Source organism: Mastigoproctus giganteus, chromosome 11 (genome assembly GCF_048544385.1).
Source record: "Mastigoproctus giganteus isolate SK-2022 chromosome 11, ASM4854438v1, whole genome shotgun sequence".
NCBI lineage: Eukaryota > Metazoa > Arthropoda > Arachnida > Uropygi > Thelyphonidae > Mastigoproctus > Mastigoproctus giganteus.
Window position 1 is genome coordinate 24,912,154 of NC_143585.1, and position 566,620 is coordinate 25,478,773.

A 566,620-nucleotide genomic window follows, 5' to 3' on the forward strand; every position below is an offset into this window, starting at 1 on the left:
AATAAATCGAGGAATTTTTATGGGCATTTTTCACAATGCAGCTGAGTTAGTTTGTCTCAGGCAGGATAGTTTGGGTTTTGATTCTGGAAACTCGGGTTTTTCGCTCAGCAAACAGTAAACCAACCACAGAACACAAGCAATTTACAAACATATCATATATGGAGAAACATGGCCAAGTTGCCGACGCGCCTAAAATTTTACAACAAGCAACCAGGAATTAAAATTACGGTATATCGAAAACGACACAAAGATTTTTTTTCAAAATATTTCGTTATGGAAGACGAACAGTATGTGTTGGTGTAAAGATATTAGTCATCTTCTGAACAAACTGGTCCTCAGAATTGTTTAAAAGAAGTTTTGGGGCAGAATGGAAAATGCATTCCCATCAGTTCCTCTGCGTCATGATGTTAGCCTGAAAGAAACTATGAAAGTATGTCCAAAATCCTGAGCGCAATAACGTACCATGACATTGCTTGGAATGTCTGTGGTGATCTTAAGCTAAATAGATTATTCATTTGTCTACTGTGAGGTTTTACAAAATACTGTTGTTTTGTATGTTAGCGTCACTGACGTCTCCAACAGAATATTGTGCAGGATTGTGAAAAGAGGGAAGAATTTTTTTAACAGGTATAAGTAATATAAGATAAACTTCACTGGATGAACCAAAAATGGTTCTTCTTCCACGTAAAGGTTGGATTAATAAAGAATTTTGTTAAGGCTTTGAATAAAGGAGGAAGTGTTAAATTGGAAAATAGTTTCCAATTTAACAGATCCAAAACTGAAAAAAGGAATTTTTCTTGAGCCTCAAATAAAGACTCTTGAGGAAAAGCTATAAGATACTGAACTAACATCTTGGCGATCGTTTAAAACAGTTGTGCATGATTCCTTGGAAGAATGAAAGAAGATAATTATGAATCTCTGGTGTCAACTTTACTGCAATGTTATAAAGATATGGGGTGGAAATAGGCGTAAGCCTGGGTGTCACTGATGACAAGATTATATAAAGATATGGTCCGCTAAATATCTTTTAAAATTCATTTTATTCGTTCCTATCCTATCTCAGTTTTTCCCCCCTCAAAATTGGATATTTAAGTGATGAGCAGTGGAAAGACTTTCATGAGGACATATCTACGATAGAAAAGTGGTACCAAAGTTGCTAGAATACTGTCATAATGGGAGATTACTGTTGGTGTCTTAAAATGGAAAGCAAATGGGCTTCAATAAAAACTCTCTGAGTGGTAAACATTTCTAAGGAATTAGAATGTATGTAGTAATTATGTTTAATTAGAGTATTTTAAATGAATAAGACTCATTTTTAAGATAGCATATGTATTATTTTATGATATTTGTAATTAGTCATTCACGAACTTTTTAAACTTTCAGTACATCTTTCAATGGAGACGTAATAGAGACCATAATTTTGATATTTTTATAATCAGCAGAACAATTTCCTTTAGAAACTGCAACTTTCGCTCGGTTGATGCAAAAAAAAAAAAATTTTGTTGTTGCTGCTGCTAGCCAGTGTTTTCAACGCAAAGTCCTTTAATAAAACTTGGTTAGGCTTTAAATATGGTCAAAAAGGTGGCAGCTAGGTGGTTTTAATGCATCAAAATGCAAGGTCTTACACTTAGAGAACAGAAACTGCAAAATAACTTATTCACCTGATGGGTTTGGATAAATAATATTAGAAGAAGGGATTTGAAGGAAAGGGATTTGAAAGTTACAATACAGATGGAAATCAAATTCTCCGAGCAGTGTAAACAGGTGACAGGGAGGGCCCATTGGGTCCTATCCTATTTGAATGTAAAGATAGTGATCATAATCCACTATTTAAGGCAAATGTAAGACCACACTTGGAATAATGGGTCTAAGTATTGAGACCGCACCTACAAAAAAAAAAAAAACACTCAGCTTCTTGAAAAAATCCAATGATGGGCATCCTACTTGGTAATATGTGCAAAAGGGCATCCGTATGAGGAAAGGCTTCGCTTATGTGGGCTGCAGATTTCGGCAACCAGCCATCTTGAAAGGTTGAAGGCGAAATGTTCACGTTTTATAAAAGATTCCTGAACTAGAGGCTATAAATTCAAATTATGGGGGGAAGAGTTTTAGACTGGACTGGAGGAAGTTTTCTTTTAACCAGAGATTTGTTAATTACTGTAATAAATTACCTTCTTGTATAGTTGAGATCCACATCTTGTGCAGTATATATGTCCTCCTCGTACTATATTGCTTAATGTCAATACTCTCCCTCACCTGTGTGTGCTTGTGTATGTGGATGGGTGAGTGTGCGTGTGCGCGCGCTGTCTTACTGTTACCTTCGTACAGTTTGGAACACTGCCTTGTGTTATTTGGTGCAATAGTTCGAAGTGCATCTGTACTCTTGATTTTCTCAGGGACAATGAAGAACATGTTCATTTATATTCGTTAAGTATGTCGAAGTTCACTGTATCACACAAACTTGTGTTTTAATACTACTAAGTTATGCTTGCTAGGATCTCTCTCTCTCTCTCTCTCTCTCTCTCTCTCTCTCTCTCTCTCTCTCTCTCTCTCTGAGTTTATCTGGAGAATAAACGTGTCATCAATTTCCATTATATGAAACAGAGGCAAACCTCATGACACATTCATCACAATGTAGATCAGTAGTATTCACAATGAGGTACCACTTGTTTCATAGTTTCGCTTTCTACCTCCAGATATAATGGTGTCCATCTGTCATGCAAGCAATATTTAGAAATATTTCTCAAAGAAGAGACCTCACTATCCACTTGTAAAGAACTCTAAATTGTGATTTTTTTTTTTTTTTTTTTTTTTTGCTATTCCTAATATGCGTCACATTTCGGGAATAGAAAAGACTTGTGAATAGTTTTTCGATTCATTTGCAACCAAACTCTCAAACTCTTCCTGTGAGCTTGAGAAATGGAGGGACAAGCCGTTTTTTTCTCCTTCATGTGATTACACGAGATATCTTTGGTTCTTGCCACTTAAGTCTACACCCATTTGTTCCTTTGGGAGAAGTTAAGGTTCGTTACCATTAAGATCTATTATTCTGTCTCTTTCGACAGTCAGTTATTGACCCAAGGAGACCGACAATTATATAGATTATCACTTTTATCCCTGTAACCACCAACAGAATCGTTAATGGCGGTGAACCGCTTTCAGCTCCAATTACAATTATTAGACTGGTGATATATTTTTGAAATTTTAACTTTTGTTTCTTCTTTACTGTCGCAGATAGAGGCAGACTATGGCCAGATGTCAGAGAAAGCACATCTGTAGCTGAGTGGTCACCTGCGAGGGTACGATAAACGCCGGTACAAAATTCGCAAACACGTGTTTGTTGACAGCAATTCGAGCCGTGTGACGACTAAATACGGCGGTGTTCTTATATCCGTTCTATGTTGTGAACTTCTCCGACCCTATTTGGCCTTCTCGTTGTATAAACAGATATTTATTTTATTTTTTAAATACAATATTGCCAAAAGCAATAAAATATCTCGTGACTTTAAATACATAGTGCTGCCATCTGTTGTACTCTGATACAATTACCCATATTCATTCTCTTCTAACTGTATTATTTCAAAAAATGTAGTTGGAATGAAAAATAAGACGAATTTAAAACGAAAAAACCTCGTTTCTGCGGTTAATCGAATGTTTATAACTGACCTGGATGCAGAAGTGCCAAATATCCTTGTGTGTGTGAATCGAGAGCCAGTTGCTAAAAATAGTTGTGTAGAAGGTTAACTTTGAACCTTCTGGCATTGGTGAAGGTCATAAGCTACTATGAAAGCTAATCGATCATTTGTAATTTTTTAACTTCAACAGCTGTGTTCAGTAATCTACTACTAGATTTTTTTTTTTTACATTTTCTTATAATAAAATTTCGGTACAGATGACACAAGTGTTGTAGGATATAAGATAAGATAGAATGTCAGCAGTTTTTTTGTTTTTTTTTATCACGTCCTACACGTGTCGGTATCAATACAGTGCGCAGGGCTCTGCATGATATGGGTGATCGCGGTCGTACAGCTATCCATAAGCCACTAATCATCCTAACTAATGGCAGACGCTGTCTATCATTAATCAGAGTGACCACAGCGAGCAGTCAGAGATAAAAGGGACTGATCAGATGCAACAAACACTCGACAATTCATATGATGGAAGTTTGCTTAGAGGGTTTCGTAGAAGCAACTTTCTTGAGTGTCACTGAACTTTTCCATCGAATTTGTCCAATGATGAGTAATGTAAACCAATATAGATTCCTTCAGTGGATCGACACTGAAGAAATCTATATTGACGATCATCGATCTGTTGGAAGGTTTTGAATGAGTGTAAGACTTAGCGGTTGGTGGATTTCTAGCACTTTTTCTACCCCTAGCATTTTTGAAGTTATGGGCATGCATGTAAACTTTTCACTGATTGTTCACTCAGTGACTGAGTTAGTCGGTCTCAAGCGAAGATAGCAAGGTTTTTCCCCCAGAAACTGGGTTTTTTTCGTCCAGCAAAACAGGAAAATCGACCAGAGAACACATGCAATTTACAGTCATAATACATATATGGGTATATGTAAGAGACTGTTGTTAATTGTTGTTTGGTTTTTAGGAGCATTAGCAACTAAGGCCATATTGCTCCGGGGATATGCGGTGGTCATTCCCTGACCTTTCAGCATCAACCATATTTGGTGGTCACAGGCTCGAACCCCGGTCTAATCAAGAAGCGTGTGCTATGCACTACTAGTCCTGCCCACCTGGCTACGGAGGCGCCCCAGGTGAAGACATCACTGCTGCGATTTCCCTGATTGAAATGGCACTCCAGCTCCTCCCGGGTGGGCAGCAACTGATAGGTATGGACTCAAACTGTCGCTCGCCACACGGGCACAAAAAAATATATATATTAGGGTCTCCCGTTACATCTACCCGTATTTTTATTTTGTCTGTAAATTGCGTGTGTTCTATGGTCGATTTGCCTGTTGGACGAAAAAAAGCTCAGTTTCTGGGGAAAAACCTTGCTATCTACGCCTGAGACCGACTAACTCAGCCACGGAGTGAAAAAAGCCCATTAAAGTTCCTCGCATCATCGACGGGATTTGAACCCGGGCCTTTTCCACCCGGTGTGGGGAGGACGGTGACGATACCACTGTGCTACCCACACAGACTGCCACTCTGGCACAGTCAGGCGACAGATAGGAATGCTCTACAAAATGGCTCAAGACTTGAGGACCCTCACATCAGGCTTGCAAATCTTAAACCGCCCAGGACATCTACCCACCTACAGCGGCCCACTCTGGGAGAGCGAAATTGATATCACAATGATATCACAATTGATATCACGCTTGACTTAGCCAACAAACTTTCCCGCTAGAGGGTCCTGGAATCCTGGACCACTTTGGACCACAGAGCAATAACATTCTCCTTTGTTCGCTCTGTGGAACGCGCCGCAGCGGAACATTGTTGGTTATAACACCAAAAAAGCGGACTGGCAACGCTTCCATATGGAACTGTTCAGAAGGCTACCGGATGATGTTCCTCTACCGGCTTCACTCTCGCCGGATCACTGTGTACGCATTATTACTGCGATCATCAAAAGCGCCTGCGATCAATCTATTCCGCGTAGGAGGCCATACCGCTATGCTGCCCCCGGTGGAATACAGATCTTCGGGACTTAAGAAGAGGGTACAACAAGCCAGGAAAACTTACCAATGTGCTCATGCCTGTCTTCCCCCGCCTGAAGTTGAAGCTGTCCGGGAGGCAAATCGTGGAATTAGAAACATGTACACCAAGGAAATTCGTAAGTGTAAGAAGGAGTCATAGCACACCCTGGTCTCTACTACTGGCAATGAAGACCCATGGGGCATCGTCACCAATAGGCTGCTTAGAGGTGAGGCTCTTAGTACAATTCTCAAACCGAATGGCTCTTCAACCTTTACCTGGTCTGATTCAATAAACAATATCCTTGATTCCTACTGAAGTTTTAGCGATGTCACTGGAGCAACAGCAAATCATCGACCGACAGTAATTAAGCTTATCAGCCAGAGGCTACGGAATCGCCTTTCATCATGGTAAAGATGAATATGGCTCTGGCTGAAATGAAAGATGGCAAAACGCCAGGTGCTGATTTACTCGAAGTCGACGTAGTCAAGAAATTGGCAGAAGGCTATCCCACCATACTCTTGGGCCTCCTTAACAGGTGCCTTGCTGAAGGAACTTTCCCTATCCTCTAGAAGACTGCTACTCTCAAGCTGATCCTGAAAAATCCAAATAAACCATCCCAACTGCCTGCCTCCTACCGACAAATTGCTCTGCTCTCCGTTTTAGCCAAGCTTCTAGAACGACTTCTGCTGTATCACCTCTCCACCTACTATACCGATCAGCAACTCACTTCACCATGTTAGTTTGGATTCAGGACAGGCTCCAGCACCGAAGATGCTATACACAATTTAATTACCCAGACTACACAGACAACCTCAAAATATACTCTAGCCATCATGGTGGACTTTGCTGGTGCCTTCGATCGACTGTGCTGGCCCAGTGTCCTTCGGAGGCTTCGGTAGGCATACACGTCGAAGAACCTATACAGTAGTCTAAAATCCTATCTCAGTAATAGAAAATTACAAGTTTCAAACAAATACCAGACCCTCTCCAGATGTGTTCACCAGGGTTGCCCTCAGGACTCTGCCCTTGGACCATTCCTCTGGTCCATTGTTCTGGACGAGTTCCTGGACCTGGGTGGAGCCAGACCCTTGGCCTTCGCTTATGACCTTGTCCTGGTGGTTCAAGCCAACACAAGAGTGGCACTTGAAGCAAAAGTCAATACAGCTCTGGAAAAGTTCCAAAACTGGGCAGCACTCCACACCTTTCAATTTCTGGTGAGAAAGCTACAAATACGCAGGCTTTCAACAATTGAGTTAAATAAATCTCCATTCGTCTCTACACAGAAGTCAAATACCTGGGAATTTACATCGACGCCGGCTTTACCTTCCACTCTCGTCTGAAGTACAGTACTTGTCCAGGAAAATCCAAAAGTATGCCGCCATGATAAGAAGAGTCAGCAGAACGGACTGGGGTTAGCAGCATAAAGCTTTGTCTCTCATCTATAAAGCGGTGTTTTGCCCACTTGTTTGTTATGGAGCTTCAATTTGGTGTACAAAGGCCACCCTGGAAAAGAACAAGCGTAAACTTATTCAATACAGAGATTCATGCTGTTGTCTATCTGCAGGGCATGCTGCACTGTCAGCACCCCTGCCCTACAGGTTATCACTGGATGTTTGCCGCTCTATCTTGAGGTGATTAAAAGAGGCCTTTACCATCGATTAAAGAAGGGAATTCCGACGCAGTTGTTAAATCTTCAATTGGAGCTTACCAATGACCTGAAACAAGAAAGAAAACGTATTTTCAAACACCATCAAGAACTTTGGCAGCATTCATGGGAAGCCACGCCAAAACGAGAAATTACCAGCCAGAAGATTCCTCCCATCCATTGACATGACTTTCCAAAAACCCCCTCCCTGGTTTTCGCCTGGTCTGCAAGTTACATTCCTGATCACAGGACATGGAACCTTTCAGCGGAAATTGACAGCAATGGAAATTGAAAGAAATCCGTTCTGCCACTGTAGCGAAGAGGAGTCATGGGGGCACTTCGTGAATAAGTGCCCTGCTTTAATGATTGTGGGCTCAACTTTTTTTACTGAAATCCAGGGAAACCCTCGCAACCAGGAAACATACCTGCTTCAGGATGAAACGACGTACAAAGCCCTAACAAGATACGCGCAAGCTGTTTTTACCATCAGACGGGCAAAGCTTGCTGAACTTAGAGCTGCTCAGAACAACGACCCTCAAGTGCAAACAGAAACTGGGGTCGGATAGCATTTTCTCAACTGATAAAAGATTAAGACAAAAGAGTGTACTAAAGATTAAGATACTATGCTGACATCATCATGGTTGGCACTCCTTGGAGTGCCGACTCCCAGAGAGTGCTTGGCCTTTGGCACTCACACAGGGGCGCCTGTCCCTGTGACTTTTGATCCCTCTCCCTAACTCCTATTTTACCTTACTCGGGTGGACTGCCTTCTCGATCTATGCACCTTAGCTTTTCCCCCACATTCGGACCTCCCTTCCTCTTGTTGATCAGGTCTTCCCATTTTTTTTTAACTTGGTCTTCGTCCAGGAAGCTCAGGCAACCTTAACGGAGATGAGCCAGAGCATAATGGGCGGCCTGGCTACCTCCTAGCGATGTGTGCTGGCAACGTCGGGTCCCACCAGGGGACCTGCGGACAAATGCCAGAACACACAACAGAACCTAATGCAATATGTCATATACAACATACAACACTTTTCTGGCATTTACAGTAGTACTGTATTCCTTCACAGGTACATATGGGCAGATGTGGGAAACCACAGGTGGCGCCTGACCCTAATACTATGCACACTATGATTCACTGATTGCAATAAAGATATTATATACTTCTCTATTACTTTTGGAAAGAGTAAATGTAAGTGCTACGGAACGAGAGAGAGATTTGTCCCCCTTTTTAGGAGCTTGCTGGATACAAGCAAATTTCCATGCAGAAGGAAAAATACCAGTGAAACAGGAGGGTGTAAATAGGTGGCACAAAACAGATATAAGCACAGGAGCACGTGGAAAAATATTATCCGGACCAGGAGCTTTCTTGACATCAAAATTATTCACAGTTCTTCTGATATCCTTCTTTCGGAAGATCACGAAGGCATTGAGTAGTGTGTCTAGAGTGGTTTATCTAGAATCTAGATAGATCATCGATTCAAAAATTAGAAGAAAAGTAAATGTTAACAAGTCAATTGTAGCTGAGGATACAATAGGACTCTTTTAACAGAATTAAAAATGCATCTGGACAAAAGCAGCAGTCAGCAACTTTAGCCAGAGACCAAAAGACTCAACTACAACTTGGACAGGAAAGAATTCTGCTGTTAGCCTGTTCAAAACTGAGTTTTAATTGATTATCAACTGTTTTGCTGCTGTTGTGACTTGGAGATTTGGATATAAGCCAGTGTCGAAATGTTACATTCTTATCCTTAAACTGCTTAACGCGTTTAATCATAAACCAAAGTTAAGGTGAATGGCAAGATATGTGATTGGAATGCAAAGTAAAGGATTTCATCCCTACAAGAAGAATTTAACTAGACGATCTCAGAAAACATTACAGAATTCAGCATGTAAATACACATCAGCATCATTTATACCTGCATACAACTGCATTGTCTTCTACGATATTCAAATAACCAACATGTTGCATAACCATGCAACATGTTGGTTATTAACCATTAAGTGTCCAAATATTTTTGGTAACCAGTTATCTGATAGAATTGACCAAATAGGCCATTCATCAAAGAATATATGCAAATTATTTGTTAAGAGCAGCACACAAATAACACTAACAGATTATTTTCTGATGTACGAGTTATGGAAATTATAAGAACACAATATTTTCCTGCACGCATTTTCCAACAGAAAACCCCATGGCCTTATATCTACAACGTCTTTTCCAAGATAACGCTTTAAACAATACCCCAGGTATTAAAAAAAACATGAGAATTTTTTTCCAACAGCACATTAAAACAACTTTTCTTACTCCAAAAGAATTCCCCATGCTGGCGTTGCCATAGTGATATTTATTTCAAGACCGATTCATCATCTGAGCCCATCTAGTTCTTGGCATTTGAACACGTGGCAGCCCTCTTACACCTGTTCGCTGGTTAAGACCCTCATCATTTACTCACGCAAGATACAAAACTTAATATGTACTATACTTGTATATGAACATGACGGGGTATCATACAGAAAACTTGCTTCGCAAACATTTATTGTTAGTTCTTTGGTGTGTGGAGAGCACCATCATTTCAGTTGTTTGCATTCATCTGCGTCATATAACGCATCCATTTATATATTATTTTATTACACACTACCTTCCAGTTTCTGCCCAAAATAAACTTATGAAACATCCTGGAAAAATTTATCAGAAAGGTAACGATAGAAAAATGTAATTTACCTTTATTCTGTAGCTAATATTTGAAAAATGATGAAGCTTACCGACTGTTAGGATGGAGCTCCTTTGAAGTAGTCTTCATACATTGATTCCAAGATTTCTGCAATTTCTAGGAGCATTTCTGATAGGCTCCTTTTGGAATTGCTAAAAGTTCCTTATCCCGTTCTGATATCTAATATCCTGTCTGCAAATATGAAGCCTTTCAAAGCTTGGGAACCACGGTTTGCTAAATCCTGTGAGTATGGCGAATGGAGGACTACAGTTATGGAGTGTTTTGCAAGAAATTCTTGAATGGAAAGGGTACAGCATGCAGGGGCGTTGTCGTGATATAAATGCTAATTTCCTGAAGCCCGCATTCCGGTATTTTCTCAAACAGCATTGCGCAATCGCCGCAGATTTATTTTGTGGTGTTCCTGGTTGAGCGCTTCACACTGCGAGTTAAAATCATAATGAACAATGTCCTGTGAGTCAAAAAATACAAAAAATACAATAAGCATGACCATCACAATTGACAGAGATTGCCTTGCTTTTTTACCCTTAGAGAAGACGATCTTCCATTGAGAGGATCGCGCCTTTGTTTCTGCATCATAGCAGAAAACCCATAGTTCGTCACCAGATGCAGGAAAATTGTCAGCAGTAGCTGCACGTTGACGAAGATCCTGACATGAAAAAACTCGCTGCTGCTCTCTGTGGTTATCACTGAGGATGCAAAGCACAGAATTTATTGAAACGTGTGGCATTTGCATATCTTGCGTTAAAATTGATTGATACGCCTCATAATAAATACATATTTCACGGGCAACTTTGTGGATAGTTAAAAGTCGATCACTCCTGATAAGATCACGAACAGGAGCGACTCAATCATTCTTATTTTAATTTTGAAGGATCATAGTGAGGATCATCTTCGATGTTCAAGTGGCCTTTCTAAACTTTTCGAAAAGTTTTCGAACGACACAGCAACTTCTCCGAAAGCTGTTTTTAACATTTCGTGGGTTTCTATTGAACTTTTCCTTAATTTGTAAGAAGTTTGATGCAAATTCGTTGCTCAGTAAAATCACTCATTTTAAACTACGACGAAACACACAAAACATCTTCTATTCAATGCGCTCTAATTCAGATCGACTGCAGATAAACGAGTGATTGGTGCATTACTATGGCTAGTTAGTAACCTTGCTGGGTTCCTGAACTTTCTGATCGCTCCTCATATGTAATCTAATATTTATTTCTAATAGTTATTTCTTTCAAGAGATATTCTTCTGATGTTCATTGGAGATTCGTCATCTCTCATAAGGATTCATGATTCGCTGTTAGCATTTTATGATGCATCTTTTATCGAAATTAAATCTCCAACTGTACTTTGTCCCTGTTGGTCTAACCACTAAAATCGAAGCAATTTAATAACCTCAAAGAAACATGGTTTTCCTTTATCTACAAAGATAGTGCGCTTGTGTGTAAACTAGGAGGGCTGTTCAAGAGACACAATACCAACGAAATTGGAGACGCTTGAAGAGAGGGACAGCGTACATTCAGTTTACAGACACCACATACTGACCTATCTAGCTTTAGTTACTACTACCCCAGGTTTAATCTCTTATTACTGATCTTTGATTAATATTGATTCCGAATGCTTAAAGAGGAATAATGATGTCTATCTCTCTATTAGAAAAAGCCCTATAAATCATAGACAGTACGCCAATGTACACTCCCGCCTAAATGTTTGGAATCACATTTCATTTTTTTTGACCAAAACTGCTAATTTGTTTAATGTATCCAGAGCAACTGTATCGAAAATGATGTCCACATTCACCAAGTATGGAAAAACAAAATCTGAAAGGAAGAACTATCAATTATGGCAGAAAATCGAAGCAGACTGAAAGAGACCGCTAAACACTGTAGCCCGAACGCATAAAACTACTGACTCAAAGATAACTGCAAAACTGAAATGTGTCTCAGTAATCCAGTTTCTAAAAAAACGGTTCGATGAGAACTTCATAAAGCTAAATTTATGGTAGAACCGCTATTGCCAAGCTACTCAGATTACTGATGATACTGCTAGGATGCAATGGTATAATGAGCAAAAAACTGGACGTGTGATGATTGGAAACGTCATATTTTCAGACGCATCATCACACTTTTTAAAACATCCGGGAGAGTTTGTTTGCCAAAGGAAGCGCACCATTCTGACTGGCTTGTGAAAATGTCAAACATGGAGAATTAACAACAGTTTGGTCAATAATATCTTGCTATACTTTAGGTCCTCTCATCACCCTGAATGGGCAAATTACTGCCACTGATCTTGATATTCTGAGTGACCCCGTTCACTCTAATGATGCAAAAATTGCTTCACATCAACGATGCCATGTTTCAAGAAGATAATGCTTCAATACAGACAGCCAAATGTATTCAGTCTTGGTTTGAGGAGCATGAACATGACGCTAAGCATTCCCATGCCCTGCACAGTCACAGACTTATAAACGTTATTGAGACACTCTAGACATATTTGGAGAGCAGAGTGAGAAGTAGATTTCCTCCACCTCCATCACTCAAGGAGCTTGAAACGTTCCTCCATGAAGTCCAGTATTCCTCTTAAGACAGTTCAAGATTTATTTGAATCTATTCCACTTAGAATACAAGATGTTTTAAAAGAAAAGGGTGGCCCAGCATTATATCAGTGCATACCCGTTACTCTTATCACAGGTGTTTCCATTATTTTCTCTACTTCCTGTATATTACATCAATAAATTGCGCATGTTCTGTGATCGATTTGATGTTTTCTAGACGAAAAACCCGAGTTTCCGGAGAAGAAACCATGCTACCCGTCAATGATGAGAGGTATTTTTATGGGCCTTTCTTCACAACGTGATTAAGGAAGCCGGTCTCAGGAGAGGGTATCATGGTCTTTTCCCGAGGAAACTCGGGTTATCGTCGATCAAACAGCAAATATACCACAGAACACACGCAGTTTACTAGATATTACATACGGCGTAATATGGCCTAAGTTGTTGATGCGTTTAAAATTCAACAAAACCAACAACATCATTTCGGGTCCAATTCAATCAGTAATCCAGATTTTTTTACTTTAATTCTTGAACCCAAGTTCATCTAAAGTGAGTTCAAGAAATATTACTGACTGTATGTATATTATAATGAATTTATTCTAATGAAAGAACATTTCAAAAATTCTTTTGAACTGATATGAATTAAGTGATATAATTGTCAGAAAGGCTGCATAATAATAAATGGTGTAATTGTATTTTTCTATTTTCTATTTGCTAGTTCGTATACTAACTAGCAAGCGTTATCGATCAATAGTTTGAATACTGACCAGTAGATGGCTCTGGTGATTGTGCACACAGAATTGGGCAGATTTTTGTCTAGTTAAATCTACGTTTTTGTCAGAACACCATCGTATACTTCATTTCAATTAATTTAAATATTTAACCAGTACATATTTACTGTTCACCCATTTAAAAGGGTAATATTTCCCTCCCCAGATGGCAGCACTAGTTTGAGTTTCACTATTCAATGTTTGCTAACCTTATTATTATTGCATGAAAGTTTAGTATCATTAGATGTCACGCTTGACACCCATACTGAGAATTTGCATAATTAAATAATTAGATAAATATATTTAATTGCCGATTTATTGAATTTTTATGGGCTTTTTTCCACAACGTAGCTGAGTCAGTCAGTCTCAGGTGGGGATAGCATGGTTTTTTCCTCCGGACACTCCGGTTTTTCGTCAAGCAAACAAAAAATCGATCTCAGAATACACCCAATTTACAGACAGTATAAACGAAGCAATATGGCCTTAGTCGACGATGCTCCTAAAACCCTACTAATATAACAACAACCACAACAACCTACCTAAGTACAGTGTATCAAACACAAATATAAATATGTTCTTACGACTTCGAGGAGCCAGTAGTACGATTATGAATGCAAGATGCTGTGATCGACGAAGTTAACAGGCTTTGAGCATGAAACGATAAGGCCCTCTATGAGACGATTGAGACATGTATCAGCATCACTGCCGTGATGTAAGATATGTCACCACAATAGGGCAGCCGTCCACATGCCAGACGGCTTCAGGCATTCATCGTGGAATCACTGAATCATCATGCTCACCTAATGTTCCTCTTTGTGATTTTGTCTTCTTTTCAAGACAAAATCAACTTCATGGAATACAGTACATCCTTTAATACCTTTAAAAAGTGGCGGGTGTTTAGTTATATCATCTATTTCGCACCAAGCAGACATACTCTGGTTCTATTCCATCTGTATTTATTGAACCTCTTAGTAACACTAACTTCTGTGGAACCAGATCATTCTGCGCTAAAAGACTGAATCCTGGGGACGAGCACGGAAGAGCGTTGCCACATAGAATTAGACACTGTAGTTTCTGTTATCCTCTGTTCGAATTTTCTCTAGGGCATCAACTCGTTTTCTCAGAAGCTCAATATCGCGTAACAGTACACCAAGTTTTAATTAAGTCGTCGCACTCCCTACATACAGAAAGGAATCAATGTCAGCTCGCATAAGTTCTGCATACAATAAAAAGGTGTAGCTCGGAAACGAATTGTCAGTGACAGTTCTCCAATCGGTCATGGCATCCTGCGATAGTTCTCAACGATCTGCATGAATGGACTTGTACTCGCAAACTAAAAGTTTCAGCTACCAAAACCAACATGATTGTTTTCAAGAATAAATTAAACTATTCAAGACCATTCAAGTTAAAATCAATGGCTCGAAGATTGCAATGGCGACAGAAACTAAGTAGCTCGATCTTGCTTTACTTTTCACGTCAATCATCTTGTTGCCAAAGTTAAAAGATTGATTGGGAAGTTAATCAAAATTTTACAGTGCAACGGCGTGGTTCCATAGGGCTAAACATGAAATTGCAATCCAAACTCCATGCGATGCAGAGATCCATGTTATTTTCTACTGTTCGAGCCTGTTGGACGGTCTCAGCGCTTCAAGTCGTGGCTGAGGTTGCCTCTAGACCTTCATCTACAGTGGACACAAAAAAAAAAAAGTGCATCACTTGTGAATTTTGCAAATAATGTGTTTTGAGCTGCATTGTGGATTGCAGAAATGTTCGAAATACATTCGTTAGATGGGATATATATCTCTGTGGATGAAATCCAATAAAAAGACTCCACCTGACATACCTAATTGTCATAAATATCTTCCCAAAGGGTAAAATGCGTAATTAATGGAAATATGAGAAATCATGCAAATTGCAATCATGACAACCAAACATACGTTTTATTGCATTTACGTGTACAAACTGAAATGACAAGTTAACGTAATAGTATTATGTACTGTAAATAAGCAAAATAAGTCCTCAATATTTTGCTGTTCCTCCTCGAGCTGCAATTACAGCCTTGCAACGATCTGGCATAGAGTTATCAACTTCTGGGTATACAGTTGCCCAATTTCGTGGTACCACACCCTTCAATGCTCTCCTGTAGCTGAATCTTACTTGTTCGCTTTTTCTGAGAAATTTTAGACGACATTATGTACCAGCAATTTTCAATAGGGTTGAAATCTGCACTATTGCCAGGCCAGTCCAACAATGTAATGCCAGCATTTATGAGGTATGACTTTCTTCCTCAAAAACTAAAGCTAATAAAATTTTTTATTAGCTTTAGTTTTCAAAATGTGGCCTATTCACCACAGCGCCTTCTTTTCGCTTGTCGTTTATATTACACTTCCGGGGCATCTCTTGTTACTTTCCAACAGTAGTTAGCAAGCAGAGAAGCGTTCCACCTACCCTGATATCTTCTTTCCATTGCTGAAATGTCTTGGTGGAATCGCTCACCGTGCTCGTCACTCACTGCACCACAGTTGTTAGAGAAGAAGTCCAGATGAGAGTCGGGAAAGTGGATTTTCAGGAACATGTTCCAGTCTAATTGATGATACTTTTCTAGAAGGTTGTTCACAGTCTGAACATAGTTTCCAGCCCTTCGGTTTCCCAGGAAGTCATGCACAACACTGTTAAAGGCTTCCCAAGCTGCGTTCTCATTACCCTGGAGGACTCGCTCAAAGTTTTCGTCTTTTAAAAGTTCACGAATTTGCGGACCAAGAAAGATTCCTTTCTTAACCTTAGCATCACTCAACAGTGGAAACTTTCCTCTCAGGTACTTGAAAGCTTCTCCATCCTGGTTCATCCCATTAACAAAGTTCTCCATGAGTCCCAGTTTGATGTGTAAAGGGAGCAGAAGAATTTTGCTTCGATCAACCAGAGGATTGTGCTGGACATTTTTTCCCCGGGGCGCAGATTTTCCCTTAGAAGCCAAACTTTTCTCTTGTAGTGTGAGGAACTAGCCCGGTTGTCCCACTTTTTCTCTTGTAGTGTGAGGACCTAGCCCGACTGTTCCACCCACACAGGAAACAGTGGTACTTCGTGTATCCCAACTGCATGCCCAACAGCCCCAGGGGCTATTCTGGGGTGCATACAGTGCGAGTGATCCGAGTGATATATAGATTTGATTGTGAATTGTGTTAATTTGCTTTCTTGTTTATTTTACTTGTACAGTTTGCCAAAACCAGTTTAGCTAGCCCTACTTCCTCGTAGTATGGGGTGGGCAGTCGGGGAGAATTCCCCGGATGGCTAGACGGGCTAAATTGATTTTGTTTGATTTGGGATTTTCGAGAGCTTGTTAAAAAGCATTTCCATGCCCTTGAGTTTTGCTCCTGGGACCACAACCCGTTTAACTTGGGTGTAAGCGGTTTTAGTTGGTTTCTGATCGATTTCAGAGATCTTTTAGTAAGTTCATTCAGCATCTGTGTTTATTCAGTGTTCGTTGTGCAGGACTCTCGAGCCGTGTACATATTGTAAATATTTGTTATTTCTCACTGTTGAGACAACTTTTAAATTGTAAATAGTTGATTTTATTGTATACATGGCAAGTATTGAAGAATCAGATGTAATGTCAAGTGAAGAAGAACTGGCGGGAGTAATATCTGAGGCTACAGATGATGAAAATATGGAGATAACAGGAGAAGTTCCGTCTAAGCAAGCTCAAGAACTGTCAGAGACGCAGGTCTTTACCGGAAGAACCTTGTTAAGGACTCCTCCACGTCTTAGGTCCTCCTCTCTCTCAACTTCCCAACAGAATTCACAAAGTCATGGTGAAACTAAGAAAAGGAAAGCAAGAGCTAGTAATAGTGTTGAAAACAACAATCAGGAAAGTGTAAAGAAAACTGGTTCTCATAAGAAAAGAACTGATGGGAGCAAAGAAAGATCCAAATAGGAAGGATTGGAATATGTCAAAGAAATAAGGAGTAGGCTTAGAACCTACTTATATGATACGCAAAATAAAGTTCCCACAACAGCTATGAAAACAATTTTAGATCTGTGGGACATCTTGGAAATGAAGGCTATGGATGTTCATATAGAAAACTTGTTATTAAAAGAAAAGCTAGAGGGAAAGGAAAAAGAAAAGAAAAGCTACGCTTATGTGGCTCAAGAACCAGTAAAAGAAACCAAGAAACCATTAACGCGTGTATTGATTAAAGCAGCAAGTGAAAGATTCAAGACAAGCGAAGACGTAAAACAATAAGTCTTGAAAGAACTTAGACCAGTTCTGAAAGAAGTAAAAGTAAAAAATATAAGAACAATAAGAGACTGCGGGATTGTGTTGGGGGCGGAGAGAGAGAGGACGACATTAAGAAAATTAGAGGATGTTCAAAGATACAAGAAGTTGGATTAAAATACGTAATTCCAAAAGTTGTTCATCCTAGGATTGTGATTTTTGACATTGAAAAGGACATTCAGAAAGATGGTTTTCTGGAGCAGGTTTGGATAAAAAATTGTAAAGAATATGGGGTATCCAGGAAAGAATTCAATGAAAATGTCGAAATTGTCTCTATAAATAATGTTAAAAATGGTAATGTGTCAAATTGGATATTGGAGGTTAGATCGAAGCTTCTGAATATAATAAGACAGAAAGAAAGATTATATGCCGATTGGATGGCATATAAATACAAAGAAATATTCTCTGTGGCTCAGTGTTAGAAATGCTTAGGATTCGGTCATGTATCCAAATATTGTAAAAGAGAAGCTGTATGTGGATATTGTGCCCAGAAGGGACATGCATACAGAGACTGTAAAAACAAGACAGAGGGACCAGTCTGCTGTAACTGTAAAAATAGAAGCAGAAAATGGGATCACACTGCTACTGATAAGGATTGCCTTGAGTACAAAAGAGCTTTGGAATTATATAAAAATAAGATCAATTATGGTTGAAAAATTAAGTGTGCTACAACTAAATGCACAACGAACAAAGGCTGTAGCGGCTTAAATTCACTTAGAAATTGAAAAGAAGTCTATTGCAGGAGCCCTATGAAGTAGGGGGGGCAACGTACGAGGATATCCGAGTAATTATAGGATTTTGACAGACGGAAAAAGCCTGAAAGTTGCCATAGTAGTGAGAAGACACGATCTTGTGATTACTAAAATCACAACTCTATCAAATGAAAACATGATATGTGCTGAAGTCATTGGCGCATTTGGTAGAGTGTACATGATCTCACTATACTGTCAGCACTCGGTTGATATAAATCCTTATATCAATTACTTGTAGAAGATAATGGACATACTTCAAGGTTGCCATATAGTTGTTGGAATGGACTCTAACTCTTAATCTGTATTATGGAGTAGTGCGGAATCTGATGATAGAGGTGAGATCCTTGAGGACTTCCTATCTACCTCTGGTATGGTGGTTTTCAATATTCCTGGCCAACATATAGCTCTGTACATGGGCAATCCTATATATATGTTACAGTATGTACTACGTCAATTCTTGATAAGATACATGACTGGAAAATAGTTGATTATTTGACTACAAGTGATCATAATGGTATTTTGTTTGAACTGAGTCAGATAGAGAAAGTACGGTAAATAAAGGAAACAGAAAGGTTTTCTGTCAAAACAGTTAATTGGGAAAGTTTTGATCTAGCCTTCAATTATGAAATAAATGAAATAAACTGGGATTTACTAAGTCTTGAAGAATATGTATGTAAATTTCAGGACATAGTTTATAGAGCTTCAAAATTATCAATGAAAAAGAAAAAGCTTGTAACCAGACCTGTAATGTGGTGGAATAGGAACTTGCAACAAATGAAGAAAGAACTAAGAAAAGCCAGAAAAAGATTCCAAAGGTATAGAAGGTTGGGAGACGCTCAAATGACGGAATTGTGTAAGAATACGTATACGAATCTGTGTAAAAATTATGTTAAAGCAATTAATGATTCAAAGCAGACTTCTTGGAAGTCTTATGTGACAGAAAAAGGCTCGAGAGATCCCTGGAATACTGTTTTTAAATTAATTACAGAAAAGTATATTTTTAATTCCATACATTTTACTGTCAGAACAAGAAATATGGATACCTTAGGATGGAGTGGGTCCATGGACGTGATCCTGGATGAGTTGTTTCCTGATATGGACACACAAGAACTAAGCCAAGAACAGAAGGAAATGATACGAGGCAATGCCACTCAACGTTCCAGTATATGTGAACAAAATTTTGCCATGGAAGAGGTCCAAGATGCTATTGCACAGGCGGTTGACGACCGGTCGCCTGGTCCTGACTTAATAGAAGTTAAAATAATGAAAAGGGTTTTTAATATAAGATTCGATTTAATGGTCAAGATGTTTAATAAATACTTGGAGATGCTTTTCGTTCCCCGAGGTGTGGAGAGTGGCCGTTTTGAAACTGATTATTAAAAGTCCGGATAAACTACCAAGTGAAGCGGGTTCGTATTCCCCATAGCATTGTTGTCTGTAATAGCTAAAACTTATGAACGACTGTGTATCAGTCAACTAATGATTAAATATGATGAGAATCAAATGTCCTCTGATAACCAGTATGGTTATAAAAAAGGTAAGTCTACAGAGGACGCTATTTATCAGATGACAACATACGTTCAGAGCTATGAGGGGCGTTACGTTCTTGGAATCTTTGTTGATTTTCACGGCGCATTCGACATGCTTTGGTGGGAGGGAATCCTCTCCAGGATTAGAACCATTGGATGTTCTGAAAAACTGTACTCAGTTTTTAAAGAATATTTTTCAAATAGAAAGATAATTATCAGGACAAAATATACTGAAATAAAAAGGAATGTTAAACGAGGTTGTCCACAGGGCTCGGTAATTGGTCCTCACGCCTGGACAATAGTTATGGATGATTTTTGAGAAGAAATCACGTTGGTGTGAATGTAGTGGCATATGCCGATGACTTGTTAATCCTGGTATAGGGCAATTCAAGGTCCCAACTAGAGGTACGTGCCTCTCAAATAATGGAGGAACTGATGGAGTGGTCCAAATTGTATAAGTTACAGATCTCAAAAACAAAGACTGTACAGATGCTGCTCAAGGGACGCCTGAGTATGAATAGAAATCCAGTAATTAAAGCATTTGTTATGTAAATTAGGTATGTGACCTCTGTAAAGTACGTTGGTGTGTGTGTATGTAGGGATGGCGTTTTTGGAGCACATGAAGTACTTAAAAAATAAAGTGCGAGTGCTATACGCCAAGCTGAGAAGAATGATCAGAACAGATTGGGGGATAAAAGGAAGAGACCTGAATCTCCTTTATGATTCTGTATTTGTCCCCATAATCACATATTCTTCTGTGGCTTGGTTGCAACGAATAACTAATACTTTTGAAAAGAAGTACTTGCTCCTGGCGCAGATATTTCCGGCTGATTTGCAGACCATCTTGTCGGCATTACTATATTGCACTAGAAAGAACATCAGGAAAACTGTGTTGGGTGTGTCCTCTTGCCCAGATCTAAATAAGATATATTCGAGATCTGATTATAAATAAGAAAAGGCAAGAATTAAAAATGAACTGATGGCTGTATGGCAACAGAGGTGGGACACGAGTGAAAAAGGCCGTGTCACCTATATGTATCTACCAAGAGTTGGCATATTAAATGTGCGGGCAAATCTTTGGCAGCAATTTGGACTACATGCCACTTTCCTTATCACTGGACATGGATTGGCAAAAAGACTCCATGAGTTGGGCCTTGTGGAAAATGATTTATGTTCTTGTGGGTTACAAGAAACTAGTGTCCATATCATGCTCCATTGTGATCAATATGTTGCTCTAAGGCATGAACTGGAGATAAATCTAGATAGACTTGAACAACAAGATCTATGGATCATGTTCACGGATAGGGAACATGATCTCCTATGGTACTTCAATAAGTTTGTGAGTTTAGTTTTTAAACGGAGAGCAAGACTAGATAGTTGTTCCCGCCTCCTCGTGGCTGGGGATGGTAACACAGCCTATTAGGATATGTGAGACGATGATAGCTAATACTATATCCTTCTTGGCTGTGGCTAAGAGGATTAGTGCTCTCCCAAGATGTGTTGTGTTGTTTGAATAGTATTTTATTATTACTATATTAACATTTTTAGAACAGCTCAAGATAATAACACTGAAGTAGCATAATCCACATATAAGCCTAGGCTTAGGAGGTGGACTTGCTGAAGGTGAGTTGAATGAATGAATGCATGCCCAACAGTATTGAAATCACCTTCAGGTCTCCACAGATCTGCCATTGGTGGTCTTTGTACTTAATTGCTTCCAGAATTAATTTCCTATTCTCATATGTCTCCTTCATGTGGACATGATATTATGATATTAGAGGCCACCGTAAATGATTACATCTACCCATATATTTATTTTGTATGTAAATCTCGTGTATTCTCTGATCGATTTGCCTGTTTGCGTAACGAAAAAAACCTCAGTTTCTGGGGAAAAACCTTGATAGCTACGCCTGAGACTAACTCAGCCCCGGAGTGAAAAAAGGCCACTAAAGTTCCTCGTGTCATCAACGAGATTCGAACCCGGGCCTTTTTCACTCGGTGTGGGGAGGTGACGATACCACTGTGCTGCTCGCGCAGACTCTTTCATATGGACAAAGTGTAAAGTGTGTTAATTGTCTGACGGCACCGGAGCTTTCCCACATCTGCGCGTTGTATTCTTTGTAAGTGACACAGAACTCTGCAGATGCCAGAGATTTAAAAAGTGTGTGGGGAGTGGTTTGTTGTGTAAAAATAAAATAAATTTTCTGTTTATGCTCCGGGACGACAAAATGGTCAGAGGAGTTCACAAGATAGACAGAAGACCGCTTGAACCCAGGTCACTCAAGACAAGTGTACTTATGCACCCGCGCGCTTGACCACTCGGCTACGGCGGCCGTGTAGTCTTATGTTCTATTCTTTCTCTGACTATTTAGCCGTTCGGCCCCTATTGGGATCCATCGTTGCCCACACTTTGCCACGAGGAGGCGGGTCAGTCACCCAGTAGATTATTTAAGTACTCTGGCATGCCTCGCCACCTATTTTCCGAGGATTTCAGTGGCATTTATATTGTCTGTGGACAGCATGGCCTAGAGCCTTCATGTGGACAAAAAACAAAATCAAATTATTATTTTTTAGGGTTGCCCGTAATTGAATACATAAACCCGTATTTGTGTCTGTAAAATGCTTGTGTTCTATGGTCGATTTGCCTGTTTTGCTGAACGAAAAAAACCCAGTTTCTGAGGAGAAAAACCTTCCTATCTACGCCGTCTGAGACACTAACTCAGCCACGGAATGAAAAAAAGCCCATTAAAGTTCCTCTCGTCATCGACGGGATTCAAACCCAGACCTTTTCCACCCGGTGTGGGGAGAACGGTGATGATACCACTGTGCTACCGCGCAGACAGCCTTCATGTGGACGTAAGGTATAAAGTATGTTCCTGTCACACGGCACTTGGGATTTCTCCCATCTCCGTGTGCGTTCGCTGTATTGAGGAAAGTACACTGTCAAACCAGAGACTTGAAAGTGTGTGGGCCATGTAAAGTGTAAAGTGTGTTTAGGGTCAAACGGCACCAGAGGTTTCCCCCATCTCCGCGTTGCTTTCTTTGTGGGTGAACCAGTTCGCTGGGAAATGCCAGAGATTTAAAAGTGTATGGATATTGTATATGTGTAGTGTCATGTACCGTTGTTCATCTGGTCGTTTAGCCGCTGGACCCCTACTGAGGCCCAACGTTGCTCCCTTTCGCCCCGTGGAGGCAGACCAGGAAACACCAGTAGACTAAGATTTACTCTGGCAGGTCCTGCCGCTTAATTTCCTGAGATTTCGGCGGCTAGGACCTATAAAAAAAAAAATAGAAATATATATATATATTTTTGGTAAATTCGATGAGGAATAACGCTAGATTTCTGAAAGGCCGAGTGTATGGGCGAAAAACGTAATTTGGAGATGATTAAATCAATTCCGACGTGTAGGGCATTTGCTTTCGTATGTGCAGGTAGAGTGGGTGGGGAGACTGAAGTCTGAGGGGAAAAGACAGAAGTATGGAGTCGAGAGAGGAGGCAACCCCAAGTCACAGTGGGGCATGCCCATGCCCCACCAGAAGGGAAAGTGGGAATGGCGAGGAGGGGAGGAGACAGTAAGACCGTCTCCTCCCCCCACCGGGAATAGGGATATTAAAGATGAAGGAGGCTAGGGTGCCCTCTTCAAGTCGCCAAATGGCGTTTGGCAGCTGTGCTGCGTTAAGTCTCTTTTCTTCAATGTCGAGTCGATTTCAGTCCAGTCGCTCATGGGGTAAGCCCCGTCCTTGTGTTTTTCACTAACTTGTCTCAAGGTTTTTCTCTGTAGTAACTCCATTGGATGGTATTTTATGGTCTTGTATAGTTTAACTTGTGGTGGTCTTTCGTCAGACACGATTTATGGTAATTAGCAGTTTTCTCCTCTCGAAGAGGTCCTGGGCATATTGAGAAAGTGCTCTGTATTCCTCTTCTGTGTCAATGAAGTGGGATTCGTGGGCCATGTCTGTGCAGTGTGATGTGTTGTGCCCATTGTTTTTCCGGCTTATTGGCCGCCAGGCCCCTAGTGGGGCCCAACGTTGTCCATACCTCACCACGTGGAGGCTAGCCGGGTGTGTCCACTATCACAACAAGTTGCTCTGCCATGTCCTGCCACCTAATTTCCTCGAATTTCAGTGGCTAGGTCCTAAAAAAAATTTACTCGTTTGAAATTAATGCTTAATGGGATTGCTGTTAGGAAATCGTTGGCTGGGTTTGAACGCTAGAGAGATGTGTTAAAAGGACTAATAAAGCGGAAAAATTTTGATGTTATGAAATTTAGACATGTGAGGCTATACGCTAGATAAAAGATAATAGTGTTAGTTGTCTTAGAGATTTACACGAAACCGGCAGAATTTAGACGTTGATTAGAATTTGGCGGCATTGTTAAGGGTGTACTCGGTCGATTTAGTGAGAGAGGGGAGAGACTGAAGATTGGGGCGAAAACAGATAGAAGAATAAGGACGATAGAGTAGGCATCCCCAAAGAAGTCAATGGAGACGAGCTCCACCAGATGAAGTATGAGGGGAGGCAGGGAGGGGAGGAGACAGAGACCTGTCTCCTCCCTCCCTTCCCTGCCTTGGGATGGGGTTTTAAAGGGAACCGGGTTAGAATATCCAGTTCAGATCGCCAATGGTGTGTCGGCAGCAAAGCCGCAGAATGTCTTTGTCGGTGATGGTTGTTATTTCCATGTAGTGTCGAATCCGGTAAGAAGGTCAAGCTGCTCATCCCGCTCTGGGGATGGGATATGTTAGCTGGTAGCGGGAACCCACCAGGCGAAGGGGCAGGAGAGACACACATTTACTTCATTCATAATGTGCATTCTTACTCTACTTGCATTCTTTTTTTTATTACTTTTTTTTCTTATTTTATAATTTTTTTCTCCAAGTTTATATATATATTTTTTTTTCACTCACACATTCATCTTTTTCTCACACACCAGGGGCGATGCAATGATGTGTAATGTAAATTTAAATAGTAATCAAAACTAGGGTCTTCATGTGGACAGCATGGCCTAAAGGAATTGAAGGAAGAGCGTTGCCATTATGAAGCAATACAGCCTTTAAACTTAGCTTTGATGAGTCTATGAATAGCCTCCAGTCTTGTGGGTTGTGCTCCAAATTCAAAGCTGTCATCAAACCATTGACATCACAGCAGGCAACAAGGTTGTTTTCACTTTTAAAATATGGAGTCAAAGCATTCTACCTGCTCCTGTACACGTACACCTTGGCATTTGGTTGCAGAAGATTCCACCGTTGGAGCCTTGATCCCAGAAGCTCTGCTTTATCTTTCGATAGATCTAAGTCTCGAATTAGATCACTTAGTTCACCTTGAGTAATTCTGTGCGACTCACTCGACGACTCAGGTTCTGGAGCAAAATCAGGATCCTGTGATGTTGAAGGCCCAGGTTGACCATCATTCCTCACACTGTGCCCATCTTCATTAGACTCCAAAGTGTACTCTTCTGGAGGGTGAGGTACAAGCAGACCATCCCCATGTGCCACTGATTGGATAGCTGAAAGGATGTTGGGGTATTCCACTTTCTTTTTTTTTTGACATGCCATACTGAAGAGAAAGCACCATGCAGAAATAACAGTCATTTACATGATTTGAAGGCTCCCTCCAAACTTTGGGATGGCAAAAGGCATTGAAAGTTCTTTGTTATTCAACCATCCACGGAGATTTACAGCACATGTGTTTTAGCATATATGAGGTGCCCAGGGTTTGTCTTCATCCCCTACCTTACAGCCAAAATAATGGTAGTAGGCTGTCTTCACAAACGGAGTCAATTGGCGTTTCTGAGTGGAAAATGTCACATCACCACACACATAAAAATTGTCAACACTGTTAACACATTTACGTGGCATCCTGGCTTTTTACGTAATTTTTGTCCATAAACCTAAAAAAAAAAAAAAAAAAAAAGAAATAAACATCACTCATAACGTCATTTGCAAGGTAAATGATACACAAAAATACAAATACAGAAATACAAAAAAAAAAAAAAAAAAAATGGCGTGTCGGTTCAGTGTTACCAACCTATCTATTGTCTAGACTCCAAGATTCCCTAGTATTCACCAAGATTCCTCTAAATCATAAGAGGGGCTATATTGTAGAACCGAGAGCTAACTAGGAGTTTTAAATATTATATTCATTTTTCTTAAGAAGAATTGATTATTTTCAAGCCAGAAACATTGTTGGTGTTGACCAGTAATAATCGGTTCTTCCCTAAGATTTATACACTTCATATTTAATCACTGCGCATGGCTCTGTTAAAGATAAGCTGTATGACTTCGGATTGGGAAGTTCAGGTCTTTGTTATTGTGACACCAGAGAAGACAGGGAACTATTATTACATCATTATCCCATTCACAGTGATCTAAAAGATTCTTTGTGACCATATCTGTACCCGATTATCCCGATAGAGAAAAGCGGAAATTCTTTTATGGATAATCAGAGCTCATTTCAAATCCTTCAAGAATTTGTCCATCAGCTTTCACCTAGAAGATCTTTAACGCTATCTGCTCATAATATTGCATCGTTTAATAATGTAACTTCGAACAACTCAATGTCTGAACGATTGAGATATCTAAATGCGTGGAGACAAATTATCTCGACTTCACTTCTGAACAGCATCTACGTCTACTTCTGAACAGCAACTGCATCTACATTCACACATGAAGAATTCTGTAAGAAAGTGAAGACAGAAGCTTATTAAATTCTAACAGGGAGCTATATGATTTTGTAATAACTGAGAGAAAAGTGGAGGAGAAATTTTTGAAGTTGAACATAAGAAAGGCACCTGGAGTTGATGGGATCTATCCAGTTATGTTAAATGAGGAGGCAAAGGAAGTAAGCAAAGGCTAAAATTACAAAAATATCAAAATGTACCGAATACGATTAAAATTTAGTTCTCTCAAGTTCTATCAAGGCAAATACACTTGATAAGTTACCTACCAATGAGCAGCCTAAGATTTTGAAATCCAAAACTAACTAATACTGTAATATTTTTATTTTTAAATTGATTTTTCTCTGTGATTAATAGAAGTGAATAACTAATAACTAATAATTATCATGTTACCAGTTAATTAATAATTAATTAACTATAATATATAAAAGTAATTGTTTTTACTTCACTGCACATACTTCACAATATAATATTCACTCAATGTTTGTAATACTTTCTTTGTTTCTTCCTGGATTTTTAATAACATTTTAAATGCAACACGCGTTTCATGAGTCTTCTGATTTAATAAAATAAACAATACTGTACTATTTGAGAAATTAGTATTGAGTCAGAATTTTTGTAATATACTTTACTTATTTCTTCCTGGAAGTTAATAACAATTGAAAGATAACGCGTATTTCACGTTTCCGCTGTGATTAATATAATAAGAAAATACCGTATTTGTAGGAACATAAGACACATTTTTTTCTGGAAAATGTTGCCTAAAATTGTCCTGCGTGTTGTGGTCCGAAAGTGTGCAACCCAAATCGAATTTTCGCATGTTGTTAAGTCTGGACTTCGAGGAGGCCACACCATATTAGATACACGTCCAATCTATCATCCACTGAATTTGTTGTCAAAATATTCTCTAAGTGGGAGAGCATAATTTGCCACTTCACCAATTTGTTGCTGTCGCCTCGAGACCATTCTCACGCAGTCGGATTCAAACCACGTCTGAATCATGTTCATATAAGCAGTGTAATTGTCACTTGTATTGAAAAAATATGGCTCTAACAAGAGATCTTCTGAAATTGATGCCCATATCATGACATGGGGAAGTTGTTCCTCAATTTCCTCATAAAAATGAGGATTTTCTATTCAACAAAAATAAAAATTCCTGGATAGATTACTGAGATAAATAGCACTCTCATACGAAAAAACTGCTCTTCGCCTGAATTCAATAATGGGAAATCGCTGCCAAAGAGACTTGCAAGCGACCACTCCAGAGGCTAAAACTCTGTCGAAAAGCTCATTAACAAAACCAGGTTTAAATGGCTTTAATACCAAATTTCATTATTTTTTTAGACTGTGGAGCGTGGAATGCCTAACTCAGATCTTTTTTGTGATGATTTCAGTGGTGATGTCGAGTAGGGCGCTTCAACGATGTCCTCATGGTGTTGACGTGATGCTGGACGACCAGAAAGCTTTAAATCAAGGATTTTTCTGTGGAAAAAGCCTTCTTCTCCCGTGAACGAATAGTTTCACGCGTAGGAGCAGGATTATCGAACCTCTGCGAAAATCTTGTTCTTATATCTTAAAAACTTGCTTCTTCTCGCGCGCGTTAGTGAACCCAAACACAAGTAGTCAGTCCCTTTCTTATTGTTTACTTACTGGTGTCCGTCATACTGAACACTACCTAGAAAAAATATAAAACAAATAATTAACAGAGGACACAATCTCATACATAGGAACTTTGTAGCCACTCAGTAGATGCAAAGGGGCTGTGCTTTTATTCTGCTCATATGATTTTATAACTAAAACTGCCCTATTAGGGCCACCCGAGAACTAATTCATCTGCTCATGTAAAATAAGTCTATACGTTTCCTATTTTTGTTAAATGAAAATTTCGCGTTTCCGGGAGGAAAAACCTTGCTATCCACTCCTGCGACCAATAACTGAGCCACGGAGCGAACTAAACCCATACAATTTCCTCGCGTCATCGACGGAATTCGAACCCGTGAGTTTTCCACCCAGTCTCTGTGGAAGATAACACTGTGCTACCGCGCGGACTTAAATAAAATAATTTTATTTCTAAAATCAATTGCAATTACTTTTTTGAATCACCTTTTTGCCAACAATTTCATAACCAAAAATAGATCCAGCGAATTTCATGTCGAAGATATTGTGAAGCGGATCCCTCCCAAGTACTTCATACTGTTGCCCTAAAGAAAGCTAGATAACGTCTAATACCTAATTCTGGAAATGTCCGAGAAAATTTAAGAGAATATTTAAGGTGATCCTGATGACGCGAAATTCAGTGGTTTCAGCACGTGTAACAAATCCTCACATCTCTTAAATTTGCCACACTTTGACGAGCAATAATCCTCTTCTTCTGGAAGTAAACGCAAACATTCGTACGAACCGGGCAGTCTGTTGTCCTTTATCAGCAGATTTGATATGGGTGGGATTAACTAACGAGATAATAACACCACAACAGACACAATTATTTAAGAGAATTATTGTTAACATGTGCGAAATATTTAAGAGAACAGAATTATTTTGTGATGAAAACCGGTTAGGGCTGCATTTTGAAGATAAGAGAAGGTTACAGCAATTTGAGTTTCAATGTCATGACCATCTTAAAGTTTTAAATTCACAATTGATTAGTTATACTGCAATAGCTCATTTATTTCGATACAAAAACAGGACTGACCCCAAGCACATTCTATGCACACGTATAACGCTTGCCTGTTTACGATTTAACTCCAAAGCAACTACGGCTATGAGGAGTGTGCATTTTTTCTGTAAATTGCGTGTATTCTATGGCTGTTTTGTGAATGAAAAACTTCAGTTCCTTCGGGAAAAAATTCAAAACTAACTTGGCCGCCAAATGCAAAAATTAATAAAAATTCTTCCCACAATAATGTGTACGAGTGAAAATGAGCATACGTTAATCTTCGTTTAATAAGGTGCTGGGTATGAGCCAAACGCCAAAGCAACTAAGGCTATGAAGCATATATTGTGTCTGTTACTGCATGTATTCCTCAATCGATTTGCTGTTTGTTGGGAGAAAAATCCAAGTTTCATGGAGAAAAAAACATGCCTGTCACTAACAACAGCCACGTTGTTGAAAAAAAAAAAACATTATATCGTGGACGGGATTCGAACTCATGCCTTTACTACCTAGTAAGAATGCAATTCTAACCACTGGGCTGCCGTGAGGACGTGAAGTAAAGTCGAAAAAAATCCAGTTATTTTAAGAAAAAATAAATGCAAATATGCATATTAAATTACAATTAGTAATAAGAGCACGAATTCAGCTTTCGACAAAAAAAATTTGTTCGAAGAAAGTTGTCAGATTCCTCATACATCATACTACAGAAGATACATTATATTACAGGAGATATGTCGATAGGACTAACTCAATACGTTCGGCCATGGGACTTTTTGGTCAAGTTTTACCTGGATTTATAAATATTTTCTGTTTATACTTCGGGACAGCCAGACATTTCAGTGGAAAATTTCTCTATTCTTCACGCAAGAAATATTTGAACGCAACTATGAAGTCGAAAGCCTCTTAGATTCTTGATCTTCCATTTACTGTTTTAAATAAGAGACCTGAAATTCGACTATGCTCATAAAAGTAATTATTATTAATTAAAAAGAGATCAAGATTTAAGTTATTTAATGAAATTTAAGTTGTTTAGCGAACTGCTAATCAAAGTGCTTTTCTTGTCATAGGTTACATGAAATTTCACCACAGGGTGAAACTTAAACTATGATCTTAAACTATTGCGAGGTAGCAAATAATAAACTACAAATAAACAACCTCCACAGTGGTCCTACCATGTATTAATTTATACAGGTTACTGTAAAAGTCCATAATCCTGTAAATCCTAAAATTTACCAACTTTAGCAATTTGGTGAAGGCCCGTAATTCGAACATTTACCAGAACGAATTGGTAAAAGTCCCAGTCTTTTCCATTATTTGACTGAAGTACTTCATAAATTAGCGAATACGTTACCCAGGAAATTTTGTGGAATAGGAAGCATACCCGCTTTTCCCCTTGTTTAAAAATTGAGAAAATGAAGGACGCAGGAAAATTATCATTCTTTGCTTTTACGCATTGTTCAGTTATTTTTTAAGCAAGGACCATAAGGAGGATATATTCCCTATTGCCGAAAGATTGTTACATATTCACTATATTCCGAATATAGTGAATATGTATCCCGAGGTCAGGAGATATATCCCTCCTCATCATGCTTCTGTTTGAAAATCGGAAAAGCGAATGAACCATTGATGTGGAACATCTTTTGATATTTCTGACCTTTACCAACACAAACTGGTAAATCCTAAGATTTACCGTATTAGGGTAAAAGTTGTGAATTGAGAGCTTTTACCAAAGTGAATTGGTAAATCCTAGGACTTACAAAATTTCACGATTTTACATTAACATATTCTTTTTGTGAACAATTCTGAATATTCAATCTCTTCATATCAAAATACGTGGTCGGCCTCCTCTAATTTAGCTCTTGCGTCTCCTTTTGTCTTCACTTTGGTGTGATGTTTCTTCTGCATTGGTTCTTAGAAGATGCATTTCGCTTGAAATGAGAAGCATTCTGCATTTGACGAACTCTGCTAAATATTTCTTTAACTACAATTAAAGAAATAGTTAGCAGAGTCCAGCAGAGAGTTCGAACTATTAAATTACCTTCATTTATGAAAAGTGCAGATTAAATCGGATATAATTTTCAGGGAAGAAATAATAAACAAAGTTAAGTAATGTACGCAATGCATTACATTTCAACAGCATTAATGATGTAATTAATTAATTACATAATTAACGCTTATGGAACTCCCGGAACACAAAAGCTTGTGGGGGGGGGGAAGTATTTACACTGCCTTACCGTGTTCAAAAGTCTCGCTGCTAAGTAAGAAATGCAAACAAAAAAACGGATATAGCATTTTATGTCCCAGACTTCTGAGGAAAGTCAGTCTCCTCAGAAGTCTGGGACATCTTTTATATAATTAACTAATAATATATAAAAGTAATTGTTTTCCCTTCACACTACATACCTGGCAACCTAAATTCATTCCACGTTTTGTAATACTTTCCTTTCGGGATTTTAAATAAAAATTGAATGCAATATGGATCTTCTGATCAACACGTACCTCAAATCAAAGTATGCAGTAAACATTTTTGTAATGTACTTTACTTATTTGATCCTGAAGTTTAATGTCAATTTAAAGATAACTCGTATTTCACGTTTCTGCCGTTTTTAATATAATAAGAAAACAGTAATAATTCTTGATTTATATACTATATTTAGTAAACTGATAACAAAGACACAAACTCTTCAAGATTCATATGCGCGAACCGAGAACTGAGAACGTTCCTTTTCTGCGTATCCGCTATATTTCCATTATATACTTGTATAAATAGTTTATGTGATATGTATGGAAAAAAAACAAACAATAATTGCCAGCTTTCTGTTTGTCTGAGTTGACGGAATTTTGGATTACATCCTCTTTAACATACTGCGTATCAACGCTCAATGCTCAACGCCATAGATGAGATTGAGCGTTGTCGTCCATCGAACGAACTCTTTGTTTAGAGCACCAGCACAGGGTGGGACCACGGATCGCAGGATTACATCATTATACCTGCAAGAAATGAGGATCCCGTTACTGATGATGAAATGGATGGTCTGTACGACCGCAGAGGCGAATTCCATCTCATAGAAGCAATTCACCTCCACCAAACTGATTGTTCCTGTACTTACATAAAATTGTTTAAAAACTCATATTAATGTCACCTGAACACGATTTCATCTGCCCATGTGTATTATGTCCATAAATTGCTAGGATCCTCTGGTCGATTTGCCTGTTTTGCTGGACGATAAACTCGACTTTTGGAGCTAAACAAACCTTGCTGTCCTTATCTGGGACCGATTTAATCAGCAACTGAGTGAAAAAATCCCATAAACGTTCCTCACATTATTTACGGAATTTGAACCTGGTCCTTTTCCAGCTGGTGTGGAGACGACGTTCTTACAACCACTGTGCTACCCGCGCAGACTACAGACTAAAAGGTTATTTAGGATTCTTCTTTCAAGTTACACCAAAAGCCGACGAGGACGAGAGACCGACTGCGGTTTGTACCTGGACTCATCTGTGATAAGAACGTGGCTCCATTTTTCAGCAGTCGAATTACACTGTTCGAATGCCCACATTCCTGTCACTACGATGTGACACGAGGAAATTTTAGGTCTTTTCGCACCGAGGCTGAATTAATCGGTCTCAAACAAAAACATTTTTTTCTCCTGTGTGTGTGTGTGTGTGTGTGTGTGTGTGTGTGTGTGTGTGTGTGTGTGTGTGTGTGTGTGTGTGTGTGTGTGTGTGTGTGTGTGTGTGTGTGTGTGTAAGCGGAGTCTGGAGTTTCTCCCATTAGCCGCTTCATGTCTTCTTGTTTATAGGACTTCTTTTTCCTTTTTCTTTTTTTTTCTAACTGGCAACTAACTCCAACTAAATCTTTTAACTCCTGTAATGTCCGTTGATTGAAACGCCGCAGATCGCAGTTGCTGTTCCAACACAAACCACAAATGCTTGATGGGATTGATCTCTAGATAATTTGGAGACCAGGGCAATACCTGAAGTCTTTCTCATGTTCCACGAACCAGTCTCGAACAATCCGGGCGGTGTGGCAAGGCTCACTGTCCTGCTGAAAAATGGCACCGCCAGAGGGAAAGACCATTACCATGAAAGGGTGTATCAGGTCACCAATGATGTTTAGGTAGGTGGTAGACGTCAGAGTTGCCGACACAAGAAAGACAGGACCCAGGGTATCCAATCAGAAGAACGCCGCCCAAAACATGACACTGCCGCCACTGGCTTCTTTTCGTCCCACGGTGCATCCAAGTGCCATCGCTTCCCCAGGTAAACAAAGCACATGTACATGGTCGTCCACATGGTGCAACAGGAAACGTGATTCATCGGACCAGACGACCTTCTTCCAATCGCTCAAGGTCCAGTTTCGATGCTCGCGTGCCCATTGTAGGCGCTGTAACCAGTGAACGATGGTTACCATGGGCACTTGGAGCGGCCTGCGGCTAAGCAGCCACATTTTCCCCAAAGTTCGATGTACTGTTGTTGGGACACATTACTCCCGTCACCAGAACTCTAATTACGGCCAGTTGCGCCACAGTCGCCCTTCTGTTGCTACGTACCATCCGGGAGAGCCTTCGCTCACCTGGAACATCAATGAGCCGTGGTCGTCCAACACCTCGCCTGCGGTTCGTGGGTTTCCCCTCCTCAGACCACTTTCGGTAGGTACTGTACTAACCACGGCTGACCGTGAGAACCCGACCAGCCATGTCGTTTCGGATATGCTCTGTCTGTGTGTGTGTGTAGCACAGTGGTATCGTTACCATCCTCCCCACACCGGGTGGAAAAGGCCCGGGTTCAAATCCTTTCGATGACGCGAGGAACTTTAATGGGCTTTTTTCACTCAGTGGCTGAGTTATTCGGTCTCACGCGTAGATAGCAAGGTGGTTTTTTTCCCCAGAAACGGGAAATTTTCGTCCAGCAAACAGACAAATCGACCATAGAACACACGCAATAAACAGACATAAGACACATCACGGCAGATGAATTTAATTATTCGGATGGCCTAAATGTAATAGTTTGGTTTTAGTTTGCATATATGCTCTGATCCAGTCGTCTGGTTATTACAATTTGGCATTTGTCCAACTCGCTTAAGTCCGCTGCCTTTTCCATCTGAAGAACAAGAGTAACACTGAATAACGGAGCTCAGTATCAGGTGTTTTTTATACCGTGTCCCTCCGTGTTTACAGACAATAAACACTGAGCAACGTGGCCTTTGTCGCCGATGCCCCTAAAAACCCAACAACAAATAACCAATATATCTGCATGATATAACAATTCTCAAGTTGTTATATGATGCGATATCAATTCGTATCACAACAAAAACCGAGTATATATGAACGCTTATTTATATAAAAATGCGTGCTGTGAAAAAGCGTTAAACGAGAAATTATACTACCCACTGAATTACTCAAAACAAACGTACAAGTATGTCAAACTGTTATAAAATAACAGCCGACCGGGCTAGCCATGTGGGTAAAGTGCCTGCCTGGCAACCCCAAGGGCGCGGGTTCGATTCCCGCTATGGCTTGGATCAAAGTACTGCAAAAACGTTGGGAGGTGCATTATGGCCACAGAAGCCTATGCGCCAACAACTACAAAAAAAAAATAATAATAACAACCAACCAGATTGTCATTTTATCCCGAAGTTTCCTATTCAATTATACACCGGACTTGCGATCTTTTAACTGTATAAGGATTTTTTCTTGGATTGCTGGATTCGGCTAATTTGTTTTAAAATATGCGACAGGCAACTAAAGACAAAAGGCGTCAATATATTTTTTACAAATTTCGCGCATTCCACGATTGTTTTTGGCTATTTTGATCCCTTGCGCCACTGTTGGTAGAATCTCCGTCCTGAACACAACGGGTTGAAAAGACCTGAGCTGGAATCCCGTCAATGACGCGAGAAATATTTTGGGTCTTTTTCATAATGTGGCTGAGTTCGTCGGTCTCAGGCAAGGACTGCATTGATTTTTTCTTCCAAAATTCTGGTTTTTCATCCAGCAAACAGCAAATCGACCACAGAACACATGCAATATTTACAGATTTATTATATATAGGGTGCAATATGGCCCAAGTTGCTGGTGCGCCTAAAACTCTAGAGCAAGCAAGCCTATTTTGAGGGATCAAAAACCTGTAAACCCTACTCACCCAAGACCGACTACTTCTGCAATAATGTAAAACACAATCGTGTGCATATATCGTCCATACCACACATCGTGTATTACTCATGTCATCATATTTACACAAATAGTTTGCACATTATGCGATCCTAATTGTTTGGAAGCAGCTGTTTGAAGTGTTCAAAGCGTTACTGAGAACATTCGTTGTTTATGTTTGTTTGTTGTTGTAAGATTTTAGGCTCAATTTGGCCATATTGCGCCATATATAATTTGCCAGTAAACTGAATGTGTTCTGTGGTCGATTTGCTGTTCGCTGTGCAAAAAACTCGAGGAGAAAAAGATCACGCTGTCTACGCCTGAGACCGACTAACTCAGCCACGTTATGTAAAATACCCATAAAAATTCCTCGCATCATTGAAGAGATTCAAGCTCCGGTCTTTTCTACCCAGTGTGGGGAGGTCGAAGATCATACCAACTGTGCCACCCACGAGGGTTATGTTGTTTATGCTCTTTTTGTACTATGTGCATGTATACGCAGTTAAAGCAATGAATAAATATAAATATTCAGTATTAAAGCATTATCTATTTTTAACTTCATTTATTCTTATAAATCTCTCTGTCTCTTTTTTTCTCTAGCTTCCCCCGCACTTACAATTTAATCCCTCATGAATATTTATCTCATTTCTCTTGTAATCTTCACAGTCTATGCGTCTTATCTACTCCTTACTTAACTGTTTCTAAGGGGGTTTTCTAATGATTTCATCACATGTAACAAAACGAACTTTGTACCGCTTGTGAAGGTTATACACGTGACAGCAAACGTATAAAGGCGGGTAAGGAGTTGCCATCGCATTGTGGTTTCTGCATATTCCGAAATGGAAGCAAACAAAAAGATCCAAAAAGAGTTGGAGGCTGAGAGCAGTTTCAAAGATCAGGCGATATGGGGTAAGTCTACCTTTCCACTTACCATTAATAGAAATTTTTTATTAACTTAAATTCCATTTGTTGCATAATATCACAACACAAAATTTAAACCTGATAGGCTATTAAAACTAATATTAGCAAATACGTTTCGATTTTTCATATAGTCGCCTTAATCATGGGTGACAATATTTTGTTATACCCGCGATTTATATAATAATTCTCGATTTATAAATTTTAAAGAAATTTATAAATCGCGGTTATTTCCAATAAGAGATAATTACAATTTAAAGCACTGTTATATCGCGATTTATAAACATTACTTTTATGAACAGCACCATGTTCGGGAACCGATGACAGTTTCTTGGTCACGTATCCATGGATACAGTCCTCGCAAGTAGCACCGTGGTTATAATCACCGTGCTTCCCATACCGGATGGTTAAAATGCTGTCAATGATGCGAGGAACTTTTAGGAGGTTTTTCTGCTCTGTGGCTGAGTTAGTCAGTCTCAGACGAGGATGGAAAAGGTTTTTTCTTCTGGAATTCGGGTTTTTGGTCCGGCAAAACAGGAAAACTGACCAGAGAAATCATGCAATTTATGGGCATAATACACGTGAGTGGATGAGATTATTCTTGGGTAACTCCAATATGACAGTTTTTTTTTTTTTTTCCCCTCATGAATATATCTACAGAAAAGCCATTCAGCTGAAAGCAGCCATGCAATAGGAAATGCGGAAATTTTATAAATAGGAATCGCTGATTAAATAAAACTTATATTTATACTAAGGACAGCCATACGCAAATATGAATCGACTTTACTGCTTACCTCTGGATTAGATCAAGGAATTTAGGGAGATTTTGGGAACCACCTCTCCCAGATAAAACGTTTACCTTAGGATTTTGGACTTTTACAAAATTAATAGTTATTCAAAAGAAAAATGACGATTGCAACAAAGTAAAATAGGATGCCTAGATCTAATTGAATTTTGGTGAGACACCTAAACGTAGAATTTTCTGCCTTTTGACTTTTTTGCAATTTATTCCTGGTTTAACACTTCCCAATGAATCTTTGCAGCTATCCAAAATTCACTGCACTCTCCTTTTCTGGCGTGTTTCATATCGATTTTTAAACAATGTGTACTTTCTGGTTGTATACGAGATCAATCTTCTTCTTCTTCTTCTTTGTCTTCGCCTTTTCCCACGTTATATGGGGGTCGGCATTCAATGTTCCCAATTCACACTTTACATCCTCTTCTTCTCCTCTAGTTGGATTAACTTCTTAACCGGAACACATCTATACAAGATCAATCAACCAACTCTAATAATCTATATCAGAAGGGTAATATCTCATTGAAATACGTGGATTTTTTCTTTTTTCTTTTCGGGAATTAAAAAAGGCCAACGGATTGATTACTAAATCGTGAAATCCACTTCTCTGCTAGTCTCATAAATCTCTTGTCGCAAATAAAACCAAATCACGTAATTTTTCCAAAATATATTTAAAGAACTCATAAATGAAGATGGATTCTTTGAATATTTTGTAACAATTCCTATTTTGGCCATTTGCATCTCCAAGAATCAACTCTAACAGGAAAGATACGAAACTCCTGAATAGGAACAGTGATTTTTTTCTCTGGACTAGGTTTCGATAGCATATCTAATAACTTCCTCTCGCCATCAGCAAGGATTACTGATGATCCTACTGATGATGATTTCGATCACAAATACGTGTAGTGATAGAATCGCCAATAAAAATTAATCTTGGAGAATATTGATTATATGAATCACATAATTCTTCTTCTTGCAGTCACATAGTTCCTGAGGAGCTGTTGTGGCCACCAACAAATTCCTCTAACTGCATCGATCATGTGCTCTACGAGCGGCATCGCAAAGTGTCATGCCCAGAAGTTCACTGATCCCATCCTTCCACCTAATTGCAGGTATTCTCCTCAATTTTTTCTTCCATTATATTCTTCAACAGAAAGTTTTCCCTTCTTACTATATGTCCAAAAAACTTGAGTTTTCTTTTTTTTTTTTTTGATGCTAGGAAGAAGAATTTTAAGCTTGCCAATTTTATTCAACACCCCACTCATTTGTTCTTCGATCCAAGTAAGAAATACGCAGTATTCTCCTGTAACACCACATTTCAAATGCCTCAATTTTCTTCCTGTCAACTCTTTTCAGATTACATCCTTCACATCCATAAGTGGCAACTGGATAAATTAACGAATCAATGATTCTCAGTTTCGTCGTTAAGGGCAGATCTTGATTTCTCCATAATTTTGTCAGCTCAGTGACCAACGTTTTAGCAGTTGCCTGTCGTCTCTTTACATCGTTTGAGCAATCACTATTTGTATTTATTCTTGGCCCTAAGTAATCAAATTCATCAACTCCTTCAATATCTATCCCATTAACCTTCACTTTACCTGAACAGACATTATTACCAATCACCGTAATTTGAGATATATACACATTCAGAAACAATCCTTTTTTTCTTACTTCCTTCACATCTCTCCTCAGAGTTTGTTTAAAATGATCCTTAGAATTACAAATTAGCACAGTATCATCTGCATAACGAAGGTTGTTTATCTTCAGTCCTCCAGTTTTGATTCCAGTCTCTAAATCTTCCAAAGCTTCACGCATGATATCTTCGGCATAAAGATTAAAAAGGTGAGGTGACAAAATAGAGCCTTGCCTGACACCGTTACCTATTTTGAAAAAGTCCGCCTTTCCAAGTGATAATGCTTTCCAATAAAATGGAATATAAGATTTCATCATCAGCCATTTCCAATCCACTGCAGGATGAAGGCCTCCTCAGCAACTTTCCAGTCCCTTCTGTTTTGTGAAATGACCATCCATTTACTGCCCACGAACTCTTGAATTTCATCTGTCCATCTCCGTTATTGCCTTCCGGTTTTCTTTTACTCCTCCTGGGTACCATTCTGTTATTTCCTTAATCTACCTGTCATCATGTCTTCGAGCTATCTGTCCTGCCCAAGTCCATTTCAGTTCTTTAGTTTTGATAAGAATGTCCTTTACTTGAGTTTGCTGCCTAATCCACGTATTTCTCTTCTTATCCAACAGTCTGATTTCTAATATAGTTAGTTCCATTCATCGCTAGGTAGTTTTGAGCTTCTCTTCCATTCTTTTGGTGAGCGTCCAAATTTCACTTCCATAGGTCATGGTGGGGAATATACATTGGTTCATTATCATACATTTCAGACAAATCGGAACATTGCTCCTCAGTATGTGACTATATTTCCTTAATGCTATTCTTCTCTTGACTTTCAGCCATTTATCATTTTTATAGCTAATGACTTGTCAAAGATAAGTATATGAACCAACCTTTTCAATTTCTGCTCCTTCAATAATTATATCCCTTTCTGTGGCATGCTTGTTCATCATTACTTTTGTTTTAACCATATTCGCATTAGTCCGAAGCATAGCTGCTTAAGATTTTCAGCTAATTCTTCGGGATCGTGGCTTATGATCACAATGTCATCTGCAAATCATAAATGGTTTAAATATTCTCCATTCATATTGACTCCTTTCTGCGACCAGGCCAGTCTTCTGAAAGCTTATTCAACGACAGCAATAAACAACTTCGGAGATATTGTGCCCCATTGTCGAACTCCTGTCGACAATGGGGCACAATGAGGCGTTCTCATATGTTTTCTTCAAAATCATAATGTATGGGAGGCGTATGCCTTCTTTCCAATGCCAGAAACATTGCCTTATGCTGCATGGAGTCAAATGCCTTTTCATAATGCACAAATGCCAGGCATAACGGTGTTTTATAAAATACATCATATATGAATATAAACACAAAAAACTGACCTAAAAATAGGTTCTAAGTTTAGTTGTAATAATTTGATTTTGCATGCTCTAAAAGGAAAAATAACTGAAATCAGGCTAACAGGGCCAAGAATGCAAATACTATACTCATATAAACATTATATTCAGAAGCTGTAGCATCATAAAATCCTTATTTCTTTCAGATGCAGTTCCTTGTAGATTCATTCTGACGTTTCTTATATTCTGGGGGATGTGCCTCATGTTTGCCCACAGAGTATGTTTCAACGTCGCAATAGTTGCCATGGTTAACGAATCAGCTCTGGAAATTACTGAAAACAATAAGACCGAAGATGATGGAGACTGTGCTCCACTGTACCAAAATGAAAATGTCACCTCAAGTAACCGAGGGGTAAGTATCATATAATATGGTGAATACTATATAAAATTAACATAAAATACGACGATTCACATACTGACTCAAGGAATATTTAACCAAATTTGACTAATAAGAATGTGGTAAAGCGTTGAAATTGGTGAACTGTAATTAAAGCAATTGAAGAAATATAAAACTGCACATACCAAAGCATTGCAATCACATTTTTACGGAAGAAACACAATACGAATCCAGTTGCTCAAACTATATGAGAATATGCTGTGTCAAATACCTTCTACACATTACCGAAGAAAGCTATTAATCTGCATTTATATGAAGAAACGATGAAATTATTTATACATCGGGGAACTAATGTTTAGAAGTAAACACGAGTGGGTCTCCCGAGAGTAAGATACACATCATTTGAAAAAGGGTTTGGGTTTAAAGTTCCTCTCTTTGAGAGGAACTTTAATAGTCTTTTCAAACCAAGGAGACCTCGACATGTAGTTCGCTCCTGCAGTTGAATCTGGGTGAGATTCACTGCTTAATCCAATCTTTTTCACACTGTAGCCAAGTTAATCGCAATTTTTTAAATCTTGCAAGATTGGATTTCATCCTGAAAAATAAATACGCCCAATTTAAAACACAAACACTAACACATCCTGATCTTGGTTTCCTCAGAGCAAATTCAAAACAACAGATCCATAGAACGTGCCCATTCCATTAGTCATGATCTTGGTTACCGTAAATTCGAAGCACAATGCATTCCACGGTTACTGAAGAAAGAGCGGAACTTCGGTTTGAGATTTTCATGTAAAACACTTTTTATGCTATCATGAAGAGAACTGAATTTTTGAATAAAGTTTAGAAAGGTCTTAGTGCAACCATTTCGATCCTGAGTCTAAGCTTTCCAGTGTGCAGTGGAAGCATCCTCAGACTCCAGGAGCGAAAAAAATGTCTATCTGAGATTTTTGCAGTAAACGTTATACCAATCATTTTCTTTTACCACCGCGGTCTATTGTTTTTTGAATTCAAAGAACCCGATGTCAACAGTAACTCGGAATGATATACTGAAACTTTGAACAACCTGCTTCTCAATATCAAAAACCAGTTATCTGGACAACTTGATAGAATGAATCATCCTACTTCATGATGACGCATGTCCAGTTTTAGCAACTAATCAGTCTTTGCTTCAAAGAATCACTCAAACACCGTACGTGCCGTACAGATTTGTCATAAATGGGAGTTTCGTGTTTTTGAATGGCTGAAAATAAAAAAAAGCGCTTTAAAAGGACAGTGTAATCAACCTCGAAGAAAAGTTTGGAGGTTCCACCAACACGCGAAGAAAAGTAGACATGGATTGATTGAGCACTTGGCCTCTATTGTGTTTGTCATTCGGAAACTAGAAAATCTGTTCACAGTTCTGAGCTGCCTGAAGGTCTTTAGCGTAAGAAACAAACAGGAACGATCGCTCAATCATTCTGACACCATCCATAATGACCAATGTGCACATGACCTTAACCACTATTTTCGCGTTAATTTTGCTCTGCTAAAAAGAAAAAATATTGAAATCACAATATTTCTATTACTAAGATATAATTAATTTCACTTATTAATATAACGATTTCTTTAAATAGTTATTTTCTGTTTTCTTCAATGAGCAATGATCTCTTTGTTTTTCTCAAGGGGAACTATGCCTGGACTCCATCGATACAAGGTCTCATCCTTGGAGCTTACTTCTATGGTTACGTGTTCACTCAGATCATAGGAGGTAGACTAGCAGATTACGTTGGTCCAAAATGGCTCTTTGGGATTGGAACATTTTTCTCCACTGCTCTTACATTCCTGACTCCCACTTTGGCTGACTGCGGTGTTATAGTGATGTTTATAACCAGATTTGTTCTTGGACTCGTGCACGTAAGTACCTAGCTCAATTAATAAATCTTTATATTGTAAATTATTTTTCATTATGCGTCAGAGCAGCTAAGGCCATGGAGAAACAGTATATCGTGTCTGTTGATCAGTTTGCCTTTTTTTCTGGATGAAAAACCCCGGTTTCAGGGAAATAAACTATGCAACCGTGGCCTGAGACTAACTTTTTTTTTAAATTGCTGCCAGAAGTTTACTTGATTGGATCGCATTATTTATTAATTTATTTTTAAAAAGATTGGCATGGTAGTGTTCGTCTTTCCTCAAATATAACGATATTCAAAGTAGTATTTAATATGAGACTTCATATCAACTTTCCATCCAGCTTGTAATTGTAATGCACAATCTCCTTTTATAGTATACTGTAAAAGCAATTATAGCAAATTTATTTATGTTTGTTGTTAATCCAAGGCTCTAAATCCAGTGGTTATTTTTTTTCCAGTTTGTTCCATTACGTTCTTTATACTGTTCATGGTCCTATATCGTTCCCATGAGTTAACAAACCTACACTGTGCTGCCACTTTATTAGGTACACCTACCTACTACATGTTGAGCCTCCTTTAGCCTTCAAAACAGCTAGAATTCGTCTAGGCATGGATTGAACAAGATCCTGAAAACGTTGTGCAGGAATGGAGTACCATGCAGACATGAGTGTGTCACGTAGTTCCTTGAGATTCAACGGAGGTGTAGGCCTGCAGCGAACAGCCCTTTCCAGCTCATCCCAAAGATGTTCAATAGGATTGAGATCCAGGGACTGAGCGGGCCACTGCAACAAAGAAAAGTCATAGTCATGTTCCTGGAACCATTCCGTAGTGATTCGAGCTTTGTGCACCGACGCATTATCCTGCTGGAAGTAACCATCTGACTGAGGATAAACTGTCAACATGAACGGATGCACTTGGTCAGCAACGATATTTAGGTACGATGTGGCATTCAGACGGGTATCTATGGGTACAACGGACCCAACGTGTGCCAAGAAAACATTCCCCACACCATAACACTGGCCCCGCCACCTTGCGCAGTAGTGGTCAGACATGGCGGGTCCATGGATTCATGTTGTTTTTGCCAAATTATGAGCCTTCCATCAACATGATGCTCCAGGAACTTCGACTCGTTAGATCAAGCAACTGTTTTCCAATCCTCGATAATCCAGTGCTGGTGTTGCTGTGCCCACAGGAGGCGTGCTCTCTTGTTCTTCATTGATAACGAAGGTGAGAGATGTGGCTGTCGGCTGTTGTAGCCCATTCGCGACAAAGTGGCACTGGTGGTTCATTGCGATATTTTGTTCTGCGCACCAAGGTTGTATTCTGATGTGATGTGCGGCATTGTATCCCGTCTGTTTGCTTGTACAATTCTAGCCATCCTCCTCTGATCTCTCTCATCAGGAAGCGATTTTTTTCCACAGGATGTCGTTGAGAGAATGTTTTCTGTTCGTTGCATCATTCTCGATACACCCTTGAAACAGTGGTGCGTGAAAAGTTCAGGAGAACTGCCTTTTCGGAGATGCTTTGTCCAGCAAGTCTTGCACCTACTACCATGCCACGTTCGAAGTCCGTTAGATCACTCCTTTTCCCCATTCTTGCTACGGTTTGTACGCTTAACTGATACTAGAAAGGTGGTCCTACTGCATTTATATCCACAACTGTGATCATGTGACTTGCAACGTTGTGGGGCAGACCATTTGTGTGCACAACAGGGGTGTAACTAATAAAGTGACAGCACACTGCAAGTTGCTATTGATAGAGTTGTTGGTTGCATTATTTATAAAGAAGGCATTAGTGAGCCTAAAGAAGAGCCCTGAGGAACACCTCTCCTGGTTGTAAGAGGAAGACAAGAATATTTATAATTGTAAATTGTAGCAGTTCTCTCAGTTAAAAAGCTAATGAATCAGTCTTGTACACAGCAGACAGTTCCTGTTGATATGTGTGCTTATTAGATCTATGATGGGAACCGAATCAAAGACTTTGGCTAGATCAACATACATCTGTTTATTAGCGTACATTTTTTTAAAGATCGGTTAATAAGTTTGGGTAGGTGATCTGCGAAGTATAAATCCATTCTGGCATTCATTTCTAAAAATTGCAAGAGACTGATTATGAAATATGAGTTCAATTTCCAGCCAAGAGTTCCGGAAATCTATCTGAAGCAGATACAGGAGAAAGCAGATGAAGGAGAGCCATAGAAGATAGCCAAAGATTGAAGCCTGAAACCATTGAATTTGTTGTTGTAGGGTTTTAGGAGCATCAGTGACCATGGCCATATTGTTCCGTGTATATTGTCTGTAAATTGCTTATGTTCTGAGGTCGATTTTCTGTTTGCTGGATGAAAAACTCGAGCTTCCGGGAAAAAAAACCATGATACCTCCCCTGAGACCGACTAACTCAGCAACATTGTAAAAAAGGCCCATAAAAATTCTTCCTCTCATCGATGGGACTTGCACTCAGGTCTTTTCCACCCCTGTCTTGGGAGGACGGCGATCCTACCAACTGTGCTACCCACGTGGGCGAGTAACCTAAGATTTTTTTTTTTTTTTAATATATTAGGAACAGCTTCTTTATTGAAGGACGATTTTAATTCTTTTCAAATGGGAAATAAACTTTTCTTCAGAACTCGTTTTTGCACTATTGTATAATAGTAAGTTTTGGCGCAGCTCATCGAATACAATTATTTTACAATTTTTTTAAAATTAAAATTTATTACAAAGTTTATTGTTGCAAAAGATTTTTTGCGTATTTTTTTAAATACTTTTATAAATTGTAGCATTTAATAATTTTTTTTTTTTTTTTTTTTTTTTTTTAGGGTTTCAACTATCCCAGTGCTTATACTTTATTCTCCCGGTGGGCCCCCCTACAAGAACGAAGTACAATGTTATCAATATGTGTAATAGGGACGCACTTTGGAACAGTAGTTTCGATGCCTCTAACTGGTTACTTATGCCAATACGGCTTTGCTGGAGGATGGCCTTCGGCCTTTTATGTGCTAGGTAAATAATGATCTATTCAAATTATTATGAACAAGAACAACGCTCACACACAGCTTTTTCCTATGACAGAAACTGACTGAGCGCCCATGCCGAATAATCAATAACTAGACTATAAGCCTTGGCCGTTAGCGTAGACAAGGTGAATCTAGGCACTATTCTTTAGTTATTTTAAGTTTTCAAACTTGTGAAATGATTTAAAACTAATTTACTAAAGATATTATGGAAATTATCGGATAGCTAAACGTCTTATCCGATACAGATATTTTGTAAAGTTATGTTAGCTTTATTTAATGATAATTATCAGTAAGAAACAAGTTTCGCAAAAACTGTATGACGTCTTAGTAATATAAAGATATCATTGACCTCCCGATAACTTTAACTTTACTAATCCATAAAAGGACAGTTAACTACCAGTAAACAAGTCGACAGCATAGTTGACTACATCAATTTAAAAATATTTATGAAAAGATACATGCTATTTAACATATTTCTTTTCTTCTCTTTTTTTTTTTTTCTAATTATGTGACATAATTATTATTCATGTAAATTTGTGATTTACTATTAAATAATTATTTAGCGAAGCTGCATTTTTTTCGTTTTTTTTTTCTTTTTTTTAAATTTAAAAATAACTATAATAATAAATTCTGCATTTAAAGATGCACTAATATTTGCATATTCCCTTTTAGGTGCATGTGGATGCGTCTGGTTTATATTTTGGATTTTGTTAGTGTATAATACTCCAGTTGAGCATCCACGCATATCTAAGCATGAATTATTATACATTCAGAAGAATATACCTAGTGTAACAACTTTGGAAAAGGTTAGCAGAATTACTATTTATTCCTCTAATTGTGATTTATAACTACTTTTTTCTTCATCTTTATATAAAGCGAAATTTAAAAAAAAATAAATAATATATGTAAAATAATTATTTTACATATTATATTTAACATTTTTTAGATTTTATGTTTTACATTAGTTTTTTTATATTTTATGTTTTAGATTATTTTATAATTTTATATTATATTATCTCATATAGATATGCAAATTAGATATGCAATTACCAGGCATAAACAAGCCAGTTTGCTTTAATTTCGCAAAATTTTCTTTGCTTTTTCTTCATGATAAATTATAAAACTAATATAAGCTACGCTTTCTTAAAATCCACATTATTTTATTAAATTATAATAAATTTATTATTTATTTAAACTAAAATTCGTTGTAACAAAAATACGAACTGAAAATTAAAAATCTTACCGGATATTACTTTGAACTCTTGCTGTTGTTGCTAAATGTGGGCTGATTATTACTAATTACTGATATTACTGATAATTTTATAGTTGCAATGATATATAGTAAACTGTGTACTTCGCATTGTAAGCAGAAATTTTGTATTGTAAATAAAGATCGTTTAACTACCTCAAAATTATTTTGAAAAATAAGAATGTTTCATAACCACAACCGACATTTTTTACTAAAAGACGTCTGCTTAGTCGTACTCCAGAGCCATCTATCGAGTCAATATTTCAACATCCGCCATAAAAATACAGAAAATTAATTTAAATGTAATTTAATGCGAATTTAATTGTAATTTAATTAATTGACGCTTAATTAATGTGCAATTAATATTATCCGCTACGTTTTTCTGAATTATTATCACATAGTAAGTAACAGTTATCAAAAAGAGTGTCACTGATGTGACTATATTGATCATCGTAAGATAAATATTTTAAATTCATTCTAATAACTGCCTGTGAACACAGAAAGTTTGTTTTTTTTTATTAAATTTATATTGTAGTTGCATGACATGGCAGGTCATGGTTTAACATTTGGCGTTTTCTATTCTTAGTTCTTAGTCGATAACAAATAAATATATAACATAGCAATGTTGTTAATTGCATCAAAACATCATCCTGCTGTTATTTTAACAGGTTACAGCAACTCCATGGAGTAAAGTATTAACATCAGTTCCCATGTGGGCTGTTTCTATAGCCAAATTTACGGGTGCTTGGAGTTTCATTTGTCTGCAGGCTAAACTACCAGCTTACTTAGAAGATGCCCTTCATTTTCCAATTCAGCAGGTAAGCCCGTACAATATTTTCTCCTGAGTACCTTTTTTGTTAGACCAGTAATAAAAGCTGATTTTTAAAAGAAATTTTAATTTAAAATAAAGCATTAACTTAAAGCAGTGAATTTCAATAAGTCAAATTAATGTGGCAATCATTTTCACATTAACTGAAAATTAATAGTCTGCATATAATTCTATATGAATTACTATCACATAGTAATTCATATTGAATTACTATGTGATATTTTGAATTTATTGAGATATCATTGAGATTAATGTCTACTTATTTAATTTTTACAGAATGGATTGATGAATGCGCTGCCATTCTCTGCCTTATGCATTTCCATAGTCGCATCTGGTTACTTATCCGATTTTCTCAGGAGCCGTGAATTTCTTAGGACTACTACCATTCGCAAATTATTCGAAACATTTGGTGAGTAAATTTTGGCTTTCTACTTATGAGCAATGTTTCTGAAACGTTTGTCGAAATCTTTGACCCTTCTTATACTTATATTCTTACTTACAGCGCTTCTGGGACCTGCTGCTTGTATGATGGCTGTTCCCGAAGTCGGTTGTAATGGCAACATGGTCGTAGTGCTCTTGACTGCTGCCATGGCACTGTTCGGTCTTTGTGGTGGAGGGGATGTTTCGGTTATTGTTGATATGGCTCCCCAATATGCTGGTAAGTAAAAAATATTTTAAATAAAGGAAAATAATGTTTTTTATTAATCTATATATTTTCTAATATATTGATACAAATTCTTGTTCCAATTTTAATTCCAAAAATAGTCAAACAAAAAAAAAATCTTTCATAAAACAGCAACCATTATTAGTATTAGTATTAGTATTAGTAACGGCCGCATGGTGCAAGAAAGCCTATGGCTTATGCTGCACCAGCCAAAAAAAAAAAAAAAATCCGAACAAAACAATGATAAAAACAAAAAAAAAATAAATAAATAAATAACTAAATAATAATAATTAATAAATAAAAAAAAATAAAATAAAAAATAAATAAAAAGGAAATTAAACCTATCATCCTATGTGCTTCCCTTACCCGAAAGTACTATCCAGATGCCCTTTGAATTTCCCCAAACTGTCGGCCTCTACCACCCATGAAGGCAACTTATTCCAGTAATTTATAACTCGCTGGCTAAAATAGAACTTCCTGCAATCCAATCTAAACATTTCCCCCCGTAACTTGAATTTATGTCCCCTAGTTCTAGCATCATTTATAATCTTGAAAATTTTGTCCTCATTCATTTTACTGATGCCTCTCAGAGCCTTAAACACCTCAATCAAATCTCCTCTAAGGTGTCTAGTTTCCAAACTCTGCAACCCACATATTCGAAGTCTTTCTTCATAAGGACGCCCTTTTGCCGATCTCACCAGGCGAGTTACCCTTCTTTGCACCCTTTCAAGAAGCTCGATGTCTTTCTTCAGGTGCGGTCTCCATACTTGAACACAGTATTCCAAGTGTGGTCTAACATAAGCCTTATATAATGGGATTATATCACCATGGACAATATTAAAGAAAATTAGAGCGACTGTTAGAGAAGACCTCTCTTCGACCTCTCTTCTTCAAAGTCCTCATCAATATTGTTGTCCTCATAACTACTAGGCAACTTATTAACATCGTATAAAATTGTAATATTTGCCAATGATATGAAGTTTACTCACGTATTTTAATTTTGTAGAGCAGAATTAGCTGCAACACGTCCTCGATCAAATCACATTTTATCATCCAGTATACCATGAATCTCTCTCTCTCTCTCTCTCTCTCTCTCTCTCTCTCTCTCTCTCTCTCTCTCTCTCTCTCTCTCTCTCTCTCTCTCTCTATCTATATATCTATCTATCTGCATACTTCTAAGTTAAACCCCTGAGGTCAGCGCAACCCATGCTTCCTCACACTACTCTTGAAAATCATTCCTGAGTAACAATATACAAGTTCCATGTTCTTTCCAGGCTCAACCGAAATATAAATTCACAAAATTTTCCATATTACTCCTTCAAATAATAATACTTTAAAATTTAGCCCAATCAACAGACTATCATCAGTAGCCATCAAGGATAACATAGATTTTCTAAGAATGGATAGCAATCTGCAAAAAAGATGCCGTCATTGCTTTCCTTTGTGGACTTTCTACTGAACATTTCTTTTAAGTTGGACCAAGAGAGACCTATAAAAAATTCAGTTTCACTTTCAAGGAACAAGAGACTACAGCTTTCTACAGCAGTTTTCCTATTATTTGTTACGTGACCTCAATACTCAATATTTTTAAATGGTAGGCTTAGTAAAAAATGGAAACGAAACCGTTTTGGATTTTGCTAATTATTTTCGAAACATAAACTTTAACACATTTCCTTTAAAGTTGATGTATTTATTTATTAATATAAACAGATTTATCCTTTAAAATCTGAATAATTAGCTTGTTACTTGTTTAATATATGAAAAGATATATGATTTTAAGAAGATTGAGTATTTATTTATAAATATAAACAGATTTATCCTTTAAAATCTGAATAATTAGCTTGTTACTTGTTTAATGTATGAAAAGATATATGATTTTAAGAAGATTGAGGCATTTCATTTACAAAAAATTTTATTAAAGAAAGAACCATGTAATTACCAGTTGTGTTAACTCAAGGTTGAGGTGTGGCAGCGTAGCAAGTTCTGATATAGTTTAGGGGTTGAAACAGATAATATAGCGCCGTTTCTTCATTAAAACGTTAGATTATGTACCTGGTTTCCTTGGAAATGAACATACACCACAAACGTACACCACAATTAACATACACCACAAACGTGCTATTAAATCCAAGCTCTTTTATTTATTTATTTTTCTCATAATGTAATGAGTACTCATATATAAATGTTTGTTTTCATTTGACAACATTATTTCTCTTTTATTTCCTTTAGGAAAAATATTTGGTGTTTCGAATGCCTTTGCAAGTGTTCCAGGAATCATTTCTCCGTACGTGGCTGGAGTGTTCCTTGATGGACATGTAAGTCAATATATTATTGAGGTTAATGTGGACATTAATGATTACCTGGTGTTACAGGTACATTTGTTACTTTCAAAAGTATTCAGACACCTCCTACTGGCACAAGTGAAATAATGGCAAATGACGCAGGGAAGTAAGCTTATACAGTATTAGCTAAAAAACAATTCTTCAAACATCACCTGTTCATCATCTCTTAAAATTTCAGGAATGAAGGGCCTAATTCCTTATAAAATTATTCAAACTACCCACTTTAACAACACCATATGGAAGTTTGTTCCAACAATTCGCTCACTCGTTGGCTGAAAGCAATTTCCGCCTATCTATATATTCTGAAGCCATCCTTTTTAAATTTGTGCCCTCCCTTATGTATGATGGCTGAGCATGAGGAAGAATGTTATCAACGTTCAGCTTACTCGACTCATTCAAAGCCTTAAACATTTCAGTGAAATGCCCTCGCAAGCGTCTTGTTTCCAGAAGTTACAATTTTCAGAAGTGAAGTAGTAGTAGTAGTAGTAATCGTGGCATGTGATGCAAGAAAGCAAGCGTATGAGCTTATGTGGCATCAGCCAAAAAAAAAAAAAAAAAATTTACACAACCATTCCCTCTAAATGTTTGTCCAGTTCCTCCTCAAATTTATTTAACCTATCAACTTCGTAATCTGAACAAGTGGAAGAATCCCATCAGAATTCAGGGTGTTCAACCCATTCAAAGCCTTATACACCTCAATCAGATCACCCCGCAAGTGCCTAGTCTCCAGCCTCTGCAATTTGCTGCACTCTTGGTAAGAGGATACCTTCATTCCCCTCACCAACCTTGTTGCCCTTCTCTGTACACACTCAAGCAAATCTACATTGTTCCTAAAATGAGGCCTCCAGACCTGTACGCACTACTCAAGACGTGGCCTGACCATTGCCTTATACAGAGGGACAATCACCTCCTTTTCCCTGCTAGCAAAATTCTTGTATATCATTGACAAAATTGACAAATGACAGACTTCATATCTGACTGCACAATTACTCCCAGGTCTTTTTCAATTTATACCACTATGGATCAATATGGATCAAAGTGAAAAGCTTACAGTGTTTTGAGGCCCTCTTGGTTTGCACAATTGGTAGAAAAGACCTGAATTCGAATCCCATGAGGAATTTTTTTTATAGGCCATTTTTTTTCACAATGGCTGAGTTTGTCGGTCTCAGGCGAGGGTGGCGCGGGCGACTTTTTCTCCCGGAAACTCGAATTTTAAGTCCGACATACAACAAATCGACCACAGTAGACACGCGATTAACAGACATATACGGCGCAATATGGCCTAAGTTGCCTATACACCTAAAACCCTACAACAACCAACTAACACCACGTATTACATTTATTTTGCATCCTGTATTTTATTTCATTATGTTTAATTTTTATATTTTATATTATAAATTAATTAATTTACTTTTATTTGACTTTAAGAAAACATCTGTGTACATCCTAATTCATTTTTCCTCACTTCTGAATAGCATGGCAGTATCGGACAATGGAGCTACGTCTTCTACACTTCTGTAGGCCTTTATCTATTTGGTGCGCTGGTGTTTCTCTTCTTTGGATCAGCTGAACCACAATCTTGGGCTGAATCAGAAACAAACAACAACAACAACACAATCCTGTCCACAGAGGAAAAAAAATTATCACAGATCAATACCCTACAGCTGAAGGTATCCGTCATCGACATAGAGGAAGAGTGTGAGGTGTGAACTGCCCAGCAATTTATTCTCCTGGAACTTGTCAACTGCACTGAGAACAAAAATAGCAGGTTGGGAGTGTCACAAGGCTATATTTTATTCGAACTGAAACTGTAACGTTCTTGCATGTTATATGCGATTCCTCCTGAAAGAGATCAATGAGGCTTAAAAAGAAGTGTTTGTTCTTTCAGCGCATATCTTTGTAATTGTGTGTAAATATTATTTATTTATTTTATGTATATATTGACGTCATTTGTAATTATATAATAGCAATAAAAATACAGCTCAATCCACGTTTTTGTATTAAGTGATAAGATTTTTTAATAATATAATTTTGTACTATTTATAAAAATAAATTATTTCTTGCGAGTATATCTCAGAATCCATACTGAATTGAACTTCTAATATTCACAATTTCTTGAGAAGTTTGGTTGTAGGGTTTGAGGCGCATCACCAGCTTAGCAATAATATGTCTGTAGATTGCTTCTGTTCTGTGGTTGAGTTATTGTTTACTAGGCCCTCGTGGGTAGCACAGTTAGTACAATCGCTGTCCTCCCCACAACGGGTGGAAAAGACCTGAGTTCGAGTCCCGTTGATGAAGGGAGGAATCTTTATGGGCCTTTTTCACAAGATGGCTGAGTTAGTCGGTCTCAGACGAGGTAGCATGGTTTTTTTCTCTCGGAAACTCGCATTTTTCGTCCAGCAAACAGAAGATCGACCAAAGAACACGTGCAATTAACAGACAATATACACGGAGCAATATGGCCTTGGTCGCCGATGCTCCTAAAACGACAGCTGATTTCTGGACGAAAAAAAGCGGTATTTCCGGGAAGAAAAATCATGCTACTTGCCTGAGACCGACTAATTAGGAGATATGCTAATCTGAAAGTAGTGTCACCTCTCAGTATCTTTATAGTAATTTCTGAATACTAAAAATATATTATATAACCAAAATTAATCAAAAAACCTTCGTGTTTCAAAGAACCTTTTATTGATGGAAGATTTAATAACGTGTGATCGCCTTCTGCTTTGTATCTTCATCGGTAGACTTGATGAAAGAGAACATTAAACCAGCTGAAAATCTACGCAAGCTATGGGTAAGAGATCCTATCACGTGTGAATGTTGACAAGTGCAATAAATTTTCAGATCACGAAGCAGTTGTCAGTCTACTGCTGTCACCAACGAAATCACTCTTAGCTTCACAATGCGTGACATTGCATCGAATGTCGACATAAACATTATAAGTGAGGAAACAATTTTTCGTGGCAACTTGCAAGGTCGTGGCCAATATCATTTGGAATGCAGAAATACTACAGCATCTAGGACAACAATACTGACAAATCCTGATGATCCTGATTACGAATTTACCCTTCCTCAACTCCAAGTTATTTTTTTTTCGTTCAGACTTATAGTTCTACTTTGCCACCTGGAAGATAAGAACTCCAAAAGACAAAGCACTCAAAAACTGAAATTTTTCTACGTTGCAGTTATCATTGTCATATTTTTGATGGTGCTTGGACCGTTGGTGAGAACTTGGTCAAAGATATTTGACCTCCGTTTACTTCTCTAACGTCTCTAAATAAATAGCAAGCATCCATTCAAGAAACTAGTACCGCTTTATGTACTGCATATAACGTTCTTTAAACTATAAGAGGGAAATTAAAGTCGTCCATAACGATGCACTTCACATGCTATTACTTGCTCATGCAAGTTACCTAAAGAAATTTTTCATTGCACTTTTTGGAGTCGCTTGGCCTATAGAAAACCCCCACTATTATCTTACGCCAATCATCTGACACCAAATGGGCTCAACAGCTCTCTGGATCAGACTATGGGAATCATCTGGCTGCTCCAAACAGTTGTTGATAAGCAGCATAACTCCACTACCTCTTCGTTCCTCCTTATCTCTCTTGACCATGCTGTACTCAACAAAATGAAATTCGTCATCCACTATCTCAGAGATCGCATATTCTTGGAGAAACAGAAAAAGCTGAATATACTTCACTTAGTGGTGACACACCAGAAAATTCCGCATATACAAGTGCTGCCCACGTGCACTTTTGATTTTGATGCCCCTATTATACATCGTATTTATGCGTGGTTGATAATTATTATTAGTATTAGAACTGGAAAATGAGGCAAGGAAGCAAGCTTATGCAAAATTAGCCAAAAACAAAAAATAAACTCCCAGCTTCATCTGTCCATCTCCTCTAATAATATGTCTAATTCTTTCATAAATTTATTCAAATTACCACTAGAACGACACCAGATAGCAGTTTGTTCCAACAATCAGTTACTCTCTGGTCGAAAGCAAATTTTCACACATCTATCATGCATCTCTGTTTTTTCACTATCAATTTATGTCCCCTTGTGTGCGTTGTCTGAGAAAGGTTGGTTGGTTGGTTGGTTGGTTGGTTGTAGGGTTTTAAGCAGCAACTTAAGCCACACTGTGCTGTATGTAATATGTGTGGAAATTAAGTGTGTGTTCTGTGGTCGATTTGCTATTTGCTAGACGAAAAAACCTGAGTTTCCAGTAGAAAAATCATGCTACCCTCGCTTACACCGACTAACTCAGCCAGGTTGTGAAACAGACATAAAATTTCTTCGCTTCATTGATGGGATTCGAACTCAAGTCTTTACCTACGAGGGTAGCCGAGAAAAAGTAAGAAAATCATCATCATTAAGTTCATTCAATCGGTTTAAAGCCTTAAACACTTCAACTAGGTTTCCTCGCAAGTGTCTAGTATCCAAGTGATACAATGTGCAGAACCGAAGTCTTCCATTGTAAGAGTACCTCTTGGCTAATCTTCAGTTGCTCTTCTCTGCACCCGTTCCAAGAGATCCTCATCTTTCCTAAAATGAGACTTCCAGATCTGTATGCAGTATTCAAGATGTGGCCTAACCATTGCGTTACACGATGTAATAATCGTCTCTTTATCCCTGCTGTGAAAGTTCCTGCATATATTTGACAGAGAACTCCATGAACTGTCCTGGAAGCCTGTCTATACTGTTCGGTGGAGTTTATGTCGGACTGTGCAATTACTCCTAGGTCTCTTGGTTCTCCACCACCTAACTGGTATGTTATTCGGGAATTACTACTGCCCGTATGCAATACCTTGCATTTACCAATATTAAACCTCAATTGCCACTTCTCAGCGCATCTGCCCAATTTATCTAGGCCATACTGCAATAGCATGCCTTGATATCTGTCATTAATTACCCTGCCAACCTTTATATCATCTGAAAACTTAGACAATAAACTTAACATACCTTTACAAATACCGTTATTAAATACTGCTTGACGTTGGTATGATTCAGTTTTTGGTATTAGGTTCGAAAATATACTCTGACAGAAAATGTGGTTTGAGCATGGCCGCCCAGTTGATGCAACTTAGTCTTCCAGCTTGTTCCACCATCTGAAACTCGTTTTCCAAATGAATCATTTCCCGCAAGGTGTTCATGTATTCTCAGAAAGGTCTTCTTATTTGGCACATAATGATTAGGGAAGACTTCTACATACAGACGTCTTGCCTCAGCTGTACCTAGCAAGTCCATACATAGATGCATGTTTGCCAGCTCTTGATTTGAATATGCTCTATTACCATAAGAAATCCAGAGTCAAAATGTTAACAACAAACTCCAAAAGTAGTGTCCTTGTCAGGAGAACTAACTGAAATTACTCAAAGAACACTATGGGAAATTGTTTACATAACTACAGCGGCCCTCAGTGAGATATGGAGCATTATTTGCAATCAGTTGAATGGAGAGATCTATGCTAAATTTTATGTTTATGTGCCGAGTTTACAGTGTTAGCAATTTATGGGCCCTCATGGGTAGCACAGTTGGTAGGATCGCCGTCCTCCCCACACCGAGTTAAAAAGACCTAGGTTCGAGTCCCGAATTTTTATGGGCCTTTTTCACAACGTGGCTGAGTTGGTCGATCTCAGACGAGGGTAGCATGGTTTTTTCTCCCGGAAACTCGGATTTTTCTTCCAGCAAACAGAAAATCCACCTAAGAACACATGCAATTTACAGACAATATACACAGAACAATATGGCTTTAGTCGCTGATGCTCCTAAAACCCTACTATCCCAACAAAAAACAACAACATCAGTTTACAAAAAGAATTGCTGGAACATAAAAATGGCTGTAACTCGAAAAAAGGCGAAATTAGATCTATGTTTACAAGAACTTTTTTAATTATTTTTAGGTTCTAAATCCATCCCTGAAATGGGCCCTACATGTTATGACACACTCTGTGTATAATAAGTGTATATTAAATGTATATTGAGTGTACAATTTTGAGTTATAATCATTATATAATTTGTCCAATACTTTCATTTTAATATTATGCTGGAACATAAATTTTGTATATTATTCTGTAAGTAATTTTAAAATTTCTTAATGAAATGAAGTATCTCTGTTTTCGTTTATCATCCAGGGAATGGTTTTCTCTTGGAAAAGAAGATAAATTCTCTGAAGAGTTGATATCTTGAAGTAATTCAGGTACTTCAGGTATTTCCATCCAGCTAGAGCAAGAAGTTAAAAAGCTAGTTGTTAGTCCAGATTCCTGTTTCAAGATTCCGTTTCAAGACTTTCTAAGTAAGAAAATAAAGGCAAGAAACTGTCCTGAGCGCAACATTTATTTTTTTAACATAATCACATTTATACTCTTGTCTGCAAATGACAGGGTGCACATGGTCCCCTAAGAGCTAGACATAAACTTCACCAGTGAAACGTTGGTCCATTCGCACCAAGGGTCCTCTTTCTTGCCAGCAAAACGTACCCCATATTAAGAAACCACCACCACCTGTTTGGACAGTGGGCGTCATTCAGGATGCGTGATGATCGCCATGCACTACTTGATGATCAGCAGTTGGGACAGCGTGTCTCTTGGGTCGTCTGCTGTGGAACCCCACACGTCTGAGTGCAACTGCGCAGGCAGCACGGTGGCATCGTCACCGTCCATTCCCCCACCGGGTGGAAAAAACTCGGGTTCCAATTCCGTTAATGACGCGAGGAACTTTATGGGCTTTTTAAATTCCTTGGCTGAGTTAGTCAATCTCAGGCGTACATAGCAAGGCCTCCAGGAAACTCGGTTTTTTCTCCCAGAAAAATAGGCAAATCGACCAGAGAACACGGGCAATTCACGAACAAAATACATTTGGACAGATGAATTGATATTTAGAGCATACAAAGATGTTTAGGCTTTTATACTGGAGGCTATGTGGCATAGTTAATTACGGATAAGGTGATCAAAATTCAGTGGTCGCTGAGTGTATATCATTTGTGATAACTGGTGTCAATTGATTACTGAGGTTATGCCACTTCAGGTGATAACCATGGGTACTTTCTCCAGTGAAAAGCTTTTTTTCAAGTGTTTGACTTCCGATACAACATATCAAATCATAGATAACCACCTGTAATCGCGAAGATGATAAAACCAATCAAGAATATCAAGGCTGAGACTTCTTAAGTAAGAATAAAAAAGCAAGAAGCTGTTCCTAGCGTAACACTTATTTTTTAACATAACTACTAAAAACATTTATACACTTCTCAAATTCTGGAACCTAGTAAAGGTGCGTTTACATCTAGAGCAAACGTCAGGGACTGTGGTCCCTGATGCTTGTTTTAGACAAATGTGTAAATAGCATTTACAGCTGTACAGACAGGGCCAATCATGACTGGTTCTTGGCCAAAGGAGGGAGAAGAATGCATGCGCATAAAATTCTGTTAACCATTTTGTCTGAATGGTTCATTTTTTATTGATTTTATACTTACATGGTTCAACATGGTCAACAGGACGTTGAATTAAAAAATGAACTTCGAGCGTAATTAAAACTGGGTCTAGTGGTTTTACGCATCCAAAAATGTGCTTGATTGGTGAATCTCTTGGGTTGTCAGACCCCCAGTTCTGTCGGATTGATATCGACGGTGCTCCAAATTTACATACTTTTCTGACCAAATTACAATTATGGCAACATCGCATTCATCGCTGTATCGAATGGTAGAAAAGAAATCAAACAAGCATTACACTTCAGCACCGAATTGTCGAAGCCAGCACAAATTTCAAGAATGGAATTGATCACTTGTGGAATTTTTATCTAGGAAATATTCAATACCGAGTGTCTCTTTTGAACGTCCCTGATTTTAAATGTCTCGCAAGAGAAAACCCAGTAGACTAGAAATTGTTAGTAACTTTTATTTGGAAAGAAAACTCAAAAAGTTATAATACGAAGTTAGCAGACTTCTACATGAACTCCTTTGATGCAACGAAGAATATCCAAACGATACTCAATTTCGGACAACATTCACTCCAACATGTCTGCACCGATGGTGGAAGTTGCTTGCACGACGCGTGTTATGTAAGGCGAACGAGGGAGTCCATGGTATCAGTCCACCTCCCAATCCAACGGTCCAGGAACATGTCGTTCAGGCAGTGCGCACCTGTAAGCTCCAATGAGGCGGTGCTCCATCTTGTTGAAAGTTTATGTTGGGCTGTAGACGTGTAATCTGAGGGAAGGTGTATTGTTCCTATATGTCTAGGTATGTGACTCTTGTAACGGTATCCTCCAAGAAGAAGAATGATGCAATGATCATGTCCTCCATAAGACCACACCACACTTTGGGCTGTCTCGAATGTGCTCTTGGATACAGTGCGTGTTTTCAAAACCCCATATTCGAACATTGTGTTTGTTGACTTTTCCTGAAACGTGAAATGTCTGTCCGTCCACCCTCCCCATGTAACAACTCTACTCCCATTGGACAAATTTTTATGAAATTTAATATTTGGGCCTTTCAAAAAGATTGGAGATTTGTCTAGCCATTCCATATTTCATTAAAATCGGACCAATAGAAAAGCCGGCAGTTATAGTATTATTTCTTTGTCAGTCTGTCCACATGTAATAACTCAACTCTCAGCAGAAATTAATGAGTCGAATTAAGCAGTTCAATCGAACTTGCTTCGGGTAACCCGTAACAACCAAGCAATTCATATCAATGTTTGATATAATGTCAAACAAATTTAATGTCTTTCCATACCCAGAAGGGAAAAAGTTTTTTTTTTTTTTTCTGTTTGGCCAAAACAGGTTTTTAATGACATCAGCAATAATGACGTAGAAAATTGTAATTATTACGCAACAAAGAAACAAAAATAAAATGTAAATTTGAATTACATAAAATTAAAACTGGTTTGGCGAATTTTTTCATGCTTCTAATTGCCTTCAGAATTTTCATACGCGCCACCCCAATGAATAAAACATGCTTTCCGCGTGCTTCATTCAAGTTAATGAGTATTTTGTTGTACTATATAAATAAACATTTTACGCAATAATAAGAACACTTAAAAACAGAAAGTAGAAATATGTTTATTTATCTTTCTCGAGAAAGAAATGTTTCAATTATGTTTTTGTGTTTTCAATCTTGGGTGATACTGGAGGGGGGGGAGATCTTTTATGTAATCGAATGTAACCTCGCCAATCCTGTGGTTAAAATCCTATGAAGAAAAGGCTAAGCTTCTGCTCAGAACGTTTATATATATTACAGTAGAAACTGAAAGATCAGAATCCGAAACTTTTTGAACATTTTCAAGAGTAGTCGACCGTCCAAAAACAAAGGTTAAACAGGCTGGCCAGACTTATAAAAATCACCTCAGCTTCCAAATTTATCCATTATATTCCATTAATAATTTCAAAACACCAATTTCATTCGGTTTCACATATTTCCTAAACTGTACGCTTTGTTACTATCTATTTTCCGTGTATAAAAATCATTCATTTTAACAGATTCTGGACGTTATTTCATCTGGAGACAATTAGGAATGAGGTACCATCCCTCCAACATCAGAGAAATGGACGCTTACGGTCCAGGCGGATTAATGATCAATGACCGCGCCCCTCTTCATGTTTTTGATAGGGTGCCGTAACTGAGAAGAGGTACCAAGAAGAGATCCTCGAAGTCTATGCGCGACTTTTTAGGAGTACTGTTGGCCCAGGTTTCCTTTTCATGAAGGACAACACCACTGCACATAGTGGTGAAGTGGTGGAGGAATATCTTGAATCCTCCACCACTCGATCGAACATCTATGGGACTCTCTTGGGAGTTCCATTGCACGCCGACAACCAACTCCTCGGTCACTTGGTGAGCTAAGGTCTGCGCTAGTGGAATAATTGGGATTTATTGCCACAGAATCTTATAGACATCCTTATATCGAGCATGGTTCACCTTTTTTTTGTAGTTTAACATATCTGTTTCCAAATTATTAAAAGTTGAAAGCTTTAAGATGAATATATAATCAGTATATGATCTTATTTTTCAATGCCATTTAAAATTCTGACAAGAAAGTTTTTGAATAGGATGTAATATTTTGTTAATGATGTTACAATAATTTCTCTAACATTTTTCCGACTCTTATGAATTATATGGGTTTGTCGGAGAGAATGTAATTATATTAAAATATAAAACCACGGTGTTTATTATAAATGAAAGGAATCTGCTAATTGAGATCTTTTTTAGCAGATTCCTTTTCTATTCCTATTTGATTTCTATTTGCTTACATTCACAGAGAATTTTGAAATGTGGAGTAACAGAAAAATAATTGAATCCATTTATGTTTGCTTGTAAATAAAGATAAAAGTTCATTAAATTTATTACCTTGTAGTTTTTCTTTTTAATTATGTTTTTCAGAAACTTTTTCAGTAGATTTGGTATTTTATTATCCAAAATTATAATAATTTCCCCAATCACGTATTCTGAACACATGCTTGTACATTGTCAGTTAAAAAAATACCTACCACAATAATTATTCACTTAATATTTCATATTTTAATTAAAATATGAAATGCAGTTCTTCCTTGAATTTATTTAAGCTATCAACTTCCACAAGAACAGATGGAAGTTTGTTCCAGCAATCAACAACCCGCTGGCTAAAGGTAAACTTTCGCCCATCCATTCTACAACTGTCTTTCCTCAGTTTGAATTTATGCCCTCTCAGGCGATTATTCTAAGTAAGAGGAAGAATCCCATCAGCATTCAGCATGCTCAAACCATTCAAGGCTATATACACCTCAACGAGATCACCTCGCAGGTGCCTAGTCTCCAGACACCATAATTTGCAAAACAATGAGGCCTTCAGACCTGTATACAGTACTCAAGGTGTGCCCTCACCATTGCTTATACAAAGGGATAATCACCTCCTTATCCCTGCTAGAAAAATTCCTATATATCATTGATAAGACACCATGAGCTACTACTCTTGCACACCGTCTGCACTGCTCAGAAAACTTCATATCTGCTTGCATAATTATCCCCAGGTCATTTTAATTCTCTATCATTGTCAGTGTAGTACCACACAGTTGATACGTTACTATGGGGTTACTGCTTTCCATATGCAGTACTTTACATTTGTCAATGTTAAACTTCAGTTGCCACCTCTCAGCCCATCTGCTCAACTTTTCTAGATCATTTTGCAGGAAACGATATGAAGGTTGGCAGTACCCTGCCAACCTTCATATCGTTTGCATACTTGGACATTAAGCCTGATATACTAACATCAATATCATTAATAAATACAGCAAACAACAATGGACCCAAAACTGAATTCTGAGGGTCTCCACTAATAACATTAGTCCACGAAGAGCAGTGTCCATTTATTATCACACTCTGTCTTCTCCCACTCAACCATCCCTTTATCCATAGCAGCAATTTGCCTCCAATGAAATATAAATGATTTATGATTAATAAATCATTTATGATTAATAAATGAATTATCATTTATGATAAATGATTAATTTCTATATATCCGAACAGTATCCCACGCATTTTTCTTCTCTGCCACATGTCTCATTAGTTCATATGACATCCATTTTGGCCTAAACGTTGAACAATCTTAGTTGGTATGAAAAGCCTAGTAACTTCCAAGATTAATTCTTTGAATGCTTCCCATTTGAATTTGATGTTGGTAACATCATCAGTTGGTCCCACCGCATAAATTAAAATTCTGTCTCAGACCTCAGGTGTTGCCTTTACGAAAGCAAATACCCTTCCCTTTACCCTTGATGGTAGTTACCTCTTTGAGTAAATCCCACTTCAGCACACTGTGATCACTGCCACATAGTGGTTCCTTGTCTGCAGATTATTAATGCATCAAGAATCACTACCGATAATCAGATAAAGACTATTACTCCCTCTAGTTGCTTCCCGAATATGCTGCTGTTGAAAACAATCATCCAATAAATCCACAAAATCCTTGCTAGTGTGTGAGTGACCAGCCCACATGTTCCAGTCAATATCTGGGAATTTAAAAAATCCCCCATTATAAGACTCTGATTTACTGTCCCCCTCTATTTCTCTGTACAGATGGCGGATTTGACGATTTGAAGGCCGGCAATTGCAGTCGGAGGTGATACGTTGGTTTAATGTGCCAAGCAGTGCCGTCTCGACACTATGGTAGTAGTTTCAGGAGACAGAAACCATTTCAAGAAGAGCTGGCCAAGGTGTTCGAGCGCTACGTCAACTAGAACAGACCGCTATCTGGCTCTAACAGCAACACGGAATCTTACGATTTTTTGCATTCATCTGTCTCTTAAGGTTGCTGCTGCCACAGGTGAAAACATTTCCAACTGGTCTGTGTTAAGAAGGTTCAATACAAATGGACTCTACGCAAGGAAGCCAGTGGTTTGTATCCCATTAAACCTGGCGTATAGGGGAAACCCTGGAGGCCGCAACAAAGTACAAATCCCATTAACCCCAGCGTATAGTGGGAAACCCTGGAGGCCACAACAAAATACAAAAAATCCCATTAACCCAAAACCATCGCAGAGCTCGTCGAAACTGGTGCCATATGGCTTGGAACCTTGACAAATGGGATACAGTTCTATTCTCTTATGAGTCCCGTTTTAGCTTACAAACACATTCTAGACGTTATTTCATCTGGAGACAACAAGAATGCGGAACTGTCCCTCCAACATCAAAGAAAGAGGCATTTACGGTCAGTCGATGTTCTCGTGCAGGCGGATCACCGGTTACGTTCCTCTTCATATTTTTTATAAGGGTATCGTAACTGCGCAGATCCTCGAACCCTATATGCGAATTTTTAGGGGTGCGGTTGTCTCAGATTTTGTTTTCATGCACGACAACGCCACTGCGCATAGAGCTCACAGTGTGGAGGAATATCTTCTGAAGATATCCAACGACTGCCCTGGTCAGCGCGATCAGCAAACTTACTCAACGTTTCACTAGGAGGGTTACCAATACCAAACGTGCTCTCGCACAGAGACCTTGGCGTTCTATCTGACTAAATGATGTCCTTTGTCAACCAGATTGACAAAATCAATACCAAATTTTCTCGTCTTAAGTGGTTCTCAAAGTAGTAGCTGCTACACTGTCGACATCCCCTCATTGTTAAAAGATTCATCCTCTCCACGATTTACCCCGCCATTCTTTATGATTCAGAAACAGGACTCAGCTGCGCATGCAAACTCCAACCGAGTGAACACTGCTGAATACTGGCTACTGAAATGGGCAATACGAAACTTCGTCATCCTCCCGCCGCCACAACTACCATGACGGCACAAGTATGCGAAATCCTGAGGGTGAATTTTCTGATAAGGGAAAAGGGTTAGTCTTCCCAGCCAAACTCTTCACTGGCCAGATATCATTAGCATTAGCACTAGCATTAGTAGAGGCATTTGATGCAAGAAAGCAAGCTTATGCAGCATCAGCCAAAAAAAAAAATAAATAATAAATAAATAATAACCACTTCCACTTCACCCCTCTGTTCGTTCGAAATACCTGTCCAGCTGAGCCTTAAACTTATTTAGGCTATCAACTTCCACGACAAGGGATGGAAGTCTGTTCCACCAACCAACCACTCGCTGGCTAAAGGCAAATTTCCTCACGTCTATCCTACATCTGTCTTTTCTCAATTTGAATTTATGCCCTCTCAGGTGATTATTCTGAGCAAGAGGAAGAATCCCATCAGCACTGAGCATGCTCAAACTATTCAAGGCTTTATACACCTCTATCAGATCACCTCGCTGGTGCCTAGTCCCCAGACACTGTAATTTGCAAAACTTAAGCCTTTCTTCGTAAGAGCACCCCTTTGTTCAATTCACTAATCTTGTTGCCCTTCTCTGTACTCGTTCCAGCAGCTCTACATCCTTCTTGAAATGAGGCCTCCAGACCTGTATACAGTACTCTAGGTGTGGTCTGACCATTGCCTTATACAAGGGAACAATCACCTCCTTATCCCTGCTAGAAAAATTCCTAATTAATCTCCTAACATTTGGAACGCCTGCTCTTGGAGGATCCCAAAAAAAATTTAAATTATTATATTAGGATCACCCGTAGTTCATTACATAAACCCGCATTTGTGTCTGTAAATTGCGAGTGTTCTCTGGTCGATTTGCCTGTTTTGCTGGATAAAAAACTGCAGTTTTCTTCTTCGGGTTTTTTTGGGGGAGAAAACCTTGCTATCTACACCTGAGACCGACTAACTCAGCCACGGAGTGGGACGGAAAAAAACATTTAAGTTCCTGGCGTCATCGACCGGATTCGAACCTAGGCCTTTTCCACCCGCTGTGATGAAGACGGTGACGATTCCACTGTGCTAACCAGCGCAGACAGGAGAATCCCACAGCCAAGCCTAAGATCGCCACCCGCACTTGTGGCCCACCACAATAGGCTTGCACACACTGATAAGTTCCTCCCAAAAGCAGATGCTCGCAGCCCTGAAATGTGTAGACTCTGACTTTGATAGCTTGATAAAGAAAAAGAAAGACAGATTCAACTTTATCAAGGCCTTCGTCGCCCATGATCTCTGACCTTCTAAAAGAAGATTGCGACGCTCCGGGAACATAAATCAAACTGATATTTATCACTCTTTTGTTACTCTTACTCCTTAATATGTTCACAAAGCTGTATTCTGCTATTGTATTTGTATGCTGTATTTTGTAAGTTGTTTTCCTCAGCCTCCTACGTGTGAACCCTTGACGCTTTTCGCCATGGGATATTGTGTTGAATGTTTTTTCTGTACTTCACAATAGAGATTTATTTATTTAAATCCAATCGAACATATGTGGGACGCCCTTGGGTGTCGCATTGCACGCGACAGCCATCTTCTCTGTCTTTGGTGAGCTAAGGTCTGCACTGGTGGAAGAATGGGATTTGTTGCCATAGAATCTTACAGACGCCCTTACATCGAACGTGGTTGCCAGACCTATTTAGCCGTTGGAGGAGATCATACTCCGTAATGGATATCATGTTATCATATTTACGAGCGTCTTGTCCCTCATCATCGCAAGCTGCCTGATTTGTACCACGTTTTCAAGTGTTCTCTTAATTTTGTCGAGCAGTGTATAAGAGGCTAGAAACTTTTCAACACCCTCTCGTACTTGTGTTATCTAAACTATATTGTGTATACATTAATTCACATAAAAAATTTAATTGGTTCAGAATTAAAACAGAATTTTAATAGAATGGTCCGGATAATCCAACATATTGAGTTCCGTGTACATGTTCATTAAGTACTTCTACTTTGCTTTATCTCTGACTGATATATCAGCAAACGTAAATAAACTGTCCACGTCATATCTACAGTATGTCAAGGTTTTCAATTTCCTTTAGTTAGATTATGAATAGTATCCAGAGATTCGACATCCTTCTCCAATGCTTGATGTTGTTTGCAAGTAATGTTAGCGGATGTATTCTTACAAACTATTATGTAAGATAGCTCAATGTTCCTTGGCTGGTTTCGTGACCTTATTATCTCTGTTTAAATCAGAATGCGGAAGCGCACTAACATAGGGATTATCCATCTGCATCTACCAAATAATCAGACCATTTTAACAGAATTAAATTACTATTTTCCAATAGATTTAAAATTAATTGCAAAAGAAATTTAGATTTTATGTAAAATTTACAATGTTGTATTTTACTTTTATATAATTAAATTGAGGAGAAAACTGACAGAAGAAGCTAAAATTAAAAAGGGAATAAGACAGGAATGCACCTGGATTGTTCAACTTTTGCCGAAGTGATAATAAAGGAAGCACTTGGGAATAAGAAGTGAAGGGTTAAAACAGGTGAAAAGTGCGTACAGGCTATTAAGTTTGCAGATTGTTTGCAACCATACTAGCAGGTTGTCCTGCTACGCTGCAAAATAATGATCAGAAAACTAAATAAGAAAGCACTTGATTATGGAATGAAGATAAACGTGATGAAAACAAAGGCAATGATGATTGGTAAAAGGTCAGTTCTCTTCCGAATTAAGATTAATGGAGTAAGAACAGAACTGGTAGATCACTTTAGGTATCTGGAGCAGTTATTTGCACAGGACATTTCATGTCAAACTGAGATTCAATCCAGAATTGCAATGGCAAAACAATCTTTCAAGAATAAACTGTCGTTGATTACACAGAAGAAGATGTCACAGGAAATTAGGAAGAAGATAATAATGATATATATCTGATTAGTGGCACTATATTCAGCAGAGACATGGATTCTTACAAAGAAAGACAAAAAGAGACTTGAGACCTTCGAGATGTGGTGCTGGCGCAGGATGGAAAAAATTAATTGAACTGAAAATGTGTTAAATGTGAAAGTATTACAAAGGAAAATTCTAGGTATAATAAGATCAACTAGATTCAAATGGGTGGGCAGTGTGATTCAACATGATGGTTTGCTTCTAGATGCCATGGAGAAGACCAAAAAATACCTTCATCTGGACGTTTCTGGATGAAGCAGGACTTTGCATTTTGAGGAACTAAAACAAAAAGGTACAGGAGAGACAAAGGTGGAGACAGCTCAATGAGGAACTGACCAGTCACAAGTCTGAATTGCTGATGATGATAATTAAAGATTAAATATCGAATTATTTTTCAATGGAAACGAAAACAGCAGCTGTAAAAATTTTTATGATTTATTAGCGTATTTTATTTTTCCTATGTAAAGTGTTTTAATTCTAACGAAATTATCTGATGTTATAGAGATGCATTTTTCCAAACACGAAAGCAAGATCTGCCCTTGAAAATCACTTTCATTTTATCTGAAAATAAATAATATTTTTGTTTTCATTTTTAAGAATGCAAATGGAGACCATGCATAAGTTACCAGACCATGGCGTGCAGCTTATAGCACCAAGTCACGTACTCTATTCTAAATGGGGCAACATAAATACTGGGCACAGGTAACCGTTCATTTTAAATCCATAACGGATAAAAAATACGTGTTGCACAACCTTTTCCAATATCTAAATCTTTACAAATACACATTTTTATTAATATCAGCGCCAGTATGACTCTTTTTTTCTGTCTTCTTAGAATTATATTGATGTGATATAGCAAGAAAAACCCTAGATAATTCACTGTCTGACAATCCCTTTGGTAAGGGATTGTCAGACAGTGAATAATACCACTTATATTCAAAATGTCAACAACAAAAATGTGTCTGAAGGTCTCTCTATCGGTTTTCAATGGAAATCTTGAAGATATCATGCTATAATTATTTTCAGTCCCACTTAGAAGATTGGTTGGTCTGACTTGATTGGTACTGAAGATATTAAAGATGCAGGTTTTCGATGTTTCAAAGTTTATATGCGTAGCATCTACCAAACATCTACCATCACAGTTAGCGAATTTTACGTTTGTTTTAGGTGGCCACATTTATACTTTTACATGAATGAAAGTTAAACATGTTTGTCAGGTGGAACTTAAAACAGACGGATGAAAAACTTATTTAGTGAATGGCAAATGAGTGTAAAAGCGTTCAGCATCTGCCAAGAATAGGGAAGAAATCTTTATAACATTAAAAACACTTTTAATGTTTTCTGATTTACAACACGCGTTTTTTAAACCATGCACAGGAGAATCAAAAATAGAGAAAAACAGATTAAGCTAGAATTTTTAAACAATCAATGCACTGAATCAAAGTTCTGAATTATTTAAATTAATTATATAATATGAAATAAAAAATCCATTTTCTTTAATTTTAAAAGTTAATGTGTACAGGTTTACTGACACTTCTTTTTTCCCAAATGTTTCTGCTACAATTTTTTGAAACTAAGTTTTAAGAAATTTATATACTCTGATTTTGTTTTCTCTGAAGCGGTCTGGTAAATTCAAAATTTTCCTATTAAAAAATCAAAATCAACCGTTCTTCTTTTTATTAATAAAAGAGTTCTTTAAGCTGGTTTTTAAATCAGCTTTAAATCTAACCCTGTCCAAATACAAATGATATAAATGTTTGCTTATTACTTTGTAAGATTTGTGCTTTCCAAATCATGTTAGGTTGATTTCAGTTCTTTTCTAATTGCATTTCAGAAAAGAAAGTTGAAAATATCTGAATGGGTTCTTTATACGAGTATTAATTATCGATAATTGAAAAACATAATGATTTCAGTAATGAAAAATATTTTGTAAATCCAAAAAATCAATTCAAATCCAACTCCAAAAAACTAACCTGTAAATTTTGAGGACCCTTTCTAAGATTTAGCATTAGTTGAGGCATACGATACAAGAGGGCAAGCTTATGCACTTGTCCAGCTGAGCCTTAAATTTATTTAGGCTATCAACTTCCACAACAAAAGATGGAAGTCTGTTCCAGCAATCAACTACCGCTAGCTAAAGGCAAATTTCCGCACATCTATTCTACAACTGTCTTTCATCAATTTGAACCGATGCCCACTTAGGTTCTTAATCTGAGCAAGACGAAGAATCCCATCACCATCGAGCTTGCTCAACCCGTTCAAGGCATTATACACAGCAATCAGATAACCTCGCATGTGCCTAGTCTCAAGGCACTGAAATTTACAGAACTTGGTAAGAGTTCTGTATCTTGGCCTATCTTGGTAAGAGTACCCCTATGTTCCCCTCAACAATCATGTTGCACTTCTTTGTGCTCGTTCTAGCAACTCGACATCCTTCATAAAATGAGACCTCCAGACCTATACACAGTATTGAAGGTGTGGCCTGACTATTGCCTTATACAACGGGACAATCACCTCTTTGTACCTGGTAGCAAAATTCCTATATATCATTCACAAGGCTCCATAACTTCACATCTGGCTACACAATTACCCCCAGGTCTTTCCACTCTCCACTTCCCTGAGCGTAGTACCGCACAGTTGGTACGTTTCTCTTGGGTTACTGCTACCCATATGTAGTACTTTGCATTTGTCAATGTTAAACTTCAGTTTCCACTTCTCTGCACATTTGCCCAACTTATCTAGATCCAATTGCAGTAGCATAGTGTCTTTACTGTCGTTAACAACCCTGCAAACATTGTATCATCTGCAAACATGGACATTAAGCCTGATATACCTTCATCAATATCATTGATGAATACACAAAACAGCAATGGCCAAGCACCGAACCTTGGGAAACTCCACTGATAACGTTAGTCCACCAGGAGCAGTGTCCATTGATTACCAGTCTCTGTCTTCTCTCACTCAATCATCCCTTTATCCATAGCAGCAACTTGCCCTTAATGCCACACTGTTCCAATTTGTACAGCAGTCTTCCATGCGCAACAGTATCAAAAGCCTTCTTGAAATCCAAGTATATGGTATCAAAATTATTTTTTTGCGTCCAGCTCCTTTGTGATAGCATAGTGTCCAATTAAATTGGTCAGACAAGACTTCCCTTTAACAAACCCATCTGTGTCTTAACTATTACTACAGTCTTGTCTAGATGATCCTGCAATGCTCCTTTAACCAGTGACTCCATTATTTCCCCCTTAACTAACATTATTTCCCCCAAGTTAAACTAACAGGTCTATAGTTACTTATGTCACCTTTTGAACCCCCTTTGTTAATTGGGAATAGATTTGCAAATCGCACACCTCCAGTCCATGGGAAACTCCCCTGAGTCCAAGGAAGCTCTCATAATTATGGCACAAAGTTTGCTTACTACCTTTGCTGCCTCCTTTAATATAACTGGATAGATGCCATCCACTTCAGGTGGCTTCCTTATGTTCAACTCCAACAATTTCTCCAATTTGCTCTCAGCTATTACAAAATTATTTAACTCCCTGTTAGAAGTTGACAGACATCTGGCTCTCGCCTCCTTGAATGACGCTTCCTGTGTGAATGTAAATGCAAAATACTCCTTCAGACCCCTTCTGATATACTCATTTAAGTCTTAAAATACTCATTTTAAGACCCTTTCTTAACTATCTAGATCATGAAACAATATTAATTCTTTATTTCATTTTTTTCACTTTATTTCACTTGTTATTTATGAAATAAATTCATATTTCATTTATCAAAAATTCTGTTACGTGAAATACCTAGAAAAAAAAACAATCTTCCTTTCTTCGATATATACAAAAGGAGATATAAATAAACCTGAAAGGGTGTATTTTTCATCTTTCATGCATATATCGACCTCCGAATCTTGGAACTGCGTCGTCTGGGTCATTTATGTAGGCCATAGCATGAACTGACAATTGCCCTCCCCTTTCCTCTAAGAATGACATTCACAGCATTCACAATTAGTTTTCTTAACATATATAACTCTGCTGTGGAAATCAATCTTATGTATGTTTCCAAAATGCAAAAAACTTTCATGTTCTAAGAAAGCATTAGAATGCTTTTCATCCAGCAAAATATTATTAGTGTAATTTTATGGAGTGAGGTCGCTGAAATTTGGTGATGACTTATGAAGCAGAAAAGGATGAAAAATGCACGAAAATTATGAAAAATGCACGAAATCTGGTGTGACACAGTCCCATGTTCCTTTATTTTACATTCATCAAGGCAGAATGGATCTACTGTATTTAATATTGCGCACCTGTTATTGCTGTTTCTTATCAGATTTTGGTCATGATCTATTTGTTGTACTGCTTTGTAGAATACATAGCTGTCCAAATGTTAAGTTACAACTGTAAATCCGTCCTCTCAAACAGTCGGTTTAAAACGTCGATATAATGGAACTCAATCAAATCTTTTGTGGAAGTGTATTATAAAACTCCATTTTTAGTATTAAAATGATATAATGACCCAAGAAAATAAAGCTTATGCATTATCTGCCACCAAGAAAAATATAATAAAATATAAAAATAAGTTAAAATACAATTTCTCCATAGTTATATGTTTCAACTATTTCCATATATTTACCTACTCTCTTTAATGACGAGTTCTGTCCAAGGCTAGGTGTTAACTTGTCCCAGTAGTTGAATGTTCTTTGACCAAAGGCAAATTTTTTTACATCCATTCCTCACTTATCTTTCCTTATTTTGAATGTAAATTTCCTAATTTGTCATCCTATAAAGAGAACTAAATATACCCGATCAACCTGATTTATGTATTGTGATCATTGCTTTTTTACACACCCTCTTAATAGCACAGTGATACAATCGCCGTTCTTCAAACACCGGGTGGAAAAGATCTGAGTTAGAAGCCCATCAATAATGAGAGGAGTATCTATGGATCTATTTTTAACAACGTAGCTGAGTTAGTCTGTCTCAGGCGAAGGTAGCATGATTTTGCTCTCGGAAACTCGGATTTTTAGTCCAGAAAACGGCAAATCGACAACATAACATGCGCAATTTATAGACATATTATATACAGGGCAGTATGGCCTAAGTTGCTGACGCGCCTGAAACTCTACAACAATCAATCAACTTCTTTATACTGAGTTTGAAAATAAATATATCCAAAACTATCCAAAACTGAGGAATCACTCCTGAATAAATGAGGCATTAAATAGGGTGTATAATCTTCTCTGATATTAAAACAACTCTTACAATGAGCTGTTATGCTCTTTAAATTCCACTCATTTGTAAGAACCAGTCTTAGCTCATTAGGAGTTTTATGAGGATATTGGCAAGTCCAAATATTCCTTATTTCTGATGCATTACTGAAGTACTCAATAGGACTTAAGTCCGAGAGATCTGGCTTGCCATGCCAACAGAATATCATCTCTTTGAAAGATTCGTAGACCAGCTGAGTGAAATGCGATTATTCGAGCACAGACTCATCTGCCCATGTGTGTAATGTCCATAAAGTGTGTCTTCTCTGGTCGGATTTGTTTTCCTCTAGTTGAAACAAGTTTCCAGAATAAAAAAAATAGAAACTTTGCTATCCTTGCTTGAAACTGACTCGCCATGTCATAGAGTGAAGAGAGCTATTAAAGTTCCTCGTATTATTGACGGGATTCGGCATTTCCCACTTGGTGTAGGCAGGGCAGTGATTGTAACCATCCACAGGGACGCAAATCTGGTTAAGTATTATTATCTAGGATTGGCCGTTGCTCTGTGGTAACGTACAGGTACATCAGTAGGTATATTGCAAGGTTGAGCCCGTATGCTGCCATAAAAAAGGTTCTATCCATTGCTAAGCTGCACTGATATAATGGTTGCAATAACACAATTAAAATGAACTTTAAAATCTTCTGATCTCGAGCGTACAAAACATAAACCGAAATTTATCTATTTGTTGATGAATATGATTTAAGACTATAAGCATCTCTGAAAGCCTTTTACAGAGTCAAATGGCCTAACTACTTTTTCAGTAGTTAGGGCCAGTGGTGTATTCGGGCCAGAACACACCGGAACGACATTTCGGTACTTTTTCTAAATGTCATAATAGAAAATCATTAAATTTATACACCTAATATTATGAAACAATGGCATAATCAAATGGGAGGGAGAAATATCTATTTTACCGATTGCTACTAAAAATATATATTAATAGTGATCTTTAAAATTAATAGATTAATTTAAAAACAAAAATATAAATTTCGCAATGAAACTTGAACGTTTCTTACTAAAGTACAATGTGTTAGATAAAGAGATCCAACGAATGAGATATACTGTGATGCGTGGGAACGCTGCATTTTTATTCGCCATGAGCTGAACTCTAGAACTGGCTGTTCTATGAATCGTGAGTCTGAAGTCTGATTCAGTTACTGTACAGTTTATGTCGGGTTATCATATAGTCTTCTGGAGAACGAGCGTTCCGATACTATTTTTTTAGCAATACACCTCTGGTTAGGACATTTCCTTGAAGATATGGATTTCAATTTATCGCTTAATCATGATGTCCCGTTATAATGTCAGATCGTTCCAAGTCCCATTTCATAGTGTTAGAGGAATGAAAGATACGTGTTCCAGATGAAAACTGGTCCAAAATCAGTTTCAAGGTTTAGTCTTGATTCATCAACACGTTGGGCCATTGCTTTTGGTACTAGAAACGGTGCATCAAGTCAGATGGGTTCTCTTGGGGAAGGTCTGGCATAAAGTTCCCTCTCCTGAAGCCTTCTGTATACTGTTTACCTTGATACGGTTGTTCTTTGTGACTGCTAAAAGCTCAAAAGAGAATTGCCTGTTGCTATTGTCAAGCGTTTCATGTTAGGGGTTTGCCGATCCAAAACTGTGGTTCGAATGCCATCAAATTTTTGTTTAGTTTGCAACAAAAATCTGTTCAAAAGATCCGCATTATGCTTGCGTTTGCCGTTATGTTGTATCTAAATTTTATTATTTTCATCATCTACTTAATTCAAAGAAGGATAAGAAGTATCATTCCGAAGCTCGCAGAATAATTAAGCGAGTGATCGAATTTTGTAAAGAAGTTAAGAAAAGGCAATTGAAAGTTCTAATTGATAAAACTCTAAAACATGCTTCAACAGGTACAGGTGCAAGCCTTAACACATGGAAGAAATGCATGGAAGTGACAGCACTTGTGAAAGTGAAAAAATGAATTCCCAGCATTTCGAATTTTGGCATAAACCAAATAAATCACGGCTTTTCCTCTCGTGCGGCTAAGGATTTATACAGTGATCAGAATATTTTAAAGCCTCTTCACTTGCTTTAGCTCAGAGACCCTTATACGCAAACAGATCGTCGCAGTTCTTTTTAGACGATTTTAAAAGTATGATCCATAACATGATTAATGTTTTTTATACTTTAAACAAAATATTATTACCCATATTTCAGAAAACAAAAGTTAAAAAAAATATATAGTGCATTGAATTAATGTATATTGTATACGTATATTATGTCTGTAAATCGTCATATTGAGTGATCAGTTTGTGCGTATTCTGGATGAAATACCGAGTTTCCAAGAGAACAAACCATGTAACCCTCTCCTGAGACCGATGAATTCAGTCACGTTGTGTAAAAAGTCCATCAAAGTTCTTCGCGTCATTGACGGGATTCGAAACCCAGGCGTTTTCCACCCGGTATGGGAAGGAAGATGATTGTAACCATTTTACTACACGTGAGGGCATCAGTTGGTGGAACATTGATGACATGTTTACCCATACAACATCTAGGACTTTTCCTCTAAAGACTTTTTGCTATCTAGGACTTTTCCTATAAAATAGTAAAGCAAAATTTATCGACAAAAGGATGGATTTGAATTTCTTAAATCCCCACCTCATTTATCTAATACCAACTTCATCGATAATTAGACTTTTGGAAGAGACTGCAAGCTCAAAGTACGTGCTTTCCCTAAAAATGTCTTGCAATTTTCGTGTCCTGAATATTTGCCAACATCAGCCATGTGGTTATTTTTTTACAGTCCAATATAAACAAATTCAAATTATTATATTAGGGGTGCCACCCGTAATTTCTTACATATACCCATTTATATATTGCATCTGTAAATTGCGTGTGTTCTCTGGTCGACTAACCTATTTTGTTGGACGAAAAAATCCCAGTTTATGGGGGGAAAAAAACCTTGCTAACTACGCATGAGACCGAATAACTCAGTCACGGAGTGATAAAAGCCCATTAAAGTTCCTCGCGTCATCGACGGGATTCGAAGCCGGTCCTTTTCCACCAGGTGTCGGAAGGACGGTGACGATACCACTGTGCTACACGTGCAGATTCTCCATATAAACAATGAACCCTGAACATGTTCTCAAGTTAGCCCGCTAGTTTACATGTTCCGGCTTATTAGCAGTTCCAGTAATAATTATGCATTACAACCATGGTTGAAGAACGTAATAACCGTTATTTTGTGACATTGATCAATGGCGGTTCAAACTGTTATCTTAAAATCTCATGTTACTGTGAAGTGGTTATTTTAAGGAGTCGTTATAAGTTAGTTCAGCTTTATTTGTATGGGGTAGATGATTAGAGTTACATTTAATTATACCAATAGTATTGGAACTCCATCAACTTTGGAAAAATACAAGTTTTAATATGGAAATTAGCATTAGCATTAGTAGAGCGATATGATGCAAGAAAGCAAGCTTATACAGCATCAGCCAAAAAACAAAGACAAAAAAAAAAAAAAAGATGAAAAATCCTTCCCATTTCACCTATCCATTCACTCTAAATGCTTGTCTAGTCCTGCCTTGAACTTATTTAAGTTGTCAATTCCCTACTACGACAAGTGGAATCTTGTTCCAACAATCAACCGTCCACTGGTTAAGGAAAATTTCCGCACATATATTATGCAATTGGATAAATAAATAAATTTCCTGTTTATATTCCAGGACGACCACACGGTCAGAGAAATTCACAAGGTAGAGAGAATATAAGAAATAGCACCATATTCAGCAGTCACGGGCTTCAACCCAGGTCACTCAAGGCACGTGTACTTATGCACCCGCGCGCCTGACCACTAGGCTAATTGTCTTTCCTAAATTTGAATCTATGCCCCTCAGGTGAATAATCTAAGCAAGAGGAACAATTCCACCAGCACTGAGCTTGCTCAAACCATTGAAGGCCTTATACACCTCAATCAGAACACCTAGTAGGTGCCTAGTTCCCAGATAAATTAATACACAATTTAATAAGTTGTAAGTCCACTTTTCCTCCAGTGACAGCATTGAATCTTCATAGTACACTTTCGACTACTTCCTTCTGCTGGTATGCAGAAGGAATTTATTTAATTTATACAAGCATGATCCCAACGTCATACTGCATATCGACTAGAGCACTGCATTTGCACAAAAAAAGATATACTTACAATATAATATACTGAGAATATTTGGCATATATAGAGTTCCCAGCGAATGGTGTGACTGTGAAAAATAACATTTAACTTAAAACACAATTGATAAGATTTTCAAAGATAGTTAACTCAAAAATTCTTTTCAGCATTGTGTTAATATTCTAATTGCTAGTAGACGTTCAAGACCTCAGTTCGAGTCCCGTCGATGACGTGAGGAATTTTATGGGCCTTTTTCACAACGTGGCTGAGTTAGTCAGTCTCGGAGAGGGTGGCATGATTTTTTCTCCCGGAAACTTGGGTTTTTCGTCCAGCAAAAAGAAAATCGACAATAGAACACACGCAACTTAGAGACAGTACATACGGAGAAATATGGCCTTAGTTGCTGATACTCCTAAAATCCTACAACAACAACAGTTGGTATAATCACTACTTTACCCACACGTAGTGGAGGAGACTTGAATTCGAATCCCATAAATGACGCGAAAAAAATTTATGCTTCTCTTTCATAACTTGGCTTCATATCGTTTCTTGTACACAACATCATATCAGTTACTACCAGATTTTAACAATCATTAGCATCTATTGTTCATTTTCTATATCGAACTTATCAATTTCTTCTTCATCTGTTGTTAATGCCACAATGTCTGTTTTGAAGATCGTCCCAACCTCTTGAAACCAAATTTCTTCAATTTTTTTTTTTATTTCTTTACACATGCATGTTTCTGGAATGAATATGTCCTAAACTAAATATTTCTGTGCTTTCAGCATGAGATGTATCTTCTGTTTCCAGAGAAGCTCAATCTCAAGCATAAGACTAAATCAAGAATTGGGTTCTTTAAGATTTTTAATTTTGGCAATCTTTCCTCCTTTTTGAAGTCCAATATGGATTTCATTATATCTGAATGTGTCTTCGGTAAATGCATTCTTTTAGGGAAATTGATTGGCATAAGAAAGTACTGTTAGCAATTGCCCTTATTTCAATGCTGTTAGTATTGAAATAATCACAGTTGGTATAATCGCGGTCTTATCCACACTGCGTGGGGAAGACCTGAGTCACGAATTCCGTGAATCACACGGAAAATTTTTATAGATCTTTTTACAACGTGTCTAAGTTCGTTGGTCTCAGGCGAGGTTAGCATGTTTTTTCTCCAGGAAATTGGGCTCTTTGATCCAGCAAACAACAAAAGCGACCACAGGACATACGTAATTTACAGTCATACGGTGCAATATGGCCTAAGTTCTGATGCGCCAACAACCGAAACTAGTAGGGCTACAATTTCAGTGTTTTCTTTCTTTTTTTGTTTTTAACGAAATCTAATATTAAGGTCTGATCAATCTTGCTTTTTTCAGGGCATCGAGAGTTCGGCTATAGGATTTTCTTTGGGTCTTTTGTTGACATTGATATGGATCCTTGCAGAAGGGAGAAGAATAAAAGTTTCAAATAATACAAATGTATGAATTACTCTGAGAGAGAGAGAGAGAGAGAGAGAGAGAGAGAGAGAGAGAGAGAGAGAGAGAGAGAGAGAGAGAGAGAGAGAGAGAGAGAGAGAGAGAGAAGAAGAAGAAGAAAAAGGGAATCACAAAGAAGGAGAAGAATGATGATACAGCTCAGGACCCTGGGTGTGCCAAACCCATACTCACCAGATGTGAGCCCCTGGGTCTCCATACATTAGTGAAATTGGCTATATAGTAGTTTCTCTACTTCAATTGTGCCAAATTATGTCAGTATTAATCGACAATTGTTCAAAGGTACTTAGCTTTGAAACTGTTCTGTTCGTGTAGGGGTGTCTTTGAGGATATCACAGTAGTTATATTCACCGCAGTCCCCACACCAGGTGTTAAAGGTCTGGGATCGAATCTCGTCAATGACGCAAGGAAGTTTTATGGGCTCTTTTCATTCCCTGACTGAGTTAGTCCGTCTCAAGTGTGGACAATAAGGTTTTCCCTCCCTGAAAACTCTAGTTTTTCGTCCAGCAAAACAAGCAAACCAAACAGAAAACATATAGGTTACAGACATAATACACATAGTCAGATGAGGTAATTTTCACCAAAAATATATAATATAACGCTGCATTTATCTAAATAATAAATAAATAATGTTTATTTGTATAAACAGTATAGATAATATACAGTATTAATAGAAACGCCGATCACAACAGCTATTTCAAGAACTTAATGTATATATAATATCATTTATCATAACTACAGTGACAATAAAATCCATAAGGTAAGAGTTGTTTTTAAGATTTCCTTGTTTATCTCTATTTTTGATTTTAAAAAAAAATCATAATTTTGACCTAAATAATATTCACACAATTCTTTGAAAAGGTTGCTATTTATGTAACTTCCTCTTACAGCACACTAAAGGAAGTTGCGATGCCACCCTCTGTGAACAAAACATATGCACGACCATGTGACTGAGCATTGTAACTATTGCGCTTGCGCGAACGTTTTGTGAACATGCCGGGTACTCGTTGAGAAGAGCGATAATGGCATAGTTTTGTAGCCTAATTCAAGAATATATCAAGTGTTGATGTGGGTAAGATGGGACTGCTCTCCGAAGGCTCTCCTCTTACCTGGGAAGAAACTGAAAAACTAGGTGATCATGTTCGTATGCATGGCGTCATTCAGTTCATTAATTTGTTTCATCGATTAAAAGACAGACAGAACGATTGTCTTTTGTGGGGAGATGAGGTAATGTTTTTCTAAACATTTTGCTTTCATTTCGGAATGAAATTCTTGTGATAATGCTTATCGTGAGTTATGTTATGTGGCTGTCAATGAAAACGTGCTTTACACTTGCATTGCAAAAGGAGTGATAATGTTTCTTGAGGCGAAGGGGCATTGAATATTTACTTTTTTCTTTTCACTCTTGGGTTACTATAATGTTCTGCACGTGTATTTGAACATAATACAGTTTATCGAGAAACAGTTTACTTATATAGGAAAGAAATTGTTGAAAGTTTCATGTTTTTAAGAGATAGAAAGTAATATTAACAACTTAGGAAGCATTGTGAATACATTGCTTTGCTGTAGCTGTATAAGCATGCTTCCTTCTATCGTTTTGCCAATACTGATACCAAAGTTAATTTGGATATGAATGGGATGACCCCGAATTGTGCGCATATATATTTATTTATTATATGTACATATTAAGAAGCATATTACGTTATATTATGCTGTTTCTTATATTTCTCGGCGGGTGTGTGTGTGTGTTCATGGCCACCGATAATTTCAGATAGTAAAGATGGAAGATGCAGATTTTGTAATTATTGAATAATCGCTACTTCTCCCAATTGATCAGAGGTTGAAGTAGTGTTTATTCAATTAGTGTAGGCAGTGACGAAATTAGCGGACTGTTTTTGACACAGGACTACCACTTTCTGGTGAAATATGGGCCACTCGGTGAATGGTATTGGTTTTTGAATTGATGTGAATGTTATCACTTCCCACAGTTCCTGGGTATTGTTTTCCCATATTTTCCAATTCACTGTTCTGTGTTGCAGTACATCACTTTGTGTAAACTACTGTGCACATCGTAATTCTTTTGGCATGATTACCGAAAGAATAACATGCAGTTCTGATGAATGTACAAGTTTTCTTCTTTACGGATCTCTTTACTGTTGTAAAATCCACCCTTAAGTAACACTGCAATTTGTTACTTCTCACACAGTTGATTATAGCCACCAGTAATTTTGTGAGTCATTTGATTTCCTGATAGTAATTTTTTATGCTTTGTTGTTTTTTTTTTTTTTTTTTTGCATTCTTTGAAATATGCTGATTCTAAAATGGTACTTCTAAATTAGAATACCATTTAGCATTAGTTTGTGATGCAGCAGCCTTTAAGGAAGCCCAAATTATGTGCATTGTAAACCTGTATGATCTGTTTTGCAGCTTTATGTCCTGCTATAATGCTAAGCTGAATTCCTCTGCAGATCAGACATCTAGAGATTGTACATCATCATCATCCATATGGTGCAAGGAAGCCTGGGGCATTTTCTGCACCAGCCAAAAAAAAAAAAATTCTGAGTTACTCTGAGAGAGAGAGAGAGAGAGAGAGAGAGAGTGAGTGAGTGAGTGTGTGTGTGTCAGTCAGAAGTAGAAAGGAATCACCAAGGAAGAAAAGAATGATGATATCCAGCTCAGGACCCTGGGTGTGCCAAGCCCATACTCACCAGATGTGGGCTCCTGGGGTTAAATATATGATATTCTCTTTCTGGGTAACCCCCCCCCCCCCAAGCTTGCAGCATCTGTATGTATCGCACAGGCACATGGAGAGCCTGGTGAAAGAGCCCTGGGCCACCTTTTCCCTCCACTTCAGTGTTCTCCCCAGGACCTATTAAATCAGCACACCGCCGGTGAATTTAACTGACTGCCAGGGTAAAATTTAAGTGATTCTTGCAGTACCGTATGGTACTACTCACTGATAGCAATCAATATTAATTCGAACATACTATGCAATCGAGATCAATGCGACAGTAGCATATAATGTTAAATTATGCAATTAATTTTTTCTCTGGATTGCTTAAGTCACATTTATAAATAACAGAAAATTTTATAATATTGTGAAGTATTACACTTCCCACCTGGCTACTTCATGATGCCACCTGGCTGGCAAAATTTTCTGGGAAGAATACTGCACTTCATCTTTTCTATAATAATGGCACATTATAGCCTTAGTTGCTAATGTGCCAATAAAACCCAACAGACATCTTTTTTATAATACATTGATGGTCTGGACCTGTGTCAGTTGACCAACCTGCTCCATTAGGTATCATATTAAAGTGGAAATTCTGCTTCACTAACTAATACAGGAAAACAAAGAACTTAATAAATGAAAAAAACTATAATAATAGCCTGCTTAATTTGTATAATTTATTTAATTTAGTGTAAATTTGTCGGATAAATTTTTCATAGTATTGCCCTCATAGGTAGTAATAATAATAATACTGTTTAAATAATCCCAAGTTGAGTACATCAGATTAAATAGATTCCATGAAAGACCATTGATGCCCTTAAATGTAGTGAAAGGTAACAAATCAAAGTTGAAATGACCATCATTCAGAGGCCAATTTCTCCAGACAGCCAAAATGGTGAACCTGGCAGTATGGTAGTTTCACCACTGTTGCTGCCTTCTATACTCTGTGGAAAAGACCCATTTTCAAATTCTGTCAGGGAGGAATTTATTGAGTTTGTTTTCATAGTGTAGCTGAGTTAGTTGGAACCAGGCTTTGTTGCTTTAGTGCAAAAAAAAGACATCTACTGTAAGTTCATGTTTGACTAAATCATTTAGACAAAGCACATTACATCTGAACCTCTACACAACTTCATTGAGATATATTCTGTTTTGCATAAACACCCAAGGTATACAGGTTGCTTTAGGTTATTTAAAAGTTATCGCCATGATTGTTGTAACTAATAATTGGTTAACTATGGTAAATTCACTAACTATAACTATTGAAAAAGAAAAGAAGCAATATATTTTAAATAGGTGACCCACCTACTTGTAATATGCAAAATACACTAACTTACCGACCCTTGGAATTTTTTTTTTTTTTTGGCGCATCTGTTTTGAGGGATGACAGTAAATTTTTGAGAAGAAAACAAAAATAATGAAAAATGAATTCCAAACTGTTCACAGATAAATAATTTTTTTTAACAAACACAAAATTTCCACTAAAACCTTTCCAAATTAAAACCGACTTATTTTAATTCTCTGTTAAACCCTTGTCCTTTTATTCTCCAGTGGAATAAAATTTTTACTATAATGAAGTCAGACTAAGTCTGACTTCAGTGGTAGGAAAAATCTTAGAGTGCAAGCAATGATTAAGAGTGCAAGCCAGGAACATTTAGATAAATGTGGCATTCTGAAGGAGACACAACATGGATTTGTTAAGGTAAAATCATATTTAATTAACTTAGTAGGCTCTTTTGACAAAGTTACTCTTGAGCTGGATTTTTGGTACAATTTTGACATAGTTACAATTTTGACATAGTTACAATTTTGTAACTATGTCAAATACATAGGTACAATTTTGACTAGCTTGAACAAGCTAGTATTACTGGCAAGATTCTAAGATGGATTGCCAGGTGGCTGCAGGGCAGAAGGCAGAGGGTTATGATCAATGGATATTCTTCAGATTGGTGTAATGTCAGGAGTGGGGTCCCTCAAGGACCACTGTTGTTTATCATTTTCAAAAATCAGAGACAAAGGAATAGAAGACATGACGTCAAAATTTGCAGGAGGTCTTAAAGATTGGTAGAGTCTTCAATGATCAATGGCAAGCAGCATGCCTTTAGGATGACTTGAACAGACTTTAGGAATGGGCAGAAAAGCAGAAGCTAAGTTTTAATGCAGAAAAATGTTTGGTCTTGTATTTGGGGAAGAGCAACCTCAAAATAAATTATACACTGGGTGGAGTTAAATTAAAAACAGTAGAGGAGGAAAAGGATCCCGAGTTTTAATATGGGCAGATATGAAGTTTTCTGAACAGCATAAACCAGCAGCCAGAAAAGCCCATGGTGTCCTATTAACGATTTAACGAATGTTATTCTGTAGAGATAGGAAGGTTATAATACCACTGTATAAGGCAATTGTCAGACCACATTTGGAATACCGTATTCAAGTATGCAGACCTCGTCTGAAAAGAGATATGATATCGAGCTTCTTGAAAGGGTCCATAGACAAGCAACTTGAATGGTGAGATCGGGAAAAGGGCGAGAATAGACTCCATTTATGTGGGTTACAGAGCCTGGCAACCAGGCATTTCAGAAGTGACCTGACTGAGGTTTATAAGGCACTGAGAAGGATTAGTAAAATGAATGAAGATGGAATTTTCATTATTATAAAGGATTCCAGAACTAGGGGCCATAAATATAAGTTACAGGGGTTGAGGTTTAGATTAGATTGTAGGGGACTTTTTCTTTTAGCCTGTGAGTTGTTGATTGCTGAAAGAAGTTTCCCTCACAGGGTTGAGGCTGACAGTTTGATGAAGAGGGAAGCATAAAATTTGCATTTTCCTATCTACTTTGCATGTTTTTTTTTTTTTTTTTTTTTTTTTGTTAACAGTGCAGCAAAAGCCTGTGGCTTCCTTGCACTATATAGTGAATACTATTTTTATTACTATTACAAACTCTGCACATTATAGCCCTAGTAGCTGATGCGTGATTAAAACCCAAAAATCAATCAACTATTACAATCTCGCCCTTCTTTGTACCCATTCCTGCAGCTCTACATCCTTCCAAAACAGGCTTCCAGATTTATATGCAGTACTCAAGATGTGGCCTGACCACTTGCTTATACAATGGATAATTGCCTACTTATCTCTGCTAGCAAAATTCCTCTATATCATTGACAAAATCCCACGAGTTCTAGTAGCCTGTCTGCACTGCTCCTAGAACTTCGTGTCGGAATGCACAGTTATTCCTGAACTCTTTCCATTTTCCACTACACCGAGTGTAGTACCGTACAATTGATATGTTAATCTTGGATTACTGCTACCCATGTGCAGTACCTTGCATTTGTCAATGTTAAACTTCAATTGCCATTTCTCAGGCCATCTACCTAAGTTTTCTAGATCTTGTTGCATCAGCACAACTTCATTACTATCATTAACTACCCTGCCAATCTTTGTATTATCCGCAAAACTTATACATTATACCCTCATAAATATCATTAATAAATACAGGAAACAACAATGGGCTCAGCACCGAGCCCTGTGAGACTCCAATAACAACATTAGTCCACGAAGGTCAGTGTCCATTGATAACGACTCTTGACTTCTTCCACTCAACTATCCTTTATCCACAGCAGAAACTTTATCTTAATGCCACACTGTTCCAATTTGTACAGCAGTCTTTATATTTAAAGGTACCTTAAATTTTGTGGTGTCCAGTCAGCAAATACTGACTGACATTGTGATGCCACATAAGATTTTTTCCCTTATAATGACATCCTTAAAATTTTGAAAATCTCAGGCTGCGGAGTAACCAAGTTCTGCTCTTTTTATCACATAAGATTTGGATAGCTTGAAATAGTCCATAATGACTTTGACTTTGAGTTACCCACCTTTGTGGGCAACTCAAAGTCAAAAATCCTACTGCCAATCTCACCATTCGAGTTGCCCACCTTTGTGGGCAACTTGAATGGTGAGATTGGCAGTATGATGGCCATACGAGGAAAGATTCCAATTATGTGGGCCACAGCTTGGCATCCAGGCACCCCAGAGGTGACCTGATTGAGGTTTATAAGGTTGTGAGGGGGATTCTTGCTGTTCAAAAGAATTCCAGAACTAGGGGTCATAAATTCAAATTACAGGGCTTGAGGTTTAGATTAAATTGTAGGAAGTTTTCTTTTAGCCAGCAAGTCGTTGATTGGTGGAACAAGTTGCCCTCACAGGTAGTTGAGGCTGACAATTTGAATTAATTCAAAGGTCAACTGGATAGTTACCTGTATGAGGAGGGAAGCATATAATTTGTGTTTTCTTATCTTTGGTTGAGGTTTTTTTCTTTTTGTCACTGCAGCAAAAGCCTCTGGGTTCTTTGCACTTTGTGGCAAATACTATTACCATTGTTATTACTAATATAAAAAGAAATTAATATTTAAAACCTTTTTTGTACGAAAGTTTTTTTTATTTTTACAAATCTTCACAATTTCATGAAGAAACTCACTCCGTAAAGCCTACCCCAATCAGAAATTCACTATAGGGACCTTACCCATTTGGAAAGACCCTATAGTAAATTAAGTTATATTGATGCATTAATATAATTTAATTTGTGATTGTGTAGTCTTGAGAAACATTGCTGCATGAAAGCGTTCATTTTTTTTGTTTTGTTTAATCACAACAAAAGTGAATCTGCCATGTTTAAAGCTTTTAAGTTCTCATTTAGGCTTCTGAACATGGCAGGTCTACATGACTAAGTTCTGAATATTCACAGATATCCAAGTCTTTATAATGAGAGTGAATGTACTACTTCGGATATTTCTGAATTGTCACTCCTTATGTATTTTATTTTTTTGGGGGGTATTGTAAGCTATTTTGTTCTTGTCATGCTTTGTTATTAAGACATTTGGTTTTTTATTTCCATATCACTTTTGCTTGCATTAATGAATATTATTTAACACTGGCCATTTTATGAGAGGCTTGTGAATAATGATGCAGCAGTTCTGTATTTATCAGATTTTGTATTTGTGCTAACTTGAATGACAGAATATTTTAATAGTTAGCAAAGGGAATCTAATGGTGACATATGCATTGTCATGAAAAGCTTTTTAGTTGCTTGTAATATTTCAGAAATTACAAGGTAATGTTGCTGTTCAACATAACTAATTTCACCAAAATTATCAACCACCAGATTTTTTGCTATAGCTTTATTAAAATAACTTTTCCTGTATTAGAACTAAACTATTGATTCTAATATAAACAGCTAGAAAATTATTACAGGAATTGATAAAAGTTTAATATGGTTGGTAATCATACAAAAATTGGTTGGTAATACAGTACTACAAAAATTCCCACTCTAATTAAAGAGTGGAAATTTTTGTAGTATTATAAGGAAAATGTGATTAAAAATTTTGTATAAACCACACTGACTTGTTTGTGTGGGGGTGTGTTTTGCATTCTTTAAATTTTTTTTAAAAAATATTTAATTAAAATATTTTAAATTTTTTAAAAATTTCTTTTAAAATAGACATTAAAGAATACACACACCAGTTTTGATATTGATAATTACTTTATAGTCCCAACCTTTTTAGATGGTCTGTAGTAATAGTGCCAATATAGCAAGAAAGCAAGCTTATATAGCCTCAGGCAAAAAAAAAACAAAAAAAAATACATTTCACTCATCCATACCTTCCAAGAATTTGTCTAGTACTTCCTTGAATTTATTCAAACCACCAAATTCCACACATCTATCCTGCAACCATCCTTCCTCAACTTGAATTTGTCCCCTTATGTTGTAACCTCAGCAAGTTGAAGAAGGCCATCAACATTTAGCTTACTGAATCCATTCAAGACCTTCAACGCCTCAATCAGATCTTCGCACAGGTGTTTAGTCTCCAGATGCTGTAATTTGCAGAACTGAAGCCTTTCTTGGTAAGAGCACCCTTTTGTTCACTTCACCAATTGGTTGCCCTTCTCTGCACCTGTTCCAGCAGATCTACTTCTTCCTAAAGTGAGGCCTCCAGACCTATATACAGTACTCAAAATGGAACTTAACCATGGCCTTGTACAAAAGGATAATCATCTCTTTATCCCTGCTAGCAAAGTTTCTGTATATCATTGACTGCTCAGTTACCTGCAGGTCTTTTTCATTTTCCACTACCCAGAGTGTAGTGTCACACAGTTGATGAGTTATCATGCGGTTACTGCTGCCTATTTGCAGTACCTTGCATTTCTCAATGTTAAACTTCAACTGCATTTCTCAGCTCAATGACCTAATTTTCTTAAATCTTGTTGCAGTAGCTCACCATGATTACTATCATTAACCACTCAACCAACCCACGTATCATTTGCAAACGTAGACATTATTAAAAACATTAAAATTAAAAAACATTAAAAACAACAATGGGTCCAGCACTTCAACTCTGGGGGACTCCACTAATGATTTTAGTCTGCAAACAGTGGTTATCAATAGGCAAGCCACTCTCTGCCTTCTTCCACTTAACCATCCCTTTATCACACCAGTAACTTGCCCTTAATGCCACATTGCTCCAGTTTGTACAGCAGTCTTTTTGTGTGCAACAGTATCAAAAGCCTTCCTGAAATTGAAGTATATGCTATCAGAATTATTGTTTGCATCCAGTTCATTGGTCAATGCATCATAATATCCAATTTAACTGGTTAGGCAAGGCCACCCCTTAACAAATCCATGCTGTGATTGCAGTATAATTGCAATTCTGTCTACATGGTCCTGCATTACTTTCAAAAATAACTCCACATTGTTTTTCTTGGAACAGATGTTAAACCAAGAGTACTGTAATTAGTCATGTCGCCTTTTGATTCCCCTTTATGAGTTGAGGAAATATTTCACAATTCCAGTCCATAGGGACATCCCCTGAATTCAAGGATGTGCTTAATTATCGCTAAGATTTTCTTACCTCTCTTAATATAATTGGATAGATTCCATCCACACCAGTTGCCTTTTTTTATGTTTCGCTTTAACAATTTCTCTTCCACCTTCCTTTCAGTTATCACAAAATTGTTTATTTCCCCATTAGAGTTTGATAAGCTGCTGGCATCCCCTCGCCCAAAGGATTTCTCTTGTGTGAATGTAGATGCAAAATACCTATTCAGTTTGTCAGCAACCTGAGCAGTGTCATCAACAGTTAAACTATTAATATCAAGTAGACCAATGTGATTCCACCCTTTTATTTTTCTGTTGATATAAACACAGTCTTTCCTGCTGTTCTTTGCCAGAGATTTCTCATAATCCGCTTTAGCTTGTCTAACTTGCTTTGTGACTTCATCACCGACAAATTTATATATGCCGTAGGCTTCTGTATCACTGTTAATTTATATGCATCCTATTCATTTTTCTTCTCTTCCAATCATCTCAGTAGTTCATATGACATCCATTTCGGTCTGAGCCTCGAACGGTATTTCTTTATTGGTATGAAAAGCCCAATAGCATCTATGATTACTTTTCTGAGTGCTTCCCATTTAGAATTTGCTGTTCGTAATAGTAGAGGCATATGATGCAAGAAAGCAAGTTTATGCAGCATAAGCAAAAATTAAAAAAAAAAAAATTCCCATTTCACCCATCCATTCACTTCAAATGTTTCTCTAGTTCTTCCTTGAATTTATTTAAACTATCAATTTCCACAGATGGAAGTTTGTGCCAGCAGTCAACTATCTGCTAGCTAAAGGCAAATTTCCACTATTTATTTTACAACTGTCTTTCATCAATTTGAATTTATGTCCTCTCAAGTGCATAATCTGAGCAAGAGCAAGAATCCCATCAGCATTGCACTTGCTCAAACAATTCAAAGCCTTATACACCTGAATCAGATCACCTTGCAGGTGCCTAGTCTCCAGAAACTGTAATTTACAGAACTTAAGCCTTTCTATGTAAGAGCAACCCTTTGTTCCATTCACCACTCTTGTTGCCCTTCTCTGCACTCATTCCAGCAGCTCTACATCCTTCTTAAAATGAGGCCTCCAGACCTGTATATAATACTCAAGGTGTGGTCTGGCCATTGCCTTACACAAGGGGATAATCACCTTCTTATCCCTGCTAGAAAAATTCCTGTTGACATGACACTATGAGCTACTCTTGCAGACTGTCTGCATTGCTCAGAAAACTTCATATCTGACTGCACAATTACCCCAGGTCTTTTTCATTCTCTCCCACTCTTGAGTGTAGTACCATACAGTTGATACGTTACTCTGGGGTTACTGCTACCCATATGTAGTACTTTGCATTTGTCAATGTTAAACTTCAGTTGGCTGCTTCTCAGACCATCTGCTCAACTTTTCTAGATCCTGTTGCAGTAGTGCACTGTCATTATTATTATTAGCCATATGGTGCAAGGAAGCCTGATGCTTATGCTGCACCAGCCAAAAAAATTTGAGTTACCCTGAGAGAGAGAGAGAGAGAGAGAGAGAGAGAGAGAGAGAGAGAGAGAGAGAGAGAGAGAGAGAGAGAGAGAGAGAGAGAAGTAGAAGGAAATCACCAAGAAGGAGAAGAATGATGATATCCAGCTGAGGACCCTGGGTGTGCCAAGCCCATACTCACCAGATGTGAATCCCTGGGGTCATTAACAGTCTTGCCTTGTATTTGAATGGGTTGGAAGCCCTGACCTCCCTTACAACTGTAGTGCCCATCCTCTTTGTTTGCCACTTCCATGTCCATCTTTTATATATTCATTCCATTTGTCCCCAATTAGCTTTTGATGTTACTCTTTTTTTTTTTTTTTTTTTAAATAAGTCATCAGAAAGTCTGTGGGACTTAGGAGTGTTAATAAGCCACAAAGAAGCTCCTAGATACATTGTCATCAAACATGTTGGAAATGGGCATTGGTCTAATTGATGTTCCTCTCTCACATGGTGATGCCACCCTACAGCGCAGCTTCTCAAACTGTTCTATAAAACAAACCCCGACGATAACCGATAACTTCCTCCCGTCCGATCGCTGCCATACTATCATTGCTGGCACCTAAGGAGGAACGTTCACCAGTACAAGCTACAAACATTGTCAGGATAGTGTACAATCCAAAATACATCAACATTGGAAAAGTTACTACCCTTTTCCAACTTTACCCATGTAACATGCTGGCAGAGCTTAATATTAATGAGGCTGCCTACTGGCTTTAAAAATGGATGGAATTTATTGCAAGGTCTGCAATCTCCAAAACTTGCATCCTTAGGTCCCACTTGAAGCCATGGTGGAATGACCTCCTGACTAAGGCCTTCAAGGTAAAACAAGCAGCCCATGCCTCCTACAAGAAGTCGCCTTCAGATTAATATGCCAAATTTTCCAAAGCAAGGATGGATTTCCAGAATAGCAAAACAATCAACTATTGACAATTTCATGAATGACCAACTGTCCAGAGGCAAATGTGTGTGGTCCACAAGTCATTCTTACACCCCCATAGCTTTTGATGTCCAGGAGTGGTGTGATTATGTGATGTGTTTTAAGAGAGATAACAGTGTGTCTGAGGTATATCCTTGGAATGAGGCAAACATTTCTTCAACTACTAGTAATATCAAAATTTCTGAAGAACAGCTGATAAAAAATAAACTTACTACCTGACAAGTCCACCAAAGGAACTGATGCAATACTTCTTTCTAGTTTCAAAATTGCTTCTTATTTCATCAGCAGAGAGCTCACCCACTTCTACAACAAAATACTTAAATAGCCACAAGTGCCTACCAGCTGGTTGAATTGCCGAGTATGGCAGTTTCAAAAAAGCCTCGTGCAAAAACACCTGCGGACTTCAGGTCAATATCATTTCCCTCCCCCTTCCTGAAATGCCTCGAGAATTGCATTTATAATGATGTTACACTCAGTCTTTGCAGATAGACCCGATCACACCCATTATGCCATGCCAAATAGATCTACTATAACCTGACTACAGTCCTTATCACAGAAAATACTATACTTCATGCCTGGAATGACAATGAAGATCTCCACAGCATATTTCTGTACATGAAATCTGCATTCCACTCAGTCCAAATCTTACTTAATAGATTCTATGGAATATTTGCAATATACTCTAGCTCCTCAAAAGTCTTCTATTTAGAAGAATGCTTCACTTCACATGTAATAACAGTACAGTCTGTAAATGTGTAGATGTAGGTATCCCACAATGTGGTTCTCTCTTTGCCCTGCTATTTGTTGCAATATTCATGTCATTTATGGATTAAGTTCCAGTGTTCTTGTCATATGCTGATGATATTGTGTGCTACATCTCATACAAATGTCAGGTTGTTGATCCACAAGCAAGACAAACCTTCTCAGAAACTGTAAACTACTACCTTAAGACATTCTGTGAGTATGCCAAATTTTTTGGTCTGTCAGTTAATCCTGAGAAGTCAAGCTATCTCATATTTTCTCTAAGTCTGATGACGTCTGCTGATACCTTACTTCTGGAATTAGCAGAAAAGGTTCTGGCTGTCACTGACAGTGTCAGATTCCTAAGAGTAATCCTTGATGCAAACCTTAACTATAAAGAACAAGCTCAGTATTCCAAAGCCTTGCGAGCCTTCTGGGGAATAAAAATATATTTGTGCAGAACTCGCAAACAAATAATCAGGAAATACCTCGAAACGTACTTCAGTAGTGTGCTCTCCTATGCCATGGAAATTTTGTGAGATAAATGAGTGTAAAAAAAAAATAATAAAATAAAAAAAAATAAAAAATATATATATAGCCAAACAGGAAAAGAAAAGTATAAAAATAGAATGTGGATTATGAATGAAGTAAATGTGTCTCTCTCCGACCCCTGGAGTGGAATGGGCGCTTTGACCTTCTTACCGGATTCGACAAGACATGGACCTGACAACCATCACTGACAAGACATACTGCAGCCTTGTTGCCAACACGACATTTGGCAATCTGAACTGCGTACTTTAACCCAGTTCCCTTTAAAACCCCATCCCCAGGCAGAGGAGACAGACGAGTCTCTGTCTCCTCCCCTTCCTGCCGTCCCCATACTTCGCCTGGTGGGGTTTGTCCCCATTGACATCTTTGGGGATGCCTACTCTATTTTCTCCATCCTTCTACCTGTTTCTCCCCTGTCTCTAGTCTTCCCCTACGCCCTCTAACTAAACCGACCAAGTACAACCCTAAAAATGCTGCCAATTTCTAATCAACTTCCAAAAATTCAACCGCTTTCTTGTAAACCTCTTTTGGCCTTTTCAAATTCTAGTGCACCCTTCCCTTTTTTCTTTAATCGGTCTTGCCACCTAAATTCTCAGAAACAGGTGGTAGGGGGCCTGCTTAAATAATCTATTGGGTGCCTGACCTGCCTCCTCGTGGCAAATTGTGGGCAACGGTGGGTCTCAGTAGGGGCCCAACAATGGCTAAATGGTCAGAGAAACAACAGAACATAACACTACACAACAACCCACTCCCCACACACTTTTTAAATCTCGGACCTCCACAGAGTTCTGTGTCGCCGGTGCTTGTTTGTTTGTTATTTGGTTTTAAGGAGCATTAGCAACTAAGGCCATATTGCTGCGGGGATAGGCGGTGGTCATTCCCTGACCTTTCCGCATCCTCCGTATTTGGTGGTCACAGGCTCGAACCCAGGTCTAATCAAGAAACGTGTGCTACGCACTGCTGCTCCTGCACACCTGGCTATGGAGGCACCATTGCTCGTGCCATCAGACAACTAACACACTTTACTTGTCCACAGAGCCCATGTGCGGAAAATAAAGGCATTCCTTCATGTGTTCATCTAAACATGGTCACATGAACATCTAGAGCATGGTTGGTTTGCATTTGCCAGGAAGTCACTTCCATAGTACCCCCCCCCCCCCTCTCTTTGTACTCAAGGCTTCAGAAGTTACAGAGTTTTAATAGACACTTCCCAAATGTGACTTTGGACACTCTCAACTTGCTCAACATTGACTTTGAACTATGGTCTATTGACAAGTTACATTTCAGTGACATCTTGGCCTATCTCACTTTTTTTTTTTTTTTTTTGTTGGTTGTTGGCACATTGGCTTCTGTGGCCATAATGCACCTCCCAAAGTTTTTGCATTTTTTTACTCTGATCCAAGCCCGAGGTGGGATTCGAACCTACGATCTTTGGGTTGCCAGGCAGGCACTTTACCTACCTGGCTAGCCCGGTCGGCCCTATCTTACTATGTGGGTGCAAGAGTAAATGTGAACAAGCGAAGTTTTAATGGCTTCAGCAAACAGAGAAGTTTTTGCTTTTTTATTGACTTAAATTGGCATATTAATTTATTTTTTAGAGTTGCTTTATATTCCTAGTAACAGTACTTTAGTTTAAATTGAATTTAGATGGAGATTTTATAGGTTATTACTTAGTGTATCGGTAAGGGTATCAAATCCATGTGTGGACAGGTTTTGCAGCTACCGCAAACGCAAAGTTTTTAATTATACTTAGTCACTTTATTGACTTAATTGTTAGATTAAATTATTTTCTATAAGTAGCTTATAGACCTAGTCAAGCTCCGTGGTTTATTTTGAATTTAGATAGCGCGATTTGGAAAGTAAATAATACCTCGTGTCCGTAGATTAACCATTCGTAAGTTGCCGCCATTATTATACGATACATGTGCTAGCGTAACGTTTAACGGAAAACTATTGTAATTGTAATAGTGTAAGGTTTATCGGAAAACTAGATAGTGAGTATAGTAGTATCAATTAATCAGTAAAATTTATTAATCTTATTAAATTTCATTGTCAATTGAATTGTACTTTTTTAACTAAATAAATATAGCGACCTAGTTATTACAAGCGTGGTGTCGCGAATTGATACATATAAGTTAACAGGGGATAAGAAAGTCATATAATGTAACTTGGAGATAATATTCAATACCGAAATACATATATATAGTGTTATAACTGCATTGGGATATAGGTTTAGGGTTATATTTTGTATTGGAATTTTATTGAACTTGAATAGAAATCATGACTCAGAGCAGCAAAGCAAAAGGCTCAAACTAGTGGAAGTGCTATAGCTCAGGGGAGAACTGAGCGGGTGGTTGTCCTCTGAATCACTATCTATTGAAATGTACTACTTGTTTGATGTTTGTGGACAATCAGGAATGGGACATGATATTGCCTAGGGGAATGTCTTTGTGTGTGCGCGATGTAAGGAGTGCGAGGAAATAAGGTGCCAACTCGGCATTGTTATGGACTTATATGAGAGCTTAAAGGACAGGGTGGATGCCCTCGAAGGATTTAAATTGAGGGGCCCATTAAGCACTCAGCTGCCCATATCAATGCCAGAGCTTGCACTTGAACATCACGCAACACAGCGGCAACTCTCAAGGCAGAATGCGCTGGTCCCAAAGGAACTAGTTGTTGTAGATGACTATTGTCAGGGAAATGGGGAACATATTGTGCAAAAAGGATAGATGGAATAGTACTAGGGTATGTCTGCTGCCAGGGGCAAATATTGATGACGTTGTAGGACAGATATCATCCTTTAAGGGCACAAAGGGTGATATTTTTGTACACGTTGGCACTAATAATATTAAGAGTAGGAGACCGGCAGAATTACTTAACAAGTACAAGACAATGCTGAAAAAAAGCCATGAGTTAGGGTTGAATTTGAAAGTGTCTGCAATTCTGCCCAGACACGATAGGAGGGAGTATATGATGAGAGCCTTGTCGATCAATTCGGCCCTGGAGAAATTGTGCAAGGCTCAAGGGGTAGAATTTTTCTCAGCCTGGTCTGTGCTTGTTAATAGGAGAGACTGCTTCTACAGGGATGGGATACACTTAAATAGAAAGAGTGCAAGAATATTTGCTGATGCTATCGAGGCAGAGTTAGGTGGGTCAGAAAACTGCTAGCTTTGGTGGGATACACTGACTAATAGATTAGCAGTAGCTGCTGGCAGAGGTAAAAGTGATTCTTGCACTACTTCTATTGAAATGCAATTGAGCAGCAGCCTGGAAAGCAAAGCAATGGGAATTTCCAGGACTACTGGGAGTCGTAGTGGAACAAGTAAATACATGGGCTGTATTAGGGTAACTAAGAGTAGAAACAGGTGCATGTATACTTGCATGTACACCAATGCTTGGAGTATAGTTTGTAAATTCAATGAGCTTGAAGTGCTAGTCAAGACATCAAAGGCAGATATTGTTGGGATATCAGAGACATGGTATCACACAGACATAAGCAGTGCAGAACTGGTATTTGGGGAGTACAATGTGTACAGGAAGGGAGGAGGGGTTATGCTGTTAGTTAAGAAACACAAAATCTAAGGAAGTGCATCCAATTGATGTTGGTGGACAATGCAATGTTGAGTCTATTTGGTGTGACATAAGCACTGGGAAAGGAAAAATGAGAGTAGGTGTGTGTTATAGCCCTAATGAACCTGATGAGTATAATGAGCAATTGTGCAGAGAAATAGAGTGGGCCAGTAAATTAGTGTCTTATAATGGGAGATTTTAATTTCCCAGATATTGACTGGAATTTGTAGGTTGGACACACACACTGGCAAGGCTTTTGTGGATTTATTGGATGATTGTTTTCTACAGCAGTATGTTTGGGAGGAACTAGAGGGAGTAATACTCTTGATCTGATTATCAGTAATGATTCTTTATGCCTCAAGAATCTGCAGATAAAGGAACCACTAGGTGGCAGTGATCACAGTGTGCTGAAGTGGGATTTACTCAAAGAGGTAACTACCGTCAGGGGTAAAGGGAAGGGTTTTTGCTTCTGTAAAGGTTACTACGGTGGTCTGAGACAGTATTTTAATTCTATACGGCGGAACCAACTGATGATGTTACCAACAGCAAATTCAAAATGGGAAGCATTCAAAGAATTAATCTTGGAAGCTACTTGGCTTTTCATACCAACAAAGAAATATTGTTCAAGATTTAGGCCTAAATGGATGTCAGATGAGCTAATTAGACATGACAGAGAAGAAAAATGCATGGGATACATATAAATTAACATGTGACACAGAAGCCTATGATAAATATAAGCTGGTCTGTAACCAGCTATTTGCCAGACCTTTTGAAGGCAGATCGCAAGAAATCATTGGCAAAGGATGCAAAGAGTTCTTTACTTATGTAAACTCTAGAAGGAAGTGGATGAATCAGATTGGTCCACTTGATATACAGGGTGTCTCAAAAATATTGGTACAAATGTTTAGGGGAGGTAGGTAACATCTAAAGGAATGTGAATCGCATTGGAACCCATAACCGGAAACGTCAAGGGAAAGTAGTAGCAGAGGCACAAGAAGCAGAAATGACACAAGGCAGTAATTAGCGGCAAACATTTATTTGACATAATATTAACAATGGAGTATGAGATGGATGCATTTCATGATGTTACAACAGATGCTCGAAGGTTCCACCATGAGACGCGATGCATGTGTGACGCTGACGCAGCATGGATTGGCGGACACGGTCGAACATATCTGGAGTTTCTTTGACAGTAGCAGCAGCTCAGACGATTCTCGCCACGAGATCCATTTCCATCTCCACAGGTGAATCATACACAATAGATTTGAGGGCCCCCCACAGAAAGAAATCAGGTGAGCGTGGGGGCCAGGTAACGGATCCACCACGGCCAATCCATCGATGCCCAAAACGCCTGTTCAAATGGTCACGAACACACCTTTCATAATGGGCAGGCACCCCATCATGTTGACCAAATGTTGTGTCTCACATTTGCTGGAACATCATCAAGTAACCCTGGTAGTACGTGTTCAAGAAAGATCCGATATTTAGCGGAGTTCATGAGGGATGGTAACAGGTATGGGCCGACTAAGCAGTCACCGACCATACCTGCCCACACATTTATTGCGAAGCAATGTTGTGCCGCATGGGGGTGCACACCGTGTGGGTTGTTGTGAGCCCACACATGAGCATTGTGCTGATTGAATAAGCCTTCCCGAGTGAAATAAGCCTCATCCGTGAACAAAACATAGGCTGGAAAATTCAAGTCTTGAACACTTTCTTGGAGAAACCACTGTGCAAAAGCCACTCGTGCAGGATGATCTTGGGGGAGCAGTAACTGAACCCTTTAGAGATGAAAGGGGTGTAAGGAATCGTCGTGCCAGACATGATATACACTGTAACGAGACACTCCTGAGGCAATGGCACGTGTGCTGGTAGTAGGATTATTCTGGACATCATTCAACACACTTTCTTCCATTGCAGGAATTCACATCGAACATGGTCTGCCCGCACTACTCCTGTTACATCTAAATCACCCATAATCGCACAAATTTTGATGCACACGCCAAACAAATGGTGGTCCAGTACATGTCTGTCTGGGAAGCGTTCTCCATAAATTCGTTGAGCGGCTCGTCTATTGCCCTCTGCTAATCCATACACTAGGTGCATGTCTGCCAGCTCACAGTTCGTATATCGATGCATGCTCTTTGTGCGGCGACTACCACGCAGTCTACCGACTTACAGTGACGTTTCTGGTTATGGGTTCCTATGCGATTCACATTCCTTTTGATGTTACCTACCTCCCCTAAATGTTTGTACCAATATTTTTGAGACATCCTGTAGATGGTTCAACTGTTGATGATTCTGCTCAATTAGCTAACAAACTAAATGAATATTTTGCATCGACATTCACACACGAGGAGTTATTCAGGGAAGGGAATGCCAGAGGAGTATTCAACTCTGGCAGTAAGCCAGATAATCTTATATGTAGGTTAGTGCAAATGCATCATTTTAACATAGCTATCTACCGAAATAGTTAAATTAATTAATTAGATTAATTAAATTGGCATTGTTTTGGTTATATCTCATATTGTGACTGCCTTCACAACGAGTTGCCATGGTATTGTACTACCTCAAATAAATAACACTTCACCAGTGGAAAAGACTATTGTGTTATTTATTCTCAGAGGATACCACCACCACCCAGATGGCACTGTTTCAAAGCTTGTTGGCTTCTCTTCTGTGGATTGGCAGGTACCCTGGTGTTGCAATAGTGAGAACCCAGTTATGAAGTATAGCTTCACAATATGAGAGATGTTAGCATGAGGCCTTTGCCCTTAAATACTTTATAGTCTGTCACTATGCACCATCAGGCATCTCTCATATTGTGAAGTTATACTTCATAACTGGGTTATCACTATTAAACCAGCTTTAGAAATATTTAAGTTCTCAAACATTTTTTAAAAGTATGAATCCTCAATGAGTTCTCAGAGGAACCATAGCATGAATTATGACTTTTGTAATATCATCATTAAAAGACTGTTTGAGAGAACTTATATTCATATTTGTTGATACTGTTTTCTTTTTCACAGCAGATTCATGACTTCTTTTAGTTTTTTTTTTTTTTAACCTGCTATATTCCTCATAATCTTGGGGAGCCCCAATTCTGTGCAGTCTTTTAAGATGGGAAATAAAATTAGACTAGTAATTTGTCAGACCTTTAATTTTTACTGTCTTTGGTTCACACTTTATGCAGGATGCAACAACTGTTTGCACTGATGAACTTTATTCAATCAACACCATAAAAAATGTGCCATTCACAATGGCTTGGAACTATCACTTACTTTCACATTCGTTGCTAATGGATTCATTTATTCTCAAAGGCCCAGGCCTTGTGGATATTTTGAGGCTCGAAAGGCCTAAACTTGATCGAGTATCGCCGTCACTTTGGTTCACTGTGAATAATCAGTTATTAAAATAAATATAAATAAAAATAATTGCAACTAAGCCAACACAGAATTATCATAAAGAAAAAAAATACTAAATACTCCCTTAAAAAAAAATTCCACTTAAAAAAATAAATTTCCCAACTAATCAAAGATCAGATAATTGGAAAAATAATGGATTAACAAGAAAATCTTGGAAGAAACTGGTTTACTTTTCTGAAGCAAAGAAAGAACTGAGGAGATAATGAAACCATGGTTGAATGAAATGCATAACTTGTTTATGTTTATTTGAGAGGGAGAAGACAAAGAATGGTAATCAATGGGTACTGCTCTTCATGGACTAATGTTATTAGTGGTGTCCCCCAAGGGTTTGGTGTTGGGCCCATTGTTGTTTTGTATATTTATTAATGATATTGATGAAGGTATATCAAGCTTAATATCGAAGTTTGCAGATGATACAAAGTTTGGAGGATTGTTAATAACAGTAAATTGCAGTGCAGACAGGCTGCCAGAATAGGTCATGGGGTCTTGTCGATGATATACAGGAATTTTGCAAGCAGAGATAAGGAGGTGATTATCTCCTTGTATAAGGCAATGGTCAGGCCACACCTTGAGTACTTTGTGCAGGTCTGGAAGCCTTATTTTAGGAAGGATGTAGAGTTGCTAGAATAAGTACAAAAAAAAGCAACAAGACTGGTGAGTGGAACAAAGGGATGCTCTTACGAAGAAAGGCTTAAGTTCCTCAAATTGCAGCATCTGGAGAATAGGCACTTGTGAGGCAATCTGATTGAGGTGTATAAAGCCTTGAATGGATTGACTAGGCTCAATGTTGATGGGATTCTTCCTCTTGCTCAGATTACAAACCTAAGGGAGCATAAACTGAAATTGCGGAAAGACAGTTGATGAATAGATGTGCAGAAATTTTCCTTTATCCAGTGGGTAGTGGATTGCTGGAACAAACTTCCATCTGTTGTTGTGGAAGTTGATAGCTTAAATAAATCCAAGGAAGAACTAGACAAACATTTGGAACGAATGGTTTAGTGAAATGGGAAAGTATTTTTTTTTTTTTGCTGATGCTATATAAGCTTGCTTTCTTGCATCATATGCCTCTATTAATGCTTATGTTTATAATCCTACTAATGCTGAGAAGTAAAACAAATTGACAGTTGTTTTTAGATAAGCGATATGAAAAGGAAGGTGCTGTACGTAATTTATATACATCACTTTCTTTACATAATGTAAAAAAGTGTTTTGATGTTAATAACTACACTGCTCCCTCCTATAAGCCTATACATGCTACATAATGGCAATTCAAATGAAAAAATTTAATAAATTATTTTAGTGAGAATTTCAAATTGTATATATGAATAATTCTGTATCCCAATATAAAATAAACACAAATTAAAAACATTCTGAATTAACATCTGCATGGATACAGGAGGAGAAATTCTGGGAAAGCCTTAGAGCTCTAACTCAAAGTACGATAAATTATTATTATTATTTATTATTATTTTTTTTTGTATTTATAACTGTTATAAAAGCCCTTTCCTGCATAATAATGGTCTTAAAAAATCTGCACTTAAACAAAACCATTTTATTGCAGGGAGCAGTGTACTTCTATTTCTTATAAATCAGTTTCTTATAATAATCAAGATTTTGTGTAATGATTATTTATTAATTAAATTAATGAACAATATGAGAAATTATTACAGGTTTTCAGGAATGTTTGTTTCTAGTGATTTTTTTCTTAGTCTGAATAAAGATTAAATGATGAATAATGAGTAATAATTTCTTTAATGAATAAATCGAATAGTGAATAAATTTTTATTCATATAAAATGTTATTTAAATAACGCCCAACTCTGCTAGAAAGTTGGTGTCTACATTTAAAAAATGCATACTTCATATGCTGATGCTCATTATGGGCTTAATGGAATTTGCCTGCAAACAAGCAAAATCGCATTCATTGTGTGTGTGTGTGTGTGTGTGTGTGTGTGTGTGTGTGTGTGTGTGTGTGTGTGTGTGTGTGTGTGTGTGTGTGTAAAATGAGTAGCACACAAACAGATAGTTTGTCATAATGAGATTAAGTCTGTTATTTTTTTTATTCTTTTATGGTCAAATTAACACAATGATGCACATCCAAAGTAAGTGCAATAATTAAGTAATAATGAAATTGACATTGATCTCACTCTGATGACTCTTATCCCAGATATATGGGATCACTAAGAAGAGCTGCAATAGTTCTGAATGACTGTGTTTTATGATATATTGCACCGTCATTGGTGGGCTTGGCATTATTAAACACACATACACCGATGAGCCAAAACATTATAACCAACTACCTAATATGATGTTGGTCCTCCACGTGCAGCCAAAACAGCTCATACCCAGTGAGGCATGGATGCTACACGATTTCTAAGTGTGCCTTGTAGTATCTGGTACCAGCAGATCCTTTAACTCCTGTATGGTCCGTTGGTTGAAATGCTGCAGATGCTTGATGGGATTGACGTCTGGGGAATTTGGAAGCCAGAGCAATACCTGGAAGTCTTCCTTGTGTTCCACGAACCAGTCTCGAACAGTCCGGGCGGTGGGGCATGGCTCATTATCCTGCTGAAAAACGGCACCGCCAGAGGGGAAGACCATTGCCATGAAAGGGTGTGCCTGGTCAGCAGTGATGTTTAGGTTGGCGGTAGACATCAGAGTGCCCGGCATGTGAATGACTGGACCCAGGGTATCCCAGCAGAACATGGCCCAAAGCATGACACTGCCGCCACTGGCTTGTTTTCGTCCCATGGTGCATGCAGGCGCCATCACTTCCTCAGGTAAACAACGCACGCATACCCAGCCATCCACATGGTGCAACAGGAAACATGATTCATTGGGTCAGACAACCTTCTACCAATCACTCAAGGTCCAGTTTCGATGCTCGTGTATCCATTGTAGGCGCTGTCACCAGTGAACCAGGGTTATCAGAGATTATCGGAGCGGTCTGTGGCTACGTAGCCCCATTTTCAGCAGGGTTTTGATATACTGCGTGTTGTGACACATTACTCCCATCATCAGCATTCCAATTATGGCTAGTTGCCACATCCCATCCGGGAGAGGCTTCGTTCACCTTGAGCATCAATCAGCCTTAGTCATCCAACACCTCCCCGGCAGCTCGTGGGTTTCCCCTCAGACCGCTTTCGGTAAGTACTAACCACGGCTAACCGTGAGCACCCCACCAGCCATGCCATTTCAGATATGCTCTAATCGAGTCGTCTGGCCATTACAATTTGGCCTTTGTCAGACTTGCTTAAGTCTGCTGCCTTTCCTATGTGAAGAACAAGAGTAACACTGATTAACGGAGCTCAGTATCAGGTGTTTTTTATACAGTGTCCTGACCTGCGCATGTGCCTTAGTTCACCTGCAGTTGCTTCGATTTGCATAGCAACTCGCTGGTCATAATGTTTTGGCTCATCGGTGTATATAAAATTTATTTTATCCAAGAAAGGACAGCGGGAACAAAAAAAAAAAAAAAAAGCAGCATGTGTACCCTGTATTTAATGAGGCAGCTCTGTGTAGTATGCGTGCGTGCGTGCGCGCGCGCGCACGCACGCACGCACACACACACACACACACACACTTTGAGAGTCATTTCAGATATTGTTTCTATGTATTAACTGTCTAGAATTCAAGTGAGTGCTGCCATATCTGAGTATCCAGGTAATTTAAAAGGAAAAAAAAAAAAAGTCAACACTTCCCATATCATCCATCCATCCATCCCTTCGAACAGTTTGTCTGGTTCTTCCTTGAATTTATTCAAACTAACCAGTTCTACACCACCACATGGAAGTGTGTTCCAAGAATCAACTACCTGCAGGCTTAGGGCAAATTTTGCTCATCTATTCTGCAATCATCCTTCCTCAGTTTATGTCCCTTCATGTATGTAATCTGAGCAAGAAGAAGGTTTCCATCAGTATTGAGCTTACTGAATCCATTCAAAGCCTTAAATACCTCAATCGGATCTCCTTGCAGGTATCTTGTCTCCGGGCTTTGCAGTTTGCAGATCTGAAATCATCCTGGTAAGAGTACCTTTTGTTCTTCTCACTAATCTTGTTGCTATTCTCTGCACCTGTTCCACCAGATTCAGGTGCTTCCTAAAATGAAGCCTCCAGACTTTATATGCAGTACTCAAGATATGACTTAACCTTATACAATGGGATAATCCCAACTGGCAAAATCCCTGTATGACAAAACCCTATGATCCGGCCTGGCAGCCTGTCTGCATTGCTCATAGGACTTCATATCTGACTGCACAATTACTCACAGTTCTTTTTAACTCTCCACTCTCATAAGTGTAGTACTACACAGTTGGTATGTTAATCTTGGATTACTGCCCCCATTATGAAGTACTTTGCATTTGTCAATATTAAACTTCAGTTACTGTTTATCAGCCCATTTTCCTAATTTGTCTAGATTTTTTGCAGTAACATACCCTGATTACTGTGATTAACAAACTTCATCCACAAACTTAGATATTAAGCCTGAATGCCTTCATCAGGTATCATTAATAAATATAGAAAACAACAATGGGTCCAGCACACTGAACCATGGGGGATTCTGCTAGTAATATTAGTCCAAGATGAGCAGTATCCATTGATAACCATCTTTGTCTTCTCCTATTCAACCATCCCTTTATCTGTAGTAGTAATTTGCCCCTAACGACAAACAGCTCCAGTTTGTATAGCAGCCTTTTATGTGGAACTGCGTTGAAAGCATTTTTTGAAATGTAAGTATATAACATCGAAATTATTTTTTGCATTCAGTTTATTTGTTACTGCATCATAGTATTTGATAATATGGAAGCCATTTTCTTTCGACAGTCAGTGCGAACATAGGCTTAACCGATTGGGCTGGAAGTGGTCTCAAATTGAAAATATTTCTTCCTAGGTATGCAGAAAGTTGTTAAAATTTTAAAATTCCAAATAGTTTTATTTTACGTAATGGGCCAGTTTTGTACTACAATCGAGAATAGTTCAAAATTCACTTCATAGATGGAGCCACAGGGAGATGTTAACTGTTAAACAAATAGTTGTCTAAGTTGATAAGGCATTTTTTTTTTCTGATTAACAAGTTGCACTTTTGCACAATAGTGTCCTTTGTTCTGAAAAAAATAAATAACTAAATAAAATAATAATAATAAAACTCTGCTACCAATTGCAAAATTTTAACAACAGGTAAGCAAATGAATATAAAACACCATTATGCCTGGCATTTGTGGATTATGAAAAGGCATTTGACTCTATACAGCATAAGGCAATGTTTCAGGCACTGGAAAGACAAGGCATAGATACTCCATATATTATGATTTTGAAGAAAATATATGAGAGTGCTACATCCTTTATTAGACTAGACAAAGACAGTAGCAAATTTAAAATCGAGAAAGGAGTTCGACAAGGAGACACAATATCTCCGAAGCTGTTTACTGCTGCCCTTGAGGAAGCTTTCAGAAGATCAGACTGGTCGCAGAAAGGAGTCAATGTGAACGGAGAGTACCTAAACCATTTACGATTTGCAGATGACATTGTGGTCATAAGCCACGATCCCAAAGAATTAGAGCAAAATCTTAATCAGTTATGCACAGTTAGTAAGGATTTTGGACTAAAGATGAATATGGCTAAAACAAAAGTAATGATGAACAAGTATGTCACGGAAAGGGAAATAATGATTGAAGGAGCAGTAATTGAAAAGGTGGAGTCATATACTTATCTGGGACAAGTTATTAGCTGGAATAATGATAAATGGCTGGAAGTCAAGAGAAGAATAAATTTTGGATGGATAGCATTCAGGAAATATAGTCACATACTGAAGAGCAATATCCCAGTTTGTCTGAAACGTAAAATAATGAATCAATGTATACTCCCCACCATGACTTATGGAAGTGAAACTTGGGCACTCACCAAAAGAATGGAAGAGAAGCTAAGAACTACACAGCGAAGAATGGAACGAATTATATTGGGAATCAGTCTGTTAGATAAGAAGAGAAACACATGGATTAGGCAGCAAACTCAAGTAAAGGACATTCTTATCAAAACTAAAGAACTAAAATGGTCTTGGGCAGGACACATAGCTCGAAGACATGATGACAGATGGACTAAGAAAATAACAGAATGGTACCCAAGAGGAGCTAGAAGAAAACCTGGAAGACAAAGGCGGAGATGGATAGATGAAATTCATGAGTTTTTGAGTAGTAAATGGATGGCCAGTGCTCAAAACAGAAAGAACTGGAAAGTTGCTGGAGAGGCCTTCATCCTGCAGTGGATTGAAAATGGCTGATGATGATGATGATGACAGCTGGCTGTAGTCATTGTATACGATATGCCTCACCGATTTGGGCTCAAATTGAAGATATTTCTCCAATATTAGGAGAAATTTCTTCTACGTGTGCAGAAACATGGGAAAATAAAAATTCCGAATAGTTTTATTTTACAGAATGGGCCAATTTTCTCTACTAGCACTGCCTATCTTAAATGAATGAATAGTTTTATTTTACAGAAATGAGAAAGGATTAGACGTGTACTGGCTTACCTACTCACGGCCAAACACGGACTACATTTCTTTAGGGCAGCTAGGGAAATTCTACTACCGATTGCAAAATTTTTGCAAGGGGTACTGCTAGTAGTATTTGATTAGATTAGTCAGACAAGATCACCCCTTTGACAAATACATGTTGCGATAACTTCTTTAATCAGTGATGTCATAATTTTCCCTGGAGCAGAAGTTGAGCTTACAAGTCTGTAATTAATCATGTCACCCTTGATCCCCCTTTATAAATTGGGGTTACAACTGTCTGTGTGGACAGTTGTAACCCCAATAACCCCTCTTAATCGTGTGATGATCTCATAATCATGGCCAAAGGTTTGCTTACCTCTTTTGTCTCTCTTAATATAACTGGATAGATCCATCCACCTCAGGTGCCTTTTTTTACATTTAGCTTCAACTATTGTTCCTCCACTTTCCTCTGAATTAATACAAAATCATTCAGCTCCTTGTTAGGATTTGTGGTTATCTCTATCCTTCTCCCAAATTGAACTTACAAAAGCTGATACTGAATAAATTTTTTGGATTTCGGATGTAGAATTTAACAAAAAAATGAATCAGATGACACAAAAAGAAGTAGAGGATATTGCTGCATAGAAAGAAAGTGACAATGAGGATTTCTTTATAACTGTTTTTCTCTTTTTCGTGATTTTTTTTTTTTTTTTTTTGTTGATTCTGATTTTATTTTTAACAGTTTCACTCTAAAGTCAAAATTAAAAACAAATTAATGTTTAAAAGCATTTATGTACAAAGTGTTCATTTTTACACATCTTCAAAATTCCACAGACTCACTTGGGGGCGCCTCCGTAGCCAGGTGGGAAAGAGCAGCAGTGCGTAGCACACGCTTCTTGATTAGACCGGGATTCGAGCCCGTCACCACCAAATACGGAGGATGCGGAAAGGTCAGGGAATGACCACCGCATATCCCGAAGCATTATGGCCTTAGTTGCTAATGCTCCTAAAAACCAAATAACAAACAACAACAGACTCACTTCAAAGAGCCTGCCTCCATTGGAAACTCACTATAGCCATATATATATATATATATGTACATAGGGTTAACAAAATTAAGTGATAATATACTATATAAAATAGGTAAATGTGGCTTTAATAAAGGAAAAAAATGAAATAAAAATCTAACAAGCTCAATGAAACCAATTCGTATCCCACTCATGTTCAGAAAATTCATTTCTACGAGCCTATTTACATTACAAAAACTCATCAGCCACACGTACATGTCCAGAAACTCATATGCAAGTGGGTTAATGACAACAAACTCATCAATGCTAGCCCAAAAAATAAAATAATATAAGCATAACTAAAATTGTATGTTTTCTTGATATCGTGCAGATGTTTCTATATTATAATCTGTAGTAAATTTATTTTCAAAATTATATACTGGTTTCTCCATACATTCCACTAGGTAACACTTGGTGAAGAACAACTTAGCATTTGAATTATATTACTCACTTGACTGACGAATTTTGTTTTTGGAAAGTAGCACCACCAGGGGTTGTTGTTGTTGTTATTTTGTTTTTTTAGGAGCATTAGCAACTAAGGCCATATTGCTCCTTGAATATGCGGTGGTCATTCCCTGACCTTTCCGCATCCTCCGTATTTCGTGGTGACAGGCCTGAACCCCAGTCTAATCAAGAAGCGTGTGCTACACACTGCTGCTCCTTCCCACCTGGCTACGAAGGCACCTCCACCAGGGGTAGGCAAACAGGGAAGATGCAATGTGCCATATGTATAAACAGCTTGAAAAGGTTTGTGTGAATTCTTGCAGGTGGGGAGATCCTATCCCGGGCACAAATATACCTAGCTAAACCATTCGGAAAATATTTGTTATTTATACTAAAAGAATTAGCAATGTGAAAAAGAAATTTCATAGAAATGTAGTTTTTTATACTCATTGGGAAGAGCAAAAGCTTTCTTACTTAATCTGTCATACACACTAGTAATGACATAGTTGAAATGAGTATACCCATACTCTTATGGGTAGCACTATGGTTAAAGTTACTATCCCTCTACACAATGTGGAAAAGCCTTAGATAAGAGGAATTTTTATGGGCTGTTTTTCACACTGTGACCAGAAATTGAGTTTTTCATTCAGTAAAACAGACAAACCAGCCAAAGAATCCATATATTCTCCAGAAAAAGTGTACTGATGCTTTATTGCCTTAGTTCCTTTTCCAAAAACAAAACAATAATCAAATGGCTATGCTCATCATGCTCACTCAGTTGGTTAAGAATGGGTATTGAATACACTGAACTCCTTCAAATATTTAACAATGTTGGGAGAGAATTCTGATTCGATTTTTGTTTCTTTTTTGGCGGATGCAGAAAAAACATCTGCCATGCATCACTTAGCTATTTTAATGCTAATGTTATTATAACACTTTCCTCATATGTCGATTTTCTGAGCAATAAAGAATGAAAGTTTCTTAAGGTGAAGACCAGTGTTCAGAAAAATGGTATTTGAATTATGTAAACTCAAATGTTGATAGTCAGTTTTATAGTTATTTTGAAATTTTCTTTTGGTTTGCCTGCATAAAAAATTAAAAAGTTAATTTCATGCCATTTTATTTTATTACTTAGGCTTGTGGAAGTCAGATTTTTAATGTATGTGAACTCCTGTCTTTTGCATTTACATATCTTCCAGCTAGCTAAATATTTACAATATTGGGCAGAAAATTTCTCAAGAATTAGGATTATCATAATGCTTGATATTGAGAAGATAAAATTTATTTTAAATCATTGTTATAGAAATTTTGTCAGTACAGATACAAGAATATCATATTTCTTGTAATTGTAGGAAATTAAAAAAGAATAAACTGTTTGAAAACCGTGGCTGAATATGAATACCATAATTTAAATCAATTTAGTTTTCTGCAGTTCTGTTTAAATTCTTTTATTTTAAGTCCCTTTTTTTTTTATAGGTTGAATATATGCTTATCAAGTTTGATCGTGTTCAGAAGAAAGCTTTTGTCAGTTTAAGAGCAACTGAAGTGTTAGAAAAACTACAGCAGAAAGAAAAGGAACAACCTGAGTGAGTTCTGAGTTATAAATGTATTAAAATACTCATATTTCTGAAAAGTTATACAGCTGTTTTTATAATTAGGACACTTATGATACATTTGACAGTTGTCATCTGAGTAATGCAGAAATTAGATATATTTTTCAGTGTAAAATTCTCCAACCCTGCTCTTAAGTATTTCAGAATAATTAGATAAAAGGCATTTGCATTCATAAATAAAAACAATAAATAAAAAAAATAACATCAAATTTGTGTCTCTGTTGCACTTACACCTGTTCTGACCTGATAGGTTAGTTAACTGGAATGAAATTTAAGTAATTAGACAACTTTTGGGGGATCGTAGCTGAAGATAACAATTAACATTTATTCATTTTGAAAATTAAGTAACTACTTTGGAAGTTTTCCAATGACCCTTATGATATGAAAAATAATAATAATAATGAGAACATAACATGATTTAATCTCTAGAAGTAGCTTAATTTTTTATTACTAAGCTAGTTAGTAAGAAACTTTTGTGAGTTTTCAGGGAATGTTGCATGTACTGTGATGTATCTGTCTCCTATCTGAGTAGGTACCATCCTATGGTTGAGTCAATGCATTAGAAGCAGAAAAAATATTTTTTATATGTAGATTAAAGAGGTCCCCCCCCCCACTGGACTTCATATACAAAAGGTGTTGGAATGAAAACTGTAGTGGTCTAGTACAGTGTGTGGGTTGATGGTTAAGAAGATAGGTGGTTTTTAGTGTTGGATTTGAATTTCTATAGACTACTTTTCAAGAAATACATCCATACAAAAGAGGATTGTTCCAAATAACAGACTTAGAATGGATAATGGCAGAAATTGAAAGTTAGTTCAGTGAATTTTGAATTGAACTGTGAATTGAATGTTGAATAGTTGAGGCACATGTCCAGACTGATTTGAAAGAAAGTTATGGAATTACATTTTGTATGACAGTTTATCCTGTAACAAGTTCTGATAGTGATGGAGTTGTTACAGGAATACATACAGTCCAAATCTTAGTCAACCAGATATTGATTTATTTTCAAAGTTGGAGTCCTTAGGGATTTTCCATCTTAGTTGAAGTCAGTATATCTGTGGACAGTGCATCTCAAATACTCACTATTTAATGAGTGCCTGACAACAGCATTGGCCATCATGCCCGGCAGTGCAAAACTGTTATGGGAAAGTGGGGGGAGGGATCTGTATTAAAGGCTTATTTGTTTGTTGATTAGTTTAATAAACCATATCATTTATGATATACCAGCATAGAACTTAACTAGCCTTCATACCTATAGAAAGGGTGTATAGTAGTTTGTGTGATTAAGAATGGAATGAGGGTTTTTTTTTGTTTTTTTTTGTTGCTGTTTTTTTTAGTGTACTATAAGTTATTAGAACTTACAGTACTCAATATTGTGCATGGGTTGAAGGTTGGGGAGCCTGAAGATATTGTAGATGTTAGACTTCAATTTTAAACTATCACATCTGGGATATTGTATGCAACACCTCAGATGTGACATAACCATTACTTTGTGCAGAGTCAATAACTACGAAAAAAGTAATACTAAGAGCAAAAGAGAGAACTTTTTTTTTTTTTTGTATAGAGAACACAATATCTGTAATATGCTTGCACCTAGAAAAATTAGTTGTGGTTATCTTCAGATACATCTGGAAATCTGTGTTGTTGAAGATGAGCCTGTGAGCATCAGGTCCCCCACCCCACTCTTATTTCTTGGGGTGTTGAGATTTTGCAAATCTCAACACCCCAAGATTGAGATTTTACAAGAATTGAAGTTGACCAAATTTTCTTCTGCCAACTGGAGAAACACCTGAAGATTAACATTTAAGGAACTGGTGATGGATATTCAAGAAGTTGTATCTGTTTGTGCAGTATGGAGTTTGTCGAAATGGCAGGCAGAATGTATTGAACTTGTATCAACAAAACTGTGTACAAGACTTACAGTCAGTAGAAGTAAGTCATTAATATATAGAAAGGAAAGAGTGAATGAGAGAAAAGAACCTTGGGGGGAACTCCAGCATTAGTGGAGACAGAGAGCCATTTATCATCATATATGCAATGAGCAGTCAGAGAGAGTGAGAAAACTGTCTACCTGATGGGGGAGAAGAGAAAGCTGATCATACAATAGGAATTTCTCTGAACTTTTCTGTGGAACTTGTCGAGAATCAAAGATGAGTAACATAAACGAAGATATCGCTAGTGGATGACCTCCAGTGAAATCCATAGAACTTGAACAATAACTGTGAAAATAACAGAAAAGGTATTGAACATGAATGAGATCTGTAAAAAAAATATTCATCATGGAATAGAAATTAAGATTTATTGTACAGTATTTTATTTTACAGTAGAGGAATTTATTGATTAATCTCTCTCTCTCTCTCTCTCTCTCTCTCTCTCTCTCTCTCTCTCTCTCTCTCTCTCTCTCTCTCTCTCTCTCAAATAGATGCAAAAATTATTAGAATTAGGTTGATTTTTAGAGGATGAGAGGACTGCTCTAGAAACGAAATAATATTCTATGCTGAGGAAGATTTGGAATAGCAAAAGATAAAATCCAGATTTTTTTATGCTAAAAAAATAGTTGATATACAAGCTGATTATGAAAAAAAAAAAAACTTGTTTGTTTCAATGTTGAATATCTCAGCAATGAACAGCTGATGAGCTTTTGAAGTTTCATCAGTAGGATACCGGAATCATGCACTTGGAATACAGAAGTTTCAGCCTTTTCACTAGGGGCACTGTTATCTCTTAATTGCCATGTTTTACGCAAAGGTATACTGTAATGGCACTCGATGTCATGAAATTTGAAGCAGTAGGATGCACCTGCAAAAGACAGAAGTGAGAGAACTCTAAGTACTGGAAATTACAGTTATCAATATCAGCCATGCTAAGGAGCAACCAGATGCAAACATCTGGTTGCTTCTTCACTTAAAGCCATTATCAGGCACTTGGATTTGTATGGAAGGTGTTTTGTATGTTAAAGGTGTTCCTTTATTCATTTTAGTGTGTTCAGATCATGAAGCTTATAGATACAGAAGAATTTTGTTTTACAGTTCCCAGCAGAATTGCAGATCAACATCCAGTTTCTTAACCTTATCATATCTAGATCATAAGTATAGCATAGCTTAATTTTCAGCACTCACCTCATAATAATCCGCGTGGTTTGATGAAACTTATAACAGGTACATGGTAATTATAATATGTTGGAAGTTGGAATGCCACCGTAGCCTAGTGGTCAGGCGTGCGGGTGCATAAGTACACCTGCCTTGAGGGACCGGGGTTCAAGCCCGTGACTGCTGAATACGGTGCTGTTTCTTGTATTCTGTCTATCTTGTAAAACTCCTCTGACCATTTGGTCGTCCCGGAGTATAAACAGAAAATTTATTTTTTATTTTAGTGTAATTATAAATTTAAAAAAAAAATTTTAAATTACTAAATTATGAGTATAAAACATTAAAATTTGTCTAAGAAAGGAATGTGCACATTCCATTCTGTAGTTGTATTATTAAATTCAAGTATTAAAAATTAAAAAGGGATAGAAGCTAATAGAACACCTATTGATACCTTATTAAATACATTTAACACAACACGTGAAAGACTCAAATTTACCCTCGAAGTAGAAACCGATAATGAAATTAATTTTCTAAATCTCACTATATATAAAATCGGCACAATTTTAGGCACTAAAATATACAGGAAGAACACACATACAGGAAAGTTCCTACTTACTACTCACACCATCCTTTATATATTAAAAAAGCAATTCTTTATAACCAGATATATAATGCTATTAAATATAGTCACACACAAGTAGATCTATCCACCGAATTACAATACAATACCTCACCAAAAAATATATCGACAGAAAATATCCATTACAGCTAATATATAACTAATAAAAGAAACCATTACTAAAGTCCATAATAATATTAAAAGCCCTGACAATATTAATAACCATCTGAATAAGACACACACAACCCTTATTGTTCTTCCATACCATAAACAATATGCTAGATGGCTTCGACAGATTTTTAAGAATACAGATATTAAGTTAATATTTACATCTTATAATTTAATAAGATGTAAATATTAACGTTATAAATTTAATTCGTATAGGACAACATAACCCAAGCACGGTACTAAGTACTATAGGTTCTAATACCTCTCGTGTTTGGGGTTCACATAAAAAAAAAAAAAAAAATGAGTATATGACACATGATTACAATAACATTATATATTTAATTAGATGTCAATCAGATTGTCAAGCATGTTACATTGGTAGTACAACAGCTAAATTTGGCACTCCAAAAATTTCTAACACACGTGCCTACTATCACTTTAACAGCTTCAAATCTAATTTATCCCTATCATGACACCCTATACTTATCATGGCTTCTTATTTTCCAGTTTTTATTCAGTTCTGGTAATCTCCATCTGCTGATTTCATATGAATTTTTTTAGATTGAAATTTTTGTGAAACAGGTCTGGAGGCCTCATTTCAAGAAGGATGTAGAGCTGCTGGAACGAGTACAGAGAAGGGCAACAAGATTAGTGAATGGAACAAAGGGGTGCTCTTACGAAGAAAGGCTTAAGTTTTGCAAATTACAGTGTCTGGAGACTAGGCACCAGCGAGGTGATCTGATAGAGGTGTATAAAGCCTTGAATGGTTTAAGCATGCTCAATGCTGATGGGATTCTTCCTCTAGCTCAGAAAAATCACCTGAGAGGGCATAAATTCAAATTGAGGAAAGACAGATGTAGGATAGACGTGCGGAAATTTGCCTTTAGCCAGCGGGTGGTTGGTTGGTGGAGGTTGATAGCCTAAATAAGTTTAAGGCTCAGCTGGACAGGTATTTTGAACGAACAGAGGGGTGAAGTGGAAGTGGGTTTTTTTTTTTTTTTTTTGGCTGATGCTGCATAAGCTTGCTTTCTTGCATCAAATGCCTCTACTAATGCTAATGCTAATATAAGAAGGAAAGTTGTAATGTAGAAGTGATAAACGGAAAAAAGTTAATTCAGTGAATATAAACTTAAACTGAACAAACTGCTTAGCTGAAGTTCTCAAACAGAAGTTAATATCCTAGAAACTTAATATTCGAAATCATATTAGCAATAATTCAGGACTTTCAGTTATTTTAATATTTTTCAACTTTCTGAAAATGGAATTGTTAGTGTATTACTTAATGAAATAGAAATTAAGGAAGATTTTGTTGCTTTCAAAAACAAAAATTGATTTTTAAAGATATGAAGAAAAAGATGAGCAAGGCAAAGGCTCCATAACAGCTAATTTTGCTTTTTATATTTTAATTTTTCTGTTTATTTCAGTGTTTTTCTTTAATATTGGAATTTATTTAAATGTTAATATTCTTCAATACGACTGCTTCCACCAATATTTCTAGCTAAATCATTGGGGCAATCACATAGGAAACAGTGTTGATAAAGCCTTTCCACGTGATGATGATATTGCCCAGCCAGCTAATTCAAGGTCTTCCTTTACATCTTCATCCTGAAGCAGGTCTTTCCACTGCTTGTCTAGGGATTCCTTCTGCTCTGACAGCATGTCAAAACCACCCAAGTTGTTTTCTTCCAGTTTTTGTCAATGTTTTCTCTTTTGTCCATTAGGTTTATATATTGTTTCCTTCACTTTTTTCATTTCTGTTCCATGAAGGAGATTTTCAAAATCCTATAACATTTCATCTTGAATGCAAGTCTTTTCTTGTCTTCTGTATTAATAGCGTGTCACTGAAATAAACAGAAAAACAGCAAATTTTACATTTCTCAGTGGTTCACCATAATTAAAAATATTCTTCCCATCTATTTTTACAATAACATCTTTCATCTTGTTCTTTGGTATTTTTAATTGATTTTTTTAAAGAGGTGTTAATGCTGCTAGTAATTTCCTGCAGCTCATCTTTATTCTCATTAGGCAAGTCTTATATATTATCTGCATATTGCAGATGTCTTGATAATTCTTATTGTAATATTCCTAACTGGCCTTCTCAAGAGTTTATACATTCCACGTTCTGATCATTAGGTTTTCTCTCTATCTACATTTTTTTTTATCCTTTATATGTGTATATATAAGTATGCTATCAGTAATCAACTTGCCATTCCTGATGCCCTCAGATAGTGACACAGTACTTGTTTGTCCATTCCTGGTGACAGCCAAGCTGACTTGGTTTCTTTTGATACTATTGGTATAAATGTCTATTACTTAAGGTAGGTGACACCATTTCCTCTCTTACCTTCATTTGTTACCTTTAGTTTGGCATTATGGAATGGCCTTTCATACCTTGAGCATCTTTATCAGGAGGAATACACTACTGATATGCTTTGCACATTCTGACCAATTACCCCCCCCACCAAAATGCAGCTGCATAACAGAATTTGTGAGGGGACAGATAATACTAAGAAATGTAATCATTCACAGTTTCTTTATCTTGCTAAAATAGGCATTTCATGAAATAAGTCAAAAATCATTTTAAATAATCATCTTCATTGCATATAAGAGAATTTACATCTTGGGTTACTAAAAATTATGCCCAATGCTGTGTGTGCATATCAATACAGTTTGCATTTGGTAAAAATAATTTCATGTTGCTACTTATTTTTAAATTTCACACACACACACACACACACACACACACACACACACACACACACACACACACACACACACACACACACACAGGGTATCTCAAAAATACAAGGCATAACTTCAGGAATGAGTTCGTCATATGTAGACAATAAAAATATTTTATATCAACATAGTTATGGAAATGCTTGGTTCCCGAGTTATTAACAGGAATGTCTTATCTCCCGCAGGTGATTTCCTTCATCACAAGGTACTGACAGAATCTGGTGGTTTTACATTCCGACCATGTACTCAAATCAGGAGCAAGCAGATATGCACTTTATGTACAGTTTGGCGGATTGCAATGCTCTGGAGGCTCATCGTTTGTACCACAAAAGGTTCCCAGAACAAAGATGTCCAGACAGGAAAACATTTGAAGGTATCCATTGCTGCCTTTGTGAACATGGGACCTTTACACCTCGTGCTGCCGACAGAGGATGACCAAGATCTATGACTCCTGAAGTGGAGGTGAAGATTTTGGATGTTGTGCATGCCACTCCTGGAATCAGCACACACAGAATGTCTTATCTCCCGCAGTTGATAAGACATTTCGGTTAATAACTCAGGGAGATAAGACATTTCGGTTAATAACTCAGGAACCAAGCATTTCCAGAACTATGTTGATATAAAATGTTTATTGTCTACGTATGAGGAACTCATTCCTGAAGTTATGCCATGTATTTTTGAGACTGTGTGTGTGTGTGTGTGTGTGTGTGTGTGTGTGTGTGTGTGTGTGTGTGTGTGTGTGTGTGTGTTGTTTATCCATTAATATGACATAAAATATTAACGATTTCATATACTGTTTGCATAATTGCAATGTACATGTTCCATGTGTTCAAATAAAATTTTAATGTTTTTAGTGGTCATTTTGATTACATGATAAGCATTTTTTATTGCAAGCAGTTTCTGAGATATGAACTCTTTGTTTTTTTTAAATACAATCAGTATGTTGGGACTTTGGGCAGCACCGATATACTAGAATACTCATGGCAGATATTTTGCCAAAACTGTTTCGGAGAAGAAGTAAAAATTAATATCGAAGTAATTATAAAAATCTTTCCTTTAGCTCCCTTTGCTGCTAGCTAAGGTGTCAATGGGACAGACTCAAGTAAAATTGCAATTTGACAATTTTTTTACATATATGACTCTATCATCCTTTAAAAAAGATTACAGTTATTGCTCAAAAATTTTCTGGACTTGGAAGCTGTTATGTAAAGTTGTCCGTGAGCAAAAACAGCAACTTTGTTTTAAATCTGACTGAGATTTGTTGATTGTAGTGACAAAATTTAAGAAATTGTCTTCCCTTCAAAGTAAATGGCAAATTAGTTTCACCAAGAACTAAATCAGTTCTCGGTGTTTTAAAATCGGTCGGGTGTTTTTTGGATTTTTTTCCCCTCAATTTTACTGCGAAATAAATCTTATTACAAAAGGAATAAGGTCAAGAGCTTGTTTAGTCTGAGTTATTCAAGTTCAAAGAGCATTCTGGACAGATGGATATAAGCAAATTATTATATAGATTATGTAACTTAATAAGTCCTGTGCATAATACTAAATTTCTTTTCAGGCAAGTAAAAGCATTATGGAGACCTGAATTTGGTGCTTATATGATTGAAGGGACACCAGGAAAGCCATATGGTGGCCTTACATCACATTTTAATGTAGTAGAAGCTAGTATGAGAGCCAGGTAAGCAGAAAAATGCCATTCTTAAAATTAATTAATAATTAAGAAGGTATAATTCATACTCAGAAATTTTAGGGAAATATTTTTGGAAGAATTTGATACTTATTATTTTTAATTATACACCTTTTTAAAAATTTTCATTATTATTACTACTGGAAATTGTTAAATTATTATTCTTTTTTTTATAGTATCTCTAAACACAGTAGGCTCAGAATCTATAGAAATCTATAGGTTGATGGTTGATAAGATGGAAGATACTTGTTTAACACTTGACTTGAATTTCTGTGGATTGTAATTTTAAGGAAATATATAGGTCAATTAAATTTAGCTTATAATTTTTATTAGGCTTGTAATTTAAGTTTTATTTTATAAATTTATATATTAATTTATAATTATTAAGATATATACATTCTTTGTGTTGTTACCTACCTAGAAAAATAATTGCCAAGGAATTATGTACAGCTTGTCCAGACTGAACTAAAATTTCAAGAATGATCATCTTTTGATTTCTACCTAAATTGCATTCATCAGTATCTAAGGGTGTGTAATTATAGAGAGAGGGAAAAAAAAAAAAAGGGAAAAGTATTGTTGTTCAAGGATAATAATTAGGTAATTAGGGACACATACAACTGGAACTTAGTGACCTTGCAACTTTTTAGTTTTTTTCCTCTGAAGGTTTGAAATGTTGCCAGTATTTCCTTTACCTTTGTGATTGGTGAAGAATATAATCTTAGTGTTCAAGCAAAAAAAAAAAAAGAAATATATATATCAAATTATTTTAATAGGTTAATCCATTCTTTTGAGGAAATACTAATTTCAAACAGAAATATTTTTAACTAAGCAAGCCTAGAATAAAATTGTACTCTTACATTTTTGTTGTGTCATGTCTCCCCTGAATAGCAAACAAGGTTCGTATAGAAGTAAACTATTTACATATCATTATTATCAGTAGAGAATAATACTGGAAAATAAATGTTTATTAGTTTTTATATATATATATATATATATATATATATATATGTGTTTAATGTGTAATAATAGGATTAATTTTCTACTTTTGTATACTGGTTATTCATTTCATATTTTAGTAATCGTAATATTCCATTCACTGCTACTAGCTGGTGACTTATTGTATTATATTAGAAGAAGAAGAACTCTTTATTGTATACAAAACTCACTTGCCGTACACAATACCCTTCACGGCTACAAACCAGGGGTTTACAGTAAAGCTAATACAAGGTTACAAAGTCTAATACAATATTACAGTAAAGGCTAATATAATGTAATAAACAAGAATGAGATAGGAGAAAAAAATTATTAATTGAATTAATTAAAAATTAATTTGTGCTTTCATTTTTGATTTGATAATTAGTGCTTTTGAATCAAGGTAAAAATGTTTGCAGAGATGCCAAATATTAAAAAAATTGATGTTCAGTTTGTACATATGAAGTATTCATGCATTCATTATTGTTTATATTGAACTTGAACTTCTGTAAAACATTATTTTCAGTAAGTACTTAGAACGAAAGTTGATTCTACTAATAGCAATAGAGGAAGTGAATAAAAGAGAAAAGTTTAGTAACTTTGAGGTTAAACAAATCTTCAAGTTGATGATGGTTGGTTGCTACACATGTTTTATCAGGTTTAGGAGAAAATAATGGAATTATAGATTTAAAGGACAAGAGGGAAAACCCATGAAAATTATATACTGAAAAAGCTTGGCACACAAACTTTGAATGCCTTTGCAATAGAGATCAGGTATGCGGAATGGAGGTAGTTTATTGAATAATCTGATTATTTTTGAATAAGATTCATGAAAGAACAGTATTCTGTGGTAAGCAAATTTGGATTTGTGCACTTTTAATAAGTTCCTCATTCCCCCCCCCCCATGAAGAGTAAATTTTGGTCAGTCCTTTTATTCCTTCATTAGCCCTCAGCTGTGTGGTATATTTTCATCCAACTCATCACAGTGAAATTACATTTCATGTAAAATTGTCATTATTCTTAAATTTTCATTCTATGATCAGATTTTTTTTTCCAAATAAGCAAATACTATCGTCACACATCTCTTTCAATTAATAAGTTAATTTTAATACATAAATGTTTGAAGATTATTTGAAAGCGGTTTTATAATTGGTCATTTTAATATTGATTCATACATGGTTATGTTCCCTTCCTCTTTGGATATTCATTGTGTTGATATGAAATGCATCTTAGCACTGCTCTTTCAGGCAGTGCAGTGTTCACAAAGAAGCTGACTTCTTATAATTAAGCATAAGTTTGTTCCAGTCAGGGTTCAGAAAATAGTCTTTACAATTTACCTGTCGTTAGCTTGTTGTGCTGGTAAATCGGGTGAAAAAAGCATTCAGAATGATATTGTAAGGTATTCTGGCTTCAGCCATTCAGACTGTAAATGGAAATTTATTTAGGTGGCTGTGTATATATGCTTTAAGAAAACAAGCCTTTTTAAAAGGCTGGCTGCTGGTATTTTGTGAGACCTATAAATGGACAGGCTTTGACAATGGCCATGGTTTTTTTTGTTTTTTTTTTCTCTCACTTCTCTCAGCAGATGGAGATTCTTAGAGAATACAAAGTCGGCTACAGTGAGTGAGATTTGTGCCAACTTTATTGTTCTTCTGCACATCAAGCTTTAGTTCATTTTTTTTTTAAATTTTATTTTATATAGGGATGTATCATCTTCAGCAAAAACAAATTATATCATGAAGTACTTTTTTTGTTTCTGTTCATTTTTTTTCTCTTGTTTTGTTTTTTATTGGAATATTACTGAAACAGTTTTGTATATTGTTGATTCAGTAACTTCATAGTGCCAAGTTTCTCATTTACAAATTTTGCCCAACTGTCCAAGGAATAAAAGAATAGTAAAAATAAAGTAACGTGCATAAAAAAATGTTCATCACGATATAAAAATTATCAAAAAGAAGACACCCATGCTGTTTGTGCTTGAATTTTGACATTTCATCATTGGTTAGATTTATTGGCATATGAAAAAATTTATTAGCAGTAAAGGCATATGATGCAAAAAAGCAAGCTTATACAGCATCAGCCAAAAAGAAAGAAAAAAAAAAAAAACCCTTCTCATTTCACCCACCCACACACTCCAAATGTTTGTCTAGTTGAATTGTCAGCCTTGAATCTATTTAAGCTATAAACTTCTACAATGATAGATGGAAGTTTGTTCCAACAATCAACCACCCGCTGGCTAAAGGCAAGCTTCTGCACATCTATCCTACAACTGTCTTTCCTCAATTTGAATTTATGCCCTCTCAGGCGATTATTCTGAGCAAGCGGAAAGATCCCATCAGCATTGAGCATGCTCAAACCATTCAAGGCCTTATACACCTCAATCAGATAACATCGCAGGTGCCTAGTCTCCAGACACTGTAATTTGAAAAACTTAAGCCTTTCTTCATGAGAGCAACCCTATGTTCTGTTCCCTAATCTTGTTGCCCTTCTCTGTACTTGTTCTAGCAGCTCTACATCCTTCTTAAAATGAGGCCTCCAGACCTGTATACTGTACTCAAGGTGTGGCCTGACCATTGCCTTATACAAGAGGATAATCACCTCCTTACCCTTGCTAGAAAAATTCCTGTATATCATTGAAAAGATACCACAAGGCCCTTGCAGACCGTCTGCACCGCTCAAAAAAACTTCATATCTGACTGCATAATTATCCCCAGGTCCTTTTTGTTTTCTACCACCATCAGCTTAGTACCACACAGTTATGTTATTCTGGGGTTACTGCTTCCCTTATGCAGCACTTTACATTTCTCACTTCCCAGTTGCCACTTCCCAGCCCATCTGCTCAACTTTTATAGATCCTGTTGCAGTAGCATACTGTTATTAACAACCCTGCTGACCTTCGTATCGCCTGAAAACTTAGATATTAAGCCTGATATACCATCATCAGTATCATTAATAAATACAGAAAACAACAATGGACCCAACACTGAACCCTGGGGGACACCACTAATAACATTAGTCCACGAAAAGCAGTGTCCATTGATTACCACTCTGCCTTCTCCCACTCACCCATCCCTTTATCCATAGCAGCAGTTTGCCTCCAATGTCACACTGCTCCAATTTGTGCAGCAGTCTTCCATGTGCAACAGTATCAAAAGCCTATCTAAGATCCAAATATATGATATCAAAATTATTGTTTGCATCCAGTTCCTTTGTGACCACATCATAGTATCCAATCAAATTGGTCAGACAAGACTTCCCCTTAACAAACCCATGCTATCTCCAAGCTATAACTAAAGTCTTGTCTAGATGATCCTGCAGTGCTTCTTTAACCAGTGCCTCCATTAATTTCCCTGGAACAGAAGTTAAACGAACAGATGTGTAATTACTTGTCACCCTTTGATCCTCCTTTGTGAATTGGGGGTCACATTTGCACATCTTTAGTCCATGGGTACCCTCCCCTGAGTCCAAAGAAGCTGTCATAATTATAGCTAAGGGTTTGCTTACTTCCTTTGCTGCCTCCTGCAATATAACTGGATAGATCCTATCCAATCCAGGTGCCTTTCTTTTGTTTATCTTCAACAATTTCTCCTCCACTTTGCTCTCAGTTATTACAAAATCATCTAGCTCACTGCCAGAGTTTAATATACCTCTAGTATTCCCCTCCCTGAATAACTCCTCATGTGTGAATGTAGATTCAAAGTAATCATTTAGTTTCTTAGCTACCTGAGCAGGATCATTAACAGTTGAACCATTGGTATCAAGTGGACCAATCTGATTCATCCCCTTCCTTCTAGAGTTTACATAAGTAAAGAACTTATTGCTGTTTTTCTTTGTATCCTTAGCCAAGGATTTCTTGTAATCTGCCTTTACCTGCCTAACCTCCTTTGTGACTTGGCTACAGACCAGCTTATATCTATCATAGGCTTCCGTGTCACCTGTTAATTTATGTGTCCCATGCATTTTTGTTCTCTGCCACATGTCTCATTAGTTCATCTCACATCCATTTAGGCCTAAACCTTGAACAGTATTTCTTAGTTGGTATGAAAAGCCTAGCAACTTCCAAGATTAATTCTTTGAATGCTTCCCATTTAGAATTTGCTATTGGTAACATCATCAGTTGGTCCCATTGTATAGAATTTAAATACTGTCTCAAACCACTGTAGTCACCTTTACAAAAGCAAAAACCCTTCCCTTTACCCTTGATAGTCATTACCTCTTTGAGTAAATCCCACTTCAGCACACTATGATCAATGCCACCTAGTAGTTCCTTTATCTGCAGATTCTTAATGTATGAAGAATCACTACTGATAATCAGATCAAGAGTATTATTCCCTCTAGTTGCCTCCCGAACATGCTGCTGTAGAAAATAATCATTCACAAAAGCCTTGTTAGTGTGTGAGTGACCAACCCACAAATTTCAGTCAATTTCTGGGAAATTAAAATCCCCCATTATAAGACAATCTGATTTACTGCCCCACTCTATTTCTCTGTACAGTTGTGTTGACTAATGACTCGTCAGAGTCATTAGGCCCATAACACAATCCTACTCTCAATTTTGCTTTCCCAGTGCTTAGGTCACACAAAACTGACTTGACACTGCTCTGTTCACCCGTGTCAACTGGCTATACTTCCTTGGATTTTGTGTTTCTTAACTAATAATATAATATCTCCTCCTTTCCTGTCCTGTCTATCCTTCCCGTACACATTGTACTCCCCAAATTCCATTTCTGTATTCCTTATATTTGTGTGACACCACATCTCTGATATTCCAACAATATCTGCCTTTGAGGTTTTGACCAACACCTCAAATTCATCAAATTTATTTACCAAACTCCTAACATTGGTACATGCAAGTATACATGCACCTGTTCCTGTTCTTAGCTACCCTAACACAGCCCATATAATTTATAGTCCAGAAACCAGAAAAATATAAAACTGGCAGTCTCCAGTCCTGTGGTTACTTGATTTTGGGTGCTGCGATTATATTTTATCATGAATGCTATTATATAATTTAATTATAATTCATTTAAGTATTTAAAAAAAAAATTTTTTTTTTTTGCCGTCGAGCAGAAGTGAATAAAATACACTTGCTAATTAGTGATACAGTTTTTAAAAAAATAGCATATGTAATATGTACTCACTGTTCTTTTCATATCTCTGCAGGAGAGAAGAAGTGCAAGAACTTTTGGAACCAGGAGAAAGCTTGCTGTGCCTGACTAGCTTTCCTCGGTAGGGACTCTTAATTAATTAGTGAATTTGATTCTAAGAATAATTTAACATCTACCGATGTGGTAAATTGCTTAGGAATAGGAGATTCAAAATTTGTTTTTTGTTTTTTTTTTTACATTTCTGTTTAATATGACTGCATGTATTTGGGCCTACATAGTAATGGGTGAGTCCACCTTTCACCCAGATAAGGGCAGTCACACAGTGAGGCATTGAGTCCACTAGTTCACTAAAGCATTCCACAGGTATTTCCATCCATGCTTGCTGCACCGCTGTCCATAATTCTGTCACATTCCTGGGTTGGAGGATCCAAAGCTTGAATGGACCTTTCCACAGCATCCCAAAGATGCTTCACAGGGTTCATGTCTGGTAAATGGTGAGGCCATTCCATGGTGATAAAATCTGCAGAATGCTCTTTGAACCATATTCTAGACATCACGGCTCTGTGGGGAGGTGCATTGTCCTGTGGTTGAACAATGACCATGAAGGGATGAAGATGGCCTGCAAGGATAGACATGTAACCTGGACTGTTTAGAGACCAGCGGTTCTCAAGTGCGGCCACAATGACATTTCTGTGCGGCCAACAGACAATTTTCATAAATATCAAAATTATTTATTAAATTTCAACATTAAAAAAAAAATTTTTTTTTTTTTTTTTATGTAGAATAATTTTACAATATTGCTCTACAAAACTCAAAAATATATACATTTCTCAGCTGACTTCAGGATATAATCTTAAATTACATAACTTCTTATTATTAGTTACAGTTTTTACAATATCTTTAGGAATTTCATTATTATTCCTATGTTATATGCATATAAATTCCATCTAACTATCATTCTTATCAGTAAAATAGATGTCCTAATAAAAAAGGAATTGTGCGGCCGCCAGCTAAATCTTGTGGCCACCAGAAAAAACTCTTGAGAACCACTGTTCTAGACATACCAGAGGTCCCAAGCTGTGGCAGTTGAATACACCCCAGACCATTACCAACCGTCCACCTGCCTGACCAGTTCCTTGTTGACATGATGGGTGCATAGCTTCATGCAGTTTCCGCCAGATACATACCCTCCTGTCCACTCGAAATGACTGTAAACGGGGCTCATGCAAAGTCCGGTGACGGTGTTCTTTCACCCAGTTGAGGCATAGAGTCCTGGGCATGGTGTTAGCAATGGGGCTCTGGTGGGTCAGTGGCTCCTATAGCCTATTGCAGTCAATGATCGCCCGATGGTCTTGGTGGAGATGTTTCTGGCACGTCTCTCTTTGAAGTCAGCTGTGATTTGTGCCACTGTTACTCTCCGGTTGGCTGAAACAATGTGAGACAGATGTCGATGGCCACGTTCGTCCACCATCTTTATCCACCCATAGCACTGTCCACAAGATGTTATTCCAGAAATGGAGTATTCCCAATTGATTCTTGATACTGTCAAATGGGGATAGTGCAATTTCTTTACCACCTCTGCAATAGTGATGCGTGCGTAGGGCACCCACTATCATTCCTCTTTCAAAGTCTGTTAACTCACTACATTTAGCCATACTGACATCAAATTACTTTTTTCTATGTTAATGCAGTGATGCAATGTACCTATATACCTGCCAGGCAGTGAGTTCGTCCACTAGTGAGAGGGATGACGGTGTTGGGTTGCCCAGAAACCGGGTATCCCATGAATTCTCTCCTTTCGGTGTATATCTGTAGAAGGCCACATTCTTTAGAATCCAGTCTTTTAAGAAATAGGTATTTGATACACCTTTTTTAACTGTTGAAAGCACCTTAAAATTCCTCCCAAGTTATCATTCTGATGTGGTTAATCATAGGCCTCTGTAGCCAAGTGGTCAGGAGCAGGATTGCGGTAGCACACGCTCTTTGAGTAGACTGGGGTTCAAGCCCCTGACTGCTAAATACGATCAATCTGCCAACCCACACTGGACCAGCATGGCAGATTATGGTCTATTTCCCTCATCATGAATTGTTGAGGAGGCTTCCATCCTGCAGTGGGTTCATAATAGTTGCACTTTTTTTCTTTCTTTTTTTTATGGTTAATCACCTTCTTTTGGATGTTTTCGTTGGCATGAAGTCATTTTCCTTTCATTTTAACTTAGGAAAGAAAAGAAGTCAGCCAGAGCCAAATTTGGAAAATAGAGTGGGGATTTGACCTCAATAATCCCTTTTTTTGCAAAAAATATCTTCAAAAAATTAATGCAGAACATGAGATGCATTGTTGTGCAACAGAACCAGTTCTTATTTTCTTGAAAGTCGAATTATTTTTAACAATTATTCCATTACTTCTGAATATGATTGTTGCAAAGAATTTGTCATACCAGGCCATCTTGAAAATAAAAGCTGGTTTTTGTTGCATAATAAGGGCACCTGTGCATTCCTGTGTTAATTGTTCAAAGGTTTTTCTGAAGTTAAAAATGAAGATGAAAGGGAAAAAATTTCAAGAATGCTTTCAGTGAGCAAACAAATATGGACACTATTTTGTTTGAATGACTTTTGTAATAAATTCTTTTTCTGAACTTTTTTTTTGTCTCATTACTTTTGTGTTTAGTTTTTGTCTCAGTACTTTTCTGTGTATTTATGTATTCTGTCCTACTAAAAATCATGGGATGTTCTGCTCCTCTGATTTCTGAAAATCAATAATTGGAATATTCTTGTGACTCTGAAAAATAGGCAAATATTATTTTCAACTATTTTTTGGTTAGCTTGGAATTAATTTCAGTTTGTACATTGAATGATGAACATAGGGAAAGAGCTAACTGAATTTCAGAAGGGAACAACAGTTGCAAATTCTTTGCAACAGTTGGATGTCATACAAGGAAAATTTGTCTGATTACTCAGGAATTAAAAATCACATAGACATAAAATACTGACTGACAGGAGCTGATACTTGAGATATCCTGTACCTCATACTACTGTCAGACCATAGAGAATTTGAGTTGGGTTAGTCTTGGCGCATTATGGCCACAGCTGCCAATGCGCCATAAAAAACCAAACCAAACCAAACCAAACCATAGAGAATTTGAGTTGGGAGCTATGAGTGGCCACAGGCTAACCTGTGTTTCTACCTATGGAAACACAGGTTTGGTCCTGACTCTTGCTTAAAATTTCATTAATTTAACATTATTACAGTATATATTTATATATGTTATGTCAAAAGTAATGATGAAAATATTATATAATAATAAAGGTTGGTTGATAGGGGGATATCTGCCATAAGGACAAATAAGGCCAGTGATATTTGTTTATCTGCCCATTTGCTAAGTTATTCCTGCTCTTTAATATGCAAGTGCAATGCACTTGTAAATAAAGCATGTCTCCATGGCTGAGTGGATTTGCTTCTTTTCACCCTTTTGAAAAAGGATTGATTCTGGACAGTGATCAGTGATGAATGGAACTTTTAAGACCTTTTTAAGTTGGATTCAGCTATCTATTCAGCAATCAAACTGAATAAAATAATCTATTTTATACATCAAAATTTAAGTTTACCTGTTTTGAACTCTTGTTTTCTCATTTTATGAAATATATATATATAAACTTTGTAATAACAATTTAGATTGTAGCTATTTATTTAAATTATCTTTAATATTAGAGCCATTCTTCATTCTAAAAATTAATTCTGTGTAATATTTACTAAGACTAGGTTGCAACACTTTTACCAGTCCACCATACAAGCCTAATCCCAAGGAAGGTGCCTTACGATCTCTTTTCTTCCCTGATGAAGCAGTATTTAATGCTCATCCTCGATTCAGGTACAGAATGGATGTTTGCTCTTATTAAATTAACAAATTTATTAAGACCAAACATTTTCCATATTTTTTTTTCTCTATTATTCATATACATGTCTGTAGGTAAAGGTTAAAAGGATAAATTGAAATTGAGATATCCCATTTATCTTTTAATCGCCAAGTGAAATTCTAAAGAAGTGTATTAATCTATTATTTACTTATAATGTCAGTAATACTTTTGTCAGTATTGTTGCTTTTTATAGTTGCTTTAAATCATACACAAGTCTTAAGTTTCATAAAATGGATATAAAATTTCTAAAATGATTGTCAGTTCTGTGTCTCCTTAGTATTTTATTCCTATACTCTTCTTTTCTGTATAAATTTAGCTGAGACATATTTCACAGAAACATTTATGGGTTGTCATAAAACAATAACCAGATAAAATTAAAGAATTAGCATACCGACACCAAAAATTTTGGGTTACCTGAAGATTCCTAAGTGCTTTAGGTGCATACCCAATCAATCAGAATATTTTAAAATTGGTCACTGACACAGTCCAGTGAATGGCAGCTTATAATCTGCCATCCATGGGACTGACTCCAGTAATTATTGGATTTCTACCATATTATTTATTTCATACATAATGTGTAAAAAACGACATTACAAGAAAGAAAAAGAAATTACTAACAATGTTATCTTTGTATGGATATCTTTCCACAAAATGAAAGGCAAGCAATATTAGAGTTAAATTTCTGATGAATAATCATAAAAAAAAGTATCTGTGTGTACATATGTGGCCACTTTCTGATGGTGTATATAGTTAAAGAACCATTTGCTGTACTAAACATGTATATATTACCCAAGAGTGCTAATTGTTGTGTATTGAGATTAGTGTTTTTTTTTTTTTTTTTAAGTTTTGCAGACCATATTAATTCCATCCTGATGCATAACAGTATTTTTGTTTTTCAAACATGCTGTATTATTTGCTGTATGATTACTTTTGCCTCAAAGGTGGTACTTGTGCATATGTCTGTTCCAATATTCCCTGTCAGACTTGGTAATTTGGAATCTCCTCTTTTCGATCTTCTCTGGCTTAAAATCTCTACCTCATTCTGTCAAATTCATCTGTTGTCTCTACCGTTCTCCCGGTTCCACTAATCACTTGGAACTCTTTGACTTCCTCTCTTTGCAACTTTGCTTTCTCCAGTCCAACTTTCCTAACAGTGAGGTAATTTTCCTTGGTGATTTTAATGTTCACAACTCCAGCTGACTTCTGTTTTCTAGTCACACAGACCTGGCTGGTCAATGATGCTGAGGCTTTTGCAGTATGTAGGTGGTAGATGACTTTCATCAACTGGTGAAATACCACCACTTTGCTTATTGGAGGCTTGAAGTGGTGAAACCCATGTTTAGTCTCTAGAGCAAAGTTTCCGGCATCCCCCTCCTCCCATACTTCTCCTTCAACCCATGCATGGTACTAAGTACTATAGGTTTTGATACCTTTCTTGTTTGGGGTTTTCATAAAAAAAAAAAAAAAAAATTACTAATGACCTTGCACAGATTGCTCATTTACCTACCAGAATACCAGGCGATCCTAACCATACAGCCAACACCCTTGATTTTTTCTTACCAAACAACCCTTCTAAGTACACGGCAATGGAGCCTTTATCTTGTTGCTTTTCCCAACTTCGTGTTGTTTGGCATTACAAGAATACAAAATGGGATGATTTGCAGAATTTCTTTTCTTCTTTTCCTTGGTCGGATTACTGTTTCAAAACTTCTGATGTCAACGTTTGCTCAGATCGTGTCAGTGAATTGATTCTTGTAGGTATGGAATCCTTAATTACACACTCCACTTTAAAATCTCGTAGTTTATCTAAATCTTGGCTTTCCAATAAATGTTCTAAAGCTGTTCGAGAAAAGAATGCTGCATATCGTAATTGGCTTGTTTTTGATTCTTTAGTTTCATTTTCTGCCTACCCCAAAGCTCGCAACAATTGTAAAGCAGTTATTAGTCAGTCCAAACTAGATTTTGGATAAACTAAGAGTAGAAAACTTACTTCTTGCCCTAATGGTAGCCAAGCATTCTGGTCTCTTGCCAAAGCTATTGGCCGCAACTTTTGCCCATCTCTGCTTTCACCACCGTCAAAATCAGATGGTTCTATTTTCACTTCAGCCAAAGATAAAGTTGACCCACTAGCATCCCATTTTTCTTCCAACTCATGTATTAAGGATCTTCGTAAAACACCTCCCACCATTCCCAGCATGCTCCATTCAATGCGTCCTGTGATCTTCCGTCAAAAAGATGTCAGAAGGATTTTGACCAATTTTGATGCTAAGAAAGCTCCAGGTCCTGATGGTATTTCTCCACTTGTTCTCAAAACCTGTGCTCCTGAACTTACTCCTGTTCTTTGCCACCTTTTTTTCACTTTCTTATTCCAAAGGTGTTTTTCCTTCTGCTTGGAAATTTGCTCATATCTAGCCAGTTCCAAAAAAGGGTGACAAATCCCTCCCATCCAGTTATCGTTCCATTGAAATTACTTCTACTCTTTCTAAAGTAATGGAGAAATCAATTAACAGCCAACTCTTAAACAATCTGTAAACCTTCCATCTTATGATTTGCCAACTGTTTTTTTTTGTGATTGGTTATCCAGTTTTCTCTCTGACCAATAAATGTTCACTGAGCGTGAGAAGATAGAGATGGCTCTCTATCTTCTAACTTCTCCACTAATGTTGGTTTCCCTCAACATTCAGTCTTTCCCCCACCCCTTTCCCTCTTGTATATTAATGACCTTCTTCCATTGACTGGAAATCCTATCCATAGTTTTGCTGATGATAGCACATTGCATTCCACTTTCCAGTTTGAGAAACCTTGCCCTGCTCAATCAGCTTCAACTTCTCCAATTCCTTAAATGCCGATCTCCAGGTAATTCTCCAGTGTGGCAAAGACAACTTAGTTGATTTCAATCCTTCTAAAACTCAGTCCTGTCTTATATCTTGCAAAAAGGATTCTTCTACTCCTATGCTTATCTTTGGTGACACTCCAATTTCTAGGCAAGATATCTCTTTTTGAGATTACCCTGATCTTGCTTGGCATAAGCACATTACAAATATTGCTTCCTCTGCATCTAAAAATCTTGGTTTTCTCTTTCGCTCTTGGTGTTACTTTTCTTCCAAACAGCTGTTCACTCTGCACAAATCTCAAATCCGCAGTACCATGGAATGTTGTTTCCACATCTGGGGCAGTGCCCCCAAAATCTCTCTCAGGCTTCTAGATTCCATTCAGAAGTGGGCAGTTAGGTTAATTAATGATTCATCTCTAGCAGTCTCTTCACTTTCCGTCTCATAGACGTTCTGTTTCTGCTGCATGCCTTTTCTACAGATACTTCCACAGGCACTGTTTTTCTGAATTGGCTTCTATAATTCCTGCTCTCTCTTTCAAAACAGTCTGAACACATGCTGCCACCAGTCAACATCCATTTACTGTCCAACTTCAAACTCACAGAACCAACTTTTCATCTTTCTCATTTATTCATTCAACTGCCATTTTCTGGAAAAACCTTCCTTCGTATGTATTTCCCGAAAATTACAGTCTACAGAAGTTCAAATCTAATGTCAACAAATATCTTCTTTTGTCGTCTTAACCTCCAACCCATGCATGGTACTAAGTGCTATAGGTTCTAATGCCTCTCGTTTGGGATTTTCATAAAAAAAAAAAAAAAAAAATGCTTTTTCTTTTTATAGAATGTGTTAAAAATGAATTTTATCAGAACACGGAACACTAGCCAGTCTTTTATATAAATCATGTGACTTTTCTTGTTAATAACTTTGATCTTAAAACTGGAAAATTAGAAAAACATTTCATTGTAAAGAAGAAAGAATTGTAAGAATCTTGTGGAATTTTCTTTGGGATTTTTTTGCTGTTGTTGTAGTACTGGCAAATGATGCAATAAAGTGCTTATACAGCATCAACCAAAAATAAAAAATTAAAAGCACAAACTTCGTCCCCCCATAACCTCCAAGAATTTTTATAGTTCTTCCTTGAATTTATTCAAATCAACCACTTCCACAACAGATGGAAGTTCCAACAGTCACCCACCCGCTTATTGAAGGCAACCATGTCCGCACATCTGTCCTACAACCATCCTTCCTCATATTAAATTTATGCCCCCTTGTGCGTAGTCTCAGCAAGAGAAGGAATGCCATTCATGTTCAGCTTACTCAATTCATTCATGGCCTTAATCATCTCAGTGAGATCACCCTGCAAGTGCCTAGTCTCCAGACTGTAATTTGAAAAACTGAATCCTTTCTTGGTAAGAGCACCCTTTTGTTCCTTTCATTAATCTGGTTGCCCTTCTCTGCACTACTGCACAGTAGCAGAAAAAGAAACCTTGTGTTTGTCAATGTTAAACTTCAACTGCTATTTCTCAGCCTATCCACCCAATTTTCCTAGATCTTGTTGCAGTAACTCACCCTGATTACTGTCATTAAGCACCCTGCCAACCTTTGTATCATCTGCAAACTTTGATATTAAACCTGATATATCTTCATCAATATCATTAATAAATATTGAAAACAACAATGGGTCAAGCACTGAACTCTGGGGGACTCCATTGATAATATCCACGAAGATCAGTGCCCATTGATAACCACTGTCTTCTTCCACTTAACCATCCCTTTATCCATAGCAGTAACTTGTCCTTAATGCCACATTGCTCCAGTTTATATAGCAGTATTTTATGTGAAAAAGTATTAAAAGCCTTCCTGAAATCCAAGTACAGTTGTGCCTGTATCCGCTGATTCAGTATCTACTGATTTAGTTAACCCCAGTTAACCACGGGAAAAAAAATTTAAAAACTTACTACTCACTTGTCCAATATGATGCTTCCCTTTATTTTTTACAATGTGATTTTAAATCAAATAGCTTCCCTTTATTTTTTACAATGTCGATTTTAAATTGAATGGCTTCCCTTTATTTTTTACAATGTCGTGTATGGTTTGGTCACCAACATTATGATGGTTCTTTAGAGATTTAACGGATGCTCCATTTTCAAACTTTTGAATAATTTCAAGTTTTTGTTTAATTTGAAAGCACAACTCTTGCGTTTTCCCATTATTTTCATGATTTCTAAAAAAAAAAAAAAATTCCGACATCCCTGATATAAATAACGAAACAAAATTTGTCCTTTTGCAGTGCGATGGAACACAACAATCAACTCTACACACTAAATCAAACTAAACATTTGGTCTTTTTTTTTTTTTTTTTTTTTCCTGCAAGATAATAGATACACTAATCTCCCAATGATGACTTATAATGCCGGTTCTTGTCACTTATTTACGACTTACAAAATATCTGTTTATATCTATTCTAGTTATTACTTGAATTTTATGATTTCTGATTGTTTTTTTTTTTTTTTTTAAATTTGAAGTCTGAAGTGTCTCGTTAATCCAATCCCAGTAAATCGATAGTCTGCTGTACTTTATTATTACCGTATTTAATGTTGGTAATGTCTTACTGTGTTTAATTTATCAATTAAACTTTATTATACATATTTATGTACAAGAAAATAATGTTATATATGGGGTCAGCAGGTGTTCACTTATATCCATGGCTTCAGCCATCCACGGTAGGTCCTGCATCTAGTTCCTTAGTCACTGCAACCTGTCATATTTTTCCTGAACAGATGTTAGGATAACAGGTCTGTAATTACTCATGTCACCTTTTGATCACCCTTTATGAATTGGGGATACATTCGCACAGCTCCAGTCCATAGGGATCTCTACTGACTCCAAGGATGCTCTCATAATTATGGTGAAGGGCTTGTTTACCTCCTTTGCTACCTCCCTTCATATCATTGGATAGATCCCATCCACCCAAAGTGCCTTTTTCACATTCAGCTTCAACAATTTCTCTTCCTCTTTCGTTTCAATAATCACAGTCATTTATCTCCCCATTGGAGTTTGATAAAATTCTCTTCCCTAAAGAATTCCTAATGTGTGAATGCAGAATACCTATTCAATTTAGCAACCTGAGCAGGGTTATCAACAGTTAACCCATTGATATCAAGTGGAACCAAATGTTATTCAACCCCTTCCTTCTACAGTTAATATAAGCATAGAAGTCTTTGCTGCTTTTCTTTGCATTCTTTGCCAGAGACTTCTCATAATCTGCCTTAGCTTGCCTAACCTCCTTTTTGACTTGATTACAGACTAATTTATATCCCATGCACTTTTCTTCTCTGCTGTGTATACCTCAGTAGTTCATCTGACATTCATTTAAGTCTAAGCCTTGAACAGTATTTCTTCATTAGTATGAAAAGCTTGGTAGCTTTGATGATTACTTCCCTGAATGCTTCTCATTTAGAGGTGCCTCTGTAGCCAGGAACACGCTTCTTGATTAGACCGGGTTCAAGCCCATGACCACCAAATACAGAGGATGCGGAAAGGTCGGGGAATGACCATTGCATATTCCCGAAGCAATATGGCCTTAGGTGCTAATGCTCCTAAAAACCAAAATAACAACAACATTCTCATTTAGAATTTGCTGTTGGTAACATCACCAGTTGGTCCCACTGAACACAATTTAAAAACTGTCAGAGACTTCTGTAGTTGCCCTTGCAAAAGCCTTTCCCTTTACCCTTCACTGTAGTAATGTCTTTAATTAAATTTCACATCAGTATAGAGTGATTGCTGCCAACAAGTGGGTCTTTTACTTTCAGATTTTTAATGCATGTAGCTCACTGCTGATAACCAGATCAACAGTATTGCTTCTTCTTCTTGTTCCCTCTCTTACATGCTGCTGTAGAAAAGAGTCATCCAAGAAGAAATGTACAAAAGTCTTGCTAGTATGTGAGTGACCAACCCATAAATTCCGGTCAACATATAAAAAGTTAAAATCTCCCATTACAAAACATTCTGATTTACTGGCCCACTATTTTTCTGTATAGCTGCTTGGTCCAGTCATCACAGTTATTGGGCCTATAACATACTCCTATTCTCAATTTTGTTTTCTGAGTCCTTATATCACACCAGACTGACTCATCATTGCACTGGTCACTTGTGTCGACTGGATGCACTGCCTTAGATTTAATATGCTTCTTGACTAAGAGCATGACCACTGCACCCCTCATGTCCTGTCTGCCCTTCTTGTATACATTGTACTCCCTATATTGAAATTTAGGCATCACTTGTGTGAGTGACACAATGTCACCTCTACTCCTGCATTTTATGACGTAATCAATACTTCAAATTCATCAAATTTATTTACATTGTTTCTATCATTAGTGTACATGCAAGTATACATGCACATGTTCTTTCCCTTAATTAACTTTACACAGCCCATGTATTCTCTCGTTCCATGATGGCCCACAGCAGTGCCTGAAATCCCCAACACCTTGCTTTCCAGGCTGCTGCATTTTCCAGTAGAAACAGTGCAAGAATCACCTTCACCTCTGCCTACAATTCTAGTTAATCTATTAGTCTGTGTATCACCCCCCCCAAGCTAACAGTTTTCCAACCCACCTATCATTGCCTCGATAGCATCAGCAAATATTCTTACATTTCTTCTATTTTAAGTATATTCCATCCCTGTAAAAACAATCCCTGTTAGCAAGTACAGACCATGCTGTGAAAAATTCTACCCTACAAGCCTTACACATTCTTTCCAAGGCCAAATTGATTGACAAGTCTTTTAGCATGTACTCTCTCTTATTGTGGCTGAGCAAAATTGCAGATACTTTCAAATTCAGTCTTAACTTGTGGCTTTTTCCCATCATTGCTCCATACTTGTTAAGTAAGTCCTCAGATCCATTTTAAATAAGAAAAAAATACTACTTATTTATCCTTCCAAATTTTGACCAAAGGCACAAGATTTTTCTTTTAAAGTGATTAGCTTTTATTTCTGTCTGCAGGAGGTCCCTTGTGCCATTATTAAAATTTTCTAAGTTCTTAGAATTAATGAAATAAGCCACCCTTTCTTGAATAAAATGCTTTGTAAATTTACTATAAGCAGCAGTCAGTCTCCCTCTGGCAAGATCACCTGACCTGAATGTTATGTAACCCCAGAGTAAAACATTTATTACTTACATAATGCTCAGAAATTGCAAGTAGTTCATTGCAAAGAAGCAGACAGTGCAAGAGTTTTGTGTGGTTTATTTGATTGTATTATTATTACTTTTTTGAAAACTTCAGTATATTTTGAAGGCATTTGACCTGAGATACAGTGGCACTTATTTCATTATTTCTTGAACCTACCAAATTTTTACCTATGCCCGGGATGCAAATGGTGATGCATATAGGAATAAATGATAATGAAAAAGAAATTTAAAGGCCATTAACTATTTTTCTATGTACCCTGCATCTAGGAATAAAAGTTAATGACTCTTAAATTTCAATTTCTTAATTTGGACCAATGGCCTTAAGGGTACATGGTAAAAATTTACCATGTTAATGGTAAATTTTTACCATGTTAATGGTAAATGGGTACATGGTAAAAAATTACGAAGATAAATTCACTGAATGGGTAAGTTTAATTTTTTTTGTTATCTAAAAATATTAAAATGAATAATAAAAAAAAATATTGAAAGTTACTTGAAAAAAACCCCACTTTGTTAAACTTGAATTGCATTTTGAACTTCCTCAAGTAGCACCCAAATGAGAATCAATGAAAAATTAAGATTAGTGCATACTTGAATCTGCTTTGACAATGACTCCTAATTTGTTTTTTCTGTCTTTGAAGCCATTTGGTAACGAGACATTTCATCATTAGCATATCATATTTTCTGTTTCTTTGATGGTGTTGGAAAACACTGAGGATGATCTCAAGATAAATTAAAGACATTTTAGGGAGCTTAGAGCATGAAATTCACATCCTACATGATTTAAATAAAGAAAATTGTTAACCTGTTAGGAGCTAATACTAGTAAAAACGTAGCCAATAGTAACTGCATGCCAAAACAAACTTTTTTACATCAATAATAGCATCAGGCTCAACCTACAAAATGCAGAAAAGAGAGGAACACAAATGGCCACTTCACCAAAATTATTATTATTACTTTATTATTATATTATTATTAATTATATTGATATATTGGAAGGCAATCTTTATATATATATATATATATATATGGTGAAATGATTTTCATTTCAAATCTAGTGCTGAATTTTTGCATTTGGTACCTAGATTTGAAAAAAAAATTGTCCACTTTGTCCCCTAATTCAGAAAATCTTTTCTATTTGCTCCATTGCATTAATCTGAAGTGAAATGATAAATAAAGTTTTACCATAAATCTGTTTGATGTTAAAATTCTTGTTTTGAGCCTAACACATTTAATAATCATTTAAGTACATTTTCATGAAGTTTATGTATCAGAAATGGAAACAACTGAAAAGCTAAATGGTAGTTTAAGCTACCATTGATAATGATAAATACAAATAGACATTGATAATGTCTATTTGTATTTCATTATTGTTATTTTATTTTTCATCACTCACAGGACTTTGGCTCGTAACATCAGAGAAAGACGGGGGAAAAAAGTTGTTATTAACATTCCTAGTAAGTCACTTTAATTTTCTTTTCATATTACTGTCTGTTAGCTGTGTGGGATGAATTTATTCTTTACCAATTCAGTTTTTTCTTAATCAGTGAAAATGTATGATAGCATGAATAAATTAAAATGGATAAAAGCATGAGTAAACTGCAAGTCAACTTAGTGCTGTACTTTAAGAGGTTTCATTATTACCATTATTTATATATACAGTTTTCATGTATTTTTTAACCTAAAAAAAAATTAGATAGTATGAATCAGAGCTGTAATACTCAATATGTTCTACATTGATAATAATATTAGTAAATTTATAAGAGGAGTTTACCTCAATATAGTACGTGGAACACTTCCGTATGATACCCTCCAGAAATTAAAACGGAAAAAACGAAAAAATCGACAACTTACCGGTACATTAAAGTAAAATATAAATAATTAAAGTAAAATATAAATAATTAAATAATCAATTTAACACAATTAAAAATCAAATTAGCGCAATTAAAAGAATCTAACGAAAAAATTCAAAACGATTTTCCTTCCTGAAGCTGACAATGCTTTTCGACCGACTGTCGTGATCACAGGAATGAAAATTACCGAAACAGGCTAAACCTGCAACTTAAATAGTGATTATGTGTCTTCGCGCATGCGCGTAAAGGTCCACGCATCGGAGATCAAATATGGCCGCCGAACGTTAACAGAATTCTCGTGTAATTTAATTTCAACGGTTTCTGCAATTAATAGTCGCGTATAATTACGTTGAACGTTAAGTATTTTGGCCTCGTTAAATAAAAAAGTATGTTTTTCGTTAATGGCATGAAAGGCTAATTCTGACGCTGCTGAACGAGAAGCACGAACTGAGGCTTCGTGTTGATTTACACGGATATTAAGAGAAAACCGCGTCGAACCCTGATAAGACGAGTCGCAATCACCGCAAGAAATGTTGTATACTAGATCATTAATTTGTGTTGCGAACGCCGAAAGAACCGAGCGATTGTTCAGTATAGTGTGTAACTTCCGTATAGGCCTAGCTATAATTTTAAATTCGGTATCTTTAAAGAATCTGTTAAGCTGTTTGTGCCACTGTTCAACATATGGGACAGAAATAAAGTATTTTTTGATATTACTATTGTTGATTGGTGCAGTATTTTGTATCCTATCCTTAGCTTGTACCCTAATTCGATTTATTGTGTTAATGGGATAACCCCTGTTCAAGAATCTGCTAGTTAATATTTGTATTTCTGAGTCTAAAGCAGAATCCGTCGTTGAATATTTATAGGCATTTAGAAATTGATTAAAGATAATCGATCTTTTGTAGGTGAACGGGTGGTAGCTATTATAATGTAGAAACATACCGGTGTTTGTGGGTTTTCGATAGATGCTAAATTGTATTTTGTTCGAGTCCCGGGTAAGCGTGAAATTTAGAAAGTTTAATGACTTAGTATCCGTATCTTCCCTTTCCAATGTAAATTTGAGTCTAGAATGAATATTATTAAACGAATGTAAAATGTCTTGGATAGTACTACTATCGGTAATAACTAGAACATCGTCTAAATACCTCCCATAGTATGTGATACGGGGACGAAAAGGTGTCAAATGTATCTGCTCAATCGTTGAGAGATAGATCTCTGACATTAAGCCACTCAGGCTCAAACCCATTGGTAAACCAAAAATTTGTTTGTACACCTTGTCTCGAAAGGTGATGTAGTCAGCCTCAATTTTTGGTTTACCAATGGGTTTGAGCCTGAGTGGCTTAATGTCAGAGATCTATCTCTCAACGATTGAGCAGATACATTTGACACCTTTTCGTCCCCGTATCACATACTATGGGAGGTATTTAGACGATGTTCTAGTTATTACCGATAGTAGTACTATCCAAGACATTTTACATTCGTTTAATAATATTCATTCTAGACTCAAATTTACATTGGAAAGGGAAGATACGGATACTAAGTCATTAAACTTTCTAAATTTCACGCTTACCCGGGACTCGAACAAAATACAATTTAGCATCTATCGAAAACCCACAAACACCGGTATGTTTCTACATTATAATAGCTACCACCCGTTCACCTACAAAAGATCGATTATCTTTAATCAATTTCTAAATGCCTATAAATATTCAACGACGGATTCTGCTTTAGACTCAGAAATACAAATATTAACTAGCAGATTCTTGAACAGGGGTTATCCCATTAACACAATAAATCGAATTAGGGTACAAGCTAAGGATAGGATACAAAATACTGCACCAATCAACAATAGTAATATCAAAAAATACTTTATTTCTGTCCCATATGTTGAACAGTGGCACAAACAGCTTAACAGATTCTTTAAAGATACCGAATTTAAAATTATAGCTAGGCCTATACGGAAGTTACACACTATACTGAACAATCGCTCGGTTCTTTCGGCGTTCGCAACACAAATTAATGATCTAGTATACAACATTTCTTGCGGTGATTGCGACTCGTCTTATCAGGGTTCGACGCGGTTTTCTCTTAATATCCGTGTAAATCAACACGAAGCCTCAGTTCGTGCTTCTCGTTCAGCAGCGTCAGAATTAGCCTTTCATGCCATTAACGAAAAACATACTTTTTTATTTAACGAGGCCAAAATACTTAACGTTCAACGTAATTATACGCGACTATTAATTGCAGAAACCGTTGAAATTAAATTACACGAGAATTCTGTTAACGTTCGGCGGCCATATTTGATCTCCGATGCGTGGACCTTTACGCGCATGCGCGAAGACACATAATCACTATTTAAGTTGCAGGTTTAGCCTGTTTCGGTAATTTTCATTCCTGTGATCACGACAGTCGGTCGAAAAGCATTGTCAGCTTCCGGAAGGAAAATCGTTTTGAATTTTTTCGTTAGATTCTTTTAATTGCGTTAATTTGATTTTTAATTGTGTTAAATTGATTATTTAATTATTTATATTTTACTTTAATGTACCGGTAAGTTGTCGATTTTTTCGTTTTTTCCGTTTTAATTTCTGGAGGGTATCATACGGAAGTGTTCCACGTACTATATTGAGGTAAACTCCTCTTATAAATTTACTAATCCTAAAAAAATATATATATATATATATATATAAAATAAACAGGAATTCTACTAAGTAAGAACCATAGTTTTCAGGGACACCAAAACTCCATCTCCTTTTGTCCATGATTATACACATCTTGGAGATAATGGTGAAGCTGCTAAAGCTGCCTTACCTGATCATGTATATATGGATGCAATGGGGTTTGGAATGGGATGTTGTTGTCTTCAGGTGACATTCCAAGCTTGTAACATCACAGAAGCAAGAGTGTTGTATGATCAGCTTACTCCTGTTAGTGCTATTGCAGTAAGTAACAATTTATAATTAAAAATAAACTTTTCATTGCAAATTGTAAAGATAAATTGAAGGAACTATTGTCAAGTAGTTTTTGAATAGAGTTCCATGAAAATAGAGAACTGTAGTTTTAGTTAAGAAATGTATAGCTCATAATAAATGCCCTATTATTTATAGTTTTATAAATTGAATTATGAATGCAAACTGAAAGAAGCCATATTTTTATTATTCCATTGAAAAAGCCCAACTTTCATTGCTAAACGTTTATTGCACGTTGTGTTCTCTTGATTGTTGTCTCACCTTGCCTTCCTCATTCATGTTTCTAAATCCACTCTTTTTTTCCAACAGCATATATATATATATATATATATATGCCCTAACCTGCAGTACAGATATATATATATATATAATCTGTACTGCAGGTTAGAGTAACAATTTGCTGTAAATATTGTTTTATTTATTGTACAGTATTTTAATGTACTCTTTGTTTTTTTTCATTTGTCATACAGGTTTAATGTCTGAAATCTGGCAATTTCAGGACCTGGAGATTGCTGGTTTTGGATAATAAATGTAACCAAACACAAAATGTTGAAATTTAATCATGGATAAAGAGAGAATGCATTTGCAGCGTGGCTGTTTACTTTTTTGATATTTTTCTATCTGATCAATTTATTTTTATTAACTAAATTATTTTATTTTTATTTATTCTTTTATCCTTAGGCTGTTGATCAAAATTTGGAAACAAGAAAGGCCCATGAAGTTATCACCTACAAAATTTCTTCAGCAACATTCCATTAAAAAAATTAAATGAAGATGGAGAAAAAAAAGCAAACAAAATAATGCATGGGAATTTTTTAATTGCACATGGTAGTCTTTTTGCACTTTTTTTTAGGAATAAAAGCAAAGGTGTCTAGATTCCACCCTCCTCTGCATTGATGGACACCACACTCTCACATTGTTTTGGTGGCTATCAGAATATCTTCAGTTTCCTTAAAATCAATGCAAAAAAACTGAGAAGAAATGCAGAGTTGATGATAATCTTTTGATGTGTAATGCAGGTGTCAATTTATCCAACAAACTTGAGATAGGAAAAAGCCACCAGTTTTCTGAGTTTTTTTTTTTTTTGTTTGTTTGTTTGTTTGTTTGTTTGTTTTCTGGCTGGTTCACATATTCATATGGTGTTGTTGGCCAGTTTTCCTCTTGAATGTCAATGAAAGTGGAACAGGGTAACGAAATTCTCCATAACTGTATTTCAATACCTTTAATACAGTACATAATTAGATAGGCAAGAATAATGAATACAGCCATAATAAACACTTGTAAAAAAAAGGTTGCTATGAACTCTCAAGCAAATTTTGTTTTGCAGATTTTTTATTTCCATGCAACACGAACAATATGGCCCATAGATGGTACTCTCTCCCTCACTTTAAAGAGTAGTAAAGATATAATTAATAAAAATTAATATCAGTAAAGATTAATTTTCAAAGAGCAAATAAATCAACAAATGACAAGTCTAACTGCATTGCTAAATAGAATCAAAGTTTGAAAATGTGAAACAAACCCCCCCCCTTGTAATAATATAGTAAAGGCCACCTCTGTCAACAACTATTAAAGACCAATGAGAGAAGCACATACAGATAAATGTCATGAATGTCACAAGTTATTTCAGTGGTGGTGGTGGTGAACACAATAGTACATCCATCTTTATATGCAAATGCAGTTATTTTCAAAAAATAAATAAAATCTAGTAAATTGTAGACTTCATTTGGTGGCCAGCAGATTTTCTACCATGAGTAAGACTATAGTGTGTTTCCTTATAGAAGTTTATTTTCATTCAACACAAACAATAAATAACAAACAACAACAAAAAAAAATGCTAATACAATGCTGCATCCAGTGATAAAGTTTCTGAAAGCATTAAGTTAAAAATATTTAACTTAATTGAATTTGTAGAGCCAATTCATTATCAAATTGAAATGGCCAAGACATGCATGCACTCACATGCATGCACACACCACAAATCTTTAAAATGTTCAGATTTTTTGGTCATTCTGGTTTTTGGACCAGCTGGATTTTCCTTGCCTCCATAGTGGCTATCTGGACAGGTGGCCGGGATTACATATCCATTTGTTTTTTTATAATCTGATAACTTGGTTGAACTTTTCTCCTGATGATCAGCTGGGCAGAAGCATTTGAGATATTGGTCAATGATAATATTTCTCTGTATTTACATCAATAATTAAAATGAAATGAGCCCTTTACCCCCCATCTTGTCTGTAAAAACTTTGTTTTTAATGAAATAGTGGTCAGCTGGAGAATTAAAGCATGTGGCTTATGCATGTTGAATTTAAGGAAAAAGTTTTTTAAATGCTTACATAATAAAAGTTTCTCTAAAATAATGGTTAAAGAGCTGTATTTTTATTACTTATTAGTGCAAATTACTAATACAGATTTTCAACCTAAATGAATTAAAAATGCAACTCTAAAACAACTCCAGGCTACTGACTAAATTTAATAATTTAGAATTTTGATATTTGCAAAGCCTTACATTATGGCAGCTTCTTTGCTACCTCACTTCTTGCTTTAACTGGCCAAAACTACATTATTAGAAAAATAATACAAACAAATAAATGCATATGTGCTCATCGGCAGGAGCAGAAGAAGTATACTACCCTTTCTGCATTCTATTGAAAAGTTTTTTTCAGCATTCAGCAATGTGTTTAGAGGAGTAAATGTCTTTACGTTAAGAACCTGCCACTCTTGCAATAGGCTCCTCTCCCTAATTCTGCAAGATGTGAAATTGATATAGTGATCTAAGTAATTAGTTCACTGAAATTTTTGCTGTTAACTTGTATGGGATGTAGTTTTTGGCGCATTATAGCCCTAGTTGCTGATGCACCATTAAAACCCAAACAAGCAAGATGTGAGTACATGTTCATATAATTATTTTTTCATACCTGTAGTAATGTAAGTTTTTAGCCCTTTAAACTAGTTGTTCAGCCTCTGAAGAAGGCTAAGTGACTGAATGATGAAGACTCACTGAATCTTCTTTGGATCCAGTAGCCTTTAATACAGAGTAATAAAATTTCTTCCATTGTTAGCTGTAAATGTACAAAGAAAATTATATATGACATGTGCTTTATATTTCCAACACCAAATTCGAACGAATGTAGGTCATTATCTTCCCACTGCATTATGGGAACATCACTGTCTTTGTATAATTGTATAATATGCCTGCAAAAAAATTAGAAGAAATTTTATAAGTGTTCTATAAACCTTGAACTTTGAGGTAATCAACATGGATCATTTAAACTTTAAACACTTATTAGTGTGCATTTATCAAAATTTTAAAATCTGTCATAAATTCTATAAGAATGTTTTATGAATATTGAAAAATTGTTCAGAAGTGCCAGTTTATTCACATATGTTCATAAACATATAACTGAATTGGATTTTCAGTTGGCATTGAGTGCTGCCTCACCTGTTCATCATGGTTACTTGACAGATAAAGACTGTCGCTGGAGTATTGTTGCTGCCTCTGTAGATGATCGAACTGATGAAGAGAGTGGTCTTCAGGTAAATAGAGAAAAATATATTTTTCTTTTTCATTTTTAACATCAATTAAAGAATATGCAATGGCTTAAAGCCCCTAGAATCTGATAGTTTGTGATTGTGTAATCAAGGTAATTTCCAATCAGTGTTAATCAAATCAGTTATTGCATTATGTGGTTCAATAAGATATACACTTAGTGATCATTTAATTATGACTGGCCATCCAAAATGGACTATGCACATAGTTCACAATGTAAAAAGCCCAACAGCTTCATATGCTAGAGGAGTGGTAATATGCATCTGGTCATTCAAGTTAGCCAGTTGGACTGAGTTGGTATCACAGAGTTTCAAAAGGGCATGGTTATGGGAACCCGTGCATCAGGTGCTTCCATATCAGAAACGGCATGTCTTGTCAGTTTCTCACAGCTCACTGCAGTTAAGATATACAAAGAATAGTGCTGAATGGGTCAAACCACCTCCAGCTGAAAGAACTATAAAGGATTACACAAGGTGGATGTTCTTTGAAAGCAAAGGGTGCAATGCATTGTATGGCCTCAGTGGCAGGTCACTGTCTGACAATTTGACATCACAATACAATATGGGGAGTGGAAGAACAATATTCCAAATGACAGTGGGCTGCACACTCACTGATATGGAGTTCCACAACAGAAAACTTAAGAGACGCCCTCTCCTCACCACTGAATATCATTGGCGGCAAATGCTGTGGTGTCAACAACACTGGTTGGGCACTAGAGAACTGGAAATGAGTGTGTTGGTCAGATGAGTCCAAGTACTTGGTGCAACAATCTGATGGATGCCTTCGTATGTGTTGCAAGAAACACAAGTCAATGGATCCATTGTACAGAGTATACACCATCCAGGCTAGTAACAGTGGTTGCTTAATATGGGGCATGTTTTGCTGGTAAGAACTAGGACTCCTGGTGCATATGGACTAATGTTTCACTGGTGAGGTCTGCCGGCAGCTCTTAGGAGACTGGGCACCTTGCCATGTTGCAATTTTCCCCGACAGAAACAGGATCTTTGAAGATGATAATGCACTGTCATCTGGCCCGCAGTGTGCACAAGTTGTTCAAAGAACACAGTAAAGATATCACCCATCTTCATTGGCCTCCAAATTTGCCTAACCTCAATCCATTTCAACACCTGTGGAATGTTTTGAAACTCATCATGGTTGCAGATCTCTACAGATATTTTCAGACATCTAGTAGAATCAGTTCTTAGGCAAATAACAACTGTTATCCACACGACAGTATGACCCAACACAGTATTAGGATGGTGGTCATAACTCAATTATCACTCAGTGCTATGATGTATACTGTTATGTTCAACAATAATGACTAGATTTATGCTGCCGATAGAGGTTTAGCTTTCTGAAAGGAATTGGAACAGTCTATAGATTCTGAAAAGGAAAATCCACAGAACTGATTCAAATTTATGATTTTTAAGTTTCTGTGAATACATAATTTGCAGAATTTGGAGTACAATTGCAAAAAAAAAAAAAAAGTATTAAATTTTTTTTTTTTTTTTTTTTTTTTTAATATTGTATAGCAATTTCCTGAGTTACATGAATCTGAGTATTTTATTTATTTTATTTTATTTTTTTCCTTTACAGTTTAGGTATGACTTCTGTGGTTATTATTACTGGATATACAGGATTTATATATTATAATACTTTATAATATTATAACAATAGTATTATAGTAGTATTTTTAATTTTGTAAAGACTACTATTTTAGATTTAATTATCCACATTAGATTTTCCACTAGTCATTTGTGTACAGAAGACTGGGTTCACATCATAGGTTCACATTTATTTTGTCAGAGACAAAATAACAAATTTGTTATACACTTCATATCTTTATATTGTGAGTAGATTACCTTATAATTTTTAGTTTAATATTAATTTGATTTAAATATTTATATACTATAATTAAATAGAAGCTATAAATGTGAGTAGATATTTATACAGTCGCTCCCCACCTACGTAAGGGTTGCATTCCATGGAACTCCATGTAAGTCGAATTTTACGAACATCAGAATTTCCCTAAATGCTTATGCAGCACTCGCAACTATGCATGCTGAATTTGATTGAAGCAAAAAAGAAATGTTTGGTGAACATGTAAATAGAATTATTTATTCAATTTTTGTATCTCATGTGCAGGAAAAATTACAAAAATTTCAAAATTATAAAATTACAAAAAGAGAGAGGAGACAGGCATATAATGTTAGCAAGTTTTACCTTTTGAGCATCATTGCCAGAATTAACTCTCCAGCTGATAAACCCACCGCTGCAGAAATTGAAGGCTGTGGAGATTTAAAAGGGATTTTTGCCAACACATCACAAAATTTCTCTGCAGCTGCAGAGTTGGCACTGACAACTTCACCACATACTTTAATGTTTTGGAAACCAGCACAATGCTTGAACCTATTAAACCACCTGTTGCTTGCCATGAACTTGGCTTGGGATTTGCTGTACTTATCCTTAATATCTTCATAAATACTTGTTGCTTTTGCTTGAATGGCCATTGGACTCAGGAGCACTTGCTTCTGAATCTGATTTTCCATCCATATTATTAATAGTTTTTCCATCTTCAATATAGCACCTGAATGCTATATGCGCACTGTCCCTTAAAATAGTTGAAGGAGCGAGACCTAATTCCATGCAATAATGACAAACTTTGTCCTGCTTCGTACTTCTTAATTAATCATCTTCATTTCTAAATCAGTTTTGTTTCATTTCCTAGAACTGCCAGCACTTGCACTTTCCCTTCACCATTGTAATAAGTAAATAGGAATGAAGAGAAGATTCTGAAAATTTATTTATGTTTTTTATATGATTGAAGATTTCAGTGAAGGGGAACTCATTTCACCATAATACCGTAATGTAAAAACCCACAGAATTCGTTATCGGTATTATTACAAATTCAGTAAGATAGAGTTTACTACCCATTTATAATAGATTGCGGTAACGGAAAAGCCCGATGAACCAGAAAGTGCAAATTGTTTTTGTTTTATGGTAGTGACTTCCAGAAATGTGTTTTAGAAAAAATATCACAAAGGTGTTCACAATTGATTCTTATAATGGAACATATGATAACAATGAAAGTGTAGTGCAATTTCCATTAAATGTCTAAATTTAAATGACTTTAAATCAATTTAAAAATGACTTTTTAAAGAGATAAAAAGCTTATATAGTGAAAATTTCAACTTCCAAGATCTTGGAACGAATTACCAAAAAATAAAAATAAATAAGTGTTATTGGGTTCAGAGTACGATATTTTCATAATATGTACGTCCATTTATTCCTGCCGGCAAAATACATTTCCACGATTCTTTTAAGTTTGCACCGGCTAGCAAAAACTTACGTAAAGTTAAATTTCCGTATGTCAAGTATTACACAAGCCAGGGAGTCCTGTATATAAAAATCTAAATTTTCATTTGCATAAACATAATGTACATTGCATTGTTATTTTAAATGACTGAAAGTCTTTTAGAGACCCTCATCCCTCCAAATTGTTAGAGATTGCTGTGACATTTAAAAAAATGAGAAAACAATATTGTGTTTTTGGTGTGAATTCAGTCTAGTACAATGCACTGTACAATTCAAGTGCAGTACAATTCAAGTACACAGTATAATTCAAGTGCACTGTATAATTCAAGTGAAAGCACCAAAGAAATTTAGATATCCATGAGAAATTTAAAGTAGATAACATAGTAAATTACATAAAACAGTATCAGAAAAAATAGATCAGCCACATAGAAAGAATGAACCCAGACTGAATCCCAAAATTAGCCTTTAACTACAAACCTACAGGCAAGAAAGATGTGGGGTCTACCAAGACAACAATGACGAGATCAAGACCACCTCCAAGAGCTACAACGGAACAGGTCTTAAAAGACCTAGTTCCTTTTGGAACTAGGTCTGGACCAAAAGGCTGGACCAAGTTCATGTCGATGATGACAATTCAGTACCTGCCATTCCAATCTGTGGAATGGCAGGTGGTGAATTGGGGGTTTTGAAATCCACTCTAAGGTAATTTTCTGCATTCATCACGGAATGATACTTTGTTTTGCTAACTACCACTGCTGAAAATCCATACTTGGTTATAAAAGTTCTTCATACAAATAACATATTCCCTGTCCCCAAAAATAAAAACGAAATGTGCTCCCTTGGGGGGGGGGGGGCACTCAACACTTGGGAATTTCTGGCCAAACCACAACATTTTGTCCACTTCTGAAATACATGCAACAGGTTTTTTTTTTACCCCAGCTCATATCTCTACCAGATTTCTTGTTGTTATTTGGTTTTTAGGAGCATTAGCAACTAAGGCCATATTGCGCCGGGGATATGCGGTGGCCATTCCCTGACCTTTCCGTATTTGGTGGTCACGGGCTCGAACCCTGGTCTAATCAAGAAGCGTGTGCTGCACACCGCTGCTCCTACCCACCTGGCTACGGAGGTGCCACACCACCAGATTTGTGTCATCTTATCAATTTTTTTTTGGTTCGATGGATGTCCAAAAAACATTGAGATGGAAAAGGTCCAGCCAGGCTGTGGAAGGATGGATGTTATTGTGATGTACCTCTGATATCTATTAGTGCCTCCTGTGCCATATCTGTAGCATGAGGTATTTCAGTGCAGAAAAGAAAGAGGATCGGCATAACCTTTCCTGAAAAAAGGAGCATTCCAAAATCTTTTAAATTAAGAGGTAGCTTTGTGCTTCTAAACAGTTGATTACTGTTTAAATGCTGGATAATCTATCTCCTGGCCAGTTTTTCTCAGCTGCACACAAAATTTAGTCAGTGTGCATTTTTTTTTTCATTGAGCACATGAAATATCTTAATTTCCCGAACGAAACATACTTAACTTTCTACACAGTTGCAAGCACAAGCAACTATTTAATTGTTACCTCCATGCTATTAACTCAGTACTACTGCCACATGATTTGCTGCCCTACTGCAGTCTCTTAGAGGACCACACCATAACCAGTGTAGAAACTTGTCATGAGTAATACAAAAACTTATATACTTGCAAGAAATCTGTCTTTACAAAGAAAAATCCGCTCCACTACACTTTTAGAATAAGATCCACACCTTTCAAGAAAAACACAAACTGAAAAGGAAATGTCATAATTTGCATAAATTTTCTTATTCATTAACAAAAAAATAAGAGTGGAGGGGTACCTCTCCACCCTTATTATTAAAAACACCTGGGGATAATTGTGCAGTCAGATATGAAGTTTTCAGAGCAGTGCGACAAGCTGCCAGAGCATTTCGTGGGGGTGTTGTCAGTGATATACAATAATTTTGCTAGCGGAGATAAGGAGGTGATTATCCCTTTGTATAAGGTAATGGTTCGTACATACCTTGAGCACTGCATACAAGTCTGGAGGTCTCATTTTAAGAAGGATGTAGAACTGCTGGAATGAGTACAGAGAAGAGAAACAAGATTCATGAGGGAAACAAAGGGGTGCTCTTACCAAGAAAGGCTGCAATTTTGCAAATTGCAGCATATGGAGACTAGGTACCTGCGAGGTAATCTGATTGAGGTGTATAAGGCTTTCAATGGTTTGAGCAAGCTCATTGCTGATGGGATTCTTTCTCTTGCCCAGATTATGCACTTGAGGATGTATAAATTCAAATTGAGGGAAGACATTTGGAGAATAGATGTGTGGAAGTTTGTCTTTAACCAGCAAGTAGTTGATTGCTGGAACCAACTTTCATCTGGCATGGAAGGTGGTAGCTTAAATAGATTCAAGAAAGAACTGAACAAACCTTTGGAATGAATGGATAGGTGAAATGGAATGTTTTTTTTTTGCTGATGCTATATAAGTTTGCTTTCTTGCATCATATGCTACTGCTAATGCTCTCTGGGTGCTTGGGCAGGTTAAAGAAAAGAAGGGAATAAACGAAATATTAGTTTCTGGGGGATACTTATGTTTATTGATAATGTATTATGGTGTTAATGCATCAAACTTTTTTTTTTTTTTACACATTTACTTTAATTTCTATTTCTAACAAAAATTATTTGATACATAATAATAGGTATATACAGGGTGTCTCAAAAATATTGGTACAAACGTTTAGGGGAGGTAGGTAACATCTAATGGAATGTGAATCGCATAGGAACCCATAACCGGAAACGTCACCATAAGTCAGTAGATGGCACCGTTCATCAGTTCATGAGAGGGAAAGTTTCTGGTTTACTCATTCAAGCAGTAGTCGCCGCACGAAGAGCATGCATCGATATATGAACTGTGAGCTGGCAGGCATGCACCAAGTGTATGGATTAGCAGAGGGCAATGGACGAGCTGCTCAACGAATTTATGGAGAACGCTTCCCAGACAGACATGTACCTCACCACCGTTTGTTTGCGTGTGTGCATCAAAATTTGTGTGATTATGGGTCATTTAGAGGTAACAGGAGTAGTGTGGGCAGACCATCTTCGACGCGAACTCCCACCATGGAAGAAAGTGTGTTGAATGCCGTCCAGAATAATCCTCGTACCAGCACACGTGCTGTTACCTCTGCCTTAGGAATGTCTCGTTGCAGTGTACAGCGTGTCTGGCACGATGATTCCTTACACCCCTTTCATCTCCAAAGGGTTCAGTTTCTACTCCCCCAAGATCATCCTGCACGTGTGGCTTTTGCGTAGTAGTTTCTCCAAAAAAGTGTTCAAGACTTGAATTTTCCAGTGTATGTTTTGTTCACGGATGAGGCTTATTTCACTCGGGAAGGCTTATTCAATCAGCACAATGCTCATGTGTGGGCTCACAACAACCCACACGGTGTGCGCCCCCATGCGGCACAACATCGCTTCGCAATAAATGTGTGGGCAGGTATGGTCGGTGACTGCTTAGTCAGCCCATCCCGCATGAACTCCACTAAATATCGAATCTTTCTTGAACAAGTTCTACCAGGGTTACTTGACAATGTTCCAGCAAATGTGTGACACAACATTTGGTTTCAACATGACAGGGCGCCTGCTCATTATACAGGCGTTTTGGGCATCGATGGATTGGCCATGGTGGACCTGTTGCCTGGCTCCCACGCTCACCTGATTTATCAAGCCTTGATTTCTTTGTGGGGGAGCCCTCAAAAAGGCGCCTCCGTAGCCAGGTGGGAAGGAGCAGCAGTGCGTAGCACACGCTTCTTGATTAGACCGGGGTTCGAGCCCGTCACCACCAAATACGGAGGATGCGGAAAGGTCATTCAGGGAATGACCACCGCATATCCCGGAGCAATATGGCCTTAGTTGCTAATGCTCCTAAAAACCAAATAACAACAACAACAACAAGAGCCCTCAAATCTATCGTGTATGAATCGCCTGTGGAGACGGAAATGGATCTCATGGCAAGACTCGTCTGCACTGCTGCTACTGTCAAAGAAACTCCAGGTGTGTTCGACCATGTCAGCCAATCCATGCTGCGTCGGTGTCACGAATACATCGTGTCTCATGGTGGAACCTTCGAGCATCTGTTGTAACATCATGAAATGCATCCATCTCGTACTCCATTATTAATATTGTCAAATAAATGTTTGCCACTAATTACTGTCTTGTGTCATTTCTGCTTCTTGTGCCTCTGCTACTACTTTCCCGTGATGTTTCCGGTTATGTGTTACTATGCGATTTCACATTCCTTTAGATGTTACCTACCTCCTCCAAATGTTTGTACCCATATTTTTGAGACGCCCTGTAGATAAGCATATCAAGTGAATTACACAAATCTCATTCAATTATTTATTGTTTTCCTTTCAGCCTTTGAAGTCCAATAAATTTCGCATTTATAAATCTCGCTATGACTCAATAGATTCTTATCTATCCCCGGCAGGGGAGAAATTCAATGATATTGACTTAGTTTATGATAAAGATTTGTACTTAAGGCTGAGAGAAGCAGGTAAGTTTGTTTATTTATTATCCTCTCCCTTCTTTGCCCCTTGAATTTATAAATTAAAATGTTTGGGAGAAATTTAAAAAAAAAAAAACTTTTTTTAGTATGTTTTTAATTTGTTTATTACTGTAGATCCATTAGTTTGTCATAATTCTAGTGTTTGCTTACAGGACAGTAGGTTTTTTTTTTTTTTTGAAATAGTAAATCTCATTTACAAAGATAAAATTCCCTCAATTTGTACTCTCTGAACTATTTTCAATAATAAAAGGCTGTGCAGTTACGTTCAACTTACAGTGGAATGATTTTAAATGAAATTGAATTGAAGTGTATGATTTTCAAACGTATGATTGTCATTTTAATATTAAAATGGCTGAACGATATAAGGATGCAAAACTTGTAGCACCTGCCATCAAAAATAAATGAATAAAATAAAATGAAATTTTCTTCCAACTTTTATATTTTACCTACCACAAAGGGTAATATACTGTTATTCCAGTAGTTGATTTCTCTTTGCTTCGGATATAAGAAAATCTGCCTACAGGTAGATTTTCTTATATCCGTTCTACAGTTGTCTTTCCTTAATTTGAATTTATGCCCTGTTGTTATAATTGTCCTTATTATCTATATAGTACATTAGCATCTGAGGAAGGATGACCAGATGCTGATGCCCACAGTCAGCTGTGGGCAAAATGAATTTTAAAGCATAAAATCTGGGACAGCATGAACTTCACTATGCTTAGGTAATATTTGATAGAAAAATAGTAGTAGTAATAGCAGTAGTAGCAGTGGCATTTGATGCAAGAAAGCAAGTGTATGAACTTTTGTAGCATCAGCCAAAAAAAAAAAAAAAAAAAAAATCACACCATTCCCTCCAAATGCCTCTCCAGTTCCTCCTTAAATTTATTCAACCTATCAACTTCCACAACGACAGATGGAAGTTTGTTCGAGCAATTAACCACCCGCTGGCTAAAGGCAAATTTCCGCACATCTAATCTACATCTGTCTTTTCTTAATTTGAATTTATGCCCCCTTAGGTTCGTAATCTGAACAAGTGGAAGGATCCCATCAGACTTCAGCATGCTCAACCCATTCAAGGCCTTATACACCTCAATCAGATCACCGCACAGGCGTCTAGTCTCCAGCCACTGCAATTTGCAGAACTTAAGCCTCTCTTGGTAAGAGAATCCCTTCATTCCCCTCACCAATCTTGTTGCCCTTCTCTGTACATGCTCAAGTAAATCTACATCCTTTCTAAAATGAGGCCTCCAGACCTGTACGCAGTACTCAAGGCGTGGCCTGACCATTGCCTTATACAGAGGGATGATCACCTCCTTTTCCCTGCTAGCAAAATTGCTATATATCATTGACAAAACCCCATGACCTACCCTGGCAGCCTGTCTGCATTGCTCAGAAAATTTCATATCTGACTGCACAATTACTCCTAGGTCTTTTTCATTTTCTACCACCTTAAGTGTAGTACCACACAGTTGGTACGTTTCTCTGGGGTTACTTGCCGACCGGGCTAGCTGGGTGGGTAAAGTGCTTGCCTGGCAACCCAAAGGTCGCAGGTTCGATTCCCGCCTCGGGCTTGGATCAAAGTACTGCAAAAACCTTGGGAGGTGCATTATGGCCACAGAAGCCTGTGCGCCAACAACTAAAAAAAAACTAAAAAACTAAACTGGGGTTATTCTACCCATATGCAGTACTTTGCATTTGTCAAGGTTAAACTTCAGTTGCCACTTCTTAGCCCATCTGCCCAAATTATCTAGATCCTGTTGCAGTAGCACACTGCCATTACTGTATTTAACAACCCTGCCAACCTTTGTATCATCTGCAAACTTCGACATTAAGCCTGATATACCTTCATCAATATCATTGATAAATATACAAAACAACAGTGGACCTAACACCGAACCCTGTGGGACTCCACTAATAACATTAGTCCAAGAAGAGCAGCACCCATTGATTACCACCCTCTGTCTTCTCCCACTTAACCATCCTTTTATCCATTGTAGCAACTTACCCTTAATACCATTCTGCTCCAGTTTGTACAATAGTCTTCCATGCACAACAGTGTCAAAACTTTCCTGAAATCCAAATATATGATATCAAAATTATTCTTTGCATCCAGTTCCTTTGTAACCACATCATAATATCCTATCAAATTTGTCAGACAAGACTTTCCCTTAACAAACCCATGCTGTGTCTGAATTATTGCTGCAGTCTTGTCTAGATGATCCTGCAATTCATCTTTAACCAGTGACTCCATTATTTTACCTGGAACAGAAGTTAAACTAACTGGTCTGTAATTACTTGTGTCACCCTTCGATCCCCTTTGTGAATTGGGGATACATTTGCACATCTCCAGTCCGTAGGAACCTCCCCTGAGTCCAAGGACGCTCTCATAATTATGGCTAAGGGTTTGCTTAGTTGCTTTGCCGCCTCCTTTAATATAACTGGATAGATCCCATCCAGTTATATAAAATGAAACCAAAATACTTATAAAAGAGAAAATATGGTTTAACACATTCACTGCCACCTATATTTGTCAGACTGTGTTCCACATGCCATAATTTTCAGAAAGTTGAGGAACAAATCATTTAACATGCTCCTGAAAATAGAATTCGTAGTTAAAAACAAACACTTACTTTTGGGTGCTGAGCTGTAAATCATAACAGGTCCTAAATTTATCAAAAGTTTATTCCATGTAAATAAACTAAACTCGACACAAGCAAAGAACAAATAAAGCTCTGTTCTAAGTCTTTACAACACATGGTTGATTATAAGCCAAGCATTACTGAAAATAGCAACAGAGTTCAGGCAGTGTACCAATATTGAGCAGTGTTGTATACTTTTACAGCAATTGTTTATTATCCATATAAGAACAGTTATATATATTCATCACAACACATCATTTGAGTGTCATTTGATACATGTATGCATCAGTAGTAACAAACATTTTAATACAGATGTTCTCAAACTTTATAATAATGTGACTCCCCTCCCCCAAAATGCTAAATGAATCTGTATAACCACAACCCCTTCCTCCACAAGCAAAACTAATAATTACATTGAGATTAAAACTGTGCAGTAAATAAATATCCCAATAACTTTGATAGCTCATATTTTATTGGAAATAAACAAAAAAATATCAAATTTGGAATCCTCTAGTAAGAAATATAAATATGGTTAACTAGTGAACAGACATCAAATGAAACTTCAACTTTAGCTTTATTTATTGACTACAGCTACCAGATGATGGAGGAAAGCAAGCTTATGTAGCATCAGCCAAAAAAAAAAAAAAAAGCACTACACCAATGGTTCTCAACCTTTTTTTGCCCGTGACCGCTACTTATCTTAATCATATTAAGATAAGTAGCAAAGAAGGTAAGCAAGCCTTTAGCTATAATTATGAGTATCCTTAGTTACAGGGAGGTCTCAATGAATTGGAGATGTGCGAATGCATCCCCAATTCATAACTGAGTATCAAAAGGTAACATGAGTAAGACCTGTTATCTTAACATCTGTTCCAGGAAAAATAATGGAGTCACCTGTCAAAGAAGTAATGCAGGACTATCTGGAACACCTCTGGCCCCATCCCTCATTTTTTTTAATTATAATAAAATGTACTTTATCAACTGCACTTTTTATTTATAACATGTATTATTTGTTTATAATGTAAAGAATATTAATAATAAAAAAGGTTAAATCTCAGATATGTTATTACCATTTTCTTCATTAACCAAATAACAAGACAAGCCCCTTTCCTCGCTCACATGCTATTTATTCTACTATGTTTTGTTTCTATTTTCAACTTGTGGATTGTTCTATTTTTCTGTTCTTGCTGTTCTTTTTTTTCTACTGTTCAAGGCTTAGACCTAAATGGATGTCAGATGAACTATTAAAATAAGTGGCTGAGAAGTGCATGGGATGCATATAAATTATGTGATTCAGAAGCCTGGTAGACATAAATTAATCTGTAATTGAGTCACAAAGGAGGTTAAGCAAGCTAAGGGTTGATTGGGATATCTGGCGAAGAATGCAAAGAAAAGCAACAAATACTTCTATGCCTATATTAACAGTAGAACAAAGGGACTGAATCACATTGGGCCACTTGAAGTCAATGGGTTAACTGTTGATGACCCTGCTCAGGTTGCTGAGCAAACTGAATAGGTATTTTGTATCTACATTCACATGTGAGGAATTCTTTAGGGGAGGGGATGCCACAAGTTTATCAAACTCTGACGGTGAGATAAATAACTTTGTAATAACTAAAAGGAAAGTGGAAGAGGAATTGTTGAAGCTGAACATAAAAAGGAACCTGGGGCAGATGGGACCTATCCAATCAATCATATTAAGATAAGTAGCAAAGAAGGTAAGGAAGCCTTTAGCCATAATTATGAGTATCCTTAGTTACAGGGAGGTCTCAATGAATTGGAGATGTGTGAATGCATCCCCAATTCATAACTGAGTATCAAAAGGTAACATGAGTAAGACCTGTTATCTTAACATCTGTTCCAGGAAAAATAATGGAGTCACCTGTCAAAGAAATAATGCAGGACTATCTGGAACAGGAATGCAATTATACTGAAGCCACAGCATGGATTTGTTAAGGGGAGATCTTGTAAAACCAATCTGATAGGTTACTCTTATTGCAGTGACCAAGGAACTGGATGCAAAAAAATAATTTTGATATCATGTACTTGGATTTCAGGAATTTAATACTGTTGCACATAAAAGACTGCTGTATAAACTGGAACAATGTGTCATTAAGGGCAAGATACTGCTATGGATAAACCTTTGCCCCTGGCAGACATACCCTGGTCCTGTTCCACCTATCCTTTTTTGCACAATATGTTCCCTGTATCCCTGACAATAGTCACCGACAACTAGTAGTTCCCATGGTACAAGTACATTCTGTCTTGGGGTTGCTGCTGTGTTACAGGATGTTTAAGTGCCAGCTCTAGTGTTGATGTGGGCAGCTGAGAGCTTGAAGGGCCCCTCAATTTAAATCCTTCGAGGGCACCCACTGTCCTTAAAGCTCTCATATAGGCCCATAATGTTGAGTTGGCGCCTGATTTCTTCACACTCCTTACTTCGTGCACACACAAAGACATTCCCCTTGGCAATATCATGTCTCATCCCTAATTGCTCCACAAACATCAAACAAGCAGTACATTTCAAAAGGCTGTGATTCAGAGAACAACTGCGCCCCCCCCCCCCAGTTCTTCTCTGAGCCATAGCACTCCCATTAGCTTGAGCCTTTTGCTTTGCTGCACTGGTCTGAGTAATGATTTTGATTCAGTTTCAAATAAAATTTCAATTTTATTTGAAACTAAACTTATATCCCGATGCAGTTATAACACATATACATACAGGTAGTTCCCAACTTTACAAGTTAATTCGTCCCTAGCGTGCACTTGTAAAGTGGGAATTTATTTCCCATAGACCTAATGTTAAAAACAGGGGTTACGTTATCAACAATGAAATTAGTTAACTAATTAGTTTGTTTTAACAATGATTGATTTGTGCAAAGAAATGAAAACTTTGCCTGTAAAATCAAGCAAATTATAATAGCGAAATTATTTATGACTTACAAACGTTAAAGAATGTTTATTCTTCCATCATCGACTAAATGCACACTCATTGATCACTTATTGTCTTGGCACTCGTTAGTTTGTTGCCCAAGGAGTCGTCGTCTTCAGAAATGTTTCAAGAGGCATTTATTTCCAAGATAATCTTCTCTTTTCTTTATAAATTTCGATAGCATGCATAAGCATTTTTTAACAGAACGCACAAATTGCAACTAACACAATTTTCACGGAGTAACAAGTTTACAAGGCTTTAAAAAAAAAAAAAAAGGAATGAAGAGAAGATTCTGAAAATTTATTTATGTTTCTTATACGATTGAAGATTTCAGTAGAGGGGAAACACATTTCGCCATAATAACATAAAAAAACCACACAATTCCAGCTATCGGTATTTTTACAAATGCAATAAAATCGAGTTTACTACCCATTTATAATTGCTTGCAGTAACAGAAATGCCCAATAAACCAGAAAGTGCAAATTGCTTTTATTGTTTTATGGTCGTGATCTCCAGAAATGTGCTTTAGAAAAATATCACGATGCCGTTCAAAATTTGTTCTTATAACAGAACAATGAAATCTCTTATAAGATAACAATGAAAGTTTAGTGCATTTTAATGATTTTAATTGGTAACTAATACAAATTACACTATAAAAATGACCTTTTAGAGAGTTATATAGCGCAAATTTCAACTCTGGGGTCGTGGAATGAATTACCAAAAAACGTGTTATTGGGTTCACGTTATGATATTTTTACGATACGATGGTATCTCTGGAATAGATTAATATCGCAAAGCGGGGTACACTGTATTGTGTAGCTATGTGCATGGTTTGAAATGCCATATTTATGAATGTTTAACATTCATTTTTTGTAATTAATGTTCATATTTTCGATTTTGTTGATACTTGAAGAAAAAAAAAAACTCGTAAGCCCTGGAAACCATAAAGTGAAAACTCATAAAGCGGGAACTACCTGTATATATATTTCACTATTTGTGTTTGAGTTGGCTGTGGTTCAAATCCATATGTGACCTCACTGAGCAACTAGTTTTAATTTCCTATGTTGAAATTTTTTTATGCTCATTTTGCAAATACATCATAGATATTGCATGTCTCACAGTGTATTGACATATCATTAACCCTTTCTATGCTAGGAATGAGATGTCCCTCCTTATATCATCAACACTGTCACTGCCATAGAAAAGCTGTTGCCATACATTTTGGACCAACTCTATCACATTGGAGAGCTTACTCTGAAATTCCCACTTTCAGAAAAGTGGGAGTTTCAGAAACTATACCCAAAGGGTCAGCATTAACATTAGTAGAGGCACATGATGCAAGAAAGCAAACTTATACAGCATCAGCCAAAAAAAAAAATCCTTTCCCATTTCACTGATCCAATCATTCCAAATGTTTGTCTAGTTCTGCCTTGAATTTATTTAAGCTATCAACTTCCACACCAACACAAGTTTGTTCTAGCAATCAACTGCCCACTGGCTACAGACAAACTTCCACATATCTATTCTACAACTGTCTTTCCTCAGTTTGAATCTATGCCTCCTCAGGTTTGTAATCTGAGCAAGAGGAAGAATCCCCTCAGCATTAAGCCTGCTCAATCCATTCAAGGCCTTATACACCTCAATCAGATTGCCTCACAGGTGCCTAGTCTCCAGAAGCTGCAATTTGCAGAACTAAAGCCTTTCTTCATAAGGATACCCCTTTGTTCCCTTCACCAGTCTTGTTGCCCTTCTCTGTACTCATTCTAGCAATTCTACATCCTTCCTAAAATGAGGCTTCCAGACCTGTATGCAGTACTCAAGGTGTGGCCTGACCATTGCCTTATACAAGGGGATAATCACCTCCTTATCATTAACAAGACCCCCATGAGCTATCAACTTCCACACCAACACAAGTTTGTTCTAGCAATCAACTGCCCTAAATTGCACTGCTCAGAAAACTTCATATCTGACTGCACAATTATCCCAAGGTCTCTTTCATTCTCCACTACCCAAAGTGTAACACCACATAGTTGGTACATTTCTCTGGGGTTGCTACCCATATGCAGTACTTTGCATTTGTCAGTGTTAAACTGCAGTTGCCACTTCTCAGCCCATCTACCCAACTTTTCCAGATCCTGTTGCAGCAGCATACTGTCATTACTGTTATTAACAACCCTGCCAACCTTTGTTATAAAGAGAACTGTTATAAATCACAAGACTGGATTTAAAAATATGTAAATAAATAAATAAGAGCTATATTTGGTAAATATATTTGAAAATATGTAAATCTTTTGCAACTAAATTTTCATCAGTAGAACAGTTTAAATCTACATCTTGAAAGAAAAAATTGATCAGAAATAAAAATCTAGAGATATTTCCAAGTTTTAAATAAAGTACAATATATGAAATTTAAAATATAAAGATAAGTTAATAGAACATTGGTACACCATAATACATCAATTAAATTACGAGAAAATTATAAGTCATGTTTGTTTTTTTATACTTCTACTGAAGTTATTCTATTGCATTCTGTTTAAAATACTTGGGAAATAATGAGAAACAAAAGTGCTATTTCAAAAAATGCTGTTTCTTTGTAAAATTAGCTTTAATTTTCCCCTTTAATTTTATAGGAGTTGATCACCTGCTTTCCCAGCATGTTGCCCACTTGTTTATAAGAGATCCCATAGCTCTGTTTAGTGAAAAAATTAACCAGAACGATAGTGAAGACAGTGACCATTTTGAAGTAAGTAGTCAGAAAGTTTAGTGATATTTGTAAGAGACTTAAAATTAATTTTTATAAAATTTAAATTATTAAAAAAACATGCCCTTTTGCATTGAGGTGTACTGGCAAAAAATAAAAATTTAATGGTATTTAATGCCATATTTTTAAAGTAGTGCCAAAATACATTAAAATATTATTGCTTACTGTTTGTTTTTGTGATTCTGTATCATACCATTGTATGATTGGATAATTTTGCAGAATTAACAGCTAATAGCATTATTTTACAATCACAAATGTATCTTACAGTTTTATGCAAGCTGTGGACAGTTTAATTAAAAGAAACTGTATTTCAGCATAAGTTTACACTTAGGGAGCATAAGTAGAAACAAAAAAAGTTAAATTCAATATGTTGTTATAGAAGAAAATCTTAAACAACTAATTGAAGGTACAAGAGTAGATAGTGGATTTGAAATTGAAAGTGATCATCTTGTATTGAGCAATTAAAAATGGTAGTATCAAGAACAACAGACAAACAAGTTAAAAATGAAAAGTTAAAAATAGAAACCTTACTGCTCAAAAGTTAAAGGGCATTCCTGATGCTAATGACAAAATTTTAAGAGAATTTTATTGGAAGATGTGAGGAGAAGGTCCATAAAAAATTCTGAATGCTATGGTAGATCCAAAAAGATAGAAAGTATTAAAGAAAAAGATATTGATAAATGATTTTATATAGGCATTCATAGTGAATAAATAAAAAAAAAAAATTAATAATCCTTTTAATATAAAGAAAAGTGCAAGAGGGCTAAGATAATAAAGAGGCTAAAGAAAAAGTTTGAAAAAAGTCTGGTAAAGATATGGAAAACAAATAATAATGTTGGAAAAGGTTCTGTCATTCAGTTAAAAATTTTGGCATGGGGGGGCACCATAATTTATGGTAATCAATCAATCATAAGAAGAGTGAATTTTAAAAAGAAGAGAAAGATTTTTTGGAAATGTGGAGTAAATACTTTGAATTGCTAAATGAAGGATCTGAAGCATCTCTGCAGTAGAGAATAAGATTGAAATGAGGGAAGTTTTTGAGATTTAATAATAGGATACTATCTCTGTTATTGAGAATAGAGAAAGCCCTGAAAAGTTTCAAGTATGAAATGACAAAAGGTATATATAAAATTAGACCTTAAAAGCTGGAGGAAAAATGGCATCACAATTATATCACATTATTCCAAGGTTATTTTCTGAAGGACAAGTGTTAAAAGATTGAAGCAAAGCATTAATTTTCAATATACAAAAAGAGAAATAAAACCGAAATGAAAATTACAGAGGAATTGCTTCCTGTTACAGAAAAAATCAATGAGAATATACATGGACTAACAGATTAACAAAAGCTGCAAGCTGAAGTGAAAATGATTCTTGCATTGTGTCTATTGGAATGTGCAGCAGCCTAGAAAGCAAGGTGCTGGAGATTTCAAGGTCTTCTTTGTTAAGGTAACTAAGAGTAAGAACAGGTGCATGTATACTTGCATGTACACCAATGCTAGTAGCATAGTGAATAACTTTCATGGATTTGAAGTGCTGGTCAAGTCATCAAAGAAAGGCAGATATTGCGGGGATATCAGAGACATTGTGTCACTCAGATATAAGGAATGCAGAATACGGGGAGTACAATGTGTACAGACAGGATAGGAAGGTGGCGAGTTTAGGATCTTAGTTAAGAAGCACCTAAAAGCTAAGGCAATGTATCCAGTTGAGGATAGCCAGTGCAGTGTTAGTCAGTTTGGTGCAACATAAGCACTGGGAAAGCAAAAATGAGAGTAGGAGTTTGTTATAGACCTAATAGCTATGAATACAACCAACAACTATACAGAGGTGGGGGCTAACTTGCCAGATATTGACTGGAACTTGTGGGTTTATTGGATGACTGTTTTCTACAACAGCAGCATGTTAGAGAAGCAACACAAGGGAGTAATACTTTTGATCTGGTTATCAGCAGTGGTTATTCATGCATTAAGAATCTGCAGATAAAAGAACCACTAGGCAGCAGTGATCACAGTGTATTGATGTGGGGTTTACTTAAAGATGTAACTACCATTAAGGGTAAAAAGGGAAGGGTTATTGCTTTCATAAAGGTAACTACAGTGGTCTCAGACAGTTTTTGAATACTATACATGGGACTTATTAATGCTGTTACCATCAGCATATTCTAAATGGGAAGCATGCAGGGAAATAAGCCTGGAAGCTACTAAGCTTTCATACCAACTATGAAATAATGTTACAGACTTAGACCTAAATGGATGTCAGATGAAATAATGAGACACATTGCAGAGAAGAAAAATGCAGTGGAGGTATATAAATTATCTGAAGATACAGAAGCCTGTGATAGATATAAACTAGTCTGAAATCAAGCCACAAAGGATGCTGGACAAGCCAGGGTAGATTATGAGAAATCTTTGGCAAAAAATACAAAGAAAAGTAGCAGACTTCTTTTCTTATGTAAACATTAGAAGGAAGAGGAAGGATCAATTTGATGTTAATGGTTCAACTTCTGATGATCCTGCTCAGGTTTCTGACGAGGTGAATAAGTACTTTGCATCTGCATTCACACATAAGGAATTCTTTAGGGGAGTGAATGCCAAAAGTTTATTAAACTTTATAATGGAAATAAACAATTTTGTAATGACTGAGAAGAAAGTGGAATAGAAATTGCTAATTTAATAAAGGGACCCAATTATATTAAGGGAAACAGCAAAGGAGGTAGTAGTAGTAATGGCAAATGATGCAAGAAAGCAATCTTAAGTTAAAAATGAACAAAAAATGAAAAGTTAAAAATAGAAACCTTATTGCTCAAAAGATAAAGGGCATTCCTGATGCTAATGACAAAATTTTAAAAGAATTTTATTGGAACCTGTGAAAAAGGTGTAGGTCACTCATCCATAACCTCTAAGAATTTGTCTAGTTCTCCCTTGAATTTATTCAACCCATCCACTTGCCAACAATAGAAGGAAGCCTGTTTCAACAAACAGGCTTCCTTCTATTGTTGGCTGAAGGAAAACTTCCACACCAGCTGGCTGAAGGCAAACTTCCACACATCTATCCTGCAACCATCCTTCTTCAACATAAATTTATCCCCCTCATGTGTAGTCTTAGCAATTGGATGTGCCTGGTCTCAAAACTCAGCAATTTGCAGAACTGAAGCCTTTCTGTATAAGAGCACCCTTTTGTTCCCTTCAATCTTATTGTCCTTCTCTGCACTTATTAGCATTAGTAGAGGCATTTGATGCAAGAAATTGTTACAGCAGTTCTGCATCCTTCCTGAAGTGAGCTTTCTGGACCTGTGTATAGCACCCTTGATGCCACTTAATCATGGCCCTTTTACAAGGGGATAATCACTTCATTATTCCTGCTAGCGAAGTTAGTAGTAGTAGTAGTAGTAGTGACGGCACATGATGCAAGAAAGCAAGTGTAGGAGCTTATGCAGCATCAGCCAAAAAAAAAAAAAATCACACCATTCCCTCCAAATGCCTGTCCAGTTCCTCCTTAAATTTATTCAACTTATCAACTTCCACAACGACAGATGGAAGTTTGTTCCAGCAATTAACCACCCGCTGGCTAAAGGCAAATTTCCGCACATCTATTCTACATCTGTCCTTTCTTAATTTGAACTTATGTCCCCGTAGGTTGGTAATCTGAACAAGTGGAAGGATCCCATCAGAATTCAGCGTGCTCAACCCATTCAAGGCCTTATAGACCTCAATCAGATCACCGCGCAGGTGCCTAGTCTCCAGCCACTGCAATTTGCAGAACTTAAGCCTCTCTTGGTAAGAGAATCCCTTCATTCCCCTCACCAATCATGTTGCTCTTCTCTGTACACGCTCAAGCAAATCTACATCCTTCCTAAAATGAGGCCTCCAGACCTGTATGCAGTACTCAAGGCGTGGCCTGACCATTGCCTTATACAGAGGGACAATCACCTCCTTTTCCCTGCTAGCAAAATTCCTATATATCATTGAAAAAACCTCATGACCTGCCCTAGCAGCCTGTCTGCATTGCTCAGAAAACTTCATATCTGACTGCACAATTACTCCCAGGTCTTTTTCATTTTCTACCACCTTAAGTGTAGTACCACACAGTTGGTACATTTCTCTGGGGTTACTTCTGCCCATATGCAGTACTTTGCATTTGTCAAGGTTAAACTTCAGTTGCCACTTCTTAGCCCATCTGCCCAAATTATCTAGATCCTGTTGCAGTAGCACACTGCCATTACTGTCATTAACAACCCTGCCAACCTTTGTGTCATCTGCAAACTTCAACATTAAGCCTGATATACCTTCATCAATATCATTGATAAATACACAAAACAACAGTGGACCCAACACCGAACCCTGTGAGACTCCACTAATAACATTAGTCCACGAAGAGCAGCACCCATTGATTACCACCCTCTGTCTTCTCCCACTTAACCATCCTTTTATCCATTGTAGCAACTTACCCTTAATACCATTCTGCTCCAATTTGTACAGTAGTCTTCCATGCGCAACAGTGTCAAAAGCTTTCCTGAAATCCAAGTATATTAGCATTAGCATTAGTAGAGGCATTTGATGCAAGAAAGCAAGCTTATGCAGCATCAGCCAAAAAAAAAAAAAAAAAAAAAACCACTTCCACTTCACCCCTCTGTTCGTTCAAAATACCTGTCCAGCTGAGCCTTAAACTTATTTAGGCTATCAACCTCCACCACAAGGGATGGAAGTCTGTTCCACCAACCAACCACTCGCTGGCTAAAGGCAAATTTCCGCACGTCTATCCTACATCTGTCTTTCCTCAATTTGAATTTATGCCCTCTCATCCCAATATATGATATCAAAATTATTTTTCGCATCCAGTTCCTTTGTGACCACATCATAATAACCAATCAAATTTGTCAGACAAGACTTTCCCTTAACAAACCCATGCTGTGTTTGAATTATTGCTGCAGTCTTGTCTAGATGATCCTGAAATGCATCTTTAACCAGTGACTCCATTATTTTACCCGGAACAGAAGTTAAACTAACTGGTCTGTAATTACTTGTGTCACCCTTCGATCCACCTTTGTGAATTGGGGATACATTTGCACATCTCCAGTCCGTGGGAACCTCCCCTGAGTCCAAGGATGCTCTCATAATTATGGCTAAGGGTTTTCTTAGTTGCTTTGCCGCCTCCTTTACTATAACTGGATAGATACCATCCACCCCAGGCGCCTTTCTTATGTTTAACTTCAACAATTTCTCCTCCACTTTGCTCTCAGTTATTACAAAATCATTAAGCACACTGCTACAATTTGATAACCTTCTTCCATTTTCAAACTGTAATAATTCCTCACGTGTGAATGTAGATGCAAAATACTCATTCAGTTTGTTTGCTATCTGAGCAGGATCATCAACAGTCGAACCATCGATGTCAAGTGGACCAATCAGATTCATCCCCTTCCTTTTAGAGTTTATATAAGTAAAGAAATCCTTGCTGTTTTTCTTAGCATCTTTTGCCAAAGATTTCTCGTAATCCGCCTTCGCCTGCCGAACCTCCTTTGTGACCTGATTACAGACTAGCTTATATCTGCCACAGGCTTCTGCGTCACCTGATAATTTATATGCATCCCATGCATTTTTCTTCTCTCTCACGAGTCTCATTAGTTCATTTGATAACCATTTAGGCCTAAACCTTGAACAATATTTCTTAATCGGTATATAAAGTCTAGTAGTTTCCACGATTAATTCCTTGAATGCTTCCCACTTAGAATTTACTGTTTGTAACATCGTCAGTTGATCCCACTGTACAGAATTTAAAAACTGTCTGAGACCACTGTACTCCCCTTTACGGAAGCAAAAACCCTTTCCTTTACCCCTGACGGTAGTTACCTCTTTGAGTAAATCCCACTTCAGCACACTGTGATCACTGCCACCTAGTGGTTCCTTTATCTGCAAATTCTTAATACACGAATGATCACTGCTGATAACCAGATCAAGAGTGTTACTTTCTCTGGTTACCTCTTTGAGTAAATCCCACTTCAGCACACTGTGATCACTGCCACCTAGTGGTTCCTTTATCTGCAAATTCTTAATACACGAATGATCACTGCTGATAACCAGATCAAGAGTGTTACTTTCTCTGGTTGCCTCTCGAACATGCTGCTGCAGAAAACAAGCATCCAATAAATCCACAAAAGTCTGACTAGTGTGTGAGTGACCAACCCACAAGTTCCAGTCAATATCTGGGAAGTTAAAATCCCCCATTATAAGACATTCTGATTTACTGGCCCACTCTATTTCTCTGTACAATTGTTCATTGTACTCATTCAAGTCATTAGGCCTATAACACACTCCTACTCTTATTTTTCCTTTCGCTGTGCTTATCTCACACCAAACTGACTCAACAGAGCACTGTTCATCTATATTAACTGGGTGCACTTCCTTTGATTTTATGTTTTTCTTAATTAACAGCATAACACCCCCTCCCTTTCTGTCCTGTCTATCCTTTCTGTACACATTGTACTCCCCAAATTCCAGTTCTGCATTCCTTATATCTTTGTGACACCACGTCTCTGCTATCTCAACAATATCCGCCTTTGATGTCTTGACCAACACTTCAAATTCATCAAATTTATTTACTATACTTCTAGCATTGGTATACATGCAAGCATACATGCTCCTATGCCTATTCCTTGTTACCCTAACACATCCCATATACCCAACTATTCCATGATGACTGCCATCCGTCCCTGAAACCCCCAACACCCCTCGCTCCAGGTCACTTCTTATTCTAATAGAAGTTGTGCAAGAATCACCTTCACCTCTGCCTGCGGTTAAACTATTAGTCTTTGTATCCCCCCAAAAGTTTCTGTATATCATTGACAAAACCTCATGAGCAGCACTGCTCAGAGAATTTCACATCTGACTCCACATCGACCTTCACACTTGAACATCGACCACCAGGTTGTTTTCATTCTTTTTTCAGGTAAGGAGGTGAGCATGATTATGAGAGCATACTTTGATTCAGAGGAAGTCCCCATTAACTGGAGACGTGTGAATGTATCCCCAATTCACAAAGGGGATCAAAGAGTGGCATGATTAATTACAGACCTGTTAGCTTAACTTCTGGTCCAGAGAAAATTGTCAAGTCACTTGTTAAAGAAGTAAAACAGGCCCATCTAGACAGGAGTGCAATTATACCTCAGTCACAGCATGGGCTTAACTAAGTAAAGCTGGGCTCATCTAAGTAAAGATGTAACTGTTACATCTTCAATCACCTAGATCTCAGTGTTATGTATTGTAAATTTCATTAAACTAATTATTTAGCATTATTTACATAAGTTTGCATGTTCGTTTCTATATTTACGATTTAATTTTCTGTCATGCACATCCTTCACACATCACAGTTGATATTGTTATTAATCCTTTCACAGTTTCTGGATTGTGCATTGGCTCATGCAAGTGAGTTCTGGAACATGTGAGCCTTGGATGGTGAATTTTCTGAATGCATGTGAGTTTCCAACATCAGAATCAAATTATTGTCAAAAATAAAATCAGAATTTAAAAAAAAAAAAATTACAAAGAAATATGAAGAAGTTTGTTGTTACTTTTTTTTTTATGCAATAATGACCTCCAGCTATTTTTATATCATGTTATTCAGTTTCATCAATTTACAAACTTCCGGAGAATTATTTGATTTCAGCATTTTTATGGAATACTGCCATTAACAAGTATACAAGCTTCTCTTTCAATTTTCAAAGCTGTTTCCTTACTGCCACCTATTGTAATGTGTGTGTCTACAATCAGAACCCAAGATAAGGCATGGCTTTTGAAGATTTTTAGAAAATTCATACATAAATATGGCATTATCTGGAATAACTTTGAAACATATACATACATATTCCACTGCATCCACATATGAAAAAATGTATGTATATACACTGCCCTACCATTAATATCCGGACGCCTGCCTTTAGACACAAAAGAGCTTTTATTGCGTCATTTAATATTTTGTGCTGAAACCTTTTGCTTTTATGATGGCCTTATCTTCGCAACATACTCTCAACCAGCTTTTTATAAATGTCAAGTGATATGTTCCTCCACTCAACCATTAACACGGCCACCATTTCGGCCTTGTTCTTTGGACAATCTCAACATGCATGTACCCGACAATCCAATACATCCCAAAGATGCTCAATAGGGTTCATATCAGGATTCTGGGTTTGTTGTTGTTTATTCGGTTTTTAGGAGCATTAGCAACTAAGGCCGTATTGCTCCGTAGGATTCTGGGCTAGCCAATCCAACATTTCCACGCCCCTGTCCTCAAACCACTCTGTTATGACCCGAGTATGGCATGGTGCATTTTCTTGCTGATACTGGTATGGACTTCCCCAAAGTATTGCCATAATGTTGGAAGTGCATAATTGTCCAGAATGTCCTGGTATTGCACAGTATTCATGGTTTTGTCAATAACAACTAATGGACCCAAGCCAAACCATGAAAAGCAGCCCCATACCATTACACTTCATTGTTGGGAGGATACAATCAAGAAGGAACTGTTCTCCTGGCATTCATCACACTCAGGAATGGCCATCAGACTTGTAGAGTGTGAACCTCGACTCGTCCGTCCATGTGACTGTTTTCCACTGCTCTACAGTCCAGGATTCATACTCCTTACACCATATTAATCGGTGTATAGCATTTGTTGAGGTGATCAGTGGCTTATGAACAGCTGCATGACTATTCTAACCCATATCATGGAGTGTCCTTCGTATTGTACTAGCTGACGTTAGTCCCACGACTCTCACAGAGGGTTTGTGTGACTTGAGACAATGGCAGATTACGATTTACGGGCACAGTTCTTCGCAGAATTCTTTTGGCCTGTTCTATTAGTTTTCACGGTTTACCAGGCCGTTTTTTGGTAGATTCAGTCCCATTCCTCTTCCATTTGCATATGACGTCACTTACCATTGACCTAGGGATCCCCAGAGTGACTGCAATGTCTTGTACAGAATGCTTGCTTATGTGGCATCCTACTATCATTCCACGTTGGAAGTCTTAACTCTGTTGAACATGTCATCTTGCATGCCCACTTTTGCAATTGCTTGTTTAAAGCACAGTGTGCATATTTATAGCAGGTTCTGTGACATGTTGCATGCATAGGACCTGTTTCCCATCCATGGAGGGGTGTCCAGATATTAATGGTAGGGTAGTGTATATATGCATACTTGTAAAAGAGTTAATGTGAAAGAGAGGTTTTAATATGCTTCTCCCTGCAAAAAATTGGATCTCTGTATTTGTGGGAAAATGTTGACTGGTATGGAACTCAATTATTAACTGCTTTCTAATAGTTTGTACTTTGGTATGTCATTATCGTTTAAAGATTGTTGTTATAATTCATTTTTTGTAGCTGTTATGGTTTATTATTTAAAAAGAAATTTACTTGCAGAACATTCAGTCAACTAACTGGCAAACCATGAGGTTTAAACCACCTCCTCCTCAAAGTAGCATAGGCTGGAGAGTAGAATTTCGTTCCATGGAGGTAAATTCCTATTTCTGTAGCATTAATTTTTCTCAAGTATACTTTAAAAATTATTAAATACAAGTTGATTTTTTTTTTTTTTTTAATTTATTCAACCACTTCAGTGTTGCTTAAATAAGGGTTTGGATGAGATCTTTAACTACTGCTACTGAAAAAAATTCATTGACTATTTGCACTCTTATTTGATTGGAATCATTGTCCCTTGCTTGGTGCATAATGGCCTTTAGCTGCCATTGTGCCGTAAAACATACAACAACAACAACCTTTCTTGCTTTCTTAAGAAGTTTGGTGAGGTTCAGTGAGCATATTCAAACATATCTCGTTTAAGGTTTACCATGCAAATTAGGCAGTTGTCAAGTAAAAAAAGAATCTTCTTGGTCAAAAAGTGTGTCCTGCATTGCTTGCTGTAAATGTACTAATGTATCTTTGAGCATTTATTCCTGTATGCTGTCGCAAACAACCAAAAGTGGGCAGTGACAATTGAAAAACACACTTGCATCAGTTTGCCTCTGCTTGGCTCGGACTGAGACTTCCTTGGTGATTAAAAAAAATACATGGATATATATTCATGAATGCAGTACGATGATTGATTGGCCCATGCATGAAAATGTGAATGCAGAATCAGTTTCAAAAATTTTCAATGGTTAAATGTAATTTGCCTTGTAGTCAGTTTTAAGTTTTTTTGATGTTGTGTTTGGCTAATTCATTAAGAATGGCTTTTCTTTTACAAGATTGCATGGGATTAGACAATGTTCATTAACTGACTTTTTTTTTTTTTTTCTTTAATCTTTATATTTATTGTTCTTGATTTGTTTATTTTATTAAACTTTAATACTTTTGTACTCATTCGGTAGTTACAATAATTTTTTTTCATTGATATGTTTCCCAATGTTCAAGGTCTTTTCTCTGATGATTATAATTTTTAAAGTGTTTTAAATTTGATATTGTAATAATTTTTGTATGTTATACAATTTTGTTAAACTAACCCATACTAAAGGAGCCTTTGAAAATCTCTAAGTATACAGCAGATTTATGAGCTAGAAAAGGTTTTGAGAAGCTCTTACCTAAGTGGTGTTCTCGCACTGCCTAGGCCAATGTCAAAAAGACATTTTATTCTTTCAGTGCATACTTTGCTTAGAAGATAAGATAAATAATCTCATCATGCTTAACTATTATGATATGATGGAAGATGGGGGAGAATTTCCTAAACATCATTATGTTTAGGAAACTGGTGTTCCCATTTCGCTTAAGAACTGTCATCTTAGGAAAGACCATTTTTACATAGTGAAAATGGCTCAGATCTTGGAGGAGGTAAGACATTAATAAACTACAGCATCTTTTCCCAATCACACTTTTCCCTGACAGACTTAGAAGCTGTAGCTGCTCTGTGAGTTTCTTTTACAGTAATCTCTCTATATTTACCTTACCCTGTCTATATAATGAGAGACTTTAATGCCCATCAGACATTAGACAGATGAGGATAAGATCTTAGAAAGCTTTCTGAAAAACTAATGGGTATTAAACTAATATAAGCAAAACTTGGTTATTCTCTCCTCCACATTGCAGTACATCACTCATGGCATACGGAAAAGATTGTTATTCCCCCCCCCCCAGTAGAGTTATAAATGACTCCATAAAGTTCTGTGTGTAGTACAGTTCATACATATCACACACACACACACACACACACAGAGATCACTCCAAAATAGAAGACCATTTTGGTGCAGTTGTCATCCTTCTCTTCTCCACTCTCTACCTTACTACCACTTAAGTGGTATATTTACTATACATTGTTATTGGTTTAGAGGGATTAAAATTTCACAGCCTTTTATTAGATAAATTGATTATTTAATTATTTATAATTTACTTTAATTATTTATATTTTACTTTAATGTACCGGTAAGTTGTCGATTTTTTCGTTTTTTCCGTTTTAATTTCTGGAGGGTATCATACGGAAGTGTTCCACGTACTATATTGAGGTAAACTCCTCTTATTAATTTACTAACAGCCTTTTATTGTATTATTTTCTCAGTGCACTTCTCTGTCTACAGAAAATAAGGGCATGTTTCAACCATCCCTTGAATAAATCCGATTGTGGTTGGTATGTCTACTGGAAAAAAGCAAGGCAAAATAATATTATTTTTCTGTATACCCTGTCTCACTGATATATCTGGTAATGAAAAACCATGATTAATGTTAAAACAGCTGTAGAAGCTATCATTCCATCTTTTCACATCCTTTTACAGATTATAAATGCCTTATAAGGCTTTTATAAGTGTGTGAAGCAATGATAAGAGAGCTAGTGACTGGTAAGCAGAAGGTGATAATGAACTTTTCCAAATCAAATCTGACCTTTTTCTCTGGCATCCAGTATGTGTTCAAACAGAAAGGAAGTCAGGCTTGTGAGATTGCACTCACTCTTCTTACCAGCTCTGAACCACCAAACTTGGCGGACTGCAATGCTCAACTCACATTACCGTACATCCTCATTGATTGTCCACTATACGCAGGGATTACACAAATTGCCCTTTTAAGTCAGACTACCCAAGCCCCTCCATTTTTGAAGCATCTCTTTAGACAATTGATCTAATGTGGTTAGACTTTCTATGTTTTTTTTTAAAAATTAATTGCTATGATAGTATATGGTGCTTAAACTTTTATCTTGAACTATGTACTTTAACATTGTGCATGGCACATTATGGTCCTGGTAGCCCATGTGCTGTAAAGCCTACAAACAACAACCATGGATCCAAAAATTTAAATATTGCTCTGTCTAAATCCCATATACCACATTTCGAACGCAGTATTTAAAAATATTGTACATTTGTTTAAAATAACAGGTTGATCATAATAAATAATTTTTCCCATATTTTATTTTATTTTTAAAGTAAATCTAAATAAATTGCTTAATTTCAGGTCCAGATGACTGAATTTGAAAATGCTGCCTTTGTAGTATTTATTGTTCTTTTAACAAGAGTTATATTATCATATCAGTTAGATCTCCTTATTCCTTTATTTTATTTTTAAAGTAAATCTAAATAAATTGCTTAATTTCAGGTCCAGATGACTGAATTTGAAAATGCTGCCTTTGTAGTATTTATTGTTCTTTTAACAAGAGTTATATTATCATATCAGTTAGATCTCCTTATTCCCATATCTAAAGTAAGTATTGTTGTTATTTTCATAATTAGTTAAAAGGATATTGCAATGTTAAATTTTAATTCTTCATTTAGGCAGATTTCTCAAGATCAGGCAGATCTTGGAAAGTTTGCCTAATTTCATATTTTAGAACTATCTGTAAAACAGGACAAATCTGTAAAATATCCTGGTTTACAGGTGGTTCTAGAAATTAAATGCATCCATTTAGTATTATATCTGGTTTGGAAATGCAATTTTTTTTGTCTAGTGCAATCCACCTGCCTATAAAATTGTTACTTACTGCTTTAAATTTATAAAATCAAATAAAATAAAGTTGCTGTTTTTAATTAGTGTTCATAAAGACCCCATGGAATGTTTAATAATGTTGTATTAGTAATGGCCACATGGTGCAAGGAAGCCTATGGCTTATGCTGCACCAGCCAAAAAAAATAATAATAAAATAAAATAATAAGAATAAAAAAATTAATAATAATAATAAGAAGAAAATTTTAAAAAATAATAATAAGAGAAAAGGAAATGGACAACCTATGCATTTCCCTCCTCCCTTAGGTAATTATCCAGCTGACCTTTGAATTTCCCCGGACTGTCAGCCTCTACCACCCATGTAACTTATTCCAGTAATTTATAACTTGCTGGCTAAAATAAAACTTCCTGCAATCCAGTCTAAACAACTCCCACCCTGTAACTTGAAATTATGGCCCCTAATCCTAGAATCATTTATAACCTTAAAAATTTTGCCCTTATTCATTTTGCTTATGCCTCTCAGAGCCTTAAACACCTCAATCAAGTCCCCTCTAAGTGCCTAGTTTCCAAGCTCTGCAACCCACATATTTGAAGTCTTTCTTCATATGGACGCCCTTTTTCCGATCTCACCAGGCGATTTATCAGTCTTTGTACCCTTTCAAGAAGAACAATGTCTTTCTTTAGGTGCGGCCTCCATACATGAACACAATATTCCAAGTGTGGTCTAACAATAGCCTTATATAATGGAATTATGGCATCCTTATCTCTACTAGCGATTTTCGATAAATCATCAATAGAACACCATGGACCCTCCTTGCAACCAGTCTACAATGCTGAAGAACTTCATATCTGACCATATCATAATACCCTAGTCCCTTTCCTCCACTACCAGCTTTAGTTCAACTCTGCCAAGTGTATAAGTTATTTTGGGGTTACTGTTCCCAAAGTGCAATACCTTACACACTTTGCTGGATTAAAGCATAGCTGCCATTTTTCTGACCATCTCTGAAGTCTGTCTAGGTCATTCTAAAGCTCTGTTTGGCGGCAATCATTAACTACCCTACCAGTCTTTACATCATCTGCAAATTTAGACATCACACCCTCTATCTCTTCATTGATGTCCTTTATGAAAATCAAAAGCAACAATGGTCCTAATACTGATCCTTGGGGAACCCCACCCCGTACATCAACCCAATCTGAGGAATAACCATTTATCACAACCCTCTGACTTCTGCCCTGAAGCCACCTGCTATCCATCTAATTGTGATTCCAACCTGTTCCATCTTATAAAGTAACTGCTCACGTGGGACTGAGTTAAATGCTTTGCTGAAATCCAAATAAACGTCAAAATTATTCCCTAAGTCCAGCTCTTGAGTGACCCTGTTAAAATAGCTAACCAGATTAGTTAAACATGATTTTCCCTTTGCAAAACCATGTTGAGTATCCTTCAGAATTCCATTTCTATCTAAGTGATTCTGAATTCCACCCTTGATCATAGTCTCCGTGATTTTCCCTGCTACTGGAAGCTAGACTAACCGGGCGGTAATTTCCCACTTCACTCTTAAAACCACCCTTATGTATTGGAGATACATTGGCACTTTTCCAATCCAACGGAATCACTCCCAAGTCCAGTGATGCTCTCATAATTAGCCTCAGTGGTTCAGTGCACTCACTTGCTGCCTCCCTTAAGATTATAGGGTAAATGCTGTCAACCCCAGGCACCTTACTGGCCTGTAGGCTCAAAAGATTTTTCATTAAATAAATGTGTGAAATTTCAACATCATTAATTGCATTTTTTTTTTCAACTTCACTCCCAGAATTTCCCATTGATGTAAAGGGTTTTTCTTCTGTAAAGATCACTGAAAAGTAACTGTTGAGTTCATCTGTAACTTGCTGGGGTATCTAATACTATCCCACATCCATTACATAAGGGTCTGATCTGGTTTGCCCTTCTCTTCTTTGCATTTATATATGTGAAAAATTTCTTATCCCCCCCCTTTGCTCTCTTTGCCAGCAATTTCTCATAATCTGCCTTTGCCAGCCTAACCTTTTCAGTGGCATTATTACAGATCAGTTTGTAACTGTTATAGGCTTCAGTACATTTTATTGCTCTGTAACTTTTCCATGTCATCTTTTTCTGCTCAAGTAATTTGGCAACTTCTAGTGCAATCCACCCGCCTATAAAATTATTACTTACTGCTTTAAATTTAAAAATATAAAATAAAATAAAGTTGCTGTTTTTAATTAGTGTTCATATAGACCCCCATGGAATGTTTAATAATGTCGTATCATGTCATCATATCCCTTCTATCATATCTAAACAAGATATGAAGAAGAGGATGGTTATGTTTTTGTGGTTTGTAAGTAGCAAATTGTATGGTAAAGCTGAGTGTGGTATGGTTTATAGAAACCAAATCAGATATGCAAACTAGGTTTATTTGGATATACTGGAGCAATTTCTGTTCCCAAGGCATGGCTTTCAACCAGATGTTTCCTATTAATGGGATGGGTCTCCCACTGTTCAAAGCCCTTGATAAACATTTTCCACATCAAGAGACAATCCATTGGTCCCCACATTCACATGACATACACCCCTGGGTTTCTTTCTGTGTGGGGAGGGTTATTAAAATTCTCTGGTTTGTGTGACCACTATTTGCAAACACGAGAACTATGAACCATGATCAATGATGCACTGCAATAGTAGTGGCCACTGCTAACATGCTTAGAAGGATACGGCAAGAAATTGAGTATAGACTGTCCTGTTTTTTAACATATAGTGTGTGTGTGTATATATATATATATATATACAAAGGGTACTAGGAAAGTTTTGCAATACAGCTTTGTTTATTTAATTTTTTCAAAGTAATTTCCTCTACATTCAATACACCTCTCCATCCTCCGAAACCAATCTTTAAACCAGTTCTGCTAAGTTTCACTAGGGAGTAAAGCACACTCGTTGTCCCAAGCCCGTAGAAGGTCCTCATCACTGGAAAACCGCCTCCCTTTTAGCTTCATTTTCACATGCGGGAACAGTGCAAAGTCGCAGGGAGCAAGGTCTGGACTGTAGGGAGGGTGCTCGAGAAGTTTCAGTCCTGTCGTGGTCAAATATTCTGTGCAGGCTTTGGTGCGGTGAGCTGGAGCGTTATCGTGATGGAGGTACCAGGTGTCCATTCTTGACTTTGGCCGCAGGTTCTTCATAGATCCAATGACTTTAGGCAGGCATTGTTCAGTATACCACTTAGCTGTGACTGTCTTCTGCGTGTCCAAAACGACACGTTCCACAATTCCACTCGATTTGAAAAATACAGCTATCATTTTCTTCTTTACAGATCGGGATTTTCTGACAATTACGGGTGTGTCGTCATCATCAAAGACCCAAACTTTGTTTTGAGCCTTGGTCGGCAGATCGTAATAGTACAGCCAAGTCTCGTCACCTGTCACGATGTTGTTCACATACCGAGATTGTCCCTTATCAAACTTTTTTAACATCTCCCGGCACCAAGTCACACGTCGTGTCATCTGCTCTTCAGTCAGTTGATGCGGCACCCAGAGAGAACAAAGTTTCTTCACGTGCAAATGAGCTTGCAGAATCGAACGAATTGCTGGTGCATTTAGGCTCAAAGTATCCTCTATCTGTTGGTAGGTCACTCGCCTGTTTTCGTCAAGCATTTTCCTCACAGCAGTAACGTTTTCCTCCGTAACTGAAGTTCGTGGCCTTCCCGGCCTCTCAGAATCCTCCAGAGTGAAATTTCCCCTTTGGAATTCTCTATACCACCTGAATATCGTTGTACGAAGTGGACAATCATCATCTAGTGCAAGAGTCATTTCTTCTAAGCACTGGTCTATGGTTAAACCACGCACGAAATTATACCGCAAAACTGTCCTTATCTCATTTTGTGACCACGATGCCATCGCAAGCACTTTACACTCTCACTACTAATGAATAACTGAGCCCATCGACTTGGCACGGCGGCTACTATGCATGTATGAACATGTCTCAACATGCAGCAACAAGCAGCTTCCTGTGATTCATTGTTGCATCATATTGCAAAACTTTCCTAGTACCCTTTGTATATATATATATATATTGAAGTGTATTAAAACATGCAGGTATAACCATTCCCTTCTGTTCTGTCTGGTTCAGACATGGTTAAACATTCATGTTATTAAGGAACTTTATGAATACGCTATTTTATTGAAAATATTTCATATGCTTTATTATTCTTATTTCAGGTGGACGCAAATTTGCAAGAAGCTCAAAAACGAGATGCTGTACAAAATGGGCGGTTTTGGTTTAGGAAGGATTTAATGACTAGTAAGTTTGAGTCATAACTTACAAAGGTAGAAATTTTAATAATTAAAATGAATGAATTCCATCTTGTAAATTGCAGAAAGTATGTGACATTTCTTAACTTTTTATATTTTAAATGTAGAATTTTTATCATTCACGAAAAGTATATGAAGGACTTGCAGTGCATTAAATGCTTTTGGAGTTGGATGAGAATACTTTATTTAGGCATCAAAAAATTGGATTTAGATGTAAATTTCAGGAATATCAGTGTTTTAGCTCTCATTTGAACCTTTTCCCCCACCATAAAATAATTTCTTTTGTTATGACCATCAGTATTCAGTTGATTCACATATTAGTCCAGCCAATTAAAATTAAAGGCCTGACGTAGCCGAGTGGTCAGGAGCGAGAGTGCATAGCACGCGTTCTTTGAGTGGACCGGGGTTCAAGCCCGTGAATACTAAATATGATAAATATTTGTATTGATGATTTATTGTAAACTCTACTGACTTGGTTGTCGTGCCGGAGTATAAACAGAAAATTAATTTATTTATTCACTTATTTGTATTAAACTATCATTTTTATTGGATAGGATATGGTGAGCAATGTCATTGCCATAAATTACCAGGAAAGTCTGTGGCATGCTAATGTATTTAAGCTACGTTCATCTTCCTTTTGCAGATTGCCAACTATATAAGCATCTAAAGGCAAGGCAATAATATTGAATGTAATACCAATTTATAAGCACCATGCATTAAAAAAAGATGGGAATCAGCTGACAAAAATAAGTAGCCAGTTAATATGTATAAATGCAATTTTAAAGGTGTATCTGACCAGCTAGTAACCTGACTTTAATTTTCCCATAACCCTTTAAGTTGTAGATAACAGATTTGTTGATAGAATTTTTCAGAAATATATATGACCTACTCCAAATGCAAGGGCACATTCATGCATAGTTCATGCCATTTGACTGCTAAATATGATGCTGTTCACATATTCTTTATCCTATAAGCTCCTCTGACCTTATGTCACTTAGCAGACTTAGTGGCCTTAGCAGCCCTTGTGCCATTAAACAACAAACCAACCAACCAACCAACCAACCTTAAATATATATATTTTTTTTTTATCAGTGAAGTCCTGTTTGCATTCTATTTTCGTTCCATATAGAAATGAGCCCTTTTGTAAGTGAGATTTGATTTCTTTATAATAAAAGGAGTGGCAGGCTACAAAATGCACATATTTACTCACTGTATAATTGGAATCTGAGCAGAAAAAGTTCCAGACAGGATATTTAGAATTATCACATGTACTATTTTCTATAGTATTGTTTCAAAGCTTTCCTGTCTTTATATATGATATGGAACGTTTTGAAATTGTCACAAATGCAGTTCCAGTTACACAGTCTGATGATTAATTGCAGACCACTCTATCAGCAGCAGCACTGCTAAGATGAACTGGCACTTCCGTGGCCAGGTGGTAGGAGCAGCAATGCATAGCACACGCTTCTTGATTAGACCGGGGTTCGAGCCCATGACCACTAAATATGCAGGATGCGGAAAGGTCAAGGAATGACCACCGCATATCCCCGGAGCAATATGGCCTTAATTGCTAATGCTCCTAAAAACCAAATAACAAACAAACAGCTAAGATGAATCTTACTGGTCATAGGAGCTGTCAGGTGAAGAATAACAGCTTTACATCCAGTGAGTTTCAGCTTTAATTCTGATAGTGTGTAAATGTAACAATTATCTGAACAAATATTCTGCTTTAATTGTACATTGCATTTGATAAATGATGTTTGTGATTGTTTTTTGTGGCTCTTTTTGATGCTACATATGTGACAGCAACAACTTTGCTTTTACAAGATTACTGCTGTCAAAAATTCTTTAGCTTGCTTGAGGGAAAAAAAAATTAAATGTTAACTAAACAGAATAACATTGCAAAGCATACAATTATTTTTATTATTAAGTTGCTAACAATGTAAGTCTTATATTTTAAAAAAAACTTAATTTATATGAGATACATCTTAAATTGCAGCAGTTGCCAGTTTGTATTAGGAGCAGCTTGTAGGAGACATAATCACAGTACTTGATAAATCAAGTACTGTATCACAGTACTTGATTTATCAAGTACTGTGATACAGTCGTAGTGCAAGTTATATCATCATTAGCAAATGTGCTCTCTTTTTTTGGGAAGTTATAGTCAAGTTCCCTTCTAGAACTTAAAATACACTTTTTTTTTTTAAAGTATGATTACAATTTTGTTACTTTAACCATAACATCTATGTTTTGCAAGTGGATCTGCAACAAATTTGTTGACTCCTTGTTAGAATTTTTCTCTTAATCAACTAATGATTTTTCTTTTGTAGGTTATAGTCCTCCAGAGGCAGCAGCATGTATGGCAAGTTGTGGTAGCTGTGAGCAGAGCGAATATACATTGATGACTATAAATGAAATCATCAATGGTAAAGATAATGAATTTCCTGGATTGATCCCTTTGATTAAAAAATTTCTCACCAGCGTCGATGTCGATGTTGATACCCAGTGTACTATTCAGCAGTACCTTCGATTAATCGAAGGCAGAGCATCAGGTATGCCTACTCCCCTTTCTATGAATATATATCCAAAAAAACATTTTACATTGTTCTAGTAAAAAAAAAAAAAAAAAAAAACTGCAGCCTTTATCAACCTGCTGCAGGGGGCAAGCCTCCTCAAAAATTTGTTGAGGGAAATGACCATAATCTGCCACGCTGGTCCAGTGTGGGTTGGCAGATCGACTGTGTTTAGTAGTCAGGGGCTTGAACCCCAGTCTACTCAAGCTTTGAGAAGACACAATGTGCTGGTACTAGAGCCATTCAGAACTGATAATCTAAAACTCAACTATTTCAATAGCACTGCAAGATTGCTAAATGAATCCAACAAAGGTTCTATAATCAAAAAGCTAGAAGATGAGAATAATAATAATATAATATGCTATTCACTCAGTAAACTGTAAATTATGATCAAACAAGAAAATATAATAACAAAGGTGTGAGAAATACACATCTCTGTCATCCCATCTTTGCCTAAATGCAAATCGCCTATATGATATTCCATTGTACATGCTGTATGAATCCTATTTATTTATTGACTGTAAATAGATCTCTAATTATTGTTATATTCCTCCTCTGTAAGGTTTAGGCTATTCTGGAGTAAAAAAAAAAGAGCGTGTGCTACTGCACTCCTGCTCATGACCACTCAGCTACAGAAGCCAGTTTATTTAATACAGTTGAGTTTGTCAATTTCTGACACTTTAATACAAATTGAGTCGATTAAAATGCACACCTGGCATACATAATTGTTGCACATGTACCTTATTTAGTTTCTCTTACATATAATTTTCCAGTGTACAGAATCATAATTACAGCATTCACTGCTTCTCAGTAGGGCCACCAATATCCTGGAAATACCCATTACATTGAAGTTGTGGCTTGACTGATTATGTTGTCACACATAATAAAGAATACCTCAATAATATCAGAAACATAGTTTTGTAATTTGGTCTGGAACTTGAGTATTGTTTCTGTACATTGGCTCAAGTATCTTCCCCACTCAAAAAAAAATTCAGAATGCGTGGTTCAGAGATTTTGGTAATCAGAATCCTTTTAAAATTATTCAGACACTGAAAAAACTCCCATGACATTGCTGTTTTAGTGTTCACTGTGTAAGCCATGACTCCATCCTTCTATAATCAGTGGTATTGCTGATTCACATCCACTTTTATAAGAAATTGTATTATGAACTCTTGATACACTTTTAAATTCACTCATTCTCTGAAAAACCTTGTCCAGTGATTTTCTTTCAGGGCACTGTATGCCAAATTAAAGGTTATCAAAGGCTCTTTTAAAATCTAGATTATCTACTTCTGTATTGTATAGTTTTTTCAGTTGACTGTGCCTTATTACTAAAGGAATTCATATTAAAATACTGCATTTGTTTCAACATATTCAGTAAACCACCACATAGCAACATGCTCTTTTCTAAATATTTGATCATTTCAGTTCATATACTACATTACCATGATTGTTTCAGTGCATGCTATGTACATCCATACGTTAAATGTACCTTTGACACAATTTTTGCTATGCCTTTGGGGAAGACTTTCTCAAATGCAGAATGATGCTAATCATTCAATATAGGTGACAGATTTGTCATTAGTTAAAATGCTAATAGGCTATAATACTTTAAAATGTCAACTGATTGCAATTGTTATGTGAAATTTATGCATTCTTAACATTGCGGGGGGAAAAAATTCTGATAAAAGTTCTACCACCACCATTTCTTTTTATAGAAAAGCCTACTGACTGAGAATCATGATAAATCTGGATATATTACAATATTATTGTTATTATTATTATTGTTTACTACATAATAACTTTTTATAGCTTTTAGTTACATAAACACCATTGTACTATCCCGTATCAGGCCTAGAAAGTAATCCTACAAAATCAGTTTCTGAGTGCATTTGAGATATTTGGGTTTTTTAGTTAAATATTAGATTAATGCAAAATTTGCAATGGCTCCATTTACAATATACTAAGGGGGTGGGGGGCTATAAAAAGATTTGTATTCACCGAGGAGTAGTTGTGATAGAATGATGATTTTTTTTTTTTTTATTTGATACCTTGAAATCTGTATAGCAAACCACAAAAATTTTGGTTTCAATCTGATAATTCATTTTTTTCTTTGCAGTGCTGAATGAAATGTCACAGTAGATAAAGTGGAATACAGATCAGTGGTTCTCTTCCTCTTGCTGCAAGGAAATCACCAAAAACAACCCACAAAGAAAGGGTTTTTTATGGGGAATACAACCCAGATTACAGGATTGTTGCATATTGGTATAACCATGATTAGAGTTAGCAAAAGCTTAAAATGCCAACGTTCATGATTGGTATAAACAGTTAAAACATGAAAGAACCCTCAGTGCATGATGAAGAAATCTCAGGACACCCAGACTGCTGTAACAGAACTGTTGCAAAAATTGAGGCTTTAATCCTGGAAGATTGCTATATTAGTGTCAAAGAAATAGCTGCAGAACTCCAAACTAGTGTAGGTCTGTGGAGAACATCTATTCATCAACCCTTACATATGAGTAAAGTGCCTGCTACATGGGTTCCCAGCCCTCTGACCCCTTACCCAGAAAGAAAGGGCACAATGTGCACATGAAATATTGTCAATGTGCCAGAAAAAACTGAAATATTGCTGCATCCTCCTTATTCCCCTGACCTCAGATTTCTTCCTCTTTCCTATGCTGAAGTCCTTTCTTCGTGGAAAATACCTTGCTGCTGATGTTGAGGTGATTTCTGGTTTGAAGGACAGTCAGAGGACTTTTGCAAAACTGGCCTGCAGAAATGTAACAAGAGGTGGCAAAAATGTGCTTATACTTATTTTTACACAATTGCACAAAATATTTTAAAAAGGAAAATGGAAAAATAATGCTATTTCTTTTGACTCAAAAGAACAATCTGAAACAAAAAAAACCTCCCATAAAAGAAAAGTGTTAACATACTTGTGAATCTCTTTTTCTCTCTCTCTCTCTCTCTCTCTCTCTCTCTCTCTCTTTCTTTTTAGTTGGCAAATTTTTAATTGACTGGCAAAGGCAACCAAGTAGCTTCCAATAAAAAAAAATCACTAATGAATCTAACTAAAAGTTTGATGATCCATGATGATATTTGAGACAATATGCAACTGCTTATTTTATCCTAAAAGTGAGGTGGTATTTTTTTTTTTTTTTTCCCTCTCTACTGAACTCAGTGTGTCTGATCCAGTATTCTAAGAAACAGAGAACTACGTCAACACATGTTAGTGCAAAATTTGAAATAGCCCTATTTACAGTATACTAAGGAGATGCTCCCTCAACCTGTGTTCAGGGTGCATCCCCTTAGTATATTGTAATATTGAGCTCACACAGTCTACCTAATATTTATTTAATGTACATGTGATGTAAGTTATGTTTCCATTTTCAGGTTTTCTTCCAAATCTGCTGCTTGGCTTCTTATTTAGATTCGATACACCCATTCCATTCACCACTCGATGTGAAGTTGCTAATAGAGCTATCATCTGTTGTGTGATGATGGAACTAAATAGTTCCAGAATTGGTAACAGCAATGCCTTGAGTTTTTAATGGATAACAGTTTTGCTTAATGGGTGATCTAATCCTTAAGCCCAAGTGCTGTCACCCATCACTGGGTGACCACTAAAAAATAACACAGAAGTTGTTATTGATTAGGCTTTTTCCTGAATGACTTTTAACTGCCACTGCAGTAGCTGCTAAAGAGTTTACTGATCTTGGAGGGGGGGGGGGCTCTTGAAGAAGGAAGGTAAATTTCTCAAATAACTATAAAACATGTATCTGTGACTAAAATGATAAATTCATTTTATTTCTCTTTTTAGGTGAGCTTCTTACTACAGCTAGGTGGATAAGGAATTTTATCCAAAGTCATCCATGTTATCAAAAGGACTCAGTTGTATCTGATCAGATAAATTATGATCTTCTGGCTCTTGCTGATAATATCCAGAGAGGTGTGGAAGAATGTCCTGAATTGTTAGGCCATCCTAGTTCTAAAACAAAAGAACACATTCCAAATGCTGTGAGCAAGGCAGAAGAGCAAAGTTGTAGTTTAAATAAATGAAGAATATGAACTGAGTTTAATTCCGTATAATGTATGATATTCGATGATGCCGGTGGGTCTTTCACTATTATGAACAAATGTACTAAAGGATTTAAAAGGTTGTATTTCACTCGTTGGCTCTGGAATTCTTTAAAATAATATTAAGATGAATATTATGATTATGAGGCATATGAATCAGTGTGGTATTGTTTCACATTTCAAAATATACCCATGAGACTAAGCATGTACATTGCATATAATACCATTATCTGCATACATATCTGTAAAAGTACTTTTTTTTTTTTTCTTGGCTTTGTTTTAGTAATTTAATTTAAATGTGATAAATAATGTGCCTATGTGAACTTAAATTCTTATGTATTTGAAAAGTGTGTGAGATGTAGAAAGGAGATAAATAATATATGTGATAATTTAAGATAATTTATTTTTCTAAAGAAGTCATAGCTTTAGCTTTACTTGATTTTCAATGATTAGATTCCAAAGGTTTAAAATCCTAGTAACTCGTACTTTAGATTTCTTTACCTCCTGATGAAATTCATTCCTTATAAATGGAAGGTGATTACTTGTATACATGTATATATTTGGCATTTTAGCAAAGTATATTTAGTGAGCTTGATTTATTTATAGATTTTAAGAAATCTACTTTATATTTTATGAATTCTGCATGTAATAAGAATAAGGTGAAATGTTACAAATTAGTTCATTGGGTTTAAGATCAATTCTGAACTTATGGCATATTTATGTTGGGCCAGACCAATTATTTTCAACCTTTTTGATATGTAAGGTTTCAGATTTTCATCTATAAGTCACCTTAAAAGGAAAGATAACAGTATGTTTTTATTAGCTAATTAACTTCAAGTAGCTAATCTGTTACATGGTATTTTATGTATTTTATCTTTATATGGCTTTTTTTTTCTTTTTTTTTTTTTTTTAATTCCATTTCATTTTCTTTCACTACCAGGGCTATTTCATAAGATCATATTGTTTTGGGACCGGTTGTTATGGCACTTTTATTTATTTATTTTTTTTTCCCACCTTACAGGGTATTTGTTATTCAGAAATGTTAATTTCTAACATTTAAATTTTTGAAAAGCTGAATTTGAAAAGAAATAAACCTATACCTTTATAGTATAGGTTTATTTCTAATTCTGCTATTTATGGATTCTGATTTCATGGAAAGTTATTTTATCCACATGTTTTTACACATTGAAATATTTAAAGTGGGAAAATCCCAAACAATTTTTTTTTTTTTTTTAATTATCAAGCACCTGAAAAGCACTTCAGATTTGTGTAAGTCTTCAAGGTTCGAGTCATGAAAATGGAAATTTTCATTATCTTTCTTCTTGTTTTTCATAAAAATGTTATAAAAACATGTTGTCCACACGTTCATGTTGTTTAGGGGTGAAATGAGTGGGAGGGAACAGATAAGGAAGATAGCTTCCATAAAAATGGATCAAGTAGTATGAAGTTTTGTAAGACTGTTGAATCAAGACTAACTTTTTCTGTTGAAAATTAGTCAGCTTAATAGTTCAACTGAAAGGGCAGCTAACCCCTTATAATATGTGTATATCTTAAAATGTATAAGAAATAAATACTCTGCTTAGTAGGAAGAATAGTTTACTTACTTGATATGTTGTTTTGAGGTAAATATAAATATGTATTGGAGGCTAGGCAACACAGTGTCCATGTGAAGTTATTTATTGATGCTAGTGATCTTGAAAGTGATTGCCAGTAATTTATTTTCCAAATTCTCAAATGGGGTAAGCATTTCTGGAAGTATGAACACTTTTCTTATGGCCTCCTTCCCCATTTTTTTCTAGTAATTGTTTGCTGGTTTTGCTAGTAATTAATAAAATATTTAATTTATTGTTAATTTATGCACTGAATTTAAAACTATTAGAGAAAAGTGAATCATTGTTGGTTATAATTGAAATACTAAGGATAATTTAACAATATAAGCCCTCCTAAAACTAAGCTGCTGATTTTGAACCTTTTTTTCCTTTGAAATATTGATGTTTCATAAACACTAATGTTAAACAAAACTGTTTAATATTAAGTGTAATGCTATTATTTTATTGAATATTATGCACATCAGATGTTCTTTTCAGGTCCATTTTGACCATTTTTTGTATTTATTGATAGTTCAATAACTTTAATGCTAAAAACTTCTTTCCAAATATAAACAACTCTTATAGGTTTAAGAAGCAGAGAAAGAGTGATCCTTAGGTAACGATTTCTAGAAAGTGCCATGAACACCTTCCTATTAACAAGAGTTGTTTGCTTGATGGGAGAGATAAGAACAACATTTTCTAGAAAATACAGATTACCTGTGCTTGGCATCAAGAGAGGCAGCTGTAAAAACACTTAGCACTGGAAAGTTTTTTTTGTTTTCCTGCTTTTTATTATTATTATTTTTTAACCCTGTTAGTTGAAGGCATCAGCTTTTTCATAATGTTTGTGAGCACATGAAAATAGCAACTTTCTACCAAATTTAGTCTCCTAACCATTTATGAATATTTCTCTGTTTTTTAATATCTTACCAATTAATAATACTACCTGAACCGTAAGGATACAATACAGTCTCACATGAATCTCTCGAGCAGTGCAGGCAGGCTGCTAGGACAGCTCATGGGGTTCTGGCAATGATATACAGGAATTTTGTCAGCAGGAGAAAAAGAGGTGATTACTCCATCACATAAGGCAATTGTTTAGGCCGAATCTTGGGCACTGTGTTTTGAAACCTTTTTAATAATGATGTGAATCTGTGGGTGCTGAGAAGAGCAACAAAATTAGTCAATAGCAGGGAAAGGTACTCTTACCAAGAAAGATTTTGAGTTCTGAAAACTGCATCTGCAAGGAAATCTGATTGAGGTGTTCATGGCTTTGAATGTTAGATAAACTAAATGCTGGTGGCAACCTTACTGTTTCTGATATGGCATTTGAGGAGATGTAAATTCAAATTGGAACAGGATGGCTGCAGAATAAATGAGCAAAAATTTGCTTTCAGCTAAAGTAATTGATTGTTGGAATAAACTTTCACCAGGTTTTGTGAAAGTGGGTAGTTTGAATGAATTTAAAGGTGAACCAGTAGCTACTTACAAAAAAAAATAAAATAAAATAACCAAAGTGAATTTTTTATGCAATTTAAAAATTATATGTAATATAAAAATAATATGCACTCAGCTACCTGGTATCTTTAGCCCTCTCCTTCAGCCCATAAAATGAAATATGAAAAAAAAAAATTATGCTCATAATAGCATTAGTTATTTTTTTTAATGAAAAAAATGACTTTCTATAACTAAACTAAACATTCTTAATGCTTTTGCTGCTGACTTTTTGGACTACCTCTTTGAAAACAACAGAATTGAGTCAATCTGAAGTGAAGGCAATGGCATTTTGTCTTTCTTCTCACTGTGACTGAAATATTTGGCCTCCAGTAAAGGTTGCTAGACAAAAGTATCCAGTTTTTCTTCTTTCAAATCAGTAGAAAATGTTCTAAAAGTAGGGTGGTTTCTCCTCCAAGTGGATTAAAAATCTGATGCTGTGTATCTGCTTAATGAAGCAGGGAACATGTTAAGCTGGAAGGATATTATGGAGTACTACTGAGTAAAGAAGATTTATTTACAGACACTGTCCACATGAAGTATTTTGATTATATATTGGTATGCAAAGGAAAATTGGTATAGTTAGATCCCAAAGAATCCTAACTAAATAAAGTTGGCTTTCAGCATCAAAATCATCATCATCATCATCAGGCCTGAATTTTTAGGTTCTATAAAATTGTGTACAAAGAGAGGCTAACAACAATTGATAATTCATGACTTGATTACAATTTCATAGTGAATAGAGTTTTAAATTTAATTCTGGGTTATCCTTAATCATTAAACATATCTACTCTACTAGATAAGGATGTACAGAGATTCAGTATAATAAATATATTATACTAATTGGGAAATTATTTAACTGGACTTAAACTTAATACACATTATATAACAACACACAATTTTAATGAGAAACTGACATTTAAGTTGTTTAAATGTCTTTATAGAAATAATGATTAATCCTTCTAATAAGGAGTTACAAACCATTAAGTTAAAAATAAATCAAATCAATGCATGTACTTAATGGGGGGAGAGGTTCTAAAGCCTGACAGTGAAACACCAGACTTGCAACACAGTGAACTCTACTTAGGGAAATACTGGAAGTGTAAGTGCTTAAAATGCTCTGGAACCCGATAATATTGACCAGCAAACCAGCCAATGGAAACAAGAGCAGGTAGAGGGTAAGAATGATGTCCCTTGAATACCCACGTTGAGATACTCTTAAACCAGTGTGATTGCAGTACCCTTTAACTCCTGAAAAACAAAACATAAACTAGCAGAACTGATAAAGAAACTTAAACAAAATTGAATGTACTTGTAAACCTGTGACTCTATACATAAAATTAATACAAACCTTATTATACCAAACCTTGGGACCAGTAATAATGTAGCCTAAAACAGAAATAAATGTTAAAAAATTTAAACCTACAAACCAGGGCAAAATAACAGATAAACATTAATAAATAACAAGCTAACTGGTTAACGGAAGATTGCTTAACTGCTAAAGTTGCAACTATGGTTGGAAACTTGTCTGATTATTTCTTGAAAGGTGACTTCATTTGGTGGACCAAATTGTACAGCAGTGTGGTACAATTTGGTCTCTTCAGTAGTGCTATTTGATCTCCTACGGTCAAATTTAGAGCTTATCCCCTGTAAGTAGAGGCACTGATTTGATTTATTTCTAACTTCATGGTTTTTAACTCCTTACTAGAATAATTAATTATTATTCCATAAAGTCATTTAAGCAAGTTCCATACTTTCACATGTCAGTTTTGAATTAAAACCTTGTGTTGTTATATACTGTGTTTTAAATCTATTTAAACAATTTTATATCTAACTAACATAACATGTTGTATTAAATTGAATAAGCCTCTGTACATCCTATTTAGTAGAGTTGATATGTTTAGTGACACAGTTTAATTTAAAATTCTGTTGACTATAAAATTGTGTTCATGTCATGTATTTTCAACTGTTGTTAACTTCTCTTTTGTACACATTTTATAGAATCTAAAAATCCAGGCCTAATGGTGATTTTGATATTTAAATCCTAAATATAGAATGCTGGTGATTTAAATCCAGTAATTAATTTAAATACTTCACGTGGAAAAAGTGTCTTTAATAAATCTTTCTTCCTTAGTAGTACTCCATGTAAATACCCAGGATCAGGTTTTTAATCCTCTTGGAGGGGGAACCACCCTGCTTTTAGAACTTTAAGAAAGTTAACCCATAATGTAAATTTATTCTGTAATTTAAAACTGTATTAACTAGAAGATTGTGTTCATGTTGAATATTGTCAACTTTTGTTAACTTGCCTTTGTACGTAATTTTAGAGAACCCAAAAATCCAGGCCTGAAAACTGATTTCAATAAAGAAATCCAAAACTTGCTAAACTTTATTTAGTTATGGGGATTGTTTGGGGGCTAATTGTACCATTTATCTTTTGCATACCAGCAAACTAATTAAAATACTTCACATGGAAAAGTGTCTTTATTAAATCTTTCTTAAATTAAACACTTATTTAACATTGATATAGTGACTGTGTATGAATATTTCTCATTTTTTCTTAATTGCTGAAGATACAGTACCATAAGCATCGTATCATGGTCATAATTCAAGTGATTATTTAAAAATTTTTCATTCCATCCATCCATTTTTAGAAGCTTTATATATCCTGTACCAAATCTTGCTCATGTGACCACTATGTATTATAATAATAATAACAACAACATTTCCATGAATGTTTTCCTATTAACCATGAGCATGAAAACTGGAAATACAGTTTCATATAAACATTGATATGAGGGTGTTGTGTAATATTACAAATGTGGAGGGGTCCTTTCCTGCAAAACATTACTGTAAGGCAGGACATTTAAAATAGAAGTGAGTGGTATTCTCTGCTAGGTTTCTGATTAAATCAAAACCTGTATTCAGTTTTGTACAGTGAGAGACTTTCTGCTTTCACTGAAGACCAAGCATAGAGTCCTCAACAGTAAGCCACTTTGGCTTACATTCAGCTTAGAGACAAATACCATTATCCACAGTTAAGCCTAAGTTGCTAATATCTTTTTAAATTGTATACCATTACCTGAATAAGTGAATCTGACATATATTTAATAATCTGAAAGATCAAGCCAGGACAGCTGTTTTGAAGCTTACCAGCTTCTCATTGGTTGGAAGGTGGTCCCTATTAGCAAACGTATGCAGTATTCAGAAGTAAGAGGTCGTTTAAAAACATAGCTGCGATGTTTGCCTTTAGTGCTAGAATCAAGCTTTGCTCTATGCAGACCAGTACTGTAGGATTACAGGGGTATACCAGTGCAGTAGATGAAATTAAATCAGAATTTGTACCTGTTACTTGCATTTGATCTTGATCATGATGGGTCTTGTGTATGACTTTTTTTTTTTTTTTTTTGTGTATGTAAATTTTATACTTGTTACCTGCATTTGGTAACGGGTACAAAATTTGTATGTTGCCTGCGTTTGATTTCAATCACAAAGAAACTTTTGTGTGTGTAAATTTTATTTCAAGTACTGCATTGAAATACCTCTGCAATCCTTATAGGATAAGTGTTTGATCATTTCTTCATGTTGGGCCACTTTGAATGACAAATTGTGAATTCTGAAAGAATCCAAATAATTTTTCCTGGATGGGTAAGCTTACACTACACTTTGAGAAATTTTCTTACTGTCAAAATGTAATTTTGTTTGGTGGGACTCAATTATTCTTTTTGTACAGGAGAAGCCTGAAAAATTATGGAGATAACTACCATCCCTATTTGTCATTGGCTGATACTAAATACAGTTATTAACAAAAGTTTTTACACTGAAACTTTAAATTTTAAAAGAAGTGAGAGTGAAAGGTTACTGTATGTATGTATACATTTAAATTTTCAATTTTTGCATCTTTATATAAGAGTAGTGTACTTTATTTATTAATAGTTGATGTAGCTGAAACTAAATATTGCTCAAATAGTACTTATCTGATCTTTTTTAAATTTAATCGCTGAAATAAACTCCTAAAGTATGTTACCCTAATTGTACTCGAATTGGAAATGTATTCGAAATATTTATATATTGTTCACAGGATTGAATTATGATGAAATTGATGTGCTGTGCATAAATTTGTTCGGCTTTCATTTCATATTTGCAAAATTGACATTAGTATTGACTGAAGCTTGTAGGTTAAAATTTTAATTCTTGTCTTTGTCATCAGTACTTTTAACATTATCAAGTATGTGCATCACATGGCGAATACAATAGTGCTACCTTTTATAAAGTGAAAATAGTAACGAAACCAGCTTCTTGTAAAGTGTTTATTGTGTAATATTTGGTTACATTCATTGAACTATATATTAAAGCAAGGGTTGACAACAATTCAAAGGCAGTACACTAGATTTATCCAGATGTGAATATTATATTTTTAATCCTAGTCAGAGTAAGCTTGATGCAATCAATCCATACTCCTTTTGGTCTGCATCTGAGCCTGTTACCATTCATTTTGGTTTCAGATATCTGTATAGCCAGTTTACATCTCATGTCCATACCAGCCTGGCAACCCAAAGGTTGCGGGTTCGATTCCCGCCTCGGGCTTGGATCAAAGTACTGCAAAAACCTTGGGAGGTGCATTATGGCCACAGAAGCTTATGCGCCAACAACTACCAAAAAAAAAAAATGGCCATACCATCTTTTATCTTACTTTTAATTGGATATTTATTACCCCAAATTTTTTTCTTGTGTCAGTCATACTTTCATGTTTACAGTTTTTGGCAGTGTTGTCTCTTGTTGTTTTTAGCCCCTGGGTACTCTTCATTCCAAGGCTTCACTACATTATATCAATGTATTAAAAGGCCCTTGCATTAAGTCTAATTTTTTTGTTTTTAAAAAATTCAAAATCATTCCTATAAATTTGGTTTTGAAGGTATTTCCACAACACATCCAGCGCTAAATTATTCAAATATGCAGTTTGATGATATTAATCATTTATTAAAGAGAAAAAGCCAAAGAAATAACTTATCTTGGAAATCTCTGTTTAAAAAATAGTTTGTAGAATTTTATTGTTGGAATAAAATTGTTGAATTCTATTTGAATTGTGTTTTGAGTTCCTGTTTTTTCGTAGGTTCTAAAAACTTTTTAGGCCATAGGCACGGTGCCTAATGGCCATGGTTTTTGTTATCTGATATAATGCTGATTCTGTATGGCCATTTCTATATACAGTGTTCCATTTGCCCAAAACAAAAATTAAGGAAACCTGGTATAAACAGATTGTTAGCCCAGCAACATCCCCACCTCCTAAGCTCTCAGCTGAGCTATAATGCGCAGATCAGTTACATCATCCACCTTTATAACTTAAATTTTGCCCATGTAACTCTACTTAATAATGCTTCTCAGCCAGTTAAAATTTCTAAAACTGTCACACCTTCTGTTCACCCTATCCACTTCAGAATAAATTGATTTATAATTATTGTTTAAACTGCAGGTCCCTGTATTCACCTGTTTAGTGTCTGTGATGCTTCACTTGTCGTGGGGGGGGGACACAATGTGGTTGCTTTGCCTACCATTGGGGTAAGATTTCAGCATATAATTTATCCAATATGGTTGGTTTGGTTCTATATCGACCACTCATTTTCATATGCTCAGTAGCCACGTAGCTGGCTCACTACTAATAGGTTATACCATGAATTGAGAAATGGGTCTGATCCCCAGTTAAATAGTCTTTAGTAACCTCGCTAATAACTTTTAAAATTCAAAAGTTCTGTAATAAAAAAAATAATAATCATTTTATAAAAAGTAAGCCACAGAATAAACAAAAACTTAAGAACTGTATTTAAGAAGCATTATTTTAAGATGAAGTTATAATTCAGATAACCTTTTGTGTCTCAAAACAGTATCTTATTCGAATAATTGCCACCTTTACCTTGCATGGCACAAGTTGTCAACCCCTGTATTAAAGGAATGCCTCTGTTTTCATTCAGCTAGATTTTCTGCAGCTATAATTTTGCAACTGTGTTAAAACAAATTTTAACACACAACTCATTCTTTGGTCACAGCTGTTATATAATGAGTTGGTTCATTTAAGTATTTTGAATGGATGTAAATAATCTTTAAATAATAGAACTCTCTTCCTCCTTTGATCACCAAAAAGATATATTGCCTATTACTTGTATAATCCTTTTTCTATAATTGAAGCAATAAAATTTTGTTTCATTGTCGAGATGTTTTCCAATATTGTAACCCTAATGAGCCAAAATTAAAAAAAAAAAAAAAGGCCATTTGTAATATTTAAACTATCACCAAAATTGCACTTGTTGTAAGAGTGAAGACACCATATTCTGTGTATAAATGTGTTGAAATGGTTAAATATGTTGACCTGCATAATAAAATACATTGGTAAATATTTCTGTTGACTTTTGAAGAAGAATAATTTGTCAGTTTATCACAACACCATACTTCACTATTTTCATATTATTCTGAATATTCTTCATTTTCTTCAACATCTTATTTTGTTTCAATTATGTGTATTATCTAAATTAAAGGTTTAAAAGTATCAGTCATTAGTTAACCAGTATACTAGAACTTAATCCAAGTCGAGAAGCAGCCTATTTAGGAGGTTAACTGAATACAGGCAACTCTGGTTTACGAACATTCGCTATAACAAAGGAACATCACAATTCATTCAAAATTTCTTATAAAGTCGCCAATAGATAGTTCCCTATAAAACGAAATGCGAAACATATAATGAACACAAATAAACATTTTTAAAAATGTATTTATTACAATAATTATCAGAAAATTATTATATGATAATTATACTGAACTGTTCTTGGTGAATAAATGTAATCTAGCCAGTAAAAACGTGTTGGTTTACATGCCAAGCTACTTAGAATGTTTTCTCGTGGAAGAAAATGGCTGCAGCTTAAATCAGTTTCTGAGGGATTGGCAGTCTTTGAAGAAGATGCAAATATGGAAAGAATTGCAAAAGTGAAAAGAGGCATTTATGACTGTCTAGCATGCTACAATGAAATTTTTGAAGAAAAAAAAAACCGCAATCTTCTATAAAAAAACATTTTAAAAACTGGAAAACCCAGCTCTTTTTTCATTAGGTAGATGCCCGTCCATCTACCTCATCTGCACCTAGTGTGGAAAATATTGAACTCTGATGAAGATATTGATGAGTAAAAGTTGAATACATATGTACAGTACATATATTATGTTAGTACTGTACTCATTTTCTTTATTTCTATTTTGTAACTCTTTATTTTTAATTAAAATTAATGAGTATGATATCTTGTTTTTTTATTATTTTCTTATTTTATGTTACGTATCATATACGATAAACCATGATGCATACATACATTATAATAAAACATATTGTATAGACCATTCGATGTTTAGTACATGGTTTTAATGCTTTAAAATGGCTGCTACTGTACACAATATGTATCATAAAAACTCAGGAATGCAAGATACACATAATGAACATCTTTGAACGGAACTCATTCATAAACCAAGAGTTGCCTGTATTCAAAGTTTTTACTTTTCTGCTCAGTATTAACAACTATTTTTTATTCAGATAACATTTTTTGATGTACTAGCTAACTGTTATTAGATGACACGTAAAAAGATTTTTGTAAGTTGTACTGAAAGTAAATTTGAACCAAATATCTATTATTTCTTTAGAAAAGGAAAAATCTGAAAAAGGATCTATTATTTCTTTAGAAATAATAGATCCTTTTTCAGATTTTCTGTGCGTTTATAACAGTTTCCTGTTTTACATTCTAATCTACAAGATAAGTTCCTCTTAGTTTAAACACATTTGTTTCATCATTCAACCCAATGCTGAATCCAGTTTGTTAGAAATATCAAGTGATATGAGGAATCCATGCAGTTCTTGCTTTGTGAAATCCCAAATATTTGATGACTGTTTCCACATTGTGTTGTTGAACAATCTCCCTGACTGTAAAATTTTGTTTACTTGAGAATCATCTTTTCATTGCTTTCAGCCTTCAGACACTGCTGAAATCAGTTATCTTTTTGCCATATTGTTTAATCAATCTAAATGCCAGTAATAGTTCTTTGTTTTTTTTTTTTTTTTAGCTTAATATGCATTATAACAAAAGACTAAAGTGTGGAAGAAATAAGGTCTTCCTCCTTTATGTTATTCTGGATTTTCAGCCTGGTCACAAAGAGCAAAGTGACCCATAAAGATAAGTACAGATGAATTGAATAAAAGGAAATTATGTGAAGTTGTGAACTGAGAAGAGTTTTTTGTATCAAGAAACAACCATTCAGTGTACACAATTTCATCCAAAAAATATATATATATTTGATTGAAGGGCCAACAGGCATTGCTTTTGGAATAATTGTTATATTTCTTTTTTAAAATTTTCTGGTAAAGAACACAGCATAATCTATAAATTATGCTATTTGATGTGGGGGGTATGTCAGCATGTGATGGTTGGTATCCTTCCTTGGTATCATGAACTTATAAAGGCTGGCTAGTCAAATAAAACTACAAACTTTGGCTTACAGTGGAAAAGTAGGTAGCCAGAAGTTTTGTATTATTACCATAAAAGCCCAAATATTTCTATATATCACACTTTGGACTGCTCCGTAGCCAGGTGGGAAGGAGCAGCAGTGCGTAGCACACGCTTCTTGATTAGACTGGGGTTCGAGCCCATCACCACCAAATATGGAGGATGCGGAAAGGTCAGGGAATGACCACCGCATATCCCGGAGCAATATGGCCTTATGCTAATGCTCCTAAAAACCAAAAAAAACAGCAACAAACTTTGGACTGCCAAATGTTTTCAATAATATCAACTTGGCACTGGCATGTCACATTGTGATATGGCACGTAGCATTCAGAGATGTGCCTTTTGGTACATAAAGCACTTTTTCGTGGCATACAGTTCCAAAACAGACGGATGTGATTGTATTGTGAGTATAGTGCAAATGCTAGTTTTTAAAATAGCTTCATCAATTCTTCTCTTTGCATTATTTTTCAGTCAACCATGTGCAGTGCCTGGACTTGCTCTTTAGAAATTACGTGTCCACATAACCAACCTAAAATAACCAATATCACTTTTAATTGGATAACATCATGCATTAGGCGAATTCATTATCTAGTAACTCAAGGTTTTGGAACTATTTGGTTCCATCATTGGACAGCAGTCCTGTTAGCAACCTTGTTCAAGCTGTGAACAGATGTTTGAATCTTAATGAGCAGCCAAGTGGTAAAACTCCAGCTTGGTAATGTTACTTACATCACATGCATATTAAACCCCTACAAGGATGCTTTTAGCCCAAGTCTTAGTGCTATCGCCATCACTTCAGGGACACAACATCCCCAGACAGTTGACTGAAAAACAATTCAGAGAAGCATTATTGATGAGGCTGTTTTAAATTTTGCATTGAGGTGTAACCCCATTTCTTAGTATGTTGAAATGGCAATTCATTTTGGAATAAACCCCTGCCTAATATTGTGGAAGTGGGTAATTCAAATGAATTTAAAGGTTTAGAGCAAGGGTGGCCTATTTGCTGCATGCATGTCGTGAGCAGCTCTTTTTAGTGGCATGCCTCCTAGTATGAAAAATGTTATACAACCAATTTTAAAATAAGAAATGAAGCAAAATTCATACAATGCCACTTTTATTGCTAAAAATTACAACTCCTGTTTCAATGTAATGGGAACTTATGGTTCCTGTTGACCAACTTGTAGTGTTAAGATAAGCAGGGTTGTTGGGCGAGCTCACTTGATATTGATTCTGTACGGACATTTATTCATTAGCCTATATTAAATTTATTTTATGGATAAAATTGTTTTATGCTTTTATATATTACAAGCAGTTAACATAAAATTCATTTTTGCAGTTAGCAAAAACAGTAGCACCAGGCATAGATTGGGTTGATTTCTGTAGCTTCAGAAAACTGTCCGGGCATGTGATGCATTTCTTGTATAATAAACATATGTGGCTTGCTGCAAGAAAAGTTCGTCTATTCCAGGTTTAGACAAATCTTTAGGAAGAAATAAGAAAATGAAGTGGGTATTTTTATTTTTTTTTGCTGATGTATAAGCTTTTATTCCTTGCGTGATTTTTCCAGTACTGATAATAATATATTTCTGAATATAGCTTGTTCTGTTTTATTTTAAAAACTGACCGTATCCTTTTTGCTTATTACAAACACTAAAATATTTTTTTGCCAATTAAGTGGACAAAACTTTAACTGCAGAAAAAAAGATTTTATTATGGTCACATGAAAAGTAGAGGCAATTAGCTATTTGTGGAAAGGGTTGCACTGTTGACGAAACATTGAAGAGATTATGGAAACCAATTGTGATGATTTCTTCCGATACACCATATTTTTAATAGAATTGCAATTTTGTATTATTTATTATTTAATTAATATATATTATTAATTTTTAATATATTCATGACTGCTCAAAATTAGGCAAATTCCAAATTTTTTCATTAAAAAAAAAAAAATCCCAAAAATTCCATTCTGTACAACATTGAAAATAAACTAATTTCAGTTGGTTTTTACATCGTTTTTTTTTTTTTTTTTTAAGATAACTGAATAATCTTTGTCAATAATTATCTTGCAGTGTTTGTTGCAACAGGTCACTAATTTTTTATAGAAATCTGTGGCTGATTGCAAGAATTAATCATTCTCATAGGCAGTAACACATAGGACGGAATTTATCTTGGGCTACTTTACCCTGTTAAGCAGCGACAAAGAATTGAGATTCTTAGGTGCTGTTTGGCACCATGACATTGGAGATAACCATCCTCAGCCCCGCAACAATGTTCATGTAACCTGTATTTAAACAAACTTGCATATGCATCAGCCAGCATAGGCTAGAGCTTCCATGAGTACAGTCTGTCCTCGTATAGCACTATAGTTGTGTTCCTAGAAACCCTCGTGCAATATAAACAACAGGCCCTATGGGAAAAGTGGGGTTAGGTGCCGACCTCCCAAGATTGAACACACATTTGGAACCAAAACATTACCAAACACAATAAATAATCGGGTAATTTTAATCGTTATAAAATACGTAAGTATTTTATAACGATTAAAATACGTAATAAAAAATATAATATATATTTTTTATTATTTATTATATTATAATAAAGTATTTTTAATACTAAAAAAGTATTTTTTACGAATAAAATACGTATTTTATTCGTAAAAAATTTATTATATTAAATAAAATAGTCGTAATAAAATACTTACCTATAAATTATAATAGGTAAGTCGTAATAAAATGCTTACGTATTTTATTACGACTATTATGTAATAAAATATTGCTAATGCTTTTGCTTCTATCGTAAGCAAACTTGTTTTTTGTTTGATTTTCTATCCAAACAGATGACAGCTGTTCCATCTCTTCCAATTCTTGTGTCTTAATCTAATGGATTTTAATTACACTTTGAGTTGTTCCCGCTATGAAAGTTGTTTTTATTTTCTCCGCATTCTTTGTAATTCTCGGCGTTGCCTCATTTAGGTCTGTAGCACGTGCAATATCACATGGTCTTTCATTTCGCTCAAAGCGTTTCACAAGTTCATATTTTTTTCTCTATCGACAGAGGCGGACTGGCCATAAGCCTTACCAGGGAAATCCCGGTGGGCTGGAGGCCGGTGTGATTTTGGCCATAAACCGTAGTATGAGGCCACTATAAATTTTCCCGGGTAAGAATTTTTGATCCAGTCCGCCTCTGTTTATCGATGTTTTGCTTTTATTTTTCTCTCTGAATATGCAGTGTCTTCACCAGGATGCTTCCTTTTCACACCTTTTAAGTATTTTACTAATTTTTAGGGAATAAAGCGCAATTACAAAACGAGGAGCACGCTTGATACACATAAACAAAGCTGAGCGCATGTAGCAACTGAATAAACAACACCGTAAAGGCCGAGATACATTATTAACACCCCACACTTTACTAAAGCACATTTCTGGGGGTTACTACCATAAAACAAAAACAATTTCCAGTTTCGTTTCTGCTAGTGGAATCTGTTATAAACTGGTAGTAAACTCCATCTAATTGCATTTGCGATTATACCGATAGCTGGAATTGTGTTGGTTTTCACGTTATTATGGTGAAATGTGTTTCCCCTTCACTGATATAAATCACATAAATACATTTTCAGAATCTTCTTCATTCCTATCGTGTTGCGTTCATTTGGGGTGATTCCGCGTTCGACTGCCATTTCTTGTAAACACAAAGGCGAATCGTGCATAAGCGAATTCGGTTCGTGTTATATAAGATAACGTTCCCCTATTTATAAATCGTGTATGATCGAATTCGTGTAATGTAAACACGTGTTATACGAGGACCGACTGTAGAAGTAAGTTGACAGGCAAATAGTGCATGAACCAGACAAGCTACACTAGTTAAATCAGATGTTGGAATGTGCAGAGATTATTGTATTAATTACTGCATTTCATTCCCCCCAGTATAACAAGAATGCTCATTTTATCTATTTATTCCCCCCCCCCCAATAATGCTGTTTATAACATGTGCCTATTGACCATTCCAGCATTTGAAGAATGGGCAACAAGAAAAAGATGATCATAAGAGACTGCCATACAGATGCAGTGCCTAAAGATACTACTGCATGAATCTTTGATGTGAGCTGAAAAAAACTGCATAAAATTCTAGGTAGATTATCAACCTTTGGGGTCTCTGGGCATGTACTTATTGGGTAATCTGGCACATTTAACCTATCACTCGCACCCTCAATTTTAACATGGACATTCACATAGAATCTGTGTGATCCCCTTGTTTTAATTATAAAAAAAAAAATTTTTACTGAATTGAAAGCAGTGAACTATTGATTGTGATTTGCTAAACCCAATTAAAAAATATCAAACAAAAATGGGACTGAAACCAAGATGAATGTGGTGTTTGGGCAGACAATTTAAATGTCTTCATTTTTTGTCAGCTGTTTGCATTTAGCTGGCAAAATGCAATCTCTGGCATCTCACACACATATAACCTCTCTACCTTTGGTAGACACAATATGGCCCATGCAGCCCTTGTGCCAGAAACTCCCATAACAACAGCTCATAGATGCCACATGAGAACAGGAGTTGCCTAGAAGGGTAGACACTTCTTTTGCTCGCCTGACATCTCTTAAATGACAAACAAAACTTTTATGCTTCATAATTCATGGTATATCGAAATGAAAACAGATAATGCTGAATAACCAGTTAGAGAATATTGGTGGGCAAAGGTATGTGGGAGGATCTGATTTTATTTACAAATTTAAAAAGTAGCACTTGTCAGACATGTTAGCAATGGAAGGTTAACAATTCACAGCAGGATGACTATCTCTTATTATCATAAGAGATAGTTATTCAAATATAGCACTTAATACCATTGTCTGAATCTTCTGGCAAAACCTAATGTGAATCAAAACAATATAAATTGTAGTTAAGTAATCAGAATTGATTCATGAAAGCACTGACTGCTACATTTAGTGATTATTATAAACCACACCTAATGTGTAAATGATCTGTAATAAAAATAACAAGTAAGTTTAGTGTTTAACTTTATTTCAACAAGAATGACATTTATCTGTTACCAAACACTTGTACTGTAAATTACATTGTACCAGAATTTTTTGTAAAGGCCCAACGGCCATGATCATTCTGTACCTTAATATTGTGTCCTGCTCCAAAAGAAATTACATAACTCACTTTATTCTGCAAATATTTTAAAGAAATAGCAGTTTAGGATAGTCATTTGAGCCATTTGTTGAACGATTTGCAGGAATGAGTCTTCACATCACATTCAAGCAATCACAACAGGGACTAAAACTGTCCTTGAGTATTTAGCTACAAAGATTTACACAGAGTAACAAGAAGTACACAGTTAATTGGCACTTTTTATGTCTTTGTTTTAGCTAAAGAATAAGCTCATTTAAAGGCAGACACTAATGACTATATAATATATATATGTACACAAGGTTTGTATAAAAACACAAAATGGCTTAGCTAATTCCCTACTGTTATATGCATTCAGAAAGTTGTACACAATAATCCAAAAATGTTTTTATACATTTAAACAGACTACTTTTCATAATACTGGGTGCTGTTATGCTATTAAATTGGTTTTCAGAAGAGGTGACAACTTCAAAATTTAGAACCGTTTAATCATCACTGAAATAAACAAGGCATACTTGCCCTGAAATTTGAATTAACGTAATCTTTTACAGAAGGGGAGGTTTAGTATAATTATATGGAATTGCAAATTGTATTCAAGAAAAATCTAATCTTACAACTTTCACGTTAGTGGACTGTTGGATAGCCAATTTAATTTCATGATTGTTCCTGCTCTGAAGGTATTCATTTTATCTTGGAAACAATGTGAAATGATGCTTTAGTAGATGATATATCGACAAACATGCTTCCTGTCTGCCTCCAGTCGATATATTTTCAGTTAGCTCAAGAACAAATTAGGCCGTGGTGATCCAGTATCGTGCTAGCAGTTCATGTTCAAAGGGCTTTGATGTTCTTTGAAGTAAAAAAGTAGAAATTTTCTATAGAAAACTCTGCCTAGAAATTTAACAGTTTGAAAAACCCTTCGAAGAGTTTCTCCTATCAGCAGATGAAGTCCTGATTGTGCCACTGAAATCCACTTGATCAAGTAGCCTGTAAGAACTGCTTATTTTATGTGCAAATACTTTCTTTTCATTTCTTTTGCTTTTAAAGATGATGTAACCTATCAGCTCTTTCTTTACATATTTCAATTACATTGGAAGACTGTTTGTTGACAAATATGAATAAAAATAAAGCAAAAAAAATTTGGACCTTACTAAAATATTGAGGAGGGAGGGGAATTTAAGTAATGGAAGTTTCTGGTGACATTGAAATTGCAGCACTCAGAAAGAAACGTGGAAATCAGCAGGTGCATGATTTGTGCTAAGGTATACAAATGATCAAAATACTGAACCAATTGGGAGGAAGCTTTGACTGATATAAAAATGAATGTAGAGATTGCAGAGTTCAAAGCAATGAGTGTGTGATGCAGTTAAGAGGTCCATGTAAGGAGTGACTTCAAAGTGCATAGAGATTATGGAGAATGCCAAGATCTCACATTTGACACTGATATCAACAGCTCAGCACCTTCAAGGGTAGATTATCAGCCTTCAAGGAATGGTCACTTTGTTATGTAGTGGAACATGTGAGCCATACCACAGTGCACAGATGTTGGTAACTGGCTGTGAGAAGGTACAACTGCTCGTTGAATGGGTTGTGTTGCACAATGGAAGGTTACAGAACATAGTCTACAGGTTTGCACTACACCTACAGCCACCACCCTGGCTACCATCCAGTGAGCTGCAACATCAGCTGGCTGTCACCCCATCATTGATACAAACCACTGCACACCCAGAGGTAGGCCATCCCAAGGGTGCACTGCACCCGGATGCCAACATTCAAGGGGCATCTGAAAACCTGAAACTTACATACACATTAAGAAACTTTTAAAGGGGGTGATGAAATTTCAATTAGCACCTGGGTGCCACACACTCTAGGACTGGCAGAAGGGGCCACCATGCATTCCAGCCATTGCTTTGATTACTCCCACCCCAACTGCTGCCCATTATCAACGACATCTACAATGGTGCTGTACACCAGCCACCTGGGATACAAAATAGTGTCAAGTGGCCTTCAGCAATAAATCCTGCTTCTGCTCGAGACCTAATGATCACTTCACATACGTATGGTGAACGCAATGTTCCTAGAGCCATTGAACGCTATACTGCATGCCCTGCTGGTCTTATGGTGTGGGAAGCAATCTCTTTTGATAGTCATTGGTGTTCATCAATGGCAGTCTGGCTGCTTGCCACTGTGTTACCAAGATTCTAGAACCCACTGCTTTCTCCTTGATTACTGGGGTGCCTGATGCCATTTTTCAACAGGACAAAGCCCAAGCACATACCACAGGAGTTTCCTCTAGATGTTTTTGTGGTTTGGATGTACTGTCTTGGCCAGCCAGGTACTCAGATTTCTTAGCTGTCAAGCACATGTAGGCCATGATTGGATGCCATCTACAGAGCCCCCTTGCAGCAACCATAGATGTCTGGTTAGGTGCAAGAGGTGTGGTGGGAAATACTGCAGGAAGCTATTTGGCACCTGTATGACTCAATGTCGAGATGTTTAGTACATCTGCAACTATGGTGGATATACATCATATTGATCTTCCCCTTGTAAGCATCATTTTGTGTCATTAAGTGTGTTCACATACATTAATGTCTACCACTTTTATCATGTGTTCCTCAACTCCTTGACTATCATTACTCTGAATATCCTTTCTGTATCCCTGTTCCTTCATGGTGATGCAATTTCACTGTCACAGAGTGTATTTTATAGCATGCTGGTATTCTGCCCTTTTCTTATGATCTTTTACAACCATACTAAATTAACTGGCAAAGTCCTTGATCACATTTGTGCCCCAGCTGTGGCAGATCTGGAGATATGATAGTTTTGCCACTGATGAAACTAATGAAGGGAGAGGAGAGGATATCAGGAAATGACAGAACTTATTTTGTTGTTTTTTTCCTTCTGGAAAAAACAACAAAATGAGTTGTGTCAACAAAACAAAACAACATGTATAATTTACTCAAAATGATTTGCTACCTCATGCAGTGACATTTTTTTAAACTGAAATATATTTTTGTAGCATTTGTGTAAATACTCGCATCGCAAATGCAATGCGAGTATTTTTCTTCAAATGAGACTTGAATGTGTAGCAGAACGGGATGAATATTTAAGAAACTTTATTAACTACATTGGATCTATGTGTATATATTACATTAACACAAAAATAAAGTTGATTTGCCTATGATTTGTAAGAATTGACTTCCTCTCAGTACAGTCAGACCAGTTTGCTGGTCAAATAACTGAGCCAATCCAAATCTCACACTTCACTAATGGACAAAGGTTTCTACTTTCAACACCACTATTAAGGTAAGCAAAATGGAGTTATCAAAAAAACAATGAGGACAAGTTTACAGTAAGATAGGAAAGAAATACTGCACACTATTATCAAATGATAAACATGTTTGTCTATATACTATCTGCTTAGGTTTGCATCATTTCAGATTTTTTATCAAAGGTAAAATAAATGGAATTGGAATTTGTAAAAATGTGCATGGCAGTTCTCCAGACATTTGCCCCCAGGACATCTGGAGTGGCAGGATGGTGAACACATTGTCACAGCAATGCTGCTATAAGAAGTGTTGCCAATCAGAAAGTAAAAGTGAGATTTACTGCAATGGTGGGGGGGAAGGGGGCACTGGGTGAAACACACCCAGACCCCAACATAGAAAGAGGCCCCTGACATTTCTTAAATGGTTATAAAGTAGCTATAACAAAAGAAACAGTGCCCCAAAAAAAATGCATCCATGGCCCTTTGTTACCATTGTGCAGTCCTGGGGATGCTGAAGGATGGTTCTTGTCTGGAATATCATTTGGTCTAGGATCCAACCCTGCTACTCTCCATTCAGGTGGACTTTAAAATCATAAAATTCTTTTTTATTGTAATTTCACATATAATTTTCTTTCAACCAAAATTTTACAATCATAAATTAAAAAATGATTTTTAAGTTATGATTGAAAAAGGAAATTTATTCTAATTATTGAAAATAACATAGTACATAAATCATTCACTTTGTTCGCAACCTAGAATCAGAAGAGTAGTTGTATAATTTTAAATATTCTTACTGGATTTTGCTATGTAACTTCAATGTATACAGTATATATAAACTCTCATTAAAAGATATATCACGTACTGTCACAGAAGACAACGGTCAGGTACCAGATTGACTTTTTAATATCACAAATATCCATTTGAGCTTCGAGGAACTTGAACAAATGTTGACTCATTGCAAGATCCGCGCTAAACAGCTTACAGTTGTTAAATTGATTGTCAAATTATCCATTTTGCGAATAGCTTAGAATTCAGCATACAGAATACCATAACATAATAAATGTGAGCAGGACACAATATTTTGTGGTACATGAGACTTTAAACATCGATAATACGATGTGACTATTTAAAAAAGACAGTTATCTCTGGACACAATTACACAGTAACAAAAGCCCTCAAGCATAAATAGCGGTGCACAAATATTTACAACAGCAAGACAACTTGTAGCCAATCCTCAACCAACCTGCACAGCACACAGTTAACTAGACATTAAAGAAGTTTAAATATGCTAATGTACATGCTCTGGAGGGGGGGGGGATAGTTTTACAGGAGGTGTACCCGTTTCCTTTGTCTATTTCTTGTAGCTTGTATCTCGCCATTTAGTCAGATCCATCCGAGGAATGTCAGGTCCTTCACAGTCCAATCGAGGATTGCTGAAACAAAATAAGTTTACATTAACATGTGGTTGAAGCCAAAAATATAAACTTCTCCATATTTCGGGTCTTACATATCCTTGAAATAAATATCCTATGTGAATAACAATTAGAGCATTTCTATTAAATTAAAGTTTTCACATTTTTGCATGCAAATTTGTATAAGTTATTTAATTTCTAATTACATTTATTACCAATTTATATAAACTAAATGCAACTAGGCATAACATTTTAAGAATTTAGGATTCTATATCTATAATATCAGTGTAGATACACCATAGACAACTCTTAAAAAAAAACTACGATTGTAGTGTGAAAGGCATCATTTCATCTGTATCTCGTGCTCATCTTTCACGAGTTACAAAGTGTTGCACTACCTTGCATAAGTAACGCTTCACTAATAAAGAAGACTATTGTTACTTATTCTCGGTGGGCACCACCACCCAGACAGCATCGTTTGAAAGCTGGTTGGCTTTTCATCAGTGGGTGGGTGGATAGGTACCCTGGTATTGCAAATATGACAACCCAGTTGTGAAGTTATCTATACTGATATATAGAATCCTAAACTTAAAATATTATGCCTAGTTGCATTTAGTTTATTTAAATATTATCACATAAACCTTTTTGGCATCTCTCATATTGTGATTAACTTCACAACTGAGTTGTCAGTTTGCAATACCAGGTACCCTGCCTGTCCACCGAGAATAAGTAACAATAGTCTTCTCTATTAGTGAAGTGTTATTTATTCTAGGTAGTTCAACACTTGGTAACTTGTTGTGAAGAATGAATGCAATATGAGATATAGATGAAATGATTCCTTACACGCAATCGTAGTTTTTCTTTGAGTTGTCTATGGTGTGTCTACACCGATATTATATTTATTACCGATAAACTATAAAATTTGTATACATAAGTACAAAGTGTCTTAATACTGCTATAATTAAATACTAATATGACTTTCTACCACTATTTCAATATTAATATTTATAGGCAAGAGTCAGTAACTCACAAAGTGTTGGAAAAAAAAAGAAGAAGATATGTAAAATTCTTACTGAAGCCAGCCGAACCATGAAATAAAACGTGAAAAAGTCAGATAAGATGGTGTGCATCTGTTGTGAGCTCAGAAGTTGACAAGAGCAATGCATAGTGTAGGGAAATAAGTCCACCTATGTATAAAAGAATAACTGAAAGAAATCTCAGGATGAAAGACTCTTGAATTGCCTGTTGTGACAATATATCAACATTTATGAGCATAAAGTTATCACAAATTGAGATGATAAATTAGAGAACGATTTTTAAAAAAAAATAGGGAAAGTATCTCAATGCAGGTAATTGAAATCGCTATTCCTCCGTATATATATTTTTTTAGAACTATCGGGTTGCTGTAGTCCATCCAGCAACACCAATCTATAGTTACACAAGTAACTATAGACCTATTCGTTTAACTTGTGTTCCGAGGAAAATAATGGAGTCACTGGTTAAAGAAGCATTGCAGGATCATCTAGACAAGACTGCAGTAATAGTTAAGATACAGCATGGGTTTGTTAAAGGGAGGTCTTGTGTGACCAATTTTATTGGATACTATGATGTGGTCACAAAGGAACTGAATGTCAAAAATTATTTTGATAACATATACTTGGACTTCAGGAAAGCTTTTGATACTGTTTTGCATGGAAGATTACTGTACAAATTGGAGAGGTATAGCAGTAAGGGTAAGTTACTACAATGGATAAAGGGATGGTTGAGTAGGAGATGACAGAGTGGTAATCAATGGATGCTGCTCTTCATGGACAAATGTTATTATTGGAGTTCCCCAGGGGTTGGTGCTGGGCCATTGTTGTTTTGTGCATTATTAATGTACTATCAGTAATATTGATGAAGGTATATCAGCATTAATGTGCAGATGATACAAAGGTTGTTCACGACAGTAAAGACAGTATGCTACTCCAACTGGATCTAGATAAGTTGGGCAAATGGGCTGAGAAGTGGCAACTGAAGTTTAACATTGACAAATGCAAAGTACTGCATATGGATAGCAGTAACCCAAGAGAAATGTACTAACTGTGTGGTACTACACTAAGGGAAGTATTTGTTCAATTGTCTTAATGGCATATGTTTTTTTAAAAGTGACTTCCATCTGATGCAATACACCTATGCTGCCTTTACTTTCCTTTCTTAAATGATTCCTGTGTCTTCTGAATCTATAATTACCGACACATTTGATTCGAATTTTATTTCTCCGATTTCAAACAGGATATAAGATTAGGCTGAGTTGGGTAAGAAATTATATGTTATCATAAAAGTGTACTGACCAGTGCAAATTCTGGTAATGTAAACCATAATGTTCATAATCTCAAGTACCGATGATAATTGAAATTGCATTTCACGACCATCAACATTTATAATGTACATTCCACATGAAAAAAATATATATATTTGGTCGCGGCACACTTGAATTATAAGAGGAACGTGGTAATTGAGTTCGGTAGTTTCTCGATCCACGAAGAAATTCCAACATAATATGTGACATGCTACAATAAAAAGTTGGCCATCCATATTGTAGACTGTCGCTTCGTCAACTTACGTTTTCAGTGATCGTACCTTTTTTCAATAATATTTTCTCACTTGGAGCTTAAAGCGCAACGATCCAAAATCTTCTGTGGTCTAATTTGAACCACACCGGGTGGAAAAGGACTGATTTCGAATCCCGTCGATGATGGGAGGAATTTTTACGAGTCATTTTCTTCACAAATTGGCTGAGTTAGTCGGTCTCAGGCGATGGTAGAATGGTTTTCCCTCCCCGAAACTCTGGTTTTTCTTCCAGCAAACAGAAAATCGACATCACAACAGACGTAATTTATAGACAGTATACCCAGAGCAACATGGCCTTAGTTGCCGATGCTCCTGAAACCCAATAATAAAAAAACTAATTTAAACAGATTTTCTTTCCACCAACTTAGCAAATTTTCTTGCTTCGACAAAAGAGGTTGTTCTACGATGCTGAATGCTCTACGATTTTCTATTTGAGTAAGATGTGCTACAGAAGAATCAACTTTCTGCCAAATCAAGTTGGGTTTGTAGATTTTAAAGCTTGGCACGACGTATGTAGCTGGATATAGTCATTTGTTGTATAAACAGATAACTATGGCTCTGTTCAATGACTAGAGTCATTACATTATTGATTACCCGAGTCACTATTTGTCTAGTATATTTACAATTACTAACCTGTGTGGGTCTGCCATTGCCATTGCACTAAACTGAAGACTTATCATCTCATCAGCATTATCACACAGAAGCCTGCTTAGTCTCAACTTCCTGATCTCCTGTAATTGCTCTACAATAAATAAAAACATTAATACAGTAGGATTTTAAGAATATTTTTCTCGTTGTAATCGAAAGCAAACACATGCCATAAATTTGATATTGGCATTTACTCTATATGAAAGTTATTTTTATTTATTGATTTACTAAATTCATCTATTGAAAATATAATAAATTTTAGTATATTTCAATGTATTTATTACTTTATTTATTTATTATATAATATTATTATAAAATGCACAAAAGAGAAAAATATAATACCTGGCGTAAAAGAAGATGGCCATCCATGATTTTCATACCAGAACCTATCTCCTCGCCTAATATTTGCAAATTGTTCTGCTATGAGACATGCAAACGTAGGACCAACTATTGCTCCAGGCAAGGGGTATTCTGCAATCCCAATACTCCATAAATCGTAGTCATCTATATTCCTGTTGAAAATTAAAAATGGTATTTGTTGATGTAAAACGAAAGCTTTATGGAAATAGAAAATATCAAGTATTTTTACATAGACACTTCAAGTAAAGCTTTGAAAGCTTTATTACTTCCTGATGAGAATAAACCCATTGATTCCTGTTGCACACTCTGTTCATATTAGACAAAACCACAGAAATGGGAACCATTTATTAGAGAAGATCAAGTAGGACCAGTATAAACGGGATGTTTGTGGGGACATCAAAATGCTGGGGTTGCTTTGTGTTTGGAAGGTAGTGTCATTAAGTTCATTTGCGTTCTCTAGCTGTGGGAAGGCAGGGCAGTAAATCAGCAGAACAGGAGAAGAGAATGGGCTGACAAAGTTGACTTTCAACTGGCTGCACATAAAAATATATTAAAGAGTCCCTTGGTTCCAAGACACAAGGCCTTTCTTCCCCCACTCCATATCAAACGGTTAAAGGAATGGATCTTCTAGGCGGGACCTTCAAGCATATACAGTATGTTTCCAAAAATGTCTGTCTGATACAAAAGAGAAAAGTGACATATTTATTGGTCCACAAGTTAAGCAGACGTTGGCTTCACAAGAGCTGAAAGACAAAATGAATGATGCTGAAAAAATGCTTGACAGTGGTTTCGCTTCGTTGTAATGGCTTTTTAGATAAGAATAAGAGAGAAACTTATATAAAGAACTAGTTGATAAGTTGATTGAAAATTACAGAAAAGTGGGATGCAGAATGTCAATCAAGCGTCATCTCTCTCTGCATTTTTTTAGACTAAATCTGTGCAATATTAATGAACAGCATGGGGAGAGGAGATATTCCAGCAGGACATACAGTCAGTGCAGAAGAGATACCAAGGAAAGTGGGATGAAGCAATAATGGACAACTCTATGTGGTTTTTGGTGCAGTATGACCATACTGACCACAAAACATTCAAATGTACGTTTTTAAGGATTTTTTTTTTTTTTTTGATTAATCCAAAGAGGGTTTCCACTTTTTTAATTTTGATTTTTATCTTTTGTTTACGTCTGGAGAAGATTAATGTTCTATTCTGCACAGATGTTAAACATTGTTAATAAATCTGATATAGTTGCTGTTCTTTAAGTTCTGGGAAAACTATGCCATATTCTGAATCGTTATACCCAAATTCGAAAAAAAAAAAAAAAAAAAAACATTTGGTATTAACAGCTTTTTTAAAATTTTGTTACCCAATGGGATCAGTCTCAGCTCGTAGCATTCAGTTTTATTTCAGATTCATAACTAGGTTTAACGTGACAAGTCCATGATCATTAATTTTACCATGTAATTTTTATTAATTTTCACTATTTTTTTTATTTATTATTTTTTATTAATTTTCATTATCTAAATCCCCATCCAACTTTCTGGCTGTAAAGGGAACTTTGCCTTTTATATATATACTTTTCTGTTTGTATGTATATATTTGGCAATAAAGATTTATTTATTTTATTTAATTAAACGATAAATGCACACAATACACGTCCTTGAAAGATAACTATAGGCATTCAATTAATATTACTAAATAATACTAAATCTTCGTCCATTATTTCGTTAATCATCAGAGCGCCCTCTTTATTTCATAAAGTTAATTAATTATCGTAAATTTAAGTACAAAAGTTTAATAAAAATTTCAAGTAATAAAGATGCATTTGCATTTCTTTTATTCTCTTGTTGGATTCTAACAGTTCTCCCCTTACCTAAGGATTTCGATCCTGTACTTTGATGGCTAACTATAATCCTACTTTCGTTCCATTTGTTATCTATTCAATGAATGTAAGTTTTATCTGTTAAAAGTTTTAAATTTGGAACGAAATAGCTCAAATATTGTCATGCAATTTAAAAGTCTTTAAAATTTTTCTATAAAACATTGCTATATATTTTAAATTATATGACTTCTTTTTATATTAGCAATATATTTTTGATATTTAAAACATATTTTTAATTCTTTTAAGACACTTTAATATTATATTAATAAATTTATAGCAGCAGCAACAAATCCTAAGTATGTTGAGTCGTTTGTTACTAAACTTTTAGGGAGAAAAACTTCCTAAAATAATTTGAATCTTCAACAACAAGTGAATTCTCCTTCACTAAAGAGGAATTAATAAGAGTAAGAGAACCTCATATACAAAGTAAAAAGGATATGCGTCCTCAAAGGACGCAATTTGCGTCTATTTGAATCTCGAACCCTTGTCTATCAGTGAAGATTAATTTCTCATGCAGACCACAGAAATTCTTCGTTACTTCGGAAGATTTAGACTCAGAAGAATACCCGTCCTCAATTATATTGGAAATAAACCCAGACTGATCCGCGCAGATATATAAATGGATATAATGTATCTATAAATGGATAACGTATTCGATACATAGCCTCTATTAAAGGGACCACTATACCAAAGCGTATCAAGCAGTCATAATACACAATAATGATTTTAATTATGAAAATGCACTACAAAACCAAGAAAGTATGTTTTGATGCGCCCATACTTACGAGTATAGTCTTCCATATCGGTGGATTGTTTTGTTTGGTACTATGCCTGATAACTCTTGGAGATTGTGGACTTTCGGTAAGCCACAGTACTCCCGATATTTGTTATATCCTGGAATACCATGTTCGCGTGCACGTTGAACGTTCATTGATGCCAAATCCATTCCGAACCGGTCTCCAGGTTTTTCAAACAGATGATTTGTTACCTATTGTTAAAACACATCGAAATAAACACAATTATACGTTACTAAATAATATTTTAATAATATCATATAATATATATATATATATATATATTATACACAAAACTATGCAGATACCAGAGTTATCATAATGGTTCAGTAGACATACAAAATCAATTATATAATTAATCTAATTATAAAATTAATATAAGTAAAATTATATAATTTTAATTATATAATTAAAGTATAATAAATTATATAATTAATGCTTTAAATTAATCGGATTGATTCCATTAAATTCGATGTTGCCATTTACTGATTAACGATTAAGACTAGCAGAAGATAAAATTAAAACAGATGATTATACATTTGTTTACATTCTGTTGATAACAGCGCCACCTGTAAATAAGTAACTTTCATGAAATAACGGAAATGTTGAAACGAATAAAAAACTGACACATAATCGTGACGTTTATTCCCATAACCATTTTTTTTCGATAAATCTCTTATTTAATTCATAATTATCGTTTTTGTTTACAATATATTTTATTAATAATTTATATTAATTTTCATAATTAATAATTCTCTAAAATTAAATTCGATTTTACATTGCCACACCTAACGGATTTCTAAATACGCTACTGGCACTGTATGAACGAAGAGATAATAAAAATGAAAAAATTTAAAAATAGAAATAAAGCACATTATGGTAAATTAAAATGTCCAAAAATGAAAATTTGAATAAAATGTACAGATAAAAAATAAGCAATAGAGGATATAATGAAAATAAACAAGTCACTGTTTGAACTGATGATGTGCGCCACTTGAGTGTAGCGGCAGATATTTGAACTAGTAATTCCATCTGTAGAATGTCATTTTCTTTAGACTACTGCATTTTTATTTATTTTATGGAGATTAATGGAAAATCATTTTTAAAATTATTTAAATAATCAAATATTATACATGATTAAAAGCGTCAGTTTATGGAGATGAAATTAATTCTCAATTGTAGCGATAGTGTAAAGAATTAGCACATTTAAAATGCTACTTTAAATAAATTATCTTTGCAACATTTCCTGGTTTCTATGCATTCCTTTATTAGTAAAAATTTAAATAATGTTATAATATTGCAAACAAATAGGATCCATACCTCTGTGGTAAGGTCTGTGTCCATGCGATAGGCCTCCTGATTGACTAGACCAAGAATGAAAGTGTCCACAATACCAGGCTTGTACAGATCGTAAGGTTGCAGTAACTGTTTTGATAGCCTTATGGCCTCTAAAGAGAAAAACAGAAAATTAGGATTTCGGATTTTCATATTTGTATACTTCGCGACAGCATTGTGAGTCAACATTGAGTTTATGGAAACATCCTCTTTACCTAGTTCTAAAAGTATTAATGCGCACGGAGACGAAGGGTAGACCGTTCACACCTATTTGATCCGATTTTTCAAATGGAAAAATATAGGTTGCATATACAGGGTGTATTTAAATTGGTGTCAAATATTCTAGGGGCGTATTCCCATCGACCAAACATTAAAAAAAAGTTCATATAAACATGGAAACGCTTAGTTTCTGAGTTAGGAGGAATTTTATTGTTTAACAATATCAGATGTGGGAAACCAGCGGTGGTGCCTGTCCCTAAATACTGTGTTTAATAATATCAAACAATCCAACAGAACAAGTAATGCAATTAAACAAGACAAAGTTTAACAGAAACAAACAAAAATAAAGTAATTGTTCAAAATGGTTTCCTCCTGCTTCGATGCATCCTCTGAGCCTGTGTTCCATGCTCTGTCGTACTCTATTCAATACACCTGGAGTGTTACATATTTGCTCACATCCATTTAGATACGCTCTCTTAAAACGCCAACATCAGACACAGGAGTTGCCTAACTTTAAATGTCTCCAGAGATAAAAATCCATTGGGTTCAGATCTGCTGATTGATCAGACTATTCAATGGATCCCCCGCGACCAATCCATCTTTGAGGAAAATGGCCATCCAAATGCGGACGAACTCTCCGACTAAAGTGAGCCACATTTGTCGGACGACATCCAGAGATACAACGTCCATTAAATGGTTCAATTCGTTTTCAAGAAACTGCAGATAAATATTTACTGTCAGACGCGGAGGTAAAAAAATAGTGGCCTATCAAATGATCATGCACGATTCCAGCCCAAACGTTTAGACGAACTTATGTTTGTCCTGTCGCGCTGCATGAGGGTTGTCATCGCTCCAGATGTGGTTGTTATGGTAGTTTAAGACCCCGTCAGTGAATAAGATAAATGCCAAAAAATTCAGGACCACAGCACACTTTTGTTGAATGCGTTGGCACAATGTTCTTCGTGGCAGAAAGTCTGCCTCAGTAAGTCCTTGCATCCGTTGAAGGTCATAGGGATACAAAAGGTTTTCATGGAGAATATTCCAAATAGTCGTATGACTAGCTCCTTCCCTTATTGCAATTATTCTTGTACTGTCTGATGGATTTTCGTCCACGTTACGAAGAACTCGTTCCTCAAGGTCAGCATTTCGTACCTCTCTTGGTATTCCAGTGTCAAAAGATCTCTCAAATGAGCCCGTCTCTCGAAACGTTGGTGGATTCGTGTGAATGTTCTTGGACAAGGTAAACGCCTGTCAAGGTACCTTTCTGAATAAAGTTCTGGGTAGAAACTAAGCGTTTCTAGACCCATGTTTATATGAACTTTTTACGCCCCTGGAATATTTGACACCAATTTAAATACACCCTGTATATACAAGGTGTATTTAATTATTTATGTGTAGTGTGTGTAGAAGTCAATATACTTACGACTTATATAAATTTAATTCTGTATAATGAGTGTAATAAGCCTTAATACACTGCTCCACAAAATTAACAGAACACGTAGAAAGCGTGGTGTAACTCGTGAAGCTTGGGATGAAGCGGGACAAAATTTGATATGGTGATGTACCATTGAATAACGATGAAATGAGGAGACAGCGAGAAATTTTGGTCAGGTACAAGGATATGAAGGTTGTATAAGAATTACTAAAAAGGTGAGAAGTACAGAAGTCGATACAAGATGCTCGAAAATATGGTCACGTCAGTATGGTGTATGATCCCCTCCAACGGCTAAACAGGCCTGACAGCGGTGAGCCATGTTCGATATAAGGGTATCTATAAGATTCTGTGGCAACAAATCCCATTCTTTCGCCAACGCAGACCTTAGCTCACTAAGTGAGTGAGGAGTTGGCTGTCAGCGTGCAATGAGACACCCAAGGGGTCACATTGCACGCTGACACACATGTTCGATCGGATTTAAGTCGTCCTGGTGATCGTGCTGGCTGTGACAGTCGTTGGATATCTTCAGTTTCAAGATGTTCCTCCACCGCTTGAGCTATATGTACAGTGGTGCTAGCGTGCAAGAGAAAATCTGGGCCAAACGTACTGTACCTCTAAAAAGTCGCACATAGGATTCGAGACTCTCTTCTAAGTACTCTCTGCGTAGTTCCGGTATTCTTATCAAAAACATGAAGAGGAGTGCGGCCACTGATCATTATTCCACCACACACAAGAACACCGCCTCCACCGTGAATGTCCTTTTCTCTGATGTTGGAGGAAAGGTACTTGTTGTCTCCAGATGAAATAACGTCTAGAATCGGTTTGTAGGTTCAGATGGGACTACTCAGAGAATAGAACTGTACCTCATTTGTCAGGCCTCCCAGTCACATGTTCATGGCACTAGTTTTGATGATTCGGTGGTGTGATTGGAATGGGCCTTTATGTAATTTGGGCTTGTCCAACAGGTTGTTATCGATTAAATTACCAATATAGATGCCTGTTTTAACATTCTGTACAATTCTGCCTTTCTTGCATCATGACAATTCTTTGGAGATTGGTCGTATGTGTAGTAGCATGATGGTGCTCTGTGTCACAAAGTACATCTAGTATAACAGAAGAGAATAATATGATGAACCTGCCGTTTCCAGTCCAGAATCCAGATCTGTATCCAATAGGATGCATATTTTAAATGTTTTGGAACAGCAACTGAGGGCCAGAACAAAATGTCCCAGTTCAAGGATTAGAGTCGACATGTATTAGAGCCACCAAAGCAACTAAGGCTTATAAGTTTTTGGTACAACAGACAGATACAATATACTGAAGAGTCAGTATATTGTGTCTGTAATTGCATGTGTTCTTCAGTACGGTCTCTGTTTGCTGCTGGATAAGTTGACAAGCTTCCATTGTACATGTACCAAAAACTTGTAAAAAAAAAAGCGTTCCGCAGAGGGTTATTGATATCATTAAAGCACATGCATGTCATATCGGATATTATTATTATTTCATTTAGTTTTATAGCGGGCATATGCAGTTCATTCCATCCTTTGTTCAACACAATTTTACAAAATAATGACATAAGTTATGTTATTGTCCATGAGAGTTCATAACGTCAAATTTTATTGTAAATAGGGCAAAAGAAAAGAACGTTGGTAGAATCCTCAAGAATCCTCAACAGAACCGCAAAGAAGAAGTTCGGAGATGGAAATAGTCAAGTTTAAAATTTAAAGACCCTGTCCTGTTAAAAGAAAGCTAGAAAACATGCTGGGAGAAAACTATTTATGGGTGTTTTTATTAACAAATGCAACTTATGGAATAAATAATTTTGTAATTAAACCTTTTTGGGAATCAGACCAGCGAAGTTTGCCAATGGTCATGAAGAATTTTTAAAATTCGTTGTTTTTCTTGTTTAGGACTGGAGAACACGTCAATTTGAATTCCAGTGAATTCTGCAGGGGGGGGGGGCTTTTCCGATGAAGAAAGATAGTCCACGTTAAATCAAATATAAGCCTAAAGGTCCCAGATAGAACTTGTAGGACAGAAGTAGAGACAGTTCTATATGCCCAAACTAGTGCTGTGCTGGATAGAACCAAGCTTGGATGGAACTGTAAGCAATTTAGCGCGTCTAAACCAGACTGCAACAGCATAAGTGGTAATTAGTAAAAGCTTTGTGTACTGTATGCAAAATCTTATAGTTCAAACCTAAGATGTAAACAATTTGAAAGATCAATTTTCTAACTTTGTCAGCCAGATGATTCATATAGGGAAAAAAGATAAGGCGGTTATCAAGCAGTAATCCAAGGAATTTTGTGGTAGTTAGACGATAAAAGGATAGGCGTTCCCATTGGGCCGTTGACTAACGGTGACCAGAGGATCCAGGGAATGCCACCATAACTGTCTCCAAACTATAAAACCACGCCTCCAACCTGCCGAACACCCAACAGTACATCCAGGTGCCATGGCTTCATGTTGCTATCTCCAAATACAGATATTGCCTGCGTCGCTGCTGAGTCACAAACATCGTGGCTGTTCCACGCGTGACCTTTGGCTGGCTGTTCAACCGCCAGTCACGGTAGACTCGTTACACCACAGAACGGGCGTTCTTAACCACATTGGCTGTTGTCGAGATACCGGAACCTGCACGTCTTGCCCCTACAATCATTTCACATTCGAAGTCAGGAAGATCTCGATGCCGACCCATTCTTCCTCGTAAACACAATGTGCGTACTACAGTCTTATACCAGCGGTTTCAAACTTTGAGCCTTCACCAGCGATATAGCCCAGTCCATTCCTACAAAAAAGGATGTTGCTGATGCAAAGCCAACTCAGTGTATAAGCATAAGACAATTGAATTATTTTGTACCCACAAAATGAAACATTTGGAACTGGAAAAAGAAAAGAACTTAAAAGGCTCTCTTTCATTAGAGTATTATGAAATTTCTGTCTGATTACACTCACCAATTCTTTCGTGGAACTTGTTGTACCTCTCGGTGACGTCAGGAAGAATACTGTGACCAAACCTAAACACTGCAGATTGAAAAGCAGCTCGTATACCACCATTAACTTTTGGACTGTAGCCTTGATAGTAGCCCTAAAAAGAAAAAACTATCATTCTTAATGTGCACTGAGTAAATCTTAAAACGTCAAACAGATAATGTTAAAGAAGTTAGCACTGTATGCATTAAAATGGAACATTTAAAAGAAGTCTTAAAGTTATTACATCCTTTGAAAAGGAAGACAGACGAAGTAAATGCAAATAAATACAGGATGACCCAGAAAAAAGGAAAAGTAAGTGAAACTAACCTCCTTTCCTCTACTTACCATTTAGAGGGACACACTCCTCTGCTCGTTATTAAACAAAGTCCATTTGAACAATCCTGGGCCACTCTCCCTCAGGGTTACCCTGCCATGGGTAGGGACCTGGGAGGCCTCACACTCTTTCACAGAGTAAACTTAAAGGGGAAGGGAGATGTACAGGCAGCCTAGGAAGCAACACTGCTGAATAATATTAGTAAGCTTGTTGCAAGAGAATGCATTGTAGAATGAAATGAATGTGAAAGAACTGAGTGAATATGCTGGGCACTGAATGGAGGGGATAGAGTGAAATTGAAATTGTGGTGAAAGGCAAAGAATGTGAAGTTATAGTGAAAGAGAGTGACCCAGAAAGGAAGCAAAAGAGAGTGAATGAGAATTTTGGTAAGGGTAGTGAATGAAGGTATGAAAGTATGCTGCTAGGCATACTTTCATACCTTCATTCACTCCCCAGAGCATCCCATATGTGTTCGATGGGATTTAGATCGGCGGAACGGACAGGCCAATCCATACGAACAATGTCCTCACTTTCAAAAAGCATATCAACAGCTGCAGTGCGATGGGGTTTGGCGTTATCATCCATAAACACGAACTCGGGGCCAATGGCACCTCAGAACAGACGCACATGGGGAAGGATTACCTCAGTACAGTAGCGTGCACCGGTTACAGTACCGCCTTCAGTATCTGGAGTTCTGAACGTAACACCCCAGACGAGAACACCTCAACCTCCATATCGATCCATTTCAGTGATGTTTGGAGGTGATACCGTGTGCCAACCTCTCGCCAGATTAGCTGACGTCCAGAATCGCTCCTGAGACTCAATCTACTCTCATCAGTAAAGAGTACCTTAAGTAAAGATTTTTAGGTTGTAATCTTTAGAAAAATGGCGCCTCCGTAGCCAGGTGGGAAGGAGCAGCACACGCTTCTTGATTAGACCGGGGTTCGAGCCCGTCACCACCAAATACGGAGGATGCGGAAAGGTCAGGGAATGACCACCGCATATCCCGGAGCAATATGGCCTTAGTTGCTAATGCTCCTAAAAAAAAAAAAAAAAAAACAAACTTTAGAAAATAGTGTTGGTCCTTAAGTTTTGCACACCAGTGTATATATATATATATATTTAAAAAAAAACATAAGCACTCTGCCTTCTGCCACTCAACCATCACACTATTATTAGGTGTGCATTAAATTATTTTATTTTAAAGCACACCTAATACGAAATTTGCAGTATATCATATCTATAAATATCGTGTTCTGTGGTGGATCTTGTCTGTGGCCAGACAAGATTGCTGGCCATTGCGTATAGGTATCGAAATTAGTATTATCACAGTTCACCAGACACCGGGTGGAAGCCCAAGTGGGTAGCACAGTTGGCAGAATCGCCGTCCTGCCCACAGTGAGTGAAAAAGATCCGAGTTCGAGTCCCGTCGATGACATGAGGAAATTTTATGGCCGTTTTTCACAACGTTGCTGAGTTAGTTGGTCTTAGGTGAGAGTAGCATGGTTTTTTCCTGCCGAAAACTCGAGTTTTTCATCCAGCAAACAGAATCCGACCACAGAACACACAATATGGTGCCAGTTGGTGCTGATAGTCCTAGAATCCTGTAACAACAACAACAGCTGGGTGGGAAAGACTTGAGTTCGAATCTAGTCAATGACGCGAGAAATATTTGAACAACGTGGCCGAGTTAATCGGTCTGCACACACCAGAGTAATCTTAACCAAAAAATTTGTCCTTACCTCAGTTAGTGGTACGAGGTCATACTTCTGCATAATATCCCTTCCGAGGACCATTGGCAGGAATTCGTTGTACGTGATATGTTGAACTTCGGCAGCCAGTATGTGACGAGCTTCTTGGAAGATTGTTTCGTCATCCCAGTGTGGGTTGATGTGACTTAGGGCTTCGGCGAGTCGATTATGTTCCCTCATTATCAGAATATGCATCACGGCCAATTGCAACTGTTCGTTCACTCTGTCATCACCTGATTGAAAGAAATAATCCGTATATTGCTTTTATAAACTCATAAATTATTCAAAGAAAATTGAAATTTAAAATAGAAGAAATCTGAAAATTAAAATAGAAAAAAAATTGAAATTTGAAATGGATCGGTCTGTGATGTTGGTGAAGGCTCAAATTCGGGAACGGCTGATATAACATTGTGGTTTACACATGTGCCGATCAGTTTTTGAGTGTCTGTGAGGAAGACATAGTATTTTTTGTCTGGTGGCACTGGGGTTTCCCCCCCCCCACACCAACTCCTCCGCGTTGTTACTCTGTGTAGAATACAATACTTTGTATAACGCCGGGGCGTGTGTTAGTGGATATTTTCTGAGTTATTAGTGTGGGTTGTGTTGTTCTTCTGGCCACTTAGACACGTGGAGAGCCAACAACCCCCAGTTTTCGTCACTGTCCCTGGGAGGCGGACCAGGGCCATAGGAGAGAATAGCTCTGATGAGGTAGCCTAAGCATCCAGAGATAGCCAAAAAATTTATTGGAAAGGAAATAGGGGAAGATAGACAGAAGTGAGATAAAAGAAAAAAAACAGGGGGCTGTAGCAAAGAGCCCGCTTGGCTGGAAACGGGTGACAGTAAGGGGTTCCCAGGAACAGGAAGCCCATCCTGGTCCAGGGGGAAGTGAAAGAGGGTGGTGGAGTCTGCCACCAGGCGAAAATTGAGTAGGAGTCACTCCGGGGTGGGAGAAGGGGATGGGGAGGAGATAAAACCACCCAAAATGGCAGGAATGAAAGAACGTGGGAAAAGGGATCCTTATGGTATGGAGTCTCCGTCAGACTGGGTCGGCATCGAGATCATTCTGACTTTGAACATGGAATAACTGTGGGGGAAAAACGTGCAGGTATCAGTATCTCTACGACAACCAATATGGCTAAATTCTCCTGTTCTGTGGTATAATGAGTCTATTGTGACTGGCTTAACAGCAGTGGTCGTCTTCCCGTGACTTTCCAACTCAGACGATCTCAACCCAATTGAGTATGTTTAGGAGGACTTATTGAAAAAGGACATTCGATGCTACGACCATCCACCTAATGTGCGGGAATTACTGGACACATTGTACAACGGGGTGCACTACCACAGGGTACCCTGCAACAACTTACGTTGTCCATGCCAAGACGTGTATGGGCTGTATTACAGACAAAAGGTGGTCCAAGGAGGTATTGGGTAGGTGTCGCTAACGCAAAGACAACACGGTGTATGCTTATACACACTATTTTTGTACATAATCTCCATCTTGTTCTATACTTTTGCATCACCTGGACATAACAGCTCGTATATCTTGCTGCTAGAAGTTTTCTTTTTGTTTCTAGAACGCTTTTGTTGTTTCAGCAATAACCTCCTCATCATCCTTCAACTTTCGTCCCTCCAAAAGAAGAAAAAGAGAAATGCCTGAAAGAACACCCTTTTCCTAAAAGATGGTGTCGAGAACTCATGTATTTTGGGAAAAGAATGGAAGTTATTTCTTGATTACACTGGTTGGCATCAATTTACTCCCTGAAATAATTTCGACAAGATTCTCGAAGGAAATAAGTTCAAGAACTCAGATATGTTATAATTCCTCGAGACGATACAATGCCAGTGCCAAAGCCACCAGAAACTTATGGACTTGACTCTGGCTCAGGATGGGAAAAGGAGTCTCCAGAGAACGAGTACAGATCCAGACTTTTCAACTCTTGATACTTTAAAGCCGCATCTAATCACTCAAGCAGAATTGGACGGTTTTGTCACAGATTTGGACTTCTCCAAAACCCAAGGATCAATTACGAGGATCACAGCTTCAACTGTGGAATATCCTTGAAAAAGATATAAAGGTGTCTTTTTATAGGAAGCGGCACTCTAACATAACGACCTATTACTCCTTGGATGGTGCTTTGGTTTTTTGCAACCAGGAACATCTGGAGCACGTCATCTAGCAGTGGAGTTTTTTCATTGATTCATCCAAGGTCAGTTTGAAAGCAGTTTTACTCCATAATGGAAATAAGTATCCATCTATACCATTGTCCCATGCAGGAAACTTAGGAGAACCTACAGGTTTTTTTGAAAAAAATAGTCCTTCAAGGACACAAATGAAAAATGATCAGACCATTTAGAAACTACACCAGGCCATCCTCCTTTGGTGGATAAGTCAAAAATCTGTATACCTCCATTGCACATCAAACTAGGTTTGATAAAAAATATTTGTGAAAGTGATGGACAAAAAGGATTTTCCTCTATGGGGCAAACATTTCCTCGAATGAGTGAGACCAGGGTAAAAGAGGGAATTTCTGTGGGTCCTCAAATCGAACTGCTATTCCAAGATATAAACGTCTGAGGGATAAGTCATAACCTTACCTGCGTCAAAACAATACATATTTCTCGGTCTGGAGATGCAACCTAGATCAGCGTCTACAGTCCTCATCGGTAGAAGGTCTTTCAATCCAAGATCACGATAGATTGGAGAAGTCTTCAAACGACCTATAGCCCAACAACGAAAGATTAATCACCTATGAGCATACTTTTATATTCATATTAAGTGAAAGATTCTCGGATTAATTAACCTTAACTGCCTCGTTTTTCACCTTTGTTTACCGTATTGTTTAGCCTATAAGATGTTCTGAACTAATGGATATATCAAGATTTTGCAATGTAAAATAGAAAAAAAAACATTTTAATTTCAAATAAAAGAGCAAAAATATAAATTAAGAATGCGACATATGATTTTACAATAAGTATTTGAAAAAATGTTCAGCCTCCATATTTCTCCTCTCTTTTCTTGCAAAAAAGGTACATCTTATAGTCTAAAAAATACGGTAATTTTTAAAAATGTAAACTGAATAAAGTTTAAAAATTAAAATTAAACTAGAAGTAAGCATCAAAATGTTAGCATATTATATAATGGTACTGTCACGTATTGACGTTTATAAAAGGTATCAACGTGGAATGTAGAGACCCCCCCTCCCCCTAAAAAAACTTTCTGGGTGCACCACTCTGTTTAAATATAAATAACTCAATTACTACTAACGATATAAGAAAGAAATAATTGAAATACAAACCTCCTCTGAATTCTCGAAGCCTGCTAGCCACCTCTTCGTTGCTTCCATAAATAAAATTAACGTCGATGTAGGCCGAAACCGCGTTGATCTGCCATCTTGGACCTAATTAAAAGAGAATTCGTTACACTAGTCGATGTAGAAGAAAATGAAGTAATTAAAAATAAAATGCACAACAGAAATTAAATAATAAATAACTAGGGGGCTGCGCTCGCTTCTTTAGATAAAATAAAATACTTACAGAAGCTTTCGACACTGTGTGTGTCTCTTCCTCAACTATGAATACATAAATACCTTACATATGGAAATCAAGAACGGTACCGCGTGGTAATGCTAGATAAACAAAGCGCGTGCACGATGTTTATCTAGCATGACCACGCTAAAACGGAAGCTTGTTTTATCTTCACGCTACTGATACTTGATTGAAAATGAAATTCTAAAATACTCTTTGTATATAATTTTATAGAACTAAAAAATCCAGTTCTGAAGATGAATTTTCACATTGCAATCTGGAACGTAGCTAAATTTATTTAATTATTGGGACTCTTTGGGATCTAATAGTCCCAAAGAGTACTAATAAACTAAAATACCTCACGTGTAGAAATGTCTTTACTAAACTTTCTTATTTAGCAGCTCTCCAGTTTAATTAATCTAATAAGCCTTCTGAATGTACACTGGCCTGCCAAAATGCTAGGAAACTTCCTTTCCCACAGTACACGTTTCGCAATCTCAAAGCAGACCTTCTTATAGGACTCTTAACCCATGTGGCCCATTATGTGAATGGGATGCTTCGTTAGGCTATAGGTAGACGTACAATGACCTGAACTGGATCCTCTAATAAGCTGGTAAGGCAGTGTATATTACTCTAACTCAGAGCCCAGTCACGCAATGAATTGCCAGAAGGGAAAATGGAAGAAGTCATTCACTTCCATGCTTTCTCTGCTGGACGAATGAGGCTAGATTGCCCATTTTGTTTTAATGGCATTAGCGTGCTTTGTGATCCAGCTGTCCACGCTCTTAAGAGACCAAATGTGGAATTTGAATTGTTGATGACTTCGAATATAAATGCGTATTGATTCAATCTCCATTCCATTAACTGCACGCTGGAATATAAATGGAATGTATTAAGGAATGGCTGCTCTGATCATAGTTATTAGAAAGACGTTTGGAAGATTATATACAGCAGAAGAAGGAATATGAAGCACATTTTATGGATTTAATATGCATCAGCTTCAATGGTTGGTGGTTAAAAACCACGAACCATTGAAGCTGATGTATATTTGAGAGTCATCTACGAGAATTTTGCATAGATGGTAATCTATGCAAAATTCTCGTAGATGACTCTCAAAGACTTGAGGACACACGCATACTTATCTTTTAAAGACAAGAGAAAATAACCAATTGGATGTTCAAAAACTGAGAAAGGTCAATGGTCGAATAACTTACCAATCTTGCAGCCTGGTTGTAAACCGGCTAATGACCTGGCGAAGTTCATGCATCGGCGATCAAAAAATTTGTAAAAGGGATCGTCTTGAGGGATTTCTACCGGATAGCAGTTGTAGTGTCGACGTTCTGGTGGACCTTTGCAGCATTCGATACTCCTTTTCCTCTGATCTGTGCAATAAAAGAACTATTTATTATCTCTACTATTCCAACAACAAAATGCATGATGGAAAAGAAATAAATCATTTATATGTTTGGCATTAATGGTTGCATCCTTAAACATCCACAAGATGGTGTATGATATCCAATCAAATTAATTACAAAATGATTTATTGAGTTAACATTATTTACAAAATTTATTTCCAATGTCTTGCTAACAAAGCAGTTTGAAATCACATATGGGGAACCACAGTTTAATTTGTTCGGTTGTTCGCAAATTTTAAAGAGGGCCACTTGTCCATCGAAGATGTCTGCCTGGTAGCACAGTGGTTATAATCACAATCGTCCTCCCCAAACCAAACGAGATTCGAACCGGGCCAGAAACCAAAAATAATACGAATAGTTCTGCGGCGTTTGGACAATGCTGGTCGGAATTCCTGAAGCCAGCATTTCCTGCTGGCTTCAGGAAATTGGTATTTGCACCATGGCAATGTCCCAGCTTACTCGGCATTTTCCATTCAAGAATTTCTTGCAAAAGTACTCCACCATTGTGGACCAACATCTGCCATACTTATCGGATTTGACTTTTCCACGAAGAAAGGACTTCAGGGCAGGAAAGAGAAAGAAATCCGAGGGTGCAAGGTCGGGGGAATAAGCAGAATGTGGCAATATTTCAAACCAATATTTCAAACCCACTGCAACATGCGAGGAATCAGCAGGGGCATTATCGTGAAGCAGGCGCACACTTCTTTCACAGCTTTCACCATCTTATAGCAGCACGTAGCTTTATGAGGTAGTTGGACATCATCACCTTGTCATCCCTTGTTCGCACCTTTGTCTTTTTAGTGGGGGGTGGGCTAGCAGTTAAAAAAATGTTTCTTGCTTTTCCTGGCACACCAATAACGTTTCACGTGCGCATTGTGCCCCTTTACTTTTTCTGGTAAGGGGTTAGAAGTCTTGGAAACCATCTAACAGACACTTTACTCATATGCAACTGTTGATGGATGTTCTTCACAGATCCGACGCTAATTTGGAACTTTGCAGCCAATTCTTTGACGCTAATATGGCAATCTTCCAGGATTAATGCCTCAACGCTCTCCCCTGTTACAGCAGTTGCTGGGCATTCTGGGATTCCTTCATCATGCACTCGGGTTCTTCCATATTTGAATTTTTTATACCAATGTGCAACAACACTGTAAGCTGGACAGTATTCTCCATAAACAGCGACCATTTCTTCGTGGATTATTTTGGATTTTTTCTCTTGCAGAAAGAGGAACCGAATCATCGATCTGCGTTACACTTTATCTACAGAGACTTCATGGTATGAAACAAAAAAAAATCATCTTTCGATCGCAACTACTTCTGGTTGAATACAAATCCTTTTTGAACCCCCTCTTCCCTCGTATATTGGATCTTAACAATAATGGTGGATTTGCATCATTTGGAAGCAATCTTATCAACGAGATGTCTTGGTATTGCACTACTTCTCTTGAGACAGACTAACAAACGCAGTGATCTTTAAACTGGACTAGAGTCTGATTCGAATTGTTGATCACAAGGTCCATCTCTGTATCCAGCAAACCAAAAATGGCGGACATTTCCTACAGGATTTAATAAGAACACATTCAACATAAAATAATTCAAATAATCAGTTGACACACGGCCCACAGATGGCGCCAGCGGACACTCTTAAAAAAGCGTTTATTTAAAAACAAATTTTCCTACTGAAGAACGCATACCATTCCTAGATGTATCCAAATAAAGTGAAAGAACGACAATGGAAAGTACACAATTTGGAACTTTCTTTCTTTCTTTCTTTTATTAAAGACCGGAAACTTTTGGGAAGTATCTTCTAAGTTAGTTGGTGTTTCCCATGATGTTGTTGTTCCTACTGACCTGAGATCTAACAAACAGCTGATATTTGAAGAACTGGCGTAAAAGAACAGTTGTCATCTATCTCCAAGAATACAATGATACGCAATAAGAATACAACGTTCTGCCCTAATTACAACAATAGCTAGGGAAGAGTGACGCTGCACCACCACCACCAGGACCCCCCATTGTCATCTCACACAACATGCAATTAGCTTTGTTTATTGTTCCTATCTGACTTTCACTATCATTGAGATAAAGACATTTCTTCTTGGCTAGACGTCTGTAGTTACTGATCCCTAAAATATGTCTTAGGAATATTTCTTTCTGCAAAAGAGTCTTCCTTCAAACGATGACTCACAACCCAGACGAAGACAGTGGTGGGTCCTTCAAAGAACTCTTTTTCTTTCTTTTTTTTCAAAGGCGACCTCAATTCGTGGCATGGAGAATGGGTTTTGTAAATTAAAGTGTTTCTCTCCAGCTGAGAATTCAGTTTTCAAAGAGTTAATGCGACAAGTCTTACTGGATACTTTTATGGGCGCTAATGACACTTTAAAAAGATAAAACTGGGTGGTTTTCGTTTCCCCTCACACCAATCCCCCCAGATAATCGTTAAGGTTGAACTTCCAGCTACAACTGAATTTAAAGTAACGTAAACGATCTATTTTCTCTTCTTCAGCACGTTTAAGGAAGTAATTATGTTTGGAAAGGCCAATTCGTGGAAGTTACCAGAAGGATAAAAAAATGGCTGTCAATACATTGAATATTAAGTGACTTTATGACGTTGTGAACTCAATGAATATGATACTGTTCGAGGAATGGTCATTAAAGGATGTTTTATGTGGTGGTGAACTGAACAGACTAGTTTTAGGTGATAAACCATTGAATAATCAACAAAGATTCAGAATAATGCATGGTATACTTAAATAAAGAGTGAAATGAGTAACGAGAATAGGCGCGTTGCTTTGGACAACTTAGATTTCTCTGAAATGTCCCAAATCTAATGATCTACTCCTATTTGGGCTAAGGCAACTAAAGCCACTAGGCATCAGTCATTGTATTGTGTTTATAAATTGCAAGTATTTTGTGGTCGGTTTTTTTGATTGATAGATGAAAAACCTTTTGCCCGACTAATTCGACCACGGTGTGAAAAATATCCATAAAATTTCTTCCAATACAGAGGGACTAGAACCAGGAAGGGCAGATAACACAAACTGACCATAAAAATATGAGCCTTTGTTTTAAGACAGTCACAGACAGACAGACAGAAGAAATGCAAATAAATGCGAATAAATTATGAGGACCTGTTGTCTCGTTGAGTATAAAGATTGCACAGGCTCTTCGACTGCAGTAATCTCAATCCTGAATGGCAAAAAACTCGTGATCTATTAGACTTTGAAAATGGTGTTATTGTGCGTGTATGTTTAGCAGGAGCCACGATTCAAGAAACGAAAGATATAACTGGTTTCTCAAAAGCATCCATCTCAAAGGTTTTTAGTGATATTTCAAGCAGTAGCATGCGCAGGAAATTGAAGAAATTGGGTGTTGGCACCTGCCTATTTCAAAGCCACTTGCATCAGAGAAAAACAGAAAAATCTGCTTGCAGTGGTGCCGAGAACGTCGTGATTGGACAATGGAAGAAAGTCATGTGATTAGACGAATCACGATACACTTTGTTTTGCACTGATGGTAGGCAGCGTATGGCTAGAACTTCACAAAACGATGGTCCCTGCTTGCCTTGTTAGGACAACCCAAGCATCAGGAGATGATATCATGGTATGAGGAATGTTTTATTGGCACGGACTGGGTCCGTTGATCCTGGTAGAAAGTCGAATGTCATCCAGGGAGTATCTGAATTTTGTATCAGATCTACTGCACCCTGCAATGTTACACTTTTATTCCGAAGGTGATTGCCACTTTATGGATGACAATGAACAGCGCATCGTGCAAGAATGGTTCCGATTTCCACCATCTCCCCTGGCCTCCACATTCACCTGATCTGAATTCTTTTGAAAATGTGTGGAATATGTTGGAGATAGCTATTTGGCAACGAAGTCCCCTTCCTTCAACTTTGTGGCTTATAGAATCCATGCTGTTATTCGAAACAAAGGTGGCCCGATTCGATACTGAATAAAGGTTCGTATATTTTTGTCCAGTGTGTTTAATTACTGTGCTAGCAACGAGGCTTTATTCGACAAACACACGTCCTACCCTTTCAATGACGTAAGACGTACCAAAGATTTCTCAGACGAAAAAAAACAAGACCTGAAATCAAGATGAGCACACAGCTCCACTTTATAGGTTGGTATTTGACCTCTACGAGAAGCTTGGGAAAGAGTAATAAAATTAATAGCGGAAAGGTGGTCGGTGGAACACAAATACGTCATGATGGCCATAATTAACATGCACAGCAGATGGTATGACGTGATGAAGCACCAGCACGGACACACGTGAGGTTGCTCTTTATAAACGAGACCTTTCTGATAGATGTAGGTCCCGACCAGGCAATGTTGCACGCGCTCACAGATCACCGCTGACATTTGAAATAGCGCCGTTCACGTGACATAAAAAAAAAAAAGAAACAAATAAATAAATCATGATTTGTAGTTGCTAAGAAACCCGTTAAGTTCGATCATGAATCTTTCTGACTATTCTGTGGACGTTTGGATTTCTAATCACTACAGGTTCTCCAGCCATGAATTCCAGTTAAGTTCGATGGATTTATAAAATCCTCTTCAATCGAGGTTGTACTTAGTCGAAAGGTTCCCCGGGAATTATTTCCAGGTTTTTCATCCCGCAATACTTGCAAATCGGCTCGTGCTTGTACAACTCAATGCATTCATGCATATGTCAGTCCTTCCTGGAGACCATTAAAATAATAATTATTTATAAATTATATTATATGGCTATCGGAGGAAGGTATAAGAGGGTTTTACAAACTTGGAAAACCCTTATGGTTAAATTGTTCATCCACATTCATGAATTTTAATCTGTGCAACCGGGACTTTGTTCATGGGTGCATTGACATGGAGAAGCAACACCCGATGACACAACTTTCCTCCTCTTTTTTACTGAATGATGGTTGGTTTGGAAATTTTTGGGAGTTGAAAACCCATTGTGCTTCTACTGCATGCTATCTAATTTTGATTTAGGATTATAAAAATGTAGCCAATGTTCATCACCATAATCCAAAAATCAATCTGGATTAGCGAGAATTAGTTTTAAATCTCTGCTGATGACGCCAACCAGTGATGGTTGTAATGAATGGAAAGGTTTCTAGAAACCCATCTTGCTTTCAAAATTGATTGCTTCAGAGGGCCAACCAGACTTTGGATAATCCTCAAATGACTTCCTATTTCTTTTGACCTCTGCCGACCTTCAAAAATTTGATTAGTGAACGATGGTCGATTTGCTGAATATTCATTCTTTTTCCATATATCAACATAAAAATGAAAATTTATAAGCTGCATAAGACATTGATATACACTTTTTTCATGTTATTTTATAATTTTAATAAATTTTATTATATTTATAATTTTATTAATAATTTACAGCGCCCCAAGTATGTCAGTGTATATTATAAACATTTTTAACACCTTTAAATATATTTACTTCTAAAAAAAAAGTTTCAGTTACATAAAAATTTTATAATTTTTTTTAAAAAAATTTATAAAAAGATTTGAACAATACATTTTTAAGTTAATATTTTTAAAAATTCATTTTTATACTTAAGTAAAAAAAATATATTCTATATCCTCTGTTTCTAAACATGATATTGAAGATAAAATTATTTTTTAAAAGAGGAAAATTCACTTTGAAAAAATAAAATAAAATAAATAAATAAAAAATAGAAGTTACACCGAACTACTTTCTTTTGAGGTTTCTGCTGTGAATTTTGTTTCAAGCATAATTGAGATGATTTGTTTATTTTCTATTTATTTAATTAGCCATTTAAATTCCTCTCCCTCTATCTATCTGTCTATCTATCTATCTATCTATCTATCTATCTATCTCTCTCCCAATCTGTACATGAAATGTGTCATTAGGACAGAGGGAAAGCAACACTTCCACATACATTATACAAAGATTCAAACTGGAAATAACTTGTATCATCTGCACGGAAGGACATTTCCGCTGCTGCAGACGATACAAGCTTTATAATTACGACGCGTCTCTACCGGCGGAAAGATGTAATTACTACGCTGGCACGATACGGCGAGGTAACGCTTCGGGACAGGTTTTCGAAACTAATCCATTCTATCACCAGAAAGTTGTGCTCTAAAGCTGTTTTGCTGTCTTTTCCCCCCAGGCGGCGCACCTGCTACATCACTCGTGATGTAGCAGGTGGGCCGAGTTTCCTTTGGGGGGGGGGAGAGAACTTTGTTATCCACTCCTGAGACCGACTGACTCCCTCGCGCCATTGATGTGATTCTAACCCGCGCGGACATGATGGGGATGTTTGAAAAGTTCGTGTCCTGAGTATGAACGGTTTTTTAGAGTCTAATACCATGTTGGTTTTCAACATGTGCTTTTTGGAGTCATTACACTTTTTCCACCGATGCTGTAATGTGTTGATTCCAGCTACAAAGAAAATGCATCCACTGCAGTAATGACGTCAGTGTTGGTGGGAAAATGGACGCCAGCCAGGCATTTTTTCAAATTAGGGAACAGATGAAAGTCAAATGATGCTAGATCTGGTGAATATGTGGTTTGTCCAAGATTTTAAAGCTACACTCATGCAGTTCAGACATGGAAATAGAACAAGATTCCCACTGCTGGCAAGGTAATGGCATTACCTTGCTAGCAGTAGGAATCGACTCAGAGGGAGAGGGAAGAACTGTGTTTCCACTGTTTGGACTGCTCCTTTTTCTCTGGGTGAAAGTGAATGACCCACGTTTCATGCATGCTCACAAATCTCTCAAGGAAATTTGTTGGATCTGCTTGAAAATGATGCAAATATCCACTTGACAACTGTTCCGCTTTTGATTTGCTCTTAAAAACTTTGGGACCCAATTATGCTGACATCTTTTTTTTTTTTTTTTTTTTTAAGCGAGAACCTCGGTTATTATGTGGAATATACTTTCAGATGAGATGCCCAAGTCGCCGCAATATACCGAACTGTCCCTCTTCGATCACTCATCACCAGATCATGAACACTGTCAATAATTTCTGTAATGGTGAACGTTGCAGGCCTTCCACAGGTCATCTTCCATGCACTTCCTCCCTGGTTTAAATTTTGCCGCCTTTCTTCTTACCCATGGAACAGGAGGAGGTATCCTCCCCAATGATTGCAACCATATCCTCATGAATTTCCTTTAGTTACCGAAATATTGGATGACTGCATAGTGACTGATTTTGTCCTCGTTCACACAGCATAGGAGTCCTCACTCCTAAATTTTTGGACTTGTCCTCCTGTGTCAAATAATATACCATCATAAATAAATCTGTGTAAAGTTATGATGTGCTAAAGAATCTGTTTAGTGAATTAATCTGCTAAGAAATAATTGTGTTTGACAAATATTATCACGAATTATTACTACCTACCTAAAGAAGGGGCAGCTCGAGTCAGATCGTGGTCCAACATTTGACCCCACGCTGCTACCATGTTACAAACGCCAAAATCATGTTCACTTTCGTCGTGATGAAGGACTAGACTACACACTCGTGGACTTGGCAAACGTGCTCCATCATATGATCTTCGTGGATCAGAAATGCCTGTATGGAACATACAGTATAACTTGTATAAGGGATTCTTTTCATCCAGCAATTTAGATCAATATAAAGGACTCTTTAATATTTTTGATTTCTATCAATGCATATAAAGCGAAATGGAATGTTTAAATATTTTAAATAAATACAGCATTAAAAACCTTCCAGTATTACCTAAAATATTAGATTACTTATGGAATCGAAAACTTAAATTTAATTTTTCAACTTGTTTTTAAATAAGAACTCATATTGACTAAAGTATGGTAACCTTACCATCTGCATACTCAGGAGGAATAAATCGAATCATTGCCGATCGAGAACTTCCCCAAGATGGATTATCCAGGTTATTACACATACCAGTAAGGGTTCTATAGCGACTGATTTCGCATTTTACAGGCTGGAGGAAAGTTGGACAGATCTCTTTGATGGCAGTTTTTGTTGTGTCTATTTGGGGAAGACCATGAGCTATCGCATCATACGATAAGTCAAATCTAAAACGAGAAAAATTCAAAATGCATGGATCCATTCTAAGAGCTTTAACCACTTCTTGTAGAAGAAATTGCGTAATTATACTCTGAGAATTCCCAATAAAAACTTTCAATTAATTTTCAAACTCTCCTCAGATTATCATCATTCCAGATTTACCTTTAAAAATTGTATATCGGGACAAGAATTTACTCAAAAGAATTAAATTAATTCCATTGGTTAAATTTTGATTAATTTAATTATTAGTTTAATTAAATTAAACTAATAATCGACTAAATGAATTATTAGTTTTAATAAATAGTTAATTAACTTAATTAAATTTAATTTAAAAATTCCATCGGTTAAAATAAATAGTAAATTTATTTATTTATAGAATACTAAATAAATAAATATATTTATTTAGTAAATATTTAATAAATTTGATATTTATTATTATATATTTAAGGAACATATAATAAATAATTAATTAACAGAAATAGTAAATTAGTTATGAATATGGAACTCAGGTTAGTAACTTAAGTTGCTCCTGAAATATTTTCCTAAAAATTATTATTTTTAGTAATTAAAAAGATTTAAAAATTATTACACTGGTTTTGGTAAGAACTTTTTGTTGAGAGTCTCTTTGTTTATTATTATTATTATTATTATTATTATTATTAAGGTGAATCTAAATTATTTTATATATAAACTTACATTTTGTTTTTATAGAGATATTTCCCATGATGCAATAGAATATCAAGTGACACGTGATATTCTATAGCATCATGGGAAATTTCAACACATTTGTAAAAGTCGTTTTAATAAATTTCTATTTTTTTTAAAAAACTTTTAATAAAAATTGAAGAGATGTCACTTATTGCACAAATTTGTATGGACAAAATAAAGCAATCTTGTAAATAATAGATCTAAATCTAGAGTGACGTCACAGTAATAGAATTTCCTTCAGAAGAGAAACATTATATAGATGTTTCCCATGATGCAATAGGCTATCACGTGACAAATACTAACCAATACCGAATTATTTCATTTCGATCTTGTTTTACATTTATTGAGGAAAAAAAGGTGTTTTAATAAATTTCTATTTTGTTAAAATTTAATAATCAATAATATTTATTAAATTATAGATACAAATAAAAATTTTAGTTTTAAAATATTTTTATAGAAATTTTTAGTTTTACTTCAAAAACTAGTATGGAAAAATAAATCAATCTTGTGTATAATAGATATAAATCTAGAGTGACGTCATAGCAATAAGGAATTTCCTTCATAGTTGATTACTGGAATGAAGTTCTATTTACGTGACTAGTTTAGCAAATTACTCAATTTTTTTTTAATTACAGTCAATGTAATTTTTAATTCTGCATGTTGAACACGACACGTCTGAGTTTGATATGCATAAAATTCCTGGTCGTGAGTTAGAGGATGTGCAATAAGGTTCAGGATTCAGTTGGAGGAGGAGGAGGCAAAACGTCAACTTTACTAAATGATCTCTTATACATTTAATTGAAGCTATTACGTGATTCACTTCTTTGACCGATATATAAAGCGTGCTCGCTTTCAACTTCTCATTCAGAACAACTGGAAAAAAAAAAAAAAAAAAAGGAAAAGTAGATCGCTTAGCTATTTAGTCCACTGATAAGATGTAGGGCCTCTTCACACAACAAACAGCAGATTGTATTAATACGCCCTAATGCTGTTTCGCCTTTTTGCCAATATAACAAAAATATAAATTTAAAAATATGTATAATATATATTTATAAAAAAATAAATATTAAAAAATCAAATATTAAATAAATATAAATATTACCCTTAACATTAAAAATAAATTCAAATATTAATCTTATTTTTAATATTAATATTAAAATAATTGTATAAATTAAGTAAATATTTATTTATTTATTATTTATTAAAATTAATAAATAAATTTTAATTTTGTACTCCTCAAAAATTTCAAGTATTGTAGTTTTTGTTGAATAAAATATTTATAAAAATAATAATAAATAAAAATCAGCAGATGGATCCATTACGGAAATCAGCAGAGAAAGATCCATTGCGGAAGTGACGTCACTCTTACATATAATTTTATTTCAGGATGGATATAATTTTAAATAAAATTATTTTAAAATTATATCCGTCTTTAAATAAAATTAATAAGGGAAAATCGTGGATAATATTTACATGCTTTTCCAAATTATATGTTAACTTGAGTTGCTCGTATGCCTTATATACCGATCTCAGTCCGGGAAGATCCAATGTGAAAAGAGGGGTGTCTGCTTATGTGGAGGGTAAGCGTAATTTATTAATGAGAGAGCAGTTTGAGGTAATGAGGTAATTAAAAAAATAAATGTTAATTGTAGCTTAAGTCTTAATGAGGCTGCTTTGAAGAGAATTTCTTTTGAGTACTTCCATATCAAGGCAACTCCTAGAAATTCTTTTCTCCAATCGTGAGATTTTTGGCCAGGGACACCTGATTTTCTCTCATAAACTAGTCTAAAATCAACTGGGCCACCACGCGGGGGGAATAAAAGTCCCCCTGTTTCGATAAGAAACAAAACCTGTTTTTTTACACAGAAAAGAAACAGCAATCTCCAGCCACTGTGCTAGCCACAAGGGATCGGATCCATCAGATTCACAATTGAGAAGTTAACAGTTATTGTACGAAACTATCAAAATAATACGAATGATCAATGACCCGATTGGAAAGGGTGGATATTTATTAGTCTCTTAAGCGATATAGAAGTAGAAAATCTGCGTGGACACAACGAAAGAGGGTTTGTAAAGTGCACGTGGCCAGAGGTATCACTGTCAGGATGATTTAGTGGGTTAGAAGATTTTTAACGCCAATCAATGAGAACACCCTCTGTGACCTACATCTCGAAGCTTTTTCAAATTACACGTTATGCTGTCGTCCTACAAGATTAATAAACACACACACACAACTAGCCAGAAGGCATTTTAATTAAGAGAAGAGATAATAATGTTTGTTTTTCCTTTCTTAGATGGCTCCTTTTGTTTATAATGCGACTCACTCCTTTGATGTCCTGCCAACCTTGTTTTTTGTATTTTTGACTTTGCTACAGTGAGGGAATGGGATGTTCCTCGAAGGTATGGAAAGCAGGTTGAAATCATCAATGTTAACCTAAATTGTAGGAGTTGAGACGTACTTATAGAAGAGTCATATGAGCATGTACTTAATTCAATCTTTTTTTTAAATATATTTCTTTTGTATTTAAAAAAGAATGATTTCTTAATTTGTGAGCATTGTGTATGTGCCAACCTTCTGTAACCCTTACAGAATCAATTACTCCACCTGTTCTTTATAATTTTATGTCCATCTCATTAATTTTTCTATTGATACGATTTTTGGATATGCCTGTAATTATATACACTGTCCTACCATTAATATCCGGACATCCATCTGTTTATGGTGAAGTCCTACCAAGCACAAAGTGTCAGGGGGTGATCATTTAATTCGCGGACTGGTGCAAGATCTTATCTTAATTGTCATCATCTGAATCTTCTGTGGATTTCTCCTTCTCGAAATACTCTCCTTTGAACTTTATACACTTTCCCCATCCTCATACCCACGAATATGTGCTCACTCTCCAAAAATGAGTAACCTTTATTCAATATTTATTAGGGCACATTTTGCACGAATTACAGCCCCTACATGTCGTGTCATGGATTCCAATAGATGTCCGAAGAACACTTGCTTCAGATTTGACCATTCCTCCATATTTGCTGCTTGTGGTCTGTAGAGAAATGCAAAGCCGATCTGCCCTTTCCAACATTTCCCAGATATGCTCTTTTGGACTATGATCTTATGAAATAGGTGACTGTGGTAGATGTTGGAAATTGTCTTCGAACCATTGAGATACAATTTGTGGACACTTAAGTTGTCGTCTTGAAAGAATAAATCGCAATCCGAGTAAAAATGAAGCACTGTCGGGTGAAGTTGGTTCAATACGACAGAAAGATATTCTTTGGAGGTAACATGACCTTCTAACTGTATGAGCGGACCCACTCCATACAAATATTATCTCCAGCTATTTGGGTGGTGGACACGAAACAGATTTCATGAGGTTCACGCCACACTTTTGCCTTGTCATTGGTGCAACAAAGTGTAAACGGAGACTCATCAACTGACATGATCTTTATCCACTGTCCAGTCTTGACAGTGACGGCACCAGTCTATGGTGTCCCTGATTTAATTTAATCGTTCCCGACGATTAAATTAAATCAGGGACTCGTAAAGAACTCAGATGCCCGCTTTAGCTTTGGAGCCAAGCTTCATGCATTAGATTGCGCGGTGGAAATTACCACAAGCAGGATGTGCTTAGTCTCATGGGAGATATTATTCTTGGATACTCTATTGTAAGAGAAACAGGGAATATTTTATGCAATAAAGTTAGGTGGAAGAGGAAGAGGGTATGCCTGCGATGGGTAAAAGTTAATGATGTTGTAGAACAGTTATTATCTTTACTCTTTCCAGCCTCAGTGTAATTGATTGTTGTAATCAACTTTAAACTGTTGTGGTAGAAGTAGATAGTTTGAATAGATTTAAAGAATACCAATCCTAAGAAGAGAGAACTTACCGCTGGGCCAAAATCCTTGTCGTTTCCAGAAGTATTTCTGCAGGTATTGATATATGATGGGGCTTGGGCAAGACTGATGACAACTCATGGATCTCCCACGGTACCTCTTCACCTACATATTAAAATAAAATAAAAAATTGAAAACACACTTTTAAATTCATTTAATTATATCTCAATTAATTACAGTTACAATATGTGTAAAAAGTAGCTCCCATGTACTTGGACAAGCATTTATTGGTTTTATTTGTTGGTGAGAACTTGTACCAGATCAGCGTAGAAGCTCGGTTGAATTAACAACGCTGCTCTTATAGCTCAATTAATATCAGTAACATCCTGCAAAGTAAACCCTTTTTAGCTTTGGGTGCCTTTCACTCAAATTGACTTTAATAATAACAAATAATAATTATCGTTCCTTGATGCCATTTGTGGCACGGAATGACAAATTGCAGGATCCAACAGTTAAGGCTCGTTGAAAAGCATTGTCAGTACATTTATGCTTGTTTGTAATACCTCTACTAATTCCTGCACACCATTAAACCCGTTCCTGATTTGAAGACATCTCGTTCACACCATTCAGTACGTTGGATGGGATGCTAGAATACTTTTGGTAGGGCGTTGTAGCATTATTTGCTTTGGTGAAAAATTAAAACAACGAACAACAGCATTCCTTAAAGCTAATATGACCTGGGCTGATCGATGTGTAATTCACAATTGATCTCCAATCTTTACTTGTACATGTACAATGAGAGAAAAATTAGAGGGACCTTGCTGCTAAAAGTGGTTCTTGAACAACTTGAACCAGCAGCTTATACATGACTCCAGGATTTTTGTTTCAAAACATTACTTGACATTTTTAGGACCACACATGCAACCGATCCAATTCTTTTTGAACAATATGTCCTGTATTGAACTGTTAACCTCTCTTCCATCCTCATCATCAGCAAACTTTGACAAAAACCTTGAATTCCACAAACCTTGAATTCCATCGTAATTGAATTTCATTAATCAGAAATAGGAAGGGACCCAACCGATCCCAAAAAACTCCACTTGTTATGCTGGTTCAGCTTGAAGACTGATCGTTAGTGACAACCCTCTGTCTCTTATCTTTCAGCCAGCCTGCAATCCATCGTCAGATCTTACTTCTCCAACTTCTTCCAGTTTATTCAACTGTTTAATACTACATCATAGTGATTTGCCATATTGATCAGGCATGAGGAACTTAAGGAACTTATGCTTCGATCCATTTGAAAAAAACCATTAGAAAAGTGATACAAAATCTGTTGGTCTTACTTTGGAAACTTTAATACTTTTCTGAGGATAATATATATTTTAGACTTACCAAACTTTTCACGAGCTTCATGAACAGCTTGGTTCACATCTTCGTAAGTGATGCAAGTATGGTCGTGATCTCCATTTCCTGATCCTTTCCACCTATTAAAAAAAAATACATTAATCCACTAGAATTTAAAATAAATAAATATGTGGTAAAATATCACTGACTATTGTTTAACAGGTGGCTACGAAATAAAAAAAAATTATTTTTAATTCACTTTTAACAATTGTACAGCGTTTATGGTAGGTTAAAATGTTTTTAAGTATCCTTTAAAAAAGAAAAGTATAAAAATCCTGTTGCTTCCATAGTAATTATGTCCAGCGACAACGTCGACCTGTGTTCTGAGCAGATAATTCTTTGCAAGACTCTCCTGTCAAGTTCCGTCAGCTTCTTAGATTTTACAGATCGTTTCATGACGATTTAAACACCAATTCGCAGATAACATTCTTAATCTTCGACCTAGAGAACTTCAGTGCTGTTCAAATGTCACGTGTAGACTATATTGGACTCACAATCATACTGCTGTCTCCTCGAAGGCCTACGATTATATTTAATGTTGTTAACTATCAATGGGCAAGCTAGATGGGCTAATAAGAAATTCAAACGACCACTTGTGAACCACTAAAAACAAATTGCCAATGACTCCAGTCTTCTCAAGTTGCTAGAGAGGTTACTTCTGTCAATTCTCACCAAGCAGTTTCTATCAAGTTCACCTCCGCAGATCCATTACTTTCCAAACACATTCAGTGTCACCAATCTCCTTGCTACCACAACTTTGAAAAGTCAGCTTACATTTCAGATCGATTTTGCCAGCACAGGGGCTTCCACTTGTCCAAGAGATGGATGCCAGCTTCAATATGTTTGTGTAAAACAAAATGTATTGAACACCCATGGACTCGTTTACTTTAATATTGGGCTCCAAACTACTAAAAAAAGGGAAACAGAGTGGAACTGTTGACAACAGGTCCACTGAGGTGGAAGTTTAAAATGAATGAGTGCGCAGTCCTTTGATACACCTTACCATGAAGCTGCTATCAGGGTCAAGGTCAAAATATGTCGCCGGTTAGACTGCATTGTGGATAACTAGACTCAAATCTATTAAGCTTGGAAAGTTTAGACTGGGGAATTGGTATCACTCTGGCAATCCTGACTGGAATTCGCCATTGAAGAAGATCCAAGATTATGAGGAGATTACGTTATCCTATCGCGGACACAAGACCATTAGATAACTGGATTATCAGTAACAGGCATGATTTCAATTTGCTGGAACGTTTTATGTCCAGATGGTCCAGAAAGTCCAAAGTTGGCATTTAATCAACTGATGTAAAAATATTCAGCTGATACGAAATGTGGAAGGCCAGATTTGGAGATAAACGACCCTATAGCAAGGCATACAGGAAGTGAGGTAGAATAATGCCATCTTTCTTAGCATAAATTTCTCTGATGTTTACGATTTTTTGGAGATCTCATAATGTATACTGGTCCCAAAGAATCCGTGTTCGTTGTCATAATTAAAATAAATTGAGTTACGATAAAAGCTCTCTGCTTTCTTGAATACTGTGTGAACTGATATGCATCTGTAAATTTTTAAATGAATAATTTTAAACAAAAAAATGGAATTGCAATATATTTTTACCTCTTTTATTTTAAAATTATATTTAAAATTTTATTTTATTTATTTTTAATTTTTTAATTATTTTATTTTATTTTTTCGTTATTTTAATCTAATTTAATTTTTATTTTATTTTAATTTAATTTTATTTTATTTTATTAATCCTCGAAGACCATTTTTTTTATTTTTCAATATATTTTTAGAAATTTTATGCTGTTTTTTTTTAAACACTATACCTACCCTGGAATAAACACTATACACTATACACCAAACACTATAACTTGTCTATACACATAAAACACTATACACTAAAACACTATACACATAAAACACTATACACTAAACACTAAAATACTATACACTAAAAACTAAAACACTATATACACTAAACATTAAAACATTATATACACTAAACACTACAATTTGTCTATACACATAAAACACTATACACTAAAAACTAAAACACTATATACGCTATACACGATACACTAAAAACTAAAACACTATATACGCTATACACGATACACTAAAAACTAAAACACTATATACACTAAAACATTATATACACTAAACACTATAACTTGTCTATACACATAAAACACTATACACTAAAAACTAAAACACTAGTAGTAGTAGTAGTAGTGGCATGTGATGCAAGAAAGCAAGTGTATGAGCTTATGCAGCATCAGCCAAAAAAAAAAAAAAAAAATCACACCATTCCCTCCAAATGCCTGTCCAGTTCCTCCTTAAATTTATTCAACCTATCAACTTCCACAACGACAGATGGAAGTTTGTTCCAGCAATTAACCACCCGCTGGCTAAAGGCAAATTTCCGCACATCTATTCTACATCTGTCTTTTCTTAATTTGAATTCATGCCCCCTTAGGTTCGTAATCTGAACAAGTGGAAGGATCCCATCAGAATTCAGCGTGCTCAACCCATTCAAAGTCTATATACGCTATATACACTATATACGCTATACACTAAAAACTAAAACATTATATACACTATACGATAAGCACTATAACTTGTCTATACACATAAAACACTACATACACTAAAACACTATATACACTGAAACACTATATACACTATACACTAAAAACTATAACTTGTCTATACACATAAAAGACTATACATTAAACACTAAAACACTATACATTAAACACTAAAACACTATATACACTAAACACTAAAACACTATATACACTAAACACTATATACACTATACACTAAACACTAAAACACTATAAGTAAAACACTATATACACTATACGTAAAATACTATATACACTATACATTAAACACTATAACTTGTCTATACACATAAAATACTATACACTAAACACTAAAACACTACATACACTGTACACTAAAATACTACATATAGTATATACTATACACTAAAATCTAAAACACTATATATACTATACGTAAAAAAACTATATACACTATACATTAAACACTATAACTTGTCTATACACATAAAATACTATACACTAAACACTACATACACTATACACTAAACACTATAACTTGTCTATACACATAAAACACTAAACACTAAAAGACTACATACACTGTACACTAAAACACTGCATACACTATATACTATACACTAAAATCTAAAACACTATATACACTAAAATCTAAAACACTATATACACTAAAATCTAAAACACTATATACACTAAAATCTAAAACACTATATACACTAAAATCTAAAAACTATACACTATACATTAAACACTATAACTTGTCTATACACATAAAATACTATACACTAAACACTAAAACACTACATACACTATACACTAAAACACTATACACTAAAACACTACATACACTAAACATTATAACTTGTCTATACACTATATACACTAAACACTATAACTTGTCTATACACATAAAACACTATACACTAAACACTAAAAGACTACATACACTGTACACTAAAACATTACATACACTATATACTATACACTAAAATCTAAAACACTATATACACTATACACTATACACTATACACTAAAACACTACATACACTAAACATTATAACTTGTCTATACACTATATACACTAAACACTATAACTTGTCTATACACATAAAACACTATACACTAAACACTAAAAGACTACATACACTGTACACTAAAACATTACATACACTATATACTATACACTAAAATCTAAAACACTATATACACTATACACTATACACTATACACTAAAACACTACATACACTAAACATTATAACTTGTCTATACACATAAAACACTATACACTAAACACTAAAACACTACGTACACTGTACACTAAAACACTATACACTAAAATCTAAAACACTATATATACTATACACTAAAACACTACATACACTATATACTAAAATCTAAAACACTATATACACTATACACTAAAATCTAAAACACTATATACACTACACACTAAAAACTATAACTTGTCTATACACATAAAACACTATACACTAAACACTACATACACCGTACACTAAAACACTACATACACCGTACACTAAAATCTAAAACAATATATACACTATACACTAAAAACTATAACTTGTCTACATACACCGTACCCTAAAGCACTACATACACTATACACTAAAACACTACATACACTATACATTAAAATCTAAAACACTATACACTAAAACACTATATACACTAAACACTATATACTTTATATACACTACATACACTAAACACTTTTATACATTAAATACTAAAACATTATATACACTAAACACTATAACTTGACTATATATGATTTGTCAATACACATTTTAGTGTTGTATATAGTGATACACTAAAAACTAAAACACTATGTACACTATACACTGTAACTTATCTAATCACATAAAACACTATACACTAAACACTATACAGCAAACACTGTAACTTGTCTATTCACATAAAACACTATACACCTACCCTGGAATAAAAGCTGTAAGGTAGCGGATGCCAGCACCCACTGCACGTTTGTACTGTCTCTTCGACTTCAACACGAGGGCACACTCGGGAGAATAATCTAAATTTAAGGGACTAGGATGATCGTAAGAAAACACAATACATTCTCCTAGTGTTAGCAACACAAACGCTAATAAAAACCTAGAAAAAGAAAAAAAAATCATCCATTACTCATTTTCTTAAAGATACTGTTATTTATCAATCAAACAAGTGGAACATTTAATTAATAATGTATTTAATAATAGACGAATTATTTCATATCATTGGTACAATACACTCCCCCCCCCCTAAAAGTTTGGAATCCCTGCATAGGCCAACAGCTTTCATTCATTTTTTTTTTTTAAATTAGCCGTGACAATGTAAGATTTAATAGAAGAAGCAACACACTACAAACTATTTTAAGATTTTTAATTAAGCATTGAAAAATTCGTAAAAAGAATTTTGAAATTATCAATACTGATTTTTCATCGAATATCCTCCACGAGATTTTATCACTGCCTGACACACGTGGGGATTCTGGCCATTAACTTTACAATAGTGTCTTGACTAACATTATTCCTAGTGATCTGCAATGTTCCTCATAAATTTAGTGAAGATGAGTACACTTCACGGACTTGACAGTCTAGTTGATTCCATAAAAGCTCTATTGGATTTAAACAGGCGATTGGGGTGGCCAGCCATAATTCGCAATACCCTCTCCTGTTCTTTAGTTTCTAGAAAGTCCTTGCACAGCTTAGAGCTGTGCTTTGAATCATTGTCTTGTTGTAAAATAAAATTTCTTCCACAAAGTCGAATCCAGAGGATATTGCATTATCCCCAAGAATGTTTTTATAGCTTTCTTTTCTTAAAATTCCTCCAATTCTGATGGTGTCACCTACGCTAGAAAAACAGAAGCAACCCCGAATCATGATGGAACCACCAACTTGCTTAATTGTAGGCACTAAACGATATGGCACCATTTTTTCTTCAGTCGATCGTCTCACATGTACTCTACTCTTGGATCCAAAAATTTCAAATTTATATTCATCCATCCACAGTGTGGTTTTCCACTCTTCGGTTGTCCAATAGATTTTCGGAAGGCTACACGACCATGAATTTCTATTTGTTTAAGACGAAGTTTGACGGTGGATGCAGACACGGAAGTTTCTCTGTTCCTGTTGAATTCAGCTCGGATTTCAAGTGGAGTAAGTGGTCGATTGAGTTTAGAAATCAGAGTTATGGTTATGATAGTTTGTACTCCTTTAAATGCAACTCCTAGTTTTCTTGCCAATGATTCTCATGGTATAACTTTCTTTATACAAAGTTATAATGGCACTTCTTTTTTCAACAAAACTTACACTAAACACTCTTTGTGAATTAACCCCGGGGGCTCACATCTGGTGAGTATGGGCTTGGCACACCCAGGGTCCTGAGCTGGATATCATCATTCTTCTCTTTCTTGGTGATTCCCTTCTACTTTTGACTCTCTCTCTCTCTCTCTCTCTCTCTCTCTCTCTCTCTCTCTCTCTCTCTCTCTCTCTCACTCTCTCACTTTCAGGGTTACTCGGGAACTTTTTTTTTTTTTTCCTGGTGCAGCATAAGCCTCAGGCTTCCTTGCATCATATGGATATTAATAATAATAATAATAATAATAATAATAATAACGAATGGACGATTTTGTAAGTTCCAGCCCCTTACCCCTCAATTTATGTTATTGCAAAACACTCTAGAAACATCTACAATCTTCTTTGATACTGAAGCAATACTCCCACTTTCTAGAATATTTTAAAATAATCTACAAAGTTCTACCATATTCAGGAATCTTTTATGATGTTCTACAACATTCATGTTCCATATTCATCCTCGTATGTAGGCTAAGCACCAATAAACAAATAGATGCATTTCACATTTTTCTCTATTGCAATATACACTGGCTGGTCAGTTTATTAGGAACATGTCCTAATAGCGTATTGGATCACCTTTCCCCTCTTTTCTTTTTCGTTGTAGTCTATGCATTACTGGCGTACATATTTGGTGCGATGATTGGTTGCATTATTGTCCTGGAAGGACCTTTGTATGCCAGGAAAATCTGTCCTGGACTACATTTCGTCCACCAACAGTGATACACATGGGGTATATTTAGCCATGTGGTTTTCTCCATCCATCAGCAAGATTCTTAAGATGACATGCTGTCCTGAGTCAACTGTTTTCACTCTTGACAGCACTGGCCTATTTTACCAGCTCGGGATCAATGGCATGTGGAGTGAGCCACAGTTGGCCTAGTAAACTTGCTGCAACTTCTACGTACAGTAAGGCTGCTAATGGGTTGAGAGGTTCCTGGATTGAAGGGGGCATCACTGAATTTGTTAAGTCAGGTATTGTGAATTAATCACCAGAGGAACTAAGAATATAAAGCGTGTAGGTTTTAGGTCTAACCATAAATGTGACCAAACACAGGATCGACATCGTACCTGAGATGGGGAATGCATTTCAAATTCATTTGCAATTTTAAACATTTATAATGACTATCTTGCCCTTTCTTCTGATTTTGTGGCCAACAGGATTGAAAATGCATGGAATTCTAACAACAGAACAAGCTTGCCTTTAAGAAGAGTTACACTAACATTGAACTACTTTCAAGAGGTAGCTTTAACTACGTTGCAACTTTAAAAACTGATTTCGTATACCGCATGGTACGAAATCAAGACCTTCATCTGGATCCTTACCAGATAGCAACCACTTGCTATCTGTTGAGGATCCAGTTAGTCCCGAAAGAGGCTGTCATACCACTCTCATATTTTAAACAAATGGCTAGTTAACCTTTTTTTGGAGAAGTCATCCGTTGAAAGGTAGTGCAATACCAGGTCAGCTCGTTGCTTTTGATTTTTGTAAAACGTTCCAATTGAGCATTCTGTAACAACGCGAAATTTTAACAGATGAATCTTCAAATAAGAAACATGATTTTTACCATCGAAAAATAAATAAATAAAATAAAATACGTGATGTAGAGCACTATTAACCCCGGGGGGTTTTTTTAGATGAAAGGGACTTTCTCTTTCACAGATGGTCGTTTTTACCCAAAACTATTTAGGTTGACATTTTTGGTGTCCTAAATTTTTGAGAGGGAAAGCTTTGCGTGAACTAGATATGATTTCGTAACCTCATAACCCTAGTAATAATATTATCTCTTTAAATCGCCCATTACCAGAAAGGTTTTGTTGTTGTTGTTGGATCCCCAACATGAGATAAATTTTCCAAATCAAGCTGAAAGATTTCTTTCTTTATCGCTCAATTCACCTCAATATTTATGACCGGAATGTCTCAGATTTTCTCTAATAAAATTTTTTATTTCCTTTCACTATCTAATAAAATCTAGATAAGGTCAATATTTGCATAAAACATAAATCCGTCCATTGAGAGTTATTACATGCTGGAGGACGGATAGATAAAGAATAATTTCAAGATTTTGGTTTGATTTTAATGAAATTTGGGAAAGTTAAACAAATCGTTCTAAAAGAACGAAATATCCTTAAAAATCTACCTACTTAGCACCGAGTTATTACATGCGAACGGACAAACGGACGTATTGAAGACAATAGGCGCATTATTCGTTATACTATCAGCTTATTAATTTACAAATAAATCAATTTTATCTTAATATTAATATTCAGACTGAAAGATAAGGAAATGTTGCGTACTTAGCCTTAAGATTACTAATTAGCAATAGCGCCTTAAGTAATAAACCTTTCTCCACCCATGAATTGCAGGCAACTGTAATTAGAACACCACAAGATTTATCAACTTCCTTTCTTCCCTTTTTCTTTTTCTCGCTGAAGCCTTTATCCTTGTTGACGAGTTCCACTGACATTCCATTTCCTGCTCTAAATAGGCACCTAATTAACATATATAAAGCCTACACGAAGGAGAATAACCTCTCTAAAGGCAAAAGTTAGGAGTAATTCGTTTTCTGATCTTTCGATAATATTTACAAGGTGGCGCTGTTGGAACAGTGATTGTTTCTTAAGTCTATAAACAACAGCGCAATTAATTTAACTTATAAAATAAATTTCCTTCTTTTGGTTTAAGACAATAACAGAGTGTTTTGCAGTCCTGCAGTTTCGTATCTTTTATTTATCCATGATTTTATGCAAATTTTTCCAGAGGTTAGTCTGCTATCTGATTGAGTTCTGCGGAAGGAGTTTTATCTTGATGGAGGGGGTTGTGGTTGTGAAAAATGTCTGCCATTATTCAAAGATAACTAGATTGTCCATTCTTGTTTTATCAGTGGTAAGACGAATTATTGTTTAAGGATGGGGCACACTTTTGTGGAGTGGTGTACTTATCCTTAAGAAGACACGAAATTACAAGGAAATCCTTATAGACTACCATCAATAATTCATTTATTTTGAAATTGGAGGTGTACCCAGTAAAAGTTGGTAGTTGCATAATGATGGCGTTTGTCTTTACGAATCCATCATGCCAATTAAGGGCAAGTTGCTACAATGGATAAATGGATTGAGTGGGAGAAGACAGAGAGTGGTAATCAATGGACACTGCTCTTCGTGGACTGTTATTAGTGGTGTCTCCCAAGGTTCCAGTGTTGTTTTCTGTATTTATCAATGATATTGATGAAGGTATATCAGGGTTAATGTCCAAGTTTGCAGATGATACTAAGCATGACAGGGTTCTTATTGACAGTAATGACATTATGCTACTGCAACAGGATCTAGGGAGAATAAAAAAGATCTGGGGTTAATTGTGCAGTCAGATATAAAGTTTTCTGATCAGTGCAGACAGGCTGCCAGAGCAGGTCATTGGTTATTTTCAATGATATACAGGAATTTTGCTAGCAGGGTTTAGGAGGTGATTATCCCTTTGTATAAGGCAATGGTTAGACCACATTGTATACAGTGTGGTCTAACCATTGACTTGTATACTTGTCAATACAAGTATACAAGTCAATGGTTAGAGTACTGTATACAGGACATCAGCTTAGCTTGCGTGAGCTGATGACTGGACTGATGTCGCGTTAATCTAGTCACAGGTTTTGTCCAGTTTGATCACAGCTGGAAAAATGTGTTTGATGAACTCTATGATTAATCTCTTCCATAACAATAGATCATTCCACACAACAAAAGTTTATCACTATTAAAACTAGTTATGCAGCTCATCAACTGCATGACTCAAGTAGTGAGAGAACAAATTGCTCAATGTCACTCACTGAGCTACCAACGCCACACTAATGCTATGGAAGAGAAAGCCGAGAGAACTTGAATTGAGCATCTCCTCAAGGGGCCACAGAACAGGAACAATGGGGAACAAATAAGCGTTTACCACGAGTTGCCTTGGTATTGCACGAGTACCTTAGTTGTTACATTCTCCTCCTATAAGGGACCTATCCCGGAAGAAGCTGTCATAACAGTTGTGGTACTGTTAAATAAATGTGGACTTTTGTTTAATAGTAGTGCAGTACCAATACAACTCGTGGTTAAGGTAAGGTTTGTGATACTCAACAATAAACATTAATTTCTGAGCGAAACATGTTTTAAGATAAAGGAGGTGTCTTTAAACCGGATAAATAATTACAGTATGTCTTTAATACATATTCCTTGAATACTCGAGAAGGTTTACACCATTTTACTTGTTTTGCTGCCCTAAACTAGAAAAATCTGATAATGAAGTGCATAATCGAGTTTTCACATTGGGTCAGCACTCATAATGCAAGAACTAACCCAATTCACGAGAAGTAAAGAGAAATATGGTATTATGGAAACTCCTGATCTATGGAATCATCTATAACAAGTCTGGCTATCCTTGACCCTTCTCTTAGGCACCAATAATCCACTGGAAATTAATCATTGCCCGTTTGTGTCTTAACTTGATCTCGTGGTGATTAAAATCAGTTAGAGCCACCGCCCAGATGACTACGTGCCCACGCATGCGTCGTAGTGGTTATAACCGCAGTTCTGTTCAATTTTAAACTGGAAAAATCCCTTCACAACTTTAGAAGAAAGAGCACTTCCTTCTGGACTTCCACATGACTTTTTTCTCATTAAGGACACTGTCAAATTGGGACCATCCAAGAACTAACTTATCGCCCATGAGTATGTCCTTAAATTGAGCGTGTTCTCTTGTCAATTTGCCTGAGACTGACTGACTCGGCCACGCAGTGAAAGTTCATCGTATCACTAATGAAATTCCACCCAGTGTGGGGAGGATAGCGACTCCTTAACTAAAGAAAAGGGTGGGTGAAAGAACAGATGAGAAATATTCGAGTGAGTTGAAAAGTTGGATGATAGGGTGCCCCACAATCGCTTGAATTTCTCAGACTTTTCCGTGGGGTTTCTCTACAGATCAACAACTAATTGGCTCTTACGGAATCCATATTGTTAATCAGAAGGAAGGCTGCGAGGAGAGTTGATGCATTTCTCCATTACTTCACATAGGTGTCCTTAAATACCTGAAAACACTGTTTCCTGGTGAAGACTACCAGCAGCTCTTAGGACCATGTGCACCCTACAATGATGTATTTTTTTCGGGACAGAAGGGGATCTTCCTGGACGATAATACGCTGTCTCATGAGTCCCGTATTTGCACAAGTTGTTCAAAGAATACAGTGAAGATATCACCGACCTTGACTGGCCTCCTAATTCTCCTGACTTCAGTTAAATTGAATGTTTTGGAACAGGATCTATTCTGACACCTTGGAAAGTCTTGCAGGTAGCATGGCTGCAGTCCCTATGGACGTCTTTAGACATCTAGTGGAGTCAATGCATGAGCGAATAGCAACTGTTATCACAGTATTAGATAGGTGGTCATAATTTTAAAAAGAAAAGAATCCCCATCCTGGGGATTCTTTTCTTTGTGATCGATGTAAGGAGTGCACCGATCTTAAATTACAATTTGGTGCACTGAGGGAACAATTTGAGTCCCTGAAAAAACGAGTGCTTGCCCTCGAAAATAATGCTTCTGGGAGCTCGTCAGGGACTCAAAACTCCAGCAATCTACCAAGTGATGCACACCCGATTCGAGCCTCAAAACAGAAAAACCAAGTGCAAACTACCCTGGTTAGAAAGGACATTGTTTTATTAGGAGACTCCATTGTCAGGGAAACGGGGAATATTTTTTGTAATAAAGATAGGTGGAGCAGAACCAGGGTATGTCTGCCGGGAGCAACTATTGATGATGTCACCAACAGACTGTCAGATTTTAAAGGGGGTAAAGAAAATATTATTATTCATGTGGGGACAAACGATATTAAACGTACACGATCTGACGATTTGTTGGAAAAATACAGGACCATGCTGAGGAAATGTCGCGAGCTAGGCCATAATGTCTATGTGTCTGCAATTCTGCCCAGACACGATAGGAGGGATTATATGTTAAGAGCCTTGTGGATTAACTCAAGACTTGAAGGAATCTGCAAGGCTTTAGGGGGTAAATTTCTATCAGCATGGCCCACACTTGTAGGTAGAAGGAATTTGTTTTGTAGAGACGGGATACACTTAAACAAAGGTGGTGCAAAAGTTTTTGCCAGTATTATTGAGGATACCTTAAAGGCTCAGGGAAACTGCTAGTTAGGGGGGATGTGGGTAATACTGACACGCGTTTATCTAATAATATTGGTCAATGTAACTCTTGCACATACCTTAAGAGTTCTTATCTGTTACCCCAACTGGACGTATTATCTAGATGTTCTGGGGGCAAAGACGTTTCACGTGAGCAGGTAGCTAATATCAGGGAAGAGAGCCTAAATAACTTCAAGGGTTGTGTTAGGGTTGTTAAATATACAAGAACAGTAAATCTTAATTGTTTATACAGTAACGTTAGAAGTGTCGTCAATAAAATGAGCGAATTCGAACTGCTGGTTAAAACAAGTAACGCGGACATAATAGGGCTTACGGAGACGTGGTGCCATCCGGAAATTGGGGATGATGAGTTTCAGTACGGCTTGTATAATGTATTTAGGAAGGATAGAGTAGATAGAAGGGGTGGTGGGGTAATGCTTCTTATCAGAAGCAGCCTGAGTGCGACGATAGCTTTCCCAGATTCAGACATTTCACATGCTAGTATAGAGTCTGTATGGTGTGAGATAGTTGGAAACAAAGGTATAATGCGAGTAGGCGTAATCTACAGACCAGGTGATTGTGAAGACTATGACAAAAGCCTCTACATGCAAATGGAATGGGCAAGTAAGCGTCAATGCCTTATTATGGGTGATTTCAATTTGCCTCTAATTGATTGGAGTAAATGGGAAGGAAACTCGACATGCGGAACAAAATTTTTAAATCAACTAGATGACTGTTATTTGTATCAACATGTCAGGGAAAGTACTAGAGAAAAGAATATCCTAGACCTCATCATCACACATGAATCAGATGACATAACAGGGCTGACAGTAGAGGAACCAGTAGCAGGAAGTGATCACGGAGTTCTACGGTGGATGATGACGAGAGAGGTAGCAGAAGTAAAAGGCAAAGGAATGGGTTTTAATTTCAGAAAAGGAAATTACGATGCCTTAAGGTACTACATGGCCTCTATTAACTGGGTAGATATCGCGCAGAGAATGAATACAATTGAACTGTGGTACGCTTTTAAAACATTAATCACAGATGCCTTGAATGCGTATATACCATTAAAAAAATACTCCACGAGAAGGGTTCCAAGTTGGATGAATAGTGAAGTTGCCACATTACTTGAGCAGAAAAAGGTGGCATGGAAACGTTACAGAGCAATAAAAAGTACTGAAGCCTATAACAGCTACAAGGTGGTGTGTAATAGAGCCACAGAAAAGGTTCGACAGGCAAAGGCAGTTTATGAGAAATCACTAGCAAACAGAGCAAAGAGGGGGGATAAGGAATTCTTCACATATATAAATGCCAAGAAGAGCAGGACAAACCAGATCGGACCTTTACGTAAGGGAAAGGGGATAGTAATAAATACACCAGCTGCCGTTGCAGATGAACTCAACAGTTATTTTGCATCGATATTTACAAATGAAAAGCCTTTTGTGGCAATGGGAAATTGTGGGAGCAAAGTTAAAAAATATGTAATTAATGATATTGAAATTTCGCAAGATTATTTAATGAAAAAACTTTCAAGCCTACAGACTAGTAAGGCTCCTGGAGTTGATGGAATATACCCTATAATCTTGAGAGAGGCGGCAAGCGAGTGCATTGAACCACTGAGGCTGGTTATGCGAGCATCACTAGACTCTGGGGAGATTCCCTTGGATTGGAAAAGTGCAAATGTATCTCCCATACATAAGGGTGGCTCTAAAAGTGAAGTGGGAAATTATCGACCTGTCAGTCTGACTTCAGTAGTAGGGAAAATCATGGAGGCATTGATCAAGGGTGGAATTCAGGATCATTTGGATCGAATTGAAATTCTCAAGGATACTCAGCATGGTTTTGTAAAGGGAAAATCATGTTTAACAAATCTGGTTCGCTATTTCGAAAGGGTCACTCACGAGCTGGATTTAGGGAATAATTTCGACATTGTTTATTTAGATTTCAGCAAAGCTTTTGACTCAGTCCCACATGAGCGGTTGCTTTATAAGCTGGAACAGGTCGGAATCACTGGGAAAATCCTTAGATGGATAGAAGGATGGCTTCAGGGCAGGAGGCAGAGGGTTGTGATAAATGGCTATTCCTCAGATTGGGTTGATGTAAGAAGTGGGGTTCCCCAAGGATCAGTATTAGGACCACTGTTGTTTTTAATTTTCATAAACGACATTGATGAAGGGATAGAGGGCGTGATGTCTAAATTTGCAGATGATGTTAAAATTGGTAGAGTAGTTAATGATCACTGTCAAGCTGAGCTTCTTCAGAGAGACCTAGATAGACTTCAAGAATGGTCAGAAAAATGGCAGCTGTGCTTTAATCCAACAAAGTGTAAGGTATTACACCTGGGAAACAGTAATCCCAAAATAACTTATTCACTTGGTGGAGTTCAACTAAACCCAGTACTGGAGGAAAGGGACTTGGGTGTTACGATACGGTCAGACATGAAATTCTCTGAGCATTGTAAACAGGTTGCAAGGAAGGCCCATGGTGTCCTATCGATGATCTATCGAACTTTTGCAAGTAGAGATAGGGACGTGATAATCCCATTATATAAGGCTTATGTTAGACCACACTTGGAATACTGTGTTCAAGTATGGAGACCGCACCTAAAGAAAGACATCGAGCTTCTTGAAAGGGTGCAAAGAAGGGTAACTCGCCTGGTGAGATCGGCAAAAGGGCGTCCTTATGAAGAAAGACTTCGAATATGTGGGTTGCAGAGTTTGGAAACTAGACACCTTAGAGGAGATTTGATTGAGGTGTTTAAGGCTCTGAGAGGCATCAGTAAACTGAATGAGGACAAAATTTTCAAGATTATAAATGATGCTAGAACTAGGGGACATAAATTCAAGTTACGCGGGGAAATGTTTAGATTGGACTGCAGGAAGTTTTATTTTAGCCAGCGAGTTATAAATTACTGGAATAAGTTGCCTTCATGGGTGGTAGAGGCCGACAGTTTGGGGAAATTCAAAGGTCATCTGGATAGTACTTTCGGGTAAGGGAAGCGCATAGGATGATAGGATTAATTTCCTTTTTATTTAATTTTTAATTTCATTTTATTATTTTTATTTCTTTATTAATTATTATTATTTATTTATTTAATTTTTGTTTTTATCATTGTTTTGTTCGGATTTTTTTTTTTTTTTTTTTTTTGGCTGGTGCAGCATAAGCCATAGGCTTTCTTGCACCATACGGCCGTTACTAATACTAATACTAATACTAATAATTTAGTGATCACTCAGTGTACATGCAAACGAGCAGGGTCAGTGTGATCCGTGAAATTAATAATTAGTATTAATTTCACGGATCACACGAACGAGGATGAACTCTACTCAAGTTCAGTAACTGAATTAAGAAAGAAATCTTTTCAGTCGTGAACTTGCGCCCCATTGAATACATTGGTGTACGTGAATAACAAAATGATGTCCCGGTGACCTGTATGTACAAAGACAGAACGTTCATGCTGTAACCCTCCCACTGAAGATGGATAGAAAGTGGAGCATATCCCCAGGTAAACACAAGTTGGCCTACTATCCACGCCACTGTAAGGACGCGAGACAATAGTCTGCGAAAACCTTTCTCTTTGTGGTCCACATCTTCTGACAGCTGAACTAACGGGCGCCGAACAACCCTTCTATACAACACCCACACTCCGCCCCTTGTGATTTTCCGCTCATTAACGAAATGGTCAGTTTCCTGAGAACTGTTTATCATTGGTTCCTTAGGTTAACCTTCTTATTGGTGGATTAGAAGATCACCGATGCTAAAATTCTTCCAAGTTTATATTTCCTGTGTGGTTCAGTTAAAAAATAAACAAGTAGTAAACATTCCTAGTAGTATTATTTAATACTCAGTCAGACTCTGGAGTCATTATCAGTCAGGGTCATAGCGTTCACGACTACGATCTTGAAACCATTGACCTTCAGATACGCAACAGGTTATTCCTCTACATGTCACGAAGGATAATCTTAAATGGATTGCAATCCAGTGTTGTTAGATGGAGCACTGTAATGTTCTACACAAATCAACTCTATTGATCGAAGCAATCATCGAAAATACTAAGTCCCTCAACACCCATACACTGTAATATACATTCACTGGCCAAAAAATTAGAATCCTTTAACAATTGGCGTCAACAGATAAATAATGTAAATTGCCATATGGTATGACAACTTTTATTTGCATAAAAGTTCCTTGGTATCAGATAAATACTGCACGCTTCACTGGGCTTCTTAGTCAATCCCAACATGGGGAAAATGGTTGATCCAGACTGCCTCATGTCCACCACTCAAAAGGCTGAAGGTTCATAATGGTATGGGGTCGGCTCATCCTGTTAACAGATCGCGTTACCTCCAACGAATATCCTTCTGTCTCATGAGACCACCTTCACTCTGCAATGCTTCATTTTTACTGGGATTGCGATTGATTGTTTCGCAACAAAGCGACTATCCACCGTGCAAAATCTGTATCTGAATTGGTCGAGGAACGCTCCCAAGATTTTCAAAATCTATTTAGGCCGCCGTAGCCTAGTGGTCTGGCGCGCGGGTGCATAAGTACGCGTGCTTTGAGTGACCGGGGTTCAAGCCCGTGATTGCTGAATACGGTGCTGTTTCTTGTATTCTGTATATCTTGTGAACTCCTCTGACCGTTTGGTCGTCCCGGAGTATAAACAGAAAATTTATTTATTTATTTATTTAATTCTTCAGATATGAATCCAATTGAGAATGAGTGGAACATGTTAGAAGGGCAGTCCGGCTTCGAAATTCTCTATCAATCACAGTACAGCAGTTGACAAATGTCCTGATGGAGATTGGTGAAATCTGGAACTAGACTCCCTAAGACACCTAGTGGAATCCATGTCATGATGTGTACAAGCCAAAGGATACTCAATGGATATTCGATAAAGGTTTCTTTTTTGCCAGCGAGTGTAGTAGTTCATAGTAAATTGCAATTATGTGAGCGTCTCTCTTGGTGGGTAGAATTCAGAGTTTTTTTACTGAAATTAATTGCCCCTGGTTCTTTCTGAAAAACATCGTGGTTCTTTCTGAAAAATTAATTATTTATATATATGTGGTTAGGAGTACTGTCCTGTATTCGAATTTTTTTGCAGCCAGCAGGACTTAAATTGCTTCAATGGTGTTAATATTTACCAGAACAAGTTTTGCCTCCATAAAGTTTCCCTGGTATTGCACTACTTTGAAATAAATGATATCTGCCCGTTTAAGATGCGACAATGAATATAAGGGGACCAAATTCTACCAATCTTGTTCTCTGACTTACTGGTCAACTATCAGATAGCAGATGCACCTCAGTGACAATATTTAAATGATATGGAGATGGGATGATTATCCTGGCCTCTCATATGTTCTTGAAGCTGGAGGGACTTATATAATGGTGTTAGTGTTCACAGCAGGACCGTTTTTACAACGAGTTAGCCTGGTACTGCACTACTTTCAAACAAATGTATCCGTAATTTTCCATTTATTAGCATTTAAACTATGAGACATATATGAGAACCTGTTTCAGGACTTACTGGATCCTCACCATATAAGATAACAAGGTAATCCTCATAACTCCAATAGGCTTTCTAAGTTCATATAAAGCAGTAAGCTTATATTGATCCTAAATGTAACTGAACCCGTTCCATAAAATGTGAGGTTGGCTGCGTCAATGTTTTCAAGTAAAACTTTTATTCTTTAAAATGCAGTTTACAAAATAACCGTAAAGGAAGCTTTATTGAGTTAATGACGTATTTAGGGAAGCTATTTATTGACGTGTTTAGAAATGTGATTAATGACGTATTTATAAATGTGATTAATGACGTATTTATAAATGTCACTTATTGACGTATTTAGAAATATGAGTTATTGGGCGAGCATATTTAGAAATGTCAGTTATTGACGTATTTAGAAATGTGAGTTATTTCGGTGTATTTAGAAATGTAAGTTAGTGACGTATTTATAAATGTGAGTTATTGGGCATATTTAGAAATGTCGGTTGTTGACGTATTTAGAAAAGTGAGTTATTGGGCGTATTTAGAAATGTGAGTTAGTGATGTATTTAGAAATGTGAGTTATTAGGCGTATTTAGAAATGTGAGTTATTAGGCGTATTTAGAAATGTGAGTTATTAGGCGTATTTAGAAATGTAAGTTAGTACGTATTAAGAAATGTAAGTTAGCGGCGTATTTAGAAATGTGAGTTGTTGGACGTATTTAGAAATGTGAGTTTTGACGTATTTAGAAATGTGAGTTATTGGACGTATTTAGAAATGTAAGTTAGTGACGTATTTAGAAATGTGAGTTAATGACGTGTTTAGTGTAAGATAACTTTTCATCAGGCTGAGGAGGGACATTTTATAATGAAGCTTTCTTTTTATATTTTAGCTCTTTACTTCTGTTGTCAAGTAAATTTTAAGCAAGCTGAAAATAGACATTTTCCAACGAAAAATATTTAATTTTTAATAAAATGAAATTCATTTCTTTTTTAAAGTCGTACTTTTTTAGATAATGTATTTTTTTAATAAATATTCATAAAACTCCTCATAACTATATTCAAAATTAAATTTTACTGTTAGTATCCACTTTAAATTATATTTTTGCTGATGTCCACAACCGATTCATTAATGAAAATGATTATTCCACACAAGCATTCGTCTCTGGAAGACTCAAGCAAAATTCAACGATTTTTCGTTTAAATCACTAGCATCAATATCCAGAAAATTCTTAAATATGTAAAACCATTTTTTCTGTATTCTAATTTTGATTCCCTCCATTCCTGCATTTTTTTCTTCAATAAGAAACATGTTAATTCTCCATATTTCATCAATGAGAAGGACATCTTCAATTTTTAAAAAAATGGATAGTTTTTTTGTTTTTGAAGTATCATAAGAGTTCCTTGGAGACCATAACAATCCATTTCCCTCACCAGTGAAGCCCAAGCAAAGGATCTTACCATAAACATGACTAGTCAATGATTGACATGGCTCGTGTATATCAACTGTTACATCCACCTCGATAAAGCCTTATCTTAAAATACGAGGGTGCCCTTCGCGAGGTCTATGTGAGAGACGAAGCGTCTTCGAGATGAGTTCGACCAGTTTTCTGTCATCTTGGACTGGGGTCCCTTAAGCCCAGGAGGTTCAGCCTCCTGGGCTTAATGGACCATTGTGGAGAGTTCGATGAAATGCAGAAATGGAGGGTAAATGAGCCGAAGGGAAATCCACCTCTCACTGTTCTATACGAGCAACGCGAGAAAATTTTCTTAAATTCTCGATGTCTTCACCTTTAAAATTTGGATTTCAATAAAGAATTCCAAAGAAAGAGGGACAAAATTTAAACCAAGAAACAAAGATGGACAAACGACGAAAAAAAGGGACTGTTCCTCTAAATTTGAGACAGTTGGTCATGTTAGTTTAGTGACGAGTAATGACGTTCTTGGTGACGTGTAATTACGTTCTTAATGACGTTTGTGACATTCTTGGCGTGTGTGACTGGCTTGATGACGTTTAATGATGTGTTAGAAATGTTTAGTGATTTGTTTGTGACGTGTGTAATGACATGTTGTCATTATTACAATGCTAGTTACGTAGTATTTAATGCCAAACCGTTGACAAATTATACTGAAGGCTGGATTTCCACCAATTCTTGTAGAGGACCTATGGTTCCGATGATTCAATTTCATGAACCAGTTTATCGAAATCTAAACATGTTTTTTTTAGGATTTAGCAACCCTGAAGAAAGGTTTCATTTTAAAACCGAAACGAACAAGAACACCTTGTATGTATTGAGACGATTTTTTAAATTATTTTTCAATTACTCTTTCAAATCACGTATCGTTCCTCCTCTAACTATCAACTACCGTTGTTTATATACAGTAGTGGACAAAAAATTCGAAACTGATTGATTAATGTTTGTATATAGTAGTGAAAAAAAACTCAAATGTATTCAAATCTGAAAAGTAACCGAATATACTCCTTTTGAATATCTGTTGCAGATTCGTGTTTGAAATGCATATTTTGGTGATTCGTTGCATTTAATTTTGGAATTCGGAAAGATAGTGACCGAAACTCTATCAGAAATTCAGACTCGATACTTTTTAATGATCTCTTGTATGCGTTTGATAGATATCTAGTAAAACAAACGCTCCAAATAAATACATAAATCAAGATTAGCCAGTAACCCTCCAGACCACTGTCCATGATATGAGTCTTGCAGAAAGAGTGCTAATAGCAGTCATAAGCTCACAGAATAATTCTGTAAATCCTTAAGGCCAATATCTCCTTAATAGCCAAAAGCACTGTCCTACTTATCTTATCATCATTTCAAATGCTTCGGGTGGTAAAAGACCTAGATGCGAACTTAAACGTTTTCTATGAACTATATCGAAAGAGGAGAAATCTGTTAGAGATTCCTCCCATAATCCACAGTGCCATGAAACAATCTCTGCCAAGCAACTTTTGAAACGATAGAACAAGAAAACATTAGAGAATCCACCACACTATCTTGACATGAGTCTCTATGACTTCGTCCTGTTCTCTGATAACTTGATGTGAAATTAGATACGAAATTATCAGTTAGTAAACTATAATTATCGGTAGCAACCAATATTACCATCCATATCGATAAATTTAGACTCAACAATATACACCGATGAGCCAAACCATTATGACCAACTACCTAATATGATGTTGGTCCTCCACGTGCAGCCAAAACAGCTCGTACCCGGCGAGGCATGGATGCTACATGATTTCTAAATGTCTTGTGGTATCTGGTACCAACACGTAACCAGCAGATCCTCTAACTCCTGTAAGGTCCTTGGTTGAGACACAACAACAGAACACACACAGGTTTGTGTGTGTTCTGTTGTTGTGTCTGGCTGCTTGGATACCCAGAAGCATCAATCACCTGGAGAGACAATTCCGGCTACTCGTCCCCACCACGGGAAGATGGGCCAATCCAAGTAATGCATGTACTATCTCAAAAGAGACTCTGGACCCATTTGATGTTGCCAAAAGGTGGACCAGATTCCTCTGGAGTGGGCCCACTCCAGAGGAGAAAAAAAAAAGAGATAAAAATAAACGTACATACAAAAAAAATTATAAGGTGTTTCATTAAATACTCCTGCCGATTATTTAATAAAACAAAATAATTTCCTTCCATAGTAGATGAGGCGGAGAGTTTGGTAAAGTAAACATTTATTTTTGGTAATTAGAATTATTTTCAATTTTGTTAACTAATAACAAATGGAAGGTTACGTAATCTCTTTAGGGCGCAACCTGGTTGAGAAAAAAAAAATTCTCTCTAAACAGGTTATTTATGATTTTTATAGTCGGATCCATCCCTTGAAGATAAATGTCCCCGATCATTCCACTCATTGGTTTATTGTCTGCTCAATTTTACATAACAAAAACCTACATCCATCTCATAAACAGTACAGTTTCGTTCACGGTTTACCTTACAAACGCTGACCCTGAATGTTTCGCCCTGTCGCTGGGGGCCATCGTAAGGACATCGTACTTTATTTGAAGCCCACATAACACATTCGGACGTTTTCCTTATACCACGAATGCCTGGAGGAAACGCGTACACTCAGGGGTCAACTTCACATCTCAGTGTAAAGGATTCTATCAAGAAAGGGTTGTCGTTAGGTGAACGCTCTCAGAGAGGATGATCTGTGGGATTAAAGATGAGGCCAATTAGCCGCCTTGAAAGCTCCCGGAGATGTAGGTCAGTCGGCCTTCTTAGGGAAATGGCTAGAAGTTCATGACGTCACTCCTCTTCCTTCAAGAAGTTGTTATAATTATTATCAGGAAATTTGGAGATGGGGTTTCCACTCGTTGGTATGCGGCCCTTAGCGCGTTCTGGTTAAATCTCTTTCCTCAGGTTTGCTGTCATAAATCACTGTTATGTTTGGCGGATACATATGCAAATGAGCCTTAACCACTCAGGTATTTAACACGACAACCTGGAGTTACGCTTAGTAAATATTAAATAGAATCTACCTTTACAACGGTTTGCCTCGGTATTACACCACTACAAACATTACTGTCTGAATGAGGATATTTGAAGTAGTGCACTACTGAGACGACTCTTTCTGATGGTTGATAACAAAATGTATGAGAAATATACACTGAGTGATCACTGAATTATAAACACCTATTTAATATCGTACTGGGTGAGCAATCTCACGACAGCAGCCACTATTCTCTGGGTATTGACTCAACTAGACGTCTGAAGACGTCTAGTTGAGTCAATACCCAGAGTCTAGTGGAGTCAAAGCTTTCCACAGTGTTGGAATAGATTATGTTTGTGTGTCCAAACGCCACACTTCCCGTTCCAAAACATTCCCTAGGTGTTCAATTGAACTTGGGTCAGGCGGATTTGGAGGCCACTCAAAGATGGGTCTTCACTGTGTTCCTAAAGAAACCCATGTGCAAAGTGCGGGCCAGAAAAAATGCAACGTGGAAAGTTGCACAGTCTCCTACGTGCTGTCAGTAGACCGCACTAGTGAAACTTTGGTCCATGGGCACTAGGAGTGCTAGTTCTTCCATAAAATATGGATCCATGGACTCTTGCTGTTTTTCTACACACGAAGACACCTGGCGGAGTGTTGCACCAGGTATTTAGACTCATCGACCACCGTGCTCATTTCCAATCCTCCAGTGTCCAACCTGCGTGTTGTTGTTGACACCACAGCATTTGCAGTCCACGATGATCAGAGGTGAGGAGAGGACCGTCTGTTGGGTTATCTGCTTTGGAATCCCATACTCCTGAGCTCATCATCATTTGGGATATTGTTCTTGCATTACAACGCGCTGCATCCTTCGCTCACCACGAACATCCACCTTGCGTAATCCTTTACGGTTCTGTCGACTGGAGGTTACCCTCTGCCTAATGTAGGCCGAGGGCAACTGACAAGACGTGCCATTTCCTATATAGAAGCATCCTACGCACGAGCTCCCACACTCATGCCCTTTTGATATTCCGTGATATCCTTATCTGGATTAAAAACTTAATTTCAAAAATCGCCTTCAGGTGTCATTGATCATTTCTTGTCCTTGCTGTCCAGGACGAATAAAATAGCTCCGTTGTATAGAATTTCTTCAATTCATTGTCTCTGCACTTAGGACTCTGTTGCAAAGGATCCATTGAGAGTTGTTAATAATTTTTGAAAAGTTTAAGCACGTTTTTTTTTTTTTGATCATAGACAACATTTTGCAAGTTGTAACTTGTTACAACATGTCTGATCCGGCGCCTCCGTAGCCAGGTGAGAAGGAGCAGCAGTGCGTAGCACACGCTTCTTGATTAGACCGGGGTTCGAGCCCGTCACCACCAAATACGGAGGATGCGGAAAGGTCAGGGAATGACCACCGCATATCTCGGAGCAATATGGCCTTAGTTGCTAATGCTCCTAAAAACTAAAATAACAACAACAATAACAACATGTCTGATCCATTATTAACTCAGTACCCAACTTTCACATTCTTATCAGTGTCTCTGCAGATCTCACAAAATAACAGCAGGTGGCAAAGGAATGGACTGTTCGTTAGGCACTACTAGTTTACACATTTAACAGTAGCAACAACTCATAATCCCCTCCCACTACAAAATAGGGCGAATTACACCTCGGGGTGGTAATTAACCCTAAGTTGGGAACTACTTTTCTAGAAGTATCCACGCTAATTACTTTTTACCTCGTTTTGTTGTGTAATTAATAATATGCAATCATGTAAATGTTGTTATAATTATAATGATAAATATAATTAACGTATTTTTCAGCCAATAAGATGCATTATACATTTCTTGAAAGACTATTGAGTTTAGAACAAAATAGGGTCAATTGAAATTTTCTTGATTAAAAGGACATCTTGTAAAAGCATGCGCAAATCATCAATCGTATATTGAAGATAATGCCTTCGGACCATAAGACGCAGGGAGAAAAGTGTGTCTAATAGTCGGAAAAATACGGTAATTTTAATAGGTAATTATGCTTATGGACATTATTATTTCAGAAGTACTAATTTTTACAGCTTGAGATGAATCGAGACAAAGTTTTGGGTGGTAGAGTACCATAGAATAATGATGAAATGAGGGACAGCGAGAACCATCAGACAGATATAAGGGACATTTATAGGGGTTGTATAAGAATTACCAAAAAGGTCACGTATGAGCCCCTCCAACGGCTAAACAGGCCTGACAGCGGTGAACCAGGCTCGATATAAAGGTGTCTACAAGATTCTGTGGCAACAAATCCCATTCTTCCACCAGCTCAGACCTCAGCTCACCAAGTGACAAAGGAGTTGGCTGTCGGTGCAATGCAACGCCCAAGGGCGTCCCACACACGTTCGATCGGATTTAATTATGGTGATCGTGATGGCCATGGCATATCTTCAGTTTCAAGATAGTCCTCCACTACTGGAGGAATATCTTGAAATGCACATATCTCTCTCTCTATGTGCAGTGGCGTTGTCGTGCATGAAAATAAAATCTGGGCCAACTGCACCCTGAAAATCGCTGATAGGGTTCGATGATCTGCCATTGATCATTATTCGACCACAGACTAGAACACCAGCTCCATCGTAAATGTCCCTTTCTCTGATGTTAGAGGGACGGTACCACATTCCTCATTGTCTCCAGATGAAATAACGTCTGGAATCTGTTTGTAGGCTAAAACGGGACTCATTAGAGACAGAACTGAATCCCATTAGTTAGGGCTCCACTCACATGTTCATGGTACCAATTTGGAGGAGATCTTCGGTGGTCTGGGGTTAATTGGACTCAAATCAGTGGCTTCCTTGAGTCGACTCCACTTGATTGGAGTCGACTCAAGAACATTTCCAACCGGACTGTGTCAAGCCTTCTTGACACAGTCCGGTTGGAAATGTTTTCATCTGTGCTTGCAGCAATCTCAAGAGACAGTTGATGAGGGGACATCGTAGGGTTCCGTCTTGCTGTTTGAGCCCGATAGTCGTCTGTTCTGGTTGACGTAGCCTCCGGTTGCAACCCATGTTTTAAAGGTATGAATAATTTGCATAATGTGTGGCTCTGTAAGGTGGTAGATCGATTTCTATTGGATACTCGGAATTTGCATGCCAGGATGACTCTTATATTCGCATTCAGCAACAAATTTTCATCAAAAACATTTTGTTCTGTTAATTTTGCAGAGTAGTGTAGTATTATAAATTAATTATATTTAAATATTGCTATTTTATTAAAAAGTGAGGACAAATTATTCGTATGAAAAATATTCATTAGAGGATGTATCAATCATGGTGGAAGAATGCTTATTCAGGTGGTTGCTATGGTAACTAACGAGGAAGAAAACTATGGATTTACTTGAAACGTAACTTTTTTGTGTATGCAGAGGCGTACATTTGAAATACGTGTGGGTTGGTAAGGTATGGCCAACAGGGGAATTCCCCCTCCCCTTTCATTTTGGGTCATCCTTGCATGTGGTCTGCCTATTGGGTGATTTAGAAAACGAACCACGTGCTGTGATATTCAGTCTCACGGTTGGGTTTTTTCTTTTTTTTTTTTTTTTAATTACACGCATACATTTTTTTTTTTTTTCTATACACGAGATGTCACTGAGGTTGAGAGAAAGAAAAACAGAAAAGAGGACTGCTGGAGGCAAGAAAATGTTCACAAAGAATTTTGTGGGTAATCTTCAACTCGTTTGTTAAAGTCCGGTATTACGCTAGAGGGCGCAATTAAATGAGTGACCTCTGTACTCTTAATGTCTCCTGGAAACAAGAATATTGGCCCAGCTTTGGAATAAGTGTGTCACGATAAATAATACGTTCTCATTTGATAATTTGTTAATATTCGACTGTCAAAACGGCCTGCCAAGTTCATCAGACAAAGTAAGATTGGACAGACGATGTTCTAGAAAAGCGAACAATTGTATTCTGGCGAGCACAAAACATAATCCCTTTTGGAACACAAAGTTGTAAATACCTGGCGCTACACAAATTTCCTCTAATCTGCAGGAAAAATGTATGTGTGTTGGCCACGTGGCTTAGATCATCGCGGATTCTAATTAACTATCTCTTCATGAAAGCATGAAAGCTTTCATGAAGAGATAAAATAGCAGTCCTGATGAAATAGCTTTCATGAAGAGCATGAAATAGCAGTCCTGCGCATGAAAGCATGAAAGCTTTCATGCGCAGGACTGCTATTTCATGCTCTTGAATCAAAGTCTTACCAAGTATCATGCGTTAAGACTCGAACTAGAATGAAATTAAGATAAAGTTTAAAATAAAATTAAATAGTATGGATCTATAATACAGCCCTGCACAACGAGTTGCCTCGGCATTGAACTACTTCGCAAAAAAACAAGTTTTTTCTTTCTTTTTATTTATTTATTTTTTCAATAAACCCGACAAGCTGGACACCCTAGCCTAGTATCCCAAATACCCATTTAATATTCATTAATTATTACACTTCCAAAGAACAAAGGGTCATATACCTGACCCTATACGTGTCTAGTTACTCATTGGCTGTATACGCAACTTCTGTAATCACTGAAAGAATATTTCTTCTTATTATTTTAAATTTCTTATTTTCCCGATTTATTTATTTCTTCCATACAAATTGTATGAGAAGAAGAAATAATAATTACTGGATTTCTATTTGTCTGATTTTAATGGAATTTCCAATGGATTAGTAAATCTTTCTCTATGAACCAACTGTGAAATTTCATAAAAATTCATTGCATAAGAGTCGAGTTGTTACATGCGAACGGACAGACGGACACGTTTAAGACATTGGCGTTTATGCATATATGCTAACGCCTCTATTAATAATAAATAATAATAAACTACGCCTGATCACTGGAAAGTTCTTTGTTGGTGAGAGGGGGTAATGATTATCACAAAAAAAGGTATGTGACAAATTAAATGTCATGATCTTGGTGTGAGGGGGTGTTTGAAAAGTTCGTGTCTGAATATGAGAGGTTTATTTGAGGAGTCTGGTAACCTTCGTTTTCAACATATTCCCCTTTGTAGTCATTATGCCACCGATGCTGCAATGCTTTGATTGCAGCTGCGAAGAAAGTTTTCACTTGGGCTTCCAGGAATTCATCCACTGGAGGAGTGGTTAAATGGATACCAACCAATATTTTTTTTAAATTCAGAAGTCCGATGGGGTTAATCTAATGATTATGGGAGATAGGCCAAGATTAAAAAGACGCATTCGTGCAGTGCAGCCATGGCAATGACAGACTTGTGAGCAGGCGCATTGTCCTGATGGAACAAGTCTCCTTTGCTGGACATCCCCCCCCCCATGCATGAGGTGTCAGCAAATCTCATCAGCGACTTTTCGCTAGTGATAATGTGGACAGGTGTTATTGAAAGGGCGGTTCCTAGAATGTCAGTTCAACTCCACTTCAAAGTGACACGAGGCGGAGTATTACTGTCAGTGGGCCAGGTATTTAGTTTTAATTGGAGTATACTGCTGGAGCGGATGTATACTGCTGTATGGATGTGAAACATGGTCAATAACAGCAAAGACTGGAGGAGATTTGAAGAATTTGAGATGTTTTGCTGGAGAACATTGATGGAAATCAACTGGAGAGACAAAAAGACGAAGGAAAAAGTCCTCAGAGTAGTTGAGGAACAAAAAACAATCGAGGAAACCATAATAAAGAGGCAGATGCGGGTCCTAGAACCTTTCTGGAGACTCAATGATCGGACAGTAAATATACTAGAAGGATAGCTTCTAGTATGAATCACACCACTTGACGTGGTGTGATTCATATCAAGAACTACACCACATCAAATGTAGGGGTCACTTTACTCAATAAATAAATGACTGCTTCATTTTTACCCGAATTGTGATGAAGTCTTTCAAGAGAACAACTCAACCATCCACCGCTTAAAAATTGCATCTGAATCAATCGAGAAACATTCCCAAGATTTCCAACATGTACCCTGGAAGCTTAATTCTTCAGATCTGACTCCAATTCTAAATCGAATTCAGAAAATGAATTCAATTTAAAACTGGAGTTAGATTTGGAGTCACCGATGTACCTAAAACCTTACAACAACTACCCTGTCCATTGGAGGCTTTTAATATAAATGTTTAAACTGCTCAATTTATATTCCACCGGGGTTTTCTGAATAATTCATTGCCCATTTATCACCATCCCTGTCGCATTCACTCACACACACAGATGGCCACGTTGGTATACAATGTGCTCTTTAACCACCTGCACGTAGACGCTGTTTTAGAGCGTCTCGGATGACGACCAAACGAACTAAGCGAGGTTCGTTTGGCGAAGTTATCACCCTACCAACTTACACGCTCTAACCCAGTTACAATATGCAAAACTACGCGCTACAAAATAATTGTATCACTCTCTTGCGCGTGATCCGATGATTATCTACAAATATACAACCCAACCGCCATCCTTGCCCGAGTTAAAAACGCATGAAGTGGGACAGAAGGGCCGGGATATTTGTGGTGGGCGAAAGTTCAAAGCGATCGTGCTCAGTTCCGCATTAGGTTGACCTCTCTCTTCGGGCATTGCGCTTTTATGATATATAACTTGGACGATGGTAAGTGTTGACTGCTTATGACCTCGAATTCTTTGCCTTTAAGTCATTAATGTCTTAGAAAATTTTTATTAAAGTCACAAGCTCCCTAGGCGTGTCTAAACTTTGACTTGTACGTACTGCGCATGCGTGGAGCATGCACAGATAAACGTAGTTAATGATTAGCTGAAGCATGCTCGCTCAGTCGGTTTGTGGATTTTTCAGAGGAATAACTGTTTTGGAATAAATAGTTGCAATGATGAGTGATTAGAGAATGCAAGGTGAGAATGGTTTTCTGTGCTGTCAACAACATGGACAAGTACAAATGTTCCTAATATTTGGAGATGCAGCTTTTTAGTGGAGCAGTTGCAGTAGGCAGGCCAAGCCTGAGGTTCACCTCGCTGGGTCCTGCCTTCAAGTTAACAAAGAAATTCACATACATAACTTTACAGCTGGAAATCTGTCCTCAAAAATAGCAAGAGTTCTCAAGATTTATTTATAAGCTATTAAATTCCATTAATCCTAATTATTCAATATTTTTGTTTATCTTAAACCAAATTTTTGGCAAAAAAATTGCGAGTTGGACAGTCGTTAATGACAAAAGGAGCTGAATGGCGAAACTTCAGCAACCCTTGGCATCCCCACTGAGCTGTAGTAGTAGTACAGGTGCTGCAACATCCACCCTACAGCCCTGACCTATCGCTCTACCCCTACCATAACGCTATAGGAAATTGTTTTTATTTCGATCGGTAATCCTTAAAAATCCAAAAATCTTCTTGGATATAAATTAGGCGTATACACCAACTTTCTATGCATTGCCTTCAAAACGAGTTGTCTCGGTATTGCATTTATTATTATTATGGCATACGAAAAGGGACAGGTTTTGTCACTACTGCTGTTTGTGCGTTGTGCTGGGCAACAACAGTTATTTCTTATTTTGCGCGAATGACGAGTTGCGGGGTAAATCGTCAATGAGCACGAGCCTAATGACTTGTCGCTTCCGTAGCAGAAGATGATAATGGAGTGACCCAAATACGTGTCCAGCGTGAGGTCGGCGGAGGAAACAAGCAGAAGACTGTTTCGTTTGTCGATGAAGCGGGTCAAATCGGAGTAGCTAGCGAGGTAACGAGGAAAAATAAGAATCTTCCTCTTACGTTACTGCGTATTGTCTAGCCCCTCCTCTTCAGAGGAATACATTTTGAACATAAGCTACTACTATCTATCCCTTTCGTTTTGATACTCTTCTTTCTATTCTGTAAGTTTTTTCTGAGGACAGTGCGATAAAATACAAGGGGTTTTTGATTTCTGGCGTCTATATTTCTTTCCTTTTTTTGCGACGTCTATTTATAAACTTTTATTAAATTTATTTAATAAAATATATTAATTGATAATTATTTCTTTATTAGAATTGTAATTATTATTATAATAACTATGAACGCGCTTTTATTTTAATAAAAAAAAAAATCTTCTGAATTCCATTTCAATCGGGTGAAGATTCAAAACAAACCTCCCCCTCCCCAAGTATATTACGTCATATATTATTTTATTATTTAGATTAAACTCATATCATTATAATGACTCTAATGGGAAATCATTCGATTATACTGAAATCATTAGAATGATTCTAATGAAAAATCATCCGATTATTACGATCATTCGGTTATTTGAATGATATTCAGATCATTAGAATGACTCTAATGGAAGATCATTCGATTATGACAAATCATTGCATTATGTAAAATCATTAGTTGATGATACATGATTCAATTATTTTAATTTCGATTTTACATCGATTGTAGATTATGAAAAATCATTCACTTATTACAAATAATTCGATTATATCATTCGAATGATGTAATTGAATAAATTTATCTAATGAATATATCGATTACAGCAAATCATTAGATTATTTCGATTTTAAAAAATCATTCGATTATTATGATTATACTCATAACATTCGACCGATTCATTCGAATATAGAAACCATTCGATTATAGAAAATCATTGGATTATGACAAATAATTCGATTGTGACAAACCATTTAATTCTGGAAAATAATTTGATTATATTATTCGAATAATATAATTGAATGAAATTATCGAATGAAATATTGATTAAAGCAAATCATTCAATTATTTGAATTACAGAAAAATCATTAGATTATTTCGATTATAGAAAATCATTCGATTATACTCATAATATTCGATTATTTCGATTATACTCATAATATTCGATTATTTCGATTATAATCATAATATTCGATCGATTCATTAGATTATAGAAACCATTATATTATGGAAAATCATCGGATTATTACAAATAATTCGATTATATTATTGGAATAATATAACTGAATGATATTATTGAATGAAATATCGATTATGGCAAATCATTTGATTAGTTTGATTGTAGAAAGTCATTCGATTATTTCTATATTATACTCATAACATTCGAATGATTCATTCGATTATGGAAAATAATTCGATTATATCATTTGAATGAAATATCGATTGTAGAAAATCATTCGATTATTTCGATTATGCAAACCATTTGATTATGGTAAAAAAACTTTGGATTATGATAAATAATTTGATTGTGACAAACCATTCAATTATGAAAAATAATTGGATTATATTATTCGGATAATCTAAATGAATGAAACTATCGAGTGAAATATCGGTGATGGCAAATCATTCGATTATTTCGATTATACTCATTAGAACGACTAATAGAAAATCATCCGATTATGACAAATCATTTGATTATTTCGATTATATTCAGATCATTCTATTATGGAAAATCATCTGATTATGGCAAATCATTCCATTATGGAAAATCATTCGTTTATGATAAATCATTCAATCATTACAAATTTTTCGATTATGACAAATCATTCGATTATGAAAATCTTTCAATTATTACAAATAATTCGCTTGTATCATGACATAATAATTGAATGAAATATTATTTCGATTATTTCATTTCGGTTTATTTCGATTGTATCATTCGAATGATCGAATGAAATAATCGAAAGATACAATTCGATTATATCATTCCAATATTTCATTGGATCATTTCAATTGATTATTTCATTCGATTGTTCAATTCGATCATTTCATTCGATTACTGCCATCACTGTTTGGAAGATTTGAAATTGCGTGACGTCAGAGGTGAAATCTAAAAAAAATAGTGACGTCACAGTCGAAATTTCTCTTGTGTATTCTTCTTCAAATATAAGTTTTCAATAATTGGCATGTTATATTTGTATAATTTATTCTTAAATGAATATAAAATCCGTCTATTAGTGTTACAGGGGCAAAGCACATGAAGTTTTTTATTATTATTTTAATAATAATAATAAAATGGGAGGGGGGATTTTTTCTTCTTTTTTTTTTTTTTTTCTTTCGAACTCAGTGAGTGCAGTTCTCAAGTGAAATTTGACACTTTTGTCTGACCTAGAAGGCAGCAAACAGTAGTTAATTAACAATCCCAGAAGTGATAGAAAGAAGATAGCATTACCGAAGAAGGAACGCTGATTTCTTCGAACGCTACTGCTTTGTTCTTTTACTGTGGGTGTGTTTGTGTGTACTCAAGTGTACAAACGGTAAGGAATGTACTAAACCAACCTTAGGCAATTTAATGAAGAAATATTTCTAGAGATAAACTTTGTCATTGTACCAATGAATTAGAAATAGTTCCGGATGGATTCTTTAAGTGGATGTGCTTACTCGGTCATTGGTACCACTTTAAAAAAAAAATGGTGACCACTATCTGTGAAAGAAAGCGGTATTATTTGATTTATTAAGAAGAATGTAATAAATATCATCTAGTTCATCTTTAAAATAAGTAATCAGGTTTGTTTTTAAACTTCCATTCATGTTTTATAGAAATTAAACAAAAAAAATTGAAAAAGTGGAATTTCCGGGGATAAAATATGGAAGTGAATGACTCAACTATTATAACTTTTTTTTTTTAAATACTTTCGATGGCTAGGGTGGACTACTTTCGAAAATAAAGATCGTAATCTAGTAGGGGGAAATTTTTATGGCTTTTAAACAGTTAACAATGCTTGTTTTACATGACAATAGTGAGAAATAAATATTTGCTGTTGAATACTTTGTAAACATCCGCGTGGTGTAATAGTTCCAGAAAGCTTTGCGAGTAGTTTGGGTAAGTGTGCCGTGAGATAAGACAAAACAATGGAGAATAAATAATCCAAATATTAAAAGAGAGAAAGAGTTAATATGTATTTTTAACAATTTCGCAGTCGTTAAAAGTTAAAAAACCTATTTACAGTGCATTTTCAGACCTCATGACATAAATAAAGGCTATTGTCTCCCTCCGCACTAAAGCTTTATTTTTAATAAAATGGCTGCCATTTTCCTTGATCACCGAGTATCAAAATAGTTCTCTCCACAACCATAAATAAATTTTATATTAACAAAAATAAAATCTATTTATAAAGGCAGTAGTAATTATTATTATTTCTTTTAATTTTTAGGAACTTGAAACCAATAATCTTTAGAAACTTAAGTAACTCGAGTATGGCAAAGATTTTTCATATAGGGTTCATCAGTGGCCTGGTATTGCACTTCGCTGTCTCATAAAGGTGCTACTTGAAGTAGTGCAAGACCGAGGCAACTTAGCGCGCAGGGAGCTGAGCGTACAATACTCCAATGAGCAGCATTATGTTATTACAGATTGAAATTTCGAATTTCAAACAATAATCCAATTCATCGCGGGTCCGTCCTACCAAATTGCGAGCCCTGGACAATTGTTCTTTTGCCATGGGTTGAATCTAGGCTTAGATAATAATTTAAAGTGGAGTGCACAAGAGGAAATGTAGCCTTCACGTTTTGTGGAGGATATAACAGCAAAGAGAGAGGGGCAGACGCACCCTTGATAAGAGCAAGGAAATAGTGGTAGATCGAGTCTTTGTTCTGTTTAACAGAGCATGCAAGAATAAGCATGTAGAATAATCTTAGAATGATTATTATTCAAATTATTAGAGGTAATATATAATAAGTGGTCAAAAAATTAGAATCGTTTATTCAATATCTGCTAGAGCCACCTTTTACAAGAATTACAACTCGTATACGTGGAGTAAAAATAAAGTGCAAACCACGTGATCTTTTTCCACAGTTCCACAGTCTTGACGTTGGCTGTACCACTCCAGTCGAATCCAGTCATATAGTTAGGTTAGAAATAGACCTTTCTTTGCCTTATGAATTTTTCAATAATTTCCTTCATACCGGACCTTCTATCCTGACTCATAATTCGCTTTCTTTTTTGAAGTTGAGACTTTTCTGCTGCATTTTTTCCTTTTAAATTTGCATTCTGCTTTCAACACATCACTCCGTTCCTTTTTCTCAGTGCTAAACGTATTCCAATATTAACATCATCATCGTCAGGCGTTTTCAATCCACTGCAGGATGAAGGCCTCTCCAGAAACTTTGCATTTCCTTCTGTTTTGTGCAATGGCCATCCATTTACTGCCCACGAACTCTTGAATTTCATCTGTCCTTCTCTGTTAGCTCCTCTTGGATACCTTGCTGTTATTTTCTTAGCCCATCTGTCGCTATGTCTTCGAGCTATGTGTCCTGCCCAAGTCCATTTCAGTTCTTTAGTTTTGATAAGAATTTCTTTTACTTGAGTTTGCTGCCTAATCTATGTGTTTCTCTTCTTATCCAGCAGTGTGATTCCAATATTAACACCTTTATGAAAATCAGAAAGATGGGCTGTCCTCCCCATGAAGAGATCCACTGTGCGTTTTATTATCAATTGACAAAGGTGTCTAAGTTTTCGGACAGTTAGTGTAATTATTCAGTAATTACTACGAATGATTACTCCCACCTGGACAGTATAATAACAAGGCAACTCCTTGTGAAGGTGGTCCAGGATAAACTAGTCCACTCGACTTAACTGCAACCGACTTGTATTTGACCAGATACATTCATAACTATATTTTATGCATTATGGATGTATTTTTAATAATTTTCTATTCACCATATTAAATTTCCTTTGTTATTCTTCCCCAAAATGTGGTTTCCTGACAGTTCTTCAAAGACTGAGTCTTTTAACTTCCTTAGATATTTTCCGGATTCCACACTAACAATTGTAAAATGCCTTAACACAACTTAAAACTTGAAAATTCTTCAACTATGGCAATCTTCAACGTGTTACACATGAAAACTCCCGAGATAAGATAATAGGTGTTGTGCAATGAAATATTTAGATATTTCCTGCATGTATTGAAGAATAACCTCCATCCGTTGTACAAACTGAAAACAAAATGTCTTTTGATCATTATCTTACGCTACAGACATTATCCATTTATCTGGATGGAACATTCAGGTCATAGAAATGGTTCTTTCCTTCTTATTCGATTTAACAATAAAGGCTAGCTCTGCAACGAAAAGCACTTTATCATCTGAACCGACAGAAATCGGGTGTATAATTAAAGTAGTGGTTAGCACACCAACTCGCTGGCTTACTGAATCGTGTACTCAGTTATTTTTAGAGTATGGTCTGCTCTCTCAACAGATCTACTTAAAAGTATAAAAAAATATATTGTACGCTTCCGAGAACTACACTTTAAAGCTTATAGAAAGTTAAGAATTTTTCCCGGCACCATCCACAGATATGAATCCCATAAGATTCATATCTGTAGGACTCATTATGAATCTTTTGAAGAATATTTTGGTGGATTATTGCTGGTGTTATTAAAGTTAGAAATATTAAATGAGGGAATGTACTTCATCGTTTTTACTAAATAATATAGAAATCCTTGATTGCTGGTAAATTGGGACCATTACTGAGTCACATAACACCTTTATCTTGGTATAAAGCAATTCAGGTCTGTGTTATTGTTATCCAACTCAGAGATAATATTACCTGTAGCAAAGTCAGACTGTTGGAAGACAAACCTCGGTATAATGGCATATTGTTTCTCCGGCCCTTCTCCAGAGGTATATAATTATTTAGAGCATACTTTTCGCAGCTGAAAGGTTTATGAAGGCTGGTAAAAGTTTTCAAACAAGACGAAGACAGTGTGGGGTACAATTATCTCGTCAAGATATTCCCTCCTCTCTGTGGGTTGCGTGAAATTTCCGATATTTGAAGCCGTTAATTAGAAGTAATAAAAGTGGGTCATAAGCAGGTATGAGCAACGGCGCATTTGAATATTATTAGCAAACATTAAAACGCTGCAACCGGATCGCCTTTTCTAAAATAAAAAAAGAAAGAAAGAAGAGTGGCTTAGCGAGCCTTGCATTTATGAATCAATGTACAACACAAGAATAATTTTGAACTGGTGGAATTTAGTTCATGTTTTATTAATATATCAGAACGTTTTCCATATCCCATCTTATCTACTGCTATCATCTTTTTCTATTTCCTTTTTCCATCAATTTTCATACACTACCCTAAGGGAACCGTCTGAAATTTTAAATTCTTTCAGTTGATAGTTTTGGAAAAGAAATAATTTGTAAATAATTGGTCGATGCATTCCAAATCTCATTAAAATCGAAAGACAGATACCCAAAAAAGTAAACACTGTTTTTTAGTTTTTCTTATTTATGAGGAACCTGTCTGATAAGTGTCCAGCAATAGTCTGCAAGCATAAGGGCTTCCACCTGCTTTGGTAACGCCCTCGTGGGTAGCATAGTTGGTATAATCACTATTCTTCCCACCCCAGGTGGAAAAGACTGAGTTCGAATCCCGTCAGTGACGCTAAGAATTTTATGGGCTTTTTTTAAAGCGTGGCCGAGTTAGTTGGTCTCAGAAGAGGGCAGCATGGTCTTTTTTTCCTCCAGAAACATGCTTTTTTTCCCTTCCCGGGTTTTTCATCCAGCAAACAGAAAATCGACCACAGACCACTTGGAGCAATATGGCCTTAGTTGCTGATGCTCCTAACACCCTATTACTACAAAACAACTAACATGCAGGGAGCAGGTTGGGGTAGAATAGTCTGGATGATGCCAGATTAATCACCAGTTTCACTATTATGCACAAATAGTTCAAAATCAAATAAAATATAAAATACTTGCCACCTGAGGGTGCTAGGGTAAAACAGGCTGTACTTTCGAAATCGGTATTGAAAATATCTTGTCCACTCTATTTCTGTTGAATTTTAATTCATATACTGTACAGTAGTTTCTCCATCTTTAGAGTATGAGGACTCTTTAACATCAAACATTTTGTGGGCCCATACATGATAGCATACTAACTGACCAAAGTATTAGAAACCTTTTGCAGTTGGCATCAACAGATAATTAAAATGAAATATCTTGCAAATGTAAGTTGCCACATGGTATGCACATGTAAGTTGTCGCATGTTATGTTCATAAGTTCCATGCAATCAAATAAAAAATGTACTCTTTCATGAGGTTCTTAGTCGATTCGGTTACTGGGAATACAGGTGAGCTTTTCAATTTTCAGAAAGGTGTTATTGTTGTTGCACAATTAGGAGGAGGACGAAAGGAAAATGCAACTCTAAGAGAAAGAAATAAGGCAGAAAGTCGGTACTCTAAGAACGGGACCGCAGTAATCTAACGCGAATTGTGCGCCATAAGGTCCAGAGTGCAACAAATCACTGAAAAATTCAATTTAGGCAAAGAAAGACCCATATCTAATCGAACTATAGCGACACCGCAGCAGTAGAGTCAGTCGACTGAAGTAGTGCCACCAACTCCAAGACCGGGTTGTGGAACAATGGAAAAAGATCATGTGGTGTGATGCAGCCATGCATCCAGACTGTCGCTGTCTGCCACTCAAGCTGCTGGAGGTGGTGTCATGATATGAGGGTATATTCTGTTGGTACGGGTTGCTTCTGTTCACACCGTTAGATGGTTGTATTACCTCAAATAAATATCTTTCTGTCATGTGAGACGAATTTCACCGTGCAATGATTCATTATTAACCAGATTGCGATGAATTCTATCAGTAAGACAGTGTAACTATCCGCCATACAAACACTATTTCTGCCATGTAAATCTTGAGAATGTTTCTAGATCATGAATTGTTCGAGAAACGTTCCCAAGATTTACAAAATCTACTCCTCTGGTCGCTTAATTCATCAGATCTGAACCCAAACTGAGAGTATCTGGGAAACGTCAGAAAGAGCAGTTCGGCTTAACAATTCTCTACCGACCACAATACAGCAGCTGATATATAGCCTGATGGAAGAATGGTCAAATCTGGAGTTAGATTCCCTCAGATACCAGGGGAAATCCGTGCCACGATGTACACGGGCTGGAATTCGAGAAAAAAATGACTCTTCTATTATTATTCCTCGTACTAGCTGTAACAGAAATTTTTCAGCACAAATAGGTTTTGTAATACTGTAATTCGATTTGATATTATTTAATTTAAAGTAATTAAGGCATCTTTCCTTACACATGCCCTGTAATCCAATATGTCTTCAACTGATTTCTCACGAAGAAAATTTTCTTAAAAATGGCCACGATCATGTCTGATGCTTTATGGCAAGAATATTTCTCACGTCATTGATATTCATTATATTTGTTAGCTAAACAGGATATTGCAAGTGGCAACCTTTCATTTAGAGGAATAAACTGTGGACTGTTGATACTTCTTTAAATTCTTCGAAATCAGATATCTCGGTTCGTAATTCGACATCGAATTTAAATTCTTTTTAAGTGATCATTACAAAATCTGTGACAATTTTTATTTTCACGATAGTACCCTGCGTAAAATGGTTACAGCTCATAAATAACAGTTAAAACCCACTCTCATCTGAAGAGGAAATATATTATAAACTATTTTTCTGCTCACTGATCAAACTCTTAATGGTTTACTATTGAGCAACAAGGCCTTGGGTACCAAATTTTCCTGCATTCTGATAGCCCCATCCCACACCTGTGACGTTCCCGAAAGTAGGGCAAAGGATTCCTAAGAGTTCCTCTAAGGCAGGATCATTACACTCCACTCACTTCGCTCAAATGAGGTTTCAAAATCCACTCCTCTCCAAGAGGAACCTTTTGGGTGCTGATCCCGTTTACTAGAAGGCAAAATGCCTCCAGCACTCGTTTACGCCATTCGCACTCTCCCAGCTGAGCCAATCTTTTTTTTCTTTCTTTTAATTTTTTCTTTTCTACACCTGTTCGTCATTCCGAAAGCCTCAGGCTTCTAATCCTCAGCTGATGTCTACCTCACGAGCGAGTCTGACCTACAAAAACCGATGTGATCAGCTTTCCATTTTTTTTTTTTTCCCTAAGCTACACGGAAGATGAGCCATGATTTCTTACAAGATCGTCAACCTTAGCGAGCGTGCGGAGAATACCTAACTAGAGAGAGAGAGAGAGAGACTAGAAACTACCCGTACGAACTAGGTTCAGGAAATTATGAAATTGCCATTGGTTTAGCAATAAAACAAGCGCTAGTGAAGTATAACTTTCATTGAAAAATGTTCCATGTCACCCAGTAGTAAAGCAAGTAAAGATGACCTCCTGAATCAGATGTCACTTCTAAGCCAGTTAGTTTACGATGTGCAAAATATGAAACCTTTATGCTGACTAAAGAATTTTAATTGGTTTTGTGCAGGTCGGAAATGTTAGTGTCGTGAACCTAAATGGGTTCCCGTCGATAGCATCGGACGTGAACTCTCCCTCATCCTATTTTTCCTTTAAAGGTGTTTATGTATAAGCCAGGTAACCTAGTTTGCAGAATTGTTTATCAATACGCTAGTAACCGTGTACCATTCCTAGCCAAAGTTGAGATATAAAAAATACATACATATTGACGGTAGCATTTTCTCTGATATTTCTGGTCCTAGTAGGAAATCACCAGAACTTATGGACCATCAATATATTATGACACGATTTTGGAAGGGAGGAAGAAGTCCAAGATTTTGGGGTTTGCAAGGTGAGTTGTTTGCGGGATTGCGATATGACAGTTGAAATTAAAACTTCCCAACATAAAAAATAAATAAATAAAATATTATTGAAGTTAAATAAATGCTGACCTCTATAAACAGAGAATTTATGAGCATTATATATAAGTATATGGACATGTGCTTGTATATAATATGCGGCTTCCTCTAGCCTACGTGAGTAGCACAGTTGGTAAGATCGCCTTCCCCCTGCACACCGTGTGGAAAAGACCTGATTTAATCCTTATTGACTGAGTTAATCGGTCTCAGCTGAGGGCAGCATGCTTTTTCCTCCCGGCAACTCTGGTTTTTCATCCAGAAAACAGAAAATGGACATCAGAACATACGCAATTTACAAATAATATACACGGGGCAATGTGGCCTTAGTCACTGAGGCTTCTAAAACTCCACTAAAATAACAACAACCGCTTCCTTCAGACTTGAGGTTTCAGTTAAAGAATTTTGAGCTTTTATCTGGTGAACTTAATGGTTAAGGTACTGATGGCATGAAATAAATCGTGAGTGTGGATTTTATAGTCCAGAATAAAACATAAAACATCTTTTCGAGCGTGTCAATGTTAATTCTTCATTTATCACACTAAATGACATTGAGTGGGTGTTCAGCATCGTCTAAAGTCCAACGTATACAAAAAAAAAATCATCGTTCATCCATAGACAATACATAATCCATAATGGACATAGTCCATCTTTAACCCTACAATTGCTTTCAGATAATCTTATTGTTTTCAGAGTCATTATAGCTTGTTTCAATATTTATAGGTCTACGAAAGACTACATTGACTTAAGGAGAAAAGAAAAAGAGAAAAAGAAAGAAGAACATTCCATTTCCACATATCCGCATTTTTTCGGGAGCCATAAAATTAATTTATGAACGTTGAGTTTGATAAAAAGAAAATACGCATTATATTTTTATTAATTTATAAAATGATGTGGCAACTCACAGAGGTCGCTGAGGTCAACGAATTAGAAAGACGTCTCGAATTGTAAGCTAAGCCTAAGTCTCTTTATATTTATTATATATGGGTAAAAAAATACTACGTTGATTAAGGAGGAAAGAAAAAGAAAATAGAGAGAAGAAAATTGCCTTTTGACATATCAGCGTTTTTTTTGGGAGCCATAAAATTAATTTATGAACGTTGAATTTGATAAAAAGAAAATACGCGTTATATGTTTATTAATTTATAAAATGATGTGGCAACTCACAGAGGTCGCTGAAGTCACCGAATTAAAAAGATTATCTACAAATGTAAAGTAAGCCTAAGTCTCGTTATATTTTTTATATATGGGTATAAAAATACTACGTTGATTAAGGAGGAAAGAAAAAGAAAATAGAGAGAAGAAAATTGCCTTTTGACATATCAGCGTTTTTTTTGGGAGCCATAAAATTAATTTATGAACGTTGAATTTGATAAAAAGAAAATACGCGTTATATGTTTATTAATTCATAAAATGATGTGACAACTCACAGAGGTCGCTGAGGTCAACGAATTAGAAAGACGTCTCGAAATGTAAGCTAAGCCTAAGTGTTGTTATATTGAGAGGATAATTAAAAGACTGATTTTATTATTTAAATTAAATTAGTTTTTATTTAATAATAATTAATAATCTTAATTAGTTTTTAATAACCTTAATTATAGACCTACCTTAACATATTTACTTTGGATTGTTTAGGTGGAAACTGTGTTTCCACTTGCACTGTTCGATAGTTAGTCCAAGATGTCCGCGGTGATGGGGTCACTGATGAAAAAAAAAAAACCAGATCCTTATGTCAATTGTCGGCACAATTACGATACGTTCATCCAAGCAACGCGCTCGAGAAAATGTTCTCCGGGGCACGAACAACACTTATATATATACCGCTTGTGTTTCCGGCTTCGGCTCAAGACCAAATCTACGTAACGGTTAGACCTGGACGTGTCACGTGCTCCGGAGGAGGCGTGCGTCTTCGTAGCGGGCTATCTCAACCCCCTCCTCTCGGCCACCACCGTTACTCCACTGCCCCACTTACGATAGACGATTGCACGATGGCGCTTTGGTGTCCCTTCTGGTGTTCCGATACATAGAAACCACACGGCAGCGGCCTCGGGCCTAGGAGGGGCGCTAACCAATAATAGGGGGCTGGTTTCGCCTTGCTGCACCCTCCCCCCTCAGTCATAAGGTATCCAAACATGAGACCAGGTTTCACTGTTCGTGTGAATGGCGAGAGAAGAAATGCGGAGGAAGTTCTTTGTACCCTGCGCTATCTCGCAGATAACGGATTGAAAATCCTGTTCTATAGCAGCGGCCCGCTGACCCCTAACAGAGAGAGAGAGAGAGAGAGAGAGAGAGAGAGAGAGAGAGAGAGAGAGAGAGAGAGAGAGAACAAGGTTGCATCTTTTTTAACTCAGTTGTTGCAGACGAACCATTTTATAGCGCAGGCTTGAAGTTTACTCACAGCAGTCACAGACGCCATACAAATATGGGCAAATATGTCAATCTGCTTTTTAAGCAGTAATCTCTTTCTCTGTGAGCTTTCTCATGAATTCTCTTATTTTTTCTCTCTCTCTTTTCTTTTCTTATATAATTCTCCGTTTCTCTCTCCTTTATCTTTTCTCTTTCTTCTGCCTCTCTTCTTTTATTTTCCGTTTGTCTGGCTCTCTCTCTCTGTTTTCATTTTCATTTTTCATTCTCCCTTTCTCATCTGTTTCATTCTCTCTCTCTTTTATTATAACCTCTCTTTATTTTATTTTTCTCTCTTTTCGCTTTCTTTCTGTCTCTCTTTTAGATTTCTTTCTATCTCTGTTTTATTTATTTCTCTCTTTGTCTCTCTTGCTATTCCCGTTTTCATTTTCTCTTCTCTCTTTCTCTGTCTGTCTATCTATTTCTCTCGCGCTCTCTCTCTTATCTATATCTAATTCACTCTTACTTTCTTACTTGTCTCCCTTCCACTCTTTCTGTCTACCCTACATCCATTTCTTTCTGCCTTTTTATCTTTCTCTTTCTCTCCTCATGCTTTTATTTTTCTATCTTCTCTTCGCTTTCTCTCCTTACGCTTTTGTTTCTTTCTGTCTTTCTTTCTCTTTCTCTCTTCACACGCTTTTATTTATTTCTATCTTTCTTTTCTTTTCTTCTGACTTCTCTCTCTATCTGTGTATATGTTTGCCTACCTTTCTGTTCATCCTTCTTCGCCCTTTATTTTTTTCTGTGTATATCTATTTCTTCCTTTCTTCCTGTCTCTTCCGTCTTTCTTTCTCTTTCTCTCCTCACGCGTTTATTTCTTTTTGTCTTTCTTTTCTTTTTTTTTCTGTCTTCTCTCTCTCTCTCTCTCTCTTTGTGTCTATATGTCTGTCTGCCTTTCTGTGCATCCTTCTCCCATATCCTTCTCTTCTTATACTTCTATTTCTCTCTCTTACACACTTCTGTCTTTCCGTGCACCTGTTTCTCTTCTTTTCTTTCTATCCATGTCTCTCTCTCTCTCTCTCTGCTACATCTCCTCTTCTGCTACATCCTTCATCGGCCTGATCAAATCTCTTTTCAAACGAAAGTCACCATCCCAACGTTAATATTATAAAACTCACAAACAACCCATCATAAAATAATCATTCTCTCTCTCTCTCTCTCTCTCTCTCGAAATGAATCCATTTTGTAGAAGCCAACAGATGCTGCGTTCCGGTAGCTTCTGTCCTCGCTTTAAATATTACTTAATTCTAAAGCTAACATTAACTGACATAAGAAGTGACCGTGGAAACTGGAAATTATCTAGGCCTGGCAGTCTCGTCTTTGTGTGTGTGTGCCTTCCCCTGAACGCGGTAACTGACCTTGTTCCCTTCGCTGCAGTAACGTACCCGTACCTTGAAGGTTAAAGTATTCTAGAGAAAAAGCCAACCACAAGAATGAGTTCTCTGCTCAATTTATTGCTTTAGACACGCCATATTGGAGTAACTAACAAGTAACCGTTAGTTTTCTTTAACTACCCTCCCTGATTTCAGTTAGATGTTCATAACCCTCAAACTTCAAATACTTTGTCAAGACAAAGACCACAAACAATCCTAGATGATTTAGTTGGGATTAATCAAAAGAATGGTGTATTTTCTAAGAAGGATGGCCCACGCCTTTGAGAGTAAAGAAATGGTTGTTGCTCAATTGCATAATCTGAGGTCGGATCTTACGTCCACTTAATGGTAAATGGTTACAGTCAACCAGAGGGTGTTGGCTGCCCACTCTAAAAAACAGGGCCACTTATGGTAAATAGAGTGAAGTTCAAAACGCACGGAATACGCCTGGTATTGAACTTTGTATCCAAACAGAACGCAGTTCTCTTTAAAATCTCCAGCATGCCCTTCTATTTCGGAATACGAAACGGTAACCTTTTCCAATGTGACTAATTCTCGATTTATGTGTTTGCCGAAAGCATTGTTCAAGGGTGTGGCCCACATCTGAGGGTGAAAGTGTCTGGCCACGTGTCACGGGATGAGAGCCTCGGGACCAAACACAGCGCAAACTAGATCAACAGTTACGTAATGCCCCGAAGGGTGGAGACCATGCTTGAACAAGCGAAACATGCGGTCACGGAAATAAATATTCTTCCCCTCACCCTCCCCCTACAAGTATGTACAGTGAGCGTTGTTGTCAATATCAACTCTCTCTCACACACACACACACACATGAGTACACCACTGTGGCTAAGAGGAAGCCATTGTTTGAGTTGAAACACTTTGGAGAGATAAAATCGCCTCTGGGAATCTTACCAAGTGAAAGCGTTTCTCCCATAGTTATGTAAAAAAACCTTCCGCCACACCCATGAATATGATGTGGAGTTCTTTCCCAACCGTATGCTATTTTCGATGACCTCAAAGAGTCGCCTTTGTTTTTGTCCTCAATGCCTCTTTTCGAGATAGAAATTTTTCAATCCTTTTGACACTCTCTTTAAAGATCTGTAGCCTTAAAATATCTTTGCCATTCTTCCCTCCAAGAGAAGTATTAGATACGCATCAGTGCATATCTTTTTATATATACATAAAGGTGCAATTAGTTGGAAACCTTTATACAGGGTCCGTTGCCACAGGAACATTTATTTACAGTTTATACGAGTTGGTGGGGAAAAGGTGAAGACTGTTGTGCGTGGGTGTGTGGTTACAAGAGTCTAGCATTCTATTGGGCAAAAGAAGCAGTTATGTGAGGCCATTAGTAATAGCAAAAGTAGCCCTGGAAACAGAGTGGAAGAGATCGTTGCTTTGAGGATCAAAGGGCAAAAAATATCGGAGGACATTTACAAAAAACTAGTGAAGAATGTTCCACAGAGAGAGAGAGAGAGAGAGAGAGAGAGAGAGATGTCATAAAGGCCAAAAGTTTCAGCACATTTATTAGTTTTGATTTAAATAAAGGTTATTTATAGATATGCAGGAAATTAGGCTGGAGAAAGTCAAATTTCAAAGAAAGGAAGTCCAAGAGTTCCGAGTTCTTGTAGTTGTTGTGTTTTAGGAGCATTAGCGACTAAGGTCATATTGCTCCGCGTATATTGTCCGTAAATTGCGTGTTCTGAGGTCGATTTTCTGTTTGCTGGACAAAAAACCCAAGTTTCCGGGAGAAAAAACCACGCTACCTTCTCCTAAGACCAACTAATTCAGTTGGTCTCGGGTGAGATGGGACTCGAACTCAGGTCTTTTCCACCCATTTTGGGGAGGATGGTGATTCTACCAACTATGCTACTCACGAGGGCTAAGAGTTCCGAGTGATTAGTGAAACTGGAAGAACGATAGAGGCAACAGTTGAATTTAACAGAATGGACAGAATGACGAGAGTCATCCAGTGAATTTCAAAATGAGGACATTCCAAATTAGGAAGTCAAAGACGAGAATTATCAGAGTGTGCGTATGCACATTCCACATCTAAAGCGATTCTGTTAGAAGGAATAAGAGGGAGTTGGCAGATTGTAGGTAGAAAGAGACAGCAATGAGATTGAAACTGAAATATGGTTTCAATCATGGTTTTTACTACTTCAAGATTATAATAAGCAATGGGATGTTTTGCAATAAGCAAAACATTAACCATCTAGTGTTAGCTAATGTCCTTCCTTTGTGCAACCATCGTGAGTAGTAACACAGTTGGTAGAATCGCCTGCAACCCAACAACGAATGGAAAAGACCTGAGTTCGAGTCTCATCGACAACGGGAGGAATTTCTGTAGGCCTTTTTCAAAAAGTGGATGAGTTAATCAGGCTCAGGCAAGGGTAGCTGGTTTTTTCTCCCTGAAACTCGGGTTTCTCATCCAGCAAACAGAAAGACGATCATATCATTACAGACAATATACACGGTTCAATATGACCTTAGTCGCTTATGCTCCTAAAACCCTACTTACAACGACAACTCTGCAATCTTAATGAGGTGTCAATATTCAGTCATTGATCTTTTCAACACGGTCTAGGTTTGATCACGTTGAAAGTGGATATGATCTCTGTAGGAACGGCAGCAGTGATATCCACTGCGCGACCGCGAAGGATAATAAGAGAATTAGAAGTAGCTCGCCATCCATTAGTGTGATACGTGCAACGATTTTCATGATTATAGACCAATCAATCATTTTTGGAGTTTAATTTATTCCATTTGATTCTTTGTGACCCCTTACTTTGTATGCAACGTGCAGTGTTGATTCACAGCTACCGCGAGAATGCTGATCAGAATCTACAGACAGAATGAGTTCGTGTTGATTGCATTGAAACTTTTGACAGGGTTGGTCAGAAGGTTCAGGATTTTACAAGAAAATCTCTACATTTAAGGAGTTCGTTTACCTTTACTAAGGTGGATACTCATAAGAGTGGCAAACCTGAGGGGTGTGCCCTTCGGTGGACGTCTATTTGCATTTTATATTGGCGAAATTTATGAAGTTGGAATATGTGAGGATGATAGGAATTTTATAGTGGGAACAGAACTTTGGATTAAGCTCTAATAAAATGAGCAAGCAACCAGACTGTTGATGAGTTTTACGTTGATGAGTTCTAAAGCCTAAAGCCAAAGAATGTACACTCACCGGACAAAACATTAGAAACCATTCGGAATTGGTATCAACAGATAAACAAATATATACAAATGTAGGTAGTAGCATGGTATGATCACAATTCTTTGGTAAATACTGTACCCTTTCCTGAAGGCTTCTTGTTCGATCCAGTCATGGGAAGACTGATGATCTTTCCGATTTTCCGAAAAGCCTTGTTGGAGCACGTATTGAGAAAACAAGGAAATCGTTGGTATGTCGAAAGCAAGTACAGTATCTCAAAAGAATATATTGAGGGGAGAAGAAAGAAGAATGCAACTCAGCTCTAAAAGGAAAAAATGTGTCAGATAGAAAGTCGCTACCCCAATGTGGCGAGAGTTGAAGAATCTGGAATTTGGTAGTTGTGTGCCTTTAGAAAAGTCACTTCTTCCTGAAAAAAATCGAAAGATTCGACTGGACCGGTGCTGCCAACGTCGAGACTAGACAATTGTTTTTGTTGTAGGGTTTTAGGAGCATCAACGAATAAGGCCATATTGCTCGTGTATATTTTCTGTAAATTGCGTGTGTTCTGAGGTCAAATTTCTGTTTTTCTGGACGAAAAATTCCAGTTTTCGAAAAATCGGAGGGAAAAAACCATGCTACCCTCGCTTGAGACTGACTAACTCAGCGACGTTTTGAAAAAAAAGCACATAAAAATTCCTCCCGTCGTCGATGGGACTCAGATATTTTCCATCCGGTGTGGGGAGGATGGCTATCCTAATAACCGTGCTACCCACAATGGCATGCGTGTAGCACAGTAATCATGTGGTCTGATGAGTGTTGATTCACTTTTTTTGTATCAATGGTAGGGCACATTACACATTTACAATATCCATCTACTTTTAAATCTCTGGCCTTCCCAGTGAACTGGCTCACCTACAATGAAAGCAATACAGAGATGGGGTAAACCCCTGTGTGGCATGAACCTCATAAAGGTGACCACCTAGATTGTCTCCTGTTCCACCAATCAAGCGGATGGAGATGGTTTCATGAAATGGGAGTGTGTCCAGACAACAATACAGCTCTTGACAAATATCCTCATGGAAGAATGGGACTAGGTCCCTTATACCGTTAGAAGGTCGTGTTACCACCAATTTCACTCTGGTGTAAAAATAGTTCCAGCATCCATAAAACGCTATAAATCATCTCATTATCTAACCTACGAGGTAAAAACAAGGACAACGCCCTTGTTGAGATCGGCAAAAGGGCGTCGATATGAGGAAATACTTCGAATTCGGGTTAGAGAGCTTAGAGCCTGGACACCTTAGAGGAGATTTGATTGAGGTGTATAATAAAAAATTTTTTTCCATTAGAGGGAATTGTTAATGTTGCAATAAATTCTTCGTGGATGGTCGAGGCTGAAAACCCAGGTGGATGGATACATGAGGAGCGAGTAAAAGAGGAGATTTATTAATATTTGCAAAAACAAATACAAAACTACAATAAAAGACGATTAAGATTATAAAATGAAGAACGTCTCTAGAAAATCTAGAATGATTCAGTGATTGATATTACCTTGAATCCTTAAAGTTTTATGACCCATGGAAAGACAACGTAATGGAACAAAGTCATTTTCTTAATATACACTTGGATAAGAAACGAATCCTATTTATTGGACAAACAGTGGAACGGTTCTCTTAATGAGATTGGTTGTCAAACAAGTTTTGTCCGATGGAAGTATCAATTGAAGGTCCAGCATGTTTTAGTACAAGCTGCCTTCTAATAATTTAAATACAGATTTACATAATTAATTAGTAAATTAAAATCTTACTTCGGAGGATTGTGTAACGGACAGACATTTTTAGTTATTTTTATACAGGAAGCATGCGCTGTATGGAGAGACAGACTGGATTTAAATAGGTTAATGGTTCCATCAAAAAACAAGCCTGTTGCATTTTGAAATCGAGCTGGTAATTGTCATTGCATTAATTTATGCTTCTGCGATGCATAATAAATTGGAGCTGTCACTTCACCTGATAACAACAGTTTTAAATTGTGCACGTATTGGTAGTCAAAGCAAATTCGTCTTTTGATTTTGTTTGTTGGTTCTGCATTGAGTCATGCTAGTCCTGGTGTCCTTCATTGCGAACTGAATAACCTGTGGCAACTATTTCTCGTGTCAGAAAGTCATAAAATAGGTTTACTTAAAAGAAAAAGTTTTTTAGGGTGGATATTTATTTAAAATATCGACTATATTTCTGGAAAGGGGAAATTATACACTGCTCGACAAAATTAACAGAACACGTCGAAAACGTAGTGGAATTCGTGCATTTTGAGATGAAGAGGGACAAAATTTGGTATGGATGGCGGTGTATCACAGAATAACGATGAAATGAGGAGACAGCTACAAGGGTCAATTATAGGATAGGAATTACCAAAAAGGTCACATTACAGAAGTCTACAGATGCTCGAAAAAATGGTCACATGACGTATGATCCCTCGAACTGCTAAACAGGCCTGACAGCGGTGAACCATGCTCGATATAAGGGTGTCTATCAGATTCTGTGGCAACAAATCACATTTTTCCACCAGCGTATGCCTCTCCAAGTGGACGAGGAGTTGGCTGTCGGCGTGCAATGCAAAGCCCAAGGGCCCACACATTTAATCGGATTTAAGTATGTTGATCGTGCCATAACAGTGTTGGATATCTTCAACTTCAAGAGGTTCCTACCTCTAAAAATTCATAAATAGGGTTCGAAGATCTGATCTCGGTACCTCTGCGCAGTTGTGGCAACCCTATCTAAAACATGAAGAGCGGGTGCAGCCGTTGATCATGATTCCGCCCACACGAGATCAGTTCCATCGTCAGTGTCCCTTTCTCTGACGTTAGAGGGATGGTACCGCATTCATCGTTATCTTCAAATGAAATAACGTCTATAATCTGTTTGTACGCTAAAATAGAATTCAACAGAGAACAGAAGTCACATGTTCATGGCACCAGTTTCGACGAGATTTGTGGTGGTTTGTGTTAATTGGATACAAATCACTGACTTCCTTACTTAGAATCCAGTTAAATTAAGCCTTCTTAATATAGTCCGGTTGGAAATGTTTTCACCTGGGGCCGCAGCAACCTCAAGAGACAGTTGATGACAGGGCATCGTAGGGTTCGTCTTGATTTTAGAGTAGAAAGCGGTCAGTTCTGGTTGAAGCAGCCCTCGGGCGACCTTGGCCAGCTCTTCTTGGATTACCAAAAAGGTCATATTACAGAAGTCCAACGCACCACCTCCACTTGTGACTGTCCGGCTTCAAATCGTCCAACCGCCTGCCATCTCAAAGAATCATCTAAACGATGATGACTTGCCATCCTGAGTACTGGAGATGTGACTGTCCCACTAAAACGGGATTGAAGTGATATAATGGCAACCCGTATTTTTATAGGCATGAATTATTTGCATATCTTAAGGTGGCAAATCGATTTCTGTTGGATACACGAAATTTGCATGATGCCAGGATGCTTATTATATTAAATATTCGCCTTTGGCACCACTGTTCATGAAACCATTTTTCACTGTTCATGAAAAACATTTTGTTCTGTTAATTTTGTTGAGCAGTGTAGGTTATAATGACATGACTTTCACACCTGTTGTTAACAAGTTAATGTGTACTACCCTAACAAAAGAATATGACTGTCTCTTTGTTCCCTATGTACTTAACGATGCTAAGAAGGCGGAAGAAAAAGCAAGAAGAGGGACTTGACTAATTTCAAATAAAGTTCTAGTGGGGACAAAAACACATATCTAGAAGGACTAATCCATTGAAAGAAGGAAGGAAGATGGGTTCATCATAGTTTGCAATTTTCCATAAATTACGCTTCTGCTCCTCAAACATGTTACGTTCTTCCATAAAGATGTATAGATCGAAATTATTAACTTTTCTTAAACATAAATTGAAAACGCGATACCAATATCAATTTGGTATCGAGTTCAATCCACTGAACGATGGAGACCTCTTCAACAAGTCATGTCTAGGGAAGGGACCATAACCTGCCACGCTGGTTGAGTGCAGGTTGGCAGATCGACCGTATTTAGCAGTCACGGGTTGAACCCTGGTCTACTCAAGGAGCCTGTGCTATTGCACTTTTGCACATCTCTCCTGGTGACTCAGCAATGGAGGCCAATAAGTTTGAATAATGATAGATAAATACTGTGCGCTTTCCTGAGAGCTTCTTAGTCGATCCAATCATGGGGAAGACAGATGATCTTTCAGACTTTCAGAACGGAGTTACTGTTGGAGCGCGTTTAGCAGGATCATTGTTGAAAAATGAAAGGAAATCACTGGCGTTTCGAAAGCAACCATCCGAAAAGTATACAATGAGTGGAAAACGAAAAAGGAGAATGCATCTCTAAAAGAGAGAAATGGGTCAGAAAGTCGGTACCCCAGGAAAGATACAACAGGAATTTAAAGCGAATTATGTGTCAGAAAGGATTGTCCAGTGTGCAGCCGATGGCTGAAATTCTGAATTTTGACAAAGAAAGACCCATTTCCAACTGAACAGCAGGATTTGGTAGTCGTTTACCTATATGACTACGCTTACCTTTGTTTTCTGTAAAAAAAATCAAAAGATTCGCCTGGAGTGATACGGCAAGACAAAGACTGGACTGTGGAAGAGTGGGAAAAGCTCACGTATAATCGGACGAATCTCGATTTGTACTTCTTTCCATCAATGGTAGGATTAAAGTGCGTTTTAAACCTGATAAAGCCATGCATCGTGAATGTCTCTTGTCCACCACTCAATCGGCTGGAAGTAGTATCATGGTATGTATATTCGATTGGCAAGTACTGAGTTCTCTCATTCCGTTAGAAGGTAGTGTTACCTCCAATGAAGATCTTTCTGTCTTATCCGACCAACTTCACCCTGCAATGCTTCATTTTCACCCGGATTGCGATAGATTCTTTCAAGACAACAAAGCAACTATCCACCGTTCAGAATGATTTGAGGAACATGACCGAGATTTCCAACATGGCCGGCTAATTTTCCATCTGAATCTAATTGAGAATGTCTGGGAAGCCCTGACAAATGGGGTACAGTTCTGTTCACTGATTTGTCTCGTTGTCGGCTACAAAGAGATTCTAGACATTATTTCACTGGAGACGACGAGGATATAGTGGCATAGTATTTTGTGGAAGGCGCCACCGGTGGTTTCCCACATTTGCGCTATACAGAATCTCTGTAAAAGCCAGAAAAGTCTGGTTTGCGTGAGTAGTGTTATATTCTTTTGCTGTGTCTCTAAGGAGCCAACGAGGATATATATATATAGTGTGCATAGTGTTAGGGGAAAGGCGCCTCTAGTAGTTTCCCACATTTGCGCAAGGTGAACTTGTGGAGACAAACAATATCTCTGTGAAAGCAGAAAAAGGGTATGTGAAGTATTGTGTTGAGTTCTGTTGTGCGTTTTGGCTTTTGGCCGTAAAGTCCCCGATGGGATCCCACATTGCGAGCACACACTGCTAAGAGGTAGACAGGCTGCCCATAATTCTCTGGCTGGTCTCTTCCAGGGTCACCTGAGCTTCCTGGACAGAGATCAAGTAAAAAAAAAATAATAATAAAATAAAGACTCCATTAACTCAATCAATACAAATGTAAATCGTATTTAGCAGTCACAGGCTTGAACCCTGGTCCACTCAAAGAGGGTGTGCTACTACACTCGCGCTCTTAACCACTCGGCTACGTCAGGCCTTGGAGACTCCATCAGGCGAAAAAAGACTCAATCAGGTGAAAAGGGGGGAAGGGAAGGGTATGAAAGTATCCATGCGAGAGGGCACGATTGAGATCGCCATTTTGTTGGCGTGTATCAAAGTCTTTATTTATGATTGTCCATGCTGCGCTGTTTTGCAGCCAGTAGTTGTCAGATTCAGTGAAAAGGTCCATCCAGGAAACACCTGTAAGAAAGTTGTGTAGGTCATTGATCGGTCATTTTTCCGGGTTGTAGTTGGGTTTTTCATGTTGCGATATCCTTGGTCGGATCCTTATTGATGTTATTTAGCGTGGCAGGTCATTCAGTCCAGGTAAAGTCCTATCAGGAGATCAGGTTCTCTGACCAGCGGGTTGTCCATTGTGTGGAATTTGTCTTGCTAGTGAGTTATTTTCTGGACGGTTGTAGTAGCAGTTCTTCTATTAAATAGTTCCTTGGCAAAGTCAGTTAAGCCACTATATTCCCGGATGCCGTCGAGGAGGTAGTGCTCTTAATCTCTAGGGTGCTACGTGAATCTGGTCATCATATTGAAACGAAGATCTTCATAATGTGGACATTCATACATAAGATGGCTCCAAGGTTCGGTGTATTCACAGGAGCATGCTGGATCCTCAGTTATCCCCAAGGCAAGTTTAGCCTTTATAGGGCCATGCCCAGTGAGTAGGAATGTTGCATATACCCCTAGTGTAAACTGGGGGAGGTTTAGGATACATCTTGTTAATAGAGGATAAAAATTTTCGGGTGACATGACATTTAGCAGGTGGGTAAGAAGTCGCTGCTTTTCAGCTCAAGATGGTTTTAGGTGGTACAGTAGGCTCAGATTTTCTTTTCATGCACGACAACGCCACTGCACATAGAGTTCAAGTGGTGGAGGAACATCTTGAAACTAAAGATATCCAACGACTGCCGTGGCCAACACGATCATCTCACTTAAATCCGATCGACATGTGTGGGACGCATTGCACACCGACAGCCAGCTCCTCAGTCACTTGGTGAACTAAGGTCTACGCTGGTGGAAGAATGAGATTTGTTGCCACAGAATCTTATAGATACCCTTATACCAAACATGGTTCACAGCTATCAGACTAGTTTAGTCGTTGCAGAGAATCATACGCCATACTGATATCACGTGATTCTTCTATAAGTGACTCATTTTGGTAATTCTTCTACAACCCCCATAAATGTCCCTTATATAAAAAAAGTTATATTTCGGCAAGATCTTTCCCCATGTTTATTTGGGAGTTTTTTATTTGATTTCTTTCGCTCAGAGGTGCTATTCTTCAAAATTGTAATCACCACTGGAAACTTTCCAGTTGTCTCACCTGTGCGCTATGTAAACAGCGCCTTATGATTTAAAATTTCGCTGCTGTAGCACACGACATCAACTTTGCTTCTTAAGATGCCGCACTCTGTGGCTGGTAGAAACTGGTTCTGACCTCACGGTAGAATTTGTATTCAACCTACATAAATAAGACGCGTACATCACTTTCTTCAACGTGCTATCTTTATAGCAGTTAAGATCTATAATGTGACCCCCGTGGAAGCTGTTGACCTATTCTGCTTGTATAAACATAGTTTTGCAGCGTGACACAATATTCACTGCTTTGACGTTTCCCCCATTAAAAGCAGATGCTTAGCAATCTAAAATGTGCCCCTCAGAAATGTTTACTTTGGTCATGCGTAAAAAAACAGAAAATATCATAAGGGAAACTAAATAAAGAAACGGATTTTTTTTTGTTAAGTGTATATAATTCCATTTGTAAACAAATTTAATAAAAGTTATTGAATGTAAGTTTAATTTGATAGGTTTATAAAATTAAATTTACTTTTAAGATAAATTTATTAAATTTTTATTTTCACAATGATATAGCTGCCTAAGCTTATTAAAAATACCATAGATTTTAATTGATATGATTAATTTATAATAATGGTATTTATAAAGGGCCGGACGAAAAGAACAACCCATTTCAAATATGAAAAGACTACTGTGCAAATTTAAAAAGACATTGATTGTTATTACAGTTTAATAATACACTATGCAGTCAAAATAACAGCCCCTCTGCAGAAGATAGGCTCCCTTTAGGGGGTGCCCACTGTTCCACTTGATTTCTGTATTCTAGATGGAAATCTTCTTACCTTCCTCCCTTTTTATCTTCACCTTTTCTCCAACACTCTATTACCCCCGTGTTCCTTTCTAATAAAAGCTATTTTTTTAGGGGCCCTACCTGGCAAGCTCAGGAGAAGTGTAGGATTCGCCCCAACCTATCTACATCCTACCTCCTTGAGGCGATGGACAGACAACGGGGCTTCCACTAGGGGTCCTGCGTCTAAATGGCTGGAGGAACAGCAGACAACGCCCTCGTGGGTAGCACAGATGGTAGGATAGTCATCCTCCCCACATCGGGTGGAAAAGACCTAAGTTCGAGTCCCATCGATGACGGGAGGAATTTTTATGGGCCTTTTCGCATCATGGCTGAGTTAGTCGATCTCAGGCGAGGATAGCATGGTTTCTTCTCCCGAAAACCTTGGTTTTTCATCCAGTGATATGTAAATTTAAAAACTTCAAAACCATTTTTTTAAAGTAATTTAATACCGAGGCAACTCGTTGCAAAAGTGAATCTTGATTTGCGTACTTGAAATAGTTCAACGCCGACCCAGCTCGGTGCGAATGTGGCCGAAAGTGTACACCCACAGCTGTCTAATGGCCCTTGTGGGTAGCACAGTTGGTAGGATCGCATTCCTCCACACACCTGGAGTAAAAGACCTAGGTACGAGTCCCGTCGATGACCAGAAGAATTTTTATGGGCCTTTTTCACAACGTGGCTGAGTTAGTCGGTCTCAGGCGAGGGTAGCATGGATTTTCTCCCGGAAACTAGGTTTTTCATCCAACAAACAGAAAATTTAAGGATACGGAGCGATATAGCCATAGTTGCTAATGCTTCTAAAACCCAATAAAAACAACAACAACAACAACAACAATCTGTCTATGGATAATTTCAATAGGTGTATAGACTTATAAATCATCTGCATAAGATGATTTATAAGGTCTATTTTCAATTTCTTTTGCAATGCTATGTGATGAATAAAAATTCAAACAACATAGGTCCTATGGCAGAACCTTGTGGGACTCTTCTACTTATTAAAACTTCTAAGATTTTTAACCAATCTGTCACCTTTACTCTTCTACCATTTATCGTCTTAGCCCTTCGACGATGGATATCTTATATACGAGGGGTGATCATTTAATTCGCGAACTGGTTCAACATCTTATCTTAATTGTCATCATCTGAATCTTCTGTGGATTTCTCCTCGAAATACTCTCCCTTGAACTTTTCTGCACATAGAAAAAAATAATTTGATACCCAATCAGTTTATCATCATTAAACTGGTAAAAACGCCTCTATTGAAGTTGTGCCCATTGACATACTTCATCCAGAAAGCGAAGTTTTAACAGCTACTAATCCTACCTTCCAGAAGTCAGATGACCATCGAATTATTTGCTAACGAGTTCACATAGCTAGCAGGAAAAGACAAAATGTCTTCCGGCAAGAGGTTTATTACAGTGTCTTTGGAAGGCATGTAATTATTCTGTTCAAGATACACCATAAACCTCAGTATTTGCTATTCATGACACAGCACCTGATAATCATATGAATGCCCATTAAAATAAAAACAAAATTCACCCCCTGACGATGGACATTCCATCGTAGGATAAAGAAAGCTGTTAAGAATTCAAAATGCTGCAGGGCTGTTCTAATTCTCTTTGTCAGATGAGGCGCAAATCTTTTATTCAAAGAATATTCATTTTTACTACGCTCGAACGACAAAGCACAGACAAGAAAACGAAATTAAAGTGGTAAGAATTCTTTCCATTCAGTTATTTTTGAAAATATCTCTGAAATTCTAGAGAGATCCACACCTTAGTCACCTTGGAGAAAAATTTTAAAATAGCCCAAACTCTTTAAACATAATACACTGAGCTCTGGAAACGACTATAAGCAGATGACCCGCCTCCAAGAGGCAAGGACGGTAACCAGTCCTTGTTATAAATGTCGTAAATTTTTAATGTCTAACTCAATAATTGAAGATTGATCGATTAATTGAATCAATATATGCAAATAATTCTGATACGATTCAAATATTTGTCAGCACCACCTTTGAGAAGCTTTGTTATGTGGAATATTAGTGTGCCACTCGCTAGATGGAGATGCAATCGAAATTTTCTGATTCTATAAGGTTTTTTTTTTTTTTTTCATTACAACAATAAAATAATCTAAACCCCAAAATGCTGGCATCAGAAGAGTTTTTCAACCACTATTAGCTTAGCAGATTCTATTTACCATTTCAATTTGATTGTTGAGGAGAATCTGCATTATAATGGAGTTCATTTAAAAGACACTTGGCGAGTCTAATGTTTTTATAATTTCTAGGTAAACAAGTTTTCTTGACATCCATCAACCTAAATGCATCTTTACACTTGCAAACAACTCAGCCGACTGTCAAAAGTATAAAAAGTAGTGGCCTCTGGCGGCCACTTGAGAAAATTAATGACGCAAAAGGAAAAGTTTTCTTTGAACCAGTGCTCCGACTTTCTCTGTGCCACTTACATACAGACGACCCGGGCAAGTGACCACTATCTTCACCCATATCCATTTATTACACACAAATTCCCCGAGGGGCAGGTGAGGCTTCATCTCAGGCAAACGAGGCTTAGGGGGAGGGTGTAATTACAAATGGCTAATTGAACATATAAGTCAGTTTTTCCATTTCTCAGAACAAGGTGTCTACAAAAGCTCCGCCCAGCAACACACTTTGGATTTTACCTAACCAGCTGAAGGCATTTAGGTTAAAAGAGCAATATTGGAGTGGGCTTGGTCTTCTGGAGTTGTCATATAATTAATTCAGGCGTGGCACCTGATTGGAATGGTCATGATGCAAACTAACTGTGGGTTATGAATGAACGTGTTTTTGGTACACCTAATGACCTTTAGGGCATTGTTGCTGAAGTTCAAAGCGTATTCATCTAACTCTTGCTTCATCCTGCTTCCATTAGTCAACTTGCAAAAACCACTAAATATATTCATTGTATAATTGAGTGAAAGACCACTTTGATAACTGTTGTATTTCAATTTTTGTTGGAATTTCAATTAGCTAGCAGATGAACAACTGCAACCAGAGTGCACAGTTGGAAGAAAACAAACTGGAACGGTGGTATCATGGTTTGGAGGATGTTTCCAAGTACATTACTGGGTCCACCCATCCCCATTGAATACACCTTCAGCGCCAAATCTTACATAGACATTGTTTCGGACAAATTTTTGCACTACATGGTGACCGTGTATCCAGATGGCACTGGACACTTTTGACAAGACAATGTCTTGTGTCATAAGGCCCGCATTGTGCAGGACCATATCCAAGTATTTCGTGTACTACCCTGGTCGCATTTGTGGGATGCAGTATAATGCAGCTTGTGCCAAGCTTCGTTGCCGAACTCCAAGACGTCGTTCTGTCCAGCTGGTCCATAATATCTGAAGACGCCTTCTGGGATCTCGTGGAGTCAATACCGCAGAGGTTACTGACAAAATTTCTATTCTGCGCACGCGCCATATTGCCCATTTGTTCCTCCAATCAGTGCACTTCAAAAACAATATCCAATGCTTCAGCTACAATACAGTATGTGGATGAACAAAGGGCCCCCCTTCCTCAAAGAAGCAAGGAGAACTCCTCCTTCCTCCTTTTCAACAACATAAAATGACGCCCTCTGAACTCTAGGGCTAGTGGAAAATTTCACAAACAGCCCACAATAAGCTATAATGTAGCTAAAATTCTATACACTGCAAACAAAAAAAATAGACAACAGTAGTACTGCCATAAACAAAACAAAAAACATTAACAATACTGCCATTAACAAAACATAAAAGCCATTAAATAAATAAGAAATACATATGCGCTGTTAGTAATTCCATTCCAGGGACATAACATTTCTGTGCGGGCAACTTTTTTGTCCCAGGGACGGCTCATTCTTATGTCGCCCCTATCCTCAACAATGGTGACAGTCTCTTCAATACTAGTTTAAGCAGAATAATGTGGTAAACCCAATTTTTCCAGTCCTAACAACAGATCTGGATCCAGTTGAATACCTTTGGGATGTTTTGGGACTATTCTCCCTCAAAAATAATCCCAAAACATCCCAGAGGTGATTAAAAAAGCCTACTTGAAATTTCTTTTTTGTAATTCTCGTTTAGTGCATGCATGGGTTTATAACTGTTGCATCAGGAGTGAGTTGCCAAGGGTTCGCGTGTGCCTGAGGTTACATTCCTTCCCCCTCCCCCGATGTAGTATTAGAAAATTTATCGATTAAAACTTTCAGTAATTAAGAGATAGTGTAGTTTGTGCAGTGTAGTATTCTTGATTGTGCTGCCCCCACCAGGAGACTACTAAAAAGACAGCAATAGTTGATGCAATCCGCCCAGAATATTGCACATCCTATGTATGGTACCGTTCCTTTCTAGCTTGTTTGATTCTTTGAGAGAAATCTGGGTCAGGTCTTGTCCTGATAATTTGGTTATAATTTGTGGACAGACGCAATATCAGGGTTAAATTTAATCGAGGGTGGGGAGAGGGGCTGACCCAAGAATAAATATTCCTCACCGGCTTTATAAATGAAATTTATTAGATAAAACCTCCCTTTAACAGACCTCAGTCTGTTATTCGGATCCCCTTTCTTTTTATCTAAGATGGAATTATTAAGATATAACTATAAAGTTTCTTAGTATATTTGAACTCATATCTAGAAAAGATATTTTATAGAACTAACCACTAGACAGCAAAGAGAAAGAAGTAACTACTCCATAAAGTAATAAAACGCATTGGCCCACTGAGGATCAGCAGGTGTGAACCTAAGCAAAAAGCTGGAGGAAAGATTATCTTTAAAGATAAAGAAGAACTAAAAGAAGCAGCCATTCCATTTAACCCTTTTATAATAATAACAGAGCATCCTTGAAGTCTGGTGAAGTTCCAGAGATCGAAATGTGCAATGATCTTTCCGAAACGCAAAGAGGGATCTGGATAACTACACTGGACAAAGCAATTAAGGTGTCGCACGTGCAAACGATGTTTGCGTGATGACACATATTTATTTACTTCCCACCCACAGGGCACGCAGCCCCTAGATAAGGGTTTAGAAAACAAGTAATTTTTATTGAGTCAGAGTGAGAGGGAATCAAGACAGGACTGGAGTTCATTGCTGTCAGTTGAAGAACAAATAACTTTGTAAAGTTCAATATCACCTAAATGGACTTTCCACTCAACATTAACGGACTGAAATAAGATTGACAGATCATTAAGGTAAACAATAAAGAAGAATGGACCCAAGGGTGAGTCTTGAGAAGACAGGAATTGAAGAGATTTGTAAGAAATGGCGCTAGAGACGAACTACTTTTCTTGAAAAAAAAAGCAGGAAGGGTATCGGGACCAGGAGCAGTGAAATCTTTAAGCCAGCCCAGGCGAATAATTACATCTTTTGAGATTGGGTCCTCTCACAGACAACACTCAAACCACATTTTAGCCTCAATAGCTCTTGCGCCAAGAATCTCTCACTCAACCAACTATCCTATCATAATGTTCTTGTCATGTTGAACAGGCGTGTGAAATAAAAACCAATTAGACGTCTTTCGTCCAATAGGACGAAAGACTTATCCAATTGGTTTTTGTGAAGAATACCATTTATGTTGTGGAAATGTATAAAAAATGATCATAAAAATTTAAATTTTATATACATCTCCTGAAATAGAATGAAAGTTTATACGAGGTGTGGAGATAAAGTTCCTTGACTGGTGCTGTTCACATTCATTAGTTTTAAAATAAACGGAAGTGGTACGTTGCAGTGCAAACTTCGTCCAACAAATGATGGCACAGAGCTTGTCCAGTAAGCTGACAGGTTGCAACCAGTTTCGTTAGTAGCGTTAAACTTCCATGTCTGAATGTTAAGTTGTACCTCAGTTTGAATGGTATAAGTGGTTTAAAGATGGAAGTGAGGATGTTCGCGACGATCCTGGAAGTAGGCGTTCGTCAACCTCTCGAAATGAAGACGGAGTTGCAAAAATTAGGGAAATTGTGGAAAGAGATTGTCCTTTGACTCTTAGAATGAGTTGGATATGAATAAGGAGACAATTTCTCAAATTGTGCTTGAAGATTTAGGGAAAGGAAAGTTTGACCAAAATTCGTTCTGCACAGCCTCACGGATGAGCACAAGCAACGAAATTGTCGTCATGTGAAGACTTCATCTAGACTTGTCAAGGCAATCCGAATTTCCTCTACTGTATTATTACTGGAGACGAGTATTGCGTGTTTATGTACGACCCAGAGATGAAGCGTCAGATTATGCAATGGACTTCAAAATCATCATCAAGTCCCAAAAATTTTCATTTACAGAATTCCAAGATTAAGATGAATCTGATCATGTTTTTCGACCAAAAGGGGAGAGAATAAACGCTGCATTCTACGTACAGGTGCTTCAAAGACTACCAAAGCGCATTTTCCCAGATGAGACACAATTTCGAGAGAAAAACATCTAGTTCTTGTTGCACAACAATGCCCCTGCCCTTTACACACTTGTTGTGAAGATATTTCAGAAGAAACATGCCATGGTACAGCTCAACCATGCACCCTACTCTCCCGAAAGCACCAGCAGACTTCCTCTTTCCAAAGATGAAAACTGCCCTCAAAGGAAAGAGATTTCATGACGTTGAGGACATAAATAAGAACGTAATCGCCTAACTGAACATCATCTCTTTGGACTCATTCGCTGACTCTTTCCAGAAACTTTAACAGTCTAATAAGGGCATTCAATCTGATGGTAATTACTTTAAATAAAAATAAAACCAGTTTTGAGCTCCTTCACTTTTGTTCTTTTTCTTGGACCAGTCCGGGAACTTTATTGTCATACTTCGTATATACAAACATTTTCCCAATTTAAAAGAGGATGCATCTAGTGATGGAACTCTATTATGAAGTAGGAAACTGTTTTTCAACTGGACAGCAGCAATGATTGAAAGCTTTAAAGTAATTTTATTTACATGACCACTGTATATCAGAAAGCGGCTAAAGTCTCTCTAAATTATAAAACGAATGCTGCTTTTTATCTGGTTATCTGGTTTCGAAAAAAGGGTACAAAGAATCTTATTTTTGCCTCTTTTGTAACAAGAATCTTCTTGTATCCAGCTCCTTATCTGATCTAGCGTAAAGAGTGTGGGTTAAATGTTCTTCGTTTCATCTGATTGCTATAAAATAACGCTATTTTTAAATGTCAACCGGTGTTTACATTTTGTAGGTTTGCACGAAGATTGTAAACTTCCTTGTTGTTACGTCCTCCATGGCTTTCTCATGATCAAAAGGTAATTACGTTTATAGTAATAGTGCATCCTACAATGGAACACACTCAAAGTGGATTCAGATGTCTCTGGATGACATTATACTCTTGATGTGAATCTCTGCATGGTTGGAATATATATTAAAAATTCTAATAGGTACAGTGCCAACTTCTAGACAGGCGACTGTATAGAAGATTAAAGAGGATTAATAAAATAAAGAAGAATAAAAAAAACGGTAATAATATTCGTCTTATTAGGAAAAAGAAATTAAATCTCTGACCAACCACCATCAATAGTCAACAACATCTACACGTCATAGACGTCATCACAGTGTACATTGAATTAAAATTGATTCGTAAAGAAATAACATTTAAAAATAATAAAAATATTCCTCTGATTTGGAAAAAAAATTAATTATCTATTTAATTATTAATAATTAATTAATTATTAAATATCTCTGAAATAAACTGAAATCCCCATCATTAGTTTGCAACACGTCACTGATGACGTAATTATATCGTAAATCACCTGTACAGGATGACATAATGTACAGGATAATGACGTACACGGTGATGTCATCAGTGACGTAATTACGTCATCAATGACGTCATCACACTAAATCAGTAACAGCGAGCATTAGTATTAGGAATACTAAGGTGTACAATCTTATAGCTAGGGGCTGTACATAGGATAAAAAAAGAAAGAAAGAAAGTTTAAAAATAGTAAAAATATTCCAAATGCAATGGACTTCGAAATCATCACCAAGGCCCAAAAATTTTCATTTACAGAATTCCAAGATCAAGATGAATCTGATCATTTTTTACGTCATTTATGACGTATTATATAAATGTAATACGTCATTTATGACGTATGTTGCAAAATAATGGTTAGAATTTGTTCTCCAAAGATTTCAAAGGTATTGTTTTTTTTTTTTCAAATATTCCTTTGATTTGGAAAAAAACTAATACCTTTGAAATCTTAGGAGAACTAATCTCTAACCATTATTTTGCAACATACGTCATAAATGACGTATTACATTGTAAATCAATAAAAGACAGTATTAGAAATATTAAGGCGTACAAATCTGTACAGGTAGCTGTACAGAGGATGAAACCAGATAAAAAAAGGTACCGTTCTCTTCAAAATGATGACGTCATCGTGTAAATTTTCTTTCTTTCTTTCTTTTCTTCGATTAAGAAAAGTGGTTCTCGTTGCTCCTTCACATTCGAGAGTTTGGACCTGATTAGGAGGGGGAGCAGTACTTAGTGCATCCGAGCGAGAATAAACAGAACAATGCGAAATAGTCAACGACACTGAAGTGGATAATTAATGTTGATTCAACGGACACAGAATGAAGAAGTTTTATTGACTTGGACTTAACAAGTGTAATTGGTCTCACTTCAGGAAGACTTCTATGACAATAGGAGCTGACGAGCAATGGAAAACATACAATGCACTTCAGAAACACTTAAATCGAAACGCAAAACAATAGGAAAAAAAGTTCTCCTTAATGCTTCTCATCAAAATGTAACACTACCTACAGGATTGTTATAACATTCTTAGCTATTAAAAAATAAAAAAAAAATCACAGAAAAAAAACAATGTTCATGAATCAATGTTTATTAAGATAAACATTGACTCATAATAGAACAAATAATAATAAAACTACAATAATTAGATGAGAGCTAGTCACTTTGCAGTTCAAGAGAAGAGGAAAACTTGTGGATGGAGTTCATCAATGATTGGGAGTTGTCAAAAAAGTCAATGAGAGAGCATTTGCTGATTCTGTTCAATGGACTGAACTTCATAAAGTCCATGGTGGCAGAGTCAAGGCGGAACAGTGTAAGGTTCCTGACTTTTCTACAAGGAGAATTGAAGTTGATTTTGCTAACGATATCAGATGTTTCATAAGTTCCAGTCACCCTTCTTTGGCTACAAGATGTCAGCAATAACTCTTCTAGTGCACAGAGGCCTCAGATGAAAGTAATCGCAGAGCGATTCATAGTACACTGAGTGATAGAATAGAGGATAAGGTAACGGACAAAATTTTTTTGGACTGCTTCAATTTTGTTAGTTAAAGTCTTTATGTGAGGATTCCAGATGGGTGAACTGAATTCAAGGATTGGCAGAACAATAGTTTTATAAAGGATGACAGCACATCTGTAGTTTTCGAACTTGTAGGTGTTCCGTTTGATAAATCCCAGCATTTTAAATGCTTTGCTGGTGATTTTAAGGACATGGGCATCGAATTTAGCACTGCTGGAGAAGAGAATCCCCAAGTCGTTAACTTGGTCACACCTTTCGATAATCACAGAGTTAATAGTATATTTATTAGTTGTGGAGATCTGCAGGATGAGAAAGAGATTACTTTGCACTTCGAGGGGTTAGCAGACAATCCATTCAGAGATAGCCACAGAGAGAATTTGTTGAGGGCGCATTGAAGCTGTTGAGAATCGGTTATCTCCCTTCACTGTGGGGCAGATCTTAGGATAATTTGCATAGAGAGCAACTTGAACATTGGAGGTGGAGATGAAAGAAGGAAGATCATTTATGAAAAGTAGAGGACCAGGGGGGTACTCCACTTAGTGGTTTGAAATGGTCCGAATTCACTTGATTGATGATTGCTTTAGCTGCAGCTACCATTAATATCAGAATTATCTAACTGGATATTAGTGAATTAGACTCCAAAAGTGCGAGCCCCTATTGTTCAACCTAAATGGAATAGTTAATTACTTAATAGCGTATGGAAATCAATTTATCTATAAGTACAGAGAGAGAGAGAGAGAGATTTATGAACAAAGGCAGGCTATTATCAGTGAATTCACGAGAAGTAGTAGTACAAATGTTACTGAAGAAAACAACAGCGGAGTTGACACATGTTTCAACGCAAACTGTGTCGATAAAAACTCTGAAAACCAACAGCCAAAAGTATAAGGCAAACCGGAAAATATAATAATAATAAATAATACCTACACAGAGAATTTAATGTCTTAGAGATACCTCTGAATAAATAAATAAAATTTATTTAAATCTTATACGTATAATAAACAATGAATCAATATGCAGTTTAATAAAAAATTTATCTTTTTAATAAATAATTCGAGTTTATAGTCTGTATTGAACTATTGTGGATGGAAAATGGCATCTAAAATTAAAACAATTCTTTTTTAATTATAATTATATATATAATGAGAGCAGAGAATCTTCATACTCGTCCTACATAAATTTATTTAATTCACAATCATAGTTATATCATAAAATTAATAATATTATTAATTAATTTTAATATTAATGATTATAAAATGAAATAAACAGATTATAAAAATAAAATGAAATAATTTTTAAAATATATGGGGTTAGGAAGCCTATCCACCTATTTGTTATTTTTTGCGTTTTTAGACAATAAAATATATATTTTTATTATACATATAATAAATATAAATAGTTTTTTTTAATTAAACTATTTACATTTTAAATATGTAGGGCGCACAACTTTTGTGATAATTGAAGTTTCTGAATGGGGAGTACTTGGGGGATGTATGCCATGCAGACTCGGTGGTCAAAAAACAAAAAACACCACCTCCCATTTCATCTATTCATTCCCTTTAATATTTTTTCTAGTACTTTCTTGAATTTATTTAAACCATCAATTTCCACAACGACAGATGGATACGCAACTCCTACAATTCTACAACTCCTGCCTCAATTTGCATTTGTATCCCCTCATCTGTGTGGTCTGAGCAAGAAGTATCCTATCAGCATTGAGCTTCCTCAATACATTAAAGCCTTAAAAACCTTAATCTGATCACCTTGAATAGTCTGCAGATGCTTCAATTTGCAGAACTGAAGTCTTTCTTGGTAAGAGCACATCTTTGTTTCTCTCACCAATCTCGTTGTCCTTCTTTGTACTCGTTCAGCAACTCCGCTCTCTCATGGATAGTACAATTGGCATAATCGCCGTCCTTCCCCACCGGGCGGAAAATACCTGAGTTCTAGTCCCGTCGCTGACCAGAGGAATTTTTATGGATGGGTCTTTTCCACAACGTGGCTGAGTTAGGCGATCACAAGCGAGGGTAGACCACAGAATTTACAGACCACACGCAATTTACAGACAGCATGTAAGAAGCAAAATGGCCTTAGTCGCTAATGCTCCTAAAACCCAATAGCAACAACAACAACCAGCAGCTCCACATCTTTCCTGAAATGAGGCCTCCAGACCTGTATACAGTACTGAAGATATGACCTGACCATTGCCCCATACAATGGGATAAGCGCCTCCCTATCCTTGCTAGCAAACTCCATTAGCTCTCCTGGCAGCTTGTCTGCATTGCTCAGAGAACCTCGTACCTGTAGTACCACATAATTGATAAGTTACTGTGGTGTTACTTCTACCCATAAGGTTTTAAAAGATAAGTAAATGCTGAAGACATCTTTACCTTCTTTTTCAAAGGAAACACGCAAGGGGACATATTGGAGAAGATGATACAGAAATAATGTGCAGAAATTTGCATTCATCCAAAGAGTAACTGGTTGCTGCAATAAACCATCCACGTCCACCTGGTGTGGTGGAACTGGATGGTTTGAACAAATGTAAAGAAGACGCGGAATAGGCTACAACAGAATAACGACTTCAGAGTCAAAGCAATAGAACCATGAGGACTTTAACTCCCAGTTGCGCCACTGTTTAGAAGCATCAGAATATTCACCAGAGCAGACCCCTTTCCAGTCCTTGGTAGGCACTTTTGATGCTACAAAGCCCATCTAGGTGTCTCTTCCTGTTGCGTGCAGACAATAATAACATGACCTATCAGCCCATTTACCCGCGAATTCGTAGGGTATCTAATAAAGTGAGCACTGAGTGTATAATTAATTTAAAACTTTCCTTTCCTCAAAATTCGGAGATAAATAAAGACTTTGACCTTCTTTAGTATTTCACTCATGATGGTTTCCTAATCAAAGAAACAAGATGGTCCAGCTGCCTCTGAAAATATAACCTATAGCCAAAAACAATGTTTTATGAACGTACATATTTTAAGTAAGGATTACGTTAGCTGTCCTGGAATGATCCTGCAAACTGAACTGACTTCTGAAATTGCATAATCCCTTCTAGGCTAAGTAGGGATTTATAATCATCTCCGTCCGCATTTTTGGCAGGATGCAGGAAAAGCTGAAAAAAAAAAAAAGATAAAAACCTGTACGAAAAGCCACAGCTGGTCTTCTTCAGGATCAATAATTTATCCTCCTCGTTTAATAAATAAGCACTTCAGTCACATCCAAAAGCCCTCTCTGTGGGAGAGTATACATCGAAACATAGCTGAGTGGTCAGGTGCTATGGTACCTAAGTACACGTGCTTTCAGTGACCAGCGTTCAACCTGTAACTGCTAAATACGGTGCTGTTTCTTGTTCTCTCTATTGCTCTGACCGTGTGATCATCTTGGAGTATAAACAGATATTTTATTTATCCTAGAATCGATGTTTGCTTAGTTCTGTTGCAAAATAATTATTTATTTATAATTAAATATTTAATAATGACATTTAAATAATATTTAAAAGCTATAGTTTTATTTGGGTTTGTCATTTATAATTTGCAACGATACAGTTGTCTTCTTCTGGATCTTTAATAAATTAAAACTTGGGCAACATCCAAAAACTCTTTGTGGGATAACTATTCAAAAACAATAATCTCAGTGAGTTCTTATATTTTTCAACCAATGATTTAAAAATCTATTAAGAAATATTTATTGTTTCTTTTTCAGAAAGCGTCATTGGAAGCCTTATACAAATTCAGTTGTTCATCTCTAAAAAATAATCATGAAGACATGATTACGAATAATAGAGCTGGATGAAATTTATCTTCATTAATTTTTCATATTGATTGGATAAATAGAGTTAAATCCATCAGATGGCTGGAAGACATGGCACTGACATAATCAATAAAATGATCATTTTGATCTTTGTGCCGATTATGTCGCTTTAATTAATGTTTTCTTGTCATTCTTAACATCAAAATGATGGATGCTTTTACAGTTTTGCATCCATCTTTTACAGATGGATGCTTTTGAAATACAGCTCAAAAGATGCAGCAACTTTATTTCTCTGAAAAGGCTACTAAGGAATCAAAATGCTTTCATTTTTATATTTTACTTTCATGGTCTGACTTTTAAATCAATTTAAATCAATCAATTTAAATTGATATTTTCAGCTGTTCGGAAAAAAAGTTATTTCATTTCAACCTTACCAATTAGGATATTGTCAGCAATGCGATTGCATTGGTATTCATCGGATGTGACATCACAGTGTGAGAGGCGTCACCTATCGGAGAATTCAGAAAAATGAGAATAATATTAAGTTCCTTTTATGGAATAAACGGATAATAATAGTAATAGGATAGAATTTGGTCTGGACAAAGGCAAGACCCACGGATTGCATCAGGGAAAATTAGTCAACCGAAACTACCAGAGTGGTAAAGAGATGGAAGTCATGGCAGAGAAAGAGGCTCACAAATACCTGGGGATGATGCAGGCTCAGCAGTTACAGCACAAGGAAATTAAGACCTGCCTGAACGAAAAATACCATCAGAGACTCAGAAGACTGCTGAAAGCAAGGCTAAACGGAGGAACACAAAGCAGTAAACACCTATGCAGTCCAAGTGCTAACATACTCCTTCGAAGTCATAGATTGAACTAACACCGAGCTGGAGGATATCATGAGAAAGACAAGAACAATGATGCCTAAGAGCCATCGACACCTCCAGCCGTGGAGAGACTGACAATTGAAAGAAGGAGGAAGGGGCCTGAATAGACCTCATCGAGCAACAGAAAATAGCGGTTGCTAACCTGAAGGATTACTTCTAGAAACACACAGCAGCACTCCACCAGGCCATAGGGAAGACAGAAAACCGGTATATTCAACTCAACCTAAGCGAGGAGTCCCCTCCCATCCAGAAGGCATGAACGAAGCTAGAAAGATGGACAAAGAAGACACTCTGTGGCAGACCCTACAATGACCTCTATCAAGATCACATAGATAAAATTTCTTCCAACGCATGGCTCACGAGCGGGACCCTCTTCCCCGATACTGAAGAATTCATGCTCGCCATCCAAGACCTGGTAATCAACATCAGAAACTATAGAAAATACATCGCCAAGGAGCCTGGAATATCCGATGACACATGTCCACTATGCCATCTGGCATCAGAAATGATCCAACACATCACCGCGGGATGCAAGGTGATCACCCAGACTGAGTACACTCGTGGACATTGCCAGGTAGCCAGGATAATACATCAGAAGCTAGCAAGGAAATACCAGTTGATCAAATAAAGTGTACCGAAAGAACTCCAGAAAGTCACAATCCTGAACACCTATAGGACAGTCAAAGAGTTCCTCGACCAACAGTAACACCAGACATTACAACCACCCTGTGTACTTGTCACGGAGTGGAATCCCCCAATGAGGGAGAAATAATATAAGAGCAATAATAATAACAATAATATTCGAGTGGTTATTTTTCGTTGACTATAGTAGAAAAATCTCCTTATTTTAATAACCTGTACATTTTTAAATGATTTTAAAGTTTTATTTTAATTATAATTAAAATAATTAGTATTCAGCGCGTTCTATACTTCAATAATGCCGCTGGCCGGTTTTTTTTTTTTTTTTTTAACGAAATTAAATCCGTGTGTCCTAAACTTTGTGTTTTATGATGACTCTTTCTCGGATGTCCTATTTATACAAACGTGTTTCTGCTTCTGTCATAGTAACCTTTAGTCGCTTACTCCGTGAACTGTGTTACCTTCGCTGCAAACATCTGGGCGTTAGAGTGTTTAAAATTTTTTTCTTTCACTCATTCATCCCATCCTCCATGGGAAATGGTACAGAGAGCTGGTGGTCACGTATAAAAAGTAGGGCTTTGCTGGTCCCTTGTGATCTTTACTAAAACTGGCCAAGAAAATTAGAAATCTTTTGCAACGGGTTTCAACGGATAATTAAATATGATTTACAAATGTCAGTTGTCCCATGGTATGATCACAAGTTGTTTGATAACAGATCAAAAATTGTACGCTTTCCTGTGGCTTCTTGCCGATCTGGCAGAAAACTTATCTTCCAATATTCGGAAAGGTGTTATTGGTGAAAGCATGAGCTGCAGTTGACAAAACAAATGAATTAAAAGGAAGAAATGCAGCAGGAAGTCGGTATACAAGACCCCAGGAATTTAAAGCGAATTTTGCTCCACAATAGAAGGTCCACTGAGCAGCAAATGACTGAACTCGATTTAGTCTAAGAAAGACCCATTTCGAACAGAACAGAAGAAGTTGAAGAATCTGGGATTTGATAATCATGGGTATTTATGTGCCTATACGAAATCCACTTTTTTCTGTAGAAAAGTCAAAAGATTCGACTGGAGTGGTGCAGCCAACACCAAGAGTGGACTATGGAACAGTGAAAAAATACCGTGTGGTTTGCTGAGTCTCGATTTGTCCTTTTTAGCACCAATGGCAGGGTGAAAGTGTGAAGTGAAACTTGTGAAGCCATTCAGCCAGACTGCCCGCGTCCACCAACCAAGCGGATGAAAGCGGTGTTATGGCATGTGTTCTATTGGTTCTAATTGGGTCTGCTCATAACAAGGTCGTGTTACATCCAATGAATATCCTTCTGTCTTATCGGACCAACGACACTTACAGTGCTTCACTTTTACCCTGATTGCGATGGATTCTTTCAAGACTACAATGCAAATATTCACCGTGCAAAAATTGCATCTGAATGGGTAGAGGAGCATTGCCAAGATTTCCAACATCTACCAGATATGAACCCAACTGCGAATGTGTGGCATCTGTTCGAAAGGACAGTTCGTCTTTGCAGTCCTCTACTGATCACAATACAGCTGCTGACAAATATTCTGATGGAAAAATGGTGAAACCTGGAGATAGACTTCCTCAGACGCTAGTGGAATTCATTCCTAGACGTGTACAGGCTGTTATTCGAGTAAAAGGTGTCTCTACTGGATATTGAATAAAGGTTTCGAATTTTATGGCCAGTGGCTGAATTTTCATATGATTGCAATCAGTAAAGGTATTAATGGACGCCGCTCTTCGTGGACTAATTTTATTAATGGAGTTCCCAGGGTTCAATGCTGACCCATGGTTGTTTTCTATATTTAGTAATGATATTGATGAAGGTATATCAGGCTCAATGCCTAATTTTACAGCCGATACAAAGGTTGGCAGGGTGACGGTAATGAAAGTATGCTACTGCAACAACAAGAGCTAGAAAAATTACGCAAATGAGCTCAGAAATGGTAGTTTAACATTGACAAATGTAAGGTACTCAATATCAGTAATACCAGATAAACATACCAACTGTGTGGTACTACACTCAGGGCAGTGAAAGTGAAAAATCTGAGCAGTACAGACAGGCTGCCAGGTGACCTACTGTGGTTTTGTCAATGATATACAGGAACTTTACTAGTGGATATAAGAAAGTGATTATCCCATTGTACAAGACAATGGTCAGTAGGCCTCACTTGAATACTGCACACAAGTGTGGGGGCCTCATTTTAAAAAGGATGTAGATCCGTTGGAATGGGTGCAAAGAAGAGCAACGAGATCGGTGAAAAGAACAAAAGGGTGGTCTTACAAAGAAAGGCTTCAGTTCTGCAAATTGCAGAGTCTGGAGACTAGGCATCTGCGAGTGTTTGATTGAGGTGTTTAAGGCTTTCAATGGCATTGATCCTCTTGCTCAGAGTACACACATTAGAGGACATAAATTCAGATTCAGGAAGGATGGTTGCAGGATGAGGAGAATTTCCTTCAGCCGGTGGTTGATTGATTATAAGAAAAAACTTCCATCTGTTGTTGTGGAAGTGGGTAGTTTGAATAAAAGCAAAGAACTAGACAAATTATTAGAGGGGACGGGCAAGCTTAAAATTAAAATCGCCATTAGGTTTCTCGTTCTATCCAATTGTGTCAAGCCCATCGTAATTCGACAATGAACAGCATTCAACATCTTCTTGATCTCCTCTTCAGGTGCATTACAGTGTCAGTAGAATGATCTTTTCATCAGCTTCTGTTGTACGTGCTGACATTAAGAAACGAAATGTGTTGCGAATCATGTCCCCTTCTTTTTCATTCACCAAGTAAAACTGTGCGAAACATGTAATTATAATGCCATCATCAACTGGAGGGAGGCGTGATCCCAGTTGCAAAAGATATTTAAGCGCTTAAGGGAAAAAAAACCAACCCTCTAATTTACGATTCATATAAAACATCAACACTCCAGTAAGACCGTAACCTAATGCTCAAGAACGGAAAGTTGAAGGGGTGGATGTGCGAGGAGGGGAAAGAGAAAAGGACGCTTTATTTTCTCTCTCCTGTTTCCCTTTCATGTGCCCTTATTTTAAACCATTTGTAAGTAGCTGGCCAAAATTATCTGACACAAGTGGGGCACATTATTTGGGCGTTGTTTGTTCACGAACGAACACACACACTTCTCGTTTCTTTTAAGAAAGTCGGTCTCACTGGAGGTTACACCAAGCCAGAATAAGTGGGTAGTTCAAATGAATATTTTGGAAACCTCCAGTGCTACGTACCTTTAATAGCGTAAAAGACTTGTAATCGTGACAATTACTATCAGGGGAATTGTTTGACGTTTCAGGCCAAGTGATACGCTGGTGTTTACATTTTGTTTCCCCCCCCTCTTATCGGACATCTGCACAGAAGAAATCGAGTGAGATGGACAAAAAAGGAGAGGTCAATAGACTAAGGTCATATCTCCAGACTAGTTTCATGTACACGTGCCAATACACGACTTTGGTAAGACATCAATATATTGTGCACTCGTATATACGAAGTGGTCATAATTTCTCTGCTGGACCTGTTGTTGTTGTTGTTGAAGGGTTTAAGGAGTATCAACGACAAGGCCATATTGCTCCTTATATATGTTATGGCTGTAAATTGCGTCTGTTCTGAGGTCGATTTTCTGTTTGCTTAACGAAAAACCGGAATTTCCGGGAGGAAAACCATTGTACCCTCTCTTGAGTCCGACTAACTCAGCCACATTGTAAAAACGTTTGTCCAAAACGTCACTTTTAGCAAAATTTCAGGCAGACCGTTATGTGATACCGATTTCTATAGGGTAAAACACCAAAGGATATTTATGCTGGTTGTTGGCGACGTTAGGAGAACGATATCCATGCTGTTCAACCATCGACAGCTGGATTGAAAAGTTTTAAATGTTTTTTTTTCTCTTGGATATTGAGGACGCACATAGTACAGGAAGACCAGTTTTTCCGACAGTGCCTGAAAATGTTGATGGCATTTACCCCACCGTATTGTCTGATAGACGAATTTCTGATAAACGGATAACTGAGACTCTAGGCATGTCCAGGAACATACTGGATATATTATTCGTGACATTTTGGACATGCGAAAGCTTTTTGCCATATGGGTATTCAAATGCACGAATGCTGATCAGAAACGATATATCCTGTCTTCAATTGCCATTTCAAGGTGCCCATGAAAAATGGTTGTTTCTTTATGATCCGAAGACCGGAGAGAATTAAAGGAATGGAGAAGCATGGCCCCCTCGGTCCAAAAAAAAGTTCCGCCCCCAGAAGTCTGTTGGGATGGTCATGACCTCTGACTATTGAGACAATGATGGGACTATCTTTGTTGACTACGATAACTGCTGATTATTCATAACATTTGGACAAACTGAAGGAGGTTGTTATTGTTGTAGGGTTTTAGGCGCATCAGCAACTTAGTCATATTGCGCTGTATATAATATATCTGTAAATTGCGTGTGTTCTGAGGGCAATTTGCTGTTTCCTGGACGAAAAACCTTTCCGGGAGAAAAAACTTCTCCTGAGACCGACTAAACCAATTATGCTGCGAAAAAGACCATCGCGTCTTTGACGGGATTCGAACTCAGGTCTTTTCCAGCCGGTATGGGGAGGACAGACAAAGCAACTGTTTTTCCAATCCCCACCTAAAGTAGTGCTGTGTTTGCAAAACAATACTCCAGCACACACACAACACACAAAACACACGTCGAATTGGCTGAATTAGTCTTCTAGTTTCTTCATTATCCCCCAATATTTCCAGATCTTGCACATTAGGACAACCTCTTCCCAAATCTCAAAAAAAAACATTTAAAGAGTATCAAATTTGCGTCAGACGATGATGTCCTATGAGCAACAGAATCTCTGTTTGGGAGAGTAGGCGAATATGTTGAATAAACTAAGTATATAACCAGATTATCTTGTTTCTTTCTATTATAGGCCGATAACTTATCAATACCCCTCCTAGTAAATCGAGCATGTGGATTCATTTTAGGACTTTGGTCCTCTTAACAGAGTTCTGAACATCAACAAGTACTTCGTCACAACTGCAAACACACACTGTGCAGTATTTCAAAGATTCGTGTATTGGACACGAAAGTTCCAAAATCATCCTCATCCGTTGCTCAGCCACAATTCATTTCTTCAAAGATAGTCCATATTTCTGAGAACTTGACGCAATCTCCAAGTAATCTTATTGATATAGAATTCTACTTGTTGAATTTCACAAAACAATAAAATAAAAGATTAACCTTTCAGTGAGGAAGTCGCTTGAAAGTAATGCAATATCAATGCAACTTGTTGTGAAGGTAAAGATTCTTCTGCTGTGCGCATAAAGGAAAGTAGAATAGTTAATGAAGAAGTATTTCACTTCTTTTAAAATGAGTCCTTCGACTAGTCTAATAATCATTTCTGCCTGAAATAAATCACCATACAACTACTCCTTTATAATTTAGATTATTTTTGTGCGTGTGCTCCTTTAATGATCTCCTTTATTTCGAACAAAATGAAACGTATACATTTGTCTATTCTTTGTTCCCGAAACATTTCTCTTCATTTGCGTGCGTGACAATCGGATTTAAAAGATTCTTGATGTAAGCAAACTGCGTTCGTCTATTGTGTACAGTTTGAAAGAAAGTATGGGGGTCTGCAGTTTAATTCACGTGTTGTTTATGAAGGGCATTAATGAAACACAAGATGCAGGAAAGTGCCCAATTACTGATATCATTGCAACTCTCCATAATAAATTTCAGCTGTCTACTCTTCTGACATTTTGTTTTTTTCTTTATTTTTCACTTTGACCACTGGTTAAGTGCGCTTTTCCATTGTACAACGCTTAATGAACGAAGAATCTCTTTCGTAACGTTAATCCTAAATGACTATTCCTTAGCACTCTAATGAAAAATAACTTGATTGTTAGTCACGTGACTTTTTGTAGGTCTTGACGCGTCACGTGCCAACCCGGAAATCTTGTCTGAGATACACTGCGCTGCCACTTTATTAGGTACACCTACCTAGGCGTGTTGAGCCTCATTTAGCCTTCAAAACAGCCTGAATTCGTCTAAGCATGGATTGAACAAGATGCTGAAAACGTTCTGCAGGAATGGAGTACCATGCAGACATGAGTGTGTCACGCAGTTCCTTGAGATTCGACGGAGGTGTAGGCCTGCAGCGAACAGCCCTTTCCAGCTCATTCCAAAGATGTTCAATAGGATTGAGATCCGTGGACTGAGCGGGGCACTGCAGCAAAGAAATGTCATTGTCGTGTTCCTGGAACCATTCCAAAAAAAGTTGTAGAATAGATGGAGGAAGTTTGCCTTTAGCTAGTGGGAAGTTAATTGCTGGAACGCATTTCCATCTGTCGTTGTGGAAGTTGATGGCTTAAATAAATTCAAGGAGGAAAAGTTTTGAGCATTTTAGAGCAATGAATGTGTGAAATAGTTTTTTTTTTTTTGGCTGATTCTGCATAAGCTTGCTTTCTTGCATCATGCCTCTGCTAATGCTAATTCGGTTATTCGATTATTATGACAAATCATTTGATTATATCATTCGAATCCTCTTAAGTAGATAAAAACTTTCAGTGTTCTGTTAAGTAGATAAAACTGGGGTAGTTTTGGTCCTCGTTGCTGTTAAATATGTCACACGCGTTTAAAGAAATCTAGTGTCTTAGGTGATGAATCAAAATGAGCAGAGGAGCAAGAGTGAGTCTGCACAATTACTTTATTAAATAACAACGCACTGACAGTTATGACAATGAATGACTTGTTTAGTACTCGGCTTGGCAATGGCAAACTTTCTAGGTCGCCATCTGCCTTGCACGTTCGCTCTCTCCTACTACAATATACACCAACGGACCGTTCTATAGAAATTAGGTCTGTATAACGCGCCTCATTCTTTTACTGTTTAACGTTTGTAAATGTTCTACTTGTCACTGTAACGAACACACCTTAGCCACCTCCTTTGAGATCATGTCAAGAATGTGTGGGTTACTGAAAAAGAAAAAAATCAGTCCTTGCCTATGATAACATGATGGATATATCGTTGTTTAAATTATTTTGTTGTATAATCAGGGAAAATCCAAGAGGATCAGTCATGGTGCACAATACCATGAAACTTCTCTAGCACCAATTTAGACATCAAAGGCTTTAAGACAAAATACCTACCTATTTGGGTCGCCTACATTTTATAAACATTTAATTTCCTCTGTCTGGAGCAATTTTCTTTTTATTTTTGCATGTCTGTAGGAATTTCTCTCAACTATCTGTTAAGAGGACTTTCCTCGCGACCCTTGATCCAGTAACTTTCACCTGTAGCCTTCCAGACTGGTTTATTCTCTTCCGTCTTCAGTCTGTCTGATTATAGCAGACTTCTCTCTTATCCAACGAGGTCACTTGTTTACATCTACTTCCTCTTGTTTGTACCTTTGTGATGTTCCATCCTTAATGCCCCCCCCCCCAAATTCACTTTGGCATGGTCTTCAATGACCATCGAAATCTTTTTTGCCTTTCCTCAATGTCAGCGAATAATTATTGTCTGGTTCAATCTTAACTTTATTTTCAGTAACATTCATTTGGCAGACATTACTACAATCGATCTCCAGTGAAACATCAAACGCTAGGCTTATACGTTTCTTGAACATGACATACGTCACCATGTAAAAAGTAATGGGACACATGCAGTTCAGAACTCAACATATATTAATAGCAGGTTTGGCCAACTTTGATCTTAATGACTGTTCAAATGTATACTGTATGACCTAAAAGTATTCGAACAGGCCCTCCACGAATACTGTACACTGAGCCAGAAGTGCCACATGCATGCATGGTCCAGTGTTACCAATATTGGGCATAAGTCCAGTGTTTCCAATATAAATTTCGTGAGTCTGCTTGTGCAGAAGTAATACGCTGAATTCAGTATGAATCGTGGATCGGAATTTACAGACTTTCGACAAGAAATGCAAATGCATCTTTGATGTTATTCTAAGATGGAAAATCCTGGTTGATACCTCAACGAAAAAAAGGTCTGGACAGCCGAGCAGGACAAAAGAATAGCACGTCAACCATCCGTAGGGAGCCGCATAGGTTTGGGTTAATGGACATTCAATGATCACTAATGAGAAATGATCATTGGAGTTCTTGAGTTTGGTTAGGCCTGTGTTAAGAGCTAAAGAAAATAAAGCTGTGAGACGTAGATATGTGTCGTCTGTAATTTCCTGTGTTCTTCGGTCGGTTTGCTATTATCTCGACGAAAAACCAGAATTTCCAGAATAAAAAAAAAACCTCAACCGATGAAGATAAAAAGCCAATAAAAATTCTGAATTCGAACTCATTCAAACCTTTCCCATCAGATGTCGAAGGACGGTGATTATAATCACAGTGCTACCCACAAAGGCATTGTTCATGGACTGGAGAACAGTAGCAGAAGGTGGTACGGAGTGGTGATCCTCATTACACACTGCTTAGTTATATTGAACGTGTGGAAATGGTATGGAACTGTTTCCAGTTAGTTTGGGCTTGGTGTGTTGGAGGAATGGGTAGTGCCTGAAACTGTGTGGTCCATGAGCTACTTGGACATTTTGGACAATTATGCGCTGCCTATATTTTGGTTTTACAAATAAAATGGGCTCTGTCAGTATTAGCTGACAGATATCGATTTATCGATGTCACAGAGAGGGAGTCATACAGGACTGGTCTGTGGACAATCATGTTTAAAAATGGAGTAAATGGCTCAAACTCCTATGATCATGTCGTGTACTGTGAGAATACTTCTGCAGTTATCGTTAAAAAGTCTGTAGCCCTCTATTCCTCCTTCAAAAGAGCAGTGAGTTCAGGTAATGCAAAGGGCCATCTTGAGTTTAAGTTTGGTTGATTTTGATTAATATCCGAGACCATGAAACATCACAATTTCTATTTGCGTGGATTTCTAGGTTAGAATGCCTGTTCGCTGAATGAAAAACCATATAAAAACATCATGGAAACTCTACTGTCTCGAAACTTGGTACTACAACATGTTGGACAGTACAACTTGCGTAATCGAGACCCTCTAATACCCGTAAAATCCGACTCCAGAACTCTCAATGAGTTAGCATTTGTCCTATTTTACGGATATTACAGGATCTCAACGATGCATTTTCCTTCAATTAGAAGCATGTCGCATTACTTTTAGAGGGATAGTGTACTTGAGAAATCCTACTTAGAATTAATATTCCGATACCATCTGCGAGTACACCCAGATGGTGAAACTGTATAGCCTAAAACGACATGCGTGATTGGAGCTTTGCTCGAAGAGAATGGCTTCATTAATGTCTTCCTTCATTAGACAACCAACAGAAAGAAGGCAAACCCATAATGTCTATTGTGATGTAAAATAGGCACAAATATTTTTTCCTTCCATTCATGAGTTTGCTTCCTTACAACAGCAATGCCCATTGTCTCCGATGCCCCTTTGGAATAATTGCTCATTATAAACTTGAAGTAATTTCATTACAATTACATTTATGGAATCGTGGTTACGGGTATTGCATCATAAATTGGGCAAGCGTACTAAAAGGTTCATTGGTTACGTTGAGCGTCATCTATGGGCGAAAATAGGCAACCCAAATCTAATAAGGAAACAAAATTCTTTGTGTATTTTAGTTAACAGCAGAACATTGAAATTATATTTTATCATAAGAGAGCAACTAGCGAAAACCCTTCCTAGCGGTTAAGAAGTTGAAACAGTCCCAGTCACCAGGAATAAGTGATCAAAAAGCACAGTCACTTATATGTTGAAATCGGTTTCAGCATGTCACCCTTGCTGAAACCGATTAACTCGGCCATGATGTCAAAAAGGCCCCTAAAAATTCCTCACGTCATTAACGGGACTCGAACTCAAGTCCTCTCCACTCGATGTGGGAAGGATGGCGATTCTACCAACTATGTTACCCACGAGGGCATTTCAATGCTGCATGGAAAATTTTTATCAAATTCTGATTGTTGGTATTGTGTTATACTTTAATACAATGGTAAGATATTCAGTTGAGGTTTAGATCTTTGTGCTGAACACCTCAATGTTTCAATATTATTCCTCTTTCAAATCGCACGTTACCAATCTTTTCTTTGTAACCTGGAACGTTTTTCTGTTGAATGGCGTGAAAGCTGCCATCCATAAAATTGCTACCAAAGAGAACAGATAGAACTGTCCAACTGATGACCTTCATAACTCAAAGTATTTTCAGAGGGGTGTCCTGTGGCTTAGAGAGTGCATATTTCAAAATTTTTTAAAGCCATTAATGCCTGGTACCATGAAGTATCCTTCAATTTTTTGAGCAATGAGGACTTTCAAATACCATTGCCATATTGTAACGAATCCTCAATTTTTGAGTCTTCAGTGTACAGGAAGAAGCTGAAAGAACGAGCGTATTTGTTTTATAATCTCCCTTGCACCAAAGGCGTGTGCCTGTTTGTGCGCATGTGCATGCTTCTAAACAAAGTGCCTTAAGATGTTTCCCCAACTGGAGCATGCCATAGAAACAAAGCCTCATGATGGGAGAACAGATACATTTCCTTAAAAGAAGTTTGTAAATAAGAAAGCTATGGATAATACAAACCTGTTTCACGTCACAGTACCATGAATGTAGGACATTCCAAGAGATACAAATTTCTCCTTCTCACCTGATGACAGTACAGAAACACAGGTGGCGCTACCATGGAACAATGTGACAGCTGCGAGATTACTCAACTTTATAATCGGCTTTCGTTAAGTGGCTCTCTGCAGTTTCTGGTGTTAAACATTAGAATCTATTGATTTAGAAAAAATTATTTGCTTACTTTTAGAAAACTTAATCTGTCATCGTACTGTTCTATATTTCCAGAGGTCTTCCCATTATCTAAGGAAAAGAAATGTCATCTTTGAGATGTCTCTTTAATCAGGTGGAGTTGCCCTTGTTTCTGATGTCTTCTAAGTGTTTTTAGATGAGACAGTCTGTAAGATTTTTTTTTCTCTTCTTTTCATCTTATACCTGTCCTGAATATTATTCTTAAGAAGAGTCCGTACATCAATAAACGTTGTTCCAAATAAATCTCGTGAAAGTTGGTCAAGAGAAATCTTGAATCCTTAAAATACTCGTATAAAAACACTTGATAATTTTGTTTTCTTAGGCTCCTTTTCTGACCAACAACCGATCGTGGAAAATTTTTAGGGGAGTGCATATACACGCCCCTAAAATATGCTAACAGCATTTTGACTTACGAAACATTATTTAATAAACTGCAAAGTTGAAAAATATACTGATGTGCAAAAGTTCAGTTACAACCATAAAATATAACTATCTAGAAAAATGTGTCCTTAAGGGGCTCTTCACAAATTATGTAACTCAAATAGGGGGAGTGTCAGGTAAAATGTCAAGTATTTCTGTAAGAAATAAAGGGAATGTCAGTGTTGCGAGGAAGGTAATGTTCAAAAAGTTAAAAATAACAGTACTTTATTTATGGAACTCGTCAATTAAATTGTCATTCGCAGCTCGTCAATTAAATTGTCCCATCTAAATAAAATGGACGCATTTACTTGAAAATATGCAAGCATTACAGTGACATATATGGACGTAAACAATTAGCATGTCAAGCTGATAGGCGTAATGGGTCCAAAGCTCGTTTGTTAGCGCCTTGATGTAGGAATCTGAAGCTGTTAGAAGTAGATAAAGAAAGGACCATCTAAGAGTGTATAGTCCCTTCAATATTTGGTTTTCAAAAGCTGAATTGGTCAACACACCAAATGGCCATTGATTTGGGTCATGATGCCCGAATAGTTGAAGGTTGTTGGCAAAAATGAACACAGGAGAAGATACTCGAACACGTCGTCAGGGCTCTGGTGACATCAGAAGAACGTTAGAACGACACGGTTGACTGGTTGACTAACAAGAGGAATCAGATATGCCATAATCTATCAATGTCCAACGTCTAACATTATCACTGTCTACGCAGTTGTCGATGAGCACGATTAGAAGACGATTGTGAGAAATGGGCTGCATCCTCACATTCCGTTGCTTCCTCTGCCTCTGACACCATTCCATTATTTTCAGCATCTGCAGTGGTGTATATATATATATATATAGTAGATATGGTAAATAGTTAACAGTTGAAAGGTAAAATATTCAATTGCGAAGGTGATGCAAACAGTGGAAACTATAGCAAAAACCAAAAAATCAAAGACCTAATAAAGGTGAGAAGAGCTGATTAATGCCATCAATGTCTAGATAAAACATTACATCAGTCTTAATAACTATGAACATAGTATGAACGAGTAGGTGGTAACTAAGGGATGTGATATCAATCCTAGCTGACTTTGGTCCATGGTATAACCTAGTAGGGAAACATATAATATATATATATATATATATATATATATATATATATATATATATATATATATATATATATTAAATTTAATTATCTTACGTTTATAGCTGTAACCTTTGGCCATATCCACTATATATATATATATATATAGAGAGAGAGAGAGAGAGAGAGAATTGTTTCAGGAGAATTGTATAGTTTCGTCTTTAGTCAAGGAATGACGTTTATCGGTAAACACTGAGTTGACTTTATGTCAGCAATACCTTTTGTAGGAATAGACTACTATTTGACACTGGTGAAGGTTCAAAGTCGGAAACGGTTGATAAAAGATAGTTTGCCAAGTAGGGATCAGTTTCTTAAAGTGCAGGACGGCGATTCTAAGAACTGTGCTACCCACGAATGTCTTTGAGTATTACATATTTTAACTTTGAATTATGCATATTTTTATCCTTGTTATAAAATACACTACCCTACCATTAATATCCGGACACATCTGCCTTTAGACAAAAAAGAGCTTTCATTGTGTCATTTAATATTTTGTGCTGAAACCTTTTGCTTTTATGACGACCTTCAATCTTCGCGACATACTCTCAACCAGCTTTTTATAAATGTCAGGTGACATGTACCTCCAATCGGCCTTTAACGCAGACACCAGTTCGGTCTTGTTCTTTGGGCGATCTCGATGTGCACGTACCCGACGATCCAATACATCCCAAAGATGCTCAATAGGGTTCATATCAGTACTCTGGGCTGGACAATCCAACTTTTCTACACCCATGTCCTCAAAACACTCTGTTACGACCCGAGCAGTATGGCATGGCGTGTTGTCTTGCTGACGCAGGTATGGACCTTCCCCGAAGTATTGCCATAATGTTGGAAGTGCATAATTGTCCAGGCTGTCCTGGTATTGCACAGCATTCATGGTTTTGTCGATAACTACTAATGGGCCCAAGCCAAACCATGAAAGAGGCCCAATACCATGACACTACCTCCATCAAACTTCATTTTCGAAGCCTAATCTTCTTATTGAATTTGCTAATAGGGTATGAATGTATCAAACTGGCCAACTAGTTGTGGACAAAATATGAAGCTATTGGGTTAATATTTGTTGATATACGCTTTGCTTCTTTTTGTCATTGTGCTGTTTTAATACTAATACTAAATATTAATTTCTTAAAAACCGCAACTAAATCAATAATCCCCTTCAGTCTTCCTAACCCTCAACCCCTCCTTAAGTGTCGTTAGAGATTACCATAAAGTGGGAACATCTTCACAAACTGTCCAAAGGTAAGACTAATATAGACAGCTATCAACGCCGAATACAAACTGAACAAATTATAAAACTTAGGACCTGAGGGTAGGTGAAATTGAGCAGACTAAAGACGACCCGAGCCCTGAAGACGAAGCAGAACATACCAATGCCTGATGCCAATTACTGATAACCTTTGGTAAACGTGCTTCTCTTTCGATTCTGACGGCTACATTACCTCGTAACCTTTTACACCGGTGAAGGGATAAAAAAAGTTTACCGAACTGGTTCCTTCTTATGTTTGGTACGACTGCAACACGAAAATACTTATAGGGAGTGGATAAAATAATGGAAACACTTGTGATAAGAATTGCAATTATGCGCTAATATGGTGTTGGGTTTTCTTTTAAAACAACTTGTATTCTACGTCGAATAGACCCATATTAACCTTGAACCTCCTTAAGAGGAATATTGGACCATTCTTCGTGGAGAAAAGTTTCAAGCTCCTTGAGTGATGAAGGTGGAGGAACTCTGCTTTTTACTCTTCTCTCCAAATATTCTTCGTGGCTCAATAATGCTTCAATCTGTTGATTGTGCAGGCCACGGGAGATGCTTAGCCTCAGTTTCACACTCCTCAAAGGTTTCATGCTCCTCCCAGACTGGACACATCTGGTTGTGTGTGTGTAAACATTGTGCATTAGAGCATTATCGTCTAGAAACATGGCATTCTTTGAGAAACAATGTTTGCATCATGGGATGAACCGGGTCACTCAGAATATGAAGGCAATCAATGGCAGTAATTCACCCTTTAAGGGTGATGATAGGACCTAAAGAATACCAAGATATTGCTACTCAAACCATTGTTGATCCTCGTAGAAACGGAATTGCTGACACTCGCATTAATCAACTCTCAATTCAATCTCTCTTTCAATCAGTTTCGATTTTCTGCCACAAGTCATCCTATCAGATTTGTTTATCCACACGATGAATCACCACTACTTTAATATCAGGTGTTTCCATTTTGTCCTTCCCCTATATGTCAAAGCACTAATGATCTAGTGTTCACTGCTACTGAAGATTGAAATTAAAATATTTCGAAATGGCAGTAGACCCTTGCAGAAGGATTTTTGATTCTATTGCTTTGTTCAATCACCTATTTCCTGATTAAAAGAAGAGGTAAAAAAACAAAATATCACCTGTTTCGCAATATGGAATGCCACAATAGGTGGCAGCACTGAACGATTTCTCAAATAAAAATCTTTTGTCCGTGGAATGATGAAATATGAAAGGCGTAGTCCACTTTGGTGTCCAGAAATTGGAACAGATGAGTTTGGTAATATTTAACGAGATTTATATCTGGAGCAGTCGTGAGGGGCTGCTAATTTTTAACTGTCACAACTAAGGGCGGCTGTCGCTTAGCACTGGTCATCACAAGGTACCAAGATGTAATTATACAATATTAGCAGCTTACTATACTTCCTCGCTCTTTCTTTCTTAATTACTCTAACTGCTACTGCTGTTAGCTAGAACAAAGTGCTGAAAGGCTGTGTTTTGAATAAAAATTAGTTTACGGGTGAATTGTAGTAAGAAAAGAGATTTATTACTAACGCAAACAATTTATTGCGCATAATATTAAAGAAAGAAAAGAATAAAAGCTTTATCAAGCGAAAATCAACGTAATTATTGAACTGCGCATGCGCGCAAAAAATGTTTTAATTCCTGTATTTTTCGTCAAACTTTGTACACTGCCATCTGGCGGAAATTTGTATAAGTGTGCATGATAGCAATTTTCTAAGTCGTCTGTAAACAAATTGGAATTATTTTGCTTTTATAACTTGAATTTGAGAATTTTTTGGAAATTTGTGCCAATTATGGCTATTTTATCTATAAGAAAATTCCTTTATTCAATAAATAAATTGATTAATTTAATTAAATAATATAAATATTATTTTTTTAAATTTTGTTTATTAAGACAGTTGGTTTCGTAATCAGTGTAACGCAAGTTGCTAATGGAAAATTCCAGTTGATATCTGAGGGTGGAGTGGAACTTTTTTCATGTGGAGTTTTAGAGTATAGTTATCTCTCCTGGGAAATAGGTTTTGAGTGTCTATGTGCGGGTGTGTCTAAAACATGCGCAAGTGCTGAGTAGATTTTTTAAACCCTGAGGTATTAGAATTAATTCAGGACCCAGGCTTAAAGGAAAAACAAATTCAGATCACGTGGCTCGCTACCTTAGGGATTGCTAATGTTTTGACCAAGAGATTAAGTAGGAAAATAATGTTTGCACAGTAGGGTAGCTGGTTTTGCCTCTTTTATATGAGTACAGAAATTCGAATCAATTTTTGAGAAGGAAAATTTTATTTGTTTCTCTCTCTTCCTCAACTATGAATAAACATACAAGGTGAAGTCCATTTGACCAAAAAGTTGTAAGAAATGTTTCTTTACCTATTTATTATTTTCATCACTCATCGGTGCAGAGTAAATATCCACATGTGAAGACGTTTCTAAGCTACAGGGTATTTGTGGCCTAGTTAATACTAACTGGTAGTTGATTGATTTCATGATAATTCAAGAGGATTCACAATGGTTAAAAGTTAACTAAGCAGTTCACTTTTGACCATGAGCTGATGAATCTACCTAGTCATATTAGAGGAAGTAGAAAAAGAGGTTATGAAACCTTTATCTATAATAATGAGAGCATCCTTAGGTTCAGTTGAAATACCTACAAACTGGAAATGGTACAAAATAATCCACAGTTGTGCGGTGTCCCCCATAAACTTCACTGAAACCTCAGTGAACTTTATGGTGATACTGATTTTTATTTATTAATGGCATTCATATAGGTATTTCAATTTTGATATCCAAATTTGTGATGGTACAGAGATGGACAGGGTGGTTAGTGATATTAATCGGGGTGCACTGCTTCAATAAGACCTAGATGAAAGCTGAGATATGAAACATTGCAAGTTGTTACATCTATGTAGTAATAATCGTACCGTAACGTACCATTTGGGTACCACTAAAGTCAAGGAAGTTGATGTAGACAGGTTGCTAGGACAGCTCGTAGGATTCTGTCAATGATATACAGGAACTTTTCCAGCAGGGACGAAGAAGTTGCTATTTTCACGATACAAAGAAATGGTTAAATCACGTCTTGAGTATTGCATAGAGGTTTGGTTTAATTTAATTTGATTTGATTTAATATAATTTATTATGAAGCTGAAAGAGCTGGCGACCTCGTTTTAGAAAAATGCAGACCTATTTGGAAGAATACAGAGAAGAGAAACAAGATTGGTTAAGTGGTAAGGGGTAAATTCTTATTAGTTGAGCCTTAGTTGAGACATATGATGCAAGAAAGCAAGCTTATAGAGCATCAGCCAAAAAAAAAAAAGAAACCTTCATCTCAATCAGATCACGTCGCAAGTGTCTAGTCTCCAGATGCCGCAACTTGCAAAATTTAAGCCTCTCTTGGTAAGAGCACCTCTTTGTTTCTCTCGCCAATCTTGTTGCCCTTCTCTGTACTTGTTCTAGCAACTCTATATCCTCCCTAAAATGAGGCCTCCAGACCTGTACGCAGTACTCAAGGTGTGGCCTGACCATTACCTTATACAAGGGGACAATCACCTCCCTGTCCCTGCTAGCAAAATTCCTATATATCATTGACAAAACCCCATGACCTGCCCTGGCAGCCTGTCTGCACTGTCAGAGAACTTCATATCCGACTGCACAATTACTCCCAGATCTTTTTCATTTTCTATCACCTTAAGTGTAGTACCACCCAGTTGATACGTTTCTCTTAGGTTATTGTTACCCATATGCAGTACTTTGCATTTGTCAATGTTAAACTTCAGTTGCCACTTCTGAGCCCATCTGCCTAACTTTTCTAGATCCTGTTGCAGTAGCATACTGTCTTTAGTGTAATTAACAACCCTGCCAACCTTTGTATCGTCTGCAAACTTGGACATTAAGCCTGATATACCTTCATCGATATCATTGATAAATACACAAAACAACCATGGGCCCAGCACAGAACCCTGGGGGACTTCGCTAATAACATTAGTCCACGTAGAGCAGTGTCCATTTATTACCTCTCTCTGCCGTCTCCAACTCAACCATCTCTTTATCAATTGCAGCAACCTGCCCTTAATGCCATACCGCTCCAATTTGTACAGCAGTCTTCCATGTGCAACAGTATCAAAAGCTTTCCTGAAATCCAAATATATGATATCAAAATTATTTTTTGCATCCAGTTCCTTTGTGACCACATCGTAGTGTCTGCGCCGGTAGCACAGTGGTATCATCACCGTCCCTTCCCACACCAGGTGGAAAAGGCCCCGGTTCGAATCCCATCGATGATGCGAGGAAATTTAATGGGCTTTTTTCATTCCGTGGCTGAGTTAGTCGGTCTCAGGCGTAGATAGCAAGATCCCCTCCCCAGAAATTGGGGTTTTTTCGTCCAGCAAAACAGCAAATCGACCAGAGAACACACGCAATTTACAAACATAATATATAAACGGGTATATGTAAGAAATTACGGGTAGCCCTAATATAATAATTTGGATTTTTTTTTATTTTGCCCACATCGTAGTATCCAATCAAACTGGTCAACCAAGACGTCCCCTTAACAAACTCATGCTGTGTGTGTACTATTATTGCAGTCTTGTCTAGGTGAGCCTGCATCACTTCTTCCAGTGACTCCATTATTTTCCCCAGAAAAGAAGTTAAACTAACAGGTCTATAATTATTTGTGTAACCCTTTGAACTCCCTTTTTGAATTAGGGATACATTTGCATATCTCCAGTCCATGTGGACCTCCCTGGAAGGTCCATGGCTAAGGATTTGCAACTTCCCTCGCTGCCTCCTTCAATACAACTGGATAGATTCCATCTGCTCCAGGTGCCTTTCTTATGATTAACTTCAACAATTTCTATTCCTTTTTGTTCTCCGTTATTACAAAATCATCCAGCTACCTGTTAGAGTTTAGTAAACTTCTGTCCTCCCCTTCCTTATAAAACTCCTCATGTGTGAATGTCGATGCAAAATACTCCTTCAGTTTGTCAGCTATCTGAGCAGGATCATCAACAGTCGAATCATCAACATCAAGTGGACCAAGCTTATTCGTCCCCTTCTTTCTAGAGTTTACATAAGTAAAGAAATTTTTGTTGTTTTTCTTTCCATCCTTTGCCAAAGATTTCTTGTAATCTGCCTTTTGGCTGCCTTACCTTCTTTGTGACTTGATTACAGACCAGTTTATATCTTCCATAGACTTCTGTGTCAGCTGTTAATTTATACGCATCCCATACATTTTCCTTCTCTGCCACGAGCCTCATTAGTTCATCTGACATCCATTTAGGCCTAAACCTTGAACAATATTTCCAAGATTAAGCCCCTGAAGACTTCCCATTTAGAATTTAACGTTGGTAACATCATCAGTTGATCCCACTGTACAGAATTTAAAAACTGTCTGAGACCTCTGTAGTCACCTTTTCTAAAGAAAAGCCCTTCCTTTAGCCTTAATGGTAGGTACAACTTTAAGTAATTCCCACATTAGTACATTGTGATGACTGTCACCCAGTGGTTCTTTTATCTGCAAATTCTTAATGCATGAATAATCACTGCTGATAATCAGATCAAGAATATTACTCCCTCTGGTTGCCCTTCGAGCATGTTGCTGTAGAAAACACTCCTCTAATAAATCCCCAAAAGTCTTGCTAGCGTGCGAGTGACCAACCCACAAATTCCAGTCAATATCTGGAAGGCTAAATCCTCCATTACTGCAAGAAAAAAGAAAAACTTGAATTCACTTATATACCTTAGAGGAGAAACCAGGCATTTGCGTAGTGACGTGGCTGAAGTGTTTAATAGTTATGGACATAATCGAATGATTTTCATAATCATTATTAGTAATCGAGAGATGTCGATAAGTGAAATAATATTAATGATTCCAGAAATTGGGGCCATAAATTCAAGTTGCGGGGGAGAGATTTAGTCTGGATTGCAGGAAGTTTTCTTTTAGCCAGCGAGTTGCTAATTATTGGGATAGGTTTCCTCTGGCTGGTTGAGGCTGACAGCTTGTGGATATTCCAAGCTCAACTAGAGAGACACATACGTGAGGAGGAAGCTAATTAGTTGATTTATTAATTTTTTTAGCCTGTGCAGCAAAAGTCCAGGGCTTACTTGCACTACGGCTAATATTAAATTCTAATCGAATGAAATAATCAAACGATATAATGGAATGATTTTTCGTAATTGAACGATTTGTCAAATTCAATGATTTTCGATTTGTCATAATCAAATGAATCGTTCGAATGATATTAGTATTAGTAGTGGTACATAATGCAAGAAAGCAAGCTTAAAAAACTTCAACCAAAAAAAACTAACACTTCATATATCAGATGTCCATCCCCTCTAACAGATTGTCTAGTTCTTCCTTGAATTTATTCAAACTACCCACTTCTCGAAGTAATCGAATTATTTATTTGTTAAAAATGATACATTATAAGTATAAATAATATATATTTTCCATAATCGAATGGTTTATTCAATAAAATATTTGTTATAATCGAATTATTTTCTATAATCGAACGAATCATGCGAAACCATTCGATCATACGTTTGGTATGATATGAATATAATCGAAGTAATCGAATGATTTTTCTATAATCAAAGTGATCGAAAGATTTTTCTACAACCGAAGTAATCGAATGATTTTCTGTAATCGAAGTATTCGAATGATTTTTTAAAATCGGAGTAACCAAATGATTTTTCTATAAATAAAGTAATCGAATGATTTGGTATATTTGAAATGATTTGTTATAATCACATGGTTTTCTATATTTGATTATAACAATTTGTTATAATAAATGATTTTCTATATTTCATTATAATAATTATTTGTTATAATCACATGGTTTTCTATATTTTATTATAATAATTTGTTATAATAAATAGTTTCTATATTTCATTATAACAATGATTTGTTATAATTAAATGAATCATTCGAATGATTTTCTATAATCAAAGCAATCGAATGATTTTCTATAATCGAAGTAATCGAATGGTTTTCTATAATAGAATGATTTGGTATATTCGAATGATTTGTTATAATCACATGGTTTTCTATATTTGATTATAACAATTTGTTATAATGAATGGTTTTCTATATTTCATTATAATAATGATTTGTTATAATCAAATGAATCATACGAATGATTTTCTGTAATCAAAGTAATGGAATGATTTTCTATAATAGAATGATTTATTATAATCACATAGTTTTCTATATTTTATTATAAAAATTTGTTATTATAAGCGGTTTTCTATATTTAATTATAACAATGATTTTCTATAATCGAAGTAATCGAATGATTTTCTATAATAGAATGATTTGGTATATTGGATGATTTGTTATAATCACATGGTTTTTATATTTCACTATAACAATTTGTTATAATAAATGGTTTTCTATATTTCATTATAACAATGATTTTCTATATTTTATTATAACAATGGTTTTCTATATTTAATTATAACAATGGTTTTCTATATTTAATTATAACAATGGTTTTCTATATTTAATTATAACAATGGTTTTCTATAATCGAAGTAATCGAATGATTTTCTATAATAGAATGATTTGGTATATTTGAATGATTTGTTATAATCACATGGGTTTCTATATTTGATTATAACAATGATTTGTTTTAATTAAATGAATCATTCGAATGATTTTCTATAATCAAAGCTACGTTCAGCGTGCTCTTTTCAAGTGATGCTACGTAAGCATCCCTCCTTACTATTCGAAACAAATTTCAATATTTGAAAAAAAAAACTAACTAATAGAGTACAGAAATAAACTCAATTCTTTAATTAAGTACCTTAATTAATTAATTCGTTAATTCGTGTGACTGATGACACAAATTAAGTTACTTAGCATAATCATGGCGCACGTAACGTCCCCTTCAATCGCTCAAACTGTTCATATATTACTTTTTATGTGCACTTAATGCATAACGTACATCTGCTTAGTATTGTGCACTAAATTTTATGGTTTTCCTAATGCGCCTTTCTTTTATGTGCGCATTTTTATGAAAGTGTCTTCAGATTGATTGCCACTGTTGTCGGCTGATCTCTGGGTCAAAGCGATGAATCCATCCTCCATCCATGACGGTAAACCGGATAAAAAGTCCCTCAGGGTTGAAGAAACAACCACGAACAAGCTGTTGTTGTTCATAGTCGAATTTGCCTTGTTAGAACAGCACCCTAATGTCCCTCTTCAAACACAATCAATACGTGCACGACGTATGGAAGAATGACCTTGAGGATCAAATAAACTTCTCATAAGGAAGAGCGATATTCGAGAGAAAAGAATAGTTGAACTTGTCGTTGCTTTGAAGGTCAAAATATCGGAGATATTTACATTTTCAAATCCCGGTGATGACTCAAGGAACTTTTATGGGCTTTTTTCACTCCATGGATTAGTTAGTCTGTCTCTGGTGTATATAGCAAGGTTCCTACCCGGAAACTTGGAATTTTCATCCAGGCAAATCGACTAGAGAGCACATGCAATCCAAGAATATAATAAATACACTTGAGTAATTGAATTAATGTTTAGAGTGACCCTAGTATGACATTTTTTAAACCTCACTAGTGAGTTTTTAAACCTCAACTCACTTTATGGACCAGAGGTCCTAGTTTGTACTAGTAAAATACGCTTTACAATAAGCAACCAGCGCTACCTGAGTGGATAGTTGGCACCAAGAACGATGAGTCCATGGACTCTTGTTGATTTCGCCACTCTGAAGGCGTCCGTAGGCATGTTTCACCACGTATTTGCCAGCTCTCCAGTGTCCAACCAGCTTGTTGTTGACACCCCAGCATTCGTTGTCGACAATAAACAGCGGGTTCTCGTGGATAGAACATTTGGTAGGATCGCCGTCCTCTGTACACTAGGTGGAAAAGACGAGTCTCGTCAATGACGTGAGGGATTTTTATGGACCTTTTCCAGAGCGTGGCTGAGTTAATCGGTCTCAGGCAATGGTAGCATGGTTTTCCCTCCCGGAAACTCGGGCTTTACTTGCAGAAGACACAAAATCGACCAAAGAACATACGCAATTTACAGATACAGAGCAATATGGCCTTAGTTGCTGATGCTCCTAAAACCTAACTACAACAACAACATGATCAGTGGTGTCTCTTTAATCGTCTGCTGTGTAAATGCATACGTTTGAATATGCGTCGCTTGGTCATTTGGAATATTGATCTTGCGTTTCTCATATTGTATTTCGATGTGAACTGTCGCACAGTGACCTGTCTTTGAGCCTGTACAATGCGCTGCACCCTTCGCTCACCGCAAACGTCTGCCAAACGTAATCCTTTACAGTTCTGTCGGCGGGAGGTGGTTTGACCCGTTTGACGCTATACTTTTTAAACCTTAACCACAGCGGCCGTGGGCAATGGACAAGAGACTTGCAGTTACCGATATGGAAGCATCCAACGCACGAGCTCCCACAATCATTCCCTTTTGAAACTGTGATATCGTTAATACGCCCCATAATTGCTACTTTATCACTTTGCCTTGCACGACCAGATGCAAATTACCAATGCTCCAGCGTACGAAGCTGTTCTGCTTTTTATACTGCGAAATATGCCAAATCCATTATTGATGGGGTGTTCATAATTCAGTGATCACTGCGTGTATATACCATAAAAATATAGCCCAGCAAAGAACAAGAAGGAGTTTTTCATCTATATGAACACAAGGAAGAAGAAGAAAACAAATCGGATGGGAAATCTTGTGTAAGAGATGTTGAAAAGTCTCAGAGAACCAGCTCATGTTGCTGATGAATTTAACGAATATTTGGTGCTGATCTTTACAGATGAAACACCCTTCATGGTGAGGAGATGATATAAAAGTGGTCAGGTCTCAAAGGCAGGCGACTGTGTGACAGTTGACATCTCAGTACAATATGGGAAAATGCAAGAACGTTATCTCAAATTGAGAGTGGGCTGCATATTCAGACGTATGGGATTCCACAGCAGATGACCCAAGAGACACCCAATCATTGTAGACAGCGAATACTGTAGTGTAGACAACACGCTGGTTGGACACTTGAAGACTCGAAACGAGTGTGCTGGTTGGATGAGTCGAAGTACCTGGTGCAACATGCTGATGGAAGCCTTCCAATGTGGCATACGCAACACGAGTCCATCGATCCATCGTGCATGGTGCCCACTATCGAGGCAAGTGACTGTGGTTGCTTAATATGCGGTACGTTTTTCTGACAACAACTAGGACCACTGGTGCGTATGGACTAAAGTTTGAGGTCTACCAGCAACTATTACAAGACCATATGCACCCTGCCATGTTGCATGTTTTTTTTCCTGTACAGTAAGGAGTGGTCCGAAGAACACAGTGAAGATATCATCCATCTAGGCTGGATTTTCCAAATTCGCCTGACTTCAATCCAATTGAATACCTGTGGGATGTTTTGGAACGGGGAGTGAGGCGTATGGACATGCAACCGTCAACCATTGCGAAGACGTCCTGTATCTGCAACATGGCTGCAGGTCTTCACGCATGTACTGTAGTCTATGCCTGGGCCAATGGCAGCTGTTATCCGTGCAAACGGTGGCCCAAATCGGTATTATGTAGGTGGTGATAATTCAGAAATCACTCAGAGTAGTCCTTTGCTGAATTTGGGACATTTTTATGACAGTAATGGAGCACTCAGACCAACGTAGTCGATTGCCAAAAACTGCATCTAACAATAACTTAAGAAATGGCATCAGTGGGTTGTCGCGAAAACTTGAACTTCGTTATTAAACAAGAAGAACACGTCGAAGAGTGGAATCCAATCCATTGTCCAGGACGCGATGGATTGTATTTAACAGTAATGAATCGCCATCTGATCGGCATGACTTGGAACGCTAATTAATATTAAAACGCTTCATCGGTGTCGGAGGCTAAACGTGTGCAACCGCAGAATCGGAGAAGAGAAGAAGATGTGTGTCCGGAGGCGGAATCTCATAAATAAAGTGTCCGGGGAGGAGGAAGTGGCCTACTTCCCTTAAGGAATGCGAAGCCTTAGTGAGATCTGCGCAATCTCTCTCTCTCTCTCTCTCTGCGACTGTTCGTCACTGATCTTAAGCAATAATGCGGAGTGGTATCGCGTGTTCGCACGCACAACGACAATGATCTGCCCAAGGTGCTTTTCCGTACCGGTTTCAAACTGCGGTCAGCGACCCCCTGTTCTGTTCTCTTCTGTTGCGTTTGGCTGAGATTGCACTTTCCCTGGCTCGCCACACGAAATCTACCAAACTCATTTCCAGTTCTCACTTGTAATTTAGACGTGCTGCGAAGCGCCTTGCCAACTCTCTTTCTTTCTCTCTTTTACCTATGTTACCTGCTCTCTCTCTCTCTCTCTTTCTTTCTCCCTACACTTGATCTCTCTCTAACTGGCCTTGTAATCTTGATTCTTTCTTTCTTTCTTCATTTTTTTCTTTCCCGCTTTTTCTCTAAATCTGTCATTTTTTCTCTCTTTATCTTCCTTTGTTTTAGCCGCAATTGTTTTCTCGGTGTGTTTCTTTCTTTTTTCTTTCCACTTTTTATATGCTTTCACTCTCCCCTTCCTAATTAACCTTTCCCCTTCGTCTCTTTATTTTTCTCTGTTTTTTCCTGTATGCCTCACTTTATCACACTCTTTCATCTATCTATCCTTTTTGCCTTTTCTCCCTTTTCATTTCTATTCCTTTTTTTTTTTTTTTGTACTTCTCTCATTTTCGCGCCTATCTTTATTTTACTAATATCTCTCTCTCTGCTCTCTTTGTTTGTTTCTCATTCTAATTATCCTTTCTCTCTTTTTCCTTTTAATCTTTTTCTCCTTTTCTATTTCTGTATTCCTCTTCTTTTCTATTTTCTCCTTTTTTCTTTTCTCTTTCTCTCTCTCTCTCTCTCTGCTCTCTTTGTCTGTTTTTCACTCTAATTAACCTTCTCTTTTTATTCCTTTTCTCCTTTTCTATTTTTTCTCATTTTAATTTTTTCTCCTTTTTTCTTTTCTCTTTCTCCCTCTCTCTCTCTCTCTCTCTCTCTCTCTCTCTCTTTGTCTGTTTTTCACTCTAATTAACCTTCTCTTTTTATTCCTTTTCTCCTTTTCTATTTTTTCTCATTTTAATTTTTTCTCCTTTTTTTCTTTTCTCTTTCTCACTCTCTCTCTCTCTCTCTCTCTCTCTCTCTCTCTCTCTCTCTCTCTCTCTCTTTGTCTGTTTTTCACTCTAATTAACCTTCTCTTTTTATTCCTTTTCTCCTTTTCTATTTTTTCTCATTTTAATTTTTTCTCCTTTTCTATTTTCTCCTTTTTTCTTTTCTCTTTCTCCCTCTCTCTCTCTCTCTCTCTTTGTCTGTTTTTCACTCTAATTAACCTTCTCTTTTTATTCCTTTTCTCCTTTTCTATTTTTTCTCATTTTAATTTTTTCTCCTTTTTTCTTTTCTCTTTCTCACTCTCTCTCTCTCTCTCTCTCTCTCTCTCTCTCTCTCTCTCTGCTCTCCTTGTCTGTTTTTCATTCTAATTATCTTTCTCTTTTTCTCCTTTTAATCCTTTTCTATCTTTATCCTTTTAATCCTGTTCTTCTCTTTCTCTCTGCTCTCTTTGTCTGTTTTTCACTTTAATTATTCTTCTTGTTGTTTACCCTGAAGTGTACGCAGTGTGTTACATTTCAGGCTCATTTGAGTTTCTCTTAAATTAATTGATTTTTTCCCTTTTTCGATGATTAACAGAAAAATAAATATAGTTATGTTCTTATCACTTAATTACTAAGATTATAACTTTATACAACGCTTAATAAACCGTACAGTTTAATTTTTCTAAACTTAGCCGTTCAGTTTAATTCTAACTATATAATATTTATTACTTTTCTCCCTTATACTTTTAACTCCTATCTATCTCGTCTTTATCTCTTCAAAAGCGACACCACGTTCACGAATCTTACATAAAGAACATACGCGAAGCGTGTACACATTACCAAGTTAACGATACTGCATTAAAAATACATTTAATTTATGAATTTCATTTTTACACACAAATTGTACGAAAAAAGAAATAATAATTACCTGATTTCTATTTGTCCTATTTTAATGAAATTCTTACAAATACTTTTAACAAACTGAAGTACAAAATTTCATGAAAATCTGTCAACTGGTAACCTGTTCATTACTTGAGGACGGACTGACGGACATAACAAAGACAATGCACTAATTAAAGTAGCAACCAAATTAAATAAAGTTTTAAAATAAATATCGCCGCCATTTTTGACTTGAAATTGTAGTTCTGATAAATAAAAATTCGTATTCTTAAAGATAAATAGTTTAATTCATATGTTACAAATAATTAATTATCTATCAATAATTTGTTAACAATATGTTAATAATCAATAATTTAATCACTCGATAATTCAACCAATAATTTAATAAATCAATCAATAAGTTAATCTATAAATAAATCAATAAGTTTACGAATAATCAATAAATTAATAAATAATTTAATCAACAATTCTTAAAAGTAAATAATTTAATTTAATCGACTGAAATAATTTTCGCATTCGTTTTCCTATGATTAACAGAAGTGAAAAGTGAATACAGTTATCTTCTTATCACTTAATTACTAAGATTATAAATTTAAAGAACACTTTAATAAACCCTAGAGTTTTATGTTCTTTAAGCTTAACTGTTCAATTTAATTACAACTATATAATATTTATTACTTTTCTCCCTTATACTTTTAAGTCTCTTTTATCTCGATCTCGTATGATTCTTTTAATTAAATACAGTTGAGTAAAAAAAGTTAGTAATAGTTGAAAAATAATGTAATCTTTCTAATCTGGTTGCAATGAAAATTCCTTTTTTGTGTAGAAGAAAATAAAACATTTTACATTCTTCTTTTTACAGCTTTCGTTTATGCTTAAAATAACTTATCCAATATCAATGGTTTTCTTCATTTTCATTTCAACCACATTTAACGACCCTCGCTGTCAGCAGCCACATATGGCTGATCAAAGACTGATGATGCAAATTTAGAACTTAAATGCCAAAGGTCATTTGATGCGAGGCGGGTCATAATCGGCCAACGTTCCGAAAACTTTTTAACTCCATTCATCAGATCGCATCAGCTGAGAAACGCTGTCACTTGTTCTGGAAGCTCACTGGGTGTGTGAATACAATAGAAATAAATTACCCTTGTCCCAGTTCGATTTCTTTTTTTTTTTTTTTTTTAACTAAAATATAAATAAATCAAAATAATTGAACAATAGAAAAAATTCTTAATTTTGTCTTAACAGGCCAATGAAAATTGGCACTTAACGTCAAAATAAATTCAATTTACGTTGGCGAGAGTAACATGATAGGTTATCTTCGGTTCTTACATCATTTAGAATGTTGTGTCACAACCTAGATTAAATTCAGAGGGACCAAATCAGGTGAATTGCCCAACTGATGCGTGTTTCCAGTTTGTTACTTTTTTCTCATAACCTTGAGCCATTTGACTTTCTGCTCTACTTTAAGGCTGAGCGACATAAATCTAGAAAAGTGTGCATTCATTTACATTTTAAAGTATTTTTACTTTTGTTTTAAAACCTCAGAGAGAGAGATTGAATCGAAAAAGATAAAAATAGCTTGCTAAGTTCCATATGTTTATTAGCTATTAGTTCAATATTAGTTCAATACCTTAGACGATCATAAAATTAACAATTTCAGAATCGGCCCAAAAACTAACCATTTCATACCCGTCCAGAATAACCAATGACCAGAATCAAGTCTTTTGCAAGTTTTTATGATGATTGATTTTTTTTTTCAAAAAACATTATCATTATTTGAGTTTAAAATTATTTTTCATAAATAAAAAGTTTATTTTTTTTATATTTCATATTTATTTTTCATAAATAAAAAGTTCTGATCTTAAATATTAGTAAAAATAATTTCTATTAATTTGATATTTTAAGATTACTCAACAAAATATGCAAATTTACCAAGACACCTTTCTCTTTCTAAGACTTCAGGAGTGTTAAATTTTATTCGATCCCGGGCCAAATTCTTACTATTGCAACTAGAAAGCTGGATAAAACAAAAACATAATAACCAATTATATGCCAAAAATATTTTCAAGCCTATATTTATGGTGGTTGAACTTTTTTTAATAAACATCATCATTATTTGATTTTAAATTTATTTTTCATAAATAAAAAGTTGTGATCTTAAATATTAGTAAAAATAATTTTGATTAATTGATTTTTTTTTTAAATTGCTCAATAAAAAATGCAAATTCATTAAGATACCTTTCTATTTCTAAGACTTCCAATTCTTCAGGAGTGTTAAATTCAATTCGATCTCGGGCCAAATTCTTACTATTGCAATTGAATAAGACAAGCAAGCTGTATAAGACAAAAATTAAACGAACTATGGTGGTTGTTATTTATGTTATTTGAACGAGCATTTTTAATTTTGTTTTAAAACCTCATAGAGAGAGAGAGAGAGAGAGAGAGAGAGAGAGAGAGAGAGAATCAATACGATAAAAACCCCTAACAAATTTCGATATAATTATTAGTTCAGAAGAATGTTTTTTTTAACCTTAAGCAATCAATATTAATAACTAATGATATGCCAAAAATATTTTCAAGCCTTTTTGCAGGTTTTTATTATTTTGCAGATTCAAATTATTTTCATAAATAAAAAGTTGTGATCTTAAATATTAGTAAATATAATTTCTATTAAATTGCTATTTTAAAATTGATATCTCATAGCGATTTTGCTCAATAAAAAATGAGAAAAATTTACTAAGATATCTTTCTATTTCTAAAACCTCTTAAAATCTCTCTATTTTCATTTCTTCAGGAGTGCAAACTCAATTCGATCTCGGGCCAAATTCTTACTATTATAACTGTAGCAATCTGGATAAGACAAAAATAATAAGAACTATAGTTGTTTTATATTTTATTTCATTTCAAAGTGCATTTTTAATTTCGTTTTAAAACGTCAGAGACAGAGAGAGAGAGAGAGAGAGAGAGAGAGAGAGAAAGAGTGAATGTAAAAATATAAAATTACCTAACGAATTTCTAAATATTTATTAGTTATTAGTTGAGAAACTTGCTTTTTAACTTCGATTATCATAAAATTTTCAATTTTTTTCAATAAACATCATCATTTGAGTTTGGAATTATTTTTCATAAATAAAAAGTTGTATTTTTAAAAATTAGAAAAATAAATAATTTTAATAAGTTTTTTTTAGAATTAATCAAAAATAAATAAAGTTACTAAAACATATTTTTTTGATTCTAAGGTAGTCCGGCAAGAGTATCAAACTCAATTCGACCTCGCGCCGAATTCTGAATGATTTTGAATTTTAACAATTTATCTAGGCCAAATTGCATCCTGATGCCAGCACGGAACTCTTTGATAATCTGGAGTAATTGTTGGAGATGATTCTCGGTTGCGATATAGAGTTTCATGTCATCCATGTACATTAGGTGAGAGAGGATGTACAGATTCTTCCTCCCTTCTTTAAGGGTATATCCATACTGGCCGTTATTGAGCATGGTAGACAGTGGGTTAATTGCTAGACAGAACCATAGTGGACTCAGGGCATCTCATTAAAAGATTCCTCTTATGGTGGGTCTTATGATCTGGGTCTGGTTGTGAAGCTCTCGACGTTGATCGTGACCCTCCACTTCGGCATGGTTGCATGTAGGAAGTGTATCAGTGTCGGGTGGACTTTGTAGATCTTCAGTGTCGCTATCAGCCAGCTATGGGCACGAAGTCGAATGCCTTACAGTAGTCAATGTAGGCCGTATACAGGTTGCGGTGCTTCTTGTAGGTTTGCTGCATAACTGCAGCGTCAATGGTAAATTGCTCCTTGTATTCTTTGTTGATCTGCTTACATTCCTTCTACTTCTCGGCCATGATGATCTAGCTCTCCAAGTGGTCTGATATCTTGGTTATGCAGCTGGTCAGGATCTTGTACATTATTGGTACACAGCTGATTTGTCTATACTTCGTTGAGTTTCTGGTGTCTTCATCTTTAGCCTTCAGGTAGATGATTCCTTGAGTCAGAGACTCTGGGATTGTGTCAGAGTGCCTTATCATCTGAGTGACCTGCTCTGCTTTGTACCAGTAACTGCGGATGTTATCTAACCGTGGGGTTCGCCAGTAGTGGGACTTCCTGGTCGACTGTTGTACGTCTTCCTCCCGAATCTCCCATTCTGTCACCTCTTGTATCTCTTTGTTTTTCTTCCGTTCTAGGTCTATCCAGGGAACACGGCCATTATGGCTAACTTTGCTGTTCCACAGATCGCCCCAAAACACCTCGGGTACCTTCTTCTTGGGAAGAGGGGAGCCGGTGCCTTCCTTATCCTCTTCTCCGATTTTTCTATAGAAAGTCCTCCATTTTTCATCAAATAACCTGTTGTCTGTTTTCCTTCTGGGGACTTTTCCTGTATCGCTGAAGTCTCTTGCTAAGTGCCAAGAGTTTCTGCTTGAAGAGTGTCAAGGTATTCTTCGATACTCTGATTATAGGTTTCGTGTTTGCCAGGGATGTTCTCTTTCTTGAGAACGGTCATCACTTTTCTGATCACCCTCTTTTATCTGTTACCCCGTTAGTACCGGGTTAGTTGATCTATCTTCACTCTCAGTTCTACTATTCTGGTGGCTGCTGCAGCAGCACAGTAAATGGCTGTGTGCATGGTATCTGGGGTTACTGTGCTGTTGTTGAGGTAATCCAGTATTATTGGCCATTGAGGTGATCTGTAACTTGCCATAAAATTCTGTTGGGTCTCTGCTTCGGTATGGCTTTGGTCTTTGTGGGGTTCATTCCCTAGATTTCTACTAGGACCTTCTTCCGGTCTTCTTCTTCTATTCTGAGTACCGCGACCGCCGTCTCTTTCCACTTCGGCTGTACTGGGGGGGGGGTACTTCTTGTATTTGCTGATCCTCTGGTTCGTTTGTTCCCGTATCCCTTGTTTTTTGTAGTTGGTTGCTCACATCCTGCTTGATTTTTTTCCAATATTGCAGGAGCTCTCATTTTCTTCATGACATGGTCCGTCTCGCTATTCGCTGTTCGGTGACCTGAACAGTCGGGAACTATTCCACCACTTGATGTGTAGTTTCGTCCTGTACACTGTCCTTTAGTTTCGCTACTTCGTAGTATGGGCGCATGATGAAGGTATTCATTTCGATGCTCCACTTCATGCGTTGGCTCTTTCTGCCTTCCCGGGTAGTCACTAGCGCAGTTGCGCAGAAAGAGCATCCAGTTGGTTGGGTTGGATGGTCTTGCTCTACCCTTCTGGTAGCCATACTGGAGTCAGCGCCACTTACTCCGCTGTCGTCCACGGAAGACTGTCTCCAACTTTTCGAACTGACCCCACTGCCTAAAGTCCGAACGCGAGTGACTTTATCCTGCAGCATGCACACTCGATACAGTACATTCAGTATTTCTACTTCTCATATTCACCCATCTATGGAGATGGACCTGTTTAGCTTTGGTTTTGCATCCAGTGGCGGATGGAAGTTATTGAGAACAGCAACAGATGGCGCCCTCTCTGCCTCAGCCATCACTTCCACTAGGGAAGTAGGTCCGTTGAAGTGACTTTCGGATTTTTTTCTTTGCGGCGGGTTCATGATATCGGTGGTCCGGCTTTGTAATCACTAGGCTAGTCACGCCCCCTTTATTATTATTTTATTAGTTTGATAATGCAATTACGATTCATTCCTTGACAATCATAGGTTAGGAGAGTTTTTGCAATTACAAAGAAAGGATACATTTCTGTTTCATTTGCATTTTGTTTTTTTTTTTTTTTTTTTTTTTTGACTGTATTCCCGGTTACTCCAGATTATCGAGATCTGTGATATTTATTTATTAAACTAAACTCAATAATCCCTTTTAATAATCCTTCTCAGAGCCTTATAAACCTCAATCAGGTCACCTCTGAGGTGTCTGGTTGCCAAGCTATGGAGCCCACATAATCGGAGTCTCTCATCATACAGTCGTCCTTCTGCCGATCTCACCATTAGAGTTCCATGTCTTTGAACCCTTTCCAGAAGCTCCAAGTCTTTTTTCAGATGAAGTCTCCATACAGTGTCCCAAATGTGGTTTTACACTTGCTCTATACAGTGGGATTATGACCTCCCTATCTCTACAAGATAACGTTCGATAAATGATCGATAGGACATCATGGACTTTCCTGGGCTGCCTGTTTACACTGTTCAAAAAACTTCATATCTGCTAGTATTGTAACTCCCAAATCTCTTTCCTCCTCCACTGTTTTTAATTGAACGCCAAGTGTATAATTTATTTTGGGAGTTGCTGTTCCCTCAGATGTGGGACTTGCATTTAACAGCATTAAAACATAGCTACCACTTCTCTTACCATCTTTGAAGGTTGAATTTTAAGTTTCTGAAGACTCTGCCAACCTTTAGGTCACCGCAAATTTTGACTTCACGCTTTCTATCCCTTCGTAGATGACATTTATGAAAATGAGAAACTACAGTGGTCCAAGAACCGATCCTTGAGGGACCCACTTCTAACATCATACCAAAGTGAAGAATATCTATTAATCACAGTCTTCTGCCCTGCAGCTACCCAGCAATCCATCTTAGAATGCCATCAGTAATCCTAAACTGTTCCATCTTATACAGTAATCTCTCGTGAGGGACCAAGTCAAATGCCTTGCTAAAATCCAAATAAACTATGTCGAAATTATTCCCTAAATCCAGTCATGAGGAACTGTGTCAAAATAGCCAACAATAAAAATTTCACCAAGAATCTGTATATAAATATATGGATCCTTGGTGAATCCTTACCGATAAATTATCGTTTTTAAGAGAAATGTCTGTTGTGGCTTCCAAAAAAAAGAATAATGATTGGATTATTCAGCATAAGTAAACTACGGGAAATAAATAAACATTGTAAACGGTTTGTAAATGAAGAAATAATAATTTAAACAAAGGAAATCCAGGCATGCGTCTTTTACAGATTGACCAGTATTGTAATATGCGCATGCGTGGATTTTCATTGAATATATATATATATACAGGGTGTTTCAGTTAAACGTTTCAGAACTTCTAAGAGGGGTAGGGTACATCCTGACAACTCGAAATCATATAGCAATGTGGGGTCGGAAATGCTTTCCTGAAGCGGTGTTGTACACAGAAGCACCATAAAGAAAAGAGACCATAAGTGAGAAATCGTTTTAATAATACATGAAAAGAAGCAAAAGGTACATGGATTAAAGTAAGTGTTCGAAGTTTCTTCAACCTCGTACTGCTTTCGCACAGTGGTACCTTGGAAAATGTGCTACAAATCCCCTTTTTCCTGCTGAAGTGTTGTTTTCCGATGAGGCATCCTTCACAAGGGAAGGAATTTTCAACACGCATAACGACCATATCTGGGCGGTCGAGAACCCGCATGCAATACGACGTCGTGCAGCACAGATTCGATTTTCGGTCAATGTATGGGCCGGTATTATGGGAGATCACCTCATCGGACCTTACCTGTTACCGTGTCGTCTAACCGGACCTATCTACTTGATCTTTCTGCAGCAAGTATTGCCACAACTTTTGAGAGATGAACAGATTTCTGCATGGACGCAACAGACAATGTGGTTCCAACACGATGGAGCCCCTGCCCATTATAGCGGAGATGTTCGTAACTACCTGGATGTCACATTTGGTCAACAGTGGATCGGACGTGGTGGTCCCGTGCGTTGGCCTGCTCGGTCACCCGACCTATCATGTCTTGATTTTTATTTCTGGGGTCATATGAAATCGCTAGTTTATGACACCCCTGTTGACAATGCTGAGGAGCTGGTTGCAAGAATCGCAGTAGCTGCCGAAGAAATTCGAAATTCGCCTGGAGTATTCCAGAATGTTCGGATGTCCATGCGTCGGAGATGTGAGGCGTGCATTGTAGCCCGTGGAAGAAACTTCGAACACTTACTTTAATCCATGGACCTTTTGCTTCTTTTCATGTATTATTAAAACGATTTCTCACTTACGGTCTCTTTTCTTTATGGTGCTTCTGTGTACAACACCGCTTCAGGAAAGCATTTCCGACCCCACATTGCTATATGATTTCGAGTTGTCAGGATGTACCCTACCCCTCTTAGAAGTTCTGAAACGTTTAACTGAAACACCCTGTATATATATATATATATTTTTTTTTCAGTTATAAAGTTTATTTATTGCCAAATAGTTTATTTATGCTTAGTGCTCCTTGTATATTGTCTGCGTATATTCTGAGGTCGATTTTCTGTTTGCTTGACTTAAAACGCGAGTTTCCGGTAGAAAAAAACATGCTACACTCGCCTGAGACCGACTAACTCAGCCCATAAAAATTCCTCACGTCATCGACGGGACTCGAACTCAGGTCTTTTCCACCCGGTGTGGGGGAGGACAGTAACCTTGCCAACTGTGCCACCCACAAGGGCTTTTGGTTCAGCAAACAGTGTTCTCGTCCGGAGAGGCGTTATCTTGGATGGGCGTACACAACTGCAGATACTGGAAGGCGGTACAGTAACCGGTGCTCGCTACTGTACTGAGGTGATCCTTCCCCATGTGCGTCTGTTCCGAGGTACTATTGGCCCTCAGTTCGTGTTTATGGATGATAACCCACACCCCATCGCACTGCAGCCGTTGATATGCTTTAGGAAAGTGAGGACATTGTTCGTATGAGTTTATCTGCCCGTTCCTCCAAACTAAATCCCATCGAACACATATGGAACTCTCTAGGGAGACACCTAGCGACACGTCCACACCCACCAGAAAATGTTCACCAGCTGAAGATGGCGCAGACTGAGGAATGGACGACGTTATCGCAACAACTTATCAACAACATTGTTCTAAGTATGGCCAGCCGGTGCAAAGCCTGCATCGACTTTAGGGGTGGCCACTGAGGATCACCTCTTCCTTTTGTTCCATCTTTGGCAGTGATGCATCTGTATCATGGCAGCCAGTGCTATGCTGCCATTTTTGAATAAAGTCCCTCTGTACCGTTTTGCTTCCGTTGTTGTGTGGGTGTTGTTTCCTTCATCATTTCTGTACCTCACGAGGTTCCTTTGGTATGCTTTTCCCATATCCAGGCCACTCCTATGAGAAGCTACAGGTGAAAACCTGACTGGTCCTTAAATTTTGCACACCAGTGTATAATTTTAATTATGTACATAAAGTGTATTGGGTTTAAACTATAAAAATGACAAAAATATGATTTTATGGTCTGATGATGGGCATCGGTAAGATGCTTGAAACATCTCCTTAAATTATACAGTGATTTAGGTGATTAGCTTAATAAACAATATTATTACTTTCACATGGTATACGAGTGGTATTAGTTATAATAATAATAATCTTAATGGAAAACAGCCACATGACTCCTTAACATAAAGAATAACTACATAAAGAACAGCATATTCAGTAACACTACAGGATTCATGATCCATTTCGTTTTAATTTATTTCCAACTTACTCCTGAAAACAGCCGCCATATTTGTTGACATAACCATCGACCATTCTGTTGTCATAGCTGGACGAATCGGCTGAAGTAATCAATTAATCCAAAAAAATAAAATGGTAGTTTCCAGGAGCCAGAGAAACTCCTACTCGTTTACAATAGTATTAATTATAATTAATAAACTTGACGTATAATATAATTATTTTATACAATATCCTGCCATTAATATCAGGACACCCTTCCGCTGATATTTGGTCACATCCTACCAAAGCACCAAGTGTCAGACACAACTAAATATCCTCGTAAGCTTTCCAGGAGTAAGTGGTACGATTGTGATTGCAAGATACCTGATGGATGGAGTTAACAGACTTACAACATGGAATGATAATAAGAGTACCACAGGTGTACGGATATTAATAGTAAGGGAATTGTACATAACAATTCCCTCTCCTCCTCTCCCCCAAAAGGCGATTCAAAACTAAGAATTTGCTTGACCAATGTCATACTGGCCTTACCGAGTCTAGAAATGAGTATGAAAAAGAACAGAATTTAAAATAATAAAGAATAGCTAATAGCAGCAAGAGTGGTGCGGTGGATTCTACTTCGTTGCCGCTTAGCTCTCTCCAGCATATTCCATATATTCTCAATAGGATTAAGAGCAGGTGAACGTGAGGACCAGGGAAGATGGTGGAAAACCATGTCATGTTCTCCGAACCATTCTTGCAAGATTCTGACACGCTTTTGCATTGCCATCCATAAAGTTCCATTACCTTCGGGATAAAAGTGAAATATGGCAGGGTGCAGTGGATCTGGTACAAACTTCAAGTACTCTCTGGATGATATTCGATCTTTCACTGGTATCAACGGACCCAGTCCATGCCATGATACTACCTCCAAATGCCTGGGTTGTCTTAACAAGGCACTCAGAGTCCACCGCTTCGTGAGGTTATTGCCACACTGTCTGCCTACCATCTGTGCAAAACCAAGTGTATCCTGATTCGTTTGCCCACATTACTATCTACCACTGTTCCACTGTCCAATCACCACGTTCTCGGCTCCACTGCAAGCGGCTTTTTATGTTTTTCTGTGAATCAAGTAGCCTTCGAATAGGCAGGCGACTGCCAACACCCAATTTCTTCATTTCCCTGCGCATGGTACGGGTAGAAATAGGGCAGTTCTGGCTTGACTGAATTCAGATATTATTTACTGCTCACTCTATTTTTCCCTACAGTCCTCCTTTGAGTAAGAGCTTCGTTCTTGAAGTATTGTTTTTCTGCCTCAGTTACGCCTTTGAGATGTGGAAGAACTGTACGCTTTCTAGTAATTAAAAATCTTTCAGTTGGATGCTTTTGAGAAACCAGTAATGTCTTTCGTTTCTTGAATCCTGCTAAGCATGCATCTACGATAACACCTTTTTCAAAGTCTGAGAGATCACGCAAATTCCAGTCTACAGTCAATGAATTCTGCAGTCTATAAATTAAAAAAGGCACTACGTCATAGTTTTCTTGGCATTTATTCTGTTGTTTTCTTGCAGTACAATTTTGGGAGCATCAATAACTGAGGCCATATTGTTCCGTGTATGTAAATTGCGTGGGTTCTGTGGTCGATTTTCTGTTTTCTGGACGAAAAACCCAACTTTTTGTGAGAAAAAAACATGCTGCTCTTGCCTGAGACCGACTAACTCGGCCACGTTGTGGAAAAAGGCCCATAATAATTCCTCACATCATCGACGAGACTCGAACTCAGGTCTTATCCACCCGGCGTGCGGTGGACGAGGATTCTACCAACCATCTACCCACAAGGGCTGCATTTATTCGCGTCTTCTGTCTGTGACTGTCTTAATAGAAAGGTGCGTATGTTTAGGCCAGTGTGTGTTTGCTCCTCGGTAAATACAGAACCTGACACAATATTTGAAGAATACATTTTCAATCATTTACCAAAGATCTTTGAAAAGGTTACTTAGAACTATACACAATGTACCAAGAATAGAGTAGCTTTTCAGTTGTCAAAAAGACCTAAATTCCATAAAAGGTTTAATTATGCAAAAGAAGTAATTAATAATTGGTAACGTTTCAGAATTCCATGTTGAACCCTGTCATCAGACCTAATCAGGAAAGACCGTTGGAATTAGGCCCGATTCAAAGTGCAATTCAAAAACATTGTGTGGAAGTTTAACTTACTTTTGTAATACTTCACTTAGTATAATAATATCTCTCCAATTTTTTTTTTCTTTTGAAAATGAATGCTAAAAGATCCAACGACCTATATTTAAAAAAGTACATAGTTAACAAAAAAAAAATCACGAAAGAAATGCTGCAATAAAAAAATCAAACAGGAAAGATGTAAGTACACTACAGTAAAACTAGTAGCACACCTAGTGAATCCTCATAAATCAAGTCAACAGAAAAAGACAAAAACAAAAAAAAACCAGTTTGGAAGCTCAGTTTTCGTTTTGTTCTACTGACAGTAGTCAGAAACACAAGATTTCTGAGGGAAAATTATTTATAACATCGCTTTACTGCTTTTAAATATTAATTTAATCATGAAACAAATCGTCTGGAGTTGCCGCAGCCTTACTCTACAAATAAATGGCACTTCTCATAATTAATTTTTTTTAGGAACATCAGCGACTAAGGCCATATTGCTTCGTGTATACTGTTTATAAATTGCATGTGTTCTGTAGTCGATTTTCTGTTTGCTGGACGAAAAAACCGAATTTCCGGGAGAAAAAACTATGCTACCATGGTTTGAGACCGACTAACTCAGCCACGTCGTGAAAATGCCCATAAAAATTCTTCACATCATCGATGGGACTCGAATTCGCGTCATTTTCTCCCGGTGCTGGGAGGACGGAGATTCTACCAACTGTGCTACCCACGAGGGCTACTTCTCACAATGGAGAAGAGTATCATATGTTGCTGCTTAGACCAGCTGGCAGTTACTCAGATTATTATTGCTTATCAGCAGGTAACTACACTCACTGACAAAAAAAAAATATCAGAAACCTTTTGCAATCGGCATCAACAGATAATTAACCGTACAGTATGCAAATATTAGTTTCCACATGTTTCCACTGTACGTTTTCGTGGGGCTTCATAGGCCATCCGGCAAATGGGAAGACATGTGATCTTTCCGATTTTCAGAAAGGAGTCTTATTGGAGCACGCTTATCAGGAGCCAAATATTCGTCGGGAGTTGAAGAATCTAGGATTTGCTAGTCGGTGTCTATATGACAACTACTCCTTTTTCTAAAAAATCGAAAGAATCCATTGGAGTAATGCCACCAACACCAAAGAATCCATTGGAGTAATGCCACCAATGCCACCAATTGGAGAGACTGGACTGTGGAACTGGAAAAAGATCATGCGGTCTGACAAATCTCGATCTCTACGTTTTTGCACCAATGGTAGGGTGACAATGTGGCGTGAACCTCGTGAAGCCATGCATGCAGAAGTTTCGTGTTCAACACTCAAGCAGCTGGAGATGGTATCATGGTACGGGTTTTTTTTTTTTTTTTGGTGCAAATTTGTTTCGCTCATACAGTCATGTTTCAATCTTTCTGTTATATCAGAGGTCCAACTTCATCTTGCAAAGCTTCATTTTTACCTGGACTTCAGTGGATAATTTCAGGACGACGATTCAACCACCATCTTGCAATAATTGTATCTGAATGGTTCGTAGAACATTCCCAAGGTTTCCAATATCTCCCCTTGCCACCTGATTCTACAAACCTGAATCCATTTGAGAATTTCTGGGAAATTTTGGAAAGGGCAGTTCGGCATCGCAGTTCTCTACCATAAAACAGCATACAAATATCATGATGGAAGACTATACCTACTCGTATGTACTAGGCTCACTTTTGAAGGGACAATGAAGCCTGAAGCAGTAGCCCACGTGAGGCTATCAAAATTTATGAGAAAGTATTTAAAAATAAAGATTAGTTTAACTTATCTAATTTCCATCATGGCCCCTTCAAACCACTCCATTGGGATTTAACACACAGAGTCCAGTGACTCTGCGCTGTTGTTGGAAGCATGTTTGAAAAACAAAACTTGAAAATTGCCTTATATAGCATTTCTCTTCTTCTTTGGGAGATGTGCAGATTACGGTAGAGCCTCGATAATTCGGACTCTCTCTAATTCGGACTGCTTTCTTTTTTTTCTATGCGTATTTTATTTATAGAGTACAGAGATTTTTCAAAACAAGACTTGAAAGATGACACAAATTCGAATTTCTTTCAGAAGGACAATATACAAAGAAAACATTAAGACATTTTTATTGTTAGATAATGTTTCTGCACATTACTTCCGATCACATTTTATCCATCAAGTGACGATCTCGACAATATGAAATTCCCTTTTATTGCCCTTATTACTGCCCTCGTGGGTAGCACATTTTGTATAATTGCCGTCCACCCCACGCCAAGTGGAAAAGACCTGAGTTCGAATCCCGTCAATGACGGAAGGAATTTTTATGGGTCTTTTTCAAAACGTGGCTGAGTCAGCACGAAGGTATCATGGTTTTTTCTCCCGGAAACTCGGGTTTTTCGTCTAGCAAACAGATAATCGACCTCAGAACGCAATCAATTTACAGACAATATAATATGGATCAGATTCACATCGAAGGAAACAATTGAAGGGTGCTTTTTTTTTTTTTTTTTTTGACGATTCTGATGGAGAAAATGCAACGGCTAATGTTAAAAATGCCAACGTATCGACCTTGTTTGTGGTATAACGCTGCGGCAATTTGAGCTGATTTCCTTCACAGTCAAACTGTCTGGCGCATACTTGGCTGTGCACTCAGTGGACACTTTATTAGGGTCACCTGCCCCTTTCATGTAGCACATTGGGTTATAATCACTGTCCTCTCCACACCGGGTGAAAAAGGCCAAGGATCCTATCAATGATGCGAGGGACATTTATGGTCTTTTTCGGATCTGTGGCTGAGATAGTCGGTCTGAGGGGTGGACAGCAAGGTCTCCCCCCCCCCTTTTCGGAAACTCGGGTTTTTCATCTCCAGCAAAAAAAAATAAATCGACCAGAGTATGTAATTCACGTGGGCAAATGAGTTCGTTCTCGGGTGACCCTAATTTTTTTTTTTTTTTTTTATGAAAACCCAAACACGAGAGGTATTAGAACCTATAGTACTTAGTACCGTGCTTGGGTTGGAGGTTGAGAAGACGAAAGAAGAATTTGTTGACATTAGACTTGAACTTCTGTAGACTGTAATTTTCAGGAAATATACGAAGGAAGGTTGTTCCAGAAAACGGCAGTTGAATGAATAAATGAGGAAGATGAAAAGTTGGTTCTGTGGGTTTGAAGTTGGAGAGTAACTAGATGTTGGCTGGTGGCGGCACGTGTTCAGACTGCTTCGGAAGAGAGAGCGGACATTACAGAAACCAATTCAGAAGAACAGTGCCCATGGAAGTATCTGTAGAAGAGGCATGCAGCAGAAACAGTACGTCTATGAGAAAGCGAGTGGAGAGACTCTGTTAGAGATGAATCATTAATTAACCTAACTGCCCTCTTCTGAATGGAATCTAGGAGCCTGAGAGAGGTTTTGGGGACACTGCCCCAGATGCGAGAACAATATTCCATGGTAGGGCGGATTTGTGATTTATACAGAGTGAACAACTGTTTCGAAGAAAAGTAACGCCGAGAGCGAAAGAGAAAACCAAGTTTTTTAGATGCAGAAGATGCAATATTTGTAATGTGCTTGTGCCAAGAGAGATTTGGAAGTCAGGGTAATCCCCAAAAGAGATATATCATTTTGCCTAGAAATCGGAGTATCACCAAAGATAAGCATAGGAGCAGAGGAATCCTTTTTGCGAAATATAAGACAAGACGGCAAGGTTTCTCAAAATGGAAAGTGGAATGCAATGTGCTATCATCGGTAAAACTATGGTTAGGATTTCCAGTCAATGGAAGAAGGTCATTAATATACAAGAGGAAAAGAGTGGGGGAAAGAACTGAACCTTGGGGGACACCAGCATTAGTGGAGAAGTTAGAAGACAGAGAGCCACCTACCATCACCCTCAGTGAGCGATCAGAGAGAAAACTGGATAACCAATTACAAAAAACAGTTGGCAAACCATAAGATGGAAGCTTGCTTAGAAGACCTTTATGCCAAACACGATCGAAAGCCTTTGAGATGTCAAGAGTAACTGCTTGTGTTTCACCAAACTTTTCCATTGAATTTGTCCATAAATGAGTAACATAAGCCAGAATATCACCAGTGGATCGACACTGACAGAATCTATACTGGCGATCTTCGATCAGACGGAAGGTTTCTAGGTAGTTTAATAGTTGGTGCTTAACTGGTTTTTCCATTACTTTAGAAAGAGTAGAAGTAATGGCAATGGGACTATAATTGGATAGGAGGGATATGTCACCTTTTTTAGGAATGGCTGGATATGAGCAAATTTCCAAGCAGAAGGAAAAACCCTTTTGGAACAAGAAAGTGAAAAAAAGGCGGCAAAGAACAGAAGTTCAGGAACACAAGTTTTTAGAACAAGTGGAGAAATACCATCAGGACCTGGAGCTTTCTTAGCATCAAGATGCGTCAAAATCCTTCTGAGATCCTTTTGACGGAAGACCACAGGAGGCATTGAATGGAGCATGCTAGGAATGGTGAGAGGTGATTTACCAAGATCATTAATACGTTAGTTGGAAGAAAAATGGGATACTAGCAGGTCAGCTTTATCCTTGGCCGAAGTGACAACAGAACCATCTGGTTTTGACAGAGGTGGGAGCAGAGATGGGCAAAAGTTGCGGCCAATAGCTTTGGCAAGAGACCAGAATGCTCGGCCACCATTAGGGCAAGAAGCAAGTTTTCTACTCTTAGCCTGTTCAAAATCTAGTTTACAGTATTTTTACTCATTTCATGTTATTGTTGTAGTTTGTAGGGTTTTAGATGCAACCATGCTACTCTTGCCTGAGACCGACTAACTCAGCAACATTGTTAAAAAGATAAATAAAAATTCCTCACGCCATTCGAACTCAGATCTTTTCCATCCGATGTGGGGAGTTCGGTGATTTTACCAACTATGCTACCCATGAGGGCACGTATCCCGCTTCCCGCTGTTTCACGATGGTGGAAAGTCCAGAATACAGCGTCCATGCACCCATCCTTCCCGGTGTCAACAGTGCAAGCTGGACATTGTGGCTGTAGTAATGGAGTAGGAAGGGTTTTGTTTCCAACCAGGCTCATCCCTTCTTTGAAGAGAACAATGGGCCATATTCATTTATTCAGACACTTATCTGAATAAATTTACTTTTTATTTCACTAATTCCAAACATTAGCAATGTTTGGTATATTTATTTGGTTTATTTTGGTATATTTATTATTTTATTTATTTTTTTGTATATATACGCGATCAAAAATCACACAGATGAAAGTATATACAGAAAATTTATTCGCATATATATAATAACACAGTTGGTATGAATACATTTATATAATATAATTCAGCAAATGCTTTATTTTACAAAGTAAGCCATAAATATTCAGCAAACAAACTTCAAATGTACAAAAGATAGAAAAACATCAAGCAATGGCAACTCGGTTTATTCCATTATGGCCGCTAGATGGCAGCACAAAATGCAGTAATTATCGATGAAACAAACCGGATCTTCATTGTTTTGTTATGAAAATAAAGGCTTGGAAATAAAGTTATAATTAATAAATAAAATTGGTTTTTTTAGAAGTAAATATTACTATAAGATCGATAAAAATGACAATAATGATCCGATGAAAAGATATATTTTATATCGTTATATACATGCTGAAATTATAGCATGTTTAAAAAAATGATATTTTTATTTCATTTGTATGTAATATGTACAAATTTATTACGATATATTGAGTAATATTTGACTTATAGACGATACATACATAATATATTTATGATATTTGTATTACATGAGTGAATTATGATATTTTATCTAGAGATGTGACATTTCTGTGAGTCATAATTATGGTTATATTAATATACACACAAATTCATAAAACAGACATTAAATTATAGATTAAAAGAAAGAAAGTGGGAATAGGTAAAAGAACACAGTAATAGTCTTTGTATATATCTGTTTTCAGAAACAGTTATGTTATTTCGATCAGTGGATGTACTAAGAAGAAGGAGCACCATCAGTTGGATTCATTAATGCCAGGGGACTACTTCTCCTTTCTGGGATTCTACAAAGTGAGCTGGTGTCTTGACTTTCATATCTTATAAGGAAACCCACCTCGAACCGGATCCTCTTTCCAGTACCTGAGGTCTATAGTTGGAATATCCTCGCATCTAAGACGAGGGTTGCTGTAATAATGAGAGATGAAAATTAATTTGTTTAATTGTATAAAAAAAAAAAAACTATCATTAAATTGTTATGGGTCAGTATCAAAGATTCGCATACAGACAGCGAAAATAATTACCACAATAAATTCTGTACAAGTTACACCAGTATGAGGTAACTATAGCAACAGAGTATCAACCATTAGATTGGAGTTTCATTATGACATCGGCATTTGAGCAGTACAGCATATACTGGTGCGGTGCGTAATATGGCTTTTTTTTTTTTTAACTGAATAAATGAATCAAAACATTGAGAAATAATTCCCAACAGTTTTAATCATTCTATTTGCTTTTAATAAAAAAAATTGCATTTTAATTCGATTAATGCAAAGTGAGTTGCATTTTAATTGGAAATCCTCTACAAGAACCTATTAATCAGTGTTTCAATCACGATAATAGCGCTTGGTTTCAATGCATAAAATATGCATTAATTTTGTTTGGGGGCTACGAATTGGGATTTGTCAAACTTGTTGTTATAAAGGGGTAAGCCATCGAAATGTACCCAATTATTAATTGATTTCAATCAACACGGCTACTGGCTTCATTGTAAAGTAGATTGAACCCATTATTTCATGGGTAATTGTAATCATGCTTACTGTTGCTATCTGAAGATAGATAGTAGCAGTAATGAAAAATCAACCTTCTGTCTCGTTGGCATTTCCTTGTTTAACTAGTCTGGCAACCTCCAGCTGAACTTTTTCAGAAGTCTAAATACGTGTTGACAGAGACTCGAGTAGCTATTTCCCTCTCTATCTCTCCATAATAAACAGAATGCATATTTTTGACCAAGACTGCCATAGGTTACAAATACACTGTTATTATAAAAACGCTATTTATAATAATCGAATTATAATTTAATTGTAACATTATCTTGTTGTCTTTATGTATACGAGGTGAGCAAATAAATTAAACAGACTATGTGACTGTAAATCGCCTCAGACAGTCTTAAAGATATTTTATCAGTGTAACTGTGGAAGTGATGTACAGTTACTGAACAGAGATGTTCCAGATGTATTGAACTTTTCCATCACTGTCACATATTAATAGATTTAACAATGTCGGCCTGATTATTCATTTCCTGGAACGGTCATTGTAGGTATACAACCATCATATAAATGCGATGGACTCACGCAAAGATTAAAAGGATGAAGTGTTCATTTCCGTGTGCCTTACTGCCAATTACAATAAGTTCATCAAGGTCTTTTTTACCAAAATCGTGAAATTACATTTTTACTGAAAAATAAAACAACAAAGAATAAATTATTTATTTTAAGATACTTGTCGAAGGAGTGAAATGAATAAAATATTACTTACTATATAGGATGAGGTAGTCGCATTACCCATAATTGTATAGTGGGTAGATCATCAGCGTTATCACATAAAAGTTTTGCCTGAGTTGTCTTTCTGATTTCCCGAAGTTGTTCTGGAATAAAAAAGTAAAGTAAAAGTCTAAAACAGAGGGTTTATATACAACTGCCAACGGTATTCAAAACTTAAATATTTCCATTTTACACAAAATACATCCTGTCCAAGAAAAAAACAGTTCTGATCTTTGTAACAAGAATACATCGTTACCGTATTTAGCAGTCACGTGAGCTCGAACTACGATAAACTCAAACGCGTATTATAATCCAGTATTTTAGTAACTACTGGGCTGTGTCACCCCACATATTCCATCTTCCCAATTAGTTTCATTCTCGTACAATTTTTCGGTTCTTAATTCAAAAAAAATTTCCTCTAGTAGCATTGAATATTCTTCGTCCCAATCAGACCATCTCCAGCCAATTAGCTTGGCCCTGAGGTGAGATCTCATCGCCAAAAAGCTGCGATTATTAGTTCGCTTTAACACTAATAGGAATATCGAAGCAGGCCTGGGTAAGCACACCTGTTTAGGCTCAAAGGCTTTAGGTCCAATCAACGTTAAATACCCGATAGGATAACTTATAAGTAACCCTTCCTCCGATATGATCACTACGAAACCACATTTTTCTGCAAGACCACTTACCTCATAGTGGATATTAGCATTGGAAAATGATGCAAGACAAGTTTATACAGCATCAGCCAAACAAAAAAAAAATCCCATTTCACCTATCCGTCCCCTCCATTAGTTTGTCTAGTTCTTCCTTGAATTTAGTCAAACTATCCACTTCCACAACAACGGATGGAAGCTTGTTACAGCAATTAATCACCCGTTATCTGAAGGCAAACTTCCAACCATCCTTCCTGAATTTGAATTTATGCTCCCTCACATGTGTTGTCTGAGCAAGAGGAAAATCCCATTAGCACCGAGTTAGCTCAAGCCATTCAAAGCCTTAAACACCTTAATCGTATCACCTCGCAGGTGCCTAGTCTCTAGACTTAGCAATTTGCAGAGCTGAAGCCTTTCTTGATAAGAACATCCGTTTGTTCCCCTCACTAGTCTCGTTGCCCTTCTTAATATCCTCCTCTTGTCGCGTGCCGCTTCCACACGGCGAGGCATGGACTCGATAAGGCCTTTGAATGCTGCAAGAGATATGTTATACCATGTCGCCAATATTGAATTTTGTAGTCGTTGGTGGAAAATCCAAACCCCGGAACTGTCGATTTACCCAATTCCAGAGATGTTCTGTAGGATTCATGTTCGGAGGTAGCATGTGCAAATCACTTTCGTGTTTTGCGAACTCAGCCATGAAATAAAAAAAAAAAACAGCTCATTAAACTTCCTCGCAATTATTGAAACCTTGATGATAACCACCGTACTACTTGCACAGACTGAAGTCTATGGTCATGTACTCGTATATGTACATTCATTAGAGCAGCACCAGAAAGTTGGTTCAAGTCAGCCTTATCATTGTGAAGATATGGCTTTGTAAAAAAAATGTCCATCTATGTGAAGAATGTGTCGTTTGTGTGATATTTGTTTTGTTCTGGCCTCTTGGCTACCCCAAAGTAGCAGTCACCTCAACGGCTACTTCAAGTTGTTTCACTATGACCACGGGAAGATGGGCTAAGTCTAGTAGATTCACACCCAGTCTGAAGAGAGACCCACCCACAAGAGGTTGTGCGAAACCGGTGGGTGAAGAAAGACCTTGGTGGCCCAAGCCAGGGAGAGGGACGCTCACTTCTAAACAAAAATAATAAAACATTTTGATGAACTTCCCAGGAGGAGTATTTCTTCAAATTTGGGAAGAAAAGTAGCTAAAGATTTTAGCCATAAAACAACTGAAGCTCAGAGAGCTAAAGTACAATAATGCACATAACTTATTAGGAACTAGTTACATTATTATCATTTACGCTGTTTACAGCAGAGTTCGATGATTTTCTCCTAGCAAAAATGTCAGAAGCGAAGAAGTCTTGAATACAACGAAGATTATGATGGTTCTAGAGAAGTAGATCTGGGAAGAAATTCGGAACAGCAATCTTCAGAGTCAACCTGAGGTCCTCGTAGGTGGCACAGTCCGAGTTATGCAAGCCAAGAAGGAACAGTTAAAGTCCATGGTCAGCTGTTCTACTGTTTCCCGTCTATCGGCTCACAAGGAGGGATTTTACCATAACCATCGAAGCGTGGGCCCCCGCCATTGGTCTGCGACTGATATTCTGTCCATTGTACTTCCGCTCCTGGAACACATACAGCACTCCGCGAACAACCCAAAAGATTCGCATTTTTCGTAATACTGTCATCACTCAATAACCGATAACGTATACGCATTCATAAACATGAATCACGTGTTGTTGACTACGATAAAGGAAGAGAGGACAGTTGTTTTGCAGAACAGTTAAGTGTAAGTTCTCTTTTTCCGAAAAAAAAAGTGCTGCCACTACTTTTTTAACAGCCCTTAATACTGTTGTTGTATAAGACAAAGCTACTGATTCGCTAGGTTATTTCGTGGTTATGTTTCTTCCTGTCATCATCATCATCCACTCGTCAGTCGTGTGAAGGATAGACCGAAAAGTGATTAATCTCGAATCCGATTTTCTTCGTCTATCATATGGCACTGGGTCATTATTTAAAATCAATTGTATAATTGGTAGACATAAAAACAAACACAGACGCTCTGACTGATGCAGCTCAACTTGCTCTCATCTCTACCTGTCTGTGTGATGCACGCGATTCAGCCATAAGTGATTTGGTCAGTGATAGCTATTTGCATGGCCTAGTGTAAGCGGAACGTCACCAATTTAGCGTAATTTTCCATTCAAAATCCCAGACCTATAATCTCTGTCTCAGCCTACATTCAGACTTAATGGTACACGCAGACCCAACACAGCTAAGGATTAGGCAGAGACTTTGAGGTCACACGTATAACCATGTTTGAACAAAAGAACACGCTTTCAGAGAATAAACTTGGCTATTGTTTTCAATAAACTAGTGCAGGGGGTGTGAGATACTCACGCTTTCACAAAATATATCGTGTAAATTACCCATTTGGCCTGATAATTGAATCCGATTGAGACGCAGACCATTACGTAAGATGCTACATTAACGTGTCATCTTCTCTTTTTTCTGATGATACAAACAACATCACGGCTAAATTGTTAGTTTTACATCTAGCAGCATCGATTCTAAATTTGTTTCGAAAGGACAAGCAGGCTTTAGTTAATTATGTAAATTTTCATTAAATATATCTATAGTAATCTTCACTCACTGTACAAAAATTGAGGAACATTTTACAATTGGTTGGTTGTTGTTGTTGTAGGGTTTTAGGAGCATCAGCGAATAAGGCTATATTGCTTCGTGTGTATTGTCTGTAGAAATTGCATCTGTTCTGTGGTCAATTTTCTGTTTTCTGGACGAAAAACCCAAGATTTCGGGATAAAAAACCGTGTTACCCTCTCCTGAGATCGATTAATTGAACCATGTTGTGAAAAAGGCTCATAAAAATTCCTCACGTCATCGACGGAACTCGAACTAAAGTCTTTTCTGCCTGGTTTGGAAAGGACAGTGATTCTACCAACTGTGATACTCACAAGGGCACCAAGGATGGACCAATACTATATCAGAATGATTCACTTTTATATGGATGTTTTTTGGTGTCCCAGTACTTCTGATAATGCGGTGTAGGTGAATAGAGAGAGAGATTTAGAAACAGAAACATAGAAAGACGTAGAGGAATACTAAAATATTTATAAAATATTTCTGTATCTCTCCATAATGCTCAATGAAATCAGTAAGATGATGAATGAAAAATTAAAGGTTGAGGAGTTAAAAAAATGCACCTTCTTTCTAGACCGACTAACTTAACTACGATGTGAAAAGCCCAGGAGAATGTCACCGAAGAATTAATGCTGATACCTTATTCTAAGAAATATAATTTTTCATTATAAATCCCAAATTTAAGCATATTTAAAAAACAATTTAAAAAATAAAAAAAGACTAAGCTGTTATATTAGGGTCACCTGGAAATTACTCTCATCTACCCATGTTATAAATTGCGTGTGTTCTCTGGTCGATTTGCCTGCTTTGCTGGATGCAAAACCCCAGTTTTTCCAAGAGGGGGGAAACTTGCCATCTACGCCTGAGACCGACTAACTCAGCCACAGAGTGAACAAAGTCCATAAAAGTTCCTCGCGTCATCGACTGGATTCGAATCCCGGCTTTTGAAATAAGCGTTTGAAATAAAATAAAATAAGCGTATAATTAATATTCCTGTAACACGCAGTTTACAGATATTACTAAGTTACCAATGCGCCTAAAACTCTACAACAATCAACCAAAGTCCCTGTAACTTGCGACTTTCTACGATTGGGTCCAATGCACCCATCGTGAATGTCAAGAAGCTGTCTAAATAGATACACCTTTATTAAATGAAGAAGCCCTCGTGGGTAGCACAGGTGGAAGAATCGCTGTCCTCCCCACACAGGATGAACAAGTCTTAAGTTCGAGTCCCGAGTCCCGTCGATGACAGGAGACATTTTTATGGGCCTTTTTCACAACGTAGTTGAGTTAGTCGATTTCAAGCGAGAGCAGCATGGTTTTTTCTCCCGGAAACTCGGCTTTTCCGTCCAGCAAAACAGAAAACCACAGAATGCACGCAATTTACAGACAAATATACACGGATCCATATGGCCTTAGTTGTCGATGCTCCTAAAAACTCACCACAACATTAAATTAAGAAATTCTCCTAGCAACAAGGATTAATAATTTTCCATTGCTGACTTCTAAATAATCCTTCATCTGTCATGCTTAAACATATAGAAATATAAGAAGAATATATACACTAGTTTTTCTGGCCTGCACAAAACTAACAGACTGCACATGCGCGAACAAATAATATACAGGAAACTGTGTCCTTCGCGAATTTTTTTAAACATTGATATACTTGACACTAAAATTTATCAACGAAATCATAATGTCCAAAAATAAAACTTTCTTAATTTCTGCATCACACCAAATATTATTATGTCTATGATTTCGAAATCAAAGCAGTAAGGATGTGCAGTACCTGGAGAAAACGCTGATGGAAATCCAGAATTCTCGTACCAATATCTGTCTCCTTTCCTCAGCTGGCTAAACTGACGAGCGATAATGCAAGCAAACGTGGGGCCAACCACAGCACCCGGTAACAAACGTTCTGAAATTCCCCCACTCCATAGATCGATGTCATCAGGGTGTCTAAATATAAAATAAATAAATATATATATATATATTTAATAACATGCTGGACAGACGAAAGGGACAGGAATTGGATTAAGTTATTTAAAATGAAAGTTAGGCCACTAAGACCATGAGACTTCTTGAGTATAGAAAGACAGAAATTGTAGCTAATAACAATTGGACTTACTTGTAAATTTGAGAATATTTGAAAGCGGTTCTGTTGTTCAACCAAGGTTCCAGTTCTTCGAATGTTCTGACTTTGGGAAGACCACACCATTCCCGATAATCGTTGTAACCGGCAACTCCATGTTCCCTTCCGCGCTGTAAGTTTATGGCGGCTAAATCCATTCCAAATGGTTCGTGAGGTTCTTGAAATAAGTGGTTCGTTACCTGGGCAGCAATAATTTAGTATTTATACAAGGTTTTTTATTCACTATCAAAGAATAGTTTAATTAATTTGATAAAAAATAATTATCTGATTATTTTTAAATGGAGAGTTATTTTAATTTCAATAAATAATAAAAATTATAATTTAAAAATTTTAAATCAGTTAATTATATTATTGAAAAATTTTAAATAAACATCTTAATTAAATAATAAAAATATACACTGTACTATCATTTATATCCGGACACTTCTCCATGGATGGGGAAACAGGTCCTATGCATGCACCACGTCATAGAACCTTCTATAAGCACACTGGGCTTCGAACAGACAATTGCAAGAGTGGGCATGCAAGATGATGAGTTCAAGACACGTTCAACAGAATTACCTCAACAATTCAACAGAATTGATCACCTCAACAAATGCTAGACGCCGATTAACATGCTGTAAGGAGTGCGAATTCTGGACTGTAGAGCAGTGGAAAACAGTTCTCCTATGGACACACGAGTCGAGGTTCATACTCTACCAGTCTGATGTCCGTTCCTGGATGTGGTGAATGCCAGAGAGAACAGTTTCTTCCTGATTGTATCCTCCCAACAATGAAGTTTGGCTGAGGTAGTATGGTATGGGGCTCATTTCATGGTTTGGCTTGGGCCCATTAGTCGTTATCGACAAAACCATGAATGCTGTGCAATACCAGGACATCCTGGACAATTATGCTTTTAGAAGAGCATAATTGTCCAAGTTCTTAATGTTAGAACATTATGGCAATACTTCGGGGAAGGCCCATACCTGTATCATAAATCCCATACTGTTCGAGTCGTAACAGAGTGGTTTGAGGACATGGGTGGGGAAAAGTTGGATTGGCCAGCCCAGAGTGCTCTGAACCCTATCGAGCATCTTAGTATTAGTACTAGTATTAGTAACGGCCGCATGGTGCAAGAAAGCCTATGGCTTATGCTGCACCAGCCAAAAAAAAAAAAAAAAAAAAAATCCGAACAAACGATGATAAAAACAAAAAATAAATAACGAAATAATAATGATTAATAAATAAAATAAAATATAAATAAAAAGGAAATTAAACCTATCATCCTATGCACTTCCCTTACCCGAAAGTACTATCCAGATGACCTTTGAATTTCCCCAAACTGTCGGCCTCTACCACCCATGAAGGCAACTTATTCCAGTAATTTATAACTCGCTGGCTAAAATAAAACTTCCTGCAGTCCAATCTAAACATTTCCCCCCGTAACTTGAATTTATGTCCCCTAGTTCTAGCATCATTTATAATCTTGAAAATTTTGTCCTCATTCATTTTACTGATGCCTCTCAGAGCCTTAAACACCTCAATCAAATCTCCTCTAAGGTGTCTAGTTTCCAAACTCTGCAACCCACATATTCGAAGTCTTTCTTCATAAGGACGCCCTTTTGCCGATCTCACCAGGCGAGTTACCCTTCTTTGCACCCTTTCAAGAAGCTCGATGTCTTTCTTTAGGTGCGGTCTCCATACTTGAACACAGTATTCCAAGTGTGGTCTAACATAAGCCTTATATAATGGGATTATCACGTCCCTATCTCTACTTGCAAAAGTTCGACAGATCATCGATAGGACACCATGGGCCTTCCTTACAACCTGTTTACAATGCTCAGAGAATTTCATGTCTGACCGTATCGTAACACCCAAGTCCCTTTCCTCCAGTACTGGGTTTAGTTGAACTCCACCAAGTGAATACGTTTTTTTGGGATTACTGTTTCCCAGGTGTAATACCTTACACTTTGTTGGATTAAAGCACAGCTGCCATTTTTCTGACCATTCTTGAAGTCTATCTAGGTCTCTCTGAAGAAGCTCAGCTTGACAGTGATCATCAACTACTCTACCAATTTTAACATCATCTGCAAATTTAGACATCACGCCCTCTATCCCTTCATCAATGTCGTTTATGAAAATTAAAAACAACAGTGGTCCTAATACTGATCCTTGGGGAACCCCACTTCTTACATCAACCCAATCTGAGGAATAGCCATTTATCACAACCCTCTGCCTCCTGCCCTGAAGCCATCCTTCTATCCATCTAAGGATTTTCCCAGTGATTCCAACCTGTTCCAGCTTATAAAGCAACCGCTCATGTGGGACTGAGTCAAAAGCTTTGCTGAAATCTAAATAAACAATGTCGAAATTATTCCCTAAATCCAGCTCGTGAGTGACCCTTTCGAAATAACGAACCAGATTTGTTAAACATGATTTTCCCTTTACAAAACCATGCTGAGTATCCTTGAGAATTTCAATTCGATCCAAATGATCCTTTGGGATGTATAGATCGTGGGGTACGTATACGTCGAGATTACCCAAAGAACGAGCCCGAACTGGTGGCTGCGTTAAAGGCTGAGTGGAGGAACATATCACCTGACAATTATAAAAAGCTGGTTAAGAGTATGTCGCGAAGATTGAAGGCCATCATAAAAGCAAAAGGTTTCAGCAAAAAATATTAAATGACACAATAAAAGCTCTTTTTTTGTCTAAAGGCATGTGTTCGGATATTAATGATAGGGCAGTGTATAATTGAAACTACTGTATATAATTCCCTAAATGGTTCTTAATCTTTTAGGGAATTATAAAATTTCAATTAGATATACGTATATAATTCCAAAATATTTTTAACCTTTTAGTGAATTATAAAACCCCTAAAAGACTTATTTTCTTCAATAAATGAACTTTTGTAATCGATATGAAAAGGAATGACTTTGGAATTGAAGAATTACAGTTATCTTGTCTTATTGTTTCGTCAGTATAAGTAGCTTGAAGCTGTAGCTCCAACTTAAGTCACCAAGTCCAATCAAGTTCGTTTTAAAATGTTCCCTAAAGATAAAGCACTTTTAATTAAACTTTATTATAAGAAAGCCAATAGTGTTATTGAGCCCTCAGAGCGTATCGAAGAGAGAAAAATGTTTCATGCCCTTCTACTTGGAGAATAACCGCATAAAGGCTTTTGTATCCTACAAAAGAAATAACTGTGAGCAAAACAAATCTACTTTTATACCATTACGTAAGAAAGTAAAATTCAAAATCCAGAACTACAAAAACCTACTTGGATAGCATACAAACAAGTTTAACAGCACACCACGAACTACCATTTCTTACTATACAACGACGCAAGATCTCTGTTAAAATACTTTCCTCAAAGTAAACGACATTACAGAATCTGACCCAATCAACATGTCATCTACACCAAGCTGAGTCGAGCCTTCGACTCGATTTCGCATAAAGTCTTAGCAATTAAACTCAATCATTTCTATGGCATGCGTGAACCTGTGCTTAGTGGCATCACAGCTTGTTTGTTTGGAGATTTGTTAGGCTCATCGGCAACTATGGCCATAATGCGTCAAGCTTCACACCTATATTCACGATAGGCAATATCAAGTTGCTGTAAATGATGCTATTTCCAATAACTTTTCTTTAACGAGGGGAGTCCTACAGAACTCCGCCCTTTGCCCATTATTATTTAATATATATATCAATGATATAGCCACTCATTTTGAGACACCTATTAATGCCCTCATGGGTAGCACAGTTGGTAGAATCGTCGTGCTCCCCACACCGGGTGGAGAAGACCTGAGTTAGAGTCCCATCGATGACGCCAGGAATTTTTATGGGCCTTTTTCACAACGTGGTTGAGTTAGTCGGTATCAAGCGAGAGTAGCATGGTTTTTTCTCCTGGCAACTCGTATTTTTCATCCAGCAAACAGAAAATCGACCTCAGAACACACGCAATTTACGGACAATATACACAGAGCAATATGGCCTTAGCCGCTAAATCGTAAAACCCAACAACAACAACCACAAAAATTTGGATTAAAAATCACTAGATGTGTTAAGGATCCGAATGCTATGCAATAGTTATTGGAAGTCATAAGTTGTATATTTCTTTACAAATTTTAATTGATACAGCTCACAGAATACAAAACGTTCTTGCAGTTTTTGTGATTTGTGCTAATTTGTTCCAATCCTTGTGTACTTCTGAGAATTTGATTTTAATTAATTTCTTAATGATAAAATTCGATATATCGTCATAAAAATATGCTTAAACTTACCTCTTGTGTAATAAAGGGATCATAGTTCTGTGCGGGAGTGTTAATTAAGCCTCCTATGAGCTCGTCCAACTTTCCTGGTTCGTACAGTATAAAAGGATGTCGAAGAAGATTACGCAACTCAATGCCACCTGAAACACACATGCAGACAATTTGGATCTATCTTTCCTTGTAGAAATATTCATTAATGCATGAAGTCTTTATAAAGATACTTGTTGATGAGTGTTTATTACACTTACCTACATACTCATGGAATTTGTTGTACAACCTAACAATGCCTTGAATATAGGTATGTCCAAATCGGAAGGCCGCTGACTGAAAGGCATTCGCTACTCCCATATGACTATCGGGGTCGTAGCCATTCCAGTAACCCTTGGAAAGAGAGCAAAAAAGAAGAATAAATCTTCGCCAGAATTACTACAAAAACACATAAAAAATATTACCAAAGTATTTCACCAAAATAATGGTGAAGTGCTTTTGTCAATGTTTATGACGTGTTACTGTCCTTAACAATTGATATCAGGAAGACAGATTTCTTGTTTACCTCTTTAACCAGAGTTAAGTTGCAGCGCTTTATGAGATCGTCTCCAACGAGCAAAGGAAGGAACTCACTGTAGGTGACATGCTGCAAAGACGCTGCTGCGATATGCCGGACCTCATTGTAGATTCGATCATCATCCCAGTGAGGATTCAGTTTGGCTAGGTCTTCTGCCATGCGATTATGGTCTCTGACGTATAGAGTATGCAGCACTGTCAGATGTATCTGTTCATTAACACGCTCTTCACCTAGGCATCAAAAAACAGAAAAGGATGAGAATATACCATATTCCTTGTTCTGCAATATAAACATATTGTATGCTTATGTTCACATTTCTAAAACCAATGCTTAAAGAAACGACATCTTAAATAGTACTACCTTGTTATCATTGAAGATAGACAACCTATCAGAGGTGGAGTTCACTCTTTTGTAAGGTCTCATGTGTTAGTGATGAATATACGAAATTTACAGACACAACACGTTGATACCTCAAAATCTTAGTTAATTTGGCACAAAACCAATAATAATAATTTCCCGTTGTAACTTTTTATCCACGTGTTATTATAAATCTATCTGTTGCATCATAAATGACCATAGTCTCTGGGGTGGCAAGCGTTTCTTAAATAAATTAATAAATAAATCTTCAATATCCTTGTGAGTATCCCTATGGTCTTTTTCTATGATTTCCCATATTTTTTGTAAAGTACTGTGCTACAAGCGCCACTCCTCGTAAGAGAAGGATAGTACTGTCTATACACGAGACGTGAAGTTCCATAACTGAAATATCGGCTGATGTCAAGTATGGGGACTAGGAGGAGATATTCACATGGACAATGTTTGCAAGTGGACAGTCTATTCTATAGGTAGACAATATGAAGAGGGCACTTCTGTGAATGAATATTATGATGTAGACTGTTTTCCTTTCTTGGTGGGTAGGTAAGATGGTATGAAGTAAAAGGTTGACATGTGACCGTCCAAGTTTCCAGACCAAAAACACATCGTTCCTCAAAGAAAAAAATCGAGTGACGAATGATATGACACCACATCTTTGAAGTCAGCAAAGTAGATTCGATGTAAACAATAGGATTGTCTGTTTCAAATGGGCATTTCTAGAAAATCAACTTTCGTTCAGCGAAAAATAGGCTTTGTCCGTAGGAAAATATTGAACGATTCTTTTTCTGCTCAATGTTCTACAGTCTTTTTTTGTTAGTTTTAGTAGCAATTATTGCACAGGATGGGTTTTAAAAGGATACCGTTTTAACATATTCTGTAGTGCTAGTTACATTGTCGTATAAGGGAACGTCTAATTGACATGAAACGATACAAGCAATAACTCTTCAATCATTTGATGAACAGGCCAATTCATCAATCTGCTCTTCAAAAGCAGAAAAAATTTCAGTGGATGTTGACTTACGACTCCCATTTTGCGGACAAGTTGTTAGCCCCTTTCCTCAGAATGCTCAATCGGCAGAGTTTGGTCGGCAAATATAACACAGTAATTAATGTAGAACGAATGACTGAATCATTTAAAGTAATCTGCACACTCCGATGTAATTTTGTGAAAAAGCGCCCCCTTCATGAAATATTTAGACCTAAATAAAATCTTGATTGCATAAAATAAACCAGTATAGAACATTAAAGTAAAATCTGAAATCTTCATCTGTGATCAACAGTTATCCCGTAATCAGTTATGAATTTTTGCAACACTTTTGGATTATCTTGTATAATCCATAAGAACATAATTGGAATTTGAAATTTTAAATAAGACAGCCGCTCTTTGCACTGTTATCTTTCTAGATAACAGATGCTCTTTGCACTGTTATCTATCTTTCTAGATAACAGTGCAAAGAGCACTGTCTCAACTTTCCCGAGGGGGGCAGAACCCTTGCTATCTACTCTTGAGATCGATTAATTCAGCCACTTCTTTGTTAAAAGTTCGTTGGATCATGTTATTGGAAATAATTCTAGTCGTCTTCTGATCCATGGTCAGCCGTTTTCCGTCTATTGAATTGCACAAGGCGGAACAGCGTGCATTTATCATGACCATCAATGAGGCGTTGGCACCTGCCATTGGTCCAGCGACTACCGCTATGTCCACTACAGCACCTCACAAACAACAGAATAGATTCGCAGTTTCGAGGTTGGCACGGATAAAGGAAAGAAATTTTGTGACCTTTAAATACAGAAGGGCAAAGAATTTTATATGTGTGTACAGAAATATCACAAAAATAGAAAAACATCTGGTTCACAAAATGGAAAAATCACAGCATTACTAGATATAAGTGGAATAGGATCCATGCATCTGTAATCGGCTACTTTAGTAGCGAGCGAATAAATAAGAGAAGTCTTAGACATACGCTGTCCAGTCAAAACATTATATTTACCTACTAATAATGGGTATGTTCCCGCTCTTGCCGATTCTACTGCTGCCACACGGTGGCGGTACTGGCAGCTAGAGGAGGACATATCCATTATTAAGTATTAGGTAGACCAGGTGCAGCCCTTATTTATTTTTTAACATATGATATACACAACAGGCATTCGCCCAGTTAAAGTGTATAACAGAGCAGAAAAAAGAAAACAGAACAAAGATTGTACAAAACATAAAAATAAATAGTAGAATAATACACTTTGTACAATGAAAGTTCATTCAAACGGGGAAAATTCAATCCAAGGAAATAATAAATGTATACAAGACATCAAGTGCCATGAAGAAAATCGCAGAGAGAAGGTAGCTGCAGTAGGAGACATCATCACATACACGCGAATTAATGAGGACATCTTTAACCCAAAACTCATCCGTCAGCCAGTCAACATACTGCAAATAGTTCTGTGAAACTCTTTCCTATTCACAACCATATCCGGTTCAAACTTGTTCACGAGTGTCAATGTTCTTTTGAAGAAGGAGTTCCTGGATATCTCTAATCTAGAGTTACCGATGTGGAATGTAGCCTTCATAGTGACTGTTTTCCTTACTGAGAAGACGGTCACCGTCAAAGAGTGTACCTGGTCAGCCACAATGGATAACAACTGTTATACAAGGACCACTCAAGAACTAAGTTATATGCACGTGTATATTATGTCTATAAATTTTGCATGTTTTCTGGTCGATTTGCCTGCTCTTGCTAGACAAAACACTCGACTTTCTTGAGGGGGGGCAGAACGCTTGCTATCTACTCATGAGGTCGACTAATTCAGCCACTTCCTTGTTAAAAGTTCGTTGGATCATGTTATTGGAAATAACTCTAGTCGTATTCTGATCCATGGCCAGCCGTTTTCCGCCAGTTGTCCTCCGCCAGACGTTTTCCGTCTATTGAATTGCACAAGGCGGGACAGCGTACATTTATCACGACCATCAATGAGGCGTTGGCACCTGCCATTGGTCCAGCGACTGCCGCTATGTCCACTACAGCACCTCACAAACAGCAAAATAGATTCGCAGTTTCCGTGATACTGCCACATTTCAACCGGTAGTTGACAATCATCTCTTTTTAGAAGACCGTCAGATCATCCTCGCCCATTTCGATTACGTACTTCGTATGGTCCGCATGCCACGAACCTTCAGTATCACATTTGCAGGTTCTCACCGCGACGCGTGGAACTGGTCATAATGTTTTCAGTGGATAGTGTAAAAGTGATACTGTCAGTGGCATTGAACGATGAATATGGGCTATGCTGACCAAGTTCAAAAGGTAAGGGGTCTCAGTTTGAGCAAAGTAAAGAAAAACCGAAAAAATTAAAGCATGAAATTGAGATAACCATAGCCGAAAAAAAAAAAAAAAAAAAAAAAAATGAAGCGAATGAATCTCTTAAAACACCAAAAACTGGCATTTATAAAGTTATTAAAAACAGGAACACATAAAATAGTGAATAGTCTAAGGAAGTGACGCAAAGAAAATAATGCAAAAAGAAAAAATACGATGGTGGAATGACTTTACAAAAATCTGGAGATTTTTGTAAAAATCAAAATCATATTGAGAAACAAGAAAATGACCTTGATAATAATAAATCACGTAGTTCGTTGTTGTTGTTAGGTTTAGAAGCAACAGCAACTTAGGCCATATCGAGCCGTATACGTATAACATTTCTGTAAATTGCGTGTTCCGGGGTCAATTTGCTGTTTGTTGAGCCCAAGAGTCCGGAAACTGGGATTTTTGAGCCCAAAATTCCCAGTTTCCGGAGAAAAAAACCGTGTTACTCTTGCGTGAGACTGACTAACTCAACACGTTGTGAAAAATACCCGGAAAAAAATTCTCGAGCCATTGACGGAATTCGAACTTAGGCTTTTTAATCTGATGTGGGAAGGATAGTGGCTATACCAACTGTGCTACCCACGAGGAACTCGTAGTTCAAAATAACTATCTGGACTTTTGATTGACGAAGTCTGAAAATTAATGCTCAAGGAAAAAGAAATAAATATCATCTAGAAAGCTTAGTTTAAAAACTAACCAATGAAGAATCAACTTGGGAGACTGAAGAATAGAGACAAAATGAGAGGCGGGAAAATAAAAATAAGGAAGTTGAAGAGGTCCTGTAAAAGATGAAAAATGATAGAACGGCAGGATTAGATGGATTCTCAATTTATATTCTAAAGGCATCAGGGGAAATAGGAAGAATCGTAAATAAAGTGAAAATTAAATCAGTTTCAAAAGAGCAGCAGTTTCAATACCTGGGCAGATCCTGTAAAGAAATGAAAGGTGTAACCAGGAAATCACCTGCAGAATTGCTCAAAGGCAGAGTTTTTACTGGAATTTTTGGTCTACTTTGGAATGGGAAGGTCCCTTTAAAATGCAGATAACTATTATATGGGACATACTTGGTCACAGTATTGACGTATGCCTCAGAAACCTGGATATTACCTAGCAGAGATGTGTGTGTGTGTGTGTGTGGTATGGGTGTTTAAGGCGCACAAGCTGCTGTGGCTATAGTGCGCCTTTAGCAGAGATAAGAATATAATGTAAGCAATATAAATAAAGCTCTTTAGACACATATTAGCACAATGATGGGATCAGAAATTAAAGCATTAGATAAATCATTAGAGAAAGGTGGAGAGTATTGAGAACGATTAAGGGTGGAAAGTATTGACACAAAAATTACCCAGTCTAGGATGGAATGGTTTGGAATCATGGCAAGAATGAAAAACTGCCTAGAGAGGTATTTGGGGGGAAAAAAACACTAAAAGGAAAGAGGCCAAGTGAAGGCCATGTCGAAAGAGGGACGTGTGTAGTGGTCAATTACTGAAGGCCAAAACACCTGCTGAGACCGCATGAGTATGAGTTAACGTGCCTGACATGATGTTTTTCAGTTGATGGACAATGATGATGAACTGGAATTATTTCAAAGAAAGTGTATAAGCCGTCATGAAGATGTAGTAATATTGCATGGTTGGTTACCGTACGAGGGCTTCATACAAGAATACTATTGCTTTAAAAATATAAAACAGGTTTTTTTATTCGAAACCTTTATGGATTTATGTGAATTACTTTTATATTCATCTTTTAGTGAATATAATAAAATGATTAAAAGCTATACCTGCTAAGAAACAGTAGAGATGTCGAGGTCTAGCTGTACAATCTCTGTCTGCATTTTCTGTAAAGGGTGGTAACAATGGTTTTAAACCGTATTCATGAAACCGATCCCAGACTTTCATGAGGCCTAGAAAGATTATAAATTGGAATTGAAACCATCATCATATTACGAAAAAATTATTACTATTATTTATTTATTTTTACACTTTACATATAATGTAGCAGTTTTACAACTATTAAAGATAATTCCGGCTATGAATTGCAAAATAATATTTTGCATTATTTGAATTAATCAATTAATAAATAATTCATTTAATTCAAATAATTAATAAATAATTCATTCAATACATGAGATATCATTTTTGTAATTAAAATTTCAAAATATTATCTAACAGGAATTTAAGGAAAGGAATTTTAAATAAAACTCGAGGTGGCGCGCTTTGTTGTATTACGTAGACCGTGATGTTGTTACTGCAGTGACTGTTTATTCTTTGTCAAATTTAGCTAAAAAATATACGCATTTATTAATAATTAGTGAGAACAAATAGATTAAGAACAAATGGCGAATTTGTAAGTATATTTAAATTAGCTTTTACTTTATATTTATAGCAATCTATAAGCTTTTGACAAAATACCATAATGCATACATAATAATTATACGCCATTTTGTCTTCTGCTTTTTTGGCTTTCCATTTCCGTTAAATTAATAAAGCCAAAAACTAAAAATTAAATAAACTTGAATATAATAAACAAAATTTGAATATTGAATATTAATTACAGAAAATTACTCGTCTTTAGAGGAGGGGAGAATATTTATAATTCATACAAATGCATATAATGTATACATTTGTATGAATATATTAAAGAAATACAAAATATATATGGGGGGGGAGATGTCTAATGTATTAAATTCTAAGGATTTACTGATTATTTTCATTCAAGCATTTTGAATAGATAACTGATTATTTGTTATTAATTGTCATTAATTGTAACTGTCGTGTAACTTTCTTTTGACATAATTTTATGTTTTAACTACAACTAGAATTTTCACTTTGAGACGTAAAGCTTGTAAACTTACCTCCTCTTCCTACCCTTAGTTTACGAGCCAGGTCATATGTAGAACCATACATAAAGTTTGCATCAATGGGAGATGTGAGAAGATTGATGTGCACTCGAGGACCTGTGAGTATACAAATAGAAAAAGATAGTAATAGATTAGAATAGATACTGGTGTCATTATTTTCAGTCTATTTAGGAAGGTTTTGACTTTTTGATTTTCAGTCCCCTAATATCAGAAAGATTATTCACAATGCTGAAAATGCTGCTTCAGATTTCTCGTGAATTTGAAATACAATTACAAATATGCACTTAATTACCTACCTAAGGCGCAGCTTGGTCGATGGCCAGCTAATGTTCTTTTAAATTCCATACATCGTTGACTGAATCGGGAATAGAATGGATCATTTGGTAGTATTTCGATAGGCATGCAGTCGCGATGTCTTAGTTCTGGAGGTACACCACAGCAAGGGAAGTCCATATCATTTACATCTGGTTGCAAATAAAAATAAATTTTGAATGAATAAGATTATAGTGAATAATTTTGATACTTGGATTGCACTTTTATAATACGTAGAAATTGTAATTTGCACTTTATTTTACTTAAACATTGACTTTCAAATTGTTATCTTTATTGTATGGTAAAATATAATGTTGTTAATGACAGCCTTATTGGCGAGAGTTGACCAAATAAGTAAAATGCCAAAATATATATTAATAAATAAAAGTATTTGTAACAAATATTATTTTTAAAGCATGTTTTATAACCGTATCATATAAAATTTTAAAAAATCACGCATTTATAAATGCAGGACAGTTAAAATAACTTATCGTGAATTTTCACCTATTAGTATTGTAAAGAATTAATTTTATTTTTTCCGCATATTAATATAAAAATTTAACGTGGGTGCAGTCGAAATTGTATGCATTCAGTTGCACTAATCCAACACTTGAAAATGAATTAAATTTATTTTCAAATGTTGGATTAGTAATACTGCAACTGTAGTAAAACCGATTTTGCTCACGCCCACTACTTACTCTAGCGAATCAAGGTTAGTGACTCAGTTAGCTTAATTTAGGAAGTGACGTCATTTGTGTCTCATTTTCGTTACCAATCGGCTTTGCTTCAATCCGAAATATTTAGTATGAACGATGTAACGTTTTATGCTCACGCCCGCTACTTACTCTACCGAATCAACGTTAGTAACTGAGTTAGCGTCATTAGTGTCATCTATTTATCTATCTGTGTATCTGTTCTTCGGTGACCCCAAGGCTCTCGTCCAAATCCCCTTTGTAATTTTGTCTATATTACGCTCTGTGTAGAGGCCTGAATGTATGTTGTGTAGCGTGAACGTTAGTATGTGTTATATTCAAGCCACTTTGCCACCAGGAAGCAGCCAACACTTGGGCTGTTGCTTCTTGGTGCACGTCCCTGGCACGTGGAACCAGATGAGGTAGTGCTATCCAGGTGGGTGCCACCATCCCGCAATCAGGCTGCCCATACCTGAGTGCCAAAAAAAAAAAAAAACTGCCACCACTTGGGAATAAATACAGGGCAAATCCGCAACAGACAATAAATTAAAATGCCTTGTGCCAGCATCCCGCGATCTGGTGACTTACCTGTACGCCTGCAAAAAATAAAAATAAAATAAAATAAAAAATAATATTTTATTTAAAAAGTAATAAAAAACATAAAAATATATATATAAAAAATAAATATTAAATATTTATTTAAGCGTCTTCTAGGAAGTGACATCATTTGTGTCATTTCCGTCTCGCATTTTCGTTACCAGTCTGTTTTTCCTCAGTCTGAAAAATTTAGTAGGTGCTGTCAAAGATGCTTTCACATAAAAAAAAAGAAATATTAACTACCGATACAGTACTTTTGCATACTACAGGAGAAAAAAAAAATGGATTTGAAAAGTGGATAATCAACCAAAAGTGGAAAACTTGGTTCCTTTTATTTTTTTTTCTGAAGCAAATCCTCCCATATTGGTATTTACAATATGAGGGCGCACAGGGTCAATCATTAACAGGGTTCGAACCCAAACCGTTTCCACCCCCCACGTGGGGAAGATGGTGTTTATATCCACTGTGTTTTCCTCGAGGAATATATCAGGCGCCTGCTAGAAAGACTTGATTGAAGTCTGATTTTTTTTTTTATTTATTTAGACAAAACCAAATAAATATTTATTTATTTAGTTTTGTTTAATCTATTAAGAGCTTTAGATAAATACGACTCTCGTATATTTTATCATAATCATTTCAAAAAAATGATTGTAGAAAAATATTAGTACTTGAAAGTTTCAAAGCATTAATATTAAAAAAAATTAACCAGTACCTGGAAATATTTTTATACCGGTTCGTCGTACCGAGTTTTTACTGTATATTTATATTACTGTACTTCGTTTTATAAATGTTTTTAATTTTTAATCAGATTTTGTTTGCTTTTTTTTTTTTTTGGTCCATCTTCCTCGATTTTAACTGACTGTTGTAGATATTCCATCTAAAAATTCTTATAATATATATGTTATATTGAATTTAAAATAGTAACTTGTATAATAATCTTCGGATAATGTATTTTATTTGTCATATATCATATTAATTATTTTAATATTAGTTATTATATCGTAATTAATTAATAGTATATACAATATAATATTAATTACGTTTAATATTAATTTGAGTTTTTAATACAGTATAAGGATGCGATATGAAAAGCTTTAGCACTAGCAGAGACATCTAGTGGTCGCTTGTTTTCTAAATTGCTATCTATCTTCTTTACCTTGTAAGAAAAGCAAGCATCGCACTAGTTTTCATGAGACTAAGCCAAATATCGTGTAATGACATGTTGACCTATATCGCAAAAATAGAATAAAGATTTAGGGTGTCCAACTTGACAGTCACACTTTATTTTACAAAAAGAAACAAATACCGACGTCTTATGGGGGGTAACGCTGTTTACTGTGAAAGTTCGGTGTGCTTGTAATTGTTTAATAGAAAAAGAAAAAATAAAACGTGATGCGCTGTCAAGATGTATTACAGTCTTATAAGAGCTGAGAACGGAAGGAGGACGATGTCGGAAGGTTAGTGGGTTAAGGTTAGGGATTTACAGGAGATTCGTGGGTCAACAGCAGGTTTAGCTGGCACTAAAATGAAGGACATTGCAGTGTAAACAGATCGGGGTTAGGTAATGGGAATTTGATTGTAAGAATAGTTTTCGGTGTTCTAAATAATAAGCGCTGTTGGGGTGAACTGTTTGCTTTAAGTAACAAGTTACTCTTTCGGTAATTTAATAATTTTTAAATGCAAATGAAAAAAAAAATTGTTACGTAAACTGCCTTTTTGAGTATTATAAAGTGTCTTCTCGAATATACCGAGTTATTTGGTTGTTTTTGCTAAACACCAAAGCAGCTAAGGCTGTGAGGCGTCGGTATCTGTATACTGCATGTATTGTATGGTCGATTTGTCTGTTTTTTGTACGAAAAACTCGATTTTCTGGGTGGGGGGGAACAATGCAATCCTAGCCTGAAACCGACAAACTCAACCACGTTATGAAAAAAAAAAAGCTCATAAACGTTTCTCGCGTCATTGAGGAGATTCGAACTCGGACCTTTTCCACTCGTTACGGGGAGGACGTTGTTATATCCACTGTGCTACCGCGAGGAATGTATGTGATACATGCTAGGAAGACTTAGTTTTGTTCAATCTGTTAAGGGTTTTAAATAAATAAATAAATACAGATAAAATGCACAGATAAATCTATGCATTTTATCTGTGATTTTAAAAAAATAATTTTTAGGCATTTTTAATCAACCTGATTTCCAGATGATGACCAGTTTATTAGGTTAAAAAAAAAAAAAAACAGGGTAAACTGCGGCCATTATCAATCCACTGCAGGATGGAAGTCTCCTCAACTATTTATGTTGAGGGAAATGAACCTTAATCTGCCACGCTGGTCCAGTGCGGGTTGGCAGGTCGACCGAATTTAACGGCTAGGAGCTTGAACCCCGGTCTGCACTCCTGCTCCTGATCGCTCGGCTACAGAACGCACCCCCCCCCCCCAAGTTTATTCGGTACACCAGCTTAATAGCGAGTAGTATCTTCTTTAGCTCTCAGAATAGCCAAAGTCGTCGGATTATGGACTCCGCGAGATGCCCAATCTTTACACAAGGATGCAGACTCTATCGTATTCTGCAGTTGCCTAAGATTGGATACGGTGGCCGATCTCTGCCACGAACAGTTTGTTCCACGCCATCCTAGATTCCCAATCGGGTTGAGATCCGCTGACAGCAGGCCAGTGAAATATGGTAAAGTCACCGTGATGTTCCTGAAACCTTCCTGAACGATCCGTGCTTTGTGACATGGCACATTATCCTTCTGAAAGTAACCCTTGTCAAATGGATAAACAGTGAGCATAATGGGATGAATTTCGTGGGAAGTAATGTTCAAGTAAAGGCAAAGTAACGTACGATATCTAAAATGTCATCAAAAATGCTAAGGCGTATTTGGATGGCCTTTGAGATGTGTGCCTGTGGAGAATCATGAGAAAAGGCAGTCGAGTGGTGAAGCGCGAGGGCACAGAAGTACACGCACTTTGAGTGACAATGGTTCAAGTAATCTGACTGCTAAATACGGTGACGTTCTTGTATTCTCTCTATCTTTTAAATTCATCTGACCTTATGTGGTCGTCCTGTAGTATCAATATAAAAATTAATTTATTTATTTCAATAAAAGAAATACGATACAGAGAAGAGAACTATGAAATACAAGGTCACTAGAGGGAAGATAATGGGATCCGGAGGAAGGAGAAAGGGAAAAAATATATATTGCGGTTACCCGAAATCAACCTAATTCACCCATGTGTATTAACCTATAAATTTCATGTATTCTAATCGGTTTTCTGGACGGAAAACACCGAGTCTCCTGAAGAAAAAAACTTGCAATCCTCGCGTGACACCGATTAACTGAGCCACGAAGTGAAAAAATCCCATAAAAGCTCCTGGCGTTGTGACGGGAGGAGCGTTTATGGGCTGACGGGATTCGAACCCTGGCGTTTTTCACCCGCTGTGGGAAGAGACGGTGATTTTTAACTACAGTGCTACACGCGAGAACAGAGAAGGAGGTGGAAGAAAGAACAGATAGATGGAAATGTATTTTGGATATGTATTGTATCTTGTATAGAGCGGCTCCTGAACTTTAGTTCAAATCCACCTTTGTTCTTTCTGATGATACAAAGTTCCATAAAAGAGCCAGATGTGTGTAAAATGTCATTTTTGTTCCTGTATAAGTTTATAGTTAAGTTGAAAGTGTTTCTTGCGACTGCTTCCCAGTACCCGTCCTTGTCATAAGGAGGTGGGCCACAGCTACTCGTTCTATCATATAAAATAAGACAAAAATATCCTACAATATGCAGGAGGTAGTGTAAAAAAAGAAGAAAATGCAAAAAAAAAAAAAAAAAAGTGAGAAAGAGAGAGGAAGATGGATGAATGATCTGAAAGACTGGACTGAATTGAATGCCGAGACAATAATTCATGATGCTAGACTAATAAACATTTTTTTGGAAAAATAAAATAAAATTAAATTAGCATTGAAAACTTTTCCAAATAATTTCTCTTAAAATATTTCAATTTCTCATAAAATTATCTAAACGTTAAAACAGCGGTGGATTAACTAATTTCTGTAATGGTAATAAAGATTTATTTTAATTTCATGATTTTTACGAAACAGTTCGCAAACAGTAGCTCGTGTAACAGTTGAGTTTATCTTGCATCTTTTAAAATAGTTTAGCAATATGAGGGGTTTAACCTGAATTTTCCAAGTTAATTTGGATTTTATATGAACACACAGAATAGATATAGACGTTTCGGACCTCAGTACTGTTCCTCTTCATCGCTGACAATCTATAATATTCTGTAAATTTACTATTTTTATTATAATAAATTAAATTTATAATAGTAAAAAATAAATTTACTATGTATTAAAAAATAGTATAATCGTTTTCCCGTCATTTGAGTGATATTTCTTAAGTGCGTTGCGCTGTAATCTTAATATTAATTCAGAATTTAGTTTCCTTTAAATGCGCACGCGCGTGGAAAACGATAAAAGGTTACTTATAGGAGGAAACCACCCAGGTAACAAAGCCGAGACATAAAAACACTTTAACAGCACTTAAGGGCTTTTCACAATTTGTATGCCACACTAGTCGCGTTCATTGTACCTGTTCACGCCTGGTTAGTCACCACGGGAAGGCTAAAGCAAGTAGGATACGAACCACAAGTCGGACACACACACACTACAAACTTTCAGAATGATGACGTGAACTTAGCCCCTAATCTCAAAATTGAGGGAGCGAAAATCTGTAGTTTATATATGTAAAGAAGTAATGAAATTAACTGAATTTCACGTTCTTTTTATTTATTTGTTTTATTTAATTTTTTTTTGCGCTGATGCCTCCTTGCATCATTTGCCACTATCGATAAGAAAACTAACATATACTCTAAAAGCATCGCAAAAGATATAATAATTATGTAGCTCTCCGTTAGATGGCGGTATACGTTTGCAAACCTTGTAAACCGGTATTTTCTGTAAACTCAATACAGACCTCAGTAAATCGGCGCTTTAGAGTAGCTTAACTGCATAGCTAGTGAAAGTTTCCCGAAAAAAAGAAAAAAGAAAGAAAGAAAGAAAACCATTTTTGCAGAAAATTTAAAATTAATTTTTCAAGTTTTTAAGCACCCTGACAGCTTTTTCGATGGTATTGCCATCAAATGAGATCGCCTGTCTTGTGTTTTATTGCTAATAAAACATAGGCAAGCACTAAATTGAAAACTATTACGCGATGGGTTAGTGTACAACGTAGCCGACCGGGCTAGCCGAGTGGGTAAAGGTCGCGGGTTCGATTCCCGCCTCAGGCTTGGATCAAAGTACTGCAAAAACCTTGGGAAGTGCAATATGGCCACAGAAGCCGATGCGCCAACAACTACCAAATCAATCAGTGTACAACGTATCAAGCAATGTATAAGCTATAGCATAATTTATAATACGTTCACCCTGATCGCTACTGAGCAGACTCTGTGTGCGCATGCCAATACTTGTCGAGCTAGTGTTGCGTGAAGAGAGTTTTTTTTAGCCGCGTGTCGCTAACGATCGTTTTGAAGCAAGCATCATGTCAGACATACGGATTGAACATCGATATGTGATTCATTATTGTGTCAGATGGGGCTTAAATGCATCGGAAACAGTTAAGGAGATGAATGCAAGTGTATGGTAATGAGTGTCTTGGCCATATTTTGGTTTGACCGAACTTTCCGGTGTGAAGTGGTTTCTCCAAGAAAATGTCAGACCCCGTGTGATTTCTTCTTGTTTCTACGTCTGAAGAAAGCTCTGAAAGGCAAGCGTTTCACTTCCAACTCAACGATGCTCGCAGAACCACAACGAAAGCACTTCGCAGTCTTTCGAAAAATGGTTTACAAGAAGCATTTAATGCATGGGTACGACGGTGGCAAAAGTGTGTAAAGTTCAAGGGAGGGATTTTCTAGAAGAAGAAATCCACAGACGATTCAGATTATGACAATTAAGATAAGACCTTGCACCAGTCCGCGAATTAAATAATCACCCCTCGTAATAATAGTAACCTGACGCAACCAACCATTCGATGCATTTGGTACCAGTACCCGCCGGAGGATGAGGGAATGAAGTTAAAAATAATAATAATTCCTCATTCCCACAAAGTAATCGTCCAATTCTTCTTTAAACTTAGATTTACTGCCTCTGTTACGTTGGGAGGCAGCTTTTTCCAATGTTCGACAGCCTTCTGCCCATAGGTGGACTTTATGCTATCCAATCTTCTTTTATTCCCTGAGAGTTAATATTTCTTCCAGTTCGCGTCTCACCCATGATGAGAACAGACCTTCCCCATTCATTTTATTCAATCCTTTCAGTGTCTTTTACACCTCAGTTAAGTCTCCCCTTCGATTCCTAGTTGTAAAACTTTGTTGTCCACACCTAAGCGGTCCTTATATGGATCGCTTTGCACTCGTCACCAGTCTGGTTTCTTTTCTCTTAACCTTCTCCACTCATTACCTTGTAAAGAGAAATAATGACGTCTTTCTCCCTACTGTAAATCATGGGCAGGACACCATGTGCCTTCCTAGTCTGTTTATGCTCCATGGAAAATTTTGTCAATAGAAACAAGCCGCAAATATTTTGTCTTTAAAGTTTTTTTTGTCTTATTTTCCGGAAATAAAATATGGAAGCTATTCTGACTTATGGAGTACCTCGTTTAAAATGGCCAGTCATGCGCTAAAAGGAATGCTTGCCCCTTCAGCCATTTCACGAATAGTTAGTCTCCCGTTATTTCCCACTAAATTTACTCACTTCCCTTTCCAAAACATCCCACAGGTATTCAGCCAGGCGCATTTGTAGGCCAGTCAAGATGGGTGATATCTTCAACCAGCAGAATTCATTGTTTCTGCTGGTTGAAGTGCATTCGGAACGCTCATTGCTTTCTACAGGCATATTTCTCTCACTTTAAAACGACGAAACCACTCAAAAAAGTGGTACCAGCTAATTGCTGCATCTCGAAGTGCACGTTATGCCACGTTTCAGCAGCTGTCTTTTTGATTTTCAAGCAGAATTTAATGCACTTGCATTATTCTGTACTCTCGGACTTGACTAAATGCGATGCATCGCAAAATACTCTCAAGTACTGAGCAGAAACAACTGAAGCAATGGATTTGTCAAATAAGTAGTATGCCAGAGAGCATTCATCGAAACAGCATCATCTGAAATAATCATTCGGTCTGGATGCTCCTAAATTTCCCCTTTTTCTTGTTTCTAAGTGTACTTTGGATTTTACTTCCTCAGTTTCTATATGGAAAAAATACAGTATGAAAATGAAAATATTTACCTCTTGGTGGAGCGGCAAGAGTGAGGTCATGATCTATGAACTGTCCCCAAGACATGATTAGAATAGACAACTCGCTGTTCGGGATATCGTAGTCTTTGTGAATGGTCGCACTAATCAGGCGTGGATTGGGCAGTGGACCTCCATCTACCACAGATACACGAAATGCGTCGATACCTTTAAGACAACAAATAATACTCGAATTTCTGACTTATTTATTACCTGAAAAAACAACAAACCAATTTGAGATCTAGAAGCTAGTTTTGGAAATGTCTAAACTTAATTAGAATCGAATTTTAAATAATACCGTTGGAGTAGACTGGCTGAAGGAATCGAACAAACGGTGTGTGCGCAGCACCCCACATTGCCTTTTGCATGTTATTACAGTGGGCTGTCATTGACCGATGGCGCTCCATGGTACAAGGCTGTGGCTTCACATAAGCTGGACAAATATCCCAGATATCAGTGCGAGAAGTGTCGATCAGCGGTAGCCCATTCATTATCTCATCGTGCGATAGCCTGAACCTACGAACCATAAAGAAAAAACTCATAAAAAAAATATCAAATCTCAAAATACAAAAATAATCACAGATTATAAAGTAATGGGCTGTGAAAATGAAAAAGGAACGAAATTTCACCGTGTTTATTATTTAGTTTTAAATAATGCCCAGCCTAAAATAAAATGTTCACGCTAAAAATAAAAAGATTGACCATCTACCTAATACCATGTTGGGCCACCATTCGCACGGAAAACAGCCATTATTCGCCAAGGCAGTGACTCAAGTAGATATCTGAAGACGTCCGTAGGGACACGACCGCCGTAGCCAAGTGGTCATGGGCGCGGGTGCGTAAGTACACGTGCCTTGAGTGACCGGGGTTCAAGCCCGTGACTGCCCAATACGGTGCTGTTTCTTGTATTCTGTTTATCTTGTGAACTCCTCTGGCCATTTGGTCGTCCCGGAGTATAAACAGAATATTATTATCTGCCTTCCCCAGTGTCGGAATAGATGATGGTTGCGTGTTCATACGCCTCACTTCCCGTTCCAAAACATACCATAGGTCAATCAAATTTGGAAGCCATTCAAGAGGACTGATATCTTCACTGTGTTCCACGAACCAGTCGTGTGTAGTGTGAACCCGATGACACGACGCATTATCGTCTTGGAAGATCCTGTTTCTGTCCGGGAAAAATGCAACATGCAGGATGCACATGGTCTCCTAAGAGCTGCCGGAAGACCTCACCAATGAAACGTTGGTCTATACGCACCAAGTGTTGAAGAATCCTAGTTCTTGACGTAGCCGAGTGGTCAGGAGCGCGAGTGCAGTAGCATACGCTCTTTGAGTGTACCGGGGTTTAAGTCTGTGACTGCTAAATACGATTAACATTTGCATTGATTGATTTATTGTAAACTCCACTGACCTGGTGGTCGTGCCGGAGTATAAACAAGAACATTTCTTACTAGCAAAACATGCCCCATATTAATCAATCACCTCCACATGCCTGGATAGTGGGCACCATGCACGGTGGGTTATGGGCCCGTGTTGCTTGCGCCACACACGAAGGCGTCCGTCAGCGTTTGGCACCAGGTATTTGGACACTCGTTTCCAGTCCTCCAGTGTTCAACCAGCGTCTTGTTGACACCACAGCATTCGCCGTCGACGATGATCAGCGATGAGGAAAGGGTGTGGCTTGGGTTTCTGCTTTGGCATCCCATATGTCTGAGTTAAATAGATGGCTACAGTTATGCAACAAAGCGAAATTACTCAAGAAAACTGTTGGAAATTCGATCAGGCCCACTGATCGAAAAAGGTTATATAGATCAAATTTCAAAGAGGAAAAGAAGAGGTTTTATGTAGAATTCAGGAAGATCTGGCGTGCATTTTGGAATGAGTCCGGTAAAGGATGGGTTACCTATATACGGTGATGCCTGAAGTCCATGTAATGCAGAAGACAGAGAAATGGCCAGACTTTGGCTTACGTGATACTATAACAGATAACAGATCACGGGCTGAGAGTCAGACTAATACAAGATCAGTCTTGTTCTTCTGGTAGTGCTGAAGATAGCATTCATATTTAATTACATCGTGAGGATTATGGTCACTTAAGCGAGCTGTTCCGACAAGTGGGTTCTCTCTCAGTAGGGTGGTTATCCAGGCTCTTTCAAAGTAGAGAAAATTATTGTGCCTTTGTACCAGTTTATACATAGAGTTCCTGAGATCCGTCTATAAATTTTATTTTATTGTGCATGAGTTTATTAAAATTGTTAGTTTTAATTTATACAAGGATTTTATTTACATAGCATGTACACGTAGGTGGTGTAAATATGTCAGTATTATTTTTAGGGAGACGGTGATTTGAATTTTAAAATAATGTGTTGTCATATTTATGCAAAAGCTTGAGAAAGAAATATTATGTGAGTTATGCTGTAAAGATAGTAGAATACTTCCTTCCCGGTGGCAGGGGCGGTAATTCTACCACAGTGCCTGATTTATCCTGTAGTAGGGCCGAAATGGAATTTTAAAACCAATATATCTTTTTAGTGTTCTTGAGCCTCAGACTCTGGGAACTCTTTTTATATAAGTTTTAATATGATATTATGATTCATCTGGGTGCAGCTCATCGTCATTTGGGATATTGTTCTTGCATACCCCATATTGTATAGCCATGTCAACTATCGCACAGTGACCTGCCATTGAGCTCGTACAACGCGCTCCACTCTTCCCTTACCACGAACTCCACCTTGCGTAATCCTTTACAGTTCTGTCGGCGGGAGGTGGTTTGATCCGTTTGACACCATTCTTTGTACACCTTACCGACAGTGTGCTGTGAACCGAGAAGTACTCTTTCGATATGGAAGCACCCGTCACATGAGCTCCCACAATCATGCCCTTTTGAAATTCCGCGATATCTTTAATACGTCCCAAAACTGCTTTTTTATCACTTTGACTTGCACGACCAGATGCAAATTACCACTGCTCTAGCGTACGAATCTGTTTGAGTTTTTTTGCCGCGAGCTATGCGGCATAGTCCATTACGGATGGGGGTAATCATAATTCGGTGATCACCGAGTGTGTATGCACATGTGTATTATGATTGCAAATTGAGTGTTTTCTAGTCCATTTGCTTGTTTTACTGGACAAAAAAAAAAAAAACAACAGAATTTCCGAGGTGCTGGAGACAAGGAGTGAAAAAAAGCCCATAAAAGTTTCATTATAATCAGTATACTACTCGCACACAGACTGAGGATAATGAACAAAGAAGTCTGATGGAAAGAATGCAGGAAATGATAGCATGTTCTTATAGGGTTTTAGGCCCTTTAAGAAGCTTAAGCTATGCCATGCCGTATATATTGTCTTTAAATTGTGTGTGTTCTGTAGTCGATTCGTCTTTTTTGCTGGACCAAAAATCCGAGCTTCCGGGAGAAAAGAGTATGCAACTCTAGTCTGTCTGAGACCGACTAACTGAGCCACGTTAAAAAAGGCCCATAAAAATTACTCTCGTCATTAACGGGATTCAAATTCAGGTCTTTTCATCTAGTGTGAGGAAGATAGTGATTATTCCCTGTGATACCGCGAGGACAAGAAATGATAGTAGAGGAACAATTTTGGTTCTAGTAAGGGAGAGAGGAACGATGGATTTGGATACCCTTGTATGATAAAAAAATAACCAAATTCTGCTTAACCTTCTATGTAGCCTTTTCTTCTCTTCTCTCTTGATTTTCACGCTGGGCAGCAGATCGTTTCTATTGGTACATTCATTTTATTTTGGATGGGTATATAGTCTAATTGCTTCTCACAAAGCTATATTGATTACTACTTACCATTGGGCAAGTTTCCTCGTGGTTTCCAACACCAGGACAGCAGAAGTATCAATGTCTTGAGGATTAGGCTCCAAGGTGTTCATATTAAGAGGGTGTCGATAGTCTGCAATAAATATGATATCCTGTATCAATAACTACAATAGTTATTTCTTAAGTTACTAAATAATAGAATCGCATTTCCTGTTACGAGGATTGTTCAATTAAAACAATACTCTTTCACAAAATGAGCTGTGAATTTTTTTATAAGACTGTAGCAGAAAATGGGTTTTGGTGATTTGGAACAGGCAATGTACAGTGGAATCCGCCTCAGAATTCTCAGTCAGTTTTATGGTAACTGTTTTCTTTGACTACTGTGGTCAAAGAAAATAGAGAAACATCCGGGATATCTATTACTGGCAGATCATCCTGCTTCATTAAAACGCACGCCCACAATTTTTCAACGCGATTCAGACAAGACTTCAAAAGTCCCTGAAACACCTTGGGTACAGTTCGCACATCACCACACATATTTCATGTCTTTGGTCTATTGCAAAAAAAAGTTTTAAAAGGACTTCGTTTCAGATTGCACGTGTGGTTCAAAGCAATGGATTTGGCAACAGCCAAAATTTTTTTTTTTTTGGAGTTAGAATTTATCGATTAGTAAATCAGTTAGACGCATTATCTGAATGATAAAGACGACTATTTTAATAATTATGGTTAGCAAAGTAGATCAGTAATGTGTAGGTTTTCACGATTCCGACGCCTCTGCTGTAAGTTTTGAAAATGAATTTCAAGAACTATCTTCTTAAATTCGAAAGATACTAGAAAAAAGCAATATCTTACTTTTTTTAAAAACTTGTACTCAAACGTTCTCTAGCTGGATAATCAGTTGATTACAAGTTTTTTAAAAAAAGCAAGCAAGGTTAAGGACTCATAGTGAAGATAGATCCAATGCGTCAATAGTACTGGTTACATTTGTTAACAATGCTAGAACCTTGAAATACCTTCAAAATTCGATAAAAATTCCTCCCGCCTAACACCCAGGTGTAGATGGACAATGATCATAACCATGGGGCTACCCACAAAAGCACACGATATGTGCGCTTACATAATCCAATTCTCTTCTTATTGCACCTTGATAAGGACAGCCGATTTCTAGAGAATAATATTTCTTAATAAAAGATCAGTTTTTTTTTTTTTTTTTGTGTTGTGTTTCATAACGACCGAACACAATGCGTAAAATTCCTTCAGAACTGACATTAACTCTACTACAATTATGACAATGAATTGACCACTATGAGTTTGTTAAAATTGTAGGTATTATTGTATATGTTTTTCCATATCCGTTCTCTAAGAACCAATTCTTTTTCATTTTCTCGATAAAAGTCGGCATGGTGAACACACTAGGTCAGTCAGTGATCACGAAACTCAAAAACTATTTCATCGAAAGCTGAAGGCACCAGTTTAGGCGAACAAGGTTTTAATATAATGCGGTAATCATAGAGCTCTTTTCATGGCCAAGTCAGTAAAACTGTACTGGCAGAGGTTCGAATCTTCTGCAGAGATCCAAATCCTACCGTCTTGTATTATTTCTAATAGATTTTTTGGTTTTTTTGAGCACAACCGGTGCCTTGGTCCAATGAATGTTGTAGATGTTTGCAGATTAAAAGGAGAAGTGATTAACAGTACACAAATGCCAACAACCTGCATTGACCTTCTGCAACGAGGCTTCTAGAAAGAGAGATTCATATCTTTGTTTGGCTTGCTCATTCTTTTCTCTAATAGAATGTCATCACCGTTGACCCGATTGCATTCGGGACGTTCAGTTCTCAACCTACCATACCCCTTTACAAGAGGCTTATCCTTTCAAGGTCTTATCTAACAGTAGGATCGCACAACCTGGAGAACTGCAAAAGCAGGGCAAGATCTGAATAAAAACGAGGGCATCCCCCTTCTCTTTTCTCATAGGATGCTTTTGGGGTGTCGCAGTAAATACACTACCTTCCAAAGTACTGGGATACAAAGAGAAAACAGTTCAATTTACAGATAGATTTTTAAGACGGTATAAGGCCTCCCTCGGCCTGTAAATATACACTAATACAGCACGTATATCTTCGTGGGAAACTTTCCACTAATTTATAGTACATAACTGACTGAGCAAGCATACTTGAACGAGTTTTTACACGTCTTTACAGTGTTTCCATTGGATTGGGTTCAGATCGAGCCAGTCCATCAGTGTTATATTATCACCAAACCAAGTCGCACCAAGTTTTGTGACAGAAGCATTGTCTCACTGAAAAACACAAGGTCCTGCTCCATAAAATTTGTATCAGTGTTGGAAGAATTATCGAGAATGTCACAATATGGCTTCACCTGCAAGGTACCAAATCGGGGAAGGAGTGCGCATATCGAAACCGTACGAGGCACTGGTCTCCTCATTCCACCGGAGAGAACTATGATCGCAAAATCATTGCAGATTAGGTATACTCAGCAATGTTACACGTTTTTCCCTATGGACATAGGTGTCAGATGATAATGCAACCATCCACCGCGCCAAATGTATAAAAGAATGATTTGAAGAACACAAGGAAACTTCAAGTAATTGCCCTAGACATTCTAATCCACGAATTTCAATCCCATCAAGCATCTGTGGGATGAACTGTAAAGGCCTGTTATTCTTCACAATCCTCTCTCCACGTTACTCCAGAAATTGAGCACAGCTTTGTTACATCAACAAGTTGTTGAAAACCTTGAAGAATATTGGTTCTGATCGATTCAACAGGGTGTTGCAGTGATTTGGAGAATTCTGAGAAAAATAAAAATAACTAAATTTTCTGTTTATACTCCGGGGCAAGTAGAATTCTCCAAATCACTGTTGGGCAAGCAGTGTATTAAACTTGATCTAAAAGCATTCCAAAACTTGTGACAGCATCAAGAAGCATGTACGACATTAAAAGTTCCGAAGGGTGATGGGAAGATGATTTTTGATTGCATCTGTCCTAGCCATCACCCGAAGAAAATCTGGAAATAGGGCTGGATAGAAGAAGAAGAATATTTTGTCTTTTCAGGCGTTCATCGTGTGGCATTAAAAATATGAGAAGTTTTTTAGTTAGTTGTGTGGGTTTGTTTATTTATTAGTTGCTATACTAGGATCCAAAATATACAAAAATGAGGAAATACCTACTCAACTCGCTTTTGGCTTCGGCTAACGCTCGGTTGATATCCGTGTATCGGATGCAGAAATCCTCCTTTGATCTTCCACTATCGAAACCACTGCGAGTAAATAAAAACAAAAGAGAATTCAGTGCTAAAACCATTGGTATATTTTTATCATCTTAATACAAATAATTTTAATACTTTTGACAACTCCGAACTATTTAGGTTATCGTGTTACACCATGTCTGTTGTGTATTGACAACTGCCTTTCGAAGGAAGGCTTACCTCGGTTTTATAATATCTAGAAATCCTCTACGAGAAGATCCTGTTCGTTTTTCCCTGTGACTTCTTCTTAGCAGAATTGCGCAATCTGATGATGCATCTGGAAAGTCGTTATTGGCCTGAGAAGGAGATATACCAGAGATTGAAGCCTGCCATGTGACTTCTGTCATGCATAGAAGAAAGCACATTTGGTACCTGAAAAAATAAAGAAATTGGATTTTATATATCATGCCAACACAAAGTTTAAAGGATGTGGAGGTATCTTCTCTTCGACTGGAGTCGTGTCATTGATTGTAGTGCTTAGAACCGGCATTACAATGCCTGATTTGTATTTTAGACACTTTTGTAGTACGCAGTTGTACGTCATCAAGTTCCACAAAATTCAGACTTACAGACAGGTAATTTGACCACTGAGGCTCGAAATTTCCAATTTTTTTTTTTTTTTTTTTTTTTCGTGTCTATGTGCAGACTGAGGCAGTTTTAAATTTGATTAGTGTTTGTATTAGCTTCCTACTGCTATAAATTGTTCCGGAAGAACTACGGTTGTCATCAAAAGTCAAAAGGGAGCCGATATGTTATCTTGGGATCAAAAATAGTTCGTGCAGGTTTTAATTTGGAATTAAAACATGCGTAAAAAAAGGAACAAAAATACTTTATTGTCCCCTATGATCATTTGGATAGAGGTAGGAGCTCGTAATGAACGATAACAGCTGTATTCTACCAGACACGGAAAAATCCTCTGTTATTGGAGTGGGAGCTTCGATGTGTGTAGCACAAGTTCTAGATAATAACCAGTGATGGTCAGGAACTCCAAAACCTTTGGTGTTGCTGACTTAAGCCATTTTTCGTTGCACATGAACAAGTGGTCCAAAAATGGCTCATTATTATTATATCGCGAAAGCAGCGACAAACTAATTGATAGTCTCTGGAGCCTGTTGTTGGCTGTGAGTTATTGTGAATCCAGTTTCTTCAGTTGTACACACCTTTCCCTTTCGATGCAAATATAAACGAATTCTTTCATCACTCATTTTGAATCTTTCTGCAATCATGTTGGTCTTGAAAAGGATTCAATGATGTCCTTTAGTTCGTCGTCATTAATGGCGATCGGTTGTCCATCACTGGGAACGCCATCAAATGATCTTTTTGAAGTGTTCGAACCAATTTTGGACAGTGCGTTCTCTCACGGTATCTTTTCTGAATGCCGTCAATATCTTACTGGCTGCTGGTTTAGCGTTTGTGGCCAGTTTATACTCATGAAGCAATAACTGTAATTGGAGCAGTCATTTTTTGTGACCTTTCATTATATTACTTCGCGTTTCCTAGGCTGTTGTTGTTGTTTTTGTAGTAGCAGGGTTTTAGGCGCACTAGTGACTTAGACCATATTGCACCGTGTATATTATGTCTATAAATTGTGTCTGTTCTGTGGTCGAGTTGCTGTTTTCTGGACGAAAAACCCGAGTTTTCGGGAGAAAAACATCTACCCTCGCTTGAGACCTACTAACTCAGCCACATTATGAAAAAGACCCAAAAAAATTCCTTGCGTCATTGACGGGATTTGAACTCGAGTCTTTTCTACGCGGTGTGGTGATGAATGATTCAGGCGACCGTGCTCAGCAGATTTGAATACAAAAATATCATTATTTATTATGCGATTTCTATTAATAATCTATTTGATGTATAGGAGTAATCCACACACACACGCTTCTGAAAATGCTGTTTGGATGCACAGGATTCACACATTGAAATTATTGTCGCTTGAATAAAACTTCCCCTGCTTCATAAGTGTTGCCGTATTAGAAACAGTTATCCTCTATTTTAACTTAAATTTACGAATTATGTTCAAAAAAGATTCTTAAATCAAATAAAAGTATAAACAAAGATGAATTAAGTTGTTAAAGTTCAGGTGGGCTGGGCAGATTCCAAGCTGTCACTATACACTCTTACGCTGAACGTGTAGCTGACTGAGAGCGTAGGCTGGCTGTATTACTACCAACACACTTTTGAAATTCATTAAAGTAAAAAAAAGAAGAATAAAGTAACCTCTTTTTCTATAGATGTCATACTATGCGCATGACATAACCACCGGAATTTTAAGAAAGTAACTTTTGTGTGGTCTTGCGCATCGTGTTCAGAATTTAATTTCGGTACACATGCTCGTAAAAGAAATGTAATTACAGACGGAGAGGAGACATGAATACTATCTAATGCACTTTAAAGAAGGCGTTTACACCACATTTGACCTTCTTATCGTTTGATGCAGTCTTTAACCTTGTAGTTCAGGTAACCTCCTACATCGTGACAGGAAATACTGCTCGGAATATTTTTAGCATTTACGATACATTGAATTACACAATAGAAAGATACATTACATTTATATTTATTTTTATATAACTGCAACAAAAACTAACAGGATATCCGTAAATTTCCTGTTAGTGTTTGTTCTCACGGCTATGCTATCCTTGGGGTCAATGTATACTTTCGAAAAATGGTTTCATTAGTGGTCAGTTTAATAGATTTTTAGTTTCAGACCACTATGCGAAACAAGACGGAAATAAAATATTTTTTATGGTTTCTACTCTCTTTAGTCGAGGAAAAGAAGAGGTCTCATTGAGCCATATCAAACGAATAAAGAGGCTGCACCGTTTACAAAAATTGTTGCACAAGTGTGATTGAGCGTACGGATGCATAATAGTTGTGAACCAATCAAAGACAACTTCCCCACTTTTCCAGCTATTTCCTGCGAAACTCTTCTCAAAAACTTTTAAAAAGTTAACAGAGATGCATTGATCAACTGCTCATTTGCTCTCCACTTTGAACCAAAGTGGTAGTCTCTCCAACAATTTCGCAATTTCATGATTGCCTTCGGCAATATTTATCACTTTCGACGGTTCTTCAGCTGGCTTCAAAATAGCAGAACTATTCAAAGCTCTTGTACAGCTCATAATGTAAGTCAATAGTATTTGGTGTTTGAATGTCCTGGTTCTTTCATCCTGAAGCACCTTTAACTCGCTCCCATAGAGTATAAGTTACTTCAATTCAATACCTTACATCTCGTAATGTTATACCTCAATGCCATTTTACAAATCATTGGGCCTGAAAAATTTCCAGACCCCCACCCTCCAATTTTTTAGATCATCAGCAAACTTTGACAACTTTTTCTGTATTTCCTCATCAATATTATTAATGAAGATTAGAAAACAAGCGGGGTCCCAACACAGATCCTAATTATTCCACTTGCTGTTCTAGTCCACTCTGAAAAATGCCCATTTATAACTACCCTTGGTAACCGGTCCTTCAGCTACCATCCTCCATCTACTGAATATCTTCCCTGTAATCCTAGCTCGGAATGTACACGAGTACCAACTTCAGATATTACTCTTCTTCAGTCTTGTGTCTTTGCTGATGAACGCTTCTCAGAGATCGACTGAGAAGCGTTTACCGTCCCTTATTTTACAAGCTGATTCCTCTTCACTATTTCCTCCTCCTTCAAACGCACTGTCAGTCATGAAGATCGTTAAAAAGTAACTATTCAGTTCATCTTCCATTTCGTCTGGGCTGTATCCAGGCATTGTCATCTTTGAACGGAATAGAGTTCCATGTGGATGGAACTCCATTCCGTTCTTATTTCTCATTGCCAATGATTTCTCTTTTTCACCTGTCTTTTTCCATCAGTGGTTTACAAATACTCTTATACCTGCGATATGAATCAGTGTGTCTCGATAGTTTGTAACTGTCCCATGTTTTTCTTCTTGTTTTCAATTAAATCTTTCAGCTTCCTTGTGGCCCATTTTGGCATATTTCTTTTGAAAGACGGCTGTCATTGTTTTATTTGATATATAGATAAAAATTTAATTATTAAAAGTAGGTGGCATATTTATTTCATGCCCAAGACTAACCTAAGTGAAATCATTAGTTTTATTTTCGGAAGATGATGATATCGCAAAAATTCATTTATAATTTAAGGGGTTTTGTTTACTGCCCTCCTAGCATACTGGTATAGGTATTTAGGCGAGTTTTTCTATTTGGCTTGTGTCTATCGGTGATTTAATTGCCATTTCATTACCCCTTTCTCTGAATATAGCAATTTGAGGTTGCACACAAATATCCTCAAGGAAAGAAATGTGCAAATGAAACCTTGACATAACATTTTGACACTCGCGGCATTTTTCTAGCTCGACACTATATTTCGTGACCGAGTTCTCAGTTCGTTTTTGCTTTAAGTAATTAATTTCCATATGAATAATGATACACCCTTTAGTCCCTTAAGAAATTAAAAATGGTCAGCAACATCATCAGTTCTTGCACTTAGAAGAGATAATCTAATTGATTCTGCACCATCTGTCCTTATTCAGATGAATGAATCTCCACTAATAGTTAAGAAATTTGACGAATTTGAGGTAGTGGTTAAGTCAACAATTGGAGACATTGGAATATCAGAAAAACCAGCTGCATCATTCTGATATGCATAATTTGAATATGGTTTGAAGATGGAAAATGCAGTGTATACTAGGGGGAATAGACTTAGAATCCCATAGAATGTCTTATTATGGGAGATTAATTTTCTAGAGACTGACTTGAACTTATGGATTGGTTGCTCACCAACAGTAAAGATGTTCTGGAACTGCTAGATGACTGTTTCTTATATCAGCACCTTAGAGTATCATATAGGAAGGATATTCTCGATCTGGTTATCAGTAAAGATCTTAAATATTAAGAATTTTCAAATAAAGGAACCACTGCCGAGCAATGATCACAGTGTATTGCAGGGAAATCTGTTGAAAGAAGTGGATATTGCAAAGGGAAAGGGAAGAATTTATTTTCCACAAGGAGGATTACAGTGGTCTTAGATATCATTATAAATTATTTGTTAAAGTTTATGGCAACTTTAACAAATACAAATACTAAATAGGAAATGAAATGTTTAAGGAAATTGTTCTGGAAGCTACTAAAATTTTTATGCCAACAAAAATGGTATTATTCAATGTATAATAGGCCAAAATGGATGACGAAAGAATTGGTGACCTTGGCGACAGAGAAGAAAGATGCATGTAATTATTATAAACTATCAGAAGATTCCTTAATGGAAGGTTATGTTAAGTCCTTAGCTAAGAATGCCAAGAGGAACAGTATTTCTTCGATTTTTGTTAGTAGTAAAAGGAATGGAATCAACCATATTTGTCGACATGATATCTGTAGTAACAGTGTCGATGATTCTGTACTGGTTGCTGATAAACTGATTGAATATTCTGCATCCACCACATGTGAGGAAGTCATTAAAGTTGGGGATATCATGGTCTACTTAATAATAGGCAGTTAAATGATTTTATTGTAACTAGAAACGAAGATATTACAATTAACATGAACAAGGCATCAGGAGCTGACGGTAGAATCTATTCAGTTAAACTGTGGAAGCAGCAAAAGATATATGCAAATCTTTAGATGTTATAATAAAAGCATTCTTGGATTCCTGCGATATTTTTATAAACCGGAAAGGTGAAACGTCTCTTCTATTCACAAAGGTGTATCAGAGGATAAAATGAGCAACTGTGGACCTGTAAGTTTGCCCTCTGTGCAAAGGAGATTCTTTAGCTAAGGATGCAATACAAGAAAATCATTTGGATAAGAATGAAATTATAGAGAAACCACAGTATGGTTTTGTTAAGAGCGACGATGTGTGACTAATCTGATTATCTGTTATGAGATTGTCAGTAAAGAGTTGGATACAATGAATAACTTTGACATCAGTGATTTAGATTCAGCAAAACCTTTGACTCCGTTCCACATGAACGATTGTTGTATAAATTGAAGCAATTTGTCATTAAGGGCAAGTCACTGTCATGAATAAAGAGATGGTTAAGAGGTAGTAGTCGGATAGTACTTATAAATGGCCATTGCTCTTCATGGACTAATGTTATGAGCGGGTCGCACAGGGTTCGATTCTTCGTCTCCTCACTGTTTCTAATATTTTTTAATGACATTGATATACCAGTTATTGTGGTTATTTCAGCAATGCTAATTTAACTATTTTGATAAGCTGAGAAATACCTGCTGAGGTTTCACACTGGAAAATGCAAAGTATTGCCTCTGGGTAGCAGGAATCCTAGAACAGCGTACATCTTAGGTACCACCAAATTCAAGGCTCTTCTAATGAAAAGGACTTGGAAGTAACTATTTAATATGAAGTTTTCTGAACAGTGTAGACAAGGTGTTAGGACAGCTCATAGGGATTTGTCAATGATATATATGCGATTTTTTCCAGTATAGATATAGAGGTGACTATTTCATTATATAAAGCAATGGCTAGGCTACATCTCCAATGTTGCATACAGGCTTAGGGATTCCATTTTATAAAAATGGAATCTGCAAGCTGTGAAAATTTACTAATTATTTTTTAAGATACGTTTCAATTCTGGTGTTTATATTTATTAACTTAATCACCATTTGTATGCTCTAATAAGATTTTATAATTGCCTTATAATTTTAAACGGGTAACCCAACCTCTTACGTGTAAATAATAAATAAAAAGTAAAGATGGGGACCTGTTAGAAAGAATACAAAAAAGAGCGACGACGGTTAAAGGCACAGAGGGGTATCCTTATCAAGAGTGAGAGATTTGAATTTTGTAAGCTCCAGTGTTCGGAAACCAGGTTTCTGCGGGGTAAACTAATCGAAATTTTTAAGGAAGAGAAAGGTTTGAATAAACAAAATTCCATGGGAATTTTTACGATTATTTCCTTGACATATAGCACAGTTGGTATAATCACTGTCCTTCCCACGCCGGGTGGAAAAGACCTGAATTCCAATCCCGTCAGTGATGCGAAGACTTTTTATGGGCCTTTTTTACAATTTAGCGTAGTTCATCAGTCTCAGGCGAGGATTGATGTTTTTTTTGTTTTTTTTTCTCCCAAAAACTCGAGTTTTTCGTTCAGCAAACAGGCAAATCGACCACAGAACACACGCAATTTAACAGAATACAGCGCGTAATATAACCTAAACTGCTGATGAGCCTAAAATCGTATAACAACATGCCATCATTCTTTCCTTAACAACATGCCTACATTCTTTCCCTCAGGCTTTTTTATTATTCATAGTATGTGCAGTAACACAGTGGTTATATTCACCTTCCTTCCCACACCGCTTGGATCAGGTCCGAGTTTGAATCCCAAGTGGCGCGAGGAACTTTTATGGGCTTTTTCACTCCGTGGCTGAGTTTGTCGGTCTCAGGCGTAGACAGTAAGGTTTTTCCCTCGGAAATTCAGGATTTTTTTTCCAACGGAACAAGCAAATGGACTAGAGAATACACGCTATTTGTGGACATATGCATGGGTATATAAGTAAGTTCTTTAGGAAGTAAGTATATAAGTAAGTTTTCATTGGTGGGTACGACGGTATAATCATGGGCCTCGATGACTATACCAACGATAATTGTAATCTGGATATCTGAAAATTTTCCCTTAGTCAAAGAGAGGTTGACTGTTGAAATAAAATCCTACTTTTGGAGGTTGGAAGTTTATCTATAAAGAAGGATTGGATAAATGCTTGAAATAAATAGGTAAATGAAAGAAGGGAAGGCAACATTAGTTACCTTATTTTATGGTGGATTTAAATTAAATGTAAATTTGATTTATTTATTTTATTTTTATTATATATATATATATATATATAATAAAAATAATAAATAAATAAATTCGAGCGAATTCTAAGCCTCGTACTGAAGAAAACTTGGACAACAGGTACAATAAAGAATGCGCTCGCCATTTATTGGAAAAAAAATTAGTTACAAAATTTGTCACTATATGGCGCTGTGTCACTGTACGGCGCGTAACTATCTTAGTTACGATACGTTATTTGCATAATCGTAAGTTATTGCCACAGCGCCACTACTCAGCTCCATTGTACTGTATAAAAGCAAAGCAGTCTCTTCAAATTCATACAGTAGATGTTTGACTGCACTATAGCAGCAGTGCCACAATGTTGCAGGAAAAGGCGCTATTAGTGAAGCTGTACTATCAGAACAGCAACAATGATCAGAGAATTCCGGCGTCAGAAGCGCATAAGGCCCACGTGCACCTATGACTGTTTGTGCTGTCCGCAAAATGATTACGAAATTTGAAGTGACTAGAGTAGTTCAACCAAGTAGAGGTCTAAAACGAGTGGAACTCCTCTCGTGTTGAAGATGTGGCTATGGCTCTCGTGGATTTATCAATTCAATCTCCATGTGGTAGCGCAAGTGTGCCAGCTGTTTCTCGTGAAGTGCACATGCCGTATTCCACTGTAAGGCTAGTAATGCGTCAGGTGTTGCGGTACTATCCTTACAAGATGCACATGCATCTTGTTGACAGGAGAGACTGCTTCTACAGGGATGGGATTACACTTAAATAGAAAGGGTGCAAGAATATTTGCTGATGCTATCTAGGCAGTGTTAGGTGGGTCTGAAAACTGCTAGTGTGGGGGGGATACACAGACTAAAAGGTTAACAGTGGCCGCAGACAGAGGCAAAAGTGATTCTTGCACTGCTTCTATTAGAATGGGCAGCAGACTGGAAAGCAAGGTAATGGAGATTTCCAGGACTGCTGGGAGGCATAGTGGAACAAGTAAATACATAGGCTGGGTTAGGGTGATTAGGAACACGAACAGGTGCATGTATATTGCATGTACACCAATGCTAGGAGTATAGTTAATAAATTTGATGAGCTTGAAGTGCTAGTCAAGACATCAAAGGCAGATATTGTTGGGATATCAGAGACATGGTGTCACACAGATATAGGCAGTGCAGAGTTGGAATTTGGGGAGTACAATGTGTATAGAAGGATAGACAGGATAGGAAGGGAGGAGGGGTTATGCTGTTAGTTAAGAAACACATAAAATCTAAGGAAGTGTATCCAATTGATGTTAGTGGACAATGCAGTGTTGAGTCTGTTTGGCGTGAAATAAGCACTAGGAAAGGAAAAATGAGAGTAGGTGTGTGTTATAAGCCTAATGAATCTGATGAGTATAATGAGCAATTGTGCAGAGAAATAGAGTGGGCCAGTAAATCAGAATGTCTTATAATAGGAGATTTTAACTTTCCAGATATTGACTGGAACTTATGGGTTGGTCACTCACACACTAGCAAGACTTTTGTGGATTTATTGGATGACTGTTTTCTACAGCAACATGTTCAAAAGGCAACCAGAGGGAGTAATTCTCTTGATCTGATTATCAGTAGTGATTAAGAATCTGCAAATAAAGAACCACTGGGCGACAGTGATCACAATGTAATGATGTGGGAATTATTTAAAGATGTAACTACCATCAAGGCTAAGGGAAGGGCTTTTGCTTTCGTAAAGTTGACTACAGAGGTCTCAGACAGTTTTTAAAATCTATACAGTGGGATCAACTGATGATGTTACCAACAGTGAATTCTAAATGGGAAGCCTTCAGGGACTTAATATTGGAGGCTACTAGGCTTTTTATTCCACCTAAGAAATACTGTTCAAATTTTAGGCCTAAATGGATGTCAGATGAATTAATGAGGCTAGTGGCAGAGAAGAAGAATGTATGGGATGCATATAAAGTATCAGGCTATGCAGAAGCCTATGGCAGGTATAAACTAGTCTGTAATCAAGTCACAAATGAGGTTAGGCAGGCGAAGGCAGATTATGAGAAATATTTGAAAAAAGGATGCAAAGAAAAACAGAAAGACGTTCTTTACTTATGTAAACTCTAGAAGGAAAGGGATGAATCAGATTGGACCACTTAACATAGATGGGTTGATTATTGATGATCATGCTCAGGTAGCTGATAAACTGAATGAGTATTTTGCATCTACATTCACACACGAGGAGTTATTCAATGAGGGGAGTGCCAGAAGGTAATCAAACGCCAACAGGGAGCTAAGTGATTTTGTAATAACTGAGAGCAAAGTGGAGGAGAAATTGTTGAAGTTAAACATAAGGAAGGCACCTGGGGGTGGATAGGATCTATCCAATTATATTAAAGGAGGCAGCAAAGGAAGTAAGCAAACCCTTAGCCATAATTTTGAGAGCTTCCTTGGACTCAGGGGAGATCCCCATGGACTGGAGGTGTGCAAATATATCACCAATTCACAAAAGAGGTTCAAAAGGTGACACAAGTAACCAACAGACCTGTTAGTTTAACTTGTATTCCGGGGAAAATAATGGAATCACTGGTTAAAGAAGCATTGTAGGATCATCTAGACAAGACTGCTGTAATAGCTAAGACACAGCATGAGTTTGTTAAAGGGAGGTCTTGTCTGACCAATTTGATTGCGTACTATGATGTGGTCACAAAGGAACTAAATGCCAAAAATAATTTTGATATCATATACTTGGATTTCAGGAAAGCTTTTGATACTGTTGCACATGGAAGACTGCTGTACAAATTGAAGAGGTATGGCATCAAGGGTAAGCTGCTACAATGGATAAAGGGATGGTTGAGTGGGAGGCAACAGAGAGTGGTAATCAATGGACACTGCTCTTCGTGGACAAATGTTATTAGTGGAGTTCCCGGGGTTCGTTGGTGTCCATTGTTGTTTTCTATATTTTTAAATGATACTGATGATGGTATATCAGGCTTAATGTCCAAGTTTGCAGATGATACAATGGTTGGCAGGGTTGTTAACGACAGTAATTACAGTATGCTGTTCCAACTGGATCTAGATAAGTTGGAAAAATGGGTACTACACTCGGGGAAGTGGAAAATGAAAAAGACTTGGGGATAGTTGTGCAGCCAAATATGAAGTTCGCTGAGCAGTGCAGACGGACTGCCAGGGCAGGTCATGGAGTCTTGTCAATGATATATAGGAATTTTGCTAGCAGGGACAGGAAGTTAATAATCCCGTTATACAAGGCAATGGTCAGGCTACACCTAGAGTTCTGTGTACAGGTCTGGAGGCCTGATTTTAAGAAGGATGTAGAGTTGCTAGAACGAGTACAAAGAAAGGCAACAAGATTGGTGAGGGGAACAAAGGGGTGCTCTTACCAAGAAAGGCTTAAGTTCTGCAAATTGCAGCGCCTGGAGAGTAGGCACCTACGAGGTGATCTGATTGAGGTGTATAAGGCCTTGAATAGGTTTGCAAGCCGAATGCCGATGGGATTCTTCGTCTTGCTCAGACTAAGACCCTGAGGGGGCAGTTTCAAATTGAGGAAAGATAGTTGTAGAATAGATGTGCGGAAATTTGCCTTTACCAGCGGGTAGTTGATTGATAGAACAGGCTTCCATCTTTTGTTGTGGGAGCTAATAGCCTAAATAAATTTAAGGCTGAGCTGGACAGGCATTTGGAACGAATGGAGGGATGAAATGGGAGTGTTTTGTTTGTTTGTTTTGTTTTTTTTTTTTTTGGCTGTTGCTGCATAAGCTTGCTTTCTTGCATCGTATGCTTCTACTAATGCTAATGCTACAGCAGCTAAAGCATGGTGATGCAGATATTCGTTTCACATACGCACTTCTGTTTCTGGCGCGAATGACAGTGGATATCACTTGGCCATGGAACATCCTTTTCAGTGATGAAGCCCACTTCTGCTTAAATGGACAAACGAATACGCACAACTGTCGCATTTGGGCAACAGAAAACCCTCGAGTTATCCAATAGGTCCCGTTTCATTCTCCAAAATTGACAATGTGGTGTGGATTTACGGCCACATTCATGATTGGGCCATATTTTTTTGAACAGGTAACACCGACTGGACCCCGCACCTGTTCTGTCACCGGACAGCGATATTATGAAATGTTGGCAAATTTCGAAATACCAGAGCTGCGACAACGTGGGTGCCTTCAGGATACCGTATTCACTTTACACACGAACGGGTCATCAGCTGTTGTTTCCAGACATCTTGGCCATCCCGATAACCGGACCTCACCCCATGCGACTTCTGGTTGTGGGGTTTTTTGAAGAACCAAGTGTATAGGGAAGGATATCAAACTCTGGCAGATCTGAACGACAGCATTCGACGTCATGTGCTTGCTATTCAAGTTGACATGTTATGTTCTGCTGTAGAAAATGCTGTTCATCAAATGGAAACTGATGTTGACCAAAATGGAGGACACATTGAACAATTGTAGCGCTGTTCAAGTGATTTGTATTTCCACAGCGCCATATAGTGACAAATTTTGTAACTTTTTTTTTTTTTTTTTTTTTAATAAATGGCGAGCGCATTCTTTATTGTACCTGTTGTCCAAATTTCCCTTCAGTACGAGCCTTAGAATTCACCCTCCTAGCCCACTAGCTGTGGGTGAACCTTGTGTTAATAAACTGATAGTAATAATAAAAAAACTCGCTCCAGAGCCATTTACATAGGGATACTTTAATTTTAACAACCCTGTATATATAGGTGCAGAGGATGGTTGGAATAGGTGCAGAGCAGGATAACCAAATTAGCGTCTAAAGACTAGGCACCTGCACGGAGATATAATCAAAGTGTTAGTTTAAAGCTTTGTATTGATTGAGTACGCTAAATACTGATGGCGCCCTTCTTCTTTCCCTCACAACATACATGAGGGGGTATAAATTTAAATCGAGGGAGGATGGTTGCAGGACAGGCCTACAGAAATTTGCCTTCAGCCAGCAGGTAGTTGATTGTTGAAACAAACTTCCATCTGGTGTCGTGGAAGTGGGTAGAATAAATTCAAGGAAGAACTGGACAGAGATGATATGGGGGATGCTTTTTTTTTTTTTTTTTTTTTTTTTTTGTCTTTTTGGCTGAATAAGCAGCTTGCTTTCTTGTATTGTTTGTCATTATCAATACTATATAAGTTTGCTTCCTTGCATTATTTTACCGAACGTCGTAGTATCGGGAAAATTAATACTAATTTCCGTAATGTTACTAATATTTCTAATTAATGACGCGAACAACTTTTATGAGCTTTTTTTACTCCCTACGTGGCTTATTTAGTTGGTCTCTATGAGGATTTCAAGGTTTATTCTCCACCAGAAAATCGTGTTTTTACTTTCACCAGAACCGGCAAACCGAGAATACATGTAATTTACAATCATAAATACATACCGCTAGTTAAGGTAATTCTCGGGTGGCCCTAATATATAGCAGTTATTTATTTATTATGTTTTTTTTTAATACTTGTAATACTAATTTCTCGCGAGGCTGTCGTAGTCATGGTATGCTAGCGCTAGCACAGTTGGGATAATCGTCGTCCCTACACCTAGTGACAAAGACCTCAGTTCGAATACCGTCGATGACGTGAGAAATTTTTATGGACCTTTTATCACAAAGTGGCTGAGTTGGTCTCAGTCGAGTGTAACATGGTCTTTTCACCCGGAAACTCGGGTTTTTCGTTCAGCAAACAGGCAAATTGAGCATAGAATACACGCAATTTACGAACATAATATAAATATAGGCCATATTGCGCAAATATATATAAATACATGATATGAAATACTTTGCAATTTATAATATAGAACTGCACATTAAATATAAACTGCGTGAATCACTTTCCGTCACTGATTATCGCACTTTGAATGGAAGATTTAATTTAACTTTTGAAGTAACTGTCCAATTTAAAAACTAATTAGAATTACGAAATGACCACAATGAAAACTGTAAGTTTAACAGATATAAAACAGAAATAAGCAGAAACACTAGTAAAGATAACCAAAACTTTATTCAAAAGCAGAGGAGGGGTTTCTGAAACATCTTTGTTTTTTAAAATTTATGTTTTTCTGTAATCGGAAAATTATTTTAATGAAAGTTAAAAAAAAAAAAAATTCTCCGACTTAGTTGACAATCTGCATCAATTTAAATTAAAATAACTGGCGCAATCTGAAAGCCAAACAGTCGATATGAATGAATGAATTTTCTGTTTATACTCCGGGACGACCAAACGGTCAGAGGTACCTCCATCTCTTCACTTAGATGCATATCGGTTGTAATAAACTGATACTGTTTGGTGTTTCCATTTTGTAGCACAAATATAAGAATGATTGTGTTTCAATGAAACATTTGATCTTTTACTGTAAAAAAAAAAAAAAACTGCTTTGACAAACTCTTCTTCGTCTGTTCCCAACAGGTAAAGTTAATTGCCGCTGTATTTATAACCTCTTGTTATATCTGATTTCAGATAATCGCAAAATATCCCCGAAGTAGTAGACTCTCCATTAGCGAATGCGTCCCTCGTGTGCAAAATCTCGTACATCATTTTAACTGTAGTTCTTTGGGACCGTCAGTACTTTCTTATCAGTCGGTGTCCCATCATAACCCGGCCGACTTGTTCAACAAGGCGCCGCCATCAACGCAAAAAAGACTTCGATCAACACAAGAAACGTTCGATTAGTAATAATTAACCACAGAAATGGGCGAACCGCTGCCATAAGTAAAGCTAGAATAACTTTCAAAACACATTAGTCTTCGGGCTTAGGGGACGAGAGAGGGGACAGTATAACGCGCTGACACGTACGAGACGCGTGCAGAAACTCGTTTTCCACTTGCCCTTCTTAAAAGAGCAGCCTATAGCTTAATCGGTAAAAACGGCGCGCATTTCGTCTCTCTCTCTCTCTCTATAGTCTTTTACATATCCTTCTTGTATAATTTTATAAACAGAATAATGAAACGAACGGTTAAGTCTGATATGAGAAGCTTCAATTATAAGCCTCCATGATGGTACAGTTGCTAAGTCACTTTATACTTAAAACTCCACCAGAGTGATTTGGCACATATGTAAAAATTGTGTATGCTTATTTTTATAATCTCTATTAAGTTCCACACATTTTCTCCAACATAGAAGCAAATCGTGTCATGAAAGAATTTTGTGTTCTTCATTCAGCCAGCCACGAATCTGATAAATCTTGACTTCATTATAAGATTCATAGTTTGGGAGGTTTACACAGAATCCTATGGGAGATATAAACCAGTCTGTAATCAAATCAAAAAGAAGGATAGGCAAGCGAAGGCGGATTACGAGAAATCTTTGGAAAAGGATGCAAAGAAAAACAGCAAAGACTTCTTTGTTTGTATGTAAACACTAGAAAGAAGAGGATGAATCAAATTGGCCCACTGAGGAATTCTTTAGGGAACTGGAAGCCAGACGTTTATCACACTCTATAACAGGGAACTAAATTATTTTGTAATAATTGAGAGGAAAGTGATAGAGAAATCGTTCAGGTTAAATATAAGAAAGGCACATGTAATTTATCCAATTATGTTAAGGGAGGCAGCGAAGAAAGTAAACAAACTCTTAGCCATAATTATGAGAGCAACCTTGGATTCGGGAGAGGTCCCCGCTAACTGCAGATATGCGAATGTATTCCCAATTCACAAAGGGGTCTCAAAGGGTGACACGAGTAATAACTGACCTGTTAATTTAACTTCTGTTCCAGGGAAAATATTAGAATCACTGGTTAAAGAAGTAATGCAGAACCATCTAGATAGACTGCAGTTATACTTCAGACACAGCATGGGTTTGTTAAATCTTTTCGGACTAATTTGATTGGATACTACGATGTAGTCACAAAGGAATTGGATGCAAAAAAATTATTTTGATTTCATATGCATGGATTTCGGGAAAGCTTTTGATACTGTTGCACATGGAAAACTGCTGTACAAATTGCAGCCGTGTGGCATTAAGAGCAAGTTGTTGCTATGGATTGTGGGGGTGGGGGTTGTTAAGATGAAACAATCTATCTCTATTTATCCCTGGCTGGGTCGCCAATTGTGGGGGTGGCGTTTCTTCTTATATATATATTTATATTACTTTTTATTTTGTTATTATTTGTTATTTATATTCCCCACTTTACATCTGACTAGTTATCTCACAGAAGAATTCCGGTTCTGTGGGAGTTCCTATATTAGTGCACTCCTCCTTTGGGTTTTGCTGTGTGTTCAGAAATGACCAAACACTATTTGCATTAAGTAAAATACAATCAGTTTATTATACATACTTACAAATAAAAGATAAGACAAATCATTACACATTATTCACTTCATATATAGGTACAGGGCATGGATCACGTTCCTGGTCATTAGGCTCTCCCATCCATCATCTTCTTCTTACTATAGGCCCACTAACATCTCGTACAATCAGTTTAATTTAACTCTTTCTTAATTACAATTAAGAAAGAGTTAAATTTATATCTTCCTTTTTCATACCTATCTAGCACAATCCTACATTCTTCTTCATGGTTGATACAATTCTTTTTCTGGAATTATGTCCACTCTACAAACTATTCTATTCTATTCTATTCTCTCTCCAGTACTTTAAAGTTACATGTTAATGAAATATACATGGGATTATTTATTTCTTCATTCCCTCAGGTAAACTTCAGCATATAGCGACTAATTTCTCTACTTCAGTAACATTATATAAATAACATACAACTGTACCTGCTCTATAGGCTAACCCGTCCAAAATTATTACTTTTACTCCATTAATTGATCGGTAAATAGACCACAACTGTAAATCATCCTTCATTAAACTATTTCTATGATATTTCCTTACTTATCTATACCTTAACTTAACTCTTAACTGTATGCTTCCCTAAATCTCCCTTAATATTTATCTATCTTCCCTGCAGTCCTTTGCAATTACATAGAGGTAAATTCGTTGTTTAACCACTTACTTCTGGGGATTTGGATCTTACCGCTAATACAACGTGTGGCCTGTGACTTTCTGCTCTGCATCGGGTCCTCCATTGGTTTGGGAACGTTCATCTGGAATTCTAAACTTTGCCAGGGACACTTTCCGCTTTGACGATCATCCTGGTGTCGTATCCTTCTTTGCTGTGCCGGATCATTCTGTAGGAGCCGCTTCTCATCACTTTATTTCTACAGGACGGTACAGTTTTCTTCTCGCTGTCCTCCTTTCAAATATATCTCTCGGTGGACGCTTTCGGACTTCTCTGTTTCATCTCGAGAAAGTTCCCCTTTCTGTAATTCATCTACACTTTATTAAAACTATCAGAATTTAGTGAACTCACCATAACTGGTTCTACTGGTGGATCGCTTCCGGGGACTGTTTCCTGGGCCTATCTTTCCAAAAAATCACTCTCGAAGAAAACTTTATCATCTTCCGAAAAACTTTATTATCTCCAAAAAAACTTTATCACATCTCGAAAAATCATCTCTGAAAAACTTCATCACATATCTAAAACATCTTATCACACATTTTCACACCCTTTTGCACGCGCTCTTCCCCTTTTATTTCCCAAAACCTAGTAACGCCCCTCCTTTCCTCGACCAATCATTTCTATCTGACCATCATCGTCCCCTTCCGGTGTAGAGATAACTTCCGTTTCTAGAGAATTCTCGAATATTCTGGAAATGACCAGAATTTTCTGGAGCTCGGTACCCATCCGGAAATCATCTGCGTCCATTTTCTTGATTCGTCTCGCCTTATTATAAAATGACCACACCTGCTCTGTTTGCAGTAAACAAGAGCGCCCCCGCTGGTACCCCTATTGTCATCTCTGGACCAAACCGTCCCTTGCCATACTATCAGTTGACCCCCCACTGTTCCGTCTTGCTATCTTCGCTTGCTATTTCCGGTGTGGGCACTGATCGTATATCTGTTTCTAATGTTTTTCTTCAAGGTATATTTGCTTGTACATTAAATTTAACCTTCTCTTAAATTAATTCCATTAGCGCGAGACCCATTATCTTAAACAATATTAGTGACTTTAAGTGTTTTCTTTTGTGGTTTACAATATCACTATCTAGCATTCTTTCTTAAATTATATTTAAATTTAACTTGTAAGACTTTGTGTCTTACAATCGTCAACCCTTGCCAGAAAAATTTATGCATGTGTAAATTTTTCTATTCTAATACACCCTCTCCCGTAATTTTGGTCCACTGTACATCTATTTACAGATCCCCTTTATACACTACTACTTATGCTACAATATCCTCTGATGCCAAAATCACCCGGATGAAGCCTGCCATAATGAATATTTTTAAAGAGTATCTATATTCATTGGAAATTTAAATTACTTAACACACTGCTAAATTTCAGAACTATACTAATCCAATGTCTACCTGTTTATCTCCCAATAGCTGTATGTGACCCTCTTAGTGTTCTATATACAAATATATACATATACACATTCTAAATATATTAGGCCTCACTAAATCTACTCCCATCCCATATTTTCATCAAATAAACCTCCTAAATACATCTGCTGCATCCTGTTTATTTCCTCCAACTTGTGGACCCTTTCCCTAGTGGAATTTTCTGTTCTGTGTTTCCACAATCCTTCCATTCCTTTGAGCTCTGTTGTTTCCTTTAATTGATTGCGATTCTCTTCATTGCCACTTTCTTCCACTTTATTTGAAGGTTTGCTATCTTCATGTCTCTCTTCCCTTCGAGACGTTTTCCTTCCAGAATTTACATTAACCCTTTCTCTCATTTCCAAGACTCCCACGTGTAACATCCTTCCACTTTCTTGGCACTTTCTCTCATTAGTCCTATTAGTTTTGTTCCTCTTCTTTAATTCCCTTAATTCTCCTTGAGCAATCAGAACCTTATCAATAGCGTTTGCCTTACGCCTTTTTGATTCCTTCACACTCCTTCCCTTTGAAGATTTCCCTCTTTTTGTCTCATACTTGGCTCTGCCGCCTGCATTTTGCCTTCTATCTACTTTAGGACTCACAGCGGTATCACTACCGAAGGTAATGCTGCACCTTCCCAGATCTATCTGGGCGCCTAATTTCTTTAGTAAGTCCGTTCCTAGTATCGCGTCATGTCGACGACTGTTTACCCTGTTTGCCACTAAATATGAATGGGGCACCATGTTTTCACATCCCTGTAGTTTTATCTTGTCTCTAACTATATAATCGGTGTGAATTTCTTCAGCACCTACCCCCTCTACAAGAAATTCGCGGCAACATCTTACATCTCCCTTATTTGACCCTTTGCAATATCTGATGAGGTAATCCCACATTAAAATAGACCTTGAGGCTCCTGTGTCCACAAGAAATTTACCTGGTATCCCACCTAAGCTGCCCTTTACATATAACAGGTCGTTTCTCCTGCCATTATCATTTACAGCACCTACAGATATCTTTTTTCCTTTGGCTGTGTTTAAGTGTAATGCTTGCTTCTCCCAGCGGGCATGTCTAAAAGATCTATGTCTTTTAACTACGGCATTGTTAATGCGCTCTCGTTCATTCCTGTACTCACCATGTTTAGCGCAATGCCTTTCCTCCCTGTGCTGGTCCATGTTTCTGGGGTTTCTAAAGTGTGGGTACCTGTCTCGTTCCCAATACTCTCCCCTTTCCCAGTTATTGCTAGCGCCCTGTCTTACTTTGCAGTCGCGGGTCCAATGGTCGGTGTTCTGGCACCTATAACACCATTTACGACCGCCATCCTTGTCTCTCCCCTCGTTTGTTCTTGAATCTACACCCAATCTTTGTTTCCCTTCAGTTTGTTGCTGATTTTCTCTAGCATCCTTGCTTAAGGAGAGCCTTTCCATCATCCATTCCATCTTTCTTTCGATGCTGTTTAAGTGGTTTGATAGCTCCTCGATTTCACTTCCCCACTCCCTTGATTCTTTCCCTGTTTCTGGCAGTTTTTTGTCGGTTATCGCGTTTATCTCCTTTGCCCCCGTATTTCTACTAAAGTTTTCAAGCATTTCCTCCTCTAATGAGAGGTTGTAAGCGTCTGTTAATGTTTCGGGTTTTTTCCTTAGTACTTCCTTTTTAAAATTATGGTGGAGCCCTGTGATAAATTGCCCTGTTAGTATCTTCTCGAACGCCTGTTTCTCCGATTCTGCTGTTTCTGTATTTATTTTTAAATTTAGAAGTCGCTGGTGGAATTCGCTTACTGTTTCGCAAGTGGTCTGCGTGTATCCTCCCAATTTTCCTATGCTGGTTAACAAGTCATTCTTTCTCCCAAATAATTTTCTTAATGTTTCAGTGAATCTGTGGAGCGTTTCTACTTCTTCTGCCACTGTAGCCTGCCTGTATTTTTCTAATGCCTGTCCTTCTAATTTAAATTCCCCTATAGTTATGATATCTAGATCACTTAACCCTTCTTTATCCTTAATTAGATTTAATTTATTAATGAATTTTTCCACTCTTTCGCCCGATTCCCCCTTAAATGGTTTCAAATAATCACTGTATTTGATTTGCCCTGACCCCTTTGCTACCATGCTTACCATTCTCACCTCTGGATTTTCTTGGCCTTCATATTCATTACTGTGGCTCCCAAAATTTTCGCAATCCTCACCGCGTCTCCTACCCTTTTTTGGCATTTTTATATTTATTACTCTCTAGCTATCAACTTTAACTAATCAATAAGTCTGCCGCTTAATCTTTCTACAATTCCTTAACTATACTAGATAATCCAATTCAATCTACCATTAACATTTACCTGCTTGATCAATAATCAATTTGCTAAAATTCAACAACCAATAATTATAAAAATTAATTTTTTAATTTTAATAATTAAAAAAATCAATAATTATCTCTTTACATCCACAACTATCTATCCTTGAAGTTTACCTGATCAATCTCAATAATTAATTCAATGGTACATAAATAATAATTTCCAATTCAATGCTAAATCAATACTTGCCTATTCAAATCCACAGTTATTTACTTGTTCAATCTATAATCCATTCAACAATAATCAACTCAATAATACATAAATAATTCTAACTTACACTTTCTGGCTCGCCAGCTGAATTTTACAGTTTCAGCAACTGATTATAATGAATCTTTGTTTTGTCATTTCTAAACACAGCCTTCCATTAAGGAGTTTTCCTGGCTGGCATATCGCCAATTGTGGGGGTGGGGGTTGTTAAGATGAAACAATCTATCTCTATTTATCCCTGGCTGGGTCGCCAATTGTGGGGGTGGCGTTTCTTCTTATATATATATTTATATTACTTTTTATTTTGTTATTATTTGTTATTTATATTCCCCACTTTACATCTGACTAGTTATCTCACAGAAGAATTCCGGTTCTGTGGGAGTTCCTATATTAGTGCACTCCTCCTTTGGGTTTTGCTGTGTGTTCAGAAATGACCAAACACTATTTGCATTAAGTAAAATACAATCAGTTTATTATACATACTTACAAATAAAAGATAAGACAAATCATTACACATTATTCACTTCATATATAGGTACAGGGCATGGATCACGTTCCTGGTCATTAGGCTCTCCCATCCATCATCTTCTTCTTACTATAGGCCCACTAACATCTCGTACAATCAGTTTAATTTAACTCTTTCTTAATTACAATTAAGAAAGAGTTAAATTTATATCTTCCTTTTTCATACCTATCTAGCACAATCCTACATTCTTCTTCATGGTTGATACAATTCTTTTTCTGGAATTATGTCCACTCTACAAACTATTCTATTCTATTCTATTCTCTCTCCAGTACTTTAAAGTTACATGTTAATGAAATATACATGGGATTATTTATTTCTTCATTCCCTCAGGTAAACTTCAGCATATAGCGACTAATTTCTCTACTTCAGTAACATTATATAAATAACATACAACTGTACCTGCTCTATAGGCTAACCCGTCCAAAATTATTACTTTTACTCCATTAATTGATCGGTAAATAGACCACAACTGTAAATCATCCTTCATTAAACTATTTCTATGATATTTCCTTACTTATCTATACCTTAACTTAACTCTTAACTGTATGCTTCCCTAAATCTCCCTTAATATTTATCTATCTTCCCTGCAGTCCTTTGCAATTACATAGAGGTAAATTCGTTGTTTAACCACTTACTTCTGGGGATTTGGATCTTACCGCTAATACAACGTGTGGCCTGTGACTTTCTGCTCTGCATCGGGTCCTCCATTGGTTTGGGAACGTTCATCTGGAATTCTAAACTTTGCCAGGGACACTTTCCGCTTTGACGATCATCCTGGTGTCGTATCCTTCTTTGCTGTGCCGGATCATTCTGTAGGAGCCGCTTCTCATCACTTTATTTCTACAGGACGGTACAGTTTTCTTCTCGCTGTCCTCCTTTCAAATATATCTCTCGGTGGACGCTTTCGGACTTCTCTGTTTCATCTCGAGAAAGTTCCCCTTTCTGTAATTCATCTACACTTTATTAAAACTATCAGAATTTAGTGAACTCACCATAACTGGTTCTACTGGTGGATCGCTTCCGGGGACTGTTTCCTGGGCCTATCTTTCCAAAAAATCACTCTCGAAGAAAACTTTATCATCTTCCGAAAAACTTTATTATCTCCAAAAAAACTTTATCACATCTCGAAAAATCATCTCTGAAAAACTTCATCACATATCTAAAACATCTTATCACACATTTTCACACCCTTTTGCACGCGCTCTTCCCCTTTTATTTCCCAAAACCTAGTAACGCCCCTCCTTTCCTCGACCAATCATTTCTATCTGACCATCATCGTCCCCTTCCGGTGTAGAGATAACTTCCGTTTCTAGAGAATTCTCGAATATTCTGGAAATGACCAGAATTTTCTGGAGCTCGGTACCCATCCGGAAATCATCTGCGTCCATTTTCTTGATTCGTCTCGCCTTATTATAAAATGACCACACCTGCTCTGTTTGCAGTAAACAAGAGCGCCCCCGCTGGTACCCCTATTGTCATCTCTGGACCAAACCGTCCCTTGCCATACTATCAGTTGACCCCCCACTGTTCCGTCTTGCTATCTTCGCTTGCTATTTCCGGTGTGGGCACTGATCGTATATCTGTTTCTAATGTTTTTCTTCAAGGTATATTTGCTTGTACATTAAATTTAACCTTCTCTTAAATTAATTCCATTAGCGCGAGACCCATTATCTTAAACAATATTAGTGACTTTAAGTGTTTTCTTTTGTGGTTTACAATATCACTATCTAGCATTCTTTCTTAAATTATATTTAAATTTAACTTGTAAGACTTTGTGTCTTACAGGATAAAGGGATGGTTGAGTGGGAGAAGACAAAGACTGGTGATTAATGTACACTGCTCTTCGTGGACTAATGTTATTAATGGAGTCCCTCAGAGTTCGGTATTGGGCCCAGTGTTGTTTTCTATATGTATTTATCAATGATTTCAATGAAGTTATATCAGACTTAATGTCGAAGTTTGCAGATGATACAAAGGTTGTTAGGTTTGTTAATGACAGTATGCTACTGCAACAGGATCTAGAAAATATGGGCAGATGGGCTGAGAAGTGGAAACTGAAGTTTAACATTAACAAATGCAAAGTACTGCATATGGGTAGCAGTAACCCAAGAGAAACGTACCAACTGTGTGGTACTACACTGAGGATAGGGGAAAATGAAAAAGCATGGGGATAATTGTGCAGTCAGATGTGATGTTCTCTGAGCAGTGTAGACAGGCTGCCAGAAGAGCTCATGGAGTTTTGTAAATGATATTCAGGAATTTTGCTAGCAGGGATAAGGAGGCTACTATCCCTTTGTATAAAGCAATGGTCAGGCCACATCTTGAGTACTGCATACAGGTCTGGAGTCCTAATTTTAGGAAGGATGTAGAGTTGCTGAAACCAGTGCAGAGAAGGGAAACAAGATTGGTGAGGGGATCAAAGATTAATCGCCGCACCAATCTTGAATGGATTGAGCAAGCTCCTAAGGCTGACGTCATTCTTCCTCTTGCTCAGACTGCGCACATGAAGAGGCATAAATTCAGATTCAGAAGGATGGTTGCAGAATAGATGTAGGGAATTTTGCCTCTAGCTAACGGGGGGGGGGTGATTGCTGAAAGAAACTTCCATCTGTTATTAGAAGTGGATAGCTTAAATAAATTCAAGGAAGAACTTCACAAACTATTGGAGGGAATCGATAGATGAAATGGGAAGGGTTTTTTTTTTTTTTTTTTGCTGATGTTGTATTATAAGCTTGCTTTCTTCCATCATGTGCCACTACTATATCATTGTAATGATTAGCGGTTATTAACTACTACAATATTACAGTACTATACAAAAACGTGGATTTTTTTTTTTTTTTTTTGTTGTAAGGTATTAGGCGCATTAGAGACTTAAACCGTATATGTTATTTCGGTATGTTATAAATAACATATGCGATATATATGTTATTTCTGTAAAATTGCGTATGTTCTGCGGTCGATTTTCTTGTTTGCTGTACGAAAAACCGAGTTTCCGGGAGAAAAACCATGCATCCCTTTCCTGAAATCGACTAACTGAGTCATGTTGTAGAAAAAAAGGCCCATAAAAATTCCTCGCTCACTGACGGAATTCAAACCGGACCTTTTCCACTTAATGTGGGGAAGACGGTGCATATATGCAATGTACAGCAAAGAACTTTTTCTAATTAAAATTACATACAGACACATAATATCATGCTCTTCACACCGATTTGACCACAATATAATATGTGGTCAAATCGGTGGTCCACTGTTCAACATCAGTTTCCCTCCCGCATATTCCTGCAACTACAGAGTGAGTCAAATAGACCTTTTACTTTCATGTATCCACAGACAGAATACACTGAAGCACACCTTATATCCGTAATTGCTTTGCATTAGCATTAGTAGAGGCATTTGATGAAAGAAAGCAAGCTTATGCAGCATCAGACAAAAAAAAAAAAAAAACCACTTCCACTTCACCCCTCTGTTCGTTCAAAATACCTGTCCAGCTGAGCCTTAAACTTATTTAGGCTATCAACTTCCACGACAAGGAATGGAAGTCTGTTCCACCAACCAACCACCCGCTGGATAAAGGCAAATTTCCGCACGTCTATCCTACATCTGTCTTTCCTCAATTTAAATTTATGCCCTCTCAGGTGATTATTCTGAGCGAGAGGAAGAATCCCATCGGCATTGAGCATGCTCAAACCATTCAAGGCTTTATACACCTCTATCAGATCACCTCGCTGGTGCCTAGTCTCCAGACACTGTAATTTGCAAAACTTAAGCCTTTCTTCGTAAGAGCACCCCTTTGTTCCATTCACTAATCTTGTTGCCCTTCTCTGTACTCGTTCCAGCAGCTCTACACCCTTCTTGAAATGAGGCCTCCAGACTTGTATACAGTACTCAAGGTGTGGCCTGACCATTGCCTTATAAAAGGAAATAATCACCTCCTTATCTCTGCTAGAAAAATTCCTATATATCATTGACAACACACCATGAGCTACTCTTGCAGCCCGTCTGCACTGCTCAGAGAACTTCATATCTGCCTGCACAACCACCCCCAGGTCCCTTTCATTCTCTACCACTGTCAGTGTAGTACCACAGAGTTGATACGTTGCTCTGGGGTTGCTGTTTCCCTTGTGTAGTACTTTATATTTGTCAATGTTAAACTTCATTTGGCACCTCTCAGCCCATCTGCTCAACCTTTCCAGTTCCTGTTTCAGCAGCATAGTGTCAGTAGTGTCCTTGACAACCCTGCCTACCTTTGTATCGTCTGCAAACTTCGACATTAAGCTTGATATACCCTCATCAATATCATTTATGAATACAGAAAACAATAATGGACCCAACACTGAGCCCTGAGGGACTCCACTAATAACATTAGTCCACGACGAGCAGTGTCCATTGATTACCACTCTCTGTCTTCTCCCCCCAGCCACCCCTTTATCCACAGCAGCAATTTGCCTCCAATGCCACACTGCTCCAATTTGTGCAGCAGTCTTCCATGTGCAACAGTATCAAAAGCCTTTCTAAGATCCAAGTATATAATATCAAAGTTATTCCCTGCATCCAGTTAGTTCCTTTGTGACTGCATCATAGTATCCAATCAAATTGGTCAGGCAAGACTTCCCCTTAACAAAACCATGCCGTGTCCGAGCTATAGCTGAAGTCTTGTCTAAATGATCCTGCAGTGCTTCTTTAACTAGTGCCTCCATTAATTTTCCTGGAACAGAAGTTAAACTCACAGGTCTATAATTACTTGTGTTAGCCTTTGATCCTCCTTTGTGAATTGGGGTGACATTTGCACTTCTCCAGTCTGTGGGTACCTCCCCTGAGTCCAAGGAAGCTCTCATAATTACGGCTAAGGGTTTGCTTACTTCCTTTGCTGCCTTCTTTAATATAACTGGATAGATCCCATCCACCCCGGGTGCCTTTCTTGTGTTTATCTTCAACAATTTCTCCTCCACTTTACTCTCAGTTATTACAAGATTCTGTAGATATCAAAACAAACAAGCCTATATTCAATTGTTTTCGGTTATCGCTTTTAATGTAAGATGTATAAAAATATATTCATCACGTTTGTAATGTTCATACATATACCGTATTTTAATGATTATATGTTAGATTATTACATATTTCGAATATTAAATAATACTAAATTAAACAACCATATTCTGTTGATGAACTCGTTTGTCGTTACTATGGTCAAGCGGAAGATGGCTTCCCATGGTGAATTTAAACGCCATGCAACAATAAAACGGTGGGCAGGGTTGTTAATAACAGTAATGACAGTATGCTGCTGCAACAGGATCTGATAAAGTTGGGCAGATGGGCTGAGAAGTGACAACTGAAGTTTAACATTGACAAATGCAAAGTACTGCATATGGGTAGTAGTAACCCCAGAGAAATGTACCAACTATGTAGTGTTACACTCGGGGTAGTGGAGAATGAAATAGACCTGGCGGTAATTGTGCAGTCAAATATGAAGTTTTCTGAGTAGTGCAGACAGGCTGCCAGAATAGATCATGGGGTCTTGTCAATGATATACAGAAATTTTGCTAGCAGGATAAGGAGGTGATTATCCCATTGTATAAGGCAATGGTCAGGCCACACCTTGAGTACTGCGTACAGGTCAGGAAGCCTCATTTTAGGAAGAATGTAGAGTTGCTAGAACTAGTACAGAGAAGGGCAACAAGACTGATGAGGAGAACCAAGGGGTGCGCTTACGAAAAAAGGCTTAAGTTCTGCAAATTGAAGCGTCTGGAGACTAGGCACCTGCAAGGTGAGTTGATTTAGGTGTATAAGGCCTTGAGTGGATTGAACAGGCTTAATGCTGATGGGATTCCTTCTCTTGCTAAGATTACAAACCTGAGGGGGCATAAACTGAAATTGAGGAAAGACAGTTGTAGAATAGATGTGCGGAAATTTGCCTTTAACTAGCGGGTAGTTGATTGCTGGAACAAACTTCCATATGTTGTTGTAGAGGTTGATAGCTTAAACAAATGCAATGCAGAACTAGACAAACATTTGGAACGAATGGATGAGTGAAATGGAAAGGGTTTTTTTTTTTTTTTTTTTGGCTGACGTATAGCCAAGAAAGCTTGCTTTCTTGCATTATATGCTTCTGCTAATGCGTGAAATGCGCTAAATTTTATAGGGCTGCCTATAAATAAAAAAAATCTTGAGGCAGATTGGATGAATCTGCCCCAAGATTGTTCTGCTATTTACTCACTCTGTATTGTTAACAATCTGAGAATTATATTGAGTCCACCTCAAATCGTTGCAAGACAATTCCTTGCACAACAGTTCGGTGTATACGACAATTACGGTTCATAGCTTGTTCCAGCGCGGCTGTAGGGTTTTTGGCGCTCCTAAACAGAAATGTATTTGGCTCCTTTGAAATACTTTTATTAAATATTATTATAATAAAACATTTTAATTTCCGTCCCCTATACGTTGGCGCCCCTATGCCCTCCTTACTAGGCTTACCTACTCCCTGCTTACCAAGCTCAAAGTGTCTGGTACAGCACGAGACATTTTAATGAATGACATTTCGCTGTATGTTACAATTTGGTGAAAAACAATTGGTAGTTACGACAATTTGATGTATGCGTGACAATTCGGCATATCACACACAGATCAGAAATTAACAAAATCAATAAAGTATAAAGTTAAGGAAACAAGAGAAATTTTCGTGACTTAAAAAAGAGGAATGCTGAAATTTAGAGAAAATTAAGTAATATATTTTTTATCCATTTATGTTGTATAAAAGGATTCACTCCGATTCTTCTCATAGTCAGATTGGAAAGTGAGTACGTGCCTATTTCAGCATGACTCCATCCATATTGTATCACCTGTAATCCGGGTAAGATTATTTGTTACTTTTTTTAACATACCTATTCGGTTGAATCCTTTCAATGTTTTTCAGGAGCATGAATTGGTCGAGGGTTGGGAAGCTATAAGAAAATTACGGGCGCAGAAACTAGGTGAAAAGAACAGATTTGAAAGTTGTTAAAGCTATACGCTGTTTTAGTGACAGGGACTGGTTGAGGCTTGCGAAGTGAGAGGAATCTTCATTTACACAGAAAACAGAAAGGAAAGTTAATGAAGGTAGATTCCTTTTCTTTTACGGAGCCACAATTGTCGTATTTACCCAGTCGGCGTCATTAATGATCTCTGGAACAACTTCCCCCCCCCCCCCTCAATATGTATTCCCTAAAAAATACAGCTTACAGAACTGAAAGTAAAGTACAAACAAGATTCTTTGGTAGTGCAATCTTTAACTTGTGTGTGGTCCTTTTTTAATAGGATATCTTTAAAAAAAGTAGAATGTGCGTTAAAAAATCGAAGGTTTTTTAATGCCTTCGTTTGGTGGCATGAATGGTACGTGATGACTAAATTCACCATTTACAGCACCGCATGTTAAAAGTGTGCATGTTCTGCCTTGCTTTGCATACATCAAATTCTCCCAAAGGATTCACCAAATAGTCGTACTTACCGAATTGTCGTAGCCACCAATTGTCTTTCACCAAATTGTTACACACAGCAAAATATCATTCACCAAATTGTCACACACAGCAAAATGTCATTCACCAAATTGTCCATTCACCATTTGTCTCGTAAACCGAACTGTCGCCCACCGAATTGTCGCAAACAGCGAATTGTATGCACTGAACTGTCGTGCAACGAACTGACGTGATCCCGAATGTATTACACTTCATATCCATTTGTTATAAACGGGGGAAAAAAAAAGCTTCTTTCTTGTACTTTCGTGGCAGTCGCCATAATTGTGTCATTTAATATTTTACATGTTAACACCAAAGGAGGATCCCAAGTTTACATTGCTACAGGATGAAGTTTCTCTGCGGTTTGTCTTTACGTCGCGAGTTTTGACTGGTCCCTATTTCTTTGTGGAAAAAGTTACTACGAATATTCAAAACTGTTAAAGTAACTGAAGAAAGATATGCTAAGATGTCAGGCATCATCTTGTCAGATTTAGGTGAACTAGGCATCTTTGAAAAAATATGTTATTGACCAACTTGAACACATCCCACCCCAACCCTGCGCGCTGATCATCTTAGCAAGAAACATTTCGAGTTTTCCTTAACTTAGAGACGCATTGATGCTCTCGACCTAATAGAACTGGTTGGCGATGGTAGAGTGGAAGGAAGGCAGTCAATGAATCCAGGCTTCCTCTCTGTCTAAGCAACACAGATGAGCTAAAAAGGTTCTTTCGGGCTAACGTACTACTATTCTAAAACAGGTTGGAGATTAATCCAAACAGATTTTATGAATACCGAAAAGCCATAGGAGACCAACTTTGCTTATCTAGCTTTAGTGAACTTTATACAGGAATGTAAATTGTTTTAGTTTGCTAAAATTGCTTGTATTCTATTAGTAGTAGGATATGGAATGCAACTGGTATCCTAGCCCAAGTGCTGTAAAAGGGATGTAAAAATCAGTTATTATTCCAGCAAGATGGGCCATCACTTCGTTTCCACAAAATATAGTCTTCTCAAGAATGCATTTGTCAATACTCACATTGGCTAAAGTTTTGATATTAAATGGCTCTCGCTTGACCGATTTAAATCCCAGCGTCTTTTGGCTATGAACCCCTTGAAAGACCGTGTTTAAAAAATTAATCAAATCAGGGAAAATGTAGCCTTCGAATGTATTAGAATAGAAACATGCAATTATAAGAGAGGTTTTTAAAATTGACCTAGAACATTTTAAAAAATAACTCCAGAGTGGTTTTGTTCCTCAGCTAGACCTTAATAATTGAAAATAAAGGCGACCACTTCAATGATATGTACACTTCAATGCTATGTACAATTTACTCCACACGGATTTTGCAATATTTTGTATTCACTTTAGGTAATAAACATTTGTTTATGAACTTAAAATTCATTATCATGGGAATCACTTTATGCTTACACTGCATATTCTAGAAAAAGAAAATATAGTCTGGTCATACACTGAGTGGAGAGAAATCATGGGATACCTACCTAGTAACGGTTAGGCCCATCTTTCGCCGGATACGGGCAGTCACACGGCGAGGCATTGGGTCCACTGGTTCACATAAACATTTCACGGGTATTTCCATCCATGCTTGCTGCACCACTGTCCATAATTCCGTCGCATTCCTGGATGGAGGATCCAAAGCTCGAACGGACCTTTCCACAACATCACAATGGGACATAAACTCCACGGTTCATGTCCCGTGAACGGAGAGGCCGTGCCATGGTGGTAAAATCTTCGGAATGCTCTTCGAAGCATGTTCTAGTCACCATGGCTCTGTGGGGAGGCGCATTGTCCTGCTGGAAGAGTCCATTGCCCTGTTGGTGCACGATGACCATGAAGGGATGCAAAAAGATGGACACGTAACTTAGACCGTTCAGAGATGCGTCTAGACGCACCAGAGGTCCCAATGTGTGCCAGTTGAATACATCCCAGCCCATCACCGACCGTCCACCTGCCTGATCAGTTCCTTGTTGACATGACGGATACATAGCTTCGTGCGGTTTCCACCAGATACGCATCCTCCCGTCCGCTGGAAATGACTGGAAACAGGACTCATCCGTCCCCAATCATCCAAGGTCCAGTGCCGATGTTCTTTCGCCCAGTTCAGACGTAGAGTCCTGTGTCGTGGTGTTAGCAATGGGACTCTGGTGGGTCGGCGGCTCCCATAACCTGGTTGTAGCTAATGATCACCTGATGGTCTTGGTGGAGACGTTTCTGCCACCTTCGTTGAAACCGGCGGTGATTTGTGCCACCGTCGCTTTCTGGTTGGCTGAAACAATGCGAGATAGACGTCGACGTCCACGTTCATCCACCATCTTTATCCTCCCACAATGCTGTTCATAATGAGATGCTATTCCAGAAGTGGCGTATTCCCGATACACTTTTGATACTGTCGAACGTGAATAATGCAATTTGCGTACTATCTCCGCGATAGAGTGACCCATGCGTCGGGCTTCCACTATCATTCCTCTTTCGAAGTCGGTTAACTCACGACGTTTATCCATACTGACATCAAATTACCATCTACGTGAATGCAGTGATGCAGTGTACCTATATACCTGCCAATCGGCGGGTTTGTCCACTAACGAGAAGATTAACAACGTCGCATTTCCCAGGAACCAGGTATCCCATGAATTCTGTCCTTTCAATGTATTACACGTAATAAACTACCAAGGATAAACAAATGTAAGCGTTTTCAGAATTAATATGGAAAATTTTCCTGTGTCCTTTGAAAGGCACTCCAGAATGGGACAGAACTTTTAAGCGTCTCGAAATGCCAAAATAAAAATACTGTATGGTCGAACGAATTTTTTTCAGTGGTTCCGTTTACTTCAGAAAGAAAAAATGCAATATGACATGAGAGATTGCTAGCCTAGAATATTCGGTAATAACAATAATTTCTATTGTAAAGACGATAAAATTGAAAATTATTAATTAATATTGGAAAATGTTGTGTTTAATCCCCGCCTTGAACTCTGAAACTAGCATTTAACAAAATCGGGTTGAACCTCGGTCGCAAGATTAACGCCTGAAGTCAACCACAACTTAACTCTCTCATGGAATGAGGTTACACTTATTATGAAATCGATGATTCAACGGCAAGGTCAAATTGTTGTAGTCCTTGGAATAAATCGTCCATTATCATAACTTTGTTACTATTCTTTCTGTTTCAATCCAGTGACATTTCTCATACATTACACACCCCAATGTGAATTAACTTCTTTTTGGTTGTGGGTGTTTTCCAGCATACATAGTCAGAAGGCATTTGATTTTATCGATGGTATTCCAGTTCACCTTATGTTGCCGGAAAGCACAGCACTCCTCTCCAGGTGACGGGGTCGCCCACTGACTGCCCCCACCCTACTATGGAAAGGGTCACATAATGGAATTTTATTCTGACGCACTGCTCCAAATTCTCTCTCTCTCTGTCTGTCTGTCTCTCTCTCTCTCTCTCGCAATCTCACTCCCGTGCACTAAATGGGGTGTGGTTAGGCCTACTTCGAAAACCTCGTGGCATTTACTGTCTACATTTGACAGCTGTGTGAAACATTACTAACTGTGGAACACAGTCGCTTCTTTGTGATCCTAAAATACCAGAACGAGTTATATCATCCACCTCAAGCCTCAGCAACATAAAAGAAAACTTTACTGCCTGAGGATGAGAAACAGAATGTAGCAGAACAAGAGGTATCCTTCTCTTTCCAATTGTAATAAAAAATAAATAAACTAAATTTAAATATGCTCTCGTAAAATCATGAGTTGTAGTTGGTTTTTAGGAGCATCAGCGACTAAGGCCATATTGCTCCATATATACTGTGTGTAAATTGCGTGTGTTCTGAGGTCGATTTTCTGTTTCCTGAACCCGTGTTTCCGGGAGAAAACGTCCATCTGTTGTTGTGGAAGCCGACAGTTTAAATAAATTCAAGGAAGAACTAGACAAACTATTGGAGGGAATGAATAGGTGAAATGGGAGGTGTCTTAGTTTTTTTTTTTTTCTGAATTTTCATTTCCTATTTATTGATTTTTATCAAATCTGTTATATTAATACATAAAGCACCTACTTCACATAAAATACATAAATTGGGTTGTATGTATATTGAATTTTGACTATGGTGGCAGAGCACCCCCCCCCCCCCCATTCAATTTATAGTTAGTGATTTGCTAACTTCCTATGATAATACAAGTTGTTCGATGGTTGCCTAATGCTAACTCTTGCTTATTACGTTATTTCATTTTCTACTTTTAGGTACATTCCTACAGAACTCAAAATTTTATCATAGCTTTTCTACTACACCATAACATCGGGTTTTTTTTTTTTTTTTTTTTCAGGGCTTTTGATTACGTGGTATGTTTTCTCTCACTTCCCACATATAAAGGGCTCTTTTTCTCAAGCGTTTACGTGTAATGTATAATTATATTTTTAAACGTTATGTAAGGTACCAAGAGAAACATTCAACCCCTACTAGGATTTATCACTAACATAATGGATCTTAAAGTGAAGCGATTGTGCAAGGCCATACTTAGAAACTTGACAACGTCATTTTTTGGAAGCAGTCAGGTTGTGCTGAAAACCCCCTAAGGTGTGACTGACATCATTAAATTGACATGTAAGAGCAAAACAGTGTAAGACTGGGGTCAGGAGTAACTGAAGGTTACTTGACCTCTGATTCCGAGTTTTTTGGATCGGATCAAGTAAAGTGCTTTTAGAGTAAGGTCGAAGAAAAGTTAAAGAACCTTTGTGTTTTCTGAAGTTGCACTGCGGTGATTATCTCATAGCGAACACCCTATCCAGTGACGGCTTCAGAGGTTGGTGATGTAGACAGTCCCCACAGGTGGCATTTTGTAAGATCAACAAATTTTATCTTAGTATAAATAAACTTGTTACATTGAGTAAGAGTTTGGAAGAGTTAAAAGAACAGATTGAACCGATTAATATTTCAAAACTAAAACTACGTGGTAATGATTATATATCAAAACAATTTACGAATCCGTATTTAGACCTTAGTGATGGTAAGTTAACTGACGAAAACATGGTTTATGTTTGCGCAAGTAATTAACAGTATCGCCCAGAAGATTATACGTTCCACATCACTAGATGTATTAAAATACGTTTGAAAACACTCCTGATTTTACTGATGATTGCAGCACTTGGAGAAAAACTCGGACATAAGAATGTCTAACTATAACCGAAAATTATCTAGGTGAATTAATCTTTGATTGCAGTTTAATCTGATGTTGTTGCTTCTCTGGAGATGAAAGAAATACGGAGAGGCTGTGGCGAGTAGCAAAGGGAGTATAATCACCGTTCTTCCTATACCGGGTGGAAAAGATCTGAGTTCAAATCTTGTCAACGATGCAAGGAATTTTTATGGGTCTTTTTTCACAAAGGTGAAGGTAGTGCGGTTTTTTCTCCCGGAAACTGGTTTTTCGTTCAGCAAAACAGGCAAATCGAAGACAGAACGCACGCAATTTACAGACATGTTATACATAGCACAAATATGGCCTAAGTTGCTGATGCTCATATAAAAAAAAAAAAAAACCGGACAGGAAAAACAAATATTTAACGGTCCGAGATCGCATCCCGGGTTTTTCGTTTTGAATTAGAAATTCAGACGAAGCATCTGTTATTTTAATTAATAAAAGGAATTATTGTAATAAATGTATTGCTTTCACGCCTGCATAGTCAATGAATCCTACATGTCCGCTTTGTATAAATAAATAAACAAATAAATTCTATCGTGTTTTAAATCGATCATATTAGACTAAAAAGGTGTGGAGCATTCGTGAGTGGTATGCAATCTTGCACAAGAAGAAAATAAAAATAAAAGCAATATGGCAATTTCAAAAGAACATTTTTGGTTACTTAATTGATAATGATGCCGAAGGATTTAGTGTTGTGTCATGGTTGAGCGCAAACACATTGTTATTAACTTTAATTTATTTAAAAATCACGCAACACCTGCTATGATATGGATTCAAAACAGAAAGGTTATTATAACTATAAATTAAGATAATAAACATTTCTTCTGAGTTGCTTTTTTACCAGTTTAAATATCCATAGGTGTATTAGAATTGGTACGCCGTTAGTTTGAAATGTATAATTTCTGTACTAAATTCCATGGCCTCGCAGCTAGCACAACGGATTTGATAGCTATTCATACACAGCACGTAGAAAAGGGTTGGGATTATTTCCAGACGGATGAACTGTTTTCAGATCTTTTTCATATCACGGCTGACTGAATTGGTCAGTCTCGGGAATGGAATGCACGGTTTTTTATTCCGGAAACTGTGAAGTAGTCACAAAGAAACTGGATTCAAAAAAATAATTTTGACATAATATGTATTTAGATTTCAGTAAAGATTTAGACACTGTTCCACACGGAACCTGCTGTACAATTGAAGCAGTGTGGCATTATGGGCAAGTTACTGCTATGGATAAAGAATTGGTTGAGTGACAGAAGACAGATACTGGTTATGATTGGCCACTGCTCTTTAAGGACTAATGTTATTAGTGGAGTCAGTCAAGGTTTAGTGCTTGTATATCGCAATGGTTAGGCCGAATACTACATACAGGTCTGGAAGCCTAATTTTTTTGGATGGAGATCTCTTGGAACGGGTGCAGAGAAGAGCAATAAGATTAGTCAGAAAAGACTACTCTTACCAAGAAATTTTGATGAATTCTGGATACGCTGTCCAAAGTCAGATATTACATAACACCACAGATTTCAGAGAAATGCAGGTTACGCTTACAGAAATTTTTAATAAAATTTTGAAAAATATTACTATAAATAGCGTAAAAATGACATTCTCCATTTCTATTTAGACTTTATCCCAGATAACCTTGAATATGTTTGTGATGAATGTGTAAAGAATTTTCATCCAGATTTTGCTACCATGAAGAAGCGTTACCAAGGAGGGTGGAAGACCAATCTATGTATGCTAGCAGCCTATTGTTGGACATTGGTCAGGGAAGCTCTTGATCATTACAAATGAAAAAGCAAACGACAAAAACAATCAGTTGACTCAGTAGATTGCTTCGGTTGAATCAAAAAACAATCGATCAATAGTTAATTGATTGTCTTTCGTTTGCTTTTTCTTTTGTAATGATCAAGAGCCACCCAGACCAGCGTCCAGCAATAGTCTGCTAGCATACTAGGCTTCCACTTATCGTGGTAACGTTTCTCCTTCGTAGCAATATCTGGATGAAAACGCTTTCCATAATCATCACAAAGGTGTCCAGGGTTATCGGGGATAAAGCCTAACTGGAGATGAAGAAGTGTATTTTTAGAGACATATTGCAACCATAATTTTGGTATGTAATAAATTCTCAATCAAGATTTTATAGTCCTCAACTCTGTTGTTACCCAAAATTCTAGTTCCTTATACAGGGTATTTCAAACGTGATGGTCAATAATTTAGCAGGTATACTAGTACTCGTCAAAGGATAGTCAACATGGAAAGAGGTTACAGCAACGAAGAGTTTGTGGACATGCACTTCATGTATGGTAAAGCCAACGGCAGTGCACGCGAGGCTGCACGTTTGTACCAAGATGCATTTCCCTGCCGAAGGCAGCCCAACAGGTGCACATTCATCAGGGTACATCAACGCCTTAGAGAACATGGGCGCTTCGCACATGGAGTACAAGCAGGTAGGCCCAGATGCATAACACCTGATGTTGAGGAAAGGGTGTTAGAAAGAACATCCTGTAACATCTGTAAAATCCTGTGGGGTTGAAATCAAAAATTAAAAATGTATTATCTTATGTTTATTAAAACCACTCTTAGCAAAGGATTCGCAGCTTTTTGCTAAACTAGTGCTCCCATAGTCAGTGGCGGATCTTAACAGAAAATGTGAAATATCTCGAAAACTGTTCATTTGCGGCCCGATGTTCGCTGGGTCTTTTTTGCTTATATAATTTGTACTTTTCACCTTTAAATTATTGACCATCATTTTTGAAACACCCTGTATATGATGCACGATTAGTGCAGCATATACTGTATGTTGCAGCATTGGCTTGACGTTTTAAAAACACATCCAACTGCAACTGACACCAAAAGTTATAAAAACAGCACAACTTTATTTAACACACTTATAATTCCGACTGATTAACCTGGCTTAGGAGGTTTCTTTTATATATCCATGTGACATGCAGGGAGCTGGTGATGAACTGACCACGACAGCAAAATTGAGACCAACACATTTCTAGCTGATGGTTAGATTCTAAACTTTTTCGAGGTTGGAGATCCCTTTGTGTTTCCACTACACGCTTTCTACTTTTGATTCGGTATCATAAAAATGTATCCAGGTTTCATCACCAAACAGAGTAAAAGTCTATCTGGGGTAAAATCCATCAAAAGATCATTTAAAATTAGTTAGAACTAATTTTAAATTATTTCTTGATGACCCCAACCTCCGCTGTTTGTCATGAATGAAAAAGTTTCAAGAAACCACCTTGCACAAACTGGGCATTCCCAAATGCTCGTCTATCATTTAAAATTCTTTCATGGGAAACATTATGTAATTTTACAAGTTCAAACACTAATTCTTTTGTTTTATAATTTTTTTTCTTCAACGACGGCAATTGTTTCAAAAGTGTTTTTTCAAATGGCCAACCATTCATTGGATCATTCTCAACTGACACCTGTCTTCTTTTTAACTCTGCTGATCATCTTATAACAGTAGCATAACTGGGTGATACTTCCCTAAACACTCTAGTCATTCTTTCATACATTTCTCTAGCATTTTTGCCCTCTTTCGTCATAAACTTGATTACTGAATGATGCTCAATTTTTAGGACATTCATTCTTGTTCCACCTACCAACATAAAAAAATTAAATTTTAGAAACTGCATAAGTCATTCACATACAGTTATTTTCATGTTATTTTATATCTTCTGTTCTGAGAACTTTTTGACCAACCCCCGCACCATATGAACCTGTGCGCTATTTTTTTTATTTATTTATTTTTTAAATAAATGCGCACTAGGGTCACCCCAGAATATTAATTAGCTACCCAAGTGTACTATGTTCGTAAATTGCCTGTTTTTCTGGAGGGAAAATCCCGAGTTTCGGGGGGGGGGGGGATGAACCATGATATCTACGCCTGAGACCGACTAACTCAGCCATGCAGTGATAAAGCTCGTAGAAGTTCCTCGCCTCATTGACGGGGTTTGAGCATGGGCTTTTTCCACCCGGTGTGGGAAGGAAGGTGACGATGCCACTGTGCTAGTGTATAAACACCTGTGCACTATGACTAAAGCAGCTGATATGCCAAGGAATACCCCTTCCGCTCACAACAACACGAAAGCCAACCCCATGGGCCCCTTGAATTCTGGAATCCTTTAAAGATATTTCATATAGTTGAGGAATCCTAAAAATTCTCTATAGGTCCTGATTTCAGGACCTATAGAGAATTTTACAAAAAGCTGATTGCAAATTTGCATTAACTGGATATTTATCGCATACAGTATTTCTAAAAATGTTCTTGAAATTCGCATTATGTAAAAATGCATGTCTCGAAGAAGCTGGAGAGATAGAAGCAGAATCCAAGAAAAATGGCAAGGCTGATTAGTTAGTGCTAGCAACTAGGAAAAAAAATGTGGAAAAGTAGATGTTTAACAAGAATCCAAGAAAAGGGCCAAATGGGAGAGTTCTTTCATGTTCCCTTCTTACCATTATAGGTAGCACAGCTGTTGTAATCACCGTACTCCCCACACCCGGTGGAAAAGAACTGAGTTCGAATCCTGTCAGTGACGCGAACAATTTTTATGGGTATTTTTTACAACGTGGTTAAGTTACAATATGGCCTAACTTCCTTATACACCTAAAACTCTACAATAACCAACCAACCTTCCCCTCTTCACTACAAAAATCACCTAGTCTACTTCGAACAACTCTAGATACTGCTTAAATTTAGGGACCTATACAACTAAATTCCATTCTATAAACCAATGCATTTCATAAAAAAAATCGAAAATGTAACAAAAAAAACGTTCAAACATTTAAACATTCTCAATAATCAAATGAAAATAATATATAATTCGTTGATATCATTATTCGATTTTTTTTTTTTTTTTTTTGGAAAATAAATTACTACAAAACATGATTTTAAACCTACTGTAGATTTGTAGATTTTGCATTCTCGGCCTGTTTCTTGCGACCATGAACTGGCTACCTATGCAATTTATTTCGAGCCTATCTTTTAAATAAATCTGCATTATTTACATCTGCATTTTTATTGTAATACAGATGCAGATGTATTTAAATACATCTGCATTCTTATTGTAATACACCTATTGGATTTATTGGATTTCTTAGGTCGTGACCCACATCTTACGTTGTCCTTAGGGGTAATCGTACTCTGTTTAGTCACCCCAAAAAAGGGCCAAACTAATAAGCTCTTGGAGAGAACTTATCTCTGAAACAAAGAGGCTCTTGTGTATGGCTCTCTTTGTGGGTTTTACTTAGAACCGGTTAGAACACCGCTTAAATACCAGTAGGGAGACAGTTGAACTTCCCAAGACGGGTTAATTAGTTCTGAGATGTTGGCAGAGCTCCTTATTTGTAGGTATTTACATGACAGGGTAATTTCTGAACTGGATTTTATCTTCTTAGGGTCAAATATTTTGCTTGTCTTAATACGAGTAAGTAAGAAGACTATGGATATTAACAAAGTATTAACACTAAATATATTGCATGCATGTATTATAAAGAAACTCATTCTAGAGGAGGAGTACATTGTAATGAGGCGATTTGGTATGCTTCATGAATAAGATTAGTGACCAGGTCTGAAAGATTTCATGGCAGACCTTAAAGACAGATGGCCGTTTTTTCAAAGCCCATTTCTAGTATTTTCAGTCCTTAACCAAAGATCTTGTACACATTATGTTGTTGTAAGCCCATTTCTAGTTTTTTTTTTTTTTTTTTTGGAAGTTGTTGGCGCATAGGCTTCTGTGTCCATAATGCACCTCCCAAGGTTTTTGCAGTACTTTGATCCAAGCCCGAGGCGGGAATCGAACCCGCGACCTTTGGGTTGCCAGGCAGGCACTTTACCCACCCGGCTAGCCCGGTCGGCCCCATTTCTAGTATTTTCAGTCCTTAACCAAGTATACCTAAAATACTTGTATACCTAAAATACTATAGAAGACAAGGAACCCCACATTCCCTTGGAGAATATACAACAGATCCAAATGAGACAGATAAGGAAGAAAAAAGAAGATTAAGAGAAATGTTCATTACAGACTGGCAAAGAGAATGGAGAGAAGACACCAAAGGGAGAACAACATACCAGTTCATCCCCCTGGCACAGGAAATAAATAAAAACAATAAACCCTGGTTGAGCCCAGATTTATATACTACCTTCCTCCTGTCGGGTCATGGAAGCATAAATGCAAGACTGCATGCTCTGGGGCTGGCTGATTCCCCCAACTGCAGATGCGGGTCACTGGAAACCGTACAACATATAATGCTCGAATGCATAAACTACACAGACCTGAGACAACCATTCCAGCTTGTAACAGAAGTGTATCACACTGAGGATTTCCCCAAAGTGCTGGAATCACCAGATAACTTTCAAGCATTAGTAAACTTTGCAACAAGTGCATTCAAAAGAAGAAGAACCCTCCTCGGTATGCCGGAGTAAAGCAAGAGGCAACACACAAGCCCATACCTAAAATTGGGAGAGAGGACACAGCATGGATGGAGACTAACCTACGGAAAGGGACTGATATATATTCTCAGTACCCATGCTAAAAATACCACAATAAAAAGGAATACATGCTGACTGCAGCACTGTCATTTCAGATAGTCATAACAATGGACATAAACTGTACATGTACCATAATAAACAGTACCAGGAACAAAAGACCAGTCAACCCCAACATGGCAAAAGTCTAAGACACAACAAGTGAGTAAGGGAAATGGAGAGTATACCCTATGCCACAGAAATATGACAATAACAAGAAGTAGTGATTGCAACATGGAAATCAACAAAAATAAATTCAAGGGCATGGTACTGAACTACATCCTCAGTGCCCATGTTTCAGACAACACGGTGCACTTACCACACAAGTAGTTTAGCACCATTAAGAAAATACATGTTGACTACAATAGTACCTTCCTAGGGAACCTCAACAACGGCCATAAACCTTATATGTACCACAAATTATCAGTACCAGGCTCACTCAGACCAGTTAACCCTGTCAGTGCCTGGGCCTAGGGCACATCTGGTAGGTATAGGTAGCAGTGAATAATTGTCCTAGATCATGGTAGTAGTGAATAAGTGTCCTAGATCACAGTATGAACCACAAACTATTAGTGCCAAGCTCACTAAGACCAGTTAACCCTGCCAGTGCCTGGGCCCAAGGCTCATCTGGTAGGTATAGGAAGTAGTGAATATTTGTCCCAGATCACAGTAGCACTGCAAGAACAAGAAGGAATGATTGAGGCATAGAAGACAACAAGAAGGGAGGAAAGGGAAGGAAAGAGAGTAGAAGGAAAAGGGGAAGAAGAGAGACAGAATAAAATCAAGGGGCAGGTCACTGAATCACATTCCCAGTGCCCATGCCTCAGACATCTCACCCTGCAAGCAGTTAAGTGCCAATGAGAACAAAGCAGGTTGACTGCAACACTGACATCACAAATTACACCAAGGGCCAAAAACTTTGTACCTCACATCAACAGTACCAGGCACAATAAGGCCAGTTAACCCTAACATTGCCAAAGCCAAAGGCACATCAAGTGAGCAGAGGTAATGGGGTGAAATTCCCAGGTCACAATAGGATGACATGGACAACAAGCAAAGATTGAGACATGAACAACAACAAAGAAGGGAAGGGGAAGAGAAGGAGAAAAGAGGAAGAAGGGAAGAGAAGGAAGAAGGGGAAAGGAGGGAAAGGGAAAGAAGAAGAACAAGAGGAAAAGGGAAAGAAAAGACTAATACCAAGGGGCATAACACTGAACAACATACCCAGTGCCCATGCTTAAGACTGCATAGGAAAAGGTACACACAAGGACATATCCAGGAGGAAAGAAAAGAGAGGGAAGAAGGAGGGAAGAAGGGAAGAAAGAAGAAGAAGGAAAATGGAAGAGAGGGGAAAAAGAAAGACAAGAAGAAATGGACACTACCATGCCAGATTGCGTACCAATATGAACTGATCACATCATTCCCACTCTTGGTCAGGATTGAGCCCTGCAAGAGATGGAATAGTACATCCCTCCCACTCTTGGCCAGGACTGAACCCTGTGAGAGATGGGGTATAGGGATATCGAAAAGTAAATGATAGTCCTTATATTATTATAGTTTAATTTATTTTATTTTATTTATTTTATTTTAATATATTTTACTTTATTTTATTTATTTTAATTATCTTATTTTATTTTACTTTACTTTATTTTAATTGTTTTATTTATTTTATTTTACTTTACTTTATTTTAATTGTTTTATTTATTTTATTTTACTTTACTTTATTTTAATTGTTTTATTTATTTTATTTTATTTCATATCTAAGGGGAAATAAAACCAAAAAAGTGTGCCCTGGTAATTCTGAGGGGACCTCCCCTGATGCATTACCCGGCCACACAGGATTAACTTGATGGGACATCAGACGTCCAAAAACTTAACCACAGGACCGGATCAGTCCGTGTCCTCTTAAGATAAAGTAGATCCTGGCTGCCTCCATGTGGCTAGGGATGGGAGTGAGGGGCTGTGACACAAACCTGCCACAGCCCCCTACTGCTAAATGCCAGGTGCCGGCTAACATACAACGCAAACACAACACTAATGCACACCTAATTACATATTTCATCTATCAGATGCATTTTTTTTTTTTTTTTTTTTTCTTCTCAAAATTCAAAAACTTAAAAAATTTAAAGAAATTTTTTTTTTTTTTCTTTTTTTTTGGTGTTAAATATATACGTGAAATTTTGATGCTCTTTTAAGTTCTTTTCTAAGCCGGCAACTTGGCAAAAAGCCTAACAAACGGCGGATATAGGGGGAACCCTGGAAGCCGCTAATAACTTACAAATACACTTTATCTGTATACATGTCGCGAATGGATATATATGTGAGAATGTATATAAATTGTATATAAATCTTGTATCATGTATATATAAACGGATGTATATAAATCTTGAGAATGTATATAGAATTGTGTGTGTAAATAAATGTAAATGTAAAGTCCTTAACCAAAGATCTTGTCCACATTATGTTGTTGTAAGCGCATCAGCAACTTAGGCCATATTACGCTGTATGTGATTATGTTTGTAAATTGTGTGTTCTATGGCCAATGCTGTTTTGCTGGAGAAAAACCGTGCAACCCACGCCAGAGACCGACTAACTCAATCACGTTTTGAAAAAGACCCATAAAAATTCGAACTGAGGTCTTTTCCACCCGGTGTGGGGTGGATGATGATAATACCAACTGCGCTACCACGAGGGCCTACAGATCATGTTACAAAAAGTTATGAAAGTTATGCCAAATCACGCCTAAAAAATCCATGGATGATTGCATTTTTGTACAATCCTTTCAACATATTAGCATATTCCAGCAAAGAAATAATTTGCTCTGTTATCTTCAAGGCATTCTGCAATCACACCAAAATGGCCGATGATGGACCGCACTTCGTATAGCTCACCCAAAGTCATCACAAGGATATTCGATGGAGTTTGAGGTCGGACAGAGTTCATGAAATAAACGGGAACAGTAGTCTTCAGAATGCTCTGTAACACATCTCATTCAGTGGGATGTAACTTCTCTGGCAGCCTGCACTGTCTGAACAATGAGTCCAGTATATTGTCGCATATTCTTTGCACTGTCGGCCTAGTGCTAAAAGAAACATGATTCGTCAGCCTAGCAGGACGTTCCTAGTCTAACGAATCACATCATAGTAAACAAGTCCCTTTTGTTGTGATTTTGGATTATTGAGAAGCGGTGTTGACTTGGACGTCTGCTGCCATACTTCCTACGATTGAGGATACATAGCATTGTTCTGCAGGAAATGAGTCCGAACTGTGTTATTTTCACTATTTCTGGCCTGTTGACACAAGTATATTAAATGTTCCTTGTTTGATACAGTTACCGGTTTACAAATGGTATCCGCGTTAGCATGTAGTGAATGATGACAGAGACGGTTCAGGCCAACTTTTATTACACAAAAACTCATTCAAGATTCATTCTGCACCATCTTGGAACTAACAGTTCCCTAATGACCACTGAGCATATTACTTAATTACTTTTCTTTTCTCTCTTCTTTTTTTACTACTAATTTTGTGCCCCTTGCAGAAAATGTATGTATAAATTAAATATTTAATTACTTGTTATTAATATGCATTAAAGGTTTTATGATTTCTGTTGTATATTAAAGAATCATGAACCAAAAATGGCTGAAATAGCAAAAACCAGAGATGGCCTGCGTGCCATCTCTGGTTTTTGCTATCTCAGCCATTTTTGTTTATCTCTTAATTAATTATTTACAATTAATTACAGTTGAGGAATTAACTATTTTATTAATACCTTAATTGTAATGCATCGAATGTGATAAAATAAACTGGCGTTATTATTAATAATGCGTAAATCACGCTAGTGTCAAGGTGATTCTAATTGGGAAACTACTGTAATAAGGTTACTGAGAGTCTAATTCGAATGTCAGTTATATTAACTTGAACAAAAGCTTTTAATGATTTGAAGCTCATTGCATTAAATTACTTTGTTATTTACCCCAAAAGGAAAGTTTTTGTTACCTGAAATCAACCCATCATTTCGATACTTTCCGATTATATTTGGAGCTTCATTAGGAATTGAGTGGGGCTGGATTGTTTACCACAAGTGACAAGGCAACTAAAGCCATGAGACGCCAGTACACAGCCTATATAAATTGCATGTTTTTGAAGCTAATTTGTATGTAATTAATTACAGTTACTTATACTTTAAGCCAACTTCCATCGTACTGACTGATAGAGCCTTGGAATCGCACTTGAATCCCTTTCCAAATGAATAATGAGTGGCAACAGATAAAATCTATTCTTTTCCAAAAGTGGATAATCGGGTTTTAATCTTAGTGAACCCTCACTTATCAACTCACACCACTTCTTGTTACACAATGGTTCTGCATGATTTTCTATAACTTTTATAATGGACACGAATTGCGTCTTATAGAAATTTAACAAGTCCAATGTTAAACTGCCTTCAAAAAAACTATTGTGCTTTAGAGATTGGGTGATCTACTTATTTCTATGCAGTTTCCCACATCGATCGGAAAATTAATCCTCTCCTTGATGGAATGTGTATCAGACGTAGTTGTAAGAAAAATTCAGAATAAGTAATCTGGAAAACCCTACTACCCCCGTCTGAGATCCCCTTACTACAACCACGATTGAGGCCTTTAATAATTCATCCAATCCCTACTGGTTAGGCTGCAATGTTATTCCTGTATCCAAAATACTCCGTTTCGTTTCTGTTCTTCTCAGCAATATTTATGTCTTTCTTAAATACGGCTGCAATGTTTTCAGCATACAAAATGACATCGTTTGCAACCCACGATGAATCTAAATCCTTTGGACTCTCACTAACTGTCATTCAAAAAAGTTTCACTTGGTCCATTCAGAGGTGGTGAGAACATTCTGGTGCATTAAATTAAACCGGACCCTTGTAAATTATACAATAAGAAAACAATCATTAAGTATCACACGCCCTCGTGAAGTCGCACAGTTGGTATAATCACCGTCTTCCCCACACCGGATAGAAAAAAACATGAATTCGAATCCCGTCAATTACGCCAGGAATTTTTAAGGGCTTTTTCGCAACATGGCTATGTTAGTCTGTCTCAGGCGAGGGTAGCATTGTTTTTTCGCCAGCAAACAGAAAATCGACCACAGAACACACGCTATTTGCGGACATGTTATATACGATGCAGTATGGCTTAAGTTTCTGACGCGCTTAAAACCCTACAACAAGCACCACACAGCTTGCAACTTTAACGTCGTTCTGTCATGTGCTGCAAAACAAATTGGATATTGTCCATCATATATGCTATTAACTGGATTCTGATCTTAGTATTAACTTTACAACTTTATCCATCGTATCAACAACTACCGTGAAACCCAGGATAAAATGATGATATTGTGGTGCAATCTATAGTACCTGTTCAATTTCACCAACAGCTACCGGTTGAAGATGGAATTGTGAAATTGGTTCACTATCATTTGATAGTGAGGCCTGACGAGTCATGTCTGTTGTCAATTTTGGGCTTAGACTTTAAAGTCCAAAATTGACAACACACGCATTATCAACCATATTTGTTTGTTATCTTTAGAATTATGTTTCATTTTTGTATCATCAGTACGTAATGATAAAACATATTGTTTGTATCCCAACGTCATATCTGTTATTTGTTTGTTATTTGATTTTTAGGAGCATTAGCAACTAAGGCCATATTGCTCCGGGATATGCGGTGGTCATCCCCTGACCTTTCCGCATCCTCCGTATTTGGTGGTGACGGGCTCGAACCCCGGTCTAATCAAGAAGCGTGTGCTACGCACTGCTGCTCCTTCCCACCTGGCTACGGAGGCGCCTATATCTATTATGCAGTCGTTAAGTCAGTAAATGTGTGTTATTCACTTTTAGGTCAACTGACAATTTCTTTCTTCGAGCTGCTAGATTGCAATAATCAGAAATGTTTGCATTTGTCATCTTTTTATAAGGATTGCATCGCAATATTTTCAGCAACATCTTGACATTTTAAGAATCTAAAAACGTCTCACGTACGCGGTTAATGGCTTCCTTATACACTAGTATGCAAAACTTAAGGACCAACACTATTTCTAAAGGATACAACCACAAAATATTTACTTAAGGTGCTCTTTACTAATGAGAGTAGATTCAGTCTCAGCAGTGATTCTGGACGTCAGCTAATCTGGCGAGAGGCTGGCACACGGTATCACCCCGCAAATACCACTGAAAGGGATCGCTATGGCGGTCGTGGCGTTACCTTGGATGGACGTACACAACTCCAGATACTAGAAGGCGGTACTGTACTGAGGTAATCCTTCCCCATGTGCGTCTGTTCCGAGGTGCCATTGGCCTTGAGTTCGTGTTTATGGATGATAACGCCACACCCCATCGCACTGCAGCTGTTGATATGCTTTTGGAAAGTGAGGACATTGTTCGTATGGAATCGCCTGCTCGTTTCCCCAAACTAACTCCCATCGAACGCATATGAGACGCTCTAGGGAGACGCCTAGCAGTATGTCCACACCCACCAGAAAATATTGACCAGCTGAAGATGGCGCTGACAGAGGAATGGACAATGTTACCGCAAAAACTTATCAACAACATTGTTCTAAGTATGGACAGGCGGTGCAAAGCCTGCATCGACATTAGGGGTGGCCATATCTCCTACTGAGGACCACCTCTTCCCTTTGTTCCATCTTTGGCAGTGATGCATCTGTACATGGCAGCCAGTGCTATGTTGCCATTTTTGAATAAAGTCCCTCTGTACCGTTTTGTTTCCGTTGTTGTGTCGGTGTTGTTTCCTTCATCATTTCTGTACCTCACGAGGTTCCTTTGGTATACTTTTCCCATATCCAGGCCACTCCTGTGAGAAGCTACAGGTGAAAACCTGACTGGTCCTTAAATTTTGCACACCAGTGTAGGTTCTCGACTGTCCTGTATATTTACTTTTCTAAACACTTCCATTCTCTTTAAACTGATTATACAACCGCTGATACATTTATCATAAGACGTATTAGCCTCGTATATACTCCTAATTACAGGCAATGTATATACGTGCTTGAGTTTGAAACCTGGTTAGCCCGTTGTTTTGGAATTTTTTTTGGCGCATTGATGAGGTACCAAATGATGCTGATGATGTAACTTAGACTATATTTTGCCGTATATGTAAGTCGTGTGTTCTGTGATCGATTTTTTTTTTTTTTTTTTTTTTTATGAAAACCCCAAACACTACAGTTATTGGAACCTATAGTACTTAGTATGGTGCATGGCCTGAAGGTTGAGAAAATGAAAGAAGGTACTTGTTGGCATTAAATTTGAATTTCTGTAGATTGTAATTTTAAGGAAATACGTATGAAGGAAGGTTATTCCAGAAAACGGAAGTTGAATGAATACATGAGTAAGAAAAAAAGTTGTTCTGTGAGTTTGAAGGTGGAGAGTAAAACGATTCTGACTAGTATCAGTACGTGTTCGGACTGGTTTGGAAGAGAGAGGAGGAATTATAGAAGCCAATTCAGAAGAACAATGCCCATGGAAAACCGAATTTTTTAATATCTATAGGAAAGGCATGCAGCAGAAACAGAACGTCTATGAGAGAGAGAAAGAGGCTGTGTTAGAGATGAGTCATTAATTAACCTAACTACCCTGTTTTCAATGGAACCTAGAAGACTGAGGGAGGTTTGGAGGGGAGAACACCGTCCCAGATGTGAGAACAATATTCCATGGTACGGCGGATTTGCGATTTGTACAGAGTGAACAGCTGTTTGGAAGAAAATTAATGCTGAGAGTGAAAGAGAAAACCTAGTTTTTTAGATGCAGAGGAAGCAGTATTTGTAATGAGCTTATGCCAAGAGAGAGTAGAAGTCAGGGTAACCCCCAATAGAGAAATATGATCTTGTCTAGGATTCAGTGTGTCACTTAAGATAAGCATAGGAGCAGAAGAATCCTTTTTGCGAGATATAATACAGGACTAAGTTTTAGAAGGATTGAAATCAACTAAGTTATCTTTGCCCCACTGGAGAATTACTTGGAGATCAGCATTTAAGGAATTGGTAACGGATATTTGAGAAGTTCAGGCTGCTTGTGCAGGGCAAGGTTTCTCAAACTGGAAGGTGGAATGCAATGTGCTATCATTAGAAAAAACTATGGATAGAATTTCTGTCAATAGAAGAAGGTCATTAATATACAAGAGGAAAAGAGTGGGAGAAAGAACTGAATCATGGAGAACACCGCATTGGTGGAGAAGTTAGAAGACAGAGAGCCATCTACCATCACCCACAGTGAGTGGTCAGAGAGTAAACTGGATACTCAATTACAAAAAGTTGTAAAACCATAATACAGTTGTAAAACCATAAGATGGACGCTTATTTAGAAGACCTTTATGCCAAACACGATCAATACTCGAGTTTCCGGAGGGGAAGAGAACCCACACCTACCCTCGCCCAAGACCGACTAACTCACTACAAAACTCCCCCTCAGACTAAATAACTCAGCCTCAACCTGAAAAAGTCCCAAGAACGTATTCATGGAGCAAATTACGTGCTGAGAAATCTAGAAAAATCTATCTCACGAGGAGAAATCCTACTCATTCCGCCTAAGATTGACTAACTACAGCCTCGATTGAAGAGACGTTTAGAAATTCCTTTACTCATCAACAAGATTTGAATCCATACCTCTCCAAACAAATGACAAGTAGCCATAGCATTACAAGAATACCTCGCACAGCGCGGTTTCGAACATCGCGAGTTTAGCTGCAACGCGGTTTACAAATTGAAAAAAAAAAAATTAAATGCCTTACGCACCAATACATTTGATATGTATGTATTATAATGCCAGCACGTAGGCCAACGCTTTATGGATTCAAGGCCATTCTGACTGTTGTCGCAACTCCCATTATATACGGACTCTGCTAGCATTCATACATTAGTAAACCCTAGATTCCGAGCGATGAGATCGTTGAATGTGCGTAAGCTGTACAAATATTTTTCGCTGTGTATTTTTATTAAAGATTATATTTTAAAAACGTTACACCTTTATACGCAAATATGAGTGGAAAGAAGAAATGTAATGGCGCTGAGTGTTCGTCTAGATCCAAACATCTAACGAGGTATGAAAGTAAGGCAGGCGTTGCAAAATGACATTCGATGTTATAAAGAGATGTATGCAGATAAAATGAAGAAAAAAACTGTGCAAACTAAGCTGATCAGTTATTTTTCAAAATAAAAATACAGTACATGCTTCACTTATATTCTTTTGGTATGTACATACTGCAATAAAAATCATTTCTGCTGTACTTACTAGTATTTTTCATTTTTATCATTTTAGTTTCTTTTTTTGCAAGAACTTCGTGTGCATCAATTTATAGTAAACAAACACCTATATATTTTTGCAACTCGACTCATATAATCAAACTGTCGGAACGCATTACATTAAAATACATACTAATAATACCTCGATCAGCGCGGTATTTTTTTGGCACGAATTAACCGCGTTATGCGAGGTATTCCTGTATACTTTCACGGAGGACGTGTAAGAAGAAAAACCTTGAATAATTCACATTTAGCACATAGACTTGTTTGATTGCTGGGGTGGAGGTGGGAGGCAACGTTTGATAAATAAATAATTCCTTGTTTATGTGGCTACAAAGGATAGGATCTTTTTTTAAATTTAAAATATTGTCAATATCAGTATTCTTTAGATATCTGTTGACTGTTTAATAAATAAATAAAGATTAAAAATAAAACAGCAGCCAGACATATAAAGCGTTAAAGAAAATTCAAATCAGTTCTCAAATAATAAAACCGCCATTTGGCAGTAAAAGAACACTGCACTCCAAACTGCGTTTTCACAAATAAAAATGCCTAGCGTGACTGGCGTCGCTTACACTACTACAAAACTATGATTTTGTAACCACGAAATAACCATAAAGTACATTTCTGTGATGAGTTTCCTTTTAGCCGAAGGTCGCTTCCCCATACTATAGCACTTAACTTAGCCGGCAATTATGTACGGGTTAGTTTCTACTTTCTGCCTTTTTATTTGATATCTCGAGCATTTCAAATCTAAATGTTTAACAGCTTACTAATCATACGTTGGTTGTTCGCTGTCACGTACGCAGATAAGAAAACTTCCATCTTCGTGCGAGAGCCGATGTCGTGAGGTATAGCTTCGTTTTATTGTCCGTCATTTTCACCTCCGTATTCCTACACGCGACCTACATCCGTACGGGAAGAGTCACACATGTTATACCGGATGATGGACACAGAGATGAAGAGATAAGGCAGATAAGAATAGAGAGAGACTCCTAAGTTGTAATGGAATGAAACAGTTTCAGGTTGTCAGGAAATTTGTCCTTTTTAAACTAGCAAATACACTGCGTAGGCAGAATGTTAGACAGTCTCGAAATAACCGGAATGGCATCTGCCAACTGATGGGTATTTGTGGAGTGTGTTCTGATTAGTACTGAGTTTTCACAACCACATAATGATATGCAGGAGTCTCCATGGAATTTCCCAAATAATGAGGTGTTTTACGTGCGAGTTGTTAAAACGTTTTTTTTTTTTTTTTTTTTTTTTTTTTGATGGTTTTATTTTCCGACATTGCTTTTTGCCTTAGTTATTTCGAGAAGGTTTCATTTGAGTTCCTGAGTATTTCAAAATAATAGTTTTTGTGGTTAGATCGTTAATAATGAGATATACAAATTAAAAAACTAATATCAACGTAATTAACAGCATATCGTAGAGTTCTGTTGTTTTTTTTAAATAGAAATCGTTAATTAGCAACATAATGTGTTACGTTGAATTTAATAACTTGATTCAAACGAGTGAAGAAATGTGTAGTTTTTCAATTTGTTGTACAGTTCTTCAATTTTTAGATTCTCGGTGATTCATGGACGATTTTTGCAAGTGTCTTATAGGTAGCCCCCCATACAAAATCATCACGGGATTGAGATGTGAAAAATGTAGCAGTCGAGACCCATTCCTTGAAAAAAAATTCTTTGCACCCTAGTAATACCTTTGAAATTAAAAAAAAAACCCTAAACAACAAATCTCACTTTACTTAGTATAGCACCATTTTGGCAATTATGATAGCTTACTCATATTTTATATAATAGCACCAACGGGTGCTATTGTATAAAATACGGATCATCCAAAAGGATTGGAAAAGAAAATCCTTTTGAGTGATCCAAAAGGATTCGTAAAATGCGATTGTTTATTTATATGTAATTTTATGAATCATAACCTCGTATAATTTCGATTATGATCAGTTTCCTGATAAATATATAATAATGATATCCTTCATTAACAAATTTTATATAAGATACAGGTATAGCTGGGATTGGAAACAGAAGTCAATAATTGACTATTGATTAGTAGTGACCTATGGGCGAGAGTGAAGGATATTAAGGTATTACCAGGAGTAGCGTTGGCCAGTGTTCATAGATTACTTATAGGGAAGCTAGAATTGACAAAAGAGAGAAATAAAAGAAGAGAAGTGGGGAAGATTAAGATATGGAGGTTGAAAAATGAGGATATAGGAAAAATGTATAGAGAAAAGATAGAGAAAATGAGGCTGAAGAATGAAGTACAAGGAGTAGAGAAGGAATGGAAAGGATTTAAAAAGGCTTTGGTTGCAACTGCGGAGGAAGTGGAAGTGTGTGGGAGGACAAATGGTGTGAGGAGATGGAAAGAGACACAGTGGTGGAACGAGAGAGCAAAAGAGGCTACTCTAAGGAAGAATAGGGCATTTAGAAAGAGATGTAGCCCAACGGAGGAGTCACGGAGAGAGAATATAAAAAAGGCAGAAGAGAAGACATGGTTGCAGAGTTGGTCACCGGATCTGCGAAGCGTTGATAATGGAAAAAGGATGCCATATGGATTAATGAAAAATAGGAGAAGGGATAGGAAGGAACAATATTACCTGTATAATGAGATGGGAAGAATAATTACAAATGAAGAAGAATAAGGAGGCAGTAAGACTATTTTAGGAAGTTATTGAACATCAGAAATAATGAGATACAATGGAAGAAAAGGTAGAGGAAAGAGAGGAGGGGAAGAGAGGGATATCAAGAAGTGAAGTGGCGAAAACAATGGAAAAAATGAAAGGAGGAAAATCGCCAGAGTGTGATGAAGTGACTGTAGAAATGGTATGATGTGCTGGCCAAGCAGGACTGCAGTTGGTGCACAGAGTAATGAAAGTAGTATGGGAGGAGAAAAAGATACCCAGAGACTGGAAAAGAGGATTTATTGTGCCTATATATAAAAAGGAGACAGAAGAGGACGTGATTTGAAAGTATGAGAATTATAGAGGGATTGCCTTATTAATCACGTAGGAAAATTATACGAAAGAATAGTGGAGAGGAAAGTACTAGAAAAGGTTGAAGTAGGATGAAGGACAAGTAGAGCTGCTTCAGAAAAAGTAGATCGACCACGAATCTAATTTGTGCTGTGAGACAAATGATGGAAAAACATTACGCGTATGGAAGGGATCTGTGGATGGCTTTTTTAGATGTTGAAAAGGCATATGATAGCTTAGAGAGAAGAAGGGTATGGAAAGTGTTAAGGAAATAGGGAGTAGGGAAGTCGTTGATCGAAAGTATTAAAAGTCTATACAGAGGGACTTGAAAGCTGTATGAAAACAATGGTTGTAAACAGAGGATGGTTTGAAATTAACAATGCACTCTTACCTATACTGTTTATACTAGTAATGAACGATATAGTGAATGCTGTGGGGGAAAAATGAGTGATGATTCGGACAGAAAAAAATGACTGATGATGTGTGCTGATGATTTGTTGATTTATGGGGATGTAGAGGAGGAGGTACAGGAGCAGGTGGAAAGCTGGATGGAGCAGACAAAGAGATGTAATTTAAAGTTTAGTGATGCTAAGAGTAGCGCAATGAAAATGACAAGGAAGGATGGAAGGAAGAGGATTAACATCCTTATTGAAGGAAAGAAGGAAGAAGTGGATAGTTTCAGATATTTAGGGAGTACAGTAGATAAAGAAGGGAGAATTAATAAGGAGACATGTAGAACATACCAAAGAAGAATGTTTTATGACTGTGTGAAAGATTTATTTTTGAGAAAGGAGGTAGCTAAGAGGTTTAAGATTCTATAGAGCTTATTATGTACCAGTAATAACCTATAGATCGGAATCATGGGTAATGCGGGAGAAGGATATTATCAGAATGCAAGCGATGGAAATGAAGTTCTAAGAGATGTGTGTGAAAAGACCAGGAGAGAGAGAGAGAGAGAGAGAGAGAGAGAGAGAGAGAGAGAGAGAGAGAGAGAGAGAGAGAGAGAGAGGTGGAAAAAAGAGGCGTTTGCTGAGAAGAGCTGGTGAGAGAGAAATAGTAAGAAAATAAGAGCTAAATGGATAAGACTGCTTTCCTTAGCATGAAGCTGGAAGGATAACAGATAAGTAAATGCGTAGGATACAGATTTCGTACAAACCAAAACATTTTATATATTAGGGTTACCCAAACCGAAGCTCGTACATTGTCTATAAAGTGTAGTTGTCTATAAATTGCGTGCATTTTACGGTCGGTTTGCCTGATATAAAAACCAGAATTCTAGAAGAGAAAAACTACCCGCGCCTGACACGGACTAACTCGCCCAAGGTATGAAAAGCCCATGTAAAAATTCCTCGTGTCAGTTACGGAATTTCATCGATTTCATTGGCGGAAATCCGTAAAAGAACAGTGCAACTTTTATTGTTTTGTTTTTTTTCCCGACTGCCACAAAATTGATTGTTGTTCTTTAGCGATACACTTAATTTATAGATACAGTATATACATTGATGTCTCATGGTCTTAGTTGTTTCGGCACAAATTCTTAATATATATAAATAAATAAATATTCATTTATATATATATATGTACTCAGTGATCACACCATCCGTAATGGACTATGCCACATAAACTGCAGTATAAAAAGGCAAACAGCTCCGTACGCTAGAACAGCGGTAATTTGCATCTGATCGTGCAAGTCAAAATCATAAAGAAGAAGTTACGGGACGTAGTAAAGATATCACGGAATTTTAAAAGGGCATAATTGTGGGAGCTCTTACGTCGGAAGCTTCCATATCGGAAATGACATGTCTTGTCGGTTTCTTACAGCCCACTGCGGTTAAGGTGTACAAAGAATGATGTCGGACGGGTCAACCCACCTCCTGCCGACATAACTGTAAAGGAATACACAAGGTGATCGAAGGGTGCAGCGTATTGTACGGGCTCAACGGCAAGTCACTGTACGATAGTTGACACCGCAATGCACTATGTAGAATGCAAGAACAATATCCCAAATGAGGATGCGCCGCGCACTCAGACATATGGGATTCCACAGCAGACGACACAAGAGACACCCTCTACTCGCCGACGGCGAATGCTATATGGGGTCAACAACACGCTGGTTGGACACTGGAGGACTGGAAACGAGGGTGCTGGTCGGATGAGTCCAATACCCGACGCCACACGCCGACAGACGCCTTCGTGTGTGGCACAAGCAACACGAGTTCATGGACCCATCATGTATGTTGCCCATTATCTAGGCAGGTAGCGGTAGTTGCCTAATATGAGGCCACTCAGCAATATGAGTACATCTTAGAATTTTTACAGTAATGCCAACACATTCCAGTTTATACTGTAACCTCTCATGAGGGAATGAGTCAGATACCTTGCTAAAATCCAAATAAACTTATGTCGAAAGGTTTTCATACATCCAACTCATGAGTAACTGTGTCGGATGGGTGGCTGAAGAATAGACAGATCGATAAATGGCATTACTGGTATTGGCCATCTAGTCCAAGGAAGCCCCCGCCTTTTGCTGCACAATGTAGAAATTAAATAAAGTAATAAATAAATAAATCATAAAAATAAAATACATAAAGAATAAACTATCTCTGTATTTCACCACACTCAGGTAGATACCTATGATTTTTGAATTTCCCAAGCTGTAACTTCAACTACCCACCCACGATGCTAACGTATTCCAATAATTATCAACTCACTGCTAAAAGAAAACTTTTTATAATGCAGTCTGAACCTCTTTCCATGTAATTTGAATTTATCGCCTCTAAAAGGAATCATTTATAACAGTGAAAATCTGGCCTTCATTCACACACTGGTGTGCAAAATTTAAGGACCAGTCAGGTTTTCACCTGTAGCTTCTCATAGGAGTGGCCTGGATATGGGAAAAGCATACCAAAGGAACCTCGTGAGGTACAGAAATGATGAAGGAAACAACACCGACACAACAACGTAAACAAAACGATACAGACGGACTTTATTCAAAAATGGCAACGTAGCACTGGCTGCCATGATACAGATGCATCACTGCCAAAAATGGAACAAAGGGAAGAGGTGGTCCTCAGTAGGAGATATGGCCACCTCTAATATCGATGCAGGCTTTGCACTGTCTGTCCATACTTAGAACAATGTTGTTGATAAGTTTTTACGGTAACAGCGTCCATTCCTCTGTCAGAGCCGTCTTCAGCTAGTGAACATTTTCTGGTGGGTGTGGACGTGCCGCTAGGCGTCTCCCCTGAGCGTCCCATATGTGTTCGATGGGATTTAGATCTATGGAACGGGCAGGCCAATCCATACGAACAATATCCTCAGTTTCCAAAAGCATATCAACAGCTGCAGTGCGGTGGGGAGTTATCATCCATAAACACGAACTCGTGGCCAATGGCAACTCGGAACAGACGCACATAGGGAAGGATTACCTCAGTACAGTAGCGTGCACCGGTTACAGTACCGCCTTCCAGTATCTGAAGTTGTGTACGTCCATCCACGATAACCAGAAAAAAAAAAAAAAAAACCAAACTATTATTTTTAGGCCACCCGAATAATGAAATTCATCTGCCATGCTGTGTGTCATATGTCTGTTAATTGCGTGTGTTCTATGTTTGATTTGTCTGTTTTGCTGGACGAAAAACCCCAGATATGTGGGGGAAAACCTTACTATCTACCTGAGATCCATCCAAGATAACGCCTCCCCAGACGAGAACACCTCGACCGCCATATCGATCCCTTTCAGTGATGTTTGCGGGGTCATACCGTGTGCTAACCTCTCGCCAGATTAACTGACGTCCAGAATTGCTGCTGAGACTGAATCTACTCTCATGAGTAAAGAGTGCCTTAAGTAGAGATTTTATGGTTGAAACCCTTAGAAGTAGTGTTGGTCCTCAAGTTTTGCACACCACTGTATTACTACCCACTCTTAAAGACCTTTAGACCTCGTCCTTTAGACTTTAGACAGGGTCCTTCTAAGGTTCCTGGTTGTCAAGATCTCTGATCCACATATTCGAAATCTTTCCTCATAAGGCCTCCTTTTACATATTTCACGAAGCGATTGATCATCTTTGGACACACAAGAAGTTCGATATCTCTTTAGGTGCAGTTTTCATACTTGAACAAAATATTCCAAGTGCAGTTTCCATACTTGAACAAAATAATCCAATTGCAGTTTTACAATGGCCTCATGTCATGGAGTTTGGTCTCTTATATCTACAAGCAAATGTTCGATAAATTATTTATAGGAAGTCATTAGGCTTCCTTGCAGCCTGTATTAATTCACCCTCCCCAATTGAATGAGCTGTTTTGTGGTTACTATACCAATTTTGTTGCATTAAAACATAGCTTCTGATTTTCTGACCATCTTTAAAGCCCACCCAAGTCATCCTGAAGAAGAGTTTCTTGGCGCTGATCACTAACCACTCTCCCAATCTTCATATAATTGCAAATTTTGACACTACGCCATTTATCCCTTCGTCAATATCATTTATGAAAATCAGAAACAGTAGTGGTCCCAAGACCGAACCTTGGGAAACCCTCACTTCTAATGTTAGATCAGCCTGAAGAATATCCATTATTCACAACACTCTGCCTCCTGCCCTGCAGCCACCCTGCTGTCCATCTCAGAATGAATTCTCACTTAATGATTAATAATAAATATGTAAATAACGAAAGTTCCTTCAAGGATTTCATTGGAATCAACTAGTGCACGATGGACCAGAGTTACGGAAAATGAAACAATTTTTAAAAAGAATATTCAGTGACCAGACGAAGAAATTGGAATTAGAAAAATGGTAGTTTTAGACGAGGGGAAAAAAATTCTGTTTTTGAATCGATAGGAAGCTGCTAGAGACTGGACAGCAGAGGCAGCTAGAGATAAAAACAAAGGTAGAAGTCATATAGAATAATGATTTTTAGATCTTTGACACCAAATCCTGCTTTATAAACAAAATATTTTTCATTTCAATAGAGCATACATAACCTGTCAATAAAATATAGCTTGTTCATAAGGATAGAAGTGCAGAAGGATAGAAGGTAGATAGAAGTGCAATTCCGAATAATAAACTTATCCTCTGCGAACTTGAATAAAGGACCGTGACCTTTATCCAAGTTCGATTCTGATTGGAGTATAATAAAATGTTATTCTTTGAAATGGGAAAATCACAATTCAATTACTTGGATAATTAAAAGGCATTTGTTTCGATTAATGAACATTCTGGAAATTTTAAAGTAATTACCAAAATCTTAATTTTGTTAATGGGTTATTTGATAAAGATAGCGTTGTTTGATTTCTTGATGACTAAGCAGTTCAAGCGCTGTCACTGATGTATGAAAAAAATTAGTTGATTTAAAAAAATAAATTAAAAATGCTAAAATGACAGAGCTGGCAGTATGCCAACTTGTAGAACACGAACTGGGTGGGATAGATGAATGAACTGGGACGAATGAATACAGTCATTAAAATTGATATACAAAATTTGAAAAGATGTTTTAAAAATTCTAATAAAAGACCAGAAATATTAAAAAGATTTTAAGATGAAGTAATGGAAGAATGGATAGAAAATGAAAAGTGACCGAGATGTCACGAAATATCGCATGCAACTGGGAACCAGCCTGCCAAGCAGAAAAAAAAAATCTTCAGTTAAAAGTGTCAGACAAGATACTGTCGATGTGTTTTTTGCTGGATATAATGTATGGTTTGTGGATGATAAATGCAGAACTGAGGTGTTAAAAATAGGCTAGAAATATTTTAATAGTATTTATAAAACCAGGTGCTATTGAAATTAATCGAAGTTTGGGAGGGTGGAGACTTTTAAACGGAAAATACTTTGTAGATGTGCTAAATATCATGGATAAATGAAACGGAAAGGAAATGTTAAAAGTATCTATTAAACATGAATTGGAGATCCGAAAAGCAAACATGGGACTCTTATCTGGTTCCTCATAGCGGTTGTTGTAGGATTTTAGTCGCATCAGCGACTTAGGTCATATTGCACCATATATAATAGGTCTGTAATTCCTCTCGTCGTTTACAAGATTTGAAATGAGGTCTTTCCCACCCCGTGTTCAGTTACTTGGATAACGGTGATTACACAAAATGCTACCCACGAGGACTTTCAGTACAGGGTTTATGCTTAAGTGAATTAATTGTTTTGCTTAAGGCTTGCGATTCTTGCACTGAACAGGAAAAAGGTTAGCTGGATAAATTATGATCGTGTTGAATTTGGTTAGTAAAAAATAGTGTATGAAATCCACTTAATAAATCAATGCAATAATACACGGCATCAGGAGATAAAACATGATAGATACGTAAAAGGAACGTTCAGACGTCCATTTATGAATACTCCCGTCTAAAAGTTTGGAATCACGCTTCATTTTTCAAAATTTTTATTAAAATAGGACCAATTTGTTTGCCATTCTTATTAAAATATTTTCTATTATGTGTAAAAATCAAAAACTTAAATATTAAGAATTTTTTAGAATATTCTAGAAAGGTGTAGAAGACGCCTGGATGTGATAGAACAATGTAGATAATTCTAGAATATTCAAGGAAGTAGAAGTATTGTTTCAATACTATAGAAGACTGTAGATTATTATAGAGTGTTTTGCAATAATATAAATTAAGGAGTAAGAGTGTAACTTACAAAATCGAACACCCGTCATTCAGAAAGAGTGTTCGGTGTAAGTTTTGTGTGTTTCGTAATAAATATGGGAAGAAATAAGGAACTGAACGTTGAAAAAAAGTATTATTATAACTCTATATAAAGAAAGTTATTCTATGAGAAATATTGGCACAATTCTAGGTATTTCATTTAAAGAAGCACAAACTACCATTCGACGATTCAAGTAGACTGGCAGTTTGAAGGACAAACCACGATCAGGACGACTGGGCGTAACAATGGACCACACGATAACACTGATTTCTAAACGCAATTCACGACGTACTATACCAAAAATCCGAGCTGAGTTCAATGGGAAAAGAGAAACTTCCGTGTCTACATCCACAGTAATGCTTCGTCTTAAACAAGCAGTACTTCATGGTCGTGTAGCAGTCCGAAAACCCTTATTAACAGGGAAATCGAAAGAAACGGTTGGCTTGGGCTAAGTGCCATCAACTTTGAACAACTGAAGAGTGGAAATTCCTACTGTGGACGGATGAGTCCAATTTTGAAATGTTTGGATCCATTATGATCAGGTTGCTGCTGTTTTTCTGGAGTTTCTGACGATGGCACCATCGTCAGAATTGAAGGAATTTTAAGAAAATAAGTCTATAAAAAAATTCTTATATATAATACAGTATCCTCTGGACGTCGAAGAAATTTTATATTGCAACAAGACAATTATCCGAAGCACGACTCTAAGCCATGAAGGGACTTTCTAGCAAATAGAGGGGATATTGCGATTTATAGTGTGGCCACCCAGTCGCTTGATTTAAACCTAATAGAGCTCTTATCAGATTAACTGAACCGTCAAGTCCGTGAAGTCTGTCCATCTTCACAAAATGCATGGGATACCTTGCAGATTGCTTAGAATAATGTTAGTCAAGATACAATTATAAAATTAATCGCCAGAATGTCACGTCTGTGTAAGGCAGTGATAAATCTTGTGGAGGATATTTTGATGAAAAATCTATAGTTGTTAATATTAATCATTTCAATTTTTTTGCTGTAAATTTTTCAATGCTTAAAAAAAAAAATCTTAAAATACTTTGTAATATCTTGTTTTTTAAATTAAACCTTTACATTGTCATAGATAATAGCTAATTTCGAAAAAAAAAAATTCTTTTTTTCGTTAGTTGTTGGCGCATCGGCTTTTGTGGCCATAATACACCTCCCAAAGTTTTTGCATTTACTCTTATCCAAGCCCGAGGCAGGATTCGAACACGCGATCTTTGGGTTGCCACGCAGGCACTTTACCCACCCGGCTAGCCTTCGAAAAAAATAACAAAAACTATTGTCATAAGCTTTGATTACAAACGTTTAGCAGGAGTGTACATTTATAGGAAATTTGGAAAGTATGAGAGTCTGGTATCTTTTATCCATTAATTAATGGACTTTTATCCATTAAGTGCGGTAGAATCTGCTAAAGAATATGGTCAGAAATTAAAATAACGTAGTTATGCTCAATTTTTTTTAATTAATAAAATAAGATGGAGCGTCCGAGTATTTTTTTCGGTGAAATTATAAATAATCACAAAATTCAAAGAAGCTGTTTGATTATATAGAATATCCATTAAGCGAAATGAAGAGGATAACGCTACGTACATTGAAATAATCTAAATAGGAAATTTGGAAAGTATGAGAGTCTGGTATCTTTTATCCATTAATTAATGGACTTTTATCCATTAAGTGCGGTAGAATCTGCTAAAGAATATGGTCAAAAATTAAAATAACGTAGTTATGCTCAATTTTTTTTAATTAATAAAATAAGATGGAGCGTCCGAGTATTTTTTTCGGTGAAATTATAAATAATCACAAAATTCAAAGAAGCTGTTTGATTATACAGAATATTCATTAAGCGAAATGAAGAGGATAACGCTACGTACATTGAAATAATCTAGTAGTAACTGTACACAGAGGCGATGATGAAATCTTCCAGTAAGTCAAGTTGTACTGAGGGGGAGGGGGATAAATTGCACATATTTGGAAGGAATTATTCAAAGTTAACGGGACTAATGCTTCCCTGACTTTGATTTTTATAAGCAATCACTTTTGTCGAATTTAAAGCAATTTTTGTGCATAACAATTACGTCGTCATCATTTTCAGTTTTTGACACAAAGCTTGTACCGATTAAAATTAGGAATAAATGCAAAGTTGATCGTCAGATATACGAGTACATATAAAGTACGTAATAAAATTCGTGGATTTTAAAATTTCAACCTCATCTGAAAGAGCTGACTAGGAAAGAAATAAAATCACATTCGTCTAAAGGCATAAATGTACAAGCCTGTCTAAACCAATTACTGAACAAATCTTTTGTATTCATTGCAAATTTTGAAAGCTCTAGCAACTAGTATTCTGTATAGGATAACCTGTGTATGAGATACTCATTATCTGCGAAGAAAAAAGCGATCAGAAGAACTTAAATTAAATTGATAAGAATTCTCATGCCACAATTTCGCCATCTCATACTTTAATAAGACGGATAATTATTTTTAAAAAATAATTATCAAAGATTTAAAAAAAAAATCCTACGTAATCTGCCCATCCTCACTAATAATCTGTCTAATCCTTCTTTAAATTTCTTCAAACTTCAAATTGCCGAACTTCCACAACGCCAGATGGAAATTTGTTCCAACAATCGATTATTCTGGCTGAAAGGAAAATTTCGCACAGATATCATGCAGTTATCCTTTTTCAATTTAATTTCACCCCATGTGCGTTTCTCGACAAATAGAAAGGATGTCATCATCATTCAGTTTAGTAGTAGTAATAATAGTGGTAAATGATGCGAGAAATTAAGCTTATATAGCATCAGCCAAAAAAAAAAAAAAAAAACCCACACACTTCACCCATACATACCCTCCAAGAATTTCTCTAGTTCTTCATTGAATTTATTCAAATCATGCACTTCCACAACAACAGATGGAAGCATTTTCCAGCAATCAACCACCCGCTGGCTCAAGGCAAACTTCCACACATCTATCCTGCAACCATCCTTCCTCAACTTGAATGTATGCCATTTATGCCCCCTCATATGTGTCGTCTCAGCAAGAGGAAACACGCCATTAACAGTTAGCTTACTCAATCCATTCAAGACCTTAAATACCTCAATGAGATCTCCCAGCAGGTTCCTAGTCTCCAGACGATGCAATTGCAGAACTGAAGACTTTCTAGGTAAGAACACCCTTTTGTTCCCTTCAATCTGGTTGCCCTGTGAAACCTCCAGACCTGTATACAGTACTCAAGGTGTGGTCTAACTATGGCCTTGTACAAAGGATAACACCTCCTTCCCTGCTAGCAAAGTTTCTGTATATCATTGACAAAACCCCATGAGCTGTCCTGGCACTGCTCAGAGAATTTCATATCTGACTGCACATCCCCAGGTCTCTTTTCATTTTCCACTATCCTGACTGTTGTACCACGCAGTTGATAAGTTCCTCTGGGATTACTGCTACCCATATGCAGTACCTTGCATTTGTCAATGTGAAACCTCAACTGCCATTTCTCAGCCCATCGACCCAATTTTTCTAGATCTTGTTGCAGTAGCTCACCCTGATTACTGCCGTTAACACCAACCTTTGTATCATCTGCAAACGTAGACGTTAAGCCTGAGATGGCTTCATCAGTATCATTGATAAATAATGAAAACAATAATGAGCCCAGCACTGAACTCTGGGGGGACTCCTCTAATAACATTAGTCCACGAAGACCACTCCTTTATCCATAGCAGTAACTTGCCCTTAATGCCACATTTCTCCAATTTGTACAGCAGTCTTTTATGTGTAGCAGTAGCAGTATCAAAAGCCTTCGTGAAATCCAAGTATATGTTATCAAAATTATTTTTTTCGTCCAGTTTCTTGGTCACTGCGTCATAGTAACCTGTCAGATTGGTTAGACAACAGCGTCCCACAAATCCATGCTGTGACTGCAGTATAATCTCATTCCTGCATTACTTCTTTAACTAGTGACTCCATTATTTTCTCTTGAACAGACGTTAAACTACCAGGTCTGTAATTACTCATGTCACCTTTTGATTCTCCTTATGAATCGGGGATACATTCGCACATTTCCAGTCCATAGAGACCTCCCCACAATCCAAGGATACTCTCATAACTATTATATACTCAATCCATTCAAAGCTTTAAACACTTCAATCAGTCTCCTCACAAGTGCCTAGTTTCCAGAAGCTGCAATTTTCAGAAGTGAAACCTTTCTTGGTAGAATAACCTTTACCGTATAGATTAGGAAACGAATTTCAGAAGACTTGTTTTCCTCAAATAAATGTTAAAAATATTTCACCGAATATTGCATTCGAAATCGAATCCCATTTGCACTACTGTATGAAAAACCCATTCAGTTTTTATAAAAAATTCTCATTTTAGTAGTTTTTTTAATAAAATAGTATTACATACGGACAAGTTATACAGGTCAACCAACGATTAACTGTTTTTTTTTTTTTTTTTTTTATGTGAACCCCAAACACGAGAGGTATTAGAACCTATAGTACTTAGTACCGTGCTTGGGTTGGAGGTTGAGAAGACGAAAGAAGATATTTGTTGACACTGGACTTGAACTTCTGTAGATTGTAATTTTCAGGAAATACGTATGAAGGAAGGTTGTTCCAGAAAACGGCAGTTGAATGAATAAATGAGGAAGATGAAAAGTTGGTTCTGTGGGTTTGAAGTTGAACAGTAAATGGATGTTGGCTGGTGGCGGCACGTGTTCGGACTGTTTTGAAAGAGAGAGCGGGAATTATAGAAGCCAATTCAGAAGAACAGTGCCCATGGAAATATCTGTAGAAGAGGCATGCAGCAGAAACAGTACGTCTATGAGAAAGCGAGTGGAGAGACTCTGTTAAAGATGAATCATTAATTAACCTAACTGCCCTCTTCTGAATGGAATCAAGAAGCCTGAGAGAGGTTTTGGGGGCACCACCCCAAATGTGGGAACAATATTCCATGGCAGGGCGGATTTGCGATTTATACAGAGTGAGCAGCTGTTTGGAAGAAAAGTAACGCCGAGAGCGAAAGAGAAAACCAAGTTTTTTAGATGCAGAGGAAGCAATATTTGTAATGTGCTTGTGCCAAGAGAGATTAGAAGTCAGGGTAATTCCCAAAAGAGATATATCCTTTTGCCTAGAAATTGGAGTGTCACTAAAGATAAGCATAGGAGCAGAAGAATCCTTTTTGCGAGATATAAGACAAGACTGAGTTTTAGAAGGGTTGAAATCAACTAAGTTGTCTTTGCCCCACTGGAGAATTACCTGAAGATCGGCATTTAAGGAATTGGTAGCAGATTTTCGAGAAGTTGAAGCTGATTGAGCAGGGCAAGGTTTCTCAAAATGGAAAGTTGAATGCAATGAGCTATCATCGGCAAAACTATGGATAGGATTTCCAGTCAATGGAAGAAGGTCATTGATATACAAGAGGAAAAGAGTGGGGGAAAGAACTGAACCTTGGGGGACACCGGCATTAGTGGAGAAGTTAGAAGACAGAGAGCCATCTACCATCACCCTCAGTGAGCGATCAGAGAGAAAACTGGATAACCAATTACTAAAAACAGTTGGCAAACCATAAGATGGAAGCTTGTTTAGAAGACCTTTATGCCAAACACGATCGAAAGCCTTTGAGATGTCAAGAGCAACTACTTGGGTTTCACCGAACCTTTCCATTGAAGTAGTCCATAAATGGGTAACATAAGCCAGAATATCACCAGTGGATCGACACTGACGGAATCCATACTGGCGATCGTTGATCAGACGGAAGGTTTCTACGTAGTTTAAGAGATGGCGGTTAATTGATTTCTCCATTACTTTAGAAAGAGTAGAAGTAATTGCAATGGGACGATAATTGGATGGGAGGGATTTGTCACCCTTTTTAGGAACTGGCTGGATATGAGCAAATTTCCAAGAAGAAGGAAAAACACCTTTGGAATAAGAAAGTGAAAAAAGGCGGCAAAGAATAGGAGTAAGTTCAGGAGCACAGATTTTGAGAACAAGTGGAGAAATACCATCAGGACCTGGAGCTTTCTTAGCATCAAGATTCATCAAAATCCTTCTGATATCCTTTTGACGGAAGACCACAGGAGGCATTGAATGGACCGTGTTGGGAATGGTGGGAGGTGTTTTACCAAGATCATTAATACATGAGCTGGAAGAAAAATGGGATGCTAGCAGGTCAGCTTTATCCTTGGCTGAAGTGACAACAGAACCATCTGGTTTGGACAGAGGTGGAAGCAGAGATGGGCAAAAGTTGCGGCCAATAGCTTTGGCAAGAGACCAGAATGCTCGGCTACCATTAGGGCAAGAAGCAAGTTTTCTACTCTTAGCCTGTTCAAACTCTAGTTTGGACTGATTAATAACTGCTTTACAATTGTTGCGAGCTTTGGTGTAGGCAGAAAATGAAACTGAAGAATTAGAAACAAGCCAATTACGATATGCAACATTCTTCTCTTGAACAGCCTTAGCACATTTATTGGAAAACCAAGGTTTAGATAAAGGACGAGATTTTAAAGTGGAGTGTGGGATAAAGGATTCCATTCCTGCAAGAATAATTTCACTGACACGATCTGAGCAAACGTTGACATCAGAAGTTTTGAAACAGTAATCCGACCAAGGAAAAGAAGAAAAGAAGTCTCGCAGGTCATCCCATTTTGCATTCTTGTAATGCCAAACAACACGAGGTTGGGAATAGCCATGAGATAAAGGTTCCATTGGAGAAGAGACAATCACCAAGTTGTGGTCTGAAGTGCCTAAAGGACCTCTCACTTCGACCGTGTACTTAGAAGGGTTGTTTGTGAGAAAAAGATCGAGCGTATTGGCTGTATGATTCGGATTGTCCGGTATTCTTGTAGGTAAATGAACAATCTGTGCTAGGTCATTAGTAATTGCAAAAGCCTCAGCATCTCGACCTGCTGGGTCGGTGTGACTAGAAAACGGAAGCCAGCTGGAGTTGTGAACATTAAAATCACCAAGGAAAATTACCTCACTGTTAGGAAAGTTGGACTGGAGAAAGTCAAGTTGCAACGAGAGGAAGTCAAAGAGCTCCAAGTGATTAGTGGAGTTTGGGGAACGGTAGAGACAACAGATGAATTTGACACAATGAGGTAGAAAGATTTTAAGCCAGAGAAGATCAAAGAGAGGAGATTCCAAATTGCCAAGTCTCTGACAGGGAATATCAGAACGGACATATGCACAAGTACCACCTTTGAGGCGAAAGGAATCATACAGCGAATAATTTGGGCATCTGAGATGAGCAGTAGTTGAATCAACCGATAACTGAGATTCTGTCAGAAAAAGTACATGGGGTTTGGCAGACTGCAAGTGGAAATGGACATCATTGAGATTAGAATTGAGACCACGTATATTTGTGAAATGAATTAGGAAATCCTTGGGAGGTTTAGATCTTTTCGCAGATAAGCTTGTTCTATTAGTTTGGCAATTCATGGTGTATTCAATAGTAAGAAAAAGTGGGTGGGACATGCTGTATGAAGTAATGAAATTTTTGGATATGGCGTACATGTGGTAAGAATATACCCAGATCCTTGACATAACGTGGCCTCGACAATGCTCCCCGCATACACACTACTCGGACTCCCTCCAGTCACTATCTGGCAGAGTAGAGGTAGCAAGATTATACACTAGCTGATCCGGAAGCCTCCTAGAGAGTTACCAATAGGTTCGGTCCGGTGTACTAACTAGCGGCCGGCCTGCGAAAACCGTTTTAGAGCTGTACCCTCGAAATGTAAGGAATATTGGATCTCGCCACGACGTTCATCATAACCTCAAAAGTCATCAATCATACTGCATGATGGAAGAGATAGGGAAGGGTTGACCGGAACTTAGCTCTAGAGACTAAACATGGGTTCCACCACTTCAAGCCTCCAATAAGCAAAGTGGTGGTATTTCACCGGTTGATGAGAGTCATCTACCACCTAGTATTGCCTGGTAACATAGAGGGGCGGCATTCCTCCATGTGGTGTGGGCGCCACACCTCGACCCCTGCTTACGTTGGTTCACACCTGGGTGGTCACCCACCATGTGCTTATGCATGGAGGTTATATCCAGGATTACTAACAGTCCCACCATCGTGAAGGTGCAAGCAGAGGATTTGGCTGTCACAGACCGTCCGGACTTCGCCGAAATTGGGTCCACTTGACTTGAGTGTCACCCGAATATCAGTTCCATCAGCGTTTTAGACTCCCAGGTAGCAAGTACAGCTTGTCTGGCATATCTGAGAAAATGTCTGTGACAACCTCAAGGACCATAAACATAGTATTTGCCACTGTCTATGTAAATAAACATAGACAGTGGCAAAGCGTCTCGAGTAGACAATACAATACAAGCCAAAATTCAAGACTTGCCATATTCAATAGTTTCGTTATCAACCTCCTATAGTTCAAATAAGACGATAGTAACCAATTTGGTTCTTGTGGTTCTTGTTCCATGAAAACAAAACAAAAAAATCCTCCAGTTCAGTGGGTTTGTAATTTGTCAGCCTTTTGGAGAGATCTAAGTTAAAATCTCGTCGGTGAGTAGGAAAATTCTTAAAGACTTCTATCAGGACTGAAGTTAGCCAATCTCGGATAAAGGGTGTACGGGATTCTTCCAGAGAGTTATCCTGAGTCTTTCAGTCAGCACAACATGCAAATCGACCTGTAAATACACACTTGACAAACATAAAGCACAATAACTATAGGAATTGGCGCATTATGAGGAAAGTAATCAATGCACCAAAAAACCCGGAAACCACTAGCCAACCAACCAGACAGAAACAATAGAGATAGCAAATAGAAAATTGATAGTTGACACGCTAAAGATTCGATTAAAAATAAAGTATCAAAATATAGTATGGTCTGGCGTGACAAAATGGGGCAGACACTAGAAATCAGTGTGTGTAAGAAAGCCGTGTCCTTATATGAAAATAAAAGTCGTAAAATACTCTGCGAATAATGCCAATAATCTGCCAGTTTCCTGTAATTTGAGATCAGGTGATTAACCTGTTAGACAATTGAAAAAAGGTCTCCCTTTCGTATAAATGCAAAGAAAATGGGCAGCGACTTGAACGGTTAGTTCCCCTGACTTCCTTAAACAGCTTTAAATTCTTTCCCCACCTGTCCCTGTAATTGAAACTAGCTCACCCTTACTTTCTGACGCCTGCTCGAAGTGGTCTATCCTCCAACAACAGAGCTGCTTTTTAACTTTCCGGTTTAAAAGAACTAGTTGCCCACAGTGCAGAAGGAAATAATCAACATTTTTTTCCTCTTTTTCGAGAACGCATGCAAAAAAGCTCCCTTTGTGCAAATATTGGGAAGAAAAACAAGTTTCCTGTTGGTATAGGAAACAGGGAAAACTTCGTAAGAAATTGTTTTTAACAGATTGTAAAGCGATCTTTATTATCGTGCAAAAGCTCCGGCCCTCTGTGTGTACAACGCGCTAGTCGAAACCCTTCGACATTTCACCCTGCGGATGACGTAAGATTTAAGTCCCCCCCCCCATTCAGATTGCAGCTGAGACTACCGCGAATCTTAGAACGAGAAGCACGTACTTTAATAAGATAAAAGGCTGTTGACGGCAACCCTACTCAGTGGCACGGGAAAGGAGTGGCTCGTGCCCTATACTTTCTACATTTGCACAATAATCTGCTTGCGGTAATCCTTTTTATACCGATAGTAGTATTAAATGGTGTTATTCTATGAAACGGAAGTAAGGTAAACGCCATTGCGGTTTAAGTGCTGAGTTGCATACGTAATGAACATTCAAAGATTTATTTCAAGATTTATTTCAAAAAAAAAGATTTATTTCAAGACAACTCTATCTCTCCGAATAGAATAAAAATCTTTCAATGTATGGAATTTCTTTACTTAATGGTGCTTGAGGAGGGATACTAGAGTCGGTGTAAAAACGAAAAATTTAGATTAAAATCAAATAAAAAAACCTCTTAATATACTGAATTATCCAGTTAAAATGCAAATCCAGCTTAACAATATAGCGAAAATTTTATTGTAAACGAATGTAGAATATAATAAAATTGTTACAGAATTACTGAAATATGATTGGCCTTTTCTATTAAAACCGATGACTTGCTGTTATGTTAAGTCATTTTACTGCCTGCTGGCGAAAAGGCTGTATAGTGAGATGACTGTTGTCTTATATAGTATATAGGCCTGTTTGGATATTTATCACCGATTATATTATTATTATTATTTTAACGATCCCCGAGCATAACCGATATCTCTCCAAACGAGGGACAAGTGGCGTAACCACTATACTGTCGCGGAGCACATTATTACTAATTGTCTCCTGGCATTGAAAAAATTATTTGAATTATTTGTCTGTTAATGTTTCAAAATAAACATGTTTCTTTCATAAAAACACCCATCTTACACCACGCACTATGGTATTGGTCCTAAAATAATACTGCTGTTACAACAAAACTACCTTTTGTCATCTCTCTCTGAAAATCTCTCTTCATACTCTCTCCTTACCAATGGCATCCTATGCTTTGTTGCCATAGTTACCTCGGTACGCATCGTTGCCCAACGCTTTGTGCAATAAATAGGCAACTCTATATAAACTGTATTTGATGAAAGTGGTGGTAAAGTTTGTTTAATAGGCTTAGGCTACTTCATAAAGTAGTTCGATTAATAAAAAATCGCTCTGCATTTGTATTAATATCTCACATAAAGGACACAAATCCTTGTTTTCCCTTTTAGATTTACATCTCTACATTGATACAAGAACCATTTATCACATCCAGGAAGCTTGTAAGTACATCCATTATTTCAAATATTGTGCTACATCTTAGTTTACCTGTATGAAGGTGGAAAGTTCCGCGAAGCCATGAGAAAAAATAATTAAGGTCCTTAAAAATATTAACTGATAATAATTTTAACTGTATTCTATTTTACCACTCATCTTTTGACTTCTTTCTAAACAAAGATGCAGTCAGAAATTATGGTTGTAATCAAAAACTAGTTCATTAACCTATACCCAGGGTGTTGTTATTATTAATTTTCTTCTACTTCAAATTAAATGGTTTACGCTCTTTTCAGAAGTACACCGATAATGTTTTCATACTAACCCGAGAACGGGGAACAACTTTCCCATTGAGAAAATAAAGCAGATGATTAGGCATAATTTTAATTTAGGAATCAATAAATGTAAAAGTTTATACTTAATCCAATTTTAATTCCAAATTCAAAAATATCTGCCCAAGTGTGACAAAAAAAGTAGACAAATGTACCTAAACTATAATTTACCTAAAACCTACAAATGTACCTAAACTATATGCTATAAATGTAAGAGAAATAATTTGTATTTCTCTCAGTTTATGCTCCAAGACAGTCATGTGGCTAGAGGAGCTTTAAGAAATAATTTATATATTTTTACAGCAGAATATTAGAATTTTATCTTAAATACTATTTAAGATCATAAATATTTGAAATCATCCAAAACTGTAAATTGTTCTACCTGAAAAATATATAAATTCCTGCGTTCATGCTTGAAAATAACTATAATTACTCACCTTTTAATTATTAATCACTCAGTTTCGCTAAATAATTGTATTATTTTTAATAATATTATTAAATATTTGCATTAAAAGGGGCGCAACCCTGGAATCACGGCCCCAGTTGTTGTGGCTTATATAATTATGATAACTTATGAAAGATATATACCCTTTTGTATATCATAGAGAGACGTACAGTGGTGTAAAATAGTGTCACAAAATATATTTTACTATTTTACATTACTCCGAAATGATAAATCCATTACTAATTTAGTGCTGAGTTAATTTTCTAGGACCTATCTAGGAAAATTATTAAATTAGAAGGACGATTTAAAACAAATGACTTTACTTATTACAAATTACATAAAAAGAGTACTAAAACGTAATATTGGCATGACTATAATATTATATCAAAAGAAAAACCATAATTATCACAAGAGATTGTTTTAAAATTCAACCACAGTCTAGAGAAATTAGGCTACCTATTAATCAGAGCTACTTGCATATAAAAATTAACAAAATGAACCACACTAATAAAATTTTTGTATTAATGTTTAGGGGTTTTAGTTTTTACATATTCATTAGTCCTAATGCAGTCATTATTATTATAATAATAATAACAGTAACTATTAATAAGCACTTACCAATTGGCCATGATGTTTAACACAAATCCACAAGTGTTATCCTACTTCCAGTTATTTTCTCTCTCCCTCTCCCTCTCACGTGCGCGCACACACACACACACACACACACTCCACACACCACACCTTATCCTTTCCCCAGTAATGAACAGGTTTCTTCAGTTAGTCTAAGCCACGTTACTTTGGTGCCTAAATAAACATCATATGAAAAACCGAAAAAAAAAAAAAATAATAATATAGTTGGATAATCACGTAGGCCTAGTGCTTTTGAACCCTTTAAAACTTCAACGTTTACCTTCTTTCATTAGAAACATGCAAATCTCTGTCCATTGGTGCTGGGCACGGCACGTTAATTATGACGAAACGCGGGTACAGGCGTGGTCAACCAATAAACTGGCTTTTTTTTTTTTTTTTTTCCTCTCTCTCTCTTTTCCCTTGTCGCTGTTTGTGTTTTAAAGTAAAGCCAGTTTATCGTAACCTCGATCCCGATTAAGAAGTCTATAGACATTGTGTGGAGCGCAAATAGCGCACAGAAACATTACTACATAATATGTATATGTACATGTGTACACCACCTACAAAAGGTCATTGAAGAAACGCCATAGAAAAATAAGTTGCTCGCAATTTAGAACAGGCTTTATAAAATAAAATTAATACAGTTGCTATAAATTCACGCTGCATTACTTTTTTTGAAAGTTTGCATTGCAGTCAGCAATTAGAATCAATCAAACGGAAATGTATCTTGTAGATGCGTATTTCCGGTTGTTAAAAAACAAATGACTAACATCAAAAAAGAAGAGTATAACAGCATCGACCAGCTGACTTGCCTTGGATTTACTGCTATGGTTTTCACGGCTGGTTTTCACTTACGTCCTAGCATACCAGTGAAGGTGAAAGTAGCCGCCGGTATATAAAGGGGTTATTGCTCCAGTTTAGATACTTGTCTACCTCGGTGCTTTCTTTCGAAGGGGAGGTTTGTGGTTAGGTACAAAAAACGAACGCCATAAAAGGGGAATGTCTCATTATGTAACAAAGAAGAGTTTCTGATACTTAAAGCACACTATTTGAAAGGTATTTTTTGTTTAAGTCTTTATCGGGAATTAAAATGTTTAGAAAAACCTGTTTGATCTTTGGATTCAGCTTTTCACTTGTGAAACTTAACATAAATTTGCACATGTTTTACGGAAAGGGAATTTTAACGAAGCGCCACCTTGTGACTAAAATAAGATCGCTTTAATATTAAATGAAAAAAGTAAAATAAATAAATAATATAAATTTATATTTTAAATAATAAAATGATATAAAATATAATTTTATACGATTATATAAAGCACATTTCAGTATAAAAATACAATAAAATAAAAATTAATGGTTCGATCTTATCTTCTAAGAAATAAGTTTTAAATTGAATTTTATAATTGTCTACCAATATTGGTATAAAATTATATTTTATAATTTTAAATAAATGTAAAATAAATGATTGATATAAAATTTTTACTTTATACCAATTATTATTCTGTATTTATTTATTCCCCCCCCCCCTTAAATTTCTTTTGATTCCGTACAAGGTGCTCACTTCTGGTTTAGTTTTCAAACATCCCACATATTAAGTGTTGACCTGCTATAATTGACACGCGTAATACTTATATACAAACTTCTACAAATTCATCTTGTATACAGTGGATATCGACAGATTGAACTTGTACGGGCGCGTTTCCGGTTAGCTTACCTAAATAACCTAACACAATGAGCCAATTTATCAACCCCAGCAACACTCCCTCTCAATATACCAAGCGTTGAGGTCACAAATGCAATCAAAATATCCACAACCTGCAATCACTCACTGGGCAAATCTACATCAAAGTAATTGTGACAGGTCTATTAATTAATGTGACCAAATTAAGTCATAAAAACATTGCCAAATGTTTTTATGACTTAATAATAGTCATAAAATATTCATAAAAATGAACCTTAGCTCCCCAAACCTCTCTCGAAAACCATAATGAACTGATTGAAAATATGGGCTACATGTCATTTTTCTCATAAACAATATGAGACAAGCCATCATCAGATCGACAGTGACCCAAAATCGGACTTGTTTCTTCCCTTGGCCATCCTTACAATGAATAAAACCCAACGCGGAACCGATCTCATAGTTGATTTACATCCTTTCCCCCCAGTCCTAATGACTTCCATCCATATCATTATGTAGTGAAATGTAATGACCTTTTTTTTTTTTTTTTTTTATCCATTGAGTTTCATCTTACTTCGTAATGACAGTTGAAGGGAAAAATAAATTGAATGAATACAATAGGTGGCGTGATCCACTGTTGGCATGTACACGTTATATGAGAAAGATAACATATAGTTAGTGCGGATTCTTGAAGGCTGCGTGCAAGTGTTTGATACCCATCTTTAAAAGATTTTCAAAATTCATACATCGTTGCCTAATCTTTGCACATTAGCTGATAGAAAGCTGAGTTCTTACTGCCTTTTGTGCAACTCATGCTAATGGAAATGTGTGCAGATGAACTTTTTTGTTCTAAAAATGAGCATTGAAGCACGCGACATTGGTACGAACACCGTTAATGTAACAACCAACCTTGCAAATGAAAGAATGACTTCCGGTGATTATACAGATAGTGTGAAAACATTACAAAGACAAAGTTGATCATAATAGGTAGAACCAGGACATTAATACCATTTGTCTTGTTTTTCCCGAGTCTCAGATTCGGCAGACCGTTCTGTTCAAAATTCCAACAAAAGCCTGGAACAGGCAGCTTCACATTACTGTATATCAAATTAAATTAATCTGTTCAGGACCAGCACTCTGATGGAATTCCAGCAGTGCGAATGTGCAGATTTGTCCAGAAGGACACTAATTATTTATTATAATGCAGTTTTTATTACTATTGTAACATATACTGCGGCTGCCTGGTGTCACAGGGCAGCTATAGTATGATTTATAAATAAATTAAATTCTCCTCAACGTTCAATGTTACTTGTAGTTACAAGAGCATGTAGAACGGTTTCTGATGCTGCTCTTCAGGTACTAAGTGGAACCCTTCTTTTAGATTTACATCTTGCTTATCGAGGACTGTATTATTACATCAAGAAACAAATTCCAAGAACTTGTATGGATATAGAGATTAATCTACAAACAGATTATAAGTTAGAAAAAGAGACTACTTGATTAATATCTGGAAAAATAAGGTTTTTTTTTTTTTTTTTGTAGTTGTTGGCGCATCGGCTTCTGCGGCCATAATGCACCTCCCAAGGTTTTTGTAGTACTTTGATCCAAGCCCGAGGCGGGATTCGAACCCGCGACCTTTGGGTTGCCAGGCAGGCACTTTACCCACCCGGCTAGCCCGGTCGGCGAAAAATAGGTGGGTGTCATTGTCGACTGGGGCAGCAACTAAAGAATTCTTACCGAAAGCGGCGTGTTTATTGGACAAAAAAGTAAGTTATGGTTCACTTTGGTTATGGGGACTTTGTTTATCCTGACGGGACATAGTTCTCTCAACGAGAAATTACACAAATTGAGGCTCTGAAAAGGAAAATTGGCAACATGTCCTTTATGAATGTGTCCTATATGAAGAGTTAAGATTTAAATTCAAGAACGCGTGGTTAATTTTTCTTCTGGACCAGAAAGCTCTTTGATTCTAATAAATCTGCATTTTATATGCTGCAGAACTATGCTATTAAGGTTTTCCGGCGAAGAAAGGAAATGCTATCAAATGGCTGAGGTTGATATTGGTATAATATGCTGATTCTTGTACTGTATATTTATATCATGATCCTGCTGTATTTTGCAGTGGAAATCATCGGGGTTTTTTTTTTTTTTTCTCTCTCTCTCTTTTCTTTTCTCTCTCTCTCTCACCACGAGATTTTTTCCTCTTCATACCACGGGAGTTTTTTCTTTCCTCCTCTGCAATGAACCTCCCAGAGGAATCTCGCCCACCTCTCGAGACTGGAATTGAGACAGCATGAGACCTGTTGGACTGGCCCACTTTCCCGTGGTATGGACGAGTACTTGGAAGCAGCTTTCCAGGAAATCGTTGCTTCTGGGTAGCCGAACAACCAGAACAACTCAACAACACAACACATACATAATACACACAAATCTACACTGTTCACATATCTGGCGCTTTTGCAGTATTACTATTCTTCACAGAGATACGAGGCGGATTTGAACTAATGTTCTAGGAAGTCATCCTTCAAAATAACACACGCCCATGGCCATATAGTTCCTAATGTTGACTATCTGATCTTGAATGACAAGAATGAATCCTTCAGTCTTGGGGAAGAGCTTCCCGTTCGTGAGCCGAGCATTGGGAACCATCTTATCTTTGTAATCTTCATGGAGGTCACTCTATTGTCTGCAGTGGAGAGCCTTCTTTCCCGATCTTTCTGTCTCTGTTTCTTCTGTCTGTGTGAGTAGGGTCTCCTTGGTAAGGTTGAATGTTAAAAAAAAAAACAAAAAAAAAACTATTTATTAGAGTCACCCGGAAAGTTATTTCATCTACCCATGTGTATTGTATCTGTAAATTGCGTGTATTCTCTGGTCGATTTGCTTGCTTTGCTGGACGAAAGACCCCAGGTTCCGAGGAAAAAACTTTGCTGTTCACGCCTGAGACCGACTAACTCAACCACTGAGCGAAAAAAGTCCATAAGAGTTCCTCATATCATCGACGGGATTCGAAACCGGACCTTTTCCACCCAGTGTGGGATACCACTGTGCTACCGAGCAGACTAAGGTTGAGTGTTGTGTTTCGTTTGTCTATCTTTCTTAAGGCTTGGCTTGGTAGATTGGTGCTGCGTTTTCCTGGAAGTAATCCCGCAGGTTCTTCATCGCCGCCTTCTCTTGTTCATTGAGGTCAGTCAATCTCCTCCCTCCTTCTTTCCGGGCTGTGGTGATTCTCTCGATGGCCGAATTTGGGGGCTGTTGGCGGCTCTTCGTCATCACTATCCTGATCACTCTCATAATCTTCTCCAGCTCGGTGTTGGTCCAATCGACGATCTCGAAGGAGTACGTTAGTACTGGGACTAGTCTGCACGGGTAGCACAGTGATTTGAAATTTAACTTATATTTCGTTGGTTTACAAGGATTTGTCGAGCCTCCCCAAATTTCATTAAAATTTCGCCAATAGAAATCTGGTAACTATTATTTCACTGTCCGTCCTTCCGCATGTAAAATGCACTAAATGTTGTACTTGTAATTTCGTTCCTATATTGTAAACAACGTCTTTGATGTCTAACGAGTCTCTAAGATCTATATTCGCTTATTCTGTTTTTTTTTTTTTTTTTTATAAATTTAACTCGAAAAATTTCGCTTATATCGTTTCTTTAAATACTCTAAAACCATTTGATCCATACGCTGGATCACTCACAGAATGTTATATTTGGTGGTTAAAACATGGCTTTTGTGTCTCTTTCTTTAAGTTAACCCTGTAGTGTCGGCGCTAAACCAGCGTAATCCTAGTCGAAAATATCGAGCCCACGTGAACTGTTAATTAAAGAAAAAAATGTAATCTTCTGTACCTTCCTAAATACAGACAAGTGTTTACTTGGGATGATTTTTTTTTTAAATTATTTTTGCAGTTTTCCAAAATTATTGCGTGAGAAGTTTTCGTACACAATAACTCTGAGAAAACCATAAACATATACCATAAATAGCGCAACACCAATGCAACTGGATAAGACAAATATTTTTCTGCACGGATCAAAAATACAATTGCACTCATACTACGTAGCTTGGAATTATGTGCTTGTTCGTAATTCAAATTTCATTTACTTTCGAGAGATTTCATTTCATTTACTCTTGGGAGATTAACCTTTAGGTTAATCTCCCAAGATCTATATTCGCTATATTCGCTAAAGGTTAATCTCCCAAGATCTATATTTCATTTCATTTACTCTTGGGAGATTAACCTAAAGGTTAATCTCCCAAGAGTAAATGCAATGAAATTATGAAATGAGATTAACCTTTAGATCTTCCGAGAGTAAACAATTTGAATGACAGGGTCATTCAAATTGAGGCTAACAGTTTGAATTTATTCAAACTGTCAGCCTCAACGACCTGCGAAGGCAATTTGTTCCAGCAATCAACGACTCGCTGGCTAAAAGAAGACTTCCTACAATCTAATCTAAATCTCAAGCTCTGTAATTTGAATTTATGATCCCTAGTTCTGGAATTCCTAATAACAGTGAGAAATAAATGGTGACATTACCTTCATTCATTTTACTAATCTCTCTCAGAGCCTTGTAAACCCCAATTAAGTGACCTCTGAAGTGCCTTGTTGCCAAGCTCTGTATCCCACGTAATCGTAGTCTTTCCTCATACGGTCTTCCTTCTGCCGATCTCGCCATTCGAGTTACCCGTCTTTGGACTCTTTCAAGAAGCTCAATGTCTTTTATCAGATGAGGTCACCATACTTGAACGCAGTATTCTAAATGTAGTCTGACAATTGCCTTATACAGTGCGATTATGACCTCCCAATCTCTACAGGATAACGTTCGATAAATCATCGATAGGACACCATGGGCTTTCCTTGCTGCTTGTTTACACTGTTCAGAAAACTTCATATCTGTCCGTATTGTAACGCCCAAATCCCTTTCCTCCTCCAGTGTTTTTAATTCAACCCCACCAAGTGTATAATTTATTTGTGGGTTTCCATTCCCCAAGTATAAGACCTAAATTACACAGTACATATGTATGGTGCATATTGCACAGTTCCTACAAATGTCTCAGCAGTCTTTATTAAGAATAGAAGATTTATTTCAGTTTCTCTTTATATGTTTTGTAATTTATGGTTAATATCTAGGAAATACAGAGTTTTGAGACAGTCGTTTAAAGGAACTTTTTGAAACATCTTATATTATGGAAAATATTATCCTATATTTATGGAAAATTGTATACAGAAAGAGCTAAAATCCTCAAGACTATCTAAAGAACATAAAGGCAATTTGCGGGAGCAAATCTCAAGAAGAACAGTACCAGCTTAACAGCCCAAAGGGTCTTGAAGATTGCGGACAGGTCAGTGTGAGGAGAGAAACATAATTACGGTAATGGTTTGTGTGGTGATTAGTGAAAACAGAGAGGAAATAATAAATTAATGAATAACATAAAATAAAATGTTAACTTATAACGTCATTAATAGTTTTCGCTACGAGAATATTGTCCTTCTCATTGAAGTTATTAGATGTTAATTCAGGATGACACGATTGAGTTTGGTTTGTAGTTCTGATCTCAGCGTCTCAGAAATAACTGCTCTAATTTGAAACTGGTTTTTTATTGCTCCATGGCAAGAAACTGGTTTCAAAGACCGATTTGCTATTTCAAAGGAGTTCCTTGAACAGTTTAAATGTGAGGAATTGCTTTACCTTTATCTTTTTTTAGTAGCCTGTCTATATTCATCCTGCGATAGTTTTTGATGGCAGTTTCTACTGACATAAACTTAATTTTGTCCAAATCAATAAAACCTTAGCACACCTCCCTTAGTCAGACGTTAACTATCATTTATTAGACGCGATGCCAGAATCACTAATAGAATCTAAATCCAATTGCTATGCATCTTCCATATACTCTCTAAGCTAACACTTTGCAAGGAGAACTGGAAGCAGTGATTATTATGTCGTATAGCAGTCCCACTTTAAAGAAAATTATCCCATCAATCTGTTATCTGACAGTTTTTCCTACCCTCTGGGTCTTCAGATACATATGCACAAGTATACATATGATTAATTATATTCTACTTCCTAGTCGATGTCCCTCGGGTCAAGAAGAAGTTCCTCATCTATCCCATTAGAGAAGCTAGCGGGATACAAAAGAATTAAAAAGTTCACGTGATCCGAAAGAAAGAAGAGTGAAATTATACATACTAAAGGCTAAAGTGTAAAGAAGCTGAAAACACCCTGAAAGCACTGTAGTTAAAATACTGACCATAACTGTAGAATTATCTAAAATGTTTGCTTCTACTGTTTACTTGCAAATCGCGCAGTAAGTGTTTGCCACGGTGAATGGAAGACATTAAGGGCTCTAACTTAATCATTTTAAGTAAGTCCTATTAAGAAAACTTTTGTTCCCATCATTATCAAAAGCAGTGCGACTAGTATTTCCAGATATAGGCTGCAATGGACGAGAGAGACGAAATGGAATTTTAACTCCTCGGCATTTTCAGATTATATTTTTTAATTCTAGGATAAGGAACAAAATGTTTGATCGTTGCAGTGCGTAAAAATCCCGTTCCAATGTAGGGTTTTATTGGGTCCTTTCTTCAAGGGGCTTGAGTTAATCCATTTCAGCAGTAGGTGCAACATTGTTAGGCGTGTTCGCATACAGTAGTAGTAGTAGGGGCGGTATGTGATGCAAGAAAGCAAGTGTATGAGCTTATGCAGCATCAGCCAAAAAAAAAAAAAAAAAAAATTCATACCATTCCCTCCAAATGCCTGTACAGTTCCTTCTTAAATTTATTTAACCTATCAACTTCCACAACAACAGATGGAAATTTGTTCCAGCAATTAACCACCCGCTGGATAAAGGCCAATTTCCGCACATCTATTCTGTCTTTTCTTAATTTGAATTTATGCCCCCTTAGGTTCGTAAACTGAACAAGTGGAAGGATGCCATCAGAATTCTGCGTGCTCAACCCATTCAAGGCCTTATACACCTCAATCAGATCACCGCGCAGGTGTCTAGTCTCCAGCCACTGCAATTTGCAGAACTTAAACCTCTCTTGGTAAGAGGATCCCTTCATTCCCCTCACCAATCTTGTTGCCCTTCTCTGTACACGTACAAGCAAATCTACATCCTTCCTAAAATGTGGCCTCCAGACCTGTACGCAGTACTCAAGGCGTGGCCTGACCATTGCCTTATACAGAGGGATAATCACCTCCTTTTCCCTGCTAGCAAAATTCCTATATATCATTGACAAAACCCCATGACCTGCCTTGACAGCCTGCCTGCATTGCTCAGAAAACTTCATATCCGACTGCACAATTACTCCCAGGTCTTTTTCGTTTTCTACCACCTTAAGTGTAGTACGACACAGTTGATACGTTTCTCTGGGATTACTTCTACCCATATGCAGTACTTTGCATTTATCAAGGTTAAACTTCAGTTGCCACTTCTTAGCCCATCTGCCCAAATTATCTAGATCTTGTTGCAGTAGCACACTGTTATTACTGTCATTAACAACCCTGCCAATCTTTGTATCATCTGCAAACTTCGACACTAAGCCTGATATACCTTCATCAATATCATTGATAAATATACAAAACAACAGTGGACCCAACACCGAACCCTGTGGGACTCCACTAATAACATTAGTCCACGAAGAGCAGCACCCATTGATTACCACCCTCTGTCTTCTCCCACTCAACCATCCTTTTATCCATTGTAGCAACTTACCCTTAATACCATTCTGCTCCAATTTGTGCAATAGTCTTCTATGCGCAACAGTGTCAAAAGCTCTCCTGAAATCCAAATATATGATATCAAAATTATTTTTTGCATCCAGTTCCTTTGTAACTACATCATAATATCCTATCAAATTTGTCAGACAAGACCTTCCCTTAATAAGCCCATGCTGTGTCTGAACTATTGCTGCAGTCTTGTCTAGATGATCCCGCAATGCATCTTTAACCAGTGACTCCATTATTTTACCCGGAACAGAAGTTAAACTAACTGGTCTGTAATTACTCGTGTCACCCTTCGATCCCCCTTTGTGAATTGGGGATACATTTGCACATCTCCAGACCGTGGGGACCTCCCCTTAGTCCAAGAATGCTCTCATAATTATGGCTAAGGGTTTGCTTAGTTTCTTTGCCGCCTCCTTTACTCTAACTGGATAGATACCATCCACCCCAGGTGCCTTTCTTATGCTTAACTTCAACAATTTCTCCTCCATTTTGCTCTCAGTTATTACAAAATCATTATTAAGCACCCTGCTACAATTTGATAACCTTGTGCCATTTTCAAACCTTAATAATTCCTCAAGTGTGAATGTAGATGCAAAATACTCATTCAGTTTGTTTGCTATCTGAGAAGGATTATCAACAGTCGAACCATCGATATCAAGTGGACCAATCAGATTCATCCCCTTCCTTTTAGAGTTTATATAAGTAAAGAAATTCTTGCTGTTTTTCTTAGCATCCTTTGCCAAAGATTTCTCGTAATCTGCCTTCGCCTGTTTAACCTCCTTTGTGACCTGATTACAGACTAGCTTATATCTGCCAGAGGGCTTCTGAGTCGCTTGATAATTTATATGCATCCCATGCATTTTTCTTCTCTGTCACGAGTCTCATTAGTTCATTTGATAACCATTTAGGCCTAAACCTTGAACAATATTTCTTAATAGGTATGAAACTTTTAGTAGCTTCCACGATTAATTCCTTGAATACTTCCCACTTAGAATTTACCGTCGGTAACATCGTCAGTTGATCCTACTGTACAGAATTTAAAAACTGTCTGAGACCACTGTACTCACCTTTACGGAAGCAAAAACCCTTTCCTTTACCCCGGATGGTAATTATAACTTTAAGTAAATCCCACATCAGTACACTGTGATCACTGTGCACACGAATGGTTTGTCTCACAACGTTGCAAGTCACATGACCACAGTCGTGGATATAAATACAGCAGAACAGCCTTTCTAGTATCAGTTAAGCGTACAAACCGTAGCAAGAATGGGAAAAGGATTGATCTAACGGACTTCGAACGTGCCATGGTAGTAGAGGCAAGACGTGCTGGACAAAGCATCTGTGAAACGGCAGTTCTTCTGAAAGTTTCACGCACCACAATTTTTCAAGGGTGTATCGAGAATGGCGCAACGAACAGAAAACATCCTCTCAACGGCACTCCTGTGGAAGAAAATCGCTTCTTGATGAGAGAGGTCAGGGTTGGATGGCTAGAATTGTGCAAGCAAACAAACGGTCCACAATTTCGCACATCACATCAGAATACAACCTTCGTGCGCAAACAAAATATCGCAACGGACCACTAGCCGCACTTTGTCGTGAATGAGTTACAACAGCCGACGGCCAAATCGTGTACCATTGTTATCAATGAAGGACAAGAGAGCACGCCTCCTGTGGGAACAGCAACACCAGCACTGGACTATCGAGGATTGGAAAACAGTTGCTTGGTCTGACGAGTCGAAGTTCCTGGTGCATCATGTTGATGGAAGGCTCAGAATTTGGCGAAAACAACATGAATCCATCGACCTGTCATGTCTGACGAGTACTGTGCAAGGTGGTGGGGGCAGTTATGGTTTGGGGAATGGTTTCTAGGCACACGTTGGGTCCATTGATACCCATAGATTCACGTCTGAATGCCACATCCTACCTAAACATCGTTGCTGACCAAGTGCATCCGTTCATGTTGACAGTTTATCCTGTCAGATTGTTACTTCCAGCAGGATAATGCGCCGGTGCACAAAGCCCTAATCACTATGGAATGGTTCCAGGAACATGATAATGACATTTCTTTGCTGCAGTGGCCCGCTCAGTCCCCAGATCTCAATCCTATTGAACATCTTTGGGATGAGCTGGAAAGTGCTGTTCGCTGCAGGTTCAACCTCCGTTGAATCTCAAGGAACTGGTGACACACTCATTTCTGCATGGTACTCCATTCCTGTACGTTTTCAGCATCTTGTTCAATCCATGCCTATAAGAATTCAGAATGTTTTGAAGGCTAAAGGATGCTCAATACACTACTAGGTAGATGTACCTAATAAAGTGGCAGCGCAGTGTATATGGGTGGATCGATAAATAATGTCCCTCCTGGGTAGCACCACTCAGTAGAATAGTCGTCTTCCCCTCACCCTGTGGAAGAGACCTTAGTTCGAATCCAGTCGTCGATGTGAGGAATTTTTATGGGACTTTTTCACGAAGTAGCTGATTTAGTCGGTCTCATACAAAGTTAGCATGGTTTTTCATTCAGAAACAGAAAAAGGGGCTCAGAACGCACTCAATTTACTAAGCATATACGGAGCAATATGGCCTTGGTTGTTTTGAACGCCTAAAAAAATGCACAATTACTTATTGATAATTTTGCAGCGTTTCGAGACTAGGCACCTGCCAGATGATCTGATTGAGGTGTTGTTTAAGGCTTTGAATGGTTTGAGCAAGCTCAATGCTGATGGGATTCTTCCTCTTGCTCAGATAAGTTATCTTACTGATAATCGAAAACATTATAACCCGATAATTAACATTGTGGTAACGAGTGAAAAAACACTGCTGTATTTAACACACAGACACTACGACTTTATAAGAGGAATTATAAAATCGTAGTGTCTGCGTATCACACATGATTAATTACACTGCTTGACAAAATTAACAGAACACGTAGAAAACGTGGTGTAACTCGTGCAATTTGCGATAAAGCGGGAGAAAATTTGGTATGGTGGTGTACCATAGAATAACGATGAAATAAGGAGACAGCGAACTACTTCGAATAGGTATAAGGGACATTTATAGGGGTTATATAAGAATTTCCAAAAAGGTTACACTATTGAAGTCGATGCAAAATTCTCGAAAATATGGTCACATGACATCAGTACCGCGTATGATCCCCTCCAACGGTTAAACAGGCCTGACAGCGGCGAACCACGCTTGATATAAGGGTGTCTATAAGATTCTATGGCAATAAATTCCATTGTTCCACCAGCTCAGACCTTAGCTCACTAAGTGACTGAGAAGTTGGCTGTTGGCATGTAATGCAACGCCCATGGGCGCCCCAAACATGTTCGGTTGGATTTAAGTTTGTGATCGTGCTGGCCACGGCAGTCGTGGGATATCTTCAGTTTCAAGATGTTCCTCCACCACTTTAGCTTTATGTGTAGTGGCATTGTCCTGCTTGAAAAGAAAAGCCGGGCCAATCGTACCCCCTAAAAAGTGACACATAGGGTCCGGGGATCTGTTCTTAGTACCACTGCGTAGTTGCGATACCCCTATCAAAATCATGAAGGGGATGCCATTGTTTGTCGTTATTTGGTTTTTAGGAGCATTAGCAACAGAGGATGCGGCTGTTTATACCGCATTCCTCGTTGTCTCCAGATGAAATAATGTCTAGAATCTGTTTTAGGCTAAAACGGGAACAGAATTGCACTCCATATGTTCATGGCACCAGTTTCGACGAGCTCTGCGGTAGTTTGGGGTTAATAGGTTACAAACCACTGGCTTCTTTGTGTAGAGTCCACTTGAATTGAGCCGTCTTAACACAATCCGCTTTCCCTCGTGAGAAGCACAATTGATAGGATCGCCGTCCTTCCCACACCGGGTGAAAAAGACCTGAGTTGATTGGAATTGAAGCGCAGTAGCTGAGATACAATATAGAAGATTCCAGCTACAGGAGCATCGAGCACTGGGTGATATCGTTTATTATTGCACAAGGTGCTCTGCTCATGTTCATCAATGACATCATCAGTCATAACAGTCATGATACTTCGTCTCACAGAGTCCATTGCCATTTCATGATGAAGAGTCAAGTCGGTTCAATACTCAGACATCCTCCAAAAAATCCCATTACAACCAGATCTACAGTGAAGATGAAAGAATACATTCAGTTTCAGGAATAAGTCCTCTGGAGGATTATCATTGGTAATGCTAGGAAATTGCCTCTAGTCGATAATATGATGGATTATCCGATAAGGAGACTATCTAACAACAATGCCTGCAATTTGATGATGTGTTTAGGTTTAAGAGGCCTTGCAGAAATGTAGTATTTAGTGTTTATGTGACTTACAGAAATTACTTTCAGAAATTGTTTATCCTTGGTTGATAAACAAATCTTGTTTTCATTTGACTGATCATCGTATATTACTGAAGTTTTTTTAACTTCCTACATCTTGTGAAAAAAGCCCAAAAATAAAAATTGTGAATAAGCACCTTGGCCAGATGAACTATACTCAAAATAACCAAGTCTTTCTTTACTAAGCTTTGGGTGCGTACAGGTCACGATGTGCCTGAAGCATAAAAATCAAAAAGTAATACCATCAACCTGATTTTTGCCCAAAGCTTCGAAACAAGAAACTAGATTTTAAACAAGTTTTGCCATGGTAACCAACTAAGACCAGTTAGTCACGAAAGGGCAATATTGTGGCACCATGCAAATTACGAGTCATTTGTAAACATTAACAGTAACGAAGAATGGGGTCTACTAATATTCCATTCACAAACACACCACATTAATTCTGATCTGTGGTTACCCTTGATAAGTGGAACACATTCTTAGCTAGCTACGTTCTTGATAATTTCTAAGACACATAGTAGTGTTGCGACATAATCTGGACTATATAGCACTTCGAGAAGGGTCTCGTATACCACACCTGTTATCCTCTCCATCTGCAAACGGTAACCTACTTCGTGGTGAAGTTGAATTATCCGACAAACGCCAGAAACAAAGCACACTTCCTTCAGATATTCGTCATTCTCTCTTTATCACTCAAATCAGTCTTACTGCGATTGCAGTAATACAGAGGCCAGCATCCACCCTCCCTGTAATGTAGATAGAATGGATAAATATATTATTTATTGCGCTTTCTTTATCTATTCATCAATGGCGTTTATGCAAGAAAAATTTACTTTCAGAAAAACAAACAAAATCGTTAAGCCCGAAGTAGCTTTGATTAAGTAGCTTTAATAACTGTAAAATATGCGGAACGAGAAAAACTGTATGTTGAAAGAGGGACGATACATATGTATTCATTCTTAATGAATTATGAAGAAAGAATAGAATTACACCACTTGTTATTGTCAAGTAAATTTATTGAAACGGTTACGCGTAGATTATATAACTACCACAATGAAAGTACTTAACCTGAACGGCATTAGCAAGCCTACTCGAAGAAAACTCAGTAGTTAATGCGGCAACATCTTTTTTTCTCTCTCTTTCTCTCTCTCTCTTTGTTGCCATTAGTTGTTGCGCATCGGCTTCTGTGGCCATAATGCACCTCCCAAGGTTTTTGCACTACTGTGATCCAAGCCCGAGGCGGGATTCGAACCCGCGACCTTTGGGTTGCCAGGCAGGCACTTTACCCACCCGGCTAGCCCGGTCGGCGCGCATCAACATCACAAGGAATAACAAGTACCCACGCCAAGCGAAGAACTCTACAAAAGAAGCGCTATGGAAGTAGGAAAACTTCAAGGAAACCAGTGATTTCAGACACCAACCAGCAAGTACAGCTGCATTGGTGCCATGAACGCAAATGATGGATGCATGAGCACTAGCAGTAAGTCATGATCCAATGGATCCCGATTTACACTAATCAGCACCGATGAAAGAGTGCATATATGGAGGAAACTACACGAGGCGCTGAGACCAATTCGTTGTGTGCCAGCGTTACAGGCTGCTGGAGGAGATGTAATGATGTGTAGGATATTCGTAGCATACCCTAGGTCTCTAATCCCAATGGAGGGCACCATGAACGCTAGATCATTTCTGAACATCGTTAATCAGGTACACCCCAATATGTTCTGTGTTTACCCATTTTTACAGGGACTCAAGATGATAATGCAACCGTTCACTACTCCAAATGTGTGAAATAATGGTTTGAAAAACAAGAACACGAGGAAGATTTCAAGCATCTACTTTGGCTAAATCACACGAGATCCAATTGAAATCCAGTTCCACTGAGCATCTGTGGGATAAACTGGAAAGGCAGGTTCGTTATCACAATCCTCTGTCCATATCACTCCAGAAATTGAGGATATTTTTGTTATATGGATCGACAATTATTTCTCGTGTGACTTTCAACGCCTTGTTAACTCCATACCACGTGGAGTAATTCCGGCCATCGGTGGTCGAACATGCTATTTGCCCATGGTATTAATAAAGTGACCAAGCAGTGCACATTTTGTATATATATTGCGTATACTGTATTATTTGCAACTATATGTCCGCCTCTAATATTAGATTATTTTGTACTTTATCTGCACCCACTTAGCTGACTGGGTCGACAATGGGATGAATGTACGTACTGTATTTCAAGAAGGTGCAGGAGGATTTGGCTGTCTCAGACCGACCGGAATTCTTCAAAATTAGGTCCGCTTGAGTTGAGTGCCACCCGAATTTCAGTTCCATCACCGTTTTAGGCTCCCGGGTAGCAAGCCCAGCTTTCCATACCTGAGAGAATGTCTGTCCGCGATCGATGTGATCGATCTCCAATATTTCTAAATTGTTGTGTCCGGAAGAGTTAAAAAATGCATTTTGGACAAAACTATGAAATCGGAAGCCTTTGGCAAGCTTGTCAAAGACTATGTCCAAAAAATGAGCATGGCTTCTAGAAGGTGAACAAAATAGGCCTGACGTAGCCCAGTGGTCAGGAGCGAGAGTGCATAGCACGCGTTCCTTGAGTGGACCGGGGTTCAAGCCCGTGACTACTAAATACGATAAATATTTGTATTGACGATTTATTGTAAACTCTTCTGACTTGGTTGTCGTGCCGGAGTATAAACAGAAAAAAAATTATTTAATACTTCCTTCAAGAACAGATTTAGAAAGCTGGACTAATCATGCATTAAAAATAAAAAAGACAGTAAATTTTCTGTTTATATTCCATGACTGCCACATAGGATCGTATAAGTTTAAAAGATAGAGAATTCAAGAGCATTACTATATGTATCAGTCGTATGGATTTGAATCACTGTCAACTCAAATGCATGTACCACTACCATCACATTGGCCACTGGGCTACGCGAAGATAAGACTCCGCTGATGTTGACTTTGTTGATGATTCGAATGTTAATTCTCTTCTTCTGTCTTGTTTATACTCCGGCACGACCACCTGGTCAGAGGAGTTTAGAGTAAATCATGAATGCAGTCGTTAATTGTATTGAGCAGTCACGCGAGCTTGAACCACGGTCACTCAAAGCGCGTGTATTTATGCACCCTCGCGCATGAACACTCGACTACGGATACATATGTTGCTTTTATACCAAACTATTGTTTTAAAATTTTTGGTTTTCTCATTATTGATTTATTTTGATTTAACCATTGTAGAAAATTTTCAGTAACACAAAATCCGGAAATTTTGAGTGCATCAAAGTCATTTCTTTTATTGAAATCTCACCCCACGGTGTTCTTATTTTAATTATCTGAATGTTTTCAGATAAATCATTAAAACTGTTACTTCCTCAATGAAATAAACGGTTTAGTTTGTGTGGCCAAGTTCATGGCACGTCCGCCAGTACAGGCATCACGCAAGGAGACTTCTTATCTTCTATCTCATTCGTAACTCTATTCGTATCATTCTTCGATGTAGGCAATCGTTCTTTATCCTCAGTTGATTATATCATTTCCTCTTCCCGGCACGCAACATTTCACATGTGAAATCACCTACTTCACGTATGAGTTTCAGTTATCCAAGATTATCGCTAGCCTCAGCACATGCATGCGTTAAATCATTTGGCTTGACCCTGAACTTCAAGTCAAAACATCTTAACTTATCTTCAAGAAAAAAAGCCTAGGTGTCGTACTTGTCAGTGAACTCAGTGGCTCTCGCCAAATCAAAAATAATAACTTGTCAGTTCAGTATATTGATTGATATGGAGGATAGTGCATAAAAAAACATCTTAAATTCCTGTTGCAGACTCACTTAATCAATCAGTATAAGCTTCTGGCACTGGAACTGACCACTCAGTTCCAGTGCCAGCACCCCATTCCTATTTAGAGGCCTGAAAACTGTTGGAACTTTGAAACGTAGCCAACGTGTATGAAGTGAACACTGGTGTGGTAATGCTTCAATAAACATCTTTAAACAAATTCTCACGTGATATAACAGCCCTCAAGAGTAGCACAGTTGGTACGATCGCCATCCTCCCCATACTGGGGATAGAAAAGACGCTGAGTTTGAACCTGTCGATGACGGGAGGAATTTTTATGGGCCTTTTTCACAGCGTGGCTGAGTTAATCTCAGGCGAGGCCAGTATGGTTTTCACTCCCGGAAACTCGAGTATTTCGTCCAGAAAACAAAATCGACCTCACAACAGATGCAATTTACAGACAATATACACGGTGCAATATGTCCTCAACTGATGCTCCTAAAACTCTACTACAACAAAAACAATGTGGTGTAACAGTGTCTTTTATTTCATTTAACTTCTATTTTAAATTTCGAAATATTATTTTTTTCTATTTAAGACTGTATGTAGATAGGAATTAATAGACGTAATAGTGTACTTAATTTTCTTAATGCATTTATCACTTTACAGGTATCACCAAACTGATTTAATGAATAATAATATATCGGGGTCTTTGGCACCTATTGATAGAATATTTGCCACAGTGGAGCACTGTTAAACGCTTATAATTAACCTAGTACTACTACACCTTGTTGTTAATAACATGAATGGCAGCACATGCGAAATTAAACTTTTGACCCTCTTCTAAGAAGAATAAAATATTAATGATAACATCAAAATAGTGTTTTAAACAGCCACATGGTGTCTCTGCACCAATTATTGCCACACGCGAAACGGATAAATACCGTAAAATACGTTAACCCCTAGTGAGAACTCTTCCCTAAAACAGCTTAGAATGTAATAATATATGACATAAAATAATGAATTAAAGGAGATGAGATTGCTGAGATTAAAGGAGCTGAGAAAAAATATAAACTGCTAACTGTTTAAATCATTTATTTTGTGGATGGAAAATACTGAACAAAATATTTTCCTCTGTTCTTTGTAATTCTCATAAAGGTCATCTGTGAATAAGGGCAGTCCCAGGAATTTCTAATAGAAGGGAAGGGGTTAAAGCAGTGTTCTGGGAATCATTAAGCCTTAATCATCATGTAGCAGTCAAAATATCCACATTATTTTGATCATAAGGGAGGTTATAGTCCCTATAGCCCCCCTACCTGGGACCGCAACTGCATGTGAAACCAATTTGAACAGGTTCTACAAGTGATCTAATGATGTGCTTTTAGCAAGGCTGGCTGAAGGCATTTGCCACAAGCACAGAATCCCTAGGGTAATTATGATTTTCTCAACGACCGATGGTTCATTAAACAAAAGATTATTAATGCCTGGTTGTGACTACTGTTCAAATGTCTCGCGATGGTTATCGTTCGTATTAGAGCCATATTTTTATTTATTATTTTTAATACCGTAGATTTAATCGTAGTTGTAGACTTTGCCATAGACTTAGCTGTGTCTGCATTATTTACTTCACAATCTCACATAATGTGAAATTACTCGGTTGCTCAGATCTTCACAATGCCTTCCTGTCTGCCGATGAGACCCCCCATCAGAGTCGAAACCCAGGTGTGGGTAGACTTGTGGGTAAGCTGGAGCTAAATTGAGGGTTTCAGTTTTGAGGTTGTTTTGTGGGTTCAACAGCATTAATTTCAAAAGAGTCGAAAGAAACCCGGGTCTTGGTAGTGGCATACACTTTAAATATAAAGAAATATACTTCTCCATTGGAGCAGTGCCTTTTATTTATAGTGCAATACCAAGGCAAATCGTGGCGAAGTACCGCCACAATATGAGGTCGATCCACTAAGTAACAATCCCAGGTTTTCTCATAGCTACATGCAGAAAGGCTATGCCCGACATGTACAATGGCTTTATATTTTTAATACTTAATTTCAAAAACAAAAAAATCGAAAATAACACTGAGGCAATTCTTTGATCTCCCTTCTAAAATGAGAGATCAGAACCATGAAAATGTTTTGACCTTTCTTTTACAAAGTTTTGTTTGTAAATAGCCATTTTTAAAAAGAAAGTGTACAAGTCCTGTAAGTTTAATTATTAGCTTCTTAGATCGTAGGTATAGCTTAGCTTAATTTTTCAGCACTCACCTCATGAAAAATTAAGCTAAGCTATACCTACGATCTAGTCATTACATCATAGCACATAAGGACTCCTTAAAATATCAAGAGTTATTAGCTTCTTATAAACAATGTAAAAATTTTTCTCTGACATCATCATCAACATCATCAGCCATTTTCAATCCACTGCAGGATGAAGGCCTCTCCAGCAACTTTCCAGTTCCTTCTGTTTTGAGCACTGGCCATCCATTTACTACTCAAAAACTCATGAATTTCATCTATCTATCTCCGCCTTTGTCTTCCAGGTTTTCTTCTAGCTCCTCTTGGGTACCATTCTGTTATTTTCTTAGTCCATCTGTCATCATGTCTTCGAGCTATGTGTCTTGGCCAAGACCATTTTAGTTCTTTAGTTTTGATAAGAATGTCCTTTACTTGAGTTTGCTGCCTAATCCATGTGTTTCTCTTCTTATCTAACAGTCTGATTCCCAATATAATTCGTTCCATTCTTCGCTGTGTAGTTCTTAGCTTCTCTTCCATTCTTTTGGTGAGTGCCCAAGTTTCACTTCCATAAGTCATGGTGGGGAGTATACATTGATTCATTATTTTACGTTTCAGACAAACTGGGATATTGCTCTTCAGTATGTGACTATATTTCCTGAATGCTATCCATCCAAAATTTATTCTTCTCTTGACTTCCAGCCATTTATCATTATTACAGCTAATAACTTGTCCCAGATAAGTATATGACTCCACCTTTTCAATTACTGCTCCTTCAATCATTATTTCCCTTTCCGTGACATACTTGTTCATCATTACTTTTGTTTTAGCCATATTCATCTTTAGTCCAAAATCCTTACTAACTGTGCATAACTGATTAAGATTTTCCTCTAATTCTTTGGGATCGTGGCTTATGACCACAATGTCATCTGCAAATCGTAAATGGTTTAGGTACTCTCCGTTCACATTGACTCCTTTCTGCGACCAGTCTAATCTTCTGAAAGCTTCCTCAAGGGCAGCAGTAAACAGCTTCGGAGATATTGTGTCTCCTTGTCGAACTCCTTTCTCGATTTTAAATTTGCTACTGTCTTTGTCTAGTCTAATAAAGGATGTAGCACTCTCATATATTTTCTTCAAAATCATAATATATGGAGTATCTATGCCTTGTCTTTCCAGTGCCCGAAACATTGCCTTATGCTGTATGGAGTCAAATGCCTTTTCATAATCCACAAATGCCAGGCATAATGGTGTTTTATATTCATTTGCTTTCTCCATTAGCTGTGATATTACGTGAAGGTGATCCATAGTTGAGAATCCTGTCCTAAAGCCAGCTTGCTCTTTCGGTTGATTCTCATCAAGTATTCTTTCTAATCTGTTAGTAATGACCCTTGTGAACAACTTGTAGATATGGGATAACAAGCTAATTGGTCTATAATTTCCAATTTCTGATTTATCTCCTTTCTTATGCAGCAAAACTATGATTGCATTATTCCACTGCTTAGGCATCACACCTTTTCTAATGCACTTTGTGAAGAGCCTTGCCAGTTTTTGTGTTATGTCTCTTCCTCCCAATTTTAACAACTCTACAGTAACTTCATCTTCCCCCGGGGCTTTCCGATTCTTCATTTTCTTCAATGCATGTTCTACCTCATCAGGAAGAATAGCGGGTATGTCGTATGTGTTGCTACTTTGCAATCCATCTTCCCCACTGCTGGTATCATTCCCTCGCTCCTTGTATAATTCTCTATAGTAGTCTTCTGCTATTTGAATTATGCCTTCTCTGCTGTTTATAAGTACACCATCGCTATTCTTCAGTTTCAGTATCATTTGTCTTTCTGTATTACTGCTCATGGCTGCTGATTTAAATCCTTTGTTTTCCCTTAATGCTTGTTCTACTTTTCTTGTGTTAAATCTTCTTATGTCCTCTCTGAGTCTCTTTCTAATGGCTTTGCATAACTCAGTATACTCAATTTTCTCCCTGTCAGTGTTTTTCTTGCCCTTCATTTGTCGTCTTTGGTTCATCATGACAAGTGTTTCTTGACTAATTTTTTCTTCTTTGTATTTCTGTTTCCCTATAGGTTTCTTGGGCTTTATCACTTTCAGAAAGTTGTAATATTCCTCGTCGATATCTTGGTCCTGAGAAGTCTGCAGAAGCTCAAACTTGTTCTTAAGTTCCAGTACATACTGCTTTTTCTCCTCCTCTGTTATTTCAAAGACCTTTGTATTATTTACTCGAGTCAGTTTTTTCCTTTCCTTTCCTACATCTATATCAAGTGTACATCTTACCATTCTGTGATCACTTCCAACATTTACCTTATTCAGGACGGTAACATCATTCACAATATATCTTCTGTTAGTGAGGATGAAGTCGATTTCATTAGTTGTTAATCCATTTGGACTCTTCCATGTCCACTTTCTGTTCACCCTTTTCTTGAAAAAAGTGTTCATTACTGACATTCCTTGAGATTCTGCAAATTCCACAAGTCTTTCACCTCTTTTATTTCTTTCACCAATTCCAAAATTTCCTATAGTTCCTCTTTCTGCGCTGTTTTGCCTTTTTCCAACCTTAGCATTGAAGTCCCCCATAATAATAGTGTAGTGGGTTTTCTGCTCATCTAGAAGACTCTCAATTTCGGTGTACATTTCTTCAACCTCTTCATCATCATGGCTCGATGTTGGTGCATAAATCATTATAATCTTTAGCTTGTACCTCTTAGAAATCTTGAGTATTAGTCTTGACACCCTTGGTGATGTACTTTTGAATTCCAAAATGTTGTTTTTAAAATCTTTATGGACCAGAAACCCAACTCCACCTTCACTCCTTTCTCTGTTTCCATTGGTGTACAGCAGATTTCCACTTGATAAACTTATAAGTGATTCATTTCTTCTTCTTGTTTCAGCCAAACCGATGATATTCCAATTCACATTTTCTAATTCCTTTTCCAGCTCTAATATCCTGTCTTCACCGATGAGTGATCGTACGTTATAACAGGCCAAGTTCAATTTCCGTGCATGGCAGCCTGGTCGTACCCAGAGATTCTTAGCACCCTCTGCTTCCACTCTGATCCTCTCGCTGCCGTAAGAGGGAGAGTGAAAGCTGCTGGGGACTGAGGGCCATTTGTATTGTTGTGCTCTCATTGCTGGAGGGTTTGGTCTTTTCCTCTTCACGCTGACCAGGCGTCTTGAAGAGAACCACCTACACGTTCGTTGCCACCTAAGTGACGTAACAGGGCTTACCATCGAGAAGGTGTGCATGAGTGGATTTTAGGGAGGCAGGCCAACCGGACTTCTCCTAAATCTTCTGTAATAGAGAGATATTGGATCCATCAGTGTTTTAGGCTGAGTGTCTGATAACACACAGGATACCTGTTCCCCTCTGTGGACATGCCTATCAACTTGACTATTCTAACTATTGAAATTTGTAAGCCATACAAATAAATTTAAACGTCGACTTTCATAAATGTTCATTACTGTGACGTATTTCTTTTTTATCTTTGCAAAAACAAACACAATAAACGGGTTCACTGGAAACGCAGAACTAACTTTTATGTTTGTGGTAGGAGCAAAGAGAACCAACAGCAGAGAAAAATTCTATTAAAGCAATACAGACTCTGGTTATTGTCGTGGCGCATCAACGACTTTGACATATTGCACTGTATATACAGTGAAACTTCTCCTAACGGACACCTCTCGTTAACGGACATCTCTCTACAACGGACATTTTCAATTTCCCCAACTCACCTCTATTGGTTTTAACGTGTTTGCAGCTTCTGTCTAGCGGACATTCTCTGTAACGGACGCGGACAGGCAATCCGCACTGTTTCGTTTAGATTAGCACTTAATTTGCTCTCCCCATAACGGACTGCGGGAAAGCTCACGGCCCTTTTTCTAGGAACTTTTCTTCCACGTATTGCCTCAATCGTGTGTTTATTTTCTATTTCCGATTCTCTGAATTTTATCAAGGTTTACGTCGCGGTTCTAAACCCTTTTTCAAGAATTTTAAGGCACGTGTAAAACTTCTGATGAATTCGGTGTGTGCGGGGGGGGGGGGTGAAGTGCACAATGTCTTCTCTTAAACATTTAACTTTAAAAGATAAAATCGAACTCATTAATGCGTATGATCGGCAAAAAACTAGTGTTCGCAATCTCGCTGCAAAATTCAAAATCGGGAAGACGCAGGTAAGCGACATCCTAAAGAAAAAAAAATGAACTGCTCAAATAATTTCGGCAACACGGAAATGATCAGGTTCAAAAATCATTCCCGAAAACTGTTGGACTTCAAATTGACAATGTTACGTATGAGTGGTTTTGTCGCGAACGTGCTAAAAAAATTCCCATTAATGGGCCTATTATTAGGGAAAAGGCTTTGGAGGTTGCGAAATCTATGGGAGTAAATGAGTTCAAAGCTTCTGTGGGATGGCTAGACAAGTTCAAAACTCGGCATAAAATTTCTAGGAAAACCGTAAGTGGTGAAGGTGGATCTGTTGATACTGGGGTTGTAACAGAGTGGACCGTCAAATTGGAAGATTTATGTCGTGATTTTGAAGCTAAGGATATTTACAACTGTGACGAAACAGGGTTGTTTTTTAAAGCTTTTCCTGAAAAAACAATGAGTCTAAAAAACGAAAAGTGTCAGGGCGGAAAAATTTCTAAGAAACGCTTGACTGTACTATTGTGTACAAATATGCTGGGAGACTTTGAACAACCTCTTGTTATAGGAAAACCACAAAATCCTCGTTGTTTCAAGGGCATAAAGTTGAATCTTTTGAATGTTGACTGGAAGTCTAATAAAAAAGCGTGGATGACACGAGATATCATGAGCGAATGGACAAGTCACTTTAACCAAAACATGATTCGTCAAAACAGAAAAATTATTCTTTTCATGGATAATGCTGCATCTCACCCGCATATTGAATTGTCCAACATTCAAATCGTTTTTCTGCCACCAAACACATCTGCAGAGTGTCAGTCCTTGGATCAAGGGATAATAAAAAATTTTAAACTTCACTACAGAAAACGTGTTTTAAGACATCTCATTGCAAACATGAACGATGTGACATGTGCGAGTGACCTTGCAAAGAAAATCAGCATCCTAGATGCGATTCAATGGATTTCCTCTTCAGTAAACGCAATTAGAAAACAAACTGTCGTGAACTGTTTTGTAAAGTCTGGTTTCTCAAACGCAAAAATTGAAGTTGTGAACAGCAATGTGGAGCACCAAGAAGAACAAGAACTTCAACATCTATTGATAATGTACGACACTTCAGCTACAAGTGACCCTGGCTACAAAGATATAGACTCGAACCTCACTACAGAAGATGGTGCTCTAGATATCAACGACATTATCATCGATATTTTTCAAGAAGTTCCTCATGAGGATGAAGAAATGGAAGGAGGTCATTCTGTCGAAGAACATATTAACGACGAACCACCGATGAAAATAGAAGAAGCGCTCATACAAATCAATCGTTTAAAAATGTTTTTCGCCGCTGAAGAAGATACTGAAGGACTTTCGATGGTTTCTTCACTCCAAACAAATGTTGAAAATAAAATTATCAGCCGGAAGAAGGTGCAGAAGAAAATAATTGATTACTGTATGTATTTTTCTTAAGATAAAGTCATAATATGCATAGCACAATTGTATGTATATTATTTACAAAAATATTGTGCAAAATCTGTATATATTTTAATTTAATTTTACATTAAACGTTTAACGATTTTTCTTTCTTTCTTTTTTTTTTTTTTCTCCCTCAGACTTCTTGTTAGCGGACACTTCTCTCTAACGGACATATTTTCGTTCCCCATGGCTGTCCGTTAAAGGGAAGTTTCACTGTATAATGTTTGTAAATGCATGTGTTCTGTGGTCGATTTGCCTGTTTGTTCAGAGGAAAACCATGCTACCCTTGAATGAGACGGACTGACTTTGTTGGGATTACTGGAAAGATTCTAGTATGGATTGCAGGGTGGCTGCATGGCAGAAGGCAAAGGGTTGTAATCAATGGATATTATTCAGATTGATGTAACTTCAGAAGTGGAGTCCCCTAAGAATCTTTTTTGAACTACTGTTGTTTCTGATTTTCATAAATGGCATCGACGAAGGGATAGAGGGTACAATGTCAAAATTTCCAGACACTAAAGATTGAAAGAGTCGTTAATGATCAGCGCCAAGCAGTGCTCCTTCAGGATGACTTCAACTGGCTTCAAGAATGGTCAGAAAAGTCACAGCAATGTTTTAATGCAGCAAAATGCAAGATCTTACGCTTGGTGAATAGCAAGCAGCCTCAAAATAACTTATACACTTAGTGGGGTTGAATTAAAAAAAAGTAGAGAAGGAAGAGATCTGGGAGTGCAGTGTAAAGAGGCGACGACGACGAAAGCCTATCCATGATTTATCGAACATTATCCTGTAGAGATAGGGATATCATAATCCCACTGTATAAAGAAATTGTAAGACCGCATTTGAAAGAATTCGATTATGTGCATTACAGAGCTTGGTAACCAGGCACCATAGAGGGGACCTAAAGATTTATAACGCTCTGATAGGGGTTAGTAAAATGAATAAAGGCGAAATTTTCATTGCTATAAAGAATTCCATACGAGAACAGTGAAATAAATGAGGGGCAATAAATTAAAAGTACAGGGGAAGAGGTTTAGACTAGATTGTAGGAAGTTTTCTTTTAGTCAACCAGTCGTTGATTACTGGAACAAGTTGCCTCCGTAGGTAGTTGAGGCTGACAGTTTGAAGAAATTCAAAAGTCAACTGGATATTTACTTATCTATGGAAAAACGTTTACATCATCAACTAAAGGCTTTTAAGATGTAGCACATAATAACTTTGGCATGTATTTGTTGCACGTTAAAAAAAAATAAAATAAAACTTAAGGATTTTTTTTTGCTATAGCTAGAAATTTTTTGTTATTGATCTCCACGGTATTCGTGAGGAATACCATGGAATTCTTCACACCACACGCAGGGTTGTGTGCAGGGGGGTAATTATGCAGTCAGGTATGAAGTTCTCTGAGCAGTGCAGACGGGCTGCTAGGAGGTTTGTCAGTGATATACAGGAATTTTGTCAGCAGAGATAAGGAGGTGATCATCCCATTGTATAGGCCAATGGTAAGGCCACATCTCGAGTACTGCGTATAGGTCTGGAAGCTTCATTTTGGGAAGGATGTAGATCTGTTGGAACAAGTGTAGAGAAGAGCAGTGAGCTTAATGAGGCGAACAAAAGGGTACCCTTACCAAGAAAGACTTAAAATCTGCAAATTGCAGTACCTGGAGGCTGGACACTAGGTGCCTAGTCTACAGAAACCGCAATCTGCAGTGTGAGAAAATATTATTGAGGTATTTATGGCTCTGAATGGAATGAGTAAGCTAGGTGTTAGTGACATTATTCCTCTTGCTCAGACTGCACATATGAGGGGACTTAAATTCAAATGAGGAAGGATGGTTGCAGAATAGACGTGCTGGTTTGCTTTCAGCCGGTTGATTATTGTAGCAGACTTCCATCTAGTATGGAAGTGGGTAGCCTGAATAAATTAAATTCGAGAAGGAACTAGACAATCTATTAGAAGGGATGGGCAGCAGGTGATGTAGGGAGATTTTTTTTTTTTTTGCTGATGCTGTATAAGCTTGCTTTCTTGCACATTTGCCACTACTAATAGTTACCTACATGAGGAGGGAAGTTCGTAATTTGTATTTTCCTATCTTGGGGTTTTTTTTTTGTTTTTTTTTTGCAGCAAAAGCCTATGGCTTCCTTGCGCTATATAGCTGCACTAATACTAAACTCAGCCACATTATAAAACAGACCCATAAAAATTCCCGTCATTGACTGGATTCAAGCTCAGATCTTTTTTTTTATAAGTATGTATATTTTGTGCGATCTACGTTCTTAAGGACATCACGTAGGAGCTGATAACTGTCATAATAATTACAGAGACTACGTTTGCATTTTAGTTCTTGAAGTGTCAGTGCAAAAATATCAATTTGTGCGTGCAACCTAAAGCCTATTGTGATTATTGCTTTGATTGAAATAAAATAAGACAGAATAACTTTAAAAATAAGAATTAAATCAAAAGTTTAATTTATAGTTAATTAATTAATCGCTTATATATATATTTATAATTTTTTGATTTTTTATATCGGATCTGCAAGCCGCGGGTCAGCCGCTGTTACCTCAATGGGAGCCCTTCATATATATTTTATGAAACCCCCAAGCACGAAAGATATCAAAACCTATAGTACTTAGTATCGTGCATGGGATGAAGGAGATGGAGGGGGAAAGGAGGAGAAGGTAGAGGATGTCAGAAACTTTGGAGACTAAACTCTGGAGACTAAACATGGGTTTCACCACTTCAAGCGTCCGATAAGCAGTGATGTAGACGATGACAGGATGCGAGAACCCAGTAGCAGTTTTATGGTATTTGAAATTTTCCTTGAATCGCACGAGATTTACTACAAATTGTAAAAACTTATTTAGTTATATCTGCTAATTAATTGATTATGCGAAGACAGATAAGAGACAATTGCTGATTCATTAAAAAGACGAAATTGAAAAGAAAATGAAAAAAAAAAAAAAAACAAGTGAGCAAATGAAAAAAAAGTCATAAACGGATAACGAAAAGCAATGGAGGTTTCAATTCAATGTATTTCCCAAACCTGTCGCGTTATTTTCTACAGGAATTTCCTCTCGAAATGAATACCTTCAAAGCCACATTTTGTTTTATAAGTGCATGGAATGCACGTGCCTGCACGTATTACCAGAGACAAAAGTGACAACCTACATGTCATATGACTTGTTTTTCTCACATCCGCTTCCTTACAGTAAAACTGTACAAAACACTCTCTTGCTCTTCCGAAAGTCTGTGGATAATGAAAGCAAGTAACTGCGAGGTAAAAATATAATAATAAAAATTCTCACTCATCATAAAAAATTGTAAAATAAATATTTATTTTTCGTGTTTCCTTCGCATTACTAAGTATTATTATATTTGTACCTCGTCTTTATATATTTTGTGCATATATATCTTGTTTTTTCTCTCCATAATTTTTATAGGAAAACATTTTGCGTCCACCACCAGCTGGCGCTTCTAGGGTGTCAACGTCATATTGCCCTCTAGGAAGTGAAAAAAACAAAATGAACCGTGAACTCATGCCACAAGGTACCGTTGCACTGCCCTGTGTTTGAATAATACTAACAGCCTAATACTAAATGTATACAGTATATACACTGCCTGAGGTCTTAAGCAGTGAAAGTTCTATTACATCATTTTCATATACGATTCTCCAATTTAGGCAATAGTGAGAGGTCAAACCCCACCCTCTTTCTCTTCTTCAACCGCCTTGAAAATGAAAAACAAAAGAGCGAATAAAATCCCCAGTAACATCACGTGTCTGAATTAAAAGCGTCCTCGATGAACATCATTAAATCGTGATGATATGAAATCAATTGCATCAAAGATCACTTATTGGAATTTTGTCTTTGAGTTCTGCTTACCGGCCAGTAGGTCACGAGGCTGCTATAGACCATGGGGAAGGAAATAAAGTAGGGGTTAGTAATCAGTAACCTATATTGTAAGAAGTTTATGTAGAGCTGTCATTTCTATGGCAACCTTATGACAGACTGTAATTAACGGGTGGATAGGGGAAATGCTTAGTGCAATGATTGTGTACCTAATGACTGGGTGAAGAAAATTCTCACACTATAACGTTGGTTAGCTGTTACCTTACACTGCATCTCGTAAAATAACACTATTTTTTCTTCATTGTGTCCTTTGCCAACAGAATCGTTCAGAAAGAGTAATTCTTACATATCGGTTTTCTTAAGGATTCGTTGTACCTGATAATCTCCAAAAGAAAGAGCTTATTCCGGAAAGAATAAAACGTGACTCCAGGGAATTTCCGGTGTTTTCAATCAAGGTATCACTTCTTTAGATCAATATTTTAAATCGTTGAACTGGAAACAGGAATTCGAAGTGATGATGCCCCTGTAGTCACAAAAATCTTTCCACGTCACCCAAGCCTTCATGTTTGGGTGTAAGTAACATAATTCGCCCTTGATGTCACTTTGCCCTTGTCCCCACTCTCATACTCTGTGTTATCGAATCCTTGTCATACACTTACTGTAACAATGTATGTGTTTCAGTGGAACTTCGTTAATTAAAAGTGTTAATTCAGCTGTAATATATGGTGTATGGATATTTTGTGTTGGATATTTGTGTGTACGGATATTTTGTTTCTCAACAAACCTTTATAATAGGCCCAAATATGAAATTTCATGAAAATCTGGCCACTGGGACTTTGTTACGTGCGTACGGACTGACGGACGGACATGATGAAAACAATAGACGCATTACGCATATACACTGCCCTATCATTAATATCCGGACACCCCTCCATGGATGGGGAAACAGGTCCTCTGCAAGCAACACGTCACAGAACCTGTTATAAATATGCACACTGGGCTTCGAACAGACAATTGCAAAAGTGGGCATGCAAGATGATGACACGTTCAACAGAATTGATCACCTCAACAAATGCTAGACGCCGATTAACATGGTGTAAGGGCGCAAATCGTGGACTGTATAGCAGTGGAAAACAGTCCTATGGACGGACGATGGCCGTTCCTGGGTGAGGCAAATGCCAGGGAAATAGTTCCTTACTGATGGTATTCTCCCAACAATGAAGTTTGGTGGAGGCAGTGTCGTGGTATGGGGCTCCTTTCGTGGTTTGGCTTGAGCCTATTAGTCGTTATCGACAAAACCACGAATGCTGTGCAATGCCAGAACATTGTTGACAATTATGCACTTCCAACATTATGGCAATAGTTCGGAGAAGGCCTATACCTGTATCAGCACGACAACGCGCCATGGCATACTGCTCGGGTCGTAACAGAGTGGTTTGAGGGCATGGGTGTGGAAAAGTTGGATTGGCTAGCCCATCTGAACCGTATCGAGCATCTTTGGGATGTATTGGATCGTCGGGTACGTGCACGTCGAGATCGCCCAAAGAACAAGGCCGAACTAGTGGCTGCGTTAAAGGCCGAGCGGAGGAACATATCACGTGACATTTATAAAACGCTAGTTGAGCGTATGCCGCGAAGATTGAAGGCCGTCATAAAAGCAAAAGGTTTCAGCACAAAATATTAAATAACACAATGAAAGCTCTTTTTTGTCTAAAGGCAGGTGTCCGGATATTAATGGTAGGGCAGTGTATGCTAACGCACCTAAAACCGGAGACATGCTCTTGAATTACAACATGAATTATGATGACCAACGATAAATTATAAGGCATTATCATTATTTTCTGTACTTCAACAGAGACTGCGGCTAACAACTGCCTGTCAACTTCTAAACATGCCAGAACATGCACACTACTTCCAGATAAGGGTGTCAGACATGGTGTTGACGTAATGTGTATTGTGTTGTCAGATTTCCGAGGGATTTATTATTATAATTGATATATTTCGGGGAAGTTTTTGAGTGTACCTTGTTATCTTCCTTCACCAAGCTAGCAGAATTCCTCTTGCGGGAATTTGAAACATTTCTTGGTAGGTAGGTAATACTTTATTGTGCTTTAATTGGTGTTGTACAGTTTACTGTTCATTGTAATTCTTGTACATCTCAGCTTTAAACCTTATTTTAACGTGTAGCTTTTTCCTTTTTATTTCGATGTAATTACTGTTCCTCTTAAATTAAGATAATTTATGTTATGTATTCTGTCAAGTGGCTTTTCACTACCCTTCCGCTGAAGCCTGTTCTCTGATTACATCTCATTATGCAGAGAAAACATAAACTACTGATTTCGCAAGTTAATTACTGAAGAGCCGGTAGCGACAGTAAACTATTTATTAGCTACATACCGCAAGTGTTTTTATTATTCGCTGTCAATATTCCCTCATGACATAGGTAAGACATCAAGGCGGTGCACAGTTTCTCTTTAAGTACAAGACGGTCATAATTAAAGTTCCCATATTTTAGGCCTCTTATAAACCTAAAGAGGGTGTGGATCTATACAAATCCACATACATGTTTTTAGTATCAAAACTCATCACCAGAAGGATTGTTTGCTCATTTTAGGAGCAGTAGCTGTTTCAGTGTGGTTCCCTTCAATGTCTAGCACGCCGATAACAAAGAAAGCATTTGGACAGCAGAGAACAGCATATAAGATGATGTTTGCCTCATCGATGACTGATTTTCAAGTAAACAAGGGTGCACGTTTCAATAAAATCCTTCATATACGCCCTCGTGTGTAGCACAGTTGGTAGATTCGCCGTCCTCCCCACACCGGGTGGAAAAGGCCCGAGTTCGAGTCCCCCGCGGATGACGTGAGGAATTTTTATGGGCATTTTTCACAGCGTGGCTGAGTTAGTCGGTCTCAGGCGAGGGTAGCATGGTTTTTTCTTCGGAAATTCGGGTTTTTCATCCAGCAAACAGAAAACCTATCAAGAACACACGCAGTTTACAGACAGTATACACGGAGCAATATGGCCCTTGTTGCTGATGTTCCTAGAATCCAACTTCATATAACCTCACAATAAAAGTCACAGAGTATAAAACTGGGGGAAATAAAGCGACAACAAATTTTGAAACTCAGAACTCGTTCTCTGTCGTTAGTCAGAATGCCATAGCAATAATATATGCTTTGTTATCAAAAGTATTGGGAAACCAAGCGGGATAATTACATGACGTTTGTTTGTTTTAAGGTTTTAGGCGCATCAGCGATATCTTTAAATATTATATCTTATATTGCGGGTGTTCTATGGTCGATTTTCCTATTTACTGGACGAAAAACACTAGTTTCCTGGAGAAGAAATCATGCTTCCCTCGCTTGGGGCCAAATAACTCAGCCATGTTGTGAAAAAGCCCATAAAAATTCCTCACGTCATCGACGGGTTTCGAACTCAGGTCTTTTTCCACCCACGGTGGGAAGGATGGCGATTTTACCAACTGGTCCCCCCGCGAGGATAATCACATGCGTACAATATCGAATATACTAATTATGTATAGGACGTAGAGTGGTGCATAGATTAAAATTGAACCGCAGAGTGCATCTTATTTATTTCAAACGAAATGTTGCAGCTTTCGAATTCAGCAAATTCGAAATATAACAGGTAGTTGTATTCGCCGCATTGTATGACTTAGTGTTGACGGATTTTGAAAGCTCTAAGTTACCTGTCAATCACTGTTTGGTTCATCATACTGAAGTGGAAGAAGTCAGGAAATGCGAAAGTTGAATCGCGAAGCTGTCCCTACCACGTATTTTGACAGAAAGAGGCTCAGGACGGTCAAACATGTTGACACAAAATCCCCACTACTGATGCAGAAAAATCGCCCAGAAAAGTTCAGAAACGTATAAGAGGGACAGATAATGTGATTACCTTACGTAGAGCATTGTACTTTGGATGGGTTTTCATAAAGGGAATGGTACAGTACACAAATCCCATGACTACAAAAGTCAATGCTTAGTGATGAAAAATATGATGCCGTGCTGGCCTAAATCACCATAAGAGGAGAGAAAAACGTTCTCTGGAGTGATGAATCGGTGTATATGCTGTTTCAGTCTGTTGGAAGAACTGGCAACAGCCAGGAAAGTGCTTCCATGTGACCTGTATTATCCAAACTGTGAAGCACAGTGGTAGAAGTATGATGGTTTGAAGATGCTTTTTTGTGATATTGCGTTGGACCGCTGATTTTTGTAGACGGTACAATGAGTGGACTCTCTTACGATTATATTCTAGATAACAATGAAATTTTATATTGAAAGGCAATGCTCATTTCATCAGGATAGTGCTCTCTGTCATAAAATGAAATGGATGATGACCCGATATGAGACGAACAAAGTGCCATCACCATCCCAGTACAACTAAAATAACTTTTCCACAACGTGGTGGTTGTGAAAAAGTTGTCTCGCGTGGATTGCATTGTTTCTTACGTAGTACATTCAAAAAGTTCCCGAAATCACACGCTGGTATTTAAATGGTTTGCGCTACCGCCGTAAAGTTTCGTAGGGAGGTGGCGTTGACCTTAGTGCGTACGCATACCAAGTGGTAACTGGTTCGAACACTTCACCCGTGTGTCACAGCTAATTTATTGCGGAATTTCGCAGTTTGAACAGCTTGTTAACATCAAGTTCTTCTTTAAAATGAGAAAATGCTACAGAGACACTACAAACGTTACAGAAAGTTTACGGAGGTGGTGTTTTGGTGAAAACAACAGTTTACGATTGGTTTAATCGGTTTAAAAACGGACAGGAAACACTGGAAAATAAACCTCGCAGTGGATGCCTTTCGAGTTACAAAATGATGAAAATGTCACGAAAGTGAAGGAACTCATGCGAAATGATAGGCGACTGTTGTTGATGTTGATATTGCTCATGAAGTTGGACTGTTTGTAGTCTCAATTCACACAATCCTGACGCAAGCGTTAGGTATGCGTCGCGTGTGCGCAAAGTTTGTTCACACTTGCTCAGATCAAATTGACTGCAGGAAAGCCATCCATCGCAAGTAATTTGTTCGAAAATTTAGAAAATTTTCTTAGGAAGCTCGGACTCAGGATCTGAGCTTCCTAAGAAAAGTGATCAACTGGAGATGAGAGTTGGGTGTTCGCCTACGACCCTGAGACCAAGGTGGAATCTTCCGAATGGCACACAAAAATGTCTCCACGGCTTCAGATGTCTCATGCAACAAAATCCAAAGTCAAAGTCATGCTGATCGTTTTTTTCGATCAGGGCATAGTGCACCACGAATTTGTGACTAGGGGAGAAGCGTTACTGCTGCTTACTACGTTGAAGTTTTGACACGTTTTCGTAGAATGCGAAGCGCATATGACCTTAAAAATGGAGTATGGCTGGATCCTGCACTATGACAATGCGCCCACTCACACGGCGATGGCAGTTCAGCAGTTCTTGGCTGCAAAAAGTCACAGCAGCCTCCCTAATCCCCCGCTTATGCACTGTGACTTCTTTCTGTTCCCTATTTAAATAATAAATTTTCTGTTTATACTCCGGGACTTTTTTTTTTGTTGTTGTTTGTTTTTTTAGGAGCATTAGCAACTAAGACCATATTGCTCTGGGGATATGTGGTGGTCACGGGCTCGAACCCCGGTCTCATCAAGAAGTGCGCACTGCTGCTCCTGCCCGCCTGGCTACGGAGACGCCATACTCCCGGGACGACCAAACGGTCAGAGGAGTTCACAAGATAGACAGAATACAAGAAACAGCACCGTATTTAGCAGTCACGGTCTTGAATTTGGCATATAAGAGAAGCCCTGGAGACCGCAATTAAAACAAACACCTTGTCTGTTTCCTAAACTGAAAATGGGGCTTCCGGATCGTCTTTTGGCTCCAGTGGATGATATCAAAAGAAAACGCAGAAGCTGCCCTACGTGAGTTAAAAAAAAAAAATTTAAATTATTTACGCACTGTTGGAATAATTTTAAAATATAATTTAAATTTTTTAAAATTATTTATCTGGAAACGCATTTTAATTTTTGGAAGAACTTCTGAAAATATTCATAAGAATAAGGTGCTTTAATACATGGCCTTTGTCGGTGTACGCTCCTTTGTCAAACCTATGTGGGACGTAGCAACTTAGACAACTGTTTTTTTTTTTTATTTAACTGTTCAACTTTCGCTAATTTTCCCTTAAAAGGGGAATACCTGTTTGCTACACAAAGAAAAAATCACTCTCGGTGGGTTATTGACCTTTCGACAGAAGACGGGAATGTCCCGTTCGTCCCATATTCACGAAAACGGGGTTTGTGGCGACAGTACCCTTTCATTGTCTGTGATAATGATGAGTTGTTGAACTTGAAAGGGGGGGGAGCAGAATAGAAGACGACTTCCCACTACACCACCGTATTTAGGTTTAACGTACTGAGGAAATGTGTAGAAAAGGAAGAGACAGATTGGAAACTCTCAAGTGACATTACTGCACGTCAATGCTGAAACAAGTTTAATGCGTAACAAAGACAGGCCATTTTAGATTAAAATTCCATTCCATTTTTGAAAATTCGCTGAGAACTAAAGAGCTACATGAAGGCTCTGAAGAAAATCAACATAAATATTGGATGGCACGCTTAACTTTAAAATAATTAAACGTACATCTGTAACCTAAATCCAAGGTTACTCAGGATGCAATTTAGAGTAAAGGAAATTGATATAGATATACTCAGTGGACCAATTTGAATATTGGAATATGATCTCCAACCTAACAGTGTTCGTCTTTTCCAGCAGCGGGAAACGTCTTGAATACACAGAACGGCAAACACAGTACAGCAAAAAAAAGTAATGAAACTGAATTCAAATAAGAAAAAATATGGGTAAGGAAAATATATTTTTGTCTCCTTCAAGATAATCACCGGGGGTCCGAATAGACTTATTACAGAGTTCATACAAACTTTGGAAAGACTTCAGCAATTTCTTCTACCATAATGGTTGTTGTTGTTTGGTTTTTTTTTTTTAGGAGCATTAGCAGCTTAGGCCATATTACTCCGGGATATGCGGTGGTCATTCCCTGACCTTTCCGCATCATCCGTATTTGGTGGTGATGGGCTCGAACCCCGGTCTAAATCAAGAAGTGTGTGCTATGCACTGCTGCTCCTTCCCACCTGGCTACGGAGGCGCCACCATAATGGTATTTGGTTCTGTCACATTATTCTGAATGTTATAAACACTATCAAATTGGCGTACTTTCAATCTCAATTTCAACTTAGGAAACAGAAAAAAGTCTGCTGGAGCTAAGTCAAAGGAGCAAGGAAATCTAGTGTTTGAACAAAATCTTTGTTAACATCCAATCCTCTGAGTTTTTCCCCATTACGCAAACAGTGTGGAACAAATGTCGCGCAGATTTTTATATTTCCCAAGTATGTCGTAATTATGGACCTTATCGATTCCTTATTCACATTTTAACTCAATTGCTAGCATTTTCAGTATTAATTGACGGTCGCTTGCTAGTAAATTGCACATTTGTCCATCATTTCAGAGCTGCAGGTTGTTTTTGGTCATCCACTTTGAGTACCGCCTGCTGCATCCTCTTTAAAACGCTTACACTATCGAAGCCGCCGTAGCTGAATGGTCAGGCGAGAGAGAGAGAGGCCTGACCTCTCTCGACCAAAAACAACCTGCAGCTCTGAAATGATGGACAAAATGTGCAATTTACTAGCAAGCGACCGCCAATTAACACTGAAAATGCTAGCAATTGAGTTGCATAAGTAAGCTTTGAGTGACCGCGGTTCGAGCCTGCGTGGTTACTAAATACGATGCTGTTTCTTGTATTCTCTCTATCTTTTGAACTGCTCTGACCGTGTTGTCGTCCCGGAGTATAAACAGGATTTTTTTTATTTATATTTGTATTCGGGACAGAGCCTTATCTCCATAAGCTGTTCATAACATTTCGTGTGTTTCATTGGGACTTTTCCCTAGCTTTACTCAAAATTTGATGTTGATCCTTTGTTCCATTCTTTGGTTTCTGACGGCCGCGTTAGACACGATGCACAAAGAATGACCGTACAAAAAAGCAACTTAAGGCCAACTGAGTTGGGTGGAGCATACTTCTGCTTTTCTAGCGCCCTCTCTCGGAGTCTGTATCATGTAGTGTTGGGTTATGTTGGTCTGTTGTTCCTTCGGCTGCTTGGCTTAGGAACTCGTGGAATACGACAGTGTCCTCGTTTCCGTCCAGCACCTCGTTGAGGTGGGCTGGGCAGTAGGGTATGAAAGGTCTCTTCCTGGGACGAACCCAGGGCGTCACCTGAGCTTGCCAGGGAGAGTCCCCGGTAAAAAAAAAAAAAAAAAAAAAAAAAAAGGAAGTTTTTATTAGAAGAGGAGCGTGGCGGTGATAGTTTGAGTTTGGAGAAAAGGGTGGGAAAAAGGAAGTTAAAGGAACAGAGGAGCACCACTTCGGAGGAGGATTATATTTTTTCTCAATACGCGGCGGATAGGGGGAATCCTGGAGCCCGCCAAAAAATAATAAAATACTTTTAAAAATACACAGTACTCTAAATACTGTCACATATGTTACTGCATATAGCTTTATTAGTTTTATTAATGGTAAGCTTATAACAACCATAATTTCCCACTCCCATGTATCTCTTATTCAAAAATGAAGAAATTAACATGACCATAGTTTGCTATCAGTTCAGTTTAAACAAATGATAAGCGAACTGGGCTGAATATTTTTTTCATATTAAACAAAATATTATGTATATTTAAATTTGATATTTAATTTAATTTAATAAAATAATTTCATATTATGAATTTTAAGAAAAATAGTCAAATATAAGTCCAATAATTATAATCTTAGTAAGCACCTCTCCAAAGGGAGACATAACAAAGAAGTTTCTACCCAATATTGAACGAAACTACCCAACCTCACCAAACTGGTTCTCCCCAGGTCTACGAGTAACTTACTTCTTAACTCGACACAGAGTGATTAATGCCAAATTGTCTCTACTTGGGATCCAGGATGATCCAACTTGCACTTGCAGGGGAGGGGGGGTGCCGGATAGCTGGCAGCACCTCATGTATGACTGCCGGCTCTATAAAGACCTAGGTGTTGTTTTATTCACCAGGATCCACTACTAAACACAGGGACAAGAACATCACCTCCTAGACACGAAGGAGGAGTATTAAGCCTTCTGATTACGCGCAGGCACTGTTCGCGAGGAAGATTAACCAAATAGGAAGGATGATAATGCACCGGTAGAAATATTTAATATTTTGGACGAGGGCAATTCCGTAACCCCTCACCGTTTCACCGATATGCAAAACAATGACTTGGAGAATAAAAAAAGTAATTTGGATCAGGAAGTTAGACTTCATTTGGAATATGAGCGAGACCTGACAAATGACCCATCCAACGATGGTAAGGGAAAAGCTGTGAGTTCACAAACGCCGCCCGACACCGCTATTATAAGCAAATCGTGTTGTTGTTGTATCTGTCCTGACAACTGCCAAAATGCCGGTCGTAGCTGCTCCGTACACGCAGATCCCCGTGATGTAGTGAGTGACCAGACACACACACACCTCACATCTCAGCTACCTGAATAACCTTAGCAGCGTAATAGCGGAAGCATTTACGCAATTTGTTTACCCTGTTGCTATGCAGGCTGAAGAGTATATGCACAATTTAGAGGAGAAATTTCCAAAAATTTATGTATGTTTATCTACTCTACCAATATAAACCAAGAACTTCGTGCACAGAAAAATTAGAAAGGAAATGAGCTTGTTGAAAAACGAGATGATAGACCTGAAGAGCAATGTTATGCTATCGGAGAGATCCGCATTACGATCATTTCTGCGGGTTCCTCAGACCTCAAAACTAGCTTGCAGAGACGTTGACACTGTATCTTCTCAATTGGGAAAAGATTGTGTTGAACGAGTATATTTCTCGACAACTAGCTCTGGCGTTGAAGCGGAAAACCGACAAAAAAGGCGCAGTCTTGAACACGCCGCTCATTACTGTCTATGAGCGTAATAGAGAAAGGAGAGATTGCATTGAACAGAGAGGGAGCTAAATCATATTTAAATGTGCTCAAGCTAAACCTGCCCAAGGAAACAAACGGCGTTCATGTGCCACCCGACCAAGTAAGCCCTGATCAGTATAGAAACCAAAACGCCACATCATATGCCCTTGAACTGCACCCAAGGAATTCACTCCTCAGTTAGCCTTAAACAAACCCGGACCACTACCAGGCCTGCCACCAACTTGGTGCTGGGTGCCAAACCGGAAAATGTCCAGACTACCAAGTGCAAGACAGCCAGTCAAAACAGTTCGAATAGGAAGAAAAACACTTGGACAGGCATCGTACTAGTTTCGAAGCTTCAGCCTTTCAAACTGGTTGGTTCTTCACCCCGACTTTCCTCCAGCAGTTTGTTTGTATCGCGTTTTGCCCCGGACACGTCAGCAAAACTCGTCACGGATGTGCTGTTTGAGGAACTCCAGTTGAATTTAAAGATTCAGACAACACTCGTAGCACATCTTATGCTTCTTTTCGCATCTATTGTAACAGAAGCCAGTTTGAAAGGATTGGAACGTGTACCAAATGGCCCCTCGGCACCATCATCAGGCCATTTTATGAAACACGAAGCAGAAAAGAAGCGATACCCTAAAATACCCCTGAGAGGTGTCCAGAACAGTCCAGACTCTGACTAGACGATGTATCTCTATTCCCAACTAACAACCCAACATGGGAATGGCTGTAGCAAAAAGGTAATTCCATATTTCGCCCTTAACATACCTACGGAAAGGGGGCTCTCAACGGTGATTGAAAATAATAAGATTGAAAACTACTCAAAATCTCCATCATCCGAATTTTACGATCCCTGTCATGGTTTCAACATATCCAAAACCAGCGATGCATCACAGACGGATCAAACAGTGTACAACCCTCGTCAAGGTCAAGCGAACAGCTTCATTCCAACTCCTATTTCAAATGTGCGATCTGTGAGGAACAAATTGAATGAAGTTGAGGAGTTCTTGCTGTCCGGTTCAGTGGACGTGGTTTTTTCGCAGAAATATGGCTTGATCCCAGTGAAGAAACACTTTCTTCTACTTGGCCTGCAAGATATCAGATGGTGTGCACGTCTAGAGAAAACCGCAGGGGAGGAGGAGTTGCAATTTTGTTCAGTGAGGAGGTATTTTCTATCCTCCACTCAGTATCGAGCCAGTCTGATCCTTTCGAAGCAGTTCTAGTCACACTAAAACCAAAAAAAAAACCACAGCCAGAACGTTTCTCTCGACATTGTCGCAGTGTATATCCCACCGGTTCCAGACGCACAAATAGTTGATGAACTCCTCAATTGGCTCCTTAACCATCTCCATTCTCACTGAAGCACGTGATGTGTGGGGATTTCAATCTCCCAAATACCCTGGGGAGCCTCAAGCGAAGACTGAGTCAGCGTCTAGACATATTAGGTCTTAAACTGGTGAGCACACCACCCACTAGGGGTGAAAGCACATTGGACCTTGCGTTCGCGTCACCAAACTGTGTAGCTAATCAAAACCCGACAAGCAACATACAGTCCGATCATAACTCAATTATTCTCTCTGTGCAAATAGAAATGCCCATCACTTCTGGCAGGAGGAAAGTCACAACCAAAACAATTACAGCGTCCAAATACCTCAATCCTGAAAGGTGTATTTATGCGGCCCAAGCAATCCCATGGGCTGTCCATGAGGAATGCGGCCCAAGCAATCCCATGGGCTGTCCATGAGGAATGCGACCCTGAACTCGGAATTGACCTAATGACAAGATGGATAGCCACTATCTCTCTCTATGCTGCAACAAAGAAGCTAACCACTACAGAGCAGTCAAAGGCCTGGTGGAGTACAAAAGCCTCTGAAAGCTTCCACATCAAACAGAACATGCACAAGCGATGGAAAAACTCCGGCTCACCCTCGGACAGAACGGCCTTCTCCCGATCTAGGGCGCTTTTTATTAGTAACAAGAGGGAGGCAACAAAACTTCACCTAGAGGCTACCATAAATAAGGGGAAGCCCTTCCATAGAAGCAAATCAGAGGACGCCATCGACTCACTCAATCTGAGCAGTTGGCTCGACCATATAACTAGGTTCGCGGCTTAGCCAAAATCCACTACACCAATGGAATTCCCAATCAATCCGATTTCAAGAGACCCCTTAAATTCAGTTCAACTCACCAAATATCAGCTGATTGATGCAATAAATAGTTTAGCACCTACGGCAGCATCCGTCGCCGACGAGATTCCTCAGTTTATGCTGAAATGCCTGAGTACATATATTGTTGATCCCATTCTGTCTTTATTTAACAAAATTCTTCATCAAAAATTCTTCCCTCCTATGTGGCATGTCTATCTAGTAAGACCACTGCCAAAAATACGCTCTGCTTCTCAGCCCTGTCATTTCCGTCCGATTTCTTCTGCATCAAGCCTATTAAAGCTATTTGAGAAATCTCTTCTGAAAACTGTTAGTCTTTCTCTCACTTACCCCTCCCTGCTTTTAACTTTCTTTTAATTTAATCCTCTAGCGAGTGACCCACTATCTTCAACTTATTTGATTTGTAATATTTTTTTTTTCTTGCAATATCACTATATCTAGCATTCTTTCTTTAATTAAACTCTACGTTTGGAAAGGACGACCCAGCTATCGATATTTAATCTAACTTGTAAGATTTTCATATCTTACAAAACAAACAAACAAACAAGCCTTTACTGTAAACCCCTGGCTTGTAGCCGTGAAGGGTATTGTATAGGCCTGTGTTCCTTTTGTATGCAATAAAGAGTTCTTCTTCTTCAAATCACCGCAGCCCACAACCCGCTACCACTATAACCAGAGAATATCTGTTCTTCAGCTCACTTAGACTGGGACCCCGGAAATGACCCACCCTCAAGAAATAGAAAACTCAGGAAACAAACTGTACCAAAGTAGACTAACATGGACGGGACCCATTTCCCATGAATGACAAATGGAGATAACTACCAAACTTGGATACCCCGCCAGCTGGGTGGGGTATCCAAACTTGGATACCCCACCCAGCTGGGTGAACAAGACACATTCCTGAGAACTGGAAGACTTAGGAAATAAACCACACTAAGGTAAAGGACTAACACGGACTGAACCCCGGTTCACGGATGACAACTCGGACATAACACCAGATTAGACACCACCAGCAGGGTCTATGTATAGTTTTCCTGCAGACGCCTGTTGGCGATCATACCGGGCTCCCTTGCCTAGTGCCTTTCCACTCCTTCCCCCTGCGCCGGTGGGAGTCGGCCCCATTCCGGCGCCTCCTACTTTCTCCTGGTGAAGCATGGGCTTCTCACTGACTTCTGGGGTTGTCTACACTATCATCTCCATATTTCTACCTTAAGCCTCCCACCACTTTACGCCAGCGAATGCCCCACACACAAAAACTTAATTATGTCCAAATTACCGTTCGCCCATATTTTCGGCCTTTATTATGCAAGTGGTACCCCCCCTCACATAACGATCATCAAAACCGACGATGATGGATATATGTATCGCATATATATGGATCTGACTGTACGTACGTGCATATAAAAGACGCGCTCGTTTTTTTTTTTTTTAGGTCCTAGCCACTGAAATCTCAGGAAATTAGGTGGCAGGGTCTGCCAGAGTAAATCTAAAACTACTGGGTTCCTGGTCTGCCGCCACGGGGCGAAAATGGGGCAACGTTGGGCCTCAGCAGGGGTCCAGCGGCTAAATGGCCAGTAGGACAACGGTACATAACACTACACGTAGACAATGTCCATACACTTTTAAATCTCCGGCCTTCCCAGCGAACTGGTACACTCACAATGAAAGCAACGCGGAGATGGGGGAAACCCCTGGTGCCGTTTGACACTAAAGACACTTTACACTTTACTGCACGTAGCCACAAAATAAAAAGACACAGGAACTCAAAACTCTATGGGTGTGTTCTTGAACATTCAACAAATGAAGCAATACAACACTCATTCAAAATGCCCCCCCCCCCGTTTTTTACACAAGACCTCAAGCGTTCCGGCCATTCATCAATAGAAGTGCGCACAACATCCAGCGGGAAATTAGCCACAACATGTTCCAGTGATTTCCTCAGGCTCTCCAATGTGGAATGCCTTTTACCACAGACCATCCCTTCCAAAATAACCTACAAACGGTAATCATGTGGATTAAGATCTGGGCTGGCAGGAGGCCATTCGTCACACTTGATGAACTCAGGCACAATCTCTGTCAGCCATGTTTGGGTGGTATTTGCCTTGTGGGCAGGCGCTGAGTCCTGTTGGAAGATCTAGTGCTGACCATTGAAGAGAGTCTGATTGAGAGAGTCTCACATGCGGCTCCAAAATATCATTCAGGTACACCTTTGCACTGGTTTTCACCGCCTGAACACAAAAATGCATCTTTGTTACACCTTCATAGGAGACTCCCCACCAAAACCATCACTGATGCTGGATGATGACCCCTTTCAGCCGTTTTAACGGCCTGACATGCCTCTGCAGAGCTATGGGCATACACCTTGCCATTTTAACGGTTCTAACTCTCCTCAATAGTAAATATCTTTTCATCTATGAAGAATATCTGTCGATGCTTACCATTCGCATACCGATGCTGCAGTGCCTCTGATCTTTTTTGCCTCCGTTCCATCAGAGCTGGAGTTAGGAACTGTCCTGTTCTCCTGCGGTAGGCACTCATCCCTAGATCATTTTTGATTATGCGTGACTTCGATCTTGGTGATATTCCCATTTCTCTGGACATGATTTTCTGTGTTCGTAGGGGATTCCTACGAATTCTGTTCTCCACCGTCTTGATAGTTGCAGGGGTTCTCACAGTTCTTGGGCGACCGGACCGGGGCTTATCATCAATTCTTTGTTGTTCATTTTACCTATAAATTGCCTTGTAAACAAATCTTCGTGTTATTCCAAGTGGTTTCAGAAGTTTGAAAATTGTAGGTGCATCATGTCCTGCCTTATGAAGACCTATGACAGTAGTCCTGTTTTCTTTTTTTTCCCCATTGCATTTTCACTGGCTTCCTTTACTAGTTGATATACCTGTTAAAGAAAACCATACATTAAATCCGCATTAAAAACCATAAAATCCGCAGCTCTGTGATATCATTTTCTATTTTTACGGGAGTCTTACTTCTGTGGCAGTATTTATGGCAGTACTGTGTATATACAGTATATACATTATAATTTATTGTAATTCAGTCTTATTACTTTTTTGTTGCACTGTTATCACGGGTCGCACAAAATAAGGAACATATCCTGTTGTCCGCCGCCATATTGCAGACATTCCCAAAACTGCAGCACAGTGACTGGTAGTGGAGACGCACTTCATTCGCCACGCGGGATTTCATCCCATAAATGCTTGCTAGTGTTGAGATTTGGAAAGTGGCAGTCTAAGGGTAGAAGGTGAAATCTTTCTGATGTTCTGCAAACCAAATGGCTAACGGTAAGGTGCATCGTCCTATTGCAAGATGCCACTGAAAATTGTAAACAATCCCAAATCTCACCTAATAAATGTGTGTGGGACTGATCATCTATTTCTTTCTTTCTTTTTTTTTCTTTTTTTTTAATTCAAGGAAGCTCCATTTTTATCCAATAGATAGCATTATTTAGAGGAACATAAAAAAAAAAGATTTTTAATTTGTTACATGATTGCATTGCATATGTGCTCCCGGCCTGAACTTACGGAATCCATTTTGGCATTATTTCTTTGGAAATAATTTTGCCAAAATGGATTCTGTACATTTTGAATTCGTGAACTCTTGTTATTTGACGACTCAATGTTAACAGAAACAAGAAGTGGACATTTCAGAAAACACCGTTTTCGAAAGACGAAGGCAACAAAGATAAATTTACGCACTTACGGTAGAAATGTGTAGTTTAAATGGTGTCTTGGAGTTCTCCTACCACTCTGCAATTATTACTCTGTTTTCTGGTTACCACTGCCAACATCTTTCACGAATCTCACAGAGCCTCAGGTAGAAAAACTATTATGGGCGTGAATGGCCCAGTTTTTAGTCGTTAGAATCGGAAGACCCTGAAGAAATGAGGGAAAATAGGTCGCCAAGGATAAAGAACATTAATTTGGATATTTTCTTTCTTTCATTGATTCTTCCGCCTTTCATCGCTTTCTGTTTGGCAGATTAAATAAACAAAGAGACTGCTGTTAGCTATATAACAGGAATGTGCCGATATTGGCAACGTCCGTGAAATTGTTATCGGCTTAGATTTTATATTCTCCCCGGCTTTCTTTATTTCACTATAGTTTGTCTGCATTTGTATCGTCTGAATATATCTTTCTGCCTATCGTTTGGATGTATCTACCTGTCTATCGTTTGGATGAATCTACCTGCCTATCGTTTGGATGTATCTATCTGCCTATCGTCTGGAATAGTTAACTGATTGCAGACAGAGGTGTAGGGTTTTCTGCAGCATGGCATTCCGGGATTTTCATCCCAAAAACATTCATGTGTATTGTCCCTTGTCAAATACTCCATGTTACCATCCTCGAAGTAGTTCCATTGAAATTTAATACTTATTACTTAATACTTATCACGGCGAATCCAACAGCTACTCTCGTTCCGCTGGAAGCATTTTCAGGGTCTCATTTTGTAGTCTCCTTTAGACTTTATTGTAACCATATATCCCAAACCTAAAGTGCAAAAATCAAATGACAGGTAACGAATCGCTTTTATTGAAAAGAATAAAATAACAAGCAACAAATAAACAAATTCAGCAAAAATTACTTATTTTTTATCGATTAATACAACGTTTATATATATATAATCATTTATTCCCATCCTTGGCTATACCAATACCTCCTCTACCTTGGTATAGCCAAGATAGAGGGGGGGGGGTTACATAAATTAAGGGATTTACATAAATTAAATAACATATAAAATAGGTAAATTTAACAAAGAAATGTTTTAATTTTCGCCATTCAAATACGACTGAAGGTAATGTGAGTTTTTATGAAGGTGATGATGGTGAGTTGCTCTTGAAAAAAGTCCATTTGTTGTCGAATAGGATTCCTAGATATTTTACCGCGGTAATGAGTTTCAGGGACTTACCCTGAATGCGGATTTCAGGAGGTTTTCTGATGTCTAGAGTACCCTTCGTTTGGAGCAACTTGGTTTTGGTAGGGAGACAGTCATCTTGTGTATTTCGCCCAATTTGAGAGTGCAGTGTCAACTTTGCGCATTGTGGCCTTAGATGCCAATGAGCCATGAAACAACAGAGTGCAGTCGGGACATGACTGCGCTCTCAAATTGGGCCGAAACACACAAGCTGGCTCTTTCCCCTACCTAAATATCCGATAAGTTACAATTTTTGTTGAGACCGTGTAGAAACTTTTTAATCACACCTTATATAAAAAATAAATCAAAATAAGAAATGTGACTCTTCTCTGTCACCCTTTTTGCCTCGAAGCGTTGCGTGCCAGAGTTGGGCGGGTCGTGTTCGGCTAATCCAATTTTCCTATAAATTACCACCTACACAAAAAGGCCTAAAGCCATAGATAGGACCGGAGTAGTTTTCAACCTGTTTAACAAGAGAAGCTTACTGAGCATCAGTATATTATAAAGCGAAATGCGAACTATACATCTATCTTTAAATACATTAAAAATTATAGCCTAAAAACAAAGCTAAAGCCAGACTATGTCTAAATTATGAACTGGTCTGTCTAGAAAAATCATGGTCCGATTATAGTTTCTCGGTTACTGTGGCAAGCTGACATATCCCGGATATGGCGTCACTGTAAAAAACTAAAACCAGTCTCTTAGACAATGTATGCATTAATGGGCGACTGCTATTGCTTCAAAAAAGCCAACAGTTTCTTAATGACTCATTAATTATCGTCAGATTAGTGCGATTTAACACAGAAAATCGTGTTCGTGAAAATTGGGCCTCCCAAGAAGCTGCTGGCAATGTCAAAAGTGGCGCGATTATAAACCCAGTGGTAATTCTTGTGACAGCCTACAGGAAACTCCGACAAACAGCAAGACAGCCTGTTAAGTACACCCGGTCCAGGAGATCAAAAGCAGGAAGTGGTTACATTTCATTCACTTTTTGATCCACTTGTATGTAAACGTTCTAGTAAAGTCTTAAACATGATTTGACAGCCTGGTTAGTCTTCCTGGATGAAACAATAGCCTTCAAAGCGAAGGTAAATGCCACTATTGTTTTTTTTTTTCCTAAATAAACTTGATCTGAATAATTTTAAATCATTTTTATGCGGTCAGATTTCCCTACTACGTTTCTATTTAATTTGCAGGAAGTGTATAATGAATTAAACATTGTTGATCTGGATTCTACACATAATAGATAGTCAGTAAAAGTATAATGATTAATCTTAACTGTCTTGAGCAAAAATGTAAAATTCAAAAAGACTTAAAAGTTTGCAAAAAGGTAGAAATTTGTAGCAACTCAAAACGCGTTTTTTTCCCCCTCCATCTTTTCATTAATTTTATCTGGAGAAGTATGACCAAGAACTCTTAGTATATGTGTGGGTCAAAAATCAGTAATAATAATAATAATAGAGAAAATACTTGCATTAGGCAGTCTAATCAAGACAATGGCGTCCGGTATATTATTATATTTCTCCCCCCTCCCTCCATTCGTCATGAAAGTAGCACATTTCGCCAGTCCCTTAGGGCGCATTCCCTATTTAAAAACAAAGCACAAGGGATATGGCAATTTCATCAACAATAAATCAACTTTGAATAAAGCTATCACGTGATGTCAGCGGCCATAACAGACCCTATTATTGCATCCTGCCAAAAAAAAAAACTCTGATAAACCAGTAGCTTACAATCTAAACTACTGTATATTCTTTTCTACTGGGAGCGGCTAACTACCTCTCCACCCAAAAAAAAAATGTACCGATTCTATCTTCATGAATATAGAACTGTGTAGAAATATTTGGATCCAGGTCACTTGTCCGAGAACTCATTTTCACAAGCCCACTTGACCACTAGCACTTATTTCAACATATCTGGTTTGATTGAGGAATTCTCTTAGTATAAAATTTACGTATTATATCATAAAACGCAAAACTGAGTATTGGAAAAATGCTACAAGGAAGAAAATTTGTGTGGAAAAAAATTTATTAAATGACAGCCGAGTGACAGGAGCGAGAGTGCCGTAGCACACGCTCTTTGAGTGGATCTGGGTTCAAGCCCGTAATTGCTAAATACGATTAATGTTTGTATTGATAATTTATTGTAAACTCCTCTGACCTGGTGGTCGTGTCGGAGTATAAACAAGAACACGCATGTCATCTTCACCCACATCTTTTACGTATTACTTCAAAGTACTTGTCTGATCATTCCTTAAGAAACTCTCTGGCTAAAAGGAAAATTTTCACACATCTGTTCTGCAAATATCTTTTAAACCTGAGGATATATGATTATTTCCTAAGGTTTAGTTTTACTCAACCCTTTTAACGCTTTAAATACCTCATTTAAACTCCCGAAGAAATCTGGTTTCCAAATTATGTAATTTACAGAACTAAGTCTCTCTGTGTAATAATTCCTATATGTTCCAGTAAATAATCTTATTGCTCTTTTCCACACCCTTTCTAGCAGTTCATATCCTTTCTAAAATGAGGTTACCAAACCTGTATGCAGTACTAAAGATTTGATTGAACCATTGGTTTAATACAGTGTAATAATCACCTCTTTGTCTCTACTAGTGAAGTGTCTGATGTCGTTTACTGAATCACCTCAGGTGTCCTAGCAGCCTATCTGCACTGTTCAAAGAACTTCACATAAGACTATACTTACTCCTAAGTCTTTTGCTTTATCAACTAGCTCCAGTTTGTTGATACCCAAGTGAAACGTTACTCTGGGACTACTGCTACCCAGATGCCATTTCCAGACCTTACATTTTCCAGTGTTATACCTCAGCTGCTGCATTTCAGCCCATTAAAATAACTTATCTAAGTCTTGTTAAAGTAGCATAACCAGATTACTATTATTAACCGCCCTGCCCACCTTTCTATCATCAGCGTGATCAGACATTAAACTTAAAATACCTGCATCACTATCATTAAACATCGAAAACAATAAGAGATTTAGCTTTGAACCGTGAAAAACTCCAATTGTCACATTACTCCATGAAGAGCAGCGGCCATTAATAATAATTCTCTGTCTCTAACCACTTAACCATCCCTTTATCCATGGTACTAACTTTCCCCTAACAAACAGTCATTCATTTGAGACTATGATGTATACTAAATTATACCTTGCATCCTTCTTCTTTGTGACATAGTAGTTAACGTCAGAGTAGTTAATCAGACATAAAGAAGCCATTTATGATTCTAGTGGGTAGTACGGTTGTTACGATTGCTTCTCTTTTAAGTGTGGAAGATGCCTTGGTTTGAATCCGTAAAGATTGAAGGAAGAATTTTTCTATCGTGGTCGTTGATCTCTGGCGGGGACTGCACGGTCTTTCATCCCGCAATTTACAGATACAGTACGCTTTATAGCCTTAGTCTCAAAAATAAAATACACAAACATTCATTTCTGTCGAGATGATTCTGCATTCCATGCTTAACTATGGACTACATAATTTTCTCTTTACACTTAGATATCACAAATTACTTATTTCACCTTTTGAACTACTTTTATGAATAAGAAAGCTATTCGTACATCTCTCAAGTTATAACCCCGAGATTCTAAAGTGCTGAAAATTAATGAATTACCGTATTTCTCCTTTCCATTGTAAAAAAAAGTTAATACACATACTGACCAAAAAAAAAAAATATTTATATATATATGAACCTTTGTATTAAGACAGTGACAAACAGAATAAATGCAAATAAATACGAATAAATGCAAATAGAATGCAAATAAAACTGTGACGTGGGGTGAATTGAAGCCAGAATAAGGAAAAGACGCGATCTATCAGACTTTGAAAAAGGTCATATCGTGGTGTACGTTTAGCAGGAGCGACGATTCAAGACACGAAAGACAGTTTCTCAAAAGCATTCGTCTCGAAGATTTTTAATGACTGGAAAGCAAGCGGTGCTTCCACATCTCAAAGGCGTAAATGTGGCAGAGAACAATATTTCAAGGTTTTTACGGAAAAATAGGTTATCCAGCGTTATTAGCAGTCGCCTGCCTATTCGAATGCCACTTGTTTCAGAGAAAAACAGAAAAATCCGCTTTCAGGGGTACCGAGAACATCATGATTGAACAGCGGAACAATGGAAGGAATTCCATTGGTCAGACAAATCACGATACACTTCGTTTTGCACTAATAGTAGGCAGAGAGTGTGGCGAGAACATCGCGAAGCGATGGATCATGCTTGCCTTGTTAAGATAACCCGAGAATCTGAAGGTGGTATCAAGGTATGGGGAATGTTTTGTTGGTAGTACAGACTGGATCCATTAATACCGTTGGAAGGTCGAATGTCATCCAGAGAGTGCCTGAATTTTGAATCAGATCTACTGCACCCTGTAATGTTACTTTTATTCCGAAGGTAATGGGAACTTTATGGTTGACATACATCGTTCCAGAATCGTGCAAGAATGGTTCGGAGAACATGGCACAGATTTCCACCATCTTCACTAGTCCCCACATTTACCTGATCTCAATTCTATTGAGTATGTGTGAGATATGCTGGAGAGAGCTATTTGGCAACGAAGTCCCCTTCCTTCAATTTTGTCGTAACTACGTTGTATGTTGCTGGAAGAATGGATAGAATTAGATCAAAATGCACTAAAACACCCTATAGAACCCCTGCACCCTTGTTGCTATTCAAAACAAAGGCGGAATTCGATACTGAATAAAGGCTCTTGGCCAATGTGTGTAATTTACTTTGTTTACAGATTTAGAAGATTTATTGCTACTATAGGCCTATTCTTTCGGAACAGAATATACACTACATAGGCCTGACGTAGCCGAGTGGTCAGGAGTGAGAGTGCATAGCACGCGTTCCTTGAGTGGACCGGGGTTCAAGCCCGGGACTACTAAATACGATAAATACTTGTATTGACGATTTATTGTAAACTCTACTGACTTGGTTGTTGTGCCGGAGTATAAACAGAAAATTAATTTTTATTTAAAAGCGTGAATGATTATAAATACTGTACTTTAGTTTGCTTCAATACATGATTCATAGAAAGAATCAGCGTCAAGAGCTTTACAGCAAAGTGATTATGTAAAGCTCTTAGCAAATAGCTGATTTTGATCTTGTAGTATAGATTTATTACAGAGAGAGAGAACTAATTTCCCAAACATCACGATTTCTTTATCAATGAAATGGAAAACTAGGCTTCTCTGATAAAAATCGTCCAAATGAAGATCGCTTAATCCGGTTTTGTGGAAGGTTCGATGGAGTAACATAACTGTTACTGTGTACCGTAATTAACAGAAGTTTTTAGTTTTGTTTTGTATAGTTGCCATGACTAACTGAATGATTGAAAGTTCAAGATGGAGTACTTTCCTAATATTGTATCAGTCTCCCGCCCTTTACATCTGTCTGTCCGCCTTTCCGAGCACGTAGCATTGACATAGACAAACCCTTTGTTACCATTGTTGATTTTCAACTCGTGAACCACTGTGTGTGTTCTTAGTACAAAACCGGACCTCTCCGCACCATCAATACTGTAAGACTGTCACGAGAACCCTGTTACGGAATACTCCGGAACATCAAAAGGGTGCACGTCTCGTGTACGAACTGACATTTGATCATCTAAATTATAGTCATCGAATTAGTGCGTGAAAATTAGGTTTCGTTGCGTTGCTTGTTCGGTCTATTATCTCCGAAAGCGTGCTTCTTACAATGTGCTCTTTTCCAAGACTAGTTTTTGCACTCTCCTGGGGACACCATCAATGAATTCTTTTCGCTCGAGGCTTTATCCATCCAATGTGTTCCCATACACCCAAAAAATACAGCTGCTCTATAATACGATTTTAAGTTCGCTTTCTTTAGCACTGTTTCAATAAGAATGTTAATCAAGGATCTGTTCTTTAATGAGTGGTCAACCCTTCCCCCGAAGGACAGGACTTTGAATTTTCGCAGACGCAACTTTGTCTCTTTTGCGGACTGACCTAGTTCCTCTCCCATGGAAAATCTCATAAACATTATTAATTATTAATAATTAATAATGAATATGAGATCTCACCGGAAGAGGATCCTGATTGAAGGTGCATGGCCCTTTTAAAGGGTAATGTAACAGTGATACATGATACTTTACCTATATTTCCGTTAGTGGCCGTACTCTTTTTACAGTGCAGTGTAAAAATAGCGCTTACTGTTATCCAGTGTTCAAGGGGTTTCATAATTTATTTTTATAATGGAATTGGAAAATAAACATTGAAATGTATTTTCCATGCCTGTGTCTGTATGTACCCGTACATAATTTCATTTATTTATTTTGTTTTTAGTTGCGTTCAGATATGCGTAAAGGGCCTACTGACCGTCTATCTGTCCTTCCGTCCACATATAAGACTTCCATTGGACAGATTTTTAGGAAATTTTTTATTCGGTTCTTTAGAAATATTCGTCGAGACATTCAAAATTTAATTAAAATCGGAAAGAGAGAAATCCAACATGTTTTTTTTATTTTATTTTTTTTTTTCATGCGTATCATACTTTTTTTTTAATCAATTTACTAAATGTATAAATAATGAATTATTACTATTTGTTTGTTATAGTAATCACAACAGAAACGTCAAATACGCGCTATATTCAATTTTTATTAAACTCCAAGGTAGAAAATAACTAAGGCACATTACAAAAATTAATAAATGAATTTTCTGTTTTATACTCTAGGACGGCTGTGAGGGCCACAGAGAGTCAGAGGAGTTTAGTAGACTCAGAGAGAACGAAATGCTTCACCGTATTTAGCAGTCATATGAGCTAACAACGGGAAACGTAAGGGTAAAAAATTGAGTTCACCTAAAATGCAGCGCACTGCGTACATTGCCTAACTTCTTAAATCTTACACTGACTGGATAGAAATCATGGGACACCTACCTAGTAACGGGTAGACCCACCTTTCGCCCGGATAAGGGCAGTCACACGGCGAAGCATCGAGTCCACTAGTTCACGAAAGCATTCCACAGGTATTTCCATCCAGGCTTTCTGCACCGCTGTCCATAATTCCTTCGCATTCCTGGGTGGAGGATCCAAGACTCGAACGGACCTTTCCACAGCATCTCAAAGATGCTCCACAGAGTTCATCCGATAAACGGAGAGGTCATTCCATGGTGGTAAAATCTGCCAATTAAAATCTTTTTTAATGAAATGCAGTCAGAATGCAATCGTTGGTTTGTCCTACAACGTTGCAAGTCACATGACCACAGTTGTGGATATAAATGCAGCAGTACAACCTTTCTAGTATCATTTAAGCGTACAAACCGTAGCAAGGATGGGGATAAGGAGTGATCTAATGGACTTCGAACGTGGCATGGTAGTAGGTGCAAGACGTGCTGGACAAAGCATCTCTGAAACGGCTGTTCTCCTGAACTTTTCACGCACCACAGTTTCAAGGGTGTGTCGAGAATGGTGCAACGAACAGAAAACATCCTTTCAACGGCACTCCTGTGAAAGAAAATCGCTTGCTGATGAGAGAGGTCAGAGGAGGATGGCTAGAATTGTGCAAGCAAACAGACGGGACACAATGTCGCACATCACGTCAGAATACAACCTTGGTGCGTAGAACAAAATATCGCAAAGGACCACTAGTCGCACTTTGTCGCGAATGGGCTACAACAGCCGACAGCCACAATGCGTACCTTTGTTATCAATGAAGAACGAGAGAGCACGCCTCCTATGGGCACAGCAACACCAGCACTGGACTATCGAGGATTGGAAAACAGTTGCTTGGTCTGGCGAGTCGAAGTACCTGGTGCATTATGTTGATGGAAGGTTCAGAATTTGGCGAAAACAACATGAATCCATCGACCCGTCATGTCTGACGACTGCTATGCAAGGTGGTGGGGGCAGTGTTATGGTGTGGGGAATGTTTTCTTGGCACACGTTGGGTCCATTGATACTCATAGATTCACGTCTGAATGCCACATCGTACCTAAACATCATTATTATTATTATTATTATTAAAATCCGTTTATTAAAAAATAGCAAGTGTTTGCTTTCACCCCTTATACACAGCCGACCGGCTAGAAGGGTGTACAAAATGCAAGAATTGCAATTATATACAATATAAGAAGGGTGTACAAAAAGCAAAAATTACAATTATTTACAGTATTTACAATATAAGAAGAGTGTACAAAAATGCACGAATACAATTATTTACAATATTTACACAAGTGCGTATATTTACAATATTGTTTACAAGTTCACTCATTGTCAAGATTATAGTTGAAGTAAGCAGTGCGCTTCTGAGATGCTCTTCACTCTGTACTGCTTGCATTCGGAGTATTTCACAGAGTCTATTGTCAATGAGTTGAAAAGGTTCACTGCGTTGTTTGGGAAGAAGTTCTTCAGACAGCACAGGTTGGATAGTTTAGAATGCAAAGGTAAGTAGGGACTGTCATTACTGCGTCCAGCACGTGGAGTAGAGATAAGTCCTCGAAGACTGGGGGCGTCAATCACACCGGTAAGCATTTGAGAAAGAAGAAGAATATTCCTGGATGCAATGTGAACTCTCCAGGGAGTCATATTTAAGTTGGTATATAACACAGCCCTGGAGATGGTGAAAGCATTGCCCGTGACCCTGTTCATCCATCGCATTACCCAGTACTCGACTGCGAGGAATCTATTTATGTACGACGTCGGGGCAGAAGACCAGATTGGTGATGCATACAGTGCGATAGGTTGTAGGCACCGCTGAACGTATCCTCCGACTACATCTACGTTCAGTAACCCCGTCAGCTCTTGTCGAATTGCCCACATCGCCGAGAAAGTCTTAGTTTTCATGGTCGAGAAGTGGGTCTGAAAAGTGAGGCCCTCGTCCCAAGTCAAGCCGAGGTCGGTGTGAGACTTCACTTTCCTTATCTGCACTCCGTTGTGATAGGCTGTGATGTCATTTTTTATTCTCTTTTTTGTAAAGGTAAGTTGAGCTGACTTTGATGCATTTATTTCCAGACCTATTTGCAGTAGATATGCTACAAGGCTGTCGATCAGGACGGAGACTCGCTGATTGGTCAGGTGAGTTTGTTCAGCTTCTTTAGACGTTATGTATAATTTGAGGTCGTCTGCATACGATGAGAAATCAGTATACCTTGCGAGGAAGGGTGCAAGGGCAGCGGCGAACAGTACACAAGATAGGACACCTCCCTGTGGTACTCCTCTCGTTATACTGCACTCCTGTTGGAAGGGTTTATAGCTGATGATGAGTTGTCTTGGTGTAAGGATGCGGTTGATGGTTTTTAGCAGGCTTCCAGTAATGCCAAAGTACTTTTCCAGAATGTTGATGAGAGCGGGAATTGAGAGCTTATCATAAGCAGATGAAATATCCAGGAAGATGACGTCTAGCTGAGATTTACTGTTGAGAGCAGTTTGAATTTTAAATAGGGTATCCAGTAGGTTTGTATATGTAGATCTTTTGGGGATAACGGTGTGCAGATGTTTCGGTCTATGAGAGAAGCATTGGGCGATCAGTGCTGATAAGATAGCTTCATCATCACCTCAGTCAGATGGTTACTTCCAGCAGGATAATGAGCCGGTGCACAAAGCCCGAATCACTATGGAATGGTTCCAGGAACACGACAATGACCTTTCTTTGCTGCAGTGGCCCGCTCAGTCCGCGGATCTCAATCCTATTGAACATCTTTGGGATGAGCTGTAAAGGGCTGTTCGCTTCAGGCCTACACCTTCGTCGAATCTCAAGGAACTGCGTGACACACTCATGTCTGCATGGTACTCCATTCCTGCACAACGTTTTCGGCATCTTGTTCAATCCATGCCTAGACGAATTCAGGCTGTTTTGAAGGCTCAACACGCTACTAGGTAGGTGTACCTAATAAAGTGGCAGCATAGTGTATATCGTAGCTGAAACACTGAATATTTTGTTTGTTACCGTGTACTGATTGGGGAAATTAATTGGCAATATGGCGGATACCTAGAAACGAAATGTTCGCGGTTTGCGCATAAAAGTCGTTAATTTTTGCTGTGAGTTTTTTTTTTTTTTTTTGTAAATCACAAATTATTACCGTTTGCTAACGCTCCTGAAATGTAACCCAATTGCGTACATTAAATAACAAGCTATTAATATATACATCGCCAAACTGACAAACTTATCGTATCATGAGATATTCATTGTTTTATATCATCTTTAAGCTTGACCATTTGTAATTTTTTTTTGCGCATGTGCATATAAGTTACGTAAATTTGCTTGTCTTTTGTTTCCTATTCTTATGTTATCAATAAATCAAAGCATATTGCTAATTAAAACGACTTAAAACGGTGCATCATTTTAATATCTCTCCTTTTAATATAAAAATAATTTTTTAAATTCCTAAAGTTATCCATTTAAAATTTACGTCATCTTTCAGCCATCCGAAACTTGAAAGTCCAAGGTATTCCATTTTATATATAAGCAGTATTTCATATCTTTTTATTTCTTCTTACCCTTATAACCAATCTGTAATATGCTTGCAGCACTGTTCTGAAAATACTAGGGTTATTCAGCATCCCTCGGGGTGTTACTAGTTTTATGTAAGATAAAAGCGTGCCACTTCCAATAGATCGCTCGGGGAACAGGCTTTTCTGATACAAGTACAGTTTTCCAGCACAAGGCGTCACTTCAAGAATAATCAGGTAGACCCACAAATGTCACATTAATCCTGACTTGGATGTTAACTAATTACGATTATTGTCTTCAACCACAATAATTTTATTCAGTTTTTATTTACCGCCTAAGTCTGCACCACATATATCATCACTCACCCCAGAATTCGATTAATTATTCCAGCAAGAAAGACTTTTCAACTTTTATCTTCTTAATTTTCTAAAACCAAAATGATTTCTTTCTCTTGGTACGTAGTCATGGGATGATTTTATTGCTTCTTATTGATTACAGAATATCAAAAATGTCCTTGAGCTTTTTCTCTCGTGTCAGGTTTCTAAGAGAATGCAAATCTACTTACCATAATCGTTTATCGCAAAAACCGCACTTTTCATGTTTTCCACAACAAACAGTATTAGAATAAATTCCTGTCCAATTCCTGACTTCATAGAACATTTTACGCCTACTAAATTAGTATCCCTATTGGTTAGATTATATGACATTTGTGAACCAAAGTTTCGTTACGAGTTACGAGTATTTACAGCCGAAATAAATAAATTATGATGAAATTGTTGTTGTTGTAGGTTTTAAGGAGCATCAGCGATTAAGGCCATATTGTTTTGTTATTTTGTCTGTAAATTGCGTGTTCTGAGGTCGATTTTCTATTTGCTGGACAAAGAACCCGAGTTTCTAGGAGAAAAAATTGCTTCCATGACCTGAGACCGGAAATACCCATAAAAATTCCTCTCGTCATCGACGGGACTGGAACTGAGATCTTTTCCACCGGGTGGAGAGGACGACGATCCTACCAACTGTGCTACCCACGAGGGCACGAGGTAATTGGGGACTGCTCTGGTCCCCAATTACCTCGTGGGGAATTGGGGACCAGAGCAGTCCCCAATTACCTCGTGGGGACTGGGGGACTGCTCTGGTCCCTTGGGGTCGTAATGGGGCATGTTTTTTTAGCGGTTTTTCAACAATACAACGAATACAAACAAACAAAAGTTTGTTTAATTTCTAAAGTCTTGCTTCTTTTTGGTTGTTAGTGCTGGTATGATCTTTACATTCATTAGGAGTAACCAATATGCAAATATTAAGTTATTTATTAAAAACATTTCGGTTAGTAATTAAGTTAGACTAAAAAAAAGATAAAATGGCATTCCTTGTGCTACTATTGATTCGTTCTTTGAAATAATAATATCTCAAATCCATGATTGTTATGATAATAGTACAAAATAATATTATCTTGTACTAGTATCATAACAATCATGATGAATTTGACAGAACCTCCTCTGGCTATGGTTCATGAGAAATATTCAGAATATCGTATCATAGGGTTTGGCTTGCGATGTAAGTCAACCACCACCCTCGTCTGAATGACGTAGACAAGTTAAGGAGACATAATTAAGTTGACCACCCTTCTTCAAAAGTAGCTATCGTTTGAAATCAACGGGCAGTCAACCCTAGGGATTTTAATTAAGTTTTTATATTTATTTCATATTTCCATGATATATGGGACTCACTGAAAAACAATTTAGTATTCCTATTGGTCAGCACTTATGCTATAATTGAGTTGTTGAAGGTGGGATTGGCTTTGAGTAAGAGGAAAAATTGGGTAGCTAGGGTTGGAGCAGATGGGGGAAGTGTAATAGACTCATAGTGTTAGCTTTATTAACTGTGTTTCTTTGATCGTATACGTTACTGTCTTCACCATAATCACTTATTAATCAACTAGCTTGAGCATTGTGGTAAAGATTTTGAAAGATGGTTTTAGTAATATCAGAGACACTTTTATTGTACATTTATTTGATGAAATTATTTATAGCTCGAAAGGCGATAGCCACTGCAACTTAGTTACTAAAGCTGCGATCTCTGATCAGCGACTAAGACAATATTGCTCCGTGTGTATTTCTGGTGTTCTGATGTCGATTTTCTGTTCGCTGAACGAAAAACACTAGTTTCTGGGAGAGAAAAAAAACCATGCTGCCCTCACCTGAGACCGACTATCTCAGCCACGTTGTGAAAAGCCCATAAAAGTTCCTCACATCAGCGACTGGACTCGAACTCGGGTCTTTTCCATCCGGTGTGAGGAGAATGGCGATCATTCCAACTGTGCTACACATCAGGGCCTCTGAGATATAGCATTTCTTGATGTAATAAAAGAAGACGATTGGGTCGACCATTTTAAAAACCTCTGGTACAAACCAGCAACTGAAATTAAAATTAAAGATCAAAGATAACGTTGTTTAAATGACATCAACGAAGGGATAAAGGGCGTGATGATAAAATTTTGCAAATGACGAAAGATTGGGAGAGTCGTTAATGATCAGTGCAAGCGTTCCTTCAGGATGACTTGAACAGTCTTCAGGAATGGTCAGAAAAGTGGCATCTCTGTTTTAGTACAGCAAAATGCAAGGTGCACTGGGGAATGGCAACCCCACAATAAATATACTTGGTGAGTTGAATTAAAAGCACTAGTGGAAGAAAGGGATCTGTGAGTTACGATACGGACAGATATGTAGTTCTCTGAGCAATGTAAACAGGCGACCAGAAAGCCATGGTGTCCTTCCTTGTTTTATCAAACAATATCCTGTAGAGATAAGAATGTCATAATCCAACTGTATAAGGCTATTGCAAGACCACATTTGGAATACTATGTCCAAGTATGGAGACATCATATGAAAAAAAGACATTGAGCTTCTTGAAAGCGTCCAAAGATGGACAACTCGCATGGTGAGATACTAGTAAAGACTTCGATTTGTGGGAACCTGTTTGTGTTATATAAGGATCTGAGAGGGGTTAATAAAATGAATGAAGGTGGAATTTTCATTCTTATAATGAATTACAGAACTAGAGCCCAGAATTAAAATTACAGGGGAAGAGGTGTAAACTAAATTGTGGGGATTTTGTTTTAGCCAGCGAATCGTTGATTACGGGAACAAGTTACCCCTGCAGGTAGTTGAGGCTGAATGTTTGAAGAAATTCGAAGGTCAGTTGGATAGTTACCTACGAGAGGAAGGAAGACCATAATTTGTTTTTGTTTCTTTTTTTATTTTCTTATCTCTTTTTTTTTTTTTTTTTCGGCTGTTGTCAGAACACCTAGAAACAGACAATGCATTCCATGGGTTAGAATCCCGTTGCATGATATATGAAACTTCTACTGAAGAATGAATCTCCACCATTCCTATTGGAGAATGAGTCTCCACTTCTATCGGAGAATAAAATCTCATCAGTTACAATGCTTAAAATCTCGGAAAAGAGTAAATTTTATAGTTTCCTGAGGAAGAGATTTTCCAGCAGCACTTATTATTTCTTCAATTACTGCTTTTTACTAAGAAACCTATTTAGAATTCAGAAATCATTTAATAATTAATGCGTCTAACCATCTATTGTCTTTCAAACCTAATAAAAGTTCTTTGCTACTGGAAATTGTCATCTTACCCACCTTCAAATCAAAAATACACTCAAGGGATTCATTAAACCATGTGAAATCAGTAACACAGGATAACTCAATTAAAGAACTACTGTAGTATATAAATCACCATGCACAACTCAGACCAAATCTGCGGATGCGCTTTTGTAGAGACTCACGTGGTGTGAGAGTTCCTGTGGTATTTTATAGTGTATTATGTCTGTACCATATACAGTATAAGTGTGCATTTATACAAACAATGTTCGTGAAATAAAACTTGGAAAGCATTTATTCTGCGTATTAAAATACGAGTATTACGAGAGTTGGTTAAATATATTTGAGAAATCGTTTCAACCGGGTCCTTTGAAACGATTTCCCAATTTTCACGATCTTTGACCTTTTGTTGCATGAAACTAGGTTCCGTGCCCCATATGAGGGACACCTACCGTCCGGAAGTATGCAAGTTCTACAACGAGATACAAAAACACATTACATATTATACAGAAACCTGTAGGATAGCATATGCCTCCCTGTCGAAGGGTGTGGTATAGTGAAAGGACAGAAATATGAACAGTACCCCACCCTCTAATTCCCTGAGGATAACCTATATTTGCAACAATTATTCACACATAAATAATAAATTCTTCTCACTTGCACCTGTGATGGGCGGAAGACAAGAAGTGCCACCTTTCTTCTAAAAGTTTTTCCTTTTTTCATCCTGCATCTTTTCTTATCATTTTTGAATCATTTATTTTATTTTATTTTTTGTAAAAATATATAGGATGATTATATTTTAAAAATATATATCTTGACTAGGACAACAGAAATTTGAATGTTATTCCATGGGTTTGTGCCCGATAACTGGACATCTTATTGCAGCGTGGCATAGTTTAAGTGTTTTCCACCAGGTGCTATCCTTATAAGGGACAGAACGTTACTCCAGGCGAACAACATTCCATAAACAAACATTCAGTGCGCTGTTTATTGAAACATTATTATGCTCACCGATTAAATGCTGAAGCAGCTCTACATAAACAGAGACGGGTCCACTGTGTGTGTGGACTCGTCTCTCAACCCGCTATCTTGTAGGCAGTCGAGGTACATTTTACGTTAATAGGATAAGTCAATATGCAAAACTGCTTTTTTTTCTTTGAACTGCCCCCCTCTCTCCCTCTTTCTTCCCCCACCCCTACACGGCGCTTCACATTACCACGTGGTATACTCATTCTTTAGAGACTCCTTGTTTTCTTTAATGCAGAACAGAGCTTTGGTGCATTCTGGTCATCTTTTGTGAAACAGGTTCCTCCAGAACATTTTCGCGAAACATAATTTACTGTAATTTTCCGCGTACTTACTTGCTGTGATTAAATCGCACCATGCTATACGACACCTGGTGACGAAACCTCGAATTTTTACACTTGTATAATGGTCTTCCTTTTATCAGTAGATTCATTTGGAATAATAATATCCATTAGCATTATTATTCCAAAAATTATCACTACCAACCTGAAATCCTGATTTGTTTTAATAATTACGCTACATTTATTTATTTATTATACTCTTTACGAGAATAACCCGTTTTAATTATGTGGCGCCATCTCTTGATTGAGTTTTCATGAACAAATAGTTATTATTGCTGGGCTTTTATTTATTGTAACAAAAATATGCAATACAGGGTCTTAATTAGGGTATACGTGGAACAGAAATACATATATAAACTAGGAATAGAGCGGAGAATAGTTTAAATATGTTATTACCTGGGGCCAGATCTTTTAATTAATGATACACTAATATTTTTCCATTTAATTAATAGGTCCCTAATATTTTTCATTTGCTTCTCGAAAAATATCCCTCAGTATAATTAAAATTATCTTCCGAGGCCCTTGAGGAACCCAAAAATAAGCCTTGTGAGACACACAAAGGACACGGCGGGTAATCACTTGTCTTTATCATAGTTTCCCAATCTTTTTCCAGATATGAATCACTTTTATATTAAAGGTGAAAGCCACGGATACTTTTATAGTCCTGACGTAACAGAGTGGTCAGGACCGAGAGTGCAGTAGTACACGCTCTTTGAGTGGACCGTGGTTCAAACTCGCGTGACTGCTAAATATGATAAACAATTGTATTCATGATTTATTGTAAACTCCTCTCACCTGATAGTCGTGCTGCTGGAGTATACACAAGAACATTATATATGACGAAGAAACCATGGGCCACAAAAATATTAAACTACGCATGCAAATATGCTCGTATTTAACAAATATATTATAATTCATTTAGGAATACCTGTATTTCCCATCACCTTTAATGTAATTTCTGGCTATTGGAGAAAAAAGAAAAGAACTGTTTTATCGTAGGGTCCCGAGGACCACAGGTTGGAGAAACGCTGGTTTAGATGTCAATGACAGGTGATTTGAAGGTTGCTTGTACAATTAATTTCGGATATCAGTGAGATTAGGCGATCTGGAATTTATTGGGGAATGAATTATGAAAACACCCCACAAATTTTACCCAAATCAGAGATGTAAAGCAGCGAGAAGATGGATCAAGGAAGAATAGTTTTCTCCCAGAATTTGAACAAACTCTTTATATTCATCATCAAACGTGGCTGCAGTTCTAAAGGAATTTTTTTTATAGGTCGCTTGCCAATACTGATATATGAGTACTTTTTATGTTTGCAAAATTTCTCAATCAGTGTATCTCCCCACTATCCCCAAATTTGTCTGTATGACCCTATCAGAGACATACACAGAAATATAAAATTTGTATTTTTTAAAATATTAATGATTTGTTTTTAAGTTTAAATATAACTAACAGCATGGCACAAAATCTTTATTTCGTGCCGTACTAAAAAGTGTTATCTATAGTTAAGTGTTAGCATATATTTCAATGTGCATATGTTTAAAATGAGTCAAGCCATTTTGTAAAACAAATCATGTGCTGAAGTGCACATGTATGAAAAGATATTTATTGTTGAGAATGATTTTTTCAACTTATATAGAAATGAATGAGTTGGTAGTTTGAGCACTTAAGCAGTTAACCTCCATTAAAGCACAGATGACAGAGACTAAGTTAACTCAAACTTGCAACGTATTGACAAAGCACACAACCCGCTCATGAAGGAGACGAAATGTTACCCGCAACTGCTTTGCGGTAGTGACATTTGACAAATTTCTTCAGACTCCAAAGAGAAACCAGTCCTGTATTCTGGAAGAATCTCATTCTAGAGAAGCGCATATACTAGACGTTTTTTTATATCGGATCCCAGTAGCTCTTGTTACCTCCCCCGGGTAATAAAAAACAACAAGGAACTGTAGGCTCGAAGGTGCATAAGTACACAGGGTTCAAGCTCGTGGCTGCTAAATGTGGTGTTGTTCTTTGCGAACAGCACCGTATTTAGCAGCTGTAGTCACCGTATTCTTGCTCATCTTGTGAACGTCTCTAACCGTGTGGTCATCCTGGAATATAAACAGAAAATTTATTTATATACTCATGAACCTTAGCGGTGCTGTAGAAAAGCAGAAATTATTTTTATTTATTTTTTTTTTTTTTCAGCACATTTGATTTTCTGATGAAGTCTCATGTGTACCTTTCAGGATATAGTCACTAACAACACATGTTCCAACGATTCCAGTGTCCAAATGAAGTTGCTTAAAAGCCCTTACATAGCGACGTGCTATAATATGGTGTGCCATTTCCGGTCACGAGATACAGTCCCTGCTTTTTTGAAATTGAGGACTAGCGTTCCAGCTTTGTTGAAGTTGAAGACTAACGTATTATTACTGTCAACCAGGAGCGTCATCTCAATAGCATTAGGATTAGATTCATTGATTAACTGAAACGATTTAGTATTTTCTGGAGCCAAAGTGTCAAACGACTTCAATGGGATGTGCAACGTCACCTCATATGGAATGGTTGGATGTAGACTTAGCAGGGAAACTTCGGGAACCATATCATTTTCAGAGAAATTGTCTACTCACTCATCAAACCTAACGCGACCTATCATAGGAGATCGTCAAGAGGAAAGTGGGGTGGTTTCTAGAATTCCCATAATTTCTAGATGATAAAATTCAGCAAGAATCCGTAGCCAGCTTACATATTTTCAAGTTGTTAATGCCAGGTAATAGTGCCACCATATACAAAATGTAACAATAAACGAAAATTTATTAAAATCATGTGAAATAGTATTTTCCCTCATTTACATATTATTAAATAAACATACGCGTAATGTCCTTTCCACAGTATGTTAGAATCCCTAATGCATCTTAAAGGAAAAGCTGAAAGAATAACAAAATAATGTAAATTCCAAAATAAATCAATTTTGGACCAATCATGTAAGCCGAAGAGGAATCCAAAATTTTGTTCATTTTCAGCTAGAGAACTACTGTTGTAGATAAAATCGAAAATTAAATTCAAAATATAAAAAAAAAAAATTTACATCTCTAGAAACATTTAGTGTTCTCTGCTTTCTATAGAGAGCTTGAATTTGATATGCAGCTTCAAGTGACGACTGAGGAAACTGGAGCTTTCAGCTTTAGTTCGAGTTCTATCCCTAAAATTGGCTGTAGAAGCTTTTCGTAATGAAAAACTAAACTCTCTTTTTTAGAATTATGTGTTTGATATTCATTTTAACCATGGAGGTTGAAATAAAGCATGTAATTTGTGACTTAATTTTATGGGGAGATCTGAGATTTTTTTTTTAGAATGGGAGGGAAGGAAGAGGCGTAAAAAATCACAGAAAAATTAAACACAGAAGCTAAGATTAAATTATATAAATTACAAGAAAAAAAAAAGCATGGTGCATGTGACTCCCTGATACAGGTTAAGATTCTAGGAGAGTTTCTTCTGTAAATACATCGAAGTTATTTCGACATCTGATATATAGGAATTTTGATAGCAGGGACAGGGAAGTGATTATCCCGTTATACAAGGCAATGTTCAGGCCACACCAAGAGTACTGGGTACAGGTCTGGAGGCCTCATTTTAGGAAGGATATAGAGTTGCTAGAACGAGTACAAAGAAGGGCAACAAGATTGGTGAAGGAAACAAAGGGGTGCTCTTACCAAGAAAGGCTTAAGTTCTGCAAATTGCAGCGCCTGGAGAGTAGGCACCTGCGAGGTGATCTGATTGAGGTGTATAAGGCCTTGAATGGGTTGAGCAAGCTGAATGCTGATGGGATTCTTCCTCTTGCTCAGATTAAGAACCTGAGGGGACACAGATTCAAATTGAGGAAACATAGTTGTAGAATAGATGTGCAGAAATTTGCCTTTAGCCATCAAGTAGTTGATTGGTGGAACAGACTTCCATCTTTTGTTGTGGAAGTTGATAGCCTAAATAAATTTAAAGCTGAGCTGGACAGGCATTTGGAACAAATGGAGTGGTGAAATGGGAGGGTTTTTTTTTTTTTTTGGCTGATGCTGCATAAGCTTGCTTTCTTGCATCGTATGCCTCTACTAATGCTAATCTTCAGATTTTTTTTTATTATTATTATTATCTAAATCTTCCTTGCGAATTCCCAATCAGAATAAATACTCACCAACAATAATGAAACAGGAGTTAATTTCACAATTTATCTAGCCATCCTTAAAACATCCCACATTGGACTAAACGAATCGCATTTGATCTCCTTCGCAGATGAATGATCTTGAAGCATCGAATAGGGTTTTGTTAAGCTTTGTCCGAACAATTACATTTTGTCTTTAAATCAAAATCCTGCACAGACTGTCGCAAACATTTTAATCCTCTAACAGTTCAGGATAAAAGACAAATATTGATTGCATTTTTAAGTTAATTTCTAGTAAAGTTGGCTTTTCTTCACTTAGTGCCTTAATTAACTGATCTAGTCTAGAGGATCGCTCAAAAAAAACCTTGCATTCGCTTTTGAAAATGCGAGAACAAACTATCCTTAACGTAACTTTTTATTCTTATCACATTTTTTAAACCGTAAATAAAAATTAGTTTTTTGTTTTTATCTCGAGTACCCGTTTCAAAAAACAGCAACAAACCATCTACTTTTCTACTGTATTCTTAGTAGTAGTATTACTGCAATTGAATTAACGGTATTTAAATCTTATACAGTACATCTTTTCCTTCTTGTATTATTTTTATATCTTAATGCTTTTTTGTAATATCCTTATATTTTTCTTTCTGAAATTCTTGGACTATTTAACAATTCTTATAAACAAATTATGTGTATTCGCATTATAGAGAGAGAGAAAATCTTTATTGCAAATTAAGAAAAGAAAAGATGGTTACAGAGAATTTAATGTTGCAACCGACCCGTCAAGGCACGCAAGCCAGGGGTTAACAATGCCAAGACATACAAATGAAAAAAAAAAAAAAAAAAACTCGGTCCAACTGATGTCACTGCATGGAAAGCACCTTCTTTCTATATCTTTTATCACATGCGAATTTGTTGAGATCAGCATCAAGTCTGTAGACCTTGGAGAGCATCTGAAAAGGGAGAAATCGATCTGTCAGGAAGAGTCTCGAATTCCGGGCGGCCAGTCTAGGAGTAGTCCGCAAGGCAGAAGTAAGGATTCTCCAGCAGCATATATCCCAAATGTATGGCTCGGAGATAAGTCCCGCAACCATTTTCACTGTGATGACCAATCTCCGGGAATCAATAAGCTCGGAGAGACGGGGCACCCCATTGCATTTGTTAATGCTGTAGTTCTAGCTTGTGGCAGCAGATTGGATTTCCCTTCGCGGGTAGCACAGTACAGGGGATCCTCGTTATCCAAGGATAATTGGTTCCAGAAAATTCCACTTAAAACGAATCCATTTAAAACGGGGACCGATTTTCGTAATGTTTATTATTTAAATAAAACTAAATGCAACTAGGCATAATATCTTAAGAGTTTAAGATTCTACTGTATATCTATATAATATCGGTGTAGATACACCATAGACAACTCTTAAAGAAAAACTGTGATGGTAGTGTGAAAAGCATCATTTCATCTGTATCTCATATTGTGCTCGTTCTTCACAACGCGTTGCCCATGTATTGCACTGCCTCTAACAAGTAACGCTTCACTAATAGAGAAGGCTAATGTTACTTATTCTCAGTGGCCGCCACCACCCATACGGCACCGTTTCAAAGCTAGTTGGCTTTTCATCGATGGGTGGGCAGGTGCCCTGGTATTGCAAGTGAAGCGTTACTTATTCGAGGTAGTGCAATACCTAGAATAAGTAACGCTTATTACTTATTACTAATAGTGGGCAACTCGTTGTGAGGGATGAGTAGATATGGTGTATCTAAACCGATATTATATAGTAATGTTTATTATGTACTTTGTACATAGTAAAAAATGGATGAAGGAACTGAAAAATGAAAAATGAAAAAATATTTTATTAGACATTTTTTATTGAAGTTACACTATTTTTCAGTTGTACGAATAAATAATGAATTCAGAGTTCTTCGTGTTTTTTTTTTTTTTTTTTTGTGTGATACTTTTGCAGATAAAATTGTGTCGTAGCATTTAGTTGTCTTTAGCTTTGCGCTTAACATTTATTGCAAGATCATGAAGAAGATCGTTCTCCAAAAAAATATTCAAGTGCTTGGTCAATTTTCTCAAGGGAAAAAGCTTCAATTCTTTAATTTTGAAATCCTCATAACTGCGAGGACTCGAATAATGAATACTCGGATACCGGGGACCCCCTGTATATTATAATATCCTTCTGTTTGTCTTTCTGAAATTCTTGGCCTATTTAACAATTCTTATAAACAAGTTAGGTGTATTTTCATTATACATTCTTGAGTAGTACAGTTGGTAGAATCGCCATTCTTCTCACACCGGCTGGAAAAGACCTCAGTTCGAATCCCGTTGATGGCGTGGGGGATTTTTGTGGGCCTTTTTCACAACGTGGCTGAGTTAGTCTATCTCCGCGAAGGTGGAATGGTTTTTTCTCCCTTTAACTCTGGTTTTTCGTCCAGCAAACAGAAAATCGACCATAAAACACAGTAAATTTACACACAGTATATACGGAGCAATATGACCGTATTCGCTGATGCTCCTAAAACCCTACTCAACAACGACATATTCGCGTTTGACATTGTGTTTATCTCGAGTGATTTAAGAAAAATTCAAAGAATTTTTCATGCATTAATTCTGTAATTAATAGTTAATTAGTTAATAACGAATTAACCTTGTTGGTGAAAAGTGTATTTGTTCATAACTAATTAACCTTTCACCAATTCATTAAAAGAATAATTAAAGACATATTACCTTAATATATTTTTAACGTATTAACTGTGCACTCTCAGACACTTCAATTTCACCTGGGACCCTGCTCGATCCAAGAAGCATTAGAAACCCATTTTCTTGATTTAAGTTGCACGTTGCTTTTGACATGCAGAATGGTATTTCTTGTGGCTGCTGCCTGCTGAACACCGTCCAGCAGGTAGACTCATAATAATAGACTCATTTGTTAGGCGTATATTAAACTGCGTTTTTAGTTTTCTTGAATTTAGGAGCATGATCTAATCTACACTTGTTTGTAGATTAGATCATTCTATTTGTTTTACTTTTATTTGTAATTGATCTTAAAAGTGGAGAGATATATGATCTGGAAATTAAGCTTGTGTAATACAACGGATCAAACAGTTTGACTCCACTCTTCCAGTAATATCTGTACAACTTACGTGCCACTCTGCTTGCCATAGGAGTTGTATGAGCAGCAGAGCTATGGATGTTTTATCAGATTAACTAATAGAACATCTTCCCAATTCACAGGATCTTCCAGTCAGTTTAACTGCACCTCACGGGGGGGGGGAGAGTTAAGGTAAGGGGCGCATAAAAGTACAGTTCAGGCGTGTTCCGTTATCAAATAACGCATCTTAGAGGCTGCAAACTTCCATATTATACTCAAGAAGCATTTGCCAAAACCTCACCACGTGATGGATCGCCGTGAGGTGACATTTGTATAGCATTTCTTTGGGGAACATGGATTAGCCTACTGATGATACTTCGTGCAAATTCCGGAAGAATATTCTAAATAAGTGCTGAAATTTTGTAAATATCGCAGCTGCCGTTGCAGATTTATCTCTAAGTTCTGTATGAACTAGAGAGATAGACACTAAATTTCCATATATATAGAAATGTAGTGGCTATCCGACTTTTCCTTCTCGAGTAATGGCCAAATATACTTTAATTTAGATAGATTTTTGTGCGAATTGGAGGGGAGGAAGAGTATGGAATTGTAGTTGATCTTAAAAACTCTTCAGAGACCAACAAAACATATGCTGAAAATTTATTTGGTGTCGATCATACTTTCCTTTTCAAGTAATGCTGGAACATTCGAAAGTAATGTAGGTTTATATAGGTAGCTGTCGAATCTGAATTGATCCTAAAACCTTCCCAGTGACCAACAGAACATACACTAAAAAATTGATGTCAGTTTGACATTGCCTTTTCGAGTACCGGTCAAACATCCGAAGCATACTGCCATTTATGTATAAAGATAAACTCGACATTTTACACGAGAAAAAATAAAAAAAATTCCGAATTGCTATTGTTCGATTTTAATGTAATTTAGGGTGATTCGAAAAATCTTCCTAAAAGACCGAGATAATATTTCATCGCTGCCCTTGCAGTGGGAACTAGTTATTATATGCGGACGGACGGACATGATGAAGCCAGTAGGCTCTTTAAGCATTTGCGAAAGTACCCGATATATTTTAATTCTACAGTTCAGCTTTTTCACTATTTACCGATTTTATTTATCTTTAAATATGTATTATGAAATCCTAAGTTTGCAGTACACTTTAATATTTTTTGTTCAATATTTTTTCAATGTTCTCTATCACTTCATAAAGAAATAACTAAAAAAAGTTTTGACCCATAGCTGCTGGCATCTTAGATAAAAGAGAAAGTTATTCGAAGCTTTATTTAATCACATTCGTGTTTGTAGTATATAAACAAAGGGAGAGTTAATTTTTCAAACATTTATTTATTTTTACTTTTGACCCTCTTTTGTCTAACTTAAGTTATTGACACAAGCGTGGCAAAAACAAATTTCCTCCTAATTGTCCATTGTTCCATGTCGAAGTGAAGAACTGTTTGAAGCCCTACCGAATACTTACGTGTGTTTAGATGTCACTCGAATTGGGCTATTAAAACTTTCACTCATAAGAATGACTTCAAAAACCCTTTCACTTCCAAGAATAAGTCCCAGTGAGACAGCACAACCACCCTACCCCCAACCACTGCCACTGAGCAAAGAATATGGTTGGGTAATGATGAACACATAAATTACTCTTTTGTTCCATTCACGCTTGGATGGAGTCGCTAGCTCGGAGCCATTGTGTGTCACACTAAGTCGTGCGGTAGGGCTGTCATCCATCATCTTCACTGCAAAATGATCTCCCCTTCAAAAAGATTCTAAAGTTAGTCAAAATGATTAATTTCTGACATTAATTTAATCTTCAGTGATATATTTAGGTCATGCACTTAGGTGCAACCCGATCCACACTTTGGGTCTATGAGGAAGTAACAAAGGTTTTGTTTTTTGTTCCTGCGTTATCATTTGCACGACTTCAAATAGTGCATGAGGTGCTAGTCGTTTGATTTATGTGATTACCCTGGCCACCAACGTGACAGCAATATCAACCTGTACATATAGGGTGAATGCTAGCCGAAATTTAGAACAAAAGACCCAGCTGTTCAATACTACGATGCTTACTGAAATCGCTACTAGATATACAAAGAAATTCCGAGAGGTGGCGTTAATACACATAAAACCTAACATATTTCCCACAAATTGTCCTTAATTTTATTTTTTAAATATGCGTCTTTGATATTGTCAAACTTATTATTCAGTAGCCGTTATAGAAACAGCTGGCTTCCTCTAACATTTCATATTTCTCTAAATTATCCACCCGTTAATAACAATTGTAATTCTTCTTATTTATTTTAATTCGTTCTCTCCTTTAATCACTCTATTGTAGCGATAGTTATCTGTTGTTTATCTGTCAACTACTGTATTTATCGAAATATATATCTACTCTGTTTGTCTATTCACGTATCTTTCTATAGCTCGTTACATTTAACAAACACGTAGTCATTGCTGAAGAAGAAAAAAATTAGGGGCAGAAGGGACAGAAGTAAATTGTCCTCACAATCAGATACGTTCATCAGTGCACCAGCTCTGAAGTATTTACTGAGGCGAATGTTGGCAGGTTACTTTAGTATTTATTTACTATCCAGGTTAATTGCTCCTGTTCTTTGAGTAGTATGGATTGTCCAACGTAGAGAACTTTGAGACACCAACTAGCCACTAACCTAGAAGCAATATTAAACACACTCACCTGTTTCTTCCACGACCTAAACCATTCACCTCTCATTAGGAACGTTTAGTTCAAATATTAAGATAGGTAATTACTCTTTTCTTAAGCAGTCTCAATAGGGAACCTTCGACTAATTAGACCACCCACAGAAGTTAATTTCTTCGATGACCTTAATTGACCAAGTTGTGGTATGTCAGAGATACCACGTATAAGAAGTTCAAATTGTCGATAAATTCCGAGGAATAATATTTAGTTACATGATGTTATAACTGGGGAAAGTGAAAGCTTAATTTGCTTTTCAGACTGGTTTCTTTGAGTTTTTCTTTTCTTTTACCTATATATTCTAGTAATTCTGGGCATATATCAATGTCATCCTACACGTTTCCTGGTGGGAGGGCAATTTCATTTCGCGTATAAAGACCTACAATATAAAATAAATAGCGTCAAAACACAGGTTAGGAATTATTCTATTAAAAAAGGAAGTAATTCCATTTATTTTGCGACCATGTACGTACTACATACATATTAATTATTACAGCAGCATTTATTCTATATTTCATCATGAGTGTTTTCCATAATAAATTGTGTGATTTAAATATTCATGAGACGTTCCTGAAAAATCAGCTTAAAGAGAAACATATTTTTACTTAAACTTGTGACACATTGCAAGGAGACCTCAAGTAAATAATGCATATTGTAAAAGCACACTTCCGTGTGGGATGAAACCTTTATGACTTTATTGCCATTAGAGCTTGAATATCATTTTTTTTATCGCTTCTTGGTGATAGATATTTGAGAGGACTTTTTTTTTTTTTTATTTAGTTGAAGCCCTGCCAGCACTGAGTAGTCAACTAGTCGATTAATTTGTGCAGCAGTATTTTGATTTACTTCTTTAACGCTTTTCATATTGTCAGAGATGACGAACAGCTTCAAATTATCCGCGTAAGAGCTGAACTTTGTAAACTTCACTAGGAATGGTTCTAAGATGAGTGCAAAGAGCGTGGTAGATAATACCCCACCTTGTGGTACTCCTCTTCTTACCGTTATCATAGACTGGAAGTCACAATGGGACTGGTTTGGTTTGGTTTAGGGATTTATTAGGCGCATCGGCAACTTGGCCATAGTGCGCCAGTCACAATGGGATATGATGAGCATCCTTTCATTAAGGAGATTAATGAGTCGGTTGACCTGAAATAATTGTTTATTATGTGAATCAGAATATACACTGCCCTACCATTAATATCCGGACACCCGTCTTTAGACAAAAAAAAAAAAAAAAAAAGAGCTTTTATTGTGTCATTTAATATTTCGTGCTGAAACCTTTTGCTTTTATGACGGCCTTCAATCTTCGCGGCATACCTCTCAACCAGCTTTTTATAAATGTCAGGAACATGATATGTTCCTCCACTCGACCTTTAATGCAACCACCAGTTCGGCCTTGTTCTTTGGGCAATCTCGACGTGCACGTACCCGACGATCCAATACATCCCAAAGATGATCGATAGGGTTCAGATCAAGACTCTGGGCTGGCCAATCCAACTTTTTCACACCCATGTCCTCAAACCACTCTGTTACGACCCGAGTAGTATGGCATGGTGCGTTGTCTTGCTGATACAGGTATGGGCCTTCCCGAAGTATTGCCATAATGTTGGAAGTGCATAATTGTACAGGCCGTCCTGGTATTGCACAGCATTCATGGTTTTGTAGATAACGACTAGTGGGCCCAAGCCAAACCATGAAAGTAACCCCATACCATGACACTGCCTCCACCAAACTTCATTTTCGGGAGGATACAATCAGGAAGGAACTGTTCCCCTGGCATTCGTCGCACTCAGGAACGGCCATCAGACTGGTAGAGTGCGAACCTCGACTCGTCTGTCAATAGGAGGACTGTTTTCCACTGCTCTACAGTCCAGGATTCGCGCTCCTTACACCATGTTAATCGGCGTCTAGCATTTGTTGAGGTGAACAATTCTGTTGAACTGTTGAGCTAATTCTGTTGAAGGTGTCATCTTGCATGCCCACTTTTGCAATTGTCTGTTCGAAGCCCAGTGTACATATTTATAGCAGGTTCTGTGGCGTGTTGCGTGCATAGGACCTTTCTCCATCCATGGAGGGGTGTTCGGATATTAATGGTAGAGCAGCGTATCTCTTATACCGATGAAGTTGTCTGGGTGACATATTCACTATATTTCAAATATAGTGATGATATTACCCAGACAACCTTGAGGGGATACATACACTCCCCATGCTCTTGTTTAAAAATAGGAAAAGTAAATGAACCATTAATGTGGAACTCTTTTTCTGTTTTTTATTTTTTTATTCTGGATATTGTAGGATTTGTCGTATGAGAGAGTAAAAGTCGGAATTTCCGACTTTTATCAAAGTGAACTAGTAAATCCTAGGACTTTGCAGTTTCGGGCTTTTATAATAACAAATACTGTACTGTTCAAATACTGTAACAAATACCACAACGCAGAGTGTAACTAGGTGTACTATTTCAGTGTCCCGAACATTGCAGTCAGTTCATAAAGTGTCATATTAGGACCGCATGAGAACTAACTCACCTGCCCGTGCGTAATATGTTGTCCATAAATTGCGCGTGTTCTCTGATCGATTTGCCTGTTTTGCTGGACGAAAAACCTGAGTTTCCCGAAAGGGGGGGGGGGAGAATCTTGCTATCTACGTCTGAGATCCATTAACTCAGCCACGGAGTGAAAAAAGCCCATAAAAGTCCTCGCATAAATGACTGGATTCGAACCTGTACCTTTTCCACCCGGTATGGAGAGGATAGTAATTATAACCTCTGTGTTACCACCGCGCTTAGCGCGGTAACACAAAGTTCATAAGGCATCATAACGTTCATAAAGGCATCGACAAACAAAAAGAACAATTAAAAATACAGAATTAAAGTACACGAGAAATAAAAGCTATGCAGCCCTTTTGTCTCTGGTAGTTGCAGTTGATGCAACATATTAAGGGATATCTTGTGAATCATTATTAAAACAAAGAAAGAAAGAATTAAAACTTCTACAAACAAAGTATATTCGAAACAACTGACTGCTATTAGAAGGACAGGCGTAAGGATCTTCAGGTGTCCATAAGCACGCGAGGGATTTTATGGGTATTTTTACAGCGTGGCTGAGTTAGTCGGTCTCAGGCGAAGGTTGTGTGTTTTTTTTTTTTCTCCCGGAAACTCGGGATTTTCGTCCAGCAAACAGAAAATCGACCACAGAACACACGCAATTTACAGACAGTATAAATGTAGCAATATGGTCTTAGTCACCGATGCTCCTTAAACCTTACTACAACAACAACTATAACCACGTGGAGAATTATTGATGAATTAAAGAAAGAAATGTCGTAACATCATTCTTCATGTCCGATGAAGCTAGTTTCGATTTGAACTGCCAAGTCAACTAACATCATTTAGTATTAGAATGTTAATGTTAAGGTTTGTGCGGAATCAGGGGTTTCCCTCGTTTTTTTAGTGAGGCAAAATCCAAGGCCGGCCATTGTGTGTAGTGTTGGTTTGTGTAGAAGCGTGATGTTTTGCTTTGTTGTATTATTGGTGACCGGCATGCCGTCTTAGCAGCCAGAAAGCGACTAACAGCAGATCAGTCGCCCCTGACTTTCATCCCTAGCCGCGGAAGGCGCACCAGATTTTACTTTTAGCTCAGGCTTGGCTTCCCCTGAACCAGAACATTCCACAGAAGTCCGGTAGTCAGAAGAACGGCGTGGGATGATGAGTAGGAGAAGTGTGGGAGTGGAGATACGGGGTAAAGTGATAAAAGCTGGGGAGAAAGTATCCCCAGAGAAAAGGAAGTGAAGAGGTACGGTAGTCTAGTAAGTAGTCTATTACTATTAGAATGAATAAATAATGGAAGGAGGAGGACTTTTTCTGCATCAGCCAAAAAAAATAAACAATTAAGAAGAAAAAAAGAAAAAGTAAGACTTTTAAGATCTGCCCCTAAGAATTTATATTCGTGGCCTTTGGTTCCTTCCTTTTTCACCAGTTAGACTATACCTTCCTCGTTCGTATCACCTTCAGAGCCTTATGTGTCTCAATTACTTCCCCCTCTAAGATTAGTTGCCAAGTTTTTCCGATTACACTTTCTAAGCATTTCTGCATACAGACATTGATTAGCGTACCTCATCAATCTTATTACTGTCTCTAGGAGTACTGTATTTTTTTTTTTAGATGCGGCCTCCGAACCTGAATACAAGGATGTGCGTGTGTGTTGTGTATTAAGCTCTAAAGCAACGAAAGCTATGCATCATTAGTATATTGTTTCTATAAGTCGTGTGTATTCTGTGTCGAATTGCCTGTTTGGTAGACCTGGTATTATTCAGGGGCACTATAGAATAGCACTGAGAATAAAACAGGAGGAAAGCGGGAGAGAGCTCTACGCTTGAGAGAGCTTTCAAATAGTTTTATTTTCCCTGATGATCCATTTCTTTTTAACTTGGTCTTCTGTTTTTTTTTCTTTTGTCCTTATTTTGAGATAAAAGTACTTATTAGTCCCTTTTTTGAAGCTAAGGTCCTCACAAGAAACAAATTACACTTCTCCTGTTATACGTATTTTACTAATTGCAGTGTAAGGGTCTATTGGAAATACCTTTTTGTATTGTAGTGATTATAGTAATTAGAGTATAATAGATCTCGTCGACTTCATTTTTCCTCAGTAATGAACAAAATATATATATTCTATTTATATTCCAGCATGACCACATAGGTCAGAAGAGTTTACAACTGATCATTTGGTCTTCGTGATAGCACTGTAGGCATAATCACCATCTTTCCCATACTTGAGTGTAAAAGACCTGAGTTCGAATCCGGTCAATGACGCGAGGAATTTTATGGGCCTTTTTCACAATGTGGCTGAGTTAGTCAGTCTCACGCGTTGTCAGCATGTTTTTTTCTCCCAGAAACTCAAGTTTTTTTTCTCCAACGAACAGCAAAATCGACCACAGAACGTACACAATTTACAGACGTTATACAAGGTGCAATATGGCCTAAGTTGCTGATGCGCCTAAAACCATGCAACTAGTCAATTAACAAATGCGAGGGTTGTCCAAAAGTAAAGCACACGTGCTCCTCACTCCATACACCTGCACAACTGACAATTATCAGGATAATAATTTTAATTTTAACCTCAACATTAGTGTACTTGAAACATAACAGTGCGTAGCACACGCTTCTTGATTAGACCGGGGTTCGAGTCCGTCACCACCAAATAGGAGGATGCGGAAATGTCAGAGAATGACCACCGCATATTCCCGGAGCAATATGGCCTTAGTTGCCAATGCTCCTAAAAACCAAACAACAAACAAACTTGAAACATAGTCCCTGCATTGATTGTTTGTAGAGTCTTTTAAAAATGAATGGTGATATTGTTCAGGTCAAATTACAGTTTCAAATCAAAGATCTTTTATCAAAATTGAAACTTTACTTAGTCGAAAGCCGACACAAATTTATGAACAGTTGAGGGAAGTGTGTGGCGAATCTACCAATAATCAACCAGTAGCCAACAGTAGATCGTAGAACGATTTCACGATGGTCTCAAAGGTTTCGTCAAAGTCAGACCAGGGTGGAAGAACGTTACTGACAAGGTGAAGAGTTTTTAAATCACATTGTTGCCATTCATGAGACATGAACACTCGATTTTGAACCTAAATTGGTCTCATTTCAAGATTCAAGATTTCAGTATTGGTTGTGAAGTATATGAGTATAACCCTGTTCATTTCTTTTCAAGATTTACCGAACTCTTAGTACGGGCAAATGTAGTTTTAAAACTGAATCACTAAATAAAAGAGACAAAAGAAGACTTCATTTCATTGTGAGTACATAAGTAATGTACTTATTTCGTTACTCTCATTAATCGTACTTCATGATAATACTGTGTGACTATTATTTGTTTGCCTCGACATTGATGTTAAACATCTCTGTCGTCATGCTGTGGTGGGTATGTTCTATGGTAATGCGGGCATATATTTGTCCCTTATTACCAAAAAAAAAAAGTGTCATATTAGGGCCACCCGAGAACTAACTCATCTGACAACATGTAATATGTTCATAAGTTGGTGTGGTCTGGTCGATTTGCATATTTTGCTGGACAAAAAACCGGAATTTCCGGGAGAAAAAAAAAGTGTTATCTATGCCTCAGACCAACTAACTCAGCCACGGAATGAAAAGAGCACATAAAAATTCCTGGCGTCTGATGGGATTCAAACCCTGGCCTTTTTCACCCTGTGGGGGAAATAACAGTGAGTATTACTACTGGCTATCCGCGCAGACACTACGCGATGATGCTTCCTCAAGCAAAATGCAGCCTTGTATTTGAAGAGCCCAGTAAGAGCAGTGTTCTCAGCAAACTGATAGGGATTTGCATATACTGTATTCCAGATATTTAGATGGGAGTGGTGCAAAGCGATCCATTCTTACGTTTTCTTAGTGACAGTTAGTCCTATGTTGTGTATAATAGAAGTCTAGGGAGCCCAAGCTTAGCAGACAACTCATTTATGCTAGCCGGCACATAATGGTGGTGTTTCGAAGCGATCCAATGTAAGGCACTGTATTAAGCAGCATACAGACGTTTTAGTTGGGACACAATTTGTAATTTTTTTTATGAAAGCACCCAAACCGAAAGGTATTGAACCTATAGTACTTAATACTACCGTGCATAGATTAAAGGTTTAGAAGATAGAAGATACTTTTTGACATTAGACTTAAATTTTTGTACATTGTAATTTTCAGGAAATACATGTGAGGAAGATTCTTCTAGAAAACAGAAAGAGAAGAGATAAATGAGGAAGAGAAAAGTTAGTTTTGTGAGTTTGGTTGTTTTAGTTGTTGGGTTTTAGGAGCATTAGCGACCAGGGCCATATTGCTCCGTATATACTGTCTGTAAATTGCGTGCGTTCTGTGGTCAATTTTCTGTTTGCTAAACGAAAAACCTGAATTTCGAGAGGAAAAACCCTGCTCCCCTCGCCTGAGACCGACTAACTCAGCCACATTGTGAAAAGGCCTCGTCATCTACGAGAGGTCTTTTCCCAGCTCTTTTCCACCGTGTGGAGGACGGCGATTCTACCAACTGCGCTATCCACCAGGGCTGTGACACACAGCCCCTAGTGGATAGCGCAGTCCACCAAAGAAAAAAAAATAAAATAATAATAAATAAACGCGTAGATTAAAAAATAAATTATATGCATCCCTCCTAAAAATGGACATAGTGGACAAAGTGTTTGTTAGGCAGTTCCTCTGGTTCCCGCAAATTCGCGTTAAATACTCTGTGTTGATGTACAGCTTTGCAAAGCCAGTCGGTGTGGGTAGTGGGGGTTATGTGAGTAGTGTGTTGTTTGTGTTGTTCCCTCCTCACACAGGTAAAATCCAGTTGACCTTTGAATTTATTAAAACTGTCAGTCTCAACTACCTGGGAGGGCAACTTGTTCTAGCAGTCAATGACTCGCTGGCTTAAAGAAAACTTCCTACAATCTAATCTCAACGTCAACACCTGTAATTTGAATTTATAGCCCCTAGGTTCTGAAATTCTTTATAAGGGTGAGAATTCCACCTTCATTTTGAAATTCTGACTTCATTAAAAGTCAGTAATTCTAATCTCTCTCTCAGAGCCTTATAAACCTCAATCAGGTCACCTCTAAGGTTCCTGGTTGCCAAGCTCACAGCCCATGTATTCGGAGTCTTTCCTCATAGGGTCGTCCTTTTGCCGATCCCACCATACGAGCTGCCCTTCTTTGGACCCTTTCAAGAAGCTCAATTTCTTTTTTCAGATGAGATCTTCATACTTGAAAACAGTATTCCAAATGTTTTCTTACAATTGCCTTATACAGTGGAATTATAGAAGCGAATTTAGAACAACGGTGCCAATGGAAATAACTATAGAACAGGCATTCAACAGAAACGTCTATGAACACAGAGTGGAAAGACTGTAAGAGGTGGGTCATTAATTAACCTGTTTTTAAATGAAATTTGGAAGCTTGAGAGAAGTTTTCGGACTACTACCACAGATGTCGGAACAATATTCCACGGTCGGGCGGATTTGAGATTTGAGAAAAGTCAGTATTTGTTTAGGAGAAAAGTAACTCTGAGAGCGAAAAGGAACCCCAAGTTTTTTTTTTTTTTTTTTGATGCAGAGAAAATAGTATTTGTGATGTGTTTTTGCCAAGAGAAATTATAAGTCATGGTAATCCTTAGTTTAATAAAGAAGTTAGAGTAGTCCATAATAGAGTTGGCAAGATAGAGGAAACTACTTGTTATTCTACTTAATAGTCTTTATGAGAAACAATATTTATTGACCGAAATAAACTTATTCCTTTTACATTAGCATAGATAAAAAAAAAATATCAGCCCGGGGTACCTGAATACGCCCCAGTTATATCCTACAGCTAAAGGTTCCTAGCCAATGATAGCATCGGAGCTTAAAGTGTTCTCAGTTCTGTTCTGGCTGTTATCATAGAAATATATCATGTTTTGGTTTAAGTTAAGTAGGCAGTTTAAAAGACTGATAAATTAACAAATAAAGTAAGTTATGAGTCACATAGAGAAAGGAAATATAGGTGCCGACTTAACACCCTATTAACTCGTTCAAATTCCTTTTTTTTTTTTTTTTTTTTTTTGCTTCTTTTTTATGTACTAAGTCGGCTGCAGCTAAAGAGTTCTCACACCCAGTGAACTATGATGATACGCCTTTCAAAGGTCACTTTCTCATAATTTAAAAGGGCGGGACTGAATTCTTTTTTTTTTTTTTCCCACAGAAACAATGTACACTGGCCTAGTGACCGTGAAGAACTACTTCGAAATTTGCACCACATATATTTACTTTTCTAATAAAGATTTCTTAAATTAGCTCATAGTCAACTAATCTTTAGCTTATACGGAGTGTTTCAAAATTGAAATGAAAATATGCAAGGCATATTCTAGAACTAAAACTAAGAATAAAAAGTTCCTGTAAGCACAGGTCTCAAAATCTTTATTTCGAAGATATATCAAACATTAATCATAAATTACGAAACCTAAAAATAAATTGAAATAAACCGGTGAAAGGAAAACATCCATAGCAGCTGATCAAAGTGACCTCCATTTTGTTAAATGAAACATTCACCCCAAATAGCCCAAGCTTGCTTGGCATAATTGTTGTTGTTCTTCTTCTTATGGGGTTTTAGGCGCATCAGTGACTTAGGTCATATTGCGCCGTATACAGCATGTCTGTAAATTGCATGTGTTCTGTGGGCGATTTGCCTATTTGCCTAGACGAAAAGCTTGAGTTTCCGGGAGAAAAACCATGCTACTCTCGCCTGAGGCCGACTAACTCCTCCACGTTGTGAAAAGACTCATAAAAATTCATCTCTTCATTGACGGGATTCAAACTCAGATCTTTTCAACCTATGGGAAGGATAGTGATTATATCAACTGTGCTACCGCGAGGACTCTCTGGCATAATTTATCATTTCAAGGCTATTCTTAACGATTTCAACGGCTTCTAGAATGCGATCGCTCAGTTCATAGTAATACGCGTAGAATAAACCGTGGATTTTATGTGACCCTACACAAGGTTATCTTAAGGTGCGAGGTCGGATGATCGTGGTGGCCGTTCCCGACCAATCCATCAGTTATTATACTTGTATTGAAAAATGTGAGAAACATCGCTGGTAAAGTGGGATGGTGCACAGTCGTGCATAAACTACATCCTCTGCCGATTTTCGAGGCTATGTCTCCCAAGAATTCCAACGAATTGTCCCGTAGAAAGGTATGCCATTTCTGAAAGCCCGAGGCAGTTTCATGTAAGGGTTAAAAGAGTTATATCCCCTTCAGTCCCTACCTATCAAAATAATGTGGATTTTTACTGATGCAAAGCTTAATGATTCCTTGGAACACTGCTTCAGCCCCTCTTAAGAAAATTCTGAACTTCTCCTGCCTGCTCGTAAAAAATAAGTACTAATGAGATGGTTCCCAAGAACACCTCACAAGATATTAAAGAAGGAGTAATTATAATGAATACTGGCAATCAAATGTGTGTTTTTTTTTAACTCGGTCCAGGCATGAGTGTTTCGAGAATTGAGAATTCCACTCCTCCAAATACAAGATTCATCTGTAACCAGAACATGGTTGAGAAATTGAGAAACGGGTACATTTGAAAATGACCGACTGACAAAGTTTCTTCCTTTATTCGTATTATTATTATTATTATTATTATTAGCCATATGGTGCAAGGAAGCCTGAGGCTTATGCTGCACCAGCCAAAAAAAATTTGAGTTACCCTGTGTGTGTGTGTGCACGTGTGTGAGAGAGAAAGAGAGAGAGAGAGAAGTAGAAGGAAATCACCAAGAAAGAGAAGAATGATGATATCCAGCTGAGGACGCTGGGTGTGCCAAGCCCATACTCACCAGATGTGAGCCCCTGGGTATCTTGTGGTAACATTTCTTGTATGTCGTACTGCATGTAAACAACCACGCAGTCATCACGGAACCTGAAACTCGAGTAACAAAGATGGTGACAACAATATTAATATCTTACTTTGCCGCAATGGCTTCTCGCAATTGAGTAACTAGTATGATTCATGTAGTGGATTAGCATTAGCATTAGTTAAGGCATATGATGCAAGAAAGCAAGTTTATACAGCATCAGCCAAAAAAACCTTTCCATTTCACTCATCCGGTCACTCCAAATTTTTGTCTAGTTCAGCCTTAAATTTATTTCAGCTATCATCTTCCACAACAACAAATGGAAATCTGTTCCAGCAATCAACTACCCGCTGGCTAATGGCGAACTTCCGCACATCTTTTCTACAACTGTCTTTCTCAATTTGAATCTATGCCCCCTCACGTTCTTAATCTGAACATGTTGAAGTATCCCATCAGCATTATACACCTCAATCAGATCACCTTGCAGGTGCCTAGTCTCCAGATGCTGCAACTTACATAACTTAAGCCTCTTGTTAAGACCACCCCTTTGTTCCTCTCACCTGCAGAATTCTTATGAACCTCACCATAAATTAAATTTGTATCAGATAACTCGGCAGAAGTAAACAGATTTGAGGTGTCTCCCATTATATCCCATTGTTGCCCTTCTCTGTACTCTTTCCAACAACTCTACATCCTTCCTAAAATGAGGCTTCCAGACTTGTACGCAGTACTCAATACATGTCCTGACCATTTCCTTATACAGGGTGTTTCAGTTAAACGTTTCAGAACTTCTAAGAGGGGTAGAGTACATCCTGACAACTCGAAATCATATAGCAATGTGGGGTCGGAAATGCTTTCCTGAAGCGGTGTTGTACACAGAAGCACCACAAAAAGAAAAGAGACCGTAAGTGAGAAATCGTTTTAATAAAACATGAAAAGAAGCAAAAGGTACATGGATTAAAGTAAGTGTTCGAAGTTTCTTCCACGGGCTACAATGCACGCCTCACATCTCCGACGCATGGACATCCGAACATTCTGGAATACTCCAGGCAGCGTGTCCAGACACAGCAACCGGAGGATTATGCACCTCGTATTGCTTTCGCACAGTGGTACCTTGGAAAATGTGCTACAAATCCCCTTTTTCCTGCTGAAGTGTTGTTTTCCGATGAGGCATCCTTCACAAGGGAAGGAATTTTCAACACGCATAACGACCATATCTGGGCGGTCGAGAACCCGCATGCAATACGACGTCGTGCAGCACAGATTCGATTTTCGGTCAATGTATGGGCCGGTATTATGGGAGATCACCTCATCGGACCTTACCTGTTACCGTGTCGTCTAACCGGACCTATCTACTTGATCTTTCTGCAGCAAGTATTGCCACAACTTTTGAGAGATGAACAGATTTCTGCATCGACGCAACAGACAATGTGGTTCCAACACGATGGAGCCCCTGCCCATTATAGCGGAGATGTTCGTAACTACCTGGATGTCACATTTGGTCAACAGTGGATCGGACGTGGTGGTCCCGTGCGTTGGCCTGCTCGGTCACCCGACCTATCATGTCTTGATTTTTATTTCTGGGGTCATATGAAATCGCTAGTTTATGACACCCCTGTTGACAATGCTGAGGAGCTGGTTGCAAGAATCGCAGTAGCTGCCGAAGAAATTCGAAATTCGCCTGGAGTATTCCAGAATGTTCGGATGTCCATGTGTCGGAGATGTGAGGCGTGCATTGTAGCCCGTGGAAGAAACTTCGAACACTTACTTTAATCCATGTACCTTTTGCTTCTTTTCATGTATTATTAAAACGATTTCTCACTTACGGTCTCTTTTCTTTATGGTGCTTCTGGGTACAACACCGCTTCAGGAAAGCATTTCCGACCCCACATTGCTATATGATTTCGAGTTGTCAGGATGTACCCTACCCCTCTTAGAAGTTCTGAAACGTTTAACTGAAACACCATATATAAAGGAATAACCACCTCCTTGTCTCTGCTAGCAAAATTCCTATATATCATTGACAAAACTCCATGATCTGCTCGGGCAGCCCGTCTGCACTGCTCAGAGAACTTCATGTATGACTGCACAATTACCCCCAGGTCTTTTTCATTCTCCACTTCCCTGAGTGTAGTACCACACAGTTTGTACGTTTCTCTTGGGTTACTGCTACCCATGTGCAGTACTTTGCATTTGTCAATGTTAAACTTCAGTTGCCACTTCTCAGCCGTGTTCAAGTGTATTCATTAGCACCATTCATGTGTACTATTTAAAGCCCGTTTTACACAGTCATATTTTTATGACAAATTTTAACATAAAAACGTTTTGCTTTTACACGATTTGGTAATTTGTAATTAATGTTCAATATTTGTGAAATAAAGCCTTTACTGACATGCATTTTTAGGAATGCTTTTTCGTTTTTTTGTTTTTTTTTTTTGTTTTTTTTTTAGCTGTAGAATATGCGCCTGCGCTTGTTTTGTGTAGGTTTAAAATAACCGGTATATTGAAAAATAATTCAAAAATTAATAAAATACAGAAATATTTACCTTAAGCCCTACATTTAAGGACAAATAATTATGACTTAAACTGTAAACAGAATACCTTTGTAATTAAATTCCTTCTGACAACGTAAGTGAAACAGTCCTTTTTGAAATAACCAATAGATGGCAGTAGCGTACGACTAAGGAATTTTCCTTTGAAATTCCATCACTGTTTTGGTATTTTTCTTTCGAAACTGCTTTTGTTAATTTGATCTTTTCACTCGACATATTTATTTTAATAGAAAGAAGAAATTTATAAATATATAACTAGGTATCGGTGCGAAAGTATGCTGAGTGTTAACTATCACAAAAAAAAAACTTTATGCAGATAGAAATTTAAGGCGTAGACTTTATGTTACATGTCACCCTTTATACATTTGAAAAGCAACGTTAAATTCCAAAGTTGGGCGTTACCAGGAGGAGGGTCATGTGCTCAAGTTGGAAAGTTGACCTGGCCAGATACACGTGACATTGTGACGTTTGGAACAATAAAAATAAATAATAATATATATAAAAAAGGTTAAAGTTGGGCAGTCCACCCTTCTAACACCAATATCTTTACGGGAAGTAATATAGGTTACATTAAACTTTCAGGTAATTGAAGCTGGTGGCCCTCACTGAGATTCAAATCCATAATTGGGCAGGCGCGGTAACTACCAATGATTTATAATTATCGTTAGTGTTCTTAACCGTTAGTGGGTTACTTGGTAAAAGGGGCCGTGGTGATATAATATATTTATCTCGTTATTTAAATCTGTTCCAGCCTATGACTGTGTAAAATATTGACATGTGGCAAAGACCTATACTGAGACATCATCAGTGATTTGTTTAGTTGTCAGTGATTGGAGTACAAGAACTTGCTATGTATACGTAAGGGTACATTGTAAAAGTACATAAAGTGAGCATGGTTTCCGATTTTCCACCTTCTCGCAAATTATTATAAAAACGTGGATGCAACAATTAAAAAAAATGCTTTCACCACTGACAAGAATGGCATCGAAAAAGATGCAATACAAGGTTACCCAATATCATCCCTTGCCTTTTTATGATTTTTCTAGTTGTTGTTGTTGGTTTTTCGGGGACTAAGGCCATATTGCTCCGTATATATTGTCTGTAAAGTGCATGTGTGCTGAGGTCGATTTTCTGTTTTGCTGGACGAAAAACCCGAATTTCAGAGAGAAAAAAACCATGCTACCCTCCACTAAGACCGACTAACTCAGTCACGTTGTGAAAAAGGCCCATAAAAATTCCTTGCATCATCGGGACATGGAAATTACATCTTTCAGTGTTAAATATTTTAGAGAAAGAGTTCAGTGTTTAGTACATTGACTGCCGAGCCTAGAGATGCTAGAACAGTAGAAAGGATGAAGAAAAGAAGGAAATGAGAGGCTACATGAAATTATTTCTAACGCAAAAATTAAGATGAACGTATTTATTAAAATACATAAATTAAGAAAGTTTAAAGAATATATAAAAACAATATTGTACATGTTGTGTGTGTTCAGGTGGTGTGTGTGTGTGTGCACACACACCGCCACTGCCACTGATTTAGGGTTCTCATCATCTATCGCTCATTTTTAAACCTGGGGAGAAAACAAGAATACTTGGTTCCGAAATGCATGTAGTATGATGTGGATAAGCTTTGTACAGTCTTGTAGAGAATCATTTCTTTTCTTCTCTTTTTTCTTTTTTTTTTTTTTTTTGTAAAATTTGGCGTTATATACGTTTTGGTTATTCAGCTTGCTCCCAAAAAAAGCGCCTGCGTAGTCCGCGTCTAACTTCAAATCTGAATTAATGCGATATGAAATCTTATCGCCTTCAGCCTATGAATAAACTCCCTAAAATGAGCGCATACCTTTTCTCACTGCCGTGCAGCCCAATAACACTAGAATCTGCTATCCATGCTATTCCAATTCCAATCATCCAGTCACAAAGGCACCGATAAAAAGTCACTGATGTCACCGACATCAGTGACTTAAACCTTGTAAGAAGATATATCCTAGCAAATCTCTACCCAATTATCCCATACCACTCCGAGATTTGAACCTCTGCCAACAGTCCAATCTCAAAACGATGCTCGCTGTGGAACTCTGGCTTCTGAAATGGGCCAACGCCAAACTGCACCTTCCTAAAGCTCTTCAAACAACAGAATTAACCAGCGCCTTAGCAATACTGAATATCCCATCGGAGAAAGGAAACCATTCTTCACGACAAATGGCAATCGGGATAATAATGTAATCAAATTTTTGGGAAGTATGCACCTGAAGTATTCTTCGAACCTGTCTCCGAACATTGCTAATCAAATTTTTGGGAAGTATGCACCTGAAGTATTCTTCGAACCTGTCTCCGAACATTGCCACAGTTATTTGCACATCACAGCCCTCTAGCGCTCGATGGCAGATTCCTGCCAAAACAGATGCTTCACGCTCTCAAAAATATCGAGTTACCTTCAAGAAGTGGTAAGATGTAAGTAGCCCCTGCTACCGCCAATCATCGAAACCACTCCAAATTCATACTGCTCTGCAAGCGACAGTTGCTCCGAGTAGGAGCACCACCTTTGGTTTTTATGGACCCGGCTAGACTGCCGTATGAGGAACCAGTGCGACCCAAAGAGTTAGATTCTCAGCGCTGAATCGTCCAAGCCACATACCACAGGACCATCTTGTCTGAGTTAAAATAATATGCATAATATGCTTATGATGTATGCTTGTGATACTATCTTGTAATAGTGTTGTTATTTATTATAATCCATATGCTGAATATTACTATGCCGTGAAGGGAACAATCATATGTTCCTCTGTCACAATTAAAGATTTTATTCTATATTGTATTCTATTTTCGGGTATATATTTTTATAAATCAAAATAGGCTGTTAAAAATTATGGTTATGAGTATATTTGAAGAAATGAGCATATTGTTATGAGTATATCTGAATAAGAAATTAGTGTTATGAGTATTTTAGAATTTATTTTACAAAGCATGAATATTCCCTAGTGAATGGAATTTTAACACAACTAAACATTGACAATATTCATCATCGTCGATCCACTGCAGGACGACGGCCTCCTCAACACGTTTCCAGCAACTGCGGTCTTGTGTTTTCTGTTGCCATTGTACACCAGCAAATTTCACAATTTCATCAATTCGCCTCATCTTTATCTTCTTCTTGGCGTCGCCTAGAGTCAAGCGATATCCGTTCCAAAATTCGTTTGGTCCATCTATCCTCAGTTCTTGATATGTGGCCTACCCATTTCCATTTTAAGCCCTCTGTTCTTTTAGTGATGTCACAGACCTTGGTTTGTCGGCGAATCCATGCACATGTTTTTCGGCCACTTTTGGTTATATTCAGAAGTCAGCGCTTTGGCACTCAATGTCCATGTTTCACAAAAAACTGTAGTAGTTTTTTCAACTGTTGAAATTTCTAGTCCAAGTAAACACATCTTTCAACTTCTAGTTCATGGCCATCGACCATGATTTTCTTTGGTAAATTTGTTGAACATAACTTGTGTTTTCTTGATATTCATCTTCAAACCGAACTTCTTGCTTTCATGCTGCAGTTCTTCAATGTTCTTGCTGAAATTCTTCATTGTCAATGTCCATGTTTCATAACCATATACTTTTTTCTTTTTATGTAAAAGGCACCATTTCATCTGTATCTCATATTGTGATTATCCTTCAGAGCGAGTTACCATGTATTGCAATACCAGGGTACCTGCCCACGCACCGATAAAAGGCCAACAAGCCTTGAAAGGATGCCTCCTGGGTGGTGGTACCCACTGAGAATAAGTAACAATATCTATTAGCGAAGTGTTACTTATTCGAGGTAGTACAATACATGGTAACTCGTTGTGAAAGATGATCACAATATGAGATACAAATGAAATGATGCATTTTATGCTACTTTCATAGTTTTTATTTTTATTAAGTTTTTCCAGGTGGGCAGGAGCAGCAGTGAGTAGCACACGCTTCTTGGTTAGACCGGGGTTCGAGCCCGTGACCACCAAATACGGAGGATGCGGAAAGGTCAGGGAATGACCACCGCATATCCCCGGAGCAATATGGGCCTTAGTTGCTAATGCTCCTAAAAACCAATTAACAACAACAACATATATTAAGATTTTATTAAGAGCTATCTATGGTGTGTCTACACCGATACTACACTGGTGTGCAAAACTTAAGGACCAACACTATTTCTAAAGGTTACAACCACAAAATCTTTATTTAAAGTACTCTACTGATGAGAGTAGATTGAGTCTCAGCAGCGATTCTGGACGTCAGCTAATCTGGCGAGAGGTTGGCACATGGTATCACCCCGCAAACATCACTGAAAGGGATCGATATGGCGGTCGAGGTGTTCTCGTCTGGGGGAGGCGTTATCTTGGATGGACGTACACAACTCCAGATACTAGAAGGCGGTACGGTAACCGGTGCACGCTACTGTACTGAGGTAATCCTTCCCCATGTGCGTCTGTTCTGAGGTGCCATTGGCCCTGAGTTCGTGTTTATGGATGATAACGCCACACCCCATCGCACTGCAGCTGTTGATATGCTTTTGGAAAGTGACATTGTTCGTATGGATTGGCCTGCCCGTTCCATCGATCTAAATCCCATCGAGTACATATAGGGCGCTCTGAGTAGACGTCCACACTCACCAGAAAATGTTCACTAGCTGAAGATGGCGCTGACAGAGGAATGGACGATGTTACCGCAAGAACTTATCAACAACATTGTTCTAAGTATGGACAGACGGTGCAAAGCCTGCATCGACATTAGGGGTGGCCATATCTCCTACTGAGGACCACCTCTTCCCTTTGTTCCATCTTTGACAGTGATGCATCTGTATCATGGCAGCCAGTGCTATGTTGCCATTTTTGAATAAAGTCCCTCTGTACCGTTTTGTTTCCGTTGTTGTTTCCTTCATCATTTCTGTACTACACGACTTTCCTTTGGTATGCTTTTCTCATATCTAGGCCACTCCTATAAGAAGCTACAGGTGGAAACCTGACTGGTCCTTAAATTTTGCACACCAGTGTATATAGATAATTTCAAGCTCTTATGATAATATGCCTAGTTGCATTTAGTTTTTATTATATTAAAGAACACATAAATACACGTACACAATCTCATACACAACACAAAAAAAATCATATTGGTTCCTAGTGGCACCATCTGGTGCGTTGATGAGAAACTAAATATCACAGAAAGATTTCAGATATCAAAGAGTTAACAAAAAACTGATATCGGATATCCTGGTATACATATCATGAAATGCAAAATCTGTATTACTGTATTAAAACATATGGATTTATCCGGAAAAAATAAAAAGGTTAAAAATTAACAGGCATTGCTAGAAAGCACATACTTAATGAATGATAAAAAAAAAAAAAAACATATGCGACGTGATCATTTTAAATCAGAAATCCTGTCAAAATGCTAATAACTTTGAGTAAATGATGCTAGAAACAAAATTTAGAACATTCTTTATTATGTAGTGTCGCCATCAGCTGATAGCCTCTAAAGCTACGAACGCAAGTAGCACAAAAACAGGGAAGGAATTCAGCATACAGGAACGACGCAAAGAATTTTTATGGACCTTTTTCGCAACGTGGATGACTTAGTTGCCTCCGGCGAGAATAGCGCGGTTTTTCTCCGGAAATTAGGGTTTTCTCGTCCAGGGGAGAGGCACATCACCCATGAAACACTCAGTTTACATATTGTATTGTATTTTGTATTTTTGTATGGGCGGCTTCTAGAACAGAAGTTCATCTTTGCCTCGTTGCTCTGTTCAGTTTTTACAGACTGTCAAGGTAAGGCCAGTGTGTGTCGTGTAATAAAAAAAATATATAAAATAAATAAAAATCATCCCGCACAGGACGGAGGGTTCTTGTGTCGGTTGAACTGGGATAGGGGAAAAGGGAGCAGAGAGAGAAAAAAAAAAAAGTTTTTCATCCCGCATGGGAGAAAGTGATAGGACAGAAAATTTTGTCTGTGAGCTTGTGTGTGTGTGTGTGTTCTGTAGTGTAGTGTTGTATATTGGCCTTTTGGCTACCTGATGTTTAAAGAGTGGGAATGTGAATGTTGTGTACGCACGTCGACGTTCCCCTATGCTGTCTTGTGTTTTTATTAATCGCCAAAGCAACCAAGGCTATGAGGTGTTAGTATATTTTGTCTGTAATATTCCATGTATTCTGTTGTCGATTTGCCTGATTTTCTGAACAAAAAAAGCCGTGTTTCAGGGAGAAAAAAACAAAACAAAACATAGTAATAGTAGAGGCATGTGATGCAAGAAGCAAGCTTATGTAACATCAGCCCAAAAAAAAAAAAAAAAATACGTTTCACACTTTCATTCCATCTAAACGTTTGTCTAGTTCCTCCTTGAATTTATTTAAGCTATCAACTTCCACAACAACATGGACGTTTGTTCCAGCAATCAACTACCCACTTTGAATTTATTCCCCCTGAGGTTCGTAATCTGAGCAAGAGGAAGAATCCCATCAGAATTGAGCCTGCTGAACTCATTCAAGGCCTTATATACCTCTATCAGATCACCTCGCAGGTGCCTAGTCTTCAGACACTGCAATTTTCAGAACTTAAGCCTATCTTGGTAAGACCACCCCCTTCGTCCCCCTCACCAATCTTGTTGTCCTTCTCTGTACTCGCTGAAATAACTCTGCATCCTTCCTAAAAGGCCTCCAGACCTGTAATACACAAGGCGTGACCTGACCATTGCCTTTTGCAAAGGGATAATCACCTCCTTTTTCCTACTAGCAAAATTCCTGTATATCATTGACAAAACCCCATGACTTGCTCTGGCAGCCTGTCTGCACTGCTCAGAAAATTTCATATCTGACTGCACAATTACTCCCAGGTATTTTTCATTTTCTGCCACCATAAGTGTAATACCACACGGTACGTTTCTCTGCGGTTACTTCTGCCCATATGCAGTACTTTGCATTTGTCAATGTTAAACTTCAGCTGCCACTTTTCAGCCCATCTGCTCAGCTTTTCTAAATCCTGTTGCAGTAGCACACTGCCATTACTATCATTAACAACCCTGCCAGTCTTTGTATCATCTGCAAACTTCGACATTAAGCCGGATATACCTTCATCAATATCATTGATAAACATGCATCCGTCGCCGAAACCGCTCAGCCACGTTGTGAAAAATCCCATAAAAGTTCCTCGCGTCACTGACGAGATTCCAACCGAAAAAAGGTTTCGATTGGAATCTCGTCGAGAGGACGGTGATTATATTCACTTGCTACCCACGAAAGCTCCTTTCGAACACCATGTTGATTTACTGGCCACAGACCCAGTCACTCACACTTCAGAATAAAGAACAGATCAATAATCATAAACTCCCTTGAGACCGATAGAATTCAGTGTATCCTAAACGATAGAGGAAAAATGAATATGCTCTGGTCGTCAAAGCAGCATATAACAGTCACTCTACCAATTCCCTACTTGTAATTCATGAGAAACTCTTCAGAATTAAAGGCTCCATACCCAAGCTTTTTTTTTTTAAAGAACTTGCTGGAATAAAAATCCTCGTGATACATAATTGGAATTATTTCAAGTACCATAAATAGAGGTGTACCCTTTTTGGGTACACCTCTATTTATGATACTTGAAATAATTCGTAAAATAGGTGTTCTCTCTGCATCCCTTTATGCTGAAACTGTTGGCCCATTTATGTCGCTACATAAGAACTTTACATCCTACGCGGGCGACTTTCAGATATTCGTCCTCACAAGAGAGCCAAGACGCTATACATATCTCAAATGCTGCCCCACGACAGATTTCGGACTGTGTAACATACCTCAAAGTAGTTAAATCCCAGATAAGTCCGCCCAGATCATTTATTCGAACAAAAAGAAAAATAATATCACAACTCTGTATTGCTTTCCTGTCAATAGAGTCACCCACTTTTTCGCGCCACTCTGTAAACACCAAAAAGATCCTTGCGGCGGCCCTCTGGAGAGCAAAGCAAAAATTTACTGATATTTACCCGGTAACTCAATATAATTTGAGATATATCTCCTGCTGCTTACCCTCTGCGCGTCAGTAGTTTGGCCTTCTACATCTTCTGCTTGAGTCAAAAGTTTCCTTAAGCTTTGAACAAAGGGTCTTTTGGTGACTAAACAAAACAGTCGGAAAAGCTTTTACAATTTCAAAAAGCATCCTTTATACAATCTTTCACCGAACCCCCCCCACCTAGGAATTAATCATAATCAGAACCTTAGAGCAATTACATTAAGAATTGATGCACCAAACCTTTTCTTAGTTATTTCTCTTGCTCGCAGCTGAAGGAGTATACACTGATCTGCGGCTTCTGTTCTCCAACTGTAGCCAACTCAAAAACCTACAAAGGATATTAGCATTAGCATTAGCATTAGTAGAGGCATATGATGCAAGAAAGCAAGCTTATTCAGCATCAGCCAAAAAAAAAAAAAAAAAAAACAACCACTACTCCCATTTCACCCCTCCGTTCGTTCGAAATACCTGTCCAGCTGAGCCTTAAATTTGTTTAGGCTATCAACTTCAACAACAAGCGATGGGAGTCTATTCCACAAACCAACTGCCCGCTGGCTAAAGGCAAATTTCCGCACATCTATCCGACATCCGTCCTTCCTCAATTTGAATTTATGCCCTCTCAGGTGATTATTCTGAGCAAGAGGAAGAATCCCATCGGCATTGAGCATGCTCAAGCCATTCAAAGCCTTATACACCTCTATCAGATCACCTCGCCGATGCCTAGTCTCCAGGCTCTGTAATTTGCAAAACTTAAGCCTTTCTTCGTAAGAGCAACCCTTTGTTCCATTCACTAATCTTGTTGCCCTTCTCTGTACTCGTTCCAGCAGCTCTACATCCTTCTTGAAATGAGGCCTCCAGACCTGTATACAGTACTCAAGGTGTGGCCTGACCAATGCCTTATACAAAGGAATAATCACATCCCTGTCCCTGCTAGAAAAATTCCTGTATATCATTGACAAGACACCATGAGCTACTCTTGCAGCTCGTCTGCACTGCTCAGAGAACTTCATATCTGCCTGCACAATTACCCCCAGGTCCTTTTCATTCTCTACCACTGTCAGTGTAGTTCCACAGAGTTGATACGGTGATCTGGGGTTACTGTTTCCCATATGTAGTACTTTACATTTGTCAATGTTAAACTTCATTTGCCACCTCTCAGCCCATCTGCTCAACCTTTCCAGATCCTGTTGCAGCAGCATAGTATCAGTAGTGTCCTTAACAACCCTGCCAACCTTGGTATCGTCTGCAAACTTGGACATTAAGCCTGATACACCATCATCAATATCATTTATAAATACAGAAAACAACAATGGACCCAACACTGAACCCTGAGGAACTCCACTAATAACATTAGTCCACGTTGAGCAGTGTCCATTGATTACCACTCTCTGTCTTCTGCCACTCAACCATCCCTTTATCCATAGCAGCAATTTGCCTCGAATGCCACACTTCTCCAATTTGTGCAGCAGTCTTCCATGCGCAACAGTATCAAAAGCCTTTCTAAGATCCAAATATATAATATCAAAGTTATTCCCTGCATCCAGTTCTTTTGTGACTTCATCATAGTATCCAATCAAATTGGTCAGACAAGACCTGCCCTTAACAAAACCATGCTGTGCCTGAGCTATAACTGAATTCTTGTCCAGATGATCCTGCAGTGCTTCTTTAACCAGTGTCTCCATTAATGTTCCTGGAACCGAAGTTAAACTAACAGGTCTATAATTACTTGTGTCAGCCTTTGATCCTCCTTTGTGAATTGGGGTTACATTTGCACATCTCCAGTCCATGGGTACCTCCCCTGGGTCCAAAGAAGCTCTCATAATTATGGCTATGGGTTTGCTTACTTCCTTTGCTGCCTCTTTTAATATAACTGGATAGATCCCATCCACCCCGTGTGCCTTTTTTATGTTTATCCTCAACAATTTCTCCTCCACTTTCCTCTCAGTTATTCGAAAATCATCTAGCTCACTGCCAATGTTTACTTCACCTACGACATTCCCCTTCCTGAATAACTCCTCATGTGTGAATGTAGATGCAAAATACTCGTTTAGATTGTTAGCCACCTGAGCTGGATCCTCAACTGTTGAACCATCAACATCCAGTGGACCAATCTGATTCATCCCTTTCCTTCTTGAGTTTAAATAGGTAAAGAACTCTTTTCTGTTTTTCTTTGCATCCTTTGCCAAGGATTTTTCATAATCTGCCTTTGCCTGCCTAATCTCCTTTGTGACTTGGTTACAGACCAACTTATATCTATCATAGGCTTCCATGTCACCCATTAATTTGTATGTATCCCATGCATTTTTCTTCTCTGCCATATGTCTCATTAGTTCATCTGACAACCATTTAGGCCTGAACCTTGAACAATATTTTTTGTTCCCATCAATTCCCATCCAATGCGGCTAAATCTTATGAACCGACTCGGTATAGGTAACGAGCGACTGCATGCCAATATAACCCATAGAACTGCCATTTTTCAGCAAAAATAGCAGCTGGTGGGATCCATCCTATAAAAAAGCCAGAGGCGGCTTCGTTATCGTAGCCTCTTAAATTTTAGGACTGGACGCCTTCGCTGGAATACTGACTTGGTACTTGCATGGTATTCACCTTATCATTAACTACAATTAAACTTACTCTCACACAATGTTATTCTTTATATTCCATTCTGTCAAATTCATTTTATTCTCAAGTTACCGTTTTAATTTTACCCACGGTTATACCGAGGTGACATACGCTTCAAATTCTGTAAATAAATAATTAAATAATTTGGAGATGAGGTAAAATTTTAGTTTTACGATTCGAACACAATGTACAATCTTTATTGAGTGCTGGGACAATCTTACTTTGTTCAAAGATGTGATGTGATTTTCAATACTAGTTTGATGAATTTTGTAATATTGAGAATTTTGTTCTTTAGAAGATGCAATACATAAAAAAGTAATTGACGCATTCAAAAACTTCCTCAAATTTCTACACGTCTATCCTGAAACATCAGTTTAAATTTATGTTCCCTCATATGTGTTACATCATTATTGGCATTAATAGTAGTATTGACCACATAGTGAAAGGAAGCTGCAAGCTTTTGCAGTATTTGTATTTTCTTATCTGCTTTTGCAGATAAGAAAATACAAATTATCCGCTTCCCTCCTCACATAGGTAACTATCCAGTTGACCTTTGAATTTCTTCAGTCGGCTTCAACTACGGGGCAACTTGTTCCAGTAATCCACGATTCGCTGGCTGAAACAAAACTTCCTACAATCTAGTTTAAAGTGTGGGGAGGACGGTAATGATACCACTGTGCTACCGCGCAGACAATTCTTTATAACAATGAAAATTCCACCTTTATTCATTTTATTAACCCCTCTCAGATAGTTATATACCCCAATCAGATTCCCTCTAAGGTGGCTGGTTGCCAAGCTCTGCAGCCCGAATAATCGAAGGCTTTCCTCGTACGGCTGCCCTTTTGCCGATCTCAACGTGCGAGTTGCTCATCTTTGGACCCTATCAAGAAGCTCAATGTTGTTTTTCTGATAAGTTCTCCATACATGGACACAGTATTCCAAATGCGCTCTTACAATTATCTTATATAGTGGAATTATGACCACCCTATTTTTACCGGATATTGTTTGATAATCATGGACTGACCCCCATTGGCTTTCCTGGTCTGTTTACACTGCTCAGAGAACTTCATATCTGCCGGTATCGGAACTCCTAGATCTCTTTCTTCCTCTTTTGTTTTTAATTCAGCCCCACCAAGTGTATAAGTTATTTTTGGATTGCGATTCTCCAGACCTATCATTTTGCTGTATTAAAACATAGATGCCACTTTTCTGACCTTTCTTGAAGACTGTTCAAGTCACCCTGAAGGGTGCTGCTTAGCACTGATCATTAAACGACTCTTCCAATCTTTATATCTTCTGCAAATTTTGATGTCATACCCTCTGTCCATGTCGTTTATGAAAATCAGAAACAACAGTGGTTCAAGAACTGATTGTTAGGAGATCTAATAGGTATTCTTAGAAGAATTCATTAATCACAACCCTCTAATTTCATCGTTCCTGCGACCTTATGATCCATCATATAATCTTTTCGGTAATCCCAACATATTCCGGCATATACAGTAACCTGTTTAAATAGTGTACCAGTTAATTAAACATAAGTTTTTAATTCTAAAACACACCATGTTCTGTACCCTCGGAATGCCGTTTGTATTTAAATGTTCCCGGATTGCACTCTTAATTTTGCCTCCAATGTTTTCGTTATCACTAAAGTCAGTCTAATCGGTCTGTATTTACAAACTTCATTGGCGATATATTGCCACTTCTCTAATCCAAAGGAATCTCTCCCGAGTCCAATAATACCCTCATAATTAACCTGAATGGTTCGATACGCTCGCTGGCTGCCTCCTTCAGAATTAATGGATATATGCCATCAACTCCAGAAGCCTTATTTTTCTCGCAGAAACTCGGGTTTTTCGTCCAGCAATCACCAAATCGAAAACAGAACACATGCAATTTACAGATATATTATATACGGCGAAGTATGGTGTAAACTGCAGATGCGCATAAAAAACAACCAAGAACCTTACTTGCCTTTAATTTTTTCTCGAAATTTTTTCTAATAAACAGTCTTCTCGGATTACGCACAGGCACTGTTCACGAGGAGGAGGACGAGGAGAAACCAAATGGCCGCAGCCCACAACCCACTACCATTATAACCAAAGAACATCTGTTCTTCAGCTCGCTAGGACTGGGACACCAGAAATGACCCACCCCCAAGAATTAGAAAACTCAGGAAACAAACTATACCAAAATAGACTAACATGGACGGGACCCAGGTCCCAAGGATAACAACTCGGACAATGACACTAGATTGGACACCACCAACAGGGTCATTGTATAGTTTTCCTGCAGACGCTTGTTGGCGATCGCACCGGGCTCCCTTGCCTGGTGCCTTTCCACCCCCTCCCCTGCGCCGGTGGTGGGACGGTCCCCCCGGCGCCCCCTACTTTCTCCTGGTGAGGCATGGGCATGCCTCACTGACTTCTGGGGTTGCCTACTCTATCATCCCCATATTTCTGCCTTAACCCCCCCAGCCTTCAGTCTCCCACCCACTCTATCTTTATACTAGCGAATGTCCCACACACAAAAACTTAATTATGTCAAAATTCCCGTTCGCCCATTCTTTCGGCCTTTATTATGCAAGCATTATCCCCCTCACCTAACGATCATCAAACCGACGACGATGGATATATGTATCTGTCTGTACGTACGTGCATATAAAAGAGCGCGCGCGTTTTTTTTTTTTTTTTTTTTTTTTAGGTCCTAGACTGAAATCTCAGGAAATTATGTGGCAGGACCTGCCAGAGTGAAACAAACTACTGGGTTCCTGGTCTGCCTCCACGGGGCGAAGGTGGGGCAACGTTGGGCCTCAGCAGGGGTCCAGCGGCTAAACGACCAGATGAACAACGGTACACGACATCATACAGATACAAAGCCCACGCACTTTTAAATCTCTGGCATTTCCCAGTGAACTGGTACACCCACAATGAAAGCAACACGGAGATGGGGGAAACTCCTGGTGCCGTCTGACACTAAATACACCTTACACCTAAACAGTCATCTGTAATTCGGAAATCACTAATTTTATGTCTGCCTCACTTGCACAGCCTCTCCTCAGCATCTTCTCAGGGTATTTTTTCAGTAAAGACCAATGCGACATACCTATTCAGTACATCAGCTGGGTTAACTAAGACTAACCACATGAGGTACACAGGGTCCAATCCGATTCGTTTTCTTTTTCTTTGTATACATACATGAAAAACTCCTTGTCTGCATTCTTTGCTCTGTTAGCTAATGCTTTATCATAGTCTTGGCCACCTTAACTTTATCAATATTATTATTACAAAATTGTCATATTAGGACCACACGACATTTTACTCATCTCCCTATATGTAATATGTCCATAAATTACGTCTTCTCTGGTTGATTTTCCTGTATTACTGAACGAAAAACCAGAGTTTCTGGGGTGAAAAATGCTGCTGTCCACGCCTGAAGACCGACTACCTGAGCCACGGAATGAAAAAAAAAAAAAAAAGCCCATAAAACTTTCTGGTGTCATTGCCGGGATTCGAACTCTTGCCTTTTCCACACGACGTGAGGAGGCCTATGATTATAATCACTGTGCTGCCCACGTGGGCTAAACGATAATAAATATCACACTCGGGCCACCCGGAATATTCATTCATCTGCTCAAGTGTATTATGTTCATGAATTTGCGTGTGTTCTCTAGTCAATTTTTCTGTTTGCTGGACGAAAAGCCCGACTTTCCAGGAATGATGGGGGAAGGAAACCTTGCTATCTACGCCTGAGACCGACTAACTCAGCCACGGAGTGAAAAAAAACCTATAAAAGTTCTTCGCGTCGCTAATGCGATTCGAACCCGGGCATTTTCCACCCGGTGTGGAGAGGATGGTGATGATGCTACAATGCTACCCGCGCAGACTAAACGATAGGAGACAGAGGTTTATGGTTTATCTTCAGGTTGTACCCACATATCAAGTATGACTGCCTCAGGGATTAATGTTAAGACCGCTCTTATTTTAAAATTTAAAAAATGAATTCTGAGCAGAGTAATTAAGATTAGCAATCAGTCTGGTAATGATTTGAAGGTGATAAGAGTGGTTATCAGTTCCAGCCAGGTCATGTTGCTTCAAAAAGATTTGGATCGATTGTAAAAATGGCAACAAAAATTTAAAGCTTTTAAATGTAATGTTATGTATCTCCAGAACAGAAATCTGAAAATTATGTATCACTATGGGGAGAGGAGCTATTAGTGGTTCTAGGTGAAAGGGATAGGTATTACAATTCTTTGTGATATAAAGTTTTCCATGCAGTGTAAACCAGTAGCTACAAAGAGAAATGCTACTCTGTCCATGTTTTATAGAACCTTTACAAGTAGGAAGAAAAGACATCATTGTTCTTCAGCACAAGATGACGGTTAGACTATATTTATAATATTGTATTGTATTCAGATGTGAAAACAGAAATTATTATTTTTTTTTTCCAGAAAACAGACAAATCGACCACAGAACACACATTGTTCACAGACGTAGTACAACTGCTCGACAAAATTAACAGAACAAGATGTTTTTCATGAATGTGTTATTGTGAACAGTGTCACCGAAGGTGAATATTTGATATTATAGGCATTCTGGCTTGCAAATTCCAAGTATCCAATAGAAATCGATCTACCACTTACAGAACTGCACATTATGCAAATTATTCATGCATATAGAAACACTGGTTGCGACCACATCACTTCATTCCCGTTTTTTTTGGCTTGCTAGTTGAAACAGTCACCTCTCATCAACCAGTGCAATACCACCACTTTGCTTATTGGAGGCTTGAAGTGGTGAAACCCATGTTTAGTCTCTAGAGCAAAGTTTCCGGCATCCCACCCATACTTCTCCTTCAACCGATGCACGGTACAAAGTACTATAGGTTTTGATACCTTTCGTGTTTGGGGTTTTCATAAAAAAAAAAAAAATCTCCAGTATTCAGGATAGGAAGTCATGATTATTTAGATTAGTGCTTCTTAAACTGTCTGTGGTGAAGGATCACTTTTTTTTTTATTTCCAATCCGCCACGAACCGATACGGCAATGTCAAATTGCTATAAAAGTTTCCAAATGCTTATCTCGATTTCTGTACTTATCTTGTCACGAACCGTAATGAACAGTTCACAAAGAAATGTTAACTTTTGGAGGAAATGAATGTTACCACATTCATTCCCCCTAAAAGTTTGCCAGTTCCTGCTTGAATTTATTTAAGCTATCAACGTCCACAACGACAGATGGAAATCTGTTCCAGCAATCAACTACACGTTGGCTAAAGGCAAATTTCCGCACATCTATTCTACAACTGTCTTTCCTCGATTTCAATTTATGTCCCCTCAGGTTCGTAATCTGAGCAAAAGGAAGAATCCCATCAGAATTGAGCCTGCTGAATCCATTCAAGACCTTATATACCTCAATCAGATCACCCCGCAGATGCCTAGTCTCCCGACGCTGAAATTTGCAGAACTTAAGCGTTTCTTGGTAAGCAGATCCCTTCGTTCCCCTCACCAATCTTGTAGCTCTTCTCTGTACTCGCTCAAGCAACTCTATATCCTAAAATGAGACCTACAGATCTGTACGCAGTACTCAAGGCGTGGCCTGACCATTGCCTTATACAAAGGGATAATCGCCTCCTTTTCTCTACTAGCAAAATTCCTGTATATCGTTGACAACACTCCATGACCTGCTCTGGCAGCCTGTCTGCACTATCAGAAAACTTCATATCTGACTGCACAATTACTCCCAGGTATTTTTCATTTTCCACCACCCTAAGTGTAGTACCACACAAGTTGGTACGTTCCTCTGGGGTTAATTCTACCCGTATGCAGTACTTTGCATTTGTCAATGTTAAATTTTCGTCTCGGCTCTACAGAAGCAGTTTCAGATGACAGGAAACATTCAGGGCAGATCCAGGTTTTGTGGTACCTGAAGCTTATACAATTTTTGCGGCCTGTTTAAGAAAAATAATACAAAATTAGTTACGAAAGTGAATATTTATTTAGAATTAGAAAAGAAATCACAATAAATTACGTATTTAAAGAAGCTGACAAAAACCACAAGCATCCAGAAAAATAACATTTTTGTTAACTGCCTGACATCTCTATAATACTTTTTTACCTACATTTTTCGGCTGCATACTCTTTGATCGCCTCTTCACATGACAACAATTTTGTAATATCATTTTCTATAGAGAGAATAGAAAGATAATTCAGTCTTTCCTCTAGCATGGTTGATCGAAATTTGTTTTTTATTATTGATAGTTTGCAAAAGTTTCAGCTTCACAACTCGTTATTGGTAATGTTATGTAAATTTTTAGGATTGTTGTCAAATTTGGGAAAACCTCAAGTTTCTTTCATTATTATTATTATTATAGCTAATGGTGCAAGAAAGCCTGAGGCTTATGCTGCACCAGCCAAAAAAAAATTCACGAGTTACCCTGAGAGAGAGAGAGAGAGAGAGAGAGAGAGAGAGAGAGAGAGAGAGAGAGAGAGAAGTGAATCACCAAGAAAGAGAAGAATGATGATATATCCAGCTCAGGACCCTGGGTGTTCCAAGCCCATACTCACCATTTATGAGCCCCTGGGGCTAGATGTGAGCTGTAAGTTTTCAGAGCATTTCATGTTTCTTGTGCAGTCTTAAATATCCTTTGAGTATTTAAGTGCTGTACTTAAATACATCTTAAATACTCTTTGGATTGACACTCATTAACCAGTTTTTCGTCGATGTCCTCGATTTAAAAAGCTTTGATAATACGTATTATCAAAGCTTTTTAGATCTTTGTGTTCGTATGGTTCACTCAGGAGTGTGTTGGTAAATTTTTAACAACCGGCTCGTCAAGACCAAGAATATGTGTATATATATTTATTGTACCTTTTACTGATTTACAACAATATGGAATACAAAAATTTCAAACAATAATAAACTGAAACCCAATAGTAATAATAATAGTAATAGCACTACTAATTGCAATAGTGCTAATATCCTTTTAGTTTTTTGAATACTTGCAGGAATTGAAACATTTTTTTGATTATACATTATTACCTACAAAATCCTGAAAATTGTTCAAATCAATTTCATATTTTAAATCTACTTGGCCTTCGTAAGGCCAAGTAGATGGTTCTAATAAATCGAAATAATTTTAAATGTTTTCATCATTATTTCTGTCTGATAAAAAACGTAAATTCATGTGTTGAATTAAATTTTCTAGTAATGTATTCCTAGGAAGAGCACTGAATTTATTATTTTTATTCAATAGAATATCTTTAAACTCATCTGATTTAATCAAATCTTCAACTTGAGATTCATGTTTTCTAGTACCGACCTTTAAATTTTCCAAAGCTCTTATTGTGCGTTTGATTAATTTTTCCTCTTTCTGACTGTTAGATTGAGTAATGAAAATTCTTCAAGAATGTCTATCATTAAAGCAATGTCTTGCAAAAAATTAATGTTAGTTAATCGCTTTACCAGACCAGAATAAGAAGAAAAAAAAAAAAAAAAATATATATATATATATAGCAGGATATGCACGCCATATAGCAGTAGCAGCTCGTAAACTACATGCCACCCATTCTTTCATAGTCCCAGTATTCGACCAATTTTAATAATATCAATTTCAAGTTCTTTAGCTAAGTTTCTAGCTCGTTTTGATTTTTATTAGATTGGTGATAAATAGAATAAATTTTATCTAATTATAGCCATTGTCGGTTTAACAACCGGCTCGCAAAATTCTTGAAAATTTAACAACTGGCTCGCGCGAACCGGCTCCAGCACCCCGCTGGACTTACTCCTCTTCACTATTTGGATTATCAAACAATCCAAGAGACTATTTATTACTTCTGTTCGAAATTTATCGTATCCTGTTAATGAATTACTAATTTTGGTATGATCTGAAGTTTTTTTGTTACAATTCACTTCTCGATATCGAAATAATTTCTATTGATTTCATCGCTCATCTTTATCGCTTTGATTTCATGTTCCATTCGAACTTTTTGAATAAACATTTTGCATCTCGTTTATGATCGGGTTTCTCTTCCCAGTCTTCTAAAATATATTTTTCAGACCATAAAATGTCGTTGTACCAAATTTCAACGCTTGGACAACTGTATAATGGACAGACCATCTCCTTACACTTAGACTCTTTAAAAAAAAATAATCCAAGTTGGCACGTGTGTTTAAAATACTCCATCTACAAGACGAACCCGAAAAGAAAACATAACTGTTGAAGTAAAAAGTAAAAAAAAAAATAATCCAAGTTGGCACGTGTGTTTAAAATACTCCATCTACAAGGCGAACCCGAAAAGAAACCATAACTGTTGAAGAACCGTCAACAACTTCGGGTACTGTGGAGACAGCTTTTTTCTCTGACGAGATTAGTATTAGCAAAGGCACACGATGCAAGAAAGCAAGCTTATATAGCATCAGCCAAAAAAAAAAAAAAAAAAAAAACCCTTATTTCACCCATCCACTTGCTCCAAACGACAGGTGGAAGTTTGTTCCAGCAATCAACCACCCGCTGGCTAAAGGCAAATTTCCGCACATCTATCCTACAACCGTCTTTCCTCAATTTGAATTTATGCCCTTTCACGCGATTATTCTGAGCAAGAGAAAGAATCCCATCAGCCTTGAGCATGCTCAAACCGTTCAAGGCTTTATACACCTCAGTCAGATCACCTCGCAGGTGCCTAGTCTCCAGACACTGTAATTTGCAAAACTTAAGCCTTTCTTCGTAAGAGCAACCCTTTGTTCCATTCACTAATCTCGTTGCCCTTCTCTGTACTCGTTCCAACAGCTCTACATCCTTCTTAAAATGAGGCCTCCAGACCTGTATACAGTACTCAAGGTGTGGTCTGACCATTGCCTTATACAAGGGGATAATCACCTCCTTATCCCTGCTTGAAAAATTCCTGTATATCATTGACAAGACTGTATATCATTGTTAAGGGAACGAGCTGTGCACGTAACATATTCTGCTTACCTATTAATGTTTTTAAAGAGTGCTTCCGTTCTTTGTCCTCTTTGCACTTGGCGCATTATAGCCTTAGCTGTTCATGCGCCATAAAAACCGAAACCAAACCAAACCTCTGTCCTCACCTTTTATAACAGCTGCGTTGTCATACGACTGACTGCGAACGTTGTTCAATGGAAAGTTACAATCGTCCAGAATTTTTTTCACTTTGTTTAATAAAGTGACAGATAGGTAGTTTTCAGTTGGCGAAAAAGTTAAAACTCGCTCGTAGGGTTTTCGTTATAACAAGAGTGCACAATAATCGCCAACTGATCAGTGTTTGTCATATCCGGTGTAGAATCGACAACAATGGAGTAGTATTTTGTGTCTGGTTTATTTATTTGATTTACCACTTCATTTTACACACGTTTTCCTATTATTTCGATTAATTTCGGTGCCGAGTGCCATAGGACACATTCATAGCGCGATATGACCTCTGACCCTGCACCTTCGTGTCACGACGCCAGATGAGTCAGCATAGTGGGCGGCAGGAGTATTCCTGTAAGCCATTCCTACACCGGGGCGGCTAGCAATAACTTAACTATACACGGAAGTGACTGCGAACCACAAATATATCCCACTAAACCCAAACCAATTTATCCCCAACTCAACTTCTCCTAGCCAGATCCCAAAAATGCTCGCAGCCCCTCCAACGCAACCCGACCCTAGGAGAAGTGTGATAGAGGAGAAGTCGGAATGGAAGAAGACAGCGGTCTTAATCGATTGTGTTAAAATATCTTACTTTGCAAATTTTACAAAAACATATGACCATGTGAACACATTGCTAGGGTCTCTCCCATGACCTTGAAAGAGGATAGTGCAAGTGAGGGGCCGTGAAGCTTAAGCTTCATTAGCTTCACGGTAAATCCACTTCTGAAAACATTACAAGAAGAAGTATGTGTCAAGGTCTCCCGAGGGCTGCGTCAACCATAACACCGCTATCTGACTCTAACAGCAAGATGGAACCCTACGACGTACTGTCATCAACTGTCTCTTGAGGTTGCTGCAGCCACAGGTGAAAACATTTCCAACTGGACTGTGTTAAGAAGGCTCAATTCAAATGGACTCTACGCAAGGGAAGCCAGTGATTTGTATCCCATTAACCCCAAACCACTGCAGACCTCGTCTAAACTGGGCCATGAACATGTGATTTGGAGCCCTGATAAATGGGGTACAGTTCTGTTTTCAGATTAATCAAATTTAACATACAAACAGACGTTATGAAACATGAAGAAAGTTGCACTCCCTCTTCATATTTTTGATAGGGGTACCGTACCTGCGCACCGGTACCGAGAACAGAACCTAGAACCCTATCTGCGACTTTTTAGGGGTGTGGTTGGCCGAGATTTTCTTTTAGCATTAGTAGAGGCATTTGATGCAAGAAAGCAAGCTTATGCAGCATCAGCCAAAAAAAAAAAAAAAAAAAAAACCACTTCCACTTCACCCCTCTGTTCGTTCAAAATACCTGTCCAGCTGAGCCTTAAACTTATTTAGGCTATCAACCTCCACCACAAGGGACGGAAGTCTGTTCCACCAACCAACCACCCGCTGGCTAAAGGCAAATTTCCGCACGTCTATCCTACATCTGTCTTTCCTCAATTTGAATTTATGCCCTCTCAGGTGATTTTTCTGAGCAAGAGGAAGAATCCCATCAGCATTGAGCATGCTTAAACCATTCAAGGCTTTATACACCTCTATCAGATCACCTCGCTGGTGCCTAGTCTCCAGACACTGTAATTTGCAAAACTTAAGCCTTTCTTCGTAAGAGCACCCCTTTGTTCCATTCACTAATCTTGTTGCCCTTCTCTGTACTCGTTCCAGCAGCTCTACATCCTTCTTGAAATGAGGCCTCCAGACCTGTATACAGTACTCTAGGTGTGGCCTGACCATTGCCTTATACAATGGAATAATCACCTCCTTATACCTGCTGGAAAAATTCCTGTATATCATTGACAATACTCCATGAGCTACTCTTGCAGCCCGTCTGCACTGCTCAGAGAACTTCATATCTGCCTGCACAACCACCCCCAAGTCCCTTTCATTCTCTACCACTGTCAGTGTAGTACCACAGAGTTGATACGTTGCTCTGGGGTTGCTGTTTCCCATGTGTAGTACTTTACATTTGTCAATGTTAAACTTCATTTGCCACCTCTCAGCCCATCTGCTCAACCTTTCCAGATCCTGTTGCAGCAGCATAGTGTCAGTAGTGTCCTTGACAACCCTGCCAACCTTTGTATCATCTGCAAACTTGGACATTAAGCTTGATATACCATCATCAATATCATTTATAAATACAGAAAACAATAATGGACCCAACACTGAGCCCTGAGGGACTCCACTAATAACATTAGTCCACGATGCAGTGTCCATTGATTACCACTCTCTGTCTTCTCCCCCTCAACCACCCCTTTATCCATAGCAGCAATTTGCCTCCAATGTCACACTGCTCCAATTTGTGTAGCAGTCTTCCATGTGCAACAGTATCAAAAGCCTTTCTAAGATCCAAGTATAATATCAAAGTTATTCCCTGCATCCAGTTCTTTTGTGACTGCATCATAGTATCCAATCAAGTTGGTCAGGCAAGACTTCCCCTTAACAAAACCATGCTGTGTCTGAGCTATAACTGAAGTCTTGTCTAAATGATCCTGCAGTGCTTCTTTAACCAGTGCCTCCATTAATTTTCCTGGAACAAGTAAAGCTCACAGGTCTATAATTACTTGTGTCAGCCTTTGATCCTCCTTTGTGAATTGGGGTCACATTTGCCCATTTCCAGTCTATGGGTACCTCCCCTGAGTCCAAGGAAGCTCTCATAATTATGGCTAAGGGTTTGCTTACTTCCTTTGCTGCCTCCTTTAATATAACTGGATAGATCCCATCCACCCCGGGTGCCTTTCTTGTGTTTATCTTCAACAGTTTCTCCTCCACTTTACTCCCAGTTATTTCAAGATTCTGTAGCTTACTGCTAGAGTTGAATACACCTCTGGCATTCCCCTTGCTGAATAACTCCTCATGTGTGAATGTCGATGCAAAATATTCATTTAGTTTGTTAGCTACCTGAGCAGGATCATCAACAGTTGACCCATCAATATCAAGTGGACCAATCTGATTCATCCCCTTCCTTCTAGAGTTAACATAAGTAAAGAACTCTTTGCTGTTTTTCTTTGCATCCCTTGCCAAGGATTTCTCGTAATCTGCCTTTGCCTGCCTAACCTCCTTTGTAACTTGGTTGCATATCAACTTGTATCTATCATAGGCTTCTGTGTCATTTGTTAATTTGTAAGTATCCCATGCATTTTCTTCTCTGCCATATGCCTCATTAGTTCATCTGACATCCATTTTGGCCTGAACCTTGAACAATATTTCTTAGTTGGTATGTAAAGCCTAGTAGCTTCCAAGATAAGTTCTTTGAATGCTTCCCATTTTGAATTTGCTGTTGGTAACATCATCAGTTGGTCCCACTGTATAGAATTTAAATACTGTCTCAGTCCATCGTAGTCGCCTTTACGGAAGCAATAACCCTTCCCTTTACCCCTAATGGTAGTTACCTCTTTGAGTAAATCCCACTTCAGCACACTGTGATCACTGCCACCTAGTGGTTCATTTATCTGCAGATTCTTAATGCATGAAGAATCACTGCTGATAATCAAATCAAGAGTATTACTCCCTCTAGTTGCCTCCCGAACGTGCTGATGTAGAAAACAATCATCCAATAAATCCACAAAAGCCCTGCTAGTGTGTGAGTAACCAGCCCCCAAATTCCAGTCAATATCTGGGAAATTAAAATCTCCCATTATAAGACTCTCTGATTTACTGGCCCACTCTATTTCCCTGTACAGTTTCTTATTATACTCATCAGAGTCATTAGGCCTATAGCACACTCCTACTCTCAATTTTGATCTCCCAATGCTTATGTCACACCAAACTGACTCAACACTGCACTGTCCAGCGATGTCGACTGGCTTCACTTACTTGGTTTTTATGTGTTTCTTAACTAATAGCATAACCCCTCTCCCTTTCCTATCCTGTCTATCCTTTCTGTAGACGTTGTACTCTCCAAATTGCAGTTCTGCATCCCTTATATCTGTGTGACACCACGTCTCTGATATCCCAACAATAACTGCCTTTGATGTTTTGAGCAATACCTCAAATTCATCAAATTTATTTACTAAACTCCTAGCATTGGTGTACACGCAAGTATACCTGCACCTGTTTCTATTCTTAGCTACCCTAACACAACCCATGTGTTTACTTGTACCGCAATGGCTCCCAGCAGTCTCTGAAATACCATGCATCTTGTTTTTCAGGCTTCTGCTCATTCTAATAGAAGCAGTGCAAGAATCTGCATGCACGACAACACCACTGCACATAGAGCTCAAGTGGTGGAGGAACATCTTTAAATATACAACGACTGCCGTGGCCAGCCTGATCACCACACTTAAATCCGATCGAACATGTATGGAACGATCTTGGGCGTTGCATTGCACGCCGACAGCCAACTCAGCGGTTAGTTGGTGAGCTGAAGTCTGCGCTGGTGAAAGAATGGGATTTGTTGCCACAGAATCTTATAGACACCTTTATATCGAGTATGGTTCACCACTGTCAGGCCTGTTTAGCGGTTGAATGGGAACATATGTTGTACCAATATCATGTGACCATATTTTTGAGCATCTTGTATCAACTTCTGTAATGTGACCTTTTTGGTAATTCTTATACTACCCTTCCCTTACACGTGTCTGTCGTTTCGCTGTCTCCTCATTTCATTGTTAACATTGTTATTCTACTAATAACATTGTTCATTGTTATTCTATTAATAACATTGTTCATTGTTATTCTATCGTACACCACCATACCAATTTTTTCCGCTTAATCGCAAGCTGCGCGAGTTACACCACGTTTTCTCGTGTTCTCTTCATTTTGTGGAACAATGTATATCAAATTGCTCACTGGCTGAAATAGTGGCACAACTAAAAATTCTTAATTTTTCAGTTAATAGAACTAATGAGATTGGGAAAGTGGACTCTACAATTATGCAATAACAGTACAAAGTGAGTTCAATATTTTCTCGCTAGGTGACATAAGTGTCGTTATGCCATTGAACTTTTACCGCGTTGAGAAGCGCCAACAGTGGCAATTCTTCAGTGTGCTCCCTTACCTTTGGAGTGCAACAGTAACCCTTTTTGAGTTGTCCCCGTATTGGAATATAATGCAACTTCTTTCTTATAATATCAGTTGGCATTATTTTAGGTTGTGCCACTATTGTACTCAAAATTTATATTAACAACTTATTTGTATTGCGTGGCGAACTTTCGAATAAAACCATTACACAAATTTCTTGTTGCTAGTATACGCACCCGAATTTAGGCCACTCGAATAATTAAATTCATCTGCCGTGCTGTGTCTTATGTCTGTTAATTGCGTGTATGTTATGGTCGATTTGTCTGTTTGCTGGACGAAAAATCCCAGTTTCTGGGGGGAAAACCTTGTTATCTACGCCTGAGACCGACTAACTCAACTACAGAGTGAAAAAAGCCCATTAAAGTTCGTTGCGTCATTGACGGGATTCGAACCCTGGCCTTTTCCATCCGGTATGAGGAGGACGGTGACGATACCACTGTGCTACGCGCGCAGACATTTCGAATTGAAAAACGCCTACAAGAGTTCCATTTCGAAAAGAAGCACACTGACCTCCAATGTTTGTTGAACAATAACACAATTCCCAAATGTCACGCCGGTTTTTATAACAGTCTAAAATTTATGTAAGGATCAAATGTTTCTAAAAATGACAAAATTCTTCCAAATTTTTGTTAATTTCATACTAACTTCTTGATCTTATTTATGCTTTACCACAATTATGTTCTCAAAGATTAAAATGTAGTTCGTACATGTTCCTGAATTTATGAATATAAATAAAGTTTTTGTTTAATGTTTTTTTTTTTTTTTTTGTTCTTCATCCTAATTACCTCCGATCTTTATGGGACTCAAATCACAAATTTTGAGTGTTTAAAAAATCACAACTCAAAAAGGGAGTGTTAAAATTTCGAAATTCTGGTTACCCATAGGGAATGTTTATCAAGCCAAATTTTTCTCATCGATTATCTCAAAATTACGATTTTTGAGTTATGCCACTATTGCAGCCAGTGAACGAAATATTCGCCTTCTGTACCCTGTTCACAATAAAATATTAATGAAAAACATTTTGTTTTGTTTATTTTGTCGAGCAGTGTAGATCTGATTCAGATGTATAAGGCGATCAGAGGATTGAATAAGATGAACGAGGAAGGATCGGTCTTCGTAGGTGAGAAGAGAAA

At 37.5% G+C, this 566,620-nt stretch overlaps 4 protein-coding genes across 4 annotated transcripts; 2 read left to right on the forward strand and 2 right to left on the reverse strand.

The window, feature by feature from the left end:
- Positions 1–36,218: 36,218 nt before the first annotated feature.
- On the forward strand, positions 36,219–52,152 carry LOC150077811 (sialin-like). The gene is made up of 10 exons (XM_090384366.1): positions 36,219–36,288; positions 40,264–40,469; positions 42,120–42,350; positions 45,162–45,345; positions 46,032–46,165; positions 47,277–47,426; positions 47,714–47,846; positions 47,940–48,095; positions 50,331–50,416; positions 51,919–52,152. Exons 1-10 carry the CDS (start codon positions 36,219–36,221, stop codon positions 52,150–52,152), a joined length of 1,584 nt encoding a protein of 527 aa, XP_090240492.1.
- Positions 52,153–78,585: 26,433 nt separating this feature from the next.
- Gclc (glutamate--cysteine ligase) lies at positions 78,586–182,253 on the forward strand. The gene is made up of 15 exons (XM_090384367.1): positions 78,586–78,735; positions 107,338–107,447; positions 115,648–115,767; positions 121,912–121,977; positions 125,612–125,725; positions 135,196–135,254; positions 138,375–138,592; positions 142,040–142,156; positions 149,913–150,051; positions 158,262–158,374; positions 167,801–167,893; positions 170,951–171,055; positions 175,529–175,610; positions 177,952–178,173; positions 182,015–182,253. The coding sequence occupies exons 1-15, from the start codon at positions 78,586–78,588 to the stop codon at positions 182,251–182,253; spliced, it is 1,947 nt and encodes a 648-aa protein (XP_090240493.1).
- Positions 182,254–203,636: 21,383 nt separating this feature from the next.
- On the reverse strand, positions 203,637–337,792 carry LOC150077813 (salivary peroxidase/catechol oxidase-like). The gene is made up of 17 exons (XM_090384368.1): positions 337,528–337,792; positions 336,542–337,001; positions 241,496–241,672; positions 236,935–237,026; positions 235,596–235,707; positions 230,788–231,005; positions 230,350–230,520; positions 222,778–222,945; positions 221,335–221,436; positions 220,634–220,756; positions 218,030–218,271; positions 215,936–216,068; positions 211,312–211,439; positions 209,983–210,185; positions 207,301–207,470; positions 206,944–207,052; positions 203,637–203,718 (listed from the first exon to the last, which is right to left on the reverse strand). The coding sequence occupies exons 1-17, from the start codon at positions 337,790–337,792 to the stop codon at positions 203,637–203,639; spliced, it is 2,955 nt and encodes a 984-aa protein (XP_090240494.1).
- Positions 337,793–350,097: 12,305 nt separating this feature from the next.
- On the reverse strand, positions 350,098–456,129 carry LOC150077814 (salivary peroxidase/catechol oxidase-like). The gene is made up of 16 exons (XM_090384369.1): positions 456,050–456,129; positions 384,654–384,845; positions 384,397–384,485; positions 381,234–381,336; positions 377,720–377,937; positions 377,416–377,589; positions 368,829–368,996; positions 368,527–368,628; positions 367,453–367,575; positions 361,927–362,168; positions 361,622–361,754; positions 361,386–361,513; positions 357,100–357,302; positions 356,761–356,930; positions 351,653–351,761; positions 350,098–350,302 (listed from the first exon to the last, which is right to left on the reverse strand). The coding sequence occupies exons 1-16, from the start codon at positions 456,058–456,060 to the stop codon at positions 350,209–350,211; spliced, it is 2,259 nt and encodes a 752-aa protein (XP_090240495.1). The 5' UTR covers positions 456,061–456,129; the 3' UTR covers positions 350,098–350,208.
- Positions 456,130–566,620: the final 110,491 nt, after the last annotated feature.

Excerpts from the sequence above, each read along its gene's own strand:
- LOC150077811 (XM_090384366.1), top strand. The coding sequence starts at position 36,219 with ATGGAAGCAAACAAAAAGATCCAAAAAGAGTTGGAGGCTGAGAGCAGT. Across the intron at positions 42,351-45,161 it reads TTGTTCTTGGACTCGTGCAC|GGTTTCAACTATCCCAGTGC; the intron begins GTAAGTACCTAG and ends TTTTTTTTTTAG. Across the intron at positions 45,346-46,031 it reads TTCGGCCTTTTATGTGCTAG|GTGCATGTGGATGCGTCTGG; the intron begins GTAAATAATGAT and ends ATTCCCTTTTAG.
- Gclc (XM_090384367.1), top strand. The coding sequence starts at position 78,586 with ATGGGACTGCTCTCCGAAGGCTCTCCTCTTACCTGGGAAGAAACTGAA. Across the intron at positions 115,768-121,911 it reads GAAGCTAGTATGAGAGCCAG|GAGAGAAGAAGTGCAAGAAC; the intron begins GTAAGCAGAAAA and ends ATATCTCTGCAG. Across the intron at positions 125,726-135,195 it reads AATGCTCATCCTCGATTCAG|GACTTTGGCTCGTAACATCA; the intron begins GTACAGAATGGA and ends CATCACTCACAG.
- LOC150077813 (XM_090384368.1), bottom strand. The coding sequence starts at position 337,792 with ATGCTCTTTCTGCGCAACTGCGCTAGTGACTACCCGGGAAGGCAGAAA. Across the intron at positions 221,437-222,777 it reads ACAACCAGGCTGCAAGATTG|GTCCAAGATGGCAGATCAAC; the intron begins GTAAGTTATTCG and ends TCTTTTAATTAG. Across the intron at positions 207,471-209,982 it reads CGATATGGAAGACTATACTC|GAATATAGATGACTACGATT; the intron begins GTAAGTATGGGC and ends AATTTTCAACAG.
- LOC150077814 (XM_090384369.1), bottom strand. Across the intron at positions 361,514-361,621 it reads CAAATTCCATGAGTATGTAG|GTGGCATTGAGTTGCGTAAT; the intron begins GTAAGTGTAATA and ends TGTGTGTTTCAG. Across the intron at positions 351,762-356,760 it reads TCCATCAGCGTTTTCTCCAG|AACAACTTCGGGAAATCAGA; the intron begins GTACTGCACATC and ends TTTTTATTCCAG.